The sequence below is a fragment of the Xiphophorus couchianus genome, chromosome 5 (genome assembly GCF_001444195.1).
Source record: "Xiphophorus couchianus chromosome 5, X_couchianus-1.0, whole genome shotgun sequence".
NCBI lineage: Eukaryota > Metazoa > Chordata > Actinopteri > Cyprinodontiformes > Poeciliidae > Xiphophorus > Xiphophorus couchianus.
Window position 1 is genome coordinate 30178259 of NC_040232.1, and position 546671 is coordinate 30724929.

General features: G+C 38.9%; 37 protein-coding genes and 1 long non-coding RNA gene across 69 annotated transcripts; 22 read left to right on the plus strand and 16 right to left on the minus strand.

Annotated features, from left to right (window-relative positions):
- Positions 1-8016: 8016 nt before the first annotated feature.
- On the minus strand, positions 8017-19275 carry LOC114144630 (somatostatin-like receptor F_48D10.1). Its single transcript, XM_028017678.1, has 5 exons — positions 17838-19275; positions 14588-14728; positions 14248-14520; positions 13233-13379; positions 8017-12112 (listed from the first exon to the last, which is right to left on the minus strand). The coding sequence occupies exons 1-5, from the start codon at positions 18411-18413 to the stop codon at positions 11900-11902; spliced, it is 1350 nt and encodes a 449-aa protein (XP_027873479.1). The 5' UTR covers positions 18414-19275; the 3' UTR covers positions 8017-11899.
- Positions 19276-30098: 10823 nt separating this feature from the next.
- On the minus strand, positions 30099-39384 carry LOC114144682 (endoglucanase-like). The gene is made up of 2 exons (XM_028017761.1): positions 37950-39384; positions 30099-30241 (listed from the first exon to the last, which is right to left on the minus strand). The coding sequence occupies exons 1-2, from the start codon at positions 38242-38244 to the stop codon at positions 30213-30215; spliced, it is 324 nt and encodes a 107-aa protein (XP_027873562.1). The 5' UTR covers positions 38245-39384; the 3' UTR covers positions 30099-30212.
- Positions 39385-53898: 14514 nt separating this feature from the next.
- Positions 53899-62383, plus strand: LOC114144659 (cell death-inducing p53-target protein 1 homolog). Of its 3 annotated transcripts, none has more exons than XM_028017728.1 (5): positions 53899-54008; positions 58631-59260; positions 59415-59456; positions 59558-59705; positions 61245-62383. In XM_028017728.1, exons 2-5 carry the CDS (start codon positions 58636-58638, stop codon positions 61348-61350), a joined length of 921 nt encoding a protein of 306 aa, XP_027873529.1. In that variant the 5' UTR covers positions 53899-54008; positions 58631-58635; the 3' UTR covers positions 61351-62383. The 3 variants fall into 3 exon arrangements, with proteins under 3 accessions (XP_027873529.1, XP_027873530.1, XP_027873531.1); XM_028017729.1 differs by having other exon boundaries at positions 53913-54004; XM_028017730.1 differs by lacking the exon at positions 53899-54008 and adding an exon at positions 55102-57097.
- A 2206-nt stretch (positions 62384-64589) lies between these two features.
- On the plus strand, positions 64590-71237 carry LOC114144661 (cell death-inducing p53-target protein 1 homolog). Of its 4 annotated transcripts, none has more exons than XM_028017733.1 (6): positions 64591-64717; positions 66918-67027; positions 67817-68413; positions 68570-68629; positions 69846-69993; positions 71029-71237. In XM_028017733.1, the coding sequence occupies exons 3-6, from the start codon at positions 67822-67824 to the stop codon at positions 71132-71134; spliced, it is 906 nt and encodes a 301-aa protein (XP_027873534.1). In that variant the 5' UTR covers positions 64591-64717; positions 66918-67027; positions 67817-67821; the 3' UTR covers positions 71135-71237. The 4 variants fall into 4 exon arrangements, with proteins under 4 accessions (XP_027873536.1, XP_027873534.1, XP_027873535.1 ...); XM_028017734.1 differs by having other exon boundaries at positions 66918-66970; XM_028017735.1 differs by lacking the exon at positions 66918-67027 and having other exon boundaries at positions 64590-64717; positions 67817-68365.
- A 1197-nt stretch (positions 71238-72434) lies between these two features.
- On the plus strand, positions 72435-81504 carry gprc5bb (G protein-coupled receptor, class C, group 5, member Bb). Its single transcript, XM_028017688.1, has 4 exons — positions 72435-74678; positions 75239-76340; positions 80820-80935; positions 81014-81504. Exons 2-4 carry the CDS (start codon positions 75239-75241, stop codon positions 81056-81058), a joined length of 1263 nt encoding a protein of 420 aa, XP_027873489.1. The 5' UTR covers positions 72435-74678; the 3' UTR covers positions 81059-81504.
- A 3131-nt stretch (positions 81505-84635) lies between these two features.
- Positions 84636-90063, plus strand: knop1 (lysine-rich nucleolar protein 1). 3 transcript variants are annotated; one of them, XM_028017668.1, is made up of 7 exons: positions 84636-84778; positions 85105-85179; positions 86545-86613; positions 86717-87805; positions 87882-87953; positions 88349-88417; positions 89528-90063. In XM_028017668.1, the coding sequence occupies exons 4-7, from the start codon at positions 86747-86749 to the stop codon at positions 89831-89833; spliced, it is 1506 nt and encodes a 501-aa protein (XP_027873469.1). In that variant the 5' UTR covers positions 84636-84778; positions 85105-85179; positions 86545-86613; positions 86717-86746; the 3' UTR covers positions 89834-90063. The 3 variants fall into 3 exon arrangements, with proteins under 3 accessions (XP_027873469.1, XP_027873470.1, XP_027873471.1); XM_028017669.1 differs by having other exon boundaries at positions 87882-87938; XM_028017670.1 differs by lacking the exon at positions 87882-87953.
- Positions 90064-90269: 206 nt separating this feature from the next.
- exosc1 (exosome component 1) lies at positions 90270-99369 on the minus strand. Its single transcript, XM_028017752.1, has 8 exons — positions 99263-99369; positions 97892-98007; positions 96093-96167; positions 94890-94978; positions 94778-94811; positions 94613-94663; positions 93758-93842; positions 90270-93490 (listed from the first exon to the last, which is right to left on the minus strand). Exons 1-8 carry the CDS (start codon positions 99318-99320, stop codon positions 93384-93386), a joined length of 615 nt encoding a protein of 204 aa, XP_027873553.1. The 5' UTR covers positions 99321-99369; the 3' UTR covers positions 90270-93383.
- A 1006-nt stretch (positions 99370-100375) lies between these two features.
- Positions 100376-104581, minus strand: pgam1b (phosphoglycerate mutase 1b). Its single transcript, XM_028017741.1, has 4 exons — positions 104218-104581; positions 102372-102646; positions 101728-101908; positions 100376-100977 (listed from the first exon to the last, which is right to left on the minus strand). The coding sequence occupies exons 1-4, from the start codon at positions 104354-104356 to the stop codon at positions 100808-100810; spliced, it is 765 nt and encodes a 254-aa protein (XP_027873542.1). The 5' UTR covers positions 104357-104581; the 3' UTR covers positions 100376-100807.
- Positions 104582-106341: 1760 nt separating this feature from the next.
- On the plus strand, positions 106342-114225 carry pi4k2a (phosphatidylinositol 4-kinase type 2 alpha). Its single transcript, XM_028017680.1, has 9 exons — positions 106342-106844; positions 109726-109926; positions 110324-110455; positions 111095-111248; positions 111394-111455; positions 112340-112439; positions 112639-112772; positions 112899-112958; positions 113105-114225. Exons 1-9 carry the CDS (start codon positions 106512-106514, stop codon positions 113264-113266), a joined length of 1338 nt encoding a protein of 445 aa, XP_027873481.1. The 5' UTR covers positions 106342-106511; the 3' UTR covers positions 113267-114225.
- A 5198-nt stretch (positions 114226-119423) lies between these two features.
- On the plus strand, positions 119424-122890 carry LOC114144633 (zinc finger protein 79). Of its 2 annotated transcripts, XM_028017683.1 has the most exons (5): positions 119424-119494; positions 119564-119705; positions 119802-120662; positions 121175-121471; positions 121718-122890. In XM_028017683.1, the coding sequence occupies exons 3-5, from the start codon at positions 120203-120205 to the stop codon at positions 122293-122295; spliced, it is 1335 nt and encodes a 444-aa protein (XP_027873484.1). In that variant the 5' UTR covers positions 119424-119494; positions 119564-119705; positions 119802-120202; the 3' UTR covers positions 122296-122890. The 2 variants fall into 2 exon arrangements, with proteins under 2 accessions (XP_027873484.1, XP_027873483.1); XM_028017682.1 differs by lacking the exon at positions 119424-119494 and having other exon boundaries at positions 119509-119705.
- Positions 122891-124701: 1811 nt separating this feature from the next.
- Positions 124702-137477, plus strand: zfyve27 (zinc finger, FYVE domain containing 27). Of its 4 annotated transcripts, none has more exons than XM_028017690.1 (14): positions 124702-124936; positions 128419-128638; positions 128730-128800; positions 128885-129071; positions 130202-130297; positions 130935-131047; positions 131131-131249; positions 131670-131741; positions 132765-132785; positions 132927-132947; positions 134600-134741; positions 134862-134908; positions 135013-135094; positions 135996-137477. In XM_028017690.1, exons 2-14 carry the CDS (start codon positions 128421-128423, stop codon positions 136061-136063), a joined length of 1257 nt encoding a protein of 418 aa, XP_027873491.1. In that variant the 5' UTR covers positions 124702-124936; positions 128419-128420; the 3' UTR covers positions 136064-137477. The 4 variants fall into 4 exon arrangements, with proteins under 4 accessions (XP_027873491.1, XP_027873490.1, XP_027873492.1 ...); XM_028017689.1 differs by having other exon boundaries at positions 124703-125021; XM_028017691.1 differs by lacking the exon at positions 132927-132947 and having other exon boundaries at positions 124703-125021.
- Positions 137478-138164: 687 nt separating this feature from the next.
- Positions 138165-143982, plus strand: golga7ba (golgin A7 family, member Ba). Of its 2 annotated transcripts, XM_028017755.1 has the most exons (5): positions 138165-139194; positions 140087-140212; positions 141542-141694; positions 141791-141892; positions 142500-143982. In XM_028017755.1, exons 1-5 carry the CDS (start codon positions 139183-139185, stop codon positions 142581-142583), a joined length of 477 nt encoding a protein of 158 aa, XP_027873556.1. In that variant the 5' UTR covers positions 138165-139182; the 3' UTR covers positions 142584-143982. The 2 variants fall into 2 exon arrangements, with proteins under 2 accessions (XP_027873556.1, XP_027873555.1); XM_028017754.1 differs by lacking the exon at positions 138165-139194 and having other exon boundaries at positions 139230-140212.
- Positions 143983-144665: 683 nt separating this feature from the next.
- Positions 144666-146463, plus strand: LOC114144695 (uncharacterized). The gene is made up of 2 exons (XR_003595526.1): positions 144666-145350; positions 145694-146463. It is a non-coding gene; the product is annotated as an uncharacterized LOC114144695 (long non-coding RNA).
- An 11-nt stretch (positions 146464-146474) lies between these two features.
- crtac1a (cartilage acidic protein 1a) lies at positions 146475-151132 on the minus strand. 2 transcript variants are annotated; one of them, XM_028017656.1, is made up of 14 exons: positions 150995-151132; positions 150223-150428; positions 149935-150131; positions 149716-149852; positions 149473-149629; positions 149243-149377; positions 148941-149077; positions 148718-148854; positions 148515-148597; positions 148291-148391; positions 148041-148209; positions 147020-147165; positions 146790-146829; positions 146475-146697 (listed from the first exon to the last, which is right to left on the minus strand). In XM_028017656.1, exons 2-14 carry the CDS (start codon positions 150417-150419, stop codon positions 146687-146689), a joined length of 1647 nt encoding a protein of 548 aa, XP_027873457.1. In that variant the 5' UTR covers positions 150420-150428; positions 150995-151132; the 3' UTR covers positions 146475-146686. The 2 variants fall into 2 exon arrangements, with proteins under 2 accessions (XP_027873457.1, XP_027873458.1); XM_028017657.1 differs by lacking the exon at positions 150995-151132 and having other exon boundaries at positions 146475-146694; positions 150223-150419.
- Positions 151133-153352: 2220 nt separating this feature from the next.
- On the plus strand, positions 153353-159140 carry r3hcc1l (R3H domain and coiled-coil containing 1-like). The gene is made up of 7 exons (XM_028017715.1): positions 153353-153730; positions 153923-154376; positions 155514-155701; positions 156301-156371; positions 156842-156937; positions 157467-157607; positions 158383-159140. Exons 2-7 carry the CDS (start codon positions 153939-153941, stop codon positions 158433-158435), a joined length of 987 nt encoding a protein of 328 aa, XP_027873516.1. The 5' UTR covers positions 153353-153730; positions 153923-153938; the 3' UTR covers positions 158436-159140.
- Positions 159141-162794: 3654 nt separating this feature from the next.
- Positions 162795-194500, minus strand: LOC114144605 (lysyl oxidase homolog 4-like). The gene is made up of 15 exons (XM_028017628.1): positions 194378-194500; positions 193410-193682; positions 191289-191953; positions 190440-190651; positions 181184-181222; positions 180864-181071; positions 179433-179613; positions 172923-173077; positions 172657-172824; positions 171962-172124; positions 169649-169892; positions 168273-168388; positions 167316-167452; positions 163848-163959; positions 162795-163726 (listed from the first exon to the last, which is right to left on the minus strand). The coding sequence occupies exons 2-15, from the start codon at positions 193675-193677 to the stop codon at positions 163656-163658; spliced, it is 2739 nt and encodes a 912-aa protein (XP_027873429.1). The 5' UTR covers positions 193678-193682; positions 194378-194500; the 3' UTR covers positions 162795-163655.
- Positions 194501-196245: 1745 nt separating this feature from the next.
- On the minus strand, positions 196246-199380 carry tekt4 (tektin 4). Its single transcript, XM_028017684.1, has 7 exons — positions 198675-199380; positions 197966-198036; positions 197712-197855; positions 197553-197639; positions 197333-197468; positions 197106-197260; positions 196246-197032 (listed from the first exon to the last, which is right to left on the minus strand). Exons 1-7 carry the CDS (start codon positions 199200-199202, stop codon positions 196819-196821), a joined length of 1335 nt encoding a protein of 444 aa, XP_027873485.1. The 5' UTR covers positions 199203-199380; the 3' UTR covers positions 196246-196818.
- Positions 199381-201394: 2014 nt separating this feature from the next.
- Positions 201395-224896, minus strand: LOC114144629 (polymeric immunoglobulin receptor-like). The gene is made up of 9 exons (XM_028017677.1): positions 224199-224896; positions 223641-223961; positions 204206-204526; positions 203829-204119; positions 203651-203731; positions 203459-203539; positions 201925-202026; positions 201786-201850; positions 201395-201709 (listed from the first exon to the last, which is right to left on the minus strand). The coding sequence occupies exons 1-9, from the start codon at positions 224227-224229 to the stop codon at positions 201617-201619; spliced, it is 1386 nt and encodes a 461-aa protein (XP_027873478.1). The 5' UTR covers positions 224230-224896; the 3' UTR covers positions 201395-201616.
- LOC114144625 (polymeric immunoglobulin receptor-like) lies at positions 209062-217365 on the minus strand. Of its 3 annotated transcripts, none has more exons than XR_003595516.1 (8): positions 216291-216957; positions 215260-215559; positions 213293-213589; positions 212378-212674; positions 210938-211033; positions 210805-210857; positions 209714-209961; positions 209062-209391 (listed from the first exon to the last, which is right to left on the minus strand). XR_003595516.1 is itself a non-coding variant. In XM_028017665.1 (8 exons), the coding sequence occupies exons 1-8, from the start codon at positions 217301-217303 to the stop codon at positions 209836-209838; spliced, it is 1539 nt and encodes a 512-aa protein (XP_027873466.1). In that variant the 5' UTR covers positions 217304-217365; the 3' UTR covers positions 209062-209835. The 3 variants fall into 3 exon arrangements, 2 of the variants coding, with proteins under 2 accessions (XP_027873466.1, XP_027873468.1); XM_028017665.1 differs by adding an exon at positions 217267-217365 and having other exon boundaries at positions 209062-209961; positions 216291-216623; XM_028017667.1 differs by having other exon boundaries at positions 209062-209961; positions 210805-210854; positions 216291-216958.
- LOC114144612 (polymeric immunoglobulin receptor-like) lies at positions 217943-243839 on the minus strand. 2 transcript variants are annotated; one of them, XM_028017643.1, is made up of 13 exons: positions 241651-243839; positions 241178-241504; positions 239320-239640; positions 230352-230420; positions 229540-229614; positions 228627-228701; positions 228203-228520; positions 222937-223257; positions 222550-222843; positions 222290-222334; positions 220989-221084; positions 220839-220912; positions 217943-218373 (listed from the first exon to the last, which is right to left on the minus strand). In XM_028017643.1, the coding sequence occupies exons 1-13, from the start codon at positions 241685-241687 to the stop codon at positions 218206-218208; spliced, it is 2220 nt and encodes a 739-aa protein (XP_027873444.1). In that variant the 5' UTR covers positions 241688-243839; the 3' UTR covers positions 217943-218205. The 2 variants fall into 2 exon arrangements, with proteins under 2 accessions (XP_027873444.1, XP_027873446.1); XM_028017645.1 differs by lacking the exon at positions 230352-230420 and having other exon boundaries at positions 241651-243838.
- Positions 225027-234158, minus strand: LOC114144646 (CMRF35-like molecule 3). Its single transcript, XM_028017706.1, has 7 exons — positions 233411-234158; positions 232808-232855; positions 232228-232554; positions 227555-227875; positions 227171-227467; positions 226155-226275; positions 225027-226073 (listed from the first exon to the last, which is right to left on the minus strand). Exons 2-6 carry the CDS (start codon positions 232842-232844, stop codon positions 226190-226192), a joined length of 1068 nt encoding a protein of 355 aa, XP_027873507.1. The 5' UTR covers positions 232845-232855; positions 233411-234158; the 3' UTR covers positions 225027-226073; positions 226155-226189.
- Positions 243840-248538: 4699 nt separating the features above from the next.
- On the minus strand, positions 248539-255422 carry LOC114144663 (meteorin-like protein). The gene is made up of 5 exons (XM_028017738.1): positions 255117-255422; positions 253454-253637; positions 253125-253350; positions 249939-249998; positions 248539-249284 (listed from the first exon to the last, which is right to left on the minus strand). The coding sequence occupies exons 1-5, from the start codon at positions 255209-255211 to the stop codon at positions 248968-248970; spliced, it is 882 nt and encodes a 293-aa protein (XP_027873539.1). The 5' UTR covers positions 255212-255422; the 3' UTR covers positions 248539-248967.
- Positions 255423-255631: 209 nt separating this feature from the next.
- On the minus strand, positions 255632-282209 carry qtgal (queuosine-tRNA galactosyltransferase). Of its 3 annotated transcripts, XR_003595517.1 has the most exons (14): positions 281711-282209; positions 281397-281513; positions 281206-281305; positions 280311-280375; positions 277762-277827; positions 273956-274051; positions 268400-268495; positions 266474-266598; positions 263897-264032; positions 263725-263793; positions 263534-263608; positions 262803-262922; positions 256526-256577; positions 255632-255844 (listed from the first exon to the last, which is right to left on the minus strand). XR_003595517.1 is itself a non-coding variant. In XM_028017702.1 (13 exons), exons 1-12 carry the CDS (start codon positions 281822-281824, stop codon positions 262842-262844), a joined length of 1140 nt encoding a protein of 379 aa, XP_027873503.1. In that variant the 5' UTR covers positions 281825-282209; the 3' UTR covers positions 255632-255844; positions 262803-262841. The 3 variants fall into 3 exon arrangements, 2 of the variants coding, with proteins under 2 accessions (XP_027873503.1, XP_027873501.1); XM_028017702.1 differs by lacking the exon at positions 256526-256577; XM_028017700.1 differs by lacking the exon at positions 255632-255844 and having other exon boundaries at positions 255896-256577.
- A 2418-nt stretch (positions 282210-284627) lies between these two features.
- Positions 284628-303037, minus strand: epn3b (epsin 3b). 4 transcript variants are annotated; one of them, XM_028017654.1, is made up of 12 exons: positions 302540-303037; positions 296946-297150; positions 295917-296075; positions 295699-295782; positions 294074-294395; positions 293577-293695; positions 292068-292154; positions 289856-289979; positions 289528-289695; positions 288534-288629; positions 287314-287607; positions 284628-287225 (listed from the first exon to the last, which is right to left on the minus strand). In XM_028017654.1, the coding sequence occupies exons 2-12, from the start codon at positions 297012-297014 to the stop codon at positions 286933-286935; spliced, it is 1815 nt and encodes a 604-aa protein (XP_027873455.1). In that variant the 5' UTR covers positions 297015-297150; positions 302540-303037; the 3' UTR covers positions 284628-286932. The 4 variants fall into 4 exon arrangements, with proteins under 4 accessions (XP_027873455.1, XP_027873453.1, XP_027873452.1 ...); XM_028017652.1 differs by having other exon boundaries at positions 289528-289698; XM_028017651.1 differs by having other exon boundaries at positions 289826-289979.
- An 83-nt stretch (positions 303038-303120) lies between these two features.
- On the minus strand, positions 303121-320266 carry mycbpap (mycbp associated protein). The gene is made up of 19 exons (XM_028017642.1): positions 320156-320266; positions 318781-318879; positions 318584-318704; positions 318352-318452; positions 318081-318243; positions 317855-317970; positions 317620-317770; positions 317362-317480; positions 314948-315066; positions 313998-314112; positions 312974-313166; positions 312648-312835; positions 312400-312546; positions 310422-310520; positions 310135-310262; positions 309902-309996; positions 307653-307780; positions 305698-305859; positions 303121-303299 (listed from the first exon to the last, which is right to left on the minus strand). The coding sequence occupies exons 2-19, from the start codon at positions 318868-318870 to the stop codon at positions 303204-303206; spliced, it is 2331 nt and encodes a 776-aa protein (XP_027873443.1). The 5' UTR covers positions 318871-318879; positions 320156-320266; the 3' UTR covers positions 303121-303203.
- A 1628-nt stretch (positions 320267-321894) lies between these two features.
- rasd2b (RASD family member 2b) lies at positions 321895-323650 on the plus strand. Its single transcript, XM_028017703.1, has 2 exons — positions 321895-322596; positions 322757-323650. Exons 1-2 carry the CDS (start codon positions 322005-322007, stop codon positions 323296-323298), a joined length of 1134 nt encoding a protein of 377 aa, XP_027873504.1. The 5' UTR covers positions 321895-322004; the 3' UTR covers positions 323299-323650.
- Positions 323651-323889: 239 nt separating this feature from the next.
- LOC114144641 (GTPase IMAP family member 4-like) lies at positions 323890-332201 on the plus strand. Of its 4 annotated transcripts, none has more exons than XM_028017697.1 (4): positions 323890-323920; positions 324113-324176; positions 329822-329932; positions 330561-332201. In XM_028017697.1, exons 2-4 carry the CDS (start codon positions 324143-324145, stop codon positions 331442-331444), a joined length of 1029 nt encoding a protein of 342 aa, XP_027873498.1. In that variant the 5' UTR covers positions 323890-323920; positions 324113-324142; the 3' UTR covers positions 331445-332201. The 4 variants fall into 4 exon arrangements, with proteins under 4 accessions (XP_027873498.1, XP_027873499.1, XP_027873497.1 ...); XM_028017698.1 differs by having other exon boundaries at positions 323901-323979; XM_028017696.1 differs by lacking the exons at positions 323890-323920; positions 324113-324176 and adding exons at positions 324321-324485; positions 324611-324654.
- LOC114144658 (GTPase IMAP family member 4-like) lies at positions 327101-336364 on the plus strand. Of its 2 annotated transcripts, none has more exons than XM_028017725.1 (3): positions 327101-329145; positions 334603-334737; positions 335117-336364. In XM_028017725.1, the coding sequence occupies exons 2-3, from the start codon at positions 334644-334646 to the stop codon at positions 335995-335997; spliced, it is 975 nt and encodes a 324-aa protein (XP_027873526.1). In that variant the 5' UTR covers positions 327101-329145; positions 334603-334643; the 3' UTR covers positions 335998-336364. The 2 variants fall into 2 exon arrangements, with proteins under 2 accessions (XP_027873526.1, XP_027873528.1); XM_028017727.1 differs by lacking the exon at positions 327101-329145 and adding an exon at positions 332529-332933.
- Positions 336365-338857: 2493 nt separating this feature from the next.
- LOC114144656 (GTPase IMAP family member 4-like) lies at positions 338858-342637 on the plus strand. 3 transcript variants are annotated; one of them, XM_028017723.1, is made up of 3 exons: positions 338858-338969; positions 339666-339773; positions 340702-342637. In XM_028017723.1, the coding sequence occupies exons 2-3, from the start codon at positions 339677-339679 to the stop codon at positions 341583-341585; spliced, it is 981 nt and encodes a 326-aa protein (XP_027873524.1). In that variant the 5' UTR covers positions 338858-338969; positions 339666-339676; the 3' UTR covers positions 341586-342637. The 3 variants fall into 3 exon arrangements, with proteins under 3 accessions (XP_027873524.1, XP_027873522.1, XP_027873523.1); XM_028017721.1 differs by having other exon boundaries at positions 338885-338969; positions 339663-339773; XM_028017722.1 differs by having other exon boundaries at positions 338953-339071; positions 339663-339773.
- A 1681-nt stretch (positions 342638-344318) lies between these two features.
- On the plus strand, positions 344319-348332 carry LOC114144652 (GTPase IMAP family member 7-like). Its single transcript, XM_028017714.1, has 3 exons — positions 344319-344781; positions 344969-345040; positions 346519-348332. Exons 1-3 carry the CDS (start codon positions 344772-344774, stop codon positions 347448-347450), a joined length of 1014 nt encoding a protein of 337 aa, XP_027873515.1. The 5' UTR covers positions 344319-344771; the 3' UTR covers positions 347451-348332.
- An 814-nt stretch (positions 348333-349146) lies between these two features.
- On the minus strand, positions 349147-350715 carry LOC114144664 (GTPase IMAP family member 4-like). Its single transcript, XM_028017739.1, has 2 exons — positions 350405-350715; positions 349147-350284 (listed from the first exon to the last, which is right to left on the minus strand). The coding sequence occupies exons 1-2, from the start codon at positions 350424-350426 to the stop codon at positions 349443-349445; spliced, it is 864 nt and encodes a 287-aa protein (XP_027873540.1). The 5' UTR covers positions 350427-350715; the 3' UTR covers positions 349147-349442.
- A 762-nt stretch (positions 350716-351477) lies between these two features.
- LOC114144673 (claudin-4-like) lies at positions 351478-354445 on the plus strand. Its single transcript, XM_028017749.1, has 2 exons — positions 351478-352202; positions 352725-354445. The coding sequence occupies exon 2, from the start codon at positions 352868-352870 to the stop codon at positions 353534-353536; it is 669 nt and encodes a 222-aa protein (XP_027873550.1). The 5' UTR covers positions 351478-352202; positions 352725-352867; the 3' UTR covers positions 353537-354445.
- Positions 354446-357252: 2807 nt separating this feature from the next.
- Positions 357253-369117, plus strand: slc25a10b (solute carrier family 25 member 10b). The gene is made up of 11 exons (XM_028017740.1): positions 357253-357795; positions 360704-360823; positions 362806-362920; positions 363057-363105; positions 363227-363268; positions 363342-363385; positions 363472-363542; positions 363977-364069; positions 364148-364225; positions 364766-364822; positions 366460-369117. Exons 1-11 carry the CDS (start codon positions 357706-357708, stop codon positions 366559-366561), a joined length of 861 nt encoding a protein of 286 aa, XP_027873541.1. The 5' UTR covers positions 357253-357705; the 3' UTR covers positions 366562-369117.
- A 14324-nt stretch (positions 369118-383441) lies between these two features.
- Positions 383442-447711, plus strand: gcgrb (glucagon receptor b). Of its 3 annotated transcripts, none has more exons than XM_028017658.1 (14): positions 383442-385524; positions 431300-431444; positions 431608-431704; positions 431809-431916; positions 434739-434827; positions 435067-435185; positions 436410-436566; positions 437752-437911; positions 440837-440897; positions 441064-441133; positions 442517-442605; positions 443449-443593; positions 445423-445464; positions 445774-447711. In XM_028017658.1, exons 2-14 carry the CDS (start codon positions 431391-431393, stop codon positions 446188-446190), a joined length of 1608 nt encoding a protein of 535 aa, XP_027873459.1. In that variant the 5' UTR covers positions 383442-385524; positions 431300-431390; the 3' UTR covers positions 446191-447711. The 3 variants fall into 3 exon arrangements, with proteins under 3 accessions (XP_027873459.1, XP_027873460.1, XP_027873461.1); XM_028017659.1 differs by lacking the exon at positions 383442-385524 and adding an exon at positions 428446-428465; XM_028017660.1 differs by lacking the exons at positions 383442-385524; positions 431300-431444 and having other exon boundaries at positions 436400-436566.
- A 19472-nt stretch (positions 447712-467183) lies between these two features.
- Positions 467184-472159, plus strand: LOC114144632 (tubulin beta-4B chain-like). Its single transcript, XM_028017681.1, has 5 exons — positions 467184-467419; positions 468952-469060; positions 469154-469264; positions 470002-470246; positions 470320-472159. The coding sequence occupies exons 1-5, from the start codon at positions 467363-467365 to the stop codon at positions 471130-471132; spliced, it is 1335 nt and encodes a 444-aa protein (XP_027873482.1). The 5' UTR covers positions 467184-467362; the 3' UTR covers positions 471133-472159.
- Positions 472160-472345: 186 nt separating this feature from the next.
- On the plus strand, positions 472346-487304 carry dennd1c (DENN domain containing 1C). Of its 2 annotated transcripts, XM_028017626.1 has the most exons (23): positions 472346-472998; positions 473424-473488; positions 476344-476387; positions 476836-476885; positions 476995-477114; positions 477793-477862; positions 477949-478029; positions 478124-478189; positions 479032-479085; positions 479464-479574; positions 479837-479937; positions 480265-480310; positions 480417-480518; positions 480646-480771; positions 480874-480975; positions 482422-482512; positions 483107-483147; positions 483224-483274; positions 483367-483414; positions 483498-483605; positions 483760-483833; positions 484635-484854; positions 484935-487304. In XM_028017626.1, exons 1-23 carry the CDS (start codon positions 472982-472984, stop codon positions 485892-485894), a joined length of 2748 nt encoding a protein of 915 aa, XP_027873427.1. In that variant the 5' UTR covers positions 472346-472981; the 3' UTR covers positions 485895-487304. The 2 variants fall into 2 exon arrangements, with proteins under 2 accessions (XP_027873427.1, XP_027873428.1); XM_028017627.1 differs by lacking the exon at positions 478124-478189 and having other exon boundaries at positions 472349-472998.
- A 9192-nt stretch (positions 487305-496496) lies between these two features.
- On the plus strand, positions 496497-515238 carry c3a.1 (complement C3a, tandem duplicate 1). Of its 2 annotated transcripts, XM_028017614.1 has the most exons (43): positions 496497-496678; positions 497574-497769; positions 497886-498048; positions 498665-498759; positions 499005-499093; positions 499522-499604; positions 499696-499783; positions 499891-499993; positions 500087-500207; positions 500508-500623; positions 500882-501028; positions 501452-501551; positions 501681-501772; positions 501851-502042; positions 502133-502288; positions 502384-502513; positions 503018-503086; positions 503620-503817; positions 503905-504022; positions 504130-504218; positions 504313-504452; positions 505268-505480; positions 506017-506080; positions 506174-506263; positions 506368-506574; positions 506697-506772; positions 506884-507043; positions 507596-507691; positions 507824-507974; positions 508068-508153; positions 509048-509125; positions 509218-509373; positions 509471-509533; positions 510372-510453; positions 510558-510606; positions 510692-510782; positions 511757-511846; positions 511926-512028; positions 512302-512391; positions 513541-513633; positions 513740-513823; positions 513944-514088; positions 514536-514789. In XM_028017614.1, the coding sequence occupies exons 1-43, from the start codon at positions 496512-496514 to the stop codon at positions 514675-514677; spliced, it is 5061 nt and encodes a 1686-aa protein (XP_027873415.1). In that variant the 5' UTR covers positions 496497-496511; the 3' UTR covers positions 514678-514789. The 2 variants fall into 2 exon arrangements, with proteins under 2 accessions (XP_027873415.1, XP_027873416.1); XM_028017615.1 differs by lacking the exons at positions 510692-510782; positions 511757-511846; positions 511926-512028; ... (3 more) ...; positions 513944-514088; positions 514536-514789 and adding an exon at positions 515226-515238 and having other exon boundaries at positions 510558-510636.
- A 3503-nt stretch (positions 515239-518741) lies between these two features.
- On the plus strand, positions 518742-543833 carry LOC114144685 (complement C3-like). Its single transcript, XM_028017765.1, has 42 exons — positions 518742-518851; positions 520522-520717; positions 520811-520973; positions 522237-522328; positions 522569-522657; positions 523228-523310; positions 523411-523498; positions 523592-523694; positions 523774-523894; positions 524165-524280; positions 524733-524879; positions 525649-525748; positions 525837-525928; positions 526048-526239; positions 526324-526479; positions 526575-526704; positions 527017-527085; positions 529151-529268; positions 529400-529488; positions 529580-529719; positions 530107-530319; positions 534342-534405; positions 534492-534581; positions 534727-534933; positions 535056-535131; positions 535243-535402; positions 536238-536333; positions 536564-536714; positions 537978-538063; positions 538854-538931; positions 539038-539193; positions 539282-539344; positions 540186-540267; positions 540370-540418; positions 540499-540589; positions 540711-540800; positions 540879-540981; positions 541255-541344; positions 542547-542639; positions 542746-542829; positions 542950-543094; positions 543542-543833. Exons 1-42 carry the CDS (start codon positions 518775-518777, stop codon positions 543702-543704), a joined length of 4791 nt encoding a protein of 1596 aa, XP_027873566.1. The 5' UTR covers positions 518742-518774; the 3' UTR covers positions 543705-543833.
- The last annotated feature ends 2838 nt before the right edge of the window (positions 543834-546671 follow it).

A 546671-nucleotide genomic window follows, 5' to 3' on the forward strand; every position in this document is an offset into this window, starting at 1 on the left:
AAAAAAACCTTTAATCAGGTTTAAGATCAAAAGCTGTGGCCAAAACTGGCAGCATACAGAGAGTAGAAGCAAAAATATTGCCTGAAGGATTGTACTATACAAACATTTACAGACCTTGTCAAACTCCATAGCTCCATCTAAAAAGTGACTTGAGTTTTATTTTTCCTTCTTTCAAATAAAATAGTAAAGAGTTCGCAGTGAGCCAAATGTTATGGTAGTTCATGGTGCCAGTACATGAAGTTCTGTTCAGACTGAAATCTGCTCTCCATTCTCAAAACAAACGATGCATCATCCTGATGTAACCAATTATCCCAGACGTATTTTCTTGCTTTCATTGATTGATTTATGCTTTCTTTGTATTTTGGATTTTTAGGTTTGAAAATCCAGCAAGCATACAGAAGCAAAGATTTTTAAAATCAGCTGGTTCACTTGAAGTGATGTTTTGTTTTTAAAGACTGATTTAGTTTTTAAGAACATAGTCCCTGAAAACAACAGTTTTTATAATGAGCATAACCTCACTAATAAAAGACAAAAACGTTCAATATGACAAATATTATCTTAATGTTCAGCTTTTGAGAAACCTAACCAAAAAAAAGGATGCTTTTGAGTAGATAGCAAAGCCTTTTAGGGACTTTAAATTTGTTAATTTGCTATTGAATCACTGTTAATGTGTTTCAAATTAAGGTAGAACATGGGGTTGTCCCCACAAAATTCCTAGAGAAAAACCAAACAGGAACAGATGCCTGACAACTCTGCATTTATTCAGCTTTGAAAGTTTTTGTCAACAGTCTGCCCACATTAAAGAGGTCACTGTTTAATTTGAATTAAACTTTCAATTCCCATTTATCTGCTCACATAAAATCAGCAGTTGTAAATTTATCACAAACCTTCTGAGGAGGACAAATTGTGTGGAAAGTTGATTTTAATCTCCGTAGTAAATTTCTGTCACAAGAACATCCCAAAAGTTTCTGTGTGAGTATTTCTGTTAACTTCATAAAAGCAGCAGATGAATGCAAACATCAGGGTTTCATCAGAATGCATGTAATTGGAGAGATAATTCAGACCAGACGACAGCTTGAAATGTAATCTAATCTCTTATATGAGTTCAATCTCGAGGCGTCACTTAACAGAAATGTGTAAATACACTGAAGCTGATACATCCTTTTCAATGCATCTCCACCACCTAATCTGTCCGGTTTCTTCCTGACTGAAACACCCGCACATCAAACTGGGTTCTGTAAATACAACCTGCAGGGTTGTTGGAGCCAGTTGGTGTATTTTGTACTTTTCTGGCCTGAACTGGTCCAGTCTGGACAGGCTGAAGGTAGCCAGGAAAACGGCACTTACTCTCTGCCTGTGTTATTGTAGCAGTGCAGGAATAAAGGGGGAGCTGGGGTGGAGCCTGCAGACAGACAGATAGAGGAAGGGTCTCAACAGACAGATGCAGGCATTTTGGAAAGTGGTGAACCAAAAACAAAGCTCAAACTAAACCCGCAAAGGCATATAAATACGACACAGACAGAAAAGAGCACTGACCTAAACCCATTCAGTAAAACAAAAAGTTTTAAAAACCTTTCTTACTTTTTAAAGTGTTAGATTGCACCAGGGGACAAGTTGCAACTAAATCAGTCCATCATGTCTACAATGCTTGTTGCTTTATTTCTTTTGATAGATGCAGTTAGATTATTGCAAGAAAGTCCAAGTAGTGGAGGGAAAATATGATCTTGCAGTTGCTTCTGCTCTTTATTTGAAAAAAGAAAATGTTTGAACTTGCTGGTCATCTGGTGCCTCCATGTGGTATTCGAATGACATTTTAACTAAAAAAACAAAAATAACTCCATAACAATCAGAAGAAAAGTTTAGAGGCAAAATAAGAGGGAAAATCAAATTTTGCTGAATTTCTTTCCTTTTTTTTTTTTTTTACTGTTATTTCAATTTTTCAGTGTTGCCTGTTTTACTTAAGATTTTATGGTATGTTTGTTTTGACTCCAGTTCGATTCAACTGGAAGATGCCACTTGCAAAAAATAATTTATAACAAGCAGGAATACGACCATCTCGATAGACATTTTAAAAGATTATGGCAAACACGGGCTGTTCTACACAGGTTCTAAACTTCCTCTGTACTGCCGGGGATGCAGGTACCAGGCTTTTTACCAAATTCATATTTAATAAACTAACTTAACCAACCCACAAAAAGATGAAGCTGTGTGTGTTTTATGCATGTGTGAAAACCCAAAAGAACAGAGCCGCTCTCTCAAAAAAGCCTTTTTCTCTGCAAAAGCAACCGGCGTGTGGCCTGTTGAAACCCTGGAGAGCAGCTGATGTGTTTGTGTTCTTCTACCACCAAACCCCTCCATCCGGTTAAAGTGGATCTCTTTAAGCAGAGAACCACAAGGAAACACAATAAACACATTTCTTTTACACACACAAAGGAAAACAGTGGTTATCTTTTTTGTTTTGATTTGACAATTTTGTATTTTATTCACAAATTTGTCATAAAAAGACTGAAAGCAGGATTTTAATGAATGACTCAAGCAGCAGGTGGCTGATTTGACTTTAAGACAAGTGCCAGCTTCTCTCGCAGTGAACATCTATCTGGTCTCCTCCGATGCTGCAGCGTCTTAGGAAGAAGTTGTTTTTTCTTTATTTGTGTTGCTCAGTTTTTTATTGTCGTGTGTGTGAGATTTAAATTGGAGCGGGGCGCACAAATGGGTAGTTTCTTATTTAACAGTCTTTCAGAAGGGATTTTGTAGTTGCGTTGACATTCGATAATGTTTTTTTTTTATCCTCCTCAGCAGCTGCCAAAGCTCTGCAGGACTGCAAAGGAGTTACTATTGCAAAAAGAAACACAGCATTCACAAAAAAAAAAACACTTTGTGAACCAGTTAGTCTAGTCCAGGGGTTTCCAACTCCAGTACTTGAGGCAATTCAGAGAAACTTTACAGAAAAATCAAGGAACAATCCACAGAAGACAAGCACAAAGCATTGCATAAAAACAAAAAATACCAAAAAGAGGAAAAAGGGGAAGAAATGTTGAAATGATAAATTTAGGTAAATAAAAACATGGAGTGTAAATGTACATTATTTTATCAGTAAAATGTTCTTTTCATGTTTCAATGTTGCTAAGTAGGAAGATGTTAGCAAGCAGCAGTTGGGGACATTTTACAAATGATTTCCTCTAATTAAAATAATTTCTGATGCCTTTCCAGGTCAAAACAGTTTTCTGATTAATTATTTCAGCTTTCTAATTAAAAGTTGCTTCATATGAACGTCATGGTTATTTCCTCAATACGTCCGCTGCGGCGGCCGGCTCCGTTCTGACCTCCGTTTTGTTGGCGTTCAATAATTGTCTCTCTTTCAGCAAAGGTCGCTAAGGCTAACATGTTGCCTGATGGAACAAGGAAAGAATCCAAGTCTGAACAAACGAAAGAAACCCAAAAATCCTTTTCATTGTTGTGCATAATATTCAACCAAGCTTACCTCAGTCTCTGAATGTTGGTTTAGCATTTACCAATACATTTGATAGTTTGCATTGGACTTGTTTTCTTCTTTATGGTACAACTACATAATAAACTACCTCTATATTTTTTAGGCTTTATTGATGCAAGTAAGAGCAAAACATAGAATATTAAAAAGATTTTTAGGAGCAGCAACTTTCTTTAAAACATTGAACCAAGACTTTTGAGACTTCCCAGGTAACTCAAATAGCTAAGAGATATTTTGCACTGTTTTAGATTAGCGGCTGAACACCACTGTACATCCAGAGAAGATGGAGAAGCTTAAACTCATTTAGGGCATTAAAGGTATCTCAATCTAAAAATGTGCATTTGTGCTCTCAGCTGGATTGATAACAAGTGAGTGTTTAACCTTGAAAAACCACAAGCCACTTCAACCCATCGATAAAAATGACATTCCCATAATGTCAGAGTGCTTACACAAACCATAAAGAGAAGATGCTCATATTTAACAAGATTGGTCCTGAAAGGCGTCTTTCATATTTTACTGTAATTGAGTAACTGCAGCCCTTTTTCAATGCCTCACTTGTTTCTTTTCTGGCTGTTCTTCTGCTTCTGTGGCGTCAATTGAGACCAGAGGATCAAGTTCATGCAAAGGCAGCGGAATGAACAGTATTGCTATCACGCTTTGTAACTGAGCTATATACTGTATATACAGTATATATATATATATATATATATATATATATATATATATATGAATGAAAAAAAAATTATATACATATATCCATCCATCCATCCATCATCTAACATGCCTATCTCCAGTGGGACATACATATACATTTACATGTAATTCCATCTGAAATGAAATTATCAAATGCACTTCCAGTTTCTAATAAGCTTAGATGTAGCAGAAGGACAACGCAGCAGTTTTGTCCTATATGTTATAACAATATCTGTCTTGTGTTTTTCTCCTTTGCATGTTTTCTCTGGATGCCCACAGGACAGTAATGTCCTCTGACAAGCTGCTAAGGTCAGCCCTGGGGCTGCATGATCGCTTCACTCCAGGGGACTGCTGTGGACGCGGACAGATTCCTCTACCTACGTCTGTAAAGATTCACTAAAACCTTGCGGATTTTTGTGTCTTTGATTGTGAAGGTGGGTGCGTGTGTAACGGGTGGGTAGAGGCGCTGGTTTGTTAGCAGGCATGAGGGTCGTCCTCCTCCTCCTCTTGAAATCAGGCTCCCTACTGAGTGAGGAAGGAGGAAATGTGAACAGAGGTAACCTGGGAAACAGTGGAAGAAAAGAATAAAGGGTTCTGGTCACAGAGGTGTAAGCAGATCTGGTAGATTGCCTGCTGCTGCACTCTAGCTCTCTTTCTCTGTCTCTCTGCTGCAAAAATGGCTGGAAGTAATTTTCCAGTGAACAACATTCATTAATGTAGAGATGCATAGCTGAATAACTGAACAAGTAGGACAGGATAATTGAAAAATCTTAACTAAAATTAGTTGCAGTCACAACTCAATGAAAAGACACCATGACCATGTTGTAGTGGTCAATTTGACCCTGTTTATTTTTATGTCGGTTTTAGTTTTCAGCTAACTTTCTATCAAAGGATAAGTCATTATTTTTTTTAGTCTTTTTGTAAGTGAGACATAGTTGCTTCATTAAGCAGATGTGTTGCTATGATTCAACCCATTCTTTTCTGTGTTCAGGGGATTTCATCTTCTTCATCACCAGTGATCAGTATTCTCAGCTCTAGCGGAGATCTTTCACTAACATGTCGGGGCTTTTTGATGGCTGACTACAGCACCTTTAGACAAGTATTTAAACACCTACTTACTTAGTATTGTATGTGCACTTTTGCTTTTAAAAGAATGTTGACTGAAGCCTTTCAGGGAGAGCAGTGGAAAACCTCTTTGCTCTTCAGTAGCTCCACTTTTTCACAGAACAAAAGAGCTTTCTGTTCCAAGCGCTAGCGCTCTTCGATAATGTCTGAAAATTATTTACCTTTGGCATCACTATTCAGCCTCTGAGTTGATTCCACTGACATGTTTTATGTTGGTTTTTTTATTTTAAATAAAATAGCTTAAGATAAACATAAACATGTTTTAATATTAGAACCTCATAAAACTAGTTTGCAGTTCCAGTTGATTCTCATATAGATGAGAAAAGTAGAAATCATCAAAAAGAACAAATTAAACCTTTTTGAGTTGCAAGTGTTACAAGTGGAGATCAGCAATTAACTTACTGATAATCACAATAATATGTTCCATGACTGAGTTTGGAAAAAACAACCAAACTGAAACTGAAACCACTTCAGGAGAGATTCAGGGAAAGATCCCGCCTGTCGCATTGAGGACTTACAGTCTCTGTTTACATCTTTGCTACTTATGAACCACTTAAAAACATTTGTGCACAAAACTGCTCATGGATGCAGCGCTAACCTGAAAGCTTTTAAAGAAGATGCATCCCTGTTAGGGCTGCAGGCTGAAATTGCTGTTTTTAAATGAGGTTTTTAGTTGGGATCTGCCATCTGCTTGCATTTAGCTTATTCTCTGCATGTATGTACGAGTTCACGCTGGTTACTCCAACTCGTTCCCACCAATGAAAAACATGCGTGGTAGGTTTATTAGCCTCTAAACTGCCTTCAGGTATGAGAGTTTTTGCCCGGTTGTTTGTCCAGTGAGACTCTGTGTTGCCCCCGTGACGAGCTGCTGATTTGTTCTGGGAGAACCCTGCTTGTCGGATTGCATTTTGGTTCTTTACATACAGGTTTGTCCTAGAACAAGGCTGTAGGTGGCAAAGGAGCAAATGGAGTGCCTGAAATTGTTATGCAGTCAGAGAAAAATGTAGCTAAATATTTTTGAAAAACCTATTCAGCAATGATAGTGAATGCATTAAAACTCTTTATGGTTTTTGAAGATGAATGAGGAGGGTTTTTTAAATCATGAATCACATGAAAGATGGTTCAGAAAAGACTTGGCTACAGGTGTAGCATTACTCCAAACTGCCCTGCAGCCCTTGCTGTCTATCTGTTCAACCTTTGCTCAGTCCTGTGTTGTGGCACATGGTCTCTGACTTGCTGTCTGTCCTGCAGCTTTCCTTCTCTGATTATATCAGCCCAAGTCTGGCTTTTCTGTGTACTGTCTGAAGTGAGCCAAATGTGTGTGTGTGTGTGTGTGTGTGTGTGTGTGTGTGTGTGTGTGTGCGTGCGTTTGCGTGACCCTCTGAGCATAAAACAAATTAGATGTGAAAGAGAGATCATTTCTACATTATTGGATTTGACTGCTTTGTATTCTTTTCTGTCACGTTTATCTCTAGAGGTGTTGGGCTGAATATTGAGATTTATGCAGTGAACAATCTGTAGATTCATCAGTTTGTGCTTGCGTATATGTGTGTGTGTGTGTGTGTGTTGGGGGCTAGCTAATTATATCACATTATGAACCTGAAGATGTTTCATGTTCTTCAAATATCCTTTCTACTACAACATGTGGCCTGTTTATTCACTTTGGGAAAAACTGCAATAACAGGCAGGAGCGCCACATAGGTGGGAAAAGTTATGACAATTCCAAGGGCCCCTGACCAACAGACCAAAGAAAGTAAGGCAGTTGCAAGCCTTTAAAATTGTGACGCTTTTGATGGGTCAAATAGACTCAAAAAATTGTAACAGGAGCTGTGTGGGGGAGGGGGGGGCAATAAAATTTTTTGTCATGGAGCCCAAGATTCCTGGCAGCGCCCCTGATAACAGGTCTAGTCAGAGGCTCACAACAATTCCCCCTGGGACCTTAAACATGTCTTAAAAACAGTAATTGGGTACATGAGTAAGAATTTTCTCAGCTGGCTCAAAAAGTTGCACACGCCCCCACCAGTATTTGGTTTCATGCTGATCTACATCCCGTCTGCAGCCAAAAACAGACCCTGGAATGAAACTGGCTTTTTGTTTGGTATAATTGGTAGAGCAAATTCAAATTGACTGCTTTCCCACCACCGTCCCAGGTTTAAATCACAGTTTTTACATTTCAAATAGCGTTAAAGTTAGGGCCTCTCCAGGAGCTTAATGTTAACCTTCTTTATTGATTCAGAAACTAGTTTTGCATGTGTAAGGAATTGTTTTGGCAGTAGAAGAACATATTTTATGCAAGTTTTAACCATCTGATCCTTGCTGTCACCCTCTGCTGAAGTGATATCAGCTATCAACAGCTATAAAACTGCACAATGTGCCTGTAAAATACATAACACTGCCCCCTTATACTACTATAATACTTTTAGAAGGCACTATCAATACTGCAGATACAAACAGAAACCCCTAAAACTTACAGAGAATGTAGTTTGTTGCTGGTAGTCAGTTTTCATTCTGGTTCAGAGAGGGAGCACTTGAGATAACGCTGGACCTTGACCTGAGTCTGAAAGCAGAACCAATCTGGTCAACGTAAAGCCTGTTGCTCACATTGTGAACCTCCTAAAATCCACTCAATGCTTATTTTCCTTCCACAGATTCAGTCTGATCGCTTGGAGTTGGTAGGACGTGTTTGTGCAAGAAGAAGAAGAAGACATGACCAGATTTTTAAAAACGTTTTATTTCAAGGACATCCAAAGAACCGGTACATCTTCACAACAATGACTATCAAGTATTCAAGAAATTTGTGCGTAAAAGCCTTTATGATGAGCAACCTTGGTTCGTTTTCTCTGAATTGTTGGCTCCACTTGATCATTATCGACCAATCAGCTTCTTTGCACTGATGAAAAAATTACTTTTTCCAAAACACAAAAGGCCCAACAATCCATCAGAAAATTTTCTACTTTCACATTATGCACTAAAGTGCTTTTTCAGTAAAAGTCTCTGCCTTCTTTATATGATGTCCTAAATTAACTTTATATATTTACACGCAGGATGATTGTTGGATATGACTAAAAGAAGAGACAAAACACACAAACAACAATACAGCAATACTGCAGGCACAATTTAGCACTAGAAAAAAAAGTTTTTTGAATTTTTATTCACAGAAATTTAGTTTGAAAATCCTTAAGCTTCAAATGCAAAACTAATGAGTTTGAAACTCATTTGAACTGCAATTATACCACGAATTGTCCTTCTCATAGTGTCCCAGTTACAACTCCACTATAATAATTTTTAAAAGCTCAAGTGGAAATATGATCGTAAAGCCCAAGAGATAAATACCTCATCTAGTGTTTAGCGCGGAATGAGTCTAAGCTAAAGCCCCCAATAGCCCAGGAAGCAATGTGCTCACAGAAATTGTGGATTTTAAAAACATCTTTTGAAAAAAACAAATCCATGTAAGAGACACAAATAAAGTTGAGCACCCCTCCCTTACCCCCAAACACACACACAAAAAACAAACTGAGTAAAAGCACAAAGAGGTCAGAGGTTTTGTGTTCGATGCTGGCTGAGTTTTTTCTGAGCTGCCAACCGATTACATTCACTGTAGGAAACAGCAACAAGCCTGGTTTAAAAATACACACATAATATACAGTATTAGACTTCACAAGATATACAGATGCTAATCCATCAAAATCACCATGTCATCATGGGTGACAGCATTATATTAATTAGGGTTTTTTTGTGAATAATTTGAGTTTGAATTTACAGGAAAGCAAAGATTATACAACATGCAATTAGTGTTTTTTTTTTTTAAAGATTTGGTACACAAGTTTGAATTTATTGTAAATTTTGACTACCCTGACCTCAGCTCAGTCTTTAACTCAACCAACCCAGAAATCTATTTTTACACAAAATGATGGCATCTCAGCAGAGACGCTCTTACGTCATTGCATTTGGGAGTTGATATATAGAGTGTGAACAGGTTACTGACCCATCTGCAAAGGTGTTGTCAGCAGCCAATAAAAAAGTCCTGCAGGACAGGGAGCAGTGTCAGAAGACAACTTGAAGTAGGCAAAACATCAAAACAAATGTGAACCTTTATTTCTATTGGATTTTTTCATTTGGCTTTAGCTAGTCTGAAAAATCATGTAGCCTATATTCCCAAGTCAGGCATAAGTTGTTGTGTGGTCTTTCAGTAGTCATCCAACAATTTGGTTAGTGTTTTGCAGGAAAGCAAATTTTAGTTACCACCAACACAGCCTGGTAAAAACCAGCTCCTTGTCCTATGCTATTTACTTTGTACAGAGGATCTGGGCTCTTATTGAGGAACTTCCTGGAGGTGTAGATTGTGTTGATGTTTTAAATTTTACCCAGTTGCTAACGTTTGATGTGATGTACAGTATACAGACCAAAGGTTTGGACACACAGTTGTGTGTCCAAACCTTTGGTCTGTACTGTATGTAACGCAGAAGTTTGACGGTATGAAGCTTACCAGAAGTTGCCAGTGATTTAAGCAACCATCCTGCATCGTGAAAAGAGAAGTGCCAAACCGAACGGGGCGGCTGATAATATTCATTCAATACTTGGAAGTGTGATCAAAACTGACTGGACGGTTTCGTTCACTTCCTCTGCTACCATTCCTAAAACTACAGGCAGACTACGATTCTAAAACAGCGCAGAAAAACAACATCATCATTCACAACTTCTTCTGTTCACTGATTGGCCCGATAGAAAAATCTACCAGAGGGAATCCAAGTGAATGGTAGAAAGCACAAACTGTTCTGTAAGTGAGAATTTTACTTAGCACAGGAAGGCAATGGCCAGCCTACCATCAACAAGCTTCTGGTCAAATTGTGGCTCAATATTGGATCCATGTTTTAATCAGAAGAGAGAGATCATTTTAGTTGGTTAATTCTCCTGGAAAGAAACTAGCATTTCAGCTGGTTCATCCTTTGTCAGGATAGGGTAGATGATTTGGAAATGAGGTGAATGTTTGCCTGTTTTGATCTGGGTTTGGGATCACTTTCTATTCTTTTACCTACTTTGTGTTCTTAGGTTTGAAAGCCTCGCCGAGACTTTTCCAAAAGTTCTTCTTTTTCATTTGAATTTGAAGGTGCTAATTTTGAAGCAGGCACTTCTTGGATGGCATAAACTACAACTGTGGACAAAGACACTGGTGTTGCAGCAGTTTCCACTCAATGACAGGCATGAATCTTAATTAATATATCCTTACCAGTTTCCTCTCTCCAGAAGGTGAGAATTTGGGTCAAATAGTTGAAACTTTGACAAACTTTGACAAAGTTGCGCAATCCCAGGTGATTGCGCAACCTTTCGCTAACTGCACTGGCTGCCATTCTATGGGAGCATGATCCTCCTGTTTGTACGTCGCCAATAAAATGGTTAAAAAACTTTTAATATATGAACTGATTTTCCATCATTTATCTTATGTATATAATGTACAGTGCTTGTTGTTACTAACTATGTGTAACATGTTTCGTGTGCTGAGGAGCGATCAGAAATGGCAGAGAACAGATTCAAGGTGAGGTAGGCAGTTCTCTTGCCTCATGGCAGGGGGCGCTCATGATCCCAGACACTGTGACTCCGCGTCTGCAGAGTAAGAGACAGCACGCCGGTCATCCATACAGTAAAAAAGTGAAGCTACACGCAACGAGTCGTTTGAGTTGTACTTCAGCGGGTTTTTCCCTTTGCTGTGCAGCATAGCACTAAAATAATATCTATATTTCCAAGTTTCATTGAGTTAACGGAATTATTCTACCATGGCAGCACGGCTATGGATGGCATGTGAAAGTATAGTCTTTTTGCCCTTCAATGTTGTCCGCATGCGCGAAATTTCCGTATGTACAACATGCAGGGGGTCTTATGATTTTTGATTAAGCCAGTTCCTCACCAGCCATGAACCTCACCGCACGTCACTGTTGAGTATGCAGACGAAGGGAAAAACATAAATCACAATAAGTTGTAATTTGTGGAACTAATGAAGTTGCATGTTGTATAATCACTTCTTCATAGAAAAAGGAAGGTTAAATTCATAACTTTAAAGCCCAAACTGAATAAGATATTAATGCTCTTGTTGAAAGGATGTTACTTTTGATCATAACTGTATAGTAAATGATAAGAAATTAGTGTGAGCATAAAAAAAACCCCATTAAGTACAAATTAAAACATTGATGTTAGTTATATGAAATAAGATGTACAAATTCTATTCTCTGAATGTAAAAGGCATTTGGGTCTAGTAAGCGTAGACATGGTTACAAGCTAAAAGAGTCCTTGACACAAAGCACACACACAAAAAGATTGTGTGAATGTTTCTGCCTTCCTTTAGGAGATGAGATGATTACTGAGAGCTGATGAAAAGGCACTTATGTCAGAGGGAGGCTTAATGAAGAGTCGGGCTTGGTAAACAAAAATCTTCAACAGTTTGTCACACAATGAGAAGCAGAAGTGTGGCAATTTGTTTAAAGTGAGCTTGCAGTTTGAAAGAAAAAGAAACAAACATTTTTTCGGTTTGATATCTTAATGAGCTAGTCCAGCCTCTCTTTGTTTCTCTTCTGTAGACCCACTCTGGGGCCCAGAGTCCACTCACTGCTGTTCCTCTGGAGCTACGGAGGCAGAGGAGGCGGCGGTCAGGGCTGTGGTAGTGGGAGGTTCGGGTGCCTCAGAAGTAATCAAGACGTTTCCGGCCGTAGTAGCGGCTGTTCCCGGGAACGTGGAGGAAAGCTGGTACTTAGGGGTGGAGCGGTTCAGGTCGGCAGCAGAGTGGGGGCCAAAACAGTCAGTGGGGTGGGGTGAGATCTTGAGCAAGGCAAGGAGAATAGGTTAGAGAAATGTATAAAAATTATTGCTGATGTACTGAGAGAAAATAAAGGAGGAAGTGGAAGTTGTAGTTTCGCTAGGTAAAATTACTGAGGAGACGGTGCCTTGAAAAAGTCTTGATACTTTTTCAACTTTTCTCACATTGAAATCACAAGCTTTATTTTTAGCTTTGTGGGATTTTACGTGTTAGAACAACAAAATGTAAGATCAATGAAAAAAAGAGATGTGGTTTTGAATATTTTGCTAATTTGACCAAATGGTGTCCTCCTGTATCAATGCTTTGCAAAAACAACGTTAGTTTCTCTTAGAGACAAACCTTTTCAGATATATAGAGATAGAGACTGACATCTCAGCTCATTCTTAGCAGATTAGCTCATGTTCAGTCATACCAGTTTGAGAGCGCACCCAACTTGCCAGTTTTGATTGTGTTGCACTCCCTCAGTTTTCAGATGATGGATTAAACACATAATGCGCAGCAAGATATTGTTTTATAATCCAAACTTACATTAACTTCTCCATTACTTTCTCTCTGACTTGTCTGCTGTGTTTCTTAGTCTTCATGATGATTTTTCTTTTACCTGGCACACTTTTCAGATTTTTAGTAAACATTGCAAAAAACCATGGGTCAGTTTCCTTCAGCTTCATAGTTATGCAGTGTTTTGTGTTGGTCTATCTCATAAAATCCTAATTGAACACAATACAGTTTGTAGTTTTGTAGTCAAGTGCAAAAAAGTGGGAAAGTTTGAGAAGCTAAAGTACTTTCACACAAATCTAAACATCAGCAGCTAAATGTCTGAATTTGTGACTTATGTTTTCATAACACTGAACCAGCTGGTATAGCATAAAGGGAGTCTCAGAGCCATTATGGCAGATTTACAGCTCTTCTTATTGGACTTGATGAAGCTGCCTGAGCCAAAGTGTTTCCTGTCAGTTCTTCGTCCTTAAAGGCTAATAATGTAATTTTCCTGCATGATACCAGACGACATTCACAAGCTGTACATAAAGGACCCATTTATTTTCCTGCTTCTCCTTTATATGCACCAAACATCATCATTTTCACATTATCTCCCACACAACACGACCTACATAGCGAGGTTACCTGGCTGCTCTGTGCGTCGTGGTAGACCTCGTTACGAGGGGAGAGCAGGATGCAGTCCTGTGCCGTAGTTTTCTCTGTGCGTGGAGCGCTGGGGTCACCGTCATCGACACCATTGGCGGCACACCTCATACCCTTAACACAGAGCACCTGTAGGGTCAAAAGAGCAGCTTTAAAGGTTGTCTAGAAAGGTTATACAGCCACATGAGAGCTCTCTAGGAATTGAAACCTTGAATCTGTATGGGGCAATTTTTTTTTTTTCTCAATTCCGTGGCATGGTGTCAGGGTTATTGCTTTCTGATATACTCATCAAAATTTACAGCTCAAATGGAAACCTCTACAGTCCAGGGACTGGCTGGGTTTGGGCCGTGGGCATTGACAGATGTGCTGAAATCCATAATCATTAAATATATATAAAAATTAAAACAAAAGCTTGAGATACACTGTCTACGTGTAATGAATCACAATAAAATGACCGTTTGAGAAATATTGCACTTTTGCAATATCTGTGTCCTCACCTAAATCCCTATGTTATAAAACAGAAAATGTGGTATCTGCAAAATGTAACTAATGGCATGTTGACGAAGAGGCACACCGTGAAATTTAAGGCCCCGTCCCGATCCACATCCACCACACAACCTCAAAAGTGTCATAGATACTTTATAAGTAGGTCAGGAATCATTAATGTCACAAAATGTGCTGCATTTCTTTTATTATTCAAACCAACTGAAAGTGGAACTTGCCAAAAGAAGAAACACGTGAATCATCTGAAGATGGTAAGGAATAAATAAAGGCAGGAGTGACAATACTGAGAGTGAGGTGTGATTGGAAAACCAGGACCTTAACCAAAGAAAGAGCACAAAGACCAACAAAGTAAAGCAGGAAACGAGGCGAGTAATGGAAACAACATAAACAAGAAGAAAAAAAAAGTCTGACTGTTGCACAACATGGCGTGGCAACTTCGAGAACTTCATCAATTCTGTGGTTTCGTTTTAAGGCTGGAGGATTTTCAGCCGACCTTTCTGAAGCTTTGCTTGAAGTTATCCGACAAAAAGCCATAGAGCAGCGGGTTTGCACAGGAGTTGGCGTAGGACAGGATGACAGCGAAGAAGTAGATGCCGGCAGTGACACTGGACTCGGGGATGATGACCACCAGGTTGACCATGTTGATGATGTAGAACGGCAGCCAGCAGAGCACGAACACCACCACGATGACCACCACCATGCGCGTCACCTTTCGCTCTGAACGGCGGCGGTTAATGAAGCCCACCCTGGCCCCAGATGACTTCACCTGCATAATATTTAATACATCTTTAACGCCAGAAGGGACGTATGACAGATAGGTGATATAAACGCACCTTAATAACAATGAGCAGGTAACAGAGGCAAATGACGAGCAGTGGCCCAAAGAAACCCACTGTGGCAGTGTAAATAATGAAGGCCGTCGACCACACATCCTTTGGCTCCGGCCAGTTCATATTGCAGGAGTTAAACATGTCCTGAGTGACATTAGAGGGAAAAAAGATCTTTTTAAAACAGATTGGTATGAGTAAGTAGAAGATTGAAGAATCAGTTTATTATTACAGAAGGTTGTTCTTGTTTTAACAAGAAGTATGCATTTTCACTTTTTTTGTTTTGTTTTTTTTTAGCATTTTGAGATTAAATTTAGAACTAATATTTTGCTCTTTCTTTGTCACTTCTGTTTTGTACATTATCACAGATGTTCCCATTTCATCGTGTTAAATCAGCCTCCTTGGCAGGCGTTCCTGTCTCTGTCACACCTGAACAGGGTGTGGTAATCAGCACACCTGTTCCTCCTCTCCATTAACTGCTTATTAGTAATAAGCCACTGTTTTTTCTTATAACAGGGGTGCCCAAAGTGGGTCCTGGAGGGCCGGCATCCTGCATGGTTTAGTTCTCTCCCTGGTTTAACACACCCGGATCCAATGATGGCTCGTTAGAAGGCCTAAGAAGAACATTGACATGCTGAAAAGGTTGTTACTACCACCAGGGAGAGAACTAAAACATGCAGGATGCCGGTCCTCCAGGACCGACTTTAGGCACCACTGTCTTATAACATTGGTTCTGTCTTTTAAGCCAATGTGAGTTTTCTTATTATTTATGCCTTGTCTTAGATTTTCTTTTTGTTTTAGTTGCAGTTATTTGATTATTCTGCCTTTGCAGCTTTTATTGTTAGATTTTATTGGCGATTAGTATCTTACCACCAGTTCGGATGTTACATTTCAAACCATAAATTTTACGCATTAGTTAGAAAGATACAATAAAATATGGTATTTGCACCATTTTTGAATGGCATCGTTGCTTTGCTGTGCACAAGCACAGATTAACATGTTCCTCTCAACAACTGTATGAGCAGAATACTATACTTTTTCTTACAGCCACTAAATAGTTGTGCAAGTCTCTTTTTTCTCCTCATAATTAGCCAGTATTTTGTAACGTTACTGCAAATTAGCTGTTAAAATATTATTCGAAGGGCGCAAACTGTCAAACTTTTTTCTTAAGTCCGCCATCTACCCACACAGGTAGATGTTAAGTCTGATGGTACACAAGTGAAAATATCAACATGCTCTTCATATTTAAAAAAGTTTCTCCCCTTATATGATCAGACACTGAGAAAGATCTGCTACCTTCCTTAATCATCCATAACCATGCAGGAGGAACATTTGGAAAATGAGCTTGCTGAGTCATCAGCAGATATTTCGACTAAACTGACACATGAAAGGCAAAAACCAGTGTAAGAAAAAATAACTTTCTTGAAACTTTGTGCTTATGTTTCCCCAATGAAACATAAGCACAACCAGTTTTCTAATTACCACAGGTTCTAGGTCAGTGCAAGCATTGCTGTGTCATCACATATCATCACATGTGAAGTGACACATCAGTATTTATTGCAAAGACGCCATTTAAAAGGATTTGCATTCCAATAAAACCTTATTCGCTGCGTAAAACACTTTAAACAACCAACATTGTCTTCACATGTGGAGCATCAACCATGTGCCCCATGTGTTTCATATGTTAGAAAAAGGAAAAACACACATGTGAAACACCAATGAAATACAAGTGGAAAACATGTGAAACCCACGTTAAAGTACAAAGTAAAACACGTTCCACAACTGATTGAGATGTAACTCGGATAAGAACTGGTTAAATAAATGGGATTTAAAAAATAATAATATTAAACACCTAAACCCAGAAGTCAAGAAACTTTTATATTGACTATTTTATTCCTCTTTAACAGGTCAGCTGATCATTAAGTGCTGAGCATGAAATAAGATTTATTTCTCCATGAAAAACTAAAGTCAAACAACTCAAGGTTAACTTTATATAAAACTACATCAACAATTTGGACAACAGAGATGCAGCAGAACAGCAAACCAACAGCACAGGAGAAAATTATTGACCGTCAGCTAAAAATCCTGATTAGTTTCCACATCTTCATTTATTCAGGAGGACATTGATGCAACTATTCAGAAAAACAGAAGGATATTGAAGATATGATTATACAACAGAAGTTAATAGCTGGATGAATTTGTAAAATCACACAAAATGTGCGTTAAAGTGCAAGTTGGAAAAAAGAAACTGTGGAAATTGAATTTCAAAGTAATTTTTATGCTGATGGAGAAGCTTCAGTAAACAATAAATGTTTCATTCTGGATTTAAAGGAACCAGCAGTTTCTGAACACCTCAGCTTTTCATGCAGTTCGTTGTGGGCTCAGCAGGTAAAAGGTTTGATCTGTAACTGAGCAGGGGTTGCTGGTTCAAATCCCTGGTCTATCTGTGTCACTTTGTCATTGTGTTCTTGGACAAGACAGACATGTGAACTTCCATAGGTTTCACACTTTATTACCATGGAGAAATGTGTGCAAAACACAGGAGGTCGCCTGTTTTGCTAACATCTTATCACCCATGTGTGTTTTTTTCCATAAAGGAAGTTATAAACACATTGAAACACACAGCCCTATACAAAAATAATATCAGATATAGCACAAAAACTAACTTAAAAACAACTCATTTTAACATAGCTCAAAATTGATCTGGTTTTAAAACACAATACAAATGGAGACTGTGGTCTTATCACTCTTAGCTGTAGATTTTCAGGCTAAAAAATTGGCATATATACACTTACTTATTTACGGGTTCTACAATTTTTTGACACTTTGATTATGTCTTAATCCTGACTGTATTTGGGTCCACTTCAGCAACCCGCAGAGCAAGTCTACCACAGACTAATCATCTCGACTTCAACATTGGCCCCACCCACTAACTTTGATCTGCAAGGTTGGCAGAAAATAACTCCTGATGCGCCGTAGCGCCCCCTTTAGATAGATAATGACATGTTTTTGTAAATATAAAAACCATAACAATTAACTCTATAATTATTTAACGAGATACTTTATAAATAATTTATGTTTTATGTTCAACCTTTCAGTAGTTACTGACACAATAAAGTATCTTCAATCTATTTATTTTTTTTTAATTTGTTGCACTTTTGGGGTTCAATAAATGTTGTCTTCCAACTGAATGTTGATATTTAATAATAATGATAACTTACTACAAATAAAATGAACATATGGCCTAAAGATATACCTGCACATCAGAGAAGATGACCACTGGCAGGACCACGATAAAGGACACAGCCCAGACCGCTGCGCTCACCACCTTGGCCACGCGAGGGTGTCTCCATTTGGTGCTACGGATCGGATGGACCACAGCCAGATAACGATCCATGGACATGACCGTGAGACAGAAGATGGACGTGAACTGGTTCATGGAGTCCGCAGTCATCACCACACGACAGAGGAACGATCCAAAGGGCCAGTACGAGAGAACGTTCTGAGTGGTGAGGAAGGGCAGTCCGATGATGTAGAGCTCATCGGCCACAGCCAGGTTCAGGATGTAGATGTTGGTGACGGTCTTCATCTTGGCGTAGCGCAACACCACGTAAATGGCCAGTGTGTTGCCGGTCAGACCCACCAAGAAGACAGTGAAGTAGATAATAGCGGTCACCGGGGTGCTGCTGCCCTGGAAGGGGACACTCTGCGTGGACATGTTGGAGGAGACGTTCAGGAGACGAGGGGAGGGAAAGAAAAAGGGGGAGCCAGCGGCTGCAGAGGAGTTGGGCTCTGGAGGGAGTGGATACCAGTACGGGTCCGGAGGGTCCATCGTGTACAATCCACATGCAGATGTGATTCCCCTAATTCCGAAAATATACTGTACTGATCTTACTTTAGAGCAAAGAAAGAAGTAAAACAGCTGCGACAGTGAAGTGCTACTTTCTGCTTTTCTTATGTAAAAAAGAGGTTTTCACTCAAATATAACTAAGCTTAAACAAGAGACAGTTAGATCTCACATGAGAGGTTGGTGTAGTTGGAGAAGCTTCACGTCAGCCTCATTAACGATAAATAAATACATATATTAAAATCTGATTTCCAAATAAGACGAGCGGAACAGTGCGCCGCGCACCAAAGCTGAATTGCACCGAGCGGTGTCACCGCTTTTACGCACAGCGCATCTGCTTGGATTTACATTTATATATCTGGATTCTGCAAAAGGAGTTTCACAGGATAAATTATAAACCCTTGCTAAAGCTACTCCTTTTTTTTTGATAATGGCGGAATACGATATTTAAGGAATTTGGAGACATTTAACGCACATAGAGTAAAAATATACAGTGAGGGTTCGTCTTACTTTGAACAGAGGCAAAAATAAAAAATTTTTAAAAATTCTTCGTAAGTCCAAGAAAAAGCCTCTTTTATCTTCGACACATTCTTAGGATTTTTCCACTGCTTGACCAGAACGGATAGAAAATGACGGCATCGTTCGCTGTCCGTGGTGCTGAGCTGCAGCTCCGCCGCTTCTCTTTTAACTTTGAGCTCAAAGCTTTTCTCCTTCGTAGGATTTGAGCAGAGAGAGAAAGCGAAAGAGGGGGATTCAGAGAGACTCCGCAATGAAGCAATTAAGTTCAATTTTTGTTCTCTCTCTACTTTAATAAGAAGGACTATGCCATCTTTCATCAACTGTTGGGATTTTATTTATCACCACACAAAGCGCTCCTGGTTCTTTTTCATTTTGTCAGATTACAAACTTTTTATTTAGTGACACAAAGTAGTGCATCATTTTTAAAACAAAGGGGAAAACCAGAATTCAAATATACTTTTAGATTAAAAACAGAAAATGTAGTGTCTATTTGCATTTATTCCCCCGTGAGTCAATGTTTTGTTGTACCGTCTTTCGTTGGTATAACACGCCTAAGTATTTAAGCTATGTCTCTACTAGCTTTGCACATCTAACGACAGATCCTTCCCCAATATTCCCTCCCAAATATCTCAAGCTTAGTCAGAGTGGAAGAAGAGTGTATATGTAGGTCAATTAACATCAACAGAACAGAGTTAGAGCAAGAAAAGGAGAGGAGCTTAAATACTGGGAGTCCTGATTACTGGATAAGAAACAGGTGGCTGATTGGAACTGGTTGCAGGTGTGAAGGAAAAGCAGGGGGCAAACAGGTTAACAGGTTAACATGAATGAAGCTGAGGAAAAAGTCAACAATGACCAGAGGGAAAAACACTCAACACCAATAATACGCTCAAAAATGATAGAGAACACAAAGCAAGGGACCTAAATATGAAGGAATGGACTGAAATGGCAACATCTAGCATAATTAAATAAACAAGCAAATAATCAAAAATATGAACACAGATGGGGGAAAAAAACCCACCCAGAATTGTCAAAGTATTATTTCTCCAAAATGGCCACTGACAAGAAAGAACATCTTCAAAATGACTGACAGCCGGAGCTTAAGCTGTCAGGGGTAATGGTGCATTTGCAAATTTGAATATTTTATCCAATACCACTAACACAACTTGAAAGTGAACATGATCGGGTGTAATCTGAATGCTGGGAAGAGATTTTTTTCTTTTTCCAGCCTGCATTTCATTATCTCAAACTCACAGCTGTGAGAACAGAAGCACTGCCAGCGGGCAACAGCCTTCATCTTGTTTCCGTCCATCAGAGGAACTTTTTGCCAAACAAATAAATAACTTTGTAGAAAAAGAATTTAATGTGGCATTTGATGGATATGCTTACCTCTGTGCCTAAAACTAATGAGAAACAACCACAGGCAGTTTTAAATTTTCATAAAGGACGCGTAAAATTTAGCAACATAATCACTTGATCCGTTTTGTTTTGTTCTTAGAAAACAACTGGCTTTGTTAAACTGAGGTCTCAGAAATAATTGTATCAATATGTTCACCCTTTGCATAATAAGGGAAGTAACTTAATTCAAGTTTGACTTCATCCGAAAGCAGGTGATGTGGTTCGTAATGTAGGGTTTTAACATCAATACAAGCCCTCAGCCAACTACAAAGTAGCAGATATCTTAACTGAGTTTCACTGACGCTCCTGACACGAGCTCCTACCTTTCAGTTCAGATGAATTTCTGTCATGAGCTGCAGTTTGCAGCTGTAATTCCCACCCACACAATGTCCACATCTCTTCTCTGTAATTTTCTCTGTAATTTTAACACATTTCATTTTGACTGGCTTTAAGACACGCCAGTCAAGTAATAAATTTTCACTCAGTTTCAGACAGGTTTCCTTATTTGGATCAGGCCTTAAATGAGTCACTTTTTGTTTTGATTGTCAGTTCACCTGTCTAAAAGATTTAAAGGACAGTTGATCGCTCCACTGAGGCAGCGGACCTTTGGCAGAGAAAATAAAAAGGATGAAGGGAGGCGGCTGATATCGCTGCTATGCGTTAAGTTTTATTGACAGAAAGATCACTGAATCTGGATTAAGGTTTGTGAACGGCAACTTTAGAGGAGAAAAAACTCACAATGTTTTTAAATTATATTTTCAGATATTTCTCAAAGACTTTAATGTTTAATCTTACCCCACAGTGTCATGTACATTGAACTAGTTGGAACAATTAGAAACCTTTAAAAAATGACAGCTTGCCATAATTTGAATCTACAGTTCACTGTTCACATTTGAGCACTTCTTGAATAATTTCCTGACCAGGAAAAATGACACAGAAACAAGCATGCGGTAAATTGGATCTTTCTCCTGTTTATTAAGCTGCTGTTTGAGAGCTCCTGGTTCAATCAAACTGTTTCCTCAGGAACATGGTGCTTCTCAGTTGTCATGGAAGTATAGATTGCACTTTTGCAAGCATTTGTGCTCTGAAGAGTGTTCATGCGAAGAAAAGGCAGACGGCAAATAGAAGAAATCACAACAAATCGCTCTTTGCATCTCTCTTTTTTTCTTACCATAAATCCCTTTTACAAGCATGTTGAGTTACACAGAGATATGTAAACGACAATGAAGTACATATGACCTTCAAGAGACGCAACAGTGAGAGATACTGAATGACATTTCTGGCATTGTCGCATGGGAAGAACAGAAATGTATTCATGTAAATAGAGAGAGGTAGAAAGGAGGCTGCAGTCAGGATTGTTTGGCAGCCTCTCGCTCCAGATTATTGCTTCTGTGTTTACCCTCTGTTGAGTCAGTTTATCAAAGAGGCTTCACTCAGTCACCCGTCACACACATCCGCAGCATCTGCTCCAACTCCACAGCTCTTGGTCCTTTCAAAGCTTCGTCAGTCGTCATGCTTTATCTTTTAGCAGTCGTTTGCTTTTTACTTTGGTGAACTTGTCTCCAATTTCTCAGTTGGCAGTCGTGTTCATGCAGAGCAACCATGCGTCACACAAAAAACAGCAATCGCCCAAAACAGAACAAATCTGTCCTCTGTGGAAAGGAACACAAAAGGACTAAGGCGGTTTGTCGATTGTGTCGTAAATACTTCCACATTTCCAGAACGCTTCCCATTGCACTCACATACCGAACAGAGCTGTTATGTATGTCAGGGTGTTATTTGTAGATTTAAGCTCGGCATTAACTGCGGTCACCCAGCAATAAATGAGTTACAGACTTCAGGTCAGCTTGACCGCAGCACATGGAGTGCCACACCTCCTTAACTCTCACTGTGAACACAGGTAGGCCTCAGGGATGTGTGTTAGGCCCAATGTTTTTTTACTCTGTTTACGTCTGACTCCACTGTAGTGAGGGCCACCTTCCTTTAACTTGCACCTAGAAAAATTGCTTTTCCATGGTGTGGAAGAACCAGGAAGTATTGTGAAAGAGTATTAGTATTATCGCCTTAGAGAGTTCTTCTGTTTCTGTTGCTTTGTCACACTTACTGTATATGTTTCATGTTTTAATATCAGACAAAAATAACCTGAGTAAAAATAAAAAGAAGTTTTCAAATGGGGATTTTATTAAGGAATAAACGCTATCCAAGCCAACCCACCCCAATATTGTTTGTTGTTTGTTAACTTATCTTAACTTAACTTATCTTAAATATTTCTGATTCACTTTCACTAGCTCCATTCCTGTAATAGGTGAGTGAGGAAGTCGTAGGGGAGGGCTGCTCTGTGATGCGGAAGCTTGAAAACTGCAGCTCCAAGAAGGAGCTGCATCTCGAAGGCAGCGCTAGGTCCACCTGGGTCGTTTTGAGCAGCTGAATGGTTGCCACGGGAGATTCAAGGATATGTCAAACATGCATGAAAGAATCAAGACAACACTCCAGGTAGGATTTTCAACAGAGCATAACATTATAACATTAATTAAAGCTCTCAGAAGTCTATTTTACATAATCCTGCCCCTTTAAGAGATGTGGTAAACTCAGGACAGTCCAGCAGAAAAATCCACAAAATCATCAAATTCACCAAACCTGGTCCACTTGACTAAATATTGTAAAATAGTTTTTACTCACTGTCACATTTTTGTTCCAGATGTCGAAGCTTTAAAGCTCCTGGCAGCTTCACTGATGTTTTGCCTCCATGCGCCTCTGTGGTAGAGACCAGAACCCAGTAAAGAACAAAATTGCTTTTCATAATTTCTTAAAGCTCAATTCCAAAGTCTAAGTGAGGAACCCACTGAGACATCACCACATAGCTGTGTGTTGGGATATTCCCAGTTGGTAGTGTCAACAATGGGCTTGATGAAACCTGCTGAGGTGTACATGCAGCCCCTAAAAAGTAATGGTACTGTAAATAATAATTTCATGTTTCAGCAGATTTTTCTGACATGAAGTAAACATAAGTAGCAATCTGTGTTTTGAAGAGGTACGCAAGACATAAAACAAAGATCGACTCTTCCTGTTACGTTTTCAAATGATTTCATCAAGAACTCTTCAGACTTTTGGGAATTCCTAGGTTGTTTTTTTGTAATCTGAAAGAGAAAAAGTTTTGTTTTGTTTGGATCTCCTGTCAAGATTATTCAAAGTTGACATTTGGACATGAAAGGTTAGCATACCGTGCGGGCAACAGGGACGGGGTTGAAGACTGGTAATTGCCTTCCCATCTTTTGGAGCACGAAGATTTTTTCCAGTCATGGCTGGTCTTGTCATATTAGCAGCTTCAAAGATTAGATATTTGGTCCCTCAGGACTTCATCTGAGGTTAGATTCCCTTTTCACTTCATCTCCCCTTTAATTGATGTCAGTTTTTGGTTTCAAGATGAAATTCTCTAGATTTTATGTTTTGCTATTTTTTTTTGCCATGTAATAGCTTACAAAAATATCTCCGTTCATAAAAAAATCTTGTCATGTTTTGAAATATATGATAACCAAATTATTATTATTTTTATTATTGATGGTTAATTAGGAGGAAATTATTTAGTTTGGAATAGCTGCCATCTCAAAGAAGCTTGTTACCGTTTTCAATAATCCACAAGGAATGAGAGGCAGTGGGGTAGACAGTCAACAAGCTGTCAACACGGCACTCCATCCATCCATCCATCTTCTTCCGCTTATCCGAGGTCGGGTCGCGGGGGTAGCAGCTTCAGAAGGGAGGCCCAGACTTCCCTCTCCCCAGCCACTTCTTCCAGCTCCTCCGGGGGAATCCCGAGGCGTTCCCAGGCCAGCCGAGAGACATAGTCCCTCCAGCGTGTCCTGGGTCTTCCCCGGGGCCTCCTCCCGGTGGGACGTGCCCGGAACACCTCACCAGGGAGGCGTCCAGGAGGCATCCTGACCAGATGCCCAAGCCACCTCAACTGGCTCCTCTCGATGTGAAGGAGCAGCGGCTCTACTCTGAGTCCCTCCCGGATGACTGAGCTTCTCACCCTATCTCTAAGGGAGAGCCCAGCCACCCTACGGAGAAAACCCATTTCGGCCGCTTGTATCCGCGATCTCGTTCTTTCGGTCATGACCCAAAGCTCATGACCATAGATGAGGGTGGGAACGTAGATCGACCGGTAAATCGAGAGCTTCGCTTTTTGGCTCAGCTCTCTCTTCACCACGACGGACCGGTACAGCGCCCGCTTGACAGCAGACGCTGCGCCAATCCGCCTGTCGATCTCCCGCTCCCTTCTTCCCCCATTCGTGAACAAGATCCCGAGATACTTAAACTCCTCCACTTGGGGCAGGACACCCCCCCTGACCCGGAGAAGGCACTCTACCCTTTTCCGGCTCAAGACCATGGCCTCGGATTTGGAGGCACTGATCCCCATCCCGGCCGCTTCACACTCGGCTGCGAACCGATCCAGCGAGAGCTGCAGATCACGATCTGATGAAGCCAAAAGGACCACATCGTCTGCGAAAAGCAGAGATGAGATCCTGAGGCCACCAAATCGGATCCCCTCAACACCTTGGCTGCGCCTAGAAATTCTGTCCATGAAAGTGATGAACAGAATCGGTGACAAAGGGCAGCCCTGGCGGAGTCCAACTCTCACCGGAAACGAGCCCGACTTACTGCCGGCAATGCGGACCAGACTCTGACACCGGTCATACAGGGACCTGACAGCCCGTATCAAAGGGCCCGGTACCCCATACTCCCGGAGAACCCCCCACAGGGCTCCCCGAGGGACACGGTCGAACGCCTTCTCCAAATCCACAAAACACATGTAGACTGGTTGGGCGAACTCCCATGCACCCTCCAGGACCCTGCTGAGGGTGTAGAGCTGGTCCAGTGTTCCACGACCAGGACGAAAACCACACTGCTCTTCCTGAATCCGAGGTTCGACTATCCGACGGACCCTCCTCTCCAGGACCCCTGAATAGACCTTGCCAGGGAGGCTTAAGAGTGTGACCCCTCTATAATTGGAGCACACCCTCCGGTCCCCCTTTTTGAACAGGGGGACCACCACCCCAGTCTGCCAATCCAGGGGAACTGCCCCCGATGTCCATGCGATATTGCAGAGTCGCGTCAACCAACACAACCCTACAACATCCAGAGCCTTAAGGAACTCCGGGCGGATCTCATCCACCCCCGGGGCCTTGCCACCGAGGAGCTTTTTAACCACCTCGGCGACCTCGCCCCCAGAGATTGGAGAGCCCAACCCAGAGTCCCCAGGCTCCGCTTCCTCAGTAGAAGGCATGTTGGTGGGATTGAGGAGGTCTTCGAAGTACTCTGCCCACCGGCCCACAACGTCCCGAGTAGAGGTCAGCAGCACACCATCCCCACTATAAACAGTGTTGGTGCTGCACCGCTTCCCCCCCCTGAGACGCCGGATGGTGGACCAGAATCGCCTCGAAGCCGTGCGGAAGTCTTTCTCCATGGCCTCTCCAAACTCCTCCCACACCCGAGTTTTTGCCTCAGCAACCGCCCGAGCCGCATGCCGCTTCGCCCGCCGGTACCCATCAGCTGCTTCCGGAGTCCCACAGGCCAAAAAGGCTCGATAGGACTCCTTCTTCAGCCTGACGGCATCCCTCACCGAAGGTGTCCACCAACGGGTTCGAGGGTTGCCGCCGCGACAGGCACCGACAACCTTGCGGCCACAGCTCCGATCGGCCGCCTCGACAATGGAGGCACGGAACACGGTCCACTCAGACTCCATGTCCCCCACCTCCCCCGGGACGTGTTCGAAGTTTTGCCGGAGATGGGAGTTAAAGCTCCGTCTCACAGGGGATTCCGCCAGACGTTCCCAGCAGACCCTCACAACACGTTTGGGCCTGCCAGGTCTGACCGGCTTTCGCCCCCGCCACCGGAGCCAACTCACCACCAGGTAGTGGTCAGTGGACAGCTCCGCACCTCTCTTCACCCGAGTGTCCAAGACATACGGCCGCAGATCCGATGAAACGATGACAAAGTCGATCATCGAACTGCGGCCTAGGGTGTCCTGGTGCCAAGTGCACATATGGACACCCTTATGCTTGAACATGGTGTTCGTTATGGACAATCCATGGCGAGCACAGAAGTCCAGCAACAGAACACCGCTCGAGTTCAGGTCGGGTGGGCCGTTCCTCCCAACCACGCCCCTCCAGGTCTCACTGTCGTTGCCCACGTGAGCGTTGAAGTCCCCCAGCAGAACAAGGGAGTCCCCAGGAGGAGCACTCTCCAGTACCCCCTCTAAGGACTCCAAAAAGGGTGGGTAATCTGAGCCATGCGTCGAGGTGAGACCGACTATTTCTAGCCGGAACCTCTCGACCTCACGCACTAGCTCCGGCTCCTTCCCCACCAGAGAGGTGACATTCCACGTCCCAAGAGCCAGTTTCTGCAACCGAGGATCGGACCGCCAGGGTCCCCTCCCTTGGCCGCCACCCATCACACAGTGCACCCGACCCCTTTGGCCCCTCCCACGGGTGGTGGGCCCATGTTTCCTCTTCGGGCTGAGCCCGGCCGGGCTCCATGGGTAAAAGCCCGGCCACCAGACGCTCGCCATCGTGCCCCCCCTCCAGGCCTGGCTCCAGAGTGGGGCCCCGGTGACCCGCGTCCGGGCGAGGGAACACCAAGTCCAAGGTTTTCCTTCATCATTGGGGTCTTCGGGCTGCACTTTGTCTGGTCCCTCACCTACACGGCACTGTTCAGCAAAATATAGCAAGACAAAATCTTCATTGGCTGTACAGCAATTAAATTCTTGTGATTGCTGAGCAGCTTTCTGAATGTCTCCACTGGTATTTGTAATGACATCTGATAAGATACAGGCTTTTCAGGTAGGAAGGCTTCTTTGCTATCAGGCTACTCTTTAGCTCCCTCCCCAGATTATCTGAGATTAAAGTCTGGACTATTTTTGGCTATCACTTCCAGTAAAAAGAAACATGTCACTGCAATAAAATTCTTTTTAAATAAATAAAAAAATAAAAAAAATTACTTCATAACTAAAATCTTCCAGATTCGCAGCCCTCAATCTTCTCCACCAGACCTGATGTTCTCCTTGTAGCCTGTAAAACTGTACCACAGTTACAATCTACACAATACAGGCGAGGGAAAAGCTAAAAGCCATGCATTCATCACCACGTTGTCAACTTGTCTTCACTGGCTGTCCATTAGAGCTGTCAGATGTTTAATTATGAATATATGGGTCTTCCTGGATCTCCTCCAGGGAACAATGACAACACATCAAGCACAGTTGAAATTAAATGTCACAGGTAACAAAAAATAAACCAGAGTGTTGTCTGAAGAATGTTTAATCAACTTGAGTGGATGAAAGCATGGACGCACAGAAATGAACCACGTGAAGTCAATTATGTCAGCAAATTGGAGAAAATTAAGAACTCAAGATGAAGACTGTACTTTCTGTGAACTTTTATGGGCCCCTATGAAGCTTTTGTAAGTTTTTTTAAACATTACATTTGCTGAAAGTATTGCGTATATATATATTTTTTTATCTGCTTAGTATCATGTTGGGTTCCAGCTTCTTAACCCATATGCAGAAAGCAAGGAGAACAGGAATCATTTAAATAAAGTTTATTTAAACAATATGAAAAGATTGGTTAAGTGGATCTGATCCTTGGGTCAGGCTCACGGAGTCGTCTGCACACTAAAGAACAGCAAAGGGAGATGGTGAGTTTGTGGTTTTCAGAAATGATAACTTTGAGAGTAGTTAGATTGATCTTACTTGACTTGATTATTTCCAACAAGAAGAGGGGAAACTGCAGGTTCGTGGTTTTGGTTCCTTGTTCTTATCTTGTTGCCTCTCACCTGAGAGAGAGAGAGAGAGAGAGGCAACAAGAGTTGATTACTAAGACTAACTTCTCGGGAAACCACAGAGCGCTATCTCAGGGAGGCTCAGAGTACCATTACTGGCAAAAACAGCGATGAGGTGCAGGCAGTCAGCTCCTCTTAAGGTCCAGGATGATCGGATGATGAGTCACAGGCGCGCTGAACAGCGGGCACGCCCCTCCAGGTGTGCAGCCTCTAACATCATCTGGTGGATGAAGGATGAAGCAGCAGGCGAACAGAGGAAAAAGCCCACAAAAAAACCAAAACCCTGATACTTCGATACTTCATTTACAGTAACAAATGTGATGCAAAATCCATCCATCCATCCATTTTCTGTTCACCCTTTGTCCCTAATGGGGTCGGGAGAGTTGCCGGTGCCCATCTCCAGCTACGTTCCAGGCGAGAGGCGGGGTACACCCTGGACAAGTCGCCAGTCTGTCGCAGGGCAACACAAAGACATACAGGACAAACAACCATTCACACACACACACACACGCACACACACACACACACACACCCAGAGAGAATTTAGATAGACCAATTAACCTGACAGTCATGTTTTTGAACTGTGGGAGGAAGCCGGAGAACCTGGAGAGAACCCACGCATGCACAGGGAGAACATGCAAACTCCATGCAGAAAGACCCCGGCCGGGAATCGAACCCAGAACCTTCTTGCTGCAAGGCAACAGTGCTACCAACTGCACCACTGTGCAGTTGTGATGCAAAATATCATATAAAATATAAAATCTTGCATGCAATGAACTTCATGTCTGTGGTTGATTGTTTTTATTTTCTTTTTATAGAAAGTTTGGGGGATTTGTCTATTTTGTTGTGTTTTTGGTGAAATTGTGAAACACCTTTTTCAACAGCTGTTTTTAAACTTTCATGAAAATAATAAAAAGTATAATAAGTATAGTTCGGGTTGTGTCTTACAGAGAATATCTCACTGTGATATTTTGGGTTTTCATTTGCAGTACTCACCCATTTTTGTCGGGTCAAGTTTTGTCCTCTTTAATTGCAGTTGTGAGTTGCAGAAAATCAATAAAAGGGCAGCAAATGACTTGTGGGTTTTACTTTGCACATCCCTCATTTCAGAACTAAATGAGGAATAAAATATACTTACTGATGTTCCAACTCCATCTTCTTAGTTTTAGTGAGAACGCGAGCAGCAGCATTCTGGATCAGCTGCAGCTGGAGGATTTCCTTGTTAGGCAGACCTGTGAGGACGCTGTTGCAGTAATCGATGCAACTAAACGCATGCATGAGTTTCTCTAGATCTTGCTGAGACATTAGTCCTTTAATCCTAGAAATGTTCTCTAGGTCATAGAAGGCCGACTTTGTAACTGTATTTATGTGGCTCTGAAGGCTCAGATCAGAGTTCATTGCTACTCCGAGGTTCCGGGCCTGATCGCTGGGTTTTAGTTGTAATAAGTGACTCTAGATAGCTCCTCTTTAGGTCCAAAGATAATAACTTTAGTTTTGGAGACAAGTCTTCTAATCTGACAACCATAATTACCATTTTCACATTTGGAGTAAAAAAAGGGGGTGCTTTCAAGCCTCAATACATCAGAAAGTATGGTGGTGGCAGAATCATGCTGTGGAGTTGTTTTAATGCAGGAGGAATTGGAGCATTACATTTAGTAGCATCATAAGGAAAGAACATTATGCAGATATGTTGAAACAACATCTGAAGACCAGGTTCCAGTAACTCCTGCTCTCCTCTTTTTTGTGTGTTTTTAAGATTTTAAGAAGTATACCCAACCTTACGGATTGCCAAGAAAAATCCAAATAAAACTAAAGTAAATCAGTCTACTCGTCGTTTCAAATTTACACTGGGCAGCAACATGTTTCCAGAGGATAACAATCTTTTTAAAAAAGTTTTGTTTCTGACTTACTTCCTCCCGCCTGCTCTGTTGCTCCGCCTTGGTCCGGTAGAGTTGGTTTCACATCTCATCGTTGTCCAGTGTCAGATGACACTAAGACGGTGTGGCTATTGTACATCTACCTGATCGGATTTCAAGGCACTCAGCAAATCCTTCTGTAGGTGAGAAAATCTAAAACATGTACAGATAGTGAAGACAATTTGTAGTATTATTAAAATCTCAATAATACATTATGTTGCCTTTTTAATTTCTATGAAAAGCACAGACTTGATCAGTTTCTTAGTAAAGCTGAAGGAAACCGGTTTTGCTGGTTTCTTTCAATGTTTATTATAAAGTACAGGTTCTTCTCGTATGTGCTCCAGTGAGAATTGTTTTTCAGGCTAAAGTACTTTTTAAAAACAGCAACCTTTAAACAGGTTTTTTAATTTTTTTATTAAACCCACATTGGTGTATCAAAAATGCTTTTGTTTATTTGTCTAATGTAATATTCTTAGATTAAATGTCCTTTTTTTATTAGCTCTAAGTGAAAATAATTCATTATAATAAACAGAAATAAAGGTTTGAAAATATTAGTCTACATTTATCAGTTTCACTTGAAAGAAATACTGAAAAAATGTAACTTTTCTATAATATTTAGATTCCCTCAGAAGGACCTGTAAATGGAGTTTACAGCTAATATAGAGTAAAAGCAAGTAAATGTTTCTTACAGATATAGTGGTGGAAAGTGTGTCAGTCGTTTTTGGTGTGATATTGAAAGAGCAATGGCCATATTGTAGCTCTGGAACCAAATCAATGTGGCAAACAAAAGCCTTTTTTAGTCTGGAGAAGCGTTGGGAGTAGTGTGTAAAACAGATGACAATGTTTAAACAAAAGGTGACTTCTTTTTAATGTGGACTGGTTCAAAAGGTCAGCAATCTTTGGCTATTTGGTTTCTTTTCAGGCGCCTTCCTCTTTATTATCAGTAACCCTTATCACAATGTGCATACTTTGGGTAAAACAGATTTTTTCTGCTCCGAACCAGTTTGAGGTAAGATGCTGGCATCCTGACAAGATGCTGGTTTAATCTTACTGTATGTAGCTCTAAAACCTTTTACATCATTGTACATTTCCTCAGAATATAACATGGAATATGTTGGTGCATATACATATATATATATATATATATATATATACGCTGCTCAAAAAAATAAAGGGAACACTTAAACAGGTGTTTAACACTTAAAGTGTTCCCTTTATTTTTTTGAGCAGTATATATATATACAGTATATGTATATATATAAGCACCAACCCACTATAAATCAGTGTCTCATGTTCTGTTTTTGTCGGATCATCCTCTTACAGAGTAAGTATAAATGCTGCATTATGTATTCAATGAGTATTTTTCAGGGAAGAAGTCAAGAGTTACTTATAAATGTTCCAACCTGACAGACAACGTTTCATGCATTCTTTTCTTCCCTCTTATCTTCGGCCCTTGACAGGCTTGGTGTCACATTTTACTTCCTCACTCAAAGGCATCAGAAGAACTGATGGAGACATTTTATATTTTACAACTTTGCTATCATGATTTTTTTTGTTACTTTTTTAAGATAAAATGGAAAAAGGTGATGGACCTCCTCCATATACTGCAGCTACTCCAGAAATTTTAGCTCAGCCATATCCTGGTCCACCACTGAATTCTGGTGCGGCCCAACAACTTGCTGTTCCTCAGTATCAGCAACCTGTTGCTCAGCAGCATCAGCAACCTGCTCCTCAACAACAAGCTGTACAGCAAAATCAGACTACTCAACCTGGTGAGTTACTTTCTCAGTTAGTGTCTTTTTATTGAAGATGAGTCTAAAGTTTAAGAATGTATAGAGTTGGTGGTGAGTTTTTAACAAAGTGTTATTGACAGCAACCCCTGTGGTGGTGGTGCAAGCGAGACCAACTGAGGCTCCTGGAAGCATGTTGTGTCCACACTGTAAGACCACCGTTGTGAGCACAACCGAATACAAATTGGGCATGCTCACCTGGATCATTGTTGGAGCACTGTTTATTATTGGGTGAGTAAAAAGTTGAAGTATTGAAGTATTCTTTTCTAACCAACCGGTTTAGCAGTGCTGCCGCCTTTGCAGCCACAGGAGGACAGTGATATCTCAAACTGGGTCAGTTTGACAGCTTTCATATGGCAGGGAGAAAATTGAGAGGAAAAATAAGAATAAATTAGTGCAACCAATTATTCCAAACTGACATCAAGAAGAATACCAATAAAGTCAGTGCCAGGGATTGAAATTAGTGTGAAGTGGCGTGTAAATTGGAGCAACGCACCAACCAACCACTGTGGCAGGTTTACAATTTGAACAGAAAAAAAAAGAAGCTGCATTCAGGTTGAACGTCTGTCCAGGGGAGGACTGACCGTCTGAAGTACAGACCATATCTGGCGACAGCTTATTGGTTGATTTTATTGACGGACACTGGGTTTATCCAATGAAATCCCTTGGTTCTCCTTGGCCCGTCCCTCCCTTCTACGGTTATAAATACCGCTATTTCAGCTAACCGGAGTCCGAGAAAAGTGAGCGGATACGAGAAGGGGCGGGTAAGAGAAGCTACGACAACAAAAGCTAAAAAGCGCATAAGCACATTCAAAAAAATGTGTCAAACTAACCGATAAGTTTAGAACACAAACCTCACCTACTGGAGCAGATTGAGGAGCAGAGAAGGAGGAGAATTAGCTAATCAGGGGATTCATTATCTTCGTTGTCGAAGGAGGATGATGAGAGAGATTGTGACCGGACACAATGAGGAAGAGTTCAGATTAGCTGCCCAGTTAGGAGTGAAAATATTCATGCAGGGAGGAGGGCAGGTGTGTGTCTGGGAGGGGGAAGCTACACTAAGCTAGCAGGCAGTCAGAAAAATACTTGAATGACAGAAATAATGATGGTTAAAAATGAAGACGTTCTGAGATATTTTAGTAATAAGAATAATTGTGAATTTCAATAGAAAACGTAATAAGTAAGGGGAAACACGTAGAACAGTTAGAAAAACAGCTTTTGGTACCATTTAAAAATGTTTAAAAAAATTACTAGATCACTATCTGGGGGAGTTGTAGCCAAAATGTGAAAATGTTCAACATAGGAAATGATTGCAAGAATGTTAGGGTTGAGTAGTTAAAGTTTGCTGTTAGTAATTACTTCAAGTGAACTTATTGTACTTCACCTTTGTTAAGGTATCCATGCTTTATGTTAAATTAATCTATATATGTACATATTTATGGTAGACTTATTGTCAGTAAATTAGATTTTATAAGGTTAAGAATAAATCACATATTTTATATAATTTGCTTGTACTGGTTGGGCTGGTGACCGAAGGAAGAAAAAAAAAAAAAACAGTGGCTGGTGAAATGTCTGAGTGGCTGGTAAAAAATGTTCTCTACCAGCTACTGTGGCTGGTGGAGAAAATGTTTAATTTCCACCCCTGGATTCACTCCTTGTTTGTTTAGCACTTTTCTTTACACCTTCGGTCCATGTACATTCAGGCAGTTTGCTTTTTTGTTTAAAACAAACAAACCAAAAAATACACTAGCTTTTTTATTTATTTTTATTAAACCAAAACGAAAGATGGGATAACAGAGCATTTTCTGATTTTTGCACTAAATGGAGAATACAGATAAATACTGCACACTTTCGATTGAGTTAACTTTTTTTGAGTCAAGTGGTCTTACTATTATTGTTTTGTCTTTTTTTTTTAATCATATTCCTTGTCCAGGTGTTGGCCTTGCTGTTTGATCCCATTCTGCGTGGGTGCTTGCAAGGATGTGCAGCATTCCTGCCCGCAGTGCAACAACGTTCTGCACGTCTACCGTCGCATGTGAACCATAGTGGTCAATCGTGCAACTACTGAAATTTTTTTGACTCTATTCATTAAGGTCTTCCTACACTGTACAAAGTTCTTTTTGAGCCTAGTGGAGAGCTGCACTGTAAAACTACAATTCCCCAAATCTGCAAGAATTGATGCTGTCATAGAAATAACACTTCTGAACTTCCTAAAAAAAATTTTAGGGAGTGTTTTGATCAGTTCATCATTGGTAAATACATTTACATAGAGTGACTGACATATCACCCCTTATAGTCCAAAACTAGGCTCCGCCTTTGTCAAGTTAACTAAAGACTCTTGCCTTGTGTGATTTTGTTTAAAGATAATATTATTCATCATCTCATTAGAAATTTTGTTTCTTTAAGTAGAAGAGCCAAAACTGTGACAGCCAAAAACTTGTAAACTGTAGTGTTTGCCTGGAAAGACCTGTGTGTGTGTATGTGGGCTTGTATTGGATACATGTTATACCAGAAAAATATTACATTACTTTATACGACTAAATGCAATGACATAATAAACATAATGAAACATAATACATTCCTCAGAGAGCTTTATGCTGAAATGTTCCATGCATTCCTTTGAAAAATGATCAAATACTCAGTCAATTGTTGTGGCATGACTGGCAGACATCAGATCGATTCTGTTATGTGATTAAAAAAAAGATATTCATATGGAGCCTCATGAAGCACAGGGCTACATTTTGTCCCTGGAAGGAGACAGGGTTACTCTGATTAACTGAATATGTAAAACTGATGCATGTAAGATTGCAGCCAGGTTAAATAGATAATCCTGTCATCAGTGATCAGTATAGAGCTTTTATTTTAGTAGCCCCAAACTACAATTTACTTCATTTAATATTTAGCCTAACACCATGAGAAAAATCATGTCAACAAGAGAAAATGAATAGTTGTAGTTTTTTCAGATATCTAAAATTTTACATTATGGCTGGATGTCGCCATCAAGTGGCCAGATACAAGTATTACACCCACTCTTTTTGTGTTCAGAATACGTGGGTCCCATGTTTGCAAAGAAAATGGATATATGAAGAAAAAAAAGTGGTTTACAAAGTACTAAACTCCAATACTCGGCTCAGGAGTGTGGAAGTATTGGATATAACGAGAATGCAAAATTTCATGCAATTTAAGACAGCTTCAGAAATCTGCAAAGAATTTCCTCTTTATTCACTTCCGATGAAGACAAAGGCTTAACGCTTTGAAAGACTAAAAGTGCCATTGTCAACCCATTCCTAAGCTGAAAATAAAGCACTTTCAAAACATTTATTTTATTTTTATTTTTTATTGAACTTCCAAAATGCTACAAAAGATGTTTTGACTTGACAGAGTACAAATTCAAGATACCAATAATGTCATTCTGACGAGTCAAAATGCTAATTCATATCTCACATAGACAATCTGTTTAATTAAAGATTTCTTTTCATTTGGAAATATCCTATAAGGATTTTGGACAAGCAAAACTTATAATTCCAAATATTTCTAATTTTATTTTTGCCTAGTCATTATGTGCTTTCAAGATATCTGTAATTTAATTTGCACAAGTCAAATCTATTAAACAACTATCTAAAAATAAATTTAAGACAGATATAATTAGAGATATCTTCATCTTAGAGATGTTTTCAAGATACCTAGTCTGTTCCAGCCTATTTAGGGTATTAACATACTCGTTGTGATCCATTTCGCCCTCTTTTGAGCTGGAGAAATCCACTTCCAGACCTCCAGCTGAATTTCGCCCATCATCCGAGTCACAGTGTCTGAAAACCAGTTAGGATAATTCCAAGGACCCCTGACCACACAAGATATTTTTTTTCTTCATAGAAATAGAAACAAATTGGGGCCCTGTCAACTACAAAATTAATCATATTGTGTTTGTAGCAGTAAAAAAAATAAATATTTACTCTCTAAACCTTTAAGAAGATTTCTGCGGTCTGAGCGTCCGTTTCTTGTGTTTGTGAGTGAACGAGTGTGTACCGAGCACGTGAGGGTCCCCGCTTTAAAAATTTTTTTTAAAAGTATCCGCTTTGGGCAGTTCACTTAAACACGTGACGACGTGGCCGCGGGGAAAAAAAAAAGCAGGACAGAAGACGAAATGACGGAAAAGGAGGAAAAACGAGAAGGTGACGCATTGACAGAGAAAGAGAGACGCGCGTTGCGAGAAGGAAGGAAGGAAGGAAGGAAGGAAGGAAGGAAGGAAGGAAGGAAGGAAGGAAGGAAGGAAGGAAGGAAGGAAGGAAGGAAGGAAGGAAGGAAGGAAGGAAGGAGAGTGGAAGCTCATGCTCCAGTGGAAGTGAAGTCATGCGAGCGGCGCTGCAGCGTTCCCTTCAGCCTGAACAGCTCCAGTTTTAATGAATTGTTTTCCACGGCGGCGACACCTGAAGCACACCGCCGCCGACAACAAGCACGCGAACTCCGGCGCCTCCTCCAACGTACCTCCTGAACACCGTCAGCTGTACACACATCCAGCTCTAAAACCAAGAAAGAACCTCATTAAGAAGTAAGAAGCACTCCGGTCTGATGGCACGCCAACTTATTCCCACTCATTGCTGTCCCAGTTAGCAGATCAGCAAGTGTCCTTACATGTGAAATATCAACCTGATGGTGAAATTTAAACTCACTTAGCTGTTGGGTTTTGATTAAAAGCTGTTCGATTCTCTAAAAACATCATCATGGCATTAAAAAGCAGAATAGATGTTTAACTCTCTTAAAATAGTCAGTTACACTTGTTTGTTTTTTTTTTGCACGGACAAAAGTTGTATTAGCCGGTATATACAGTACTTCTGAGACATTTTTTGTGTAGTTTTTAAAGATATCAGTGTTTGTGGAGTACCGTTTCAAGTTAGATTCACTGTTTGGTTCTAAAAAATGTTCGGGTTTCATATAAAACTTTGATTTGTGTTTCCCTTTATAATAATTTTGATACGTCTTTATTCGTCATCTGTTTTCAGGGTCAAAATTAAGATGACAGGATTACATATGTGTGTGTGGGGGAGGTTTGGGGGGTTGTAATCGTTCTTAATTCCAGAAATGGCTAGCATTAACCAGATGTTAGAGAGTAGCTCGGCTTTTCAGGTTTATGGTGGAAGTTGGTTGTTGGGGTGTTTTTTTGCACATGATAGTCGGTAGATTCGGTTCGATTGGGGACAAAAATTGTAATATTTGTTCAATTTCACACTGCACTGTCAAATGAACCAAACCCTATAAAAAAATCTGTTCACCCCCTGGGCTGTGGTGGCGCTGCACCAAGAACCACTGAAGGAAACAACACTAAAACCTCTGAAGAAGACGCCGAACGCAACTTCCTTCTTCACAAAATACAAACTAAAAATAAGAGTGGCGTCAAATTTTAGTGGCTGTAGGATTTCTCATTCGTCTTTGGCAAAAGACCACAAGTCATTTCTCCATGTAGCGCTAGACTTGCGCATTTGTTTCGGTTGTATTTACCCAGAATGCCCTGCACTATAGCTTCCTGCTTTTGAAGCGGTCTCTGGTCAGCTTGACGTTCACATTGCGCATTCAAACCGCACCAGAGTTCACTTCAACCAAACAGAAACTTACATTTGCAGGCGGACCAGTTAGCTTTTTTGGTCCACACCAGAGTTGGATTGCACATTCACACCTCACCAAACAAACCCGAATTCAAGACAAACGAACTAGAGTGGAAAGTAACTGGAAACAGTCAGTGTTGTTCTGATGAGAATTAGTTTAAATGTTTCAGCCAAATGTATAAATGTGTATTTATATTTCATGTAGTGTTTTTTTTCAGTTGTGGAAAGTTTTGCATTTGCTGAACTCCCTAATGAGAACTTGATTTTCCCAGGTGGCATCACTGTGACTGCGGACTGCTTCAGGTTAACGCCGGGCTTTGCCACACCAAGACCATCGTTTTAGTGTGAGAGTCAAAAGTCACAACCCATTTTAAAATAAACTTAAACCAAGTTTGAAGAAGAAGAAGAAGAAATAGCTTCACACAACCCCAGAAAACACTACACAAGTGGCTGACTAGTGGAAGACCCAACCTGTGTAGTTGTTGGTGAAGACCTGAGTCTGCATCTCCGTCGGCGCCTCCGTCTGGTCTTCCGTCGGCGCCTCCGCCGGCTCCTCTGTGGGCGTTTGGGCTACGGTCTGCAGGTCCGGCTGCAGTGGCACCATGGTGTTGGTCCAGTCCTCCGGCAGCATCGCGGCAGTGATGGACCGACTGTCCTCTGGGCTCAGCGTGGAGCCCTGTGCCAGAACCAGACAGCAGAGCCTGGGCAGGAGCAGCAGCATCCAGAGGCAGCTGCCTCCACTCCTCCATCTGTCCCTCAGTGGCATGGTGTCAGGTGGTGAAGAAGAAGAACTCTGCAAGCGGGACAAGGACCCGAACTCACAGCCTCATAGTCTGGCTGCAAACAAAAAGGGAAAATCCTTCACTGGGGATGTTGGTTGCTTTCTTCTTATCCTCTTTTTCTTTATTTTTCTTGATGTCCTTCACTTCAAACCCTTTGTGGACAGAAGCAAACTGTGTTTCCCCTCATCATCTCGTCACACTACATGACAGAGAGAGAAGGGATGTGAGAGACGGAAGCACGTCCGCGTACGAGCCGCATCCAGCTGTATTCTGCCTCGCTCTCTGCTCACTTGCTGTTATTCTCTCTCCAGCCTTCTACTCTCTGTCCCTGGGCTCACTCATTCACTCAGCTGACTTACTCTCTCCCCCTGGTCTTATTAAGGAAGAATATTTATAAATTAACTTTGGAAAATAGTTTGGCTCTCTCTTCCTCTAGATCCCAGGTACTCTCAGCGGGCGACGTGCAGCCACAAGGAAACAACACTGCGCGTTGACGTCACAGAGTCACAGAGTTTAATCCCATACAAAGCAACGTATGAATCAACAACAAAACTGCAGAGGAACAGAGATATACATTCATTACCTTATACAGACAAAGACAGACAAGACAGACAAACAAAGACAAAGATGCGTCTTTGGAGAGAGCTGATGCAAAAAAAGCAAAATAGTGGCAGCTCTCTGAATTTTTACTCCTGTGCACAAAGTCTTATACTGAAGGTGTGTCTTTCCTTTTTAATATATTCAATTAAGGCGTACCTCTGGTTGACCAACTGGAAGCTACCTTGGACACTCAGAGAAACTTAGAAACTCCCCCTAATTTACGCCAAAGATCAAAGGCCATTTGCTCTCTGGTAGAACAAAAGAGCCAACAGCTGCGTCCTGGCCTCCTGGGTTCTACAGTCATTTGGGCAAAGAAAAACATGAGATAAGATTTCACAGATACCTGTGAAATCTGGAGTCTCTCCCGTTATCTCTCCTTACATAAATTCTCAGGACAAACTTAAATCCAGGAATTTGGTTCAAAGAAAGGTTATCTTCACAAAACCCCATTTAGCATAAATCCTGAGCAATTTTCTCATACTAAACAAAACATTTTCATTCAAACAATTTCCATTTGATTCTGATATAGTCACAGATAGTACAATTTTCAAATACATTCATCATTTACTAGATTAGTAGTTCTAAAATTAGATAATACAATCTTCAATAAAAACATGTTATTAGTACTTAGAAAAATGTCTTAGAAATTAAATATTAGTGGTTTCAACATTCTATGTTGTATTCAGTTTTACACCATCCCAGATGTTGGTTTCTGGAAGACTTTTGATCTTCTGTGAACCAAACAGGCTTCTCTCCTCCAGGCTCAAGTGATACTGCCCTTCAGCAGATGCTAATTTTATGGCCTCCTGTGCTCTGATAACACAGCAGGAGCCTCATTGAGAGATCTCCTTTGATCTGCATTTGGTTACTGTTCTTTAAATACTTGCCCATCTGGTTTAGTTTTAAATCCTTGACACAAACCTGTTCAAAATTAAGAAATTTGCTCAAAATAAGAATGTTCAATATACCTTTTACACATGCCGTAAGATTAACTGTATTAAGCACTAAAAATAATCATTTTTCCTCAACAGTCTCCAGCTGGGCTGACTGAGCTGTTGTGTAACAAACTCATTTGCTGAGCTGTAACTCATGCAGCCTTAAGTCCAGATATTCCTGGTCCCTTGTCTACCCTTGAAACCTGTTTCTCAGAGCCGAGTGCAGACTGCCGCTTGTAAGGGAAGATTGCAGACTGAGAAGATGTTAGCTTCCTCAACAGCAACCTGAAGGCGCAATCTCACTTGGTGGAAGCAGGTTTGACAATGAAAACAGCAGCTGAAAGCCACTTAACATGAGGTGTTTGTGGTTGAAAAGTCTGAGTCAGTTTCTGTTTCCAAATACAATCCTGACATAATCTTATGAAAGAACATCCAAAAAGGCAGTTTGCAAACGTGAAGAAGCTAAGCAAGCTAGCCTGGCTCTACGTGAAGCCCTAAACTCTAGCTAGGCCGCTCTGTGCATCGACGTATGTTTGAGGTCATGACAGAATTTGCCATTTTTCGTGGCTCCACAAGTCATGGCTAATCGTTCAAATTCTTTAACACTAGCTATACTAACTTTTGCAGTTTTAAAAATCTTAGAGCGCAAACCTTTTTGCCGCTCTGCTCTTTAAAGAGCAACAAACAAGCTAACAAGTTTACTTCAGCTAGCTAAATAATCAGGCTGTCTGCTCCTGCCCAGCCTGCAGTTGGCTACTTAACAGATGGATCTTGTAGCTAGGTAGCTAGCTAGTTAGAGAGTTTTACTTTAATCGGAATGATGGCTGACATTCCCAGTTTTTCATGCCTAAAAGCACTCATAAACATTTAATTAATTTTTTTAAAAAGGTTTACAGTTAGCGTGTAGCTTCAGCACATCTCTTTCAAATTCAAACATTTCACTCATTTTATAAGCATCTTTTGTCGTTTTAGTGGCGCGCTTAATTTAACCCGACACTTTCCATTTTCACTTCAGATTTGTTTTTTCACCAAATAGTGAAAAGGTGGAATCCGCAGTGTGTGAATTTGTGTAATTAACGTAGCAGGTGAAAACCAGGTGACGAGAACTGCATTGGGGTGTACTGTCTTTAAGGTGATGTAAATTAATGTATGATAACAAGCTTATCAAACCGTCCGGATTTTCATTTTGTTTCATCCGTGCGGTGACCAACGTGACTACGGCGCCTTCCTGGCACGCGATTCCACTGGAGCTGTTTCTTATCTCCGTGTGAGCCTGGTGAGTGCCAGGGGTGGACGTTCAGGTGTAATGCGATGACCCACAAAAGCTCGCGTTAATAGCTTTCCGGCCGGGAAGTCCGTGCAAAAATTGTGAATAATTTATGCGTCTCGGACCAAAAATAGAAGATGCGACGGACGGGAAAAGATGCTGTCGGTGAGCGAGAGAGGAGCAAACATGGTGTCAACACGAGCAGAAGGGGGAAAAAAAAGACCATTTTAATTAAAAAAAAAAAAAAAAAGAAAAGAAAACAGCAGATTTGAAAACATATGCAGATGGAAGGAGAGCTAGCCGCTTGAAACAACAAAATGTTAGTCTAATGCTGGGCCTGTAGATATGGGGATGAAGAAAGCTCTGCTGGTGCAAACTGCATTATTTACAGCCACCGCCTTTCCAAAGTGGACAAAGTGGAAAGTTATTTTAAGCCATCAAATGACAGCCTTTTGAATGTTTTCATATCTGCCTGCTAAGTCTGAAACATGTCTTACTTTTGTTTACTTTAACAAAAGATTTCTAAAATGATAATAATTAAAAAAATCAAAGTAACCCTGTAAAATTGCTATGATATACAATAGATAATAATAATAAATCATTTTGTGACATGTCTCCTGTTCTTTTTAGCTGAAAAACCACCGTTCTAGGGGGAGAATATGAAAAATTAAAAAGCTGCAGAAGCCTGGCTGCGTAATTGTGCACATCAAGGGACTCTTTGCTGAAGCACCTTTTCGAATCACTTCCAGCAGTTTTCTTTGCTCAGGAGGCTACCTAGCATCTTGACTCACCAATATCTCCCAAGTCCCAACAGCAAATGTTCCCCAAAATCTACCAGATTGAGAGAAACTCTGAGCTCCACAGCTGTTCTGTCAGATTTAACTCTGAACTTTGGTTAGGCCAGTCCAAAGCCTAACAGCACGTCTGGTGGAGTCACCTTTTGGATTTATGAAGTTAGGACTAAAACCAAACTTCCTCCTCATCTCCAGGTTCCTGTTAGGCAGCTGAAGGTCAAGGGTCAAAGCTGATTAGTGTTTAGGACTGCTCATGATTTCATTCAATTTATTCTGAACTCCTTCAGAATAAAAGTAACCCCAGATCTTGATGCTGCCACCGTCATTTTTCAGGTGAAGCATTGTGTTCTCTTTTTGTTGTTTTTGTTGTTGCAATGAGTAACTCCTCATTTCTTAAACAACCATGGCAAAAGACACATCCTGTGGTCGTGGAAAAGACGTTAGTCTGTTTAAGAAGGGTCAAATCCTTGGCATGCATCAAGCAGAGAAAACATCTAAGGAGATTGCAGAAACTACTAGAATTGGGTTAAGAACTGTCCAATGCATCATTAAAAACTGGAAGGATGGTGGGGAACCATCGTCTTCCAGGAAGAAATGTGGTCTGAAAAAAATCCTGAATGATCGTTATCGGCGATTACTTAAACGTTTGGTCAAATCAAATCGAAGAAAAACAACAGCAGAACTCAGGAGTATGTTTAATTGTGAACGCAAAAGCATTTCCACACGCACAATGCGAAGGGAACTCCAGGCGTTGGGATTGAACAGCTGTGTAGCCATAAGAAAACCTCTAATCAGTAAGGCTAACCAGAAAAAAAGGCTTCAGTTTTCTAGGGAGCATAAAGATTGGACTCTGGAGGAATGGAAGAGGGTCATGTGGTCTGATGAGTCCAGATTTACCCTGTTTCAGAGTGATGGGCGCATCAGGGTAAGAAGAGAGGCAGGTGAAGTGATGCACCCATCATGCCTAGTGCCTACTGTACAAGCCTGTGGGGGCAGTGCTATGATCTGGGGTTGCTGCAGTTGGTCAGGTCTAGGTTCAGCAACATTGTGTGCCCAAAGAATGAGGTCAGCTGACTACCTGAATATACTGAATGACCAGGTTATTCCATCAATGGATTTTGTCTTCCCAAATGGAACGGGCATATTCCAAGATGACAATGCCAGGATTCATCAGGCTCACATTGTGAAAGAGTGGTTCAGGGAGCATGAGACATCTTTTTCACACATGGATTGGCCACCACAGAGTCCAGACCTTAACCCCATTGAGAATCTTTGGGATGTGCTGGAGAAGGCTTTGTGCAGTGGTCAGTACAAGATCTTGGTGAAAGATTAATGCAACACTGGATGGAAATAAATCTTGTGACACTGCAGAAGCTTATTGAAACAATGCCACAGCAAATGCAGGCTGTAATCAAAGCTAAAGGCGGTCCAACAAAATATTAGAGAGTGTGACCATTTTTTGGTGGCGACTTTTTTTTTGGCCAGGCAGTGCATGTTTCGCTTTCTCTCAAAAGGGCGTATATCATATTTACAGAGTTAAAGCAAATAAGATATATAAAGTGTGAAACATCAATTACAATCAGCTCTTCTAATGTTTTTTTTCCTTTTTCAAGACAGATTGGTCCTTTACGAATGTTTTTCTCAAGTTAACAGTCTTTTGAATAATTCGTTCAAAATAGGAACCGATTGTCTATGTGGATGATAGCATAGTGTCTGTACTGACGGAAGAATTTGATCTGTGCACAAAACATGGAAGTAAACAGCCGAACAATGAAATTCTTGTCAATTAAAAAAAAGTGATGTATGCCCTTTTAAAAGCTGATTACTCTGCCAGTTTAGCTTGTTCACAATCATATGAGATCTAAGACACACAAGTGATGCACCCTCGGATTTACAGAGAACCTAAGCGCAGAATTAATCCATTGAATAGTCTTCATAACTTATTTATTTATAGTTTTCAAAAAAATAAGGAATCTGAAATGACTTAATTAGTATTTTAAATGTGTTTCTTTCCTTTTCATTCTAAACTGTAAATGTTCCTTCCTTCTCAGAGACTTATCATTAAATACAATCGTCAAAACAAAAACAACCTCGCATCTCGTCACCACAGGGACTATTTCCTATTTCTAAATTGTACATATTTTTACATTTAAAAAAAAAAATAAAAAAAAATCAATGTCTACATAAGTATTTGTCAGAAGATGTTTACTTTTACAGCTTATTTTTCAGAAGCACGTCTGCTCCAGGTGTGATGATCGAGCATTTAAGTTGGGTCCGCTACATTTACTCAAGATGAGTCTCGGATGTAGATCACGAAGTGAGGGAGCCGTGATCCAACATCAGGGATGGTTTAAAAACCTGCTTCAACGACTCATGTTTCTCTTCAATATTTCAAAAGTAACAGTTCATTTGGTGCCGATCGGTACGTGTTCGACAGCACTGCCGTTCGGTGACAAATCTTTTACTTCTGCAGGTGGAGGACATATTTCAGGTTTTTGGTAATAGTCACATCCTCTCCCCCCCCCCCATCAGAGCAGGTAAACTTTGGTAAGGTGCGGACATTTCTCTGATGAGTGTAACCTGACTGAATTGGGGTCAGGACTTGAACGCCAGCTGGTTCTGTAAATTTATTGGGTAGCTCGTAAAGTAACGTAAATGTTGGGAATAATCCACCCTACTTCTTTAATAAAATGTATATTTTTTTTTCAACAAAAAAACAATTGTCATTGCTTATCATTTTCTGCACATTTCTTGAAGTGATGCTTTGGGATTTGATTTTCGACTGATAATGCCACCTGCTGGTCACAGGGTGGAAGTAACTACAATAAAAAGGTTTCCCATCCTTATTCGTCTTTTAATTTTCGACATGACATTTCTGTATTAAAGATACTTTTTATTGGAAGTTCCAATGAAAATTAAAGTCTTATGCAAATAAAAAATACTTTAATGCCATTTCATAGCAGTTATCACAAAATATAAAAAAATATATACTTTTTATCATTGCATGCCATCAAAACCCCTCAGACACATAAACTGCTCTGAAAAACAATTGTAAATTAAAATGTATCCATTTACTGACTGTTATTCAGACACCACTTACATTAAGCAACAACTAAAACTTATCACAATGAAAGTGCTATTTTCTCTGTTTACGCTATTTTACCACATATTTTAGCTGCCTGAAATCGCCTGTTCCCCATACATAGCATGGGAGATCATTATTTTTCTCACAATCTCTTTAACTGTTCTTAGTCCTCTCTTCATCTGCAACAAATCCTGTGAATTTAGTAATATTTACTCTTTATTTATCAAACTTACTTGGGGGGGAACCATATATTTTAGCCACTTGACAAAATGTGTTCCCCCTCCATGACATGGGACTTAATTGTTTTTTCACAAACTCTTTAACTATGTTGATTCCTCTCTTCGTCAATAAGACATGGTTGTTCGGGTGTTTGTTCTTCCAATTAATAACTGACATATTAATCATATTAATACAAATCTAAACACATTATAACTATGAACTTCAGTATGCTCTATTTTAGTGCAGAAATTCGCATCATTTTTCACATCTTTTGGAAATAAAAATGAGTTCCGATTGTTTTCAGCTCCCTCACTGCTCAAACACAAAATCTCACTATTAAGGAAGAATAATTTATAAATTAACTTTGGGAAAAAGTTTGGCTCTCTCTCTTCCTTAAACCGGGTCCTCTCAGCGGGCGACGTGCAGCCACAGGGAAAACAACACTGCGCGTTGACGTCACAGAATCACAGAGTTTAATCCCATACAAGGCAACGCATTAATTAACAACAAAACTGCAGAGGAACAGAGATATACATTTTACCTGAGACAGGAAAAAATAGAGAAAGAAAAAAACAAAGAAAAGGCAAAGACGCGTCTTTGGAGAGAGCTGATGCAAAAAAGCAAAATAGTGGCAGCTTTCTGAATTTTTACTCCTGTACACGAAGTCTTATACTGAAGGTGTGTCTTCGCTTTTTAATATATTCACTTAAGGCGTACCTCTAGTTGGCCAACTGGAAGCTACCTTGGACACTCAGAGAAACTTAGAAACTCCCCCTAATTTACGCCAAAGATCAAAGGCCATTTGCTCTCTGGTAAAAACAAAAGAGCCAACAGCTGCGTCCTGGCCTCCTGGGTTCTATGGTCATTTTGGGTGCAGAGAAACATGAGATAAGATTTCACAGATACCTGTGAAATCCGAAGTCTCTCCCGTTATCTCTCCTTACATAAATTCTCAGAAAAAACTTAAATCCAGTAATTTTGGTTCAAGGAAAGGTTATCTTTACAAACCCCAGTTTTGCTCCTCTGCAGTCAGCACCTCAAAAGATTGAGTCCTGCCAAAAATAACATAAAATCAACAGAACAAAATGAGCTATAATTCCTGAGCAATTTTCTAATACTAAACAAAACATTTTCATTCAAACAATTTCCATTTGATTCTGATATAGTCACAGATAGTACAATTTTCAAATACATCCATCATTTACTGGATTAGTAGTTTTAAAATGAGATAATACAATCTTCAATAAAAACATGGTATTAATACTTAGAAAAATGTCTTAGAAATTAAATGTTAGTGGTTTCAACCTTCTATGTTGTATTCAGTTTTACACCATCCCAGATGTTGGTTTCTGGAAGACCTTTGATCTGCTGTGAACCAAACAGACTTCTCTCCTCCAGGCTCAAGTGATACTGCCTTTCAGCAGATGCTAATTTTATGGCCTCCTGTGCTCTGATAACACAGCAGGAGGCCCCATTGAGAGATCTGCATTTGGTTCCTATTGTCTGAATGCTTGCTCATCTGGTTTAATTTTAAATCCTTAACACAAACCTGTTCAAAATAAAGAAATTTGTTCAAAATAAGAATGTTCAATATACCTTTTACACATGCCGTAAGATTAACTGTATTAAGCACTAAAAAGAATCATTTTTCCTCAACATCACCAAGTAGTTTTGGTCCAGTTTGTTGTGCAAACATCTTAGTACATTTAAGATAAGACACAACTAAATTATGAGTAACTTTTCAGGAAGATATAGGAGCTTGTTTTAATTCCTTAATATGGATGGAAAAAATATTAGTTCCATTGGCAGATTATTTCACTTATAACTGGAGAAAAATGTTTTGTTTTAAGTATCATATTCTGTCAATGGAACTAATAATTCTTCAGCAATTTTAAGGAATTATTTACTTAAACAAGCTTCTATGTCTTGCTTAAAAGTTGCTTATTGGTCAGTTTTGTCTTATTTTAAGTGTACTAAGATATTTTCACCAGAAACTGGACAAAAAAAATACGTGGTAAAATTTTGCCTTCAAAATTCAACTTTACTGATCCCAAAGGGAAATTAAATGTTGTTGTAACTCATATAGATTCGGCTAATGATAACATTACCCAAACCACGAATTTCAGTGATTACATTCAAACTAATCAAACTCAATTTCTCAGAAAATAATCCTAAATAATAACTAATTAAAACGGCTTTTAAACACAGAAATAGTCTAATTATGGTAAGGCTGAAAGCTGCGAAAGTGACTCAACAGGCTGTTGCTAGGTAACCAAAGAATGAGTGAGTTGCTAGGTAACCAAAGAGTGAGAACATTATTTGATTCCACCAACCTTGCTTAGCTAGAGAGAGGTTGTCCATTTTCTTATCCAGTGAGCGGATAATGGCCAGAAAGAGAGTCGGACTTGGTGGCTTCCTATATGCATCAGCTGGGTCAACCAGTCAGCCCGTTTCCCCTTTTTCTGTTTTTGGGCACAATGTTTCCTTTTGACCGCTGGCCCTCGCACCCTGCTGTGCCAGTCCATTGTCCTCAAGAGCCGCTGTCTCCCAAGTGTGGATTTAAGCCTTGGTGATATGTTACCAGCTCAACTGTCTTCTATAGCCATCAGCTAAGCTGAGCTGCATTCAGCCATAAAGTTTGTTTTTATTCAAACTTCAGCAGTTTTCTAGTTGTTCTGCTGAGGTAGTGACATCAATTTGTGACATCAATTTGTGACATCACACAAATTGATGTCACAAAGAGTGATGCACACTTTGCATCACAACGCTGCACTCTTGAACTCTACGGTCATAACCATTGCAGAAGAAAGAGAGAGAGGAAGTAGAAGGATTGTATCCGAACAAGAGACTGACAACGAAAGCATTTCAAGATAATAATAAAGGAACAGCTTTTGGATTTGTTCAGACTAAACAGATTAACAATGAATCAGAGCAGTAAAGCGTCGTGTTCTGATTCTGACCAACAGACTTTAGCTAGAGAGACTCAGAAGCTCCATGGCATCTTGAAAGAGGTTAGCTTGATGTCAATTGAAAAACAGTCTCTGGTTAACGCCAACGAGGAGCTGAAGATAAAAGTTGTTAACATGGAAAAAGCTACACATGAAAAAGACAAGCTGCTTCAGGAGAAAGATGAGAAATTAAAAAAACTGCTCGACATAAACAGAGCTTTAAAGGAGGATAACAACATACTGGAGCAGAAAACCACCGACTTGGATCTGAAAAACGTTGTCCTGGAGAAGGAAAAGACCGCCTTAGAAAAGGAAAAAAATAACCTGAAGCAGGAGAACACCACCCTGGAGACGGAAAAGACTGCTCTGCAGCAGAAAATCATCACCTTGGAAAAGGAAAAAAATACCCTGGAGAAGGAAAAGACTGCTCTGGAGCAAAACAGTACCTCCTTGGAGCAGAAAATCACCACCCTGGGGCAGAAATACACTGCCTTGGCAAAGGAAAAAGATGACCTGAAGGAGGAAAACTTCTTTTTCAACCAGGTAAACACCATCTTGGAGAAGGAAAACACCTTATTCAAGCAGGAAAGACCCTCGTTTGAGACGAAAATGAACACCCTGGAGCAGGACAACATCGCCCTGAAGCAGGAAAACACCACCCTGATGCAGAAAAACACAGCCTTGGAAAGGCGAAAAAAAGTCCTGAAGCAGGAAAACTCAGTTTTCAAACAGGTAAACACCATCTTGGAGTCGGAAAACATTCTCAATGAGCAGAAAAAAACCTCCCTTGAGGAGAGATGCACCTACTTAGAGAAGGTAAACACCAACCTGAAGCAGAAGATCACAGCTCTGAATCAAAAAAGCACTGCATTGGAGGATATAATCACAGCCTTGGAGAAGGAAAAAGCCGCCCTGGAGGAGAAAAGCACCGTCTTCGAGAATATGAGCACTGACCTGCAGCTTAAAGTGGTAGAGCTGAGCCATTGCCTGAGGGTCAGAATGGAACAGCTGAACCAGCAGCCATCAGAGGAAACCCACGAAGACATCCAATCAGTTTCAAACCAGCCACAGGTGCAGCCGCCTGTATTGAGTCGTGTGATCGGAGGCTTCTCCAATAAACTTCTGAAAATGTGTATTGACACTCTCAGGTATTGGTATGAAAGATTGAAGTTCTAAATAAAGAAGAGTCATGAGGGCTCCAAGCTTTTATCGATGGCAGAAAAGCTTGAGGACAACAGGACTGCGGTGTCAGGGGAAGCTTGACACTTGGGGGCTGATGGCGGAAGAGCTTAACGCTTGAAAGATGTTGGCAGGAGAGTTTGAGGCCCGCAGGACTGCGGTGCCACGGGAACTTGAGGCCATCGAATTCTGGTCTCCTTTGTCGCCAGATCATAGAGTTATATTATGAACTCTAGTTTTGTTTTTATTTTAGTTAGGCGTCAGATGAGATGCTTGGGGCCAGCAGTGTCTCCTGGCCTGCCTCCAGGGCTTTGTAGCGAGCCCCGTTGGTCTCCAGGCTGACCTCCAGGGCTTCGTAACGAGTCCTGTCGGTCTCCCAGACTGCCTTCGCCCCGAAGGCAGTCCGGGGCAGTCATAGCGAGTCCTGTCGGTCTCCAGGCTGATCTCCAGGGCTTCATAGCGAGTCCTGTCGGTCTCACAGCCTGCCTCCAGGGTTTCGTGGCAAGTCCCGTTGGTCTCCAGGCTGACCTCCAGGGCTTCATAGCGAGTCCTGTCGGTCTCGCAGCCTGCCTCCAGGGGTTTGTGGCAAGTCCCGTTGGTCTCCAGGCTGACCTCCAGGGCTTCATAGCGAGTCCTGTCGGTCTCGCAGCCTGCCTCCAGGGGTTTGTGGCAAGTCCCGTTGGTCTCCAGGCTGACCTCCAGGGCTTCATAGCGAGTCCTGTCGGTCTCGCAGCCTGCCTCCAGGGTTTCGTGGCAAGTCCCGTTGGTCTCCCAGCTGACCTCCAGGGCTTCATAGCGAGTCCTGTCGGTCTCGCAGCCTGCCTCCAGGGTTTCGTGGCAAGTCCCGTTGGTCTCCCAGCTGACCTCCAGGGCTTCATAGCGAGTCCTGTCGGTCTCGCAGCCTGCCTCCAGGGTTTCGTGGCAAGTCCCGTTGGTCTCCAGGCTGACCTCCAGGGCTTCATAGCGAGTCCTGTCGGTCTCGCAGCCTGCCTCCAGGGGTTTGTGGCAAGTCCCGTTGGTCTCCCAGCTGACCTCCAGGGCTTCATAGCGAGTCCTGTCGGTCTCGCAGCCTGCCTCCAGGGGTTTGTGGCAAGTCCCGTTGGTCTCCAGGCTGACCTCCAGGGCTTCATAGCGAGTCCTGTCGGTCTCGCAGCCTGCCTCCAGGGGTTTGTGGCAAGTCCCGTTGGTCTCCAGGCTGACCTCCAGGGCTTCATAGCGAGTCCTGTCGGTCTCGCAGCCTGCCTCCAGGGTTTCGTGGCAAGTCCCGTTGGTCTCCCAGCTGACCTCCAGGGCTTCATAGCGAGTCCTGTCGGTCTCGCAGCCTGCCTCCAGGGTTTCGTGGCAAGTCCCGTTGGTCTCCCAGCTGACCTCCAGGGCTTCATAGCGAGTCCTGTCGGTCTCGCAGCCTGCCTCCAGGGGTTCGTGGCAAGTCCCGTTGGTCTCCCGGCTGACCTCCAGGGCTTCATAGCGAGTCCTGTCGGCTGGGCCGGATTTTAGCAGGGGCTTACCGGGGCTGCAGCCCGGGGCCCCGGCATTTCGGGGGCCCCGAAGGATGTTTTATATTTTTGTGAATGGATAGTGTCAGAATTTAATCAATGACTACGATGATTTTGACAGCACCGATGAAAAATGTTCCAATTTGTTCTGGCAAACGTCCATCTTGAATGCTTGCTTGTTATTGGTCCACTTTTGACGCATCTTACGCATTGGGGAGGAGGAGCGTCAAGGGAATATTATTTTACAATGGCGGACAACAGAAAATATGACAGCGGAGAGCAGAAACGAAGGAAGAGAAAAAAAGAGCATCGCGCCAAACAAAATGCCTAAACTGACAGGCTTTTTTCAACCTGTTAGCGGAGATGGAGCAGAAACATCGTTATCCGCCGCTCCTCGAACCCTTAGCTATGCTAACACCGGCACTAAGATCCAGCCAGAACCTTGGCGTCTGTGGAGTCAGAGTCGGTGGAAGCGGGATCTTCTTCCGCAGATGGAAAGACGACTGTGGATCCGTACAGTACCGATCCGGCGCATTGGGGGGAAATTGACGAGTCCGTGCGAGCTTACTGGGCTGAGCGAGGACCGGAGAGCTGTCAAAATATGAGTGTTGGCTTTCAAGCATCAGAACCGGGTGTACAAGCATCAAAAGCGTCACTTCTCCAAATCTCACTTTAAACGCAAGATGTTAAATGGTGAGTACATCGAAAGACCGTGGCTGCTCTACTCTCCATCCACCGGAGCTGCATTTTGTTTTGCATGCCGCATTTTCAGCAATGCTAATACTCAGTCAAACTTTGAAACTGGTTTCAGTGACTGGAAGCACGCAACTGAACGCATGAGAGAGCACGAAAACAGCGAACATCATAGAAAAGCAATGCTGACATATGTTTCACTTGCAGCAGCCAGCGGGAGGATAGACACAGAACTGCAGAAACAATTTGAATCTGAGTGTTCATATTGGACTGAAGTGTTGAGAAGAGTTGTGTCTGTTGTTTTTAGCAGAGAAGGGACTGGCTCTAAGAGGAGCCAGTGACAAATTTGGAAGAACTGATCATGGGAATTATCTGGGAATACTGGAGTTAATCAGCGAGTTTGATCCTTTTCTGAAGTCTCACATAGAGAAATATGGAAATGCAGGTTCAGGGAAACCCTCATATCTTTCTTCCCAAACATGTGAGGAATTTATTCAGCTGATGGGTGATCGTGTTCTATCAGAAATAGTGAGTGAAGTAAAAATGGCAAAGTTTCAAACTTTTCAAGGTTGAGTATTGTTTTCTTATTTGGTTTGAGTAAATGTAGGTTGTGTTTGTGGTTCGAGTTCCTACAAAGAAGTTGAATGCAAAAGTGTCATTAATAAATGGAAATCTGTATTTTGTTCTTCATATTTTTCAAGATGTTCTCTGTAAAAACCTTGGTCTAGAACAGCGTTTCCCAATTCCAGTCCTCAGGCCTCCCTGCTCTGCATGTTTTAGATGTGCCTCTATTCCAGAACAGCTGATTCAAATGATTGCATGACCATCAAGTGCTGCAGAAACCTGTTGATCACCCATAGATTCAATCCAGGTGTGTAGCAGAAGGGAAACACCTAAAACATGCAGGGCAGGGAGGCCTGAGGACCGGAATTGGGAAACGCTGGTCTAGAAGATGAAAATTGTTCATTTGCACCCACCTCTGCTTTTATTGAGAACCGGGGGCTGTAAAAAATCCTTCAGAGGGCAGCACTTTGGACTTACCTGGGTCAGGATATTTTCTGAAAACTACAGTATGCCTGATCTCTTTTTTCCAGAAGATATTGTTTATATCCATGTTCTGTCTGACTGGCAGAGTAGCACTTTTTTGACATTTATTTCCTCCACTATTTACCAAGAACTTTAAAACCAAAGAAAAAGTTTGAGTTTTGATATATTCCACTTGTACTTATATGGACTTGTAAATGCTGGGGATATTTGTATAAATATTGTTTTACTCGCTTTGCTTTGTAAAAGTATATTTGAGCATTGCACTTTCTTGCACTCAATCTGTTTTATAGTTTGTGTTGAAGTCCAGGCAACAATAACTATTCAGTGATTTTATTTTGTGATGCAAGCATCATATTCTAGTTTCAACCCCAACATGTGGTTTAGTCTTTCTAGAAAAGAGTTCAGAGTTGTTTGTAGTTTGTGACAACTGGCTTATTAAAGTTGTAAGTTGTCAAAACTTACTGTTCGGTCATTTTCTGCTCATACTCTAAAACAAAACACATACAAAATATATATATATATATATATATATTTATATATTTTTTTTTTTACTCTAGCCCAGGGGCCCCCATCCTGACTCCAGCCCAGGGGCCGCCATCCTCCTAAATCCGGCCCTGATTATCACTCCCATACCAAAGAGCACACATCCATATTTGCACTGAACCTGCCCCCCACCCTCTTTGGTTCGTTCCTGCTTAGCACGCTTGATGGTGACGATGTTCAGCAGCAGTCAGAACAAGACAATGCTGTCAAGAAAATCAAGAAAATTAGGTTTTCAAAAGGAGAGAGAGAAAAAAGACAAGAGTGTCAATTTGTAGCCCAGTTTTTCTGCAGGAGAGTTGGGTAGATTGTGTGACATTATCAACCATTTAGCATAGTTAGCTTAGCTACAGACTGCTTGCCTCCACTTCACTAGCATTAAATGAACAAAGAAAAAACAGATCTAATCAACCTGGGTGCAAAGTCAGACGTTTTGAAGTACCTACTGGTTTCAGTTTAAAATAGTATGTAGGGTTTACTTTGACTCGGACACAATGTCAATGGGCTCTGGCAATGTTAAATTTTTTGAAGGTCCCATCTATAATAGTGAGACGTTTTTGACATTTTTAGTTCTGAAAAAAACAACAAAGTTTCCCTTTCTGTTTCTTTTTTTTTTTTTTTATCACCTCAAATTGTTTACCAGTTGTGTGTAGTCTGTTTAGGTTTAAAAGTCTTTTTCAATAAATTATTTTTGTTTTGTCTCTTGCTCCTGTTTCTTCTAGTTGAATTTTAAATTCAACTGGCATCCAGCAGATGTTTTATTGCAGTTTTTTAATGAAGTTATGTTTCCCACCTACTTCTACCTACTTTCTATCTTGCTCCACCTACACGTCAACACAGTTTGTTTCACATTTATTCATTACCTAGTGACGGATAAATAGGTCGTTCTGGTCGTCGTGCTTCCTCCTTACTACTTTTCAAGACATTCAACAAATCCATCTGTAGGTGAGAAAATCTAAAACATAGAGATTAAGAATGAAATGAACATTAATTAATAGTCTTGTGTTTTGGCTTCTTAATTTAAAAATACCTCTAGAATCTTTCTATCAACATTTTATTATACATATATATATTTTGATATTTTTTGTCAGATTAAAAGTATCTGAAGATAATCTTTAAGCAAGTATTATTCGTACTTATCATTGTGTGCAACAGTTTCCCTTGAATTGAGATATGGAAGCAATTTACCTTTTAAATGACATTCAAATTCAAAGAGATGCATCTGTAAATGCAGTTTTGCATGTCATCACTTAACATAAAGCAAAAGCAAGTATATGTTTCTTACAACTATAATGCTTGCATATGTGTCTCAGTTATTTTATGTCGTTTTGAAAGAGCAGTGGCCATGAATTTGCTCTACAAATAAACAAACTCTATGTGGCAAAAAAAAAGCTTTTCAGTCTGGAGAAGCATTTGTTGTAGTTTTCAAACAGATCACAATGTGCAAACAGGAGGACTTATCTTATAAAAATAGCTTGACAGGTTCAACAAGATCCACAATCTTAGACTGCTTTGGATTTTTTTCTTGTTTGAATTCCTTTTTATAATTAGTACCCGTCAACAATCCTTGCATTCACCACATTGTAATGAAACTGACTCACTGCTTTACACGTTGGCAGCAGCTTTGCCTCTTTCACATTAGAGTCAGAGTGTAATTCCAGGATATTTCGGGGAAAGCAGATGCTTTTGCTCGGTCAAAACACCTCGAGAGGCGAGATGCTGAGGTTGTGGACGTACCGCAGCAAGGTGTTCGTTTCAGCTGGGTAATTCTAACCCCACATCTTGAACACTGTTCTGCAAAATCAGAACATCTAAACACGGATTTAGTCTGCATGCATCTCTGTTCCAAGGCATTCCTGATCACCACTATTTACACAACAAGCAGCTCTGCGCAGCTCTGCGCAGCTCTGCGCAGCTCTGCGCAGCTCTGCGCAGCTCTGCGCAGCTCTGCGCAGCTCTGCGCAGCTCTGCGCAGCTCTGCGCAGCTCTGCGCAGCTCTGCGCAGCTCTGCGCAGCTGCGAACCCCAGAAGTGCTCCAAGAAGCATGCAGGGGAAATGAGAGATCGCACAATAAAGCTAGTAAGATGCATGTGATGTCAAATTAAATATTGTAGTACTCACCTTCAAAAAAAATTGCTCTTTCACTTTCACTTTTCTGCCTTGGTTGAAGATCCTGTGGCGACTTGAGCAAGAGAACTGGCCAAACTTTTCTTGTTTTAGGTCAGTTAGAATTACCAAAATTATTTTTGTTTGCTAAATGCCTCTATAATGAGAAAAAATGCAACTGGCTCTCTCCAGTCAATTGTTTTATTTCTTTATTTTTTCGAGAAAGCAGCTTGCAAAGTTTCTCCACAAACCTGCTTAGCAACTTGTCAGTTTTGCTAAAGAGTATTATTTTTCACTTTGTGTCAACCCCACTCCCTGGCAAAACAGGTAGGCAATGCATGGGAAGGTGTGCAGACTAAAGGTCATATAAACTTGCTTTTATTTGTCTCATCAGGCTGGAATATATGTTTCGTACATATATTTCACCTTTCAGCTGTTGTCCATTTTACCAACAAGGAAATACAAATTCCTCTGCTCTTTGAGTATATATGAATGACACCACCTTTTCAGTTTCAGTTTTTCCCTTATATTTTTCCCATTACATTACTTGTAGAACCAGAATCAATTAGCATTTTCATCTCAACTTATTAGCGCCACAGAAAATGTTAGCTCATCAGGTACATCATTGTCTTTCACAATGAATACATACTCATCTTGTTCAAGCACATTCACATTTGGTCCTTATATCCCTTTTGTACGACACATTTTAGAAAAATGGTCACCATTGTCATCTATCTATGTGGTCAGTAAATCTACACCTGTAAAACGATCTGCCCTTTTTATTCTCCTCTTTCATTTTTCTTTCGGTTTCAAATACTTTCCTTTCTTTGTAGTCAAAATCAGGTTGGCCTCTTTTCTTCTGCGCGTGACGCTCATTGTTGCAAGTTCTCAATTCATTCACATTGTGAATCCACTGCTAATGTGCCAGAAAATGTTAAACATGTTTAGATATCTGTAGACCTCATCTCATCAGGGATTTGTTTGTTTTGTTTTTATAGCTCCACAAGTTTAAGAACAGCACAACTAAAGCATGAAAACAATAAAATAGTAGTGTCAAATACACGTTATCAACAATAAAAATATATACTAATAGGAATAATAACAGTTTTTCACCTTCCCTCATGTGTTTAAATAGACGTGTTTAGGCCTCATACAAATGCCTCATGAGCCTTTTGTGAGTCAGAGCGAAAGATAAGCCCTAACATCACTTCCTTTCCAGAATTTGCACTCACAAGCAAAACAATACTACTTTTGTTCAGTCTCTTCCTTGTTGTTGAATCAACACTGACCCTCCTACTGTTCCATGCTTTCTTGAGGACAAAATCTTGTTTCAGTGAAATCTTCCACCCTGTACCCAATACTTTGACAGCTTACTCACCATTACTACATCTACTCTGAGTCTTTTGCTTGCTGGCCTTCAGCATGCTTCAAATGCTGTATCTGGTTTGCCTTAATATCAGCCTTCTGCCTGCTCTTTGTCTTTTTAAACCCTGCCATATCGGTCAGTTTGATTTCAGAAGAGGCTGATGACATTTTTATTATAGCAACATTAAGTTTCCTCTTTCCATGTTTAAAATGAATAGAAGAAGTCTCACAGTGTGAACTGAAGGCAGCCAGCAGTGAACCATTCAGGATTGCCAGATATACAATGACACCTAGGTAGAAATTATTTTTGGAACTGCTTGAACCGGGACGAAAAATAACAGAAAAATAAAAAGTCTGAATACGTAAAATTTAAAAATTTGATTAAATACATAGTACATTTGTCTGCATTCTCCCTTTGTGCTTAGATGAAGGAATTTGGTAAACAGGCTTGTCAGGTTCCATGTTGACGTAAATTTCCTTCATCGCTTGATGCTCAACACTGACTTTTAACAATGACTATAAATCCTCTGCAGTAGTTGAACTGTGAAAACTGTGGGAAAGAGGTGAGTTATTTGATGTTAAAAATATGAAGAAACATATTTTAGAGATTACAGCAAGATAAAGAAACTCACAAGTGTTTCAGTGTTATTTTCTGAAATATCTTACACAACATAAGATTCCTGAAGATTTTAATAGCTTCATAAGTTTCGTTTTGCTGATTCGGTTCTGTATTCGTTCTTTCTTTTCCTTCTGCTTGGTTTATCCTGCTCACAACTTTGTGGTTTATTACATTATACCCTAATAAAAACAATTCTAAGTTTATATTGTAGCTTTAAATAAATTTATGGACATGGAAAATTTGAAAACAATTTCAAGGGGAACATTACTTTTACAACACTATGCAGGGAACAACATGTTTTATTTGTCTTGGTGGATGGTGGTGGCAAATGCAGAAGCATGAAGGCGTGCAGTAGATAATGAAAAAGATTTAATGAAAAAAAATGATGAAGTCTAAAACTACAAAGTCACAGGTGTCCAGGGCAGCAACATAAATTAAAACTCCAAGGAAGAAACCGGCAAGGAGACATGTGGAGAGTACAGAGAAACCAGGGGAGTAATGGAAGGAACCAGCAAGGAGTGACTGAAAGAGACGAGCTTAGGTACTGGAAGGTTGATTGCTGACACAAAGAACCGGGCTGATTGGCAAACTGATCCCACATGTGAGAGGAGAGAGGCAGACTGAGGAGAGGTAAAGAGAGGCACAGGGGGTGAGGGGTCGCCAGTCCATCGCAGGGCAACACAGGGTCAGACAGGACAAACAACCATGCACGCACACACTCACACCTAAGGAAGATTTATAGAGACAAATCAACCTAACAGTCATATTATTGGACTGTGGGAGGAAGCCAGAGTACCTGGAGAGAACCCACGCATGCACAGAACCCACGCATGCAAACTCCATGCATAAAGAATAGTGGCTGGGAATTGAACCTAGTACCTTCCTTTCTTACATCTGTGCCACTATACAGGCCCAAAACAAGACTAATCTAATCAAAATAAGAAATAACACAGAATAGTGATGAAACTAAAATAACTAATAAAGGACTGAACCAAGGTCAAACAAAATAGATGATCTATATAATAATAGAGGACTTACAGAACACAGAAACAAACAAAACCCAACTAAACAATCCAAAAGTCGAAAGAGTAAAATGACTGTACATGTACTGTATTTTATGAATGTTTTTTTTTTTTTTTTAATTCCTGTTTAAGCCTTGCCACAAAGGAGATTTCTGGATATTTTGTCCGGCTTTTTAGACATCTGGTTGCAGGATACCTGATGTTACCCCTCCCTGATAGGGTGTAAATAAAAGGTGTTTATTTCCTTTTTCATTACTTTTAAATGTTTTAATCTGACAGAAAACGTTTCGTGCAGTCTTTTCTTCCGTCTTCTTTTCTTAGGCACTTTACAAGCTTGGTGTCACATTTTGGCTCCTCACTGAAAGACATCAGAGTAACGAATGGAGACATATGATATATTTACAGCTTTGATATCAGGTTATTTTATTTTATTTTATCTTTTACATTTTTGACAGGTAAAATGGAAAAAGGTGAAGGACCTTCTCCAGACATTGCAGATATTCCATATATTCCAGACATCCCATATATTCCAGATATCCCAGATATTACAAATATTCCAGATATTACAAATATTCCAGACATCGCAGATATCCCAGCGCCGCCATATCCTGGTCCGCCATTGGACTCAAGTGTGGTCATCAGTCAACCTACACCTGTTGACCAGAAATATCCTCAGCCTGTTGCTCAGCAGTATCAGCAACCTGTTGACCAGAAATATCCCGAGCCTGCTCCTCAGCAGTATCAGCAATCTGCCGACCAGCAATATCCCCAGCCTGTTGCTCAGCAGTATCAGCAATCTGCCGACCAGCAATATCCCCAGCCTGTTGCTCAGCAGTATCAGCAATCTGCCGACCAGCAATATCCCCAGCCTGTTGCTCAGCAGTATCAGCAATCTGTCGACCAGCAATATCCCCAGCCTGTTGCTCAGCAGTATCAGCAACCTGTTGATCAGCAATATCCCCAGTCCGGTGTCCAGCAGTATCAGCAACCTGTTGACCAGCAATATCCCCAGCCTGTTGCTCAGCAGTATCAGCAATATCCCCAGCCTGTTGGTCAACAGTATCAACAACCGGTTAACCAGCTTGGTAAGAGATCAGAGGTCATCTTATTTATTCTGCATTTCAACATAATTTCACCCCTTTTCCTCCAATCATTGTCTCTTTTCCTATATGTGCTGAAATCTTGACCAGTGTATGCTTCATTCCGTTAACTCCAAGTTCAATGTTTTTATACGTCTAGCTCAACAACAAGTTGTACAGCAAAATCAGACTACTCAACCTGGTGAGTTACTTTCTCAGTTAGTGTCTTTTTATTGAAGATGAGTCTAAAGTTTAAGAATGTATAGAGTTGGTGGTGAGTTTTTAACAAAGTGTTATTGACAGCAACCCCTGTGGTGGTGGTGCAAGCGAGACCAACTGAGGCTCCTGGAAGCATGTTGTGTCCACACTGTAAGACCACCGTTGTGAGCACAACCGAATACAAATTGGGCATGCTCACCTGGATCATTGTTGGAACACTGTTTATTATTGGGTGAGTAAAAAGTTGAAGTATTGAAGTATTCTTTTCTAACCAACCGGTTTAGCAGTGCTGCCGCCTTTGCAGCCACAGGAGGACAGTGATATCTCAAACTGGGTCAGTTTGACAGCTTTCATATGGCAGGGAGAAAATTGAGAGGAAAAATAAGAACAAATTAGTGCAACCAATTATTCCAAACTGACATCAAGAAGAATACCAATAAAGTCAGTGCCAGGGATTGAAATTAGTGTGAAGTGGCGTGTAAATTGGAGCAACGCACCAACCAACCACTGTGGCAGGTTTACAATTTGAACAGAAAAAAAGAAGAAGCTGCATTCAGGTTGAACATCTGTCCAGGGGATGACTGACCGTCTGAAGTACAGACCATATCTGGCGGCCCTATACTGTCATAATTTAACAAACTGCGACAGCTCATTGGTTGATTTTACTGACGGACACTGGGTTTATCCAATGAAATCCCTTGGTTCTCCTTGGCCCGCCCTCCCCAAACCAACGTCAAACAAAATCTACTGATCTACAGTATATAATAATAGAGGAATTACAAAACACAGAAACAAACAAAACCCAACTAAACAACCCGGAAGTCAAAAGAGTAAAATTACTGCACATGTACTGTATTTTATGAATGTATTTTTATATTTTAAAAAAATCTTGTTTAAGCCTTGCCACAAAGGAGATTTCTGGATATTGTGTCCGGCTTTTTAAACACCTGGTTACAGGATACCAGATGTTACCCCTCCCTGATAGGTAACATCAGGGAGGTAACCTGATGTTACCCCCCTGATAACATAGAACAGTTAGAAAACAGCTATTGGTACCATTTAACAATGTTTAAAAAATCACTAGACAGATCTTAACTAAATACTATCTGGGGGAGTTGTAGCCAAAATGTGAAAATGTTCAACATAGGAAATGATTGCAAGAATGTTAGGGTTGAGTAGTTAAAGTTTGCTGTTAGTAATTACTTCAAGTGAACTTATTGTACTTCACCTTTGTTAAGGTATCCATGCTTTATGTTAAATTAATCTATATATGTACATATTTATGGTAGACTTATTGTCAGTAAATCAGATTTTATAGGGTTAAGAATAAATCATATATTTTATATAATTTGCATGTACTGGTTGGGCTGGTGACCGAAGGAAGAAAAAAAAACAGTGGCTGGTGAAATGTCTGAGTGGCTGGTAAAAAATGTTCTCTACCAGCTACTGTGGCTGGTGGAGAAAATGTTTAATTTCCACCCCTGGATTCACTCCTTGTTTGTTTAGCACTTTTCTTTACACCTTCGGTCCATGTACATTCAGGCAGTTTGCTTTTTTGTTTAAAACAAACAAACCAAAAAATACACTAGCTTTTTTATTTATTTTTATTAAACCAAAACGAAAGATGGGATAACAGAGCATTTTCTGATTTTTGCACTAAATGGAGAATACAGATAAATACTGCACACTTTCGATTGAGTTAACTTTTTTTGAGTCGAGTAGTCTTACTATTATTGTTTTGTCTTTTTTTTTAATCATATTCCTTGTCCAGGTGTTGGCCTTGCTGTTTGATCCCATTCTGCGTGGGTGCTTGCAAGGATGTGCAGCATTCCTGCCCGCAGTGCAACAACGTTCTGCACGTCTACCGTCGCATGTGAACCACAGTGATTCACATGCAGTTACTGCAGTTACTGACATTTTTGCTGAAAAAATACGTTTATGAGGTTTTCCTGAAATCTTTTAACAAATTATTGATATTTTACTCTTTATGGTGTCTCATTAACGAATAATTTTCAAAATTTTTAACTTAAGATCGGAAGAAAGTTTTTTCCCCATTGTGGCCTAAAGAGAAGCTCTGCTCATCCAAGTTGTTTTTAATGACCTTAACATATACAAATATTTTTTGGAAACATTAGTTAATGTTTTAAAGTAATGTAAAAATAGTTAAAACACATCTTGATGAAGGTCAACATAATTCTACATTTTAATTAACACTCTAATAATTTAAAGTCTTTCTGTAATCATTCAACATTAGAGTATATGTTGTTCTGTTACCATTTCCTTAACAATTATTACTCTAAACTAATTATTACTCAGTAATTCACTTGGATACTAGTCGTTGACATGAGAATGTTGTTCTGGATGCAAAAGTAGATTTCTCTTACTTTAAATAGTGCAACATTTGATTATTGTTGTAACGAATCATGAATCAGAACATAATATCTACAAAAAATATCCTTCAAAATATCTGAAATGTTTAATTTGTCTGTTGATTGAGGTCTTCTTGCAAAGTTATTTAATTGGGAGCTGCACTGTAAAACTACAATTCTCAAAGTCTGCGAGAATTGATGCTGTCATTGAAATAACACTTCTGAACTTCCTAAAAGAATTAGGGAGTGTTTTGATCAGTTCAGTTGGTAGATATATTTATATGTGTTTTTCTTTAAAGGTTATCTCATTTATCATCTTATAAGCAATTGTGTTTCTGTAAGCAGAAGAAGAGACAAAACTGTGACAGCCCAAAATACAGTTTATCTGGAAAGAGATGTGTGTGGGCTTGTATTTGGTACATCGTTGGGCTTTTTTTTTTTTTTTTTTTTTACAAAAAATGCTACATTCCTTTATACAACTGAATATAGTTACATAATAAACATAATAAAACGTAATACATTCCTCAGAGAGCTTCATGCTGAAATGTTCCATGGATTCCTTTGAAAAATGGTCAACTACCCAGTCAATTGTTGTGGCATGACTGGCAGACATCAGATCGATTCTGTTATGTGATAAAAAAAAAAAAAGAGAGAGATTAATATGGAACCTCATGAAGCACAGGGCTACATTTTGTCCCTGGAAGGAGACAGGGTTACTCTGATTAACTGAAGATGTAAAATTGATGAATATAGATTGCAGCCAGGTTGAAACAGATGAATAGATTATACTGCCATCAGTGGTCAGTATAGAGCTTTTGCTTTAATAGTGCCAACCTGTATTATATTTTATTCAATATTTAGCCTAACACCATGGGGAAAATCATGTCTGCAACATTTTAAAGTAAATGAACAAGTGAAAATGAATAGTGGGATGTTTTCTGAGACGTCTAAAATTTTACAATATGGCTGAATGTCACCATCAAGTGGTCAGATGCAGGTATTACACCCGCTCTGTTCTGAACACGTAGGTTCTCTGAAAATATGGAAAATAACACTAAATAAAACAAAGTTTAGTGATCACAAAACATGGGAAGTTTTGGTTTAGGTATTATACCTAAAGTAAAAGGTATAGTAAAAGGGATAGCAGTGAGCACACATTAGCTGGCAAAAATAGTAATGTAGTATAGTTGCAAAAGTTATTGCTATTGTCAAGCCATAAGCTGAGCCAAAACACAAATACACTCAGTCTGTTAAGATTCGTCTTCTACATCGAAGCCCGGGACTAAAGCTGTCCACCACTGCATGGCAACAACAGTCATCACAGACGAAAACCTCCTAAAACACCTTCTAGCTTTTCTCCTCCCATGGTCGGGTCACCTCCAACAATCAGCAATCAAAATCTTAGGATCAGGAAAAGAAATTACAGATGCTCATAACTAAGTAAGTAGAGCAGTAAAAAAAAAAAAAAACACTGGGCAGGAAAGCTATGTTTATTTGAAAACTTCCTTACTGAAACTGGCTGTTTATCAGCTGATCGGACATTTACGAAAGTGAACATGAATGTAGCTTTTGTGCCTTTTTCTGTTAGTGGTTCACACTCTCATGACAACAGGATGGTAAAGGAAGAAAGCTGTTCTGTCTTTGAAAGTGGAAGGACCTAGAGTTTAGATTTACAGCTCAAGTCCCATCTGACCTCAACCTGAAATTCAGGAGTTCTGAATTTCAGGTTTGAAATCTCCTGGCTTGGAGATTATTCCCAAAGCCAGGTTTGGGTCCGACTTTGCCTTTAGTGGTGTGGTTTAATAATTCTACATAGAGAACAGAGGAAAACAAAAGCACTACATAAAGTTGTGCTAACCTTTCAATTAGAAATAACAAATAGCAGAGTAATAGTTTACCCTGATTATGAAAGAAAGAAAGAAAGGTTATACTGTAAGCGCAGCACACTGTTTCTCCGCTGTGCATGCGTTTCCACTTGCTCGGCTCCTATCAATCACATTGATCAGGACCGACAAAACGGAGTTGGAAGACGTTAAACTTTTTGTTTAACGTCTTCCAACTCCGTCTTCTATATCTATAAAGAATAGATTTCAACTGAGCGACATATTTAGGAAGAAAAAATAAAAATATAAAAAAAAGGTTATATTAAAGGATTTAACCGGTTCAGATTTAATCAGGCTGAGTTTCCACAGACTCAGACTTCTGAGTGTTTTGCTAAAGTTTCTGCATGAAGGTTCCTGATTTCCCCATAAATCCTCCCAAAAAAGTTAAGCTGATAGTTAGAAGTCTGACTTTGCAATAATATGCAGAGTTTACTTTGGGCTTGGACCATGCTGAAGTTTTCTAAACTCTAATGGTGAGAACGTTCTTTACACTTTTAGTTCTGTTTTCTAATTCATTCCCATCCTAATTGCCCTGATCCTTAAATCATCTGTGGGAACCTTGATTAAGTGTAAATGTCTTTAAATAAATGGTCTTTTATTAATATTTGTCTCTTTGTCTTGTTTTTTTTAATTGCATCCAACATGTTGTAACAAGGTTCAAATATGTCTAACTATTTTGCCATTTTTAAAATTTTAATCAGCATTGTTTTTCCCCATACAAATTGTCAACAAAAAAATCAAAAGTAAACTAAGAGTCAGTCTACACTTCTTCTTATAAAGCTGCACTTGGCCACAGGATGTTTGCTGAAGTTATTTTTAAAGAAGCTACACCTACTTCTGCATGCCTGTTACGTTGCACCACCTTTTAGCTGGCACACATCAACAGAGTGTGTTTCGCCTTAACCATTGCTCAGTGTCAGATAAATAGGACGCTCTGGTTGTTGTGACTCCTCCTGACCATCTTTCAAGACATTCAGCAAATCCATCCAAAGGTGAGAAAACCTAGAAAATACAGATTAAGAGAAGACATGAACATAAATGCTCTAGTACTAAAAATACACCAGTAGTGCTGTGTATCGATCACTTAATCACAAGTTCTAACAAGTCAAAAATTCTCAGTTGTATCTGGAAAACCTTTCTATTAATATTTATTACGACATACAGATGAAAGGTAACTTTTGAAATTAATCTTTAAACATCTAGTGGGCATAAGTTCTCATGTCTGTAAATGTTTTATTTGTTTCATGTTTTATTCTTAGCTTATTATGTTCTCATAAGCTGTAAGCAGAAAAACATCATAATGAACATAAATAAAGCTTTAAAAACATCATTCTATGTGTAACAATGTGAATTGAGGTACTGAGACAAATTACCATGCATGGCTTAACATGAAGTTAAAGCAGGCGCATATTTCCTACAAGTATAACGCTAGAACACGTGTCATTTATCATTGTGAAAGAGAAATGCCTATGTTGTACATGGAACAAATCCTGAAGGACTAAAATCCTTTCAGTGTGGAGAAGATTCAGTTGTAGTCTGAAAGCAGATTGCAGTGCATAAGCTTTTCATAAAATAGGTGGGGGACAGGTTAAACAAGGTCTGCAAACTCAGGCTGTTAGGGATGTTTTGACTTGCTTTCCTTTTCATTATGTGTAATCACCTGCGTCCTTTGCATCCACTTCGTAATAAAAATGTACATCCAAGTTTTGGCAACATCTCCATGTTGTTTGTAAAGTTACACACTGAAAAAAATGACAGCAATATTTTAGGTTATTTAGTCTAATAAAATAAATTGGGCTCCATTTTATCAAAGACATATTTTCACTATGCTATGCATATATTTCCAAATGTCACAGTTCCAACATTTATAAATATTTAGTTCACAAACCAAACATTCAGCTGCAGACTAAATATTTTGCTCACAGCTAAGTATTCTCTTGTTTTGTTAAGTGGAAGTGGACTGCCAAAATAAAAGCTGGGTCTACCAAGCTTTACGTTGCTTCAGTGCTAATACAGTCACAGCTGCTGTTTATGGTAAATGTTTGCATTGCCATTGAAACGGTGTTTCTAGATATAATCTGGGATAGAGTTTGGAACTGTGACATTTTACAATTTAATAAATAGCATATGATTTTAAAAAACATGAAAAATGAACAAGCTTTACAAGGAAGAATGTTGTAGAATTTCAATGTCCAGAAGTGCAAGCCTGATTAAAACCTATCCGCACAGAGACTCACTTCCCAAGGTGGTAGAAAATACCAGACTTAAGATCAAGAGGGACTTCCAAACAAAAGCTGACAAATTGTTAAATGAACTGAACATGGCGATCATTAATTAAAAGCAGAGGACAACCATTGTAATCAATGTCGCTGTTACGCCCAACTCTGGAAACATCAAGAAAAAAGAAAACAAGAGAGTACAGAAATACCAAGTGCATCAGAGTAAAATTAATTGAATATATGCTTATTCGCCAAATACTATTTAAAATTATGCATTTTCCTTCCACCTTAAAATGAAACACTACCCAATATTGATTTAATACAATCTTTAAAGGCAAAACGGTTCAAGCGGTGTGAATAGCTTTGAGAGGCAGTGCCCAACACAACTAAATCAATATTTATTGAAATGTTTGACGGGTTCGGATCCAGCTGAAGGGTGATGGGGATTGACTGGATTCTACTGATTGTGACAAGATTTACGTGTCCAAAACACACTGTTCCCTTTTTGTTGACGTCATCAAAATGGACGGAAATAGCTGTGGTGGCAAAGAACAATGGTTAAAATGACTCAGCTAACAAGCATCCTGCTGGGGCCTATCGATGAGTCAGCATTTCACCTGCTGAACTGGTTAAGCCGAGTGGAAAGCATCTGTTTCATACCCAAAGAATCCAAAAACGACATTCTGGCTCTGTCCACTGTGACAAAGATTGGAAGGGGTGCTGTTTGTCAACAATCAACAGCAATAGTCCTGCCATAATTTATGTATGGCTTTGACTGGGCCATTTCAGAATGTCTGCCTTGTTGTCTTCAAATCACTTCTGTATAGCTTCAACTGAATGCCTCAGTTTGTAGTCTTGCTTAAAAGAAAAATTATCTGAAGTCACAGTTCTCTTGCAGATGGAAACAAATTGTGCCCCAAGATTTCCCTATATTTTGCTGGACTTGTTTTCTTTAAATCTTCTACCTCTACAGGTCTTCAAGGTCCTGCTCATTCACTTAATCTTGGAGTCTCCTTGAGTCTTGATGTGAGTTTTCCTCAACAGGAGAATTCTCATTGCCAAACTCCCATAAAGCTTTGACTGGTAAAGAACCAACCCGAGGCAATGTATGCTTAATCTCTTCCATCTTGACTGCTGAAGTTTTTTACTTCTTCAGCTTAGTCAAAGGAGTTCTGGTGGCCTCTTTCAAAATCTCCTTCTTATAGTGACAGTTTGTAAGGATGGCCTGATCTGAGAACATTTACACATGTACCATATTCCTTCTGTTTCTTGATGTGGAATTTGAAGGGATATTACATACTTTCTCTATGAGAGACCGAGAGAGGAGCTACACAAGGGCCTTTTACGCTTTTTTATCCTACAAAAAGTTTACAATCAGGTCTTTTTCCTACTTATTTATGCTACCTTATGTCACACTTCATTCCTCTACATTTTGTTGTTCTACCACATAAAACCACTACACGATTTACTAAAAGTTGTTGTTGTATTGTAGGTGACTCAAAAAACCATTTGTTAAAATACATTAAAATGACACAGCAAATAATTTTACCTGCTCAGTTTAAATATTTGTCTCATGGCCTATTTTTGTCAGATGATACTCTTACAGAGTGAATGTGACCTTATGCCGTGTTACGTACACAATGAGTTTTGTTTTGGAAAGAAGTCAAGCATTACTTTTAAATGCCCCAACCTGATAGACAACTTTTCGTGCATTCCTCCATGCTGCAGTCAAGCCCTCTATTTATCTTTAGCGTTTGACAAGCTTGGTGGCACAGTTTACTTCTGCTTCTTCAATGAAAGGAATCAGAAGAACCGCTGGACATATTTGATATTTTACGCTTTGCAATCATATATGCTTTACTTTTTTGACAGATAAAATGAAAAAAGGTAACGGACCTCCTCCAGATACTGAAGGTACTTCAGAAATTCCAGATATCCCAGCGCCACCATATCCTGGCCCGCCTTTGGACCCCAGTGTGCTCACCAGTCAGCCTAATCCTGTTGGTCATCCTGCTGCTCAGAATAATGCTCAGTACGACAACCAGCCAGTGTCCAAGTTTGTTCATCAGGAACATTCCCAGGATGTTAATCAGAAGAATCCTCAGCCTGTTGATCAGGAAAGTGCACAGCCAGTTCCTCAGCAATACCCCGAACCTGGAGCTCAGCAATACCCCCAACCTGGAGCTCAACAATACCCCCAACCTGGAGTTCAGCAATACCCTCAACCTGGAGCTCAGCAATACCCCCAACCTGGAGCTCAACAATATCCCCAACCTGGAGTTCAGCAATACCCTCAACCTGAAGCTCAGCAATATCCCCAACCTGGAGCTCAACAATATCCCCAACCTGGAGTTCAGCAATACCCCCAACCTGGAGCTCAGCAATACCCCCAACCTGGAGTTCAGCAATACCCCCAACCTGGAGCTCAACAATACCCCCAACCTGGAATTCAGCAATATCCCCAACCTGGTAAGAGATCAAAGACCATATCAGTGTCATTGAACCTGCATGATCATAAGGGAAAACTAAGTTATTGTGTATCTTCATATATGTTTATGCTGTAATCTTTTGATCAGTTTAAATTTCATTCTGTTCACTCCAAGTTCAATGTTTTTATGTGTCTAGCTCAGCAACCAGTTGTGCAGAATATTGCCACAATACAACAAAATCAGCCTCTTCACTCAGGTGAGTCTACCGTTTGTCAGATTTGTTTCTCATTACTGAACATTTGATTAAAGTTTAAAATATGTATACTAGTGTTTCAGAGATGGTGATGGGTCTTAACAATATATTACTGGATTGGACAGTGTCTATTGGTTGTGACGTGCGCCCGCAGACTACATTACGCTCACATTACTTTGCATTGCGTCATGTGAACCAAATCATGCTGTTATGATGTGGGATGACCATGAATCTGCCACAAGCTGGAAAATATTGCCCTTATTTTCCATCTGATTTCTATCAAATATGGCTTAAATTAAAGCTGAGAAAATTTCCAATGTTGTGATTTTTAAAAACATGTTTTTGTTTTAATCTGGGGAAGTTTGGTTTGGGATTTTGTCATTTTTTGTGTCCCTTAGTTTTGTCTTTTAGATATGCCTTGCTTCCATTTCCAGATCAGTTCTTGCTTAGTGATTCTATTTTATGTTTCATTGGTCTAGTCATTCTTTAGTGTTATAGTTATTTCCAAGTCAATGTGTACTCTCCCTTGTCGCCTGTGGCACTTTTTCTCTCCCTCTCCTCAGTCTGCCTCCTCCTCTCTCCCCTCACACCTGCAATATGTTAGCTTTTCAGCCCAGGTCTTTTGTTCAGCATTCAACCTCCCAAGTATTTAAGCACCTTATTCTCTGTCACTCCTTGCCGGATTCTCCTGTCTTCTCCGGTTATTTTTCCCATCTGTTCCCTGGTGTCGTTTTCCCCCCAGATTTCCATGCTTGTGTTCCTTTTTGCCCTTTTAGATTTTTCTGTAAGTTGGTTCATCTTTTCATTAAGATGAACTCAACGTTCCACGCCTGCTGCATTTGGATCCGCTCAACAATATACGCCTTGATAGAATAATCCGGCCACAAGGACCCAGCAGATTTGCTTTTTTTAAAAGAACTTGAAAACTTAAAACTGTGAAGGAATCATTGACACTGTGGCTAAACCCCGCTCTGTCTGTCAATGTTTTCCTGTGGCTACAAACCACATCTTGTCGTAGAGTTGACAATTAATAGCAAAACACTGCAAACCCGTTTTGAAATATTTTGCGTTATATTGTTTGCAGTGTGTCATCTCCCTAACCATCAGTGTTCCCGTCTCAATGTATAGCAATGGCGCATGTGGGTCCAATGGTAGTCACAATATGTCCAATCCGTCATATATATATCAACTGTGTGTTTTAACAAAGTGTGCTTGACAGGTAACCAGGTGTTCTTGGTGCAACACTTGCCTACTGACGTTGCTGGAAGTATGCTTTGTCCGCATTGCAAGAACACTGTTGTGACTTCGGTTGAATACAAAGTGGGCATGCTAACCTGGATCATTTTTGGAGTGCTGTTTTTGTTTTTGTGAGTATAAACTACCACATAGAAATACACACAATGTCAGGTGGTGGGTTCTTTACAAACTAATGATGGTCCAAGAAAATGAATGATTCTGGGCCTGTTTGAGCTGTCATAAAACATAAAAGTTGTAAAACTTGAAATAAACATGGATACGATGTGGACAATAACAACATTCTAATTAATAAACTTTAAAATATCGAGCATCACCACCTTTAAAAACATTTTTTTTTTTTGCCACAAAGTGAAGTTACTTCAGTCTAATCTGCTTTAGGTTCCTGCTGGTTTGACTGGTTGCACTGCTTCCTCCCACAGTTCATGTATTTCATTTTATCATCAATTAGCCCCAGATGTAAAGAACTTCCAAGAGCAAACTGAATGGCAGTTTGTAGAAAATATTAAAAATGGAAAGTTTTTCTGGGTAATTCATGCTTGAGTCAAAACTGTTTATTTTTCCATCCATTATCCTACACTCTTAGTCCTATGAGGTCAAGAGGGGTGCTAGAGCCTTTCTCTAGCAGGGTACACTCTGGACAGGTCGCTTATTTTTATATTCCTGTAAATTATGCAGACTACGTTTAAGATTCGTTTGAAGTCTAGTCCTTAGGTTATCAAGATTGCAAGCACAACTGATTGGGTGTGGTTGTTGGTCAGTAAATGCGCTTCCGTTGCCATACTTCCGTACTCAACAAAAAGCTACGGCGTCAAACGACGTCACCAGAGAATTCAGGAGTGACAGATAAAAAAAAAAAATCCCCATATGATTCTACTGCCCCCAAGAGGCACTTATATGCCATTACACATAATCACGGATTTGCAGAGAATTATGAACAAATGGAGGCGCTTAAGTATAAAGCCCTGGTACAGCATCAACTCTTAATTTAGAAAATAAAATTAAATAACTCTTCAAGCTCAAGTATGAATTTTACTTTTTTCCCCACAACTCAGCAAACAACTCATGGTGAACCAAATATTTAATGACCAAAATATTATTGTTCTCATGATTCATTATTATTCTTTTTATCCTATGCTTCCCATCAGCTGCTGGCCGTGCAGTTTCATTCCCTTCTGCGTGAATTCTTGCAAGGATGTCCAGCATTCCTGCCCACAGTGTAACAACGTCCTGCACCTCTACAAACGGAGGTGAAATCCATCAGTGCCTGACACGTATGCTGGACATCCATTAAGATGGACTGTAAATACATTTATTCAGTTTTCCTGATGTCTTTTATTAAGCTGTTAAAACGTGACATGAACTTGTACTGATTTACTCTGAATTATGTTTCATTGCTAAAGGGTTATTTTTATAACTGGGTATGATCATTTAACTCAAGAGCAGGAGTTAAATGCAGCCTTTATTTTCTCTGACAATAAAGGCTGCAGTAGGAAACTTATCAAAATGTATTTAACACTTTAAAAACTGTCTCTATCTTGTGACAATTTAATATACCATGGGGTATTGTTATCTCTAGAAATATGCTAATCAGAGCCAGGAGGAGGGTCGTAGCACTGTCAATCATGCTTGTGTACAAGATGCATGGTGTAAGCCTTGATAAGAAGGGAAAAACAACTTACAGTTTGTTAAGGAAATATGGATATTGTTGGGTGTTTAATATGGCTAATCTCATGACATGTGCGTTTAAGAGATAAACATTCCTATTTGGACAAATGTTAAGCAGAGATAAACATTCTCCTGGCAAGGCTGTAACTTAGAGCAGCCATAAAACACTATGCTCTTGAAAGGCTTTAAATTAGTAGGCCATAAAGAATATCTTCCCCTGCTTAGAGGTCGAAGGTTGGGGGGTTTCCCAGGGGCTCTGAGCTGCATCTGGAGTTGATCACAGATTTCGAATCTGGGAAACATCTATGTTTAATTTCGGATACACCTTTTAAATATTGTTCGTGATAAGGCAAAGATTCAAATCTTGGGAGATGCTGAGTCCAAAAGAGTAAAATAGGTTTTGTGAAATTAACTTATAACTTTAACAACTAAAATGACTCTTGAGTCTGGTCATTAAAACTTAGGGGAAGGTTGACGTTTTTCCAAGGTGGCTCTCTGATTGGTTGAACAACGGAACGCCTTCGTTGCATAAATTAAAATACGGAAACACCCCTTTGTATAAGATGACGTGTAAAGAGAAAGAGAGTTGAGTTTTTTCCATCTTTTCTCCACGTGGGCGCCTTTGTCTGTCTTTGTGTTTCGTGTTTGTCTTTGTCTGTTGTTATTTTGTGATAAATGCATATCTCTGTATCTCTGCAGCTTTGTTAACTGATGCATGTGTGGTTTTGTATGAATTAAACTCTGTGATCTGTGACGTCAACACGCCTTGTTTAGTTTCGTTTTACAGCTGGCCGCTGCTCGCCAAGAAGAACCCGGCTGTGTTAAGGAAGAGACGAGCCAAACGTTTTGTTCAAAGTTTTAATAAATAATTCTTCCTTAATAAGTTACAGGAAAACTAATTACCTGTCATCATATTTGGCTTTGCTAAATAGCCTGAGCATTTATGGTAGGCTCTGCTGATGGGGAGAAGCCGTAGTGTAGCAAAGAGTAAGAGGGAGGCTGTGAGCAGTGCGAACAGAGGCATGATTGACTGCGCTAACAAGCTTCTTCTAGCTCTGATTGGTTGCTTCTGACAGTGTATTTCTGCATGACAAACGGACCACAGGAAGGAGGCTATACTCTACTATCACAACATAGTGACGCTTTTAGCAAATTGTAAAAAACATATCTTCTTAATGAAAGTTACATTACATACAGGAGATTTAAATGTGAAAGCAAAGCTTTGCTCATCATCATGTTATTGAATGTCTCTTTAATAGACTGCTTTTGTTGAAATATTGATGTTTTATTGAAACACTGAAAGCAGGTTTTTTTTTTATTTATACGAACAAATAATTTTATAATTTTACAATTGGAGCATTAGCCAATGTGTTAAACATATCAAAATATATTTAAAACCAAATTTCTTGAAAAGATTTGTATGACTGTCTGTTTTTAATAAAAATGTAATATGTTCAAATCTTTTAAAATTATTCAGTTAGTTTATATCGTATGATTCTGTGAACATTTACTTAGTAATTATTACTCAATTGCCATTGTATTTAAATAGTAAATATCATGATTAAATCAAATTCTAAGTTTCAAGATGTAATTTTGAATTTTTAGACCAAATATACTCATTTAAATTTATAATGTGGTATCATGTGTGTTTTATGCTTTGATGTGGGTGAGGATGCGGTTTTGTTTTCGAAAGTAGATTTCTTTGACTGTAAATAGCACATTTCACAGTTGTTCAGAAACTTAAATGAATCTCTTTCCATGTAAAATTAAACAAAATCCTAAAATATTTCAAAAGAAATCTGAAAAAAAAAATTTCTTTTTTTGTGCTTATTCATGAAGGCTTCCTTGCACAGAAAAAAGTTTTATTTCACAGGATGGAGAGCTGAATTACAGTTCCCAATCTTTCCACGAGTAAATACTACCCTTCTTCATAGAAAGGTACCCCCTACCCTTTTGACTCATCTCGTTCTTGCGAACTCAATATCATGTCTCTTCCCATCTCATGAGTTTTATATATTGTTACACCTTACTTGTAAGAGTTAAAAAGTTAAAATTGACAGATTTTGGGTTTCTGGCTCAACAAAATAGTGCAAAAATGTCTCACACACCTTTATGGACGGCATCCTTGTCATGACATTCCCTGTGTCCTTCTTTATCCCCACATGTAGGGGGTTGGAGATTACGTCTCTCTTAACAGACTTAATTGAATCATGTCTTCCAGGGTGTTATGCAACACTCTCTACTGGGATGGTCACATGGCCAAAGGCTCACCTGTGTTTAGAGCGACCATCTGCTCTTTCTCAATCGAGATGCCCATTTTCTGCAGCATGCGTCCCATCTTCATCTCCATTTCAGATCAGTTCTTAATAACACGGCAATTCATCATTCATCAGCAAATATCCCCCACAGTTTAGCAGGGACTGAGAAGTAGAAGATGTGGGAGCATGAAGGCGGGAAATAACGCCAAGATGAAATAACACCAAGATGTGCAAACAAAGTGATTAATGCCGGACAGGCTGTGAACTGCCATGCTTATGTACTGAGCCTATTTCCTCTTTTCTTCCTGGTGAGACAGGTGCAACAGCTAATCACGCTGCCCCGTGTGTGTGGGCGAGCAGAGGTAAGCTGGGACTGCATCGCTCTCTCTCTCTAGCTCTGTTGACACCTCCGCAGATTCAGCGTGAAGCTGGGAGAGAGAGAGACAGAGAGAGAGCAACTCAGACATGCAGACTGCACGAACAGAAAGATGAGGACAGAGGGAGTGAGAGAGAAAGGAGCGAAAGAGGCTGAAGATATATTTGACCGTGTGGGTGTGTGAAGTCTCGAGGCATGCATCATAATTGTGGCTTCTTCTTCTTCTTCTTCTTCTCGGAGCAGCTGGACAAGTCACTACATCAGCAAGACACCCGAGGTCTTTCAAAGTGTGCTGTGGTACTTTTAAGCAGTCAGAGCTGAAAGGAAACACAGCGACAAAATGGAAACCGATTTGTTTCTGCTGCCTCAAGGACTTCATTAAGTGAGAATCTGACAACACTCAGAGACTTAAGTCATGTCAAATAATGATTTGTGGGAAATGATGATATATCTGAACTGTGAGTAACCCAGAATTCAAGTCAAGAATTCATCTGAGGTGAGTTTTACTTCTTTCTATGAAATGTGAAACCATAAGAATGCACTGATTTACAGTTGGGGTTTTTTTGGTACAAGCTTTCTGTATCAAGATGACAGTTAATTTAAAGGTGCATGTTAATGCTTTGGTAAGGGCTGGGGAATGCATTATATTCATTAAATCAATCCAAGTGTGAATAATTATTGTGTATGTATGTGTGTGTGTGCAGAATGTTGTGTTGTTCTGTGCTTTTAGATACTGAACTCGACTCCTGAAAAGCCCAGTATGCAATGTAACCAGCCCACGCTGTTTCCCATTTCCATGGAAACTATTGCCCAGTGCTGAAACCTGTGCTATTCTGTGGAGCGAGTGTGTGTATGTGTGTGTGTTTGAACAACATCACACAAGAGGCTTGTGGAATAAAAGCAGAAATTGCTGTTTTCACCATTTTTCTCATAATGAAGATGTAAGAGCAGCTGATGTGCTCATGTAACACCACGTGACGTAGACCTGAATGGATGAAATGACTTGTTGCTTATTTAGCTCTAACTGTGTCTCTCTTTTCCCTGTTTGTCACCAAGATGGCCGTCAGCCCTTTTGTCATCTGCCTCCTGACTTTGATCAGTTGCAGCTCGTCTCAGCCCACTCCCCCACCTCCCCGAGGATGCAGCGTGGGCGTGGAAGCCCCCTACAGAGTGCTGTGTGACCTAGAGGCGGTCTGGGGCGTCGTCCTTGAGGCCGTGGCCTGTAGTGGCGGCCTCACCTCTTTGGTTCTTGCGGTGTTGCTCATCGTCAAGCTGCGTGGGGTTTCTGACCCAGCCAGGCGCTCTGGCCTCGGCCCTCTGCTCCTGCTCCTGGGGACCCTCCTCGGGATCTTCACCATCTCTCTGGCTTTCTTGGTAGGGAAGACCCAGGTGCTCTGTGTGGTGCGCAGGGCCTTTTGGGGACCCCTCTTTGCCCTCTGCTTCTCCTGCTTACTAGTGCAAGGTGTGAGACTCAGGAGGCTGGTGGCTGGGAAGTCAAGCCCCACTGGGAGCACGCTGGCAGCGCTGGGACTGGCATTGGCTTTGGTTCAGGGGATAATCTCTGCTGAATGGGTTCTGTTGACTGTCGTGAGAGAGGGTCACCCAGCATGCGAGTATCCTCCCTTAGACTTTGCTCTGATGTGCAGTTACACTCTGGGCCTGCTCCTCATAGCCATGGGTCTCTCTCTCGGAGTGGTGCTCTGCGGAGGAGAGTTCGGAGAAGATGGAGGAGATGGCAGAGAAGAAGACAGAGAAGGAGAGACTGAAAAGCGACGATGGAAGTGTAATGCCGTCTGGGTCTTTCTGTCCAGTTTGGCGTCCGCATTGCTTTGGGTGGCCTGGCTGGGGTTTTACCTTTATGGCAACCAGGCGTTGAGAGGGAAAGGGAGCAGGGAGAGAGGAGGAAACAAGGATGCAAAAGTATTGGATGAGCCTGCACTGGCTGTGGCCTTGGTGATCCAGGGCTGGATCCTGCTGCTGTTCCACGCTATCCCAGAGTCCCACCTGTGTCTCCAAAATCCAACACAATCTGACACACAAGATTTCTTCGACACCGGCCGCGCATCACCTGCTCCTCATTTTGGAGATGATCACCCCGCACATTCTCACCAGTCTTTTCAAGAAAACCAGGCCTTCTCAATGGAGGAGCACAGTGCAAGTAAGCCCGATGTGTGCTTGTGGTTCTGTTTGTTATGTCAGTGGCCAGTGGTCATGCTCCCCAGGGAATTTCCAGCATATCTTAGATGTGTACCTGTTGCCACTTGTGTAAATGAATAAGTGAATCATAAACAGATTTCTACAGAGCTCGGTGGAAGTAATGGAATCATTCAAATAATGAAATCATTTAATTAATAAAAAAATATCTGAAAGAAGTTTTACAGTAAGCTATGGAACCACTGAGTCTAGGCAATCTAAAGAAAAGTGAACGCAGTGAAAACAGTCACCCAGTGCAGCTTCTCTATAAAATAGCAGGAGTAAGTAATTTTAAAAAGGTATGACATTTTCAGACAATTATATGATCAAACCTATAGCATCGGTAGATTGACAATTGGGTGGGGTCAACAGTTTTCCTTGCAGAATGTGAAAACCAAACATTAAAAGCTAAGTGGATAAAATTAATTATATCCAGTTCAACACCTCTAGCAATTATTGGTCCAAACTGCCTAAAAATAGACCTTACACAACAAGTGCAAACCAACACAATGGACTTAAAAATAACACTCATCCTCACAGGGAGGAAGATGTTAACACCAAGTAACATTTCCAACAGCGTGGTTCCTGCTAGCAATACATACATGGAGCAGCAATTTAATCTACCAGATTTTAATGGAGAATATCAAATTAAGAAGGAAAACAACATCGATCTTTACTTATTTTCAAGTTTGTGTTCAAGAAACACAACAGCAATGCATTCATAATCTTCATTAAACTATATTAATGTACATGAACCTAAAACATTCGCCTGAAAAAATGTCTTTCTCTTTCCATTTAAACATTTCTGTCGTAAATTCATAGAAGCAGGGAGATTATGGTGTATTTGTCACATTAGCATTAGCATCAGTTCTGCCTGATTACATTTCAATTTTTTAAGAAAAAAAACAGCAGGAGCATATTGTAGTCAAACATTTATTTTTATTAGTAATCGCTCCAAGTTTTAAATGCTAACCATTAATGTAATTAAAATAAAGATGCTACCACAAGCTGCTTTACAAACTATTTCTACAACTAAGAGGGGGAGTTTTATGAATAAGAAACTTGTTAATTTGTTTCAGGTGTGTTAGACCACAAATGCATTCAAAAGTTAAATCACCTGAGGACTGAAGTTTCACACCTCTGAGGTGGAAAAAAGTTCATGCATGTGAAATGTCAGCTCTGCTGCTCATGTTCAACACAATAATAAACAGATTGTTTTGTATATTGTATATTATATTTGTGAAGTCAATATAACTTATCTAATTGTAAAAAGTTTAGATCATAGGTGTGTCTTGTTTTGATCTTAAATGAACAGTTCAAGAAAATCAATAAAGCTGGCAGCCAGAGAAGAGACTCCTCCTATGTTTAAACTTAGCAAGTCATTATGAATTATTAGCCATCAATAATGTAATAATCTTACTGTTGTGCCACCTAGTGGACAGACAATGCTATTTTTATATGTCAGTTCAACAATTAGGTAAAATCTTGAAAGGCAAAACTACAGTAAGTTCACAACTCTTCCAGGGGAAAACCATGACCAAAGCCACAATGTTGTTTGACGTTTCACATTTGGCAGTGAATTTTTTTAAATCTAGTTTAAAAAAAAAAGAAAAAAAAGATGTACGCCCTGCTAATGACAAATAGTGAAATTATACCTATAAAGCCACCTTCAGACATTTATCAAAAATCAATTGGGAATCTCTGAAGGAATTTATCTACTTACTTTGGACCAGCTTGGATTGGATTATGAAACTGACATCACTGTCAGGGCCTATGTTGTTTTGGGATTTGATTTATTGATTCTAGTTTTATTATTATTCTGTGCTCCTTAGTCTCTTTCTTTAATTACATCAGCCTGGTTTCTGTTTTATCAAACAGAAACAGTTTAAATACTGTGAGCATTCAGCCTCACAGTATTTAAACACATCTCCTGCTCCGATTCCTTGCTGATTCCTCCCATTATATCCCGTTGCTTCCCTGTTCATCTTGCTGGGTTTCTTTTTTGTTTGTCTGTTCCTCCTCTGTTTTTTGTTCTACCCTGGATCCCTGTGTTCTCCATAATGCTTTTTTGTTCCTAGTTCCTGTGTTTTATGTTCAACCCTGGCTGCCTGTAAGTTTTTTTATCATCGTTTTTTTCATTAAATATTCATCACTTCAAACTACCCACTGTCTCTGCCTTACTGCATTTGGGTCCACCATCAACACACATTATGACAATCACTTATTTTACTGCAAATATAAACATCTACGAGTATAAATTGATGTGAAAGCCTCCTTCATACATATTTATAATATATTTATTGTAAATGTGTGAATACAGGGAACGTGGAATATATAAATGGCTAGTCCCCCAATCTAGTACATTTACATAATTTAGACGGCATCCAAGTTTTCAATAATGGTGCAAAAAAAAAACCCCACACATTTCAATCTGAGTCACATCAAGGTTTGAATATCTCCTTTGTTGTGGCTTTGTGTAAATCAAACCGCCCATCTTGTGAAACCGCTTATTTAGCCAGGGTCGTTGGGGAAGGAGGTGTGGCTGGGGCTGCAAGGATAAGTACCTGCTGCACAAAACAAAAAAAACAATTAAGTCTCATGAAATGTCTGAATATCCACCAGCCTTTACAAGACGGAGATTTGTGAGTCATTCCTTTTCAACTAATCGCTACATTTTTCTGAACCCAGCTGCACATATCAGGAGTTGATCTTTGATAAGACATAATGTAGACTGCAAAGTTGACATGCATTCTGCAGGAAGCTGCTGGCATACAGTGATATTTAGGAATCAGAGTTAATTACAGGAGCAACATACAACCAAGTGCCTGATAGAGTTAAAAGGTGATGCAGCACATTTTAAAATATAGAAATGTTTTACTGTCAGCAGAATCCTTTCTTTTTAATTTGTTCCAAAGTTTTAAAGTCTCCTTTACATATCTTAAAAAATAAGATGTAAAACTGGAGTTTTACTTCCTTTCATTATTGATTAAGCTTCTTAAAATAAAAAAAACAGCACAGTTTAGATGTGTACAAATTGTATATAATTTTCATTTCTATCTTTGTGATAACAGATCCGAAACTCAAGCCAGGTATGTTTTATGGTGCCGTTCCAACTCTGCTGAAAACACTTTTCTTTTGTTACAGTAATGACATAAAATATCAACGTTGCCTTGGAGACCGCTGTATCTGTAGGCTTTGCCAGTGAGCAGCCGTTCCAGACGGAGAGTGAATTGATAAAACAGAAAAACATACAAGACTTTAGAGGGGCTCCAAATGACCTACTGCAAAACGGATTCAGCAGCAACCATCTGTTTGTTTCCTCTCAACCGTCTCTTCTGTATCATTTTAATACTGCTGAATTTCTGAAGAAGCTGTTTCTCACGCAGTTATTCTTAAAGCAGCACAGTGATTCAGAAACAGGGGCTGAAACAATGGCCGCTTAGGCTGCATGCCATCCAGCAGGCAGTCGTTTTAAAAAGTGATATTGTGCTGTCTTACTGATGTGCTTAAATGTAAAATGTGTTGAAAGTTCATTTTGATGATACAGCCCAGAGTCGCGCAGCTGCTTTGAAGAACAAATGCAGAAAAACCCAGGTCATAAAGGCAAAGTGAATCTTTGTGTTCACACGATTCATCATTTTGACCAGTTTAACAGTAAAATTAGCAAAGACTGCAGCTAATATGTTAAATTTTCTTTTTTGTTTGTTTGTTTTAATCTTTTATTGGAAAAAGCATAAACTAGCCGCTATAGCTATGCTAATGGGTATCTAGTTAAATGACACTTGTTCTGGTTAGTCATTCCTGTTGTTGGTATTGCCAGTACATGTTAAGGAAAGTGTTACTTAGTCAGTAAAAAAAAAAACAAATAAAAATGCAAAAGGGCAAGAAAAAAAAGGCTGTTAGCAGAGGGAAATGAGAAAATAAAATGGCTTCCTCCATGATCTATGGTCCTCAGCTGACTCATCCACCCTAAGGAAAGCTTCATGTGAAAATTGTTTTTTTTGTTTTTTTTGTGGTCCTCGCAGGGTAATGGTCAACATTTCATTACGACACAAATTATGAAGGAAGATTTTTGAAATGTCTGCATTCCAAGACTTTTATTCAGTCCTTTTTGATTTTCCCTCATGTAGTAAAATTTAGAAAGACATTTGCGGTTACGGTTATGAATTTGGTTTTCATAACCACAAGTTATGAAAATTTATGGTTTCATAAGTTTTATGTAGGAAAAAACTTAATTTGGAAAATCGGTGACTGTTACTTGAGCATTTTATTCCATTTATTCACCCATTTCAAACCAAGTGTGTTCACAAAGAGTCATGCCTTACACGTACGACTCAAATACATCCTGCTGTTCAGGTGGAGGGGATTTTAGAAACATAACATGTAGACTCTGCCACACTGATAACTTTTTTTTTTGCATGTTTTGAATCGACTGTTCTTGCAGCTGTCCGAAGTGGGACGTACCACAGCAGCCATGGCAGCATGCGCCCAGGCATCGCCTTCAGAGGCCATGTCTACCAACCGACTGAGATGGCTTTGGTCATGAACGGAGGCGGTACTGTAAGTATCGACAGGCACACACACTCTACATACTTAAATCTGTAAATATGTTCCTAAATATTCCTGTATCTCTTGCAGATGCCCACAGCTCCCATTAACTACACTGGGAGGCGCTTATGGTAACACAAGACAGGATTACAGTCAAGCCACTTTTGTGATGCTGAAGAGTTTCCCGTTACCTAAGAAGAAGAAAAAGTATTTTAATGTGTTTGTGTTTCCGCACACATGTTTTAATATTATATTTAAAAGCCAACTGCAAATAGTATTTCAGACTAACTTTTTAGCTTATTTTACAGATCGATTTGACAGCACCACATAAGACAAGGATGGAGCATAGTGGCCATATTTACACTGAGGAATACATAAATATGAGGAACAAGATTTATTTGAATGAGAATTACCGAACATGTTGAATTTGAACATGTGAAAGTCAAGCTTAATGTGCTGAAGTAAACATCCTATCTAAGCACCTCGACACCAGTGCCATGGCATCTGGTCTCTGTTAATAAGAGTTAATAAGTGTCTGTTAATAAGTGACGCTTACTTCAATAAACTGCACTTTTGTCAAACTCAGCCTTTTAGGACTTTAATGTAAATGACAAGCAGATGCCTACAAAGCTTGCTTAACCTCTGTGTTGTGTTTCAGGGTTCTTTCTTAGTGACCTTCTGACTCGCTTGGACACTTTGGCACACTTATTTGAAAACGTTGGATTATCAGGTGCTGTTAAGTGGTAAAGAAATGTCCCAACTTAGTAGTTACAGTATATTTTAAGTGTTATGCTTTAAGGAAGCATATAATAAAAGCCATTTGATACTGCAATACTGCGACAGACTGGCGACCTGTCCAGGGTGTACCCCGCCTCTCGCCCGGAACGTAGCTGGAGATGGGCACCAGCAACCCTCCCGACCCCATTAGGGACAAGGGTGAACAGAAAATGGATGGATGGATGGATGATACTGCAATACCTAACCTGCACAGACAGTCATCAGTACAGAGATCATGGTGAAATTGTGAGATTAAAGATTGTTTAAGTTGCACGTGAAAGCACAATGTGGGGGGAACAGTATTTTATCTAAATGTTTGCATTTTATGGATGTTTTTTTTAAGTATTTTTTATTTATACAAACATTTATATGTACTGTATGTATATATATAGCAAAGGGAGTTACTTGTTACAATGTTTTTATAGTCAATTTATCATCATAGATAAAGAATTAATCAAAATCAGTCATGTCTATTTAAAACCAACATAAACTGGATGCTGCCTTATTCAAGATAAATGACACTGATTGCACATTTTCTCATAACTCCAGAGGATCTCATAAACAAATTAGTAATGATCAAAACGAACCTAAAGAGTATGCTAGACTTTTTTTATTGCCAAATTTGCGGGATTTGTGGTCTGCAATTTTACTAAAGAAAAAAGAAAAAGAAAAAAAGAGGTGGTTACATTTTCTACATTTCCTCTGTTTAATATTAAAGATGTCAATGCTTAGAACAACCCCAAATACTCCACTGTGTTGTCCTGGTAGTCATGCATGTATCTATGCTTCTTTATTTTACTGTTCGATTATTATTATCACAAGTTACACCAGTCAAATTGGAAGACTCTTACATGCTAATCTTATTAATAGATGGATCTCGATGAAATGTTTGTAATGTCAAGAAATTATTTGCAGCAGCTGTTCCAGTACAACACTGAAAATGACATATTATGTGCTTTCACTGCTCATAGACGGTATGTTTTTGGAAACTTTATGGCTTTATACAGCGAATGAAAACCCAAAAATCCAGTTTCAGAAATCTGAACATTGCATAAGACCAATAAAAGAAGCATTTTAATATAAAAACATATAACCTACTGGACAGTTTGTCGTCTCAGTATTTAGCATGAATCACTGCGTCAGTACAACACGGCATGGAGGAGACTGGCCTGCAGCCCTGCTTCAGCAGTGAAGGAAGTCCTGCTTGCTCTAATAGAGTCACTTCGCTCTTTTGCATTGTTGGCTGTGGTGTCTCTTAACTTCATGTATACCGTCAGTGCAGATAACTGGAAAGGTTCAATAAACAATTCGGCATATCTTTATTCTTTATTTTAACTGCTGGGAAATACAAAGATAATGTTTATTGATCCCAAACTGTGAATTTATAAAAAAATAAATAAAAAAAAATCTTATGTATGTTGCTTCTATTACAGTCTTATCGCTTTGATAGCTCTAGTCCGAAACAGCTTTTCAAAACCGGTAATTCAAAACACCATTTTGTGTACGTATGAGTAAAGGTTTTTCAGCTTCATCTCCTGAGCGACAGTGAATTCAAGCTGAGACAGTATATCCAGTTAATGCGTTGTGTATGTGACTGTGACCAGTCCTTTTTGCTGTAACTCCAATCAAAAATAAGTTAACTTGTCAATGGCTTTGTTTTTGTGTGCAGGTGAGTGCTTGTACATTGTTCAATGAAACTATGGGATCAATATGAAAAACTCTGTCTAACCTGATTTTTAACTTTTACTGTAAAGAAAGAATGCTTTTCAGATGGATTTATAAGAACAATACTGTCACTGTTTTCTGGCAGCGTTAAAATGAATGTTTGTAACGTGACTTGCACTAAGTGGCTATTACATCCTTTGCACAGTTCACTGTCTGGTTTGCCTTTCTTCTCCTTCAGGATCTGTTGCTTTTAATATCAGGTGTCAACAAAATCGTTTCCACACAGCACCGATTTCCACAAATACAGAAAATCTCAGAAAAGGGACTACCATAAGAAATGTGCAAATTATTTAACAGTTTGCTCTCTTAAAATGACTAAACAGAAATCCTAACTGTATCGATGACATAAACGTTTCAAAGTAATTGAAATATTTTTGTGAAACTAAGTAGATTTTGCAATATCAACAGTCAGGAAAAAAAAAAGCTGCAGGCTAACTAGCTACTGTTTAGCCAACTTCAAAATCAACTGAAAGCACAATGATGGGCCTGTGAATATATTGAGCCACATGACATAACATTTCAAATCTCACAAAATAGTCAAAAAATATCTTACTGCCTGTGGGAGTGTTTCAAAATTAACCATTCAATACTGAGTGAGTCATTGCTGTGTAACTGCAGGGGCTGCCCAGGGCTGCAATTTAAAAACTGGACTGCAGCTGGACCCTGTACAGCGCCCAAAGCACCATTATATTTAGTTTTTTCCAGAATCTGCTTGACCCAAATATGTATTCCACAGAACGAACATCATTTTCTGTAAGTAATAAACATTAAAATTACAAGAGACTTGAAGTATTTCAAGTCTCTTGAAGTATTTCATTGTAGTATTTCATTGTATGTGCATTTGAACTAATACATGAGGTTTAACTTTATGAAATTAAAGTGAAAGAAATATTGAAGGTTTTCTCGATGTACAATTTATTTTAAGCAGCTTACCTGTAGGAACTGCCTGGTTCGAGCACAGGACGACGGGGGAGAGTTTTATCGGGAAAACATGATCCTTCGGGGAGGGGCAACAAAACTAGACATAACACCTGTGTTGAAATCAGGAATTTCTGAACACAAGCACAGAATTTGACTTCGGTTTCTCTTCTCAATGCTCTTCTGCACCGCACGAAGACGCCAAAAGCATACAAAAAAAAAATCGCCACCTTGTGACGTTTCAGTAGCCCTGTATTTCGAATAAAAATCCAGTGTCAACATTTATCCAAACGTTATCGAAAAGAAAACTAGGACCGTATTTTATGCGCGCGCACGTTGCTAGGGACGCTTGTGTTGTCGCTAACAGGAAGGAGCAAACGCTACTTCCGCCTGGAGCGTAAATGTGTCTCCACGTGACTTATCAAAGCGTACAAAGTAAGTAAGCAGCTCACTAACTATGGTTTTATAAACACGTTTCGACTGTTGTTGGATCGGAGTTTCTCATAGCTAGCAGATTTTTCCCATTCTCATATTCTTTGTGAATAATTTCAATCATGCTGCAGCTAGCTTACAAACAATGCTAACGACAGCTATGAATGAAAGAATAGTCTACTGTGTTCATTTAGTCAGTTTTACTCTTATTGTCCTTTTATCCCGATTGTCGATTTCTCAGCACTGAATTAAGATTGCGTTGAGTCGAATGTAAACGTGGTTGTTACACTTTCAAGATCGGAAAACGCGAACTTTTGTTCACATTTCAGACGGATTCCAGTGAGGACGTGGTGTTTGTTTCTGAAAAGTCTGCGCCTAAACCCGTAGAGATCACAATCGACCTGGTAATGGTTTATTCTAACACCTAACTCTCTTTATAATATGTATTTGTCACACATCAAAACACTGTTATAGGTAATATGAAGTAGCTTTGACTTAGATTTCCCACGATGATCACTTTTTAAAAATGATCTGTAAATCAAAAATCTGATAGTCATAGTTGACATTTAGAGAGGCACAGTCTGTCTAAATGTCAGATGTAATCAAAAACATTTGTATTACTTCTATTCTTTGTCTCTTGACGAGTAATTGAGTATCTTTTTAGCCTGGCTGGTAAAATGTCTAATTCATCATGTAAGTTGCTGGTTTAACATCCATCCCACATTTCCTCCAAGTGGGTTTTAGATTAACACAGTTAGAGGCTTTTTACAATAAAACTTCTTATTTTTTCCTCTATACTTTTAAGAAACCTTCTGAGGTTGATTCATATCTTAATCAAATTAATTACCACTCATGTCACATTCATCTTTCTCTAGATCAAAGTCGGTCTTCTGTCCCTAAATATATTAAAGCATTCACAAACAAATCTGGCCCCTCACCCGTCAGCAAAACGTTCAAAAGTAAAGGAGCCACAGGGTGCTGTACCTGTTGGTAGGGCCACGAAACACAAGGACATTTCATTTGTCCAAATAGTCCAGTCAACACCTAAACCCCAGTGCAACATGACCGTTTTTGTTGTGGTCATTTGGCTTCCGTGTATTTACATTTTAGGTCTATTACAACCCAAGTGTGGTTCTAGCCACACAGAGCACCTTCACTAATAATTTCAGAACTTTTACAAACAGAACAGACACGCCACAAACTGCGCTCCGGAAAATCGTGATTTAGTGTGGGACAGTCCGGCCCAGAAGACACGAGAAATCTGGATGTTACACATCTACGAGCAGAGCAGGTTTAACAAGCGCACGCCACACTTTTCAGATATTTATTTGCAAAAAATATATCACACCCTATTTTGTGTTGTGTTTTGTGTCTCTTAAAATGCCAATAAAATACATTACGCTTTGTGGTTGCGATAAGAGAAAACGCAAAAAAAAAAAAAGAGCATAAGATGAGACACACAGTGCTTTATTCTTTATTCAATCAGTGAATGCATGAAATCAAAACCCTCTTAGCGATCCTTAAAGCATAGAAATGAGATCTTTCAGACGTTATGATTTTCAGTGTTTCTTTAACGCCTCTGCAGTCCGTTACACTGTGACTTAATGCACACAGTTAAACTGTGATGGCGTAAATGTAACTCCAGGCTCAGCTTTGCACAGCCTGTAAACGACATGTATGTAAATGACGCGGTAGTTGTTTTTAATGTAGTTCGTGTTATGCACTCATAGTGAACGTTAAGGCAGATCTGTTGCTTGGCTCTGCTGCAGGAGAAGCTACTGGCTCTGCAGAGAGACATTGATGAGCAGTCCCAGCCCACACAGCCTGCCAAACCTCTGGTCAGTGTTGACTCCTCCGGCATGTACAAAATGTGTTTGTGAGCCATGTTTTTATTATTTATTTAACAGTATTATTTTTTTTGCATGATCTTGTTTAAACCAGACAAGCCACACGATCAGTGCTGAAGCAAAGATGAAGGGGGAGAACGGTGAGGCTAATAGAATAAAGAAGGAGAAAAAACAGAAGAGAGGACAAATATGTTCACCAGAAATCCAAATCTGCACAGCTGAGAACGGGAGCCAAGCCAAGACTAAAAAGAAATGGAAAAAAGTAGAAACGGTGGCAAAAGAAAAGGAAGATGAAACCGATCAGAAGAAAGACAAGAAAAAAACGAAAAGGAAGAAACATGATGGTGTTTCTTCAACTATTGAAACGGATAACGACGATAAGAGGAAGAAGAATCCGATAGGAGACAGTGTAATTCAAGCAGAAAGTGTTACCTTGAAGGCTGAAAAATTGGAAAAGAAGAAAAGGAAAGAGGAGAAACTCAAGGACAAATGTGTACAAATCACACCAGAAAATATGAAGGTAGAAGAAGACGAGAAAATGGAGATCGGAAGTAATAATAGCAAGAAACCCAAGAAGAAAAGAGGCGAAGTTTTAGTTTTGAGGACGGCTGATACTAAAGAGATAGTTGTAGAAAAGAAAAAGAAAACTTTTGTAATAACTGATGGAGTTGGTGAAACAAAAGCAAAAAAGAAAGCAAAAGTGTTGGAAAATGGGATAAAAGTAGAGAAAGAAGAGACAGAGGTTAGCAAGGTGAAATTAAAAAGGAAGAAAGAGAAGGAGAGTAAATCTGAGGGATTTGGAAATGAAATCAAAGCAAAGAGGAAAAGATCGACAGAGGAAGAGGAAATTCTCCCAAAGAAAAAAAACAAGTTAAAAAACAAAGAGATTGCTGTAGAGGAAGATTTAAATGAGGTAAAGATCAAAAAGAAAAAAAAGAGTAAGAAAGCCATAGAGGAAGATGGGAAAATAGAAGCTGAGGAGATGGAGCCACAGAAGAAGAAGAAGAAAAGAGTAAAGGAGAATGAGGGTGTGGAGGACAGCATCACTCTGGCTGCTGAACCGCAGAGCAAGAAGAGCAAAAAGAAGAAAAACTTAGCTGAAGACGATCAGGACATGAACACTGAGGCCCAGGCTACGGGAAAAAAGAAGAAAAAAAACAAAGAAGAGCAGGAAGACTCACAGGTGAGCCAAAAAATAAGTGTTTAGCTGTTTTTAAATTACTGAAGTGGTCAGTAAAAAGCCTGGGTTCGTGTTTCAGGACTTTGCCGAAGGCGATGTCGTTTTCCTATCAGCAAAGACTGGAAACATCGATGAGGTCTCCATTAATCCAGTAAAAACATCTCTCTACATCACTTCCACTGTGGGATTGTGTTCATGAATGAGACCCTTCCTTTGCTTTAAAAAAAGAAAAACATGCAACAGGGAGCATTTCAAGCGTTTTTCTTGGGATCAGTATCCCAAGAAATTGATTGAGACTGATTCAACCTGGACTGGATTATTTTTCACTGATTCCAAACTCAATAAAACCCAATTCATGGTTTGCAAAACTTTGTATTTGTTAAAAGAAAAAGAAAAAGGAAGGTCCTTAGTGATCCACTATCTGTCTCTCCTTTTAAGCTGGATGAATAATTTCTCTCCAAAAATCCAAGTTCTTGACATGGATTTTAACTTTATAACACACCTATATTCCATATTTTGATGTCTAATACGATGTTTTGGTCACAGGAGAGAAGAAAAGCTCTTCAAATGGAGATCGAGGAAGCTTCCCTACCTCATAAACCGGATAAATCTGCAGTCAGTATCAGGATTTTTCTTGAATTCCTTTGATCATTCATTTAAAACTTTAAATGCTTCCATTTCATGACGTTGTCTCCAGGTAGTTATGATAAAGCCAAGTGATACTCTGGCTTTTTTGGGGACAAATTAGATGTTTATTTTTAGTTTTTACTTGGTTTATTTTGTTGTTGTTGTTTTAGGACATCTAACCAGTAGAGACCAGATTATTGCGTCGCTACATTTTACCAGCCTGAATGGGTTGTAACAATGAGAGGGTGCAGAGCTTCATAGCTATATTCTTAGTGGATATTTTCTTTTTTTTTTTCCATGGTAGCTCATCTACAGTAAGCCTGCACTATAAATGCTTTCATCTTTATAACTAGTCCTAGTTGTGGGCACTGCTAACTAAAAAGCTAATTACACTAACCGTAAAGGGCTATACCAACATTAACACAAGCTAATGCGCTAAGTTCAACAATGTTGAATATGTCAGTGACAAACCATATTGCAACTAGGGCCAGGACTTTAGCATATTAATTTCAATTTATTTATTTTATAGACTATAAAGCGTTTAAAATTGTAATACTTTTTTTTTTCTTCATGCAAAAGTGCCGAACCAGAACCTTTTGTATTTGCATTTCTGGTACACCTGTAATTTTGACGCACAAACAACATCCACTTCAACCGCGATGGATGATATAAAAAAACAAACATGATAGGAAACAGAGCTGCTGTTCAAAATAAGAGCATGAATATAAAGTGCTTGAAGAGTTCTTAGCAGTGGATAACCAAAACATCAACAGATGTTGAACTTAATTCATGTGAAAGTGTAGGAAACAGTCAGAATTTATCTGGAAAAAATGCAGTTTAGAGGAAGCTAAGTGCAGTAAAAATGGTTTTCAAAATAAACTAAAACGCTAAGCAAAACATTAGCTCCCCTGTTGGCACATTAGCATAAGTGAGCCCACCACTGACTAAAACGTTTCACAGATTAGAGCACTAATGAGAGCTGTCATGGAAGCTTCATTCATTTCTTTGATGCCACAACACTGCAACTTTCTTATATAGAGATTCAGATGTCAATACCAGCGTCAGAACCTAAATGTTCTTCCTAATTGTCTTTGGAAGGCTTTGGGTCAGTGGAGTACCGCTCAGTTCGACAACTCCCAACAGCAGCAGAAGTTCTTGCGGCTGATGGGCGGCTTCAAGAAGGGCTCCCAGCTGACTGGGACCGCAGCTGGAGGAGCCAACATGGCGCTGGGGAAGGACGCGCAGCAGCATCTGCAGCAAGGGCTTTTGGGAGAGTTTGAGCGAGCACACGCACGGAAAATGGACTTTAGTAACAGAGGGGCGGGACTTGGGTTTACGGGACCCTCCAATAAAAAGTTCGCCATCGACATCAATGCGTCTCGATCCGTCCGCTTTGATGACTAACTAGGGAGGTCGGCGTTTTTGTACTTCTAGTGTCTTCAAGTATTGATTCAACTGGAGACTAGTTTATAACTCATCAACATGTATATAATGACATTTTATGAATGAGAAATTTGCAAATTGCATGTTGTGTAGCGTTACATACCAGACTTAGGATAGTAGACTGCTATGGTTTTGTAAATTTCTCTGAAGACATTGTGATGATGTTTATTTTAATAAATTCTCAAAAGCAAGCTTGATTTGAGCTTTTTTCCATTTGACAATGTGTTATACACCTAAATTGGTTTCTTTCTTTAAAAAAAAAAAAAAAAAAAAAAGATTAAAAACTGGAATGGTTTGAAATCCTTTCCTCAGCCCAAACAGATGTGAACATGTGGACACACTGGGCTGAGCAGCAACTTGACTAGCAGCTGACATTCAATAAAAAGTCACAAGCAAATGCTCTGATGGTCATTTAATTTTGTTCCTGCACATTAGCAATCAGGGACAGTATAAAAGAAAAAGTTCACTTTAAGGAAAACAGAAAATCAGGTTTGTTACTGATGGCTCACAGACATTCAGCTGGAATCGTACATTGTGTTCCAAGCATAGCAGCCTTGTTAAAGTTTGCTTTGGGCTTTCCAGTTGCACTTTAAAAATACAAAAAGTCTTGCAAGGATACAAAAAATACAGGCCATACAACATGGATCATCTTTCTGTAAATTCTTATTGACAGACCAGCCACAGAACAACAATCTGCAGGAAAGATGCTTACTGCTAATTCATGTCTTTATACAAAAAGCCTACCTGTGTTATAAATATCCAAGTTCCAACCACTTCAAGGTTTTAAGGCTAATTTGTTTCCATTTAATTTTGTAAATTAAAAGTTAATGAGGTGTTTCAATATTTTTTGATGGGGTTTAATGGAGTATTTGAACAATAGGCAGCAGAAAAGACATGCCTAAATATTCAGAAAAGGCCCATTCAGGAAAAACTTTCCATCCTCTAAGTCTACTCAAGCAGAAAGCTTCAAGTGAGCGTGTTGCTGCTTTAAACGAACACATCGCATCCATTTACCCACGGCGGGGTAATCTTCTTCCAATTAGAAGGTGGGGGGAACAGAGTGCTGAAGTGTCCTTGAGCAGGACTGTCCACCTGATTCCCATTTGATATGCTTATTTACATCTCATATATACGCATATAAAAGCAGTATAAAATGAGAGCATGTGTAAAAGAGAAGGCGCTCGGCAGAACCTCACTGAGGTTACAGAGGCGCCCTTTAAATTTACTGTCTTTGTTTTTTTATCACTGTCCATGTTGAAACCATTAGCGTATGGTTGGAACACAGACCACGGTCCATGTCAACACGTTCTGTGTTACAATGTTACGACAAACCAAATGATGCAGCGTAGAAATTCAGAACATATCACTCACATTTTAAGCCTGACTTATTTCAGATGGCAGAAATTTCATTGTTAATGGTACCGTTCTTACTCCATTTGACCCCAAATAAAACCTGAACTTCCCCTATGAAGCAGCGGTCTCAAACTCCGGTCCTCAATGGCCGGTTGTCCTGCAACTTGTAGAGGGCTCTCTGCTTCAGCACACCTGACTCCAATATTCAGCTCTGCAGAGCTGATCTGTAGATGAGCTCTACAGATCATCAGCTAATCTGTAGAGCTTCACTGCATGTGAGCGAGGCGATTGAGCCATTTAGTTCAAGCGTGGAGGACAATGGACATGTTTAAAAGTTGCAGGACACCGGCCCTCGAGGAATGCGGCTTGAGACCGCTGATTTAAAGAAAATTATGTAAAAATGGTTTCAGGTACAGTGAACTTTCACATCTTCTCGCATTGCAACCACAAGCTTTAGTGGATTTTATTGGCATTTAATATGATAAACCAACAAAGTAGTGCTTATTCTTTAAGTGAAATAAAAATGATGCATGGGTTTCAAAATGTTTTCAAAAACATCTGAAAGGTGCGGCGCGTTTTTGAATCTCCCTTCCCTTACGGTAATACTTTTTAAAACCATGTTTTTCTGCAATCATGGAGGAAAGCCTTTTGCCCTTCTTTGCAAAAAAAAAATTAAAATAAAAAGAGCTAAATCTCAGTCAGATTTGATTGAAAGTCTCTGAACATCAATTTTAAACCTTTCTAAATCCATTTTGGTTTCAACTTAAACTGGGCCATTGCAACATATTTTCTACCTGGACTGCCCTCCATTTATCTCCATTCATCTCCTCCCGCCAGCTTATTTGTCTCAGCTGAAGAAAAGCATCGCCATAGCATGATGCTGCCGCCACCACCAACTCTTTTCTATAAACTTCTCCACAACATTATTCCTCATCTGTCTGCTGTGTTTCTTGGTCTGCATGATGCGTTTGTTGACTAATGAACGTCTGAAGCCTTCACAGGACATCTGGATTCACACTGACATTAAATCACACACAGATGACCTCCATTTTGAAGGCAACTTGTTGCTCTGCATTTTTAGGTGGAGGTCGTATCAAAGTAAAGGGAGCTGAATCCAAATGTGCACCACACATTTCAGATGTTTCATTTGTAAGCATTTTTGGAAACCCATGTATCGTTTTCTTTCCATTTCACTTTAATACACTGCTTTGTTTCGGTCTAGCACATAAATTCCTAATTAAATACTTTACATATTGTGATTGTTAAGTGAAAATTTTAAACTGTTCAAAGCGGTGTGATTACTTTAGAAAGCCCTGGTACGTTGTTGGTTTGGAATTTTCCTAGTAAAAACTAGGAAAACTGCCAGACAGAAACAGGCTAGAATGCCAGACAAACTGGCAGCAAACTGGCTAGTTTGTCTGGCAGTCTGGCATCTAGCAATGATCTGGCATCTGGCAATGCTGAACATTGCCAGATTTTCAGCAATGACTAGCCTTAGATTATTATACATTTTTTTCTATGACAGTTCAACTAAAATGTGCCAAACTCACAAGGGCCAGAAATCCAAAATATAGATCCACCCCAAGTTAAAATAGAGGGGGCTGATAATTCATTTAATTATAAGAATCTAGACCTGGCCTCTGCAGAAGTGGCTCTGAAATTTGAATTTTATCAATAACACAGTTTTATCTCCCAGCAAAACAGTGGCAAAGACAGTTCTGGCTGATGCTGCCATAATACTTATCGATACAACCCTGAATCCTGCATTTGGAACAGAAACTTCTCCTCTCTTGGTGCAAAAATGATACTTTTTTTTGGATTCTGTAAAATCTTAGCAACCTCAACTGTAAAATCCTGACCTGATGCAATTCTATAAAGTAATTCAGGATGATTTTGAACATGCCTCTTGCTGGCCCGTGGACCTTTGATAAAGATAAACTCAATTTATTTGGAATAAAAACCAATTTCATTAGTTGGAGCTCTCTGGGTTCAATCCAGCACAATGAAAAACGTGCAGAAGTAAAGCCGTTAACAAGACACTTAATGAGCCGATATGAGAAGTAGCCAAGGAACCACATGTCACCCAGAGAAAAAGAGTTGGGAGTCCACTTGACAAAAGGAGTCGTTTGTTGGTGATGTAACAGACTTTCAGGGTCTCTCAGGCCTCCAGATACTCGGGCTGAACTCGGGCCACTTTACGAAACTCCTTGGCGTTGGTCTGCGGGCACTGCATCTCACGCCAGCTGATGGGAATCATCTGGGCACCTGGTATGTAGAATAATGTTTTTAAAAAAATGCATCAGTGACATACTCAACAAACAAGAACAGAGTTCGACATGGCTGGCAGTAACTGCAAACAGAAAACAGGAGTCTTGCAAATTCAAGTCAAAATTCTAAACTGTACTTATTTTCACAAGAAGCAACTACGTAAAAGTAAACATCTCGCCTTTACTTGCGCCACCTTGTGTTTGTAATCAAAAATGCCGTCGACCTGATCCGGTTGAAGAGCTGCAGCTGAGCGGTGAGATTTACCTGCTTCGCTGTGAGCCACCACCACGCCCAGTTCGTTCTCAGCTGTTGTCAACAGGTAGGTAGACTGAACGTCCCCGAGCGAAATCTGACATCGCAGGTGAAGGATTTAACTCTTCACAGGTTTATCTGTGTGGCACCGTTTATACGTAAAGTCAAATTGTTTGACAAGAAAATAAAGGAACAGAAAAAACAACAGCAGAATAATTGTAAAAACTTAAAATTCACGTAAGAAAAGAAACATTCAGATGAAAATGTAAAACAAGTAGTTAACACATGGTAACGAACTGAGAAAATAATATGGAGTTTATGGGTTACATTGGTAGTTATGACAATGATAGATTGTCATAACTGCACCTCTGAAAGGCATATAGAACCGCTTTTTCCTTCCACAAAACTTTACGTCAAAATGCTTGAATTGAGAGTTCTGAACAGCTAGGTTCTTTAACAATGACTTTTTGTTGCTGTTGTCATTTACCGTCTTCTGGACAGCAGTTTTCCTCAAGACTGTAAGATCATGTGAGAAACTGAATTAACCTGAAATTTATATCTGCGTGCAATGAATCTAACACATTAGGTTATTTGCTACAATTACCTTTTTAAATCTATTCAAGTTTATTGCAATGCACCTGTGCATTAATGTGTGGACTGTGACACTCATCGCCTGCTCTTAACAGTTAATCACCTGTTTCAGCTGCGGGTTTTAATTTGTGGGAAGCAGACGCATGCAGTCTAGGAATGTCAATCAACAACAAAAGAGGTATCTGAGGTATGAGCTGCATAGTTTCTGCATTCACAAAGTAATTTACCTGTCACATAACCGTGACAGTAATTTGCTTAAAAATAAGTAAAGGATACAACTTTTGCTAGGACGATGTCACCAGGTCTGAAGCTTTTGTATATGTCCACCTACACAAAGAAGAGGGCAATGTTTACACTCGGTATATATTCACACATGAAGAGAAGGAAAAGTGTGGAGAGACGTGGGAGATCATCTGAGTGAAAGCGTCAATCGTCACGCACCTTGTCTTTCTCCGACTCTCTCACGTCTTCCTTTCTGGTGACGCAGAGAGAGAGAATGAGATGGTTTCTCAGAAAATGCAATAAATCAACCAGGAGACACGTCAGGTTTTACCTGATGGTCCCTCTGAAGCGGTCTTTCAGTGGTGTGGACCCCACGTAGAGGATATGGACCTTGGCAAACCTGGAGTTGATGCCAGTCACCTTTTAAATTGAAGCATAAAATTAATGTGAGATTGCACAACAACTATTGGTAAAGTCTTAAAATGCTTTTTGTGTTTTGTTTTTGTGTGTGAACAAGGAAAAATATAGTTCTCCTACATGTCAAAGTTCTTCACGTGGTCCAAAAGTAAACAGGTTTAGTGTGCTCTACATCAGTGGTCCCCAACCTTTTTAGTCGCGCGGACCGGTCAGCCCTTCAGACCGGGGGCGCAGTACTCCGATGTTGTTTTGTTACTCATTCTGCTGCAAGTTGGCTAAATTTTGACGCGCAAGACGTAACCGGTAAAATCCGGTTTAGGATTTTCAAAATAAAAGATCCGGAAGTAGTTCATTATTTCTTGCGGGCCGATACCAATTGGTCCGATCCGCGGCCCGGTAGTTGGGGACCACTGCTCTACATTATTTATCACTGTTGATTAATTTATTTCTGTTAATCAATTGAAAGTCTCTCATCTTCCAGATGTATCACTAACATGTGATTCATTTTAAGTCTGCGTATCCGTTCATTTTGATTATTATGGTTTGATTATTATAAGTTAAATGACATTTAGTTCCTCTAAAAAATGAAAATATTACATAAAACCAATAAAAAGAGGTTTTAACAGAGAAATGTTGTGATCATGTTTTTGCCAAAGAAACAATCACAGAAAACGGCTGACGTAACAAACGTCCAGCAGACAGTCACTTACACCCTCCACAACGAGGTTAAGGCACCGGTTTCTAAGCATGTTCATGGAAAGCTGAGTGGAAGGAAAAAAGTGATGCTGACAGGAATAGCCACTGCATTCCTGTGCAGAGGTTAACCACTGAATAGATCAATATTGAGATGAAATTCTGTTTGTTTGTTTTTTTTAAGATGCACCTGCTGTAAATCAGTTGCAGATGCTGTAGTACATTTCAAATATTTCTAAAAATTATTCACAGCATTAATAAGCTTGCTGTGTCCAAGGATAACAATGGAAAGTTGAGTGGAAGAAAAAAAATTAAATAAAAAAATAAACAAACTTTTAAATAAAGGATTAAAACGTATAGTTCTGTTTACAGTAAGTCTCTTTTATATGAATTGCTTAAATAAACTAGCTTGTCCATAACAGACCTTGCAGGTGACGATGGCTCCAACATCGGGCAGCAGCAGGGCTTCAGTTTCCCTCACCACTGAGATCACCGGTAGCTGGGAGAGCACAAACACCTCAGTCAACTCTATTACAAAACAATTGTATTGCTCACATTTCAGTACTGACTCTGAACATATGTGGGGACCTTTCTGTGCAATATAACTTAAATGCTACAAGCCTACATTGAACTCCATCAAAAACAAAATTCATATTTAATATTCATCACATATTAAATATGTGCACCAAATGTCTCCTGTGCACAACAAGTACATACAAACAAAAGTGAATGAGCAAAAATAGTGAATTTGAAATAATTAAAAGTTGTTTCAACTGAGGCTACTGGTGTTTCTATGGAAACAGACTGAAGCAGGCAAAGACACTTTGTTAATTATGCTGTTTTTGTAATGTTTCATAATTAGTAATTAGCTGGATGGTAATCAGTATTTTCGGAGAATTCATTTCCTCTACAGATTAAGTCACATCCCAACCAGATATACTGGTTGTTCTTCTGTTGCTGATTTGTAGCTAAAATCTTTTAACAAAATGAGGCAAGTTATTCCACTGAGGTTGTGGAAAAAGCTCTGAGCCACAGTGGAATACATGAAGATGACACATTTCTTTAAGACAGTTTACAAGAAATGTGGAAGTAGCAAAATGTGAACAATAAGTTTCTCTAACAGTTATTAAATGCTTGGCTGAACTTCAAAGAGATTTTAAATCAGCTGTTGAAAAGGACCGTATGACGATGAAACAAAAACTGCAACAACTGTTTAGCGCTGCAACCCTCTCGCAGTGTGTATTAAAACTCTTCAAAGCCCAACTAAAGAGCAGGAATGTACCAGCAGTTTGTGTTTGTGGAATAGGGATTCAGTCATAATACAGTTCATTACAATACAAGGGCAACAGCAGGCCATTTTCAAGAGAAGAAAAAAAAAATCTTGTCTTACGAAACTATATTTTAGAGGGTAAAAGTACGGCTTATTTAAAATGGAAGATTGTTTTGTCTGAAACAGTTCCAAGAGCAGTGGGCATTCTGGAGTAGCAGGAAAAAGCTCTGAGCCACAGTACATGAACATGAAGATGTTTAGTGTGCTAAACAGCTGCTGTCCAGCTGTTTAGCACACTAAACATCTGGACAAGGAGTGAGAATGTAATGGTATGCAACTACAGGAGCTAAAAACATGTTGGAGCAAAGGCACTCAAGACACTGGTTGACAACAACACTTCTGACTTTTAAAGAAATAGTAGAAAACAAATGTTCCAGGACAATTGAAAAGTTCAAAGCAGAATTACTAAAAATATTTCATGAAAGACTAACCAAACACCTTCAGATTTTAAAAAGAAAACTCCTTACTTATCGGTATTTAATTACTTTTTTTAATTTTCATTTTTCTAAAAAAATACACTTGTACTTATTTCCTTCTTCTAGGATGCAAGAATATGTTTATAATGCTAAAATATTCACAGAGTAAGAAACTAACAGTTGTGCTTATAAAATAATTTGTTGCTGTCGTGCAACAGACTGACTTTAAACAAACGCTTACTTTCTGTTGCGGAAATTCATCCAAAAAATGTGACCGCTTTCAATCGGCTCAAAATAAAGCGACACTGCACACTGAGAAGCTCACTTTCATTACTTTGTGTTTGAGCCGCGGCCACAAATTGCACATTGTACAATGCTCTTATTCAGGCCTTTGTGTGAACCTCGCTGGCAGCTTTCCAAACGTCTGTCATCCGCACCAGCTACACAAATAGACTGCCTCTGCCTTGTGAACCTCACCTCCTCTCCCTCGTTCTTCCTCATTACGTAGCCAGCGAGGGAGGAGTAGATGTAGCCATGCCGCTGATACACTCCAGTGCCTTGATTACAGTCTTCTACGCTGCACAGTTTCTCACCTGAACTCAAAGAGAAAAGGAGTCAGTAAAGGGAACATTACATACCGTTATGTGCAAAATTAGTCGTACCTCTGGTAGATTTTAGGCTTAAAGTGATCTTTTAAACTGAGCACAATGTTTTCTTTGGCTGGTAGTAATATCTAAAAATCAAGGTGATGCCAAGGAGAACTTCCAACTCAAAGACTTGGCGCTCATCACCAAAGCTAAATCATCAAGTGCAAACATGAAGAATTGTATTTTTATAAAGCTTATAAAACAACTGCCTGTTGATTATTAAGAAAGGCTACAAATCCTATTTGACATTTAGTAAAGTGTAATCATAAAATACTGCATTCGACATTGATACTACTTTAATATCGTCTTATTGAAAACTCCCCATATCATTTAATAAGACACATTTCAAGGTTGAAATAAAATAATTGTATATCTAAGAATCTGACGGGGTCTGAGTAACTTTTTATACACCGATGAGTAGATCGGCAGGAAACTTGGGGTTAAGTGCACATACAGGGGCAAGTGGGACAGGAGGAAGCTGGAGTGGAACCAACGACCTTCCAATTACAAGATGCCTACACACGGAGTTTCAATATTAATGGCCAAATAAATATTTCAAGTAAAACCAGCTTCAGTTTAAATGGTGAGAATCTGAAGGTAGAATCTAAATTTTATTGTGTTGACATAAACTTGAGAGAAATGTAATACTGTACAAGAGGCTTCAAAACAGACAATTAAAGGTAGGACTTTTGTAATTTTTAAAACTTGTAAGTAATTTGTTTGCTGTTTTTTGTGTACATTTAAACCCGTTATTTAGTAATACATACATAAATAAATAACGTTAATTCTCATAATGAAACTGAATGGGGGGGGGAAAGCTGCGGGTGGAGTCGGTGTGTCAAAACAAGAGCGCAGAGGAATGTGCAGCGATGCCTGGGGCGATGGGCAGGGCAGGTGAGACCAAAACAGCTAAACGAAGTCGATTTAAATAAATAAATAAGCAGTAAGTTTAACTATAACGTATCTCTCCCATCTTGTTTTGTGGCCATAAATAAAAGTTTAACGCGCTGTAAGTCTACAAGAAGAGGCAAGTCTCTGTTCACGTGTGGCTACTTAGCTGTTTCAACATGTCTGTCTGTTGCTGCATTTAACTTTTCAGCTACACAAAAGCCTCTCAATCACCCGAAACATCAGCATCGCTACAAACACGGTCTAAATTCCAAGTGAAACACATTTGAAACACTTTAAACGGAGGACTCACCTGGGACACACAATCTCAGGGGCGACATCTTTTCGGGAAGAGCAGAGAGCCGCCTCATTGGCTATGAAGAAGGCTGGTCTAGATTCTGATTGGACGGCTTTCTTTCTTCTTCATTTGTCCCCTCTTTTGGCGATTGGCCAATCAACCGTAGGCTACATTAGAGCCACCTAGTGGCAAGGAGTTGGAACTGACGAGATCTTCCATTCTGTTTGTCCAGCCTTCCTTTGAGACGTTTTTGTCTAGACCAGAAATGTGCAAAGTACTTTGTCGTGAAGTGTAAGGAAAATAGAAGTTTGTTTTATTTTAAATCAATTAACAAATAAAAGTCTTAACAGTGTGCAAGCAGAGCCCCTGAGTCAATACCTTTCACTACAGCTGGAATACTTTCAGGGTGTCTCCACCAGTTTTACACATCATGAGACTGATTTTCTCGTACATAATTTGCAAAACAGGTTCACTGTCTGTTATATTAGGTAGCAAACATGAGTGAATAGCAGTTTTTTTCAAGTCTTGCCACAAATTCTGAATACAATCTTGGTCTGAACTTTGAGGCTTTTGAGCAAATGACCTTTGATCAAAATCCTTCCACCACGGCTTCATGTTTAGTGTGTGATAGGGATGTTCAGTGAACCTCCATTCCAATCTTTAACTCTCTACCTAGCATGTTTCCTTCCAGTATTGTCTCGTACTTAGCTCTGTTCATTTTGACTAAACTGTTTTATAACCCAACTCTGCTTTTATCTTCTCAACAACTTTTGCACCACTTAACCTGGTTTATCAGATACATAAAATATGTGTACAAAAAGTGAAAAGTTTAAAGGGTGTGCATTTTTTTAACAAGACTTTATACATTTCCTCATAGATTGTCTTAAATAAAGAGTTAATACATAATATTTCTGATAAGTACTTGTAAAAAACAACCAAAAACATATATACCCTGTAACCTCATCCTTCTGACTTTGAATAGTACAAATTGGGTATTGATAGACCCCTATGTAGCCTTTAGTTTTCCAGTGAATTAATTTACATATGGCAGGTAAAAACACTGAATCCTAGAAGAAAGTTGTGCTGGTGGAAGAAAAAAAGACCAAAGACGTAAAAAAAAAAAAAAAATGTAATCATTAAATTATGTCTCCACATTTATTCATTTTTGCCACAGCAAACAATGTTCACCATCGTACAACAAAACAGAACAATGCACTCATCCTTTTAAGAACAACAACAACCAGTGGTGATCCGGTTCCCGTTGAGCTTTATCTACAGCCACTGGTCCAATCTCCCTTCTTCTCTCTGGTCCCTAATTTCCAATTTGGTCAGTGCTTTAACTATTCTTGATAGTCTAATAATGAAATGCATGTTTCAGTGTATAACAGAATAAAGACCAATAAACACAGGCAAAGTATTATTTCTAAAGTGCATGTTTCGGGTCTAATTGTGTTCAATTTGTGGTGACACAAACATTAAATAACCGGGTTTTTTTTTCAACTCAATGTGGGAACAGCACACGATTGGTCTTCATTCTGGGCTTCGCCGGGTAGGACGAGTCTATTTCTTGGCTTTGCCCTGAGCAGCCACCGCTTCCATGGCCTTCCTGACGGTCTCCTCGTCTCCCAGGAACTGCATGGGTCCCGTGGGCTTCAGGTTCTTGTCCAGCTCGTACACAATAGGAATGCCTGTGGGCAGGTTCAGCTCCATAATGGCTTCCTCTGACATCCCTGGAAAACAGCAACACATGCAAAGCAAAAAATATGCTTCATTCACTCAACCTTAAGCAAGGCAAATCTCATTAAAAATCAAAGTTGATGTTAAGACTTCAGTGCTTTATCAACTGATTTATAGAAATGCACCGGTATGTAAAGACCTTTTATCCTGCTCTACATCACTATCACATGACCAACACGCTCCAGAAACAAATGGCAACACAATGGAGATAAACATCTGTTGTTTTTAAATTGGCCCAGTTTTACTTATCCGGCCAATACCAATATGTTAAAAAATTAATTACATCGGCTGATATCAATATATTGTGCATCCCTATTAATTTCCATAAACTAAGCCCCTTCATACGGCATTCGCTAAACTACCCAACAATGTTCCTCACTTGGGTTTAAGGCCAAATCAGAATGAAAATTATGAAGCTTATTTTAATTCACCATTCAATTAAATAACTGCTTATTGCCACAGGCTTAATCACACGATTAAATTCATAACAAATATCTCTGGTCATTATTCATAGATTTGAAAAGCTTAAGTATAGAACTGCTTTGAAATTGTGTTGCAGTTTCAAGCCTCTCTTTGAGTTTTTGTTTTATTTCTTAAATTAAACTCAATCTTGTAATTTTTATTCAGAAGAATTCCACAAAAACCTTAACACAGCGTATTTAACAAAAGAGCAAAAATTAAGTAGGGGATAAACAATTACAACATCTGGGTTTTGTCTCTATGATTAGTTTTTTCTCTCTTACCCTCGAGATGCTTGACGATGCCCCGCAGGCTGTTGCCATGAGCGGCGATAAGGACCCGTTTTCCTTTCTTGATCTGGGGAACAATTTCCTCGTTCCAGAAAGGAAGTGCCCTGGCAATGGTGTCCTTGAGACTTTCGCAGCTGGGAAGCTGATCCCCCGTCAGGTCACCATAACGCCGGTCCTGCCACGAAAAGACAAAGTTCCAGCCGTTAGAGGATTCAGGGTTAGACTACACACATTTATGTTTTATAGGAGAAAAAAAGCGTCATTAGATGCGTTTCCATTGACCAAATAATGACTACAAACTGGAATAACAAAAATAAATTTGCTAAATGGAAACAACTTTGGAAAAAAAACTGTTTCTCGATAAAGTTTTTGCACTGGGATGAGTGGATTTTTGGCTTTAATTGAAATAAATTCACTTGGCAAAACTGCAATGCAAAAACTTTTTTCACCTCACACAAGTCACGCCATCAACAACCGGATGTTGCTACCGGCGAAAAAGACGAAAACAATGACAGGAAGTGTTAGGAGGATGATGTGTTTAAATGACTTATCACGTGAGCAAACTTATTTATGAGTGATTTTAATTACACATTTGTAATAGAAACTCAGGTCACGTGTCACCAGATTTCCTTGTTCACCTTGCTGATATTCTGGTAGTAGTTGTGTCCTTCGTCCATAGGTGGGGGAGGAACGTCGAAGGAACGCCTCCAGATCTTCACCTGAGCCTCCCCGTGTTTCTCAGCAGTTTCTGCCTTATTCAGCCCCGTCAGGCCACCGTAGTGGCGCTCGTTGAGCCGCCAGGTCCGGTGGACGGGCAGCCACATTTGGTCGACGCTGTCCAGGACAAACCACAGGGTCCGGATGGCCCTCTTAAGGACAGAGGTGTAGCAGATATCAAACTCATAGCCAGCATCTGAGGTTAATGAGAAAGATGAGACAAGAAGCATTCTAATGAGCATTTGACAGTGGGAGAATTTACAGGGTGCTATGTAAGGTTATTCACCTTTTCTCATCTTGTCAAATTCATATGGGTTTTATGAGGATCACGTGTGAAAACTGGTGCGTAATTGCAAAGCAGAAAAGTGATAGATGGCATTATATCTCTATAAATAAAAATCTGAAAAGTGTGGCATTCATTTGTAGCCCCCTTTCACTCCTACACCTCTAGAATCAGGTGCAACCTTCGACCCCAACCTTCAGAAGTCACCTACATACGGATGTTATGCGAGCACCTCAGCTGTTTGTTAGAAAGTATAAGTGAACAAACAGCATCACAAAGATTAAAGAGCAAAGCTGAAAGGTCAGGGATAAAGTTGTTGAAAAGTTCAAGGCAGGGTTAGGTCACAAGGTACCTAAAAGTCAAGTAGTCGTACCGTCATTCAACGAAGATGAACTAACTACAGGGCTGTCTTGGAGGAAAAACCTGTTGTTCACTTTTAAGCATTACAGCCCTTACCAAACAGCTAGGTTAAAGATCAATATTCATCAAATATTCATCCATTGGAATGGTCCAGTCAAAGCCCAAACTTAAATCAAATTCCGAGTCTTTGCCAGGACTTGAAAATATATATGTTAAGATATTTTAAAAAGACTTACAGCTGTAACTGTAGAAAAACACACTTCTACAAAGTATCGACTCTGGTCAGCAAGTGCACACCACACTTTTCAGACTTAATTAAAATTAAAACACCATTTATTATCGTCCTGTTTCACAATTAAGCGTACGGTTTATATTAGAAGGTAGGGACCCTTTTACAAGGTGCTGTTACACAGATTTTTAAGCCATTTAAGATACAAAGGGAAATATTATTCTGAAGGGTAACAAAGATTATCTTCATGCTACATTTCACTTTCCAAAGAAATTAAGCATTTTCTTCTTCATAGTCATCGGCCACATGGTACTGCCTGACTGTGAGCTCTGGATGATGTGTTTGCAGGGGAATTTGAGGTCAAATTAACAGGGGGTGCACGCATGAACACGTGTCCAAAATTCAGTGACTCATAGGAAATTTCCACTTGTCAAAAGGGAGAACAAAATACTAAAAATTGAGAAATTGTGTCTTAATAGTCTCCCCTTTTTCTTTCTGGAAAGAGCCTTTGTGAGGCATAGAAAGCTCCTACACTTCTGCACACGTTTAAAAAAAAAAAAAAAAAAATGAATATACATTTGAATAAATCTAAGTAAAGCAAGGCCATGACTGGTTTAATTTATCTGACAGGTTTCACTGAACTGCATAAATCTAATCCGAAAATGTTCCTTTTTTTTGTTGTTGTTTAAACAAAATGTCAAAATAAAGGGGGAAAGGAAGATATAAAGGACACAGAAATACGTCCTCTGTGTTTGCAGTTGAATTGTTTAATGGAGTCCCTAGCCTGCCTGTTTCTTCATCCTCCAGTTACATAAGAACCATCTTTTCAGGGGCTTAACCCCGCGACCCAGTTAGAGTCCGATCAGACCTGCTGACCGGGCCCGCAGTACCCTACCTTTCAGGGCCTGTCCTCCTCTTTTCGCTTCCTTCTCTCCGGCCTCGCTCAGGTCGGCGTCGAACCAGCCACAGAAGCGGTTCTCCTGGTTCCAGGCGCTCTCTCCGTGGCGGATCAGAACCAGCTTGTAGGCAGCCATCCTCACTCCAATGCCCTCTGCGCGGTACTTCCGGTAACTTTGGTTCTTCCAAAAACGCTGCAGCGACGCCGGCGGATTAGTTCTGACTCCGCAGCAGCTTCCAAAGTTTTTTATTAAGAAAAGGAGTCAGTATTTTTGCACAACCCGGAGAGGAAGAGCGTGTTAGTGAAGAGGGGTTGAAGGAGAAGCGTGAGTGACGAAAGGGCTTCCCTTCTTCTCTTCCGGGTGGTTTCCGCCAATCAGAAGGCGAGCTGAGTGAGGCGACGGAGAACCGAGTCAAGAGGATGCGCTCTGCAGCACGTCCACAAACCCAGCTCTGCGTCCTCCAGGCTGGCACAAAACATCTGGAATTTTCACCCCCAAACAAACAATAAATAAATAAAAAAATTGGTTTATTTATTTATTAATATAATTATCTGCCCATGAATTGTAGAATACCGTGGTACTGCAAAGAATCCTGCACACTAAAAGTCTAATAAATGTACATCTTTTTGGGATACAAACGGATCACTGAAAATTTTAAAATAATACAATCTTTAATTTTAGAGAATGGAGAAGTAATCCCATTTAAACAAATGTATGAATAATATAAGCCAGTATACAAATAAATGATTCTGGACATGTACAATGTAAAGCAAAAATTTATGCTTTTCATTGATTTTTTTCCCCCTGTGGCAATGTTTTTTGATGATAAATTTCATACTTTTTTTTTTTTTAAGCTTTGTATTTAGCCTTAAATGACGCCACGTTTGTCAGGGAGATACATTTGCGGATTGAGTAGCAAAGAATACAAAAAATTAAAATAAAAACCACCAAATTTCTCAGAACATCTGTCAATGCCAAACAGCTTAAAGTTGAGGTATTGCGTAATGGCGTAAGATGACATTCTCTGGAAAAGTGAGACTTGCTAACATTGAGGCCATTCTCAGTTCAGAGAAATGTCTCCTGGATTATTTTCTACAACACAGACGGGGCTTTATCAGAGAGTACCTCCAGAATTTAGCAACAATCGACATAATCGATCTGCAGTATTGACCTCAACCCCTTTGACGACTTAAAGGATCAACACGGTTTTCTGCAGCATAACATCCATCCAGTTGAAAAATGCTGGTCACATTAGTTAACAACTAGGACTTATTTTGTTTTATTGACACATATCTTTAGGCGCAGTTTATTAGGATGACATGGTATGGAATAAGAGGGACGCTTTAGCATTATTTGAGCAACAGGCAACAATTTGAGAGAAACGTTTGTGCAATACTCATAGTGTCCCGCAGAGGTCAGTATTGACACGCAGTCATCTTCTAACAACCAGCCATGAAATATACTGAAGCGTATTTTGTCTGCACACAGCAAACATTTACTGTAACTTAGGATGAAGTTACTCTCATGAATCAATTAAAATGAAAAAAAATATACAAATTAGGACAAGTACATTGTATTTTATGCAACTGACACTGATATGAAAGTACATTTGTCTTTATAATTAATAAAAGTCTATTGAATTTATTTAAAGCCAGGCCTGTTGTTGAACAGAATCATTTTACAACAGAGTTGTGCAGTGATTCCCCTGTATTTATAGTATTGTGTGGAGGTAACGAGTAAGCTACAATGGTTCATTGCAAGCAATATGTAAGCTATATAAAAGATAATAAGAATCATAAATCAAGTAGGCTTTCATCAGAAGATTAATGTCCTTCGATGTCTCACTGAAAAAAAATAAAATAAAACTGCTTCTTGCAGTTATTTCATGAATATATATAGCTCAGTTGGAATTTTAGAGAAATCCAGATGCTTCAGATCTAATTTAGTTGAAATAAATCACAGAATGTTTCACAAAGGCCTTTTGGTAGAGGTAATTGATTAGATTAACTACACTCTCACGTGTATTTTGTGTGCAGGGCGACTGTATCCAATCAGCATTTGTAATTAGGTTACTGACAGAAGGATTTCAACGCTGATTGGTTGCAGATCAACACACTCAACAGGTCCCGCCTCTTCCCGGAAGATGACAGTCATCTGATTTTGTTAGCCAGCGTCAGAGCTAACCAGCAAAACAACTGTCCTGCCTTTTCTTTTCTTCCTTTTCACCCTCTTTCTCCGTTTTGTCGTCTCTTAACGGAGGATAAAATAACTCCTCAGGTACCTTCGCACCATGGACGAGACAAGTCCGCTTGTCTCTCCGCTCCGCGACTCTGGGGATTTCAGCTACACGGAGCCTAACAGCCCCCGAGGCGCCTTCGGGAGCACGCCGGGCTCCGTGGTGCGCATCCCGCCCGGGAGTCCCGGAGGGAGCCAGGAGAGACAGCCGCTCTTGGACAAGGATCGAGGACACGCGTCTCGGGAGCGTCACAGGAACGAGTTCCCGGAAGATCCAGAGTTCAGGGAGATCATCCGCAAGGCCGAGCAAGCCATAGAGGAAGGGATCTACCCAGAGAGGATCTACCAGGGCTCCAGTGGAAGCTATTTTGTCAAAGACTCTCAGGGGGTAAGAGGAGCGGCTTTCACATCTACATCCTCGGGTTACTTAAAGGTTCCCAGAGGTTTCTCCTCGCACATCTGACAGAGTTGGGGTTCAGCTTGAAGATCTCTTTACATGTGTGTTGGGACATAGTTGTGGTCGATTGTTGATAACGGCCTTCTCTAACAATGCGGTGATGACATGGCAGATGGTCTACAACACATTTAAACACAACACACACTTTTACCCAGTTAACACAGCAAAATCTAAGATGCAATGCATTTAGGCCTACTGTAACACATAGCCCCTTGACAGCATCATTGGGTAAAGAGAGTTTATTTTTTCTTCTCATATGTGCATTTTATAGACAAAGAGCAGATCCTTGCTAAAGTGTGCTCCAGTTTACTATGGTAGCTAAATCCACTTTGAAAACAAAGCTTTAATATAGAGAGAATGCTGACGAGAAGCTTAGTATTCAAAGACCACATTATGACAGACTACTGATGGAACGAGACCCATTCAAAAATGCCTTGTTGTCCCATTAAGCAAAAATGTTGCAAAATAAGTTATCTACTGTCTTAAAGTTTCAATTCAAAAACACTTTATTTAACCCAAAGGGAAATCAAATGTCGTGGTAACGCATGTAATCCAAATATCTTCTTCGAGTCATTGTAGATGGCGGGCAGGAAAGATCTCCAGTAGCACTCAGTCTTACAACTACTCCGAAAAGGCCTCTGACTGAAGACTGTTGCTTTATGATGGTCTCATGACTATCATGACATGCTAGCAGCTCAATATCTGAGCAGCAGAGACGATATTCCACAGTAACATGTCCTGGGTGACTCCATCAGCTGTTTTCAAGCACTGCTCATCCTTTTGTTTTGCTTTTGCTGCTCCTTTTGTTGGTCTTTAAAATATAAATCTCACTGATACATTTTTCCAAACAAGTCTTGCTTTTTCATGGTTAAAACATTATAAAGGTAGGTTCCAGACTCATAAAAGGCTTTAAGACACAATACTAATGCATCCTGGGACTAAGCCAGCATTTCAATTTATTATGGTGTTGGTCTTTTAGGTATAAACTAGTTTGAAACCAATCATTTGCTGGGATAGTGGGTCTGCTCTTACTTGCTTAACAGACCTGCAACTCATTGTCTGTAGCTTCAGATAGTGTTAGTGATTGAAGAGGGATCGGTTGCGCAACTTGTTTCCAAGCATTGACTGTCCATTTCTTTTTTTAACTGAAAGTTTTTCTAAACGGACGCATTAGGCTTTCGTATAAGCTAGAAAAAAAGTATTATTTTGTTGTTCAGCAAACGGATCATGCAGCCACACGTCGGGGCGACGTTGTGATGACATTTTTGTGGTTTTGAAACTGTAAACTTTTTTTTTTACCTTTGGCATCCCGTGACACTGATAACAGCTGAAGTCCTTTTTAAAATGCTTTAATCATATGAGTTTGACTGTGCAGACAGATGCTAATCATTACAGGTTCATCTGCTGGGAAAAAGTCGCATGTCAGTGTTTGTTTAAATCCTTCTATCACATTGATCACTCACGCTGTAATGAGTTTAGTTTACTTTAGTCGTTCTCACAACGCAACTTCTGCTTTCTGTGGTGTTTTGTTCTATGTTTTTCTTTCTCCATAGAAAACTAACTCTTTATCTATTTGGACCAAAAACGTTGAACTCGCGCGCCTTCTTTGCTCTACAAACTGGAACTCTACAAATTGATGCACGGTGACTCGGATAAAAACCAAGTCACCATGGAGAAACTAGACAGTGTTCCTCTTCAAATAAGTACTTTAAACCTTCCTGGTGGCCACCGGATTTAATGAAGGACCTTGAGCCACTCGCATTCCTTCTTAATATGTCCTCGTCATTGTGTCCAATGTTGCGCAAAAGAGGGAAAAAACCAAGAAAAAGCAGAAGTCTCTTTTTGAAGCTTACATTTAGACCCTCGGTTTCAGTCTACTCGACATAAAAAGAACCACAGCCTTTCATTTACCTCTCATTTTGACTTGAGGCAGTTTAAAATAGAAAAGGCCATCGTAGGCGAACCGTAGGAGGTTTTTACTCTACGCAGCGACCTCCTGCCATTGACCCCCACCACTGCGCTTTCTTAAGTTAGTCACCGCTGTGCTAAGTAGTCATGTGCTACCTCTCTCTGAGGATTTTGTTGTTGTAATTGGTGGGAGTGTGTGTAATACAAGAGACATGTGATTTCTGTATTGAACTGTGAAATCACGGCACACCCCAAATCTGTCCTCCTCTTGTCAAACTTCTTATCCTCTTATCTGTTTTTATTTAAGGGAGCCCATTTGGAAGCTGTTTGTAGTTTTAATTTGTGTACGTTCCAACAGTTTAACCCACATTGAAGCTCTCTGTAGTGTCTTCATGCATAGTATACATCTGTAGTGTCTTCATAGTGTTCAGCTTTATCCCTTTTCACACTACCTTCTTTAAATGTGTTTTACAAACTTATTCAGACCCATTTAGCTTTTTTTTTTCTCATTTTGTCACATTGCATTAACAAATTTAAATGCACTTGCTTGGATTTTATGCGATAGACTGAAGTAGTGCATATTTAGGAAGTAAAATCACATCCTTCTGTCTGAGTTTATGCTAAGTCAGAATGGACAGAGAACAACAATTTTCAGGTTTTGAATGCCACACTCTCCAGAAATCTCTTTGTAAATATAATTTAAATGTAAACTTTACATTGTTGCTCTGTAACATAAAATCCCAATAAAGCACATTGAAGTTTGTTGTAATGCGTACGGACGCTGCGTACCGTATTTGTTATTTTAGCGTGGATTTCTGACTAATGATAGACTCGTATGTCCTCAGTTTAAACTTTTCATCTGGTACAAAATACAAGCCTTTTTTTTTTCTCGTTGTCTTTGCAGAAAATTATTGGTGTTTTCAAGCCAAAAAATGAAGAACCGTACGGCCAGCTGAATCCCAAGTGGACGAAGTGGCTCCAGAAACTGTGCTGTCCTTGCTGCTTTGGCCGCGACTGTTTGGTTCTAAACCAGGGCTACCTCTCAGAGGCCGGGGCCAGCCTGGTTGATCAGAAACTGGAACTCAACATTGTCCCCAGGACCAAGGTATCTTCCCTCACACCACTGCCTACATATTTCCGCTATGTCAGCTGGCAGAACTTCAGCAGATCTGATGCAGCAGGCCAAAAGGAGAGTTGAAAGAGCCAGAAAGCCAAGTGTTACATTTCTATTTATGTCTGGCTGCCAAACAGAGCTAGTTTTGGATGTATAATTGCATATTTATATTTATGTTGATATTTAAAATCGTTCTTCATGCATCCATGGTTGAGCAGTACAGAGCTGCTGTTGCTGCTTTTGTTTTAAAATTGAATTACCCTCAGCAGAAGAGGAGTTCTGGGCAGGTCCATACGGTGCCTGTACTCTTTTTTTTTTTTTTTTTTTTTTTTTTTTTTTTTTTTTTTTTTTTTTTTTTTCCTCCACCATGTCTCTATTGTCATTTTAGGTGGTGTATTTGGCAAGTGAAACATTCAACTACAGTGCCATAGACAGGGTCAAGTCTCGAGGGAAAAGGCTGGCTCTGGCGAAGGTGCCCAAAGTTGGTCAGCGCTTCCACAGAATTGGACTACCACCTAAGGTAAAAATATTGATGATTATAGAAATCTTTTTTTTATGAGGTTTTCACATCTTAAAAGTCTTCAAAGTCAATACCTGCCTATTTTTTTCAGTGAATTGTATTCATATTTTAGCTATTTACATTTATTGCTCCAATGTAAAGATTTTCTATAAGCTGGATTTTAATAAGCTCAAATTTAAATGCATTGAAAATAAAAGCACAACAGCAGGGAAGTGATCATCAGTATCAACAGTTCGTCACATGACTGCCAGAAATAGTTTTAAGTAAAACCTGTTCTTCGTGTTTTCAAACGGTAATCTAAAAGGAAACAAAAAAAAAAAAAGTGACTTTAAATGCAAACTGAAACCGGTCCACAAGACATAATTGGATTTTAATATTTAGTAAGGTAATGAAATCTACTGTACCTCTGGAGGCTGCGCATAATTTGCTAATTTGTTTTCCCCAGCGCTTTTATTTTCTTCATATTTTAAGTATGAAAAGAAATTGAAGCTAAATTAGTACCTGTGGATTTTGATCAGAAAGTGATGTTACCAAAATATGCCTGGACTGTCTTCTGATGTGCATAGTTGAGAAAAAAAAAAAAAGGTCCCACCCACACGTGTTAAGATATTTTTTTTTTCTCTCTCTAAACTTGAACAGGTCGGGTCCTTCCAAATCTTTGTCGACGGATACAAGGATGCAGATTTCTGGCTGCGGAGGTTTGAAGCGGAGCCTTTGCCGGAAAACACAAACCGTCAGCTACAGCTGCAGTTTGAACGCCTCGTGGTCCTCGACTACATCATCAGGAACACGGGTAATTGTGCTCAAAACGTAGATATTCAAGTTCCAGTATTTATTGGAATGTAGTTATTGGATCAGATTTTATTAGAAACTCAACTTTGATGCTTTTTTTGAGATGTCCCTTCTGAATACAACTTTTGGCCGTTTTTAAAATCTAGATAGAGGAAATGACAACTGGCTGCTGAAATACGACTGTCCCATGGACTCTGGAGGTAACAGGGTAAGGACAGACCCACCCACACACACACACACACACACACACACACACAAACACACATGCACATATTCTTGTACCTCTATTGCTCTGAAGACTTTGCATTGACTTCCATTCATTTTAGTAACTGCATTTATGCCCATCCCAAATCTCTTACCCTAACCAATACCACTGTACTCTGACCCTAACCTTACCAATACTTAACTCACACCAGACCTATAAACCGAACTATAAAAGCTCAGTACAATGGGGGGGAAAAAGTGAGGACTAGAGAAATGTCCTCACTTCCCGAAAAAGATTTCCATTTGTTTGTTAAATGTGTTTTTCGCTTCTCTATATTTAGCATGCTCAACTACACGCGCGCACACACAAACACAAACCTACTTGGGATCAGTAGTTCCATTTTGACTCTTTCTTTCAGTAAAAATGACCTAAGTAAAAACCTATTCACCGTTGTTTTCCTAACTATAATGTACGGTCTGCTACATATCCATTGAGAAATTCAAGAACAAATGCACCTGTGTTAAATGTTGAAGTTTTTCTCTTTGCAAGTAAGAAGCTTTCATTTTTCATCTCCTGTTGTTGCCTCCTAGCTCCTTTTAGGGAGTAAGTGTTATAAGTAATCAGAAAGAAGTATTTTTATGAAAACCTATGACATGTTTGTGTGTTTTTTGAAATTTTAAAAACACACGGACAAATATTGCTATCTGTTCATCAAGCTTCATGGAAGCATTTTAACAGGAATATCATTTTGTGATTGGGCTTTAAATGTCGCTGGCTCCTCAGAACCTAACCCAACTCTACGTTGACCCCTGGCTAACTGAGAGATCAGATCAAAGTGCATATTTTGTGCTGTGTTTATCTTGAATGTTTGCATTTCCCCCCTCCAGGACACAGATTGGGTTGTAGTCAAGGAACCCATCATCAAGTTGGCAGCTATAGACAACGGCCTTGCCTTTCCACTCAAACACCCCGACTCCTGGAGAGCTTGTAAGAAACTCTACATGCTTATGGCTTACCAGTAGACTGATGTCTCACACAAATGTATTCTAAGAAGTCTATTTGGTGTATTTGTCATCTCTGTTGAAATATACTGGTTGTTTTGGGGACATAGCAACAGATTATCAGTGTTGATGATTATGTTGTTTTAAGACACTGTTAAGAAACAGCTTTACTGTCTGATTTGCAGACCCGTTCTACTGGGCATGGCTGTCCCAAGCCAAAGTGGCTTTCTCCATGGAAATCAAAGAGTTGGTGCTTCCCAAACTATCAGATCCGAACTTCATCAAAGACCTGGAAGAGGACCTCTATGAACTATTTAAGGCAAGAAAAGCCTCAGCATTGACGTAAATTGTAGCTGCAAAGTGAAGTAGGAATGGGCGGTTGACCTAGAAGGTGGCTAGTTTACTTGAAGGTAACAAACATGCACATATTTTCTTTTTGTTACAGAAAGATCCGGGCTTCGACAGGGGACAGTTTCACAAGCAAGTATCTGTCATGAGGGGGCAGGTGAGTTCTCTCCTCTCTTCCCTATGATTGCTCTAAAATCTAAAATTGAAACCCCAACTTTATCAAAAACTTTTTTAGGGATGTTTAATCTAAAAAGAATTTTTTTTTTTTTTTGCTTTCTCATATTCCTATCATTACATCTTCAGATCTTAAACCTATGCCAAGCACTGAAAGACGGTAAATCCCCGCTCCAGTTGGTCCAGATGCCCCCGGTTATTGTTGAAACGGCGAGAGCACCTCAGAGAGCAAACAGTGAATCCTACACACAGAGTTTCCAGAGCAGAAGACCCTTCTTCACCTGGTGGTAGTGCAGAAGAAAAGCAGCAGCAGATTGCCATGCCGAGGGAGCGTCTGTGCATGGATGGAGGAGGAAACAGATTTTTGTTTTGGGAAGAAAAAAAGGTCCTACCACCTCTCCTCTCCTTGTTTTGTCTTTTTTTTTTTGCTGCAGAAGGAAAGTGTTTGGATGTAGGAATGAGGCCAAAAGAAGAGGGATTTCCCAGAATATCTTCCCTGTCTGCATCCGTGCCTTGTGTTAATATGATTGAAGAAGGTTTTGTGCAATGACATTTCTCTGCACTCATTGGCGCATGCTATGGTTGCTCACACACCCACTTGCACACCACTCAGAACCGGCGTGTTCATGTGCGTGTACGTTTTTTTGGACGAGAGGTGTTTTGCATTCCATTGGTTTTTCTTTCGTTTTGTTTTCCTCGCACGTCTCAACACTCATGGAGATTTCCTCTCCCACGCTGGCAACAGCAGTGCCAATACATTTGCTTTTCGTCGACTATGAGATTAACTCTCACACACTTAGGAGGAGGGGCACTAAAGCTGTTTGAATTTCTATACATTGACCATGTGAACTGGATCCACAGTATGCATCGTTTCTGTGGTAATCAAAATCTACGTCTAAGCCGTCTGAGGTGACGTTACAAAACAGAGGTACGTACATTTAAAGAGATTGAATAAGATAGCAGCCATGTTATTTGTTTGCCTAATTAGTTTTTTTTCTGAAAATTAATTAAAAATTAATTAAAAAAGAGCAAAGTTCTGCTTCAGTAACCAAACAGGTGGGTTTTTTGTACCCGCCTCCGTTTTTCCCAGTCATGACGATTCCCCGGACGTTTGTGGCTCTTGGGGTCGACCCAAGTAAACGAGAAGTAACATACTGCTGAACTGAGATTGTTTTGTCACACTGCACTGTATAATTTGTATGTAATATTTAATGATAGATTATAACTGAAATATATTCAATTAATACTGATTTGTGTTCTTTTGCATTCTTTCCGTCGGAACTGGTAGATCCAGTTCTTGTCTGAAAATAATATCCTCAATAAAAACATTTTGTCGAAGGCGGGCAAAAATATTTCCAAGCATTAAAGCTCCGTATAGGTCCAGACCGTTTCACCTTAGCAGCTAGTCCAAATTTCCAGGACTGAAGTGGAGTTTTACCATCGTAAAACAATCCAGTCTCAACATCAGTGATTTATGTAAATACTCCTTTTATGAACTGCTATGTTCCACTTGCTGACTTAATAGTCATCAGATCCCGTATTAATAGCCACTCAACTCGTACCAAAAGTACAAAACACTATAAGGACCACTTATACCCCATAGACCTGCAACAGAAAGCTTTCAAGCTTAAAAGTCATCACACAAATAATCATTTGTTTGCCCAATAAATTTTAGGATGCTTGTTTCACACAAAAACACTGGGAAATGTTTCACTTTTGCTTTCCATTAATAGATTTAACCAATCCAAGTTTTGCTTTTTGAAGTGTAAGAAAGTACCGTTTATCCATATCACATGTTCTGAACCTTTGTGACTCCACCTTATTGCTGGTAGTGTTGTTCTAGGACTGATTGTGTCTGTTAATCCAGAATGCAACAAAAAGCTGCAGGGACCATTTCTATTGATGAAGCTTTGATTTTTTTTAAAAAAAATAACTGCTTTACTGTTTAGCTACATTTCTTGTGTGCTCATGCAAAATCAGAAGTCATTATTCACTGAAATCTTTGTAATATTTTAACTCCATCCTGAATGGACATCGTAATTTTACATCTTTACAAGCTCAAATGTTTTAAAAAAAGCATTATTACTACACAACACATTTATCTAAAAGAAATTCCACATGCAACTATATGCAGTTGTGAAATACTATCATCGCTCCACACAACCTCTTGTTTTAAACACACATAGTTTGACACGATGGTGCACCTATAATCTGTTTTTAGCAGATACAGCAACACAGAAGAGATTTTGCTATAGTAACACACAACATAACACATTTCCATCAATGCAGAACCAGGCTTTTTTACTTATTACTGTCCTTCCGTCTTCTACAAGTAGGCATTGTTTTCAGTGGAGGATGCGGTGAAGGTAGCGTTCAGAATCTCTGGCACTCTCCATCCTAATGCCCAACCTCCATGATGATGGCTTGAAGGGATTTTGATTCCCTGTAATGTCTTCATCTGCTGGCAGTTTAAATGTCTCCAGACTTTCTGACTGATCAGCATTATCTTCGACAGAGTAGACGGCTAATGGCTCCTCAACCCTGAAGACAGAAAGGCAACAGTAAGTTTATCTGACCACCATGAAATCCACAAAAAACAATAATTAAAGAAAAAACAGCCATAAATAAATCACAAATGCAACAAGTTGCTTTTATGCATGAACATTTTCTAATCTGGGTTTATCCCTATGAAAGAACAGTGAATGCAGATCTCTCAAACTATTTTTTGATAGTTTGATATGTTTAAACTATGTTTAATGCTCTTATTAACAGCACTTTGTTTATTCACACACAGCTCCAATAATTTGTCAACAAGAATCAGGTTTTCAACAGTTTGAAAAGATAAATCAAGTCACATTTCATTGCATAATCCATTTTACCAACTGAGCAATTCAAAGTGCTTTACATTGAAAACATGAAACAACAAACAGCAGGAAACATTACACTCCTGTGGCTGTAAGATCCCACAGTTGCTATTTTGAATAAGTTAGGGACACTATTGTCACATATTCCTAATGGCCCATAGCAAATCTTTCTAATGAAATTTCCTGATTTGCATTCCTTTGTTTTATCCTTCTGAATCAAGGTTTGTCTAGTTATTAGATTTTTAGGAAAATTAAATCAGCTTGCTGTAATCTCACGCATATTTTTAACAATGTGTGATTCTTCATTACTAGCCTGAGAAGGCCAGCTTCATCGCAGTGAGGAATGTGAAACATGAAGTATGAGGCGTCTTTGCAAAATGGTTTGTAGGCAGATCAGAACTTTTTTGCAAGGTCAGTGTTGATTTGTCAGGTCCATGATATTAAACACACCTTTCAAGACACAAACTCAGAATCCTCCTATCAGACGTTTTCACATACCTGAGATACCCCGAAGTTCTGAGCCACTTGTGTTTACTGTGTCCTTCCGCTCTTGTTCCGGTCTTATTCCTGGCTCGAACTCTCAGCCCCACCAAGGCCTGGGCCAGGCCCACTTCATCTTCTACCTGCTCCTCTTCACTCTGCTTTCCCTCCTCTGCTCCTTCCGGATTTCCTTCCACGTCCTGCCACACTAGCTTCGCCCGATGCTCCGCGTTTCTGTCCCCCGCCGTTCTGAACAGCTTGTGCAGCTGATGCAGGTTCACCCCTGAGAAGATGTTGGAACAGCCCGACTTCCTACTGCGTCGACTGAAAGGTTTCCACTCCGCAGGCAGACAGTCCTCAGTGGAGCTGACTTCTAAGGCCTCTGCCATATTATTATGTCAGACAGCTTAGTTGTTTTTTTTTTATCCTGCACAAGAATCAAAAAAGGTAACCTTGATAAAATAACTGGAAAATAAAATAATTGAAAGGAGGGGGGAAATCTAAGAAAAGAAGCCAAGCTGTTCAAACTAAATAGAAGAGACTTCATCTGGAAACTTCCTGCCACAGCAGAAAAAAGCCACTATATTCTATTATTAACACAACAAATATCCATACGTCTACTGGATTAGGCCAATCTTCTGACCTCAAGGACTTATGATCAAATATAAATTGTCAACAAAAAAAACCCCCATTGGAAACAGGCAAAAAGCTGGCCAGCACATAAAACAAAGGATTGATTGCTATTAAGCAAATTAAGATTTTTACATTGATTATTGCAAGAGTTTTAATAATTTTGAGACATTATTTTAATACAGAGTAAATATATTTAGATGAGTTGTCTTTTTTCAAATTTCATATTTTACATGAAGTTTTACTATCTTTTGAGAGATGTTTGTGTCGAGCTTCTTGGCTTAAATCCATGTTTGAATACTTTTGGACTTACCTATACGTGTTGAGTCCTAAGAAAAATGTAAAATCTGCACAGCTAAAACGTATCAATAATTTATCATTTTAGTGACAAACTCCACAAACAAATAAATCAATCTGCTTAATTTTGCATGTCTGCAGCAATGCATGCTGTCCTGAAGCGTCCCGCATTAAGAGATCTCATGTTTTTTGTTGATCGAATACAGTTTTCAATAAATTACGAAAAATCTATACTTTGTAGAACTAGTCATCCATGTTTGCAAATTTAGGCCATCTTGCTATTCTCTGAGAAAAGGTTTGGATAGAAAATGATTGTATTGATCAATTTTGCTTCAGATTTTAGATGCCCAACAGATTAAGAAAATAATGATCTTTCTTCAGAATATAAAAGAACATAATAATTATTGACAATATTTGCTCACAGTATTTTTATGAGGTAGCCCAGAGGTTCTTTTGTTTACCAACTAAATGGCACTCGGCAAAAACTTTTTTCTAAACCGAGAAATAATGTTGCTTACTCTGAAAAGTTATTTTGAAAAAGACAAATGCAGCGTGGTCCAATCATAATGCTTACCTTAGGTTCTGTAGATTGAATGAGACGGTCTGACTCTACACTACAGTCAGGCACTGACAACCTAATTACTGAACCAGCATCTAGACTGCAGGCTTCACCATCACCTAATGCTGAGCTGACCCAGTTCTAACGACAGCGTCAGAGACAAATAGAGCCGCGGGGGAAGGAATAATCAAAGAGTAATCCAGCAGTGACGTCAAGCCCAAGGCGATCACCTCAGCGTCAGCCTATAAACAAAGAAGGAGAGAGAATTTAACAACCAGGAAAAGAATGTGTAAAAATATCAAGGCTGAGTGGGATTATGTGGAGAAGTAACCTAGGAAAAAATAAGGAGAAAGCACAGGAATAGAATGGTTCTGTTATTTGAATATTGAACTACAGTACACATCCGTTTCCTGCAGCCGTAGATATCTGCCGTAACTCACAACAGTCTGAAGTTGGAAGCCCCCCCCCTGCCATCACTCTAATCTTTAGCTCCTTCCACTGATTGTCTATCATATGCAGATCTGGACTTTGGCTGGGCCACACCAACATGTTAATATTACATCCAGTAAGATAAGTTAAAAACGTGTTGGTAAAATTAAACGATTGCTTTGAACTTAGATCCGTCAGGAGCATGAACAGTTTGGAGCTTAACTTTATATCGCACTTTGTTTCTTTTTGCTTGCTGTTTTGTGGGATATGTGATTGTACAAGAGGTTTTCCTTGCCTGTGCAAGGAAAGCATGCTTGACAATAAAAAGGCTTTCACTTCTCACTTTTGAGCCATTATTTAGCAGGATCCTGGCAAGGAGGCCATTCAAGCAGTTCTTTCAAAATTAGACCTTGAGGCATTTTTTACTCCTTGAGTGACTTTTTAAATCTAAAAGTCCAGTTTTTTAATTAGATGCCCGACTGTTACTTTATAGGTCAATGTGCAAATCATCATCCTGGACTAGCCCAAATCGTGGATGGGGAAGATCCCAAAAATTATTTCCAAGAGTGGACTCAAATGCATTTTACTGGTACAAGATGAATGCTTAGCAGACAATTGCAGATTTCTGTTTTTTTGGGTTTTTTTTTAAAAGTGTGTTGAGTGACATTAGATTTGATGTTTTTCTAATCTTTTTTTTTTGTTGGATGGGTATTAAAAGCATTGTGTAGAGTAAACAAACAGGAAACAACTTTGAGATTAAGTAGTCCAAGTTGTCTAGTAGCTCAATTAGAAAAGCTGGAACACAACGCAGAGGTTCACTAAGAGAGAAGAGGATCAACAAAACAGTGATCCAATTGCGAATTAAAGGCACAGCAAGAGATATATAATACCACTACATAAGAGAGGACAATTAGATTAAGAATAGCCTGGGTTAAGGTCAAGAGAAAATTACGAATTGGTGCATTAAATGTAAAATTGGTTTTAAAAAATCTGCAGTAACCAGTTCTCCTTAAATATTTCTCAGCTGCCTCTTCGTTAGAGAAAATTATTCAAAAACCAGCAGTAAACATTAGGTAGCAGCAAAATGATTAGCCTCATTTGATGCAACATTTGCTTTATTGATTGCAAAGCCTATTAAATGGGTTCTACAAACAGAAAAAATGTTTTTTCCAAAAAATATCGTCAAAGTTATAAAATATCTGATTTCGTGGTATGTAATTTTCCTTGTGACACCTGAACGCAACGTCAATCATCCAGCAGGTGTGTGAGTGCAACATAAGCAGCTGTGTGGCTCCGCTTCAGCAAATTTGTAACACTTCATTTTTTGAGAGAGAGTTTGCAAAAACTGAATATGAGTCGACTTTTTGTCGTACTGCTGAAATCTCGACGGATTCAACTTTCCAGAATGTGTGTTCAGCAAAGAGCAACTTACATCCGCGACAAACCACCCAAAGACAAAATAGGCGGTGTGGTAAGTTCAAAGCTCCAAAGTAGACTTCTTTGATGTGTTTTGTTAGAAAATTAGACTGTTTCTTGTTTGACTTATTTCATTTTTGTTTGTCTAAAGGAGTCTATGTTTGTCCTTACTGTGACGTTTGTGGCCATCCTCGGGCCTTCCGGTTGGATTCTATCAAACTTGGACCACTACAAAGGCCGAGAGTAATGGCGGACACGCCGCAGAGCCATTTCGGTGTGCTTGCTGTTGAATATGGGATTTGAATATTGTTGGATACTGCAATAAAGTCTCGTATTATGACGAGTGTGCGGGTTTTTGTGGATAAAGTTGCAGTTTGGCACGCCCACCATTAGGTGTCGCAATGTGTGGGAGATGCAAGAATCCCAACCTCAATTTTTTGAGCGACTGAAATGTCATACATATCGCATTGCGCGGAAGTGGAGTTTCTGTTTACAAATCAACAGCAAACCTAGGTCAATCAGCGAAAAATATTACAAAAAATTGAATGCGCCATGAAACCGCAGCTGTCCGGGGCGCAAAGGCGAGCGTTTGCGCCTTCATTGTGCGGATCTGAGGCTGTGCGGTCAATTCAAGAGGAGCTTGTTGCTGCGATACACGGAGCTCTGGAAGTGGCTGTGGAGATCGCAGTCCGGGAGGTGCGAACCCTCGTAAGTCAGGCGACAAGCGACATGTACGTAGAGCTGCGGAGGGAGAATGAGTCCCTGAAAGAGACGCTGCAGCGGGCAGAAGAGATGCTGGCTGAATGTGAGCGGCTTGAGGATAATGACAGTGGCGTTATGCGAAGAGGCGAGGCGCCCCACCCTACTCCCTGCACGAATGCTACAACAGAAAGCACCGAGATCAGGAGTGAGCCTGCAGGTCACGACTGCCCTGGCCCGGATGTTCGAGGTGAATATATGAACAGACGTGAGGAGCGGCTAGCCTCAGGACAAGAAAAGGATCATAATAAAGGTAGGCCCACATGTCTGTGTGCACATACAGTAGGTGTGATGTTTCATTTACACCACATTGCTGACAGTATTCGTTTACCCTCATGTGCCTATTTAGCTTCAACTCTTAAAAAAAAGCTTTCTATAATTAGGGGACAAATGACTATTCTTAGAAATGCTCATTTGTGAGGTCAAACGCTGATGTTGGACTACAAGGCTTAGTTTGAAGTCGTCTTTCTAATCCATCCCAGTGGTGATTTATTGAGTAGAGATTAGGACTTTGGGGGCCAGTCATGTTCCTCCATACCAAACTTGCTCATTCGTTTCTTTATACTCTTCTGTGTGTACTGGTGCATTGTCATGTTTAAACAGGAAGGAGTCATTCCTAAAATGCTCAGCAAAATGCAGATGGTGAATAAACTTTAAAAAAAAGTCTATACACTTTTATTTTGCATTACATTCAATGTCATTACAACAAATTTCTGTTGAACATTTTTGTATTTTTACAATTTGCTTCATTTTTTCCCCCAATAGGTTCCACTGAGATGACATCTCAGATGATTGCATTGAAAAACGAAGGCGCGATAACATGTCGAAACCCACGAGCTCCAGGGTCTGCGCCACCTCTCAGCACTGCCGTCAAATCTACAATGGAGCAAGTTATCGTAAAGCAGGAAAGACTGGAAGAGCAAAGGAGTGGAGCGTCCTGCTGTTTGGAATTAATTAAAGAGGAAAACTTGAGCATGGAGGGCATCGGGTGGCCACCAGAGGAGATAGATATTCAGAGTCAAGATCCCGAGACTCATCTTCTTGGTGCAAGGGTAGATCAAGGTAAGAGGCAAACCAGATGAGCTCAAAGTTGAAGAAATGTGCAGAAGCATTTCTAGTTAAGGTTTTAAATGTTTGGTCCATCGGTCAACAAGAGACATTTTGCCCCCTCTATCCAGTTAAAAAGAAATTCACTCTTTCTTGTTAAAACAAGCAAAAATATATAATTTGTGACAAACAAAAGATTGTAAACCTTACATTTTTCATCATGACGTTATGGTTTTATCTGGTTTATTTTCATTTCCTCAGCTTGTCCTCCAGACATGAGCAGCAGCCTCCCATCTGCCTCCGATCTTCAGTCTGTCTCCCCAGAGTTTCCAAACTTCTTCCACCTGGCAGAACAAGCTTCCGTATCACAAGTTCTTCCGCAGGTCCACAGATTCCACATCGAAGCAGACTGCAGCGTTTCCACCGTTCCCACGTGCAAGTTCTGCGGTCAGACCTTCCCCCTGCCCAGCCTGCTGCGGCGACACTACGGCCAGTGCCGCCAGAGGCTCCAGCAGCGCTGCCTGCCGCCCGTAACGGGGGGTGCGCGAACTAGGCTGCAGCTGTACCCCCCGGGCTGCAGCCCCTTCCGCTGTACCGTGTGCAGCCGAGAGTTCAACCGCTTGGAAAACCTGAAGACCCACCTGCGCATCCACACCGGAGAGAGGCCGTACACCTGCTCTGTGTGCCTCAAGTGTTTCCGCCACTCGGGAGCCCTCACCCGGCATTTCCGCATCCACACCGGTGAGAAGCCGTACGTCTGCGGGCAGTGTGGGAAGTCGTTCAGGAACTGTGGTGGGCTCAAATTCCACCAGCGCTCTCACAGCGATCACCAGCAGTAGATATAGAGAGTGTTAACTTCTTTAATGCATTAAATTATAAGCATATTCATCTGAAGCAGATGATTAAAAATATCAGTTTGTCAGCAGTCTTCCCCAGGATTGATTTTGGCAAAAAAAAAATTCCAATATTATAACTTTTTATTTATTTTAGACAAAACGATTAACTGCAAGTCAAAATCTGTAAAGAGTCAATACAATACGCAAGTGTCACGTTTAGAAAAGAAATGCTACTATTGGGGTTTCAATTACATTTTTCATTTATTGAAATGCTCTGATGCTTTAAGGGTAAATATTTTTATACATGGTTTTTACAGGGTCTTTTAAAATGTTTCCTTGACAAAGTGTTTTCACAAATTAGCCTTTATAATTGTGGTGGAGCTGTAATGTCTGAGTCAGCATTTAATAAAACCTTCAAACGGTGGAATGTATTAGATTAACTTATATTAATAGCAGTATACAGGTATTGTGACAATAGTAGTGCATAATGACATTTTATGTTTTTTTTGTGGGGCCTTCTGATTTCAAAGTGCTGTATTTTGTCATTCTATTTTTAGTATTTAAATAAATTCACTGTATGAGCCAGTTTGAGCTGGTATTGTTGACTTGCGTGCTTTTTTACCATTACAGTAGAGGGCGACAAAGATAATTTCTCCCTTTCAACTCATGCTGGGTAATCACAAAATATTAAACGCCAACATACAAATACATTCAGAACATCAGTTTGACAGTAATTGCTTTGCTTATCCAGTCAAAAACATTCCAAAAACTTGGCATTTAATTTCTGACAATAACCTGAATTATCATTTTAGGAATATGTAAGCAATATAGCACTTTACCAGCCACATCACTATTCATTCAGGTGGGTCATGTTTAAGAAAACATCACAACTCTTGTAAAATGTGACAACTCTCCAACTGAAACTTATTTTAATCAATCATGCACTGTCAGAAACTTCCTGCTTGTTGGCGTAACTGCTTGATAAGATGTTTGCTTTGAAGACAAAACCATAGTGTTGCTTCTTTTTGTTCTTTCTCTTTCTGTTTATTTGCATCAAATGTTCTTGTACTGATGAGCTTTAGAGAAAAAGCAGCTGTAACAAATGACAAAGTTCTCTACTCACTTCCCATCTTGGCTAATACTGAACTGATAAGAGCTCAAAAAAACACAACTTCCTTTTTCAACAACTATATACACTTCTTCTGTTTCTAAACATTGCACAACAAGAGTAGCATTCAGCACTCCTCCCTCTTCTTCACAGTGGCTTCTAATAACTTAGGCCAATGGTGCCCAAAGTCGGTCCTGGAGGGCCGGCATCTTGCATGTTTTAGTTCTCTCCCTGGTTTAATGCATCTGGATCGAATGATGGCTCGTTAGAAGGCCTAAGAAGAAAACTGACATGCTGAAAAGGTTGTTGGTACCACCAGGGAGAAAACCAAAACATGCAGGATGCCGGCCCTTGACTGACTTTGGGCACCCCTGACTTAGGGGGTGGGTGAAAATCATACAGGTTACATTATTCACACATGTGAATACAAAATGTTTAACATTCCATTAATGAACAAAAAGCTGACAGAAGTAATAAATAAAAAAAATTACCAAAAATTGACCAATGAAAATCAGATGTTTTGAATACAATAGAATTAAAAAAACAAAAAAGGTCTGAACTAAAATTATGGAAACTGTGCAACCTTTTGAGGCAATCATAGCAATCAGTTTCTGTAACTATCAATGAAACTTCTGCACTTGTCCATAGGTATTGTGGTTAACACCTAGTGGGCAAACTGCTCCGGTTCTCTCAGGTTTGAAGGGAACCTTCTCCAGATGGCATGTTTCAGCTCCTACCACAGATATGCAGTGGGATTCAAATCAGGACTTACAGATGGCCAGTTCATAACAGTCCAGTGTTTTGCTCTTATCCATCCCTGGGTCTTCGTCCTGTTGGATGGCCCATGAGATAAAAAATCTCTGACACTAGGCAGCATTTAAGCTTCTAGAATGACCTTGACCTTGAAAAGTAAGCTTAAATGCCATGTCCACACAAGAATGCCAGCCAGCACAAGTGAACTCTACCAATTTAGACAATAAAATGAGTATTAAGCTGGAAGTTTATCATGGTTTCTTGGCAACTTGCCACACATAATTTACCCAAATATTGAATTGTGAGGCTGTGTGTCTGTGTGTGTTGGTGGCGTCAATCTAGGTACAGCTAAGTTTCCTGGCAGATTTAGATGTAAGGATAATAATGTCTTAACTGTGTTTTCTATCTATCTATCTATCTATCTATCTATCTATCTATCTATCTATCTATCTATCTATCTATCTATCTATCTATCTATCTATCTATCTATCTGTTGAAATTGATCATTTTGCTCTGTGATCGACTCATCTGTACTGATCAGCCCGTTTTCTGTTATCGACTATTCATCCTGGATTAGAATGGGAAGCGAACGTTCTCTGAACAACACCGAGCTAACAAAGATAGCCGCTTCCATTAACTAACTAAAAACCGGCGGTTTTGTCGCCTTTCCCCCTCTGTGGCCGTTTTGATGAGCCAGACTGTTCGGACGGACTGTCTGCAGTCATGGTACCGGAGCTGGTCGAGTTTGGAGGCTCTTCCTCCCTCCCCGGTCTCATGATGTCGGTGGGTTTCGTTAGTTTCGCCTGAGCTCCTCTCTCTCTTCTCCTCCGCAGCTGCTGTTGCTGCTCCTGGACTTTCTCTGCTCACAGTGAGTTATTATCTACTCCTACCTCATATTTGAAGTTATGTGAAACATGAAATGCTCCCACATTCGTGTTATTGCGCAATGTTCCGTGCTCTCCATCCAGAGTTCACTTTCCTGTTTTGACCACATCTCTCTCGGGCCACAGCAGCTACTAGCACCAATTGTTTGAGCTGCCTGCTCATTCTGTTGTGACTCTCTGTTGGAAGCATTCGTGTTTTTAAAAACTGCTCAAGCAAGTTTTTAAAGGCTGAACTAGTTCTATCTCATCGGAAGCCACTTCCACCGTTTGTCATGTTCACTGCCTTTCAAAGTATTTGTATCCCTTCACCTTTCTACACCTTTCGTCACGCTTCTTGGTTGTGATCGACCAGAACTAGATAGTGAATATGTTAAAATTTAAGTCCTTTTTAAAAGTTTTTGACAAATAATAAGTCGGCAAAGTGTGACCTGCTTTTGTTTGTTCATCCACTAGAAAGTAATCCCTTTCTGCAAAATCGGCCGCAAGTTGTAGGTAGTTTTTTTTTTTATATCAGCTTTAAACATCTGACCTTTTGTTTTGGTCATTCTTTAAAATAATAACTCTAATCTTTTCACAGATTCTCACTTGGAAGTCTCACAGACTTTGACTAGGTCATTCTAACATATGCTTTGATCCTAGTTATTCCATTTTTACCTCTGGCTAAATGCTTACAGCCGTCATGCTGGCTGAAGCCAAGCCCCTGCCTCAGTCTGAAATTTTTTGTAGCAGTCTAAACTACATAAAACCTTTGACCTTATTCCCTATACCTGCAAATTACACAGCAGTTTGCAATCATCCATCCATCCATCCATTTTCTGGTCACCCTTGTCCCTAATGGGGTCGGGAGGGTTGCTGGTGCCCATCTCCAGCTACGTTCCGGGCGAGAGGCGGGGTACACCCTGGACAGGTCGCCAGTCTGTCGCAGGGCAACACAGAGACATACAGGACAAACAACCATGCACACACACACTCACACCTAGGGAGAATTTAGAGAAACCAATTGACCTGACAGTCATGTTTTTGGACTATGGGAGGAAGCCGGAGTACCCGGAGAGAACCCACGCATGCACAGGGAGAACATGCAAACTCCATGCAGAAAGACCCCGGCCGGGAATCGAACCCAGGACCTTCTTGCTGCAAGGCAACAGTGCTACCAACTGCGCCACTGTGCAGCCCGTAGTTTGCAATCAAAAAGTTTAATTCTGCTTTCATCTGACTAAAGCGTCACATTCTTCTCCTGTTTGCGGTGAGAAGAATGTCCCTGCACAAATGGGATTTTTAAAGAAAATAAAACTTTAAAGGTTTTCATTCAATTAATTCCATTTATTTATATAGCGCCAATTGACGACACAATGGCTTTCTTCTCACCAGTCTTCCATTAGGGTCAGATTTGTGGAGGACTCTACAAGTCTGTTCAACTGGTTCTTCTACCTGAGCTCTGGATTGCTGTAGCTACTCCAGTGTTACCACGGAGATCTTAGTTGGCTTGTCTGACAAATGGCTCTGTTGAACATCATGATGATTTATTTCATTTCTTGCTTTTAAAGGACATGGACTCAATTTTGTCTGGAAATGCAGACTGCTAGTGTCTTGAATCAGATCTGTAATTTTAAAAATCAGATTTTTGTTCAGTTTGACGGCCTTAATTCTCTCCTTGTCCAGTCTGTCAGTTTAGGTGGATGGACCTGATGAGCAGGGTGTCCAAACCTTTTGTCATGTGGGCCAAGCTCGTCAGGCCAAAACAAATATGATTTAAAAGAACTAAAAGCACCAAAATATTGTGATTTTTTTTTACTTACTCAATCATAAACTAAACATGAACAATTTAATTAAACAAAGTAATCAGATTACATTGCAGGAACGAGATCATTGATCCAGAACTTAACCAGATGTTAGTTCAAGTTACTTTGAGTCAGATGACTTATTGCTTTTCAGCTATGCACCACTCTCCAGCTTTAAACTAGAGCTGCACAATCAAATTGCAATTGTCGCATGCGCTGGAAAATTAGGACTTAAAATTTTACCACACAATTTTGTGGTATTTATCAAAAAACGATTTTAAAAAATTACGACTTCAGTCTTTTTTTAGGCAGTTGTGTGTGGCTATGATTGGATATAACTGCAGTCAAAGCCCCACAAACACCAACACTACTCTTAACTAACATCTATTTTGGAAAGGGCTACTTCAGTCTCATCCACTCCATGACGTGCTGCCCGGATACAGAAGCACCTTCAGCCAGAGACTCATTTTGCCAAAGTGTACCACAGAGCGCCACAGAAAGTCATTTCTGCCTGTTGCCGTCAGGCTTTACAATGCCCAAGTCTGTGCTAATTGATTCAAATTTTTGTCTGCGCTCATTTCTAGGTTATTTATTGATCAATATATTGCATGTGATTGCTTGTTATTTATTTGTTTATGTCTAGTCATTTTGAACTTTTCTCTCTTTATTATTCACTCTTGGGTATATATATATTTTACGAACTTTGTATTTATCACATAAGACGTAGTAGCTTTCAACAAATAAGCAATTTTCCCTTGGGGATCAATAAAGTATATTCTATTCAGGACACCACCATGTATTTTTTAATGAACTTTATTGATTATTTATTGATTTTTCTCTTGAAATCAGCAGTGAAAAAATAACATGGACAAAACCTTTGATGTTTTAATTGTTGGTTATGATAAATTGCCACTCTTATTATTTTTTTTTTTTAGATTTTTACAACAATCCACAATACGATAAATGCCCATCCCCATTAGTCATCAAGGTTTTACTGTCCAAGGTGCATTCTCAAACGACTCTTTAGATGCATAATTTAGGAGGCTATAATATTTCACTAACTGCTCGTTCGATGGACTCTGGGCAGTAGAAACCCACACAGGAACGATGCTTGCCAAAAATACATTTGGCCATTGGATAAACTTTCTCTGTTTTTTATGCTCATACCTAGTTTAGATCTTGGTAACACAGAGAAAGAGCTCAGGGAGAGCAGATAGGACATGATGTTAAAATGTGACTAAATCACAATCTAAATTGTTGCAATACTCAACAGCCAGAAATAACTGGAACATTGATCAACATATTTTATGTATATTTTCTTGATGATTTTGATGATGGTTTTTGACAAAATATTATGTTTACTCCTGTTTCGTATTTGGTTACTGTATTATGTTTTCAAGGTGTAAATCACTTTGACCTGCCTTGTTGTTTAAACATGTGCTATGCTAACGACGTTGCCTCGACCATATTGAACTTTTGAAATGCTTTCCTACTAAACTGCTCTAGGAAGAAACTTTTTATGACTGGGTGACTTTTGCACCATGTTTCATTGATTGCATCCGTCCTGATTGTCTTATTTTTTTTTCTACTCACTGCCCAGAGATGGCAATGCACAGCACTGGAGAGGGTTCAGGGGAACGGGGAGAGTTGGTGCACTCATTATCTAAAGAGACCCCAGGCTCTCCGGATGCCTCAGAGTTGGGGAGTCCTCGCTGCCCACCGAACTTTGACCTCCTAAACACGGTGGTGTCCTACAAGAGAATGGCTCTGTTTCTAGAACCGGTTGTGGACGCAGTGGAGCTCATTCGCTATCTGCTCGGGTATGTACGGGTGCTTTTGTCTTGAACGAGCATGTTTTTCCCAGAGATCTCTATTTATAGTTGTTGTTTTATTTGTTTTTTCATTGCTCAGATGGAAGATGCCGGTGTGCTCTCTTCTTGTGTGTGTATTCCTTAATGTCTTCTTTTGCACAATTACTGAAGGTATGATGACATAAATAGTAATAGTAAATAGTTGTGCATTTTAATAATTTATAAAGCAAGTTTTCTTTTCTCCTCTGGTGTCAGCTGGCTGGTTCACAGTGAGCGTGGTGGCAGTTTCGGTGCCTGCTGCCCTGGGTTACCTGCAGGACAGGTGCGGGAGCAGAGCGTCAGAAGCGGAGCTCCAGAAGAGGCGATATCACGCTGTGCATCGTAAAGACCTGCAGACAGTGAATCTCACCAAACAGGAGGCCATGCTGGAAATCAAAGACCTGTAAGATACAAAGTGCTGGTTTGTAGTTAATGACCGTGTAACCTTCAGCTTATTGATTTAATAAGTATTGGTCAGATCTGAGGCTCAGGATCTCCTAAGAAATTATTATTTTTTGGTTCCTGATATTTGTCTTTGTCACTTAAGGTCATTCATTTACCAAAAGCAAGTCCCAGTCCAATACAGGATCAAAGTTAACAAAACCAAAGCTGTGAATATGCTTAAAACCCCTCAAACGATTACATTTGATCTATATTAGATGACCTCATTAGTATTGTGATTTTTGTCCCACTGATCTCCCTCACCAGTAACGTTCTACAAAGTCGCTCTCTTCTGTTTTTCTCGACTGCAGCAGATATTTTGTCCCAGTTGGACTTTCTGCGTCAAAACCACTCCAGCAGTGGGTTAACTGGGTTGGGAAAACTACTCCAATGTTTCGAGAAGGCTGAAATGCTGAAAAGTTTTCATGTTGGGTAGTTTGCTAAATGGCTAAGCTAATACTAGCTTTTTGTCTCTGTATTTTGTATTGACTCATTGTTCAGTGGTACATTTCTCTGCAGGTTCTGTTAATCCTGTGGCAAAACTTACTGAAAACACTGGTTTCGTGTGGCATAAACTTATTGTTTCACTTTGGACATCATAATGTTTTAATGAGTACAGTTTCAGCTGCTTTATGTACAGATCTCCTCCACACGAAGGGATAGTGCACAGACACAAAGAGAGCTGCAGTAACCACTGCAGTCTCACCGGGGAGTTTTATTGTAAAAGGTGAAAATATTTTTTCATTGTTTGGGGAAAATCCCAGAGTCATTAAGTCAAGAAAGAGGTTGGTTGGATGTAGGGTTGTGATAGCTTAAGTAAATATTGGGGAGATTTAATGCTGTTGAAGTTTAGGCAAAATATGCACCTGCACATGTGTACACAGTAACATTCGTGCATCAAACAACTTTCATCATATTTTCTCAACTGAAGCCTGTCTGTTCTCCGAAGGTTCTTTGACTAACAACACTACTTCACACAATGACCTTGCATATTTTTGCCACAGCATTCATTTACATCTAATCTAGTTATAACTGCTTCTTTTAATAGCAGGTTACATTTTTATTCCTGTTTGTGTTTACTGTCCCCAACAGGCTAAAGCACCTGGATGAACTGTTGTCCTCTGCTTGTCAGTCAGCAGAAGCTATTTATAAGGTCTTATACTGGGATGATCATGCCACATCATCAAGGTGTGTGTGTGTGCACTAACAGCCACACACAAATACATGTACACTGCATGTGATTCAGCCGTTTTTCTTCAGCAGACTGAACCTTGGAACCGTCAATATTGAGATAGTACCGTAATTGTAATATACTACCCATCTTGCCCTTCATGGGAGATTTGTACCTGAGTTTGGAATTATTATTATTTTTATTTTTTTTTGGAAGAAAAAAAATGGCCATACTTTTTCTGTGTCCCATGGTCTAAGCCTTTCTTATATATGATCTTACTTATATACAAATTTACTTATGTATGAACTTAAATAATAAACATACTTACGTTCAAACGTATGACAAACTTATGTATGAACTTTCTTATGAATGAGCTTACTTGGCTTATGGCCTTACTTCTTTACAAACGTATTACTTCTAAATTAATTTTCTTACAAACTTACTTATGAACACACAAACTCACTTCTTTACAAACTTACTGACGAACTTACTTCTTTGCGAACTTATTTGCGAACATGCAAATTACTTCAAAACAAAATTTGTAGTATATTCAAATTAATAATTGTGTTTAAGCGTTAAAGTTAGGTCAAAATTGACTGAATACTGAGTCAGAGGCCAAAACTTGTCTGATTCTTCCATTGCTCCTCCTTCCAGGTTTTATGGTGCAGTGCTAATAGTGGTGTGTCTGCTGTATGTCGCTCCTTTGGGCTGGTTGCTTGCTGGACTCAACAGTATTGTCTTCCTGTGGAACAGAGACTTCTACAGGGGTTGGTTCATTCATACATATTTGACAATAACTCTTGGAATGGTTTTGATTTTTTTTTTATGTTTCATTGATGTGTGTTTTCAGTTTTATTAGACCTCAGGAACCTGTTTCACTTGGGTCAGACGCAGACCTTGGAGGGGTTGAGTGAGGAGCAGGAACCTGCCAATACGACGGACCAGACTCCAACCCCAACCAGCCTGGAGGTGAGATTACAGAAAAATGTGACAATTTCAGATGTTGTGATTTACGGTAAAACCAGCTGCAACTGTAAGCTTCTTATTCTGTCTACCACGTGTACTGAACCCATCGTATTTAATGTAGTGCAAATCCATAGATTGACATAGATGGTACTTTGTCATCCATGTTGATTTTTTATTTTTTTTCATATTAAACGAATGGACAGGGCCTCAGATTAGTCTAGAGACAATAAGGCACCAGACAACACAAAGCGTCACAGTTGATATTAATTTGTGTGCTTATTTTTTTATTTATCTATTGTGATCTCTGTTTAATCTCTACTGTCCAGGGGGCTGATTCTGGGGGCAACAAGGTTTTAGAAGATGTCTGCATAACAGTGGTCATGTTTGCTTGTGTGTGGGTGTGTGTGTGTGTGTTTTCAACAGGACCTCTCTCCTGGCAGCATAGAAGAAGCAGAGGAGGCTGAGCCAGATGACGAGTTTAAAGATGCAATCGAGGTAAAAACAAACCTCTCGCTGATATTTGAAGATCCAGTTCCCTCCCCTGCTGAGCCTGTAATCCCACAGTCTGTCATGACCGGAGGAAAGAATTTGCCTGGACAATCCCATTTTCAGATAATCCCCAGACACAGAACTGAACATTTCTGGCTGGAGTTAAAGAGACATCCAAGCACTTAGAGAAACATAATCAGTCAGGTAGTCGCACAGTTTACATGCTGCACAGTTAGGACATGTTATTTCTTTCTAGTATAATTTGAACCTTGCTTCATTAAAATGTTTTAAGCAAAAGATTAACAGTTGAACAAGAAGTTAATAAAGTTACAGTAAGGTTACATAAACGAATGAATGAGCCACGCTTAACACAGCTTCACCTCAATTTTTATGTTTTTAAATTTATATGCACACACACACACACACACACACACACATATATATATATATAAAAAATATATATATATATATATATATAGTCAAAGCAAAACTGCTGCTATTCTTGAATATCTCAGTAAAATAGGTTTGCACGGGCCAACCTTAGTCGCTGTTCCTGTGATTTCTGCACATGCATGACAAAAGGCATCACATTTTATGTTTGCACAAGCCCTAAATAGCCTTGTTGTCTTTACAGTCTTGTGACACAAATTCAACCCCTGCATCAGATGTTAAATATTAGGCTTTTAGGGGCTGATGGTATTTTTTTTTTTTTTTGCTTGCTTTGAAATTTGACCTGCTGAACAGGAAGGAGCATTGGTTTGCTATCAGTCACTGGCTTAATTGATTGGTGCATCAGTAATACATGTCTATGACTGATGTGACTCAGACAGATTTTAATGTAAGGATAACAGAAACTGTTCTGATAAAGCAAATGAAACAAGCCCGGTTTTATTACATTCAACATTCTGGAGTATTTTCTTCATTTTCCAACACACATTTTGAAAATAGTCTACATTTACCACTCGTTGTTTTGGAAATTAAAAGCTCTGATTCCCCCTGTTTTCCCCTCATGCTGTCCTTTTGACTCAGGAAAGTTCAGTTGCTCTGCAGGTGAGTTTTCCCCACTTTTGAAATTCCTCCAAAAGCAAAACTTCACGTGCCGTGTGTGACCTGGTGTGGTGGTTGATTCTGCCTTAAAAGCATGGCTGTTATCTCAAGTTGTTCTTATGTGTTGTTCTGTTTCCTAACAAGGAAACCCCTTTGCTCTTATTGGTAAGTGGATTCCATCCACCCATGAGGCACTTTAGTGAAATCAGCTTTTCTCCTCCATCCAATTTATTAAAACATCCTCATTAAGGATTGTCAGTGTCAGTATGCTTTTGTAACTGAAAGCATATTATGGGATGTTTTGCTCAGATGCCTGTCCCCTCTACATATTAACATGTATGCATGAGTCTATGCATAACAAAAAATTTTAGGGAAGCACTGATGTGTAAATTTAGGCCAAAATTAACATTGCTGTCATGGCCGATAACTGATATTGACCAATATTTTACATATTATTAAATATATTTTGCTACCCCTTTTGACACTATGAAAAACATTACTACTCTACTTCCCTTAAACACTCTCCAATCAATGTCGCACTCAAAAGCCACTAGAGAGCGGAGTCAGGCCGCAGCGTCACAGTCAGAGGAACAGTGAAATACGCGAGTCACAATTTGTTCTACTGTACTTCGTATTAATGATTACAATGATTATTTTACTGTAGTTATTTGTAAGAATGCTTTATATTTGTCAAAAAATGTTTGGGCCTGAAAACAGGCTTTGTTCTTTGGTTTCAATGTAGAGTATTTAATTATGCTGTATAATAATTGTAAAAAATAAAGGTAACTACTTCACAGATTTCGCCTATCACGGGTTCACTGTATTTTATAAATTGACTAACAACGGCCAATAGCAATGTAAATGCCGATTGTGCATCCCTAATATGGTTATATTTATTTTTGAGAACCTGACATGGCTTCCTGCTCTGTTTCAGTGAACTATGCTGACCCGCTGATGACCAACGATTTATTATTATTTTTTTTTTTTACAGTTGTGTCAAAAGAATAGCAGTCTGTCATCACTTTAATCAAAATAAACATTTTTGTAGATATTACATTTCTACATGAGAAATGATCCACTATTAGGTGTAGTAGAGTAAACCTCAAAGGATCCAGCAGTCATTACATTGCCAGCTGCATTACATGAACACTTACCTTAGAGTGCTGCAGAGTGAAGAAGAAGCTAATGTAATGTCAGGCAATTGGCAAGAAGTTTTGTTGTTGCACAGCCTAAGAACCAATCTATTGGTCTGGGAGAAAAAGTTTATGAACTGGTGAAAGCCTGGTTGTTTATTGGATATTGGGTTGTAGATAGTTGATCAGATGACCTTCTAACACTGATTTCAAGCCTCAGTGCAGGTGGAACATCCTATATAAACTAATGTTGACCAGTGTCAGAGTAAATTTCCTTCAATTGTGTGTTTCAACAAGATAACAAGTCCAAACACGGCAGTAAAGAGAGCAGCATCCTGGTTCCAGAACAACGTTATCATTATTGCGGGATCAGACTAATCCCAAAACCTTAATCCAATCTAAAATTTATAGGCCCAAAATATTGATTCCCTTCATGACTTTGAGCTCATTATAAGACGGATGCATGTGCTGTGTGTATTTGCACTGTAAATGCATGGATTCTTAGGTTTAATTATTACATTTGTGGTCTTACTAGCTATACTGAAGCTGCTCTATTTTTCATTCAAACATTAGTTATTGTTGAAGCATGGCTGAATTTTGGCTGAATTTAATCTGGAAGGAGAACGTAAAAACTCAGGTTTTATAAATTATGTGTTTTTTGTTTCTTTTTTCCATCTTCCGAAGGAGGATGACGACGGACCTCTTGGCGCTCCTGAATATGACACAGTTTCTGAGAACGGCTTCTTGAGTCGAAATGAACCGATCCGCAGCAAGGTGTCCAAACTGACGGAGAGACTCCGGAAACGCTACCCTGCCACCAGCATGGGTCAGTTTGCTCTGACTCCTCTTCTGGGTCTTTTTTTTTGCCCTCTTCTAGACCTCATTGATAGGGAAGAAAAACCTTAAAGTGCATCAACCTTTCATTTTTCTCTCTTTATCTCCAAAGGCAACTGTTCCAGCTGCAATGCCGTCTTCTCAGTATTGAAGAAGAGGGTGAGACCGAAATTTTCCTTTTAAATGTTTTAGCTTTTACATCATCTATTCTAGCTGAATCATTTCCCTGGCTCTAAATTTAACTACGTGTCTTTATGTTGTAGAGAAACTGCAGCAACTGTGGCAACAGCTTCTGCTCCCGATGCTGTTCCTACAAGGTGCCGAGGTCCTTCATGGGGGCAACAGGTGAGAATACATAATAATAACAATACATACAATCATGTTTGCATTAATTATGATTACATTTTTTAAGGAGTAAAATGTTCTTAACGTGGTGGTTTAAAAAACAGGTTTGCCAGTTTGTACACAAGTTGGTTTAAGTTGTCACAGGTTTAAAGAACCTGTGACAACTTAAAAAAAAAAACGTAAAATTGAGGACAGGTCTTAAATTTTGTCCTGGCAGGATTTTTTAATTTTGTATTTCTTTTTGGGGACTTTTCTGTTAGGAAAAATTTGAGTCACACATAAAACATCTTCATTGCATTCTGTAACTAGAGACCGTTGAGGCTAACGCTAACTAGCTGCTAACATACATATCCGTTCTAACTTGCTAGCTATCATTTTTGCATCACCAGTTGGTAATTTAGCACCAATTAACTGGATGGCATGCGTTTGGTTCCGGTTGGCTCCTGCTGCCAACCTATATGATGCTAGGTGCAGAAAAATGTTTAAGCTAGGCACTAGTGGGGTTAAAGCTGTTGAGAGTGAGTAAGCTAAAGGCGGGTTCACTGTTTTTGCTGCGCTTGATTGTAATGCAGCCAGTTCTCCCAACCATGCCTCATATTTGTAGTTTTTTCTGTGTTAAAAATGTCTTTAAAAGTCTTGCCTGCAGATGCCCTGATTTAAGCTGTTGTCTCTGATTTAAGTCCTCTGGAGCTACTGCGACTTTTAGGTGCATTTCTGTACCAAACAACCTGAATCAAATGGCAGACTTCAGAAGTCTGTTAATGAGTCATGTATGCATGTAAAAGTTGCAGGACAAAAGGTTTGGAGGACCACAGTCAGAGACCCCTTCATGCGAGTTGATTCCAGTTGCTGTTTATTTTTCCTGCTGCGTCTCATCTTCTGCTTCCTGTTTCTGTTTCAGCTCCAGAGGCGCAGAGAGAGACCGTGTTTGTGTGTGCTGCCTGTTTTTCCATTCTCAAGTTACAATGAGACGGCAAACTGATTTTTGTCTCCAGAGTCCTTCGCCGAAACCCAAACCTACATGCTTCGGTTGTGTAGTAAAGGCTCGTACACGCTGTCCAGATAATTTCCCACGTGGAACTCCAGGACCCTCCTGCGTTTACCAGCTGCCATCCCTCTGTAAACCTCTCATGTGGCTTGTGGGATTACTCCTGTAGTGTGTTTTTAGATGTTTCCTGCTAAATCTGTCAGTAATTGCAGTTGGACTTCATGAGTCTTTAAGGGTTGACACAGATCATTATGGGTTCTCAATCAAAGGAACCTACATTTATTCTTCTCTCTAAGCTGAGAGAAGTATAAATACCAAAACTGAATAGGATGGATACCTTGGTTTAGGTTTTTAATCTGCTTTACGTTTCCTGTCCTGTGGGGCAGATGAGTCATACTGAGAGGAATTCTCTATAGGAACAAAGTGAAGGGTGTTCTGTAAATGTGAGATGCTGTTGAATTAATTTCCAAAGTGGACAAAACTGGAGTCGGTGCGTTCAAATTAATGATGGATTAAAGTTCCGCGTCTAGCTTTGGCCAGCTAATGTGGAGATTGCATAGTGTTGCTCAGTTATCGTATTTTGTTGGCTAACCTGAACTCGCAGGGATAATTTATTCCTAAACATTTAGAAGAAACGCCCAGTTGTGTTTCAGACGTGGTCCTGCTGCTGGAGTACTGCCTGTGACCTGAGGAAAAACATGTGGAAAAAGCACAACGTTAAGCAGAACAAAGACTTTTACAAAATAACTATCGACTTGTTGCCTCCTTCTGGTTTTATTGCTTCCGTGTGGGTAGATGCGCTTGTCGACGTGCCGCAGCAGCATAGCAATCTCCAGACTTCTGAAGCTTCTCTTCGAACTGAATGGACTCTGGTCTAACTGGATGAAAGTCCCAGAATCCACCTGAAACATTTACCACAGCCTCACTCTCTCTTGCAAGCAGGACTTGACTTGAAGAACTGACGTTGTGTCGCGGTGAAAAGTCGATTTTTAATCAGACACAGATGATTGTAACTGTTTGCTTTGCTTTTATGGTAATTATATACATACACCATTATTGTAATATGTTCTGTTTGTTCTATATCTAATATATTTAACTTAAAACTCCAGAAAGTGCAGATTTTTTTTTGAACAACTTGACTATTTGTGTTTTTATATATAAATTTGGGGTCATGTTTTAAAGGTTCGTTTATGATATTATTGTAATAAACTCAGAAAATTTAAATGATCAACTCTGAATAGAGAAGGTTAGGGTTGGTTTTTTTTCTTCCTCATTAAAACGGTATTAACATTAATTGAAAAACGGTTGTAACCGCAGCTTAATACTGGATGTAGAATTTCTTATAACATTCCTCCCAGTTTTTAGCACAAAAATTAAACGTTATTTTGAATTTTATTACTCAGAGTTCTTTTCTTTCCTTAAAAGCAGTATCCACATATAATCACTTTCTCTCTTTAATGCTATATGGCCTAATTTTGGCAGGTTGTATTTTTACGTAACTGTGAAAAGTTTGGGTTCAATCTTTCAAGGCAATTCGTCTTTTAACTGAGCTATAATGTCAGTACTAAGCAGTGGTGTAAATGCTTATGGTTCCCATAAATGTTCCTACTACTATAAACACTTTTGTTATGTCATAAAATAGATCCCATGTCTTTAATTGTTGATATGACTAAAATAGTTTGATGTAAAATTGCATCTATGCTCAGTTCCTGTTGTGGACAGATGGGGTCATCTGTTGTAACGTATGCTCTGCTCTGGTCTGTCCTGGTGAAGAAAGACCTAAGCCTAAAAGAAAAGCTCTTTTTATCAAGTCTTAAATTCACATCTAAAAATTAAGGCCTTGAGATATCTTAAATTCATTAGAAAATATGTACGTTGGTCTTAAATGCACTAAACACAGATCTTACATTTTGTTGTGGCAGGTCTATTTGGTCTCGTATATTCTATCTAGTTTATTTTTCCCACAGGATGAAAACTCAGATGCACTCAGACATTCTGTTCTGTGACTTGAGGCGGTTGTGGCTACCGCTAAGTAGCTAGGCAGCTCTTCTGAGTCTATCATGAGTGTAAATTTATTGCCAGTTGGCTAGACAAGGTTGGCCTTTGCCTCTGGCTCACTTCCATTTCCAACCCATGCAATATTATTTTACAATATCTGTGTAACAAAGCTTGGACAAAATATAAAATGTTCTTCTGTACTTTTTCATAATATCAGTCTTAAATGTAATTCATAATGATCTTTAAAAAAGCCTTACATTTGAGTTGGTGAAACCTGTGGCAACCCTGTTTACCTGTCTGATGTTTTGACCCTCACCTGGGACCACATAGATCAGGGACCTTTGTCTGGTCTAGAGGGATGTTTGCGACAGCATCTCCTCAGAGCCAGGACCATTTGATGCAGCAAACAACCTCACGTTTCATTACTTTGTAAATCCATAAGACAAAAAGCTCTCAGGGCATTGGTGGAATCTCCTTCCTGTGTTGCTTAGAAAACCGGTGGGATCTTGTTATCTGCATCCATCAGGATAGTCCAGATTAAAGTGTTCTTGTTGGAGCAGTGTTTCCCAAATCCAGTCCCTGGGTATTGCTGCCCTACAGGTGTTTCCCGTACGCCATACACAAGTTGATGATTCCAAGGCTTTTGAAATACTTGGTGGCATGCAGAGGATGTAATCATTTGAGTCGAGAGTTTTGGAAAAGATGCATCTAAAATATGCTGGGCAGTGGTCCCTGAGAGCACAAAACTGTCTTCCACATTTCACCCCTACCGAGGAACATTATTCAGAATCGGAAATGACCAGGAACATCGAAATCAGAGCATCACTAGAAATTGTATACATATGAACGCTTTTAAAAAAGAAACCCCCAAAATTGAACAAAATATTCTGAAAATTCCTATTTTGAAATGATAAAAATAGCAGAAATCCTGTGCGAAGCTGTTCTATAACCAGCCACACCCTTTTCAACTGTTTCAACTCTGACTCCGCCCCATTATAATTAGCCCCGCCTCCACGTTAAGCGCCGCCCCTCGTTCCTCCGCGTCCCACTAAAGCGATTTCAGCTCCTGAAGGGATTCTGCCCCGCGTTCACGGATGGCAACATGGCGACAGAGGTAAGACGGGCAAAGCTATGCTTTTCTTTTCCTCTTCGCTCAGGAACGAGACGGTATTTTGTCATTTATCTATAAAAATAAATACAAACAGACCCCCTCCACCCGTTGATGCGGTTAACGCGGTCAGTGAGGGCATCGGGTCTGCACACGGTCAAACTGATTTAACCGCACTTCCCCTCACTCTGGACCGGACTGTGTCCTACATTATCACACTGAGCTACATAGTCTTCGTTTTTATTCAAAACGACAGGAATTGTGTACGTGGTGAGGGCTAGAGCTCCGTCTGCGTGACGCGGGTCGGTACATTTATGAGAAACTTGCGGCGTGAACCCGGTCTCCCACCCCCGCGATGTTAAGCTGTTTTGGTGAAAGCAGCTCTATTTTTCATCCACCGTTGTTCCCTTTTAATCCGGTGACGGGCCACTGTCTGCCTGCTCTGCTCTGAAACACGCGGGGAAAGCGTTCAGCACCACGGACAGAAGCCACGCCACGCAGACCTTCAGCTGCCACTGTTTGTGGGGTCGGTTGTAATGTCTATCTGGCCTTTTTGGTGTGTCTGCCTCATCTTGTTTCGATCTGTTTGTGAGATGTAGTGAAATGTTGCACCTCATCCCAGCCCATAGAGGAAGATGGGAGATAACCCAGCCGTGGGTGTGTGGATAAGGGAGTGCGTGGCTCTCCGCCAACAGCTCATCAGGCAGGAACGACTTCAGTCACAGATTGATCGATCATCACGTCCTGTTTGCTCCTACCCGATCGTCCAACGTCAGCTTCTGTTTGCACACACAGGAGTGAACAGAAGCTTGATGAGCTCCACGGGGGGACGGATCTGTCCAGGCCCTTTATGGACATGCTCTGCTGCTTCACTGTCTTTATTTTCTGTCCAACTCAGTTCCATAACCTGCAGGAGTTGAGGCACAGCGCATCTCTTGCCAACAAGGTGTTCATCCAGAGGGACTACAGCGAAGGGACCACATGCAGGTTTCAGACCAAATTCCCGTCTGAGCTGGAGAGCAGGGTAAGGAGAGGATTTTCTGCCTGGTGTCATTATTTTAGAGGGATCCATGAACATGTGAACAGACACTTGTGGACAATCCTGGTTAAAAAAAAAAAAAGTATGAAAAGTCCACAAATTATTATTATTATTATTGTTATTTTGAGAAAATCTGCTTTTAATTTGAGTATATTTATGCAGATGAAGAAAAAAGTCACGTTAAGAAATGTTTGCTTTTGACAACAAAATCACTTGTAGCATATACTAGCTATGTTTTCTGTCCAGATTCCGCATTTACTCATTTTCATTGATCAATATAGTTTTTGTTTAAAATTGGACATTTTGCAGTTAATTGCATGTATTATAACAAGGTTAACAGGGCATTTGGAGGAAAAAAAAGGCCTAAGTTTGTACCTAAAATTATTCAATCCCCATTTCAAATGAGGGTTACTGGCAAAATTCTAACTTGTTCACACACTTGCAATAATCAACTTACACAAGAATGGTTTAAATGTTGTTGTTTTTTTCCCTGATTCTTCAAGCTTCTTCAACCGCTTGAAGAGACTACTGTGTTAGAGGACACGTTTCCAAATCTGGTCCGGTCTCATGCACACATGATGCAACAACTTCATTAAAGGCATCCAGAGTGCTGAAGATAAAACATCTAAAAAAACCTGGACTGTAGCATTGTGTTGCTTGTTAGAAATAAGACGAGAGAATTGCCCAAAGAGTTTAGAGATAGTCGCACTGCAAAAGCAAATGGAACGGGACACAAAGAGGCAGCAAAGGTTACAAAATGTCCCTAGAATTAAACCTGGGATCATAGTTTAGGGGTTTAAAGTTGAAGGAACAGTGGAACAGTCTGCCCAGAAAGACGAAGCTATCAACAGATGCCACAAGATTTCTGAGAACACGGGAGGTGAAAAACTTTCTAGTGACTGAAAAATGGCAGCAGGCACTGAAGTTTCAGTTTGACACACCAGTTCAGTGCTGACCCAAAAGAAGAAGAAAAGTTAGCTCCAATTTTCATTCAGCAAGATAAATAAGAACTTTCTTTCCTTTCTTACACAGTGACTGATACGACGTGTATTTACCCAAAGTCTCCACTCAAGGGATGCTTTAAGAAATAATGCAGAATTACCTAGTACTGGGATTTGGATATAAGTTGTAATGCACTGATACTAGATTACTGTCATGATTCACATAACCCTCTATGTGTGCTGAAGTGTCTGGGTTTCCTTAGTCTTATGACATATGACCAGTGAGGGTGCAAATGACTGCATATCTCACTCACATATTTTCCAATGTTTCTCATCTTTCTTTAAATAACTGCGGGTCATAATGTGTCTGCAGATTGAACTGACTCTGTTTGAGGAGACTGTGAAGACACTGAACAACTTCTATGCAGAAGCAGAAAAGATTGGAGGCCAGTCTTACCTGGAGGGCTGTCTGGCGTGTGCCACGGCTTATCTCATCTTCCTCTGCATGGAGACTCGCTACGAGAAGGTCAGATTTTTAGGTTAATGCGTTCTAAAGGTTTAGGTTAATCGGACATAAACGCCAAACAGGTTCTTGCCTTTTCTTGTACAATCTGTTTGTCAGGTGTTGAAGAAAATAGCAAAGTACATTCAAGAGCAGAACGAGAAGATCTATGCTCCCAGAGGTCTGCTTATCACTGATCCCATCGAAAGGGGAATGCGTGTTGTATCCTTGCTTGCAAGTATGCATGGACTTCCAGTTAGTACGGAGTGGGCGCTCATGAGTTGGCAATAAATCTCAGTGTCGTATGAAGTGCACTATTCAGCATTTAAAGTCAACTGAACTGCTTGTTGTTGCTATTAAGGTTATTGTTAAGGTCGCCTGTAAAGATACGATTTGTTTCTTTTTTTCTTCTGCATTTCTGCGCGTAGGTGATAGAAATGTTCTTTTAGTTTGTCAAAAGTATGTTGGAGATTCTCAAAATCCTTCAGAACCCACTGTCTGCATGGAAGTAAAAACCTTAGGTTGAAATACTCTGTTTTGGTCATTTATTTATAGCAACAGTATTGTGCCAAGAACTGAACCTTGCAGAACTCCCTTTTGTAGGGAGAACCTACATAAACAAACAATCCAAGAATTGCTGGTTTACAAAATTATGTAAGATGTTCAATCAACATCCAGGGAGAAATTGTATGAAAGTCTTTAAAGGAACTTAAATGTATAAAAATACAGAAATGTGTCCACAAGAGATTTTGTTGTACCGTTGATGATCATCCTAGCAACAAATTTCAAGCTACGTCACATTTTTTTGGCCCCTAACTACGTCCACCAGATTGAGATATCCATCTACGAAGACCGAGGTTCCAGTGGCTCCAGCTCCGGCAGCAGTTCGGTGTCTGGCAGCACCGCTCGATGACTGGGCACAGAGCTCTCCCTGCAGGAAAACTTAGGACAATAACAGCACTCACGTTCCAACGGCCTTCACATCCCATTTACATTCACACCAAGCACTCGCCAACCTCCATGACAATGTTTGTCACCTTGACCTGTCATCACACAGTTGTTCCACAGTAGTCAAAATACGCACTTTAGCCGTCTCAAAGATGTAAACACGTAACAATGCACCTCAGACAGGACTCACCCACTCAGTGCAACAGTAAGGAATCAAGATAAAGCAAGTGTCCCAACAAGGTACATATGCTTTTTTTGCACCACGTGACATGACACCAATGCATTTTGCTGGCTAAAGAAAACCAAATTTATTCTTAATTGCTTTTAATGAACCAGTTAAGAACAATTCCTTGTGCAAAAACCAGATCTGTTGTAGCATTGGAACCAACCTGGGGGGGGAAATCTCTATTGGTTTTCAGAGATGATGCTGTACCTTTAACATTAGACGAAATGTGACCTCGTTTGCTCAATGGGACCGTTCGTTTACCTTCCTGTTCCTTTAAGAACTATCATTTACGATCTATGAATGGGATCTGTTGTCTACATATACAGCTACAATTTCTCAATCTTTTCTTTCTGCCCTCAAAACAAAAAGAAAGAAAGAAAGAAAGAGGTGCCAAGCCAAGTAGAACCATAAGCTTCACTAAACCTTTATACCTCAACTAACATCCAGTAGGTACACAACAAAGCCCAGATCCCTCACCAATTAAAAGGCTTTACTGAACTCATTCAAATCAACTCTTCGCGTTAGAAAGGGTTTTTTTTAACGTCAGGTTTTCTGTTATTCAACCTGACTCCAGAGGTAGCTGTATTCAGTGTGACGCCACGCTAAAGTTCACTTGCCAAAAGCTCAGTTAACCAGGGTCGAGCATTTCTTCCTGTTTTACCTCTGATGTTTTCCACACTGCCTGAAAGCAGATGAATGTCAACCCACTCTATAATGTAGCATACCTTCTGTATTTTTCACTCTTACGCCTGCATTTACTTTGCTGGACATGAAGACACCTGCAAAAATACGAGAACTACCCTGTTCAGTTTTAGCGAGAGAGGCAGACTCTTCCTAAGTGTAGATTATGCAAGGGCTCACTGTGAGTTATGTCTGGATGTAAGGAGAGAAAGAATAGGTCAAAACGTCTTCCAGAATATTACCTTGTCATTTTGAAAATACACCTGCCCTTCCTTGATTCAAACTTCCAAAGAACCGTAACTGCCAAAAAGAAAACAAACAAACAGATTCTCATAAATGTGAATGTCACTTTTATTTTCATGATGTTTTCAGAAAGTACAAGATTTCATACTGCTTGTTTACTACATGTGGCATAAAGGTCAAACCAAAAGGTGTGGAATAAACTGTTTCATCACAACTTATGTTGTTGATCTTGTTATTCATCTGTATTTTAATTGCGTTTTATTTGTCAAATCATAATTCAACGGATGAGAAGTCAACACTGAATCCAAGCAGCTTCTTGATAAGTTTTATATTATGTGATATCATCAAGACTAAAATAACAACAGGAAGCTTAATATTAGTTTTGCTGTGCTTTCATTTGAATAGCATTGTTTTTGCTCTTTCCAAACTGCCTGATTTAAAGATACTATCCGGTGCTGTCTGTTTAAAAAAAAAAATTCACTGCGAGTAAAAATACAAGTAATAAAGTTTGAATGCCCTCAAGATTTTACCCTATTTGTCGATTTGAGTTTGTCTTCTCAGTTTCTTCAAAAATGCTTCATGTATTTGATGGGATTTAATACATAGGTGTACCCAAGTCTGCTTCTAAGTAAAAGTCACTGGATGTTTAAATTCCCTTTTTTACTATTCAGTTAAAATAAAAGCAAAAAGTAGAATCAGTAAAAGATGAATACATCAAGTCATAGCGAATATCTTCCATATTTAAAACACTAACTTGCCCTTCATTATTCTGAAAAATAACATTTTTGCAAGTGAAATATTTGCTTTCGAATTTAGTATGGTAAAAATAAAAATTTAATAGAATAGAATAGAATTACTTTATTCATCCCAGCAGGGAAATTATTTCGCACTTACAGCATAGAGACAAGACACACAACAACCACCACCGAGTAGCAATTGTAGACAAAATAAAAATAAAATATAACATGCTGTCAATAATAAAAATCATACACATAATGGCACAGGACAAAATATTCAGTGTTATGGATTCGATGTTGAAAAAAGTCTGAATTAAATGTTATTGTTAATAAGAAGGCAAACAAAGCCAATCAAATTTAACCAAGGGAATGGGAAAGAGAAATGTGAAGGGTGCTGCAGCGGCCTCTTGTGGATCTAAATGAACATGCATATTTAAAATATTAATCAGCATCAGTATTAATGGGCAAGATTATGTAATTGCTGTTACTAATCTGCTGTAAGGACAGAAAATCAGTCTTGTGTTATTCTGTCAACCTTTATTCCAGACACAAGAAATGTCCTTAGTAAAAGTGGAGACAAAACAAACGCGTATCAAAAGAAAAATAAAAGGTTCTAAAAAACACAGCATATGACGTTGTTCATTGAGTCACAAATTGATGACGATGCCAGTGATTCCACAGTCTTGAGGTAAATCTCATAATCTTATTCACCTGCCAGAAAAAATAAGTTTCCAATTCTAAGTAAATCTGAGCACAACAGATTTATGTTGCTTTTTTTCTTTTTTTACTAAAACAGCTCACCCAGCAGAGTTTTCCCCTCGTCATCTTTGACTCTCTGTCCATCAGTAAGTGCAAAAACAACTTGATCTACTTTAGCCTTGCAGGCACATTTTATGACCTATAAAAAATATATCAACCATTATTAACCAATACTGTTATTTTTTCCTCTTCATCTAATCTGTCTTGCATTAATCAGGTGAAAAAACATTATCATAATGAGTAGATTAGTGACAAATGTAAAGAACTGAAAGTATTATTAGTTAGCTATATTGAGCCTTTGATCTGTTGATGGGCATCTTTAAATATTGATTTACCCTCAATACATGCTCTAATACTTTAAATTTGTGGCAAACTGTTGAAGCAAAGTTCACTGTGTGCATTTATGTCTCCCACCACCAAAACCTCCAGGAAAGAACAGATCACAGTTTCCTCATGCAGTCATTTCAGCTGAAACAAATTGGTAACACCCGGGCAGCAGGATGTCAAGGACTGTGAGCCGTTTCAGTCTTTCCATATGCTCTTTGGTCCCGGCGTGCGGCGCTTGATGAAAACTGTGTTGTCGGCTATCTGCAGACAACTCTCACCTCAGATCTGCCAGCGCAAACAGCACCGTGACACACAAGACTGACAATGTGTCACAACGGGACGCTTCAAAGGAGGCCACCGAAGAACGGAGGCCATAGTGAAAAGATGCTAACGCTGCATGGATGGAGAGAGACAGCAGAGAACAACAAAAACAATGAAAGGGTGACAACAATATGGAATGGAGACAAAGGTCTAAATAGTGGACTAAAGGAACTCAATTTTCCAAGCAAAACATCAACCACAATCACACTGGCCTCGTTTTCTTCTCAGCTAAAAACCCAACATACTAAATGTTTAAGTTTTTGTTTTCAGCTGCTACCAAAGTATACTGAATGCTAAAGCCCTGCCGCACTTTCCGGATTGTTTTTATTCAAAATTTTGAAAAATAGTTTCTATTTTGCTCCTACTTAACCATTAAGTTGTTTGTTGTGTTGATCTACTGCGTAAAATACTTCGAAGTTTGGGGTTGTAACCAGACAAAGTGGGAAGGTTTAAGGGATGTAAAGAGCTTTTCAAGGCTTTGCAAGAGAAGAAACCTGAAGCAAAAAAAAAAAAAAAAAGACATACACACTGCGATTTCACAAAACAATAATCTGACCCAATGTAGTGAAATAAAGCACTTTATTTAACAGCTTTTTAACGCAGTAAAAATAAGAAGTTAGTGAAAATAAGGGAAACTAAAACAATAAAACTACTCATAGAGTAAGAAAACAAGATGGCCTTTTGAAAAGCACAGATCCACAGGGAAAGTATTCAAAGCCAGACTCTCTGTGGTCTGTCACAGAAACCCTTTAATGCTTTTTAATGGGATTTTCCTCAAATACCTGCTGACACAAACAAAAAAGTAGAATGTAAAGTAAAAATAAAACAAATTAATATCTAAAAATATTTTCAGTATTTTTGTGTTTATTCGACTTACCTTCACAACGCCCATTCCTGACAGTAAAGCCGTTCCCACACTAAACAAAGGAGAAAAACGTTAAAATCAAGACAAAATTGACCTTTTCTCATTCTGTTCTATTAAGGCAGTTTTATGAGTGAAGACAAATTAAAGAGGAAAAGACCGAGATGTGTTGGTTAAATTCTTAAATCCACTTACAGTAGAGCTACACGTGTTCACAAGTCATGCCGTGCATCGGTGCTGTGTACCTGCGTGTCGTTGGCAAGCACAGATACGTCTCCGTCTCTGGGGTAGGCTACTTCCACCACAGAGTTCCTTTCTCCAGCCTCAAGAGCCCGAGTCATGGTGGTGCCGCCTGGCCAGGAGACCTCCAGGACTTTTGCCTCGTCTGTTCCTGGAAGTTGCATGCGTTTAAAAAAAAATATAATAATAATAAGTTGAGCGTCACTTAACCAGAAATTAAACTACAAAGTTAAAGGAAACAGTTATGCTAGCTGCTTTAGCCTGATCACAGACTTCATGCCAAGACGGGTGGATACAGCAGCTCAAAAAAAAGCTTTTAGTTCTGCTACTTGCAGTTTGAATTTTGTCATAAGAAACTCAATGTTTGGCCTTTAACTTCAGGAGTAAGGAATATTGATCAATTTTCTCTTTTGATTTCTGGCAAGTTTAAGCAGTTTGGTTGAAAACTTGCGTGTATGACAGGAGAGCATCGGTAGAACAGCAGCGCTATCGGTACCGTGCTCAATGACCGTTACTGTGCTTGACATGCGAGCAAGCTGCTCTGACCTGAGGGCTGCTAACAAGCCAACCTGGCTTTCCATCCAATTGACATGCAAAGTTTGAACAAACTTTTACAATATTGTAAAAAAAAAAGAAAAAAAAAAGAGAAAGAGAAAATGCGAATTAGGCGTGTTTCCCTCTACTGGAATTTTGCCATTTCCATCAACCTTTCCTAATGCAATATTTAAAAATGCCCATTAGAAAAACACATTGATGGAAATACGGTTGTAGTGATCTTATTTGAAGAGAAGCTGAATTTTTAGCTGTCATTATCTGTAAACCTTAACCATAAAAATAAACAGAAATGCATGTTTTAAATACAGTTACTTCAGTACAGAATGAATGTATGTAGTACATGTTCTGCACCTACACTAATAAAACCAGCATATTTACTTGGATACTGTATTTCGTTTACAGGAATTGCTACAATTATTTAATTGAGATCTTTCCAGTCAACATCTTCAGTAGCATGTTGAAGTATTGTACCTAATCCAAAGTGGGCGACAGGCTCCATCTCACACAGGTACCCTGAGCCTCCGTCGATGATGCGTGTGAGAGACCCACTCTGAGCGGTGAAGACTGTAACCTTGGCACCACGAGCAAACGCCCCAAACTGGGTACGAGGAATGACCCGCAGCCAATTGTTGGACGCTCCCTGACGACAAGGATAATCGATTATCAGCCTGACGTTGAGCCACTTCAGGCCAGAAATGAACAAACGTGCAGAGATACACACCTGTTTGACCTTAAAGACTGAGATTGGCTGCTGGGCGCTCTCCCCATGAGCCAGCAGCAGGTCCAGCTGTCCATCCCCATCCAGGTCCGTCACAGTTCCACCTGTCAAACACACAGACTCCTTTTTTTTTTTTTACTGTACTGACCTGATCTGTCATGTAGCTGCAGTTTATCTCATGTATTGCTCAGAAACAGACGTCAAATCTGAAATCCAAGACAACCGACCTGTTCCTCGCCCCTGCGGCTCCGCAGCATCTCCCACTTTAAGCTCATCGATCGAAGGGTCTGCATTAACTCTTCTTGACACCCTGCAGATAATCACAAACTGCTAAAAACAACAAATAAAAAAAAAAACAGCCTGAGTTTACCTCTGAGTTGCTAAATAAGTATGATTATACATTGTATTTCTGAAAATCTTGAAATGTAACCTGAACACTCTGTTTGGTGCATCTCCTCTGTAGGCAATGTTGTTAAAGAACACCTCTAGCTCCTTGTCATTATCGAAGTCTGCAGCGATGACGGTGCGGATAGGCGACGGAGAAGCAAAATCTCTACTGGCAACATTCTGTCCTCAAAAAATATAGAAAGTCTCAACTTTATATAAGCCAAGATCTTGAAGATTTTTCCAAATGTTGTCCCTTTTATACTTACGCGGAACTTGAAGTCGCTGGTCTGAAGGTAGAGTCTGTGTGGGCCATTCCAGTTGCCGTAGACGATGTCTGTCTTTCCGTCACCGTTGAAGTCAGCCAGAGCTACTCCCCTGCCATGCTGGGCCCGGTCCTCCACACCTTTACTCAGGGAAACAATGAAATTGAAGAATGTTGGCCCTTTTTTTAATAGGGGAAAAGGTTGAAGTGTGATAACAAAACCTGAAAAGTGTAAAATGCAGGAAATATTGTTTTATACCCATTAGGTTAAATTTCATTTTCTTCTCTTTCAAGTTTTTTTCTTACCCGCCTGTTGGGCCATGTCCACAAAAGTCCCATCTCCATTGTTCTTGAACAGGAAGTTGGCACCGTTCTCATTGTCGCAGAACACGTCAGACCTCATGTGGTTGAGGATTGGTCCAACAACCACGCCGCGACCACCTGAAGAGTGCGGAGACCACCGTGAAGCTTTCAGCTCTGGTTAGGATCACTTTATAAGAAGTGGCATGCTCCAGCTTTGCAGTTTCCTCTCTGACCTGTGAACTTGTTGACTCCAGCCTGAGCAGCGACGTCGGAGAGGGCAATGACTCCCTTGGACACGTCACTGGCGCTCTCGTCCATTTCTAAGAGGGCGTGTGGACCGACCCTTCCTTGGGCGTAGTTCGCCACGTAAATGGAGTACCGACCTGTTCCCTGGAAAACACCATCAGGTTGAGTGGAACATTTTTTTAAATAGAAAACAACAGATGAAAACCACAGAGGATCCCTGAGCAGAAGACCTTTCTGTCGACACAAGCAACTGAACGTCCAGCCATTTGATTGGCGACACCCCGGCGGACATTGACTTCGTCGCTGAGCAGATCTTCATAGCGACCGTTGCGAAGCTTGAAAAGCTTGTCTGAATACGTAGCCCGTCCTGCACAGACAGGCATTGAGTAAATATATTTGCAGAAATGTTGCATTGCTGAGTTTTATTGTGTTCAGGAAGTCATGTTTACCAGAGTAGGCGTTGTTGGTGTTGAGGAAATAGATCTCTTCACGTCCATCTCCGTCCACATCGCAGGCAGTCACTCCAATAGCATTTCCTGCCCTGTCCCTAAGTGCATAGTATGGGGAGTCTGTGTTGTCGAGGGCGATGTTTACCAGCTTATTTTGGGTGCGGTCGTACTTCAGCACCAGATTCGGACCGTTGTATCTGAGAGAGAGAGAGAACATAGCAGGTGTTTCTTGTACTCACGCGTCATTCTCCCATCACCACACCCACCTCTGCAAATATTGCCACATACCCGGCAACCACCACTTCTAGGTCTCCATCACCGTCCACATCCGTCACCGCCATGCCGTAGTTGAGCTGTGTGGGGTTGTGCACGCTGTCAGGTGGCAGCATGGTCTGTGTTACTACCTGGAACATAGACTCAGAGTTCTGGCCATCGGACCGATGCCACACCAAGAGCAGGACGAGCAGCACTCCTGAACCCAACATCACTAAAACCTGTTAGAAAGAAGGAAGTCGGTTAATGCAGCTCTGTTTAAAATGAGTGAATCTATTGATTTATTATTGGGATAAATTAAACAAGTTATATTATGTTGGATTTGATTAATTGTCAAACAGTATTTTTAGCAGTATAGTAATAGAGCGCCAATGCATCCACATTCCTTAAGGTTCTCCACATTTTGTGACATTACAGCCACAAACATCCATGTATTGTCTTGTGATTTTATGCAATAAATTCAAGCAAAAAAGTGCAAATTATGAAGAAAGAAGAAAAGCATCCATGAAATTGACAGATATAAGTTTACACTTCTTTCTGCAGCTTTGCATTCATGATTTCTTTTAGTTGTTTCATAATCTATTCAATTGTATTATTGAGTGAATGGAATAAAAAAAATAAAAATAAAATAATTCAGTCATAATAAAGCTGTGCATTTCTGTTCAAGCCCTTTTTACTCCAACTTCTAAACCCCTTTATTAGAAGTCAGCTAAATAACATAAATAGAATATGTGGATACGTTTGTACGGCGGTCGCAAACAAAGCAAATACTCTGTTACTCTCTTACCGCGTCAGTGAATAGAGATGCACAAATGTAATGCCTCTGCAGTGAGCTGTGTGTTCACAACTCAGTGTTTCATCAAATGTGTTCAGTGCTATGCACCTTACACAACTGCAACATTTAACATTTATGAAACATCTTGTGTAACGTTTCCAAATCTGACCAATCATGGAGCACGTTTCTGAAGCGTAAAATATGTTTGTCCAATGGGTGTCCCGTATTTTTGTGGGCGGGACGTTGAGCCGCTGGGTACGTTCCTTTACAGTCAGCCGGGAGACGATTCATTTGAAAGCGATGAGAAAGCGGAGCGAGTGGATGGGTAATATGTGCTCACTGGCCACTTTTATAGGTACAGCTGTTCTATTGCTTACTAGCACAAACAGCGAATCCACCAATCACATACATTGAGGCATGTAGATGTGACGCAGATGACTTGCTTAAGTTCAAAATAATAGAATAGGAATAAAGGGGTATTGACATGACAAATGTAGTTTTGGCGTTTGTACCAGAGACACTGCTAAAGAGTGCGTCAGACACTGCTGATTCACTGTGGTTTTGATACACAAACCTTTCTCAAACAATTGTGTGGACAAAATGTTATAATCTAACACTTTATACTTAAAATGTATACACACAGCACTGTTGAACACCTTTATGTATACCACTACTGATTCAATCTGAGTTCGTTAACTCATTTGCCATGGACAATGTAATGAAGAATGAAACATATATGGCCAGAGATTAGGTTCTTGTCATGATTCCAGCCCTTCAGCTCTGCCTTGGCTGTGCTGATTGCTTATTGCCCTCACCTGCACTGAGCTGGTTCCTATTTAAACAGCTGCTTGTCACCAGCTCAGTGCGAGATCTTCTGTTGCCACTGTCACAGCTTTCAAGCCTTGTCTCATGTTTCAAAGCGTTTTCTCCCTCTCACAGATTCACCTTATCAATGTTTAAACATGTTAGTGATGCTGAGGTTCTTAGTAGGACGGGTTCCGGGTGGAGTGGGGTTCTGTCTAAGGCCCCATATTACCTTGGGCCAGCCCTGGAGGAACAGCTACTGCGATGCGCATCTCTGGAATCTACCTGGAATCCCCTGGTGGCCCCTATGTCAGTCAGTCGATGCTTTGGAGACATTTTGATTAATTTCATTGCGGCATGTTTGGCTTTTTGCTGTGATTCTAATTATTGCTACATTATTTTATCTGATGTTTGTTTTGTGACTCTAAATGCTCTGGGCCAAATCTTCCTTTAACACTTGAGGTTCTGCAATAACTTCTATTTACAGCCGCGAACCTCCAGCCCAGATCCCGTCAACAACGTTAAGGAGAAGCAGAGCGAACAGTTACCAGGTGGTACCAGGTGGTACCAGGTGGTACCAGGTGGTATCGGGGCTTCGAGCTTGCGGTGATATCACAGTACCGTGTCTTTATATCAGGATGTCTGATATAAAGACAGACATTCTTTCTATCTGTCGGTGGACCGACTCAAGCTGCCTGTAGCGAACCGGGCCTTTAGCAGAATGATGAAGTTAAAGTCAGAAGTTTCTCTGCAGCTGAAACATTTCTGTGTTTAGGGGCGAGGCGGGTTTTGTCCCGCTATTGCAAGGACGATTATGAAAATATAAATAGAAACAGTTTTTCTAACGTCAACATCAGACCTACGTTTTTATTCACAAACCAGTAGGCTATATGAAAAAATATTCTTGCCCATAATTTGATAGTTAGAGGACACAGATCCTCCTCCTCCTCACCAAGGACCCGGAGTCTGAACAACATGGAGGCTCTAAGAGTCAATATTAGACTGAGGGCAGCCAGACTAGTTTATTTTTTACTAAATAATTATATTTAGCTCAATATTAATGTATAAATATAAATGTTTCTTGCAAAGAGAATCCAATTAATGTCATATATTATTATTTTTAGGTCTATGATTTACAAAAGGATGTTGGAGGAGTCGCTTGACCACACCTGGGAGCAGAGGCTGAGGCCTGTGGGGGCAAACCAGTCCATGACTGAGGGAGATCTGCACCAGGCGGAGGACCAGGCCGAAAGGAGCACACGCCGGTGTAGCGGTTCTTGGGCTGCCGCTCACTAAATCTAGACAATCATTTTAATAATAAATGCCTCTGAAGGGCTTAAAACAGTTCTTGTTGTCGTGTCCTCCCAGTTTCTTGTTGCGGTCATCAGAGTCGGGCTGTAACATTGTGTAACAGATGTCAGATAAGGATATTTAATACTTATTAGTTTTTATCTCAAATGTTATTAAGGTGTGGTAAAACTATATGTAGACAGAACAAGTCAAATTGACATGTACTGTCATATCAGCCTGGGCAGTGAAGAAAATGTAGTACACGTATTGATGAACTGTACATCTGAACCTGAAAGGGAGAAAATGAGAAGAATGGTTGGAAGCACAGCTCAAGAATGGAGTCTTAAAGGGATATTGGGAAATGAAGGAAACATAATGGATATTTACAGATTAAGGAAAGCATTATTTATTTATCTTCAGAATACAAAATTAAAAAATAGAATTTGATAGATGGAAAGTAATGCTGATACACACTCGTGTACAGTAGGTGGCGGTATGCACCTTAAATTTGCCTGCGATCTACCATATTAGAAAAGAAGAAGAAGAAGTTTGGTTGAGGTGCGTAGAGAACTACGTCTCCCATAATGCTTTGCTTTTGGTGGCGCCCTCGTCATAGAACGCGACAAAATCTGTTGCTAAACAAACCCAACACTGGTAAGCTAAAGCGAAAATGTGTCTCAGATTTGAATGAAAGAAGTATATTTTATCGAAATTAGCCAAATGTGTCGAGTAAGGTTACCTTTTAAGCGATGTAAACTCTAAAACACTGATTTTAAGATTTCGAAAATGTTTGTCATTTTATCCGTAGCTGTGAAAGTAATTATCTCCGCTTACTGCAATTTTTAGATATTTGAATTTAAACATGGAGGTGGAAAAGCCAAAAGAAGAGGAGCAAAAGGAGGACTGCGCTTCAAACCAGCAAACATCGACAGATGCGTGTCAGTCAAAGAGGCCCAACCAGGCTCTGTACGTCCCCAAAGAGCGACGCCAGGCCGCTAAAGACAAAACTCCCACTCAGGGAGAGGACAAACCAAGACCCAAACCTCGATATACAGACAAGGCTCGAAAGAACGCCAAAAACAGGAAGGACAAGGCCAACACCGCAGCAGCAGCTGCAGCTGCAGGAGGCGCAGACGCTCAGAGCTGTGATGTGCAGGAGGAGAGGCTGCAGAATGGGCAGGAAGAGGCTGAAGCTTCATCACAGCAGGAACCAGAATCTCCCCAAGATGAGCAGGAGGACAGCTGGGAAACTCTGTTCAATGATGAAGGAGACTGTTTAGATCCACATCTACTGGAAGAGGTGAGAGCTGCTTGTGGGTTTTAGCATCTCTGACATTCATCTTCTCCAACATATTCTGCCTACCGTTTTTGGTGGGAACCTCAAATATATATATGAACCCCCACTAATATTTGGTTACTTAGAGCAGAGTTTCCCCAACCCTGGTCCTGAATTCACACTGCCCTGCATGTTTTAGGTGTTTTCTTGCTTCAGCCCAGTTGATTCAATTGATGACTGATTAACAGGCGTTGGCTTGTTGGCAAGAAGTCCTACCGACATGCCACTAAAACCATCAATTATTGTCTAAAAAACCCAAACATGCACACACCCAATACAATCAGAAGAATCAGGTGTATTAAAGCAGGAAAACACGCAGGGATGTGTGCCTTGAGGACCAGAGTTGGGAAACCTGCCAACATGACTACATGATTAACAAGATTGTTTTTTTTTTTTGTTTTTTTTTTACATGCTTTTGGCCGCCTGATATTTCACCACTATTCTAGTCAGAAATGGAGGAGCTCATTTAAATTGGTTGATTTTTTTCTAGAACAAAATCAACCAATTTTGTTCTAGCCCTGAGTTGAGATCAGGGCTTTAAGAAACCCAACTTGTCAATTCCCAAACCAGTTTTGCTGTGTTTGTGATTGGTGTCCTGTTGGAACACCAAAGTGTGCTCAGGCTTTAGCCATCTAACCTAAATTGTTACCTTTAGAAGAAGGGAAGTTCAGGAACTAATAAAGCTCACACTCATTCTAAAGTGGAAGCTACTTAAACACCAATTCAGCTTAACATCAGGTTGGACCTACCAAGAAAGAAGCTCCTGCTCCAATAGTGAGAAGTTCAAGCTTTGCCCACATGGACAATCCTTAATGGCTTCTGGAGAAAAGTTTCATGGTCAGATGAGTCTTAGACTGAGCTTTCAAGAGTGCTGCATCAACTGTCTAGCGTAGTGGTCGATTCATCACCCTGAGGATCATTTTAGCTACTAGAGGTACTGCTGCATTCCACAATAGGGGGGAAGTAATTAAGAAAAACCTAAACTATTCCTAAATTCAACTTCACCTCCAATCAACTCAGAGATTGTTCAAACTTTGACACAGTTGGAGAGGCACATTTGTGTCTCCTTTCATTCATATCTTGTGTCTCTCGCCACTCAAGCTGGCTCTGAGCGAGGGCAGAAAGAAGAAGTCGAAACAGGAACCTAGATTTGACTACTACAATATGGACATGGACGACGAAGACGAGATTGACCTCACAGAGGACGAACTGTCCCACATTGTGGAAATCTACGACTTCCCCGCGGAGTTTAAGACGGAAGACCTGCTCAGGTTATTTCAGTGCTACCAGTACGTATACATCCATCTCATTTGTCTACCTTTTATGGAAAAAATATGTAAATATTTTGATAATTACTCTGTTTAAATCAAATTCTGTTGAGTTTCTCTAAAATCAAACGCAGTTGTGCTTCTGTTGCCTCCCTTCTTGCGAGTAACATTCCTGAATCTGAGACCAGTCTATTTTCAGCAAGCTGCCATGACAAACATTTATGGGTTTTATTGCCTGGTAATTTATGGATGATCATTCTAATAGCTTTTATTTTTTTCATTTACTTTAGTGTTTATGCATCTGAAGTAATATTAGATAGTTTGGGCAGAAGAAAAACTTTTAAAGGAGCAAATTCATGGGTTAGCCAATTAAACTCCACCAAAACTTTGGCTTATTATTGCTATTATTGGCAGTGACACAATCACATGCATTCTTTAAGTATGAACCATTCCCAGCACAACTATCTCGATCTAGTTTGATTTAAAATGTCTCCAGATTTTGCTCATGTTCAAATTGGAGAGTTTAAATTGGCTGAGCGAGAACCATTTTTGATTGAGGGTTGTAAGGTTTTATTAAACGATTGGTGCTGGATTCATCTGACTGCTGGCTGGGTTTTCAGACAGAGAGGATTTGACATCAAGTGGATTGATGACTCGCATGCCCTGGGTCTCTTCTCCAGCCCCGTAGCAGGTGAGTGAAGCTTTGCCTCGCTCTTAGCACCGTCACTGGTCCTTCTCTCTCTACCACGTTTTGTACGTCTGTAGCTTCGGCCATTTTAACCCCGGTATTTTGGGTATTAAAAAAAAAAGTCATCTGCCACTGGACGTTTTGTACCAACCTTGAATCAATTCATAACCTGCCTATGTGACCTTGGAGGAGTGTCATACTTGCTTTGACTGCAGATGACTTAAAGTAATCTTCTATCATCTACTCACAGTCTACTTTAAGGAAATATATTAACGTGGGTCCAAGGTCGTAGCTTTTAAAGGCATGGCTACGAAATGGTTTGTTTCTGGAGAAGGTTGGGAGGAAACGGTCGTGTGTGTATGAACATTAACAGAGCCTACACGTAAATACGTCATTAAGTGTATCAATATCGTAATATAAATGGAGCACAAGGTCTGCTGTTCTATTGTTTTGTTTTTCTTTTCACTTTTCAGCCCGAGAAGCTCTCAGAACCAAACACCCACTGATGAAGTTAAGACCACTTTCTAAATCCTCCAACGCCACCAAGGCTAAAGCCCGCAGCTGCTCAGGTACAACTGCATGTTACTGTGTTTTTACTTTACATTAATGTCTCTGTAGTATTTTGATCTGCTGCCAAGAGCCGCAAACTTGGTGATGCTGCCCAGAAATTTCAGTTTTTGCTTCGTTTTATTGTAATACAGCAGAATCTCCAAGCTACCCCTATATTTTAATATAGCGGTGGTTGGATCATGAATTTCATTCAAGGTGGCATTTAAAAGGGTCTTTAAAAGTCTTAAATCTGATCTTCTGAAACCTGGAGATACCTCGATTAGTTATTTCCACTAAATATATTGAATAAAAACAAAAGAAAAAGCAAAGAAAAGAAAACACAACATCTTGAGGACTCCTGCATAGTTTAGTTTAATCAGTAATTCCAGCTGGTTAAGACCAGATAATTTAATTCTGGATTCTTGGAATGAGCAAAAAATAAAAGAAATTTATGCATTTTTAAAAATTTATTTATTTCTTATAATAATACATTAATATCTATCCAGAGAGAGTAGCTAAAACATTTTACCTCCCCGTTCTTCTTGTAAGACTACCTCCTGCCTGCTAAAGAGCGACCTCAGACCAGCGCGGCGCTGGCTCGGAAGCTTGTGATCGGAGCACTTGGTGTGAAAAGCAACTTAACGAAGGAGCAGCGAGAGGCAGAGAAGAAAAAACTCCAGCAGGCAAAAGGTACATTTACACAAACACATGAGGTTCATCTTCCTGTTGGGTTGCTTAAGTTTTAAATGGAAGATTTTTGTTTTATTAATGTCATAAAAATAGGTGTTAAAGTTTCTAACAGAATGTCTGAGTGTCAGACAGAAAGCCCAGCCAAGGCCTGAAATAAGAATTTATTGAAATGTGGCGTTACCCCCCCTCTCCCTCCTTACCTGCATGTGCACTGCATGGTCTCTGCCACAAGTGGGAGCTGTCTGTACATCGTCACAGACCTGAGGGGAACGATGCAAACCGATGCCAAGAGAACTCGCATCAGTTGCTGTGCACATCACTGCAGCTCTATAATCAGCATAGCAGCCATTTTCCTTCATGGAGGGAACATAAGTATATAGGCACAGAAAACCACAACTGCAGCCCAACGAGCAGTCAGTCCAGGAAGCAGAGGTCCGGACTGCAGCAAACTAAAAAAGCTTCTTTGTTCTCAGCTTAGGCGCACCACCAGGCTCTTTATTTAAGATCTGTAAATGCACAGTAAATGTGAGTACAGAACAGCATCACGTGTTAAACTGTATGTTCTGGGAAAGTGATGCCACATATAAAACAATTACTTCCAGCTGGCTCCTCTGTCCTGCCACCCGCTCCTCACATCCCTACTTGTGGTAACAGCAGATATATATTTAGATCATTGATTCACCTTCTGGGAGTTATTTTTTTGTTCTTCTGTACTGTAGATGCTTCCACATCTTCATGTGTGTAACATGTTTGCGCTTCTTGATTTACCTTTCAGACCAAAAGCATCTGGCAGCAAAACAAAGAGAAGATGCTTGGGAGGGAAAGTGAATGGACACAAGAATTTTCTTTTTTTTTTTTTGTTATTATTTTGTTGAAAATTACTTGGAACTTCAATTCTGGTTTTCTTTCAACCAGTCATGATTGGAGCAAACATCTGGACTCGCGTTCATCTTTATTAAAGTACAGAGACTCGAGGTGAAACTATTTGATCCAAAGCTTTTACGTTTGGCATTATAATGTTTCAAAAGAGGTTAATTGCTGCTTTAATTAAGACATTGTTGAATTTGATGCTAGCCTAGTGAGTAAAGAACACATTTTTACTCTAAATTACTACTGTTCCTCGGTAATAGCTAACATTTTTAAACTCATACCAGACTCAGACCAACCACTGCCAACCACAAGCGTTACTTTCAAGACTTTGAGTTAGGACATCATGTGTCGTGCATCTTTTTTTTTGTTTTTGTTGTTATTGTTGTTCAAGTCTTGTCCTGTTTGCTAAAACCCAGCTTACTGTTGAAATTTATTTGTTGATTTTATTTCAAATGATAAACATCGGGTTCAGTTTGTGCAGATTGTTCATGTGTAAAGATCAGATTGAGGATGTAAGAGACTTAATGAACTCATCTCCGTTGTTTTGTAAGTTTGAACGAATGGTTTCTTTTTTTTTTTTTCATTTTTATTCTGATACAAAACTGTTTCAGTAGTTTGAGTTGTGGCCTAAACAAGTAAAAATAAAGCACAATCTTGGCTCAAGTTTTTGAGTTTTTACATTTTTTGTTTTCTGTCTGAGGAAATTAATTTAATGCAGAAAAAGTGGAAAGTGTGACAACAGATGACAAGTAGCCTGTTGGGCTAATTCTGGCACATTTACAGAAAATGTTAATTAATGTGCATTGTCCCTATCAAATACATTAAATTAAAAGGAGAAAAGTTGCTTCTCAAATGTTTTTCCACAAGTAAAAATCTTATAAGTGTGCTGTTTAATCAATTCAACCCCCACGAATCTATATTTTGAAGAACCTCATTTTTTCATAATTATAGCTGCAAATGTTAGCTGTCTCTACCAGCCTGGATTTAAATTTTATATGCACCTGTCTTTTGTTTTAGGATTTTATTTGTAAAGAACGTTGAAGCAAGTATGTTTGAGCTACAATATTAGGAGCAATTGGTACTTTTTGTTGTTACATTAAAAATAGAAAATCACATTAAGACACTTTAAGCTTTGTGGCTATATTATGACAGATTAGGTAAAGATCTAATGGGGTGTAGATATTTTTACAAAGGGTTATATAACATTTTTTTCCTGGAAAGTTTTAACTAGACTTTTTTTTTCAAGCACCTAGCCTTCTCTAACGTTACACTTTGAGATTCAGCCCTCTAATTCAGGCTAAGCTCTCTTAACTAAGCTTCCTTCTGAGTGCACAAACACACTCCCCCCGCCACACACACACACACCTCATGAACAGGAGCGTATTCTGGCAGATGCAGACTGACACCTCCTCTGCGGTTTCACCCAGCTGACTACAGACCATGTGGCACTGCAGCTTGCTCCCGTCTTCTGCCAGAAATCACGCCACGTTTGACCTGGAAAGGTGCATTCAGAGCTGTAGATCTGCCACCTTTTTATTAAACCCAAGTATTATTAACTTGAGTGTAGTTGAAAGTTCATCAAATCGATCTAACATCTTGTCCCGAGTGTAAATAAGTGGAAAAGAAAACATGCCGATCCTGTTGCTTTCAGTCATTCACAGACTTGAATCTTCCCCTGCGAAGCTTCTTATCAGGTCAGCGCAAAACTCATGTGAGAAATTTATTTTGGTTGCAGCCGGAGAGTGACAGAGACTTTGTGCCACGTTGCGCTTAGAGAGCTAAATTAAAAGCAGCAGCTTCTGAGAAGGCATCATTATATGTTCCTTTAAAAAAACATGACTCTAAATGAGCTCACGGGAATTCATGTTGAGGGAAGTTTTTTCATATGAGAATCATCTGGGTCAGTATTTTGAATTAGAAGTTGTTCAAAATGGATAACATTTCCTGATTCTGCTCGTTTCTACCGAAATAAAAAGTATTTCACCTGAGAATAGGGTTTATCTGTGGACTCTAATCGAGTGGACAGATAAGGCAGATTTTGTTGATTGTAATTTACATAAAAACACAGAGAACAAAGTATGAAAACGGAGACGTGAAATCAGCCGTCGCAATTTTTTAAATCTCACTTAATGAAGTAAACGGCTACTTAAATGAAAAATCTTGGGCCAGACTAAAAGCCTGGCAAAATATACGCCACACTTTTATTCGTAGATGAATCATGTGTCAGCTTGTTGGCACTTCTCCAATTTTGTGTGTGAACCTTTGCTAAAAATTTCAGTGAAAAGGTTCAGGGGGTGTGAGTCCATTTGGCAGGGAAAGTAACAGTGCACGCAATACCAAAACTAACCGTGAGCTACTTAGAAGGAGGCATAAAGAGTTAGATCTTCAAAAAGTTTCTGGAAGGCAGAAACAGTTCTGATAGAGCTGGGCTCCACCTTCAAGAACGACACATGACGACAGTCTGGATCGCCTCGAGCGCAGAGTAGAATTTACTCAATTTCTGCACAAATTTTCAGCCGACCGCCCTGTTTGTTGTCTCTGTGGCTTAGCGACATACAGAGAGCAAGAAGCTGTGTTTTTTTTTTTTTTTTTCGTTAACCAACATCGTGTGAGATCCGAGCCCTGCCCACAATGTCATGCTTTTTATTGTGGCTTCACGAGGAGGTGATGTACCACAGAGCAGCGTACTTTGAGACTCGTACACAATCATTAGATTTACAACACAAACACAAACCACTACTGAGCAAGTGGTGAGCACAAGTGCAAGCTCTGCTCCATGCGTAGAAACGGGTTTCATTAAGCAAATGAAATGAAGCAGGGTCTAAATAAAGGAGTAATCTCATGTGCCGGCACAGTAAATGACCCCTGGAGGAGGAGGGTGTTGTGTATCCTAGCAGCAAACACTCAGAAAGTTTGTCTTACGTCATTTGATTCGCTTTTCTAATTTTCTAACTTTGTGTCTACAGGCATTTTTAGCGAAGACATTTATTTTATATTTTGTGTTTCTTTGTCCTCCGTTTTAAGCGCAAGTGCACAGAAAACAAAAGCAGGACTTTATTAGAGGTGACCTATTATGCTTGCTTGAGCAGGTTATGGTTATGGTAGGTGTTTGGTCTATACAGAACATGTTCATTACATTCTTAGATGACGAGATTTTAGTCTATTTTGAGCTCCTTTCAGAATGAGCTGTTTTAGGGACTCTGTCACTTTAAATACAATCACAGTGGCTTGCAGAAGTAATCATAACCCCTTTCAATTTTCAATATTTTGTCACATTACAACCAAAAAACATAAATATATTTCATTGGAATTTTATGTGAAACACCAACACAAAGTGGTATTCAGCTGTGAAGAAGTAGAAAAAAATACACATGGTTCAAAACATTTTTTATGAATAAATAAACATAAAAGGAGTAATCTCCTTTTATGTATATGGGGTATATATATATATATATATATATATATATATATATATATATATATATATATATCATAGGGGAAGTGTCATGCAAGAATAATATATATTGATAATTTATATTGCTATTTTCACCTGGTGTTTTGTACTATAAAGTATCAATTTTTCATTTAGCTTAACAAATTTTAATTTTTAATACAAATAAGTATTTTTAGTCTGTTGCTCCTTTAAGACTAAAATCCGTAACACTGGTATGATGTGACCTAATTACAAACGATGCTAATGATGTTACGTATGTTAAACACATTCTAGCAGAATAGCTTAGGAACGATAAAGCTTCTGGTGTGGGCATGTTGGTATGGAGGCCCCCCAAATTAAAATCTGCTTAGTACCCCAAAAGTCTTGGGTCGGCCCTGCAGATTCTTCAAGAAAAAGTACAGTAACAAAGTTTTATTCTCCACTCGGTTTTAACTCTATGTTTCCAGCTCTATTTTTCCTCACAGAAATCTGACATAGATGTAGCAAAAACTCTGAGTGGCTTGTGGCTTGAAGAACTGAGTCAGTGACAATAAAAATAAAAAAAATGGAGCGAGGAATGAGACAGACACCATGTTGCACCTCTGACTGCCTGAGTCATGCCCAATCTGTGACGAAAGTTAATGAAGTGAAGGAAAAGTCACATGTATCGGCCAAAGTAACCACAGAGTTAGGTTATAGAGTTAGATTGTGATTGGTTAAAAAATGACGAAAAAAAACCCCCAATAATAATCAACACGTCTTTGGAGGCAGCTTGCAAAATTTCCATATCCTGACTGAAAACTTTTAACTTTATTCTTATTTCTCTTTCGTTTTAGCTGGCAGTCTCAGGCCCTGCCCACAAATAACCAGTACTGACATGATCAGACATTTTGTAAATCTGACTTTTATTCTTTCGCTACTGTTACCAAGTACTCTGAAGCTCGATGCAATGGTACAACCAGATCTCATGTTGCTCCCTTGTGTTTGACAAGGAAAGATCAGACAAAGTGGAAGTATCTGTCATAATAAAATTAACAATACAATCAAGTTTCAACTTCAAAGTACATTAAAATTCTGCATAAATTAAAGAACCTGAAGAACAATAGTTGAGAGAGGTAATATAAGACTGTACATGACAATACATTTGCAATACATTACAGTATTTATTTAAAACAGAAGCAAAATAGCACCATGAGATGAAATAAATCTAAAAGAAAACTAAAATAAAGAAAAACACACAGTTCTGACAGTAAATCCTGGATGTTGTTACGTGGACGGTGAACGTACTGGAAGTCCATTTTGTTTACTTTCGTAAATATGTAGACAATTGAGTGATGCACGATACAGGTTCTCCTCATGTGCCTTCGTCTCACTACTTATAACTGTGGCTATGATTTAAACAAGGCGTTAACATTTGTTAAAAAAAAAGGCATGTTTTTGAATCTGTAAACTGTTTTATCACAAATCATGGTCCAGCTTTTGTCTTCTTTTGCATCCCTTTCTCTTTCTACATGTATTCTTTATTCTTATTTAATGTTCAAACAAAAACCAAATCTTCTCACAACGCTCTATCACAGGACCCTAAAAAACAACAAAAATAAAAAGCCATTTATGTCCTTTCCTTCCGTTCACTTTCTTCCCGTCTCTCTCAGCTTTTCCGATTTACTGTTGTTTACTCTTCGCCGCCTGACTTCTGAGGCCTGGAAAAGAGCCGTACAGTTCAAAAAATGTACATGTTCCGTAATTCACAAGAAGTTGTTGGAAAGCTGACGCTGGTGGTCGAACAAGTCCTCCTCCTCGGCGCTGTACGCGTCAGCTGATGAGAAACGAATAAACCAAGAGATTTTTTTTAAAAAAAAGCATAAAAAGCAAATACGGTAATCAGTACAAATTCTTCAATACGTTGAAGGGTTTTTATGTGCGGCATGCTGCGTTACCTGCATGGCAGCGGAAGAGATAAACTCGTGCTCCGTCGTACTTGCACCGGCAGCGCATCGCATTGTTTTGGAAATCAGACTCGGCCATGTCCAGGCTGGGGTTCACTTCAACCTGCACAAGAAGAGAGACGAAAGGATAGATAAATATCATGACTTATTATCACCTTCCACATATTCAGAGAGCATTTATTAAACGTGAACTTTTTTTTTTTACATCTTGTCTGTTATCATTTATCTGATAAACTTACACAAAGTGGTGCGTAGTAGTCAGTGGCGCACGCAGACATTTTGGAGGCCAGGTGTTCAAGTGGGGGGAAAAAAAGGGCACCTCGGCTGTCTGAGTGGCGTGAGATTTTTTTTGTACATGCATATGTATCTAATGCAAATCATAAGCCATATGCTAACAAGCTTGAAAACAATACAAATAGTTAAGAAAGATTGTCAAGCAAAGTTACAAAAATGTGGGACGTTTACATAGTTTAAGAATACTACCTTGGACTACACACTAAAAAAACAACAAACAGTTTTAGAAGGGCATGTTTTTAGAGTGTTTCACTAATGAACATGTGGTATGTATATGTATTTCCCCCCTGAATCAGTACTTTGTGGCCCCAGATTTTGTTGCATTTACATCTGCGAGAATGTTTGGGTTATGCCTGTACCACATTTAGAAACTGAGGATTTTGCCCGATGTTCTTGAAAGAAACTGTGATCAAGATCACCCATGAACATCAATTTTGCCACAATTTCTCAGTTGCACTAAGGTGTGTATTTGCAGCCCTCCAACAGACTTTCACTCCATCCATATTTCCATCAACTCTCATCAGCTTACCCGTCGCTGCTAAAGAATTAGTCCCGACAGAATGAGGCCACCATTATCGTGCTTCTAAGTGGGGATGGTGTGTTGCACGTTATTAGTCTCCCACTCCATACTGTTTAGCATTAAGGCTTATTCTCCTTAAGATCAGAGGAACCTTCTTCCAGATGTTTGCTGTGGCAAGCCCTAACAGGAGTCATTATGGCTCTCTTTCAACATTGACTTCCTTCTTTCCCACTCTCACATAAAATACAGATTTGTAGAGTGAGCAACCAAATGGCTCTCTTGTAAACAGATTCCCCCACTTTCTTCTCTCCAGAGAAACCACATGTTCCTTGGCTGCTTCTCCGATTAATGCTGTCATGATTCGGTAGGTTTGCAGTTTTCAGAAGATTAAGTTAAAAGCGTCTCTTTGAGATGTTCAAATTTCAGAATATTGTTCTGTAAGCTAGCCCCTGCCAACCACAACTTTCTCTCTGTGTGCCTTGATCTTCGTACAATAGCTGGATTTATAGTAAGATTATGTTACTAATTAGGTGACTTCTGGAAAGGGGTCGATAGAGCTGGATTTCACTTACGGGCATCAGATTAAAAGATGACGAGTACAAGAACATGTCACCCTTTTAAGATTTGGTTTTACACGTACAATCCGCACTACAAACACACTGAAGTTTGTGGCTGTAACTTGAGAAAAATGTTTAAAAAAAAAAATTGGCCAGGCACTTCAGATTACTGAGGAGTCTGAGGTTGATGGATTCGTGAATTCGCCTCTGCTCTGAGATCAGCGGCTTCCTCAAGGCTCCCAGGGTCACATGGGAAAACCTGTTTTGCTCTGGACAAAACGAAACTGTACATTTTGTCCTTTTAAAAAAACAAAGGGAAAAACCTTGGGGAGAGCAGGGGGGGTGTCAGTTCTCTGGACGGTTATGGAACAACAGCTCGCCGGTCCGAGAAACCACAGGATTATTGTTTTCTGCTTTTCTATATGGCATCGAATGTATAAACTCAGACGACGGATGACATCACTTTCCACTGTTATCTCTGCAGAGGGAAAGGGGGTTGCAGAAAAAAAAGCCCAGAGATGCAGATGATGGTTTGGAGTTTGTAGCCTATCATTAGACTGCAGTCATGGTTGGTTGCCATGGCGGCTTGTTTTCCACTCTGTCTGCCTCCCATATATAAGAAAATGAACTTTCCTGATGCACACATCAAACAGATAACCTGACCGCATATTCATTAAAGCGGCCCAGTTTTAATTTTTTTTTTTTTATGTACCGTTTAAATGGTGCGGTCCTATTTATATTTACAGCCTCAGGATTCAGGGTTAAAAATATTCATAACTGTTATTCTTTTCGGCAGCTTTCAGGCAACGCGTTTGGGAACGTGAACTGGATCTGCTATAACGTGTGGGAGACCGGAGAGCGATTTCGGGCCGCGCGTTTACAGCCTTTGGTGTAAAACGCTTCAGCTTCGCGACAGTTGATGCTTTCTTAAAAGCTCTCGTAATAATGTGACACAAAGGGGCCACAAGCCATTTTACGGGACAATGAAAGTTGCGTTAAAAAGCCTGGGAAGGTTGTGCTGCTGATCTTTCAGAAAGCGAGTGCAACCGGGGGCTGAGGTGGACGTGACTCATCAGCGTAAATGTATGCTGCTTAAAGTGGCTGCCTGGTAAAGATGCAGAAACACCCAGCTGCGTGAAAGATGAACGAGGATCCACGCCCTCCGTCGCGAGGTTACGGGGAGCTTATCTGCGTTCGCGACCACAAAATCGTTCTGCCGGGTCGAGCTTGGCCAAACACGGTAGGTCTCACAAGTGCAAGACGTAAACAATCTGAATTCAGCACAAACAACCAGAATAAAAGAGAAAGAAAGAAAGAAAGAAAGAAAAAACTGTAAACACAGTCCTGGTGATCCTGCTGAGAATAAATAGAATAAATGATAGAGATGCAGGAGGGATGAGTAGGTCACCGCAGCAGATCGGATGTCTCGGCGCAGATGTGGACGAGCTCACGTTTCAACCTGTAATGTGCTGACTGAGCTTTTCCTCCGCCACTAGGTTTGTTCTCTCTATAAAGGGCGGACTAACAGTAGGTCTGCTTTCTATATAAATCTAGACTAAATTTACTTTTCTTAAACACGCACACACCCTTAAGACTGCGTTTCTGCTGTACACCTGACTGACTGGAGGGCCAGCCAAGAGCCATTTAGAGAAAATTACAGCCTTTTATCGCAGCTTTTATCTCATGTGTGCCTTGAGATGTCGAAACACAAAATGCTTGCTTTACTTTTCGCCCCCACCACCACTTTCTTGCCCGACACGGGACCTCGCCACCGAAATCACTGATGACGTTTCAGCAAGAAGATTAAAAATAAGGATTTTCACAGTTTTCCCAGTACACCTGTTTTCTGTTTTTTTTTTGCCACCCATTTTGAATGTGTAAACACGCAAATTAACTGCTGAACGACTGCATTCATTTCCACAGAGGTAATGAATGCAGAGAGGATGGATGGATGGAGAAAGGAACAGGAAATGTAGGAAAATACAGATTTCCTTCATGCTCTTTTGAACCAAAAATAAAACTCCAGATTTTCCCCAAACTGGTGATTCCCAGAATGCTGTTTTTGTGTACTTTTCTAACCGGACTGACCTGAAAGATGTAGTCACCAGGTCGAACATCTGTGATGTCCACCCACTGGCAGTCGATGTCATGGCGGTACGTGTCCCAGCAGCCCACGGAGATGCCTTGCTGGCCCCAGTTGTAGCAAGCGTATCGCTTATGGATACCTGCAGGGGTAGAAAATACAAATATGGGACATAATGTACGTTACATCTATGTGGTGCAACATTTCTCATGGTAGTCACTGTGGGTTGAAAATACCGGATATAACTGGTGTGTCTTTTTAAAGAATAAAAACGATCTACAGTCAATGAAAGATTTACCGGCACATAATGAGTATAATGCTGTTCTTTTTCTCTTTGTAGCAATTTGGTCTTTACTGTATAGATGATTTATATAAGCTCTCTTGTGTTTAATCATTGTTTTCTCCCCCAAACCTTCGTTATCTTTTGAAGTGGCTTTGAACAATAGTTCTCTAGACAACTTTACTTTTAAGATTTGATGTCCTTTTTTTTCCCGTTTCCCTAACTCTGACATGTAATTATTTCACACATAAAAAGCTTTTAGCCTCAAGGGATAAACCAGTGATTTGACATCAAATACCAGACAGCTTTGCAAAGAATAGTTTTTAAAGCAGATCTTGGGGCACGTTGTAATGATCCATTTGTCACAATTACGCATTTGTTTCATTTTCTATCTAAATACCTGTGTCATATTTAGACAGCCTGCAAGTTTGACAAACACAGAAGAAAATAGTTGGAAATTCCCAAAGAGCTGTTTGCTCCAAAAAATCAGCACAAAGAGGAGGACCACCTAGACCTGTCACTTCTTTACTTGTCCTCTCTCAATGCAAAATATGTAATGACGTACAAGGAGAGAAAGGGAATGAAAAAGGAGTGACCCAGAAATAACGGAGAGAGCTTAAAAAAAGACCAAAGAACTCTTAATCTGGACCACTGTCACAGAAGGGTTATTTTTTTTTCTCACCATCGGGGCAGTAGGTGTCCTCCAGGCAGAAGCTGGCCTTGTGACCTTCAGCCACCTTAGTGCCGTTGAGGGTGAGCAGATCGTAGTGGGTGAACACCTCGATGCTGTGGTAGTGTCTGGAAGCAATGCATGGAAGAAACAAACACGAAAAAAAAAAAAAAAACACAGTTATGAAAGGAACTCAGAACAGCCTTCATAAAAACAATCCTTGTGTTTCTTTTTCAGTCTTTTGATTTTATATTAGTATGAAATACGACCGCCATAAATGCGGCTACGGTTCCCTGCAGCTGTCAGACGGGCGTGATGAACAGCTGGGAAAGGCTCCTGGGAAAAGGGAAGATTTCACTTTCCAGTTGTGTTTCTTTGCCTCGTAGAGCAATACCCAAAGCAAAAGGTTACCAAAACTGCAAGTGAAACCCTGTGTTTGCTGGTGGCGAAGGTAGCAATTGGGTTGTGGTCGTCCTCCTTGTTCTAGGACACAGAACCACAGCTGCTGTGATAAGGACCCAGGCGTCTGTGACGTAGGTCCTGGTCACGACTGTGACAACAGGGTTAGCCAGAAACAAGGATGCTCATAGTAAACTTTATCTGTGTTTGTTAAGTGACAGGCGTTTAAAGGGTGATTACTATTTATAGACAGCAGTCTATTTTATGCTGCACTCAAGGATCTCATTTCACTTTCTAAACCTTGTGTTTGCTATTCATGTAAGACGGCAGAGGTTTAGTTTGGAATCTGTCCAGAATCGTGTGCAGCTCGTAAAGCCTCAGAGCAACACACTTCTGCTGCTTATCCTGGATGGTTAAGACCACAGACTTTAACGTGTTCAATCGCCCCCATGACTAATCACTTTGTAGACCGGTAATTGTGAACTTGTGCCACAGATTCTCAGTTGGATTGAGGTCTGGACTTTGACTGGGCCATTCTAACATATGAATGTGTATTGATCTAAACCATTCACTTGTAGCCCAGGCTGTGTCATTGCCTCTGGTAGCCTCTAACAGGATTGACATGTTTTTAGCTCTGTTCATCTTCCCATTAACTCTGACCTGTTTACCTGCCCCCATGATGCCGCCACCACCACCATGTTTCGCCATGTTTTCAGCCACACAAAACCAGGCCACGGTGGTAACATTTTGGTCTCATCCGACCAGACATTATGTTCTTTCATAAAGTTTCTTCCAACAATAACCTTTTGTTTTCTTGCCACTTTAGCTTAAGGACCAGATTTGTGGCGTGCACAACTTGAGGTTGTCCTGTCAACAAACCTCCCCTTCACATTAAACGGTACCTTTTTTTAATTCAAATCTAAATATTCGTCGGAGAATTGAAGCATCTCTTAAAATACGAACTCTGGGAGCCTCCCTCCCATCCTCACCTGTGACACTGATGCCAGACCCAACTCTCCCTGGTGGCTCGCGGTCTGAAGTCAGCCAGTCCCATGTTCATGATGCGGGAGGAGAAGCGCAACAGTCTGCGATGTCCGTAGGGCCAGTTCATCCTGGCGGCGGAGGAGGACAGGCAGTTCTCCTCGTTGGCGCAGGTCAGCAGGTGAAGAGGCCGGTCCTCCAGGTAGGCCGACTCCTGGACGAGCTGGGCGTCCACCACAAGGTCCGGAGCGGCTGCAGGAAATCATTCAGGTTCAAAACAAGAAGACATTCAATCTTGTGCTTAGCTGCTTAAAAAAAAGTTCATATTTGTATGTACAGTATATAGTCTGTGTTTGCTTCCTTGCTCTTCGTTACAGCAAACATAAGGAAGGAGAGTTTCTAAAGTTAAAATAACCAGTTTCCACATCCACAGTTTTTTCCCCCCATTTTCTAGTTTGCCACACTGACACACAACACCAGATGATACATTGGAGTTGAAGTTCATTCATGTGTTGACAGACTGTGGTGTCCGATTTTCTGCCTGTGAATGATCTCAACAAATTCAAGAGGTTAAGATTGGTCAAAATTTGAAGAAAAGTTTCCATTCTTATCCCGCTGTTGTGAATATAATTTCCACCACCTGATGGAGTAACGTGGAATAAAATTCCCAGCCGCTGGGAATCCGCTGGTGTCAGGAACTGGAGGATTTTCAGCCTGATGGACCCTGAAGTGTTAACAGCGGGTTGGAAATTAAAAATGTCCATTTCAGTATATGCACCATAATAAGGCTACCAGGTTGTGGTAACATCAACGCTCAAAGTCCAAGCTGTTGCAATCAGAAGACGACAATATGGGCTGTTTTTGGTGTTTAAGGTGAAGCTACAGAAAGCAGATATGTTGATTAAGCTGTTTGAAAGAAAACTGCGCTTTCTAAGACATATTAAAACTGGTTGCAGTTCGTTCAAACTTCATGAGGGAAGAACTTTCAGCAAGGATTAACAGCGTGCATAGTGTGGTCATCTCAGAAAGATTGTTGCTATACTTAAATAGCTTCTAACACACAATTAGTGACTTTTTCTGGTGTTAGTGGAGAGTTTTGGAGGCTCTGACCGGTAGCGCCCCCAGAAAATCTTTCAAGGGGCAGCCAGACCACACCAGTAAAAGCTTTACGGCGGCTCAAAATAAGATAATAAAATTAAAAGATGGATCGCTCTTAAAATTCTGGCAGTACAATTAACTTATCACCTCAGCCACTTAAAAGGTGCTCACAGGCAAACCCAGCTGTCATTTAGCAGTTCCTCCCAGCAGCAATCAGACCGGCACCAGTGCAAGACTGGTTACCATTATTAATATCACCGAACAATTATTATTTTTTGATTGTTGATGTCGATTTAATACAAATAAATGGTATTGTATGTTGATGTTTGACTGTGAGTTGTGGTAGGGTCCAAAGTCAACCAAAAAGTAAAAAAAATCAAACATGAAAGTTTAATTGACCATGCACTCTTTGGACCGCTGCTCTTTAGAGAGCGGTCACTCTTTACACTGACAGCAGGTCAGTGAATGCACCATACTAAGCTCTAACAGGCTCAGGTTGCAACTTTGAATCACCGAGGCACTGATGAAGTCAGATAAAGCGCAGACGAGAAAGACGCCATTTAAAAGAAAATTATGTTTTTAAGACGTGTTGAAACATGGCGGCAAGAGGATGAGCGAGAGCCAGACTGTCAGCAGATATGAATGGAGTACAGAAATGTTTCTCTGTCTTACGAGTGATTGACTTTGCAGAACTGTCCTGGACATTGGGAGCCTTTTGGAAATCCAAGACTTAATGTAGGGAGACGTTTTCTACAGTACACACAGGGACACTTTTGGTAATGCTAGCCATGCTAGGCCAGGTGGTCAAATAAGTTGCTAGAGAGAGTTTAAAATATGATTTTGACTTTGTTTTACTCCCTGTTTTGTGTGTGCAGGTCCCTCACACACATCTGGCTCCATTGCTTGTGTTCTCACTGTGCATAATGGCTGAAATTGGTATCAGCACGAGAACAGAAATCAGCTCCGAAATTCTGATTGGTGCATCTCCTTTCAAGATCAAAAAATAAGAAAAGTGGCAGACTTGTGGGATAGATTTATAGTGTGGTTTTAAATGAAGACTTTCCCAGCAAGTGGAGACAAACAGCTGCGAAGCAGAAATACCAGTTTCACATAATACTAGATCCCCACAAAGCCTGTAAATAAACTATTGCAGTGTAGCATTTGCTAGAATTTTATTTAACCATCTTTTTTGCTACAAATTAAGTCGCTGGGTTTGGACTCACTCTCCACACATGTCACTCCGGCAGCCCTGCCGTCTCCCCCTCGGGGACAGTAGACCTGACCGTTCCTGCGACACTGCTGGATGGACATCTCCGTGCCCACGCAGTGAGTCCCACTCAGCAGCACATCCCTGGCGTCGGAGGATCCCGGCCAGAACCAGGTCTCCTGAAAACACGGAGCACATTCAAGCACAAAAATAATTAGATGCTTAAGTCCTTCTGGAAAAACAACGTGGGACAATTAGGAAGAATTTATTGCAGAGAAGCACAACACAGTAGGCTCTACTATAAACACCAGAACACATTTTTTTATGGGCACTATCAGTACACATTATCACATTTTCCACTCTTATTCACAATTTGAAAACTGCTTGTTAAATGTTCCAAGCAGCTTCCCCCCCAAAAAACACACTCAGTCTGCCGTTTCCATGCACCGTTCTATTTTCAGTTTGTTTGCTCTGTGAATTCCCCTCTTCCCCCCCCTCTTCCGATCTCTCTTCACTTCACTTTCCCTCTTTTATTTTCAGCGCACTGGAAGTGGACGTTTGAGAAGCCTGTAATTACTGCAGGCCTCAGTAATAACACAGCACAGTCATACAAACAGCAGGATGGCGAGAAAGAGAAAGAGAGAGAGAGAGAGGAGAAACACACAAAGAACAAAAGTTCACAGACAGAAAAAGAAAACGACCAGAATTCACCTCATGAGCTCTGGAGGCGAATCCCAAGCCGAGCTGTCGGCAGACCACCATGGCCTCGCTGAGGCCAAAGTTCTCGCTGCAAATCGAGCCCCAGCGCATTGCTCCTCCGACCTCCATCAGCACCTCCACACGGCCCTCTCCACGGTCCCTTCCGCCTGCCAGACGAATCTGGATCCGCAGGGAGGAACGAGCGTCGCAGTTTCAGAGCAGAGACACTCACTCATGTACTTTGAACATAGAGATGTGTCTTTGTGCGCTCATCTCACGGTTGTCTGGATGCCGGTGTTGGGGACGTTGCAGCGGACAGCCACATCTTGGGTGTGTTTGCAGGTGTAAAGTGGTACTTGTTTGTAGACACAATCCATGATAGACCTCTCTCTGCCTGTGCACTGGACGCTGTTCATGTGGATGGGACCAGTACCTGAGGAGGACAGGCAGAGAGACAAGATAGAGTTCACATGCAAACTGCAATGCTGCTTAGGGTAGTGCAAATATACAGCTCTGGAAAACAACAATTAATCTGCCGTTTCCATAAGAGTTTACTTGAAATGATCAATTTCTCTGATTTTACTCCTTACAGGTAAATGTTTGAGTAAAATGAACATTGTTCTTTTATTCTATGAACTACTGATAACATGTCTCCAAAATAATAATAAAAAAAATTGTATTTATTTGGAGAAAATGAGAAACGGTCAAAATAACAAAAAAAGATGCAGCGCTTTCAGACCTCAAATAATGCAAAGAAAACAAGTTCATATTCATGTAGAAACAACAATACTAATAATGTCCATAATGGGGTTGAAAAATGACAGTGACCACAACTTGAAATAATGACTAATAATAAATGACAAGTCATGCCTGAGATGAGAAAATGAGTTTTTTTTCATGCTTAACTTTGTCCTCAAATTTAAAATGTCTAAACTTTATGTGCTCTGAACCTTTATTTCTATAGAACATTTTAGAAAACCACTAGGTTAGCCAAAGTGCTTAACATTAAAACAGAAATATGTAAAAAAGAAAAAAAAAACAAAAAACAAGACAAACATACTAAAGGTACATGACAGGTGTATTTTAAGGTGCCAATGAATAAAGGTGTGGTTTTCCAAACATTTAAAAACAAAACAGAACAAGAGGAGGCCTGTCTGACATTCAAGGGTAGTTCAAACGCAATACCAGTGACATCCTTGACTCCGCATAACACTACATGGTGTCAGAAGACCTTACACATAAAATAGTTCCATCACATTACAAACGTATTGCATAAAAAAGATTTCTGAAGCAGTCTTCAAGTTCACAAAGTTTGCATGGTCCACATATCCGATTCAGCTGGACTCTTTCTACATTCTGGCATTTTCTGACATTTTTGTGCAAAAAACCCCCCTCAAAATTATGCAGGCAACTGTTTGGACAGCTCAGTGGCAGCACAAGGGGACTTACGCACAATTCTTAATTCAGATCTTAAATTACCATCCATAAAAATGTCAAAATGTAGTTGTGTCTAGTCAATACACATTTTGAGATATGTAGAATGGTCACACGAAACCGATTTTACGATAAAACGGCCTGCCATACATCTGGAGCTATTCTGGCGCTTCATAGGCGGTGAAACGTCAGGCTGGGTGAGTTTGATGTTTTGCAAACTAATTGGAGATACGAGCTGGTTAGAGATTGGAAGAACTAAGCATTTATGAGAGAAAAATCCGAAAACGTTAATGATAGGACGCAAATTAGCCAACATTTTGATGGATGGACCAAGATGAGTGATAACAAGGGACCAAGCAGCACGACTACAGCAGGTTAGCAAGCATTTTCTTTATGTGTTTGTGTTTTTGGATGCCTTCAGGGAACACAGAACATTAAAGGCAGCCTATCAGCAATGCTACGACACACGTGCATTAATACATTAATCTGCTTGATCAGTTCAAATCAATCCATACTAGGAGACCAGAAAAGGGCACACATTGCTTTATCGCAAAAGAAAACATTTTAAGAAAAAGTCTGAGTTCAAAGTGAAAAGGATAATATCTAAATATACAGAATACATATCCAGTTGTTTTGGTGTTTTTTTCCCCCATTAATATAAAGCTTCTTTTTTTTTTACAAGCTCAAGAAAATTACAAATGCAGTCAGTAATTCACTTCCTGTGTGTTTAGTTGACTGTATTTGTGTTGTAACAACACTATGACTGGTGGAGTTGTAAATGAGGGACACCATAACACCTGTCAGAGAAGGAGTGAGGAGAAAAAAATGGACACGGATGTACATGTACATGTAGGAAGAGGTGGAGAAGGAGAAGAATCAAGAAAGTGGGTCAGAATCTATCAGAAGAAGAGCCAGGTAGAGGTGCAGGACTGGGCTGGCGTTACGTGTTTCCTGGGGATTATATTCAACTCTTAAAATCAAAGGGTTGTGGTCCAAAACCACAGCTTTCTAAGCAATCTAAAAAAATATATAAATTTTTTCCTTGTAATTTAATAGAATAGCTTCGGAGGCTGTCTTTTTGTTCCCTGCCATTTGCTTTGATTTTTATAAGCTGCTTACATAGTACATTTTTGCTGACTGATTTTTTTATTTTTCATTTTGTTATTAAATACATACACACAGTAGTTTTGATTTTTGAAAAAAAAAAAAAACACGAACAAACAAAAAAACAACAACTTAGTGTTATTATAATAAAGTTATTTTAAAATTATGGTTCCACTTTCATCCACTGTGTAATTGGATAAAAGGCCTCTCCAAACCAAACTCCTGGGCTGAATTTCAACCCCATCCCGCCCCTGTGTCCATCAAACCTTGTGAAATTATTGCCAAAAAGCTCGACTTTGTTTTCTTCAGACCATAATACATTTTCCAGCAAGCCTTTGGTAGACTTTTCTCTTGCTTTAGCAAATTATTATTATTATTTTTTTTTTATTATTTTACCAAGCTCTAACCATATTTCTTTGTAAGAAAAGGTTTATGTTTTGCCACCCAACCTCCTGACTCAGAACTTGGCAAACGTTCCTGCAGATCCTTTAATGTTGCTGCAGTTTTTGTAATGTCTGTGTTGCAACAATGTTTTCTCAAATTGATGATGACACTTCACTATTTCCTTGGTGTGTATAATGCAGCTAAAATGTCCTTTGTGCTCGTCTAGCTGACTCGCACTTTTCAGAAAGAAATCCCTTTGATGCTCTGGACGACTCCGTAAACTATTGTTTTGCCGAGAGAGGCGGTGTAGGAAAAAGCTTAGCTCAAAAAGCTGAATTTCATTTGTAAGTATTTAGAGGCATTTATACTGATGGCAAGTACATGCTGACTTCTATTTAACACCAACTTGAATGTGGGCAATACTGAAAATAGCCACATCGCAGGTTTTTAAGAGCGTGTGTTTGCTTATGCAACCAGATTATTTTAGTTATTTTATTTTGGTTCTAAGAGATTTCAGTTTAATGTTCAGTAAACTTGTTACAAGTTATGGGGTCACATAAAAACTGGAAAAAGTTATAAAATTATTTATCTTGGCATTTTTGACAGTGTGTATGCACTTTCTTATATCCACTCTATTTCCTCTAAGTAACAAGTTTAGTATTTTATCCACTCTCCGAATTAAGCGCAAAATAACTTATAGTAACAATACTTATTTTATTTAAAGTATTTATTTTTTTAATTTAAGAAGCAGGAGATTCAAAGGTATTCATTTAAATAAGTCCTATCACCTACTCAGCAAGTATCAGCTTCTCAAAAAACCAAACTTACACTATTTTAAGCATTTCAACAAAGCACACTTCCTCCTAAGTGTCATGCATTTGGTTATAAACTCAAGTAAAGTAAGAAATTATCTGCAGATTTTATTTGTATTTGATGCAAAACACACAAACAATCAAACACTGATGATGAAAAAAGGGACACGAGTGAGAAGGGAACAGTCAGTGGTAGGTAAAATATGTCCAAATCAAACTCTCTTCTTCACCTCATGCAGACTTGGTCCTGCACAAGCACACACATAAAAGGCTCCAAATTAGCTTTGCAAACACAATGTCCATTAAAAGCTCAAATGCCTTCTGGACTTCTGATGTGGTTCTGAAACTCGGGACTCTGCTTTCTAGAAGCCAAACAGATGCCAAATTGCAAAATAAAGGAAAGTTTGTCAGCACGTCTAGGTTTGCGAAGGTGTTTGAGGTCCTGGGAGGAGAACATCAATGCCTAATACAAGAAAAAAAAATATTGCTTTAGACTGCCTACATCTACTGCTTTTTTTAAATCATAACTGCTTATGGTCAAAAACCTATAATAAGCAAAACAGATGCATTTTGTTTGACTTAAAAAACAAAAAATGCCAGAAGACCTTAAGCAATTGTATTATTTCTAAAACTTGTTTTGTAAAATCGTTTTTTTTTTTGCTATGAGGGCCATAAATCATTAAGGGACACAATATGTATACATTAATAAAACGGGAAAGAATGCATTTCTTTTTAAGCTATTTGCTATTTCTATCTCTACAATAATTATTACTGGTCAAAAACATCAATCAAAAATAATTTCCCAGCTTTTCTCACGTCCACTGTCTTCTTCTTTATGCTTGTTTTTGTCCTTTGTATGACATGGGTCAGCATTTGCTCTATTTAGCCAAGTTTGATAAATTTTAATGGGAAAATTAAAGCAAAATACTTTGTGTTGTACCATAAGAAAATATTTTCAGAATTTTAATGTTGTCTGTGAAAATCACACCCTAAAAAGAAAAATAACTGTTTAGTTGCATCAAGCGCTTGAGCCTGCAGGACAAATTCTCTTCATTCCTGAATTGTGGTTGGCGGGGGTCAACAAAATCTTCCAGAGGGCCACAAATGGCCCCTGGGCCACACTTTGAACACCCCTGGTGTAAAATATAGAGTACAGACCAAAAGTTTGGACACATCTTCTAATTCAATGGGTTTTCTTTATTTTCATGACTATTTATAAGGCAATAAATCCCACTTATTAACCTGACAGGGCAGGTTGATCTATGAAGTGAAAACCATTTCAGGTGACTACCTCTTGAAGCTCATCAAGAAAATGCAGAGTGTGTGCAAAGCAGTAATCACAGCAAAAGGTTGTTGCTACTTTGAAGAAACTAGAATATAAGGGCTATTTTCAGTTGTTTAGTGCATGTTTCCACATGTGTTATTCATAGTTTTGATGCCTTCAGTGTGAATCTACAATGGCAATAGTCATGAAAATAAAGGAAACTCATGGAATAACAAGGTGTGTCCAAACTTTTGGTCTGCACTGTATGTAGGATCTCTTTCAATGAGGCAGTGATTTTGTGGAAGGTACTAACTTTGTCAAACTAGAAGAGGTCTTGTAAATAATGGTGTCAAAAATTATGTTTGGTTTTAGGGTAAAGTAAAAATGAAAGCTGCATGATTTATTGGCTAGAACAGAAAAACTTTATCTATATTGCAAGCTACTGTACATCACTGGCTATGCGAGTTGCACAACCTAAGATGATCAAATAATGAAATAGAGGGAATGTCAGGGTAAGCATGGTGATTAGTAGGAGTCAAAAAGGTCCTTAAGTCAAACTCTCTTTAGTGATTCAGAACACCTTGGACCCATTTGGAGCATACATGAAAGACCCTGAAATGGCTCTGCAAACACAAATGAATGTCTGATGTGGCTCTCAGTCTTAGAACTCTCTGCTTCTTAGAACCAAAATAAATCCCAAATTGCAAAAAAACAAACAAACAAAAAAAAAAAAACTAGCAAAACCTCTTAGCAAGTCTGTTTGTGTAGGTGTGCGAGGCCCAGGCAGGAGTCCCTTAAAGCCCTGTAATTAGGCTTTTAAAGCTGATGATGTCATCGAGTGTGTAGCGTCAGGTCGTCTCTGCCGACTGCACAGCCCCGTCTTTACGTTAACTCTTATAGATTAGAAAAAAAGCTCGAGACGCGTGAAGCCACGTCGCTCCGTTCCGACACCCTGACCATGCCACCTAGTTTCAAAACAGCATTTAAAGCAGCACGCACATGCTTTCCAGGAATTATTTCATTAAGGAAAGTAGACAGAAGGAAATTCACCCAGTCTATTAAAGGACATGCTGAGTGCTCGTTTGGGCAGAAAGATAATGGGAGGAAATGAATGTGATTACAGACTGACTGCAAGAAGTACGGCAAGAAGAACCACTTGAAACGAGTGTGAGAAAGCGGGGTCTCACTGCTGTTTGCAGGAGAAAAAAAACAGCAAAGCTCGACTCCACGACAGCCGGCTCGGAGGATGCATTTTCTCACCCACAACAAAAGCTCAACCCAAAATAAATTACGTCCGAATGTTTGCTCCGGCTCGCCACTGATTGCCTGACGTCCCGGTTTCAAAGCGGCGCAAGCTTTTCTCAACCAATGAGTTTGTTTTGACAACAACGCATGTTTTTTTTTTTTTTTGCTGCCCTGACCCTCCTAGTTTAGTTTACATTTTATATAATTGGTCACGAGGAGAGTTCCTCAACAATCAGCAGACATCAAGCTGTAATCATTCCCACCGCGTTTATTTGTCTTCAAAAGTGCGTGGAGATGGAGGATCCAGCTTAAGGAACACTCAGTTGCACTGTGAGGTGTTTAGTCTAAATCAGTCTGTTACTCTGTTCCTGCTATAGATGCAGGAGGAATGTAGGTCAGTTTTGACATTAAAGAGATAACTGAGCCAGCCTAACCCTCAGCCCCAAAAAAAGAGGAAGAGAGTGAAATGTACCTCAGAAAGCATCAGAAAAACCTCAAACAGCATTTTGAATGTACAGGTTAAAGCGTCTATTGTTATTGCTTACCCTGTCCGAGTTGAGCCCTGGTGAGCGCCTCCTTAGCCGAGCCAAAGCCCAGTTCTCTGCAGACCACGCTGGCTGCGTTCAGGTCCCACAGGTGGTCACACACCGTGCCCCACTTTCCCTCTTTCATGACCTCGACACGGCCCTCTCCGAGACGGGGCCCGGCCTTCAGACGGACCAGAGGCTAGAAGAAATCATTTCCAGACAATTAAACCGAATGACAAACTAGATTTTGGTTGTCATACTTTTTTTTCACAAGCCGCTATGCCGTTTTTATTCGCAACAGTTTCATATAAGGTTTCAGTAAAGGGGATAGGTCAGAGTCTTTGACCTGGGGTTCTGTCGAAATATTGTGAGCAGATAATATCTTACCAGCCAGAGACAAGTCTTATAATTTATTCATTTAGTATAAATCCATATCAGTTTGTCCCACAGGCTAAATGCAACACCAAGAGAAGACGAAACCAAAGTGGTTAATGCAAATGCACATTTTTTAACCTTTAAGCTAGCGTCATGTTTGCTTTGCTTTTACAAAAAGGTGAATATTTACATGCTAAACAGAGGAGGGAGGCGGGACGCCAACAATCTTCCTGTCAGAAACATGACTTGAGAATAGAACCAACCAAGAAAATTGTTGACTGTCAGAGTCGCTACCTGGTTAAAAATCTATCTATCTTCACTGATTCATAATTAAAAACTAACATACAAATAAATCACCTCCTGATTGCTGGCATGACAACGGTGTACAGGTTCATAAAACAGTGAGTGCAAATGCTGAATTTTAAGTCCAGTTTGACTTCAACTGGACTTCAGCTTTTGTCTCTGGGACCAATTGATCTAGATTTAAACTAAATGAGGGCACAAAGTGATTTACAGCATATAGGATATAATCTTAGATCCTAAACCATCAATTATCTTAAAACAACAAACATAAATAGCGGCATGAGACATTTTCTAAACAGGACACAATTGAAAAAAGTTAACCGGCCCCACCTAAGAATGTAAAATGTGTTATCTTTTGAGAAAAATGCAACAAATTAGGCAAGCTCAGACATAGCTGTTTGAGTTCATTTAAAGTGAATTCTCCTCGTTAATATTATTTAAAACCTGACGAACCCATAGTGGTGAGTGAAACATATCTTTGAAGATGGTAGGTGCCGTATTATTATTTCAATATAAAATGGAAAATTCATTAACACCGCTCTTAGCTTATTCTGTAAAACTTTAACTTTTGCAGAAGAAAGGAAGCTGGAAAATCATTTCAATTAGCTAAACCTATTAAAAAATTACAACAAGTTTAAATACTGGAATTTCCTCAATTTTACTTGTCTCCAAATGTTTATTAAACGGACGAGCTTCGCAGATGGCCAAACTGTCTCACTGTGATGTTTAAGTTCAACCCTTCATATATTTGCTTCAGTTTTCCACACTAACCGCGACAGAAGGTGGAGCTGGAGCTCTGCCGAAACGCTCGAACGGGAATCCAGGGACGCAGCGGACCACCGCGTGCATGCCCCCTTTGCATGGGACATCACTCCTGGGGAGGGACAGCTGTGCGGGACACTGCGCTAAGGACACCTCCAGACCCTGACACTGCACCTTCTCCACCCAGTAAGCCTTCTTAGTGATCTGGGATCTCAGCCTGGGAAAGAGACAAAGTGATATATGAAGTGCATCAATAACTAGGTTTAAATCAAATCTCTAGATTGAGCTAAATGTACTAATTTATTTCAAGGAGTAAACTTTGATCTTACCTTGATGAGGAATCTGCAATCTTAGAGTCCCATAGTTTCCTGAAGGATAGAGAAAAGAGTTTTTTTTTTTTTTTACCAACAATGTAACAATGTAGCTTTACGTTAAACATACTGAGCAATCCCACAGTCCAATATGTTCCCACGGTCCCTCTTTCTCAGGGATCATTTTCTCCAGTCCTTTTGTGCAATGTGGTCCATTAAATTTTGAATAAACAGGGTGAAATTACAAACAAGAAGGAGGCAAAGCATGATCAAAGAGCACCTCTCAGAAATACATAATGTTAGAAACAGAAATGTAGATTTTCGATTTAGTTGAACCGTTAGACTTTAAAAAAAAATTCCTTTCATTCCTTTCATTTCATTTTGTTGGACCTACTAGTTCCAGGGTTTATTTGTCATCTTGCCTCACTGTTTGTCTATATGTCCACAGTGAATTTCTGATTTGAGAAAACCATGCAATGAAAACAGAAGTTATGAATAGAGCAAAACGGGTCGCCGACAGGGGCTAATAAAAATTGTCTGACTCCAACCGCTGCATGTCAATCTCTGCAGAGTTTTTGCAGATGCCTGCCAAAACCAACAGGAATCTTTAAACTGTGTCTAGTTTCCTTCAGCAAGGGTCTCATCCAACAGGGGCAGCAGTGTTTAAACAAAACGGGGCCCCGTACGTTTGGATTTGCTCCCGTGCAGAGAAACATTGTAGCTGACCGCTCGGGTCAGCCTGCGTAGCCACAGACAGGTGCCATGTGACTGACTCTTTATGAATGAACAAAGTCAGTCAGAGAGCTGAATTTAGAATTTACTGAACAACCAGATGATTCTGGTTCATGATTCATGATGCAATTAAATATTTAGCAACCTAAATAGAAAGAGACATTTCTTCTCCAGGAAAATCCAAACGTTTCAGTGTTTCCCTAGTTATTTTGCACACGTCTGAGGCTGGATGGGTTCATGAAGAAAACAGATTAAGAATTGTTTCACCCGGACTGTATTTGTTTTTTTTTATAGGAGGAATAGTTTCAGATAACCAAGAAAACAGTGTTAAAATAATCAGTCCAATTTATTAAAGCCAAATAAGTGATGACATTGTCCAGGACAACGGAGAAATATTTTACAGTTACAGCGCTGGCGCACTACCATGCATCCTTAAGGGACATCACAGAGTGGCCCCAGAAAACAGCATTCTACTGCCTTTACTCATCTAAGCTTCGCCCTGAAGTGAAGTCATTTCCTTTACTTAGCATGTGTGTGAGTGTGTGTGCGTATGAAAGCAGCTAAAAGAGATAGAGACAAAAAACATAGAGTCATATATTCCATAGCAGAATCAGAAAAAGGAAAAACTTTTGGTTTTCTGAGGATCGTACCTGAACTTAAAATATGAGTAAAAATAACATTTATTTTCATATTCTAGGCACTTCAGAATTATGTGACTAGCTCAAACATCAGAGCAGACATTTGGAAATGGTCATGTTCTGGTTGCAAGTCGGATAATTAGCTAACTGTGCTCAAAGACGAGCTAATTGCTGTTAGCAATACATGCTAATGAGAGGTTAGCATGTTATACAGCATTATCTGCGTGAAAGATTTTGTGAGATTCATCTTATCAAAGGTGCAAATAAAAAGTTTATAGGTTCACTATTAGTCTAACATGTGGCAGCCATATTGGATTTTGAGCTGGGAGATGGTTAGAAACCTTTGATGCTGACAAATCTCAGTGTAACCACTTTCCAGTCAGAAAATCAGTAAGAAATTTTTGTGGTCACTGACTTGCTAATTTTTAGCATGCTAACAAAAACTAGCAACAATTCATTTCTCTTTGTTTTATGTATTCAAAGGCTACAGGAATACATTTACAGATGTATATGAAAGCTTGAAGAGATTTACTGTATGACGGTCACTATCTAAATATTCCTGAGATTTAAAAATTTTTTTAATTAAACTTCAGCAATTTTGACTTCTGAGGGAAAACTTAATGTTAAATTAAGCCTTCCCTGGTCTTAAGAGATGGAGTCATTTAGACCGCACAAGTTTTGGGGTCCAGTGGGATCACACTGACACCATGTGCACTTTTACAAACGTTTTTGTGTGGTTTCAGGCATTTTCTGCTCTCCTTAGCGTCACGCTAGGACCACGTCTAGGAAACTAGAAACTACTTAAGAAAGTTATATTTCTATATTATTTGTCTTTTTAAGAAAAACACAACAAACAGACTAATTTGACATGCTGCTGTACGGCTGTTTCAAAAATGTATTTCAGTATAGTTGTACTTGGAAACAGAGATATGGTCCAGACTATTGGTGCCTGCAGGATATTATCGGACGGTACACACAGTACTAACACTGCACCTGACCCACAAACCTAAACCACACAAATACAGGCCGCATGTGCATAATGCGCATGGCCCGCAAAAACATCGGCTCTAACAGGCTTTTTTTTAAAATCGTTTTTTTTTTTTTTACAAATTATACTAAATAATAAAAACAGCCTATCCGTGTAATCCACGGGAGGATGGAGATTCCCAGGTTCAGGTGGTGTGTCTTTGACTTCCAGAGGAGTAAAAGGTGAAGCAACAAGTTTTCTAGATTTCTATACTTCTGGCAAAGTTTCGATTAAATTGTTTAACCCTGCAGCATTCTTAGAGCGACACTCAGGAAGAGCGAGGCAAATGTCACGGTCGACCAAGCAGGTGACCCGTCAGCTCCTCAGTTTGCGAAACCACACACATACACACAAAAAAAAGCTGTTAAATCAGCAACTCTGCCAGAACAGAGCACACGGTAAAAAGCTCAGGCGGGGTCCACTAAGGGAGGGTTAAAATTTCGCCTACTCATTTTTAGCTAGCTTCACTACATTGTCGCATTTAGCTTGCAGAAAGAGTGCCAATTTAACAACAGTAAACTGACACGCACAGTGTGGACAGCTGGACAGCTGCAGGCGCTAGATAAGATGCTTCCATCTATTTCTAGTTTAAGAGTAAAATTGGGTCAGAAAATGGGTTTTGAGATGCGGTATTTTAGGATATTAGTACTGCAGTTTAGCCTATTAATTTTATAGAGGCGGTTGAGGGGGGTTGTTTCCAATTTTTGCTTTTTCCTCAGTAAAAGCAAAAAGCGTTGTGGGTGGATCTCGGAAGGTGCCACATGAAATCCGCTGAGTCGAAGCTATATGTAAGTGGTGTGTTTCAGCATCTGTTTGCACGTGATTATGTGAGAGAGCCATATTTCTCTGCGTGTGTGCGTGTTTGCACCATTTAAAGCCTTACACAACATGGCGATAAATCAAAGTAAGAGAGACAGACTATGTGGGGGTGTTGGTTCATGGTTTGGAGGCAGGGGAAGAGGGGTGAGAGTGCTACCCATATAATTGCCTGCTCTGCTTGGCAGTGTCTGCCTTGTGGTCCAGCAGTAGCATGTTGGTTCACACACAGCAGACAGGGAAATATGCACGTACATATCTACTCCCCCTGGCTTCCCTCCTTGTAAACAAAGCTCTTTAAAGTCAAGGCTATAACCAAACGCCATGAGAGGATGCTGGGAAACACAGAGCATATGATGTAAGACGGATGTCTCCAGCTTTTATTGGAAGGGTCCATCTTTTTTGTAAAGGGAGAAGTAAGTAAGCACTTTTGGTTTTCAGTTGTCTTTCAGCTTCTGGGAACCAAACAACTGTGGGACGCTCTGTGATGGGTTGGGAACAGATTGAAATTGACTTGATCTGGGAGTTTTAATGGAGAACAATAAAGAGTTGTATAAAGGTTGGGAACAGAGCTGTCTGGGGAAGACTCTCTTATTTCATAGGATCGTCAGCTCGATTGGGTTTTAATGAAATTCTAACAACGCAATACGAGAAGTCACAGTGGAACGAGACGCTGACTCACAAGAAGCTGAAGATAACCTGTTATTACAAACCTCTGCACAAATTCATGGACAATCGGCTCATGGGAGATTTCCATTCTCGCTCCATAACGACCCTTCATCATCCCCACCCTCTCTAGAGTGGCAAAAACTTTAAGGGGTCCCAATGATGCTCTTTCCATAAGAAGAGAGTTTAATAAAATACAGAAAAGGCGGGAAGGCCGGGGTTTTAATCAGGGTGAAATGGAACTGGATTGGAGAAGCTGATGAAGTTACTGTACGCTTCAAAGAGATTGTGAAAGTTATGAAACAATGGAGCTGGGAAATGAATTTAGTGTTTTTTTGTGTGCACAGCAAAAAGCGGGACAGTAAAACATCTGTAGAAATGAGAGAAGTTGGCAGTCAAAAACAAAGGGATCCATTACACCAGAAAAGAGAGGGAAGTGCAGACAGCACACAGTGTCCAGTAGATCCATCTGGCAGAATTAAAGTTGTTTGTTGCACTAAGCACTTGGCCAGAGGGAAGGAAGATGTGATAATATGCACTGATCTGAAACATTCTGATTTCAAATGAACCTTTTCTCCACCTGCAGTATTTTTCTGACCTTTTTTTGTGCATTGTAAACATATTGACTGCATTATTGTCTGTGACTGCAGGTCAAATGAAGGTAATAAACAACAAAGCCGCTTCCCTACCTTTTGAAAACTAAATTAGGTAAATTACTGTTCAGCTAACCCAAACTATCACCATAAACCTTAACCATAATTGGCTTCAAGGTTCCTGTCCTGACTTGTAAAGTCTCCTTACAAGTCATCTTGTACCTTTTGAGCTTTTTCATATGTTGTCAAGGTAAGGCCACAAACGTCTATGTATTTTATTCAAACTCAGTGTATTAGAGCAACATAAAGCAGGACCCAATTTTGAAGCTAATGAAAATGGATTTTGATTTCTTTACAAATAAAAATTATGTTACTTTTAGATATGCTATTATTTTGTGTTATCTGCAGTTGAAACCAGATATTTACATACACTGAATAAAAAGACAAAAAATCTTTTTTTTCCCTCGTTCTGTTGTTAAATCAGACTTAGCTTAGTTAGAATTAGCAAGATTATTTCTATTTGCTAAATGCCAGAAAATTGGGCGGGAACATTTTAAATTTTTTTTGTTGCAATTTTTTTTTAATTCAAAAGTTTACCAACATTTGGTCAGTATCCGGGGTAGCTGTCTTTTAAACTGTTTGACTTAGGTCTATTGTTTTGGGTTTCCTTCCACAAGTTTCTGGTCCATTTCTCCTGACAGAACTTGTGTAATTGAGTCCATTTTGGAGGCCACCTCACTCACACACACACCTTTTTAGATCTTCCCACAACGTCTCCTTTGTGATGGCCACACCAAAACATTGACTTCTTTGTCCTTATGCCACGTTGTAACCGCTTTGGCTGGATGCTCAGGGTTGTTGTCCATTTGGAGGACTAATCTATGCTCAAGCTTTTACTTTCTGGTTGATATTTTTAGATGTTGCTTCAATATTTCCGCATCAGATTCTTTCCTCATGATGCCATCTATTTTGTGAAGTGCACCAAGTTCCTCCTGCAGCAAAACATCACCACAACGTGATGTTGCCACCCTCATCCTAACTTGCCACACCATCCTAATTGTCATTCTGGTTCTCCCTCCAAATGATGATAATTATGTCCAAACAGTTCCACTTTAGTTTCATCAGATCATGGGACATGTCTCAAAAATGATTATCTTTTTGGTAACGAACTGCTTTACCAGCTTCAACCAGCATCTACTCTAGGTCTTTGGCTTTTGTTTTGGGGTCAATCTGCACGTTTCAGACCAAAAGACATTCAAACCTGCCTCGTTTTTGGTTAGACGTTCTCATCATGTCTATGCTGGAATTGTTCCTAAGTATGAACCAGACTTGTGCAGCTGCACAATTCTCTTTCTTTTCACTTTCCCATCGTGTCAAACAGTAAAGCAGTGTGTTTCAGGTGTGGCCTTAAAACACATTCACAGGTGTGTTAACTCAACTGTGCCAGTTCGTCTATCAGAAGCTTGTGGAAAGAAAACCAAAAACTTTGACCCAATCATACATTTTAAGAGACAATTATCCTGTATGTTGAGCAAATGTATGCAGACTTTTGAATTTGAGAAAAACTACAAAAGAAAAAAAAAACCTCTAAAGAATTTTCTCGATAAGTTTTCTGGCATATAGCAAATATAAATAATTTTAGTAATTCTAACTAAGCTAAAACTAGAAAGGTTTGGTCTGATTTAACTTCAGACAGTGAGAAAAAAATGTGTTTGTGTCTTTTTATTCAGTGTACGTAGATATCTGGCTTCAACTGTACTTATGTATTTTACATGCTACCACTTGAGGGCGCTCTCTTAAAGTGCCTGAAAATCCAGGTCACTTTCAGACTGATGCAAGATTACAGCACAGCAGTGAGATTTTAAGATATGTAATGACTTTTGGGTTTTGTTTGTTTAAGAAAGTTGTCTTTGTGGAAGAAAGGTTAACAAGCAAACATGAATGACTCCAGACTGGAAAAAAGAGACTGGCTAAACTGCTCCGACGTCCAGTCCAAGTATCTGATTAACCTGAAGCTTCTGATCCTTCTGTGGTTAAAACAACAACAAAAAAGTCTTCTTAACCCCTTTCACATGTTTACCGTTGGAAAAAGAAAATTTGCTTCAGTCATTTCCCAGATGGGGTGGAGGTTGACACAAAAACAAACACAATTTGTTCCCTTAGTCAGTTTTTATACAAGCTTCTAGATTGGTTTTTGGCACAATCTGTGATGTTTCTCTGGGTGATTCTGAGGCATTCGTGGAATGTGCTCGTTATGCAGGCATTACATTAATTTTATTACAAAACTCAGCTAGGTCACAACTGATGTTCCTACTATTTTACCTAAAAGCACTGCACAAATAGACCGGCAAGCTTAATAAATACAGACATATTTTCTCTCACCATCCAACCAACATCCTCGTCTGTTTGTTTGCTTAGCTTTTTTTTTTTTTTTTTAAATACCAAAAAAGATCCATCGGGATCTTCTTCCAGAGAATCCTGATCAAGATGGCTGCACGGATCCAAACAAATAGTTTTATGAGACACTTTATGGTGTGTTTTTATGGGGCAGCTGAGGAGAAGCTGCTTGTTTTCTGCTCCTCAGGTCACAAGGGGTAATTATTGGCCTCTCACACGGAGAGACATATGGTACTTTGCAGACCGGCGGTCAGTGCAGTCCTCCTGTTAGCCGAGCCCTAAAAAGACCTCTGTGGGCAGACAGACTCATGGAGGGCAGTGTTTGCTTCTGTGTGTGTTTGCATGCAAATTTGTGTGTGCCCTCGGGCACGGTTTTGGAAATAGTTAGGGATGTATTAACATGTGGGCGTAAGTGAGGTGTTAGGGTTTTCGATGGTATGTTTTTAAGGGCTTTGAAAGTTTGTGTAGCTGCTCAGTGGGTATTCAAGCTTGAAAGCAGACAGATTAAAAAGGGTTATACACATCAAAATATTGACATACCCACTCTGTGCTATTAGTGGAGCAAATGATTGAGGTTTGATGGATAACAGAAGAGTTCTGAGCAGAATAATCTCGTCACGGCTCTTACTGCGCACTGATGGTTCAGTCACATTTTCAACTTTTTATATTGGAATAGTGAAATAGAAGGAAACAAATAGGAAATTTAATATGCTTATTACGTAAAAACCTATAAACTGATTTGTTGGACTGCTTTTGAATCCAACAAAGGCTTAATCTGATCCGAGTGTCTCTTCTGTTAGCTGTTTCGCAGACATGACTTATGATGAACTCTGTAAATTGAAGTTTTCCAGCAGATGACTAATCTTGCCCTGAAAACACATTCTTTTCACCTAAGCTATTGTTCTCTGCTACTGCTGCAAAGTGATCATGTGGACAACTTTTAAATACTTGCCTACTTCACATGCCTAAGTAAAAGGTCATTGTTCAAGATTAAAGCTGTGGTATGTAACTTTTTTTTTTTTTTTTTAAAAATGCTTTTTACATGTTTGTTCAAAATGTTGTTATGTATTGACGGTATAATATTATACAGATAATCTGGAAGGTTGGAAGTACTACTGTTTCTGTCTGAAGAAATGCACCAAAAACAATTAATCAGAGTCACGGGGAGGGTCTTAGTGCTGTCAGTCACCCTTGTGTACACACTGCTCAATGTGCTAAGGGCAGAGAAACAACTTACTGTTGCAGGAAAACTGTTTACCCTCCATCATCAGAGGCCATGATAACTAACCTTAGATTTCATGACAGGCTCTACTGTAGCTTAGCACAGTGGTCCCCAACCTTTTTAGTACCGCGGACCGGTCAAGACTTCAGAAATTTGCTGCGGATAGGGGGGGGAGGGTCATTGATGCTGTTGCTGCTGTTTCTAAATATATAGAACAGAATTTATTGCTTTAATGATGATAACAAGTCAATGAAGCAAAGCAATTTAAATCTGGGGCTGCTTTGCTTCTTCAGGATGTCATTGACTTGTCATCATCATTAAAGCAATAAATTCTGTTCTATAGCAAAAAACAAAACAAAACAACAGACCCCCCCACCCCCCTGAAGCTGAATGTCTTGCTATCTGCTTGTGACCTTAAGCTTAAGCATATTTTTGAGATGCAGCAGCAGAAGCACACCTACAAATTGAGCTCTGAATGGATCAATAACAAAACAATTGAAGGTTTTGGAGTGGCCTAGTCAAAATCTATTGACTAGGCCTCCTTAAGTGGGCCATAAATACATAAATATGTAAAATAAAACAACTTTACATAGAAGAGTGGGTCTAAATTCATCCACAGGGATTTAAAAGCCTCAGAAATGGTAGTTGCTGCAGCCCATGGGTAATTAGGTTTAAGGGGCAAGTACTCTTCCACATAGGGCTGGTTTGAGTTGAATATTTATTTAATAAATGAAATACATTATGTGTGTCTTATAAGAAAGCTTGTTTGATGATCTGAAACATGTAAAAACCAAAAGGTTTTTTGCAGCACAAAGACGCATCACGAGAAGGATGATAATTTTACAGTCTGACTCTGACATTAATTATATGCTTTGAAGAACTATTTTAAAGGTCTGAGACGAGGCCCACATGGTTGATGAGGGAGGCAGACCTGGTGGACAGATGGACCTTAGTAATGTCACCGTGGCCATGTCATGCCAAGTGCGGTTGGACAAATGACAGCTGCTTCGGTTGACCTCTACTACACGGGGACTGAACCAGCAAACCAGACACGGACTGTAACCTGCGCGGTGATGTAAACCTCCTATTCACTCTTCATAAAATAGACCTTTAGGAAATAAAAGTTTCTGCCGATGCCTTCTTTCCATGACCTCGTCTGTGCCGCCCTCTCTCACATACTTACCTGTAAGGATTTTGGTCAAACGACTCAGCTGCCGGAAACCCCAGCATGCCGCACACGACACGGCTGCTGCTCAGGTCCCATCCCTTGTTGCACACGTGACGCCACTTCCCAGCATGCTTCACTTCCAGGACTCCTTCTGTCACCAGACCACCATGGTTGCCGGACAGCACGGGCCGAAGACGAGCCTCCTCCAGGTAAATCCTTTCAGATCCCTGTGGGGGTTTTTAAGCAAATAAGTAGATATTTTTTTATTGTACTACATAACTTTGTCTCTCTCTCTCTATATATATATATATTTTTAGGACACTGACCTCAACTTTTTCAGTGAGGCACCAGGGTGAGGCAATAAAACTCCCTCTCACGCGAGCCGTTGTTGCTTTGTTTGAACAAACGGCAGTAGACGGCACGCAATCGCGACAACAACAAAAAAGATAACACGCCTTAGTCATCACCTTCTCTAATCAGGCACATGCCATGCTCTGGGCAGCAGGAAGGAAACTAACAGTGAACGCATAGTTTGTGAAATGTGTCAGGATGCTTACAAACTAGTGAGAAAATGTTATGCCCGCAAGTGGAAGAAAGGACAGGGGAAAATGCAAGCGTGAATGACAAACGACTCAATTTCCTCTAATCCGAGATGTTTCCTTCAGAAGACGAGCCACCGGTGGTTAGGCTAAACTTCAGAACATCTCGGTGCCCAAGAAGTGTATCTAGAGAAGCTTGAGGTTTTAGGTATGTCTCTAATTATATATATGCTTGCTAGGCTGCAGCACCACAAATGACATTTCACTTGAAATTGGTACCAAACCAGACTGGGTGTGTTACATGGCTGTGAGTGTGTGTTTTCACCTGTGTGTATTGAACATCAGTCTCCAAGTCCACATCTGGATAAACTGGGTCTGGTTCCACATGGTTTCCGCTTAGCTGCTGATGCCTGTCGCTCCTCCGGTCAGAGTGGAGCTGGGCAGGATGTTGAGGTTGGGGCTGCCTGTTCGCCTGCACTCCAGGCTCGTGCCTCACGGTCTGAGAACTTGCCCTCGCCGCCTCCTGCCTCTGCCTGTAGGCGTCGCTGTTTGCGAGGCGCGAGGGCAGCTGGTGACCTCGCGGCAGGGGTGGGCTGACCTGCTGGCTTGCTCTTGAGCCACCTCGATTTCGCCTCGAGATCTGGATCTCATGGCCGTTTTCCCGGGGCGAGACGCTGTTGCGGCGGGAGGAGGACGTGCTGCGATGAAGGGCAATCTCGTGGCCTCTTGCTGAGTAAGAGTTTGCTGGGGTTGCAGGTTGCACCGGGGAAGGCGGTGAGTTTCTTTGCCTCTGTTGGCTTGGCTGTTGACCTGAAGATGAAGCTGTCTCGTCTAAAATGGCAGGGGGGAAGCCAGTTCTTCTTTCTGGGCTGCAAATGACTCCCAAGTCTTCAGCGTGGGTGCAGTCATTGATTCCCCAACCGCTGAACTGACACTGTGCAACAGAGGTCTCTGAGCCCTGGCAGCGCACATTGTCTAACCAGATATGACCTATGAAATAAAACGGTCATCATTCATAAAAAAATAAATACAATGTTAAAACATTCTTACCTCTTGACAGTTTATAACACTATTTTATTAGGACTGTATGAGATTTATATAGTTGTAAAATGCATGAAAGGCAACTTGTGGGTTTCAGGATGGATTTAACTCCTTAACTGTCACAGCTGTTCACGGAGGAGGCTGTCTGCAGAAAAGTGTGGCGCTATCTCCATGGCCGTTTTGTAAAAGCAAAAGAGAAGATGCGGGGAGGGAGTGAAAAACCCGTCGAGAAGTAGCAGCACAAATACTGAAGCAGAATAGGTGTCTGCGCTGTTGTGTGAAAGATGTGTGCTAATATGAATGGTCTGAAACCACGTGACTGCGCATCGACTGTTCAGCTTCGGGCAAAGTATGTTGGAGCCTTAACATGTAAGCATTTTGAAAGTAACAATTAAGTGGTTCATATTGACTATAATATACTCTGTGTAATTTAACTGTCACCTTCAAAACATGACATGAAGAGACCGGTGTACTCATGGACCCATTGACTTGAATATAAGTGTTGACCGCTGACAGCTAAGGGGATTAGAGGTTAATCTCGATTCTAATTCAAATGCCTTGTTCTTTGAAGGCCTCAAAGGTTAGTCCGAGAACAATCGGCATAGTGAAGACCAAAGAACGCAGAAGATTTTCTGTTAGGAAGTTGTGGAGAAGCTTATCCTCTTAACCATTTCTGCCAAAACGTCCAAATGGGTCCAGGAGGACACCGGTGTTATCGTGACAGTTTTAGAGCAGGGTTAGGTTATGAAACAATTTCTTCAGCTATAACATCTCACGGAGTTCTGTTCAACAAATAACCTGAAAGCAGACGTTTTATTGGACAAGTGCAAACCTACCAAGACATGACCGCCCTAAAGTGACAGGCTAGGTAAGGAGAGAATTAATCAAAGAAGCGGCCAAAAAGCTCACAGCTCTGGAGGAGCAGGTAAAAGGAAACTGGTAGGAATTTACAATGGAAAACTGAAATGTAGAAATATGGTGGAAGAGGACTGCTGCAAAATACCCTAGAATAGACCAGTGGTTCACGATCCAGCAGCGACTATGAACATACTGTATAGGCACAATGGATACAATGGAGTGGTTTAGATCAAAGCACATTAATGTTTTAGAACAGCCAAGTTAAAGTCCAGCTCCAAATCCAACTGGCAAGTTGGCAAGCAATCATGGCAAGACTTTTGTGCTCACAGAAGAATGGACGTCTAGATGAGCAAAAACTGTACAGAAATTTTAAAACCATGTATCATTTCTTTTCTACCTGACAAATTTGCCCAACCTTGTCATGCATAAAGTAAATAAAACTCATTAAAACCTGTATTTATTATGTGACAAATCTGTAAAGTTTGCATGTGGATACTTTCTAAAGGCACTGCTAGTGAGGAACTGACTTGCTTCTGATTGCCCTTACCTTGTCCTTGGCCGAACTTGGCACTGTGTGCCCAGGTGAAGCTGCGCTGGAAGCCCAGCTGCCGGCACAGCACGTTGGCAAGTTTAATATCCACCTCGTCATCGCACACTGTGCCCCAGGATCCGCCGTAGAACACCTCCACACGTCCCTCGTTTGCATTCCGTCGACCCACGCCTGCGAGACGTATCAGCACTTCCTGCGCAGACAGCTGTGAGGGGTGGAGGAGAAGCAGGACGAGGAGGATGGACAGGGAGCTGAGGGACAGCATGCTTGCTGCAGAGACAGAGACGCAGGTGGGGGAGAGAAGGAGGGATGATGAAAATGTGACAGAAAAAAAGCTTGAGACCCCAAATACATTTCACCACAAAAATCCTAAAAATCATGCACAGACATGAAGCTCACATTCCACACCCTGGCAAACATAATTAGAAACTTTTCCTTAAAGCTTTAATGGGACACTCTGCAATAAGTTGAGAGATTTATGGTTTGTGCTTTTTTCAAAATGTATTTATTTTTTATTTTAAAAATAATCGGTCAAATAAAGGACAATAAGAGGCCTTGGACGTAGTCTGGACCAGTTAGGGTGCAGGGTGTAATAACCGAAGCTAAAAGTAGTCTCTTCATCCAGCCAGCGGAAACTCTGGCTTCCCACAAACCCTCAAGTTTAGCTGCTCACATTTAGCCAACAGAGACAAAAGCAAATAAACACTGTCATAAAAAAATGTTCTCACACATTAACAAAAACTAAACAAACATTCGGAATGTAAAGAAATGCTTTGGTCAATGAGAAGTGATAAAACATTTGAAATGTAAAGAAATGCTTTGGTCAATGAGAAGTGAGAAATTAAGCTATCTGATTAAAAGCAGAATTTTAAATATTTCTATTTTGCTCTGCATAATTCTTCCTACCATTTTGAGAAAAGTTGAAGAAAACAAAGTAGACAACAAAGTGCTGAGGTGGAACTCACCAATCTGCTGATCTCACCTTGGAGTCACTGGGAGAAAGAAGGGAGAGGAAACTGGGACTTTGGTCCTGCTTGTCTTTCTGTTCTTCTCTTTTCCCTCCCTCTTTCTTTTTCTGTCACTCCCTCAAATTTTGCAACTTCATCAATCCCTCCCATTTTTATTCACTTAAGCACTTCTGCCGCTCTCATCTTTGTTGCACGTTTCTGCTTTCCATTGCAGACTGCTCTTTAAAAGGAAATCAGCAAAAAGGAAACTCAACCGTGAAATCTATATGTTAAAAAACTGGAAACAAAATAGTCTGGCTTGCTTTTTGTTGCTATTATGAGTGTACAATAATTAGAGCACCCCTTGGGAAACCTTATCTGCATATGCATAAAGTTTTACACCAACCACCAATGGGCCAGCCGCATGTGCAACATGACCCTAAATGATAAAAGATTGCAAATTTGGCTTTTGTCCCTTTATTTACTTGTACAGACTTTTACAAAGCCTCAATATAAATGTGAAATTTCACCTTTGAGTTTCTTAACCTTTTAATCGATTACAAACTATTGCATGTATATCCATGGCAATGCATATTACTCACATTTAGGGGTGGCATAAGATGTGCTCAGCAGCAACCTGCACTGATGACTACACTGTGCCTGTGTGGCTGAAGCTGAGTTTCATAACATCCTCAGTCGTGGCACCTCCTGAGTTACTGCAGAACCTTTCTAAGAATAGAGATGAATTATTTTTCAGTGACTTCTTGGAAACAGAAGATCCTTCATCAGTTAATGTGCTAGATTTCACCTGTAGACTTTAATGTGAATAAAGAAAAATATATCTACATTTTGTAGCCCAAAATGCAAATTAGCAAATAACTTGTATTTAATGTAGTAATTAATGTCTGCTCACTGTAAAGCACACGTCAATGTGATCAGACTTAACCTCCCATCTTCCTTCACATCTTATAGTTGTGTTTGTGTTGTATACTTTAATGCGGCTTCTAAAGACAAAGACAAGTTGAAGACGTCCAGGAAAAGCAGAAATATTGAAGCTAGACGGCTCCCTCTAGTGGAGAGAAATATTTCTGGCGCAGTCTTCAGAAGACTAAAGTACAGCTCGATTTAAACATGGGATTTACTCATTTTGTTGAAGTTTGACAAACTATACAACACAAATGTTTAAAGTTCCTTAAAGATTGACCGAGTTGTCAGTTTTATATTTAACATATATTATTATTTTGAGTCAAGATAGGTTTCAAATTTGCAATATTCCCCAGAATCTGAAATGCTTTGGATCTATAGCATCTAGATGCTATAGATGCATCCAAAGCTTTTTGGAATGTAGGGTCATTGATCATGTTTGTCGAAAAATTCATATCCAAGTTATAACCTTAACTAGAATTAACACTATGATAGGCAACCATTTGCATTCACATTTACATCTAGACATTAAAATAATCAGTTTCTAAATTGGAACTAAATAGAAGATAATCCTCGGCGTGGAATATTAAAGGCAGCAAAACTACAAGGTCTTTTGATATTTTATGTAAAAAGTTAACTTTGAAGGTGAGAAACAAACCGGAGAGACAAGGAGCCAGCAGCAGGAAGCAGCAGCCTGAGAGATTTTGACTGAAAATAAAAAATTAATAAATGAATCCTGGAGGCTGTTGCCGATCTCAAAGTTCTGCTGCACAGATTGTGTTTATGTTTTCTGGTCAATTACAGCTTAGGAAAAGTTTTCAGGTAAATAACAGATGTAACTTTCTAACTGGAAGTTTTGAAACTAATGTCTTACAGCTAGCTTGCTAACCTATGAACGAGTGACTGGTTCAATAAAGCACTTTGCAAAGGTACTCACTCCAAATCAACCTTTTCACAATGTGTCAAGTTACAAACAAGCAAAATTTTATTGTAATGTGATTTTATTTCATAGAACAGTTCAAAAATAGTGAAGTGGAAGAAAAAAAGTGTTTTATTTGAAGACTTTAGCCGTTTGTTAGAGAGCAATAATGAGCAACAGCATCAAGAAGACTAAAGGCTCCCACATACTCAGGCATACTTAATTTTGTTGAAGTTACTCAAGAGCACCTTTGTCCACTCAAAGAGAACAAAGGTCAATTTTTACAACTTAGTACACATACTCTGTGTCAAACATCCTCCTTCTTTGTTGATGCCATGGCTGAAATTGTGAGAAATGAAGGAATTTGTTGGGAGAAATTTAGTAAATCAATACCCTTGATTATGAAATTTCAACCCTCTACAGACAGTGTGCATGGAGTCACAGTGACACAATGTGCCTGAGAACGTTTGAGCCTTTAGAAAAACAACAAACAGGTCAGGAATAAAGTTGTGGAGATAAAAGACTTGGGTTATAAAACAATGTTCCAAGATTTTAACTTTTCACATGATACTATTCAAACTGTCAAGCAGAACAATCCCAAGTTATGAAGTCAAGTTCAGTATCCTGAGAGTACTGAGAGAGTTGGATATCGTTTACGGTGAATCATGCACTTTTCCCTCTCAATAAACAGTGAATTGGTTTTACAGTTTATGTCCTTCTCAAGAGCCATCCTTGACTCCTCCAGATGGGACAGGGAGCTCCTGGCTTCACTCAGCTTCTGCTTCAGAGACTCCAAGGAGGCATCAATCTGCCTCACTTCTCCTTCCAAACTGCAGACACAGTTCATACATGAGGACATGGACACATGACATAATAATGATGTTTCTGTTTGTGTGCATCTACCTGAGCTGGGGTTGGTCCCTGCAGAGCTCCATGTTTGGTCTGAGAGAGCGAAGGTAGAGTCTGGACTGAGCCACCCTCAGTGGAGCCTCTTTGTTGTGGATGGCCCGCTGTAGGACCTCAATGTTCTTCTCCTGGGCACCAATTTGCTCCAAAGTCTACAGGAACAATTAAACAGTCAATCACATTTCACCTGTCAGTCTGTTTCTTCTGTCTGTCAGCTCATCCACCTGAGCTAGCTTCATCTCCAGCTGGGTCTTGGCCTCAATAAGGTCCTCACAGTGCAGGCTGAAGGCTCGCTCCACGCTGCCGCATTGGACCCTCAGATCCTCAGTGGTGTCCTGCAGCATTTGCTCCACAAGCATTCTGACAAACAAAAACACAGCCACTGAGTTCGCAGCAGTCAAAGAAAATCACTCTGGCAACAAAGCATACCATTGTGACTCTGACCTGAGACTCTTGGTGGCATGATCCTCCTGCAGGGCCATTGACAGGTTGTCTTGAGTAAACTTTGTCCATGATGAGGGGGTAGAAACGCTGCAGTAAACGAGGGAACCTTGTGTGTAAAAGTTGAACACAGCTCTGATGTTTCTAAAGAGTCAGACTCACTGCTCCTGCATGGTAGCAGAACTGGGGTGCTGCTGTGTGTCTGGACTCATGTTATGGTTTCTTCCACAGGCGTCATCAAAGCTGTAGGCCTGACACTTATCAGACCAGTCCATCTCTAATGTTTGTTGGACATCTTGGTTCCTCCTGGCCCACAGAAACCATCAACTCGTAGGAATGCTGTTTTCTAAAGTGAGAGGCTTCAAACCAACTGGATCCCTGATTATAATGGAGCCAGTCACCAGTTTTACACTTACTTGATCTGAGTGCCAACCTGAGCTGCAGTTTTCTTCAGAAGAGCCTGAATACTCCTGATCAAGTCCACCTCCTACAAAACACACAGAGCCACATGTTCAACCTGCTGTGCCTGTCTTACTGTGAGATTCATTTTGTGGAGATTTTCAGCTTACCTACTAACCCTTTACACAGTCTGCCTGAAGAATTTGCCTCTTTCTAGACGTATTTCTTTCTGCGCCTCCTTTTCATTTTTGCCACTGTCCATGTTGTTCTCTGTTCTCCTCTCTCTAATTAATTGATTGATCGATTGATTGAGAGCCGTGGATGGCCATCAGCTGCTGTAATTGGTCTAGCCCAGAATCCTTAATGACTAATGGGCCGATCTATCAGTTTTGTGTATCATATCATCACTAGAAAAAAACCTCATCTGTCTCAAAATCAACATAGGCCCAGTGGGAAGTGCCTGTATGCCAGACAGCCATCTTGATTTGAACAGGTACAACCCATGCTATATTGGTAAAATAATTTGGGAAAACAACCTCAGTCTCCCATTCCTCACTTCCAACATCCGCCATGGCACCTCGCCATGAATATTGCAAAGGGTCAATATTCATTGTAATCTTAAAGTAAAGTAGTAAAGAAAGTATCATAAACCATGATCTCATTACTGTTAATTAGGCAAACTGTTAAATATAAACCCAAACAGTAATGTAAGAATGCATTGCTGACCTTCAGCAGCTCCTCCTCCACCGTGTCTCTGACCAGCTCTGCTCCCAGTCTTCTTGCTCTGCAGGTCAAATTATCGGTGGCGATGGCATAAGGAGTCTCGGTGGCATCCAGCGCCCTCTCCAGCCGCTTCTTCACCATCAGCAGTGACTTCGTGTCGGCCTGCAGTAGCTCGATGTGCCGCTGCAGCTCAGACTTCCAGGAGTGGATCTCCTGGAGTCTCTCTCCAAGAAGACGTGTTCCTGTGGCCTGGGTCTTCAAAGCTGCAGCCTCAGTGTCCTGGCTCAAGGTTCTGGACTCCTGCTGGATGTTCTGGGCGTCTCTGTGGTTGGTACCAGCCTGTTCAAGGATGGTTTGGTAATTGGAGAACCATTCAGCAGGAGTGTATTTAGCAGAGCGATACCCAGCAGTGGCTGAGCCCGAGGATGCCTGCGGCACTTCCTGCTCTAAAGGCGGACTTTTCTGGTGGACTCCTTGGGCTGCAGCTCTGCTGTCATAATGCGGCCGAGACACAATGATTTCTGAACTCATTTTCTGACAGTGCAGTTAAAAGAAAAATCAACCAGCAGGACAATCGGTGCAGGAGTGAAAGCAACCCTTTAGAAACCAGAGAGTTTGTTTGCTGTTGCCTATAGTTACACGTTTGCAGGAGGAGATCGAGTGACAGATAAGAAGAGAGGAGTGGATGGCAACTTCCAGAGGCAACAAAATGATGAAACAATTTGAATTTACACCTTTGGAAAAATCAACAATTTCACACAGTTTTTATTTAAAATGACGTCTTATTAATGTTCCTGTTATTTTTTGTTATCAAAACTTATATGCAGTAAATATTGTCTTCTATATTTTTCTGCGATGTTATTATTAAGTGGTCAGGCTGGGATAATTAGTGCCATTGAGATAAGTGAGATAGCCAATAACTCTTAAACTCTTGGAAAAGCTAAAAGTTACATCCCATTCAAACCGTGATGTCTCATTTCTTCCAGTAGGGGTCGCTGCCATTTAAACAGGAAGGAAATTACGTGTCTATGTAACTGTGACCCACGAGTTAGGTTTAAATCAAGTGTCTCTTATCAGACTTCTCTGCCTGTGTTAGGTTGTTGGTAGGAAAACCCCAGTAATTGAGAGCTACAGCAAGTCAGATTTAAGATCAAAGCTTAGCTCTAACAGCTTAAGGAAGTTTTAAAGAAACTTTTTAAACAACAGATATGTGGAGACAGCAGGACAAAGCGAAGCAGCAGGCGGCGGAGGCGGCAGTGGGACTGATTCCTGGAGCAGATAACAAAGACCACCAGCCTTTACATGACAATTATGGACGACCCAAAACACTGGAGGCTGTTTTCAACTCTAAAGTTGTGTTGCACTGATCAGGTTTGTATTTTTTCATGTCGACTTGACTTAGAAGTTGTTGTGAAAAAAAAGTCTATTGTCCACAGCAGGAGTCCTCAGACCAGGACTCGAAGACTTTAAGTTGCTGACATCGGTCCTCAAGGCCTGGATTTGAAAATCGTTTCTCTATGTATAGCTTTGCTAACTAAAGCCATAGAGTTGGCTCACAAATACGCTTATAAAAAATGTCTATACTCCAGCTTTTAGTTTATGTATTCATTTTCAGTCAACTTAATAGATGAACTCTCACCTTGTCCCGCCATTCATAGCTTTTGCTTTCATGTTAGCGATGGGATTGGACACCTTTGTTCGTCACACACAGAAATGTATCTACCAGCCATGTACCGCCCCGATGTCTTTTGTTTGTTGAGACTGGGATTATATAAAATTAATTTTCCGGTTCGTTTCTGGTTTTTGATAGTCCACACAGGGGGGGAAGCGTCACTCTTGTGGAATGTGTGGGAAACAATTTACACAAACTGGATCTTTACACAGACACATTTTGATACACACAAGACATAAGATTTTTAGATAAAATCTTTGTGGACAAAGCTTTAGAGAAAAAGTTCATTTAAACAACCACATAAGAATCCACACTGATGACAAACCATCCTGTTGTAATCTTTGTGGATAAGCATTTCATAAGAAATGTGTTTTTAAAATACAAGAGAGTTCACACAGAAGAAAAACCTTTCTGTGTTCTCTTTGACAACACTTTACTCCAAAGACAAAGTTGAAGAATCACATGAGAAATCACCAGGTTGGAAACCCTTTTGTTGTGATCTTTGGAATAAACAATTTACTTCTAAAGTATCTTTGAACAAGCACATGAGCTCGCACACCAGTGAACCATATTGTTGTGATGTTTGTGGACAAATATTTAATGAAAAGACCATATTATATCACATTTGCGCAAAAAAAAAAGTATTCCCATAAACATTCAACAATTGAGTTAAAAATAACCAGATGTATAGTTTAATACTATTTTTTAAATGTATTTTTTTAAAATTCATCTAATACTCGATAATTTGAAACAATTTCTTTAACTACTTTTAGAATGGAATTTGCATTCTTCCTCAGTTGTACAGTCCCATTTTTTTCTTAGACTGAATGTTTAAAACTTATTTTTCCATTAGAGTTTCAGTTCAGATTATGTTTGTATATTGGAATTGGTGTACACTATATTACTGTTTAAATTGTAGCAACTATTTGCTTAAAAGTGCCAAGTGTCATGCGTTTAGACTTTGCCAACAAGATATTCGCTTGATGCAGATTTCACCACTCAAGTTTCTAAGTATCAGTGCTGAAAGAACATTTTGATTAAATGCACAGGATTGGTGAAAAGGTTGGTTTATTGCAGCTTATATATTCATTACAATGACATTGAAATTACAGCATTTGTGAATATTGAATAGCTCACGTTCAGATAACGTTATTTAATAAATATTAAAAACATGTCTAAATGAAAACACACCAGCATTTGGTTGCTTTATTGAGCTGTTACATAAGATGGCAGAAACTCTGGTCACGTGTTTCCTAATTTCTGCAGGTCTCCTTTAAAGGACGTTGTTGTAGATATCATTGTCATGACTTAACATGTTTGGAGTGGAAGAGTTTATGTAAACAGCATCTTCTTGTAACTCATAGATCTAAAGAAATAAAAGAAAAAAGATTTTATTTGCAGGCAAAAAAATATATTTTAGAGCTGAAATCCTGTTTACTCACATCATTGATTCTCATCTCCACATTATTATCAGCAGAGTACAACACGTTTGCATTGATTCCATCCACTGAAAACACAAAGTAAACATGATGTGATTCTGTGGGGGATTTATGTGTTAGTATATAATCTGTATAAATGTACCTTGCTTGATCCTTGTTTTGTATTTTAAAACCAGCAAAAGGACAAATGTCAGGATCAGAAGCAGAGCGAAGACCGCAGGCAGAATGTAGAATAAAGAAACATCTGAAAACAAGGAAATGGAGAACTTAACTGGTTCACAGAAATCCTCCCTAGAAACAACACGAGAAAATGAGAACCTGAGTTTCTTATTTTAAATGTTGTGGAAAAACTGTAATCACTTAAAGTTCAACTCGATACACATGTTCCTGTTTTCTCTTTCTCTCTCCACCACATTTACATTGTTTTCTTAACTCTTATTTATAATAAGAGTTAAGTTAAGTTATTTGAGTTCAGCCCACTAATTCTCAGTGTCATTTAAGGATACATTCACACAACAAGCAAATGTGACCCAAAGCCTCAGACCTATTTCTGACGTTTTCCTGGCAGTCTGAATGGCAATATTTCGATCGTTTCATCTTCAAATAAAAATCCAGTTTGTGCCACTTCCATATGTGGAACTAAATTGAATATGTATCTGGTAGTTTTTGAAGGGTTTGCAGTCTGAACGGTCATGTGGCTTTTTACCCAACTTTTGTGCCATAGATGTGAGATATGCACCAGAAGAAGGTAAAACTGGACTTGAACAATGGTTGAACATTATAATTATGAAAATATGAAAAACGTCTGTGACACTGAGGCACATCACATCACAGTCCCACCACTCCTGGTTCTGACTACAATCCAAACAGACCTCTCTGCAGAGTTTGCAGTCAATTCACCACAAGAGGCCATTGCTGTTAGTTGTGCTTTCTTTTTCTTTTTTCTCTTGTGTTCTTGTCATGATAGATACTGTCACAAGATACTTTTAATTTGATCCGTAAATAGCTACATCTACTCTTACTTCCATAAACAGTTTACTGCTGAGTGATGTCAACGTTCTTCTTCTATGATTGTGGGTTGCTTTTGTGTTGTAAACCGTTTGCACAGAAGTCTGATTGCGGTTCGATTTAATTAAAAGTATGAACAATCACGCAAAAAAACAACTAAAGATTGGATTTCAGCAAAAAATTGAATTAAACATCAAGACCTGTCATGTAACTGTTGTCATTTTTGTCTCAAACTCAAAACTCAGAAACCTGAAAAGGTTCACACCTCAAAAGTCAGTAGCATGACTCAATCTAATGAAAGAGGAACTACATTTTGTTCTCCATCTTAAGGTTTCCTTGAGAAAGATACTGAAAGATGGTGGCATAACATTCTCTAGTGCTGATGTACTCTGAATGTGTGAAGTGCATGAATGTGTTGACGCTTTGTGAGTGAGGATGTTTAGTGTGCATTTAAACAGCTACATCATTTCAGCCCATCCACTACTGATAAAACTAAATCCTACATTGAGGAGCTGAAATGACCTTCAGTTTATTAATGCAGAGATTCACTTTGTGTCATAAGAGCAGCTTAGAGCAGTTCGACCAGAACATATGGAGATTTGGAACAACAGGAATGAAAAGAGTGAGCAAAAACACAAGTAATAAATAAAGAGAAACTAAGAGTTTACCAGGATTATGTGATGGTGGCTGTGATGTAACCTGTTCAGTAGAGCTGGTTGGAGACACAGAGCTGGTTTGCTGTGAAGAGACTGTCAGAGAAAATACAAAACATGATGTGGTAAAAAATAACCCACCAACCTTAAACTGAATTTTGTGTTGCTTTTTATTATTCTATCTAGAAAGAAGTCTAAAGAGTTTACCAGGATTATGTGACGATGGCTGTGATGTAACTTGTTCAGCAGAGCTGGTTGGAGCCACAGAGCTGGTTTGATTTGGAGAGACTGTCAGAGAAAATACAAAACATAATGTGGTAAAAAATCCTTAACCTAGATTTTGTGTTGCTTTTTATTATTCTATCTCTCTCTGTGTTGGTCTCACCGACTGCCAGCTGTATCTTTATGAATCTCAGATGAGAGTCTGAACCACAGTAGTATGTTCCTGCATCAGCTGCTTCCAGTTCAGTGATGATCACAGAGAAACAGGTGGAGGAGACATTGAGCAGCTTGAACTTTGTTTGGTTCTCCATCATGTCTGTACAGTTGTTGTGTTGGTCTCCTTTACAGAGGAACTTCTTGTTATCAAGTTGTTGTCCTGAATTAGGACACTGCAGAGTTACTGGACGTCCCTCGATGCCACTGATGTGGTACGACTTCAGACAGAACAATTTTGCTGGAGAAGGAAATTTTAATGACTGTTGTATTTATAAACTTCTTAAGATTCAATATCAAGTTAGCAAAGGCAGAATGATCTCTCACCTTTGACCTTCAGTTCAACAGCAGAGAAAACATCAAATCCTGAGATTCTCTGGACTCCACAAAGATACGACCCAGAATCCTTCAGGGTCAGACTGGAAATGGTCACTGTGAATATTCTTGACTTCCTGTCATCAGAGAGTCTGAATCGTCCATTTTGTGTGTTGCTAGAGGTGATCACTGCCTGCTGTCGACATGTGGAGGGCCGGTTTCCTCTGCAGAGGAACTTCAGCTTGTTGACAGACTGAGAGTCGTACGGACAGCTGATGGTCACTGAACCTTCCTCAATACTTTGGATTTTATTCACCCTGTCGCAGCATCTGTCTGACATGAGGTTAAAAAAACAATGTGAAAGAAAGAAAAACTAGTTGTACTTTTTTGATAGAGATTTATATTTAACATTATAGTACAATTGTCTTGTATTAACATGTCTGCATTGATGTCTAAACATGTATTTATTTTCAGCATAGAAGACGATCCAGATCTGCAAGTACATGATAATTCAACTAGCAAAATTAGAAAATTCATTTAGCTTCTAATAACAGCTAAATTTAAGACCACACATTGATTAAAAGTGTGTATTATTAACATGGTTAGACATTGATGCTTCATTTAATTCATTTTAATTTGCTGTGAAATCTATAGTGAAATATAGAAACATGAACTTATTATTTACCTTCTTTTATGTGCAGTTTTACTTCACTGTAGGTATCAATAAACCACCCAGTGACTCCACACCAGTATTTCCCAGCATCATGTGATTGAAGACCAGAGATGGTCACTGTGACGAGTCTGATCTTTTTATCATCAGTGATGGAATATTTGCCTTTATTTTTCTGTTTTGTTGTAATGAGAACGTCACTGGAGCCACAGTCATTCTTACAAAAGTATTTTTCGCTATCTTCATATCCCTGATCATAGTGGCATGAAAACTTTACGTCTCTTCCCTCATATCCAAACACTTGGATCAAACCTTCAGCACTGATCACAAAACTCAGAGCTGCTGCAGATAGAAAACAACATCAGTTTAGTTTTTATGCTTCAACATGTGAACACCTTTTTTTTTATTTATTTTTTTTTTTTTACAATTTTTGTAAAACTACTTTTTCAAATAAAAAGCCTAATTAGTTTTTATCAGATAAGAAAAGACGGTGACATTTCAATTACAACACAAACAGGAAGTGCTACTGAGTCCTTGAGTAAATGTTTTCTACTTTAAAAATACATTTCATTGTAATTAAATACATTTCATCATAAGGTTGAAGCAAACTGCTGTAGATATTTTTGTTTTAGATCAAATAATATATCTTACTGCAGACGGTCATCAGCAGGTGTTGATGGCTTCGCATCTTTTTGTTCATCAAGACAAGAGCTACTCTGAAGCAGAAGTTAATCTAAAAAACATTTAGAGGAAACAAGAGAGCTATTAAGGATACTAACACTCAGCAGGAGCTCAGTTTGCACGCAGGTGTGAGACGTCTTTTTTCTGCATTGCTTTAAATGGTCACTCTGCAACTGTGATGCTCACAAACATCACTGACAAAATATTTTAAATAGAAGCTTATCACCATGAGAGAGTGGGGCGTGGAGTATTGCAAGAAACTTTCTGGTTTTAATTTTAGCTGGGCAGAACTTCATGCAAAACGTTATGTTTGGACTTGAGGTGTTTTTTCGCCTGAAGATGTGAAAATGTGGGTGTGCATGTGGTTACTTTGTGTCATGTCTTTGTCCCGGCTTACACTGGTGCTCACTGCCTCATGTCTTATATCTGAAGAAAGAAAACATTTACAGTACTAACTGCTAAAATTAAATAATTTCAGTGTTTTTTCAGTTTTGTGCACGTGGTGATTTACTAAAAAAAATAGATTATTTTGAGAATATGAAGAGGTTAATCATTACAACCCTGAACTGATCAGTTTTGTGATAATCTGCTGACAACATTTAGGGTCCAAAATCAGTAAAGATATTAAGAGAGAAGCTTTAAAAATTGATAACATTATTTCATCTGGGTAATATTTCACCATCTGTTGATACATATTACCACTTTAAAAGTAAATACTTAGGTTGTGAAGTGAAGAAAATAATAATAATAATAATTATTATTATTATAGTGGCAGATTACACATGTTGAAACTAAGAACTCTTTAGGTTTTGGTAATAAAAAAGTTGACAGTAGTTTAACAGGATTGTCATTTTGAAGTGTAAACCAAATTTATTGTATAATTAAACAATACAAACAAAAAAAGCTCAACAACATCAACATGACAATATAATATAATTAAATTAAGTATAAAAAGACGTTTTGAGTCCATGTTTTCCACTAGACAGTCTAGAAGGCCACTAAAAGTCTTCCTCACAGGAACGTCATCATGAATCTCTCCAGCCAGCAGCTTCACAAAAGTCTACTTGAATATAAAACCTGTTTAGCTCCAATAACCTATTTTCTCTTAGGGGTCAATGTTGTAAATAATGACGTTCATGGACAAGCTGGTGCTGCACACCAAAGATCACAAGACCCCTCATCAGTGACATGATAGTAGATTAGATAATATAATGTTAGACCTGCTTCAGAAGTCTCTTAACTGGACCGTTCATCACATAACGCATCACACTGAACTTTTCCACTGACCTCAGATCCAACCAGTTTTCTTTCAGAACAAATCCTCAGCAACATCTGTAAGCATAGAAACGGCACCATCTTCCTGCATTGGTTTGTGACGGCAGCAGAAATTCATCCATCCATGAAAGCTGTCAAATGAGAGCTTGGATTAAATCTGAATATGTGTTTTTTAGAACTAAAACTAATTTGTCTATTTCATCCAAATAAATGAGGTTAAAAAATATCAGGTTCTGAAAATCTACACAGAGCACCGTATATATTTTTTCAATTCTTGGTTGTGTGTAAAAAATTTGTTTTATGTAGTTGTAAGATTATTCCACTACGGAAACTGTCATCTTTCACAACCACTATTTCTGCTCCATTCTTGTTTCTGATGTTATCTTGTTTTTGTGGCGCCAATTTAGAAATTAGGAAGGAATTAGGAATAAGGAATTTTTATGATATTTGTGCTAATATATGATGTTAAATGTGACTTTTTATTACTTGTCGTATCAGTGAGGCTGCAGTCATTTAAACTCAATGTTTTTGACCAATTTTGAGAAAATGTTCAGTAAAATCAGAAAAAAATACTTGGAAATTTTTGAGATTTTGTGTGAATTTTGCAAATTTGTGAAAAACTGGAAGAACGTATCGATCTAATTTGGAGTCTGAAGGGCCACATAAAAAGCTACGGTGGGCCATATTTGGCCCCCGGGCCTTGAGTTTGACACATGTGGTCTAGTATTTTTGTTTGATGTGTTTATATTAATTTACATTTTTGCCCTACAGATGTTCTTGGGATGTATTTAATATTTTGTTTTAATTAAGGCCGTGTTCACCCTCCAGGAAAAATGGATGTTTTTGCCCATATGTGAATCACATGACAGCAACCGCTATTTGAATTGCCATGTTGTATTTTGTCCAAGTCTGATGTCATTGCGTGTCACAGACTCTCAATTTTGTGCTGGTAAGAGCTAATAGAAGAAAACAGCATGGCGGATGTTAACTTTGCTGTTGTTATCAGAGTTGGATTTCAGTTACCTGAGTGAAGTTGACACCAGCACATTATTCAATTTTTTTCTCTGCAGCTTTATTTGCCCCTTGCCAATAAATTATTGAATTGAAAATCTCACAAAAATGACCAGCAAAAATTTTAAACTGTGCTGACATGATTTTAGAGATATTAATAAAAGTTTAATGTTAAGTTTTTGAAGGTAAATTACGCCTTTTTGCATATTTAATGCATAGTTATGGTGTTAATGTTTTGTGCTTGATTGTGCTGGAACATACTTTTTCATCTTTTTCTATACTTGTTCACAATTTGGTTCACACATATAATTTATATATATATTTATGCAATATGGATATAGATAAAAGCTGGTTCACATATATAAATACTGAGGCATTTTGATTTTTCGCTCTTCATAGAATTTGTTTCAAGAAACCTTTAGATTGAATGAACTCATCTTGCTTACTGATTTTAAATCAAAACTAAAAGTGTTAGAGGCTGATTCTATGACATGTACCTGTTTTTATAGTTTAACATATTCTTTTAATTTTGTATTTTACTGCCTCCCAAAATGTCTTTATGTCAATTTTACATTAACCTAGATAAAAATGTCTTCGTTATGACAACCTGACATTAACCAAGAATCATCATATGTCATAAATAAGTCATAATAGTAGTCATAATAATGTCATTAAATGTTATTACACTGTCAAAAGCTTTAACAACACAGTAATTAATATTCCCCCCTACTTGAAATAAAGCATTTTTAATTAAGGTCTAACAAAATGATTCCCAGAACATGGGACATACTGTAGGAGCTTAAATTATAGTAGATTTATTTCATATTGTTTTTCCTATTAGGGCTTGAGCCTTAAAAAATATGTTTTAATTCTAAGGTGTTCAGTGATTTATAAACTAACAGAAGCATTTTAAAGTCTTTTCTCTGAGCTACAGGGAGGCAGCGTAAGGATTTTAAAACTAGATTCAATAATCTATAAATGAAACTTGTCACCAACGACAGACATTTGCAGAATTCAGAGGAAGTTATCTAAGCAACGCTACCACTTAGTGGTGCCACGAGTAAAGCACTACTTTATTTTCATCAACACAGAATCATCCACAGTGAGTCATTCTCTGAAGCAGTTCACCTTAATAACAATAACACACATACTCATCATCTAGCCTTTTGAATCTTACAATAAGTCTCACACGAACATCAACTTCAAATTGTTGTTAATTATTCACTTTTTCACTGCTACTGTGTTACAATATTTCTCTGTATTTGTTCACAATTTTTACTGTGAGAACATCGCTGTACCCACAGTGGTCCTTACACAGGTACTTCAAACATGAGACCTTTGGTGGAACAATGAAAAGCATTTTTGAAAGAAGCATTTTTACCCTTTTTGTCCTGGATTTGGACAGTGGTTGCATCGCTCTTACTTGTCACAGCAAAGTGTCCAGGGCCCTAATTTGTCATATTCCACGTATATTTGTGGCTATTGCTGGAAGGATTATGAGGTGGGTGATTTATTTGGGAGTGGAAGAGCACTGGAGCACTGGCTTGTTGCCTTGGTGAATCTATGGGCAACAACCAGAACCTTGAGTAAGTTTAGTTCTAGTTCAATAGTCTACACTTCCTCTGGTAGAAGTATGAAACAGCTGAACTGAGACATGACTACTTCCTTACTGTACAACCCTTGTTTTCAGTTGCAATAGCAGCATTATTTGTTGCTACTGATCTAATGTTTCTGGAGTCACACTGGTATTTGTGTCATCATTTTTTGCAAACTGCCGAAACTATTAATAAAGTTTTCTCGTGTTTGCGTTTTGATCTGAGAGTATAAACTTTGAACTGTTGGAGTACAGTTACAATAATGTGTACTATTTATACAACACTTACCTAAGTTAAACATGTGTTGCTTAGTTGAGTATGGAATATGATCTGGATACGGTTGCAAAATGGTTCAGTAAGAAATCAAATTGCTAAAAATTAGGTGACGATTAACTCTGGGGTTCTCTGTTTCACATATAGACAGAGTAGGCGTCTGTTGTTGCTTTGAGGTTTTCATAAAGTTGTTCTTGGACATCTTCTGCTTTATCAACGTGACTGGAGTTCTCATAAACAAAGTCTTCTGGCTTGACAGAAATCTGAGGAGAAAACCGAGAAAACTCAGTTTATCATAAAGGTTCAGTACACAGAAAAATCATTTTTATTGTAAGGATTTAATTTAATTAAGGAACAAATGTGATACAAGCCAACCTAAGGCCATGAGAATATGTAATCACACCCTAAATCTAATTATTTGTTGTATTAGCCTGGGCAGGAACTATCCCCCATAAAGCATGTGCAATGTGCTTTTAACATTACTGTGGAGGATCTTTGGCCCTCTCCTCTGTGCAGAATTGTTTGAATCTCCTCCTAAATGACTGACGGATGCACTTTTGAAATCATTTTGATCAGCTGACCAATCCACTGCCACTCCTTCATGTTTTCTCCATTTGTGAGTAATGGCTCTCACCAAAAACTTTAGAAAACACCTTTTAACCAACTACAGACTGATAGTTGTTAGATATTTTTTTGTCATTTGTTTCTGAATTTATTGGTGGATGCATGATTTATTGTTTTTCGGACCTTTTAGCTGGTTGTCAAACAGGTTCTATTAAAGGGATTTATTAATACTTTTGGTCTGATAATAATCAGGCCTGGTTGTGGTGACAGTGAACAGAAAGGTGGTTAGTTTATAATTTACCAAGAAGAACTATTTTATTTTAGAGCCTGGTTGATTCTGAAAGCTTTTTTCTTATTAAGTCATTTGAAAGTTGCTTTTGCTGAGATTAACGTTGCATGAAGATCTGAACAATTGTTTAACGATAAAAGCAAAAACAGAACAAATCTCAGTTTCATCTAAACACACACATTTTGGTTATATTTTGGTGTCCCTGTTAGGAGTGATTTTTCAGTTTTTCCCTTTTCACATTGTCGGCACCCACCATCTGAAGAGAGTCAAACTTTCTTCTTTTCTTGCCTTTCCTTGCTTCAGCTTCTGGAACACAGATGTTTAGTTAATGATTAAAAACTTTATTTGTTTCTAAAGCTGCTTCATATAATAGATGCAATGCATACCTCTTTGTTTGCATGTATATGCTATAAATACAGCAAATAAAAGTGCCAAGAGAAGAGCAGGAGCAATGTAAATCAGCAGTTTAAGAGAGGCAGGACCTGAAAACAAAGAAAAAAAGGAAAATGGTTGCTCTACTGCCAGTGTGGGTCTTTTTAACCAAAACACTAGTAAAAATAGCCATATGTAGCATGCAATTCTTTTGTCACTGTTTTATTATCAGCAAATGCAACTGTCTTTACTGCCACATGCAAAGGTGAAAATCTACTAGCTGTTGCAAACAGATATTTATTTGTTTTGTTGCTTAAAGAGTCATTAGTAGTGATGAGCAGATGAAGCCTCACTGGGTGTGTGGCACATTTCCCAAAACTGTGTCAACACTGTGCTGAGACTGTGTTGCTTTGTCACTTACAGTGACATCTGCTGGATTTAAAAAGTAATTGCAGGCAAATTCAATAAAGACGGGAGTGTTGACCGGTTCCAACCCCTCATGTCGGGCACGATGATGCCTCAGCATTGGGGAAGTGCTCTGGTTACAGTAAGAGACAAAACTTGGAAGCAAATCCTACATTTTTCACTTACAATATAAATAAAAGTTAATCCATGTAAGCTAATTCAAATACCCCATGGAAAGGAATTTGAATAATCCGGAAGAAAATTGATCAAAAGTGGAAATGAGAATGGAATAATTATTTTTTGTTTTAAGATCATAATGATCCCACATGGGAGAAAACTTCCTCTTCCTCTGTTGATCCATGCTGGTTTTCAAATATGAGCCAAAACCAACAGAAAGCAAAGAACACAAAGTATCTCCATCCAACAAAACCCACAAACGTGTCGACACAGTTTCTGCCTCTTCAATACAATTTGGCGCGGTCACATCCAAACGAAAACATCGGTCACATGGTTTAGCTTAAAGTGATACGCGCACCGACACGGGGTTTCATCTTGTTTGCTCAGCGCATGTGCAGAGGTTTCACAACATTTCCAAAGAAAGCAGCCTGGATTTATTATATTGAAATCAAACCTGTGTGGACAGCTTTCCATATCTTGCAGATAAACTAAATGCATTGCTGTTTACACATTCTGTTAATCATAATATATGATCAGGTATACAGGCACAAATTTGTCCAATTTTCATTGTATTCCTGCAGCGTTTAGACTCGCTTTCTTTTCCCAACTGAACCATTCACTTTATCCTGCAACATAAACAAGAGTTTCACACAAACAAATATTTCAACCACTGTAAGACATCCTAATGATGTTGGATGGACAGTCTATCAAACTTGTTGACAGATTATCAACACGTTTTATGGTTTTGATGTTGAAAATTCACTGACCTTTAATGGTACTTATTTTCTGATTAAATTTCTATTTCAGAAAAGTTGCATTTAAAGATGACTTATCAAATAAATCTTAATCATACATAGCTGACGCTGCCTTACCTACTGCCAGCTCTATCTTGGTGTAGTTTCCAGCGCTCCATTTTGAATCAGAACCACACCAGTACGTCCCAGCATCACCTTCTTCCAGCTTTGTGATCTTCACCAAGAAAAAGCCTGAGGACTCGTCATCTTGCAGAGTGAACCTGCTTTGACTCAACACATCAGTGCAGCTGTCGCGTTGCTCTCCTTTGCAGAGGAATTTGTCATTATTCCAATGTTGTGGTGGATAAGGACAAGACAGGATGAAGGAATTTCCCACAATGCCTCTCATCTTTTCTGTCTTCACACAACACCACTCTGTCAAAAAGATATGAATATAAACTTGGTCCAACAGGATTTTAATGCAATGCAAAATGCAATTGAAAGACCTTGATATTTTTCCCCAACGTAAAAAGTACTGTAAATGATACAAAATATGTAGTTTATAATTGGCTATAATGAGACAAAAAATTAAATAAATAACTGAACAAAAAAACTTTGTAGTGATCTTGGAAAAAGGATCACATTCAAAAAGACCAAAGGAGAGTCTAACACAAACAAAATCTGAGGATGTTGATAAACACAAATATGTCAAATTATGATGTAATTTTTGTAAAATGGTCCTCAAATTCTAAAAATAAATATTTGTGATGTTAATTATCCATGCAGCAAATTAAATACATTATCAAATATTTTTTAAAATTGTTAATGTGACAAAAGATTGATTAAAAGTTTTCAACTCATGTCTGTGAATCAAACACATCACTTTCTCAAGAGGAAAAAGTATTACTTGAGAGGTTTATTAATAAATGTTTTCCTATTTCAAGTTTCATTTTTAAATAATATCCCATCCCAAAGTCAGTATGTAATACACAGCATCCAATGCAACAGGCATTGGTGCAATGATATTGTTTATTCAATATATACAACTCTTACCCAGTGACAACTCAATCTTTGTGTAATTGCCAGCACTCCATTTCGAGTCTGAACCACACCAGTATGTCCCAGCATCGCTGTCTTCAAGCTTAGTGACCATGACAAAAGTTTTTTTGGAGGACTCATCGTCTTGCAGAGTGAACCTGCGTTGACTCAACATGTCAGTGCAATTGCGGCGGTGATCTCCCTTGCAGAGGAACTTCCTGCTATCTTGGCGTCGGCGTGATTGAGGACAGGAAAAAGTGAGAGGATACCCCACATTGCCTGATATGTTCTGTGTCTGCACACAGCACCACTCTGTCAGGCAGAAAGTGCAGATTTATATTAAATTGGTCCACAATCGGCGCAAAAGGAAAGACCCCATACCTTTCTGCCTAACTTGCAAAATAATAATTTTGTACCTATTATCACAGAAAAACAGGTAAATAAATAAAAATAGCTAAAAGCTAAAGATGGAGGGTAAATGGCAGAAGATCCAGGTGAGCTAAGCAGGGGAGTGTGGAACAGTGGAAGAAGACTGTACTGAACAGGAGAATTAAGGGATGGAGACTAATTACCACAGATGATTTAAGCTAGAAACAAAGGAAATTACAATCCACAGGGGAAAACTAATAACAGGAACTTAAAATACAGATAGAACATAATACAGGAAATAAGTACAAAATTAAACCCCAAAGGATATGCTAACATGGCAAGACCTTTCTATCTTTCCAGGAACGGATCTGGAATCGGTTTTCAAAAGCCAAAGTCTAATTTATTCTTGACCACCTATAAAGTTGTACAGCGCTGGGCTGCTTTATGCAGTGTGAACACCACAGGAAGAGTAAAGTAATCAGAGTACATTACATATTTATCTTCTTGGACTTGACAAAAGGTTGGACACATGCACGCATCATAATCTAATTGGCCATATGCTGATACCGTTAGCAGGCCAGTGTCTGCGCACATTAAGGTGTTGGAATGCAAGGCAAAAAGTGTGTGTAACAAGAGTTAAATGTTAAAAGCAAGCCCCTTAACTGGCCAAAGAAAGTATGTGTGTGAAGATGGGCCTGTTAGCTTTTGAACATTAAAAGCAAGTCCCATAATGGACTGAAAAACTCATGTGTGTAAAAGGTGGAACCTGCAAAGCATAAATGTTAGAAACGGGCCCCACATGTGACTGAAAAACTAACATTTCAAATAAATTTTCAAATTGGGCTTATTGAAAGTGATCTTAAGTATCAAGATTGTTTTTGGGACTTGCTTGATGTTTTTTAAATAGATCTAGGACATCTAGAAAGGGTGGGCCCCACAAGTCAATAAGCTACTTTGGGGCCTCCTGTGGGAGGTTAACAAGAATGTGTGTGTGTGTGTGTGTGGGTGCATTGTTCCAGAAGTATCGCTAAAAGCAATAGACGATAGTAGAAGTCCTTGAAGGCAATACAGCTCTGTTTCTCAGCTTCAAGAAGATTATGTTAATAAAAACAAAGTTCACATAGAATTTCATAAAGCTTACTTAAATATTATCATTCACTCAAACTGGTATATGGTTGACATCAGTTCACACACAGTTAATGACAAGTCAATGAACAATATAAGTTTAGAACGAGTTATCACACATGAGACAATTTTAAATGTCAGCATCTGCAAAGTAGATGAAGGCAAACTGCAGAGACCAAAACTTGCTGCAATAGTTTTGGTTTCTTTGCAGCGTGCAGACCATGCATCAGTTTCAGAAGCAGGGCTGTGTAATAATTAATAATCACCAAAGTGAGATTATTTTACAGCCCGGAAGCAACAGTGTGAGATGCAGACACTAGAAATAAACTTTCATACAGCCAAGGTTAGGATTGATAATCTGTTGGTGGTAATGGAACTAAAGAACTGAGTTGATGGCAAATTTCTGCTGCTAGAAAGTAAAAACATAATACAACCTTACTGAACTAAGATCTATCTGCCTTGTTTTCCCCTGTTTTCTAGGATCTTACCTGCTGACAGCTCAATTTTGGTGTATTTTTCAGGACTCCACGTAGAATCTGAACCACACCAGTATGTCCCAGTATCGCCTTCTTCCAGCTTTGTGACAATCACCAAGAAAGAGCTTGAAGAGACGTCGTCCTGCAGAGTGAACCTGCTTCCACCTGTCACCACATCGGTGCAGTTGTCACGGTGGTCTCCCTTACAGAGGAACTTCCTGTTGTTCCTGTGTTTTGGTGGATAAGGACAGGACAACATAACGGGACTTCCCACAATCCCACTCATCTTGTTGGTCTTCACACAGCACCACTCTGTTAGACAGAAAATAAAAATGGATGATATCAGCAACTGAGGATTGCTTTGTTTATGCACAACATGTATGCAACATTTCCACATCATTTTAAATGATGGCTTGAATCTGTATCGGGAAATTCTGCAATATTGCAACAAATCTAAACCACTGAATGTTCCATTAATAAGAATTATTAAATTAAATAATTAACTTTAGTTTCTGTGCTCTTCTACTTTGGAACAAATTACTATAAACCTGAGATGTGCAGAAAGTGAACCGTTTCATATCACAGCTTTCCTACGTACGGTAGGTCAAAGCCTGTTTTATCATTTCTATCATGCTTTCTATTTGCTTAAATGAGTCATTTTGACATTTATTTATGTTAAAACATCTTAAGCTTTTATGAAATGTTTTAGTAAACCATTTAGTGAGATGGTTTAGTGATTTTGATATCTGTTTCACATTTTGGTTGCATAAAGTTTTTAAAAATCTGTTCCTTTTGTTTTTCTTGTACAACCCTTTAAATTACAATGTGCATAAATAGTGCTACATAAATAAACTTCTAGTCTATATCTTAGGATTGTTTTTTTAGCTTAAAAGCAGAGATAGAAAGATGTGAACAAATGTTGTTGCCATTTATTTCTAAGCAAAAACTTCAAAATCTTTGAAACCTTTTGCCACAAACTTCAGCACAAGGAAAAACAATCTACATCCCTCAACATGTATAATTTAATTTTCATTCTTTTTTACCTTTCTTTACTTTCAGTGAGACTTCTGAAGGATATTTGTCAAACCCAACCTTTGTCACGCCACACCAGTATCTTCCCTCATCCTTAGAACTTAAGTTTGAAATGGTCGTCATGAAAATAAGTTTCCTTCGATCATCACTGGTGGAGTATCTGCCCTTTGTTGCTTCGGTGCTCTTGACCAGAACATCTGCATCTTGTCGACAGTCACTCCTACACAGGTATTTCTCATAGGATTCAAAACCAGCATAATAGGGGCAGGGAACAGTCACTGTTTTGCCTTCATATCCAGATACATGGATCACTGCTGCTGCACTGCTTACACAAGATAAAGCAACTGTGAAGAGAAGAAAACATAGTTCACATACAAACATAGTTGTAATTTATGAGAGCAAGGCTGTGTGTGTCCATCTCTTCAATTTAATAAACCTGCGTACCCATTATCGATGATTGTAAGAAAAAACCCTGGAAATTCAACACTTTTTTTACCAGCCACAAAAGACAAGAAGAGATTGGAATATTAATTTGATCATACTGAATAACTATAATAATGTTGCTTTACATTTTATTCTACAGTTCTAGCCTTTTTCTTTAACTTTAGTAGCAGGTTCTCATTGCTTTTGTCAACGTCTTCAAGAATTGTATAACTTAAGAATATGTCAAAAATATGTTATCAATTATTATTATTATTATTATTATTATTATTATTAGCAGTAGTAGTAATAATAACAACAACAAGTAACAAAAATAAAAAAATGTAATAAAAAATGTAAAAGAAATAAAACATTAAATCTATGTATAAGTTGGACAATTCAAGCTGCATTTCTGCATTTTTGCTTAAAGTTGCCAAACCATTCTCTCATTCTAAGACCCTTCTTACTGCATTAGTTATATGTAACATAATAAACTACTACCAACTTAACAACACCAATGTCTCTAGAAAAGATCCTATGTAGTTTTATCAATCCAAATAAACTTACAGCAGATGCAGACCTGCAGGTTTTTAAAGCTCCACATCCTTAAGCAGCAGAAATCTGAAAATACAGACCTTCGTCTTCTTGACACAACAACGTCCAACACATGCGGTTTTGCACTGACGTACGTTCTATATTGAGAGGAAATTGTCTGTTTCCTGTTGAGAGTGGGTCGACCTTTCTTTAAAGCAGTATATAAGTTAGATCTTAGGCCAGTTTGTCCTGTTCAGTGACTTGTTTTTGCAGATCACCACTGAGTACGGTATATAGGAGAGAAGTGGACATTAAACTCTCTATTTGAACACACTGAAACCTATTGGTCACATAGTTGTCAAACCAACAAAGCCAATAATCTGAAGCCTCTGTATTAATAGTTATTAATACTTGATGGTTCTAAAATGGCACTATGTGTCTGGAAAATAAATATTCTGCCCCTTTAAGTTTAACTTTGAAATATTGCCTCTGTCAGGTGAATAAAGAGTTTGAATAGTGTTGTGTGATTTTTACTGATATTATAATTGGATTATTGCCGGAGTATTTAGGTTGGAGAAGTGATATGTGAGAGCTGCAGATCTCATGTATTCTTATTTCATTATTTAAATCTGTGAAAAACATTAAAGATAAAAAGGCTCCATGTCGACCTGGCCTTACATTCACACAAAATCACACTGACACACTAGAATCACAACACTAGTCGTTTATTTCTTTTGACTAGTCGTTTATTTCTTTAAAATTTGGTTTATAAGAATACAAAGCTGCAGTTTTATTAGTATGAAGTAATGGAAAAGCAGAATTTTAAAGCTCATGAAAGTTGTCACTACCAGCAGCTCTAAGATGATGATGATGTAACATGAATAAAGACTTTTAGGAACTCAATGAAAAGCTTCAGCCTCACACAAATACAGTTATTCACATGTAGGTCAGACCCAACATTTGGCTCACTCTTTATCTCTGAGTTTTTAAAAAGAACTCATTGCGGTAAATATCCTCAGTTGTTGAAATGTTTCCATATTGAGCTTCATCTTCATAGTCTTCAAAGAACTGAACAGACCTCTGCTCTTTGCAGGCCTTCTGCTGTGAGCGAATTGCAGGATCGTCATAATTTTGGTAAAGCTACAAAAGAAGGAGCAGATCATAAATTAATACATCCACTTATTATTTATTTTCACCATAAAGTCAAAGTATTACGTTTTAGATCAGACCCAGGGTATAAGTGAACTGCACACTGTTTTAGAGCTGAAGCTCAAACTACCACAAGAAGTGAAATGATAATGATTTAACCCAGACAACATTTTTCAGGAACAAAAACAATTGTCTAGTTTTCTGTGGAAATAATTATTTGTCTTTTAACAAAGAGCTATATTTGCCAATCCTTCATCTCCTTTGTTTTAAATGAAATAGTTGCAGTAGATTTGCTCAGTTGGGTTGTTTTTGTAGATTACTTTGTCTTCATCTGCATTTCCAGAGAGGAAATATGTGCGCTGCGTCCTATTCTGCTGTGAGAACATCGCAGCAACATCATGATTTTTGTACGTCTAAAAATGAAGGAATAGATTACAAAGGTTGGCATGGGCGAGTCAGGTTACTGTCAGGTTTGGTTTCATATTAAAATGTAACCCATGTACGGAGCCCTAGTCCTCGATGCGGCGGTCAAGTCCTGGCTTGATGACCTTTGCCACATGTCTTCCCTCTTTCTCACAACCAACTTTCCTGTCTGACACCTGTCAAATAAAAGCCTCTAGCTCAAACAAACCCTTTAAAAATACTCTAGAGTGATGTAGCAATGTAAAGATCTATTTAAAGTACAAGCAGTGTCATGTTCCGTGTTTTTCCTGTGTATTTATTTCGAGTTTCTGTGTTTCTGAGTTTCCATGGTGTCCTGTCTTCCCCTTGATTGTCCCCAGGTGTTTCTCGTACCCGTAATTACCTCCTGTGTATTTATTGTCACCTGTGTGTCTGTGTCTTTGTCGGGTCCTCGTCTCGTTTGGCGTCTTGCTTATGTGCGCTCAGTCCTTCTTGTTGTCCATTCATTTTATCAGTTGCTACCGGCGTTGAGCCCTGGCTTCCGCTCAGTCGGGCTGCCTGGTTTTGTGGACTTTTTGGACTTCATTATTAAAAATAATTTTCTCTCATCTACCTGGGTCATCTGCGTCTGCCTCACCACCTCTCACCACCGCAACTTATGACAGTAGGACCCGACCAGAAAGTACGGTGAGGCACGCAACTACATGGATCCAGCCGGCTTAAAGAGGACCATAAAGGACTATGTTGAGGAGGTGGCTAAGCCTTACTCCGCCCGTCAGCGCCTGGGGATAGCCACACGCATGGTCCTTATGTCGGATTACTGGATCCCGCGTCTTCCGCACCTGGGGCTGGCGGAGTTACAGCAGGAGGCAGAGCGGGAGCGCCGGACAGCGATCGCCGTGCTGAACGGTAACCCTCTGCCTCTCAAGTCGCACAGTCTCTCCGCCAGCTCAGACCCAGCTCCGAGACCAGTAACTCCAGCATCTCCAGGACCAGCACCTCCAGCCGGCGCACCCGAGCCCGATTCAGCCGGCGCTCCAGCCTGCGCTCCAGCTGGCACACCTGCCGGCTTTCCCGAGCCTCATGCTCCCGCTCCAGAGACTGCTCCAAGCCGACAGGGGGTCCCAATTAGTGGGTTCTCGGCCTCACCTGACTCCCCCAGTGTTCCTCCCGAGACCCCGCCTCTCAGTGCTCGTCGTCGTCGCCGCCTCAGGGCGGCCCCAGAGACTCGTCGTCGCCGCCTCCAATGCCGCGGTTCCCGCCTCCTTTGCCTCCGCCCACCTTTTGGGTAGTTTTTTGTTGTTTTGGACTCTGGCCCCCCGTCCAGCGCCCCTCCGCCCACCCTTGTTGTGTTTTGGGCGTCTGGTAGCCGCCCTTGAGAGGGGGGTACTGTCATGTTCCGTGTTTTTCCTGTGTATTTATTTAAAGTTTCTGTGTTTCTGAGTTTCCATGTTGTCCTGTCTTCCCCTTGATTGTCCCCAGGTGTTTCTTGTCCCCGTAATTACCTCCAGTGTATTTAGTGTCACCTGTGTGTCTGTGTCTTTGTCGGGTCCTCGTCTCGTTTGGCGTCTTGTCTTATGTGCGCTCAGTCCTTCTTGTTGTCCATTCATTTTATCAGTTGCTACCGGCGTTGAGCCCTGGCTTCCGCTCAGTCGTGCTGCCTGGTTTTGTGGACTTTTTGGACTTCATTATTAAAAATCATTTTCTCTCAACTACCTGGGTCATCTGTGTCTGCCTCACCACCTCTCACCACCGCAACTTATCACAAGCAGAAGACTAAGTGTGGGTAAAAGGCATGTCAATGTCAAACGTGTTAGCAGCAGAGTTCATACAATCTATGAGCCTTCCAGGTGTAGATGTTTTTCAAATAAATTTGATCAATTTAGCAAAGAATTTTAAAAGAATTTTTAGCAGAAATATGCTTTTGAAGACATGTAAAGGTTTTGACTTATTGTATCAACTAAAGTTTTCATGTAAAACATCTAAAGTGGCACCTCATGTTGATACTGGGTCGTGTAAAAAAAACTAAAACATTTGGACGTGGGTTTTCTTACATCTTCCCCACTCGTTACATCTTGTGCATCTGCTGCCTCCAGTTTGCTTGTGTTCATGTCGACTGCTGCTTCAACTGAAACAAAGCAAATTAAAATAAATGCACTTATACGCACATTTGCCTTTGTTGAAAGCGAAAACACTAAGCTCACCTTTCAACTGGCGACGTTTGGGCTTGCAAACTTTGACCAGGATGATTATCAGTATCAGCAGCAGAACTGGGAGTGCAGCGAAAAGCCAGCACAGAGCTGCAGATGAAAGTGACAAATAAAGAGTAAAACAAATTCAAGATGAAATTACTTGACTTTCTCAAACACATTAGCCTTAGAGCGCCACGCTGCTACAAGTAGGAAGGACTATCAAAAAGTCCCTGAGGTCTACATGCTCCACTCAAGCTTCTTTTATACAATTAGTCTTAATCTGATAATTCTTGAGTTGTAGTTTTATTTAGAAACTTCTTAAATAACAAATGCTTTTTGCATATGATCACATGCAAAACAACATACCGACAGAGTGTGCCACTCTCATGTTGCCTGATGCTTTAACTCCATGTAATCTCTGCTATGTCATTTTGACCTCAAAGAAGGGATCAGATCAGGAGAGATTTGATTATCTTGATGGGGAAAGTCTCATAAATTTACAAAGTCTACATGGATGAAGAGCAATAGAGCACCAGACTGGACCCAGACTGAAGGGTGGAGCTCCTGGGCCTCCACTGGGTTCAAAGCAAAAACATCAAAAAGCTTAACTTCCCCTCCAATGAAGAGGTTTCTATTACTGAAACCAGTTTTACTTTAATTTGCAAGAGCACATGCATTTTACTAAAAGCACTTTAGCACTTCATGCAGCACTACGCTCTAAGCATGGAGTTTCACATCCACTACTTTCATACAAGAAGTTGTAACTATTTATTGAACATTTACTTAGTATTTTAATAATTAGCATGTAGTGTTTTCTTCCAGGCTCTGTATACAGCTGCTACTCGTAGAGATTTGAGGGGGTTACCTGTTAAGGGAGAATAATAATTACTCAGAGCAAATGGGGGCTACTGGTTAGTGAAACTTGAGCAAATGCTTGTGTAGAAAATGTTAAAAGTGTGGGTGCAGGAACAGTGAGATGGCAGTGGTAAGAGGTAATGACCCCCCTGTCTTTTTTGTGTCCAGTCCTGGGTGTTTGGACAAATATTTCACCCGGGAGTACAGACAAACCATATCATGTTTTTGAGGTTATTCTGTGAGAATTCTAGAAATTTACAGCAATATAAGTGGATACCTTAGTAAAGTGAAGGGGGGCACTTTCGTTAAATTCATCTGTTGGATCTGAGATATGAGTCAAAGGGGCTGTGGTACGTTTAGAGAGCAACCAATTCTGATAAATTCACACATATATGGACATGCCAGATATGAATGTGGGGCTCTCTGCCACAAGCTCAGTTTCATTTTCACCATCTCACCTTCTATTATGGACTCCTTTGACACACCACGCTGTTCTTCTTCTTCTGCGACAAGTAACACAGCAACAATGATAAACTATGAGTTCACCACTACAATCATTACATCAAAATATCTGGTTCTGTACAAGCAGCTCATGCTTGTACAATTTTCTAACTATCTGAGATTTATAATCTGCTTTATGAATAAAAACATTATTATTACATTCAGTTTAAAATTTTAAAAGCAATAGGGTAGCTTCAGTGTATCATCATGCTCTTACCCACAGTCAGATGAAACTGGGTGTAGTTTCCAACACTCCACTCGGGGTCTGATCTACACCAGTATGTCCCAGAATCCTCTGCTTTAAGTTTTGTGATCACCACAGAAAAAAAGGTGGCATTAACATTATGCAGTGTGAAGCTGCCTTGATAAGTGATGTATGTGCAGTTTCTGCGCTGGTCTCCTTTGCAGAGGAACATCATATTGTTACGATGATGACGTGGATAAGGACACTGGAAGGTTACAGCATGACCCACAATCCCACTCATGTCCTTTGACTCCACACAGCACCACTCTGACAAAAAACAACAACATATTTGTTGAAGGTTCAAGTCACACTCTTCTATGACAATTGATCTCAACAAAGGTAGCTAGTTTGACTTCTCACCTTTGACCTCTAGCTCAACAGCAGATAAATCATCAAATCCTGAGTTTCTCTGGACTCCACAAAGATACGACCCAGAATCCTTCAGGGTCAGACTGGAAATGGTCACTGTGAATATTCTTGACTTCCTGTCATCAGAGAGTCTGAATCGTCCATTTTGTGTGTTGCTAGAGGTGATCACTGCCTGCTGTCGACATGTGGAAGGCCGGTTTCCTCTGCAGAGGAACTTCAGCTTGTCGACAGACTCAGAGTCGTACGGACAGCTGATGGTCACTGAACCTTCCTCAATACTTTGGATTTTATTCACTTTGTCGCAGCATCTGTCTGATAGGAAGATAACACGGTAAACTAGCAGAAGTTATGAGGAAAAGCACATACAGTATGTTTTTCAGAAAATATGCTTAATGTCTTAATGTCGCTGCCTGTTTGCATAGTTCACCTTTCTGAACAATTTTCTTTTTTCTGTATAAACAAAAGCATTTCAGGGCTCTTATATACTGGACTTTATTTTCTATGGCCAATGCACTGAAAGTGGCACAGAGGCTGCACTGAAATCCAGTTGTGTTATTTACAATATACCACAAAGGACAAGGAAGCAATACTTTAGGAACTGTAATTTAACTAAATGTTACATTAAGCAAAGCTGTTGGTGAAACAGCTTGATTGTATTACATTTCATTATTTTTATTTGAACTTTATTCTTTTACCTGGTCTTATGTTCAGCTTTACTTCCTTGTATATATCTGTAAAGTCTTTGGTCACTCCACACCAGTATTTTCCAGCATCATCAAGACGAAGGTCAGAGATAGTCACTGTGAAGGTTCTTGCTCTTTTGTCATCATTGGTTGAGTATTTGTTGTTATTTCCTTTTGATTTAATAAGTACGTCATCATCAACTTTGCAGTCGTGTTTGCACAGGTACTTTTCATAATCCTCATATCCTCGACCATATAGACAGGGAACCTTCACAGCGCTGCCCTCATATCCGAACACAGAGATTACATCACCGGTCACGCAACTCATAGCAGCTAAAATGAGAAGTTAGCAGTTATATGTTATTAGATTAAATGTTTAATTTTATTTTCTAAACCACTCAAAGCCTAATGCCTGTAGATCATCAACTGTCATCTCAGATGGTTAATGCTTAGCTTTTTTTTCGTTATGTACCAAAAATGATTAAGCTAATATATGACATCATATCAGGAGGTAATAAATCGAATCACGAAAGAAAAACAACATATTTAATATCAAATAATACAACTTACTGCACATGAGGAGCAAGTAAAGGCTCCACATCTTTCAGTTCCTCAAGGCAACAGACAAACTAAAGCAGAAGCAAAGTTACTCTTCTCTTAGAAATAGAAATGAGGAAACCAGTGGGCTTCATGTACTGTTAGCACTGTCTAAACACAAACATAGACGAACAGAAACTAGTAGCATAGATGTACTGTAGCATAAAACAAGCTGGATTCTGTGTTTTCTGACTAAACTCTGCACATTAGATGCATAAGAGCCACTGAGAGAACCTTACTGACAGACTTTTAATTACATAGATTTTTCATCTCACTGCATAAAAATGATTAATTTGACGTTGATTTAAGTCCACTTTTCACTGATAAGTCTGTTTGTTTGAATCGGAGGAACTTCAGTCTGTTTAATTATAACCTTAACACCAGGTCCATCAAACAACATTGTTTTTTTTTTTTTATGTTATATTTGTTCTCTGTTATATTTCTTGAAATCGACATCAAATTAAGTGGCTACTTTGGTCAAGTTAAGGGGAACTCTTTAGATTGCATTTTTGGAGTAGAGAGGATATCCACACATTAAATATGAAAACGCTAAATATAGAGGTCAGAATGTGTTTCTGTAAACACTGCCACCAATCCAGTTTCATTTCCCCACCTGACCTTCCATTTTGGGCTTTTCTGACATAGCATTCTGTTTTTCTTTCTCTGGAACAAGCAACATGCCAAATCTAAAAAAATGTGAGTATTCAATACAAAAAATAAAAACCATACATCCATTTTGGTTGTTAGATTTCCAGCTTTGTAAATGTGGTGGAAAAAAAACTATTTAATGCACTGTTCAGGTAAAATCACTCAATCAGGTTTATTCATGAATTGTGCACAACTCAGAGAGCTCACAGGACAGTCAATAATGAAGCAAGTCTGAAACGGAAAGCTCTGCCAGGCAGAGCCAACACATGAGTTTTGTACAAAGGGATAAGGGATCCAAAGCCTGGGAATCAGACTGGTTCCCATGCAGCTGGGGAAAAACAACGTCCAACCTTGTGCATGTAACCCAAACAGCTTTAACTTGGTGGGAATATACAGAACTTAGAATAAACATATAGCAATACAACTAGCAGGTGTGACATAATTGTAATTTTCTACATCAGTAAACTACAGTATTATTCCTTTTAGTCTACATTTGTATCACCGTGCTCTGAACATTGTGCAGTGTGAATATACCCTTATAAGAAATGCTGCTCTGGTCTCCTTTGCAGAGGAACATCATATTGTTACGATGATGAGGTGGACAATGACACTGGAAGGTTGCAGTATGTCCCATAGTGCCATGCTTCAAAAAAAAATGACCCAGAATCCTTCAGAGTCAGATTGGAAAATGTCACAGTGAATATTGTTGCCTTCCTGTCATCACTGGACACTGAGCCATCTTCATGAATACATTTTAATTCAAAGTTCCAGTTTATTCTTAAACTTTATTCTATCGTTTAGGTGTGCAGTTTAGAGTTTAGACATTTTTACACTGTTTATTCCTGTCATGTTTTATTCATTATTACATATGCAAGTGCATTTCCTCAGTTGTACATAGTTTGACATTGTGAGATAATTATTTTATTTTGCTGGTTCAACTATTTGTATTTATTTTCCTCTGTTTGTTTTCTCTCACAAACACACTTTTTGAATGAAAATTGTTCTAAAATAAGACCTAAAAATTTTATCTGAGTACTTAAATAATGAATTGCGTTAATTTAGGCTTAAATAGTCCAGTGAACATTATTTCATATGATCCCATAGCCCCTGCAGACGAAGCTTTGGTCTGCAGATGTTTTAGACGTCCTCTAAAACATCTGCAAAATGACGTTTAGATTCTTCATCTGGAAACTTCTCTTTCTGGAAAAAAATTAAAGCATAAATAATTGAATTTATTTATACACCTCTTATTGCTCATGTTGAAGACGAAAACAAGCTCACCTTTCAATGTTTTGTGACATTTATTCTTGTAAACTTTAACTAGGACGAATGTCACCATCAGCAGCAGCTAAAGCAAACAGGGCATAGAAAGCTGGATCTGAAAGTTGGTGGAGAGTCGCATCTGCCATGAACAGAAAAAAACAAATTAAACATTTATGCACATACAACACTATTGGTAAAACACATTAAAATAATTACTTAGAGTATTTGAAGTGAGATAATTAAGGCTTATAGGAATAAATCATAAGTCTTTATTAGGCATAAATCCAGGTTGGTTGACATGAACATGTAGTCATGAGTAGACATTTGTTTTAGAAGAAAAAAAAACACCTTCACATAAACTCCAGAGACACTGACAAAGGGTATTGCCTCCTTTGACATGGACCCAGTTCAGAGAAATGGTTGGCTTCATCCTCTACAGAACCAAACTACCTGGATTTATAAGGGTTATGTACTGCAGGTTGATAACCTTTTAACAGAATAAACCTACTTTGAAAAATTAAACAGACCCTTCAACTGTAAAAGGATCATAATGAGCAGAAGTTTTGGTTTAGGCTCTTCTCATTTAACATTAACCAATCAATCTGTCTCCAGATTCTAACCTTGAACAGCAAGATAAAAGCCTTATAATTGGCAAAAAAAATAAAAATCCTTCAAACGTGTACCATAAACAAACTACTGAAGCCAAAAGTGGACGTTTTCAGTATATGCTTTTCCTCAATGGTTTTCTCTAGATAGTGTAACTTATTTTTCTGTTTTCATGTGGAAAGCATCTGCTCTCAGCTTGCGTAGCAAACACAGAAACACCAAAATAGTCCAGCATGATCTCATGCACTTGGTGATAAAGCTGGCAAACAGTGGGGATTCACTTATTCTGTAAGTTTGTGTGAACCCAAGAGTACTTGAATCCCACTCATGCTGAATTTTGATCCCAGTTTTAACCTTGTGACCTCTACACCTGATGTACAAAACTGCACTGAAAACTCAGGTAGTTTTTACCTCTGCGTCTCTCTCACCTACAGAAAGATGAAAGCGGGTGTAGTTTCCAACATTCGCCTCTGGGCCTGAGCCACACCAGTACGTTCCAGCATCTCCTGCTTCCAGCTTTGTGACCGTCACAGAGAAAGAGCTGGAGGAAACATCGCTCAGAATAAACCTACTTTCATCCATCATGTCTGTGCAGTTGCTGGCTCTGTTTCCCTTGCAGAGGAACATTGTGTCATTGGGATGCTGGGGTGCATAAGGGCACTGGAAGGTTACACTACGCTCCATTACTCCACTCATGTTTTTTGACTTAGCGCAGCACGACTCTGCTGAGCAAAAACAGCAACATTTGGGTTTTTTTAGAGAAAACAGGCTGAGATCACAAAAAATCAAAGGAGGCCTGCTTGGCTTCTCACCTTTGACCTCTAGCTCAACAGCAGAGAAAACATCAAATCCTGAGTTTCTCTGGACTCCACAAAGATACGACCCAGAATCCTTCAGGGTCAGACTGGAAATGGTCACTGTGAATATTCTTGACTTCCTGTCATCAGAGAGTCTGAATCGTCCATTTTGTGTGTTGCTAGAGGTGATCACTGCCTGCTGTCGACATGTGGAGGGCCGGTTTCCTCTGCAGAGGAACTTCAGCTTGTTGACAGACTGAGAGTCGTACGGACAGCTGATGGTCACTGAACCTTCCTCAATACTTTGGGTTTTATTCACTTTGTCACAACATCTGTCTGACATTAAGATGAACAACAATATAAAATAACATCTTTGAGTAAAAAAACAATGCTTAATTGAAAGAAACAAAAATGTCCTCAAGGAATAATGTTATCTTTGTTTGCTGTAATTTATTCCAATTTATTAATTTCTATTTATTTATTAGTATCAAGCACTAATTGAAGAACAGTCAGTGTGTGGATCATGCCTAGTTATAACTTAAATAAATAACTAATAAAACAGTATTTAACCTGTATTAGTCAATAAGTACATATAAAAATGGTCATAGCTTGTCTTGTCCTAATCTTTACTGACATGTTTGAAACACCGACTTTAATATTTACCTGGTTTTACTTCCAGCTTTCTTTCAGTGTTGATATCTCTTCCTATTATTGTCACTCCACACCAGTATTTCCCAGCGTCACCAAGATGAAGGTCAGAGATGATTACTGTGAAGACTCTGGTTGTTTTATCATCGTGAATGGAGTATTTTCCACTACTTCCTTGTGATGTTGTTATAAGAACATCAGCGTAACGACAGTCGTTGTTGCACAGGTATTTCTGACGACCCTCGAATCCCCGATCGTAGGGGCAGGAAACGTTCACGTCTCCGCCCTCATATCCAAACACCTGGATCGAACCTGCAGCGCTGCTCATAGGTGCTGGAGAGAGAAAACATTAAGATGTTTTTTTATATTTTTACTTTAAAAGATTGTTTTCTATCTTAATAGCTAAATACCAAATCTGTCTGTATGTTTAGATAAATACATAGAGGACCTCCAGTCAGTTCCTCAGAAACCAGTGGTGTTGTAGTTTTCATTGTGGTGCTTGGATGATAATGCCCTGCCAGAAAAAAGAAAAGAAAATGTCAGTGTAGATTACATGTTTTTACAGTTAAAGTAAAGCCCAAAATGATTCATACTCCTGGTAGATTGAAGATTTAGGTCTAAAGAAAATAGTTAAAGTTTAGAAGTGTGCTTCTTCTTAGAAGAAGAAGTAATAGTGCCATGGAGAAATTGGAGTCTCAATTTACAATTAGGATGATGGCAAGGAGGGTTTCCAAAGAGATGGAGCTCATCAAAAGTCCAGTGGAAACATATAAAAAGCTGGTCAGCAACTTTAAGGTCAGCTTGGCTGCTACAATGCTAAAGGTTTTCAACCTTATTATTGAGAAGAGTAAAGGTTTCCCACGTGGTGTGTTTGTTTGAATGTAAATTAAAGCATCTAAATTATTTAGTTCAAAACTGACACATAGTTTACATTGTTTCATTTCTTGTCAGCAGCTAATTTTGTGATTGTTTAAAAATAGCTTTAAAATCAAAATCTGCCAATGGTAATAAACACTGGCAGATTGTGTTTATTATAGATGAACACAATCACTGTTGTGTAGCTACACATTGTGTAGCTTATAGATGTATATAAAATAGAAATATAATTCTGTCAGTAAATATTACACACTTGTAACACTTGTGGTGATTACACAAGCAACTTTTTAAAGTTTTCTGATATCAATTTGATACATATTCACTTCCTGAAATATGAAACACAAAGAGCCAGCAGCAATCTCAAAAACCCTTGACTTTAATATTCAGATGATAATTGGAGAGCATGCACAGTTTTGATCATACAGTCTCTCAATATATCAAATCTGTACACATTCAGACATTAACACACACTGTACCTTTAGCCTGTTCCTCTGATGCTGGTGGTGTGGTAGTAATGATAGTTTTCACTGTGCTGCTCTGGTGCTCATACACTGTTAGAGAAAAAAACCCCTCAATTTTAACATATTGTTGTTGTTTTTTTTACTGTGATCTTTCGTCTTCAGTAGCCAAACATCTCAGCACATTCAGAGTAACTGAACTCTGAGCATTGAAATGTCCCTAGATGATCAGATGATCTTTTAAAATAGAAAAACAAAGAGGAAAACAAATAAATATAAAAAATGTCAATACACATACACAGTTTCAAATCAGGAGCACAGTAAAAGCAAACCAGCTCCTTTGGAAACAGGATTTGATGTCCCTCTCTCCCCCGTTTCCTCATGTTTTGCACACAGAAACAAATGTTTTTCAAAACCTCACCGTCTGCGACAAAATAGAAAACTGTTTGAGAGCAACTATAGAATCACTAAACTCCAGTCAATGAAAGAAGGTCTAACATCTCCACAACCATCATGCATGACTCACTAACAATTCACAGACTAATTTTCTGTTTCAGTTTCGATTTGAGCCTTGAAGGAGTAAAAGGCACACGCTTTGTGGTTGCCGGGCAACAGTAAGACATCTGGAAAGACAATCGTCCTCAACCGCTCATTCACAAGTGGTTAAAGGTTTACAGCAGAGTAGTTACCAAAATACTTGAATCACATTTTTGCAATTCAACACATTGGTCATACGTGTCATTTGCTAAACGTAGCATTCCTGTTGCAACAGGGAGGCCTAGTGAAACCGCTTTCTCTGTTTCATGTGTGTGTGGCCTGGTCTCTCTCACCTTCTGTCGTGAGGCTTGGTGGCAGATCCTCAAGCTTTTTTTCTCCACTTGCATTTTGTTCTCCTTTTTCTGTGACAACCAAGCAGTAAAATGAGGCCAAATATGTCACAAAAAAAGAAGAAAGAAATAAAAACGCAGCTTGTGCTGCAGCATCAAGGTCTACAGCAATCAGCCGAGGACATCAGTGGCATCAATGTTTGGTAAACTCGTGTAAATATTCTTTCATATGCCGCGCTAGAAGTTGTGGGGACTGTTTTCTGCCAGCAGGCTGAACGTAGAATACGCATAATAGTCCAAAATCAAGGATCCTCAACCTTCAGCTCTAGAGCCGCATGTTGCTCTTCGGACCTTCCAAAATAACTGAATAACTTTGGTTAAATAAATCAGTTAATGTTTTTAAATACAGATATAATAACAAATGCAGGGTATAGCTGTATTTAAAAAATTCCTGCAATATTTGCATTATATTTCCACAAAGAATTACACTAAAAGTACCAGTCATATGTTTTTAGATACAAAACTATTATTAGTGGATCTATAAAGTACTGTACATCATAATTTATGACATCTTTAAAAAAAAAAATTATCAAGCTAATCTAATTTTTTTGTTATATTTGTCACCCATAGGTGACATATTTTTTGTCAATTTTCCCCAGAATCTTTCATTAAGAAATGTTCCACTTTAAAGAATTTGAGGTAAATGTTTCATCTCTCACCTTTGACCTCCAGTTCAAGATCAGAGAAATCATCAAATCCTGAGTTTCTCTGGACTCCACAAAGATACGACCCAGAATCCTTCAGGGTCAGACTGGAAATGGTCACTGTGAATATTCTTGACTTCCTGTCATCAGAGAGTCTGAATCGTCCATTTTGTGTGTTGTTAGAGGTGATCACTGCCTGCTGTCGACATGTGGAGGGCCGGTTTCCTCTGCAGAGGAACTTCAGCTTGTCGACAGACTGAGAGTCGTACGGACAGCTGATGGTCACTGAACCTTCCTCAATACTTTGGGTTTTATTCACCGGGTCGCAGCATCTGTCTGATAGAAAGACAAAACTGTTTCCTACAGCAAAAGTTACAGAAAAATGCAATTCAAAGAAGCAAAGAGACAGAAATGTAGAAATCTTTGAAAACGTTGTTGTACGTGTCCAGGCCAGAAGTAGTAGAATTTTCATATCATATGTTTTAAGTTTTTAATAATTAAATACTGAAATAATATAACATCAAACCAAAAGTACAAACCTCTTATTGTATTGTTGTTTGCATTTGAACTAAAACTGACTGCTGATCTAATACTAAGACATTTAAAAATTTGATGAAGACAAGTTTAAAAAATGTAGTTTAAAAAATGTTCTTTAAACAATATGAGGTAATTTTTTTGATGTTTTGTTTTAGGCAGTCTGTGTTCAGTCGTATCAATCTTATTCTCTTCTAGTCTATGTGAATTTTCTATTGAAATCTCATGATTTAATTTAAGTGTAACACTCCCCAGTCACCATCTTAATGCTTTATTCAATCAAAAACACTTTATGTCTATATTTTAGTTGGTGTTGTGGTCATGTTCTTGTTTAAGTTCGGCAAGATAATTCTGATCAATGAATTATTTAAACAAAAAAAGGAATCAATGTGGATCATTCATAGTTTTTTTTTTCTTACTTCTCGTTCTTCTGCCTTTTATTTGTTGCTTTTTCTTATTTTTAAGGACAACCCTTACAATATAGAAATAAAACTAGCGGAAAAGTAACCAAAATTTATCATTCCCTAGTCTCCACCATCCACCTTGACACACACCGACCTCCCTGGATTCAGCTTTTTTCTCTGCATCTACCATTAAGCTCATACTTTATCATTCTGAGGATTAAGAGTTTGATTATTTACCTGCTTTTACTTCCAGCTTTACTTCAGTGTAGATATCTTTTCCTGCTCTGGTCACTCCACACCAATATTCCCCAGTATCACCAAAATGAAGATCAGAGATGGTTACTGCAACGACTCTTGTTCTTTTGTCATCATAAACGGAGTATTTGGTTTTATTTCCCTGCGTTGATTTGATAAGAAAATCACTGTAACTACAGCTGTTCTTACACAGGTATTTCTGGTATCTCTCATATCCTGGATCATATGGACAGGAAACCGTCACATCGCTCCCCTCATATCCAAACACAGAGATCAAACCTGCAGCGCTGCTCACACAACTCAGAGCTGCTGCAGAGAGAAGACAACTTTAACCAAGTTTGCATGTATTTTTTTCTCTTTAACACTGTGTATAATCGTATACAAATAGTATCATTTTCAGATCTATTCCCATGAAATAAATGCAATGAAATGCTTGTTCTTTTTCTCTTTTTTTAATCACCTGGTAGAAATAAAGATTATTTGTTTTAAAGAAACTTGTTACAAGAAGAGAAATCAACATCCGGCAAGAAAATGTTCTCAAAATCAAATTTTTATAACTTACTGCACAACATGAGCTGCAGGTTTTGAAAGTTCCACATCGTTCATAAAACTAAAGCAAAAACCAGGACAAACAGCTTTGAGAAATATTGTGAGGAAACAGTGTGTTAATGCAGTAAACAAAACATTCAGAGCAAATTTGGCAGATTTAAATCAACAGCGGTGCCGAGTCTATTTGATTTTACTTCAGAGTTTGAATATATTTAACTTTTTGAGAGTTATTTCAACAAGAGATTGAGTAGTTTTCACTCGTTCAACTGTTAGACGTCAAGAATCCACAGGTGGCAATCCAGAGCAACACCACCATCTAGTGGCCACCACGGTATTTAAAAAAAAAAAAGATTTATTTATTATTTTTACTATCGGCTGAAATTAACGAGCCTATTAATGACACCGGAAATACTGAAGCAGGTAACTCTGTCGTTGTACCTGAACGTTTCAAACAATAAGTTCTGAATTATCAGTATTTCACCAAAACAAAAAAAAAAACAAAAAAAAATCTCACTATAGGTTTGCAGCAAAATTATTGTTTCAAACTTAATGACAAAATCATGTGTGAAGAAAGTCCAACTAATAATAAACATCTTTACCCAATAAAGCAGCTCACCTTCACAGCCGTAACCTCAGCAGTCAGCTTGTTGCAGAGGATTTATCTGCATTAATGCTTGTTTTTGCTCTGGGGGTCGACGGAGTTTGATGAATTTGCTAATGGCTGGTGGGTGAGGAGGGGCTCTGTCTGGAGGTCGAGGGGCGGAGAGGAAGTGGGTCTGGACTACAATACAAGCCAACAACAACACAACAGCCATGACCCTCTCTGCTGTTATCAAGTATCCTGTTAGGGGCCTGACTGTTTCTGTCTACTTTCTGCTCACCGCAACACATTCAAAGTTTTTCAACCCGTCCCTGAAGGCGAGGCTTTAATGATAAATGGGTCTCTGGCTTTTCTGAACGCTTTTGTAATGTCTGCATTTACACTTCACTTGCTTTTCACGCTTTTAAGTTGATTAAAATTTTAGAGCCCATTTCTTAATGATATTTTTTGCTTGAGTATTAATTTTAAAGCTGACCGATTAATCCATGACGAGCCAAGCCTCCAGAAGAGTTTAACCCTTTAACTGCCACCAAAATACTCACATGCAGGTCAATGGGTCAATCGGACACATGGCAGTTGGGGATAAGGGGGGGAATGAATCTACGTAGCAATAATAATATTACTCAAGTCAAAGAAAAAGGTACTGTTCAGTAAAACTACTCTTTTTTTAACCTTTTTTCCAAAAAAGTTACTCATGTGTATGTAACCAGCACTACCCACCTTTGAACATAACACCAGTAGCCTATGGGCTACTTGTTAACAAGCTGAAGGCGCTTGTTGCATTACAAGCGAAACATAAAAACATGCAAATATTGATGATTCCTCCAAGAATAAAATACTTTTAGTTGCGTTTAACTTCCTTCATGAACGCAGAAGCAGAAGTTGTTCCTCTTTTCTAAAAAAATGTTTCAGAAAAGCTAACATTAGCTAACATTACCTGTATCCAACAGCATTAATCAACTCAGTCGGTTAGTTTGGGAAAAACAGGTTACGACATGTTAACAATGGATTAAACAGTTTTAATTGCTGAAAAAAGTGACAGAAGGCACAGATACTGGAAGTGCGGAAGCCTCTATACTGCATCAAATCTTAATAGGAATAACAGAGAGTTGGTCACTCTGAGGTAAAAACAGCAAACAGCTTCCAGTCCAGGGGGGCCCGGCTGACTGCCGCCGGGCCTTTGGGGTGGAACATCAGTGGTAATTAGTGACCTGTTTCTTCAAGAATGCCAGGAGAAGAGCAGGACAAAGAGAACATAATGTTTGGGCTCCAAAGAGCCATTAGCTGAAAACAATGCATCTCTCAGGTCCTGCAAGGCCTGTGCTGGATATTTCTCCTGTTTATCAAAGACGCGACTTTCAGATACTTTTTATCTGATTCAGATACTATTTTATTTATTTACTTATTAGTTCAAGTGTAGAAATGCCTTTCTGAATATATTTTCAACAGATTGTGATTGTTCATTCAAATCTACAGGATAATATGACCTTCCCTCTGATGCTAACTAAAAACATTTCTGATTCCTTTACACAGTCAGCTGATTGCCTCTCCACACCGAATAGTTCCTATTAAGCTATTCTTAACTGTAAGGTTTTCATTCTCAAAAAATAGTAAGTTGCCAGAAATTAAATACATGAAACTAATTTCATGTTGAAAATTACTTAACAAAAAAAAAAAAAAAAACACATCTTGGTACCCTGGCACATGACATACCAAGATGTTTAAAAAAGAAAAAAATACAAACTGAGTCATAAAATGAGCAAATAATAAACTCTATTTTGATACCAGTTCCATCTATGTCAGCAAAATGATTCTCATAAAACATTTTTTCAGAAAAGAGGAACAACTTCTGCTTCTGTGTTCATGAAGGAAGTTAAACGCAACTAAAAGTATTTTATTCTTGGAGGGATCATCAATATTTGCATGTTTTTATCTTTCGCTTGTCATCAGCGATAGTTGAGCTTCAATAGATTTGTTCTTAAGAGAAACAAATCCATTTAAGAAAAATAAAAAGACATATTCACTACTTAAATTAATATGCAGGATTTTTTTTTTGGTTCCTATTCCTTTGTCATGTTTTCAGTTCAAAAATTCCATGTGAAACCTGTGATTTACTTTTGTGTCACGTTTATGCAGCATAAAACAAATGATTGAATGACAAAGATGGTAAACAGTCACTAATACAGAATAATACATTTAAACATAATAAACATATGAAATATAACTGTCAATAAGATATGTGTTCCTTTCATCTCTACTTGTGTATTTGTATATGTTTTTATTTACATGTGGGCAATATGTAGCTTTTTTTGTATGGATAATAATACGATTGTTTCGATAAATTCAAGCCACGCAAATGTGTGCAGTGAAAAAGAAACATTAAAGCAACACAAATTTAAACTAAAAATACTTTTTGTAAATCTTGAGACAGAAAAATTAATTCTGGATAACAATTGCAATATTTTCAGAGAAGAAAATATTATTTTCTGATTATTTTCAGAGAAGCCACAAATTAAAATCAACTTTCTGGGTATTAGTTAAGCGCTAAACCTGCTCTCCATCACTTAAATTTATGGAAACCCTCATTGCAGTAGATGTCCTCAGCTGCTGTGACGTTTTCGTAGTCACGTTCATCTTCGTCCACATCATTGGCGGGACAGGTGGCATGTTGTTGCCTCGAGGCCATCTGCTGTGATCTCATCACCATAGAGTCATGATTCTGATACACCTGAAAGAAACAGCAGATCACATTTCATCAGTACATGATGCAACAAAGAGGATTTTATAAAGACGCTTTGAAATACACTGATGGACGTGATGTGCAAAAAATGGTAATGCTTCGAGTTTTTTCCTCAGTTTCCTTTCATCTGAAAACATTTGAATAATGTGAAAAGTTCAATATTTTTTTAACCACTCATTGCAGAAAGTGAAAGTCATACAGCTTAATTACTCATACCGCGAAATATTTTAAGCCTTTATTTCTTGTAAATGTTGTCTATTATAGGCTGTAGCTGATGAAAATCCAAAATTCAACATCTCAAAGAATTAGAATATTGTGAAAAATGTACAGCATATTCATATAAAGCTGAGTGGAGGAGATTTTTAGACATTTTGTTCCAAAATGTCTAAAACTGGTTCATGTTTTTTGCAAATTATGTGTCTTTGGTCAGACGAGACTGAAGTAAAACTTCTTTGGGCTTTATAAAATGTTCTAACCCTGCAAAACACAGTTCCCCACACTGACACATGGAAGTGGCAGCATTATGCAGTGGGAATGTATTCATGCAGGAGGTTAAGGGGAAGCGGGTCATAGTTTGTGCACAGACGGACGGAGCTAAAATACAGGGGAATCCTGGGAAATCCTATCAGTTATTATTATCCCAATAGTACCAAAAATATTCTAATATAAAACTTTAAGTTCATATCGCCCACCCTTTGTTGTGCACAAGCGTAAAAACCTTTGACGTCTACAGATGTGGTGTAAACGTATTTGTACGATTGATCACACTTTGACCGCAAAACTTTGGACATTAGTTTTCTTACATCTTCTCTGCCACACACTTCCTGCGCTTCCACGAAGTCGAGCTTTTTTCCGTCTGCAACGACTCCGATTTCTGGAACAGAACAAAACATGAGGAAACAGCTGTGCACGCATGCATTTCACCAAACTGAGGACAATTGAGGAAGCTCTAAATTCACCTTGTACTTTGGAACATTTGCTCTTGAAAACCGTGACCAGGATGACAGTCAGCAGCAACAGCCCACCAACGATGGCAACGAGTGAATAGAGAGCGACGTCTGGAAACCCTGAACAAAGAAAAACAATAAATTAAACACAAAGCTGCGTTGCTTCCTAGCAACATTCACTGCGGTTCACAAGAACTATAAATCAGTTGCTTTTATTTATTATTATAAGCTCTATTACAATTTGGAAACCCATTACAGAACAGTCTAAAATACAATGTTTGTCAGAATTTTATAATGCTGAGGGATTGAGCTGATGCAAAGTAATGGAAATGAACAGCCTTTGTCAGCACAACTCGTTTGAAACTTGGAGCAATAATCTCGTTGCAAATGGCCCCGTCGTCTTCGCTTTTATTCCCCTCTTTTTATTGACGTCCCTGGAAATCTTAGAATTCTCACTGGTTTTGTCGTGGCAAGCTATCGGTTCTGATTCATATCTCAGGTGAGAGCTGAAGTGTAGATCGACCAATAGTTCACCAAACCAGAGCAGAACCTGCATTACAGCAGACAAAGCTTCAATCTGTCCATCCATCTCTCTCGCCCATCTTACTAAAACTTGTGAACGAGATACTTGAAAACAACTTGACCCTGTGTGGATTAGGAAAATAAAATCCAAAAAACTGTAAACCTCTCCTCTCAATTTTTGTACCTTAACCCAATGAAAAAAATGTGTGCTGTGTTTCCTCCCTGGAAAAGGCATGACTGAGATATTAACTCACAGTGGCTAAAAATGAGCAAGGCATCAGAGGAGAGTATATAAATATCACTGTGCTTAACAAGCATAAGAAGTGTTTTCAATATCAAACTATAAACCAAAACCACAGAACCAGTGTCAAACTAAAACCAAAACTGAAAACATTAGGTTTTAACTGGAACATTTATAAAGTAACAGATGTACCTGTAGCTACCACCCTGAAGAAAACCTCCACTAAAATACAAACTCGCCTTACCTTCAATGAGTTCCTCAGAGACCGGCGGGGCAGTTGTCACTCTGCTGCTCTGGTGCCGAGATACTGTCGAAGAAACCAACAAATTCTCACGAGAGGTTTGGATTTGTGTTGCCCAGAGTCAAACATCTCAGTGAAATTAGAGTTACTGACACACAAAATATCTTTCTCATTTATGGTTTGAACTGAATATTCCTCCACAGGAAACGAGATGATTCTAAACAACCGAGAGTCACGTGAAATAGTGGAAACAAATTCAGTCGAATTCTGTAGAGGTGTTAAAAGCTCTGAGTTATTTTGTTTTCAGTTTCATTTGTGGTATTGGGTTTCTGTTATTTTTGACTTTCTCACCCGTTGTGGTGTCTTGTGTTGGCAATGCCTGAAGCGTTTTCTTTTTGGCCACATTCTGTTCTTCTTCTACTGTAGCAGTCAAAAAAACAACAGATTGTAAAAGCGATCACAAAGCTTGCCCGACTCAGTATTACATTTTCTTTGCGATGTTCATGATGGAACTTGGATGGATTTGGAGCAAAGCAGATTTTTTTAATGCGAAACAATTTTTCCCCATATTTTTATTTTTTTTATTTTCTAACTTGTCTTGTTTCAAATGTGATCATATAATTTTGTTTTTTATATTATTGTTCCCATCTGTTTCATTTTTATCCATCAACATATACAATAAATAACTTTAGAAGCTTTGCACTTTTGCTAAAACACTTTTTCAAATAAAAGATATAAATATATATCTTTTGCTAGATATATTTAGGTAAATTGTCCTTTACTTGTCCTGTGTGCCTCTCACCTACAGACAGATGAAACTGGGTATAATTTCCAACGTTCCACTCTGGCTCTGAACGGCACCAGTACGTTCCGTTATCTCCTGCTTCCAGCTGTGTGATTTTAACGGAGAAAGACTCAGAGGAATCACTGTGCACTAAGAACCTGCTTTGACCCTTCATCATGTCTGTGCAGTTGCTGCGTTGACTTCCTTTGCAGAGGAACTTCCTGTTGTTTCGGTGATTAGGTGGATAAGGGCACTGCAAGGTTACTTCATGTCCTGCAGTTTCTCTAATTATCTTTGACTTCACACAGCACCATTCTGGAAAGTACACAAAATAAAATTATTTAAGGGCCTATGAACACTTTTTTTTATATAAATTTTTCTTCAACGTCTGTTTATTTGAAAAGTGTTTGACTCTTACACATTATAAGTACATAAATTTGATCTCTCACCTTTGACCTCCAGCTCAACAGCAGAGAAAACATCAAATCCTGAGTTTCTCTGGACTCCACAAAGATACGACCCAGAATCCTTCAGGGTCAGACTGGAAATGGTCACTGTGAATATTCTTGACTTCCTGTCATCAGAGAGTCTGAATCGTCCATTTTGTGTGTTGTTAGAGGTGATCACTGCCTGCTGTCGACATGTGGAGGGCCGGTTTCCTCTGCAGAGGAACTTCAGCTTGTCGTCAGACTCAGAGTCGTACGGACAGCTGATGGTCACTGAGCCGCCTTCGTTACCTTGGATGTTGTTCACCGTGCTGCAGCAACTGTCTGTAAAAACATACTCAGATGATGTCGCATGTTGCGGTTAAGCAGCGGCTTCATAAATAGCACATTGCATGGACTCTTTCAACAGCTAATGCTTTCGCTTTCTCACGTTATCACTCGCTGCAGTCAGAGAAAGTGCCTATTAATTTTCTTTATGCTTTTTAAAACTGCCAATCAAAAATAAATATTAAAAGTAATTGCTACATTTCGGGGGCGCTGTGGTGGGGCAGAGGTAAAGCACAACCCATGTAAGGAGGCCTTAGTCCTCGACTCGGACGTCACAGGTTCGAGTCCCAGCCTGATGACTTTGCCACATGTCTTCCCCATCTTTCGTTACCCACTTTCCCGTCTAACCACTCTCAAATAAAGGCCGCCTGAGTTTAAAAAAAATGAAGGAAATAGTTCATTTTAGCGCCACCCTCATTCGCCCCAGACTCCACAGAGATAAAGCACAACTGATCTCTTCATTTGGGCGGACACAGCCATAGATCAGCTTTTTAATTAAGCATTTTATTTTATTACTGCATCTCTCTCGCTCCTTATGAATCTGAATAAAATCCAGCAGAAATCCTTCCACTGTGTTGCAGGTGTTGCATGCAGGTGGCTCAGACCTGTGACCGATCTGGAGGAGCGACGTTCAAATGCACACGGGTGTGTGTCGCTCACCACCGTAAGCAGAAATAGGATGATTTCCAAACAAAACCAAGCGCTAAACCCTATAGCCTACTTTTCACAAGACAGGAAAATAATGTTGTGATTTTGTTTCATGAGCTATTAGATTAGCACACACATGCAACAAGCAGAGAACTGCACGACTTTGTGCTTTTGCACCCACTGTTGTTTGCTTATGTGAGCTCCATCAAGGACTTAAAAATACATTTATCTCGTTCGCATGTTTCACTGATCAGTTGGCTTCTAAATGCAAATGGTAGAGCTGAATTTAGTTTAGGTTCAGCCAAGTAAAAGCTTCAACCGTGAACATTTCTGATTTTGGTTTCCTTCCACTTTACATCCATGTGATATTTATTGATGCTCTATAACTTCAAATCACAATAAAATCTGGAAAGCGTTTGGAAATACTTTTCTGGGCGTTGTAGTCCAAGCTGCTTATTTGCAGTTTGTTATTTGTAGGAGCGTATTTTTTATTGTCAAAAGAAAAACATTCTTTTTTTTCTTTTTTTACCTTAGTAGTTGATCTTAAAAACAATTCACTAAGTTCATAAAGAACAGTGAGGTTTTCAGTTCTGTATGAAATGAAGCTACACCCTTCTGTGTGTAAGGTGTGTATGTTTTCGCTCTATGTTTGCATGTTACTTATATCCCAATGCTTTGTTTGAAATGTTGAAAGTAGCAGCACCGCAAAGGTTTGGTAAACTAATCATTAGGCACGGAGGAAATCCTGTCATTGTGTTAATTTTAGTCAACTGCCACCCGTTCTGAATATCGCAAACACTTAGAGCCTTGCCCCTTCACACAGTCACAAATCCTGTTTGAAAACTATTTAGCAACTTAAATGGTAAAAAAATAAAAAATTACATACCTTGTTTTGTTTCTAGTTTTAACTCGGTGTAAAGATCTTTTCCATTCCTTGACACTCCACACCAATATTTCCCAGCGTCGGCTGACTGAAGGTTAGAAATTGTTGTTGTGAAGATTCTTGTACTTTTGTCATCATAGATGGAGTGTCTGTGTTTATTTGTTTGTAATGTTGTAATAAGGACGTCGCTGTCCGCGCAGTCGTTCCTACACAGGTACTTTTCATAAGTCTCATAACCCTGAGGATATGAGCAGGAAATATTCACGCGTATACCTTCATATCCAAACACACGGATCAAACCTGCAGCGCTGCGCACACAGCTCAGAGCGGCTGCAGAGAGAAGACAACATAAGAAAACATTTTGAAATCAAAAGTCAGATAACAGCATCAGGGGTTCTCATTCTTTGGCATATTGTCATGTCCTCCCTCCTGACATAGATTTAAGATGTTATATAAAATAGTTTTTAAAAACTTACAGCACAGAGTGAAGAACAGTTTCTGAAAGCTCCACATCTTTGATCTCTTTCAAAGAAAAAGAAACTCACCAGGAAGTGAACCCAGAATAAAACTAACACCCACTCTGAAACCATAGCTGGTGCATGATAATCATTCTCACTTCTTCATTGTTCAGCTGGCTAATTTTGAGTCGTTGGGGGTTATCAGATGAGGACTCTTGATCAGAGAGGCTATAATATTCTCTCCCTCAATGTTCTCTCTACAAAGACAACTAAAGTGTTGTCTCATCTATTCGGATCTTTATAATAAATTTATGGTACAAATATATAAACTCGGTAAAGTTGTTGTTTTGGTTTTTTTTAAATTCAGTATGTGTGTTGCTTGTGGTTATTTAAGGTTGAAACAAAACAAAAAAAGAAATAAACCTCTGAATTCACTTTCCTGCATTTTCTACTGCACTTAATTTACCAACCACAGAGGGGCGCTACTGCCTTCCTCTACTGAAGTAAGGCGCTACAGGGAAGCTGATATGGGTTTTTTAAAATCTATTAAATCCTAATCCTTATTTTGTCTTCTTTATTTTGATCATATAAAGTCGTACCTAGTTGAATTGAAATGCTTTTTGTAATAAAATCATAAAACAGTGACCTGAGTCTCATTTATTTTCAGGATTCATTGGACGGTGACACATTCTTTCTTTCTTTCACTCAAATGGGTTTTGATGATCATGACTTACATAAAACTCAAACTTCAGTTTCTCCGCAAAAAAAAAAATAACCATGTAAACAAATACCATTGTACTAAAAGTATGTCAGTGTTGTTGGCTAAATACTCTTGCATGCACAAAATGGCCTTTGCTTCACAATCCTCTCAAGGATCTAAAAATACTTGCTGCTTTGTGCACATTGTTTCCTTCCATTCAACTTTCCATTAATATGATTGAATGCAGTTGTGACAATGATGATTGCATCATCATTGCATAAGCTATTAAGTGGTCACAAAATTTATGTATTTATGAATGTTTTTGGTTTTCTGAATAACATTTTCTGAAATAAACGGTTTTAACTGACTGTAACATCAACATTAAAAAACAATCTGTGCAAAGTGAGTCTTTATAAATGATTTTCACTTATGGAAATTGTTTTTGATAAAATCATAATTTACTGAAATGCACCTGTAGCATAATGAGCGATTCCTCATATTGAGCCATTAGTTTCTTGCATAGTTAATAACAAATGTCTTACAGTCTTAAGAACGCTGAACGGAGCAGGAATAACTAAAGTACAGTCTTCAGTTTGACAGAAAACATGGATTTTTAAAATTATTTTTATCATTTTGTTCTAGATTTGCTGCTGGGTTTGCAATAATTGCACTGCTGAGTGACTCAACTTTGAGCAAGCTCCAGCTGTCGGCTCAGACACCAAAATACATCGGTGCAGAGAGGTGTTAACAGTCTCCTCGGTGACTGGCAGGTGTCCACGTCCTTGCTCCAAAACAAGAGCAAATCGTGAGGCCTCCACGCCACCAGACCAGCCTGTTGGTGCAGAGTTTTTCTGCATGTTGTGTGTGGAGCGTGTGAGATGTAAAGTGCATCTCTCATGTTCTGCAAACGTGGATGCTATATTTGTTTCCATGTTTCTGAAAGAGCTGGCTGTCACATCAGTCCCTGGACTTTGCAGCGTATAGATGCTGCCACCTGCAGCTGCCACTTGCAAATTGTTTTATAATTTATGGAACATTTGTGTCATTCTGTGGCTCTATATGTTAAGATTTGGCTAAAAGCTCTCTAGGAGGCAACATGTTAGGAAACAGAATATTATTTTCTGCCTTTAAGAGAATGTTATCCTTAAATGTTTTAGATTCAACAAGGGAAAAGAAAACTATGAAGAAATCCATGATTACAATTTGAATTTGAATATTAGAAGTGTACAACTGCTATGTAAACAAGACTGGTTCATCTTAGATGCTATTACATATTTGAATGATTGATAGGCATGAGATAAGTGTGTTAAAGAAACGAGCATGTTCTAAATATGATTAGGAGGACGAACTGGGTTAACCATAAATTATGTGCTTAAAAATATAATTTGTTACAACTAAGAAAAAAAACTAAAAATTAAAATAAGGGTCAGTTAGAGCAGGAAGTAAGTCAGGAAGAGCAGTGTGGTTTTCGTCCTGGTCGTGGAACACTGGACCAGCTCTACACCTTCAGCAGGGTCCTGGAGGGTGCATGGGAGTTCGCCCAACTGGTCTACATGTGTTTTGTGGACTTGGAGAAGGCGTTCGACCGTGTCCCTCTGGGAGCCCTGTGGGGGGTTCTCTGGGAGTATGGGGTACCGGGCCCTTTGATAAGGGCTGTCAGGTCCCTGTATGACCGGTGTCAGAGTCTGGTCCACATTTCTGGCAGTAAGTCGGGCTCGTTTTCGGTGAGAGTTGGACTCCGCCAGGGCTGCAATTTGTCACAGATTCTGTTCATTTCTTTTATGGACAGAATTTCTAGACGCAGCCAAGGTGTTGAGGGGATCCGATTTGGTGGCCTTAGGATCTCATCTCTGCTTTTTGCAGATAATGTGGTCCTTTTGGCTTCATCAGGTCATGATCTGCAGCTCTCGCTGGAGCGGTTCGCAGCCGAGTGTGAAGCGGCCAGGATGAGGATCAGTGCCTCCAAATCCGAGGCCATGATCTTGAGCTGGAAAAGGGAAAAGGGTAGAGTGCCTTCTCCAGGTCGGGGGGGGGGGGGGTGTCCTGCCCCAAGTGGAGGAGTTCAAGTATCTCGGGATCTTGTTTACGAATGGGGGAAGAAGGAACAGGAGGTCAACAGGCGGATTGGCGCAGCGTCTGCTGTCAAGCGGGCGCTGTACCGGTCCGTTGTGGTGAAGAGAGAGCTGAGCCAAAAAGCGAAGCTCTCGATTTACCGGTTGTTGGATAAATTGTATTTTTAGTAATTATCAAATATTCGTTGTATCATGTAGCTTTGTAGTAACATTTAGATAATGTTTAATTATATGCTTTTTCTCTTTTTCCTCTATTCTAAGTAATGTCTCTGTCCATCCATCCATCCATCCATCCATTTTCTGTTCACCCTTGTCCCTAATGGGGTCGGGAGGGTTGCTGGTGCCCATCTCCAGCTACGTTCCGGGCGAGAGGCGGGGTACACCCTGGACAGGTCGCCAGTCCGTCGCAGGGCAGTAATGTCTCTGTGTGTTGAATAATTATGATTCCTTCCTGTGACCTCTTTGAGAAAGAGAGCAGTGAAGCCTTCGTGGAGATAGCGGAGACAACTCTGTCTGCTCTCCTGTGGTACTCGACGCCGTGTCTGGTACTCGACTGGAGCAGAAAGATTTAGAGTGTAGATAACATGTGTCTAATAGTAAATGTCATTAGCGCTGCAACAATGTGATAAATTGTTTTCCCCTCCCTTTGAGAGTTAAAGCGCTCAGTGTAAGAGGGTCCCCTAAAAAAGCAATAAAATAGAGGGAGCGGGAGATGTGTTTTCAGAGCGGTTGGAGATTTGTAACTGAAAGCATCTCTCTGTCTGCTCTCCTCGCGAGTACAAAAAGAATTTAACTCTCTTGTCTTTCCTGTGTTTTGTTTAATAGGTATTTAGACCTAACACCGGTCGATCTAAGTTCCCACCCTCATCTATGGTCAGAAGCTTTGGGTCATGACCGAAAGAACGACATCGCGGATACAAGCGACCGAAATGGGTTTTCTCCGTAAGGTGGCTGGGCTCTCCCTTAGAGATAGGGTAAGAAGCTCAGTCATCCGGGAGGGATTCAGAGTAGAGCCGCTGCTCCTTCACGTCGAGAGGAGCCATTTGAAGTGGCTCGGGCATCTGGTCAGGACGCCTCCTGGACGCCTCCCTGGTGAGGTGTTCCGGGCAGGCCCCGGGGAAGACCCAGGACACGCTGGAGGGGCTATGTCTCTCGGCTGGCCTGGGAACGCCTTGGGATTCCCCCGGAGGAGCTGGAACAAGTGGCCCGGGAGAGGGAAGTCTGGGCCTCCCTTCTGAAGCTGCTACTGGATCTTTTCTGGATCGCTTTTCTGGACCAAGAAAAGCGACCTGACCCCGAATAAAGTGGAAGAAAATTAATGGATGGATGGCGGAGTCAGTAAAAAAAGAAACATGTTGTAAAGTTCTTCTATTTTAAATTAATTGGTGCATTTCAAGTGCATTGATGTATTTATTGGGCCAAGTGCTCACTCAGCTGCTTTTATTTTTAATGATGTCAGTATCGGTTCTCCATATAAATCATCTAGATGTTTAAAGTCTATACAGAGAAGCATGGGAACTTTACGAAATACATTTGTCTCCTTATATCATCTCCTCTTTCGCCCCTTTTTTTAGAACCACCCACACACACACAACCTAAAATATTATTCCACCATGTTCAACAACTGACCCCACCCCTGGCCAGCGCATTGCAAAATGTCAGCGCCGTAACCGGGTGTGTGTGGGCGGAAGCGTGCGTGTGTGTTTTCCCCGAGCTCAGCCATTCCCGTCGCGTCCGGCTGACCGCTCAGCTGTGCCTCTCGCATACTGCAGCACAAACTCTTTTCATATCTCACACGCTCTCGCTCAGAAAGGTTGACATTAAGACCGCCGTGCGGAGGGATAAGTGTGTCCCGAATTAGCGGGGATGGCAGGCCGAGCTGGGCCGTTTCCAGGGCCGGTTGTTATGGATGTTGCTGTTGAGGGGGGAGTTGGGTTTCTGCAGAGTGCTCGGCTTGGAGCTGAGCAGCGCGCAAGACGCGTGTTGAGGTCTTCTCGGACTACAGCCCAACATAAACACACATGTCGCATACGCATCTTTCGGTGAAGACAGGAGGCGTTACACGGACGGCCCTCTCAGTTTTATAGCATCTATCTTAGACCTTTTTACTACGTCTGGATGTCTCCTTCCTGTTTCGTCTTCTGTTACACTACCACTCACACTATTTCATGTTAAATCAGTAGGTCATATACAAAAACAAATCACATTTTTGTGCAAAGACACGCATTTTAAAAGACAGTCTGCAAATTTTGAGGCTATGCCCTTGCCTTGTTTAAATTTTTTATGTCGTTGGTGATCACTGAACGATGCTTCACATTTAACTTTTGTTGACAACATAATTCTAGTATCTTATTATTATTCTGAAGAGCTGCTTTGATTGTTTTGGTGTTTTATATAATATGAAGTTAGACAGAAAACTGAAACATTTGTAATATTGGTTATTGGTTATTGTAATATACGTTATGACAGCACAGAGTTAGAGACTTAAAGAAGTCAGAAGAAAAGCAACAACACTGGCGTCTCCTCTGAGTGTGCAGCTATCCGAACACCATGAGGTTTTCACTTCCCGTTGCAAGGTGTTATTTTCCAGGACTAGCAGAGGAATCAGACAAATTTACAATTCATCCATCCATTGTTTATACTCTCTTATCTTTGCAGGGTCTCTGGAGGGCTGGTGCTCGTCTCCAGCAGCCATTAGGCAAGAGGCGAGGTACTGCCTGGTCGCCAGTCTATCACAGAACAAAAGACACACAGGGCAAACACGCATTCACATAAAGACTAACCAGAACCTTGAGAACCAAGTCATGTTTTTGGACTTTGGGAGGAGGTTGGCGTGCCCAGAGAGAAACCGCACAAGCACGGATGATTTGTTTGTGATTTCTCTATGATCTCACAAGAATTGAAGTGTGTTGCCTAAAAATGGATCCAGAAATGTACCTCGATATAAGGCCCACTAACTCATAATATCATCATTAGGGCTTTCCCAACCTGTTTAAAGCTAAAGTAACATCAGTGTATGGACACTTATCATTTTGAAGAACATAATTGAAATGGATTTAGCAAAAATAAATAATTAAGGTAATCTTAACTAGCCTAAAATTCTAAAAGTTTATTGCCTGCGAGATTATACGTAGGAAAATTTACTTTTATAAAGTGTTATCCTGGTCGTTGCTTTCCTATGAAATTCTGCTTAATTCTAATCTCACTTCACTACTCCCTCTGGACTCTGGTAAACGAACAGCTATCTGGTTCAACTCAGCACTCCTCTATTCATAGTGGAGGATGGTTGTCTACAGTCCATGCAATTTCCGGTAAGCTTTGTATCATTACACCAGTGCATTATGTACCTCACGGCCAAACTTCAGTGATTGAGTAAAATCGCTAAAATGATTCATCCACTTCCTGGAATCCACGCCTCCAGGAAGCAATTGTTTCAGTATCAGAGAGTCCAGACTCATCTGTACACAGCGGAGCACAGAACAAGGACTGGTTTTCACCAGGCTAATAGTGTGTGTGAGAGTGAAGGCGAGAGCAGAAAGGTGACATTCCATCCATTCCTGCTCTTCCTGAGGAAGGAGAGAAAGCATTACACACACTGCTGTTGACAGCAGACGTAGGGAGAGGCGTACAAACACCCGTCTAAGGTCATTCACATCCTCCAGCTCTTTCATTCCAACATATCAAACATCAAAGTTACCATTCATCTCACTTAGCTATCTAAAAGCAGCTCTTTTGGTCCGTTTGGCTACTGCTAGATGTAGCAGAATGAAGCATCTTTCATGAAACTCAAGAGAAACATATTTTTGCTCTTGCTATTGAACAGGCTATGTGTTTTGGGAGGGATGGAGGTGAAAAAATAACTTTGTTTCTCTTTTTGCACACACAAAAAAATAAATGAACACCGAGTGTCACAGACAAGATGCCAAACATAAAGAATTAGCCCTGACTTTTCCTTCTCTGCTACTAACTAATGGTCACTCACATTATTTTTTCATATTGGTTAATATACTTTTGTTTACATTTATTACGATGTTGGTAACTTTTTGTCCTCTAACGTGGATCTTCCTTTATTTTCATTGCACAGCTTCTCTTGAGTTCATTGTAGTTCAGTAACAAAACCACAGACTGTTCAGCTTACCTTTTTGTTCATAAAAAAGACACCAGGTTTATTTTTCTGTAAATATGTATAAGCCACTTAGACCCATTTGCAAACCACACACAAATTCAGTACACATAGACTCACAGAGCTGCATACCATAGACTTCTCTCAGAAGGCTAAAATTTACAGGAAGCTTTTTACAAAGCAAACTTTCATTTCTAGAAATAGCAATAAGGCCATCATCGCAACAACTAGTAGGGCACAAATATCACTTTACAGAAATCAGTCATTCTGTACATTAATACACTCGTAGTTCACAAGAGTTGTCAAATGGAGGCAGCACAGTCAACAAAACCCAGATCATGTTTGGCTAAACTGCTGCTTGTCCTTTTCTGATCTATGCTCCAGTATTTTTACCCATAACTCCTTCATTTTAAGGCGAATCGTCTTCCACCAGAAATCTCTCAGTTCGTGTCTATGTGGCAGGGGTTTGTTCCTGCATTCACTGCTTCAGCGTACAGCTTTAAGAAGTCTCTATAGCGAGGCGCACAGCCGAGCCACGCCTCACCAAAGTGGACAGAGCCGGTCAGGAGGTACTCGTCCTCTGCTGGACGCACAACGCACGGAGCGGGAACGCTGACCCGTCCTCTCCAGCCCTGTCCTCTGGCTCCGCCCCACGCAAACAGGCCGCTCTTCTGCTGGAACAGCCGACGCAGAGTCACCGTGACAACGGGGTGCTGGTTTGAGCCCGACGCTGCATCTCCAAAAGTGCCACAGCCAGCTTGAAAGATCGGACAGGAGAAGACAAGGCAAAGGAAATGAAATGAAATCGGTTTGAACTAAATGCTGTGGAAGTTAAAAGCATTTTCAATTTGGGCCACATCACTGGGCATCAAAAGCCTGGCATAGCTAAACATTAAGAAACTATTAAAAAAATATATAGGTTTCTCTGCATTTGATGAGTACTTCATAAAATTTTTAATTATTTAACATCTTTTTACACTGATGTAAATTGGCACTGTACAAATAAAAAATAATTAGATTTTAATAAAAAAAAGATGTCTAAGGTAACAACTATTACCATAAAGCTCTGTTTCTGTTCTCTTTAGGCCGCAGGAATCTTTCTTCTAAAGGATCAGATAAGAAGGCAGTCTGCTCTCATGTTAGTACTTTGAAATGTTAATAAAACCAGCAGGAGGAGCTTGGTTTAGGTACGACCAAGACTGAACTTCATTTTTGCTGGTTACCGTATAATAAAAGTTACATTTTAAAATCATTCAGCAAAACAGAGGAGGTAAATTTCTCCCTTTGTCTTTGACTTGTAAGAGTTACATAATCTGTAAAATATTACTAACAGCTGTTTCCAAAGTCTACATCTGCTGCCAGCAGACCACTCTTCATTCTACACTGTGTGCTTATGTGTTGATGCATTTACCGAAATCACTCGTGCAGACAGCCATGAGGACCTCTTGATCCGAGCAGGGCTTACAGGTGACTAAATCAGAAAATGGGAAAGGAAGACATATTAGGTATCCTTAAGAAAAACACACAAGTTCCTATTTTCATAGCTTATTTCATCAAAATTAGCTACCTAGAACTTGGGCTCCAACTAAACTACTCTAGAGCTGGATTTTTCTTTCATCGGTTTCATCAATATGAAGAAGGTACATTTTCTCAAAAATATTGACTATACTGAAATAGCGGTGCCACATCAGCAGGTCGAGAAAACATAAACAACACAAAGTATAAATCAGAAACAATCCCTGAAGCATTGTGGATTTGCTTTTGACAACTATTTCTTCTAGATCATTAACCTTTTCAGCACACGTTTGACATTTGGAAGTGGGACAAATCTTGGGGAAACTGAAAACAAAAGTGCACTGTTGCTCATATTTGTTGTACACAAATCAAGAATCAGCATTCAAAATAATATAAACAATAATATAAATATCACACTTCACTATCCTCACATTCTTAAGATTTTAAAAATAATAAGTAGAAGTGGCTGTGTTTAGAGAAAACACACTGGTGTTAAGGGTTTACATCTTAACTTTACCTTTTCACCCTAAACATACAGTGAACTTCTTTTTTCCCCATTCTTAAACAGTTATCTACAATTAATTGGATAAAGCCTTAACTGTCTGAATAGCATGTCATGTTGCTGTTTGCCTGCAAAACAATATTTGTAGTCTTAAATAAATTTTTGAATTTTGAGATTTCAGCCTTCAATAAAGATCCAAATTGTTCCCATTGCACATTGGGTAATTTAAGGGTGTTTCCACACTTGATAATGCGCTAGAATTGGTTTGATTTGGGACTAAAATTGCAACATGTTACATTTTCAGCTGGTGTAGTTGACTTTCACACTGCACTGCGTCACATGATGCAAACCCTTTGAAAAGCCCATTTTCCACCCTCCCCTGTAGTGGCTACGATCTACTGAAGGAAACGAGACAAAAACCTCTGTCATAGCAATGCCTGCTTTAATAACCAAGATAAAACTATACACGAGTCGTCTTCATTTTTTACCAAATATAAGCAAATGCAGTAGTGTCCGATTTGAGCAGATTTCACTTTTTGTCCTGCTAGCGCTAGACTCTTGTTTCTATTTCGCTTCTTTTTTGTATTTGCCCAGAATGCCCTGAACGATAGTCCAGTTCTTGTTTTTGGGTCTGTCGCCGGTTTGCTTGAAATTCACATATGCATTCAAACAGAGACCTGGGTTTGTAGGCAGACCAGAGTTTGATTTTTTTGGTCTGCACTAGAGTTCGATTGCACATTCCCAACTCCCCAAACAAACCGGACTCTAAAGACAAACCAACTAGAGTTCTGCTAAAGTGAACTGAACAGGGATGGTGTGAATGAACACTAAAAGGCCTCCCCTGTGCTTTAACCGTTTTCTAAAAACAATGATTTTAGAAAACATTGTTTTCACTCTCCTTGGACCAAAGTTAAAGAGGTCCAAGAGGTTTTGGTGTATCTGGCTGCATCTTTCAGCCAGATACACCAAAAAATCCAATACTTGCTCTTTCAAAGATCGACTTTCCATGCAGATGAGTGGAAAGCGGAGCAAAACAGGTCTGCAAGTCTGCTTCCAGTTCTCTCTGTGCTTCTACGTGCAGGAGGGTGTTCATCCAAAGAGATCAAAAGAAATAAAGCGTGCATGAATGAGCAAAGCAGGTGACTAGAACTGAGAAAAAGCAGACTGAATCGGGGGATTAACCTTCGACCCTGGCAGCTATAAAAACAGCACTAAAACGCCAGACGCACACCCTGGCAGGAAACTTCACTGGGGAGGCTTTCTTCTCCGTCCTTCCCCACCTCACCTCTTCACACGTGCGGGTGGGCTGCTCAGAGATCCTCCTTTAAGGAGAGGGGAAGACATAGTGGTGGTGGTGGGTCGGGGGATGGGTGGTGTCGGTTTTGACTGGCAGCAGAGGAAGGACTGGCTGACCTTTGTGCTTGACCCTGACAAGACTGTTTTTGATTGGTCTGTTTGTTTTCATATGTGCGGCTCACTTGAGATAGAGAGGAAGGGCGGGAGGAAGGCCCCATCAAGGTTATGATGAAGAAACAAAGATTGAACGGCGCCATGTCTTCTGGCTCACAAATTTTATGTTTTTTTTAGATCGCTGCTGCTAGTCTTCCAAACTCAGTTTCTGCTTTCAGAGCGCCAGACGCCACAGAAAGATCGTAGATAATCTACCAAGAAAAGTTAATGATGTAAAGATTAAATTCCAAACATGTGGAACTGGAAAAAAAGTTAATGTTTCTCTAAAGCAAATTTGTGATAGAACCATCAAACTGAAAGAAATCTCTTAAGATTTTATAAATACGGAGGTAAAACTGTATAAAATAACAGGATATCTGAGCCAAGAAAGCAATTCAGTTCAATTCAAAATACTTTAATGATCTGAAATGGATATTAAATGTTGCTGCAAATTATATTAATTCAAGATTTTTCAAAGTCTTATTGTAGATGGTGATGGCTGTGGGCAGAAAGGATCTGTGGTAGCTGTCTGTATTACAGCATATGTAAAGAAGCTTCTGTCTGAAGACAGTTTTTTTATGATGGTCTCAATCATAGAAAGTCTATATTTACAGCCAATCCTGTTTGGTTTACATTTAATATATCCAACGCAGTGGTTGAGGTGAGGTTTTGTTTTTGTTGCCAAAACAAAATCTTCCATGAAAATATTTCAACTAAAATGAAAGCAAAATGAGACTAAGATTAAGATTTGTGTTAGTGTTGATACAAAACCATAAATTATTCTCAGTTCAGCAGATCAGAATTTGCACATTATCTTTAAGGCATTTAAATGTACAATCAACTAACTTTAATGTAACACATTTAAATATTCTGCACCTAGTATTACAGCACTAATACAGCTCTAATTACATCATAGACCTACTGTAATGATTCAACAATCGAGTTTGTAGAAAAAATCATGTCTAGTTACACCTAAATATCACGATTTTAATGGCAGGAAATTTCCGGCATGAAAGCCTGAAAGTTTGAAATTTATTGCATCTTATAAAACAAAACAAAAAAAAAAGAGCATGAAGACACAAAAACTTGTGTTTAGTGCCTTTGGGAAAGCAGAAATAAGCTTCCTGTTACCTGGCCCCTGATGCAGGTATGGGTACATATGGGCCCCTGGTCCCTGACTGGGCACCAGCTCATACTGGAAAGCTGTGATCTTCCTGCTGATGTCTCTCTGTGGGACGGCCTCCACAAACAGAGCCCCCTCCTTCAGGCTGAAACAGCGCACCGCGCCCTGCGCCTGGTCGGCGTCTGAAAGCAGCAGCCTCAGGTCTCCTTGGTGCTCCAGGTACACATGAGAACCCTGAACAGGAAGGGCAGGAGAAGTCGTTCAGAAAGTGTGAAACAACCAGGCAAACGCCAGCTGCAGGTCATCCAGGTGAGATTCAGGTTTGTTTCTAAACCACCTGGGAGAAGGTTTGAGGCTTGATGCAGACGAAGACGTCAGCCGTGCGCCTGGATGAAGACTCCGTGTTGGGTCGCAGGTTGACGATGATGGCCCCGGTGGGGTAGAGCCACTCCAGGGACCCCTGAGAGCAGCGGAGGTAGACCTGCTCCACGTCTCTGCGATGAGCTTCATGGCTCAAACCGCTGCAGATAGAGAGAAGATGACTGTTCTTAAGAGTTATTACAAAGAGATAGAATTAAAAATTATGACCAGTGTTAAGATAGGATGAATACTCTGTGTGATTATAGACACATCCTACAACATAAGTTATATATATATATATATATACATACACAAAAGCAATCACACTCTCTTGACTTTCTCCCATTTTCTTCGTTTTCTAGCTACAAACTAAAACTTATTACATTTGCATTTTATGAGAGAGACAAGTGTGGGATAATTGTTAAGTGGAAGGATTAAGATGCTTCCATTTATAATTAGTTTACAATTAAAAATATGAAAACTGCTTAGATTTTTAAATCTTGACAAAGATTCTCAACTAGATTCAGGCGAAGGCCGTTATAGGACAGGAAAATGCTTTTATCTAAGCTTCTCAATTGTAGTTCTGGTTGCATATTTCCCTGAACGATTCTGTTCTCTATGAACTCTTGAGAAACTCACCTTTCCCCACAGCAGGATGCTCCCACCACCATGTTTAATAACATGGAAGATGCGTTGAGGGTGCTGGTTTTCTGTCACACTTACTATTTTGCATGTAAGCCAAAAAGTTCAGTTTTAGTCTCATCTAACAAGAGCACCTTCTTTCACATGTAAAAAGGGTAAACAGGGTATATATGTATATATATATATATGCACACCACACTTTTAAGATTTGTATTTATAAATACCCCCCAGCCAAACAGCAGTGGTTTGTGGTTGAAATGTACCAAAATGTGAAAATATTTCCGGAGGTCTGAATGCTTTGCCACAAGAGATCAACTGAAACTGAACTATTAACAGGTGTAGGCAAACACCAAACAAATCGTTTCATTTGTTTGGCAACCCGCAAGATCTGATAAAAATCGTTACAAGTAAGAGGCGAGTCAACTTTACAACACAGTGTTGGCTTACATCTTTTATGAGCGGGGGATTTGAAGGAGCGATCAAAGGCGCCCTGTGGGTGTATTTACCTAAGATAAGAACCGACACCCCAGTAACGGAGAGCCTTCAGGAAGGAGAACGTTCTCCGGATAAGGCGCCCGGAGAACGTGGTCAGACAGTTAATCACACTCGAGGCATCATTTCTGGTCTGCCTGCTTTGGGAGTCGTTTTCTTAAGAAGAGTGACATTCAGAAAAGAAATGCAAGTAGGACTGGCGTCATTGCAACAGAAACCACAGGCAATGACGCACAGGGACCAGTAGATCTTTAACTCATAAACTAGAGTTAGATTAGCCTGGCCTTAATACGACCTTAGCTTGGCCTTCCTGAACGCATCATCTTGCTCAAGAATAGAAGTCGGTGGAGTTAAGATCTTATCTATTCTAACGGAAGAAAAAAAATCGACAGCATGCGTTTTCAGAATTCATCATTAACAGACGGACAAAACAGAAATTTGAATTTCTCCGAGGAAAAAAAAAACACATCGTTTTATCGACGTTATTATTAATCGGTCATCCTCACCTTCCTCTCCAGCTGCACAGGTCACTAGAATACTGTGCCACAGCCCGGCACACCAGCACGAACATGACCCAGTGCGTAGCCCACGGCCGGAGCATGGTGGTCTGTCCGCCCCGGCGGTTCACCGGATCCCCCCACCTCCACCAGTTCAACCTCACGCGCTCCCCGCAACTTATCCGCTTTAAAAATATCCACAACACGCATCGGCAGGGAGCGCGAGGGTCTACATGACGCGCGGGTCCGAAGTCAAACCCGGAGCGTCTGAGGTAGGAAAAGAATCGGACCTCGGGGTTGTTTTAAAAGGGAGCAGAGCGCAGGCGTAGCCGGCCGGACAACGGCGGCTTGATTAGAGCCAACTTTCTCTGAGAGCGCGTCAGCAGGGGCGCGTGCCAGCAGCCGACTCCGCTTCAGTGACACGCGAGCTCTCTCTAAAACCCCTCCCTCCCACAGACTGACCGGAAGGAAAGGTGCGGACACAGTTTTCAGTTAAACTGCCTACTAAAGGCTTAACAACTCTTTATGTAATTGAAGTCTGGGCTATTTTAGGTTTTCTATAAAACCCGACAAGAATAACCTGCTCGTTTCAGTGTGGCTTCGCTTCATAGACAAACTTCTGCAACAGTCAAAACAGCACGCAGACCAACAAATGCATGCTCACAAACCTGTGAAAATGTCTTTGGTTTATTGCTTGGTTTGCGTGGGCCCACAGTTCACAAGGTGTGGTAGTTGAGCTGCCGCAGGTGGTTGTCAGAGGAAATGAAGGATACACGTCAAAACAAAGATCCCGAAGCAAAACTGATTTATTTCAGCAACAAACAATTTAAATTGATATAGCTTTCCTTACACGTTGAGAAATATATTTCAAGCATTTACTGTGGGCTATTTTGCTACAACTCATCTGTTTAGCAGAAATGTTTCATTTCATATGAAACAAACAGTAATAAAAAACAGCAACACCTGCTTTAATAACCAAGGTTACACTGTGCTTGATTGGCCTATAGTGCTAAGCAGCCTGGACTTTATCATTAATCACAGATCAGCTCTATGCCACACACACTCCCAAGAGTAGCAGAAGCATCAACCTAGTATTGCACATACTGAAGTAAAAGTACTCAATGACTGGTAAACTCCAATACCTTTCAGTAAGATAACCTTCCTCAATATCGTTCAAGTCATGTGTAACCGACAGAATTGAACACAGACGTGAGTTACACTTTTAAAATGAATTTCAGAAACAAACTTTTTAAATAAATCGCTAATTTGTCGAGATGCTCCTTTATTTGCAACGTAACGACAAAGCGTCGAGCTGAGAATCAACAGCAGAACAAAGAAGTTGTTCCAGGATCTCAGGGGGCAAAGTTATGAGAAGTCCCAGTCAAAACTACAGCAGATGACAGTAACCAGGTACGAACCTTGTGGCTGCTTATCCTGCATTCCAGTTCCCTCTCAATTCTGAATTTGCATCTGGGAATAAAATCAAAAACCTGCTTAATAAAAAGAATATTTCACTGAATTGTGATTCAACGAATGTTTGTCAGTAAGTTTTGTTGCTTTTTAGGGAGGCTAACGGCCAGTCAGAGCGAACTCTGTTTTAGCAATTCAAACAAATCAAACTGAAGATGTTTGTATCTGTGTAATAATCGAACTGCCAGCTGTTTAAGACACTTGCATTTTAAATCGTCCAACGCAATATTATCATGGAATTTGATTATAAACGTGGAATACATTAGAAGATCTGAGGCTTTGAAAATACCAAACAGAAACAAAGTCTTTCTTTTTGCTGAACTTTCATTTGAATGTTAATGAATGTTTTGTTGGCTGAGAAAATGGTGATAGAAATTAACAATAACAATGTCTTGTTAAAATGTAGAAAGAAAATAGCAGCTATTATCATTATTAAAAAAAATGATGCAATGGCATTTTCACTGAGGTTGTTAACCACCGATTTAAGTTTAATCCCTTGAGTCCACATAGCTTTGAATGGTGTCACATTATCGTTTACGCTCTGTTTTACTGCCAACTCTGTGGCTCACATTGCTCCACTGGTCTTATTATAGCTCTGCTCCATGAGCTCCACAACCTAGCCTTCCTGGAAAAATACAAAATAAAGGTCTAAATAGAGCTGAAGAGAGAAAAAAAAAAAGTCACATGTACGCTCCAAGCCCCCGTTTGCATCCTGAGCGGTTTTCCCGTGAGAAAACACTGTGAGGGGCGAGCATGATACTCCGTCGTCACATTCCCCTCGACTGCCAAAGTTGTGCAGCACATTTAGAGAAATACTGTAGTGAGGTCCTCCACCAAACACTCACCTCCCCCCTCTCTCTCCACTCCATCAACACACACACACTTCTGCCAAAGTGTTGCAGGAAAAGGGATTAGAGTTGGCTTAGAGTCCCGGTGTAAGTAAAGGCACAAGAAAACAAAGAAGCACCAAAAGGGCCAAGCTTTTAATAAAAATAAGCACAGTCTCATGTGAAATCCCTAATTATGTAAAAATAATTCAATTCCATTTTCAAGGTATTGCTCCAATCTGTAGCATTGTGCATGTAATGTTTTTTATTCCACCTTTCTTTTTTAATATTCGAATTGCACTTTAGGTTGTTTTTGTGAACTCTTTTATCCAGCAGGCATGTTGTAAAATATTCTATTCGTAACAGAGAGCGGGGACTGAAATCTATCAGCCGAGCTGCATTCAGCAGTAAAAGGAAACTAAACCCCACCAGAATTTGTAATGCCAACCTCTTCCTCTTTTGAAACTCCGAAAATAAAAACACTTTCACCACACCAGTGTCCAAAGAGGCTAAAGACGGAGCCCTGATCCAATCACGTCCCCACCGCACAGGTCTGCTGCCGCGATGCTTTTGACCTCAGACGCTCCTTTGACCATCTGAAGTATTTCCAGAGCAGCGCAGCCTCTAACCTCCTCCCCCCCATCCGTCTGCAGTCACCTGGCTCTTCTCAAGCGGCCTGACAGAAGGAACGCTTCCCTGTCTGTCCTCAAGCTGCCCCCCTCCTGAAGCCCTCGCACTCACATTCCTCTATCTCTTATTTCAACCCCCGAGACCTTTGATTTCCTCTTTCTTTGAAAGAAATCTTAATTTGTCCACAGTGGGCAGCTGAGAAACTTCATGGGCTCTTTAATGAACCAAAGTATCTTGCTCAAGAGCAGTGGTGGTTGGCTGTTGAAAGAGAAGAAAGAACATTTAGTCAGGAAGTACACCACTTCATACTTCCCTGCATGTAGGGCAACAGATAGAGGTAGTGAAAGTGAGAGAAATCGTCTTCGGTCACCTCTATCTGCCAGAGAGATTGCAGTCCCCCCACCTCTGCATAAACTTTAGGTTGATCAACAACTGTAGTAACGATTGTAACAGTATGAAGACCCAAACAAACAATGAAGACACATTTATCTTGCTTGTTTTCATCTTAAGTATTTTTTTACAAATCTAAACTCGGCTTCTAAGCTTAGCTGGTATGAGTTTAGTTTTGTAGATTTTACAATTCTCTAATGTAGAAGTATAGTAATATGTAACTGTTATAAAAAAGTTTTTTAATTTGTTAAAATTATCATTACAGTTTGCTAAGGTACAGATAACCTGCAAAATTATCTGCAGAAGAGCTCCTCTGCCTTCTCCCAGGGCTAACTACAGAAATACAACGGACCATCAGAAACGACCAATCACCACCAGGAGGAGGGTGTTAGCACTGTCTGTCAGGCTCATGTATGCGCTGCTCACATCCTCCCCTCTTTCTCTCTGCTATGCTTTAGCTGGTTCACCAGCTAAACAGTTTTCCTGGAAGTTGTTTCTCCACCATTAGCACATTTAGCAGCGTGTACACAAGCATGAGCGACAGCGCTTAGGCGCTCCACCAGGCTCTGATTGGCTGTGTCTCACCAAGAGTAATACATTTCTGCAGATGACAGTGGAACCACTGGGAGCAGCTGGAGGAGCTTGATTACCTCACACATTATCTGTCTCATACTACACCGTCACAACATAGTGACAGTTTAAACAAATATGCAAAACCCTTTTTCTCTCCTTACAGTTACAGACTGCAGCTTTGAATAAATAAATACATTTCTCAAAGGAACAACAACAAAACTACCTGCAGTTGGTCCACAATCATAGCAACAAATTCCAACCTGTAGTAAACTGCAGCTAAAACGTGGCAGCAGTTTAAATGTTCAGAAAATGGCAGCGACTACAAAGACTCCTCTGAGATTACACTGGTTTCAACATGGTTGGAAGTCTGCTCTGTTACCGCTCTGGTAGCTTCAAGTTGAAAAAAATTAGGCTCTGTAGTATCACAGTGAAGATGCCAACAGAGTTATCCACTGCTAGAAAGATACTGATTACTCACTACTATTAAGACAACCCCACTTCTAAAAACTTGAGCTACTCCTTTCACTGGTAACATTTGAATTTCACCACAGCCTTGATGTACCGCTTAAAGTAGCAGCTTGTTAGGAGCATGTTTGAGAGAACCAGGGCATCATAAACATTTATGGAGAAGTGATGAAGTGTAGATCGTAATCTATTAAAACATATTATCATACTGAAATGAAAGTTTTTGAGTTAAAGGTGCTTCAGAGATAAAAAAAATGAAAAAAATAAAAATAAAAAAATTAGGGACTTTCTCTTGACTGGCCCATGAACTGTGTAGGCTCAGCAAATTAAAGACCATTACAAAGAAATACAGAGAAATGTTTCAGTCTTAGTCATTTTAAGTACACCCACTCTAGAGTAGAGGTTGTGTCATGCTGCGGGCTGCACGGTTGCCTCTGACACTGGAGCTGCTGAATGTATCTCAGAAGATAACAAGACATCTCACGCTGCTAGAGCCCTCGTTCCATATGAAGATTTTAGGTTTATCAGCAGCGTAGCAATCCAAAAAAAAATATGCAACAACAACAAAAAAGAAAGTTATGCTGCTTAATTCTGACTAGTGACGGTACCACTGAAGACCTGGCACAGCAATAAGCTCAAAATGAATATGAACCTGACAGTCACAGGAGGTTTAGTGGTAGAAGACACCAGCAGAAAGGTGCTACATGACTCCAGAAAACTTAGGAAGGTAAATTGGGCTAATAAATGTTTGGTTTTGTAACCTTTTATAGCGAATACACAAAACAGACTGACTGAATTTTCCCTCCATATTTTCTGAAGTAGATAGTGATGACTGAGAGGTTCTATTTATGAAGATCATAACTGCAGGTTTGGCTTTCAGCAGATACAAAAAAACATGTTTTAATAAGTTCTCGTTCTGTCGAGCTAAATCTATCGTTCAGTGGAATCTGTGAGTTTTCTAAATATATTTTTACGATACAGCAGCATCATTTTTATTCGGTTGAAGAGGTGCTAAAGATTAATAACAGGAAGTGGGCCGTGGAAGCTTCCTGGTTTCAAGTCAGCCCACTCCTCTTTACTTGCGCAAGCATCTTCCCTGCGAAGAGATACTGAAACAAAGGAATGCGGCACCGTTTCTGGTGAATGAAAAAGCCCCCGCTCTCTGACCTCCGCGACCTCTCCACTCTGACACTCGCAGCTCTTATCTGTCTTTATCAGCAGAACTACACAGAGATCTTGCAGCTGCGTGTCTTTTTTTAATCCTACAGACACTTGTGGGTTTATTTGACCAGTGAGGGCACGCAGGCCCCAGAGTCAGGGTCATCCATTGTGCCTGGTGGGTTTGGTTATCGGCTCTGATGCCTGCCGGGAGACGGAGTGTAAACACTTAGCAAAACTCTGTTTACGCTCTTTGAGTCTCTTTCATAGATTCTCCATTAGGGCTCGCTCTGGTCATCCACCAAGTGATTCATCATGAGGGCCGAGTGAGTAAAGCAGACGGCACTCAGACAAAAAAAAGTTTTTTTTACTTACACAGCTTATACAGAGCGATGTCACAACGATAAATGTGTTGAATCAAATTATAAAGCAACTTTTAACTTGACAATAACTAATGTCTGGGGTGTTGTTAATCACCTATTGATAATAAAGTTGTTAATAGGAGATGTCTGAAGTATATGTAAACAATATGACTTTGTAGCGATTTCCCTGCAGGCCAGATCATCTTATTCTATGGTTTGACTTCTCATGGTTTTCTTTTTACAACAGCTTGTCTTTTATCTGGATTTCATTCAGGTATAAGCAAGTATAAAGCAAAAAAAAAGAAAAACTGGACTTTATCATCTTTTTTAACCATGATTGTGACTTCTTTTTAAACTTCTGTGGGCAGATTTACAGTAACTCTGACCATGCTGCTGACCCAGAAAAAAAAGCAGAGGGGGGAGAATTTTAAGGGTAAGATCTGTTTACCTTTGGGTAAAAAAAAAATCTCTTCTTTCTGTGGGGCAAAACAAACCATTTTTTGTGTTTATGTATGACAACTGTGCCCTCTGAAAAAGGTTATTGTTCTTTAGATTTCATAAGAGAAGCAGAGAAAGAAAAACAGAGTTGAGCAAAATCCATCTTTCATTTGGAGCAGATGTGTATGAGTGGATCTGATTTTACATGGTTGCATCAGACAAAGGACTTGTTTCGAAATCCGGTCATAAAAAAATCCCACCCCTAAGAAGCTGCACATTGTGTGATGAGACTTCCTTTAACTTTAGGACATGTGTTGGGCTTCAGTATTTAACTTGTGAAGTCCAAACTGGGCGTTAGAAACATAAAAACAGTTTCCAGATTTCTAAATAGGACAGCTAACAGTGCTACCTCTGAAAAGACAAAAAGAGGAAAAGAGGAAGACTGACAAAAAAAATTGTCCTCTTGGACAAAATATGTATATATTTTTTACAGGTGAATCTGAATAAATTAGAATTTCATCATAAAGTCCACCTACTTACATAGTTCAATTAAAAAAAGTGAAACTTGTGTATTAAAAACTGGTTTAAAGATGCTGCTCAGGTGTTCAAAGTCCAGTTTTCAAAGTAAAGTTTGCATTTAATTTGGAAATCAAGGTCACAAAGTCTGGAGGAAGAGTGGAGAGGTCCAGAGCCACGTTGCTGGATGTCCAGTGTGACGTTTCCACAGTCAGTGATGGTTTGTCGCATCGTCCGCTGGATTTTATCCGCCACAAAGTATCTAACAAATCTAGTTGAACTAAATTAGAGAAACAAACTTTGTGATTAAGTTCTTAGTTACTGAGATGCACCTGTAGTTACTTCCATGAACTCTTAGAAATAATAAATTAACCTTTTCTACATGAGCAACAACCTGAGTAAGTATTCTGCAGGGGCTGCTTGGTTCCTGCGCGGTTTCACGTTTCATCAAGCATCATTTCATATACCTTATGAAACCTGCTTCGCTTTTACAGTTTCACTCAGATTCCGCTTAACCAGAAAAGACAAAACGTTAAAGTAGGTTTCTCTAAGAAGAGGAATTTACTGTAAAATCTCCACAAAAAGAGCCAAAAGTAACAAATTTGAAACAGTGGAAAAAGAGAGAAGCAGAAAACCAGACCTGTTAACCTCGCCAAGTTAAACTATCAGGACTCGAAATTCTTTACCTTTTTACACAGTCAAAGGCCCTTTTTATTACACAATATAAACGTCTTCATTCCTCTTGCTTTTGTCCTTTAATCCAGTGCTGCTGCTTTCACTTCACCTCCCGGTTATAAACACCCTATCTCTGAGTTTGTGTTTATGTTTTCATAAATCAGTCTTCTGCATTCCTGTGTCTGTTTAACCTGCGGGGCTCCTGTGGTCTCCTGCAGCACGTTGAGCCGTCAGTTGAAATGGTAGTAATCTGTTCCTTCCTTCAGCTGCAAAGAGTTGAGATTTTCCTCCAGGACGCCTCCTGTCATGTCCTGCGAACGCAACCACAGCAAACATGAAGCTCAGCCTAATACAAACAACAGAAGAAGGATCAAACGATGAACATGGAGTAGAGGCGAAACGTTGTGACGCTGTTTAGCAGCTTCGTTTTGTGTTGCTTCTTGTATTAAATACAACACAACAGTTTGACAAAGATATTTACGTCTTAGATCGAGTCCAGACTTCTGTGTTTTTGAGTTTGTACCTCTATTAAGTTCCATAATTGAGCAATTAGAAGACCCCTTCTAATTGGTCTTCAGATCTGAATCTAAATCTTTCGCAGTGATAAAAAGGGAAGCTTTGTGAAAAAAGCAGAAAAATCTGAATTTCAACAAAATTGTTCAGCTTTAATAATCAAACGTAAATGCTTTCTTCTATGTAGCATGATTTAAAGCATGAGATGTTAGCATAAGCATCTCATGATCAAAAGATCAGGCTGTCGTCTCTTCCCATTTCCTGACAGCCTCGCCGTATGTTTGTACGTTTCACATCCTGTGCAAGGCACACGCCCTGAATCATTATGTCGTTAGGCTGGAAAACGGGCCAGAGGGACGCGCGGTCAGAAACAACAAGCATACAACACGCAAACACGATCTCGGCTCACCAGTTTAACGCAGATAATGAAGGGGCCCGTGGCCTCTTTGTAGTGCAGGACGGGGACCGTAGGCTTTGGTCTTTCCTGGAGTCATATCAACAGAAACGTCCGTAAACATTAAACAGTTTATACGTGTTGGTTAAATGTTAAGAATCAAAGACCTTGCAGATTTTTTTTTTCCTTCCAATTAGTGATTTCACCTTGGATTCCTCATGTGTGTAGAATCGCTTCTGAATTTTTTTTTCATCCACATCGCAGAACGCTTTGACCTAAAGAAAACCAGTGAACGTCGAAGTGTGCCAACAAAGCATCAAAAACTTAAAAAAAAAAAAAAAAAAATCGATAAATGATTCGGCTAGTGTCCCACATCACCTTCTTCTGATTGATCAGGCTCAGGCTTCGGTAGAGCTTCCTCCCCTGTTTCCCGGCATTCCAGATCGTGAAGCTCTCCCACTGGCTGAGAACTCTCTCCTGCAGAAAGTCAACGCGCAGCTTCCAGATAGTCTCCCTGATTGCAGAAAAGAGAAAAGTGGTTGTAATCATGGTGCCTTTTCCAAGTTCAAACTTACATAACAACAACTTTGTTAGATCAATTAGTACAAATTAATTTTGTAATAAATTCATTTCTTTTTACCGCTCTTTTTAAATAGTTCAGTTAGATGAAGAGCATCTATGAACACTGGTTTTGAAATCTTGCAATGTGGACGTGTGTGGATTTAGGTTTGGACCTTGAATAGCCAATTCTCATGGATGGTGATATTTTATAGTCACCATCCATATCTGAGGTTTTTGTATCAATCCTATACAAACAGACAGTGCTGAATTGACTTAAATGTTTAATTGTTTAAACACAGACATAAATGTATTGAATTACAAATGTATTTGATAACTCTGTACCGCTATGACACTTAAATACACCAATAGCTTCACAAGCTTGGTCTAACATGTAAAAACTGACTAAACATTAATTTGTTTCGTCAGTGCAATCAGGAGTATAACAGCCAAAGTAAATCAAATAATAAAGAAACTGCAACTAACAGTTTCTTTATTATTTAAATGGTTTACAAAGTGGAAATAGGAAACTTAATATAGTAAAATAAATAACACAACATGCTGTGGTTCAGAACACGAAGCACAGAATTAGACTTAGCAGATCTGCTCTTATGGATCTGGCACATTGTCACCAAAACCCAATCTAGAAATGTTTTCAATATCGGGACAGATGCCGATATTAATATTGGATTGGTGCATCTCTTCTTCAGTTGTAATAAAAATGCTGTATAAATATAACTTAAAAGACATTTCACGTCACAACTGAATGCTTTGAAATTGGGTCTCTGTCTCTTTAAGAAACTATTTCCAACCAGTCATCACAACTTTCTCCATTAAGCCTTTAACAATGTTTTTAGGAGCATTTCGTAGAGAAGTAGTTCCTATGATGTGCAATTCCACCAGGCGTTTGCTAATTGCTGCTACCACTAGTCTGGAGGAGCTCAGAGAAAAAGGCGGCACCGCATGAGACCGAGCGTTTATGCACCCTGAATGGCTGCCACTGGAGACTGAAGGATTTTTCAAACACAAGTGAAAGAATAAAAGCAAAACTCCACATATGTTTTTGAGGAGAGAATAACATTATAACATGATGTAAAAATGTCAATTCAGTCCTTTTAAGAACAACTAAGGAAGTACTTTGACTTGTCATCTGATGCTCTACCAATGTTTTCTGTAAATCTAAATATACCCCAATGTTATCTGATTGCTAGCATTCACACAGAACTGAAACTATAACAGCAGAAGGTGTTTACACCATAACGATGACTGACTGCATTTATATCAGAGACTAAAAACGGTTGCTGGTCTTCAAATCCGCTGAATCGCCACATACATGCAAAATTTGATGACAGTAGGCAGAACGAAAACTATGAAACTAGCATTTGTGCTTTTTACACCTTCGCTGAAACTGAGCAATTATCTGCACACATTCAACCGAAGCGCTTTCTCCTAATTTTTCTGCAGTGAAGCTTCTTACTGCGTGTACCAGAGGGCCTCATATGACAAACAAAACCCATCGGAGAGCCTGGGTGGTCTCAAGAGGTTTTCTTTGCTTTGCTTTTTCTTTTCTTTGCTTTACCATCGACTGCAAGACATGGCAGCAATATGGGAAGGATTTACTAAACACACAGCTGCCACTCGCTTTCAAAGACCAAAAATAAAAGCCTTTTATTTTAGTTACTGTCTGACATTATCCTTAAAAATGAAAAAAACTTTTCACCTCACATAAGATCAGCTGCACTGTTTGGCAGACAGAAACAGGGCTACGGTTTCATTTGGCTGACTTGAGGAAGTAGTTAAGCAGTCTGTGGGATGGGGTGTCAAGAGTGGGGGGGAAGCGGAAAGCAGACATGCCTGAAATAGACCTCCCAAAAGAGACGGACGATGAAAAACACAGAGAAGGATGTGCATTAACACCAGGCAGATAAATTAGACTCGGGAAGGAAGGAAGGATATAAAGGAAGTTCATTTCAATTTTCATTTTACATTTAAAGATACGCTCGCATGCATGGACACCTGCAGGCTCCACATGGTGGAGTTCAGGCAGCTGTGAGCCTGACACACAGCATCCTAAGCACTTCTGTTCACACCAAAACACGATTTTCTACGAGCGGATGGTTAACATTCCAGGCAGAGAAGGCCAAAATTCCTGATCTGAATGCTGGGAAAGTGACTGGAATTCCAAAGACATTGTCATAAAATCTGAAAAGTCCGAAAAACATCTCATGAGTGTGTGTCAGCGGGAGTATTTGGGTTCGTGTGTGAGTGCATGCGAGAGCCCTGGGAAACTCAGGGATGGCAGTGGGCAGCTGGGTGTAGGTGGAGGATCAACACTGTGACCAAGTATGTGCGTGTGAGAGAAACTCAGTGGGAAGGAGGGGGAACGGTGAGACTGACTCGGTCACAGAATGAGTAGCAGCCGCCTCGTGATACCGATAAACCAGCAGGCGCTGGTCCACCCTGAGCGGAGAGCCTCCCTGACGAAGGAACTGGTAGAAGAAGAGCAGATCCTCCGGGACTCCCTGGAGAGAAAACAGAGAGATTGGATCTCTGTCAGTAAAGATGCAGCATGTGCTGTCAGTAGTAAAGCCTGTTTCACTTCCAACACAACTAAAAGTGATGGAGATAATGATTTTTACGTGTTCTTCAGTCGCACACTATCACTTTCTAGCTCAATCAAGTAACTATGTTAACCTTCAGTTGCTATAAAAATGTTGTACATATTAAATATGACATAAAAGAAATACGACTTCTTAAAATTGGGACTCTGTCTCTTTAAAAACTCCTCTTCCTTCTGAAAAGTGCTCTATCGACACTGTAACAACGCCTTTACCAACGTTTCAATGAAATGTAGCTCCTATAATGAGCTCAGCTGATGCGCCGTTCCACCAGGAGTTTGCTAATTGCTGCTGACTAGTCTGAAGGAGTTGAGTTGGGAGGACTGCTCCAAAGAGGACATTCGTTCTCAAAGGTGGTGCTCAATCCCAAGCATTTTGGTGGTGCAAGCATTTTGCAGGGCTGAATGGTTGCCACGGGTGATTGAAGGTCTGCATGAACGAATCAAAGCAACATTCAAGGTATGATTTTGATGAGGGAATAACAATATAACATGATGTAAAGCGCAAAAAAGTACATTTTACATAGTACTGCCTGTTTAATGGTGGTAAATAATTTTTGCCACCCAGCATTTGCGTCAAGACATGATGCAATAGACTTTGAACATGTATCCATGTGTGAAGCAATAAGCACAGTTTGTGAAACATCAACTGTGTTTTAGCGTGTAAAAACAGATGTCACTTTGTGTATTGGTGTTGCCCTCATTTTTCTCTTTTTCTATTATTAATGATCATCTGACCATATTGGGCTGAAGGTTCAACGACTCCATATATGGTCTAAGAGTGACCTTCAGTGGTTAAATAGCTAAATCACCAAGGGTCTGGTAAGGACAGACCCCTTTGTCTGTCCTTACATCAATGTAAGGACAGACAAGGACAGATATTAAGGATAGACATCAATGTCTGTCCTTAATATCAATGCATACAGAAGAGTAGAGCTGCTGCTCCTCCACAGGTTTATTTTGCTGACAATGACTTTTGATTAGGCATAAAGAAAAAAACGGTTCTAAAAGATAAGCAAAAATTATGTTTTATTGTATTTAAGGTATTGATGAGTATTATTATTAATATAATTGTCAGTAAATTTAACAGTGTATTACTTAAATTGGTCTCTTCTTTTGTATGTTTTCTCTAAAAATACCTTCGTTGATCCAACCAACCACAGTGAACATATGCAACACAAAGATCCCACCATCTGTAGGCAGATCTTTATATAATCACCAGTGATAAAATTATAATCAGTAATTATTGATGCCATTAACTTACATCTTCTGTCACAAATATTGTTCCAAAAGCTAAAAACTATAGTTACTATTAGATAAACATAAACACTAGAATTTGGGATGGGTTCTGTTGTTTATATTGTCATTATGAACCTTCTAAATTGCTACAATGTTCGTTCTAAGCTAACTTTATCCGCTCGTTTCACGAGAATGTAATGTGTGGGTTAAAAAATGATAAAACTAACAAAAAAAAAGAAAAGCTTCTGTACATTTTACTTTTTACAAAGCACCACTGAACTTGGAGCAGATTGTCGATGCCAGTGTGATTTTTGTTGTTATCTGCTTGTTCTCTTCTCCTCTTTATCTGTGTCTAATTCAGTGAATACTCACTGCTGAGAGAAAATGTAAACAACAATCCAAACATTGTTGGAAAAAAATGTGCTAAACAAATGAGCTTAAGGAATGGTGTGAGAGTTAAATCTCACCTTGCCTCCTTCGTCAAACAATCCGACTTTCATGAACAATTTCCTTGAGCAGAACCATGTTGGCATGACAACCGTGGGCCCATGGGAGGTGTATGCCTAAAACCAAATACCAGGTCCAGATATAAAACAGGCAAGTCAGATAAATACACAGAATCAGTTTCTAAAAGTAACAAAAAAAACAGAAAACGGGGGCATTACTACAATTTTTTAGAATATTTGATAATACAAAACCTAGAACAAAAAAACAAGACAAACCAAAATCATGACAAGCATTTAATAAAGCAACTATACGCTCTGCTACTGTGGTTGTGGAAAATACATTCCTCTGCCTCAGAGGGGTAAGATTTTTCATCAGCAATCAAGTTTATGAAACAGTTTTCTAAATTCCTGAGAAGTACAAAAACTTGGTTAAGAACAGCCGTGTCCTGGGGCGTGCTGTGGTGGCGTAGGGGATAGCGCGACCCACATTTGGAGGCCTTGAGTCCTCGTCGCATGTCTTCCTCCCTCTTCTTCCCCCTTTCCTGTCAGTCTACTTTCATATAAGGGACACTAGAGCCCACAAAAAAACCCCTGGAAGGGAGAAAAAAAAAAAAAAAGAATAGCCGTGTCCAAACCCAATAACAGAAAATAATGAGCCATCATCCTGAAGACAGAAACTTGGCAGTAAAATTTCAATGTAAATCAGTAGTTTTCAATGTTGAGCCTTTTCATTCATATGGTCTGAAATACAACTACAGGTACATGAACCAAAGAGCTGTGCAGCCTTAGATTGTCACTAATGAGGGAATTTTATATTTTTTGGTTGACCTTTGATGACCTCTAGAAACATTTCTTTATATCTTTAAAATGATAGCGGCACAAACGAAAATTTCTGCTGCACAAACTTTTGACACCAATTTTGTCTGATTTGAAGAAGGTGGGGGGCCCAACTTCACTCAGGTGTTTTAGCATTGTTTCATTAGTTCTTGGTGCAGCGCCACCACAGATGAGGGAGTGAACTGTTTTTTTTAAAATTTTCGTTCTGTTGGGCACAGTTGCAGTGTAAAAGCAAATTCTGCTCCCCAACTGAACCGAGTCTACGAGACTATCAGGTGTGAAAACACCCTTATTCTCATTTAAGGCAGGACTTTGGCCACTGAACAGCAATCCAGTCCCTTTTTCCTCCTTACTCCAGGTAAGACGGTGGCTGAACACAAGGAATGTGACAGCAGTAGGCCATGTTCTGGCCACCATATTAAGCCATTGACTCTGGCTTCAGTGTGCACCTTTTGAGTCTCCCTGAAAGCTTTTTGGGACATGTTCATGGTTGTGTTTAATTTCATGGGAAGTGACAAACTTTGAGATCTAGTCACTTGGGATAAAACTCTCCTCTTCTATCTGAATCAGTTAGCATACAAGTTAGCGCAAGATGTGAACAGGGTGTAAACATCTAGGAAGTCAGTCACATACAGAAGTAGCTTACTCAAAGTAGTGAAACTCACATTACACTGCTGGGTTATATGTTGAAACCAGACTGATTTTCATGGTCCAGGAGTGTTTCAGAGTCAACATAAAGTCCAATGGAGTTATTAGGAGACACTAACCAAAAGCTTCACAGAGGGGGAGAAAAACACTTCTACTCTAATCCTGAAAGCAAACCAGATGCATAAGCCTATTAAAATGAGCAACAAATTAACTAATTGCATAATAACTTAAAACGAGTGCAATAATTTTAATTTAGACAACATCTTTTAAATAGATGCTCCCCTTCAGTGTCGTTGAAAAGCCGGCACTTTGAGAAACATTTGACAACCAGTCTCTTATTGTTTTGGTTGTTTTATTTATTATTTAAAATGCTTTTCAGTTCCAGTGTTTTTTTTTTCCCCCATCTTTGAGTTGGTATATACTTGCATTAAAAAGCTTTTATTATTATCATTATTATTATTATATTTGAAAGTGGTCTCAAAATAAAAACATTATTGTTTATCGTATTACTTTTTGTAACAATATATTGTCCAGTAAAAGTTTTTTATCATGGCAGGCCTACATATGCATACATGTTCTCTTCCAGCACAGAAGGAAAAACATTCATAATCCCCTCCTCACAGATGATCTCTGACTCATTTGTGTTTTTGCTTCTCTTCTTTTCTCTCAAACTCCTTAATGCAACACAACCTCAGTACTTTTTCTGCTTTAAAAGATGAAGCCCCCCTGACAGTCCACCCTTCCCTCCACTCGCCTCGTCTTGTTTACCCTTTCCTCTTTGTTTGGTAACAGTTTCTACCTTATGGACCTGAAGGTCATCCGATCCACCTCTGCCTCTGACCGCATCACTACATTTCACACAGCGTGCCTGTAAATGCACGTGCGTATGCACACATTTTCACAATAGAATGAACTACTACGCCCTGCCAGAAATGTTTCACAGATGTAGAAAATTGTGCCAAACATCTGGTTTCAGCCAGCTACAACAGCTGGACTGAATCTTATCTGGGAAGTGTGTGTATGTGTCCATCTCCGTGCGTCTTTTTGCCTGCCTGTTGTAATATTGCAACATTTTGAACATGTAAGCTGTGGCCAAATAATGAATAAGAGGAATAAGAATGAGTTCTGGGAAAACAGCAGGCGCAGTAGGAGGCTGACTGTGACTAATCAGAGGGTAGGGGCGCTTTTGAGTCATCATACAGTACAGACCAAAAGTTTGGACACACCTTCTAATTCAATGGGTTTTCTTTATTTTCATGACTATAAGGCAAGAAATCCCACTTATTAACCTGACAGGGCAGGTTGACCTATGAAGTGAAAACCATTTCAGGTGACGACCTCTTGAAGCTCATCAAGAAAATGCAGAGTGTGTGCAAAGCAGTAATCACAGCAAAAGGTTGCTACTTTGAAGAAACTAGAATATAAGGGGTATTTTCAGTTGTTTTACACTTTTTTGTTTAGTGCATATTTCCACATGTGTTATTCATAGTTTTGATGCCTTCAGTGTGAATCTACAATGTCAATAGTCATGAAAATAAAGGAAACTCATTGAATTAAAAGGTGTGTCCAAACTTTTGGTCTGTATATATGAAGTTAAATATGGGGAGCAGCACTAGATTATGTGGTTTAATTTACTAAGCTCTTTCTGTTTATACACAAATTATACCCAAAGTAAAAGTAAAATCGGGTAGTCGAAGGCAGGGGAAAGAAAAGGAGTGGCTCACCACCTTCAGAACCAGTGCATGATCTCACTCTCATGCTCCATGAAACCTAATATCATACAAATATCCTGGAATGTCTGCTGAGTGCTTATGCAGATGGTAACAATGTGCATGCATGTTACAGAAAGTGAGTCCAGGTTGTTCTGTATCCTTGGCAATGGTGTGTTTTGCTAAATCAGAACTGGCAAGCTCTCCTTTCAATATAAATAGAAATACTTCCCCACCATATCACCAGTTCCCAGAAAGACTCGAGCAAACCAAAAGTATTTACTAAAAACCTGAATTCAAAAGATGTTCACTCTTTTCAGATATTGGACGAGCCTAGATTGTGAAAGATAAAAAAAAAATGTTGAAAAAAATAAAGATTGTAAGATAATCTATTAGGCACATGCTATGCAGTCTGGCTCTATGCTGTTGATTTTATGCATTTCAGTTTCCTCCTTTTCCGGGATAAAATGGTAACTTGTTTTAATATTAGTAGTCCAGTATTAGTATTGTTAACCTACAATAAGAAACTTGAAATGTTTAAAATGTGTTTAGTGTCCACACTTTGAAATAAACAAAAAACAAAAACAGTTTCTCAAACCGTCTTTCTAACACATTGTCAGAAATCCATCGGCAGTGAACGAAAGGCAGTAATTACTAAACTACCAAACAGCATCATGTAGCTAAACTTCAAATGTTTCAACTGCAGAAGAAAGTTTCCTTTGAAGATATTTTGTGCTCACAGCGTGAAAATGGAAGATACTTGAGCAGCCCTCTCTTCCAGCTAGCTGCCTAGTCTAGCGGCTAATGCTAACATTTTGCTAGATGCTTGTGCTCTTCAGAATGCTCTGGTTTGTCTGTTCCACTTCAGATGAACTGACATATCAACATTGTAATGTAGTGTCTGATTACACACAGTCAAAACAATTACACCAAGCTTTCTGTCTATAGACTTAATTAGACAAATGAAAGTATCCAATCTGCTCACAAAAAACACAACCTTTGAATACTGGGTACATTTTGTGCTCAAGCTGCACGCTGTAATTTATCCCTGACAGATCTAATTTAATACAGACACATTCTGAATATGATGAAATGATGGAAAATATCACAACTATTATGATCATTAATAATGGTAACACTGATGCTGACCTTCAAATTGATAACGATGCCACGTTTCGACAAGGTTTTTTTAAGTGCTCCAGTCCGTTGGGCCCACTGACACTTCTGATAGTTTACTTAATTTTACATGGTTCTGTCAAACAGCTTATTCACATAAGCACAGGAATTGTTCCCTTTTCAAACATCTGACTACAAATCACCAACATTACAGTTTTCCTTTTAAATATAGGAACATAAAATCCTTAAAACCTAATGTTAAATGTCTGCCAGACTGTTGGTTTTTCACCCCCACCGTTTGTGCAAACCTTTTAGGATTTTTATGACAATACATCCTGTTTTTATACATTTACAGGGACTCTGTCAATTCATTGTGGTTGTCGTGTTTTTCCCCCGTCCTCAAAAGGGGGCACTGTAACACCTAATTATTTAGGTTTTGAAAATATGACTGCGACGTATTTTTGTAGACCACCTACAATTGTATTTTCTTACCACAAGTGAAGTGCCAGTAACCACTGACCAAGCAACATTGCATTTAGATATCATAAATAAACGTATTGATAAATGCGATAAAAGTCTGAAACACATAAACAAAATGGTAATCATTACGCAAAAGAGTAATGTAATGTACCACATTATATCATTAGCGAAGGTAATAGTAAACCTTATGTGCATGTTTTTTTTTATTTATAAAGTATATTTTGAATTAAAAAAACTGAAACAATCTACTTCAGGCCTTAAAAACGGGAACATACATAATTGTGCAAATTAATTGAAATAAGGTTAATTTCCAGGCCCTGCAAAACCCCAAACAACAATAGATAAATTTGTTACATTTCTTATTTTTAATTATATTAATCTATTTACAGTAGATCTTCAAGGTATGTTGTAGTGTTAGTCTAAAGCTAGCTGTACAGTCCAAAAAGTGTTGGATGTCTGCTGCAGGATCAGTTGGAGCAGAAAGTCTCCACAGAAAGAAACGCAATTTCTTTGCCAGTAAAATCATTTTTTCCACTGCCAACAGCTTCCGTCAACATTCCCCCCTCTCGGTTGGCAGTGTGACCCGTTTCCCCTGCTGAAGCTTTGATGGGCTCTGAGGGCAGCAGTGACACTGCCTCCGCCCTCCGCTCCTCTGCCACGTTTCCGTACAAACTGTGAGCAACACGTATGTATCCTGTTTCTATCCGACCTAGTAGCTGCCTGACATGCGACCTCTCACCCGTGCATGAAACACAAGCACTGAAACAGACGAGCTGCGTTTGTTTACCTGAGTGAGGAGCTGATCCTGAGCCAGTGAGTTGATCCAGCGAGCGTATCGCTCCGTAGATCCCTCCGGCAGCCGCTGGACTCTACAGCCAATCAGCTATTATGAAAACACACATGCACACCATCATACGAGCAATGAAAATGTTTGCTTTGACAGCGTGTCTGGCGTATGTTTGACTGCACAGGAAAGCAAAACATGGTGTGCTGGACTTGAAATTGTGAGAAACTTCTTTTTTTCCATACTTTTTTTTTTCACATAAGAAATCGATGCTTAAACAGTGACCAGAATAAAAACAATTGTTGTTAGTTTCCGTTTGGATGGAAACCAAGGATAAAAAAGCAGTAAAGAAGACATTTGAACAAGAGTGAGTCGAGATAAATTAAATTGAAGGATAAATATATAGTATTAAGTTAAAAGCAGATATTTTTATACACTGTTTGTCAGTGTTGTAGTACTCGAAAACGGTCTTGGTCTCGAGACCGGTCTTAAGACCATTTTTTGATAGTCTCGGTCTTGTCTCGGACTCGACCACATTTGGTCTCGGTCTTGTCTCGGTCTCGGACATTGAGGACTCGGTATTTTATTTCAAGACCGGTCAAGACCACAACTGTGAAAATAACGCTAAATCATCAGTATCAATTTCTTTAAGATCCTTCTTTTTATTGGATGCACTCCTGATTCAAATCCAAGCAATAACCCGTCTCATTGGTAAATGCATGTTGTTGTTTTTTTAACTGCTGTCGCCCCACCCCCTTTCACCTTGAGCGCGGACTGCAGCACTTCGATTGAAAGTTACAAGTGGTTGTCTGAGAAGGGGATAAGATGTCGGCCAAATCATCGGTTATAAAATTTGGCTATTTAAATCACAAACAATACATTTGTAAAGCAACATTGAGAAAAAAGCATACAGCGCAATGTAAGTTCTGCAGTGCTTCACTATCAGAGACGGTGGGGACTACGTCCAACTTTTATCGACGACACCTTGAAAGAAAGCACAAAGAAAGGTAAGCTGTGTGTAAAAGTGATATTAGGAAAGCTAGCAAGTTAACGTAAGCAATTTCCTCGGTATCAAAATTATTCTACCCGGCCATCACACAGTTCTTATTTCAATATTAGCTACACATATTAAGTTAGCTAAAGTTATATATGTATGCTTTATCTTTTAGTGTGAATGTTCTCCTTTCTTATCCGCTATTTGCCACCTAGCTTGATGCACAAGTTGTCACCTAGTAGTGTTTGTGAAAACATGTCGGACATTACTGATTTAATTTAAAGAAGTGTTGATTCGTGTTGTGCATGGACAACGCTGTTTCAATTACAGCTTTCCTGAACATGTCTCCGTATTTCTGTCGGCTTCATGAGTGGATTGCAGCACATAGGTGGAAGCAGAGCAAAAATAAAAGTCTGAATAGATAATCGTAATATATTTTGGTTCTTGTTCAATACTTCTCATGAAGGAGAAGACTGATGTGGAAGTCTCTACCTATGTTTAATAACCATAATAAGGTGACGTACGTAACCATGACAGAACAATGGTTCGTAATGGTTCTGTCAATAAGTCACCATGACAGAACGTAATGGTTCGTAATGGTTCTGTCAATAAGTAACCATGACAGAACGTAATGGTTCGTAATGGTTACGTTCTGTAACGTAACCATGACAGAACGTAATGGTTCTGTCAATAAGTAACCATGACAGAACCTAATGGTTCGTAATGGTTACGTTCTGTAACGTAACCATGACAGAACGTAATGGTTCTGTCAGCATGTGCTGGCTTGTGCTGGTGGGTAACCCCAATGTCTCCAAAGCCATCATATATAATTTATTAATGTGCCAAACCTGATATGCTTAACCTTAAATAAGTTGTATTTTCTTGCATTGGTCCTACAATTAACATTATTAAGGGAAGTAAGCAAATGCAGTTAACCTTGAGAGACTGAGTCGACTGGACATATAATAACATCCTGTTCCTAAGTTAGATTTTTTCTTTCTCATGAAAAACAATTATGAGACAGTGAATGAATTCATTCACTGTCTCATAATTATGAACTAAGGTCAATGTAAGTTACATTGACCTTAGGAGCTGGATATAGCTCCTGACATTGAAGATAGGGTAAAGCTTTGGCGTATTATGAAACTGCTTCCAGTTGTATAATTTTATTTTTGAAACGCATGCAGTTGGGCCTCTAAATGTCAGATTTCTTTATTATGTATGTTATGTATAAGTTGCTACATCCATTCAACAGCAGAGTTAAAGATGCAGTATGTAACTTTGTTAAAACAAAAAAATATCTTTGTAAAAGTTATATAGTTTTTTTTATATATTTATGTCACTATGTTGTGTCAGTATGTTATGAGACCGACAAGCTGTGAAAATATTGAGCTCCTCTGCCTTTTCTCCATGTTCCCAGTGCTAACTGGAGAAATACACTGCTTGGTCAAAAACAAACCATCTGATCCAGCAAAAGGGTCTTAGAACTGATAAAAGTCAGTCATGTTTTTGTGCACGTATTTCAATGGGGTTTGTATTTCTGCAGATGGCAGTAGTCGCTCAGGGAGGAAGTGAAGGAGATCAATCTTTTTTTCAACAAATTATCTGTCTCATAACATATTGTCACAACTTAGTGATAGATATAGATTTATTTAAGAAAAGTTATATAATGTAGCTATAATCTGTATACGAGAGAGAAACGAGAGAAATGATTGGCATTTTTTCAGTTTTACATATTTGCACATGGTTTTGAAATAGCACATTTAAAAACAACATAAATGTATGTACTGTTCATGAAAGGCAGAGAAAATACTATTTTGATCGACTTTGATTGTTTGAAATTCTGTGATTACAACATAGAAGTACTAAATAAAGATGTTTATGTTTATTCCAGTTCTCTGTGTAAAATATCTAGGTGTTTTTACGTGAATGTGGGTCTTTTAGATCAATTTTAGTGATTTTGATCATGTTTCACATTTTATTGTCACATACTGGCGCTGGTCTTGGTCTTGACTCGGTCTCGACTTCCCTCGGTCTTGGTCTTGACTTGGTATCGGACCCTAAAAGTCTTGGTCTTGTCTCGGTCTCGATACACTCTGGTCTTGGTCTTGTCTTGGTCTCGGGTTAGGTGGTCTTGAACACAACACTGCTGTTTGTTATATTGTTTGACAATAGATCACAGATGCACAGACCTCCATACACTACCCACCAAAAGCACATCAATATGTGGCAGGAGGAAGCTGGAATTGAACTCACAACGTTCGGATTGCAAGACAACTACACTAAATAACACTGTCTTTAAATAAAATAAAATAAAATATAATACAACTCTTTACATTTTTTCTTTTGATGCAAATAATTCTGGTACAGAAATATTTTATCTGATGTCAGATTGAAAAATAAAAGATAATTTGTCTTCTCCAACCACATGCAAATCTGTTCTCAACTGTATGTTTTTGACAGAGCTTAAAAATTACAGTGAGCCACAAAGGTCAGGGTGTTTGTACAGGGGAGCAGGCCTGCTGTCTCCATGCCGTCTCAGTCATTTCCCTCACACACACAACCTTTGACCTCTGACCTGGCATGTCAAAGAAAGCGTCAACACCGGATACTCTCACTGTTCCACGTGCCAGCTGCCCATACGCGCACCCACGGAAACATGCGGCCCAATGAAGATTTCTTCTTTTATTTCAACAAATTGAGAGAAAAGGAAAGAGCCGAGGAGAAGTGAAAAGAAAGAAGGGAAGTACGGCTGAGCAAAGTTGAAAAAAGAGAAGGAAGTGACTAAGCAATGACAGTAAAAAAAAAAACTTACAGAGTTTGGATGGAGGATAGATGTTTCATACTGCAAACGGACTCTCTGGGGCAACATAATGTCATCCTAGGGCAGAAAAAAATAACTGTAAAATAAAATAAAAACACATAAGCAAAGTAAACATTCATCAAGGCTCAGTATCACTTCATTGGATAAAAAATATATATTCAAACCATGTTTCAAAGACTTTCTAGAATGAAACAGGTTACCAAAATTGAACGTATAAGCTGAACATGTATTGTGTGTAAAGTGAGTCTAACACTTCAAAACAGAAACACAGAGAAAGGCATTGAGAGAGCAAGAGACAATGTGAGAAGTCACACTTTCTCAAATATAAATTGCTCTGCTGTTACAAGCTTTTCCACTCTGTAAACACTGTGAAACAGTCTGTTATGATCAGTCATTCTCTGATTCTCATCATCATGAAATGCAAACAATCTTCAAACTCAGGCTGTTGACAGGCCATTCAAGAACACCCGCCATCTGCATTGGCACAGATATTATTCTGGTATCCATCGATGTTGCACACATACAAAATGGAACTGATGGATTCCGTCTCGGGGGAAAAATAGTGCAACGTTGCTGCTTTCACAGGATGTAAATGAAAATGATAGTAAGCATGGGTTGGTACTTAGATGTCAGAAGTCAGTGACATGGTATTTTCGTGACACAGTTTATCTTTTAGTAACAGCAAGGTATAACATATAGTGGAGGGGAACTTTTCCTCGATTCAATAAACACGTAAAAAACAGTCTGATACTGTTACGGTAAATCAAATGTTAGTGCAATCACAATATATATCCACTTCCGCACTGCAAAGGTCAGAACGTTCAATGATAAGAAAGACTGACAAAACCTCAATAACTCCACCTCAGTTAGCATGCTACATGCTAATAATAAACATCACAAGGTCCAAAGTGGATATGTGATTACCATGTTGGGTGAAAACCAAACGAAGTATTTCAGGATAAACTACCATGCCTGTTAGCTTGTAAAACTACTACTAACAGGCATGATGTCAAAGATGTAATAATTTGAGTTTGTTTTCCAGCAAAGAAAAAACCAGGCAACTTGTAGCCATTCGATCACAAACTCTACTTCATACAAAAACATTTGAGAAATTTGGGGTGTCAACATGACAACACACAAGCAAATCGACGACAGAATGTCTGAAAAATGTAAGAATCGAGGTGTTGTTTCAGTCTAGTCAAAATCCAGACTTTAACCTGTGGCGGGACCTTAGGAGATCTGTGTCTGCATACCTCAACGTACAGAAGAAATGTTGCAAATAAGGATGAGACAAAAATTCCTCCCAAACGATGCGAGGCTGATAAGGTCACACAAAAGTTATTGCTGCTAAATGTGGTTCAATAACAGATTGAATCTCGGGTTGCACTTAGGTTTTCCCATGACCGTTACCGAGATTATCACAAAGATTGTCTTTTAAATTTTTTCCTAAGAACAAGCCAGGATGATCTCTGTCATGTTTGGCACATGAAACCTGACATCTGTTTGTTTTTTTTACTGTTAAAATCTTTTCTGAACAGAGAACATGTGTTCACAGTCTATCTAAACAGTCTAAAGTAAAAAAAACTTTAACGAAGCTCACAGAGCAGCTTGTTGGGATAGACTTAGCTTAATACCTACGCTTGCTCAATCAAACTGACTAAATAATTATCATATTGTAAAGATGAGGGAGGAAAAATGAAAGCAAAGGATGAGTTAAAAGATTAAAACTAAAGTTAAGGTTTAAAAGGACAGGAAGTAAAGACATAAATAGAATAACTGCTACAAATAAATCATGCCAGATAGGTAGAGGATTAAAAGGTAAACTAAGGCTTTTTACTTGCTGCTTGGACCTTCAAGTATTCCTTTTTAGTATTTTAAAGTGAGGTTCTGTTTGGAAGTTATCACCAGGAGATAGCAAACATCTTTATGTAGTTGAAACAAAGATTCCTTTCACAGCTGCTGACTAGTCAGAGCGGGGCCAAGACAAAAAGTCTGCCACGTTAAAACAACTGCAATCTCAAACCTCCCACTGCAGTTCATGTGAATGCAATCCGTTAAACCTTCAAAACTTTGTCACATTTGCCTTGTGTTGCATTATTACACACAGGCCTTTGTGTTTTGCACAGAAGACAGGTCAGTGTCTGTGAAAATGACCTTTCCTTTCAAAACACATGTAACAAAAAAAGACAGAGTAACAATCTGTTTCAAAAGTAAAGCAGTACTAAAACCAAAAACCGTGTTGTGGTTTAAGTGACTGCAGTTATAATGACCTTCACAGTATCATACTCTTCTATCAATACGTACTTTAGGCAGATAAGCTTTTAGATATGTAACCACAGAAAAATGTACCAAGAAACAGAGTATTTCACACATGAACCTATCGTGGGATGCCAATACTTTCACTTTTATAAAGTTTGTGTTATGACAGGTCTGCTAAACCTGAAGAGGATAGCTGAAAGTTGTGCTTTATGTATATTTAAATAAAATAATCAGTCATTATTTTTGGCGTTTCATTAAAAGAAAATCTGAAGCACACCTACCGCATCCTGAAAGCACAAGTACCGTCCACTACTCTGAGTCACTGCCTTATTCTTTGCAAATCCCACTGGAAGACAAAATAACACAGCATGTTTCTGTGTATGGATCCACCATAAAACAAGCATAAAACAAAACTACAATTATTACTTTTAAAAAAAAAAAGAAACTTAAATTGCAAAAAAAAGAAAAACGCCAATAGAATACAAAGACATGTAGTTAATCATAAAATTATTTATTCACCAGGCAAATTTAGATTAAGAGTGATCTGCTCATTTTATCTACCTTACTGAAAATAATGTGAACAGTTCTGGAGTGATCCAGATATACTCTCTGAGAGCACTGAATGGTTGACAAAGTGCTTCACTGCAAAAACACTAAATCTTACCAAGTATTTTTTTTCTAGTTTCTAGTGAAAATATCTTAGTACTCTTGAAATAAAACAAACATGACTTACAAGTAACATTTCAGGAGCCAATAATTCCTTAGTATTGATGAAAAAATACCCATTCCAGTCACAGATTACTTCACTTATAACAAGGGAAAATGTCTTGTCATAAATAATCTGCCAATGGAACTAGAACTTTTTAATCAAGATTAAGGAGTTATTGACTTAAAACAAGCTCCTATATCTTGCTGAAAAGTCATTTTTAGTCAATTTTGTCTAATTTAAAGTGCACCAAGATATCTCTAAACGCCAGAAACCCTAGCCAGCTTCAGAACAGAACAGATTAGGTTTCCAGCATCAGTTACTATGGTAACAGACCTAGATAAGATGCAAACCATCTGGTATGATAGTGAAAATCCAAAACTGAACCTGAAGGAAGCTCTAAGCCTTTTATCCTGTAAAACCGTGAGTCTATCAGCTCAAACACACAATCGACGGGTAGTTAAGCTGACCTCCTCCAGGTTGGGAAGAACCGTGACCAGAGATCACCACTGAGATTCCCCGATCCTCCATCCTCTCCCTCCAGCCCTCCAGCACTTTCCTGGAGTCATCCTGAGCAACATGCACAGGGATAAATAATATGTCATCGGCTTCACATTACAACTTCAGATGCACGAACAAGAAAAAGAACAAACCACCATACTGTGCTTGCATCATCAAACACGGAGAGCTCCATGGAGCCGGTGAAGTCTTGGTGCATTATGGCCTGCAGACACTCCACCAGCCAAGATGATGCGTTGTGCACCGGCATGATGATACTCTGCAGGAGAGAGGAAATGGAGAAAGTTCTGACTTACTGCAAATGTTTGATGCTATGACAACCAGAGAAAAACAGCAACAAGGGGCATGAGTATGAATGAAATAAGAGGGTGTTAAGTCAGAGTGTTTGTAAATGTTGTCAAAGCGGGCTCAAAAACGTTTGCTTTTTAATTTATTTTAATGCTGTCCATCACCCACCACATCCGCCGTCTTCCTCCTCTCCGCCTCTGGCTGCTCTCCTCCTCCGTTTTCTCTCACTTCTCCTTCCTCTTCCTCCGCCGTCCGGAGCCGCTTTGCTGGATTCGGGTCCATCCCTAACGCCGCTGCCGCATGTCCCCACTACCAGCGCCGCTTTCAGTGGTCGCCTAGCTTCACCTTAGCTGCTTGAATCTGGTATGAAGTACAGGCTACTTACGGTCAAGGAGTCAGCCATGAGGCTAACACGTGAATAATACTGTCATTAAGCCGTAATTTTGTAACAGCTAGCAATGTTACATGTATTTATACCAGAAAACTGCATTAATAAAACCTGCTCTGGAGGTTTTAGTGGTAGTTATTAGGGCATTTTTCAACGCGGAAAGCTTCAAATTGAACTGAGCAGTGTGAAACGTAGCAACTTCCGCATACAGTGAATTCAGGACGCTGATTGGCTGTTACAAAACACGGACAGACACTGGATTGGTTCTTTTCGCTGCCAGTTTTCTGAAAGGGTGACGTTTACGTTACGGTTCTAACTTTTCTTTTGAATAATGATTTCTGCATTAGGGCCGTTTTTATTATTAAACCCTGTTTTAAACCATGTACTAAATTAAAACTATGTTTTAATATCAGGAGGCTTGATGAAGTTACAGGACTTTGGGAATTGTGTCTTTTATACACAGATATATTTTTATATTCAGTTTTATTTCTAACAGATACATCAATAAGAGTGTTTTTGATGAGTTGTGTAAAACCTTTAATCTGTTTATATAAATACAAAGTTATATAGCTATAAAATATATCGTCAGTGTAATATCAAATATATCAAAGCACACTTTAAATATATAGAAGTTAGTTGTATTTGTCTTCAGATTTTAATTACACTTTTGTTTTTCCTTCATAAGGATAAAAACAATAATGAAAAGCAGAAGAGGAATATTTAATGTTTACATAGGGGCTGCACTTTCTAGCAGTGGTTACCAATAACCACATAATCCCATTCTTACGTGGAACTGCAGGTTGCAGCTAAGAACCAACGTTGGACAGATATTGAGTAAATGCTGTAGTTCATTTCCCCAGCAGATTAATCGTTCCCACATTGCAGCAGCAGCGCCTTCCTCGGGCCTACAGTAGCTTTAATTTATCAGGCTGAAAGCTTCTTGAATTGGCTGACCACCCCCACCGCAGGCCAGAAACAACAGCTCCAAGGGGGCGATGATGATTAATTAAAACCAGAAGATATTTGGCTCTTTTCTGCAGATGCATTGGCAGATTAAGACAAGTCTAACAGAGCCGTAAGAGGTTGTTTACGTTTCTGCATTTGTGCCAAAGTGTGAAACCGTTACTTCTGTCATCCTTGCTGCAAACTAATTTCTCTCACCGACTTGTTGACTTCTGAAACATAAGACTTGCAGTGCGTACTGCACCGGTGCTGTGAAGCAAACCGGTTATTAATTTCTGACAAATAGAGATGGATAGCTGCAGACAGTCACACATAATTACCTTTCATACGATTGTATTTCTCAGATGTTTCCATTTTAGAAGTTCAGCCTGAGGTTACTGCTGATGTGGAACTTTTTGTTCTGCAGGTTCACATTGTCTCTTATCCTTCTACGGAAACTTTTGCAATAGAAAATAGTTCTATTGTAGGGGAGTTTTTACTCCCCTACAAAAAAAAAAAAATTCCCACAATAACTCACCACTGCCTGTTTATGCTCCCCCTCTTCCACAAAATCAAGACCACATGGCAAAGTTGCATATCAAATGTTCGCAGCAGTTGATTTACTGTATCTGGAGGTGGAGGCTGCAGCTGCTTAGGTCTGTGATCAGATGGCAAGTGACAAAAATGCAAACTTCAATGCAAGAAAAAAAACAAAAAACAAGGCCAGAATTCACACATGGGATATTTTTTGCTGCAAAGGCAGCAGTGTTAACCACAGCTCAATTGATCGTCATTATTTCTTAGAAATGTATTATGCAACATATATTTGAGTGTTTATTGAAGTGTGATCCCTGTTAATCTCATCCTCAGACATTAAAAGTTCCCACTCTTTGACTAACAGTCAGGTGCATATTGAGTATTTAGAGTAAGGTCATTTGTCAGTAAGGGGCTGGTTTAAAAAAAAAATGACTGTGTTCAAACAGTTGCATAGTAAAGACATGCTGCCATCTAGTGGTTATTTAGAATATACAACGTAAGCCCAATTTGCAGGACAAATAGCATTCAAAGCTTCCTCATCGGGTTAAATTTCACTGATTGGTTACATTAAAAAAGCTATTACTGTACAGGGTTGTGTCTATGAAACTTTTAGAATAATGTTTGTCATAGAAAACCGTGCATAGACACTTTCAGTTTCTATTCCCTTTCTGCAGCTAAGCATGTCCTACAGGGTCACAGTTCAAGTTCCTTTCATTGTTTATGCCAAGATCGTTGATGCTTAGCACTCAAATGCTAAGCATCATAAATATATATTTTATGTTTTTTGAAAATTGAAAACAATGGCTATGTTAGGGGAATCGGTGTAAACGGGGCCTACTACACATGATGCATCAGACTTCTGTTGAGAAAAGTGTTGAAAACAGTCAAAACTCTCCCTTCCACTTCACCAACTCTGTTGTTCAATCACATAAAAGCCTAAAAAAAAAACTTTGAAGTTTGTGTGCATGTGATAAAATCCAAAACATAAATTGCGGCCTATGAATTCTTCTCTAAGGCACTGTACCAGTCAGCTCAAAAAAGTTTCTCAATGATTAAATTATGACATTTTAAAACTCTTATTTTTCTTCGTAGGGAATTGTCTTTGTCATGTTGGAGCTTTCAGTGCTTTAAATCTTTTTTGCAGCTGTGGATTTTGAAAGGTTTTCCACGTTCACAATTGTAACAAGAGGAAGAATGACTCACGAATAATTGAAAACATTTGAAACTATAAATGCAAACACTAGCTGTTTATTGGTATAATATTTCATAATACAGCAATATATTTTTCAGTAGATACATATGTACCAAGCCTGTTTGTGTTTATAAGTAGGCATTACACATTCAAGTCCAGGTTCAGTGCAGTGATAAAGTGTCTCATTGTGTGATTTTTCTCTGATTCTCTTATTGTCAAACTGCCAGTGTGCCAAGATCTTCACATCTGGTTTCAGTTCTTTTACGCTTTTACCTACTTTCTCATCAGGCATTTCATCTGAAGTAAGCTATATGATCCGTCTGTAATTTGATTTCTGTAGTTAAGTTCCATCAATTTCATCAGTTTAGGTTGAATCCCATTACAGGAGTGATATGTTCTTCCAGACGTCCTCTACAGCGGCTTCAAGGGAGTGAAGTTTGGGCTATCAGTGGAAACAGGCACGGATACAATCAGAGATTTAAGTAGGTCCACATTTAGGTAGCAAAATCAATCGTAGGCTGGCTTAGCCTAGGTCCAGAAGGGGTTGTTTGCTCTAAATGACATAAGACAGTTAACTTAGAACAAGATGCTCAGGAAGGTTCAGGATATTAAAGGTAATGACAATTTTACAAAGCCGTGAAAAAGTATTTGCACCCTCACAAAACTGATCTGTTTCTGCATCTTTGTCACTCCTAAAGATTTAGGAACATTAAATCATTTTTAGTCACAGAGGAAAGAAACCATAGAGAGCAGACCTCATTTATTAAGGAAGAAAGCCACCCAAGCCAAAAAATATAATTGCAACCTATGTTAAATCTCAATGGGATAAATCATTTATTTTTAGTTTAACACTCGAGTCTGATTACTGCCAGATCTGAAGAGTTGAATTTATCAAGAAACTGAAGAAATCACTTAAACAGAACCTCTCTAACAACATGAAAAAGGCGATAAGATCTTAAGTGGCATCCCGTCACACCTTGATGGGTTGCTAGTCAAACATGGAGGTAGTGCAATGGTCTGGGGTGGTCCAATGGTCCATGACTAATGCAACTATGAATTCAAATTTATAGTCAAATTCAACAATTAAATGGTGCTAAATTTCCACTTACCCAAAATGGAAGCAGCAAAGCTAACTAGCTAGCAAGTGTATATTAGCAGCTAGTTAATGGTTAATAGACTCGAGTCTCAACCATCTCGAGTCACAGAACACCATGATGATGCCTGATAAAAAAAAAAGTCCTGAGAAAAACAAACACATAGAAAACATGAAAAAATTTAAGACCTGCAATTTACATATTTAAGGCCTGCTCAAATTTTTTAAAATGAATTTAAGACATTTTAAGGCCTTAATTTCAGATAGATACATCAACTTAAGACTTTTTAAGGATGTGCAGAGACTCTGTGTTGAGATGCTGAAGGACGACTTTAAGTAGACATCCAGTTGTTACTAAATTAAACAATTCTGCAAATAAGAGGGAGGCAAAATTCCTCCAGGTAATGAAAAAGGCTCACAGCCAGCAATCAATAAGTTTCTAATTGGTTCCTGATTGCTGCCAGGGAATCAGTTTAGAAAGCCATTCCTTTTTCAAATTTGAATATTGTGTTTTATACTTGCACAGCTTATCTTGAGGCATTATTAAAAGTGGTTTAGTGATCAAAACATATTAAGTACGACAAAAAATGAAGAAATCTATAATGAAGGCAAATACTTTTTCACAACATTTCGTAATCTAAAGGAAGGAGTCCATGAGTTCAATTTGTGCTCTGTGCTTTCTTATATCTCACAGTTTGGGGCCTCCTCCACTAGCGGAAAGCTTAACATACTGATCAAATCATCAGATTAAAAAGTAAGTCATCTCCGGTTCTCAGAAGAACATCGTCGCTTGCAGTCTTGTGAGTAAAACGCATTCATGCTTTTGTCGGTGAAGCAGCAGCAAAGATCCCAGTGACGCTTGGGGGACAATCAGAGAGTGTTGCTTCATGAAACGGAGCGGTCTGTCGGTGCGGCCAGAGGGGGGCGGGGCTTGGAGCGTCAAAGTTGACGAGAGGACAAAAACACCCCCAGACTTTTCAGATACAGTCCGTCAGTTTGTTGTTGTGTCCGTGTTTATGCATCCTGAGGCACGCTTGAGTGCATGAATGAGTGAGTTTAGGTTTTATAGCAGCTGACGTGTCTTTAGACAGACACAGATTCACCGTATGGATCTGTTACATCCACTCAAAGTTAATGACATCAGACCACAAACCAGTTCACACTCTTTTACACTAGGTTTACTGCAGCTGGCGTACATCATTCCCTTTAGAGTCCACGGGTTGTGTGCCACAGCAGCCTCAAAGGAAAGGGTTGTGGTTGTGCGTTTGCGTCTGAACGCGAGGTGCCGGTCGAGGAGATAGGGGCAGCAGGGGCTGGGGGAGGTTAGAGGGGAGGTCCAGGAGCCCAGAGGGAGGCTGTGTGAGGGAGGAGGGGAGGACGGGCGGCTGGTGGAGCAGAGGGAGAGGCAGTGACGGGCTGTAGGGCAGCATGTGAGGGGGCAGCGGAGACGTGGACGAGGGTCGCATCTGGTTGAGGGTGAGCCGCGGTTGGTCGCAGTGGAAGGGGTTGTTGGGAGACGGTGCACTCAGACCTGAGAGGACAGATTTTGGTAAAAGTAAACATAAAATTCTCTATATGCCAGCAGTAACTGGGTGAATAACAGAGAATCAGCGTAATACCTGAGAGGAAGGGGTTATTCTGCGTCTTCGTAGGGAGTTTCGGGGGAATCAGAGTCTCCAAATTCACCAGCGAGGCCCCAGTGGGTCCAAGGAAAGCCTCCGGAGTCCGGCACACACGAACGGGCAGGGCGCTGAGAGGCGGCGCCAAATGGGAGAGGTCAAACATCTCTGGACTGGCCGACTTGCAACCGTTCACCTGGTGTTTCGCTGGTGGGTCCGGTTTAAACGGATCTGAGTTGGAGTCTAGTTCAGGAAACAGTTCGGACTCGTTTCTATCTGCAAACATCTCCGCATCTGGGAAAGGAGCACAAAGAAGCTTTTAAAATGACTTTTTGCTAAAATGCAATGTTTTAGTGAAGAAAGTTGATCAACAAAACAATCAAAAACTGAAGAAAGAAAACTTTAACAGAAAAATCCTCAATGTATTTTTCATAAATGTTTTGAGTTCCTACAGGTAAATGGTGAATGGGTATTCATAGTCTTATGACTTATTTTTTTTGCACTTTTGCATGCTGTAGTCACAAAATTTTAAGTATTTTAGTGGGATTTTATGTGAACATGACTGCTCACATGTTAAAGTTATTTTGAAAAAAAAAAAATACTGAGTAAACAAACACTCTAGGTTTGCAATCGTTACAAACCAAAGAGTCATTTTGCCCTCAGTCTGGTTACATAAAACTACTATAGAGCCGCAAATATTACATAATTTTTTGTGAAAAGTCAACACAATTTTCAATAACTCTCTACCACAGTAAAGTTGTCGTAATTTTTAAAGAACAGTTATTTTACTTCTGCTTCTTAAAAAAAGACAAAGAAAAACATTTACAGAAAGAGGACCGACACATTTTCATCTTGATGTTTGTGTAAAATTATGTAAATAAAAAAAGCACTTAGTTTCCAATGTAAGAATGAGAAGGGAAAAAAAATAATGATCACTGATACTTGTATTATTCTGTTGTGGAAATTAAATGCAGGATTTATTCTATGCAAAAACCTTAGAAATCTGTGAGGGTTACACACTTGTTCACATTGCTGTATTTCTCACCTCTCGCTCAAGACAAAACAACACTCTCCTTTTGTCCCTCATAGCTGCGTTAAAACATTCCAAGAAGAGCATCTCCCTCTGTGAAGTGTGAACAATAGCTGCAGAAAAACCGAGTTCTGCTGACTTTAAAAATGTTACAGCTAAATTAGCCAAATGTGTTTATTTGTCTCCCCACCTGTTGGGCTGGCGGGCTCTGGGGAGGACGCTTTGGGAACTTCCTGTTGAGGCTTTTCTTCTTCCTGTGCAGTGAACGGATCAGTCCCTTCGTGTTCTGTGTGGGGAAAATGAAAAGTGATTGAATCAGCATAGATAGAATATAATACTTATGAGTTTACAAATTTAAAGTAACCTTAAAGCGCATTTACAGATACAACCAAAGAGTTCATTGATGTTGGAGGGGATTTTGTGCTTTTTGGAATTTTACGCACTGCTCACTCCCTCCCTCCTTGGCAGTTCTTTGTAGCACAGCCTGCAGTGAATGATCAGGCTAGTAAACATAGGCATCAATCATGGCGGATAAACAGTTTTCCTATAATGTTAGGTTGTTTCTTGCAGGAGAGCAGCGTGTTCACGAGCCTGATTGACAGTACTAACACCCTCCTCCTGGCTCTGATTGGTTGTTTCTGACAGACAACGGTGCATTTCTGCAGTTGACTTCAGGACAATAGGGAGGAGGAAGAGGAGCTACATTTTTTTCACATATAATGTCTTAGATTATACTGTCCGGTGCATAGTGACAGTTTACCAAATATGTAAAAAAACTATTTTTATAAATCTTGAAAGATAACCTTTTTAGGCCAACAAAACTTGAGACAAGGGCACAGTTCATCATCAACCCTAAACATACAGCCACAGCTACTAAAGAATATTGAGATTACAGCACATTTACTTGTTAGCATGGTCCATTCAGCAAAATACAAATGGATGCCACAATTTGAAATTGTTCTCAAAGATAAAACAAAAAACATATGTACCGTTTGTCTTTCACTTTCTAGTTATGATATACTTTCTGTGGGTTTTATAACATAAAACCCCGACTAAAACACATAGGTTTGTGGTTATTAAGGGCCGAAATGTGAAACAGTTCAACGGATAAGGATACTTGTGAAACTGTATGTGCATTCTCCCGTGTCTTTGAAATGTCTGATAAAGGACAAAGTGTAAAGTACCACCATCTGTTGGGCTGTCCCACGCATTATTAAGAGGACTGGAGAGGTCAGGTGCCGCTTCCCAAGGGTCCGGGTGCGAGTTGGTACATGGAGCCCAAGGATTGGCCGTGTTAGAGGAGGAGGACGGAGCCACCCAGGAGCTATTAATCACAGGAGTGCTGGACTGAACTGCTGTGAAGACAGACATGATCTTCTCTGAGTGTGGCAAAAAAACAGAAATCTATCTGTCTGTCTATCTATCTGACTTAGCAGTCTATATATAAGGACTGCTAAGTCCTTGAGTTTCATGCTGGCTTACATGTGGCTGTTCCTGTCATGAGGCCCCCACCTACAGAGTCCCAGGGGTTGGAGGAGATGTTACAGGAAGGCTGAGCTGATGTCCAAGGGTCGCTGGAGGGAGGCTGCGGCTCAGACGAGGATCCAAATATGTCCACCAGTTCCAACATGGCAGACTACAGGGAAAACCGAAAGATTTATGACAGACGACTTTCTCATGCAATTCACTAAACATAGCAGAAGTACAAAAAACTGATATTCAGAAGAAAAAAAACAACAAAAACGCTCAACAAATATTGTTTTTCACCTCATGAACTCATCATGAAATATTTGTCACGGTGCTACTCGTTTCACATTCAAAGTGCCACACCAGATGCACCAATTAATCATTTATCAGTTACTCACACATTTGTGTTTAAGCACAGTCCGAAATCACAAGTCAAGCATTAATAGTTACTGCAAGTTAAACTTAACAGGCTAAAAAAGTAAATGAATGGCCACACAGCTCAACGAAGTCAATGAGCACTGAAAGACGAACTTCAAAGATTTTTCACACTCTTGAGGAAGGCCAGTAGAGAATTGTGCTCTAGTTAAAACAAAAATCCTACAGATAATCCAAATACAGTTTCATTTGAGCAAGAAAATACAGTAGCTCCTGATCCCAACACCTTCAGGCTCATCTGAGACCCACAGCTGCCAACATGAAAAAGTCAGGTGGTTGCAGATGAAACACGATGTTTGTCACACAAGACAAAGATGAAGCCATTAGGCCACAAAGGTGAAGCTTTCAAACCAAATAACAATTTACTGCAACTCCAAGCTGAGGTACTGGCTCATTGTACAGCAAATACTAACAAATCAAATACCACTAAATTGATCAACTTCACCTCATAACTGCTGGACAATGGAAACCTTAAAATGATTGGGTGTTTCAACATGTCAAAAATCTCAAACACATCTAAACTAGTTTTGGAATCGAATGGCAGACTGCCAACAAACTGCTGGGATAGTTTTCCCAAACCTAAAGGAATGTGGACTTTATTTGATTTAATTATGTCCAACACTTCTAAAATGAGTTCTCAAATATCAAGCCAGAATCATACCAGTGTCTTGTTGGTTAGCTCCAAAAAGCCAATGGTTTCTACAACTTACTAAGAGATATTAACCCAAATAATGAAGGTGGAATGCAGATACATGGATCCTCAAACTGGACTAGTTTCTTTAATTCTAACACATCAATTATTACAACAAACTGTTCACTTACCACCTAATATATTACACCCACCAACATGTGTTAATTCACCTGTTACTGGTTCTAATGTTATGCATGATTGGTGCAAGTTTTTGAACACTGACAAAAAAATAATCCTCCCAGTGTTTCAGCTTATTTCAGATTGCATAAGGAAACGGCTTGTGTCCACGCCAGATGATATTGTTGGTCGTTCATCAATCAGTTTCATAGTTTATGTGTGTTTGAGCATGTGTGTATAATTTTGAATGTGCGTACTGACAAAAATTCACAGCAAATTCAAGCCTGTGCCACCATTTTTCGCTTTCGGCAAGCCTTAAAAACACCACGTTGTATCATCGGCACACGACAAAATAAGGCAAAAACGCACCATGACAAGCTGAAAATGACCTTCATGGAATAGTGAGGGAATGAAATAAGGTCATAATTAACAGAATGAACAGAATGTGGTTTTGTTATTCCTGATATGACGGCCTTTGTTTTTTTTGTGTGTGTGTGTGTGTGTGCCTAATAATGCGAGCATGCTGTAGAGTTTTTCAGCTGGAGACCCATTACACCCACTTCCCATGGTGCCTCACTGACGCAGCTGAAAGCACCTGTCTCTCTATGATAAGAGTAATGCGTACATGGTGTAGCCAATTACGCCCCGAGGACATTTACATAACACAGTCAGTGAGTCTGATTGGCTTTTTGACAGAGATATGAGAGAGAGATGTACAACCAGATTAGGACTCTTAGGGTAATGTGACATTTAGCAGCGAGGAGAAACGGGACTCATCCTGAAGCAAGCCCTCCGTTCTCCTCTCAAAGCTCACTGTCAACGTTTGTCCATTTTCCGGTTTCGCTTCTCCTCCATATCTCCAAAATACAAGCTGAAAAACTCTGCTTCATTCTCAAAATGCCTGCCAGCTGCCACCTACAAATGCTCTCACCCACCTTTCTATACAAATTTGCATTTACCACACACACACACACACGAGTCGTCCGGCTCATATGCACGCATTTTCAAACTAACCTCGTGCGTCCCTGACTGGCTCTCTCTCCTGCTCTCGTCCAGGGCCTTCTGTAACAGGGAGTCGTCTCCTTGGCGACAGCGCTGCTCCTGCAGGGGCGGCATCGTGACATCATGAATGCAACAAACCCACGAATGCACACCGCCGTTAGCAAAACACCACATTCATTCGCCTGGCAGAATGAATGCAAACCAGAGACTTTTGTGTTGGTTTACAAAGAGCTGATTTAGAGCAAAGCAGTGGGAAAATCAGAGGTTACATTGGGTGTATATACAGTACATATATAAAAAACACTCATTTCATATTCCATTAAAGGAAGCATGATTCTACATGGCAGAAAGTCCTTAAATACAACGATGGTAAAGGAAGAAAAAAGAGAAATAAACAGTAGAATAAAGTTCATCAGTAAGCTGCAGGAAAGTGTCATATGAGGAATATATGAAACGACACTGAAAGGTTAATAAAGGTTTTTTTCAGGCAGTTAGGAGACAGATTTCTATCTGTGTTTGTACCTTGTCTTGCTCCTTTTGACAAAAGCTTGAAGCAATCTGCAGTTGTGTGTCTTCATCCATCACTATGGTAACAGGGGAAGGAAGGGCTTATGTTGTGGACGAGTATTAAAACCATTTGTAACATTTCCATTAATGAAGACCATTAAGACATCAAAAACTCATGTGGCTCTAGTACTGGGGGAGCTGGAGGGGTCCTCTAAAGAGCCCTACACATTACAAGGTACTGCTGGTAAAGATAAACAACAAAACCTTTATTCCTCTCTGGATAAGGAGGGGTAGCTAAATGCTAAATCAGGGCATCTGCAGGTTTCAGGAAGTCCTGTGATTAACACATTTAAGGCCAACTTATATTTTTTAAAGTGAATTTAAGACTTTTTAAAGATGCACAAATACCATGTAAAGCTTTTCTAGTCATATTGATCACTCAAAGTTAGTTGTGCCAAAAACTGTTGAAAGATGAGTAAAAAGCCTGAAAATAACTTCATCTTTAATGTCAGCAACACCTCCTTCTGAAAAAAAGGTACAAAACTAACCTTAAATGTGAGCATATATATATATACTGTATATAGTATATGCATATATATATGTTTCCTTCCCCTAAGCAATAAAACATAGGAGCAAAAGCCTCTTTCTAATATTAATTATTTAGCGTACGACGCAAAGCCACAGGCAAAATTGTCAAACTTAAAGATGGGATAGTCCTACATTATCAAACTGCTGCAAAGTCCCCCTTTAAAACTGCTGCAGCTAAACTGATTCCATCACTCACACCTACGGTTCGTTGAGCGCTGCTGAATGACGCCAGGGTGAGCTCCACCATCTTCAAGTTCACGGTTCAGCTACAAACTTCTCAGGAAACTGGGTTGTACTCATTTAGACTATGCTGATGGTGTGACACAGAGACTCTTTTCTCCAACACAGGGGTCTGCCAGGAGCCAAGGTGATGTGTACAGCGTGAGACAGTGAGGCCCATTTCTCTTAGCCTCTCTGTCGTCTTACCTTCTGACTCTCCTCTCTGCTCATAGCTAATGCCAGCTGGAGCTGCAGCTCCTCCTCCCCGCTGGTCTGAGGCCGGGCCTGCTCCAGGTCTGAAGCGGCGCGGGGAGACGAGGTCGAGGCTGCAGAGGGAACAGACATGTTCAGGCAGGGTGAGGAACAGATGCACAATGGCACGGAGCAGAGGGGGTAAGTAGATCGTTTGAATATTTTGTGATCGTGACAATAGAAGGAGGAAGGGTTTTGAAGGAAAGGCTGCAAATATGTTGTTAAGAAGCAACTAATTATGAAACGTTTAAAAATTCCTTCACAAAACGTGGAACTACTGATACTTAGAAACAAAATGTAAAGAAATGAAGTCTGACTGAAGAGCCCTGGGCCATGGTTGGAAAAACGCTTAATTAGAGATGGTAGAAGTCTAAATAATACGATTTACAAATGACTAAAGCAGAAAACAAAAAAACGTTCAGTGGTCCAGATGAGTTTAAAGTCAAGCTCACAGTTAAAGGAGCACGGCGAGCCTCTGGAGCGGTTGAATTCCTCCCCATACAGCACAGCCATGCTGGGCTGACTTGTACGTCTGCCGGGGTGATATGATGGAGGAATACCTCCGTACACGCCGCCGCCACCCCCACCCCCAGCCCCATTGCCCCCTCCCGTGCCTCCCCCAGCCATTCGCTCCTTGGTCTTCAGCGCCTGACTCCTCTCCTGGCGCAGTCGGTCCTCGTCCTTCAGCAGACACACCAGCTGTCGCGCTTTTTCTCTAACGTTCGCCCCCTGGTCTCTGCCGTCACGATCCACGTACTGGAAGTCACGCAGGGTCTGAAACCCAGACACAAAGACACACTTTTACTAACACTTTCAGCTTAGACATTTTTTTCTTTTTTTTTTTTTTTACTTTTGAGTAATGTGGAAGAACAGGTTGGCGTTTTATCCATTAGGCTATCGATAGTATATTTAAAGCAGAAGTAGCGGAAACACTAATTGCCGCTTCACAAACATAGGAACGCATGTCTTCAAATATATGGAGGATTTCTACATGTTTCAAAGTGCTAAATAAAACTATATTGTATTGTACCAGTATATAATAACCTTGTAAAAAAAATAAATGATCATATAATGGAAAGGTGAATTTATTTCAGTAGTTAAAAAAGTAACTGTAGCTAATATTACACTGATTCAAAAGGCGATATCTTTCTAGTGTTTATTTCTAATAAGTTTGATGATTATGCCTATGATAACTGCATAAAGCCAACAAAAGTAGTATGTAAAATATTTGCTTAAAACAGAAACTGAAAAATAAGATGTAGTACAGTGCAATATAAGCTTTCGATATTTGACTTCTTTTTGCGTGAATTTAAATTTAAAAATACTTTAATGATCCCAAAGGGAAATGAAATGAAGTAACTCATTCATTCAGATTCTTCAAAGAGTTATTGTAGATTACGATGGCTGTTGGCAGGAAAGATCTCCTCTAGCAGTCTGTATCACAGTCAATCTGAAGAAGCCTATCTTAATAAATAGTTTGTATGATTGTGAAATTAGATGATTCATTAAGCTTCTTAAAACACATTTAGAGTAACAAAATTAATAAAGTTAGTTCTTAATTATTTATTCCTCTGAACTTCACATTTTGTCACATTGCTACCACAAACTGCTGTATTTTTGTATGGATATGATTATGCATCCGACACACATATGACAGTTTATAAATAAAAATCTGAATAATGCGAATGTAAAAAAAAATTATATTTCAAAGAATCACTATTCATTGCAAACATAGCTCAAAGTTATTCATATTGCTTTAAATACATCACTAAATATCTAATCTTTTGAAGTCTTGATACAGATTCTCAGTTGAATTTAGGTCTGGACTTTGACTAGGCCATTCTAACACATCAGTATGATCTAACTGGCTCTATTGTAGTGCTGACTGATCATGACTCAGTCAAAAATATGTAAATGTTCAAGGATTATGAATACTTTTACATGTTTTGGTTTATGTTTCGTTTTAAGTAGGTACAGCATAAAATGTAGCAGAAGAATTGGTCTTCAGGGTCAATATTATTAATACTAATAATAATGAAGAAAAAAAAACAGATTGTCCTGAAGAGTAATTATGTACCTGAATGGTAAATGCATTTTCCCGGCACTGCTGGGCTACCCTCTCCGATCCCGTCTTCAGCAGGTAATCCAGCAGAGTCAGCGCCTGGACTCAGACACAGATTTTGGAAAATATTTGCACAGACGTGCTTTATTTTTCAGTTCTCTTAAAAGAACACATACATTAGACGTTACTGTAAATATTGGAAGCACTTATTGTCTGGGTGTAGAGAAACAAACCTTGTAAACGTGTCTCCAGTTCTTGCCGCTGTCGTTGAGCCGTTTCCACACCATCCCCATGACTTCAGCGAACGCCACGACGTTGAAGGTCAGGTCAGCAATTTCTGACATGAGAGACGACGACGGGCCCCATGGATCGTTGGAAGTGGCCTCGCGTACCTTCACATTGACAAGAACATGATCTTTGAGCTTTCCCCTTCTCCTCAGGCATAAGCATCAGGAAGCAATCCAAATGTTTAAATATACTGCAGTAACAGACAGAATCTATTTTGATTCACATGCAGTAAAGTAAAAATCCATTCACCCCCTAACAGATTTCTTCTGGTTTTAAATTTCTACTAATCAAGGCAATGATTAATAGAAATCAAGGTAATCAAACTAAATTTAATTATTAGACAAACATGACCTGATTAAATACACACACACACACAAAAAAAGAGTTCAGATGATGATTTCATTTGTTCAGAGAAAATACCCATCAATTCTGTGGACTGATGAGACAGAAGTGGAACATTTTGGAAGGCTGACATCTGGAGTAAAACTCGCACAGCATTTCCAAAAATAAACATCCCAACTGAAGTCAAACATGGTGGTGATGGTGTGATGATCTGGGGCTGCTTTGCTTCTTTCAGGCCTGAACTACTTGCAATAATAGACAGAACCATGAATTCTTTATGAGAATGTCTGACTATCACCTTATGACCATAAGTGAAGGAACACTCGGGTTATGCGGCAGGAAACCAGCAAATCCACCAATGAATGGCTAAAAAAAACCAAGATGGTGATTTCCGAGTGGCCTTGTCAAAGTCTGAACTTGAATCTGATTGAGATGAAGTGGCGCAACTTTAAGGAGGTCGCTCATGCTCAAGCCCCTCCCCCCATGTGGATGAATTCAAGCAATACTGCAAAAGCGAATGTGACAACAACAAAAAAAAAGTAAAAATGTTAAAAGAAAAAAAAGTGTACTGGGGCAGATACTTTTCAGGAGCACTGTAGGTGTTGCTATAGGAGTCAGGAGACAATAAATACCTTGATCTCTGCTTCTGAATAGTTGTGCACAATGTTCTTCACCTGTCGTCGCAGGGCGGAGGTTGTCATGGTGAAATGTGACGAAAGCAAAAGCAAATACTCCACAAGTTAAAAAGGGAGGTTAGGGGATCAGCACGTTGAAGGAGAGAAGAGGCAGCTATGCCAGGGAGGGCTCCTCTTCTCTGTCACGACTCTCAGGGCGCTCCTGTAAGAAACAGCCAGAGAGATAAATTAATATAAAGTATAAAAGTATAAATAGACTGCATAATCAACTTATAAACATTGCTTTTTTTCTGCACTGGTCAATGGTTGTTTCCGGAATAATAACATCCTTCCTCCGCTCTGCAGAAATAGTTGTGCTTTTGAGGAAGACTTGAACAGCTGGCAGACTTTAAATGACAGCCTGCAGCGTTTGATTCTAAACATGGAACGTGAGCGGGCCTGTCCTCAGCATCATAAACACAGCCTGGTGATGGAGAGCGGCAGCCCAGTCACACAGAAGTAGGTCACACAGTTTCTGGCTCTCAGGTGTCTGATGAAGCTTCTTGAATTGAAAATCATTTTTATCCAGGCCAGAATCTACACTCAAAACACACGCCCACCCACGCACACACACACACGCACACACCCCTACACGCTCCCAACCCACTTTTCTTTTCTAAACTCCTATTTGAGAGGAAACTCAGGGGAATTGATGACTCTGGGCTCCCATGATGTTGTCGCTCTCCCTCTGATTACAGCGAGCATCATTAACCCAGTAAACCCAGGCTGATTTAGTGTGACCTCAATCGTTTCAATCTAATCTGACTTGAAGGCAACCTGACTTTTTTACTTCTTCTGTTGTAAGATTTATGATCTTTTACCCCATAGCCTTTGGAAACGCTTGGATGGATCACAACCTAAGGTCACCTCTTGCGTTTAATGTGTTGGGTTTTTTTTTTTTACACTCAGAGCATCTTTCATCCCTTTCTCAAACACTTTACTCTGTTTAAAATAAAGACTCCACCGTCCTCTGAGCTTTGTCCCTAATCTTCGTTGTAGCTGAGCTGAGATTTGACTGAACAGCTTTTTCTTCTGCGTTGTCGCCAGACATTTTTAAAGGTTCAGTTTCCTTTGGAGAAAAATCTGCATAAAGCTCACAGCTAAATTTGTGAATGCATACAAAGAAACAAGAAGAATACTCAATTTGGATGTTTTAAATTAAAATGAGTCACCAAGCTGTTTCTGTCTGAAATGTTTCTTCAGTTTAGTGTAATGCTTCACTTTGGTCTTAGAGTCTTAAAGCCATGAGATGTTTCATAAACAGCTGAGAATTTCAAATCATTTTCTTTGTCTGAAATAAGCAATTTATTGATAGAATAAATCAGTAAGTAGAACTTCCTTTTTTACTGAAAGCTACAGCAATTTGGAATTAAAAGTGAATAAAAAAATATCTAGTGATGTGATTTAACATTACAACTTATGTGATAATAGCTTTCAAATATCCAAATTCAGTTTATACATAAATAAAAACAGTTTAGCACCTAAATCCAGTGTATTAAAAACATAAATGTTCATAAAATATTTGCAAAACGTTTCCAGACGACCTGAAAACAAAACGTTTCTCTCAAAAAATGAACTCACCCCCTTCTTTTCCAGGCATAACTCTCCAAATTTGTTAAATTTGGGTAAAATCTTGAAGAGGTTTCACAAGGCAAAGTGTGTAAATATTTTTACCGAACAGGATAAAAAATTAAAACATTTATTTAAAAGTTGTTTCAGCAGAGCATGAAAGGATGTGTACACTCATGCAACCAAAATTACTGCAACATATTTTTTTTCTGATTTGTTTTTCAGGTAAATTGTACAAGATAAACGTCATACTACCGTATATATGGAAAATGTCTTGAAATCATTTTTCATGCCCTCATTTTTTTTTTGCGCAAAAATCTGGAATCTGAACAGTGGTGTGAACATTTCCAAGTAGGCGAAGTTTCTTCCACGAACCTTCACCGTTGCATTCTGTCACTCAGTGTTTTCAGCAGGGAACAGAATCGTGGTTTGATTCCTTTTTTAAATAATCCATCTAAATGTAAACACAACTAAAAGTGCTACTGAACATCACCTAACGTGTGCCTACGAACATAAGCAGCTTGTTTGTTTTAGACACAAAGTGTGTCACAAGTGCCTACATACATGACCTAATCTGTTGTCAAAAGTCATAGCTGTGCATATGTCTTAGTCATAGACCAGGGAGGTTCTCGGTGCGTCATGCTGCCATTCTTTGAGTGCAATATGCAGAATAGAAAACGAAAACAAGCTAAGGTTGTTCCGCTGTCATCTCATCTTTTGATGTGCATAAGTTTTATCACCGAAATGCTCAGTTTTTCTTTTTTTTTTGTCACATAAGATGTTTTATTTTACCTCTGTTCATTTGTTCTTCCTATAAGGCACTTCAAAGTACCCTGTACGTAGATGGTGCTACACAGTAAAACTCGTCCTGAGATGCCTTCTGAAAGTACAGCGATAAAAATAAGTGCTAATCAATGTGTAGGTCTGTTCCTGAAATAAATAAAGCAGGGAGAACCTAAGAGAAAGTTTGTTGTTTATTTTTGTTGACTCTTGAAGTAAACAAATGCTCTTACAAAGTTTTCTAAAAAATGTAAAATTATATTTGGGTCTTTGCTTTTTGCTATTTCTAACCTGAAAAATTAATGAGATCCAGCAATCTAACATTCTTTATCATTCGTTCTTTATTGCTGACAGGTTAAATATTCAGATATTTCACTCTCTCAAGCAGTGGTGTCCACACTTTTTGCCCCGTGGGCCAAAACTGGCAAATTTAAACAACTGATTTTTATTTTAATAAATTTTTAATTAGCTAAATTAAAAATCCATACATTATATACAAACAAAAAAACTAACATTTCTATGATATTCTATGTCATTGGAGATCTAGAGCACAAAACGGGCTTTGGACTGTTGCCCTTTAAACGGAAAAGACAATTTCTAATTTTTTAGGTTCTCAATTGTTTTCTGTTCTGTTTGCCAAATGTTTACTATTCTAAACTTGTATCAGGGGTCGAACAAAATCATTTTAAGGGCCACACTTTGGACACCCCTGCACTAAAGACTTGAATGTATAATTTCAATGCATAACATTTTGGTATCTTTATATAATTCTAAAAATTTCCTAAAGTCTTATCCAAATTGATTCAGGCCTTTTATTTACTTTACTGATAAGACATGTCCCCTCACCCCCTCCCAAAAAAATCTATTTGATTAGATCTTACTTTAATAGTGTCGGCAAAAGTCAGAAAAAAAGACAAAAACTATAAATAAACCAATAGTTTAATCACCTTAGTCTATATTGAGCACTTTGTGGAACCGTGCTATTATCCAGCCTATTTAAAACCACAAAATCAAATTGTCTGATAACCGTTCACTGCTGCCTTATAACCGCTCACACTAGAAGGATGCAGAGGACACCTCGTTTGGCTGAAAAGCCAACATCAGCAGCAGCAGCAGCAGCAGCACCGGGAGCCTAAGATGCAGATGGCTCTGTTACAAAACACTGAGGGGACGAGCATGAAGGAGACTGTATAGGTGCAAGAGGCACACAGAGAGAAAGACGAGCATGAAGAGGGAACTAATGCTCAGCAGCTGCAATCAGTATCAGCTTTCTGCACAATCATCTTCGACCGGCTCACACACTTATGCACACGCACACTCGCTTGCTCATGCTAAAAACTGGAATGTGTTTGAAAACACTATAATTTGGTCGTCTTCATCTGAGCCTCACATCACAACAAACATGTCAAATTGAGGAATTAATATGACACAGAGGGTAAACAGTGCTCTGATGAGGAATTCAACATTGTCATATAAAAATATGACGAAAGAAATTCACCTGATGGTCAAAACCCCGTAATGTGCAAAATACTCCCCGGGCCAAAGTGGCGATCGAAAGATTATAACACATAAAAGCAAAAAGTGGATTAGCATCCTAAAATAACCAGATGTTTGCCTCTGGGACGTAGCAGACTCATTTGTAAGATAATGCATTTGCTCAAACTGTGGAGACATTCTGGGAATTAACAGAATAAATCATACTGAGCAATATTAGGTTGAAAGCAAACATTTTCTGACTCACACACGTCCATTACTAGCGCGAAACAATTCAAATAAAATTGAAATATATTTAGTCTTTTTATTGAAATACAAGTTTTCAGTTGCATCAATTTTTCCATGTACTTTTCTATAACACACCGGACATTAGGGTGTGAAGTATAGCCTGTGCAGTAGTCATGATTTGTTATCTACCTGTTTTAGTAATTCACTTTTGATGTAGCAGTGTGATAAAGCTCTACTGTTTTGGCTATTGGATGAGCTCCACTCTGTCAACTCAAGGCTGGGTTTTCTTCAACCAAATATTGATTATTTATAGCACATTGTAATCATTGATATCTTACTATAAAAATAGATTACATTTTGTAGTCTGTGTTTTTTTTTCTTCTATTGTGACAGGTTTTACATCCATGTGTCCAGTTTAATAAAACGGATATAAAGCTACTTAAGAAGCAAGAAGCAGTGAAATTACTCTTTTAAATCTTTGAATGAATTCACACTGACCTGATGGCAAAAAATCTTTGGAGATCAAAATGATAGAAATTGAAAAGGCATCTTCAATTCACCATTATGTAGAAAATATCATTTTTTTGCTCTATATTTTGCTTTTTTTTAAACTTTATTTCAGTTACACAGATCAATAAGACATTGGGCCATTATAGGGATAATAAATATTTATTACACTGAAACAATCCAAGCAAATCATGTTAAGGTAAATTACCTTTTTGGCTCAAATTAAATCCTTAAAGCACAACATACAAAAAAAAAGTAACAAAAAAGCAAAAAAATCTAAAACGTTTTCTGGAATTTGGCAAATAGAAATAATTTTGGTGATTTTAACTGACCTAAAACGTCGGTCTGATTTGACTTCAGATAGTGAGAAAATAAATGTATTTTTACTGAGTGTATGAAAATATCTGGTTTCAACGGTGACCCATACCAGAAATTGAGTCTGAATGCTGCAATAAAGTGACAAAGTGGGGCTTTAATTCATTTATCGACTTGACAAGAACAAATGTTCAAGTTTTAGAGTCCCGTGCGTCATTTTTTTCGGAATTAACGTCACCCCGTTGTCCGAAAGTGCGCATGCGTGCTGTGGTAGCAGGTGCACGCTTCACTATTTTACATAGTGTCTTCCCTACATAAGAAAAAGCAATAAGCAGGTAGAGCTTGGTGGGCAGTGATGAAACAATGGTTACCGGTAGAGGACTGACATGATAGTGGATTGAGCGGGTGGCGATGAAGCGGGAGATGAGGGAGGCAGTGGGTCCATCAGAGGTCTGCATAAACTCCCCCTCTTTACCCCCAACGCGTCTCAACACACGCCCCCTCATGCGGTGGATGCGAGGATTTGCCATGTGAAGTATTGATTGCCTTCTTGCATTACACACACGCACGCTAAAAGGTAAAGCGGCGGCATAGGTGGAGGCAATACAATGAAAACGAATACGCACATTAAAGGGCGACGGTGTGTTTCTGCTTCTTACCATGACCGCTGCTCATCTCTCGCCCTGACCGCCGAGCATCCTCGCCTTTCTGCTGCCGCTGCTTTCCTCTCAAACTCCTGCCGCAGACACAGACCGGCTCTCTCCCCCTCTGCCGGGATCAGCCTAGAGGCGTCGGGACAAGTCCCTTCCGCGCATCTTCGTCCTGCTTTTAAGAGTCTCCAGATCACTGTGGGTCTTTTGTTGTTAGTAAAAATTATAAATAAATAAAATAAAAATAATAATTTTTAAAAAGCCGTAAAGTAAAAAGGCTTTCAGCGGTGATCCCGGCCTATCCTGGAGGATCCGAGGCTTTTCGAGCAGGGAGTCGGTGACTGTGAAATCCGCATTGGATAAACTACAACACACCGCTCACTCACTCGCTCACTCACTCACTCACTCACCCTCCCTCACGCCCACAGGCCAACCACGCTGAGCTGAGCTGAGCTGCACACACGCAGCAGGGGAGAAGCGGGTGACAGAGAGGAAGGACGGGGGCGCGTCTTTTGCTTCGTCAGCGATTAACGCGACAGCATCCACTGATGGGAGACTGAAGGCGTGAGCAAATATTCAAATACTCGGTGTTCAGTAAAACAAACTTTATTGATTCGTCAACAAAAGTGATATCTGATTGTTTGGGCCTTTTTCTTCTCATCCAGCCTGCCTTTCAGGCGCAGCACTTTGGGGTCTGTCCGTCACCCTCCTGAATGTCGTCCATCAGGTCACACAGATTGCACACAAGTTCTTCCATCCAACCATAAACCTGCCAGAAAACCAACATGGACACTTAATTTCAGCATCTTTTCATACAATATTCATTCACTTTTCCCCTTTGTTTGACTTTTGTTTAATACATGGGGGGGTTGAATAATTCATCAAGAAAATCTTAAGATTAGCTTAAGACTTAAGAATTCCTCTCATTTCACCGCTCCCTCTGGGCTTTCTCCCATTGAAGTGGATTCCTCTGGTAGAATTTCAAGCAGGCCAATCAGCAAACAGAAGGAGAACTTGTGATTGATGACATTGATTTTCTGCATTGTTTTAGAATTGTAGTCTGCCTGTAGTCTTAGCAATGTCCGTTCAGTCTGCGCTGGCTGTACGCTTCCTGTCATGAAATGCGGTGTAGAGGTGGTGAGGCAGACGCTGTAGACCCAGGATGCGATAAATAAATGATTTTAATGATGAATGTCCAGAATAACACAGTCCAACATGGTCCAAACAATGGGCAGCATGGCCAAGCGGAAGCCAGGGCTCGACGCAACCGTTAGCACAAAGGATGAGATGACGGACTGGACACACAGATGACAGAGACTAGATGCCAAATGAGACGAGGACCCGACAAAGACACAGAGGTGACACTAAATACACAGGAGGTAATCAGGGAACGAGACACACCTGGGGACTAATCAAAGGGAGACAGGACAACACGGAGACACAGATACACAGGAAACTCAAAATAAACACACAGAAAAACACAGATCCTGACACTTCCAAATGGATGGCCGTTTACAGCACAGGCAATTTTTGGTAAGCTTCATAGCGTCAAACTGATTATCTCAGGGTCAAACATTAAGAATTGGGTAAAATTTAAGACTTTAACAGAGTCCACACCTCCAGCGAGCAATCATTTCCCAATAGCTAAGGGTCCAGATCCTCTGTCTGAAGCAAAACATAGAACTATATATACAAGCTGGTTTTTGCCAGGCTAGTTTAAGACCAGATTTGATCGTAAAAAAAGAATTTGAAAGGCCTACCAAAACCATGGAAGCGGATGGTAATAAGAGTTAATTAGCATGTAGCTCAGATATTAATTTAGTTTTGAGAGAATGTACAAGAGAAATCCATTGAAAACAAATGCTCAAGTGGAATGTGATGTGAAGAAAAAGATGTTCTTCCTAAATTTTTTTCCCGCTAAAAGCATAAATCCATCTGTAACACAGAGTGTTACTGGTGGCCTTGCTGCAGAGTGACCCAGGAGTGACCTGCTGTATAGGATCTTATTGCCGTGGATCTTACATGGTCTCAGTATAGTATAGGGTGTGCACACAAGGCTTGTTATCAAGCCAGTGTGTGTGTTTTCCCCTTTAGTTCAGTAGGAGTCTTTATTTAGTTTTTTTTTTGTTGGAATCACTCTGACACAACAGATGGCTATTTAGAAAAAAGTTTGTATTTTCACCACAGGATTCTCAAATATGTGCAAAGTCTTTCTGGAAAGATTTCAAAATATGCTCCCAAAAACAAGAGACTATAACGTAACTCATTCCAACCTCGCATTTTGTTCATATCTACACCCACATATTTGTTGTTGTGCTCCACTACCTCCATCTCCTCTCCTGGCGTGTTTAACTAATTTCTGTTTTTTTAAAATCATTTTCAGAACTTCCTCCTTGCCCTTCTTAACACTGAATATTGTTTTTCTCACATCATGCTACAAAGTGTTCCACGTGTCTCCTGTACATACTGTAGCTTTTTCTTCGACACTCAGACACTTCCTTCAAACCTCATAAGCTCTTGCATGCTCTCACTCGCTCAACTCTTCGGTCTCACCAACTGTGGTCTGTCTGTCAGGTGGTTGTGGAAGCGTCCTTCATTTTTTCAAATAGTTTTCTTTGCAGTTTCTGGTTTTTGAACATTGTGAAAGGAAAGGGAATCAAAGAACTTGTGCTTCATGTCTTAGCGCCAATGTCAAAAAAGTTGCTAGATTTGTGGCTAGTTGCTTTTCCTGAACATAAAAAGTCGATAGAGGGTCTTGAAAGTTCCTAAATATAGCAACAAGTCACTAAGTTGGCAACAGTGCTTTCCCTCGTCCTTGCCACGCTCCCGATTAAACCCCTCCGCTTATCCCAACGCTTGGCCACGCCCCTCAGTATCTCTTGACTCCACCCACATTGGTGGAGTTTTCAGAATTTGTTTGTGGGTGTGGTTAAGCTTTCACAGGAGGTTTAGTTACACTTTAAAGAGAACTACAGCTGTCCCAGGTACCAGGTTAGGGTCAGGAGGATGCATCTATGTGACCCCATGACCTCCTATCTCCTCAGTAGTAGTTAAGGAAACTTTAATGAACAGTTCAAGCATCAGAACTTTCGAAACCAACCCAGGAATGTCTCAGAGTGAAGGACAAAAAATAATCGCACGTGACAAAACAAAACAACATAACTTGCCTTTTCGTGCAAAGCTGCTCTGTAGATCAAGAGGGTCTCTTCGTCTATGGCTTCGAGGTCGAAAAATGAACTAACGTCACCCAGTGACTCAGACTCCTTCCACTGTCTGTCTCTGAAACGCTTGCCTGCATGATCCATTCTCTTACTCTTCATTCCAGTGGCCTGTGGAACAATTATGCCGTGTTGCGGTTAAACACAGCTGCAATTGACAGAGCAAACAGAGACGTTAGCGCGTAGCTGTGCGAGCATCTGTCGAAGATGGCTTGGAGTGGCACAGGTGCAAATAATTCACACCTTGGCATGCTGTCTGAGAGCAGGTGCACATTTGTCACAAAATGTTCCGTTTCCATGGCGCCCTATGAGTAATAAACTGTACCTTATCCAATGACTCAACCTTTACACAGAGAAGAAAATTGCTCAGCAGAATACGAACAGATAAAGCTGCGTCGTCGATCTTCTGGTAAATGTCAAAGATGGTGAATAATAAGTAGTGAGAAGTTAGAGCAGAAGTTCAGAAAACAAGGTCATGGTCATTAAGGGGATTTGGAGAAAGGGGTTCAGGGGGCTTTAATATTCACTTATGTTTTTGTCATCTTTTTGTGTTACAATCACAAAATCACATAATATATTCAAATATATTCTTCAATATATTTGAAGAATTCAAAAATGTCAAAGTATGACATGCAAACCTACTTTTTCATTCTTTGCTTTACATGCCATCCAGTGGATCAAGAAGATGAAAAAAGTCACGCATATTTCACAAAAAGAAGACTAATTTAATGTTTGCAACAATCCTTATAGGGGACACAGCAAACATGTGGAAGAGGCTGCCCTGGTCCGATGTGACCAAAATTGAACATTTTGAAATCAGATGGTGGTGGCAGCACCATGCTGTGGGGAGACTCTTTTTTTCAGCAGGGACACGTAATCTTTTCTGGAAGCAGTTCTGGAAAAAAATCTGTTTCAGGCACTTTGTAGACGTCTATGTTCCAGCAGGACAATGACCCGAAACATACAGCCAAAGCTCCATGTAAAATGGTTGAGATCAAACCACATTTTAGAAAGTCAAAGCAGAACTGGTGTGGATGTAGGTGGTTAAATGTTAAAGTAGAAGTTCACGGATAATATAAGGTTGACTGAGGCTGAGCTATAAATATGGCGGTTCTTAAGATTTTTAACTGAAATTTAAATAAACATATGAGAATAAGTGCTCTACTTGGTTTTAATCTAACACATACAGTCCTAATAAAATTCACAGAAGTCGTAGTTGCTATTTAGCAAAGTGTCAAAAGGCACTGTTGTGTAATTATTTTGTCCAAACAAGTCTTCTTATTAAAAACTGAACGGCCGCCGTGTTGCTAAGTTACTTCTACAACCCTTCAAAAGGACACAACTCTTGGCAGAAAGCCTTTATTTTCTACATTATTGGGCAACATATACTGAGTTAGAGCAGAAGATCATCACTTCAAAATTGTGCCTGTCGTCACAGACCATCACAGAGACGAGCAAAATTATAAGATTCGCCACAGAGCCGTGGCACAGACATGAAGTGACAAATCTAAAAAAATGTATTTTAAGGATCTAGTGAAGAGAAATGAATATTGCAGATGAGTGCCTTTCTGAGGACGAGTGTGTGGTTATGTGGGGGCGGCAGTCAGTAGTAACAAAACACTTGCATAGCAGATGAATGGATGACGGCTTGACAGCCTGGTTAAAGTGGAGACTGACTCATGATCGGATCAGTTTTACTGTTGGACTCAGTGATGTGTTTTTTGTGAGTTACAAAAAATGTTTAATTCACATTTATAACCCAAAGTGCTTTCGATTCCGCGGCAAAACAACTGTAAACACTCCTCAGCCTCTATGTTCATGTCGGTCAGTGAGATGCAAAGGCTTTCGCCGACACACAGACACGGCCGCTCTTCTGCGCCACTCTGACACTGAGGTGCATTTACCTCAACACTGCTGTCATACTCTTTGGATTCTGATCTGCCGATGTCTTTCAGTTTTACTCTCATGCCACACTTCTCTACTACACCCGATGACTCTCTCTTGTCATCGGTGGGCGACGGAGTACTCACATCTAGGACGTAATGTAGAAAACAAAAATCCTGAATAGTAGAATATTTCATTTGATGTAAAATCCAAAACAAACAGTTGTTCTGCTAAAATTGAAGCGAATTTACTAAAATCTGTTGCAGTGGAGCTTTTTCCTCTCCTTTTGTCCCCCCCGCAAGGTCAATAGTTTGATCTGGCTTCATCTCTGCTCAGATACAGCCGAACATGTAACAATAACTACAAATGAAATTAGAAATAAATATTCATCCTTGTATTTTCAAGATAATTTTTTTTGTTTAGTTTACAACATGGACTGCAGCTCTCTATTTGAAAATGTGATTCCTTCTAAGTGGAGTCCATCATAACAGGCAATAAGCAGGAAAATATGGAATTATGATGTTATTGCTGAATCCTGCAAAAAAAAAAAAAAATGATATTGTGCTTGATATAGTATGATATAAGCAGTTAAAACATTTAGGTGTTTTCGTTATTTCAGTTATCAGATCTTTCTTTCTTTTCTATTTTTTTTATCTTTTAACAGCCAGCGTCTGGCTTTATGGCTCATGCTAATAATCTTGATTGCCAGTCAAAAAGCGTCATAAATGAATGAATGATTGAATAACTTAATTAGTTAAATCTGTATTTTGAACATATAAGCAACAGCAGACATTTTATTTAGGTTGTTGTTCTGGCCCTTTGGAGCTTTTCACCACCATCCAGGACTTTGGTGGTGTTTTTATGACATTGTTCATTCTGTTAGGCTAACTGAGCGAAATGTTTAGGTTGTTTCTCTGATAGTTTGTTTGTTTATGTTTTTATCGTGTCACATAGAGATTTCCTCATCTTTTAACACAAGGGCTTGTATTTTCTGAACAGTATTTCTAAAATATTTTGTATTTCTACATTGATTTAGGTCTGTAGTTAATGATTATTTTAGTAAGCGGTTATTTGTCATCGCTCTCGAGAAAGATAGAAAAATGGGCATATTCTACAGATTTTTCATGTAACCACATAAGCTTATTTTGAGCAATATAAAAAAAATACAATAAAAATGAAAATAAACAAATAATTAACCTTAATTTAATTTTTTAAATGAGAAAATAAACATTGTGTTGCCTAGAATGCAACAACTTTGTATTTCTTTAGTGCATTCTTGATCATTTGTAGCAGAGTATGCCTCTACAACTAAAAAAATTACTTCTTGACTTGACATCAATAAAGGGGTGATCTACTAAATAATTTTTGATTAATAGTTGAATAGTGAAAGGTGTCTAATATAAGATTTATTTACAAAATTTAAACCAGGTAAAAGTAAAACTATGCCACTATGCCAAGAGTTCTGGGTAGAACATGCTTCCAGACAAAAAAGGATTTTTATCTCATCTATCCATCCATCCATCCATTTTCTGTTCACCCATGTCCCTAATGGGGTCGGGAGGGTTGCTGGTGCCTATCTCCAGCTACGTTCCGGGCGGGAGGCGGGGTTCACCCTGGACAGGTCGCCAGTCTGTCGCAGGGCAACACAAAGACATACAGGACAAACAACCATACACACACACACTCACACCTAGGGAGAATTTAGATAGACCAATTAACCTAACAGTCATGTTTTTGGACTGTGGGAGGAAGCCGGAGAACCCACGCATGCACAGGGAGAACATGCAAACTCCATGCAGAAAGACCCCGGGCCGGGAATCGAACCCAGGACCTCCTTGCTGCAAGGCAACAGTGCTACCAACTGCGCCACTGAGCAGCCCCTATCTCATCTACAAAATGTAAATATTTTTTGCACAATTTTGACTTACTTACTAGTATGAGGGGTCTTGTTCTTTCACCAAATTACATGTTTCAGAGTCTGTATACTCTAGTTAACCATTATTCAATTACTAAACTAGTTGACAATTATTTACAATAATCAGTTCATCACAATTAATCAAATTAACTGTTTCAGCTCTACCTTGATTCAAAGTAAAACCCTGTAAGGCATTGGAGAAATAGCACCATAAGTGTGAGATAACGTAGTTTTGAATAATTACATGTCTAAAATGGAACTGAGCAGAGATCCAATCTATACTGTATCGCTAAATGCTTTTGTCCTAGAGCTGAGTGTCACAATGAGCTGGGATTATGCGTTCAGGCCTCCTACCAGACCACAAATCTTTCTCTGGAAGCCCCATCACATCTCTGATCCTGAAGGCTTCAGTTCCCATTAAGTCCAGAAGGTTTATCCACAGTTGCTGCCTGCAGGGGGCACCACACACCACCACCACCACAAACAGTATTATTCTACAATTTGTAAGCAGGAAACGTACATGTAAAAAAAGAACCTGCATAATGCATGTTTGTGTATTGTACTATACACTGTACTATAGGCATTACCCTATATCGGCCGGTGTTAGAAGGTGGTGTTTTCTAGCGGGAGGATCACAAAGTTGCAGATACAAAGAATTGAGCTGGGAAAAGCTTTCTTCTTTGACAGGATCCTCAACAGGCAGAGCCAATACAGCCTCCAGAATCACAACATAACAGGAGGATAAAAACAGATTATTATACAGGTATTATAGATGACATGAAGCGGTTTATGTCTTACTTTTGTTCTGTGATGTGCTGCAACATGGTCTACATTTGCTCAAAGCAGTTACCTTGAAGTGTCATGTTAGGATTACCTGTCGAAGAGTGTTAAAAGAGAGATCCCAGCTGCCCTCCGGTTTCACCTGTTGCCACAGGGTCTTTAGGGTCTCTATTGGATGGTAATGGTACTGCAACTAAAACCATAACAATGGAGTGAATGTAACAATACTTTTAAGAGTTTACTTTTACATTTTCTTTGTTTCTGCACAGCTTTGACCTATAATATTACCAGATTTATGATACAGTCCCTCAAGGCAAATAAAGAAACAAAGTAAATACACATATTTTAATAAGAGGGAAAAAATAGTTTCAGAACAGTAAAATAGTTTGTAGATATATTTTTTTTATAAAAAGGTAATGGTTTCTATATTCACACAATTATAACCTAATAAAATAAATATTGAATTAGAATTCTAATATCTCATTAAAGCCTTAGACACTGAATCTATGAATCAAGCAGAACAGAAACAAGCATTTCATATTGAACTCCAGCTTTTAAAGTGAACGACAGCATCATCAGTTTTAGAGGGAAAAAAAACATTATGCTTGATGAAAGGTTTTCTTGAATTTTAAAACATATGGATATGTAAAACAATAAAATGTCAGTTTATAAATGAAAAATATAAATACATACATACATCTTTTAAAATGTGCTGAAAGTTTCAAAAATAAATGCAACATTACTTTTTTATTCCAGTTCACTCATTAGCAGCAGGCAGACTTGCAGAAGGTAGCTCTGACTATTTTACGAGAATCACGTGATTTATCTCAATTATAGAAGAGAAAAGAGGTAATGCTTTCAGCTAAATGTTTGGTTACACTTCTTAAAAGAAGCTAATAAAACTGATTAACACACTTCTAGGTGGTGGGTTTTTTTTTCCCTCACATGGATAAAATTTAATTTAAAGCCATTCTCCTTTGTAATCAATAATAAATAATGAGCTCGCCCCAAAGTTAGGATGAAACCAAACGGAGGTGCGCTATGAATATGAAATGAATAGGAGTTGTAATAACGGCTCTGCTTAGGAAGATGATGGTCTAACCGCTCTCACGCCTTCAGCAGGCGAAGCACACGATGACTGGATCCATTACTGGGTCATCTCACACTGACTCACAAGCTGTGACTAGGGATCTGCAATCGACACTGTCAGAGAAAAACCTCTGACAGGTCAGGATTGAGCTGAAAGGGATTAGAAGAAAAGACCGATGTGCTTCAAATAACACGTGTCACGGTGTCGAGGATTAAAACAAGCAAGCAGCTCAGTCACCACAACGTCAAAACTACCACAACAAAGGTTGTGGTGTGGTGTAGGGCCACATTCACGTGTTGTGGTGACAACCTACAAAGATGTGTTTTGGAGTATTCAAGCTTAACCACAAAGTTATATTTGGTCCGTATTCATTTCATTCTAACAATTTTCAACAGCGTCATGGTCAGTACTTCAAAAGGTGTTCCAGAAGATTATGCTTTATCCATAGCAAACAACAGTTTTGATGTGCAGTTTGGATAAAATGGTTGAAACACTTAATTAGTGTCTGCCAAGCATGGTGACATCAAATTAAAGTTTAGTACTTGTGGTAGTACAGCAGGTGCATTCTGCACGGTGGATTAAACAACGCAGAAGGTGCACTGTATAAAAAAATGTTTAAATGGATGTAAAATCAAGAGCTGATTGAGCAATGCTTGAACACAAATGGGTGTCAGAAGAGAACAAGCTAAATACATTGACATTATTTCTAATAATAATAAAGGAGGCTGACATTACGTTCTTGAAATAGTCCGTACCTCCAAACTACAGAAAACATCTAAAATGTGTTTAATAGCCTCGTCTGATTCAGAAAATCAGTCACTTTCAATGATGCCAAGCATTAAGACAGGAATATGTCAGCGTTAACCAAATGCTTTTTGTTGGCAAGGAAAAGCATACGAGAATGAAGTTGTGATAGTACGAGAAAGTCAGTAAACTAAGAAAAATAAATAATGTAGGAGGCTTTCACCGGTCGGTAATGTACCCTGGGGTTTTTGTTCTGGAACAGCTGTTCTTCAGTGAGGTAAAGCTCTGCAGGTGACCTTGGCCTTTCAGGGACGTAGATGTCCCCGACTTGTCCGTTCAAAATCGATCGATAGTACTTTTCCGCAACAACCTTTTCCAGCTTGTTCTGTTAAACACACACACAATGAAGCCACAAAAGTACACTTTTCTATGAATGGAAATGACTTTTTCCTTCCTTTCTGAAACACATTGTGCTTGTTAACTTACATTTAAGAAGCTCCTCTGATCTGCAGTTTTGTCCAGTTTGATGGCCACCCCACTCAGCCTGATCTGAATCGAGGCTCCTTGCAACAACACAGGGTTGGTGTTGAGTTGCCAAATTTCAGTCCAGAGACCTTGCTCATCTGACTTAAATATGAACTCCACCTGCTGGGTTTCTCTGGGATGAATCACACCTGAGTTAAAGTGAAAATAAAAAAATAAAAAAATGCAAAAGGCTGAGTGCTGGTAGCGTGACAAGGGTTGACACTTGGGTAAATACATGACGCGCAAACAGCAGTAGCAGGTGTTCCATCGCGTTTGTGAATCTGTACCAGAGGAGGATCTGAAGTAGTAGCGCACACGGTCCTTTTGCTGGTACAGGTGAGACAGACTTAGTTGTTTTGGAAGCTTCTTCCAGCTGTAAAAGATGACGGTGTTGCCTTCGTTGCGCAGCTCCATGTCGGTTGAGACAATTTGCCCGGTCTGGGTTTTGAACAACACGGAGGTACTGATTCCAACTTCTCCCTAATCAATTCAGTGGAAGAAAACCAAAGACATGACATGCAGAGAGCAGACAATGCGTGTTACATATAAGCAATGACATTTTCATTAAAGGTCCATCAGTGCTTTTGCCTACAAAATGAAATAGAGCTGACTAATGTTTTTAAATACAAATAGCAAATAACAAATGCAGGTTTTTAGTAGCTTTTACTCTTGTGTCACGGAGTAATTGCATTGAATTTCCAGAACAGGAGACATTTTTTAACATAGATTTTCTTGTTTTAAAGCTTGAAACTACTTTCTTTTCTGCTAGGAAGGAAACACAGATAATATATCCCGCAAATATCCCGTGGAGCGTATCTATCCTTTTTTACATATATATATATATATATATATATATATATATATATATATATATATATATATATATATATATATATATATATATTTCTCTATTTTAAAACTTAAAAATAGAAATAAAACTGTTTCTTTCAAAATAATAAACAAAACTCCTAGTAGATATGTGTTATTTCCCCATAGGTCACGTAACATTTGTGGCTCTTAACAAGTTTTGATTTGCTGGACTTGGGGCAAAAATGGCTCTTTGGATTGTAAAGGTTGCAGACAACTGGCTTAGATGCGCAGAAGGTAGCATTTATTTCCATTGTGAAACTATGCAGTGAAAAACGTAACCTGTCTGTGAAGCTTTACTGACGAATGAAAGGCAGGAAAAGTAGAATTTAGGGTGTTGATCTTGCATCTTCCTTTCATAGAGTCATTTGTCCCAAAAAATGTTTGATCTCTTAAGAGATATCACATTTCTGACCAGAGAATTAAAAAAAATAATGTCAGTACCTTATCAGACGTTGGGTGACCAGTCCATTCAGCAAGCTGACCGTTAATCCTCAAAGCAGGATAGGGCAAAGCCTGGACTTGATCCTCATCAGTTTCCTCCAGTGAGTCTCTGTCACTAACAACATGAGAACACCAACCCATTTCAAATTTCAGTCCTCAGCCTAGTAGAGATGCTTTAGTGCATACTCAGACTTAGCAAATAATTAAATATTGGCTAAAATAATAATCAGTTATAAAAAAAAAAAAACTCACATTTTTTTACATCAATAACTGTACTGTATACTGTATAGGAAGTTGCTCCTTTCTAGTGTCACCACATGCTTACTCAGAGAAAAGATTACTGCAAAGCCAATAACTTCATACAATCTGCTGAGCTTCCTTAGAGACATATTTTATTACATTTTTTTATTGTATTTTAAATTGCACCTACTACTGCAATGGATTTTTATCTGTGAATTGCACTGACTTGATCTGATATATTTCTGGTTATCAACTGGACCACTTTGTCCTGTGTACCTTAAAATAATATTTGCCGCGAAATGGAGCAACACGAATAAGCTGAACTGATTGTGATGGAAAGGAATGGCTTGTGACAGCCAAACTAAAGTGCGGCATTGATGAGGTGTGACTGTGCAAAAAAACTGTCTTATCCTGAGACAAGGCTGTTATTTTTTTTTTTTTAGAAAAATACAATTTCACCAAAAATGTGACTCTGCAACACGATGGGAAAGACATTATCCTAACATTAAGAAATAGTTAATGAAAAGTAAACCAAATACAGAGCACTTGTTGCCATCGTTACATATTTACACATATTTACCAGAATTAAAAAGAAAAATGTGCTGTTTATCAAAAAACAAACAAAAAACACACCAACACTGGCAGCATATTTTTTTCTCAGCAAAAGAGATAAAAAAAAATAAAGAAAAATAAGCTACTTTTTATCTTACAATTTCTCTTCCTCCATAATGTTTTCCTTCTTCTCGTCTTTCTCATTCTGGAGATCCTGGCGCTCCGACAAGGAAGTGTGCGGCTTTCCAGTACCTATCACCTCCAGTTTACTCATAACCTGCAAACATTGTCACATAAAGTTGTTGTTGCCCTTGTTTACTTCAAATCAAAGGATATTACTTCTCCTGATGAGCCACAACACGAGGACCACTCACATTTAACCGTAGCCTCTGATCGGTCACACTATTCCTAAAGGAAATCTCAATTCTGGGATATACAGTACCTCCTGGTTCTAGGATATTACTATTGGATCATTTATCTGCGTTTTCCACTGATGGCTTTAGATCCAATCGGAGTGGTCCTGCAGGCTGGGTTTATAAATGGTCCTATAAACCCAGCATTTAAATATCACAAAAAGTTCATTTATTTCTGTTACTTAGTCAAACTCTACTGATATAATCACACACAAACTCGTGCATCTTAAAAAAAATTTTAATACTGTCTGAAGCTGCAACATTTCTTGCCAGTCATCTCAGAAAGTGAAACTCATATATCACTCTGTGACTATATCACAGAGTGATATAGTCCAAGCTTTTTCTTCATGCAATTTTGATGATTACATCAAACATAACATAAACATGAACAAAAGCATGTTCTTGGCTTAACAGGAACATAATGAAAACCCAAAATTCAGCGTCTCATAAAATTCAGCGTCTCATAAAATTAGAATACTGTGAAACATTATCGTCATTATTGGAAACCCGTGGCGTAACACAAAGCACCTGCAAAGGCTCTGAACGGTCTCTCACTCTGTCAGTTGGCTACACAATTACGGGGAAGACTTGGCACGTGTCCAGAAGTCATCAACACCTTCACAAGGAGGATAGGCCACAAAAGGTCAAGGCTGAATAAGCCGGTGTAAGCAGAAGCTCTGTCTCCAAGTTTAATTGAGTGATAGGAAAAGGTGCACCAGCAACAGGGATAACTGCAGCTTTGAGAGGACTGTCAAGTAAAATCCACTGAGCCAAGCAGCTGTGGACCAGACAATCTGTCCCAAATCCTAAACATCACATTAGCCACCTGCCCGACAGGACACACTGCACCCACCCCCAGACAACACGGAGGAGAGACACCAGCTGAGATCATAAAAAAATGGAGGTAATGTGAATAAACACTGCCACCATCAACATCTGTTATTAAGGGTGTTAATAGGATTAAGTGGGAACTGTCAGTGCATAGAATTACATTTGTACCACCTCAGAACTGCTGATGGACTCATTGCAATGCAGGTAGAGTATAAAGTCAGACTCTGTTGCCCAACAGACTGCAGCCAGGCTACCTTTGGCTCACTCTAGATTTCATGACTGTGCTCGCTCTAAATTTGTTTGTGCATGAGCCCTAATTACAGTTTTCATGCACCTTTAATCATTTTAGCAAGCCTTATGCACTAGATGTACTTTTAACAGGCAATGAACCACAATTAACTGCATGATTGCAGCACTTTGCTAATTTTTTTGTAGTTGAGTGGGAGTGTGTTTATTCCCCGTGAGCCAACAAGGGTGCGCGAACTTGTGTGAATGCGCAAGGACGCTCTGCGTTGTTCGCATTCTGGAGCTTGTTTTCTCTGCAGAAAGCCTGGAACAGAACGATGGAAGCCTGTCGGCAAAGAAACCGAGTGAGGCAGCCTGCGGGGGTGTGAGCACTTCACAGAGCCAAGTACTCCACCATTAGTTGTTTCTGCAATAATAAAATCAGACTATCAACAGCTATGAAGTACATTCATTTATGTACATCGTGTGGGAAATGATGGATTTAGGGAAACAAATATCTCAATCAACTTTCATTTCTAAATCTATGGACTATTTGAAAAATAAACTCAAATAAACGCTAAAAAAAAAAAAACATGACATCATATTGATTTTGTAAATTCGAGGCTCAAAGCGGTTGATTAAAGTATTTCTATTAGCTAAATTCCAGATTAATGACAAATTTGTACTGACTTTCTTCAAATTCAAAAGTATGCACCTAATTTGGATGGATTGCTTTTTTAAAGTATGTGGCTTTGGTCAAACATGTTTACATATACTTCTACTGATGAAACTGTGTCTTTCACAAAATATTTAAATTGCAACGTAATCCTACGGGTGTTGACTTCCGAATTTGAATAAAGTAATAAAAAAAAAATAAAGACTCTGAATAGATAGCATGACGTGTCAGCCAACTGTAGGAAATGTATTAGAAAAAGTTTTCTCTGTTGCTTCACAGAAGTTTAAAATCTCAAACCTTATTACCACATTATGGCAACTGTTGCATAAAAACTATGGTTATCTGGGCTTGTATACAACATGTTTAAATAAAAAGATAGCTTTAGGTTGCACTTGTTTGCATTGAGAACAGAAAAATAATGTCTTACTAGATGTTTTATGTCCACGTCCTGCACAATGTGTTCAAGTTCCTGTGTCCTGTGTTGCAGGTAAGCACTCTGAGCCCAACGTCGAGTAGCTGGACGCTCAATCTCAGCAGAAACGATTCCTGAAAGATGAATAATATCCCCCAAAAGGAGGGGGAAAACAAGATTCTGTATGGGGTTAAATTGTGAAGTATTCCATTTACTCCAATTCGACCAATAAAGAGTTCCGTAACAAGGCTAAAGGGATGAAACTATGTTTACCCATTTCCTTGTGTATGGTGCCTGGGTGTCCCACATGTGTGATGGGTTTCTTTATGCCTCGCTCGGTCTGAGTCAGCGTGGTTGCGATACCGGTCAATTGATCGCCGAGATGCTGTGGGAGGCTCCAAAACTCGCCGCCCACAGTATAACCCTTCCAAAGAGAAAGGGACGCAGGCGTGAAGAAAGTGAAGGAATGGAAACCTGGCAGGTCGGTAAAATCAGATGTGTGTCATACGTATCCAGCGTAGGCGAGCGGCATGACTTGATTTAGAATTTCCTTCTGCTCCCTAGTCTCTCTGAAATGCTTGTCCTGATTCATCAGCAGGTTTTCCACAGGCCAGTTGAGTGAGTCTTATAAGAGCAAATGTACAGATTTCATTTTCTTCGTCTTTCGAGCTGAGAAACATGTTTACTCTTTTTCAAAAGTCGAACTGCCGATGCAAAATTCTCAAGAACCTTACCAGACAATTCTTTCTGCTTCCGTCTGCGATATGTCATGTGTTTATCCCAGTTCTGAAGCGCATTGCTCTGGTGTGAAATCTCTCCATCCCTGCTGTCTGTGCGAGGCTCAATGTTGGCTTCAGATGCGGGATCTCTCAAAGGCTTCGGAAAGTGCTTTAACAGCTTGTTTTGAGGGGGGAAAAGAAGAAAATCCAGTGGATTTGTAGCGTTTAAGATAAACACATGCAAAACAAAATAATAATAATAATAATAAAAGTGTTCTCAAGTTACATTTTTCTCCCCCCTGGCCTCCAAATACGTTCGAAAATCATCTAAGCTGCCAAGGATGCTGTGCGGAAGAATCATCCCATGCTCGTCAAATCGAAGGTATTCTGCAGAAGAACAGAATTAAGGAGGGGAAAAGAACTATACCTTAGATTCTAAAATATGGGCTTAAACATCCACAGATAGCTGGATCAATATTTTAACCAGAACATGTTTGCTGGAGTAAAGTAAAAAGAACCTGAGAAGTCCAAGTGCTGAGACTCTTTCACTGGAGGAGCCGCTTCCGCGGCATTTCCGTCTTCATTTAGTACTTCTGGCTCTGGGTTTGGATGACTTTTTGGAGGCTTTGGCTTGAGAAGCTGCAATCACATAACAAATTAGGTCGCTAAACCATAAAACTGTTTTAAAGTACTAGAAGGTACTGCTGAAATTCACCTGCTCATTGCATGGCGGACAAGAAGACCGGAGACTCCCGGCTGTATTCGTGGCGTCTGGGTCATCTGATCTGGTCGATTCCTCCTGCATTCTTACCTTCTGGAATAAATCGGAGAACAATGCAAATTCATTTGCATAATTTAAATAATGCCGTCTGTAGCTGTCCCTCGATATTTACCACCACATAACTCATACAAGACCTTGAAAAGAATTCATAAACTCCTTTTTAGCGTTTCACTTTCAACATATGTTATTGAAAGTGCACAATTGGGAAGTAATTTAATCTCACTATAAATCCAACTATTCTGTGAAGGCCTCAGAGGTTCGCAGAGAACATTAGAGGGCAAAAAGCATCTTTAAATATCAACAAATAGACAGATCAGAGAGTAAGTTGCAGCGATTTAAAGCAAAGTTGGGTTATAATACAATGTTCCAAGCCCACAGAGCACTGCTCATCTGAAAATGAAATGAGACTGGAACAAATGCAAACTTACCAACACATAACCACCTGCCTAAACTGATAGGCCAGGCCAGGCGAGCATGCTTTCTCATGAATCAGAATTAGCATACTCCCTTTTAAAAGTTGCTACAGGGGCAGTAGCACATGGTCCAGATTTTTGAGGGGGGTCCCAAAGATTTCTTTCTGTAAAATGTTCAAGTCATCAAAATTTATGAAGCTGCAATTGATTTCTTTGGGAAAAACTTCTTGTTTTTCCCAAAGAAAAGCTCCATGCTTCTTTCCTAAGCAGTGCGGAAGCAGTCCTCCGCACTGCTTAGGAGATGTTCAAAACAAACACGGCATCAATTCATGCCTGCTGATGTATAGGATAACATGTTAATCGAACTAGTAAAATAATTTTTCACAATAGATTGGGCACCAAAACTGGCTCCAGCCCAAGGCCCTTGTAAGTCCGGACCTGTATACCAAAATATTTCCAAAGCCATCAGAACTTTTGCCAGAGCTTCTTATTTTTGTCCCTGTTTTGTTCTCGGCTTGTGTAGGCTGGCTTTGTTTCAAAATGAAAATCTTGTTGTGATACTACATAATCCCAAACACTTATCAAACGCTTCTGACACTGACCCAGTTTCAACAAACATCTTTTCTGTTTCTCCCCTTCCAGGCAATCACATCGTTACAAGAGTCATTGCTTCCCTCTGTAATAATGAACGCCATTAAGGGCATTTATTAAATTACAGCAGACAAATGGGGTCAGACGCAGGCCATCCTTTCCGTTGCGCAGCCTTTCGAACCAGCCTCCCTTTAGCTCACTCAAGTTCTGTCTGTTGGTACTCCAAGCGTCGACACACCCTACAGGGTCCGGAGATTAAACAAAGCGGAACCGATACACGAGGAGCTGGTGCTGACCGGACCTACCGCCAGATCCCGGCTCTGTTCTGCTCGGTGACTCCGCTGCAGCTGAAATTCAGAGGTTTTATCTTGCAGCGTCAGCGCGGCGGTTAGCTACAGGTAGCTTACAGCGTTACCATGACAACAGGCAGCAACTTCCTCTTCATTTTTTTCCTCTATTTCTTTTTTCTTTTCTTTTATCCTCTGCGTTTGTTTCTTTCTTTGTAATGGAGCAGCTATTTATGCCGTTTTAAAAAAACGTTTTCATTATTAATGTTTCATTTAATTTCGGATAAAGGAGCACTTTAAATGATGAAAGGTATAAAAACATTAAAGTAAAATGTAATTGACAACATTGATTGATGGATTGATTGATTGATTGATTGATTTTCATTGGTCATGATACGTTTTGTTCATTTACCCAATATTATCTGTCATACGTTTCAAAAGATGCAACTTTTATTTTCGAATGTAAACGCTTGGATATCAGTACATTTTACATAGAATTAACAGCTATTCCGAATATAATGCTCTAATATTTTATTAATTCGTTAATTTTAAGTTTAGTGATCAAAATCGGTTTGCAGTATAGCTGTTTGAATATTTATTTACTATTAATATTGTTTTACAGCTACTGCATATGAACGTCTTCCAACACTGCGAGTCCTACACACTGAAGACAACGACGGGACAAACGCTGCTTCAATGCAAGATGATAGTTTGTTATAACATAAGTTCGTAAAGGCTCAGTGGCACAAAAATATGATTTATAAATTCTTTAATGACTGTGTATGAAATACTCCGAAACAACTGAAACAATTTTGCACGCGATAACATATATTTTCATTCCAAATTTCAACATTTTATTTTGGGATTGTTTCAATTCCATAAATTGACAACATAGTTACAATTATATCCCTATAAATGAGTGAATATAAACAATTACCATGAATTAAATATTAGATATTCATTGGAACGCGACAAAAAAAAAAAAAAAACAAAAAAAAAAACACCAACAGACAAAGGGAAATATAACGTTATGGGAAAATTTTAGCATTTCAAAGATCAAAATGAAAATAATCAATATAAGCAACATTATTACAAAATAACAAAGTAAGGCAAAAGAAGCATTTTTTCCCCCAAATCAATTTCTTTCAAAATAAAGGAATTTATTGAAACTTTATCAAAAACTGTGTCTCAGGTGAATTTTTGGTTAAAACGAGATTATTCTTCTTCTTCATTCAGTCAAGTTACTCGCTGTGAACAGAGTATCCATTACTTTGGTAACACTTTATTTGAGTGAATAAGGCTGTCATGACACCGTCATAAACATGACATAACGCCTGCCATGAACATGAATGAGTCTTCATGAATATTTATGACTATTGACTTTTAATACAAAGTTGACATTATTCAAAATGTCTTCAGTACGACAACTTGACATTAACCAAGAAATCACGATCTGACATAAATTTGTTACAAAAGTATTACTGATTAAACTTTAGCTTTAATAACATAAAGCTACTTAATTTTTAAAGTTTAATCAGCAATACTTTTATAAAAAAATTATGTCAGATCATGATTTCTTGGTTTATTATTATTATTATTATTATTATTATACAGAAAGATTAACGTTAGAAACAGGACAATTATGTTAGTACATCACATTCAATGTGTCCTGCTCCCTGCTCAGTGCTATCCTGTTTTTTTTCTGTCAGCATGACGCGGACGAATCCCTCCCGGGGCTGAGGAGCGAGTATATAAAGGCAGCTGACATCAGCAAACACACACAGAGAACTGAGGAATCCCAGCCTCATCTGTGATTCTGTCCGCTTTTCGGCTGCGCAAAAAAAAAAAAAAAAAAGCGCCAGTAGCGATGGAAATGGGAAGCATTTCCACTGGCGCCCCGACCAGCTCCGTTTCTGCGCGGCACCAGCTCAAATGTGCCGAAAAAGAAACGCACCTGCAGGAGAACAATGACGGACAATGCTCTGGTCTCTCCAAGGTCTGGCTGGCTTACAAACACGCGTCGCAGCAGCTGAGTTCGTCTGGAATCAAAGCGGGCTTAGGTCTGCTTAAAGTAGCCACGTCTCAGTGGAAAGAGGAGAAGAAGACAGGCGGCGCAAAGAACAGCCATCCCGCCAAGAGATCCTCGTTGGATCAGCTAACAGATTTAGTCTTTCACGGCCCGACCCGTCGCAGCGGTCTGCAGCACCGACCGGACCCTCTTTACCTCACCAAGCCGCAGAACTGTAAACGCATCGTAGTTCTCGGTGCGCCGCGGGTTGGTAAGACCGCCATCCTCAGAAGATACCTCCGGGACGGGTTTGTGGAGGAGTACAGTCCGACCTCTGAGGATTTCCTTAGGAAGTTATTTTGCATCCGCGGGGAGACCTACCAAATAGACATCCTGGACGCGTCCAGGGAGAGGGATTTCCCGGCCAAGCGGCGACTCTCCATTCTCACTGGTGCGCATTGTCTCAGTATGCAAAAGTAGCTTAAACAATGTGAAACTTACAGACAAATTAGGGTGAATGTTACAACTGCTTGCGCAATTTGTTATCTGCACAATGCGTACAATTAACTAAACAACTTCGAATTGTTTATTTTATTTTGTCATTTCCACAGGAGATATTTTCCTACTCGTCTTCAGCCTCGACGACAGGAGCTCTTTCGAGGAGGTGTGCAACCTGCGAGAGGAGATTTTGGCCGCTAAATCCAAGCTCACCAAGTCCTCGGTGCCGGGGCATTGCGCACAGCCGCGGGTCCCGCTCGTGGTCTGCGCCAACAAAGCGGACCTTGACTCCCAGAGAGGGATTTCACGCGCGGAAGTGCTCACAGCACTCGGCGGTGACTGCACGTATTTTGAAACATCTGCGAAGGACAGCACCAACCTCGACAAAGTCTTCGAGACCCTGGCGAAGCGGGGCGGCCTTCCGACGGAAACGGGTCCGTTTCAGCACCGCAAAGTGTCCCTCCGGTCGTACCAGGCCCTGCGGACGGACCGGGCGGCGTGGAAGGGTGGAAAGGTGGAGAGGCGAGATGATCCCTGTGGCACCCTGTACCCACTGGCCCGTCGGCCGAGCTTCACCACAGATCTTCGGCAGATCATTGGGCCACGGAAGGGAACAAAACCGGGCCAAGGACTGGAGAAATGTCAAATTCAGTAAAGGACTGAGAGCGATTACATCAAACTCCAGTCCTCAAGGGCCGCAGTCCTGCAACTTTTAGATGTGCCTCTGCTGCACCTCACCTGAATAGAATAATTAGGTCATTAAGGCTCTGGAGAACTGATCTACACAAGGAGGAGGCAATTAAGCCATTTCATTCCAGTGTTTTGTACCTGTGGCGCAAAAACTGCAGGACAGCGGCCCTGGAGGACTAGAGTTTGACACCTGTGGATTACAACAACGCATGAGCACTTTTCTTCTCGAAGAAATGTCAATAAATGATCACTTTGACTTTTTAAAATCAAAATGATTAAAAATAAATAAATTATTTTTAATAAAATAAAGCGTGTTTATTATCTTTTGACAAAGAAGATTGCAGCAATTGACATCATAGTGTAACAACTTTAGAAAGTGTGCTTTTATTTTTTATTATTATAATGTTTGAAATTTCACCAAATTCTGATTAACACTGAAAAAGCCTATTTTTTTGGTTATATTTTAAGAATTTTATTATTTTACTTATTTTGATAAGCACTAGTACCTGTACTGTCACTTTAAGAGTCACTTTATGACATCAGTACTGTGTACTACCTTCAGTTGGCGCTAGGCTACCTGGGAAGAGGTAGGAAACTTTCTTTGCTTTTGATTAAGCTCGCGTTTTATGAAATATGTAAAATAATTGTAAGTACATGCAGCTGTGAATGTTTGTTACAATACATACAGAGGAGTATTCTTTTTGACAAGTTAAGAACATTTTTCTTAAAGATATTGTTATTAGTTAGTCACAGGGTTTCTCCATGTGCTTGTCTGCTAGGGGAAATCCGACACCTGTGAATGGAAGAGCATGTTAAAGGGCATTTTTATTTCCATTTGTGCAGGTTGGTTCTGTTGTTCTACAATGTTTAAGCTGGTTGTATTAAGGGCACAAAACATTCAGAGTTTTTTTTATTTTACAAGAAATATACCTTTTTTATTGTGAATTTATTTACAAGAACAATAGTACTGTACTACCTTCAGTTGGCGCTAGTCTGCCTGGGAAGAGGGGAATTCCGACTGAATGAGTGGAAGAGCTGCATGTTAAAGGGCATTTTTATTTCCATTTGTGCAGGCCTCTGCCAGCAACCTGCGTTAAAGAACAACCAGCAACTCCTGTGGTCTGACTCCCTTCATCAACCGAACACATCAAGGTTAACCGACTGTATAACACTGGGTTATCAGTAAAGAACACTAATAGTATACACCATTTCTATCTATCTATCTATCTATCTATCTATCTATCTATCTATCTATCTATCTATTTCTTTCTTTCTAGAAGGACACTGTGGGAGGCTGTTGACTCAGGAACGTGGCACCTTGGTTTGTTCAGCCTTACATAACCTGCTTTCAGAAATCTATTAGGCGGCTGCAGCTCTGTGTTTTCCCGCCTACTTGCTTTTTCCTCTTCCTGTGTGTGTGTGGGTGTGTGTGTGTGTGTGTTTGTTTTTAGTGCGTAATAACTGAATCGTGATTGTCAGAAATCCCACACACCTTCAGCACTTGCATAAAAGCAGGGTTTCCCAGCTGGCAAATACCTACTAATTCTCAGATCTGACAGGAGACCCCATGAATACATTTGTTTACATTTTGTTCCGTTCATCTTTTCGTTTATTTATTTATTTACTTGTTTATTTGTAAGGAAACCTTCAAAAAAAGGATGCTTGGTATGTATAATCACAACAGGGAAAGAAGGGGGAAAATTAGATCCTAATATGGAGAAACATTTCATACAACTATCATTCTAAATAGGGTTATTTGTAATTGCGGATAAAAGTTCTGTTTTTGTCAGAGGGTCAAAGGATATGTTTCCATGGGTACTGCTTTGGAGTCCTCTTAGTAACACACAATAAATCTCCACGGTACAATATTCACGGTTGCTTCTTATATCACTTAAGCATCGCCCACTCCTTTTCGTCTCAGGTAATATTTGTTGGAAAAATAAAATCTGAATTGCTTCTGCTTTGTCAACTGAAAAAAAGAGAGATGAAATAATGCTCAAATAATCTAATTTAATAATTACAGCACACTGTTACTGCCTGGGTGCCATTATGCTTTACACAAATGAAAATTGGGTATTGTTATAATGGAGTGAGTCATCACTTCTGAAAGGCTCAGAGCAATGTTAGAGATAAGGCTAGAGAGATGCTGAGAGATGATTGGAAACACACCAATAAAACCATTATTTGACCAGAGAGAACAGCTAACAGAAGGTTATTGTTGAAGTGCAGATTCTGACCATATCCTTCAGAGGGCTTGGGCAGTGAATGCATCATCTGCAGCCACTCATTCTTAGTCTTCACACGCAGCCTCGTCTGAGTCAAGCACAGCACAGCTCATAAGCCTGTGTGGATGTTAGATCTATGGTCATCACTTCCACTGTCTATATGAGGCTTGTCTATGTTCATATTTAGGATATTCATACATATAAAACGGAGGGTGAACAAGTTACTGCGATTGTAAACTCTCAGCACTTATTTTCAGATTTGAAATGTGGGATCTCATTCAAATTTGAAATGAATTCCCTTTAATTCTGGTGTTGAATGTATGGAACAAGCACAGTGTGAGTATTAATTCAGCACTTTAGGGGGAGATTTACAAAGCGTTCAAGACGGTGCATAAATGACAACACAGTGGTTTAAAGTAGAGTCATTTTAATATTCAATTTGTAAAAAAGTTCTAGAGTCTTTTAGAATATGCTGATTTTATTTTTTGTTATTATTTTATCAGTTTAAAACAGGGACAATGTACAATAAACACTAACCTCAAGAGGAAAGATGCACTGTATCAGGTTGTAGCTCTGGTGCTAATTTCCACCTGGAGTTCCCAACCCAGCTGGGTATTTATTTATATTTTTCTTTTTAATAAGAAATGCATAAAAACAGCCGGACACTATTCAGTAAATATAATTCACAATTAAAAAGCCATCAAATATAAAGTCCAACAGCATTCAAACAAAACTCCTATGATCCATACTGAGCAGGACATCACATTTACCAACATTTCCAAATGTAGCAATATGTGGTTTAATGCTGTATGGGCAAATACACTTAACCTAAGCCATCTAGGCATACTTTGCAATATCATAGTACTGTCAATAGGAAGATAATCACCTCCATGTCATCTTGAAGTATTCCATATAAAAGCAGTCCTGACTGTGGCATTAAATGTTTTATACTTGGTCAACATTTCTTTATTGAAAACTGAGTTTTGGGTTTTCATTAGCTGGAGGCTATAACCTTTAAAATTAATAAAAATTCTGTTGGTAATATACTATATCTTTCTCTGTGTGTAAGTAATCTATATATGCATTACACTTCAAATTTTATTTACCGAAAAAAATGAACTTTTTGAAAAAGTTCCAACCCATAAAGATGTACCAGGACATAAACTGCAAGCCTAAGATCAATAATTAATCATAGTTTGTTTGTTTTTTTTAGCCTCTGGAACAAACAAGGTTGAGATTTCTTCTCTACAGCAAGGTGCCACGTGCGTAAAGTTTAAATTACAGAAAACTGCAGCTGTTTTCATTTCACTGAAGCCCACACAGCCGTGCTGCACGTGCAGTGGCTCCCTCTTTGTCTGAGCAATCACTGCCAGCACATTCATAGCAAAACACTTGAACAGATGCTCCAGCCTCTGCCTACAGGTGAAGAGGATTCACATCCCTGTTGTCTTCTCTTTATCCTTGAAACACAAACACACACACGCACACTCCCCCACACGCCCACACACACACACGCACGCCCAACTCTGCACACACACACACACACACACACACACGCACACACCCCCACACCCCCACACACATAGCCTTACCCTAAATTCAACCATTACCAGTACATGTCTAAACCTAAACCTAATCTAAACTTAATTTAACTCAACCTTAGTCCTAACCTCTAACCCCCAAACAGCTCTTCAACATATGGGGCCCAGACTTTGAGTCCCATAAGGACCAGTGGGTCCCATATGGACCTAAGCCCTCCAGCCTATGAAAATTCAGGTTTCTTTGCCAGACCTAGAAATTATGCATCTTCACCTGGAGAGCCGAAGACATAATACAATTTAGTTTGATTGTTATTTATACCTACTTATTTTATGTTTTTAGTTTTTTTACAAACAGTTATCTCTTTAAAGTCAAACAAAAAAAGATACATATAATTTTATCTTGAACAGGAGGGAAAAGTTGCTAAAGATAATTTTATGAACCATACAGCTACATCTGATATTTTTTCATCTCATGTTAGTAATTTTCTCTAACATTCAGGTTATGTCCAAAAGCAGAGTAAAAAACCCACTTCTGTTGAATTTCGCATCCACTTCTCTGTCGTGTAAAAAGAACATATAAGCTTAAAGAGTTTCCACAGTGACTCATGTTACCTTTCAATCAAGGCAAGGACACATTTTTTTCAGCTGCAGTACAAATAGAGCAAAACTGAACAGAAAACAAACCCTGTTCTCCAGCTGGTTTGGTTGTCATCAAGACTTTTCAGGAGCTTCCATGAATTCAATCATAAGGTGGAAACGTCAGCAAGACGGCACCTTATGTGTTTAACGCTGTGTTTGTTGACAGACCAACAATCAGCCAGTAATTCACAGGAGCTCAGTGAGACCATGCTGCAGAGATAAAATCTGGGCTGCAATGCTGTCACGCAACTGCAGCTGTGCTCAGAAGTTTACATACGACTGCAGTATTTCCTTTTGTTTTTGTTCGAATTTAATACTTTTTTAACAGACTATAGGAGTGCTGATGCAAAACATTTCTTCAATTAGTTATTGGTTGCATTAAGCTATTTATTATCAAACAGTAATTGCCCTGAACCATTATAACAATAGAAACAAACCAAATGACCCTGATCAGAGGTTTGTTTTTAATGTTTTAATGTAAAGACTCCGTTCTTGTAAGATGTTGCCTTCATGTGTCGCGTGTTTGAGACTTTCCCAAAGTGTTTTGGTGATATTAAGGTCAGGAGACAGAGATAGTTACTCCAGAACCTTCACGTTTTCCTGCTATCACAAGTGTTAACATTTTAAAAAGTAATCTTCACCCAACAGTTAACAAAACAAAAAAAAAAAGGCGAGCAAATGGGCTGGAAAGTGGCTATGCTTCTTCAGGACCACTAGAGGGCAATGCGTGCTCACAAAGTTGCATGCTGGAGCAGGTTGAGGCTTTTCTCTGTTTCCTCAAGAGTTAAAATGTCTGGTTTCTTTATTTGCATTTCTTGTTACGTTCCAAAACTTTGCGCATATTGCAGGAAATATCTAGAAGCAGCTCTGTTGCAGTGAACCAGAACACAGTGCAATTAATTATTGCGTTGCAGTGAAATAATTTGGGAATAAGGAGGAGAAAGGTAAAGAGTAATACCCAATCTAAATAGACCGATACAGTCTTGTGAAAAAAAGTGTGTGTCCAAATTTCTCCTCAAACCATAATTCAGGAAACGGCTGCCTCAACGGACCAGGAAGAATACCAGTGTGAGGTGACAGTCACTTAGGGTCTTCAGGAAGCTTTACTTAGAAAAACAGAAAATATAGTGTCTACTCAGGTTTTCATGTAAATCACTGACACAAATTGCTGCACCATTCTCAGATAAAGCTCAAGTTTTAATTGAGAAGCAGTACAATTGTAGAGACCAAGATTTCTTGTCTTTATCTGGGGTATATGCAGGGTAGTGACGTGGAATGTTAAGTTTCAGTTTTGCTTTTGCGTTGTCGCGAATGTTTGGTGTAACAAACATTTAGTCCCAAACTAAACATGTCTCTTTGTTTAGTCTGGGACATTTCAGCGATCCGAAGCCACTGAAGCCTGTCGTGGTATGCTATATGATATTCTCAGCTTTTTATTTGTCTGTGCTAAATAGACTGAGTGGTAGGTTGGTATTTTGATGTCTTGTTTTTGGTGGAGGGAAACTGATAAGGAACAAATATTGTGCAAGGAAAGACACTTATACCGGATAAGATGATATAAGAAAGTTTAGGAAATCAAAGACCTTACTGATTTTCTGCAGCTGGTCACCATTTACATTGTAGTCAAGTAACAGTGTCTGTAGAAAAGGTTTTCATATTTATCTTGGTGAACTGCAAACACAGAGGCAGCAACTGTACTTGATCTGGATGTGCTTTTATTTCTTATTATGTCAGTTTTGGTCTTCCATATATTTACCTATATGTATTTCATAAAATTTGTTCTTTCCTACCTTTTCCACTCTGCATTTATACAAGACTTTAATCCAAAGGCAAACATTTTACTTTCTTAATATATAAGATCATCTAAAACAGATAGGAAATTTAAATATTCCTTTAGCAGAGCAATAACACCAACAAACATGATAAACCGTTTCAGTTTCCCAGCCAAGAGTGGGTTTTGCCCATGATGTGGGCAAAAAACTTTGTTCTTTCAATACAGGCCTGAAGAGCATTTTGAAATGCCAAGTTTCAAATGTCTAATTAATCACAGTTTAATTAGACCTTGTGTTTTGTGTTTTGACAGAAACTTGTGATCCTGTGATGTTAGACGGGAAGGCTTGGAACCGAGCTTGCTTCCACCTTTTGGTGTTTGCATTATGTGGAGTCATGGCTCACTGCCAGTCTCAAAGCAAAGGTGAGATTAAAATGACACACTGTGTTTAACCTGAACAGAATGAAGCACCAATCATTTTTACAACACAAATAAGTTAGGTTGTATTAACACTGGAAAATCCATTTTTCCACTTGTTTGGTCTGGACACAAAGCAGACTTTAATGAACGGTCCTTTGTCAACAAACCCACACAGGTGACAATCATTGATCCTGGGGCAGGACAGAGAACCCATACAACAAATCTTTGCTTAAATGTTGCAGAGGTCAAGACTGTTCAACAGAAATCCATATAATACTTTTTGATGTACGAAAGCATTTGCGACTTCATCAAAGGAATGCGAAATTGCTGTTTTTTGTGAAGTGACACAATGATTTAAAGATTGAACAAGTAGTTTTGAGCATTTCAACTCTGTTCTGAGACATGCAACATGGTCACTGAAAAAACTATAATACCTCAAAGGAAAGGCATCAACATAACAAACAGCAAAGATCGTTGACACCAAACATTTTTATGTGACTTTATGTGATTCACTTTGTGTATTGATGTGTCTTCCAAAAAATATATGAAGATGTTTTGTTCATATTCATTGGTAAAAAAAAAAGTATCTTGTAACATTAACAACTGGAGAATTTTCTGAATCTTTTCTCAGGCTTTTCAAAGCAGCAGACTCTCTTTTTGGTTGGAAAAACTGGCTCTGGAAAGAGTGCATCAGGAAACACCATCTTGGGCCACTCTGTGTTTAGAGAAGACGCCTCGGCTGAGTCGGTGACAAAAACCTGTGAGAAACGAGAACGACTGGAAGGAGACAGGAACATCGTGGTGATCGACTCCCCGGGAATATTTGACACAGATAAAACACAAGTGCAACTCAAAGAAGACATTGAGCAGTGTGTTAAGCTGTCAGTTCCTGGGCCTCATGCTTTTTTGTTAGTTATAAACTTAAAGTCGAGATTCACAAAAGAGGAAAAGGACACTGTGAAGTGGATCCAGGATAACTTTGGCTCTGCTGCTGCTACTTACACCATAGTCCTGTTCACTCATGCTGACTTGTTGAGAGGTAAATCTGTTGAGGACTATGTGGCAGAAAGCAAACAACTACAAACTCTAATACATCAATGTGGAGGAAGATACCACTCGTTAATCAATGGGCAGAGTTCAGACAGAAAACAGGTCACAGAACTTCTGGATAAAATAGATGAAATGGTTCAAATAAATGGGGGAGACCATTACACCAACAGTATGTACTACAAGGCCCAGAGGGAACTGGAGGAGGAAGAGGTAAGAGCATGGTGGGAGGAAGAAGAGAGAAAAAGACAGGCAGAGAGGGAAAGGTGTACAAATGAATATGAAAGAGAGAGACAGAAGGATAGAGAGAAGAGGGAGAGAGATGAAAAGTTCCGTTTTAGGTGTAAACTATTAAGTCTTACTGCCAAGGGATTGATGATGACAAACAATTTCTACCTTGTGAAAATAGGAGGTGCTGTTGATTTCTTTGTTGCTGACTGTGAACTCATAGGCTCTGTATTTTCTTAAAGCAGTAGAAAATGTGTCTAAATGAACCAATATATATTGATCACTTGGTGAACACAACGGTGCATGTTTAACAGTAATCGTGCTGGTAACACTGGTAGCTGACGATATCTAATTTACAGAATACAGACACATAAAATCCACCCCTTGCATGTGTATAGTCAATATGAACAATTCAGGCTCTGTGTTTTGGGTTTTTCCTTCTTAGTTGTTCATTTTTAATTAATATTATTTTGTGCATATGAACACAAGTTTCATCAACGTTACACAGCACTGCTCTTAGTTATCCCGACACAACTCGTGCACAGTTTATGCTCTTCTTCATCTCAGTCAGAAATGTGCCAAACTTGTCATTAAACTGGTGAACATGTTTCAGTCTCTGCAGAACTGTTTATTTATACTTTCTTAATTTTTTAAAAATCTGACCACCGTCGTAATCTTTTGTTATCGTCTCTATGAGTAATTGATAAAATTATAACATTTCATGTGAGAAATTTTACATATGAAAGCTGAAAATAATATTACATTTGTATCAAGTGGCTTCCTAAAAATGGGGTAAGTTTCTTCTTAGCAACAACTTTCAAAAACAATGTACTATTTTCTTTCAATGCATTGTTTCTTTCCATTTTATGGGTTTAATCTAAGCTGGAGTGACAGTGTCTTTGTTATAGAAATCCCAAATGATTGATGTCAGTTTTGTTGCATTGTTTTAAGACATTCTCATTTGAATTTGCTTCTTCCTACATTTCCTATACAATTAAACATTTTCATTCTTCCAGATTCAATTTATTTAAATATATTATTTTCTGTTTTTATTTTATTACTACACATTGAACATCTGTATGTATCTGTATAAAGAGGAATAAGAACCCCACAACACATTTTTTAATATTCTATAAACATGTTTTGAGTTGATGTAAACCTTTCCCATTAGCTTATCCGTTTATTTAAGATTTATTTCTCCATTTGTGGCATTTATTTTAATGGTAATCTGACAGGAAACAAATGGGGGAAGACATACTGGAAAGGCAGGAAGGATAGGAGTCCAACTTAGAACGGCCTCATATAAGGTCTATAGCCTCTGTCCATGAGTCGCCCGCTCTAACCACTGTGCCAGCCGACTCACCTCACTAAGTTAATTTTAAGCAAAAATACCACAACAACATATTTATTCAAGAATTCTGAATGAAGGTCTATGATATCAACTAGTGTATTTATTTAAAACAGAAAAAGTAGCAATTATTCCAACTCTTGCTAATACAGGGTATTGTTGTTGGTTTTATTTCTAAATAAATGTCTAGCCAACTTGGTAGTGGTTTTAAAACTGTGTAAGCAGAAAATGAAACATTTTTCTCTTTAGCTCACACATTGACCAACACCTCCGCAAGCCTGCTTGAAGACTTTAAGAGGTCTTCAAGCAGATTAGAAGACCTCTCCCCAATTTCCATCATCTGCTCCTGACCAGCATAATTGACTCAAATATTGTGCAACAGTAAGTCTGTTTTGGCTGTCAATTATTGCATAGAGCAATGATTAATAAACTATTTAGTTATCTAAAATGTACCATGCTGGGGCACCACCTGGCAAAAATCACTCTCAGGTATTGCTTATAAGTACCTGTGTGATAAACCGTATAGGTTTTAAAATAATAATAGATGAAGGCATGAATCCAGCACTGGTGTTCTTTGAACACCAAGACGCAACACATGTATGAAATAAACACAGACAACATCTCTCCACTCTATGAGTTTAGAAACAAAAATAATTTAACCTTAAATACTTCAGTCAACAAAGTCACTAAGCTAGTTACACACAGCTTAACTATTGAGTAAAAGATGAGATAGAATGATGAAACTAAAGTGCAAAAGGTTAAAAACTGTAAAAATTTAAAATGAAGAATAAAATAAATAAAAGCATGCAATGATCTTGCAGTTCAGTGTATACTGTCAATGCTTAGAAACCAGGTTTGTAGAGAAATTTGAAAATGAAGTGAAATTAGTTTTCAACTAGATTAGTTTTGACATAATATTCTTGAATTCCTCATGCAGCATTACCAGAAATGTGTACAGCACAAAGCATAAAGTAACCCACTTTTGTTAACTTTTGTTACATTTTTGTTAGTGTGGCCGAATTGTACCTAAATTAAGATTAGCTTAAACAACTGCCTCAACGGACCAGGAAGAATACCAGTGTTAGATGATTGTCACTTACTAAGGCGTAACTACAGTAGGTCTCAGGTTTACTTAGAAACAAGCAGGAAACATACTGTCTACTCAGGATTTCATGTGTAAATCACTACAAAAAATCAACTAAATTTTGCTGCTGCTGCGCCATTCTCAAGTTTTATTTGAGAAGCGGTAGAAACCGAGTTTTCTTTGTGATTGTCTGACCCAAATAAGCACGGTGATAAGCTGTAGAGCTTATCAGACAAATACGCTCTACAGACAGGTCAGACAGGTAGTGGAATGTTAAGTTTCAATTTTGGCTTCGCGAGATCGCGCTTGTCTGGTGTAAGATTTTCATTTCTCTCTGCTTTAGTCTGGGACATTTCAGCTGTCGTGGTATGCTATATGATATTCTCAGCTTTCTATTCATCTGTGCTAAATAGACTGAGTGGTAGGTTGGTATTTTGATGTCTTGTTTTTGGTGGAGGGAAACTGATAAGGAACAAATATTGTGCAAGGAAAGACACTTATACCAGATAAGAAGATATAAGAAAGTTTAGTAAATTAAAGACTTTACTCATTTTCTGCAGCTGGTCACCATTTACATTATAGTCAAGTAACAGTTTCTGTAGAAAAGGGTTTCATATTTATCTTGGTGAACTGCAACACAGAGGCAGCAACTGTATTAGATCTGGATTTTAGTTTTATACACGTGAGCAAGAATGCAAACATCCAGCAAACGTAATGAGTTTGTTGATTGAAGTATTTAACTTTAAGGTTAAATTTTTGTTACTAAACTCATGTATTGGAGAGATGTTGTCTGTTTATTTCATACATGTGTTGTGTCTTACTGTTCAGAGAACACCAGTGCTGGATTGTTTCACTTTCCCAGTACAGCCCATGACGTGTCCTATTTTTATGCAGGCCTGAAAAGCGTTTTGCTATGTCATCAATTTTTAAAGGTCTAATTAAATTGTGATTGTGTTCAATTTACAGTTTTATATAACCGTGTTTTGACAGAAACTGGTGATCCTGTGATGGTAGACGGGAAGGCTTGGAACCGAGCTTGCTTCCACCTTTTGGTGTTTGCATTATGTGGAGTCATGGCTCACTGCCAGTCTCAAAGCAAAGGTGAGATTAAAATGACACACTGTGTTTAACCTGAACAGAATGAAGCAGGATTTTAATACAGAGTAAGAGACAGTTGTTTAAAGTAATTTCTAAACTCCATTCCTTCACATGGATAAAAAACAAAACAAAACGATAATAACATGGTCTTTCTTTGAATTTTGATGTTTAAAATGTTAACATAACACCTGCTGGTGCAGAATAAGTAATGCATATGTTCATCTAAAACAATTATATTGTGAAAATATGTTTTAATAACATATTTCAGAATGTGAAGCTCATAAACATGCAGTAGACTGCTGGTACAGATATTGTTTACTTACATAGCTAAAAAGCATACTGTAACATTAACAACTGGAGAATTTTCTGAATCTTTTCTCAGGCTTTTCAAAGCAGCAGACTCTCTTTTTGGTTGGAAAAACTGGCTCTGGAAAGAGTGCATCAGGAAACACCATCTTGGGCCACTCTGTGTTTAGAGAAGACGCCTCGGCTGAGTCGGTGACAAAAACCTGTGAGAGACGAGAACGACTGGAAGGAGACAGGAACATCGTGGTGATCGACTCCCCTGGAATATTTGACACAGATAAAACACAAGTACAACTCAAAGAAGACATTGAGCAGTGTGTTAAGCTGTCAGTTCCTGGGCCTCATGCTTTTCTGTTAGTGATAAACTTAAAGTCGAGATTCACAAAAGAGGAAAAGGACACTGTGAAGTGGATCCAGGATAACTTTGGCTCTGCTGCTGCTACTTACACCATAGTCCTGTTCACTCATGCTGACTTGTTGAGAGGTAAATCTGTTGAGGACTATGTGGCAGAAAGCAAACAACTACAAACTCTAATACATCAATGTGGAGGAAGATACCACTCGTTAATCAATGGGCAGAGTTCAGACAGAAAACAGGTAACAGAACTTCTGCATAAAATAGATGAAATGGTTCAAATAAATGGGGGACATCACTACACCAACAGTATGTACTACAAGGCCCAGAGGGAACTGGAGGAGGAAGAGTTTAGAGCATGGAGGCAGGAATATGAGAGGAGAAAGGCAGAAAATAAAAGGTGTGAAGAAGAGGAACGAGGGGAAAGAGAGAAGAGGGAGAGAGATGAAAAACGTACTTCTTTGTGTAATGTAATAAATTTTGGTTCCAAAGTAATTTTGTTTCTTTTGGGAAATCCCTACGTTATTGCAGCAGACACTGCACTTGATCTTTTTGTAGACAAATGTGACATCATTAACTATTTGAAGGACTGGGAACTGTAACAAAATGAGACAACATATCACAACAATGCACAACGATGAATGAACTGTTTAATCAGGACACTGGTAGACAACAGTTCCTAATCTACAGAAAACGAGGACATGTAATCAAATCCTGGGACTTTTATTTTCTATATCTGAATAATTCAGGCTTTGTTTTGGTTTTCACCTTGGATTTTCTTACTATTTTGTGCATGTGAACACTTTTTTTTAACATAACACATCACTGCTCTTATAACCTGACACAAGCAATGCACAGTAGATATTTATTTTCCTCACAGAAAAAACATGTTCAACAACTTAAGACAGGTTTGGCACATGTCTTTTGATAATTCGTCACTTAATTATAAATACTGGTACCTGCAAATGCTAAAACAAAAGTCCAACTGTCAGGATTGACTGTATGTAACCATTGTGTTTTCCTTCAGTTAATCGTTTTAAGATCATGTGATGAAAAAAACATTCCTGTTGTAATCAAGTGGCTGTATTTGAATTCAAAACGATCGACTTTTCTTGATGTTTCTTAGTTTTGTTTCAAGGTTTTTTATTTTTCGTTTTAAGGGTTCAATCTGAAAGGACAATTCCTATGTTTTAAAAATCTGGAGTGGTTTGCATCAGTTTTACTGCATTTCGTTTAATTCAATGGTTTTTCTTTTAATAAATGCTTACTTGAATATGCTTCTTACATTTCCTTTTAATTTAATCATTTTCTGATTTCAGGCAGAAGCAATGAAGCTTTCCTGCTCTTTGCTTTGCCCAGCGGTTCATTACTTGATGCTTCATTCATTACTCACAAAAGTGACATCTGCTGCTGGAACTGGAACAGCCTTGTGATTCAGATAGGTCATACTTAAAAAAAAAATAGTATGCGATATTGTCACAATGTTTTTGTCAAACTCTTACTTAGTAGCAGAAGAGTCAATTAAATCCTATTAAACTGTCATCTTTTGTAGTTATTAAAAAGATGATTCTATCTCTGTCAAATCTCTGATTTGACAATAAAGAGATTTGATATTATGTCTTGCAAGTGCAGTGCTTGTGGGGCACACAGTATTCTTTGTGTTTGGACTTGCTTCCTGACAAACATTTCTTTTTTCTTTTTCTTGGATTTCTAATTGGCTCTGATCCCTCTACACGCAGAATTGTACTCTTGCAACAGCCCTAAGTCTGTTTCTGCTGTGTAGGACTGATATATATTTGGTAATCAGGGCCGGCCGTCATGGGGCCCTAAGTGAAATTTGGTTGTGGGGCCCTTTATTTCTGCTAACAATGTGGACCGGCTGGAATCAACTGTTAAACTATTGGGTCATTCACACACCTGCTATAAACTTACTGCATCTCTTATAGTCCTGTTTACATTACAACCTATGCATGTATAATACAGGATACATTTATCGGCCAGTTGATTTCTGGGCGCTGATGTCCTTAATTTTGGGGGATCGTAATCGGCCGATACTTACATGTGAAGCCAATCTTAGCCACTGATCTTATTTTCGTCAGCAAAGGTTTAAAAATCAGCCTCTGTTCTCTTCTGCTCTATAGTGAGACGTTTGACTGACAGACCGGCCCACCAGGTCATGTCTGCATGTTTACAGTTACTAATATTCACCCCACTGTTGCCAAATCACTGACTTTCTTGCTATATTTAGTGACATTACAGACAAAAAAAATGGTATTGGCCAAAATCAAAATGGGCAGGTCAAGATTTTTAAAGATCAATAACTGGGCATCGGTGCAGCTCTACACACATATTTATGACATTCTTTGATTAAATAACTTTCTCTTAAGCGTTACTCCAATAGCTAAAAATGTAATATACACAAGATGAGTTTTTCGCCCCTGAGAATGTGGATCGGTACCCGGTTGAGTATCTGAGCCTTCAAATGATTTTAACAGAAGTTTCACATAACTTAGAAGTTTATGTAAAAATAATATTTGTTTTAGCCACATAAATGCTCAGCAGCAAACAGCATATTACCAACTACAGCTTAGAGCAGCTCATTGATATATTAATGCAGTATCCGTGTAGCCTGATGGAAAACATTTTGCTAGACAATTTCAAACATTGAGAAGTTTTAATTATTCCCATCAAACATCTTCAAACACGTTGTTTTGAAGCCAAAAAGAACACAGAAATATACAGAGTCAAGCCAGAGAATCAACTGCTGAAAACTCAGCTTCACACAAAGAGACTAGCATAAATGTTTGGTTGTTGAACTGAACCGTTCAATAAAGCAAAATTTCTATTAGCAGCTTCACAAATCTTTTTTTTAAATAAACATTACATTACGAAGACACATTAAAACAAACCTTTATCTTGGCTTTTTTCTGTTCTTCCTCTTTTCTTTCTCCCTGAAGGATAAATGCTTTTTTGAAACATTGTTTTGCTAACTTATCTTCTGACCGGAGCTTTGGACGTTTGGATGCTCTGCACAATGCAGCTCAGATTACCGGCGAAGAGATAACCGGCCACCAGGGGGACCCCAAGAGCAATTTTTACTTTTTGTCCATGAAGTAATGATTTTTACATTCATTATCAAATATATATTGTTATAAAAACAAATCTATTCATGATGATATCGTGTGTTTTTGTTTTTATAATGACTTAGAAAATGTTACTAAAAAAAATTTAAATAAAAATCAGCTCCACTGATGGGACCCCTTGATGGCCCTGGGGCCCTAAGCGGCTGCTAAGTTTGCTTATGCCTTGGGCCGGCCCTGTTGGTGATCAAACTACAAATAATAGTGGAGATTTCCAGAGGACGAGAATATGGTAGGTGGAAGGGTTAATTATTTTTATCTTAATGTGAGCGGTTAAAGTATATGCCCAGGTGGTGGAGACGGCAGTGACGTGGAATGTTAAGTTTCAGTTTTGCTTTCATGATGTTACTGCGTGTCTAGTGAAACAGATTTTCATGTCTCTTTGCTTTAGTTTGGGACATTTCAGAGGTCCGAAGCCACTGAAGCCTGTTGTGGTATGCTATATGATATTCTCAGCTTTCTAATCGGTTTTGCTAAGTAGATCAAATGGCAGGAGGGAACACACTTCATGGTGGAGGAACATGGATAAGGAACTAGTAAGGAAGACACTTGAACTGGTTAAGCAAATGAAGAAAAGTTGGGATTTTACTGTTTGTCTGCAGCTGCTTACAATTTAAGTTTCAGTCGAAGGGGTTTTGTATATGTTTTAGTGGATGGCAAAAAAGTGGTGGCAACTGTACTTGATCTCGACAGGTAACCTGCGTGTTTTGCCAAGTTGCGATTCTGTTTTAACTTTTTGTGCATTTGTTGAAAACTGATTTTTTTTTTAGCATTTTAGTAAATATTCATGACAGAAAGTGTAACTTCCTATTGCATAGCATTATCGATATACATAATCTGAGTGGATCTGCTGGATTGCTGTCCCACTGGTATGCCTAGCAGTAGAAATATTGTTTTAGTTTTTATACAACCTGAGCAAGTAGATGGACATAAGTGATAGACGGTTTCAGTTTCCTAGTCAAGAGTACAGCTCACAACATTGACAAACAACTTCATAAAAAAAACCCAACATAACATCTTTTTTAAAATACAGACATAAAAATTGTTTTGAAACTTCAACAAGGTTCAAATGTCTAATTAAACTCTGTATTTAAAATGTAAAGTTTTATTTATTTATTGTTTGACAGAAGCTGGTGATCCTATGATGTTGGCCCAGAAGGCTTGGAGCCGAGTTTGGCGCCACCTTTTGGTGTTCGCATTGTGTGAACTCATGACTCACTGCCAATCTCACAGCACAGGTATGAAACTAACACAGATTACAGCCCAGCACACTAAATTTAACCTGTACAAAATGGAGCAGGATTTTAACGTGTGGTAGGAGGCAAACAATAGAACTACACCTTTAAAGTGATGTCAAGACTTCATTCCTTCACACATTAAGCGAACACCTCAAAGGAAATGGGTAAAAATAAAAAATATGGCCTGATCAAGATCTTCTTTTGAATTTTGATGTCAAAAACGTTGACATATCTACAAATGCAGAATTAGCAATCTAACTAAAAGCACTGTACATAAAAAAAGGCAATTGTGAAAATATGTTTTTGAGAAGCTTGTAGATTTTATGGATTAATTACATGCATAGTGAAATATTTCCAGCCTTTATTGCAAAATCACAAAGCCTTACCAGGTATTTTTAGTCTTGTTTTTAGTGCAAACATCTCATTACACTTGAAATAAGTCAAACCTAACTTACCAGTATCTCTTCAGAAAGACATATGGGTTTGTTTTAAGGAGATAATTCCTTAATATTGGTGAAAAAGTACGTGTTCCATTGGCAGATAAATTTACTTATAATATGACAATATCTCAATGTTAAGACTAAAAATACTATTTACTTTGTAAATTGATATGCACTACTAAGAATGTATGCAGCTATTGTTCATATATTTTGTTAAAACTGAAGAAGTTTATAACATAGAAAACTATAAAAAACTATGAAAAAACTACAATACCTCAAAGGAAAGGCATCAACATAACAAACAGCAAAGATAGTTGAGACCAAACACTTTTATGTGACTATCATAGTAGTATCACAGTGCATTCACTTTGTGTATTGATGTACACTAGTCTTCCAAAAAATATATGAAGACGTTTTGTTCATATTCATTGGTAAACAAAGTATCTTGTAACATTAACAACTGGAGAATTTTCTGAATCTTTTCTCAGGCTTTTCAAAGCAGCAGACTCTCTTTTTGGTTGGAAAAACTGGCTCTGGAAAGAGTGCATCAGGAAACACCATCTTGGGCCACTCTGTGTTTAGAGAAGACGCCTCGGCTGAGTCGGTGACAAAAACCTGTGAGAAACGAGAGCGACTGGAAGGAGACAGGAACATCGTGGTGATCGACTCCCCTGGAATATTTGACACAGATAAAACACAAGTACAACTCAAAGAAGACATTGAGCAGTGTGTTAAGCTGTCAGTTCCTGGGCCTCATGCTTTTTTGTTAGTTATAAACTTAAAGTCAAGATTCACAAAAGAGGAAAAGGACACTGTGAAGTGGATCCAGGATAACTTTGGCTCTGCTGCTGCTACTTACACCATAGTCCTGTTCACTCATACCGACTTGTTGAGAGGTAAATCTGTTGAGGACTATGTGGCAGAAAGCAAACAACTACAAACTCTAATACATCAATGTGGAGGAAGATACCACTCGTTAATCAATGGGCAGAGTTCAGACAGAAAACAGGTAACAGAACTTCTGGATAAAATAGATGAAATGGTTCAAATAAATGGGGGAGACCATTACACCAACAGTATGTACTACAAGGCCCAGAGGGAACTGGAGGAGGAAGAGGTAAGAGCAGGGAGGCAGGAATACGAAAGAACAAAAAAGACAGAGGGGAAAAGGTGTAAATCTAAGTGTGAAGAAGATAAACAGGAAGCAAGAAAGCAGAAGGAGAGAAAGAAAAAACTTCATTTATGGTGTAGAGCATTAAAAATGGTTTCCAAAGGAATGAAGTCTGCTAAGCATAACTACTTTACAGCTATGGGAAACGTTCTTGGTTTTGTCGTTGAAGACTGTGAACTTTTTGAGCATGTGTTTCCTTAAATCAGTGAAAAATGTGACAAAATGAACCAACAAATCACAACCATGAATGGATGAATACAATGGTGACAATGTCTAAGTATCGTCTATAGAAAACAAAGACCCGGAATCCAATCTTGATGTATATTGTCAATCTCTGAATAATTTAGGTTTTGTATTTTGGTTCTCTGATTCTTCATGTTTTGATTGTTTGTTCTTTTTTGGCACTTGAACACTGTCTTCATCGGCATAACAGAGCTCTGCTCTTATTTATCCTGATGCAACTCATGCACAGTTTATGCTTTCTGCAGACACTTATTTACATTTAATGTGTCCAACAGCTTAGTAACAGGCCTGACAAATGTCTGATTGACGTAATAAAAACTGTGTTGATTTATTGATGTTTTATTTAAATCTATCACTTTTTCATCTGACAAGTCTAATTGTAACCTTTTGCTATTGCCTCCATGAGTAAGACAGTATCAATGTCAAACTTATTTATGAAGCACATTTCCAACAGCTCGTGCTGCACAAGGTGCCTCAAGGTGCAATTAAGGATAAGTAAAATACATGACAATGATACAATCACAGATCAAAAGATAAAGATAAAATATTGCATGTGTGAAACTGAGAATTACATCTGTTTAACAATTTCCAAACCTCAAAATTAAAATTAAAACTGTAAGTGACCAACAAAGTGAAAATATGCCACTTTTAAGGACTGTAATTAGGTGCAAATAGTAAAAATTGTGTAGCTACTCTTCATATTTACTTCACTTTATCATTTAAAGATGAGGCCGTCAAGTGGTTTTAATTTAACTTTCTGTTCAGAATAATTTGCTTGCTATCAGAATGTTACTTAAAAATGTGTCAAGATTAAAGTTGTAAAATTCGTTCTACTTCAATTTTATTCTTTGTTTAGTTTGAAAGCTTTGTTTCTTTTACATTGTATGCGTTTAATCAGAAAGTTGCATGGGATGGCTGCTTTGTTTTGAAAGGTTTGAAATGATTTGTATAATTTCGCTGGATTTGGTGTAATACAAACCTCTGTTTAAATAAACGCTTAAAGAAACACGTTTTAAGTTTGTGTGAAACATTTCTACTAAGTTCATTTTAAGCAACAATACCATATTTTTACCACATTTACTTTAAAAGTCAGTTGACATCAGCTGTGTTGTTTAACAGCCAGCTGCTCTCAGCTGTTTTACAGACACAGGTTGTCATCTGTCCCTTTAAAGCAGCATTAGAACAACAGGAGAGATAAATTGAGTTCCTTTAATTTAAACACCTCCTTCCCTCTTGCAACTATAAATATTTACGATAAGCTCTGTTTGTCTTTCCTCTAAGCAAATGTGATCAGTATTGTCCCAAGTCCAGACTTAAGCACAGGGGGAGCAAACAACTCGAAACCCAAGGAACAGACATCAACAGAAAATAATTTATTTCGATTCCTCTTAGCGGTAGACTCAGTAAAACAGTTCTTTTCTAGATACTTTCCACGGTCCAACGATTGTCTTTAAAAGTCGATTTGTAAAACGTCTTGTGCCATCATGACTATTAATCCAGATATTTCAGAAAGCCAAGTTTTCAAGATGTAGTGGAGATTAAAAAAACAATATGTGTGCATATGAACTAGACCGACTATCAGCAACAACCACACAAAGGTGGTTGTGTGCAGTTTCTTGCACTGTGGCTGTCTGTGCAAGAAGCATCGACAACAGTGGAGCTGCTTTTTGTTTTGTTTTGGTTTTGTTTACATCAAAAATGTCTCCCACAAGAGGGTCTGCACTGACCGTGCATCAGTTCTGCTTGGCCAGAGAAGCATTTCATATCTGCAACTGGACATTAAATGTATTTAGTTACTTCAATAATCTGTACCAGCAGGGGGCCACAGAGAGTGGTTTTAGTTTGATCAGAGGTTGACGGTTCAGAAAATGTGACGCTATTACTACATTTAAATTATAGAGCAGCTAGTTAACCTATCGTATACTTTTGAACTGTGGGAGGAAGCCAGAGAGAACACACGCATGAATGGGGACAACATGCAAATTCCTTAAAGACCCAAGGCCAGAATTTAAATGATCTTCTTGCTACAACACCAATGAGGAACATTTGCATTTAGCTGCAGATTTACCCGGACTGTGGGGGTGAGTTCAGCACTTTGGCTGACCCGCGTCCATCCAAGGTTGTCAATTAGAGTCTAAGAGGGACTGGCTTCCGGTCGTTTGACACCTGAGTCTCCAACCTTGGTGGTAACAATAGCCTTGAACACCTAGCATGTAATGTAATTTTGATGTACTTAATTTAAGCATTGTTACTAACTTCTAGCACAACAAATGTATTATAGCATTTGTGGTTTGAAATCCAGATATTTTTTAATAAAGAAATAAATTATGATTAAAAACAAAAAAACTTAAGAAGTGCAACCGGAGCCTAAACTCAACAATGCCAAAAGATGAGAATTCTGAAAGGAAAACCCAAATAAGAACTACACATTTGCCTCAAACTCATCGCTGACAAAGCTTCTTGCTTCCATCCAACACCCCTGAGATGTCCCTCTGACTTGCTGAAAGGAAACACTTCAGGATGATGTAAGCTCCATTGTACAAACACTCGTTTAGGCACCAGGAAGTAAGAAACGTCATGTGTTTATTGCCGAGATCCTCAAAATTTCCTGTCACGTTACGGGTCCAGTTTATAAGACCCCCTGAAGACTGAATGAACTGAAAAGCTCGAGTTATGTGTTGTGAAAAATCCTGATTTTTAAAGTAAACATTACTAGATTCTGATTGGTGGAGGCGTCAACAATGGAGGGATGTGATGCACCCTGGAGATGGACTCACCTCCCTGTCACCTCTTAAACAGATCTTTAAAAAAAAAAACTGTGTGAAAACCTTATGTTATTAAAGAACTTGATTAAATCCGTGTTTCTTTTGCACATTAGCAAAACATTGCGGTCAGACCTTCACATGATCACATTCGGTGCATTCAGAAAGCAACGGACGTTTTCTGCAAGCTTTCTCATATTCAGATGCAGCCCAAGGACAATGGAAGGAAATGGGAAGCTCCCAGCACATAGCCAAGACTTCCAGAAGTCTCCCTGAACGCCAATGTGAAGCTTTAGAGCAAATTTTTAAGCAATAATTCAACGTTCAGATCTGCTGGAACAAACTTGGTCACCTGGGACAAGGAAAAGGTGGATCCAAAGCGATGGCTGAAGGTACGAGAATAAACCTCATATTCTGTTTGAGTCACCGTTATGGAGCTTTTGACCAGTATCAGAGGGTGGTGTTACACTGGGAGAAAGAAAGCTCAAGTGGATTACAGAAAGAAATGTGTTGCTTCATTACAAAGGTTGCTTTAACTAACGATTTATTTGTTTTTATCTCTATGGCCATTTTTCCTAGAAATACAACTCAGAGAGAAGAAGCCGAGAAGTTTGCCTCGGTCTGATGGGTGTGGTCTCTATAACTTTGACGGTATGCTCCCTCAAACTTTACTTTCTGAGAAATCTTGTTAAATCCTAGTAATTACACATATATGGATTAAAGTCCAATTTTTAAGTGTTTCTTATGCTTGCTAATGTACTTTTTCAGCTTTGACCTGTTGTGTTTCTACTGACATGTTGTGAGAAATTCCTTTTTTCTGATGTTTGCTCTCCAGTAATACACAAAAAATAAGTGTTTACTGCTGTAATTCGATAGATTTTACATGAAGCAGCTGAGATGTGGTGTTTCCATATAAATTGAAATGACTTTATCTTTGAGTTTACATAATGAACAAAAATGTATGAATGTCTCTTTTTTTAATTTATCAGAAATGTTCTTGTACTTTTTGCTTCTACACTTAAGTCAAGGAATATAAATCTAAAACAGTCATTTGGATACATTTCTAATTGTAATATTTTAAAACGAAATAAAAATTAAATTAAGCTTAAGTTAAAAACACATATGTTGAAAAAATAATTTAAAGTAGGTAATATGCAATTCAGAAAAATTAAAAACAATATTTCTGCATGGATTATTTGTTTATGTCTTATATATTTTGTATTGTGCCAGTGTTGTCTTCCACAATTGACAACAAGCAGCAGCAGTTTTACCAACAACCGCAAACAAAGCTTTAAGCTTTGTTTTAAGCTTGTACTACAGCCTCAATTATGACAGTATAAAAAATAAGCAATTGAAAAGCAGTAGGATGAGCCATTAAAAAGCAAACATATAAGAAGGATTTCACTTTTGAAAACTTAATCCAGTAGTAGAAACTATGCACATACATTTAGTGCCTAAATTTACTAACAGAAACAAAAATAATTTAATGAGATAAAAAAAAAATTGAGTAAAACTTGCAACTCAAGTCAAAGTCTACTTGATGTGTGTCCCTTTGTCATTTCCCGTTTCCTGCAACTGGTGATGTCAAAAGGTCAGGGAGCTTTGAGGATACAAAATAACAACCAAGAACAAAGGCGTTTGAAGACGTGAAACAAAAACACTCAAAAGATAGAAATTAACGTTAAAACTATGAAAACAGAGAAAATTTTAAGAACAATAAACTGTGACCTTCTCCAACAAATACATTGGTCCAAGTCCATTAACTTTCAAATGTTAGAAGCATCATTTTAATATCTGTCCTTACTACTTCTATTGGAGGCTAGTTTACCAAAATCCAAATGCTCTATGTGTCAGGCTGGCATTAGGTCTGTGTTATGTTTGCTTTCTTGTACTTTGTGTCCTTGCTTTGGCTGGCATGTGTCAATTTGCTTTCAGCGTGAAAACGTGCATCAATATATAATTGTGCAGCCTTGTAAGAAATCCAGTGTTCAGCTCCTTAGCTTCTGCTATTGGCAAAAAAAGAGTTTACTCTATTGATGTTCTACTGAAATAGCACAAAACTACCATCCTCACTTCAGCCATTTAACATGCTTTTTGTGTGAAGTGTTAACGTTGCTTTTAATCCACAGCTTTGGATTTGTCTGGAGGGTTAAGGATCGTCCTGGTTGGAAAGACTGGATCAGGGAAGAGTGCCACGGGAAACACTATCCTCGGCAGAGCTGTCTTCAAAGAAGATCCGAGCCCGATGTCGGTGACCAAGCACTGTGAGACACAGAGCGGAGAGGTGGACGGGATCACAGTCCAAGTAATCGACACTCCGGGCCTGTTTGACACAGGAATCACAGAGGAGGAACTGAAGTCCAGGATAGAAGAGTGTGTCAAGATGTCGGTTCCTGGACCTCACGCTTTCCTTCTGGTGATCAGGCTTGGAGTCAGGTTCACCGAGGAGGAGAGGAATGCCGTGAAGTGGATCCAGGAAAACTTCGGCGACGACGCCTCCATGTACACCATCATGCTGTTTACGTGCAAGGATCAAGGCAAAGCAGACAATGCCCTGAAGGAGTGCAAGGAGCTCCGGAGACTTTCGATCACGTTCGGGCGCAGGTACCACGCCTTCAACAACAACGACGCAGACGACCGCGTGCAGGTTACAGAGCTCATCAACATGATCAAGGAAATGGTACAAGACAACGGAGGGAAGCACTACACAAACGAGATGTATGAGAAAGCCCAGAGGAAGCTAAAAGAGGAGGAGGAGCGCAAGAGGCAGGAAGAGGAGGAGAAGAAGGAGGAAGAGAGGAAGGTTTGGGACGAGGAGAGGGAGAAGCAGCAAAAAGAACGAGAGAAGAAGAAACAGGTTCGGAGGAAGAACATCCGCGTGGCCTCGGCTGCTGCGGTTGTGTTGGTGTTAGCCGGCGTTGTCATAGCGGTGGGGGCAAACACCACCGTGGCGTTGGCTCTGGGGGCTCCGACACTCGTCCTGGGGGTTTTATGTGGTTTAGCTGCCATTTGGGTTTGGAAAGGAATAAAATGTAAAGCTAAAAAAAACAGTCCGGTGTAATTAACACAAAATCATGTCCGTCGGTAGTAATATTACAAATAAAGTTCGGATGTAGAATATCTTCCACAAGATTAGCTAATATTGGTATGTATGTCAAAACGTTTTCTGGTTTTCAGAAAATGTTTCTCAAATGAACAAAGTAAAGCTTGACTGGAAAATGAATTTAAATTAGAAATGTTATTTAGGTCAGAGGTGTCACACTCATTTTTATACCAAGGTCACAAATTTTCTCAAAGGGCCAAATTGTGTCAGAATGTATTGAAAAAATAAAACAAAAAACTACCCACTAATAAACTGTTAAAATATCAATAAATAGCTGTCTTTGATGAGTACTTCTTTAAATTAAATTAAATTTTTTCACATTGATGTAATTTGGCGGTATACAGATAAAACCGTTTTGATTTGATTGATAGAGTAATATTTTAGCACACAACTGTTATCTTGAAGGCTCTAATTATGTGGCCCTCTTTAGAGTCTAGAGGGCCACATAAATAGTTACGGCGGGCCAGATGTGGCCCACCAGCCTTGAGTTTGACATGTGATTTAAATGATCAGGAAGGCAGTATTTTTCAGCAAAACTGCTGTTTAATTTAACTATTAAATTCACTTTTTCACTTTTAAACAAACCTCTTCAGCTTACAGCCCTGAACTGACCCACAACTGGATCACATTTGACCTTATCTGCAGGTCTTGGCAGCAAAGTTGTACCGAAATTATCTGTGTTACTGATGGACCATACATAATACTGTTCTTTAAAGAAACTGAAAATCAAATACATTTTGTCCTTTGATGCAGTATGGCTTATAAAGTTACAAAACTTTAGATTAAATCAGAACTAGCAGAACTATATGACAATTAAACAGTGATATGACCTGCAAGCTCTTTGTTTGTCTGAATTGTTTTCTCTTTTTCATTTGATTTATACAAATCACATTATTGATTCTTAATTTTATACTTGCATACTTTTTGTTTTTACCAACCGATTTTCTGTGCAGGTGATCTGTTGCTCCTTATTTAAACTATGACCTGCTGCTGTTTCCTGCGCTGTATTATTAGCAACTTACAAGCGCAAAGGAAACGTGAAACAATGAAGGGAAAATCTTCTTACTTGTAACTTTATTTGTGGACAGACAAGGTTGTCACCTGGCCTGACTGGAAACATGACATTTTCCTGGCTACTGATAATTAGCCATGGACAAAATATAAAGTTTGCCTCTGTCAGGAAAATGTGTTAATTCTGTCATGTGACAAGTTTTGCAACATTCCTGAGACACCACACCTATCTGAGGAGAATTTGTTTTTGTCCTAAAGTCAATCATTTGAATTTCTCTCTTAGACCACAACCCACTTCCTCCATTATTATTATTATTATTATAGTCACAGTTCTGATTACAGACGCTCTCAGTTAGTGCCAGCTGGAGACATCCTGGAAGGAAACTTAAAAAAAATAACTTGCCTGATTTTAATGAATGTTTGGAATTAGATCTGGACTATGCAGTAGTATTCTATAAATATGAAAGTCAAAGGTGTTTAGTCCTTTTATTTTAAAAAAACTAAATTTGAAAAGGAGTCGATTTTCTCCTTTATGAACATTTTGCATTAAGGACAAAATGCACATATTCTTTTTCATGTTAAATTGGATTATTCTATAAAAATATTTAAAAAAGGGGGGGGGGGACCCATCATCATAAAAACATCCATTTGTGTATTTTTTATTTTCAAATAAAACAGAAATATAAAGTAATGCTTACCACACATAATTTATACATTATTACAGTGATAAGATAGGTGTATTGTCCATCACTATCGAGATAGAAGTATGTCTTCATTATCTGGCATAAATCACAACATTTAAAAATTAGAATCATATAGATAACAAACATATTGAAAGCAAAATTGAAATTAAAATATTCCCAATTCGTTACTAAAGAGCATGCATAAGTGTAAAAGCACTACATGTATGACTACAGTCCAGTCACTTTCTGAATAACCTTAGTTATTGCCTGTTCCAGATATGATTAACCATTCAACACCTTTCACGATCGCTGCACCTCCAATAGCCAACATTTGTGGTATAGATGAAGCTGCGACTTCCTCTGCCACTATAGCACCACCGATAGCAGGCGCAGCTGCGCTTGCGCCTGCGCCTGCTGCGCTTGCGCCTGCGCCTGCTGCTGCACACAGTAAATAACTTCCTGCAGTCCCCACAGAGCACCTGGCCTGGTGCCACCATAGTTTATTCTGGGCCTGTTTGTAAATCTCGCTGGTGTAATGACCTCCGTTCAACTGGACCGTACTGTCTATTTTCTCGAACAGATCAGCCACCTGAGTGCGATTTCCTTTGCACGTGTTGTCAAACACAACATATCCAGCTTTACACTCACTGGTCAGCTTCCTCATCTCAGGGCTTTTGTGCAAATAGTTCTCAATGGTGTCTTTGAGCTGATCCCCCCCGGTGAAAACAACGATTGTGTACTTCGAGACTTCCTCGCCGAAGTTGTCCGTGATCCAGTTGATGGCATTTTTCTCCTCCATTGTGAAGCGTGCAGAGAGACTGATGACTAGCAGGAATATATGTGGTCCAGGGAGAGACAGTATGATGCAGTTCTCTATTTCACTCTTCAGTTTTTTCTCTGTTGTATTCGATGTGTCAAACACACCAGGAGTGTCAATGATAGTCACTGTTCGCTCATCCAGATGGATGGTTTCTATTTGGCATACTTTAGTCACGGAGGAAGGAGACATCTCTGCAATGAAAGCGTCCCTTTTCAGGATGGTGTTCCCTGTTGCACTTTTACCAGATCCGGTTTTTCCCAGGAGGACGATTCTCAGGTCTTTGACGGGACAAAACAAAATGTGTTGAGACATGAAAAGTCAACGTCTGACTTAGAGTGAGGTCACGATATTTTTACTGAGCATGAATAAGCCACGTCTTTAAAAGAAGAAATACCAACCTTTAGCTGAGGTTGAATTCATCTTCTGCAGAAGGCAAAACTAAAATAAGAAAAACGAATCTGGACCAAATCTGACTTAAAACAACAAAAATGGCTCTACCCGTGGCTCTAACTTCCTACAGTTCCTGCTGTCTGACTTTCTGCAGCACTTCTGGTAAAATAAAACTGTTCTGTGCGCCACACGTGACCCGTTTCATGAAAAACGAAACTAACAGAACAGCTGAAAACAATAAAGGGTTCCCAGGCCAAATAAAAAGAGCAATTGCTCAAACCTCTCCTTAATCTGTCATTTTCACTCTTAATCAGTGCTGAAATGCCACCTCAGCTCACAGAGGGTAGACACACAATAAATGCAGTTGTTGTAGAATGTGACTAAATTAGACAAAATTGTATTTTACAATTACGATTTACACATACATACATAATATGTATTTTAGTAGTTGAAAATGTAAAAATTGGAGTGACAACTCAAAACAAATCTTATGATCTTTGGTTTGTTAATAATCCAGGAAATATAATAAAACATTTGATGAAGAAACATTTGACCATCCCTGCAGTGCATACATACTTTGTTAGACCTTCATTACCTTTGAATCCAGAGTCCAATGAGGTTAAGAATGAAGTTGCCTTTTAAAAACCTTCTTGGAAAGATGCAGCTTTCATATTATGCTTTGGAGTTCAGCAACTTTAACATTTATTAGTTTCTGGTCATTAATCCTTATGCAATCTGAGCACCAAATCAGCATTTTCACATCATGAGCATAGACATGAGCACAGAATACAAAAAAATTATATGCCTCTGATTTGTTTGTATCTTTGTTTTATCTACCAAGTCAGCCAGTGTGGCTTTATTAGGTACAAAACAATCCCCAAGGTGTCAGTATGTCAGTATTCTGAGATTAAAGTCAGAAAGTCGGAATTCTGACTTTAAAGTCAGAATTAAAGTCTGACTTTAATCTCAGAATTCTGACTTTAATCTCAGAATTCTGACTTTAATCTCAGAATTCTTTTTTTTTTTCCGGTGGCCCTAATCCTCTTCCGTACATTTGAGACCTTCTTCATAGAGAATTAAACAAAGAATGTGGAAAAGGTGGCAACGCCTCTATCGCCACCAAGTGGCAACAATGATGTGTACAGTATTTACCTAAAATAAATCAAACTTCCATTTACAGTGCATCGCAACAGTATCCATAGCTGTTGAGCTTTCTCATATTTTACATTTTCTTTACATTTTTACATTTTATATTTTCTAACTACAACAATGCACTACTTTGTATTGATCTACCACTTAAATCCCATTATAGCATTTGAAAATTGCAATTTTCAAGTGACAAAATGTAGAAAAGTTCAGAGGCACGAACGTCTTTGTAAGGCACTATTTAGATGATAAAATATTAAACAACAAAAACATTTTGATCTACTAACTGCACCAGTGATGTCCAACAGCTTCTAAATGACCCCGATCTTTCCCCCTTTTATGGCCCACTCCAAGTTTATGTGATGACAACATGGCCGCTGCCAGCTGGAACTTCAACAAAGTGTCCTAGTGTCCTTCTGTCATGGAATGGCTTTCATTTTTTTTGTCTAACTAACTATCTGTGTGCTGTTTTCTGTGTGAGTATATTTAGTATGCAGTATTACGCTGCTGGCCTCCCACTCCACCCTGTGTGAGCTGCAGTGAGACAAGCTGCCCTGTCAAAACAGAGGCACTGCTTCGGACATCTGTTGTTCTGTGGAGGGACTGTGGATGTGGAAGCGCACAGAGGATCATCGAGACGCCTGTGGACCTCTGACTAAAGTAAGTTTGACCAACATAAGTCACTTTATATGGAATCCCAGAGCTGACGTTTTCAGCATGTACTTTTTCCCAATGGTTTTGTCATCTTAATCTTAACAAATCAAATATTTTCTTGAAATCACGAGATGCAACGGTATGCATTTCAAGAATGGAGTCGGGTTTAACACACACACACCAATCATCACACATCTATCATCTCATGATCTCAAGAAAAACGCGTCTTGAGAAAACCGTTGGGAAATTAACTTATCTCAAGAAACCCATCTGGGAAAATATATGCAGAAAACCAATGTTTCTCAATTCCGTTCCTCAGGGAACACTGCCATGCATGTTTTTGGTGTTTCCCTTCTAACAGGCTTCTGCAGCACTTGATGGCATGCAAAGGAGGTCATGCAATCATTTGAATCGAGTATTCTGGACACCTGATTTCTCTAAAACATGCAATGCAGTGGTCGCTGAGGACTGGAATTGAGAAACACTGCCATAAAGTGTGCTTTCTAAAAGACTATTTCTTCTCCATAGTTGGATAGGTGCTGAAGATCTCACTGATTGACCAAGAATTAAGTGGATAAAGGCTCCTAACTGTAAATAGTTATTAGTTAGAGCTACAGGGTTGGAGTCAAGAGGTTCTTCACTTATTGACGGAGACGGTTTCCGGATCAACCATGGCATCAACCGGTCTCCAGGTGCTGGGTTTGGTGCTGGCCCTACTAGGTTGGGTATGTGGGGCTTTGGTGTGTGCAGCTCCGCTGTGGCGCATATCGGCCTTCGTGGGGGGAGAGCTAGTGATTGCCCAGGTGTTGTGGGAGGGTTTGTGGATGAACTGCCTGTCTCAGACCACCGGCCACATCCAGTGCAAGGCCTATGACTCCACCTTGGCCCTCCCTACGTCAGCCCAGGCAGCTCGAGCACTGACGGTTCTTTCCCTGCTTCTCAGCGTTCTGGCGGTCATGCTCGGTGTTGCTGGGGCCAAGTGTACCCACTGCATGGGCGACAGCAACCAGGCCTCCAAAGCCCGGCTGGCCAGGATAGCAGGGGTGCTCCTCATTATGGCTGGTCTCAGCTACTTGACGCCCATCTGCTGGACTGCCTATGGCACGATTAGAGACTTTTATGATCCAAATGTTGCAGCGCCTTTAAAGAGAGAACTGGGGCCTGCGTTGTACCTGGGCTGGGGGGCCAGCGTGCTCCTCCTGCTGGGGGGAGCTCTGCTTCACGTCGGCTCCTCTGCGCCTGGAGGAAGAGCGCTGCCCGTATCTGGAGCCAGAGCAAAGCCCAGCCCATCCATGGGGGCAGCAGGAGAAGTGAAGCAGCAGGAAAAGTCATTTGTATGAGATCACTTTGTTGGACGTCTAAACACCTTACAATTACATGCTTTAAAAATGACATCTATATAAGTATTATTTGATTAGTTGGATTTCTTCCAAAGAGGGGCTGATTTTATGTCCTGTTCTACCTGCAGCCAAAGAAGGGGCTTCTTAGCAGTACTAAAGCTTTAGAGATATGTCTTACTTACACTGTTGCCTAGGATGAAGATGTATACTAATTAGATTGTAATCTACAATTCAGCTCAAAAGTATTCATACTCCTGGCAGATTTAGGATTTGAAGTAATATTAATGTTTTGTTGTGACCCAACCCGTCCCATCCTAAAAATTAGGGTGATGGCTATGAGGCTTTCCAACATCAAAAACTTGGAAACATGCACTATTTTTTCAACACACCATTTTTTATTTAAATGTAAATAAAAACTTTTGTTTTTCAATTCATATTTCTTTTGTACTTTTATATTTTCAGAGAACCCTCATTTCCTATAAAAAAAAACAACAACAACTACTTACTTGAATGGAAATTATTTTAAATTTAAATTTTGATAAAGTATAAAAATTGTTTTGGGATGCCTGCATATTTCATTTTAGAAATATTAATGCACATAAAGAAGGTTTTCTAACTTTAAGGGCTTTGTGTTGGAGTAGGAGTTGAAATGAACCGTGGGAGGATTTTAAATGTTTTAATGGTCACTAATGCGCGTGGCTCACATTTCTCAGATTCCCCTCTGCCTCTGCCTGTGTGTGTGCGTGTGCATGTGTGTGTGTGTGGGTGGTGTACTAAAGGCCAGTGTGCATTGTACATTAGTTTACACTGGTGTTTTTGCTGAAAGTATGTGTGAGTATTTACCTTTTTCTTTGTCACCTTATCTTTGTAATATGCCTTTATTCTTAATAAACAATATTCTTTCTTCAACGGCCACTGTTCCTCTCTGTTTATGAAAAGCATTAAGCTGAAATATTTCTTGATGATTTTTTATTTTATTTTGACCAGGTTTATTCTCACAATAAAGCAAATAAAAAAATGTTTTTGTATTCTTTGACTTTCATATATTAAAGTAAGTAGTATCCCAGATAAATTTTGTTTTTCTTGATTTCATAACTAAGAAATTGGAGAGTGATTACCTGATTTTGAGATGTACAGAATAAGTCATGGTGCTTCATCTAGCAAATACCTTAATACCTTAAGTACCGTAAGTTTAAAGTGCACAGTAAGGGAAGGGAAGGTCATTTTCTTTATGTAGCACATTTTCAGCAACAAGGTTGTACAAAGTGCTTGTATTGTGCTGGAATAGTGTGCTGTAATGTATTTAAAATTGTGAAGTGTTTCTCTCTTTTTTTGGTAAAATATTTGACATATTGAGTGTTTGCAGCTTAATGTAAATTTTCAGAATAATCCATAGTTTTCTTTATCATTTTAAAACAACAGAGGGTATAGAAATAACTGCACGCTGGAAAGCAGATTATTCATGTATTTTGTTAAAAGCTTCACATTATTAATACCTTTATGTCCATGATGAGTAAAATGTCTGGAATCTCAGGTGCAAACACGAATGTTTGGTACTTCTTTTCATGATCATGTATGTAATTCAAAAGCTGAACAGCATCACTTTTACTTTTAGCTCAAACTGACCAAATACATATAATAATAATAATGCTGTGCATTTTCTGGCCCAAAGTAAAAACATAAGTAAGGTACTACAGGTCTCATGCACCAATAATACTTACACAATGCAGTTTACATAATTTGTGTTACATCCTTGTCGGTTGCTTCAAAATAATTCCACTTACATGTGCAAAATGACTTAAGTATCTATGTGAAATACATTTAATTACTATTAAAGCATGTTAACAGAGTTAGCTCTAAAAGATCACAATTTCCGAATTTGAACTATGATCAGTTGTGATGATAGAAAGGCTCCACTAGGGGGCAGCAGACACTAACGATCTGTCAATGAGTCAAATCTAGAGCGTTATATTCAGGACGCTTATTCTTTTTAAAAGAATAAGTTTAGTTAAAATTATATTCTATCTAAACTTTACACAAGACTGGATAACTTCATTGTGAGTTTAGCTTCTTTTTTTTATTATTGTTGTTCATCCATTTGCTCTACTATGTGGTCATTTGGTGTTTGAGTCATCTGATTCTCTCTGGAATGGTAATCAATTTTCTTCTTCTGTTGTCAAGGCCATAAATCCCACCTCATTATTGGGGGGGGGAATCCATAAACAGGAAAATTTCTTAAGCGCAATTGTGGGTGGCTCGGCGAAGTCACAGTGAAATGTAACGTAAAATGTGCACATTCAAGTTGCAGGACCAAAAATGACTAATAATGCAGATAATTTTTCTAAGTAAGCAAACTGTTGAGAAGTAAAACTAAAATTCAAATGTTGCTTAGATACGAGTTTTGTTCAGTCTGACTGATCTAATCTCCGCTACACCTTAACAAAAATGTATGGTTCTAAATAAAAAAGCTGTAATGAGTAACTGCTCTTAATAAAATTCCTCATAAACATTGATTTATTATGGCTCCCAATACAAGTTATAAGTTATTTAAATTATAACTTAAGTTGCTTTATTTTTAAGCCTTTTTTAGTTTTGTCATGTGCTGGGTGACGGAGAACCAGCAGGCAGATAGAAATGAATATCTGGGGGGTATCATAACTTAAACGTAAGACTTAAAGCACTGGGCCTTATATAGAAAAATATTCAGATTTTATTTTGTAGTTTTAAAGGCTCTACATTGAAAACAGTGAGAAATAAAAGCACACTGATTCTGGGTCTCATTCAAATGTTCAGGAAACATATTTTATAGAGATTAAGACTAACATGATCAATGTAATTGAGTTCCAACTCAAAAAAGCTTTTTACGTCTGCAAAAGTTTCAGAACAGAAGCTGATCGACCACTTATCTATCACTTTGACAACTCTTCATCAAGCCAGCCTCTCAAAAGGAACCACTCTTTACCTGCCAGTGTTTTATAATTTGTAGAACATTTTTAAAAGTTTACTAAAGTCACTTATTTATTATATTTAGTTGTGTTTACTGGACATTATAACTACTTTCATACTCTGTTTTCATAAGGCATTCCACCAATTATGACTTCTAAGCACTGCTGCAAACATTTTTTACTCAAGATATTAAATCACTTAGGAAAATAAAGACAACAACTTAGCAAACTGGTCTGACAACTCACACATTGTAATTATTCTGTCGCTCACAAAGGCAAAAGAGAGAAAGGTGGATCAAAAGAAAGCAATTAAAAACAAACATTAATTTCCAAGGAAAACCATCAAGGACATCCGGGAAGAATAACAAACTGAACAATTATTCTCTGACGTCTGACTAAAACTTTACATTAAACAATCAACATACCCCTCAATCAACTGCTTTCTTTCTGTCTTTTATTGTAATTTTAATCTTCTTCATACTATTTACTATGCTGACATTTTTTCATCAAGTTAAATTTAACAAAATGAAACTATCAAAAACATTAGTATTTATTTTTTATGGACGCGGATTTCAACATTTAAAAGACGGACAGCGTTAATCTAGTTACACAGTAAAACCACATGCTCCCGCAAAGAAAGCTGAGCACTAAACACCACCGACCCCGTTTTTCAGTGTTACTGTCTGTTCTCCTGGGAACAGTTGTCCTCTTAAAGGGACAGTGTTCCCATACGTCACCCGCATCGCATCGGAGAGGGTGAGTGTCGCTTTAAAAGCACATGACAGCTAAAAGTGGGGAAACAGGAGTACACGAGCCTATTGTGTGCAGAAATTTTCTGCATTGTCACTCTACGTTGCTGACCTTCAGCGTTCAGCCTCCCCACCGAGCGGGTAGGCAGTTCCTCCGTCCGCACTGACAATTGGCTGGGCTCCTCTCTCTCTCTCCCTCAGTGTCACAGCTGCTTCCTGCCGCGCCGCGACATCGTAGCTCCAACGAGCTCTCGCGTGCACGCTGGTCTCGCGACGTGAAAGTCCCCGCTCTCCTTTATCGCTATGTTTGAAGATTAACGAGGCTGTCCCGTGGGTTACACTCGCTTGTTGTAGCGGCTGGAAGCTCCAGGTCCGAGCAGAGCCACGCACTTGCAGGCGGACGGAGGGCCGTGGCGAGCCGGGCGGAGGGAACCCAGCGCTGTGGAAGGAGGTCGGGAGAGGAGCCGGCGTTATCATGACTGAGAAACGGATGTCGCGGTGGTATTTCGGGGGGCTGGCCTCCTGCGGAGCCGCATGCTGCACCCATCCTCTGGATCTCGTCAAGGTGAGTGGCGCAGTAGTTCTCCCACGGAGCCGGGGGGTGAAGGAGAGTGCAGGCCGTAACACCAGGGCACAGCTGGCTCCAGCTGTTCTTGCACAAGTCGGCGTGTTTCACCAAACCTCACGTCTCGAAGGTTTCACACAGTGCCCTGCTGGACTAAAGAGATTACTGTAAACGTCCTGAGATCTTAAGTTGGCAGAATTTGTCTGTGTTAGGTAGCATGTTCAAAGTTGAATCTAGGTCATAGGTCAACCCAAAGTTTCCCAGACACAGTAGTCCTGTTAATCTATGCCTAAATCTTCTTTAATTTCTCTAGAGACTTTTGCACATGACTCAAATAAAGTTTGTGGCGCTCAGGAAATCATGTGTTGTGTAATTATACAGGGAGGAAAGGTAAAGACCAGCCTGCAGTTGAAGGGCTCTCTGAAAGGCATTTTGTTTGCCCTTACTTGTTATTTCAAGTGGCAAAGCTGGAAAGCAGGGTTTTACACACAAAGCACATGCTTCAGAAATGTAAATGTTCATTATTTTAAGAAAGAAGGAGAGCATGAAAACCGTTAGGAACTGTGTAATAGAAAATGTTAGGTTTATTTTTATTTTTGTTTTTAGGCACTAGAGGCCTTTATTTAGCAGTAACTGGACAGGGAATGGGGAGGAGAGAGAGCTCTACGACACACTACACTCAGCACGTGAATGTGTGTGTGACTGAATGGAGTGTGAAGTGCTTTCGGGTTCATGTGGACTTGATAAAGTTCTCTACAAGTACAGGTCATTTACCAACTGAGCCTCCCATCACTCAACATTTTAGTTGCTTTAAATCCAAAACTTATCAGAAACTTGGTAAAACTTCCTTCTAGTTGCTAGATGATGCCTAGTTTGGAGAGTGGGCTAAGACATTACTGCCCCTCCCCTACCTGCTGCTGTGTGCACTGCAGGTCAGCTGGCTGAGATGATGAAATTTATAACTTGCTGTTTTTGACACTGGATTACCATTAATTGCCTATTTATGAAAAGTCAGTACTGAACAGCTCTTATATCATTAGGAATGTATTTCTGCAAAGTGTTTTTCACGTTTAACTCTGGGATTAGTGTGAGACAGCTTTAATTCATCTTCATCAAATGTGAACGTCACTGCTGTGTTCTCAAGAGTTCAAGTAAAAATCTATGTAATAATCAAAATGTTCACAATCCAGTTTTAAGGCCAGTACAGTGTTCAATTTCAAGGTCAAGACTCTTAAAAGGCTTTTTATTTCATTCAGCCGGCTTTAACGGCTTGATTTCTAAGAGCGAATAACATTTTGTTGTGACAATTATTCTGACATCTAGTTAGTTTAAAGACATTATTCAGTGAAAACAGAATCAGGTCCCAGAATAGAGAAAAGTGCACTTTGCACTTTGCTGTAGTGTGCTATTTCCACATTGCTGAAAAGTTCAGTTACGGCAGTGCAAAGACCACATAGTCATGTTTGTTTTCATGCCAACATAGAACCCAATTTGGAAAATAAGCAAACAGGTTTGACCTCATCTGTTTTAGTTTTTAAAGTTACAAAGCGGTTTGCCAACAGCACAAACAGTAACATAAAACATTTATTAAGGATGGGACCAGTTCTGATGCTGTCTTGCTTTAAATTGTAACTTTCTCTTTTTTTTTTAATAAAATGGTTACAAAATAATCAAGTTGATTGATTTATTGAAAACGCTATCTAATTAATTTTCCTCCATAACTAAATTTCCCTCTCAAAATGTATCAATTTAACAGCTTGATTTGAGCCCTGATCGGATCTTACCGAATTAATCTTTATAGTTGTGACATTAACAGATTTTTCTCTAGTTGTGAAACCGAGAAAGAACTGGAGTTTTTTCAGAGATACTTTTTTTCAGTGGTTTCTTTAAATCAGATTCTCTTTATATTTCAGTTGAAATTAAGTGAAGTTGGTGATCAAGATATTGCTCAGTCATTCTGTACCTTCCTGCTTTTCCTGTTCTCCTTGCATGTTTTCAGTCTGGCCAGTGAAGCTTTAACAATCCAGGTGGCTTCAAATTACCTCCATAAAACTCTTTTTCAAAGAAAGACACAAGAAGAAGAAACTGAGTGCAGCACCATGTTAACCAAGATTTGCTTGTATGCTTTTGCAACAGAATCCGAATAACTTGCATTTGTTGGCTGAAAAACTAACAACAACTTATTGTTTCCTCTACTGCAACTTCACAGGGTGATGGATTATGCCAGGAGTCATATTTAATTTCCGAATTTGATCACTTAACTTTGGTCCAAAATCTGAAAACATTAGATTTGCAAAATCTCTGTTACCAACGTGGTTCTGTGGCCAATGTGTTTCCTCATTATTTTGTATCTTGAGACACTGTTGCAACATATTGTTCAGTAGATGTAACTAAATCAGCATCCGATTTAGGTTGTGAAGGTAGAGTTGGTGAGGAACTTTGAACTAGACAAGTTGGAGCTTGACTTCGAACTTAAAATGTCTGACTTGAAAATGTTCAGATACAAAAGAAGTGCTTGACAGAAGCTGCTGCAGTGATTTAAATGTTGAACCGAAACACACAAACCAGTTTATTGAGATCAGCAATGTGGGGAAAAAGCTCACAATGTTTCAGAAAGGTCATTGACCTTTAATCTGAGGTCGTCATCAAAACAAAGAACAAAGGTCATGTTTTGAAACCACTGAGGCCCTCTTCCAACAAGCAGAGATTGTTACAACACCTTATGAAGAACAACGTGGAAAATAAGATTTATCTTGGTGTTTTACCATTAAAAGAAAACAGCTGAATTAGGCTTTCAGATACCTTTGATCAATCTGTGCATTCCTCCTTTGGGTTCTGCATCTAAGCTCTAAATTGATGTGTGAGGTTTTAAGTTTTTCCAACATATGGCTCTCTCTTTTTTTCTCAGGTCCACCTGCAGACACAGCAGGAAGTGAAGAAGAGGATGGTTGGGATGGCTGTGCATGTGGTGAAGAATGACGGGGTACTGGCTCTCTACAGTGGCCTCTCCGCCTCCCTGTGTCGACAGGTAGATTTGTTTTAAGCTAAATTTAGTCAGAATCTGAAAAAACTATGTGCATGATAATCAACTTCAGCGTTGAAGAGTTTGTTCCTTAATTCACATCTACATATGTATTTGTTGAATCAGTCTGAGTGTGTAAAAAAGCCATTAGCAAAATAATAAATATAGCTACATTAACGAGGCAAAAAAAGTTGCAGTTTTTTTCCCCCAAACAAATCGTGTAAGTTGAGTAAAGCTGCTGCATACAGATATATGCAAAATGATGATTAATTAATTAATGCCAGCATATCATATTAAGTTTATTAACAAGAATAATAATGTTGTTGCCTATTTTACATCCCTTGCTTGTTAGTTTATGTCAGGAATAAACCCAGTCTTCTTGAATTTTTTTTTTTTTTTTCAGAATTTGTGCTCACTGTTTCTTTCCACCGATTTAAAATAAATCTTTATTGTCACAATAGAAAGAGCAAAAGGTCAGGGAGGAGACATTAGACCAGAGGCCAGCAGCAGGATGATGATGCAGGGTCTTCTCAGGTAAGGAGGGATTATAACTTGATGAGAAACGGAGAAGGAAAGGGAAAGTCCTGTACAGCAATTTCAACTTTTATTTTTATCGCAAGACCATGTAATGGTAATGAAAAGCTGCCACAAACCAGTAATTTTAGGCAGGAACAATCAGTGCTATGAAGGGATCATTTATTTGTACGGTTCTGAACGCACACAAGCACAAATCTTCAACAGTCACCAATAAAGTCGGCAATATAACAAACTGCTTTTCACAGCAAGTTTTTGCTGGGACTTTCTTTTTGGGGAGTTTAACCACACCAAAACTGAAACCAGTGTCTCAGAAACTGCTGATATACTTGGGTTTTCATTTATAACCATCACTCAAGTGCACCGGGGATAAGTTGAACAAGGGAGGTCATTCCCTCTTGTTCAGATCTTCTTGTTTGGGGCAGCAATGGTTTGGACAAAAATGCCTCGTTGAAGTCGGAGTACAATGGGCAGACTGGCTTGAGATGCTGGTTGAAAATGCCTTGAAATAGATGAGCTACAGCAGCAGAAAACCACACTGGGTGCCACTTTCATCAGCTAAGAGCAGGGAAATTCCCCGTGAAGTTCACACACCTAAATTTGATAGTGACAGATTTTAAAAGGTTTGCCTGGTTCAATGAGCCTTGATTTGAGCTGGGATATTCAGATGGTGGAGTCAGAAAAAACCTGAAAACATAGATCTATCCTGTCTTTTTTTAGGGTGCCTCTAGTTATGTTGCGCTGTTGTTTCAACGCTCCTCTTCAGAGATACTACTTTTATAGTCAGCTTATTTTGTACAAGTCAGATTAAATTTTGTTGCACTTTTAAATTAAATCTAAACATTTCTGCCACCACTGTGCCTCAGAATAACAGTGGAATAATTGCTACAAGTTGGACAAATACAGCAGAATTTATTCCGTTTTAAAATGCTTTTCTTATTTGTCAGAGACTACACAGCCCAACCCAGGTACAGTACTGACTTATCCAGTGGGGGTTACAGCGCCCCCTAGCGGCCTCCTGTCGCCTCCACTGAAGGAGACGTACTAGTTTGTTAGATGACATAACTTTATTAGGTTTGTCTGTATTGCTGCTCTATTATAATCTAACTTAGCAGATATGACTGATAAAAGCTGGAGCTTGTTCGGGTGCAGGTTTATCGTTGTTCTATTTAAAACGTAAAAAGTAGAATTTGTAATTTTCTTTTCTTTAAAATGAAAAAAATGAGAATTTAATGTACTAAAATGTAATTATCATGGTCATGTGTTAACCCAAGAACATGAATACAACGGTGTAAGCAACCGTGATGCTTCAATAACATGCAAACCTGCTTTGTATTGCTAAGATAATCTGTCTTCCTTCCAGATTTCTTGAGGTTGCATCGCTAGCTTACTTGGGCTCAGACTTCTTCGTTTGGAAAAAAAAAAGTGACTGAGCTGATGTTTCTGCTTTTCAGATTACCTACTCCCTCACCAGATTTGCCATCTATGAGACAGTCAGAGACATGATGGGTAACACTGGCAAGGGACCAATGCCTTTTTACCAGAAGGTCCTGCTGGGAGCATTTGGAGGTGCGCACACACACGCACACACACCCCAACGCACGCACACACACACACACACTCGTTCCTCATCTTTCACGCTGACCCAAATGTGCAGTTGCCGCCTGTGAAGGACTGTTTACCAACACGTTTTATCTGCCTCCAGGATTCACTGGTGGGTTTGTTGGGACTCCATCAGACTTGGTGAATGTCAGGTAAAGCTACATGACAGCATTCCCTTTAAACAAGAACATTTGTGTATACTTTGCTTATGAATTGTGGTATTAGCTGGAAAGATAAATTAGATCTGAAAAAAAGTTTTTCTTCCCCTTCTAGAATGCAAAATGACGTGAAGTTACCACCAGAACAGAGAAGAAAGTGAGTGTTAAACGATGCTCTGTACAGATTGGTGTTCATGTAATTTATCACTGTATTTGTGCTTTGCTTGCAGCTATAAACATGCTGTTGATGGACTCTACAGAGTCTTTAGAGAAGGTAAATGACAAGCACGAAATCAAGTTTTCACTTGATTGCATCATCTGGCATCGCAATCAAAGTCTGGTCTTTATTTTTTCATGCAGAGGGTGTAAGAAGGCTGTTCTCAGGAGTTTCCATGGCATCTGGCAGGGGGGCGCTGGTCACTGTGGGGCAGGCAAGTCGCATTAAAAATCAGATGTTAACGTTTTCACAAAATATTCTTCTAAGTGATTAACGATGGTTTCCTGCAGCTGAACAGTGATGCAGCAGAGACAGAAAGGTGTAGACTTTCTTTAAATATCAAAAGCTTCTTTTTTGTTTTGGATCAGACTAACTTATTCATGCTTTTTTGGAAAAAAAAAGATAAAATTCTGATCTAACAATCCTCCTAGAGGGCAGACAAAAAATCAATATTAAGAAACAATGGCTGCGCTGGAGATTTCGTCCTTTCGTATAATAAGCTGGCAATAAAACAAAATGCATGGACATTTGTATTTAAATGAGCCTCAAAGTGAAGGAGTGTTGAACAAACCTATTTTAAAATTAACATTTCCCAAATTGTTCATATATATATGTATATATAATTTTTTTTTAAATTTTTGTTTGCAGTTGGCGTGTTATGACCAGGCGAAGCAGCTGGTGTTGGGAACAGGCGTGATGGGAGACAATATACTCACACACTTCCTTTCCAGCTTCATAGCTGTAAGAATTGAGTTCTTCCACTGATTTAATGCAGTTTGCAGAGCTTCTTCTTAATCCCTTTTCTTTTTTCTTCTGCAGGGAGGCTGCGCTACGTTCTTGTGTCAACCTCTGGATGTGCTCAAAACCAGGTTGATGAATTCAAAAGGAGAGTACACAGTAAGTGAATCACTCTTTTATTCTGTTGTCTGCTTGTTCAGGTTTCAGTTTAAAAGTATTGGTAATTTTATTTATATAGCACATTTTCAGCAACAGGGCAATACAAAGTGCTTTACAGGAATTAAAAGGAAATACAAACAACATAACAAACCAAAGGAAAGAGCAAAAGAAGAAAAAGCTAATAATGTTGATCCAAAGTAAATAAACTAGACACTCCTATTCAGAGTTGGTAGATAAGTATAAGTTAGTATAGTCTGGTCTAATTCCTTTTCTGGTTTGGAAGAAGAGGAGTCTAAAATGTAGTTGCTAAGGCAGTTTTTCTGCATTCTTAGTTTGTTCTAATCCCTGTTCTCCCTGTTGCTAAATAAGTGTAAGTAAGTATTCTGTGGATTTTCTAAGTGTGCTCTAAATTTGTAAAAGTCATGAGTACTCCACACTGACAAGGTAATCATAAAAGCTAAATGTTCCTGTTCTGGAAGAATTTTTCTGGATTCTAAGTTAAACTCACTTTAATAATATTTCTCCCCCCCATGTCTGCAGGGAGTAATGCACTGCTTACGGGAAACAGCCAAACTGGGTCCACTGGCATTTTATAAGGTAAAAAAAATAGTCCTACACAATTTAGTCTCATTTATAGAAAGGTAGAAAATCACTCAGACCTGGATGATAGTGGCAATATTTGATGTAAATACATTATGAATCTCACTTTAGATGTGTTTTTTATAGCTACAAAGGTCAGCGTTTTGAAATGGTGGCTGTTTCATTTTTTCAGCAGCGTTGATATATAAGAAGGCTTCAAATTAGTCTTTTATTCTATTCATTGTGCTTTAATAAATTAGTCCTTTTATACAATTTTTAATCAGTGTATTAAAAAGTTGAACTGTGCAATGAGATTTAATTTTTCCACACTGATGCAGAAAAAGCTATTTTTTTGTGTAGATCTCAACCGTTTTCAGAATCTCCATATGTGAATTTCAGATGCATCTCAATCAATTAATTGTTAAATTAAAAGTAACTTATTTCACTAATTCAGTTCAAAAAGTGACATAAATTTTCTCAGAATACAAAACATTACGTCAGACCAATAAAGAAGAGTTTCATTATGCAGAAATGTTGGTCATCTGTAAAGTACTTTCATCCACTCTACAGCAGTGTTTCCTAAATCTTGTCCTCGAGGCTCACACTCCGCATGTTTCAGATGTTTCCCTGCTTTAACATACTCGAATTAGAGATGACTGCTGCTCAGGAAAGGCCTGTTAGTCAAACATCAATTGAGATCAGGTGTGCTGAAGCAGGGAAACATCTAAAACATGCACGGTGGTGTGCCTTGGACAACATTGCTCCACAGTATGTCCACTCAATAGTTCATCGGGATTTGGTTTGCTTGAATTACTGCTGAAATGCAATGTGACATGGAGGCATTCAGCCTGTGAAACAGCTTCTCTGTGTGGTTTAGGTTGAGATAATTAGGTGGCCATTGATACCACGGTCATTACAGCAGGTATAGATAGTTTAGGCAGTGTGAGCGGAAGCCAAATCCTGCTGGTGAATTAAATCAGTAACTCCATAAAGCTTGTCGTCAGGGGATAAAAGGAGCGTGACAGTTGTGGTCCACATCCTGGATTCTTGAAACACTGACTCTAGCTACAGTCCAAACATTACTGATCTTCTTCAAACTTTTTAAATGAATCCGTTCAAGGCTGTGGTTATCTTTATGCAGCCTTTTCTATGACACTTTATCCTTCCACTCAACTTTCTGTTAATATGCTCAACTACAGCCCTCTGAGAACATCCAGCTTCTTATGCAAAGCTGTTCCTTGTGGAGAAAGTTTGTGACTGTGTTCTGGACAACTACCAACTCCACTGATTTCCTAATGTGTTTGAGGCTTTAATATACCCATAACACACAATTTCTGTGTTAAAGATGCTTTTTTTTTACTGATCTTGTGTAATATTCTAATTCTTAGAGAAACTGAATTTTGGGTTTTATTTACTACAACCAAATTAATCAAAATTAAAAGAAAGAGAACATTCTGTGTAATAAATCTAAATGCAATGAGTGAATTTTTGAACACGTTCGCTACACCTGACTGTGTGTGTAAGTTATTGCTGGTTTTGCTGCTGTCATTTCACACTGAATGTTTACTCTGTTCTGTGTGCTGCAGTCAGTGTTGTTAGTTATTTCCACTATCAGATCAACGTGTAGAAATTAAAAACCTTGGATTTTGTTGCAGGGTCTTGTCCCAGCCGGGATCCGCTTGGTTCCCCATACAGTTCTCACCTTTGTTTTCCTGGAGCAACTCAAGAAGTACTTCGGCATTCGCATCATCTCCTGAGCCGCTCCTTGGCTCCGTCTCCGCCAATCATGTCCTCCTTCTTCATCCTACTCCTCATTATTCACAAGGAAAGAAGGGAAGGGGGGACTTGAACAGTTTGTCATGGTGCTTTCCCTCTCATTTTTTCTCTACCTCCATCCCACAAGTGGATTTACACGACTGGTATCGAAAACCAACAGTTCTGGTCGTTCTTTTGGTCTTTTACATCAGAAATGGGGGAAAAAAACAGGTTCAGAGCTGCTGGATTGAGGTTAATAACATCAATAGAATGTTAATCAAGTGTCAGAGATTACTGTTATTGTTTAATCATGATGTAGTTGTGGAAACTGAGTTCAGATCGTATGTGTTTAACATTACATGTTGGTCGCAGGCAAAATTTTGACTTCAGCTAATTCCAAATCACGTGCTGTTTATTAATCTGACCTAAAACCTAATCTATTAGTTGTTTGTGATAATTTCAGAAGTGACATAAAGTGAGGAATAACTGCAAACTGTAGTTGTTTACAGTTCTCTAAAGCAATTTTGATTTTATCAACAGAGCACAACATCATCCAGAAGTTGTAAACGAACACAGCATAGTTTTATCAGTACCCATCTGACCAATCTATAATGGATTTACAAAGCCATAAATCTTAAGACGCCCGTTTATATCCACTCTGCAATCAGTGAGCAAACAGCGGTGTTGATAAAAGGAGTTCAATATAAATTATTTTTTTCTTTTTGTTTCTTTCTCATTAATATTTTTACAAAATGAAAACACTGGCTGGTTAAACTGTAATTAATTTCTTTCCGTTGCTTCCTTAATTCATTCCACTGTCACATTTCACACCACGTCTAAAAACGGAGAGGACCAAGTTTGTTTGGATCACTTTTTACACAGAGCGAGTTAAAAGAAAACTGAGGTTTTCTCCACATGTAGCCAGGTCTTTTTAAAAACAAATATCTTCACCACATTGTTTAAAAAAAACTAATATTGTGCACACGGGATTGGTTTTTAGAAAAGTTCTCAACCACATCACCTTGCACAAAGCTGCCGCTGGCCGTCGTTTTAAACATGTCAAACCCATAGGGGGCAGTGTAGCACAAAGCTAAAACCTTTGTCAGCCAATCAGATTGCTTCAAAACAACCACAACGTCCTATTGGGAATTAAACAGGCGCCAGGAAGTTGAAATACGTTTAAATAGAGTACTAGATTATAAAGTTAAGCAAACATAAGTCAATGTTGATTGGGAATAGTCTCAAACAAATTATACTGTGGATTTATTGTCGCATTATTCGTCCACCTTGGTTGGAGTTCATAAATAATTGTTTTTGGTGATATTAAACTGAGTTTTCCTGTGGATGAAAGACCAAAAGGTATATTTTTTTTACCCCAGATATCTGACTACATGTGGACTAGGCCTGAAATGCATAAAGACATCTGATAATATACAAAAAATATTTTCTCTAAGACCCTAACAGCATTCTTTGTCTATTCTTAGCATACTGTTTAAAGGGGCAGTGTTGCATAAAATCAACATTTTTCAGCATTACACTGGGTTATAATAACATTCACTCGTCAAAAACAAACCTGGCGTGCTGCCTTGATTCTTCCATGTATGATAGAGAAATCTTTGAATCTCCCACGGCAACCATTTCAGGGTGCAAAGCGCTTTCTCTCGCAGAATGTTGCCTTTTACATGCAGCTCCTCTCTGGAGCTGCAGTTTCCAGTCGAGCCTCTGCCTCACAGAGCCCCCCACCTCCATGACTCTCTGAGTCAGCTCCTTCAGACTAGCCAGCAGCAATTAGCAAACACTTGGTAGAACTGCACAGCATCTGCTGAGCTCATTATACAAACTACTTTACAGAGCAGTGCTCCTATGAACAATGTTAAAGGCTTAATAGAGGAACATCGTGATGACTTGCTAAAGGCAGAGTGTCAGAAAGAGCAGGAGCTTCTTAAAGAGACAAAGCACAATTTTAATGCGTTATATTGCAAAGTCGAATTAAGTGATTCTCGATATATATAGAGCATTTTTGTAACAACTAAAGGTAACGTAGTTACTTGATTGTGCTATAAAGTGGCACTATGTGCCTGTAAAATACATAATACTGCCCCTTTAAACGGCAGCTCTTTTTCAGTCTGCAATATTGGTTTTAAAATGCACTTTATTTAAAACTTGATATAACACTGACTGACCTGCTTAAGGGATGACATTTAAGATTCAAAATATTCAAACTGAAAATGTGGATGAATCCAGTTGGAAATATTTTTCTGTCTCTTTCACTCATCAGGTATAAGATGTAAAGAATATCTGCCCTCTGTAGCCGTGCCTGCGCAAGTCTTGCTGCCTTATAGTATCTGTCCTGTAGGGGGCAGTGTTGTTACATGTGAATTGTCCTGATTTATGCACCCGAGAGGTTTCCTATCTTCATCTCAGGATGAAACCTGTGTCATCTACTGTATTTACATTCACTGAAGTGAAACTGTTGGGACAGTTATGGGTCAGTAAGTTTTAATATTGTAGATCTTTCACTAATAAATTTGAGAATTAAAGGACTAATTGAAACTGTGTCTTCAGATTTTTACTGTAGTCTTTTGGGGATTTTATTTGAGTGTCTCTAAATCAAACCAGCTTTTCTTTATCTAAATAAATCTAAGAAGTTAATAAGTCAGCTGCTGACCCTTTGGGGTGGTAAGTGATTCATTTTAAGAGTTTCAGCTTCTCACCGCTACAAGGTCGCGCAGCACAGCTGGCTGCAGTTGTGAATCAGCCTTCACCTTCAGGGTTCTGGTCTCGGCAGAGCCAGGGCGCGATTTAATGTCCACACATCTACCGTCTTGATCTCAGGCCTTACTTCCCAGACTCGTGGCCTCTCCGTGGGCATGAGGCAGTTAATTGGTGACGTTCATGAGCAATGATTAATGAAATCTGGGGAGCATTCTGCTCTTCGGCCAAGATGAACATAATCAACCCATCCGTTATGATTTTAATACATCATATTAGTGACTGTGACCTTTCACCTCCATCATCTTCTGTCACCTCTGTGGCTAAATGTGGTAATGGTGGAGAAACTACTTACCATTAAAGGAAAACTGTTCGTCCTCCGTCATTGGTGGCCATGCTAACTAGCTTTAGCATTCATGGCGGACTGTGCTGTAGTGTAGCAGAAAGCATGGAGGAGGTTGTGAGCAGCACATACACAAGCTTGATTTTTTTTCACACATTATCTGTATTATTGTCTGTATTATATTGTCACAAAATAGTGACAGTTCTAACAAATATATATATAAAAACTTTATTTTTAAAATAAGTTACATATTACAGCTTTAATGTTTCCCAGAAATTAAGTCAGGTATGTTCATAAAGGTCTGCAGATTTACTTACATAAATTTCAACCTTGCAGTTGTTAAGGAAATAAAATTAAAGATTTTTTTTTTCCTTAAATTGATACTTTTTATATTTTATTATATTTAAAAGTATGTCTGAGATACAGTACATTTTGCTTTGACTAAAAAATTATTTTCAATCTAAAACTGCTGGTGGAGAGAAAAATTTAAGGTTGAATTTTTATTTTCTGACTTTATCAATTTCAATACTCATCTGCAATAATTGCAAAAACGAGTTCTCTTGTATTTCCAATTTTGAAGATTACTTAATAAAAATTCTTAGATACAGATCCACTTACAAATGTAATATTTCTTTAAAACTGGCTTTCATTTGTTTTATGTAAAAAAAACCTAAAAACATTTGTTTATTTTTCTTCAAGAATAAAAGAGTATATGAGGAGTGTAGTGAAGCAATGTTTGCATTAATGATCCAGTGAGAGACTCAGCTACCTCGTTAGAGATGAATTCATTTTTTCGGTTTTATCCATCTTTACCGACGGTAGCAATAATAGCAGATGTATTGTTTTGTTCTCCTCTATATGCTTCCTTTACTTTTATTTTTCTGGCAGCTGACATGCAGTTTAACATCTCAATATTTTGCTCATTTCTATTGATTATCTTCTAAGCTTTGGATGTAATATAACAATCAACTTAATACAAAACTCAACTCCAAACTCAATCACACAAACTCAGACAGGCGCACGACGTTTCGTCCAACAGAGATGTCGTTTACGAATAAATGCATTTCATTCAAAGCCTGAAGGAAAACCCGGAAATACAATATTCCATCATGTCACAAATACATTTGCTTATTGAGAGAAGTGGATTAAAAGTGCTAGCTGATCTATATATTATATCACTTTAACATAAAATCAAACATTTTATCATTGCTACGACGTTTGCTGACGTCTGTTCTTATGAATCTCCTTAGCATGTCATCCATCACTTTGGAAAAAGGAAAAACCTCAGGGAGAAAACTCGGGCAGTGGGTGGATTTCAGAATAAATGTTGTTGCCCGTAGGAAAACATCAAAACGCTGGATCGAGCCTCAACTCAGGGTGTGAGTCAAATATGAAACTGAAACCTGGTGAGAACATTTAGAAAGATAATGTTGTAAAGGAAGCTATTTTTGTGCGTTCGTCGTTTTCTGCAGATGTGTGACTCCCCATCGATACAGGATATATCATTCTATGAACTCTTGCTTTGTTGCTTTAGTACAAAAAATACCAGGAACGAAAATCAAAATAAAATTTTATGGAAAGCCGTTGAGTAATATTTCTGAAGGTTTTGCCGTAGGAAAAGTTAATTGATTCATGACATGCATTGTAAATGAATTCATGAAGCAAATGTTTATTAATCAGCTGAAAATCCCTCCTGCGTTCTGTACATTTGTTTCTTTCATGACAAGTCCCACAGATTTATGAATTTTACATGCCACCCTGGTTCATAAATCATTTTCACATGTCTTTTCAGGCACACCAATTGTGTCTGTGGGCAAACAATCTGTGCTGTAAATCATTTCAAAAATATTTTTCCCTTTGACTTTGGCATTTGTAGAGTAATATGTAGTCTGCCTTTCACTGACCTGCATCTGAGAAACACTGGCACCATTTTGTTCCTCTTACTGGTGGGGAAGCTCTGTTAATGGTTGCTATTGATCTTTTGCTAAAAAAAAAAAAAAACTGATTACAACCCTATGATTTTGGAAGTAGTGGGTAAAAAAGACGCTGCTGTTCTATGTTCCCGAAAGCAGCTAGCTGTGCTGCAAAAAACAAACAAGCAGAGATATGTTGGACTCTATTTCTTTGCTTCTGAAAAAGTGCAATTTATTTTGCCCCTGATTCATGTTTTTCCAGGAAATGTTCAGCGGACGGGCTGCTGTGCTCACATCAGTCCGCTGTTTGACATGTCGATGTACCAACACACACTCCAACAGAGCTACAATAAAGCACAGATTTTGCTAATATTTAGTATGCTGGAAAAGAAAACTTATTTTATTTTAGATGTGGAAATACATAGTTAGGAGTAACTCTCTACAGAGATGCGTTAAAGTAGGAACAACAGCAGAAAGAGCAAAACATGAAAAAAAAAAAAAAATCAAATGCCAAAAGTAGGAAAGTCTGGTGAGATGAAGGATAATTCGTTTCAGAAAATGGGCTGTGACAAAACCCAGCTATCTAAAATATCCATAATAAAAATTACCTGGGTTTATTTGCATGAGCTAAAGAATCCAAGCGGCTGGAGCTCAGTGGTGACACTGTGAACCTTTCTACCGCTACAACTTTCATTTTCCCTTACAAAGGATGATGGGAGCAACAAAAAAAGAAGTGATAATATTTTTTACCTGTTTAAGTTGGGAATTATCTGATTGCTTATTGGAAAATTCACTGAGTAATGAGAGTAGCTGTAAAATTTGAAGGCTAAATCCTTTGTTTTGTTTGGTTTAACGCTGCAGAAGGTAACTTTTTTTTACACATTTAATGAAACTGTTACTATGTCCTGACAGTATGACATGAGACAGAATATAAAAAAAAACAAGAAAATAATGTTTTTTTACTTCCTTTAATGGAAGTAAAAATGTGTGGGAATAACTGAATTGATAAAAAAAAAAGAAGCTATCATTAGGGTTTCTACAAATGCAGCCGGTCCCACACACATTCACTCATTGGCCTTTTCTTTCCTTGACAATCTCTATTATACACACCCACCCCCACACACACAAGCGCACAATATCTCATCATCTTGCCTAAGGACACCTCGACATGTGGACTGAAAACACGACAGTTCTGCTTTGTGGTTCCACAGAAACCCACATTCCTACACGCAGCAGCAGGAGAACAAAATATTGGAAATTACTTTTCATTTTTATGTTAACCCAGAACTGATGGTTCATATCGTTCACAAATCCAGTTTATCCACGTTTTAGAGTGCTAAACCCTGGAGTCAATTTAAAATATATTCTTTTTTTTCTTTTTGCAGATTTGCTGCTCTGGAAACAGGCGAGTCAATAAACAAGGGTCATTAGTCATCCCTTTGGGCTCTGGCAGTAACATGCCTTCTGGCAGATTCAGTTACTAGCTGACAGCTTTAAGCAGCAGCGTTCCCACCTGGCAGTAAAACCCGAGACACATCCTGTGGCCAAAGAATGTTTTCTCTGCCCAAATAAATGCAAACCACGCCACAGAAGCACCTATTAAATAGCTGAACAACGACAAGTTCTCTCAAACTTTTATGAAATCACAAATTTGTTATTGTATATCAGCCAGACACTGGCGAAGATGAAGTCACACACTTTGGAGTTCCTCATAAAAATCTTTATGAATTTAGTTGCGCAGCTTACAGATTAAATATTTGACTTTATTTAACTTCACTGTTAAACTCTCAAACCCACCATGTTTTTTTGACTGCTTGCATGAAGAGTGTTTTCAAAGTGATGCGTGAAGGCCAACACACAACAGAGAAACAAATGTCGCCCCGGATCCTTGAGTTAATCTGGTAGAAATATTCCCAACAAACCAGGATGTGTTCTTTATTTGCAGTATTTCAATCTATTAAAAGACTGATTTGATAAATTAATGCTGTCCATGGATCGATACACCAGAGGGTACTGATGTTATGGGGGAGTGCCTCCAGATTTTCATGGGCCTCACTGATTATCCAAGGCTGACACATAAAAACCAAAATCATTGCAGAATTTCAGGATTTTTATTAAGTCTTCACCTGAATTGACGATTTTTTTGTTTGTTTGGGCTTTGGAGGCAGTGATGGATATCCAAAAGTGAAGAGTCATCAAAGATATAAAATGAATAATGAACAAATAGTTACAACTTACCAAAATTTGCTACACGAACAATCTCTCTTCTACATATTGAAATATAAAGCAATGATTTAAGCAATCATTTTGGATTACCGAAATGATTTCCATTTTCCAAATGCCAGAAACATGAATGGTTTGACATTTTCATTACTTACTTCAAAGTCAGAAGTTTACATACTCTAACTTTGCCATACGTTCAAACAATCTGTGTTAGGGATGATCGCACACTCATATAAATTATGCCTTTTTCTATCCCTTTTCTTGTGTTTTGAGCTACTTGTTTGTGTTGATTTATTGTTAATCATAGTTTCAGTATTCCCATTGTTACTGTGCCTACTTGTATTGCTTTAATTGCTCTGTCACTCGCCAATTATCCTCAGCTCCTAAGACTTTCTCCCCTCATACCTTTTATTGATTCTGTTGATTGGACTCACCTGTTCCTGGTCTCCACCAATCACCTTTCAGTTTTAATTACTCCTTTTCACATCTTCCCTACCGGTCCCTTTGTTTTTTTGCTGCATTGATAAGTCAGGTCTCTGCTTTTCCACTGGGTTTCACTTTGAGAAGATTTTGAAATGATTTATCATTAAAATGTTTGGGGGTGGAAAAAGGGAGTTTGCTAGAATCCTTTGTGTGTTGCAGACTCATACCTGTGTTAAAACTTGTGTATCTTAATCTTCTTTGCTAAATATCAAAAGTCTCAATATAAATATTCATTTTATAGCTGCGGACAAAACGAAGAACAAAAAACTAAGCCATATGCGCTCTGGAGCAATAAACACCATGATTGCCTCACTCGTTCAGCAGTCAGGCAGTACTTCCTAAATGCTGAGATACACGAATGTTACACATGAGACTGTTAAGAGTAACGGAGCAATAGGACCAGAAAAAAATACTTAGCAGAAATAACCACAATTGGGACTGGAGGATCTTTATACTTCATTTCTCTCTGCATGACTATGCATCTCAATACAAGTTGGAAACTTTCTGCGGGAAAACATTCTCTCCTGCAGCTGAATGTGGTGCAAACATGGGGCCAGATGCAGAATGCTGGCATTTGTTGTTCGTGTTCAACGAGTGAGGTATGAGGATACTAAAGCAATAATGAACAGAGTCTCTCCTAACTAGGGATTTTTAGGAAATGCATCATTATTTTGTGCTGATGAAGCTCCTGTTTACCCAGAGTGGTAATGCTCTGTGCTTTGTCCCCATCAAAACCACTGACAAGTGCTTTGAGACAAGAATGATCTGTTTGGCATCTGAACATGTGCCTGAATAGCAGTTGATGTGATGGAGGTTTGGGAGAGTGGGTGGGGATGGTTTGAAGTGATGAAGAGAAGACAAAAAAAACCTGCAAATGTATTTCATTGTGGGTGGACTTAATAGTTTATTTGTGGGCATTTAGTTGCTGAAAAGGCTGTTTGGAAAACGTTGCTGTCAAATGGTTACGAACTTGAGCTGACAGCGAAATGATCTGTGTTTGTACACCCATAACATCTTGATGGTGTTTCTGACTCCACTGCGCGTTACTGTTTTCTCCACAATACCTGCCAACAGTTCAGGACTGAGTAACGAGAGATGTGTTGGGAAAACTTTGGACTCGGATGTTACTTGAAAAAGTTGTTTTGCGGAACAAGAAGATGTTAGAAGTTGTTTGTATGGATGGTTTGAATAAGCATTGATGGTAAAAATGGGGCTGCACAGTGGCGCAGTTGGTAGAGCTGTTGCCTTGCTGCTAGAAGGTCCTGGGTTCGATTCCCAACCCGGGGTCTTTCTGCATGGAGTTTGCATGCTCTCCCTGTGCACGCGTGGGTTCTCTCCGGGTTCTCCGGCTTCCTCCCATAGTCCAAAAACATGAGTGTCGACCACAACTCATTTGCCCGCTCGCGTTCCCACAATCCTGCCCACGTTTTCCCTTGTGAGCAACACACTGCCAATGGAGACACACCCAAATTGGCTAGAACTGAACCAGACATCAACCAGCTAGAGTGACACTTTACAATGGAGAATGGGTACTTTGCTTTAGAAATAAATGATGCACAGTCTAAGGTTGGCCAGCACCATTGGTTTATGAGCGGTTACTCCTAACCTGTGCAGCTGGGAAGTTTACTTAAAACATGACACCTGTTTTAGTTTTCCACTAAAGACATCTTGATAAATGCAGGAATTTGATTCGTGGGAAATCCAATGTATGTGATATTTGTGCTCTCTTCAGAACGACCCAGCTCTGTTGCTCCACAGGATCAATAGCGCTTTATTCTTAGCCCGCTCAGGTCAACAAGGCAGACCTACAGAGGTGGATATTATTTACAATAATAAGCATGCCAGTTTAATTACTTCCTCAGTCTATGCAATGCTGCCCCATCAGGGTCAGACTCATCACTCCTACCTTTGCAAATAACACATGAACACAATGACTGCAGTTCATTTGAAGGCCAGACGGACCTTTTAGTGGACTCTTTTCTAAAAGCTGCATTTACAACACGTAAATCTTTAAACCACAAGTGTCCATGGTGAAGAAAATAATTCATTATTTTTTCGTCATTAATACATTTAATAGTATAAAAAGCCTTTGCTGACTCGTATGATTCAAAGTCACATTTTAGAGGCCAATCGTGTGCATTTATAATCAGCTCCACTGAACGCTTGAACATCAAAGCCATTATTCACTGCATATGTGTGCATTATTTTCGAGCAGCTGTGCATTAGCAAACGCCGAGCAGAGGCTGTAAAAGGTTTATTAGCTTTGAACAGAGTGTTTCTTGCATTCATACAAATTCATTCCATTTCTAAATAGCAGAAAGAGGAAAAAAGAGCAAAATATTAACAACTGATAGTTGTGGGGTCAGAAACACTAAACTTTAAAACCACTTTAATTTGTTGCACCTTTAGGAACTCGCAGTTAAAGGCAACCTTGGACCACAACATATGGAGGAAAATCTGCTATTTAACACTAAGAGCAACTACTTGGCCACAGTGGCAAGAAAACATCTAGTAGGAAGAATTCTCCAGCAGATGTGTTGTTGTTGTTGTTGTTGTTGACCTTGCCCTGAAAAATCTGCTTTAAAGGTATAAAAATGTGTGACTGGTTAATGAGGCTCTTTTATTTTTTAATTTTAAAATGTTTTGCTCGATACAAACAACTGATCCAGTCTCAAGATTTCTCCCCGCATTGTCTGAAACACGCTGATCTGGATACTATTTTAAATACTACAAAATACAATAAATCTGCAGATGTCCTGCAGGAGTTTGTGCAACGTGATTGTTAACAATTTATCACATGTGATGTTTTTTTAATCGCTCTTTGATATTTTGTTTCCTTGTGCTTTTGGGACTCGTTAAGTCATTGTTTGTGATGAGTCCTGAAAGACACTTGACAATATAAAAAACTCACTGAAAGTATTTTCACATATTCATGAATAAAAGCATTACCCCACAGAGAGATATGGCATAAAAAATGATAACTGCCTGAGGTATGTACAAAGCAAGAAAAAAAACACATCAGCCTTAGTCATACTGTTATGTGCTTTTGCCATCAGCTTAATGTATTTATATATAAAATGTATTGCCCATATTTGTGCTTCTACACTAAAACCCTCTCTGTCTAATATGCTCCAATCAGCCTGTCTGACTATTCTCCACAGAAATGTTTTGTTCTGAAGTTTGTTGGAAATTCAAATGAATGCAAAAAAATGACGAAGTCAAGGTAAAGAAAAGAAATTAATTTAGAAATTTATTGGAAAACACAATAAAGTCAAGGCGTAAATTCACAACGCCCACGTCCTCTGCCGGGTTCCAAGCACCAACATTTTTATTCATTCACATGAAATAAAACTTTCTAATCGCAGCCTTTTCTTTGTGTGAGTCTCTATGGGTTGAACTACCTACAGGGGGGTGTAATTTTATACAGGAAATGTGCTTAAATGCAGAAAAGGCTGAAGTTGGTTTGATTAAATACACTAACACGTTTTCTCTGTCTTTTTTATGAGAAATTATTAGAAATCAATACAAAAGGACTCAGGTTTTAACTGGAGAACATTTTGCATGATTGTCTAAATCCTTATAGAGCTTCACATCATGCCATAGATATGGATTAGCCTGACGCATAGAAAAAGCAGAAGTGGGAAATGTTTTCTTTGGTACATCCATAAAGAACACCGTAACAATTTTATCTGCTGTTTGTGAAAACAGCAGAAAGGAGCTATGTGTAAATAAATATAGTCTATATTGCCAAATGTACTGGGTCTCATACCTAAACAACAAACCCTGTTACAGTATCCCATTTTAGTTTGGTGTTGGCCCATGATATGCAACTGCTACACTTTCAACTCATCTGATCAGACACTGAGGTTGGAAGAGAAGACCTAACTCACAGTATTCACTGTAATGTATTTACATTTGTCTGTTGGACTGACAAAGAGACATGATTTGTCACTCCAGAAAAGAATGTCGTCCAACACGTACTATTCAGATAGTATGTGTTTTGCGCCACTTTATTTGACACATAATGTCAGAAACACTGAAATGTAATCATTTGGAGGAGTGATGCAATACTGCTGACTTTATAGAATACGTTCGAAGGTATTTGATGCCAAATGATTCCATTTGATCTTGTTAGATTTTATAGGTTTAAAGAGTTGAATATCTTTTTATATGGTTTATTCTTTCACTGCGTTGAGTGTTGCAATAATAGAAGGAGCCCCATATCTGAATATTTGACCTCCACAGTGGTTTAAATTGTCCAGGGGCTCAAGCTGTAATGATGCGAATGTGGAGGGGATGTTTCTGTAATGGGCTGGTTACCCTTGTCGCCTCAAGAGAAAAGTGAATTTGAAAACTACGTGAATGATTTGCTGTGGCTTCAGTTGCCATATCTTAATCAAACTTTTCACCCACTGCTGGTACTTTCTGGTTAACGTCTTTAAAAGCGTTTCCCACTACCGTTATTAAAACACTCCAAAAAATATATATATATATAAAAAATACAACAACCCATAAACATTTATAAGTGTGGATTTATATGTAGATGCACACATATAATGCCCATGAAAATATTGATTTGTTACCAAGCAAAGATGCAGCTGAAGCTGTGCAGGGTTAGAGGCCATGCATATATTAAACTGCATATTTCAGGAAGACCTGCGACACGACAAAGCAACAACTGAACTGCAGCTGGTCACCATCGAACTGGAGATCAGATCTCACCAGAGAACGCTGAGTCAGACCTCACATCATTGTCTTCCTCATTACATCTCCAGGTTGGTACAGAAAAAAAAAAAGAATCTGACAGCATCTGAAAGCTTTTGGCCATTCGTATTCAACGCCGGTAGCAAGCGTAGTGACAACAACGGACACTCTTCTCCGGCTCAAGGTTTCGCTGCGTCACCAGCCAGTGTCTTTCCATGAAGATAATCAGAGTGCTGAGTAAAGCGTTTATGTTGATGTCTGAGCAGGAGAATGAGCTTTGCTTTTAACTTTCCAATTCTATCAATGAAGTGTCCGTATGTATATGTCAGGACTCTGGGTTTTTTGGGTTTGGTTTTGCTTTTTCATTTCAATTATCAAAATCCCCAGCAGATCCTCTTAGCTTCCCTGTGCCATCTTCTCCCCGCCCCTCAGCCAGCTCCTGTGCCAAGTACTCACACCTGCAATCAGTCATCTCATCTAGCTAGCTCCATTGTTCCATGTACTACCTCCCAGTATTTAAGCTCCTCTATCCCAGTTGCAACTGGCCAGTCTGTCTTGTTACCCTGGTTGTTGCTATGCTCTTCCCCTCCCATGTGCTCCTCAGAACCTCCTCGTGTCTCAGTTTTGGATTTGCTTTGGATTGTTTTGTGTTCCCTTGGCTGTTCATTTTCTGTAAGTTGAACTCCGATTTTGTTCATTAAATTTTCCAAACCGCACCACATTTTTACCTTCTGCTTTTGGGTCTCCCACATCATGATAGTATATACTTGAGTTACTTTTTCAAAAATGTGAATGAAGAGGAGCACAAAGTCAATCGTACAAATCGTACAAAAGGAGTATATTAAGAAGATAATTCTACAAAAATGTGACAGACAATAAGGATTAGGGTTAGTTATACACATATTTTATCTTTTTAAATGAGTGGAGTTCTGTATTATCCAGGAACTCTTTCATCGCATAATCAAGTAGCCATGTTCAGTTGTTTTGAAAATGCTGTATATATCAAACATGACTGAAAGGAAATTTGACTATCTAATTTGATGTCTCTGTCTCTTTAAGAAGTTCCTGCTCTTTTTGGCACATCATCACAGCAAGGCTTTTTCATTATGCTGTTCAAAGGTGCTGTTAGGAGCAGATCAGCGGATCCACCGGGTGTTTGCCAATTGGTGCTGGTGCAAAAAAAAATGTATTCTACACAGTACCCGTTAAAAGCAATCTTTAACAAAAGGAAAATATATATTTTTTTAAAACTAGCAAGGCAAGCTTTAAACCTTTTGCCTGCCAGTTTCTGGACATTTTTCTTAAATTATTGTTCTGGAAGGACTTCTGCAGTCTTTCTCCCCTGTGATGTTTCATCCAGTATTCTTGTTGCTTCCCACCTTCATTCAGATTTGCCTCCATCTCTGTTTTAACACAGGTGAGAAACTCAAATGGTAACTGGTGTTTCTCCAACAATGTTTTCATCCTGCAGAGACGCTCTGTCCCTGTTGGAGTTCATGATAGAAAGACATACATGTACACACCAACCTGTTTAAACAAGTCATATGTTGCATACACATAACACAGAATACTGGTCTTTTATACAGGGAAAAGGTTGATAATGACACGATTGATGTATTTACCCTTAGAATATTATCTTTATTTTTTTTGTTGCATACCTGTTTTCATTTTTAATGTGGTCTTATAAAGTTATTTTTCTTGTAAAGTGTCCTTGTGTCCTGAAAGGTGCTAGCAAATAAAATAAAAATAAATAAAATATCTTAAATGACTAAGATGAGACCGAAAATTTTACATCATATAGGAATAAAAAAATCACATGACACTAAATAATATAACCTGTACATTCGTGGAACTTATTTGTTACTTTATGAAATTTTTTTGCTATGCTCAATAATTTATATGTTAACCTTCGTGGATCCTTCCTACAAGATCTTATTTAACTTACTTTCAAGAATTTACTTGTTTTTTAGTTTTTTTTAGTTTTGTTTTGACTGTACCACACATTTTCTAGAAAATGAGATTTTTTCTTAGAAATATGAGGTACCGGCAAAAACTCACTGGTAGCTTTTCCTAGAACTTTCTTAGACATTTTCTTGATCTTACTGAGTTCCTTTTGTATCTTATTGGTAGATACAAATAAGATACAAAAAGAATTGACAACAATAACTTGTTTAGTACACATCTCACAGATAATGTCTGATATTTTGTTTTTACCTTCAAGGTTTCATGGCAACTTCTGAAACATTTGTAAACTCAGGTTACTTACGTCACATATTAAAAACCCTGATTATTTTAACTTCAACAAATTACAAGATGTCATCCTGAGATCCATAAGGTGCTTTCTTTAAAATGCTCAGAACCTACGGGTTACTTTGCTGAACTTACAGGGTTCTTTATGAGAACTTAAGCTTCTCTCCTTTACTTTTCTCATCTTTCCATGAACCTACTGGGTCTTTTCAAAGAATGAAACTATTACTTTTCTCTCCTCAAACTGACTAGTTTTGATTACTTCAGAAATGTGTCTCTTTTAAATAAAGTGCAAAAATACAAACAAAGTTGGTTTCTTTAGCAAATCTGATGCGATGTCAAAAAATGCTCACTTTTGTTACTGTGCTTTAAGTGAATCAGTCTGAGTTAATTTCTGGCTGTTAGATATTTAAATAGATCTGACAGAATAAAAAAATAAACAAAACAAATGCCATATTTAATTTTTTATCACTTTAAATCTGTGATTCCAAAAAACAGATTTGACTTTGAGTTTTAAGGTACACCGCCGGTTAACAGAGAGACGAGGAGAGTAAGACGATGGTGGTCAGGGTGTCCTGTACCAGCTCCCTCCTAAGTCTCTCTGCTCTGTCAACGTGGGTGTTTCTTTTGTTTTTTTTTGTTACATTGCCCTCGCTTTGCTGTCATGCTTCAGCTGATGCTCTGGCTCATTAGTAAAAGAGCCTTATTGCTGAACTCGACTCTGCTGCGCTACATGAGGAATTTGTTTTGGAAATTTCTCACTGCCCAGACTTAATTTTCTCTCACGGTAAAGTGATCAGAGCGGTTAAGTGCAATTTGCGTTCAGGCTAACAGACTGCATGCAACTGTAATTCACAAATGTTTTAACTTATCCCAGCAGGAAGCGCATTGATTTTGTTTTAGTTTGCCACACCTAAATCTGCATGATGATTCTGCTGCCACAGAGGCGCATCGTGCTTCCTTATGTAAGGATGGAGAGTTTTTTTCCCCTCAAACTCAGTGAGAAGTCTGAAAATGTCAGGCTTTATTACCAAGCTGACCCAGGCCTCCTCATCTAACCCCGTTATTCTTCGTTCAGTCCTTCTCATGTCTCGGCTTTTAAAAGCTCCTTTATGTTACTCCGCAGCCCATCTCACTGTCGACTGCTCTTCATCACCCACTATCTTCAGCAGTCTGAAACATTCAGCGTGCAGGTCACTCCGGGATGCCATCAAACTAGTCTGATTTTTTTCATATTTAAAACCAATTAAAGTAAAAAAAAAGAAGACTGAGCCTTCCGGTTGTGAGATTATGTAGTACAGCTTTTGTGTTGTTATAAGAATGTCATGCATCTCATAACCTGTAGAGCCCATTGATGGTTTTTTGTTATTTGTGAGAAGGCTCTCCACCTAGGGCACAATAAACCAGGGGCTACCATTAGCATTTAATATAAAAGAATAAATTGATCCATATTTAATTTGGTGTAATCTTCCTCTTCCTGCTTTTATTTGCACCTTTAAACACAGTTCTGAGACTGCGGTCGTTTCACACTATCATCGTTTATGTGTGTGTTTTTTTTAATTTGTCTTCTTTTCACCGCCATTTTTGGTGCAGCTGCTTATTTTACATAAAACCGCAAAGTCTTTGCCAGAAATCCTGAATTTAAAACTTTTTGCTATTGCTTTTTCATCTCTTATTCTCTTAACATAAAGCTCTATGTGCTGCTGTACAGTTTTTAACATTTAAAACCACATTCTAGACAGAGTTCGTTGGAGGGAATGCTTCCTGGTAGGAGTCACATGGTGTTGCTGGGTTTTCTCTTTGGTGCTGAAAAAAAGCTTGGCGCATTGACAATCTGACAGTGAGATCACTTTTAACCTTGTTATCTGACGTTGCATACCAGCCATCCAGTTGTCTTATCCAGTTATCTAAGAGCGTCTTCAGTCTTTCCACAAGTTCTGATTGTTTTTCTCAATTCCGATGCCACGTCGTTCTCCGTCTAGCCCGCAACCGCTAAAATGTTCAGTGCAATGCTGTGCCTGAAAACTTAAGAGCGCTTTTATGGTGTATGCCTTCATGTTGATGTAGAAATTGAACAATATGCAAATAGGAAGAGCAAAGAGTTGCTTTAAAAATTGCTTAAAAAGAAATCTGTCGAAATTGTATATGTGAAACTGCAGAAAATGGCAGTCTGTTGTGCACTTCTTTATTTAATGTGGTGATGTTATCCTTTTTTTTTTTTTTTTTTTACACAAACATCTGCAGATTAATTTAAAAGAGGCTTTAGACTTTAAAATGCTTTTTGACCTCTTTGGTATCACTATCGGTTGTGCAACATTGCAGATGGATATTTGGAAGCCACCAGTGGAAAGCAAACCTTTCCACTGGTGCGCCTCTCTTTCGCCTGACTTCATATTCTTGAGCCAAACAAGCAACACGCTCGTCTTCCTGTTGCTGCACCTTCGAGATGGAAACACCGAGCAGCAGGCATGATCGTGCAGCACGATCGGAGCCTTTGAAAGGTGACCCTCCTGCTCTTCCATATGGCCAACATCTGTTCCACCTCAATGACTGCACAAACTGCTGCGAGCTTTTTACGCTGCCAGGAGTTTTCAGAAAACGCAGCACAACACCGTCTGAAGCTTGTAGGAGTTTCTGTGGATCATGCTGTTGCTTTTGCTTTGCTGATTCTGCTCACTGCGCCACGACGACTGCAGCTTACACCCACCTGGGAAAAAGCAGTTCAAAGACGCTCCCCACCCACATTGCTTCACCTTTTTTTTTTTTTTTTTTGAATCCCATTTTCCCATAGGGACACTATAATCTCTGTGTTCACCATGAAGGGATGCTGTTTAGTTTTATTAATCAAGGAATTGTATAAAATACAAACCTATGGTCACTTTTTTTTGGATAGTTAAAAGCAAACATGACCTCTCTTGGGTCAAAAGGGGAAAACAATAATAATAAATTATATTAATTTGGAGTCAAGCTCAGAATTATGTGAAGCTTCCGGGTTTTAGGAGCCTTACAGGAAGCTGAAGTCACCCGTTTCACAATAAACTGAGACAAACTGGTAACATTTCCCATCTTTTAGATTTTCCAAGCTGCAGGCTTTTCAATCTCACAGTCAGTCAGTTTTCAAGATTTCAGATCATTTTACAGAAAGACACCTGAGGTGGGAAGGGAAGAAGCTTCAGGATGAATTGATTCACTACATTAATCTATACTTAGTTTTACATTAGTGTTAAGAGGTTTTTATTTATTTATTGATTAATGCTATTTTCAGTTTTTACTAAGAAACAGTTTCTTTTGGTTTCTGATAAGTTGTTGGTATGAATAAACATATTTCTTTTTCTTCAAGGTTCTTGTTTTAACTGGAAAAAGAATGTGACTGTGATAGTATTATTGGAAGCTAAACTTCAGCGTGTTAAGAAATTTGCAGCAGATGAAGACTTATTTAAGCATTTTTATATGCAACTGTAGTATTATTATGAGCACATTATTACTCAAGCTCACTCTGCTGCCCCCAACCTCACACTGAATTATTCATAGAGAGCATGTGAACCCATATTGCACACTGTTATGTGCAATATCTTGTGTCGCAAGTGGAACCGACCTCACATAAATTATGCATCTTGCATAATGTATGTTCTATTCATTTAGTGCTTTTCTGAGAATTTCTGTTGTTTGTGTTATTTTTTGTTTATTTTCATTTAATAACGGATGACTGCACCTTAATTTCATTGTAATTTGTATGACATGAGTCATGTTTGTTGACAGCAGTGCCTCTATTCTTTTCTACTGGCAGTAATCTATTCAATGAATGACCTCAGATATGTCATAGCTTGTAAAAAATAAGTAAAAAAATAAAAATGAAGAAGTGTCCAAAAACAGAGACAATAATTCACATACTGTGAATCATGTACGTTATTTATTTCGTTCTACGGAGTTTTTAAAGGGTATTATTTTGAAAGACTAAGCCGGAAATTATCCTGTATATTTTCAGTGGCTTTGTGCAGATGGTGGGAACACCGACACCTCAGCTCTCAGTCCGATTCACTCCACTCTCCGGGTCAGCTACAGGGGCGAGAATTCATTTAGAAACGCACGTCTTTATAAACTAAAAATAAAATAATATATATGCAAAATAAGAAGTTGGACTTTCTCTAATTGGATCAGAGACTATCTGTATCATCACAAGACTTTTTTTCTTTCTTTCCTTCTCTCTGTCTTTCATTCTTTCTTGTACTTCTTGCTCTTGTTCAACTGGGTTGGATGCGCTCTGTGATGGACCGGACCGGGAGCTGAACGGAGGGCTTGGTGGGGCTGCCAGGTGCGCACAAGGAGGTCTAAACCCAAAGGTAAAGAAACAAGCTTTCTGGGTTTTTTTTTTTTTTTTTTTTACCTGTTCATTGCGCTCCTAAAATCCGTTCATTCATTCATCTTAGTTGAGACGCATTCTTTTTCTGGAAACCTTAAACTTTTGATTCTCTTGTTCCGTCTATCACCACAAACATAGATGCTGAACTTTTTTTTTTTGCGGTGCTTTAAAAGCTTTTTATGTTTTTAGGTAAACAAATATGAATCATATCTCTGCCTGTATTGTTGTCCCACTTTATGCTTCTGTCATCGCGGCTGTTAGCTGCTGGATGCGCGCAGCCTTCCTACACTTTAAGTTCCAACTGGCCTCTTAGCAAATATTTCGATAATCTATTGACATCAGAATGTTTAGGTTTTTTTTTTTTTCCCCCCCAAGTGATATTTATCTGCGTGCCTTAATGCTAGAAACAATTCTGCGTGTTGCAACACAACTGTTTTCTCAGAAATGATATCAAATGCTGGACTTTTAGCGAGTCCGTTGATGTTGTTACAGCCTGTTTGATTAAACTTATGTTGCTTACATTTCTTTTCCTGCCGACTTAAAATGAGTTTACAAGCATTCGTGTGTTTGTGCATATTTTCAGCCGGCTTCCGTATTTATTTGTCAATTTTCAGCAAACACGGGTACCTTCTTATTTATTTATTTTTATTTTTAGACGTAATGTCTTGTGACTCATAAGTCATTCATCTATCAGGGCAGGCGATCTCTGCCATACTACTTTTCTCATCTGAACCGTGTAGAGAAGAGTTATGCATGCAGCTGCCAATGTAGGCTACATTCAGGTCCTCACAGCTGCAGCAGCCACCGGCAGTAAAACAAATCATAAATGTCCCCCTCAGCGAATTTACAGTAATCTACAGTCAGTACGAAATAGGGGTTTCCAGCGAGGCTTCTTTGGAGACTCGTGAAACTTAAAAAAGGTTCAATGCAGTCCACCTTAAATTCTACAAGAAAATAAATAATATGTTGAGCTGCTCAACTAAATTTTATTAAGTGTTAAATAGCTTTGTACCTGTAAAATATTTGAGAGTTTTTTAAAGTAAAACAAGCAAAGTCGTCACGTAAATATTATATGTAAAACATATTTAGAATGTTTAACATTTTACCACTTAGGGTATTTTACCCTCAAACAATTATAAAGCATAAAGCAGTATAGTTTTTCGTTTCATGTCTTGTTTTTCTTTTAATTTGTTGGTAAGAATCTACATTTGTTCATTTTGCTAAGCTGTGTTTGTGTCACTTGACACGAAGGATAGTAATTCTCACATGACATGGATGTCTCAACCATTTTGTTTTATTTATGTATCATTTTACTCATAAAAATGTAACATCTTGATGTAGCCTGAATAAAGGATGCATCCCAACATTTTATTTTATGGGATGTTGTGTGTAAAATTGGTGAACCTTGCTTTTGTGACAGCTCCAAGCAAAACGAAGCATGTGAAGTATAGTTGTGTGTACATTTCTGAACTTTAGAATCACATTGATTTAAAACTTACTGAGCCTTAAAGAGCTGCATTTTCCAGCTGGGACACATAGGTATTTATACCAATTTAGCCTGAACTGACTTGTTGCTGGTGTGTTTAGTTGGCACCTTTTGTATTTACCCCTTTGATTATATTTACACATTTCTAGTTTGTCACTACTTCCATATCTTCAAATATGTCGTTTTATACCTATATCCTAGAGATGGACAATATCATGATATAAGCATTTCATATCAGTTGATATCAATAGTTACTGATTAGATTTCAAAATGTTTAAAGTACTAAAAGTATGTACTGTCCTGTTTTATCAATAATTTTCTCTTGCGCTGTTGTTCTCATTTTCTTCTTTCTCTCCACATTGTCTTTTTTTTTTTATTTGTAAGCAGTTAAGAGGCACAGTGGTGAAACCTTAAGCTGCTGCTACACATGTTACTCAATAAGTTGTTGCTAGGAAACCAAAGAGTGAGTGAGTTAGTTGATGCTCCAGACCTTGCCTCTCTGTCAGTGAGAGGTCGAGTGGCTCAAGCCTTTCCTCTTCCTACATCCCCCAGAATGCTGTGCGGTTCTGGATTGGAGTTCATTGATATTATAGAAAGTTCTGTCTATCACTATATATGTTGCTATGGATTTATTGCTCAGTATATCTAAGCCCAATGTGCTTAGATATACTTCTATTATAATAAATTATCATAGAAATGAAAAAAAATCTCATTTATAATTTACTGGCAACTTTACATTACCCCACTTCACATTACATATATATATATATTTATGAAATATAGAATATTATGACTAATCACACAAACAAACAAACAAAACTCCCAATGACTTCCTGCTGATTTATCAGACTCTGATAGCAAAACTTTAGAGCAAACTGTAACTAGATAACGGAAAATGACCGTAAAATCATTTTCACTCAAAGGTTTGTGGGAAATGCCTCCATGGTGGGTAAGAATTATGCAAGCCTTGTATGGAAGATGGCTTATTTCCCCCAAAAATCTAGGCACAAAAAAAGAAAGGCAACAGTGAGAAATGACCAGCACTAACTCAGGTTCCGTGTACTAGCTCATTCTTGCTACTGAGAGACTCCATCTCTGAGTTCATTTTCTCCTTCAAGTCAGGTACTTGTTCAAGGTCCCTTAAAAGTAATCTGTTACGTCTTTCTGCTGTGAACAATTGAATTATCTGACCACCAAAAGTCTCCCCCCATATTTTGCTTTGCTTAAATTAAACTCCTTCCCTTCCTTTCAAATCTGCTCGTGTCCGTCTGCTTTCCTTCACTTTCCAGTAAGCCGAACTCCTCTTCCCTCAGGCTCATTGTTTTCCCTCCAGACATCAGGCGTCTCTTTGTAACAGCGTGGGGCCCACAGGATTTTATTTATCTGGTCAGTATGGACCCGCAGAGGGAACATTTGCAAAAGGACAGATATTGATTCAAAGAGGCTGGTCTACAAACATGTAACAGGGTGAAATGAGATAATGACTTTTTTCCATTAACTTCTACCAACTGACCTAAAAGCACAAGGTTTCAGTGGAAGTTTTTCAGTCGATATGTGGACAACAACAACGGGCTGTTGTGAAATAAAGACAGGGCGAGTTTTAATCGGCTCTCTGACTTTTGATTTATATGATCTTACTTCTGAATGCATGTTAAATAACTTTTCGAAGCATTTTCTGACATTGACTTGTGTCATACCTGCTTAGTATTTCTCTCTCGATGCAATGCACTGATTAGCGTAATAACAAATTTAAGATGTATTCAGTCAAGAATAAAATTTGTCACTTACTCAGTGATTTTAAAACCTCATAAATCTTTTGATTATCAACTACAAGCTTTATGTTTTACACAGATGCTCAGATCTTCTAAGGACTCTGGTCAGAATACCTGCTTTCTTTGGGTTGCCAGTTTGTAAAAATACCAGCAATACTAAGAACGGTGCCGGGATCTAAATGCAAAGATTAATAAATGTGCTTGTGCTCAAGGTTACTTAATCGGTTTATTCATAGAAATGTGTCCAATGGGGAAAGTACGTGTTTTACGTTTAGGTGGGGAAAAAATGATTACCCCATAAAAAAACTATTATGAAGCCTCATGATGTTATTGCTGCTGCTGATCCAGACTGAGTAGAAAGTTTCAATGCATAAAAACAACAGTATGTTAGAATTATAACCTAAGAAAACAGCCATCAAGCGCAATAATACTGTGGGATGATGGCTCTACCTGACACCCTTCACAATCGGCTGTAGCTACAACAAACCATTTCAGACACTTACTTTCACACACTTTTCCTTTCCATTTGAAACACTTTGGGCTGTTTTATCACTGGAAGATCTGTGAACTTGGGATGGATTTTCATTTAGTACAAAACAAGGATGTTTGACCTTAAACTGAACAACACAAGTGGCAAGTGGAGCGATGGTGGTAGGAGCTTGTCCTGTAATCGGTGGGTTGCCAGTTTAAGACACTTACATGGTGGTCAGAGCGCCGGTGCATGGCAGCCTTGCTTGTTTCAGACTGCCCTGGGCAGAGGAGGGTACAATGTATCTTCACACCATCAGTGTGTGAATGAGTGAATGTAGAGTGAAATGCTTGGAGTCCTCTGGATTAGATAAAGCGCTCTACAAGAACCTACCGCTTACAATAGAAGGAAATTGATTTAACCTGATAGTTTCTTTCGTCCAGAAGTGTCGGGGTAGGCTTACACTACTCTGCTTGTAGAAATAAATAAAAAAATTATTTCCATAAGATCAATGACTGTGTCTGGGTAATCGGCTGTATTATTTCAGCCAGGGAGGCACGAGGACTGCTCTTTGTTGCTGCTTTTCATTCATGCTTGACATTGTAAGCTACACTTGGAGGATGATGTAAACATCCACTGACACGACAGCGCTCACTCGAGCAGCCGGTTTCCACCGAGTCCCACTGCGTGCTTGTGATCACAGAGCGAAAATAAAGCCGCTTGATAGGAGCGTAATTAATGAACGAAAGAGTCACATGAAGATTGATATCTCAAACATTCAGTACATCGGCTTGCCTGAGAAGTCTTTTGTTCTCCTCTGCAGCCAGCATGTGCAGCAGAGCAAAGTCATTACTGAAATCCTGCTTCAAGAACCAATGAAGATAATAAAAGAAAACCACGCACACACACACTCCCACCAACGAGCACCCCCCCCCCCCCCCCCCCCCACACACACACACACATGCATGCACAAGCAATATTTGAGATATTTGTGGGTAATAAATCACAAATCTTTGCACAGCTGATCTGCGCTTCTTGCAGAAACTCCACGGTTTCAAACAATGCGTGGCCATCCTCATAAAAATGGCATATATCTCAAAGCAGATGTGCATATTTAATGCCAATTTTCTTTTGTGGGCTTCTGCATTTGATCTGCTTGTTATTTATTTATTAGTGTTGGTTAAATTGCAGGGTGAATGGAAAAAAAGCCCATGGGCTTGTCTATATTCTGCACATTCTCATACATATACAGTAATGATGCAGCTGGATGACAGATTCCCTGCTGAAGCTCCCGCTTGCCGAAATTCTCCAACATGAAATGCCGTCATGTACAGTGCTGTATAAAAAAGAAAGTATTTCCTCCTTTGCAATTTTCTTCTGCTTTGTTTTCTCTTCTTTCCTTTTTTTGCCGCTTATCAGCAAATTTTAATGTCAAACAAACATAGCATAAACAAACAAACAACATAGTTTTTAAATAGAAAAAAAAAGTGATCAAAAAGTGAACAACCAGCACCTGCTATTAATCTTTTTACATATGGATTATTTTCAATGTTGGGATTGAAAAGTGAAAGCAGATTAACAGCTTGTACTTTTTGTCTATGTTTGGATTTGTGTAACTGTTTTGTTTGGACTCTGGACTTGCAGGCTCTGACCAGTCTACTTGGAAAAAGATATCCAAACCAACTTGGCTTTATGTTAAAAGTATTTGCCTCCCTAAAACTAATAATAGTTGTGTCACCTTCACAAGAAACTACGGCCTTTATGTGTGTTTTGCAACTGTGAACCTTTATTGAAGGAACCATAGATCAGGCAGACGTGGTTTGGTTCCTTTATTGAACCAAAACCATTTATCTCTTCAATAAAGGCAGGTTGTGTAGGTGGTGAAGTGCCAAAGCATTTCCTGACTCACACTATCACCACCAACTCTGACTATATGCCATATTAACATACAACTTCCAAAAACATCTACTTTTATCACATTTGTTCACATAGTAATTTCTCACAGGTCTGGGCGATCACCAAGATGTTTTTTATTTTTTTTGGCAAAAGTGATTGAGGCTCTTGTTTTGTTTTTGGTCAGCCGTGGTTTTCACCTTGCAACTGTTCCATGGGTGCCATTTTTGCCCAATTTCTTTCTCAGTCTCTTCTTCTGGTTAATGAACTTCTTAGCTGTGCTAAGCAACGTCTGCAGTGCTTCAGATATTCTTGGTCATTTTTCTACCTCCTGGAAGTTTTCCTGTAAGCTTCATGGCTGCTCCACGTTTTGTCCGTTTGCAGATTGTGGCTCTTATTGTGACCTTCTGGAGTTCAAAACACTTAGACTTTCTCTTTCCATACTGAGAATTTGTTTCTCTGTTCTCTCTTGGACGTCCTGTGACTGAGGCTGGATTGTGTTGCTAGTTCGTGTGTTCAGATAAGTTAAACTTACTCAAAGCCGTCACTCTACGGATCAGGCATTAAGGTGGCCATTGTGCGGCTACTGAAACCGCCTGTCTGAAAAATTATTTTAATCGCAAGTCATGATTTAACAATCGGCGATGGTGGGGCATCTCTTCTTCACACAAGGTCCAGGTGGTCTGAAAGCTTTTTGTCTTAGTAAATTAACGTCATGTTTGATTTTGAATATTCAATTTTGCCAAAAAGGCAAAAGCAGAAGAGTCTGCAAGGGGACCAAGAGTTTTTCACTGCACTCCATGTATGTAGCAGTTTTATATGTCACTGGAAACAAAACACACACCGTTGTATGTTGAGAACAGGATCGTGTCTGTGTGTATAAATTTTAATGCGGGCGTGCCAAAAGATGGTCTGCTCTATCAACATGCTTCTTTATTTAATCAACACGAGCCGAGCCTGTTTCCCGAAGCAGCCTTTGCTGAAACAGCTGATTTGTTTTGCTAAAGAAAAAAGTTTCCAACCATGGCATGAACAAACTGAAGGTCCATCTAGTGTTAATAAGAAAAACTGATGAAAAAAAGAAGGTGGAGCGCTAAATGTTCTTTGTTACTAAACTAAGAAAGTTTTAATCGTAATAAAATATTAATACATATGCTTTGCTCATGTTTGATAATTGGCCCAACCTAGGAGGGACAAGCCAAGTTTGCTTTTCCATTGTTTTCGTAAACCTCTGAGACTTTCATGAAAAATAAGAATTGGAACACAATTGCTGAAAAATAAATCATACACGCTCTGTAATTTTCCCATCAAGAATTATAGATTATATAATATAACTGTATATAACATAACTTTATATTTTCATCACCTTAAGACTCCTGTTTTGTTCTCTATTGCTTTGCCATTGCTGCTACTTTCAACACTGTCATTAAGACGAGCATCTTTAAAAAAGTTTAACATGTTAAAGAAATTATAAAAGGCACTAAGTATAATTGCATACTTATGTCAGTGTTACAGTGTAGTAATCTGAACTACACTGTAAGGATTTGAGTTTTTCTGTGTTTGTTTTAGGTTTCTGTGTCTATTGAGTTTCCATGTTGTCCTGTCTACCCCTTGATTGCTCCCCGGTGTGTCTCGTTCCCTGATTACCCTCTGTGTATTTATACTCACCGGTGTTCCTTGTTTCTCATCCCGTCCTTGTGTAGTCTGTCTAGTCTAGTCGTCTTGTCCACCGTCAAATCTGTCATCAGTTGTTTGTAATACCAGTTGCTACCAGTTGTGAGCATTAGCCTTCTGCTTTTTCTGTGCTGCCTGGATTTTGGACTTTGAACATCTGACAACTTCATTAAATTCTTCATTTATTCACTCCAACCTGGGTCATCTGCGTCTGCCTCACCACCTCACACCGCAATTTATGACACTTTATGACACAGATTTCCAGTGATCAACCTGTCAACCTCCCAGAAACTGTCTGACCGCAACAGTTCACAGATGATTATTTGCAAGAATTGATTTCCTTTGACTGACAGTGAAATTGAAAGACCTGAATTAGGCAATCGCTGTCATTATCTGCTTGCGCCGTTTCTTCAGCTAGTCATCGCTTCCTGAATGATCGTTTTTATGTCACCCTGTTCACTCACAGTAAAGGTTAAAAATCTCTTCTTGTTACTCCTTTATTGTTCTGCTGTATGTCTTACTTTATCCTTTTCCTTTTTGATTGCATTATCTCCTTACTCCACATTAGCCGTCTCTCCATCCTCTACTACACTCACCCACTCGTCTTGCAAAGCCTCCTCTCAAATTAACTCAAACATAACCTCCCCACATTTTCTCTGTCTCATCCTTGGAGCATATAATTGAACTTTTCCTTCCTCTACCCGGTCCACAAAGTTCAATAGATGATTTATGCATGCATGTGTGCATGCATGGGGGCGTGTGTGTGTGTGTGAGAGAGAGAGAATGTAGTAATCATTTTCTATATTATAGGCTCATCATTTTTTTGTGATTTGGGTCTTAAATTTTATTTGATCTTATCAGTTGAAAGTTTAAGATTAATGTTCATCATATGCTTCAAAATAAATGATGTGTGATGAGATTTAATATGACGATATTTGAGACGTAAGGAGAATGACTGCACAGATAAAGAGATAGCAAAGTGCAGAACAGAGAAACCAAAGAAAATGCTGAAAATGACATTTTATCCTGATGTTTCACTCTGACGGTGAAGTGGGTTTTGCTGTCAAAATGTTCCACAATCCACTCTATATAAAATTATGGGAACAAAGGGAAAAATTTAACTCCAAATCCACAGATCTTGCAGAAGATAAATTTCAGCTTTCGTCTAGTCGTGTTTGAATGATAACCAAGTTTAGGTAATTTGATTATATCTGTGATGTTACAGAAGCGCAGTAATGGTCCAGCTGACAGCCCACTTGTTGTTTATTTGCATGGTAAGTGGATAACATGTGGCAGGTGTGAGTAGTCGTTGCTAGGCTGGCCTGCTTACAATCAAATTAGCAAGGCATTATTATTTTCTTTTATTTCCTTTATTTAACCAGATAAACATCGTTGAGGTCTAGATCTCATTTTCAAGAGGGACCTGGGCAGACGTCTGTAATACAATAGAAGTCTGGTTACAAAATAAAACTAATTAATACATATGCACAAGTGTAAAACAATAGAAAACAATTTAAAAGCAGTGACACTGTTTAACAGAATCTTGTTGCCTGTTTTTAAGAACCGCTCAAAATAAATCCAATGAAATCAGTTCTGACATCTTGAGTTCAGACTGGAACATTATCTGGTTGGGACAGGAGCTTCTGCTAATACCAGCTGTAAACAGGGCAGAGGAAACACAGGGGAAATAACTGAACTGGACGATAATAGAAAAGCATATGAATGAGGCTAGCTTAGCACAAAACCAAGCTAAGCTCAGGTGGAAAACACTTTTGTTGCAAATCAACATTTCTGAACTTATATTGCAGACATTTTAGCAAATTATGGACGTTGATTTGTATAGTTGCACAAAACTTAATGTCAATTTTTTTTAGTGTAATTTTATTTGTCTTAAAGATGCATAAACAGTTTATGACAAGTCAGTGGGTATCACAGGTGTGATTTTGGGAATGACATCACTTGCAAAACCCTCCTCTGTTAGAAAAGTAGGAATTACTCTTCAATTGAAATTAATGGACCTCAAACAGCTAAATGCAAACTTGTGACCAAATAACGAGGAAACACAAGAGAATGTGACTGGATTGCATGTTGCATCGCTGTAAGAGGTTGCGTTGTCAAGTAAGCATGCAGACATCCTTTGAGGCGACAAGAGCACTTTTCTTACAGCTTGTCGTGTCCCTATAAATGTTCTTCACTGAGTGCAGTCAATGGACCATTGGACACAATGGGGGGAAAGCGATTTAAAGCTGGCGAGCAATCCACAGCCTCAGAGCCGATCCATTATACATGAGGAGCTAATTTATAATATGATCCACTGTGGATTGCCCAAAGGAAACAAAAAAAAGGGAATATGAAAAGAGAGAAAAGTGGGAAGAATGATGAGTTCAGTTTGTACTGATGAGTTCAGTACAAACTGATGAGTTTCAGCCTCACTTCCGAGGCTGAAGTGAGAAACCTTAAAGTCTTCACGGCACACAAACAACCTGTTCTTGTTTTGTGACGAAAAATCCCCGTCTTACAATCTGCTCCACTGTGTTTTTCCACCTTTTTTTTTCTGTTATTTTCAGTGCTGGTAATTTTAAATGAGATAAACATATTAAAGAGTTATCTCGCTAATTAGTCTGTCAAAATTATTCAAATCCAGCAACGACCATGACAGAGTCGGACTATTTAGGAGAATAAATTAAATGATCAACTGAGGCCTCATATGTTTTGCTTCCCGTTTTTTGTTAACACACTCGGGCGTTCTTTACTCCACAGAGGTCTGCATGGAGGCAGACTATAAAGGATTTGCATGCTATCTTAAAAGAGTTTCATGGTTTATGTTGTCAATCTAGCACCAACTCCAGTGGGCTTTTTTTTTTTTTTTGGTGTGACTATGTTTTCCACATTGGTGTTAGTAATTTTGTAAAACATACGTATGCCCCCATAAGTAAAAACTCATGATTCCCATATCTGTGAATTGCTGATTTTCCCCCGTAAATTATTATAGAACAATCAAATTTAACGCCAACTAACCTAGAACGCTCACATGTTCTGAGTTTTCTCATTGATTGTCCATTTAAAAGTTAATTTTTTTCCTTTCTTATCTCAGAAAATGTTGTCAGAAGGCACATGAAGGACATGTATTCTTTATTCATTATGAAAACATTTTTAGTACTCAATTTTTTTGTTTGTTTTTGAAGTATAAAAATGGATGAAAATTTAATGACGACTTTCATATGAATTCAATTTCATTAAAACCCAAAGAACATGATGCACCCTACTCTGGACATAATTTAAAGTGAGCATCACTTGAAAGTCTTGCCGGCTGCACATGGATCCGTTTGGTCAAAGTCGCCGGGTTGGTTGAGCGGTTATGCAAAGCTTTTCACAGCGGATGCTGTGATAAAATATAAACATAGGACTTAAGCAATTATATGTCTTTTCTGAACAATGCATGGTACTGACCACAAGTAATCGGTGATAAAATAACTCATCATTGAATGCTTATGCAGTCCTGTGTGTGGGCACATGAAGGATTTTTAATCGATTCCATCTCTCCGTGATATACAAATGATTTCAGTAGAAGCAGGAAAAGGGTGTTCAGCATCGAGATCTTTACTGGTGATGATCGTTTAGGCTTTGATAACATTTGTTTTGACTGGAAACTTTACTTGCGTGGCGCACCACGGTGTTCAGTTTGAACCATTATGCACAAGCCAGGTGAGATTAGGGTATAATATTTATAATTTAACAGGTGAACAAGTAACCTGTAGGGTTGCAATTGGAGCTCTACGTTGTTTATCAACTCCTTATGTTTTAGTCATGCTGCTTGTCCATCATCACGGCTCCTCTTGTTGGGACAACCATTATCTGGTTGAGACAAGCATTGCAGTTGCTCAAAGGAACGACTGTCCCCACTCTGTTGCAAGTTTTAAAGGTATTTCAAATTGATGTAAAGCATTATTATGCTGGCAGCTGACTGGGCGAACTGTGGTGATCAAGGGATAGACGTAAGAAGCAACCAAAGAAGCAATGCTCGATTGTTATGGACGGACTTAAAAAGGTTCAAAACAATATGCCCCAAACTATTACACTAAGAGCATTGTGGTGAACCAGGCAGGATGGATCCATTTTTCTACTGCTGAAAGTTATTTCCATTAGACCAGGCGATGTTTCCTGTTGGTGACATGATACCCGGTGTGGTCTTCAGCTGCTGTTACTCCGCTGCTTTTCAAGAGTTTAACATGATTTGCTTTTAAATATGGTATACTAAAAACCTTAATTTTAACAGTCATCCCCGTCACCAACCAGGCGTTTCCATCCACTTAGTTGACAATCATGGGATATTATTGTCTTCTTTGAACCGTTCTCTGTAAAGCTGAGAGATAAAGTCCAGCAGAGGACTCTGTTGGGTTTGAACTCCTGAATATTGAGTTGTTTCCCTGTGATTGGCTGTTCCACTGTTTGGCTGTTCCACTGTTTGTGCTGACTAACAGGTGAATATGTGCGTCTGATGAAGCGTCTGTTGTGTGTATACTTGAGCAATTTGCATATTTATATGCAGAATATCACCGAATATCACTTAAATGGTCCAGAACATTTTCAGTCAATCATTGTACTATGAAGAAGTGTTACACAATGTCTCGTATCATTAATTTGCTCAAAGGAGCCTCACTTTTTTATAATGTTCTAAAGAGGTCATCATCAAAATTTCATTATACATTTAACAATTAGATTAAATTAAAATTCTATTCAAGAATACTAAAGGTCTTTGGATATCTTCTTTTATTTAACTGCTTTTTTCTCCCACTTTAATGGAAAGGTCAATTGACCAGTTAACCTGATCAATTGACGGATGATGCACATTTCAGATTGTGTTTTTTATTTTTTATTTTTTTTTTTTATTCATAACCTTAAAAAATTGCTCATTATGTGCTTTAATTTTATAGCCTGACATTTTTTCCGTTGGTTCCCTTGTGCGAAAACTAACAATCCTATTTTTTATGCAGTAGGAATGCTCTTATTCTGTCTTACCCAAGAATCTGGACAGAGTGTAAACATTTCCAGTCAAAATGCATGTAGGCCGAACCACACAGTGAAAGCCTGAAACGCTGACAGACAGATTAGGATTCCAAATCTTGCTGGAATGAGACAAAAAGCATCAGCCAAGTCTTTGTTGGCCTCCTGGCCTCTGTAATTACATTGTCTTGTGTTAGAATATATATGGATTATGTGAGAAATGGAAATCATTTATCATTGTGGAAATCAGTTTCTGTCATTATTTTCTTTTACAAATGATTCCAGTAAATTTACTTCACTGTCTGTTTCATGTTGATGGAACGATATCACATCTTTGATATAACAATAGTTGATATTTTTTAATTCTGACACCAACAAGATGTGAGTGCATTGGAACATGTAGTCATTGCTCGGTAGAGTGTATATTTTGATTGTATTTTTTTATTTGATTCATTTAGTTTAACGGGAAAGTGACAGAAAACAGCGGTCAGATCCCTGACAGGCAAAACAAAGTGCTCATGTTGTACTACAGGAAAACATTTGTTTTGTTTTTTTCCTCTAGAATACTTTAAAGCCATGAATCTGTCAATCTATCTGTCTTTTTACGTAGCAGCTGTGCATTTTGATGCTTCGCAGACAAAATAAATTCTTTCTAAACAAGATCTGGAAATGGAAAAAGGAAGAACCAACAGTTACCGCCGACCGGGGAGGCGGGTTTTATTAGATATCTGTTGTGTTTGGGGAAGAAAAAAGAGAAATGGGACACGAATAACAGGGTGGAATATGTGTGAGATAATAACTGACTAAATCTTTTGGGACTGCTGTCTGAGAGGCTCTTGTGCATTTAATCCATCCCGTCTAAGTGCCTGTAGATATCTGCTGAAAGCCTGAACATTTCTTTTTTGTTCTTGTCACCAAAGTATGACAGAATCCAGCAGATTAAGGCGTCATCCCCACTCGAGCGGCTGACATGTCCTCAGGTCTGGCTCTCATTATGTCTGAATTATGTTGCACATCCAGGTCGATGGCAAGTATTCAGGGACAGCAACAAGCAGTATTGATCTTGAATAACAAGAAGCAATCTACTTGCAAACATGAGTTGCTTTGTGGGGTTTTTGTGTACTTGTGATGATTAGTTTACTGACTCAGTTGCATTTTAAACAAAAGTCTCCCCTGCAACAAGAGAACATTTAACTCTAGGTGTGTAGCTCACTGCAGACATTTTCCATCAGTATGCATTGGACTCTAAGGTGGATTAAGAGAATGAATAAGGTTTGGAGTTTGGAGGTCTAATCGTTTATTTTTTACAGCTCAGTAAAACCTGCTTATAACAAACTATTGCTTTAACTCCAACTCCTATAGTAAAGTAGCAGTTTTTCTGCATACAATGCATACAAACATACAATGTCTTCAAAAGAGTTCACAGTTATATATCTATATATATCTATATATATATATAAATATTGTCACCTTACAACCAAAACTTTTATTGTCTATTTTGAAATAACTCCAGAAAAATGATTCATAATTGTAAAGTGTAAGAGGAGTGCATGGTTTTCAACATTATTTACAAATAAAACACCTGGAAAATGTGGCCTGCATTGCATTCAGTCCCAGTGAGTCAATATTTTTGCTGCGATTACAGCTGTCACTGTTTCGGGGTATGTTTCTGCCAGATGTGCACATCTGGAGACTGCATTTCCAGTGCATTCTTCATAGCAAAAGCAGCCCAAGATTTGTAGAATGGGATGAAGGGCGTCTTTGAATACTGGTCCTCAAAGTTAGTCAAATATTCTTAATTGGATTTATTTATTTATTTATTTTGTTTTTGAATGGGCCATTCTAACACTTGAATTTGCTTTGTTCTAGCCAGGTCGAAACCAGCACCTAGTCCTACATTTTGCTTCATAGTGAGGGTCTGGACTCTTAGTTTTTGAGAAGCGACTGCCTCATGGAGACGTGGACTCTGTTGAAGTCTAAAATTTTACCCCATTGTCAAAGTTTGTGCGCATCATGTATATCAGTGGTCCCCAACCACCGGGCGGTCCACGGACCAATTGGTACCGGGCCGCGCAAGAAATAATGAACTACTTCCGGATCTTTTATTTTGAAAATCCTAAACCGGATTTTACCAGTTACGTCTTGAGCGTCAAAATTGAGCCAACTTGCAGCAGCATGAGTAACAAAACAACATCGGAGTACTGCGTGTACTCCGATGGTTCATGGAGTACCCCACCCCCCGGTACGCAGCAAAATTGCAAAGGGCTGACCGGTCCGCGTGACTAAAAAGGTTGGGGACCGCTGATGTATATGATGCGCCAGTTCAGTGCTATGAAGCTTACCAGAAATTGCCTGCGCTGTAAACAACCATCCTACACTGCAAAGAGAGAACTGCGGAGACAAAAGGCATGACTGTTGATGTTAATTCAATATTTGGAAACGTGACCAACATGGACTGAACGCCGAAATTGCTAAAACTACAGACAGATTGAGTTCTAAAACAGCGCAAAAAAAATAAATACATAAAAAATTACGTCATCGTTCACAATTTCTCTTTCTGGCTCAGTTGAAATTCTACCAGAGAAATTAAATTCACTTCAAAGGGAGAAAGTCCAGATGGAGCGCTGAAGGGAAATGAGAATCGAGCGGGCTAGCTTTGGTCCAAACCAATCCATTGCTGGTCTGGTTGTATGATTCATTCTCCATTATAATTTGAGTTCAAGCTAATTCAGAATAGTTTTCTTTTTTATCTGATCTTGACTGTTTCTCTGCCAACAGAAGGCTTCTCAGTGTCAATATTTGCTCGCAGTCACTGGTTTGGTCATAGCTGCTGACTTTCTGTAGAGCAAGAATCAAGATGAAGCTTTGACACGAGACACTGAGGTGTGCTCTGACGTTAAGGAGGAAAGAAGTGATTAAACATCTCACTTCTCGCTCTTGGGTTACTGCGCATGGAGGGCTTGTGTCGTTCCACGCAGACTGTTAAGTGAAAATCTATTGACAACATGAGGAGAAAGAGACACTCAAGTTATTAAATTATTGTGAGGTTTTGCTGCCAACGTTGTCAAGGCTTTCATTTAAAAACATATTCAGCACCATTCAGATTTATTGATTTATTCCTGATAGAAATATTCAAAAAGCCTTAAAACGAACTCATCTTTTATTGCAGTGGCAGTTTTGTTCATTATATCTCTTAAATGCATTTCTCTACCAAAAAGGTTTAGATATTTTCATGCATGACCTTTAATCTGTACTTTATGGGTATTGAGGGGAGTTGGATACTAGTATACTTTTCAGAGTTTCATCAATTGCATGTATAATTTTCTTATCACTTCGCATTAGTGCACTGTTTTGTGTTATTTTATTCCATACATTTGATAAAACACAGGAAAGGACACTACATCTGGGATAAGTCGTGATTCATCAGTTTTAAAGTGGTTTGTTTTTATATTTTTAATTAAAAAAATTTTAAATCAAACTTAAGCATCTCCCATTATCATTACCAACATGATCATTATGGAGCCTTAAGACTACATAGCTGTTGTACTCAAAAATAAGTGAAATCATCGTGGCACAGTGAGGCTTGATAAAAGCTGAAAGGTTTCTGTCTTGGGTTTCACTTCTACCCAACATATCATCAATCTTCCACCAGGTGAAAACTAAAACCACCAGCTACTACCATAAAGGTTTTGGAGACTTATGTACTGTTTCCATGTTGGACAAACCTGAACCATATCCTGAGCTAGTTCACCGTCCTGTAACACAACTCTCAGGTGGTAGAAACTGGACTGTAACTGGTGTAAATAATAGACGAGCAGATACTTTTAAATGCTAAAGATGGATCGCACAATCGTTATTTGTGTTTAGAAAAAAAATATCTGTAGTTTTGATGCAGTAAAAGAAGCTGACTCTTTACTGGATGAATTTAAACCCGTTGAGGTTTCAGTCCTAATGGTTTTCCATGAAGTGTATGGCAGAGGTGTGTTTGCTGTCACAAACTGTTTTACCTCTGACCAAATCTGTGTGTCTGGTTCATGCTACACAGTGTCTGTGAGTGACTGCATGGCAGTAAAACAGATAATCATCCTGTGAAGTGAGTCTTGTTACCCAGCAATTAACTGTACAGTGGAAATCAAGGCGTTATAGAAACGACCAGTCATAATGGTCTTGACATCAAATATTCAGCAAACTCTTCAGAAACCTTTGGACAAACTCAGAAACTCAAAACTGTCTGGCATGGAAACAATGTCATAGAACAATAACCCCATTCTAACTTTTAATGAGTTACATTTATTGAGTAGAGAAAATTGCTGTCGTAGTTGAAATACAATTAAAATCTAACACAGATACGAAACTGTTTGCTGTATTTGGAGAATACGATGCTATTTGTTCAACAAACTGTAATTGTAACTCTGACTTCTTTCAGCTTAGTCTCTGTTTCGGATAAGACGAGGTAGTTTTGAAGTCCTAACGACATGTGATTGGTATGCAGAATACTTTTTATCCAGAAGCTGAACTTGTTGCAATAAAATCTTCATCACACCTGCCAAAGCAGCACATCTCTCATGATAGAGAGATGCACGCACGTAAATGTATGTTTTTGTTAGGAGCTGCAGGTTCACGAATGGGGGAAGAAGGGAGCGGGAGATCGACAGGCGGATTGGTGCAGCGTCTGCCGTTAAGCGGGCGTTGTACCGGTCCGTCGTGGTGAAGAAAGAGCTGAGCCAAAAAGCGAAGCTCTCGATTTACCGGTCGATCTATGTTCCCACCCTCATCTATGGTCATGAGCTTTGGGTCATGACCGAAAGAACGAGATCGCAGATACAAGCGGCCGAAATGGGTTTTCTCCGTAGGGTGGCTGGGCTCTCCCTTAGAGATAGGGTGAGAAGCTCAGTCATCCGGGAGGGACTCAGAGTAGAGCCGCTGCTCCTTCACATCGAGAGGAGCCAGTTGAGGTGGCTTGGGCATCTGGTCAGGACGCCTCCTGGACGCCTCCCTGGTGAGGTGTTCCGGGCACGTCCCACCGGGAGGAGGCCCCGGGGAAGACCCAGGACACGCTGGAGAGACTATGTTTCTCGGCTGGCCTGGGAACGCCTCGGGATTCCCCCGGAAGAGCTAGAAGAAGTGGCCGGGGAGAGGGAAGTCTGGGCCTCCCTTCTGAAGCTGCTACCCCCGCGACCCGACCTCGGATAAGCGGAAGAAGATGGATGGATGGATGGATGGATGGATGGATGGATGGATGGATGGATGGATGGCTGCAGGTTCTTTTCAGTCAGAACAAACGTCTTCAGGTCTTTTTGGGTCCTTTCAAATTTCCACTTTCAGCTGTTTTTTTCTGTCAGTGCACCGCATCGGTTGGCCTTTGTGTGTTTATCTTCTTATCCATCTCCAACATAATTTCCTTTCTTTAATACTATATTACTATTTCATCTTTCTCCAGAGGGAATCTGAGGCTGGCAAAATAGAGCTAACCTGTCATGTTGATTTTTTAATGAAACCACTCATCTTTTCTGTTTTTATACTCGCATAAAGCTAAAAGGAAAATTGATTTTATGTAATACCCTCTTTATACATAATTAACTTAGGCAATTAATTATTTTTTAAGACAGAAAATGAGAACTTTAAGTATAAGACTCTTTGGTCATACCAATACTGTTGTAATGTGAAGATTAAATCTGTGTGGAGTCAGATATTGTTTTCCCTGACTGAAAAAAATCTGTCAAGCTGCTGAAGAAAAAAAAGCCAGTTAAACTGAATCTTTTTGTTTGTTGTCACTATGCTTTAGATCTATTTCTTGAATAGTTTCTCCTTATTCCCTTTTTTCTCAATTTCACATTGGCAGGAAGGAAAAGTACAACCAGTCACACCTGTCAGGTTTGTTTTAGTGCCATTAACACTTGTCTTTCCTTGGTCTGGGTTCCTTCATCACATTTAAAAACAAACACTCTTGGACGAACAGAGACAGCGGCAGACTTGTCTCATAGTCTGGGCAGGTTTGATCCGTCAGGATTGCTGCTACCGGCAAAGCAATACTCCCGCTGAGCCTGTCTCCGCGTATCAGTGCTGAAATAAAAGTTCTCTCATATAGACACATCCTCGCACAGTTATACAGCTATTCTTGAAGCTGTTCAGTGTCAATATTTGCTTTGTCATGGCTGTCGCCTCTGTAGCACAGACAGAGCTTCATTAATAAACGAGGGAGAGCTTAAGCGTGGACAGGAGACAGTGAGCTAGCTGTGCACAAACATTACAGAGGGATGAGGGGATTGAAGATCTTACTGTGCATGGAGAGTTAGTTCATAGGGGCGTAGTGACTGAGTGGTTGTAACACAGACTGTTAAGTGAAAATCCATCACCCTTAAAAACCGGTCAGAGGGAGAACACTTAAGTTATTAAATTACTGTGAACTCGTGCTGGTAAAGGTGTTATAGTTTACACTCATGAGCACAGACAGAGACCTCCATATTTATTGACAATCCAGGTAACAATGTTTAAAAGGCCTTAAAATAAACTGATTGGGGTCTGCCCATAGCAATGCATAAGGAGAGCAGTACTGACTTGCGAAGCAAGTCAGTACTGCCTCCATGCATTGCATGGCAGGCACCTATTATTCTACACCCAATAGAATGTCTCTTTATTGGGGCCTGCCCATAGCAATGCATAGGGATGTAATCCCTATGCATTGCATGGCGGGCAGGCCCCTATTGTTCTACACCTCAAAATAACTGCCGCTTCCTACTACCGTTAATGCGGCTCGTACCGCTGCATGCCCCCTCACAATATATATATCAAAACGTGAGGCTCAATCCCGTGAGGGGAGCTATTACTTTTGTTGGCATTTCGAGTAACTGTGGCGACATAATTAACAAAAAACGAGCCAAATTTAACTCAAAACAAAAGTCTAACTGACACAAAACAGTGTCAGTTAGACTCAAAATAGACATAGAATTTAGTCTGCCTCTCTGAACTGCTCTTTAGAACTACAATGACTGAAGGTTAGAACTACAACATGGCGGACACTGAGTGCCTACAAAAGAGGTCTGAGCTGAATGTCAGAACTACAACATGGTGGAACTGTCAGTTACTACAGAGGACTGAGCTGGCCTTTAGAACTACTTGTGTTTTGGGCATTATATAACTGATTTTACCCAACCATTGTTACACATGGGATTAGTGTGGCAATTTAAAATGAAGCTTACTGAAAATTTCAAAATAAAAGCCTTGAATATTTTTACATCATGTAGTTGCTCTTTTTGGCTTTATTTGACTTTTTCATCCAAAGCACTGGTACACGTGATATTAGTTTAGCTCTTTGAAATGAAGCATACTGAAAATTTCAAAATAAAAGCCTTGAATATTTTTACATCAGATAATTGCTCTTTTGAGCATTATATAACTGATTTAACCCAGCAATTGTTACACATGGGATTAGTTTGGCACTTTGAAATGAAGCTTAACAAAAATTTCAAAATAAAAGCCTTGAGAAATCTTACATTAGGTAATTGCTCTTTTGAGCAATAAATAACTGATTTAACCCAATGACTATTAGACATGGGATTAGTTTGGACCTTTGAAATTAAGCTTAACAAAAATTTCAAAATAAAAGCCTCAACATGCCCCTGAGGTTAGTGCACCGCCGCAGGCGGTGCAATAATATTATTCTGCATTATCTTTTTCTCTCAGGTCAGGGAACTGCCTTGCTGCGCAAGGCAGTTCATTAGCATTAGCATTTTAGCTTATATAAGCTATAAGCTATTTATTTGACTTATTAGCCATGTTTAGTCTACTGAATGGAGTAAGTCCATTATAGAAAACATCCTAGTGATGTCCCACATGCTACTGACAGCAATCACGCTAGCATTAGCATTTCTGCTAATTTTAGCTGATACACTTACTTTATCATACTGAATGGTGCAAATCCATGTTAGTAAACATTCTTGTCAATCTCCACATGCTATTGATTACTTTGCAGCTTTCTTTAGCATCGATGCTAATTTCTAGCATCAGAACGCTGGGTCCAAATCGACGGGCACACTTTGGCAGGCCCCGGTTAAATTTCTTCAGGAATTTTCTAGTTTATATCTTTATAGCTTTATTTTTCTTCCATCACCGTTAATGCGGCTCGTACCGCTGCGTGCACCCCCACATAAGTGGTATCAAAACGTGCGGCTCGATGCCGAGAAGGGAGCTATTATTTTTATAAGGAATTGGACTTACGATGGCGACGTAAAAAGCGAAAAACGAGCCAAATTTCCAACTGCCAAAACGCAGAGCATAACTGACACCAACTGCCGCTTTTTTAGAGTGAGAAATGAAGAGAATTTTTGAGCCCAAAATAATTTTGAAATCGCCGTCACGCCCACAAATATCGCACGATTGGTATCAAACTCGGTCCTGACATTGATACGCATGCCTGCTCCGGTAAAATGTTTTCGAAATTTCTCTAGGGCTTACGGTTTTCTGTCACGGTGCTTCAGAGCAAAGTCATGCGACAGGATTTTCTGTCGCTCTCTCAGGCTCTCTCCCATGTATTTTCATATATTTCTCAAAAATTTCAGATCTGGGCACACCATTTCTTTCTCTTATCACTGTTAATACTGTGAGTGACGTAGAGATATGAATTGCGGGACTATCGGAGACGACAAATAGCCCTCTCATACGCTTCAAACGCTTTTCGAATATGTATTACGGTTCCCGAACGGGAAGGAGTTGTTTCCAATGCTTTTTTTAGTTCAAACTGGCTGGCTCAAACAGAGAATTGTTTCCACCTGCATGTCTCACTCACAGCTGACAGTTGGCAGAGAGAATTATTTACCATAGCAACGGAACTCAGGAGGCTATTGGCTGCTGGTTAGGACTACAAATACGCATCACTGTAGTTCTAACTATAGTGGAAGACCAGGAGGACTGAACTGGCCTTTACAACTACTTGCTGCTATGGGCTGTATTTAACTGATTTAACTCAGTCACCGTTACACATGGGATTAGTTTGGAACATTAAAATGAAGCATACCGAAAATTTCAAAATAAAAGCCTTGAATATTTTTACATCATGTTATTGCTCTTTTTGGCTTTATGTGACTTTTTTATCCAAAGCACTGATACACATGGGATTAGTTTGGCCTTTTAAAATGAAGCATAAAGAAAATTTCAAAATAAAAGCCTTGAATATTTTTACATCAACTACTTGTGTTTTGAGCATTATATAACTGATTTAACCCAATGACTATTACACATGGGATTAGTGTGGACCTTTGAAATTAAGCTTAACAAATATTTCAAAATAAAACCCTCAACATGCCCCTGAGGTTAGTGCACCGCCGCAGGCGGTGCAATAATATTATTCTGCATTATCTTTTTCTCCCAGGTTAGGGAACTGCCTTGCGCAGCAAGGCAGTTCATTAGCATTAGCATTTTAGCTTAAATAAGCTATTAGCTGTTTATTTGACTTATTAGCCATGTTTAGTATACTGAATGGAGTAAGTCCATTATAGAGAACATCCTAGTGATGTCCCACATGCTAGTGACAGCAATGATGCTAACATTAGCATTTTTGCTAATTTTAGCTGATACACTTACTTTATCATACTGAACGGTGCAAGTACATGTTAGTCAACATTCTTGTCATTGTCCTCATATGATTGCAGCTTTCTTTAGCATTGATGCTAATTTCTAGCATCAGAACGCTGGGTCCAAACCGACGGGCACACTTTGGCAGGCCCCGGTTAAATTTCTTCAGGAATTTTCTAGTTTTCTATTGCATTGCATACTCTCTTAATCTCTAAAAACATTGGCACATTTCTCTGAAAAAGAGGTTTGGAGATTTTCCCTCTTCATCCTTGGTGTAAGAACAGCTTGGGTCCTCACTCAGTTTGAATCAGGTCCAGTTGTTTTACACTTTTGAGTCATTGTTTGCAGTGAACGAGCAGATGACCAGTGCAGGTTTTATATCTGTCTTACACCAATTGTTTTTGGATGGGCAGCAGGATCGTGTATTGAAAATTGAGGACGGATGGACGGATGGACGGGTAGTTTTGGACAAATAATTATTTTTTTGCAGCCATTTTCTGACTTACAAAGCTATGAATTCCATTTTTTTTTCTTATAATCTTTTGCATTTTGAAGAGTGTGTTAGAGAATCTAGCCTCTGTGTCACTTTATATCTACATAGCAAGCTGCTCCTATTTATATTTTATTTTTGCCTTATGTGGATTTGCTGGAAGCATGTGCTCGGTTCCTGGGGAACACGTGGCATCAGGGTGCATGGTAGGGAAAAGAGAAGCTGGTATTCAACACATAGGACTGTCTTGTCCTGATATTCCAGCATGTGGGGTGTTTTCCTCGAGGACAAACAAGATTGCGACCTGTTGAATATCACCATAGCTTCTTCCTTCTTGGCCGTATTTGTTTGATGAGATTTCCCGTCTAACATCTAAATGTTGGTGAGTGAAATCGGTTCGGGGGAGGCGTGTTGCTCCACACACCGTAGGACCAAACCTGCTGCAGCTAAGAGTTTTTATTACCAATTTTAAAATCTTGCCTCTTGAACCAGGCATAACCTAAGGAACGCTGCAGAAGACATACAGATTTTATTTCCTGATGTCTAATGCATCTTTCTAATGCAATGCACATTTAAACAAAGTCCTAATGGTCCAAAAAATAACTTAAAGAGCGCAACAAAGTTAAGGTGTTAACCTTGGCAAGAATTTCCCAAGATTATCTCCCAATTAAGCATCTGTGGATCATTCTAGACAAGAATGATCCAGAAAGTCAGGTCTACTGTATGTATGACATAAGATGCATCTTACAGAACCTAAAGTTTATAAATACTACAGCTTAACCTCTGAGGTTCATGGGTCAGACCTCTGTTGCCAATTAGAGGGGGCGCCAGCAAACTCTTATCAGGTGGTCTTAATATTATGCCTGATAAGTGGATATTAGGTTGGCCTATTGCAGCGTTGTGTAATTTCTATTTGAAAATTTAAATACGGTGTTTTAAATGTTTGCTCATTTCATGCGTTTAGATTTAGCCAATTTATACGGTTGTGTCTCTAGATATTTAAGATCTCATTTAGATTCCTTTTTTTATCATTGACTTCTCTGCAGGGAAAAACCCACTTACCTAACTGGCTTAGGACTAACCTTTTTAACCTCTGCAGTATTTTGGGCTCAGAGCTTCATGAAATGAGGAAGTAATAACAAGCATCACTTCCATTCTTTCCAAATGTTACACTCAGACCTTCCTGTCAGCTTTATGTCTCATCTTGAATGAATTATTTAACCCTTTTATTTGTAAGTGCAGAGCACACCGCGCACCGTTTAAAAATACCAAAGTCACTGCACAGATAATGCACATTTGATAAGTGAGAAGCTCTGTGTTGTGTGTGTGCACTTCATATTTCCATATATCCTGTGTTACACACTTGGAAACTGTTCTCTGTTTCTTGGTCAAGACGTTTATGCACAATGTATTAGTTAATAAATTAGTTATTGTGAATGAAATGAAAGTTAACTTGAGCACATGTGAACGGTTGAAGAGACCAGATGATCTAGCTCTTTATCTGGCGTTTCATCATCACATGCCTTGTTGGCTTCTCCAAGAGCCTCTGCACATGGCAGCTAATCTCTCCACTGTACAGAAATATACATTTGAATTTCTAATTAAGTCACTTGAGTCCAATTTTAGATTAAAGGAGTACTGAAATACCAGCTGCAAGCACTACAGATGGTGTTTTATATTTTTTCCTGTTAAATTAGCTACAATGTTCAAAATGGGATCAAGAGGAAATAAATTTTAGCTCTCTGCGTAATAACATGAGCAGAAAAAAAACATGTTTTCCTTCTGTTTCCATTTGTCAGTAGACAAACTTAAACAAGGGGTCTGTGAGCTTGATCAAATCTAATCTTCTTAGTTTATTTTTATTTCCTGAAGCAATTTTTCCATCATTCATAAACCATCTAGCCACAGAGCTCATACACTCAAAGATGCATGACTTCTTATCACCGCATCACATGACGGGGGCGTGCTACAAGTTAAAATTATCTTCCGAAAGGGGAGAAAGAAACTTTTCTTGTACTGGCTGCACTGTGTGGAGAATTACTGGACGTGTAATCCATGCCTAGTTTCCAGGATGAGACCACCCCATGTTGCTGGAAAAGATGAAATTGAGCTTAGATATTGTATTTATATAGCAGAGCTATATAATTCTTCAATCCCAGTTACTTTGTTAGTTACACTCAACTGCAGATATGCACACAAAACCATCAGAATTAAAGAACTTGTCTCAATCCCAGTTTTTGCAGAGAGACTGATTACATCTAGAGAAAAAGATCAACTGCGAATAGATTGGATTGTTTTCAGAAACTGCTTTCACACTAAAATGTTCATGTAACAAATAAGAAAATGTAAAAATCAAATGCAAGAAAAAGAGAGTTTTTTGCTTTTTCTCTGCATTTCCTGGCAATAGAAGGCATTTTTAAGCTGTGCATATTTTTTGATCTTTTGATCTAAATCTAAAACTACTACAACCATCATAGAATCTAGTTTGACACCAGTTTAAGTCTGCACACGCCGGTATAAAACTATGAGAGATAAATAAAGCTCTTACCATCTCAGTTGCTGAGATTCACTGCTGTGAAATGTTTACTTCATCACAATATTGTGCATCGTCTTGTTGTCCACATGCTTGTCAGACAATGATGGAACGTACATCCAATAACTAGAATGGATTCCCATTTGTGGTAGTGAAACATCTGACTCTCAGTTCATTTCATTACAACAAATGGGAATCTGTTTCAGCTAGCTCACCATGAACCAGCTAACTGAACTTGTAGCATGTTGAGGAACTCCAAAATAGTCGGAAAAACACGACTTTTAGATCAATTGGTCAATATAATTTTCCCTTAGGAGCAAGCGTGTGCACACTTTGTTGTTTGCTCCATGTCAACCTCTTGCTCTGATCACCATCTGCAATTACATGGCAATAGGCAACAGATATATTTTCATATGAAGCAGATATAAATGTATTTCCTTAAACAAATATGTTAGATTTATTTCTTTCTTGAACTAATTATGATTTCCAGCAGAAGTAATGGACATGGATAAGAATATGACCATGTTGTGGTCATATTTTCTGCACAACTGTTGAACTTGAACTCTTAACTTTCAAGCTTCAGCCTACAAGCTAAGCAGCAAGTTTCACCCTCTGTATTCATTCAGCCTATAAAAATCAGAATGAGCTGCCTTTTTTAATTATTCTTTTCCTTTTTTGATGATTAGCACATTAAAACCTCATTAAACATATAATTTTGGCAAGCACACTAAATGTGAAGTGTAAGGGTACAAAGTACCATTATTACCTCCATACTGGTGTAACCAACTATACAGGAAGCACAAAAACGCCCAGCCTTGTTGAATGTGCTTTGAAGTGTGCCCCTCAGACTTTATACTAATGTTCAAGCTGAGTGTTTATTGGTTTTGGTTTGCTATAATGCTACTAATGCTAATGTTTATTGAAAAACTCTGAAACCAGACTTACCGAGAAACAACTTTTCTCCCAGTTATGATGTTCAAAAAGAAGAATTTACTATCACAGCAAGAGACAGATGAGGTACAACAAAGCTGCTGCTCATACCAGGACAACAGGTCAAGGGTCGAGGGGGCATATCCTCATCCTCACCAAAGGGCAGCAAGCTGAGCATGAGGGCAGCTGACCTGAGAGATTGTAGCAAAGCTGGAACTCCTGAAATTTTGTCTTTTGCCAAATGTATTAAAAGTCAACAAGATGGACTTTCTTTCTTTGCAGAGGAAAACGACTTTAATTTAATCTTTATCTTTAGTTAAATGGGTGGTAAATCAGTGGGCCAAATTTAATGTTGCAATTATTTGACTGGAGGAAGCCTGAAGCGGCAACGTTTCAGTAAACAAGAAACCCAAAAGCCTCCACACCCCCATTAAAATGTAAAAGGTTGAGATCATAGAAAATTATTTCAAACTCTTTCCACCTTTCCATCCATCCTTCATGATGACATGTACTCTGTTTAATTAATCAGAAAGACAAGAATAAAAAATATATGCTGGGGGAAAACCCCAAAAGCTGGAATGACTGTGCACCTCCTATTATGTGAAATTCACATTTTGGACATTTGTATACTTTTTTACAGCCAAAGTGTTTATAAAAACCACCAAGTTTTTTTTTTTTAAAATTAAGTCTGGAAAATGAGCCATTTCAAAACCCTCCCAAATGTTGAATCACAATCAACAGGCACTATCACTTAGCAACTCAAGCAGAACTCCAAGCACAATGGCTGCTGGAAAAGACAAGTGTTTTGTTGTTGACTTGCCATCCAGAAACCTCTTCCTTTTTGATTGTGCAGGAGGCTCCACTTCTGCTCTTCAATAGTTATGCATCTGTTTGAGAGTGTAAGTGTTGAGTTGGGGCCAGCAGCAGCTTATTTAGATTTAAAGTGACAAGAGGCTCTAAAACAGCTTGTTCTGAAAGGAGCTCAAAACAGGCAGAACTGATCATCTAAGGATGAATTTGTGCAAAGAAATATAATGAACGTGTTTCATAGACTTAGATTAACATGTTCAAGGAAGAATAATAGATCATCTTTAAACCAAAACTATGCTGAAAAATATTTTGGCACTCAGCCCTATTGGGTAACCACCCCATACTTAGCATTAGGACGACGTGATTAACTACAACTACCAGCCAAGCTAGTAGAGTCTTCGTACGCTGTACTCATTTTCTCAAAATATTGTAGTTGAAATAACTCATCAGGTTTTACAGAGCTGAGGACAGTAAAGTCTTTCTAGATTATCTTCTGTACAGACATCGAACAGAGACCTTTCCTGAGTACGCCCACTCTCTGTTGCTGTATTGTTTTTCAACTGGGTCACACCTGACAATATTGACCAGGAAATATTGACCAGTTGAACTGTAAAACTTTGTCAGCACCTAATTTCTTCTTTTCCACACTCAGGTAAGCCCTGCCTCCAGCTTAATGCCAACTCGAATGAATGTGTGTCCTGTCTGGCCCAGTGGTATTTTGCCAGTCTAAAAGCCTCGCCTCCTTGGCCCCAGGGAGTCCAGCTTAAGCCCCAGACGTGAGAGTGGAAGTTCTGGCAGCACGCATTTCCACTTCTGGCCTCATTGTCTCTGTCACGACAGCAGGATTTTTTTTCTTTACGTTTTCAGCCATCAACCAAAGTGCTCTGAAAAATGGTTGTTTCAATGCAAAGCTTCTTTCAGAAAGATGTGCAGACAATAACTGATTTGGTTCCCATTATGGCAGCGTAGCCTTTTAGCTTCCTTATATCTAAGCTCAGGTTTTAAATTTGTACTCTGTCTTCTTTTTGTCAAACGGAGACAGTTGCAAGCTTACGTAACACTGAGAAGAATTAGTTCACATGTGCGTGACTTCTTTTCACTGACAAGTTTAATGCCTTTTTAAGAATCTCATTCAGTTTTTAAATTACTCTTTGCTTCCACAGAAGCTGTGTTTTTTTTGTGTTTTTCGACTGCTTCTAGCCTCTCTGTAGACAACTCAACAAATGTAATTATCTGTAATGTGGTTTACGAGGACGACGACTGCGACCAAACAGACCCAGCTGAGTTATGAGCCGCGCTCTCTGGGATGCACAGCGACACAAACAGCCTTTTCTGCGAGTCTTTCCGAGCCGCGCAGAAAATTTAAGCGTTGTATCTCTGCGTGTTGCTGCGCCTCTGGCAAATATGAGTCTGTTTACATCTAACAGACTTATCTAATTAGTTTTCCCCTTTAAATATGAAATGTATGTCACCTGACATAGAAAAATGGGTTGTTTTTGTGCAACGGTTTATGTGGGTTACTCCTCCTACTTGCAAAGTGCCGTTGCTATTTAGTCAGTAATCTGATCTGTAAAAAAACGAAACCGTTATTCTATTTTTAAATCGGTTTAAAGTCAATCTAGGTTTAAACAAACACTATAGTGGTCTGGTTTGTAAAAGATAAATCACATTTGATCTAATTTTTTGTTATTGAAGGAGTTTAACAATGACTTGATTCTGATTAAAATGAAAAAAGAAAAACAAGATGTTTGAACCACTCATGAATACACTGTCTGTTTATTACTATACATCTAAATTCAGTTCACTCCAGATTTTGGATCTCGCAATTGCTTTGTTTCAGATAAAAACTTACCGTCAATGTCAGACTCACAAAGGATGAATCCATGGAGCATATATATTAAATACAATCTATGATCCTGCTCGTGCTTTAAAAAACCATACGATAGAGATGAGGTAAAGAGATGGTGTGTAACGACACCTGTAGATTCATTCGACCATGTTTACATTTATCCTACAATCAGTCATTCTGATGTTAAATATGGCAATAAATGGTCACATATTGGCCACTAGATTAAAAATACAACACATTTAATACAGATTAACTCCTGACCTAAACCCAAAAGAGAAACTTTGGGTGTGCTTGCCACTAAAAGAAAGTGATGGTACCAAGTCCCTCTGGAAAATGAAATCAGCATCTTTCCGCTCAAGGAAAGATGAAGTGCTCTAAAGTTTCCTGTTTGATGGCTGGTTTAATGGCTGACTTCAGAAAACACGATAGAACAACATGTCACCCCAGATTACCTCTCACTGTGGAAACGTCACACTAGACTTCAAGCATTGTGGATTCTGTGCCTCTTCCATTCTAGTCCAGACTCTGGGACGTTGATTTACAAATTAAATGAAAAATTTATTTCCACGTGAAAATTAGACTTTGGAGCCCAGAACGACTGTCCGGTCTTCTTTCTACTAAGCCGAGGCAAGAGTGAGTTTGACACTAGTGACAGTTTTGACATGTGTCTTTGTGTCGTAGCTCTGTGAGGTCTGACTCAAGTCTCAGTCCACACTTTGTGAATTTCATCCCAACAAATGTCTCAGGTGTATTTGATAAATTTCAAGGCATTTTCAGAAGACCCTGGTTTTAAATAGCTTTTGATGGTTTTCTTGTTCAAATCATCACTTTCCTTTAGTAAGAGCATAAGTCATTTTTGTGCCAAAAGATGATTTATCCAAATAATGAATCACTATTGTCAGAAAATGACGTAGGTCATTATTTTTAGAAAGGTGATGAAATACAGTTTTTCCTGGTTCCTTTTTCTTTTAATCTGCATTGACATCTTAATCATCTGAGGGAAAAAAATCCGGCTTTGAAAGAGAATATGATCAGGACTGTACAATATAGGCCTGCATGTTTTTTTTGTTTTTTTTTTTCAGTTTAGTTGAAAAATGATACTTTTCAACCTTCTGATCAGAAACTGTGAGGCAGTATATCTGACATTTATGCTAAGGCCTCTACATATTACACAGCAAATGACTATAACTTTTTTCAATTGCTGATTTTTGTGTTTTTGGACATTCATCTTTTAAGGTCTTTCCAAATATCATGTTGCAAAGCTTCAGTATTAATAGTAAATCTGTGGGTTAATTGGTTGAATTCATCGACCAATTAACCAATTCTTCTATTGCAAAGAAAAGAAGAAATAAAGAAAAAAAAACTGATTTTGCACTTAGATGTCAATTGTTCTAATGTTTTTCTGATCAAAAAGCATTACTACTTTCAGAGCTTTTACTTCACTGGCAGAACGCAGCAGGAGAATCTGGTTTATGTATTCTGAGATTCTCAGAAAACAGGGAACAAAGACTGGACAATTTAAATATGATTCAGTTAAGCTTCCAAGCGATTTGAGCTTTTCCACTTGAGTTAAATATGTGAAGAAGGCTGACAGTCGGGCAGCTGAGTGAAGTGCATCGAATAGGCAGCCCAGCAGTCGAGACAGTTCAGGACCTCATGTCCATCACGTTGGATTATCTTTAAATGATGTTGCCTTTATTTCTTATGTCACCGTTAATCTCAGGTTGCGCACCAATTCGCCTGGGAATGGCATGGACGTTTTGTAAGTGGCAAAACATTCTCGCTTATGAAAACAGTGAATGATCCCGTTCAAGTAAATGCAACGTCTTCAAGGTGCAAAAAAAAAACAACATCGAGGAAAAAGAAAAAGTTGAGAAAAGCGGTGGAAATTAAGAAAATGCTAAAAAAAATAAAATAAAACAAAAGTGGAACAGAAAATAATCAGATTACAAAATGACATTTTTAAAAAAGAAAGTAGAAAACAACATTATTAATACTCTATAATGTATTCTAGTTGATAGGAGTTAAAGTGTTTCCTTCTTTCTACAAAGCTGAGGATATTGTGGCGCTGGAACAAGTGGTATTTGTTATTTTTTGTAATATTTTTGCTGTGACTTTTACTCTCTTGCTGTCCAGAACTGTTCAAGATAAACTGCTAAACTAAAACAAATATTATTTAATCAATAAAACCTAAGATAAAAACTTAAAGAAAAGGTCCATGATGCTCCACTGGAGTCAGAGAATCAACATCAGCTAAAGTGTCACCCGAGTCACACAAGAAAAAAATCGTAGCAGTTCTCCCTGTAGTGGGCGTCCATTTTTGGAGTTCGGGGAAGGCTTACTCATTCAGTAACTCGTCGTCTGCAGAAAGCTGCAACGTCTACTCAAAGGTGTGACCTAATTACTACACCTTAGCTGGTTTAATAAGGTGGCCTTTCTATTTGCCATGCAGCTCACTCTACATCAGCCAAGTGTAATTTCCTCAGACGTTATCATGATTAAACGAAGGTGATGGCACATGCAGCCGATGAGTTTAACCATTTAGTAGTATAGGGTGACATGGACTTAATCCTTTATCATGATATTTTGTGGTACTATTGTCATAACAATAAAAGTAATAATATAGTTACTACTTCTTTTTAGGTAACTGTATGGCTGTGTCTGCATGACACAGCAATCAGCCCCATAAATACAAGTATTCAGTTTCTGCACAACACTGTACATGACAACAGGAGAGTTTTACAGGAAGTGTATTTTTCACACACGTGGCGACACGGTTTCAGCTTCTTTGTGCCATGCTGGCATTAAAACATCGATGTTTATAGAAGGGAAGAGTACGCAAAACAAACTGCGTGGAGTTCACTGTAGTCCCTTACGTAGATACTTCTGTTAACGCGATTCACTGCTGTCATGGTAACTTCAACAACTCACATCAACGTCAAAGAAATAGATTTCAAGGACAGGTTTGAGATCAGAATGAGCGATATTAAAGATGTATTTAAATATTGCATTTAGTTGTGCAAAATCTGCACAGTAACATGAGTGAAGTGACATGACATGGTTGCAGTTCTTCTCCCACTTCCACTAAACACTGCTCTCTTTTTTTTCTTTTTTTTTTTTACAGCCTCAGGGCTCCAGAAATTCATCAGTTTTTTTCTTTCATTCATTCTGGATAATGACTTTATTTTATCCAAACTGCGTCCTCAAAAAGCAGCAGCTAATTTAGACTGATGTTAACGTTATCTGCTGGTTTATTTTTTAGAGTTCGCTGGAGGACACTGGCTGCACTTTGAGGCTTATGACTGATGATTTTGTTATTCCATTGCAACTTTCAGAGCTCTTAAACTTGTACAAATAGCAGCAGCGCCATTTTGCATGTCAGCCACATTGTAAACAGAGAAATTAACTTTACCTTGCTGAATCTATTGTGTATTTTTTTTGTTTCCCCTCTGCTTTGGTTTGATTCAAACCACACAGTTTTGTGTTTCCCCATCAACCATCATCTTACCTGTTTTAATGCGCTACAGTCACAATGAAGGTGCCAAGATTTTCACACATGCAGGCATTCCCATGCCTACACATACAGACTGCTGGAGGTAATTGTTGATGCTGCATATTCCTTATAACTTTCTTGCTATAAGTCAAAATTTTAATCATGATCTTGAGAGCTATCAGTTAATTTTCCCTTGAGTTGCTTCAGACTGTTTCTGTGTTTTAATTGTGGAATATTACAGTGTTGTGTCATCACTTTGTGTCCTCCATGTTGGCAAGCGCCGCAGGGTTTGATGATGCATGTCGGCCGATGTGGGATCTGCAAATGCACGACAAGCAGGCTCATGGATCAGTTTGGATGTGATACAATAAAACACGCAAACTTGTGACATTTTTACTCAGGCTCACAGGCTTGTTGGAGGAGACGATCAAAGCTGCTGTCCTTCCTGTATGTCTTCAGTAAATCAGGTTTCTCTTTGTGGGCTCTGTAGCTCAGTGGCAGAATAGTCACTGAGCCACAGTGGGTTGAAGGTCTGAATCTGACTTCCTCCTGTCAGATATCGCAGTGCACCTGGACAGGGAACTTAACCCCACAATGCCAACCAATCTGCTTATCAGTGTATAAATGTGTGTGAATGTGTGAGTGGCTGTAGTGTAAAGTGCTTTGATTTGTAAGTTCTGTCCCTTTAAGTTGCTTTGTTAAAGAATGTCAAATGAGGATGGGATGTGTGTGTGTGTGTGTGTGTGTGGGTAGGTGTGTGTGTGTGTGTGCGTGTGTGGGCGTGTGTGTGTGTGTGTGTGTGTGTGTGGGTATGTGGGTGTGTGTGTGTGTGTGTTTGCGCTGCTGTTCTGGCACTCTGTTGTTCTGGGTTGGATTTGCTGATTGAACTCGGCTCTTGCGTCGTCTTCCTTTAGTCCTCCACTATTTGAATTGATAAAATGTGTAAATTGATATGAGATTCCTCCTGATGATGAGTGTCTGTAAATTTCTGACCAGTACTCAATTTATCCTGTCTTGCTGTTTGGCTTTTGCATATTTACATGATCCACTGAAGCTTTCATTCAATTTTTATTTTAATAATTGTCCTAAATGGTAAAATGGACTGAACTTATAAAGCGTTTTTCCAATCATTTTGACCACTCAAAACGCTTTATACACTAGAGTCACATTCACCCCTACGCCCTCACAAACGCTCACACATTTATACGCCGATACGCAGATCGGTAGGCAAATTGAGGGTAAGTGTCTTGCCCAGGGACACGCCGACACGTGGCAGGAGGAAGCTGGAATCAAACCTACAACCTTCCGATCACAAGACGTTTTAAATAGTTTTTGAATAATTGACTTGGTTTTTAGATAGACCAACCAAATCATAATCAGTAGCCTCCTTCTGGCCTCTTTTTACCAACAGCGAACATATAAAATATACAATGACATTCGAAGTTAGAAAGCTCTCTAACTTTGTTCGTACTGAAACCATCTGTGAGTCATTCTTCAACTTTATGATGATTTAAGTGACTTTGGGTTGAAAAACAAAAACTTGTTTCTCACATAATTTTTCTTACATCTTACTCAGATTCAGGAGTATAAACTTCCACATGAGCTCCATTTGGTGAGGGAAATTGTGAAATGTTGTGTTTCTACTGGAGGCGGGAGCTGAGGGGGAGCGCTAAGGACGGATTTAGTCCTAACGTAGAATGTAAAGGGAGCAGGATATGGGTGGCGGGAGATTTATGGGGCCCAGAGAGCACGGCTGAGGATTTAGGGTCTCGCACTGGGCATTCTCCACGGGACACTGAGAATGGTATGTGCTGGCCGGGCCATCTTCCCACATGTGTCCCACCACGCTGCTTCTTACTCTGCTGCTGTTCTGTTTTGTTTTTTTCTCTTTCGCACACAGCTTTTACGATCTCACTTGGATGCTGCCGCGTTCATCCAAATGCACATCTGGCATTTTTCATGCCAATGTGTAATTGTATGCTTATTGCTAATTTTCTGCTAAAATGGTGAAAAATATTGGGTATAAAGCTGCAGTGTGCACATTTTATTTAAAAATGTATTTATTTTTTTACATATTTGTTGAAACTGTCACTATGTCGTGACAGCATGGTAACACATAATCTGTGCAAAAGACTGAGCTCCTCTGCCTTCTCCCAGTGCTCCCATTGCTAACTAGAAACAACCAATCAGAGTCAGGAGGCGGGACTTAACTCTTGTCAATCACTACCATTTGTGGCGCTGCACATAGCCTCCCCTACTTGTCCTTTTTAATCAGTCTTTTCACAGATTGTCTCATAACAAACTGTCATGACATGGTGACAGCTTTAATAAATATGTGAAAAACATTCTTTATAAAAGTGACATACTGCAGCTTTAAGCGACTGCTGCATCCTCCGTGCAGGCAGCAGTGCTACTGCTACCTCAGCCTTACTTAATGTCAGGTTGTAGTGTGTGACTGACATGACAGTTAACAAAATTGAAATTTTTTAAGTTCTTTTCAATGACAAAAAAATGTTTGCGTGTCCAGTCTGTTTGCGCGTTATCTTGTTCTTATTTCTGAAAGGGGTTGCCTGACGAAAAATATTGCAAAATATCTTACAAACATCACTAAAGTAGCGTCACAAAATCTGTGACATTTTTTTTTTTTTTTAAATCACACAAACAATCCTGGAAGAACTGATTTACTGACGTGAACACGGACGACATGAGGGAGTGAAACCTGTCCCTGCCGGACCCGCTGTGTGCTTAAGACTCCTAAATCAGACAGGAAACAAGATGATGTACCAAGAAAACACAGAGTATTGGACCCTTTCAAAGCTCTGGCTGTTTTTTTCAGTTTGTTCACAATTCAGTTTATGTCAGAAAAGGTGAAGGACAGTCAGGCAAACAAGATGGAGAAGGAATGAGGAATTCTTTGAAAACACAAGATGCAGGAAAGAATTCAATTGAAGAAAGATTAGGTTGACATTTGCTTTGTTTTCTGAGAAGCATCCTCTGAATAAAGTAGATGTTGGCTGTCAAGGGAACAGCTCTCCTTGTTTTTGAAAAAAACTTCCCGACCACATCTGGACACCACTATGCAGCATGAGAGCGGTGAGCTGGATGTAAATAAAGGATTAAATTATGTGACTTTAAACCTTTTTTCATCATCTCCTGCTTGTCGGGAGGGACTTTAGTTGCTCAGGTCACCGTCGCTTGGTTGTAAAAAATATGCTGGAGTTTTCTTCATCGGTCCAAACATGAAGAGATCAAGTGCACTTGTTTGTACATTTCAACTTTCAAGGTGTGTCTCCTTTAAGTTCCCAGAATTATTTGCCAAAGCACGCCACTTTAACATCAACTATTAACATCGGCTTTTGTTTTGATGAACCGGACGGTCCAGTTGGAGACGTTTTTAAATAAAGCCTCATGGGAGGTAACAATCCACGGATATGTCAACTCAGAAGAGATAAACAAAAAGAAGGACGGAAGGAACTGAAAGCAAATAAAAAAGCAAGTAATGTCTCCAATCAATGCAGTGGTTCTTGACTTAACCGGACCTGAGCGAATCCCTCCTTCTGTCCCCATTTCTTCCACCTTCAGTTAGTGTAGAAAATCGGGTTTGATCGATGTTTCAGTTTGGGGAGTCTTTGTCTGAAACATTGAAATTTCAGGAAGAAATTAAGGATTTTATTGCAGAATTTATCATAGGTAAAGAATTATTCAACTCAGATTATACCAGTGTTTTCAATTTTGAAAAGGCCCCATGAAAAATGAAAAATTAAACAGTCCTTTAAATCATAAACGGTAAATGGACTGAACTTACATAGTCAAATCGAACGCAGATGCTAACGTGCCAGGGCTAGTGTTTAGCGACATTGTCTTACAAACAATGCCTGTTTTTGAGCAATAAATTAACTAAATGGGGGAAAACAGATTTAAATTTGTATAAAGCTGTTTTTTTTAATCTCACATGTATTTACTGCCACCATTTAACATGTGGGTGTCTGAGAATAGTCCCAACAGACTCTGATGATAAAGACAACAGAATATGTGTCATAAAGTTGTTGTAGACGGTGGAGAGCTCTGGGTGGTATGAATGTAACTCACTTATGTGAAAGAAATGTTTCACAGTCGTTGCATTCATGCTGCTTAATTTTTTTTTAGCAGGGCAAGTAAATCTGCAGCATCACACTATGTTGGTCTGAGAGATGTATTAAAGTAAGAGATGTTACATTTCTTACTATTTTTCTCAGAGTACTTCAAATGCTATCTGGCTGACTGGTCTTGCAACAAATTTGTGCTTGGAGCATCATAAAAATATAAATGTACAAATTCATGCTGTTATTTTATGCAAGCGATATCCTACAAGTCATTTCATTAAACCTAAAATGATCCACTTTCGGAGCAGAATTGAATAAGTCTTATCTGCAGTCATCTCCAAACACAGGTAGGATCTAAAAATGCAAATCGTAAAGTTTGAATAACGGGCGGGGCGTTTGAGGTTGGGAAGGTTCTGCTGCTACCTCCATGCAGATGAGCTGAGTGGATTTGTTGTTCGGTGCTCAAAGCTTTGAGAATCCTTTATTACCAGCTGTCAAAACGCATCGTTGGGATTGCTTCTTTGCACAGACACAGAGAAAAGACAATGAGGTCTGATGAATACGAGGAATATTATGCCTGTGAAAACTGAACTGAAACAAAACTATGTTTACTGCCTTTGTTCAAGAGAATATAGATTCAAATGTGAAAATTTATATTTAAAAATGACGCAAGAAAAGCATTTGCACCTTTTCGCATGTTGTCTGTTTTACTTTTTAGTTACACAGTTTTTGATATGTGACAAAAATAACTTGAATAAATGAACACAGTATGTTCAAAATAGAATTTATTTTATTAAGAGAAAAGAAAATATTCAAACCAACTGATTGAAAACATTGTTGGACAACTGAGCTAAATCTCAGAGGATACACCAGATGACTGTCTGGCATATGGAATAAGAGAAAAATCACTTTAGTTTCTGTCTCAAAATGTGATGTGGGTAAAAAAAATAAAAAATACAGATTTAAATAAGCAAAACAGTATGCAATCTAAGAGTGCATCAATAACTCATCCGGGAGAACTGAAGAACCCAGAAAAACGTCTCGCCTCAGGTTGGCTTCATTACGTTCATCGCTCATCATTAAGAAGCTGACTGGGCAGAAATGGAAAAAAATGCAATAAAAGGCTTTCTTCACATTTGCCAAAAAGCATCTGATCTAAAAGACTTTTGGGAAACTGTTCTGCAGACGTTTGATACATAAGTGTGCCTTTTTAAAGGGTGTGGATCCTGCAGTATAAAACTAACATGCAGAAAATCAGAAAATGGTGGCAGTGCGACAGTGTGGGGTGGATTTGCTGCTTCATGATCTGGGTGACTTGTCATAAACTGTTTCACTTCTGTGTTTTGTTAAGTAGTGGCTTGTTTCAGTCTTTCTTTCTCTGGAAGAATGCATAAAAAAATATCATAAGGCCAAAATATCAGCCAGCTAAATTGTTCTTCGTACAGTTAAAGTTTGGAAGTCAGCTTCTTTTTTTCACAGGCCAAGGTTGTTTCAGATTGCTTTTCTCCACTTATTAAATATTGCAGTTTGAAAACAGCTTCTTGTTTGTTTGTTTTTTTCTCAGGTTGTGTTTAATATTAAGATTTGTTTGATGCTGACAAACCTCTACAAGCAAAAGCTGAAGAAATCTGCATGCGGGTAAATAATTGTTCTCAGCAAAGGTTCCACTTGGCTGATGGCCAGTTGCGTTTGTTCTGTTAAACTGTGAAAAGAAATGAAAGCGCATCGATCTGAGCACGACGGATTAAAAACTATTAAAACCGATCACAGCCTGATTGAATCATCCGGTTAAATTGACCAAAACAATACACAACAGACTGAAACAAACAAACAAAAAAACAACATTTCTGTTCTCTGGTATAAAGTACAGAAAGAGTAAAAAAAAAAAAAAGCTTTAGAGAGGAATAACATTAGAGTTTAGTGTCATTCGTCATACAGGGCACAGCGGCTCACCGAAGCAGAAACAACATAATTACGGCTCAGCTTAGTCCCATTACAGCCGCTGCTCGCATGTTTCTGTTACCTCCTACGTAGTCTCCACACTCTGCTTAATTATCTTCTCCTTGTCTCCCTGGGAAGGCTTGATTGATTTAAACAACAGAATTGGGAAGCGCTCAATGTGGGTAATGCGTTTACTCCATAACACTACACCATACCCACGGGTGACCGGTGTCACGTTAACAGTAATCAACAACAGCTTACATTTTACATAAATTTCATTACTGGTCATTTGATCATTTAAGGTCAAAGCTTTAAAAGGATCCGGAGTCGCACGCTCACTCAACTTCTCTTGGCTCGTCTTACCAATGTTTTTTTTTTTTTCTCAGGATAATTGTGCAGTTTTGTGCACTTTGATGAAATTGTGTGAGTGGAGAAGAGAAAGGCACGGTCTCATGGCAGACGCACTGGTACGGTCTGGGAAGGGAGAGGGGAAGCTGTTCAGTTTAATATTGCAGAGATGATTATAGATGAGACTAAGTGTAAAAGAAAAAAAAATCAGCTGACTACTATGTGTCATTAGAGAGAGCAGATTCATGCCAGGTAAATGCGGGACAAAGAACAAGGTTGTATAGGACAAAACCAAGCATAGGAATCTGGATGTCTAGTATATATGTATGTTTCTTTAAAGCAACACTGCTAGCAATTAAAGGGGACCTTTTATGCAAAATTCACTTTTTGCATGTTTTTATACTTCCAGGAGGGTTTCAGCTGCTTCTAAACACAATCCAAGCACTTAAAAAAACACGCAGATGCTTTTTTTGGCACTATGTTAACGCAGATTTTGGTGTCTGGAAAATGAGCCGATTCAAAATATCGCCCAGCAACAAAAGCCGAGCTCCAGCACGTTTGGTCAGCTGGTTTTACCGTTGTTTGCGCTGAAAGAGATAAGTGGTTTTTATTGCTGACTTACCATCCAGAAACCACTTGGTGCATTCTTATTGTGCAGGAGGCTCCACATCTCCTGCACAGCCTTTTTCATGTGTGAGTGTAAAGGTTGAGTTGGTGGGCGTGGCCAGCTGCAGTTTGTTTGAATTTAAAGAGACAAGAGCCCCTAAAAGGAAAAGAGCTCAAATGACCAGACTAAAATGCCATCATCTATGAATGATTTTGTGTAAAAAGTGTAATGAATATGTTTTGTATCATCTATGTACTGTTCAAGGAAGCAGTATATAAACCTATAAATGTGTAATCACCTCCAATGACAACTCAATAAATGTAAAGACACGTCTTAATAAAAGAATATGGGTACCAGTTTGATTTACATGACGGGATCCCGTGAAGTCTTTCTTTATGGCACCATTGCAATAGAGTGACTTCCTGCTTTTTGCTGCTAAAAACCTGAAGCTTTAGTAGCATGTGTTTGCAGTAGTTATTCTAATAAACACATGCATGAGGTCTGAAATTCCTCAACTTCACCCTTTCACTGGTGAGCTACATTTATTTACAATCATAGTGAGTGTAATCTATGAAAGCACCGTTTACACGGATTCAATCAGAATACTGATTGAGTCTGTTTTTCCTTGACTCTACATTACTTAGTAGCATCTTCTTTATCAAGTACTTCTTCTCATGTGCAGACAATATTTTTTGGTCATGCAGAGAGGAGAATTAATCATTCAGGGTATGTTTCCATCTATTTCTTTTTAAATAAAAATGGAGACGTATGAAGCGAGGACTCTGCATCTCTCACTTTATTGGGATGTAAAAAAGGAAACATGTTTCGATTTGTGTTTGTTCACTTGCTGTCTGCACCATCTTTCAGGTCTTTCCCAGTGGGGAAGATTTTAGTTTTTAAATCAAAAACACACATTTATGATTTGCAGGATTCATTATTTTTTTACACTCATATTTTAAGTGCAGTTTTTACATTTGAAAAAAAAAATGTTTGGTTTGCTTACAAATATGCCTCTAACACATGTATCTTCTGTTTAAGCTGTTTACATTCTGCTCCCGGTGCTCAAGCATTCCTGATTAAAACTTGCAATCTTTGTGCGGCCAAAAGAAGGCAGTCAAGCTGATTTTCTATTGGCTGGAACTGCTGGCTTTGCAAAATTATGTCTTCGTCTCAAGAGAGGGCAAAGACAATCAGTGAGCAGAGAAACCAGAGTTTGTCCTACAGGAAGAAGTTAAAAGGCAATGTCAAATTACATTTCATTCTTACAGATTCATTTTGACAAATTTGATATCAAAAGGAGGAGAAACCAAACTATGATCAAACACAAACGTGGCTGAAAAGGTCTTGGCTGAAGCTATTCTTATTTCTTTTTTAAAAAATAGATCCTGTAGACAAAATGTGCAAAGACAGTAAAAAGTGATTTTGCTAGTTTGCATAGTAACAAATAAACACATTTTTTGATAGAGTGAAAAGAAAACAACCTTTTATAATTTAATTACCACTTTTGAAATTATGAGACGTATTCCTTTCTTCAGCAAACATTTTATTAGAAAAATTGTCCAAGAAGAGACAGGAAGAGCCTTTCAACTTAGAAATCTAACTCTTATTTCTTGAAAGACAAATTCCTGCATCATGCATAAAAAACAACAAAAGAAAAATAATTAAAAGAAATGATCAGTAGTAAATAGCACAACAACTGTCTTGTGATTTAAGTGATGATCTCTTTTTTTGGTCTTTGCACATATTGTAACCAGTTCACACATGTTTCACCAGCAAGTTTGGCACATTTTGACACTTTAGTGTCATAATGGGACAAAACCTGAATTAGGGCAAAAGTTCAGGTCAAAGTGTCCTCTGATGATTGTACAAGCTGTAACGTGGGACTTATTCTTGGAAACATGCAGTAGTGTAGAACGAGACCAGGATTATTTTACTGTCCCTTTAAAAAAAACATGTGTGCGTGTGTGGGGGTGTGTATGTATGTGTGTGCGGACAAATTAAAAAATGCAAATGAGCGTCTACACACAGTTTGTTAAAGGAAATAACTGCAGGCAATGGAGCGTTATTAGTGGCTCCCAGATGCACACAAAGTGTACAGTACGTAATGTGTGGTAATTTACATAGTGCGCTCGTTGCTCTGAATTTCGCAAAGGAATGTGACCGAGTAACTTGGTCACACAAAAATTATCAGACATTCTTATTTTTTTATCTCTCGCTTATTTGTGTCTCTCTCTCTTCCTCGCTCCTCACACAGAAGGTTATGGCTTCTGAGTCTTTTCTGTGGCGTTGCGACGTTTGAGTTGAAATCTCAGGAAGATTACTATAATAATCACTGGAGTTCACTGTGAGGTCTCAGAGTAAAACTATGGCAAATAAAGTGAATACTTAATGGGGGTTTAACACAAGGTCACACGAACAGATGAGACAGAGTTTTTAAGGGCAGTGAGTCATTATGGCAAGATGCGAAAAAGCACTAAACTTGAGTTTCGAGAATGAAATCTGCTGCAAATTTGGAGAATTTTGTGTTAGGCTTTTTGACTACAAAAACTATCCCTTAAAGCTCTAAAGTGCACCAAGATTAAGGTAATCTTCCAGATCCCAAGATACCACCGGGGGTATAAATTAAAGATCAGGAAAAATGCTTTCAGGATTTAATGTCTGGCTTTCAGCCCCAGCTTCCTCTGCACTGAATATAAATATGATGGCAAATTATAGTCAGATATCATCATGCCGTGATGTTGTGTTATCTGTGATTGTGTGTGCATAATGTTAAACCTGCCTGTGCGGTCGATTAGGTTATCAGTTTGAGACAGTTATATGTCGTTCTCCGCCTGCCGTCCTTTGCTGTGTATTCTGGTTGCATGAAAACAGACACACTAACTCGGTGGCCTGTTGCATAACCCATACATGCATCTATATATTAACATGAACACGTTAACCTCTTTATGCAGACTTATCTGGCCAAATCAATTGCTTCTGCAACTGCGTGTGTCATGAGAATTGGGATATAGGTTTTCATCTCCAAAAGGTTTTTACTGTGGCCACTGTGCGATTTCATATTTTCAAACTGAATGTGTTTCCAGTCCTTGAGAAATATTTATTGTAATATCCAGAAACTGGAGTAAAACATTCAACAATAAAAAGATGAGGCTGTACGCTTAAGGAGGATTAAAAGAGCTCATGGTATTTTCACTTCTTGTGCAAACACTACAGTATGAAGCCTTTGCCTATTATCTTTTCACACTGAGACTGCAATTTGTCCTTGGCTACCGCAGAAGCTAACGTCCACGCTTGTCCTTACTTCCACTCCTTGGGAAACAGCACCAACGAAAAACAAATGCCACTCATGGATTGGCTCATTTGCAAACACCAGCCAACAGCACTGAGTCAACGTGATGCGGCTTCTCAAGATTTATTGTCCTTCAAATGCAAAAATATGCACAAATGGGTAATTTATTCATGAATAAGAATTATATTCCACAGAAAAATATCCAAACTGGTTAATCCACTGCAATACAAAATTGTGACTAAATCCCTCATACATTATTTTTACTTACATTTAAAGCTAGTTAAGGTTGTTAAAAACCTTAATTAATAGTGTTTAATTAAGGTTTTACATTTTTAAAATAACAATAAAAAATTATATTTTATTAACATAATTTAAAAAACTGATTTTTAAAAAATTATTATACCAAAGAGCAAACTTTTTTATGGACTGACATGCACTAATGATTTTTACATAGAAATGTTTGTATTTTCAAAAGAGGTGTGTTCATGGCATTTGTATGTCTTTTATCCTTTCTAACATAATGAACATTATATACATGTTTTCAACTATTATACAAATTATTTCAAGTTGTTCTTATAGTCCCTCGATTTTCTTCCTGACACCTGCAGAGATCTTCTGGAAATTGAGGGCAAAAGTATCTTCACATAGAGAAGAGCTTAATAAAACGCTAACAATGTGATAGTAAGTACCTCAATTAGTGTTATTGTCACGTTTGACACAAATGAACAACAGTGGCTGAATTTGAAGCACTGCTGTATTTACAATGGGAGTTAATATTTAAGCATTTCCACTTAAAAAAATACTCAGTCAACTGTAGGGAACACCGTCAGCAAAGCAGAGGGAGTCGCAGGCATGGCTCATAATCTCAACCGCTGCAGCTTAGCGGATAAGAACAGATTATTATTGTTATTGTTATTTTTGCTGTTGCGAACAAATCTATGGAAAGAGCAAAACCAACAATGTTTAGTTTGTCTTTCAAACCTGTCATATTTTGAAGCTTATCTTTCGTAAGCCTCCTAAATCCTCTTGTCCAGCATGTAAAGTTCTAAAAATATGGGAAAGGTAATCCAGTGATGGATTTTATATACATGAAAAAGATTTTTTTTTTATTTGGGAATGCTGGATGGAAACAAATTAGTGACTAAATCGTTTCATGCATTTTAAGATTCTAAGATTCAAAGATTCTAATTTATTGTGAAAAAAAGCAAATACATTTCGCAGAATATTTATTCCGGCCTATCTAATCCCTTTGATTTTGTTGTATTTAGTCCCAAAACAACTTATGTTCCTACTTTGCGCTCGTTTGCTGGAATCCACATAGGAATCCAATGTGTTCATAGCAAAAGAGGATTACAACTGTAGCATCAAATCACAGCAATTTGTTTTATTGTTTGTTCTGTAGTCCTTTTTTAAAAAAAAAAAAAAAAAAAAAAAAGGAATGTTCTAATCTGTACAGCATGACAGGCTATTGATGTTTTGCTCAGATTCCTGTGAGAAGCCCGGACTCGGCGCTACACGGGATCCTCTGCGTCTGAAGCAAAAACCGACTGGAACAGAATGGAATTTGAAACGTTTTAGCCAAAAATGTTTCCATGCTCAAGGTGTTTTTTGCAGAAACGTTTCAGATTTCGTTTTGTTCTCCAACTGCGTGGGCCAAGACGGTCAACCGGTGCCACATGATCCCAGCCTGGAAAAAAAAAAAAAAAAAAAAGAGCAAACATGATTAAAGGAGAGTGCCTTGCAAAAGTGTTTGTGATGTGTGAATCTATTTACATTTTGTTACGTGAAAACCTTAACTTTGGAGTTTTGTAATGATATTAGATGAAAATAGTGAAAAATTGCAAATTGGAAGATAAGAGCGTTTTCAACAATTTTTACAATTTACTGTCTTAAAAGTGTGCCACATATTTCATTAGCAACCTCATGCCACCTTGAAATTTTAACCCATTCTTTTATTTATTTTTTTTGCAAAATGCCTGATGCTCAGTCAGATTAGATGGAAATTGTTTGTAAACATTAATTTTCAAGAATTGCCTTAGATTCTTCAAAAAATGTACATACTTTGGTATAAACCCTGGCTTTGCACCCATCTTCCCACTAACTATGCCCAGCTGCAGTTTCCCGTTTCCTGCTAAAGAAAAGAACCTGTTCAGCATTATGCTGCCACTGCCGTGTTTCATTGTGAGGATGGTGTGTTCAGGGTAAAGTGTTGTTCTATGTTGTTCAGCTAACCATGATGTAGAGCCTCAGTCATGCATCTGAGTACAGCGTTCTGCTACATTTAGTTTCCCCAGCAGGTCTCCTGGCAGTAGTGGTAAGTTAAAACAGGACGTCTCCACTATGTGTTTCTTTTTTCCACTCTTCCATAACAACCAGATTTGTGGAGGAGCTTATAGCTGTCAGACTAACAGAGCCTCCAACCTGGACGCCTGCAGTCACAATGGGTCTCTTGGCAATTTTATTGATTAATGCACTGCTTGACGGCCCCGCTAAGTTTGTAGTTGTGCCAAATATTTTCTTTGTGGATGATAAACTGAAAAGTATTTCTTGTTCGTTTTAAACATTGGAATGTCATTTTAATCCCTAACCAAGCTTCTCCACGTCACTCTCACTGACCTGTCTGTCTGCTGTGGTTCTCCATGATGCTATTTGTTCGCTAATGTTCTCTAACGATGTTTTTTTCAAAGTAGAGGCCGCTGCCCCCTGAGGGCCGTCAGGAGGCACTGCAGGGCCCTTAGAAAATATATTTGTTTATTTCGAACACAATAAAAGTGTAAAATCAGTATAAATTATAAAGTTGAAGGGAAAATAAGCAGTAATACAAAACTAAAACAACAGAATCTACTAACTCTTTAAATCATGCATTTTTAATTCTATATTTTTTAAAGAAAATATATATGTTTTTGATTTATTAAAAAATCTAAGTTAAAATAATCTATGTTTATTGAAATCTTATTTGCAATGTTCGCCATAAGCATGATTGTATTTGTGGTATAATTTGAAAACCATTCATCAATTTCCTTCCACTTCACAGATGTGCACCACTTTGCATCTATCTGTCACATGATATCGTAATAAAGTATTTTGAATTATGTGGTGGTAATACAACAAAATATGCATAGATTTTTAAAAAAGTACAAATACTTCTTCTAGGTACTGCACAGTGTCTGTTATGATGAACCAATCGTTGCACGGCATGAGCTGATGTTTTTAAAAACTCTGTTTTGAATTATTGACAAGAGATCCTGTGTATGTACTGTAGACCATTAGTGACAGCGCTGCGTCACATTATGGATTGCTCATTCTCTGAAAAGCTGTGCACTGACCTGAAATGAGTTGGGGTGTCGTGGGCATCTTTATTTTTCTAAAGGCCGACATGGAACAGCATGTGTTTGACATCGATGCTGCGAAATGTTAGGCCGTAAACGTCTAGCTCCAGCCACCTCCACCATACTCTCAGAAAATAAATCCTCTCTATTTTATTTTTTATTTTTTGTATGCGTGTGTGTGTTCAGGCCGTGGGGTGAAATAGGGCCGAGCCTGCCTCATGTGGGATTCCTCTGTCTTCTGGTCCCCACCAACCCCCATCTTCCCAGCATCGGTGGGATGTCCCAGGTGTGTCTCCTCTTGGCCTTGCTTACGCTCTCCAGCTGCACTAAGGTACAGTGTTACTAATACCCTCCCTGTCTTTCACACATAAAATTAAACACAACTTTAATCCCTCCCTAATCCACTCATCCTTGGGTACCGCTGAGTGAGACTGAGATGCCGTAAAGAAGAGGCTGTTGTGTTGCTGAAGCCTCACGGAGCCTCTCCGTTGCAGGTGTCCTTTGCTAACTCTCTGGAGCTTGTGAAGGAGAAGTGGAGCAACTACAAGGACAATTGCACAAGCCAGATCAATTCCACGCCCCCTGCCACAGGTGAGCGATTGAACTTCATGAAGGTAAATTTAATGTCTGACTTACATCCATTCAAAGCAACAATTAAGTGTTGTTATGTGTGTGTGTGTGTGTGTGTGTTACAGGGTTGGTGTGTAACAGAACCTTTGATTTGTATGCCTGCTGGCCTGATGGACGTCCAGGTACTACTGTAAATGTCTCCTGCCCAACATTCCTGCCATGGCATCGAAAAGGTCAGTAAGACTGTTAAAAGAAAAAAAGGAGGTAATTCACAGTAAAACTGCATGACATAGCAAGAACAAAAATGTTGGCACTTATATAAGAATGAATTTGTTTTTTTTTAAACCTTGCTACCACCATATTGTGTGTGCAGGATGATAAGAGAAACTGCATTGTTATAACTTTCAGTGGTTGCTATAGAGAAATTGGCCTCTATGTCAGAAGAACAGAAATTCGTGGGTTACTAATGGCAGGTCGACTTTATAAGTTATTGTCTAAAACATAAATTCACCGAGGTATTTTCAGGTGCTAAACATGAGCAAACCTGAGTTTGAGTCTTCTTCTTGTTCAGGAACCAGAAGCTAAGGCGGATCTTTTAAGACAAATTCACAGAGTTAAAAGATTCCCATTCAAACCCGGAATTATACAAATATTTAGGGATTTTTAAAAAAAACATTTATGCAAATTGCAGCCAGAGCAAATAGCTTTGTATTAAAAAAAGAGAGAGTTGCATTAGATTTAATAGAATTTATAGTATCTGCTGAAAGTTGATTTTGTACAATTTGTCAGGATGCAATTAATTGTGGTAAAAAAACAACAACAACAACAAAACATTTATTTATTGATGTTTTATCCCCTACCCTTATCCATTAATTAAACACAGTTAAATCAAAAGTTATAATTTCCAAAACGCTCTCAGTATCAGATTATGCTGCTGCTTAAAAATTGATCTTTGTTGCTTTGGTCAATTTGAACAACTGATACTTGTGTTAATGTTCTTCTACAAGATCAGATCAAAGACAACATTTGAACCTTCAACTGGAGATTATCGAGCAACATACAGCGAATCATAGCCTCATGCAAGCGCTCTAATCCGTCGCCTGAATGTCTTCCTTCCATGTTTAGCTGTAATGAGTTTTGCCTATATACTTTACGTTTTCTGTCCAAACCAAAGTCCAGAACAACAGGAAAAACATCCCAATGTTTTTGAACTGTTTAAAATAGTAAAAATAATAACCATTGTTTTTATTTGGGAGTGTCATGGCTTCTTAAATTTCTAAAAAAGAGAAACAGGATAATTCATGCTGCATAGAGCTCTTACAAAATAACTTTGAGTTGTGATTGTTGCCAAAGGTGCATCTACTAAATATTGACTTGAAAGGTGGGTGAAAACTTTTTTGCAATCGCTCTTTGTATGGTACATATTTTTATTTAATTGTCATTATTTTGTAGATGTTAGTTTTCATTTGTTTTTTTTAGTTTTTCCATGTAAAATCTCATCATGATTGATATATAAAAGCAATAAATAGGTCAAAATATCAAAGGTGGTGAAAACGTTTTCTATGCGATATAAATGTTGTTAATAGATGATTTTATTTGCCATGCCATCTGCCTCTTTTCAACTCTTGGTACAGATTCTTGTACTGTAATAAAATGCTCATCATTGAACTTTCAGACACGTAATTATGACCCGAGCTTTTTTCCGTTAATTAAAATTAAACTCTAAAGATAATTTTCCCTCTGTTATCACATTGTGTTGGTGCTACAGCTTGTTAAATTGAACTCACTCTCTGGGGTAAAATTTCTAACTGCGCAGTGCTGCTGTTTTCTCATTATCGCTGCACCGCTCATAGCGGTTGAATTTGTCGAGATAAGCCAAAGTCAGCGTCTGTGTGGTGTGCTTGTTTACAAAGTTGCAACTAGAAATCGCAATTGTGGAAGCACATCTTCGGCCTTTAAAGAGGATTTTGGGGGGCTTTTTTTCCTAAAAAAGGCCTAAGTAAAAGGCTTTTACTATTATCGACATTCAGTACAGAATAATAGCTTTGAAAAGATCTCGATTTATATGAACACTCATGAAGAGAAAGGTTAACTGGGCCTTTACATCACAGGAGGAGGACTCTTCCTAGCCAACAAAACAACAGTACATTTAAGATCTTTCTTTTGTTCAAAATAATAATAAAATATTTCGAGTCTTATAGCAGTTTTCTTTTTTTCCAAATGTGCATTTAAAAGGCGTTTTAGTCTGAAGCCGTCAGAACTGATTGACATCAGCTTCTTTGAAAATCACATCAAGGATGCAGCGCTCATCCAGTGCTGTTGATACTGTGGATTCAATGGAGGAGAAGGATTCACTACAAAAACCGAGCTCTTCCTGTGCCCTTGCAATTTAATCAAATGAAAGAAAAAAAATGAATGAATGAAGTGAAACCTGCAATTTGTTGGATGAGAGATAAATTAAATGGATTTTACCAGAGTTTAAACCCTGAAGGTCAGATCCGTCTTGGTCTCCCACCAAATAATAGGAAATTGTGTGATACGCTTTACTCTATCAAAGCAGTGTGATTTTGCTATTAAATCATAAGTCATTTTTACATTTATGTTACTGAAGTCGAGAGAGACTCTTAGCATTAATGATGATAGCAGTGAAAAACTGAACAAACTGTAATAATAAACTTTTTTATAGGAATTCAGCACAGCAAAGACGGACTTTGTTGCTCCTATCTTGGTTTAGACCAAAGAGTCAACAAAAAAATAGTCATGCAACAAATCCGCACTCCATCGTGAAATATGGAGTGTAAATACATTCCACTGAAAATCCCCAGTGTTTTTAACTGACCACTCACTCAATGTGAAAACAAAACATAATTTTCTCAACAGTATGACGTTAAGGTGAGCTAAACACAGCTTCCAGGTGGAGATGTTTCTTCACCACATGATGACATTTTGTTGCAATTCTGAGATAAATATCTCTTCTTTATTTCTTTCTTTCTTTCTTCCTTTCTGAACGGTTGAACCCAGCCTCATACGACATATGCTGTGTCTTTGTGAACAGTTCAGCGGGGTTTGGTCTACAGAGTCTGCAACGAAGACGGCAAATGGGGACAAAAGAACACCAGCGAATGTGAGGACGATCCCGGCGAGGTGTGTGAAATCTTTGTGAATATTTAGCTCTGAACGTATGACAGATGGTCGGGGGATTCTTTGACTTTGACACAATCTAGAAAGATAGAATGTAAAATCTTCCCATCTGTTCACAGAGAGTTCTTTTCTACGTTTTGTGTGTGTGTGTGTGTGTGGGTGTGGGTGTGTGTGTGGGGGTGTGGGGGTGTGTGTGTGTGAGGAGCGTGGATGCTTTAAAGGTAACCGTGTTTGCGTTTCAGTCGGGTTTGCAGCAGCAGTATGGCCGCATCCTCAGCAAGCTGCGCATCATGTACACAGTGGGATACTCTCTGTCACTCGGAGCACTGCTCCTGGCCCTGGCCATTCTCATCAGCTTCAGGTACGATATGGATAAAACATAGAGAAACAGCCGCAGGTATGAAGACGAGGGAAAATGCATTTCTGGAAAAAAAAAGAAAGAAAGAGAGGGGAAACTGAGTTCCAAGGTAGAAATCTGGGGAAATAAGAAAGCAATTGAAAAATACATTTAATAAAAACACAGCCACATGATATATGTAGATATTCAAGAGGATAAATGTATAAGAATGGAAATGAGACAATTCAAGAATTAAACCGGCGGAAGATGATGAAAAGGCAAAAATAAATTGTTGTGAAAAGTAGTTTTCCCCTCTACAAATTATTTCTATTTTCTTTTTGTTGTTGTTTCACAACACATTGTTGATTGCCAAGCGACTTTTCACAACAGGCAAAGGAACCTTGAGTAAATAAGTTTTTTAAGAATAAATGGTTTTCCAAACCAGCCGGATGGTACTATGTGAAAAAGTAATGGCCCCTTGTAGCTAACAAGCAGCCGCTCCACTGCTGCCAGAAACAACTACCACCAAGCATTTGTGACTTCTTTTATCACTGCAGAGAAATGTTAACCCGTTTTGCCGAATTATCTTAATGTCTGAGGTTTTTTTCTGGAGGACCAAAACTATCATAGTTGAAAATAAAAGCAGATATACATATATATTGTTATTTATAGGGTATACATGTGTTTTTGTCAAGAAAACACATGTATACCCTGTGCATTTCTGCCTCATTGTGTAAAGGAGGTATGTCTGAAGACTCACTTAGGATAAGGATACATTTAGGCAGTTCATCTGCAAAATAAAGTTAATGTATGTTTAGTTTCTCTTTAGATGTAGAGTCTGTATGCTGAATTTCTATAGCTGGGGCTATGACATTTGACTTTTAGGACAGACAAGTTTTATTTTAGTTTATTGATTCTGCAGGACAGCAAGTAATCTTGCCTAAACTTGTAAACTGAACTGAAACAAAAAACTGTAATTTGCAGTATAATTTCCCATTGGACCAAGATGTTTCTTATGTCTTTAAAGTTTAATCTTCACCTGAAAACAGGTTTTGTATTTACCCAGGATATCTTTACTTGATGTTAAAATGTGACGATCCAAAAACTAGAAGAAAGCTAAGAAGTGAAGAATAATGATAGAGAAGACTAAAAATTGATAGGGGGAATGAAAAGAAAACTATAGTGGATTGATTTATAAATGTGACCAGTACAAAAATATAAATAATCCACATGGTCAGTTCTTCATAGGAAGCTTCACTGCATGAGGAACAACATCCACATGAACCTGTTTGCTTCGTTCATCCTGAGAGCGGTTTCGATTCTGATCAAAGACGCTCTGCTGAGCCCGATGCTGGACCCAAAGAGTGGCAGCGATGCCCAGACACAGGCCTGGGTCAACATACCAGTAAGAACATCAAGATCACCAGCTGTCACGCGTTTTCCTTTTCTTTTTTTTTTTTCAAATCAGTGACATCATTATGACACTTTGAGAAAAGCTGGGATTTATTTCAACTGTTATCTTGTAGCTTAAATCACTACTAGTTCTTAGGAACACAAAAATGAGCAAATCATACTTGTTTTCCAACCTTTAATTAGCGCATGCTGCACTCGCGTTCGGTGCTACTCCAAGATCCAAGCGACTCCAAAATCCTAGAATAAACCGAACATGAACTTAAATGTTCCTAATAAGGTGTATCTACAATACAGAATATTCAGAAAAGGAGCATAACACAGCTACTGGGAAAAAGTGACTTGTTATAAAACTTACAGATTTTCCACAATGAGACATTTAGCGTTCCCAGCCCACATATGTTTTAAAATTCGGCAGCCGTTGCACTGGGCCTGTCGCCGAATAAGAAGCCGATTAAATATTGATTTTATGTCGAGACATATTACATCAATTATGGTTACAAATCAACAGCAATCTGTTTACTCAGCCTTGTCTTTCTTCTTTGAAGTTCTTCCCTGATATTTAAATGAAGAAAAAAAAACAACACAGTTTTTCTTTACCTGGACTTTAGTAAATATTTGTTTCATTTCAAGTGGGACAGTTCTGTGTCTGAACCAATCAACCAAAAATCTGAAGAGCACTTAATCAAAACAGGAACATGCCATCAGGTGTGTAAAACTAACCTGTTTTGAAAGAGCAATCTTAGCTAATGTTCTCTATTTAAGGGAAAACACCGAGGAACTTTTGATGCCCTGTTTTATTGCTTTGTGTTCAAATTAAATCAGGCGATTCTTTGTCCTCCAATAGCAGTCTTGGCTTTGGCCCAATTAAACTCCATACCTGACACTGTCTCTCTGGTGATGATACCAGTGCACATTTTCCACAAATTCATTGTTTAGGTCCTATGTAGTTTCATCAGGAAAGTGGTCAACACAACAAACAGCAGTTTTTAACTAAAAAGCTGAAGTCCACTTTGATGTATCTACTTGATACTTGAAAAGCCAATATTTTTATCTCAAGATAAAGATGAACATCTGCATGTAGAGGTTTTGAATGTTGATGGATCACTCATGGTGTCCTAAAACGTAGGAGTATCTTAGCTTTGTTTTTCTCCTTCTCCTTCACCGTGTTGTATTTCAGGCCGTGATGTGGTGCCGAGGCGCCATGGTGATGATGCAGTACAGCGTGATCGCCAACAACTACTGGCTGCTGGTGGAAGGCATCTATCTGCACAGCCTCCTCGTCATCACTGTTTTCAGCGAGAAGAAATACTTCTACATTTACTTGGCCATCGGCTGGGGTCAGAACCCAAACTGAGACACAGACACGTTTACCCAACACAAAATCTGACAGACGGGGAGACTTTACATTTTCTATTGTCTGATAGCAAAGTTATCAGGATAATGGTTAGGCAGAAATAAATGTTTTATGATCTATTCTGGATCAATTACAGGCATTGAAAAACTCTGAAACATTGTGTCAGACATTCTCTTAACAAATGCATTAATAAATCGCCCCCTGGCACCAGAACAGCCAGGAGTTCAATTGAGCCTTTTGGGCTTTTCCAACTCTGTTACTCTTTAAAATTGAACCCATCAACGGCTCATGCTTCATAACTTTTACCGAGATACCTCTGTCAATCAATCATTTACCTGTCAAACTTTATCTATGGTACACTTTTCATGCAGTGTGTGTGTGATACCAAAGACCAGGGGTCTTCAGACTTGGTGTCCTGCAACTTTTAGACGCGTCTCTGATTCAGCACACCTGAGTGAATAAATAAGACCCTGAGCAGGACTTTGGAGAACTTGACTGCGTATTGAGGAGGCAACTCAGCCATTTGATTCAGGTGTGTTGGATCAGGGTCGTGTCTAAAAGATGCAGGACACCAACCCTCAAGGCCTGGATTTGAAGACTCCTCCTATAAATGGTTTGATGCAAATTCTTATGCATATAACAACATCTATACAGAGGTCCTGGATTAGCATTGGGACGATAAACTGTTTTACCTTCAAGAATCTGAATTAAATTCATGGAGTCTTAAGCGATGTGAGGAGATATTCTAATATTAGGAGCTTGAGTGTTAGAAGTAGTTCACTCAAGGCAGGTCTCAGTCTCAAGACGACATATTTGAAGTTTTGGTCTCGCCTTGATTTCGCCTGGGGAAGCTGAACTCTGGAGTTTTTTAGAATAATCAAGACTACTGCTGTAGTATACTTTTTTTTTTTTTTACTTTTGCTTGAAATTCCTAAATGAATTCAAATGCAGCCAATTAAGGTTTTACTTTAAAAGTTTCAACTGCCATTAAGTTGCATCTCTGAGTGCCAATGATAGGAAAACAAGAGAATTGATAAAAACAGAAGGGATACATTGCTTTAGTGCAAAAATAGGAGTGTTTTTCAGTCTGTGAGCAGAGGGAATTAAGTCCTCCTTCTCCACCTGTCCACTTCATTTTCCTCCATTGCATTATCCGCCAGCAGCAAATGCAATGTCAGTTAGCATTTAGCTAGATGTGTGAGCTCTTCAGTTGCCTGTTTTGTTTAACTTGCTACCAAAACAAAGTTATTAGACACCTGACATGTAGTTGAAAGGTCTTCTTATATTTGGGTTCACCCTAATAGAGTGACTGTGCAGCTTATTGAAAAAGTTAAGTACATAAGTACAAACCAGGTAGTCTGGAGCGTTGCTAAAGCTTAACCTGCTAGCAAGCCGTCACAGCTGTCTTTACTTATTATGATTACACTACTGCTTTTGAAAACAGTCTCTCAGTGTTTTGATCTTGAATTTGATCTAGAGTTAGTTAGCATTCCATAAACAAATCTAGCATTTCTGGATTAATCAAATCGCCAATTGTATCTCCTTATACTGGTTACCAGTATGTGGAGTTATTGTCCCTTAACAATAAGATTACAAACATGAGCTTCAGGTTTCCCACAATCTTTTCCACAATCTCTATGTTTGACCGTTACCTTTCTCATAATTAAAACTTGTAGAACCTGTAAGCGTCTTGGGCGTAGTACTACATTGCTCCAGTCTCATAATTTGCTTATGGTATCAAGTGAATAATCCCTCTTGTTGTTTTTTTTTTATTATTCTGAAAACACCCAAAACTCACAAGATCCCATAAATAATTCACTTCATCACTACAAAAGCAAGACAGAAAGTGTTTTTTCTCAAAGCTTTTGGAACAGACGTACAAACATGTTTCTGACACAAAGTAAGACTAAGTATATCTGCTCCTTTTGCAAACCATCTAAATCTTCAGACCAGATGAAAGAAGAAAACAAAAAAAATGCAGGAGTTGTTGTGAAGAGAGGGAACGTCTTTGCTGACAGATGTCTGAGATCATTTCATGCTCAGCCTCATAATACTGTATCTGCAAAATGTAAAAGGAAGAAAAAAGAAAAACGTGCAAGAGTAGTGCTCAGAACAGAAATCAGAATAAGAACTCCCAAAGACAAAAGCAAAGCTTAATACAATTCCAAGATGTTTATTTTATTAATATGTTAGTGACAGGTCAAACAAATGAGTTAGAAGATGAATTTTTATCCCCCAAATGTTCACATTTTAACACACTCACATAAACTAGAGCAGGGCCAGCTCTTTTAACAGCGACGTAACAGAAACGTCCTCTTTGTTTTACAGTTCAGCCTGTTTATGTCACAGAGATTCTGTATGATTGTACAGTATATACATTTTATTTCATTGTTTTCAGAAAGCAGTCTTATAAGGATTACATTTCCAATCCAGTGACACAACTTACTCCTATAATTTGTTAAGTAGTGCATTAATTATTGGTAACTCCCTCAGCTGGTAAAATATTGTGAGTTTTACTGCGAGATTTGCAGTATGACACAATAACGCTACATTTTATTGGTTTAATGCAACAGCGGAAATGAAAGACTGGTCTAACACTGAGTGGAAATCAGCTCATGACCATGCTAAATTATCTATTTGGCTGACATGATGCAACTGAGTTACTGCTATGTGAACTGGAACAGCTGCAGATCCCCATAGATATCTTGTCCATGTTAAAGATCTTTAAAGTACTCATCAAGTAAGATGAAAACCTTGATATTTAAATTTTTTCAAATAATGAACCAGTCTAATTCCGCATAACAACTCAATAAAATTGTTAGAGAATAAATAAATGTTACGTCTGCTCATGACCAGAAAGGCTGCTTTGATTGAGTCGGATCATTTGTGACCTTGCTCTTATTTTCAGGTGCACCTCTCATATTTGTGTTGCCGTGGATCACAGTGAAATATCTGTATGAGAACATAGAGTAAGTACATGAAATGTGAAAGAGATTTCATTGTTGAAGCTTTTAGTGGCAGATGGTTATTCATATTGTAGAGAATTAAAAAAAAAAAAAAACGTTTACAGAATCTCAATAAGCTGCAGTGTATTATATTTGTGTGTGTGGGGGTGTGTATGTGTGTGTGTTTTAGGTGCTGGGAGAGGAATATTAACATGGGGTATTGGTGGATAATCCGTTCTCCCATATTGTTTGCTTATTTGGTAAGTCTGTGTCTGTCACTCTGGTTCTCTTTATGTTGTAGCTCCCCTCCTTTACCAGTTTACATGTGAACAATGGATGAATTCAGTATTTTAAAACTTCCACTTTGGTAGAGTTTGTATGAAAAGTAATGCGGCCAGTAACTAGAGGAAGCCTTTCCTTGTGTTATTCTACTCTGAATCCTGCAGCAGTTTCCAAAATAGCAGCATTTGTGCAGGGGGAACGGCAACATCAGCGTACCTTTTGTGTTAGCCCGAGTGAGCAGAGGTCTGAGAGGCAAGGCTGCGCTTAAAGAAACTTTGGATTTCAATAGAGCAGCTTATCAAACTCTCAGGCCTTTGAAAATAACCAGAATTACACCTTTTCGGTTGTCCTTAACCTTGTCAGTGATGCCACTTACATTCAGACGACAGAGAAAGGTGGGGTGAAAACTAATAATCCTCCCACCTGCTCACTTTCACAAATCTCACCCAGCTCTCCCGAAAAGAAAATAATCTCACTCCTTCTTCTTTGAAGTTGCTTAAAAACGGTCTCCTCATCCACTTTGCATATATTAAAAACTGTTGTTTTTGTTACCAAACAATCTCTTGTTAATGTTTGCAATAACAAGACCCTCTTCTGAGCCACATGATGAGTCATCCTTCCATTTAGATGTAGTGCAGATATGTGCGTTACAGCCCTATTTACAGGACAATGCTGAAAACCAGCGGAAAGACTGACTGCAAAATTTTTAGATTAGTGCTGTCGACACCTGTTGGTTTTCTGATATTAAATTTCTGCTACAATATACATAAACTCATAGCAGGAGTCAAGAAATGAGATGCTAGCACTCACCGTGCAAATAAAAAAAAAAATTTAAGGCTGCATGACAGAATGCAAAAACATTCACCAGTACTTTATAAATAAAGCATTAGTAAATGAATGCAAAATAATTATGGTCGTGAATGTTGTTCAAGACTTTCACATGTGGATGTTTGCTTATGTTAAGAGTAGTTTATCAGAACCTCTGGAGATTTACTGCTGATTACATGCAAGATAAATGTTGGCAAAATTAGAACTCCAAAAACTTGAGAGCTGTATTATTAAGAGTCTACAGAAAATTTTAAAAACTGCATCTTCAGAATTGGACATGAACTCGATCACCATGCGTAACTCTCAATGTAATGCTTTTACTTTGGAGACAAATGCGCCTGCATGTTCAGATATTCCCGCCCCATCAGTAGTAGTGAAAGAAGAAGAAAATTCCCATAACAAAGTGATGCATTTTTATGTGCAGAACCTTTACAAAAATATCTACTGCAGCTTCAAAATGTCAACCTTGTTTTTCCATAAATTTCTTTCCTCAGTTTCTAAATTGTTTTTCTGTGACTCTCGTCATATTTCAGATTAACTTCTTCATCTTCATCCGAATAATTAAAATCCTGATGTCTAAACTTAGAGCTCATCAGATGAGATACACTGACTACAAATTCAGGTGAGATGATGCCCTCTTATTGAAAATTAATCAGTAGATAAAGGTACTTTTGAAAGCCGACAACATGAAGAATTTTAAAGAGACAGTAAATCTTAAAGATACATTTCCAGTACCAAAACTCACAAAAACAGGTAAAAATACTAGAGCCTGAACCAAAGATGAAGCTTTGTGATGGGACACGGACCTTACTGGTTGAATAGTCCCAGTAATGTCTTTCAATCGTATCCCAGTCTATCCCCTTCTGTAGATCATATTTACTGTTAACCTTGAATTTCTCTACAGAAATGTTTCATTTTTGTTTGAGAGCAGAACCTTTAAATGCAGCCATCTTTGCTAAATAGCATTTGTTGACACAGAGCTTAAATTCAAATACATTGATGAATCAGCCAACCTTGGTGGAAATATTTAATGAAAGGAAGTGAAGATGCTTCTCAGCATCTCTACAGAGAAATGAACTCTGTTTTAAGATATTTTAGATGATATATTCAGTATAATTCATTGGGTCCGTGCTACATAGTAAAACAATCACAACTGCCCGGGATTGGAAAACAATGATTATTTTATGTTATATTAATTTAATCAAACAGAAGACAGCATTAGAAATGGAAATGGCATTGCAAATCCACCATTATTAATCAACCATTGTCTTTTTGTACAGCATATTGTATTTTTCACTTTCTTTTTTTAAAAGCTTTACTCTGCTATCTTAATTTTACACCACATGTTCTGCAGAGGAAGTCTGTTGAAGTGGTTGAATTTTAAACAAGAGTTTACCTTTTTGCTATGTGTCCTACTTAAAAAGTCTTCACTGATTTTCTTGTCTTTTCCCCCCATCGTGCGCAGGCTGGCGAAATCCACGCTGACTCTCATCCCGCTGCTCGGCATTCACGCCATCCTCTTCACCTTCGTCATTGATGAGTCTGTCCCGAAGGGCTCCATGCTTCGCCTCATTCGCCTCTTCTGTGACCTCCTGTTCAACTCCTTCCAGGTCTGAACTCACAACCTTTCCTTCTACAGTATATGAGCATTATGAATCCCATTCTTTATCTGTATACAGTATACCCTTTATAAGAATAATAAACAAGTTTTTTTCCTTTGCTTTATCTGTACTTTCAAAAGCCAGCCGTCCAATAAACATATATATATATGTGGTTACACATTCAATTATTTTTCACTAACAAATGCATTTTAATAAATTAAATTAATTACCTTATTTATTTAAGCAATTCAATTAAAAAAATATAAACTCACTGATGATAAACAATAGAGTCAGCAGCTCTAAAAATGCAAATATGACATGACAAATGCAAAATATTGCTTTGCTAGCAGCTTGCGTAACATAAAAGTCTTGCACAACATAAGACAAAAAAAGTAAAGAAGATTAGAGAAGATGGCGGTTCACAGACTGCTGTAGCCGAGCATTTTAACGGAGAGTAGAGTTGACCGAATAATGTGGTAGGGAAAGGTGCACAAGCAGCAGGAGAGAACTGCAGCCTGAGGTGATTTAAAAAACAAAACAAAAGAAACGCCTTGAAGAGTTTGACGACGGCAGCTTGAGTCAGAGCTTAAAGAGCCACTGCAGACAGACGTATCCAGGACGTGAGCTGCGACTGTTGAATTTATTGTGTTCAAGTCTCACTGGATGAGGAGTAGGGAGACACAGAACCGAATGGTCCACAGAACCAAAATCACTGCAGATCTCTTTAAGGAAATGTTAGAGAATTTCATGCTTCCCTGAGCTGACAATCTTAATGGAGATGTTTAAATCATTTACCAACAGGACTTGGACCTACTCACACTACCAAAAGTACCAATATTTGTTTTATTGATCATGGTTTCATTGTGCCTGATTGGCCAACAAACAGCCTTGATTTAATCCCCATACAGAATCAATGGAGTATTGTCAAGAGGGAGACATCAGACCCATGGCTGCTGCTAAAGTAGCATAGGCTTCCTGAATACCTCAGCAGGACGCCTGAATGCTTCTCTGAAACAATTCAGAACATTTATATGTTTAAATTCTCTCGTGTGAAATTACATTTTTCAAAAGGACAACATTTGAGTTTACGTGGAAGCCATGTTCATCCAAATCAAATAAATAAACACTTGAAATATGTGACTCTATGCAATCTATTAAATGAGTCTCAAATTTTTTAATAAATTGCTAAAAGAAATTAAACTTCTGGGCGAGATGAAATTCAATAAGAAGCGAGTGTGTGTGTTAGTAGTCTTTCCGAACAACTTGGAAGATGGTATTTCTTCCACTTTTTATTGCTAAATGTACTTAAAATTGGAAAAAGCTTTTTACTTTGCCACACTAGCCATAAATTTGCACTTGTAGTTGTACTTTTCAAACTGACATTTCCAGCTTTCACTTGATTTATTCAGGTGAAAAAGAGTAATTCAACCCTTAAACCAGTGTTAACACTTCAATAAACTTAAAAGAGCTGAAAAGTGATGTTTAAATCTGCTTCCACTCTCTGGTCCAATTTGTTACACAACCACTTGGCACAATGTTGTTACGCTTGTATGACATGAAAACGCTTTGACTGTTTAGGGTCCAACGTTCCTCAACTGATGTCCCACAGCTGATTAAGTCACGATTAGCGTGATTTAATCATGCCAACACTACGACTCCTTCAATTACTTCCCAGGGTTGGTCGAATGAAGTTGTGAGTGATGTTACGGCGAGAACAACTAAAAACAACTCACAGCAGCAGATTGAGAAAGCAGGAATATTGCATGTTTTAGCTATTTGTTTAAAATATGTCAAAATTGTCTATATTGTTCAGATTAAATGTCCAACTTTCAATGCAGGGCCTGCTGGTTGCCATACTGTATTGCTTCGTCAATAAAGAGGTGAGGCGCTTTTGCTTTTATGCCAGAAAAAAACTCTAATTTGATCTTTGCCATTGTTGCAGTGCTTGATATTTGTAGAGAGGAAGCATTTTTTATATTGCCAAAGTTCTTGGTTCAACCACTTATTATTTCTCTTATAAAGCTAAAAGCTATTTCATTTTGAGCTTGAATAGAAATCGTGCAGCAACAATAGCCATCTACAAATCTAAGCTTTTATATGCAGTCGTTGGCCAACTTGTCCTTCATCTAACGAAAGTGCTCCGTGTCGTCTGTGCTCCTTTGTGCTTCTCCACTCCAATCGCCTCTCAGGTTCAGTCCGAGATGCTGAAAAAGTGGAAGAGGTGGAAGCTGGGGAAGGACATCGACGAGGAATACCGCCACACCCACAGCCAGACGCCGCACGTCAAGAGCGGCAGCATCGCCACCGGGAACCTGACCGACCTTCAGGACAACAACGCCAGCGACCCAAGCAATGACTCGCCGCGGTCCAACAAGGCCAACTGCCACCCGTCCTGCTCCGCTGAGGAAAACCGCAGGCTGGTGGTCTCCTACAGCAACGGGACGGGCAAAGCCAGATCCGCCAAAAATAGACAAGCCCTGCAGTTCACCTTCCCACCTCAGAGAGGCGCCACCAGCAGGGGCAGCAGCACGACAGAGGACATCAGCCTGGAGGATCGGGCGCAGCACCGCTCGTACCCACAGGAGGGAGACGAAACAAGTGTCTGAAGACGACATTTTGTTTTTGTTTTTAGCACAAAACTCTCAGCTTTCTAAAGATTGTGCACCGATGGCAACCTAAATGGAAAAAAAATATATGCAAAAAACACCGCATTTAGATCACTCCTAAAAGGAATCAAAAGATAAGCTTACCATGTTTAATGTAATATTTATTGATTATGAAAGACGGTAAGAATGATTTAACGATGAGCGTGACTGCGCAGCATGTTTTTTTTTTTACTGTAAATGCAGACGTTTTGGACGACCACATGTCCAACATCAAACCTTCACCGCTGCTGTCTGTCATCATGAGGACTGACGGGGTTACGGGTTTGTTTGCAGCAGCGGACGCTTGCTCATGGTACAGGATGGCTTTAAGAGCGCAGCAAGCGCGGCTCTTATTTTCTCAGATGTTATGAGAAGAGCCAGACTGAGGGATTCACTCGAGACAAATGAATTGTTGCACTTAATGCCGGTAGTAAAAGCGCATCATGCCGAGGGAGCCGCACTGAAGATGGGGATGGCTTTCATTTTCCAAAAGACTCTGTGATTGTGTTGAAATGACTGTGATTTAAAATAATCGATGCCAAAAAATAAAACAGTTCTATAAATATAATATACATTTTTGCATCAGTTGGGTCCTGCGTTGACAATTTTTCAAGCTTTATGTTTTTTTTATACAAATGGCAACATTCTATCCATTTTTACAAACATTTTTGCTCTATAGGGAAAAAAAATAAGTAAATTTAAACTACTTTGTTGTCGCTTGCATATAATTTGATCTTCATGTAGTCCATATAGTGCTTATGTTAAATTTCTGTGTGAAAGATTCACTATCACTGCTAAAAATTGAAAAAAAGACTTTCCTTTATGAAAATGTATTTGGTGTATCTTATTAAAGTGAATGTAATTCTCAATTGCTACAATTGCACAGCCATTTTCTATGCACCCATACTTTTTGTTTTCTATTAGATCGTGTTAAGCAGAATGCATCACCAAGTAAAGATGTTAAATTTGATGAAAATACTTTCTGGTGAAGGTTTTATATCCAGTTAAATAACCTCTGACCTGTACATTGTGATGTAAAGAACACCAATAGTTAATTTCTATGTATTTATATTATTCTGTCTGGAGTTTGAGTCAGGGATCATATTTATTTACAGAAGCAACATGTTGTAAAAATATAGAACCATTTTTATAATGTTGTGCTAGAATAATTGAACCAGCGAGGATTTCCATAAAAAAAGAGACAGAAAACAGTTTGTGTTTGAATGTGGCGTGTATATTGTAACTATATTAAAGTATTAAACATTAAAATGTTAATGGCAGGTGGGTGAAGGGGCAGATTATTATTTCTAGTGCACATGGTTGAAACTTAACTTTTGATATATTTAATTTCCACTTTAAACTTTAAGCATTTGTCAAGAGGTCGCCAAACTGTACATGGTTTAAAAGATTTAAGTAAAAAAAAAAACTGGTTGTGTCTAATTTCTTTTTGTGAATCCATAAAAAATAAATTATGTCAGCAAAAAATTGCTCTTTGGATACATATTGAGTTTTTCTAACATTTCCTCGGCACACTGACAGATACTTTTGCCAAGTTTGTTGCAGAAAAAGAAAAATATGATAAGGATAACACGTTAGAGTGAAAAACTGCACCTGATTCAGGTTAAAGAAATTGATCGTATTTTTGGAAATGAGGTTCTTTGAAGACGCCTTAAGTGTTCAGTAAGCTGTCAGAGTTACATGCCTCTTACAGACTTCTGTTTCTCATAAACTTTAATGTCTCAGCTGAGGAAAGGCGGGTTTATTTTCACAAAGAAAAGATCATTTGAGGCACAAACTAAGTGACATCTGTCAGTCTGTGAGAGGCTATATATTCATGAGTAAGTTTTTGTTGTTGACCAACTGAAATGACTCCAGGGTGCATCAGTGATTCATCAAAGAGGTCACAGAAGAACCCAGAGCGAGATCTGAAGCACTCCTGGCCTCGCTTACTTAAGTAAGGGTCAAAGTTCATGAGTCAAAGGGATTAGATAAAATGGAGGAGTTCCAAGGAAATATTTGTGTTCCTTGGACACCCCACAAAGGCCAAAGCCCCAAATTTAAAGCTTTTTTACTCAAAAAAATTGTCATGATCCCCAAGAAAACATTTTATGAACTGGTGACACAAAATAAAACTTTTTTGATGTGTGTGTTTTTACTTTATGTATTAGACTCGTCTCGTAAAAAAGCAGCCCTTTGATCTACGCTTTGCTTCACTCAGAGGGTCTGGACCCTCGGAAATTGAGAAATGATTGCTTGCTGGAAGCGTGGACTCTGAAGTTTGAAACGATTGAATCTGATTTTACAAAATCGCTAACGTTTGGCTGCGGTGTTTGTAATGTCGGAAATGGACTGGATGGCTTTGTTCACGTCCTCATTTCGTCATTGCTGAAGCTACACCAGATTTGGAAAGGGTTTATTGTTGAGTAAATGGAACCATATTTTAAGAAATGTTGGTCATATTAACTCGGGTTTTCTTTCTCTGATAATAAAATTGATTTGCTGATTTGCTGAGCTGAACTGAAGAAAAAATACGTCTAACTTTGCAAAATGAAATTAAAACTTCTGATGTATCAAGCAACATTTACACTGCTGCTATTTTATTTACATATTTTTTATTACAAGAAAGGCACTTTTTTGTTTGTCTACAGACCTGAGAAACCACAGAAGAAAAGCAAAGCATGTCAGAATCATCCTGAAGTAAAGCGAAGGCAAAACTTTACAGTGGATTGAACAGTAAGCTTTTTACAACAGAGTACTAAAGGCTAAGGAATAAAAGATTACAAAAATAAGGTTTTAAAATTACAACAATAAAGTCATAATATTATGAGAACTGAGACAAAACAAAGCAGTTTTATGACTGCAGTAAAATGAGGAATGTTGAGCATCTTGTGAAGTTATACTTAGCTATAAGTTTTACAGAAAAGGAAATACTTAATCTGTTACTGATAATAGTCTGATTCTAATATGTTTGTTATGACTAATCTCAAAATATTATGACTTTATTCTCATGTTATTTTTACTTTATTTTTCTTAACCTGGCCCTAATACTCGTTACCTTTTGCTTCAGATAGTTATTCTGACCAGGTTCACTGTACACAAAATATGTCACAGCATTTGTTTCGCGTTGGATGAGGAGGAATGGACCGAGGACACACAGTCACCATTGAACTCTGTGTATGTTCCTCATAAGCAAAGGTGAAGCAATTCACTGAAGTCATTTATTTTTCTTCTGGCAGCAAATAAGATGCTGACTGCTTGCATCTGTTAGGCACAACCTAAAAGAATTTGATTTAAGAAATCAAACAAATAAACTGCGTAAACGTTTAAATTTGCAGACACATGTACATCATTCAAAAATAGATGATTGACTGATTATGAAGAATGTTGGGTCAACGCACCATAAAAATTACTTTGATTTATTTGTTTGTTTTGGTGAAGAAGGTAATATGTTTTGAACTGATGAATTATGTATTGGCTGCACACACACCCAGTAATGTATGCATAGCTACGTTGTGTGTGACTGATCCTGAAATCAATATGAAAATATCACTTCTACCTGCTGTACATTTACATATAAGAGAAAACACAAACAGCTGGAGGCAACAGGAGAAAACCAGCAGAGAATAGTTAATTAGGGAATGTCTTGTGGATGAACGCTGAGCAAACAGCAGTAAGGATTGCTTTTAGTGTGGAACTAGATCAAGTCACATTATAGATCAACATCATGGACATAATTACTTACTCTGATCCAATAACCATGCAGTTAAAAAGTCAAATCAAGTTTATTTGTGCAACACATTTCCTCAACAAGGCAGATCAAAGTGCTTCGCATCATAAAAACACCACATTATGAAGCAAAAAGGATTTGGTATTGGCAGAAATGATTTGCCAAGTGTTTCAATCCAAAAACACGATTAGTAGGTTAACTGGTTACTCTAAATCACGTGTCAAACTCAAGGGCCGTGGGCCAAATCTGGCCCGCCTTAGCTTTTTATGTGGCCTTCTGGATTCTAGACTAAACACTAAGTGTGCTTAAATATTATGTCATCAATTAAGTCACTGCAATTTTCATCTGCTTATTGCCAAATTATATCAATCAGTCCCTCCAGTTTCTTGAGAATTGTCATGGAAATTCATGCAAACTCTAAAATCCACACACTAATTTTGCGCTAATAATTGGGAGTTTATTGCAAAATTTTCTCAAAAATTGTCAAAACTTTCTTACTTGTACTTCACTCTTAATTGATGTCAGATCATATTCAACCTATACAGCAAGTAATAAAACCTCACATTTACTGTGACAAATAAACACAAATATTTCCAAATTAGTACCACAAACACTTTGATTTTTATTACAAAAAAATCACAAAAAGTAGCACGAAATCATGGAGGGACTGAAAAGATATTCAATAATATTTCATTTGAAAATTCATTGATATTTTAATAGTTTGTGAACGGGTTTTATCAATACATTTTGGCACAGCCGGTCCTTTAAGAGCCTTCGTGATCTCTTGATTTGGCCCAAAACAAAAGCGAGTTTGACACCCCTGATCTGAAGGGCTCTAAGGATCTGTGCATATAGAGTTTCTTTTCTAAGCCGAGGCTGCTGGAGTCAAACAGTAAGACAGAAACTCAAACTTCTGATTATACTTTTTTTCACTTACAATGAAACAATCTGGAAAATACAGTATATACTTTCTTTTACTCCAATTTTTATGTGTACAGGTGAATTAAAACCTTTTTGAAACACAATTTTTTTTAACTTATGGTAAATTACCTGTATAGCACTTCATGAGGTCCAGAGGAGCCCAAAGCATTTCACACTACATTCAGTCATTCACGTATGCACACACACATTCACACACTGACGGAGGTGAGCTGCTGGACTGCAGCCACAGCTGACCCCGGCGAGCAATGAGCCAGAAGTGCATTTCCCTTTTAGTACTTGTACAACTGTAATTAAACTATCTCAAAGTCAGAAGTTTACAAAAAAGAAAACTTATCCAAGAAACAAATTGTTCATTCCCTTCTCCTCTGGCAGAAGGCTGCGCAGCATCAGGTGCTGAGGAACAGCTTGTTTCCTGAGGCAGAGAGACTGTTAGCAAATAAATTGGCTCAATAATTGTTCATTTGCACAGTTCACACTATCGCTGTTAGTTGTCATTATTAGTCCCTTTTTGTCTTTAGTTTTATGTATGTATGGCTGCTAGTTTAGCATGTGTCTTTTTTTGTGTGGGATCTTGAAAACTCAATTTTGTGTTGTATCATGCATAAGAATATTTGATATAACAAAAAAAAAAAAAAAAGAATGTTGACAGAAGTACCTTACAGGGTGATTTGTTGGTTTTCGCAAACTCAACTCTGGACAAGCAACTTTTGGGAAGATGCTGAAGCATTTTCACTCAGTCTGATGGATTTATTGCCAGAGGAAAGCATATTTGGAAAGCAAGAGGATTTGAGCTGCAAAGAGTGCAACCTTTTGTTGAAAGTTTGAGCCTGAATATGAGTTTATGCCTCCAACCTGTCTTGACCACATTTTTACCTGAAGTGGAGCCCATTAATTGCTAATAGGTATTTACATTTTGTACTGTATGAACAACTCTCAACACAAACTCAGGATGATCTCTATATTTTAACAAACGAGAACAGATTCAGCAAACACATTCATCAGCAGTGCATGGCTTAATGTCCAGAGCGATGAGAGGAGTAAAACCCTGCAGGGTTTCTTCCATCCCAAACCAATAATAATAATGAAAAAAATAAATTCCAGTCAAGAAGCATTTAACACAACTGTAAAAAATTCATTACTTATAGATGGAGCTAAGGACTTGTATGGAAAAAATGAGGCGAAAGTATTTTCCTGGATTTTGTGAGGGTGAATTTGAGTTTAATTTAATTTCTGATGGTCAGATATTAAATCTTCAATTTCATGGAAGATGTGAAAGCCGAGATTTTTTTATTATAATTATTTTAACTGAGATGGACAGCCATCAATGAGTACCACCTTCAAAAGCAAACGCCAGTGTGATTATTGAATAAATTATTAATCACAGTGTCTGAGTATATTAAAACTAAATCTAGTTTTACTCAAAGGATCCCTGACCTTCAGCAGCTGGAATTGGAAAATTTAAAGCTTGAAATTACAGCCCTGACCATTTCATGCGTACGTGTTGGACTCCCAAGTGGATTCCAAGTTCCGGGTTCTGCCTCTCCGCCTCGGTAAAATACCTGACTTCCTCTCAGTTTGAACTGAATAGGAAGTTGCTTAAATGAGCAGCACAAGTTCGAACATCTACTTTTAGAGCCAGGACAAAGACACTGTGAGGAGCCCAGTCGAACTGAAATCAATCAAATGTGACAGCTCTATTGTGGAAAGCACTTAAATCCAAAAACAAACGCTAGCTGAGGTTTACGAAGCCACTGAAACGAAGGAAAAGGAAAAAACACTGTTCGCATCTGTGCAACCGCAGTGAGAGATTATATATAGGTGGGGTGTCGATATTACATAAACACCATGACACGCCTAGTGAGCACAATACAAATCAGGTCAGTGATATTAATCAAACATGCCAGAATGGGATTACAACCATTTCCCCTGATTGCAGTGGCTGCAGAGAAAGATTAAATCAGTCTTTGTAATGTGATCGGGTTCCTTTCATTTTAAGGAAAAAACAGTTTAGAGCCGTAATCAGCAGGCAAACTTCAGACTTTTCTTTTCTTTTTGTTCTGTTGCACTTCAGATTTGAACGTTACGGCCAAAAGAACTTAATCAACAAAGACAGCAAACACTTACTGCCGACACCAAGCTCCTACTCTCTGGCCAATAAAGATTATTTAAAGAGGATGGCTATCCTGTTTATATTGACGAAAGTAAGAAGAAAATGGGGAATTGGACTTTTGACCGAAATGGTTATATTCCCAGCCGACAGTTTGGACATTAAAAGTCTATTTGTGTCACATTAAATTACAGCCTTTTGTCAAAGTTGAAAGAGCTTTATTAAAAATGTAGCATATTTGAGAAAGGTTGAAATACTAAGAAGCAATTTTTCCCCCATGTAGATATAATTTACACCTTGTCAGGATTTGCACAGTCCAGCCAGCTACACGAGACATTTTCAAAAGGAATTTGTAATTTATTTACAAAAATGTTTACAAAAAAAGAGGTCAACATAACAACATGACATCGCATATTTCCCTTTGGGATCAATAAAGCATCTTTGAATTTGAACAGACGTTTTGGTTCAGATTCTAACACAATGAACTTGAGCACAAACTGAGTAAAAACTACCCTATTGTTCTACGCTTCTCTTCATACAGATGGCTATTGGGAAACGATTGCTTGATGGAGGTGTGGATTATTGACGGTTTAAATTTTTAATTTTCTGCCAATTTCTAACATTTGGCGGTGATATATGTAATTCCGGTGCGACGCTATGAAGCTCACCGGAAATTGTAACATTTTTGTTATTGGTCTGAACATCAGTCTGTGTCTGCCAGGCTTTCATGACTCCAGTAAATCACAGTGGGATCAATAAATGGAGGAAACAGAATGGAAAACTTTCCCACTTGTGGTTGGCTTACAGATATATTCCTCTGGGTACACTGACGCCTCATCCAGACAGTCCACAAAATAACCCAGAACAACATCTGAAGCACTGGAGGCCCCCAGTGTCTCAGCCAAGGACAGTGTTTATGGTACAACAGAAAGAAAGAGACTATATGAAAATGACATTGCATTAGAGAGCCCCAAAGCAAAAAAGAAAAAAGATTAAAATACAAAAGCTATACAATTGTATGCTAACTTACCTGATACCCATTCAAGATTAAAACTAGAAATGTCCGTTTGGATGAGAATTGAAATGTGAGCCAGAAAGAAACAACCAACATGTTCTACAAAAGCAACAGAGGAAGAGTAACTGTCTGATATTCAAGCACCTATAGAGATCTCTGTGATATGGAGTGGAGCAGCAGGAGAGCTGCACAACGATCAAACATCAAAGAGCTGGAGAGGAGAAAAAATAAGAAGGTACTCTAAACAGATCAAGCAGAGTTTTTTATTATTAATAATGATTCATCCACTAGCGGAACAAGTCAGTGTCGGGCTAATGACCGGGCCCTATACCCAAATAATAAAGCTCTTGATAATTTAACTTTACAACATAGACATTCCTGCAACAGTGGAGCTTACAAGTTTCACCAACACAGAGAGCAGCTTTGTGTAACCTGGTTGTATTTCTCTTTTGTTATAATTACACAAAATGTCTTTTTTGGTTATTTGTATTGTTCCTTGTCTGACTGAAACACCTCTAAAAAAACCTTTGTCCTTGTTTTAATCGTGTTACTTTAAGATCGGAAGCACCTCCTTTTTATTTCTTCTTCTGTGGTATTGTCTTTAAATTGTTTGCGCCCCTTAGACCCTCCCCTCTTGTCATGTTGTCCTGCAGGAGAGGTGTGTGCTGTTTATTTTTCATCTAAATACGTCCAGTTTATTTATAGATCTATTAAGTTAATTTTTGTTATGTACTTCTGTTTTGTGTAGGACTTGGAGCGGGCAGCCTATAACACGGTTGTTTTCTGTATGTTGTTCTCGTCAGGTATGTTGTATAAAAAAGGTTTATTTTGCTTATTTAAAAGTATTTAAAAGTATTTATATATACAGTATATATATATACATATATATATATATATATATGTATATATATATAAATTTCAGTGAAACATTGTTAAAAGAACTGTTCTCTTACAAAGATGAAGTTAATGTCGATAAATTGAGTCATTAAATATGAGCGTTTTTTATTCACTCATGGAAATGGCTATATGCTTTTATTAATGTCTATTTATTCCGTAAGTTAAATGTTTTCTCCTAAACCCTGTCAGAACAAAGTAAACAAGCCTTCTAAGAGATAAACTGACACCAACTGTTTTTTTTTTTCTTTCACCATCCCTCTTCATGCCATGTTAAGAACTTTGAACTATAGACCTAAAATCATACATTTTTATTTACAACACTCGAGTTGTGGCTCTGCCTCTCCGGGCGAACGTTTCCCCATCCACTCCGTTCTCTTCGGCGAGTTCATCCCTGATGAGTTCAACAGGCTTCAGCAGCATAGCTCAGCAATCTTATTTATTGTACTTATTACCTGATCCTGAGCTGTTTCTGCAGATCTGGGTGATTGATGTCTCATTAATTTGTAATGAATGCAACAGCTTCAAATGAAGACAGGGACAAATGTGGGTTTCTTTGACATCTGGCTCAGACTTTCATAAAAGCTAATAACGTGCCAAGTCATCTGTCAGAATGCCGTACCCATTTCCAAAGTGCAACAACTATTTGTGTTAAACACCCTTGTTGAAACAGATGGCTTGCACTTTGTGTCTCAGATGTGCTTGATGAGAAAGGTTGAAATAAAGAGTAATGACATTTTGTGCTTTAGATGAAAACATAAGCTAAGCAAATGACTAAAAAAACTAACTTAAACATTTTTATGATTTTCTGCCTGTGGTAACTACATGTTTCGTTAGTCGATCTTTTTTTTCCCAAAACCTGGAATGATATTCTTCGCTGGTTGCTCATATGTTGCCATTATTACATATTCATATTCCTTTTTTACATATTCTTCCAAACCGGTTTAGTGTTTGGAAGAACACTTCCAAACTTCCTGATGCTTTGAAAGCATCAGGAAGCTGGGTCACCTGGGTGCACAGGTGACCCAGCTTCCTGATGCTTTCAAAGCAGTTTGTGGAAAATTTAGAGCAAATCCATTTGTCACAACCTTTCAATAGAACAAATACAAAGTATTAGTTGGCTGCACCAGCTGCAAAGTAAGTAAAGCTGAAAGACAGCTGATTGCTTTGTGAAAACTTACCAAGTGTTATAACTCCAGATTCTCAGAATTACAGAGGATTGTGGGAGGGCATTAGTGCAACATTGTAGAGCAGTTCATATCAATGCACGTTAGGGCTCCTCTTTATGAGATTAAAAGTTTAGATTTGGTCATCAAAACAAAAACACCATGGCAGAGATGAGAAGTCCAACTCTATATCTTGGTTCTGCATTCTAAGAATTGGCTATTACAGTTTACAAAAAGCCCTTCACTTACTGTCACTTGTATTTTAAATGCATTTATCAACTACAACTCACTTCATTGCATTTTGCTGTTAAAATATACAATGTTACGATTATTATTTCATAGTTTGAAGAAACTTATAAACTGAATACAGAAAACACATCAAATCAATTATATCATTATTTGCATTATGTTTTATTGTACTTTTTCCCACTCTGCTTGCATTTTATCACTACACACTACAATGTGTGGTTCTAACTGACTGCATGGTCATCAATGCAGTCAACTTCTTCGAGAAACACATCAAAACACTGTGCAGCTAATTTGTCTAGAACTGATTATTTGGTCTGTACAATAATAAAAAACACGACTTTTTGATGTTATTGCTAAAAGAATAACATTGCATTTTCCTTTCTCTTCTCTGCATGACTATCCCATTGCTATCCGTGAGCATTTTGACCTCTACTGTATATATTGCCACACAGGGCAGTGGAAATCAGACAAACTTTCTAAATATGTTATTGCTGATTGGATCTTAAATACCTGGGACTTGAAACATTGTAGCCCGCCAAAATACAAACAAATTAACGCTTTTACTGAAATTGCAAAAAATGATCCCATTTTAACACATTATGAAGATCCAGCGGAAACTCGCTTTATGAAATTAAACATAAATAATCATAGGAGAAAATGCACATTTTCTTACTATATTGTAAAAGTTTGAACTATAACTTGTTTTTTTAGGGTGTCCCCTAAAAAAACTCTACTTTTTGGATCTGCTATTCTTATCTTCGACCCTATTCGTTGGTTTATGTCAACAGTGTCAGTTTCAGAGAAATGAGGCCTCAGAGACTTTGTGTTTGTTTAGCAACATATTTGCCAGTCTACCATGTTCTTCAGAGTTCTGTTTAGAGCAGTAAAAGTAAATAGTGGAAGTGGCCCATATGTCGTGTGAAAAAATGTGTGTGTGTGTGAGAGAGAGAGAGAATTTGCTTTCTTTCAGGACTTATCTCACAACATGCTTCTCTATCATGAAAGGAAGAAATCCTGTTTCGGATCTGTTCTCCTTGTTCTACCTGCCCTTTTGCCCATCTGGACTGTTTACCTGACCTCTGAGGCTTAGATTACAGACCAAGCAGCTATGCTCTACTTTATCTTGAGACCTGATTATGAGGTGTGTATAAACTCTCTAACCCAATCACCAGAGTTTCCGCACTTCAGGACATCACCGTCATTGCTTTTCAGCATATAGATGCTTTACCTTTATGCAGTCCTGCAGGCGAAACAGTCCCCAGTAAACTCACACCAGTGAATCCTCAGTTACATTTTATCCAAGAGGATCTAAATTAATCAAGTTCAGAGTCTCTGGAGAGGATCTCCAGGATAACCTTGTATTTCCTGATGATGCAATTCATCCCAGTCACCCACCAATCTATCTCCTCCACAGAGTCTAACCAGAAAACGTTGACGCTGCTGCAGACCAACTTGCTCATTCTGTTGTTTGGAAATAAAGAAATATTTAACCTCCCCCAGAGTGTGGTTCTTGTTATTTGTCAAAATCATAAAAAAAAACGTGAAGCTGTGTCCAATGCATTGGACAGCACTTTCCTATGCATCTAGTGCTCCTCTGTGGGAAACCAGGCTGGTCCTGTTCTACTGAGGAACAACCCGCTCCACTCTCTCACTCACAAGAATATTTCTTTGATGGCTTGGTGCAAGGCTTGCCCTCTAATGCCAAGATCTCTATGTTGTCAGCAAAGCCCTGGCAACCAAGTCCTTTAAGCTTTTATTGAGCCTCTGCTGCAAGGACACAATGTCACCGTCTTTTTCTTTCAAGGGCTTCTTGTACTGAGTCCTCAGAGGGAACTGTGTGTTCAACAACATATGGGTTTTCTAGTTGTCTCTACAGGGATGTTCTGCTTAGGCATCAGGGGACACAACCATTTCCTCATATTATAAGCCAATCATTCGTTTCATTTTCTGCATTCTTGTGTGGAAGAAATCCTCCATAATTACTTTGGCTACAAAGGACAAGGCATTAGTACAATCTGTACACACTGGTGTAAAGTTTACTGGGCTGCTTAGACGGATCAGTGATTTATTTATAGGTCTTTGTTTTATATGCTAAGTCATACTGACCAGTGACAACAGCACTAGTTCAGTCAACAAGTAGCTCAACTCCTGGGAAGATGAGCTGCTTGTTGGTTTCTTTGTGAAATCGTTGGATCTTGTCACATTTGAGTAAAGTTTTTCACCAGATTTATTTACACCTTGGGTTACTGTCTCTGGATATTCCTACTTATGCATATATTTAGTTCTTCTTTTAAGAAATGTTGCATATTTATTTTACCCGCAAGCCTTTAAAATCTGGGTTTGCTTTTTTTTTTTTTTTACAGGCAGAAAAGCACAATTTATCATATTCATAAAAACAGAAAAATAGAGTGAGAAACACAACAAGTAACATTAGATGGCAGCTCTTACAATTTATGACATCCTAGCACAAAGAAACAGCCATCAGTGAGACTGACAGTATCTATAAAATTTAAGAGCATAAAGAGGCTTTTCACAGTGCTTCACTTTTTCCACATTTTGATATGTTACAGCTTAATTCCAAATTATGTTAAATTAATCAATACTTTAATACAATTGCACCGAATATGACTGTAGTATAAGTATGAGAATTTCACTAAAATAGCTTAGCCCTTATTTGAAGAGAGTTGTGGACATGGGATGTTTTATTGAAATGGATAGTAAACAAGTAATTAATTAATAATTATTATATGTAATCTATTGATCTAAGTAAGTTGAGAATTTTTCACACAGTTCACACAACCTTGAAACAAAATGCTTGTCAATATTTGACTTGTTTTATGTTCTTGAATGCAGCCCGTCGTCGTCACCTCCTAATGACATAAACGAGGGAAATTACTGTGTTAAATAGTTTGACAAAGACGTGCTATTGAATGATAGTCAGTGTTATTATATGAGTTAAATTATTTTCTCTTGCAATGCGTACTGCTTATCAATTCTTTCAATGTTCACCCTGTGTCTTGACGTTTCAAAAGTGTGCATTAATCTGAGGTCGCGTGATAAAGAGTCCTCAATAAATGTCACTAATGCTGAAAACGTTACCCAAACCGAACCTAAAGGAAAAGACAGCTAACTCAGAAATCCAATGCTAACATGCGTGTTAAGCTAACAGATGGACACACAAGCATACTTACGTGGGAGACTTGGATTCCTCCAACACACAGCCTTCTCAAATTTCAAAAATAACCCATTAACATAATTATGGCCATTAGGAAGGCAACAAAGCACAAACTTAACATTCAGTTTATAACCAAGCTGAAGGCAAGATGGAGTTTATTGCATGCTAAAATATGCATTTAAGTCATGTCTGTGTTTAATATAATCCCAGCTGCCTCTCCTATTTTGCTCAAGCATCCACTGTTCTCTGCCTTAAGTTTCGTTTCACTTTTTTATATGTCTCTCGGAAACTGCAAACAAAGGTTTCTGAAACATCCCTGGGTGCACAGTGTGGCTGCGTTTTATCAAGACGCCAAGAAGACATCAGTAAATGAGAAAACATGCTTTGTCTTTTCAATTGCACACAAGTCTTTCTGTCAACTTTTCAATGCCGAGACTTCAGAGTGGCATTCTTACATTATTCATGCACACAGACATTATTTATTCAGTGTGTTATCAATAGCCTGACGTAATAATAAACCCAATGGCTTAAAAAAAAGGACACCTCCAAAATTAGCCATTCAAAACCACATTAAATATTTTATTTTTGAAATAAAAATGTATTCAATACAGTTGATTCAATACAGGTCCTTTCAATTTCATTAGGTTTAACAGGTAACATACTTGTTACCCTGCAAGGTAAATTACTATTTTATTGTGTTTATATGCCAATAATTGTACTTCAGTTATACTATCAGTGAATATGTAGATGACAGAGGATTCCTGTACCTTTTATTAGTGCTCTCACTGATGACTGTACGTTGAAGCACAGAAAACTTACAGCAGTTTGAAATGTGTTCGTCAGGATTATCCAGCGGGATCCATTTATAGGATCCAAACAGATCAATGTGCACATCAACACACAAAACCTGTCCAGAGAAGTCAATTTTTAACTTCTTTTCCCCTTTTTCTTAAATAAAATATGAAATATAAGTAGGCAAAAGTTTATTATACAGACTTATTTTATTTTCCAGCTCACACCTTCAACACTCCATGTGTAGTTACATAAAAATAAACAAAGAGCAATCCTGGCGAGGGAAAACTTTTTGGTAACACTTTATTTGAAGTTGTGTGCATAAGACTGACATGATACTGTCATAAACATGACATAACACCTGTCATGAACATGAAGGAGTCTTTATGGGTGATGATGACTGTTGTCATGAAGTGTCATTCAGTAAATAATTTCACTTTTGATGCAAAGTTGCTTCAAAGGTTGCATTAAAGTCCACTAAAAGTGCCAACTTTGCATTATTTGGTAAATTTACACACTTTATTGCAAAGGTGGCACTTTTAATGGACTTTAATGCAACTTTTAAAGCAACTTTACATTAAAATTGTCATTATTTACCAAATGACACTTCATGACAACAGTCAAAGACATTCATAAAGACTTATTCATGTGCATGACAGGTGTTATGTCATGTTTATGAATAAACTATTACCAACTTTTCTAATTAGCTTGTGTTACAAATTTAATCTATCTACTTTAAGAGTTACACTGCAGTCTATATTTATTATTGGTTGATAGTATTATTATTATTATTATTTATTTTTTTTTTTTACAAAAAAATAATGTAAACTGAAGTTTGGAATATCTCGTCATACCACAACTGTTTTTTTTGGTTTGTTTTTTTTTTGTTAAAGCTTTAATTTAATCCCCCAGAAAACATTTGTATAATAATATTGGAAAGCTATGAGTAAGTATTCAGAGCCTGCAGCTGAATGCTGCGGTGCTGATATAAAGCAACAACTGCACTGGCAGGACATAAAAACAAAAACTTGGTAAATTTATCAGCCAGGTAAACCGGGTCAGTGATGTGGAATCTGAGTCATATTGTTAGTGTGTGCAGCAGCTGGACTCTCTGAACTCGCCTCAAGTCATTTGTCCGTCAAACTTCAACATTTTATCTTATGACTTTAAACTCGTCTATGCTTATGTATGTGTTAATGTCACAACATTTTCTTTTAGAGTAGGGTCAAAGCTTTTGAATTTGAAAACACTTTTATATTCCTGCATATGTTTAACATGCCTCTAATGTGCAAAGCAGCAGAGGTGACACCTCAACCAGGATGGATCACCCTGTGGAAGACAATTACAAGAGTAAGTGGTCTACATTTCAACCACTTTTGGGACATATATTAAAATATAAACTAGTGTACATTTTTCAAGGGGTGTAATTGCTTGGATTTAAAGGATTTAACAAACATGATAAGTTTAGAAGTTAGTATGATAGATTTGGGCAAAGTAAGTAATTAGTACGTGTTTTCTTTTATGAATCTCCTACTTATTTGTGAGGGGAAGAATTATCATTACCAATCAATTTTTTCCATTATTTTTTCCATAAGTGAAAACATTCAGTAACTAAATCTATGAAGAGTCTTTACACGCATCTTTATTTAGCACTTTGAAATAACTCCTCATTCAAACCGTGAAAGGATTAGAAGAAACGTACTTGGTGTCTTTGGTCGACAGTAAAATGAGAGTCAATGTATTTCACTGTAAGTTTAAACACACAGTTCTGTCCAAATTAGAGTTGCACAATTCTACAAAATTTTATTTTTGTGTTTGGGGTTATTTGAAAGAATAAAAACGCACAAACCTAGAGCATATTTTTCTAACATGAAAACCGAAGGAGCATAAAATAAAGCAAATCTTACATTCCTATAAAGGAGGTAATGTGGCTGTTAGAAGCTTTCAACACTGAAAACATTACAGGCACAAGCACTTCATTATTCTCCATGCGCTGAACACATCATTTCCTTTAAACACAAAAACAGTCTGAAAGTGTGCTTATAAAGTAAAACTCCTCACTCATTAAAAAGGCAGATACTGGCAAATGTTCATCGTTTTCTTGTATTGTTTTCTTTTGCAGAACACAAAGTTACAGAATGCTATTAAAGAGGAAGAGAAGCACAATTGCTTCCTTTCTCATTCAACAACATGAGAGGATGTTGTGCCGGCTTGTTTTATTTAATAGCATCAATGGACAACAAATTAAATCACTCCTGGCGCTCACTTTGAATCCTTTTCAGACGTTTAAACAAGTGGCAGCAGCAGAACTCTGCTTCTAGAGTTACCTTTCAGTCATTTACAGCCACACATATCAATAATCGCCTCAAAAGAGAAACAATTATTCACAACAACAAATCAAACATGCAAAATAGTCCATGTGTATAAAATTATACAGCCCCATTTGTCTTATAAACGATTTTCATGCCCTTTTTTTCTTCTCTCATGATGATTCATTGTGACTTTTGCATGCGTCCTTTGAAAGTGCTGAGTGTCCTCCTGAGCTGGTCGTTGGGTTTTATGGCATGCATTAATGGGCTGGAACAGATCTGCCTTTTCTGGCATAAAGTGACAAAAAATAAATAAAATCTGCTGAAGAGTTCGGCTCACTGTTACATATTTATTATAAATAACAATGAAAGTTATGAGGAGTAAAAAGACTTAGAGAACCGTGTAGGTTTTTAGAGAAAAGAGTCCAAGAAGGGCAGAGGAGGAATGCTAATAATGGTCACCTTGGGAATGTGGGAGGCAAGAGTGAGAAATGGGAGAACTTTAACTCTAAATGAAGATGTCAGCTGAGGGGATGTAAGCTTGATGGATTTTTGCCATGCCCTTTTATATTCTCTAGCACTGTAGAAACAATGTTTGGTGTCTGTACTATGGCTTTCTGCATGTACATCTCTCTACATCAGTACCAGTCTTTAGCCTCAGACCTTTTAAACTATGCTAATTTGTACTAACTAGCATTGTAAAGAAATATGAATGTAAAAGTAGTTTTAATAATGTTACAAAGCAAATTTAATAGAACTACAAGTCACTGGTTATTATTTTTTTTACTTTAATAATACCACAGTGGAGTTAAACATCACCCATATCGGAGAGGAACCGGCTGAACTGAAGATATCTATCGCCCCCGTGTGGTGAACAGAATATCTCTATCTAAAATGATTGAGATATTCAGCCAGCCTTAATCATGTGATTGGAGAACTTTAAGAAAAATATATTATTAACTTAAATACACAGAGAGAGAGAGAGAGAGAGAGCACTCAGTGTGACACTTCTTTTTCCCACTTTTATTTATTTATTTATTTATTTATTTATTTATTTATTTATTTATTTATTTATTTTTATCCAACAGAAGCTGGTGGGCAGAAAATCTCCCCGTTCTTATTCCTAGTTTCCAAAGAATACAAGACATTTTCAGCTTCCCCACAAGGAAAAACAGTTGATACCCGGCAACTTACTGATATTTCTGTGCTCCAAGTTAATACACCTGAGTCAAATAGTGGCTCATTGCCAGGCCTATGAAGAGTTAAAGGACATACCGATGAGGGAATTCCATTCTCTTCCACTAGAGAGAGGTACAACTCCTTGCTCCACTCAGTTGCCAATTTAAAGACCAAGGTAGACTTTTCAGTGCTCTGAGATGTATTTTTTGGAAACGATATGCAAAAACTAAACTGCCTGCCTGCTATTAGGATGAAACAAAGACAGACACTCATAACTATTGGGGGAGATCTTTCTGTGCGTATTTCTTCATTTATTTCAAGAACATCAACTATGTGTTCAACCAAACAAGCCCAAATTTACACTGAATAACTAAATTGATCCAATTGAGATTAGATTTTCATCATATTTCAATAAAAATACTTCTAATAACATTTTTGCTTCTTGTGATTTTTATAATGTGGAATGCTGTGGCTTAAAAAGGGTTGAGAATCACTGTTCTGTGGTGTCAGAAGTTGGAGCAGCAGCTTATCTACAGCTGAGAGGAAAAGGTTAGATAAGCTCATCAGGAAGGCCAGCTCTGTCCTAGGCTGCCCCTCGACCCAGCAGGTGATAGTAGACAGAACAACTCTAGCTAAATTAACACCACTGCTAGGCAATGTCTCCCGGTCTGTGCATGAAGCTGTTGCAGAACTGGAAAGCTCCTTCAGAGACAGACTGATGCATCCTAGGAGCACAAAGTACCGTTATTTCAGATCCTTCTTTACTCCAACTGAATGTCATTAAAACAGTCTCTGCTCCCAAAAATATCAAACTTACTAATCGTCCCAAATGTTTGTAGTTTTGTCCCTTTTATTGGCACTGTCTCTTTTATTTTCTTGTAAGTAACGTGATGCTGCTTCTTATGCATATATATGCACATTGCATAATTCTTTTTCTTAAATTATTCTTCTAAATTGAGCATTTCTTTTATTTTCGTATGCACATTTTCATAACTGTCCAAGTATAGTTGAGTATATATTCAGCTACCCCCACAGTGGGACAACAAAAGATGCTTTCTATTATATTCTAGTTGCATGACAAACTGGGAAATGTTTTAAAATGATATTTTATGGTCTTGTTATTTTGTTATTTCATCTCAGAAAAACCTGGTCAAGGCAAACATCTATCCAGCTTTTTTAATGTGTTAAAAATTAGCTGTACAATTTTTAGTAACTTTAGTTAAGAAGGAACTAAAGTTCCTTCTTTAGTTTAGTGTATAGATAGATAGACAGACAGATAGTTATATGTATAAGTGTGTAATTTTAATAGTGACCAACATGATAGACTAGTACATATTCAAAGACAGGAAATCAAAAGTCTCCACCAGTTGATGTTTATTGCCCTGTTGGCTTCGTTTCAATAGTTTTCAGGCAGTTATTGAACTGTGGGTGTCATGGATTTGGTCCAAGGCCATTTGAGGTAAGGACAGCACTCAAGTCTGACACCAACCATGCACTTTCCCTTCAATCCCAATCCTCTCAAGCTACGCCTTTCAAACAGTGGTATGAGTATAGATACAAAAAAAACGCTGGCTGTCTTTAACAGTAATTTTTGTTTGCAATATTTTGCAATGTCAATATTAACTTTGAAGTGTTGCTGAAAAGTGCCAAAGTTGAGCTTTTCAAACACAAAATGTTTTCTTTGTCCAAAACGTTTCAATACAAATGCTGTCAAGAAAGATTTAAGAACTTTAGTTAGAAACTGAAGAGGAGGACGAATAAATGCAGACGGATATTTATGCTTTGCTGCATATCTCTCTGACTTTCATTTATCTCTAGATACATTTTGGAATCAAATAGAAATCAAATATAATTAAAAGTTTGAAAACCAGCTGCCATATTATATGTCCAAAACTAATGCAGCAAGATTGTTCTGTGTTTGCACCCGGGCTGGAGCCTTTCTGCACGGAGGTGGCATGTTCTCCCCAAGCATGCATAGTGGATACCCTTCTTGCTTTGTCTCAGTCCAAACACTTCTGGCCGACCTAAATCAGTGTTCAGTATTAGAGTCAGTTTTCCATGTCTGTGTGTGTCTTTTTCTTGCCCTTTAATAGATCAGCGACCTATCCAGAGACACGTAGGACAAACAACCATGCTCTCACATGAGGACTCCTATGGGAAATTTAAAAAGATAAAATCACCTCTCATGCATCCACGGGCGTGAAGAACATGCAAACTCTATGCAGAAAAAGCCAAGTTAGGATCTTCTTGCTGCAGGTGCTAACAAGTTCCCACTTGTGCAGCCCAGATTTGTAGAGGCTCAAAACAAAACGTAGAATGCTGCTTTGTGACTTTAATAATAGCTACGGAGCTGTAAATTACTTAATTTCACAGTTTGTTCTTAAATAAATGTACAAAGTTATCACTAGTTCAAGTGTAAAATGCATTTGGTGGAATCCCTTTCTAAACTTTTTAATCTATTTAAGAAAAAGTAAGTTAGATTTTTTTTTAAATTACCTTTTTTGCTCAAACACCTTAATAACCCGTCTTACACCTTGTGACTCATGTTTGCACTGAATTGTTTGAAGAGATTAACAGGCATCTGTAATCTCGGACCAGTAAGATGAATCAGACTTGTGGAAATCTTCTTTATACTTTGGCTGATATTTTTTTACTATTATTATTTCATTTTCCCACTATGTCATACAAGGAAACGTTTTTTTTTTCTAAATGACCTAAGGACAGTAAAAGTTTGGTTTGATTTAGATTGTGCAAAAATAAGTCATTTTTTTATAGTACATGCATAATGTTTCCAACTGCATGCTACTTCTGAGAGGTCACCTTTGTTCTCTGTTCTCTTAAGTCATGTTTGAAGCTGTCTTTTGAAAACGGTCTACTGCATGAAAATGCGGGGTGAGTGAGGAATGCGTGCCATTTCCATATCATCACCCTGACTTCCTTCCAGCTTCTGTTGTCAAACATCCTGTCTCCATGGGCAACAACTCAAACAAATTAACAGGCTAAATATGGAATAATGAAAAGCAGCGTTCTCTTCAAAGCCAAAGCTAACATTGTGGACATTAAATACATTTTGAACACATTACGGGTGTGTGTGTGCGCTTGGAGGTGGGAGAAGGGCTGTGCATTCAAATAGAGCGGACATATTTAGACCACTCCACTGAGAAATGTGTCTCAAGCTCTAAACTGGAAAATTATAATGTCCGTATTATGCAATATAACGCCATTGTGTCATTCCAACAAAGATTAGTCTCTTCGCTTTCCTGCTCTCGTCAAGCCGGCCGGTTTAGACAAGCCATTTGCACCAGCTGTGCCCAGTTTTCGTTGCCATGGAGATGACGTAATTCTGCAGCACAGGCAGGAACAGCGCAGCCGCGGTAGGATGGGAAGGGCGAGACAAGGGAGCTTATAACCCAGTTACAAACCCCTCCGCCATTCAGCCAGACTCCCTACTCGACAGAACCGAGTCGCTAAAAAAAAAAAAACCCAAAAAACAAACACCTTTAAGCTTTTGTTTTTCTTCCCACCTTCCTTCGTTTCTCCATCAGTTTGCATACTCCCCGCAACGCAGCAGCGACAACATGCGTGAGATTGTGCATCTTCAGGCCGGGCAGTGCGGGAACCAGATTGGAGCGAAGGTAGGGAGAGAGAGAAGAGCCAACGAACCTTTGGGGAGGGTTATCTACCTGTTAACTGTGGCAGCCGTGTTTTTTTTTTTTTTTTATGTAATAAATACACGCTGGCTGCTGCTGGTCGTGACATGGCAGCTGGTAAGACAGCACGCTGTCCCCAGGAAACACTAAGTAGGTCAAACAGTGTCGCGCACAGGAGAGCCGTGAAGGCGGCGCACAATAGCATCCTTCAGGATGGGCGGTGGCAAACCGAGACGTCCCCGCTGCTGTCGCATGAAGCCCGTTGAATGGGCGACTGCTGTACTCGACACGGCAAGTGGAGAACGTGTTTGTGGGGAAGGTGTCCACGTTAACTTTTAAATTAAAATATGAAATATTGTAATAATTGATATGCGTGGGCGTGTGACCGTGTGCGCGCGTGTAACAGAGGGGTGTGGCTCAGACACGGAATGCACTGGAACGACGGAGACACGCAAATATCAAAAAATGTCACGTTGATATCATTCGCTTGTTTTTTTTTTTTTATTAAGCTTTATAAATGATCGGACATTCTTCAGATTAGTAAGTTCACCATTATATTTAAAAAAATATGAATGTTTGCAATAGACTTGAATGTTAAACACAAACCATATAATCTGAGAGATTATAAAATCGTGTGTGAAGATGAAATATCTAATTCTGAAATTCTGGGATGAATTTTGTCTGCCAATTTACATTGCAGTGGATGAACTAAATAAAAAATATGCATATTTTACAAAGATGATTTGTATGAAGAACAATCTTCTATTTATGTTCAGCATTTTAAGAGGTTAGACTGAATCAACTTTATAATTGCATTTTTAAGGTTTAAATACGTCTCTCACATCTGTAAAGGTGAGCTGCTTGGTGGTGAACACTAATATGCCCATATTCATACTCATAAGCTCAGTTGAACTACAACATTTCACTCATATATTCATTGGAGAGAAAAAAGTGGTTTTCATCGGTTTTGTGTTCTTGTTGACTCAGAGGGAGACTGGGCAGCAATGGGGAAATGGCATATTTCTCAACTGTATATTTGTTAAAAAGAAAACATTTTCTCTTTTGCTCGAGATTTGTGTGTTTGGCTCCACCGTTCGAATGGCAGTAATATTGTCACTGTCATCGTGAACAATCAGAGCAAACTCAAAAATCTGGCTCATAATCAAGATGATTTGTTTATGCGTACACATTACTTGGATCTGTTTTGAAAAGAGAAATTAGTTTCTGGAAAATCAGGTAAAAAACTTTAATTTTGAAGCCTTTGTGTTGCATAATTATTATTCCATATATTTTTTGTTTTTGTACTTGTTATAAACGCTGATTCTTGTACATGCAACCTGAAGTATTGAGTAAAGGTTAAAGTTCTTAGAGAAGATGTAAACTCCCAGTAGTAACATGGTTTCTTTAAGCATGATGGGATGTGCAGTAATATATTGCACCCTGTGCATTCAGGATTTATATTTTTATTGACATATTCATCTCATTGTAACTAATCTCTCATACCTATCTGTTTGAAGTTCTGGGAGGTGATCAGTGATGAGCATGGAATTGATCCGACTGGAACCTACCATGGGGACAGCGATCTGCAGCTGGATAGGATCAACGTCTACTACAATGAGGCTTCAGGTTTGATTTTGTGATTTTGTCTCAGTATTTAAACTCTCTTTAGAAACTATATTTTTCCCTCAGAAAAAAAACCAAATAGCATATCTGTTCCAGGTGGAAAGTACGTGCCAAGGGCCATCTTAGTAGATCTGGAGCCTGGCACGATGGACTCTGTTCGCTCTGGCCCTTTCGGACAGATCTTCAGGCCAGACAACTTTGTCTTTGGTATGTAACTCAGAGCATGCACTTTAATTTACTCTATCAAATCAAAACTATTTTTTATAATGCATGACAAAACAAGACAGAATTTATATGGGATTAGTATTAAATTGGGAGATAACTGAAATCCCAAATGGTTAAAAACACAGATAAAACATAAAGTGGAGGTGTGTAGCAAAACACTGACCTTACAAGATGATATGCAATATTTGGTTTATAGAAGCAAGACTCGACTTTTAAGAAAACAGAAATATCCCTGTTTTTCTTTTGGGGACAAATTATTTTATACTTCAAAATAAAGGCTCCCACATTCTGTGTGTAGCCGGAGTCGTGTGGACACTGCGCACTGTTCGCAGGCGGTTCAGATTTCATAGTCGAGCGTTCCAATTACCTACATTTCTCACGACAAATTCCTTCATTTCCCACAATCTGAATGGATGCTAGCAAGTTTGATGAGGTAGTTGGACATCTAGCCCCCTTTCTTCTCCACCAGGGCAGACACCACACACCTGTGGCAGTCGGGCTGATGTGCGTTCTTGCGACTGGTTGCGCTGACTCAACTTTCAGTGTTTTGAGCTCGGTGTCGCATACACAAAACAGATCAATGTGAACATCATTTGAGAAAGCAATATTTTCTTTTTTCCAGAAAATATTGTGGTGTTTTAATATCGCAAGAGCTTGTGCCCCTATTGCAAAGTATGTTGTCGTAGCAACAGTTCAGCACTATAACCCTGACATTACAGGCCAGAGTGGAGCAGGTAACAACTGGGCAAAGGGCCACTACACAGAGGGAGCTGAGTTGGTGGACTCAGTCATGGACGTTGTGAGGAAGGAGGCCGAGAGCTGCGACTGCCTTCAGGGCTTCCAGCTCACACACTCCCTGGGTGGGGGTACCGGCTCCGGCATGGGAACCCTGCTCATCAGCAAAATTCGGGAGGAGTACCCCGACCGTATCATGAACACCTTCAGTGTGGTGCCTTCTCCCAAGGTATGATGATTGTGTCAGTTTACTTCTTGGTATACTTTAGTTTCCACCCTGAACTTGAGTGTCCTTTGCGCAGGTGTCAGACACTGTGGTGGAGCCCTACAACGCTACCCTGTCTGTGCACCAGCTGGTTGAGAACACTGATGAGACCTACTGCATTGACAACGAGGCCCTGTACGACATCTGCTTCCGCACCCTCAAACTCACCACACCCACTTACGGAGACCTCAACCATCTGGTCTCTGCCACCATGAGCGGGGTGACGACTTGCCTGCGGTTCCCCGGCCAGCTCAACGCCGACCTCCGCAAACTAGCGGTCAACATGGTACCCTTCCCTCGTCTGCACTTCTTCATGCCCGGCTTCGCTCCACTCACCAGCAGGGGCAGCCAGCAGTACAGAGCTCTTTCCGTGCCCGAACTCACTCAGCAGATGTTCGACGCCAAGAACATGATGGCAGCTTGCGACCCCCGCCACGGCCGCTACCTGACCGTGGCCGCCGTCTTCCGAGGGCGCATGTCCATGAAGGAAGTGGACGAGCAGATGCTGAACGTGCAGAACAAAAACAGCAGCTACTTCGTGGAGTGGATCCCCAACAACGTCAAGACAGCCGTGTGCGACATCCCACCCCGCGGGCTCAAGATGGCCGCCACCTTCATCGGCAACAGCACGGCCATCCAGGAGCTGTTCAAGCGCATCTCCGAGCAGTTCACCGCCATGTTCCGGCGCAAGGCCTTCCTCCACTGGTACACCGGAGAGGGCATGGATGAGATGGAGTTCACTGAGGCGGAGAGCAACATGAACGACTTGGTGTCCGAGTACCAGCAATACCAGGACGCCACAGCCGAGGAGGGAGAGTTCGAGGAGGAAGGAGAGGAGGAAGTCGCCTAAGGCTAACAGTCACTCATATTTCTTATTGGCACTCATCCATCCGTTTAGCCAAGTCCTACTCTGATCTTTTCTTTTAGTTTTTACTTTTCCTTCCTGTCTTGTCCTTTCCCTGCTCTCTTATTCATGTCATCTGTTCCCTGCCTCTTCTGTTTCTAGTCCTCACCTTTTTTCTTCTTCTGGCAGAGTAGGATTCACACACTAAGAACATAGCTGACCTTTGTAGCGGTAACAAAGGCTGCATTCACACAGCAGGTCGTGATGCTCAATTCTGATTTTTTTGCTGAAATACAAATTTTTTTGTGCGGCTGTTCATACTAATTAAATGCGATGGCACAATGTGAACGTGTATGACCCCAAAGCGAGCCCATTGCTCAGAAAAACGCTGACGTCATGCAGCAGCGCACTCTTTACTGAAGTAATAGTGTATTTATCGATCTTAAGGCTTATTCAGTAATAGGAATCAACAGTATCATAACAAGATACCAATAAAAAGAAAGTGCAACTAACAGCGATGGCCTTTGGTGGATCATCGATTGCAAAGTCTGTAGCGAAGTCTGTTTGGATGTTGAGTCAGAGCCAGGAGTGGTGGGATTGTGATGTGTTTTCTTGATACAAACTTATGTCATAATCATTATTTTCAGCCATTGTTTGCATCTAGTGCAGAGTTATGACACAGGTCTCACATCAATGATGTAAATGTAGGATTAAATGCGACATGACTGTTCAGACTGCAAATCCTTTGAAACAATCGGACACATATGGAGGTGGCGCAGATTGGCTTTTTTGAGGAATTGGGCCGTTGAGACAGCTGTGAAAAAGTCGGACATTGAGTCGCACATGGGTGAAAAACTGCGGATTTGGGTCACATTTGCCTGCTGTGTGAACTTAGCCAAAGACGTGTGCAAGTGATTTTTTGTCATTAGCATTTTGTTCATTGTCATTATCGCCAGATAATCTTTCACACTGGGCGCAGTTTGATCACTTGTCTGATTTGACATTGGTTGAAATAAATATATTATTAAACAAGTCTTTGTCTGTGGGATCATTTCTGTAGCTTGAGGTTCAGATATTTTTCACCAAATGTTTTTGATTTATTGTTAAATTGCCTTTGTTTGGATTCCCTTTCAGTTTTCATCTTGAATGACAAAAAACCTGGTCAAAATGGAGACTTCTACTTTTTAGATGCCTTCGAGTGACACAAGGGGGCAGCAAAGGGTCTGTGTGCAAAGTGCCTTTTTGATCAGGATGTGGATTGTTTTGCCTCTTTGCAGCTGGTGTACATGCAGTGTTTATCTAGCTTTTATTTATTTGAACAATAGCGGGGAAACCTAGTCGACTGTTCTCAATAATGACGCGTTAACTAACATAAGCGTGCGTGACTGCACAAATCAAGTAAAACCGGATTCTTACTGACGGATCTACTGATGTCAGAACTCTAAAACTTCATTAAGCCTCCATAGTCTGAGCTGTTCTGTTATTTAGAGATTCACCACACAAACAGCAGGAGATAGTAGCTAAGTGGGTCATTTTAATTTTGAGGAAGATGTCATCTTTCGTTCTTAGGAACACTTTTAAATTTAAACACAAAAATAACAATGAATTAGGAGAAGTTCACATCTCAGAGGCTGTCTCATAACGCACGTCATTTACACATTGACAAGAACATATTCAGATAGATCAGGAAGTGTTTTGACACTCTGGCGCTGACTGAGCAGACTGCTGCTTCTGCTGGCGGTCTGCCCTAATCTGTAACGGTGCCTCATCAGAGCTATGGCACTCGTCTAGCCGAGCACTGAGGACCTTCATCTCCTCCAGGACAAACATATGGAAACAGTCACATTCGGGCAGGATGGGCTCCAGACTGAAGTAAGTTAGTTCACTTATGATTTTTGTCGACCTCCATCATTTTCTCTCTGCCTCTCACTCAGTTCTTGTGGTTTTCATTAACTTCCTCTCACAAAACTGCACAGGAAGTTTAATGCAGCAACTCTTCTGCCCTTGTATTTGCTGCCACAGACATAACAGTGGACTTATTCTAATGCCTCTATTAAGCAGATTTTATTTACTAAATTGGACATGAATTTATCTGTACATTAAGCCTATTATGAGCAGAAAAACACATCTTTGCCTGAGATAACACAGATATTTTATATTGCTCGCAATCAGATTCAGTTTGGAGTAAAAGTCTAACTACTTTTTTGTATGATTATTAATTTCTGATTTAATGTGAACACACATGTCAAACTCTAACAGAAATCTCACGCGTTTGGTGTTTATGTGCTTCCTGTCAGACAAAACCCAGAGCGAACCTTCAACTGGTTCTTTGAAGCAACATGCCCTGTAGCCAGAGACAAAGGTGAGGACAGTTGTAGCTTCTGGATCAGCACACACACCCAACCACAACGATTCACACATGTTTGGCTCTGTTCTGAGCACTGCTTATGTTCATCATCTTCTACATCAATTGTTAAAGTACGCTGAGAACAAAGAAGATTGTGGGTTTGTGGTCTCTACTTCTAAATATATAACGTTAAATCTCATGTAACATCTGTGTCAATTTGGTGAAGCTTCAATCCTAAAAATCTCAGATTTATTTTACTAGTAGAAGACAGGTAAAATTTGACCATTTGATTTGGTCTGTTTTTATTGTTTTGGACGCTACATTGTGATTTTATTCACGAAATTCCCTTTGTAATACATATATACATATAAACTGACACTGATATTTTGTCTACAACAATGAAGTTACTCATCAAATGTTTTTCTGTCACTCTACGTATCTTGGACTTGTTTTATTTCAGCATGACTCAATGGATTGCACAAACTGAATTGCACAGTCTGTGAGTCATGACTCAGTCATTACACCGGCGTTTTGAAAGCTGACTTGAACATAAAATAATATCGGTACATGTGAATTGGGAGAAAATAAAATATCTAAACTTTCTATGTGTGAAGCTGTTTGTGCTGTTCTGACAGTCACACATTCTTCCTGTCATGTGATCAGAAGAAAACCACAAAGCCTTTTTAGTCACAAGTAAACCCAAGGAGAGCATCCTGTTAACTCTCTGTGAGAGCTGAAAGCTGACCAGATGAGATTTCACATAATCATTTTTAAACATTTTTTGTCTAGTAAAATCACTAATGCTTTTTTTAATTTGGCCACAGTAGAGGTGTGTCCCAATGAATTATTGATACGATTAAGTTTATATTATTTCAGTAATTCAGACATTTGAAAAGTGAAACTTCTATAATGACTGATTACACTCAAGATAACATATTTCAAGTGTTTATTTATTTTAAATCTAATCATGATAAGTTACAGCTAATGATAGTCCAAAGTTAAAAAATTAGTCCAGTAGAAATACAGAAATTTTTAATACTGAAATGTGAAGTTATGGCCATGACAGTCAGAGGGAAGACCTGACAATTGATCAGCTGAAGTCCTTGACACCCTGTAGAGTTAATTAGGAGGAAAGCATGGCATAAACAGATGCACAAGCAACAGGTTAAAAACAGCATCAGTAGGGTTCAGAAGAAAAGCCCATTCAAGAGTTTTGGGGGAGTTCCTTGAGGTTTGGACCGCAGTGCTTCAAGAGCTACAACAGACACACGTGTATGTATCCAGGAGAAGGAAGATGCATTTCTTATGTGATGTCAATCCTGAACCAGGGATAATGAAAAATGACAACTCTGTACCTCAGTGGTCCAAAACATTTCTTAATTAAAGTAAATGAATGTGTATTTTGCTTTTCAATTAGAAAAAAGAGAGTCAGAATTCAAGCTGCTTGAGGTCCACTGTGACGTTTCCACAGTCAGTGATGATTCAGGGAGTCGTGCCTTTTGTTTGTGTTGATTCACAACTGTTTACCAAGAAATATTGGAGAAGTCTGTGCTTCTCTTTGCTGACAATCTCTACAGAAATGCTCATTTTATTTTCCAGCAGGACTCTGTGTGTCATCAATGTGCTTGGGATGATTTCTTTAATGAGCATCACTGTACTGGATTGGGTTGTAAACCTAGCTGACATAAACCCCATGGATGATCTGTGGGATATTGTCAATATCTTTTGTAGCACCATTCACATATAGGGTAATTAAAATGAGTTACAGAAATAAAAAGGGGATAGAGTTTAAAACACAAACTAATAACAGATAATCATATAACGGGAAGGAAATCTGAATTCCCATAGGTAAGCTAATTAAAAATGATTAAAATAAATCTCTTAACTTTTCTGTTTGGCTGCAGTAAACAGTGATAGTTTGAGTCCTTATTCAAAGGAAAGGCCTGAATAAATGCTGCCTCACCTGATTTGGTTCTGGTTCCTGGAAATGAGGAGTAAACAGGTCATTGACAACCTGAAGGGTTTACTTGGTTCATATTTCACTAGCAACACTGAAGTGGATTTATGACCAAGACCATGCAGTGACTCGTAGACCATCAACAATATTTCTATTATTTTACAATCAGGGAGACAGTGCAGTCACTTAAGGACTGGTGTGGTATGATCCATGTTCCTGGTGTTGGTCAGGACTCTGGCAGCAGCATGTTGGATAAGATGCACCAGCTTGCTCATTTTTTCTTTTTTGTAAAAACAAGCAGAAACACCAGTACAATCGTCAAACCTATTGACAATAACAGCGTGCAGCAGTTATTTTGGATTCTGTTTTGACAGGACATCCTTTATTCTGGTGATGTTTTAAGCCGGTAGTTGGTTGAGTTATTATTAGACTTGGTTAATTCCTCTAAGTTCATGTATGACTGCATGAAAACACCTTTTTTATTATTATTCTCTGTGGTCTTTAGTTTCACAGAATCTAGATCAGTTTTGGTTTTAACCTTGCGTTTTTGTGACCTAAAGGAAGACGGTGAGAGATACCAAACCTAACAACGCAAACAAGACCAGTGTTGATGCACCGCAGGGTTTTCTGAACATCTCAACAGGGGAATTGTCTCGGTGCTACTCTGCATTGATACAGTAATTAATGGAAAAGGAGCCCTCACTAAATATTGAGTGCATGTTCTCTACAGTACATATGTTTAGCTGAAAGAAAAATGCAAGTTATAAAAAACATGTATAACTGTATCTATAGAATGTTTGTGTCTGAACTGAATTAGCTTTTTGCTGAAAATTTAACTTATTGAAATGCCTTTGTGTGATGCAGTTTGTTCATTCATTTTCATAACTTTTTTTTTTTTGCTTTAATTTTGCAGATCCTGGAGTAAAGTTTCAGTTTCCAGAAGACTTCAGGGACGAGGTAGCCTCTGCTGCTCCAGGGAATACGTTGTTGGGAATATTTTTAAAATGATCACATTAGCTCGACTTTACTCTTCAAACACTGGACATATTTTGTGTGACTTTTTAAGCACTGACCTTATTTAAGTCGGGGAGGGAATAAATTGAACTTTAACCCACAAGTTTTGTTCAAATTTAGGCTAAAACAGAAACCAAAAGTCAGGCTTTTTAAATCCATTTGATCAAAACCAACAATGTTTCAACCATCTATTGACATGTGAACATTCTTTTTTACCTTTCACTAATTGTTTACGATGGAGACGATGTCCACATTGCTCAGCGTGTAACACCATAAACCTGAAATAGCTTTCAAAGTTGATGTGAGCTCATGAAGCTCTTGTACTTTAACATAACCGTCTTTGTTTGTGTCTCTCGCTCCTTATTTTGCTCATTAATTGCTTATTTTCCAGGAATCCAGTCAAACTTTGCCCAGGTTCTGCTTCCCATATGACATCCAAAGGTGAGTATAAACTGGGGAGTGCCTGGGTTTTCGCTGCATGCCTGGTCACACCTCCCCGCCTGTTTAACTTGATCTAAATGTCCTCCTCTCACCACGCTCGTCTGCTCAGGCAGAGGGATGGGGTGGCCGTGCAGCACTTTACTTTTGTTTTGACTGACCTTGAGGGATGCCAGCGCTTTGGTTTCTGTCGCCTCACCAACAGCACACAGACGTGCCTTTGCATTCTCAGGTATGCTTTTGTCTGCATGTTTAACCTTTATTTTGTGCTCCACCTGTGTCTTTTGGACACAAAAAATGACATGTTATTTGAAAGACGACCATGTAAATATTAAATTTTCTTTGCATCCCATTATTAACTTCGTACCTTTCTATAAGTAACAAATATAAATGAATTTTCTGAATTTTAACAACTCAAATTGCCAGTTTCTGCAATAAAATTTCTCTTTTATTCTTCAGAAAAAAAATCAAAAGGTTTATGTTGTTCCCCATCTTATGAATTCAAGCTAAAATTTTATGGGGGAATATTATCTTTTTCTTTTTGTTTTATCAGAGGTTTTTGTAAATAAATTGTTCCACCTGTGTCCATTGGACTCACCAAAAAGGTTTAACATTATATATTTTTTATGGATGTCATTGTCTTTAATATTCATAGCAAGTGTTCATGTATTTTTTATTTTATTTTTTAAATTGCTGAAATCTTAGTGTTTGCAATTTGTCGTTTGGGTTTTTTTGCGGGTAGAGACAGGTGGGGGTAAAATTGAAAGCATAAATGTGATCAATTAAAATGTGTTAATTTGTGAAAAAGTTTCTAAAAAACTGTGATTATTTCATTCGATATTTTACAAATTACTAGACATAGTCACTTTCTTTTCAAAAGATGATTTCATCCTGTATCAATTTCAAACAGTTATCTCCCGTGGTTTGAGGTGTTCTACAAACTTCTCAACAATTTGGCCGATTACCTCGCTAAAGGACAGGTGAGTTCTAGTTCCTGACCTCTAACCTCTACTCTCTCCATACTGTTGCATGAGCATCGCATGAATATGAACCACCTCTTCAACAGATCAATGAGATCAAAGCGCTCCTGGCGACGCTCTACAAGCAGTCCATACCGCTGACTCCCGGATCCGTCACCCTGCAGATGGTAAATCTCTTAACTAGCCAACGAGAACCCGGGAGTCACACTTGAGTTTGAACGTGTTCTGTCAGTGGTTTGCGTGTTGTGTTTCTTTCCTGAGGGAGAGCAGCTTTTGGTGAGCACTGAGGTGTCCCGTACTGTTGGACACACAAAGGGACCAGAGGGGGTGAGTGCCACAGGAGTCCATGTGGCCCAGAGGCAGATCCAGCCAGGCTTGTACAGACTAACGCTGGCTGGCTGTGCTTGATGACTTCAGCTTAACTAAAACTCTGTTGACTCACCCCTCTAAGAGATGACATGTCTATGCTGAACCTAACACAGTTAACACTAGCTAGCTTTCATTGTGATCTACAGCCTGTTTAAAAGCCGTGCCTAATACTTCATCATGGAAATGGTTTGTCTGAGAAGTCATCGTCTGGGAATTTACTCCATTTGGCTCCAAACTACAGCTTGTTGTATCATCTTTGTTTTTGTTTTTGTGTTTGAGTTTCATTCCAAAATGACAAAGCCATCTCCAGGACCAGCAAGTGCGCATTTCTAATTCAACACACCTACAAATTAACCCCTAACTTAAATAACTCTCATGTTTCGCATCTATGTCACAGCATGCAATTAAATGTTGATGTAGTTTTTATTGCAGCATAAATACAGTTTCTTCAGTCTGAATGCAGACTTTTCAACCAATGATGAGAAGTTTAACAAGATATGTATGGTGCACTGTTAGACTTTTACAGGAGCAGACAACGTTAATGGTACAAAAACAGATATTTGACTCAAAGCTGTGAAAGAGAAAATTGCTGCTTTTGAGAAAATTGCTCAAAAGCACAATTATTGGGCTGATAATTTTGGAATAAAAATGGACAATGTTACCTTGCAGCCTTTTATTCACATATGCACCAAGATGTTAGACTACATCCACGATGCTGGAAAAAAAGTACATCCTTTCTATTGTTCTCCCTTTTTCTTACTGTGGCTTTATGGTTGTTGTTTTTCTTTTTTTCTGGACAGATTCCATACTTTATTGCTCCAGATCCAAAAAGTCTTCCTTCTATTCCTGAAAATGTGAGTATGGTTGCTTAAGTTAATTAGCTGTGACTGAGTTTGAGCTGTTTTGCAAAACCTTTTAGACTTTAGATGTGCAAATCTGACAGAGACTTACTCCAAAAGTCCTGGTGCTTCTGCAAGCCTCAACTCGGCGAGGCTAAAGATAAATAAATAAATGTATACCCCACTTTTGTGATACTCATTCATGAGCAATTTTGAACTGTTCGTGTTTCTTCCAGTTCAGGGTTTAGCACTACTTTGTGTTGGGCTGTCTCTTAAAATCCCAAAGAAATCCATCAAAGTTTGTGATTGTAATTTGATCAAATGTCAGAAATTTCTAGGGACATAAATACCTGAACAAAACACAAACACACCCCATTTCTTTGGCTTTGCTAGAGAAACCTGACTGAGCTGATAGTAGCCGTAGATGTCGGGAATCTCCTCCAGCTCTATGCCAGCATGCTGTTCGAGAGGCGGATCCTCATCTTCGCCAGCAAACTCAGCACAGTAAGACGCACATTTTCATTTCCCCTTTTTGTTGCATAAAATTAACATATCTGCAACAGCCTGGTCATACTTTAAACCCATACCTCAAACACGACTTATTTTAGAGGTGTGATTAGACCATTTCTAAACATAAATTTAAACACCACTAAAGTGTCATTGCTTCATTTTGTGACAAATACGACTCTCTATACTTGTTGATCACATGTGAAGTAGATAAGCATGCATGCATACCTAAAAGTTCTCCTCCATTTTGTGTGTGCAGCTAACATCTTGCGTACATGCTCTCAGTGCTGTTTTATACCCGATGTACTGGCAGCACATCTTCATACCTGTCCTGCCACCACATCTACTCGACTACTGCTGGTGAGAAGTCAAGTCCATCCATCCATCCATCCATCCATCCATCCATCCATCCAAACCCCAACACTAGCGCACCGATCCGCCTACACGTACACTGCAAAAACACAAAATCTTAAGTGACATAATCTGCCAGTGAATATACAGTAGTATATTTAAAACAAGATCCTGCATCTTGCTAAAAAGCTTCTTGTAAGTTAGTTTTGTCTTCTTTCAATCTTCCTAAAATATTTGCGGTAGAAACTAAACAGAAAATACTTGGCAAGATGTTGTGGTTTTGCAGTGTACAAACAGAAAATAATGTGTTTGTTGTTTTTTTTTTTGCGGTTACAGTGCGCCCATGCCTTATCTGATTGGAGTCCACACCAGTCTTTCAGAGGTACCGCACCAACCGAGTCGCTCACATTCCCCACCAGCTTTATTCGCAAGTTGACCAAGTTTATTCTTTCTGGCTTTCTTCTCGACAATGTATTTCCATCCATTAGAGAGTGAGGAGTCGTGGGTTGGAGGAAGTGGTAATTCTGAACGTTGATACAAACACTCTGGAAACCCCCTTTGATGACCTTAAGAAGATACCTGCAGATGTGGTAAAAACACATATTCGTTTAGGTCTTTGTAATTTCAGCGAGTTGCTTTGTGTCAGTTGAGCATGCCAGCTGTTTCATTGATAACATTTGGCAGATATCAGCAGGTTTCTTGCATTTATGTGCTCAGATGTCCGGCCTGAAGGTCTGTTTAAAGCGGCAGGCAGTGTCTCCTGGCTGTGGTGTTTCTCGAGCTTTCCTGAAGGCTCAAGCTCTGCTGTTTGGAGGCTACAAGGACGCCCTGCAGGGCGACAAGGTCTGTCAGTCACTACGGTTTGCTGGAAACTTAACACCAATGTGGTCCTTGTAATTATAGAATTGTGTTTGGGGCTCATTCTATATATGTCTCTCTTCACAGGAAGGTGACATTTATTTCTGTGAAGAGGTTTTTTTGGATCACAAGTCTACCAGTATGAAGCAGTTCCTGCAAAGCGCCATTCATTTGCAATTCTTCAAACAGGTACACAACGACCTCTGCTGAGCATGTTTCCCAAGGCTTAAAGTGAAAAACACAACAAAATTTTGCAGTTGGTTAAATGATGAGATTATGTGACTCTGACTCAGGAGTTAATGGAAATTTGTTTATTCATATGTGAGCCAATCTAAACTGTATTAAGCTTTAGAAATACTGTGTGCACTGCGTTCACCACAGTGGATAATATGAGTGCCTGTACATGCCAGGGTTTCGATCGCATATAAGGCAGGAAAGTGAACATTTGGTGTCATCCCAAACATTGCCACCTACTGGACATCCAGTGGAATTTCACTAAATATGTCGGGGAATCTAATTTGACAAGTAGCAGAGCATCTCCGGAACACAATTCATGACAGACATGTAGAATAAATAAACAAAAATCGTTTTTAATTTAAATTACTCATTGTCAACTATGGTCTTCAATAATTATTAAAAGTTTTTAAAAGGATGTAATTGAGAGGAAATGGCAATTAATGAAGTGCATTACTGTCTTTACTAGTATAACTATATTATTCCTGATAGCTTTAAAAAAAAAAACACTTATTTTTACTATTAGACTTCAACGTTTTTGTAACCAAAACAGTATTAAGATTACTTCAGTGGAGAAATCTAGAGAGAGAATGCTAAGAAAATGGTAAGTATTTAATTTAAAGAAAGAGGTATGAGATATCTCCACTTTGAATTATTTTGTACGTTTAATCAATATAAAATATTATAAATTAATTTGTCACATACCTATTTCAAAGTCTAGACACACATTTTGCACCTGAGTGAGCAAGATAAAATAACTCTTTGAAAAATGCTCAGGATTTAGTATTTCTTTTCACCTAAACTCAGCATTAGTCATGCCTTAGGCATATTTACTTCTTAAATATTTAAATTCAACCAAGTATTTTGTTTATAAATGAGACAGGAATCTCTAAAGAGATAAAAGCAGTACTAATTTTGAATAATTGAAAAACACGCAATTTGTTTCTTTTTTTGCATTTTGTTGAAAATGAAAGTTGAGAATGATTTAAATAGTCTGTGAAAAAAACATTTATTGGAAGTCCAACCATCAAATTCTTCATATAAATCCTGAAGAGCTTTTTGCAGGTCTCCACTGGTATTTTAAAGATTTATCTTTTAGGGTGGAATGCCTCTTGTCATCACCCTAATCTTTAGATTCCTTGGAAAAATCTTATTTTGGTCAATTTCAAAATATTAATATTACTTCCAGCCTGAAGAAACATGGTGGTAAAATTAAACAATTGCTTTAAATCTAAATTCCTAAATGGGTATGAATGAATAATTTTGGACTAAACTGTTAGAAATAAATACTGAGGCAGGTTTTCATAATCCATACAGGCTAGCAAGGCTAATTGTTCAAAATGATTCAGATGTGGGTGTTTACGTTGGTTTCAAAGCTGTTTCTCCACTTGTTTGTTTCAGTTCATTGATGACCGCTTGGATGCTCTTAACAAAGGGAAAGGACCAGATGACCTTTTTGAGGAAGAGATAACAAAGTGTGAAACAACAGCAGGTGTGTCTCTGTATGTCTTAAGGATGTCGCAGGACAGATTTTTCATTTTTATTTTTTAGTCATTTTAGAACAATTCTTTTGCAATCACCTAATCTGGTGCTTTCATAAAATCAATAACATGTATCTCCTTTTGTGGTAAAATAGTACACTACATTTTATGATTTTTACATTACTCGTCAGTGATATGCTGGATGATGGAGTGTCTATTTTTTGACAGATATTTTGACCATTAATTTGATCTAGTCAACAGTTTTTGTAAACCAAAGTTATGCCCCTTCTAATGATTTTGTTCATGCCAAGCTGAATTGCAACGTTAGCGCTAGCATCTCTGTTTGATATGACTTGTTGTTGATACGTAATATATTTGGACGATCTGGTGGTTAAAATGACAAAACCACACACAGAACAGCAGCTGTAGGGATTAGGAGCTTAATTAACAGATTAATCACTGAATCCAATACCTAGAAGAAGCCATCAATTGGACAACAAGTCAATACTAGATGTCAGATTGGGACTTCCCTTTCATGTGAATATATCTTTCTCATGTTGTTGAATTAAAACTCTTTCTTTTGGATTTTTTTTTCTTTTTTGTAGGAAGAGGCAAATCTTATCAGCAGTTAGTTGGCAATTTAAAGGTAAGTTCATTTGACTATATCTGTTTTCCTTATTGGCCTGAAAAGTCTAACATTAATGTCTTTGTGCCTTTAACAGAAAGGGGGCGGCGCTCTAATCCTGAACATGAAGACCAAAGCAAATATGAAGGTGAGTCCAGACAGACATTAAGTGACTGTGGTTGAGGGAGGACAGCTTTGTGTTGCGGGTGCCACCTAACTTTTCATTGTTGTCTCTAACAGACTAAAGGTCTTACCAAATCTGGTTTGAAAAACCTGCTGATTCACAAGGTAGGCTCGTGTTCATGTAGGTAAACGCTTTGATTCACCCGAATGCTGCTGGCTTCTCTTGCTTACTTCACTGTGTTGTGCAGGTCCACCATCAGGATCTCAACCTCCAGAGGGCCGGATCGATGTCACACCGCCGCGTCCAGTCTGACAGCTTACAGAGCCGCCTGCCGATCACACAACACTTTGGAAAAGTAAGACTGTAGTTTTTTTTTTTTTTGTTTCCAGCAAACAAATCCGTATCTGAATCAAGTGAAACGTGTACAAGGTAAACAGGCCCGTTTGTGCCGCCTTCCAACTGTTTTTGTTATATTTTCTTTTTCTGGTCTTGGTCTTCTACTCCATTAGTCACGACCTCGCCGACCTGCGCAGAAATTCAGAGACAGGGAAATCACAAAGGACACCGAAGATCTCTGGGACAGGTGGGAAATAAACTTGTACATCATTTTCACAGTATGGTCTCCTCAAACTGTCCCCAGTTTTAAAGTTCTCCAGCCAAGGGCCAAACCTAGGATTAAAAGGCTTTATTTTGTCAAAAGTGGAAGATAGGTTTCATTTATTTTTTATTGCAAAATGAGTATGAAAGCCTGTTGCAGCCATGTTTAAATTAATTTTTTTATTATTATTATTTTACTGTTTTTCAGCAAGTTTCTGCTCTTTAAAACATAAATACAGTTTAATACCAATATTTGTGATGTTATTTTGAAATGTCAGGACATTGGACACTGAAAGAGCAGAGCAGTAAAAAGAGCCCAACCAAGAAGTCCATTGAGAATCTTAGGTTATATTTTTTAAGAGATGTGTTTTTTTCTTCAAATAAACAACATATGTGGATGTAGGGAACATGCATTGATCATAGCAATCCCACAAAATGGGCCAAAAGTAAAAGATGACATGGCCAAATGAGGACTAACTGCTGACGTCTCTGACATATACACAGGGAAACTAGTTTTTTATCTCTTCCCTTTTTTAGGTTTTGTTTCCACTTTATGATTAGAAACACGACAGTCTGTTGCTCTGTTTAACGAAGCCACACATAAAATAACTTAGAATACTGTCTCTGGAAATCAAGAATAAAAAACCCCCCGACTGATTACAATAATTTCCCAATGCAGTAGATGAAGCATTTGAACAGCTATACACCTACTATGCACATTTATATTATAATATTACTATTTCTAACTTCTAATTAGTTTCATCGATGTTATTTTTTTCATTCTCAGCGAGGAGAGCTCGAGGCCCGCTGGACAGCCTGACTCCGAGATTCTGAAGGAAGAAGAAGAAGACGAAGTTGATTCACCGTTATGTGACTCAGAGGAGATGGATCTCCTAGGGGAGATCTTTGACACTCTTAGCTCGCGCAGCTCCCACGACCGAGGCCTGTTGTATGGCACTCGCAGCCTGGATTTGTTTGGACCAGACAGCCATGACTATATCATTAAGGTAAATCAGTAAGGAAACGATCAACACTCCCAAACATCTACTTGGAAATCAGTTCTAACTTTCCTTTATGTGGTTGTTAGCGTGGTCCAGGCAACCCCAGCCAGGAGAGCCTGTCTCTGTCCATCAGCGGCAGCGGCAGCCTGCACAGCTGGAATCTGGAGACCACAGAGGAGCTTTCAGATCGGACGGAGGACTCGGACTGGCACGGCCTGGACACCAGCTTGCCGGAGGAGGAGGGAGCAGAATGTCTCCTGGTGGCAAGTGAGGTCACCGAGCACGAAGCGAAACAAAGGGAGGTCAGAGAAAAACAGAGAGAAACTGATGGAGAAATAAATGAGAGGCAGGAAATAACCAACAGCGATAACTTTAAGGAAGTGAAGATCGAAGAGGAGCAAAGTAAAGAAGATCACGAAAACATAGCAAGCTTTGGGGAAAGCTCGCAAGAAATGACTGAAGGAAAAGACGACGAAAGAATAAAGGATGAAAGGAAAGATGAGGGAATTCAGAGCGAGGAGGTAGCTGTGTTACAAGAGGAAGAAGGGAAAACGAATAACACGCAAGAAAATGAGGCGAAAGAAGAAATTAAAGAAACTCAGAAGGATACAAATAATGATTCTACAGACACATTGAACTTAAAGTGTGTAAACAGAGAAGATCCGCTGTTGAGTTCGGTGGAAAAGCCACTGAGTGACGCTACAGTCCCACCAGAGCCCGATGATGTTACTGCTGAGTCTAAACTGCCTCCATCTGAGGAGAAAGAGAGTGATAAAACCCCAAAGAAGGAGGAGCAAGGGGCCCGCGTGACCTCACCTCCTCCCAAAGTGCTTTCCGCTGTAGCACGCTTCCAGTGTCAGCCATACAGCCAGCAGGGATTTCAGTTCAAGTCCATTTCTAAGAACTCTGCCGAGCCTGCATTGCGATGCAGGGAAAAGGTACAGACTCCGTGTGACTTAGACACAAACAAAAACGCAGAGGCGTCCGAGGAAGAAGACCGCCCTCCGGTCAAAGTGTCTGAACTGAAGAAGAGATTTGAAGCTTGATGTAACAGCTCAGTTTTCACTGGTTTAGATGGAAACCCAAACATCCTTCTTCCCATCAGCACTTTCCAGCTCAATGGGATTCCAAGATGCTCCAAGGACAGAAGGGATATATACGTCCGCCAGTACGTTCTGGCGGATGTATATACGTCCATTCTTCCAGATGGACATGACAGGGAAACGTCTGAACACCTGTGTCCAAGAGGCATCAATAACACCAGGTTTCATGCAAACAAAGTATCTCTTTGCTAAGCTAAGAAGCAGGTCCATTAGCTTTATTGAAGATGAAGGAAATAGGAAATATTTTTGGTTTTAGAAAGGGCTCAGGATCAAACTAACGCAGCATCATTAACTCAAAAAGAAAAAAAATATATATTTATGGCATTCATTGAACCGTTAAACTCTCAGGTTGGAAGTTGCTGGTTCCAGTGGTTGCTAGGATATCCGTCCCCATTGCTTCTGTTTTCCATTTCTTTTTTAAATTGCTTGAACTGTTTGACATTTAGGGGAAAGAAAATCCATCACCTCATCCTTTCCAAGCAACATACATTGACACTTAAGTGACGTTTTAAAGTAATATACCAGACGAGCTAATCTTCATCCTGTTCCTCAGCACTCATTGTCCCTGTTCCCACATCCATCCAAATCTGCTTAATCTGGGATTGGATTGCCAGGGGCAGCAGCCTAAACAGAGAAGTGCAAGGTGCTCCATGGTCATCTGAGAATCATTTAGTCCTAGGTGTTCCTCTGGGTCTCCTCCTGGTGCCCAGAACATCTCACCGGGGACATGAGGAGGTAATGCTGTAATTTGAATCAGGTTTGCCAAATAAGACACGTCTGGGACATGGAGGACAGTGTGGATCAGGATTGAGAACCACTGGGCTGAAAGGATCGCTTGGATTTTCTGAGTCAAGTTCTGTGAACTTTTTAGCAAACATTTCCTTACCTGTAAAAAGACACGATAGATTAACAGTAGAACCAATCAGCCATGTCCTTCCTCTAAGTGGGTTAGAGGAAGGATGTGGCCTCACCATTTAGCCTCAGTCTGCATGGCTCTATAGCAGAAGTAAGAAGTCTTTTGTGCAAATGTTGACTGTTAATATTCACCAATGCTGCATTGGTGCATACACAAGTCCATCTGATCGTTTTATTACAGGTAAGGAAACCATTAGTGATAATGGCACAAGAACCGCAAGTCAAAATAATAAAAAAAATGAGCCTATCCCTTTAAAAGCACTGTTTTCTATTTTTTTAACTTAAATGTGAAACTGCCATTTATTATAAACACAAAGTGTATTTAGATTTGTTGAACATTAGTTTCTTTCATGCACAAACTGACATTTTGAAAAATGACCTTTGCAGTTTTGTGGACTGTTCTCACAGAATTTCAATAAATAGCTTTAATAAACAAAATGTGTCCATTGAAAGTTATTTTTTTGACCAAGCAATAAGGAAAAGGAATAATTAATTTGCACACAGTGGTTTTAATCAGACACCTTACCCTCCATGTGTGCACACTTGTTCAACATTAAACCTTCGAATACGATATATAAAAAGTGCATTCCATTTAGTATCTTAGGAAAACTAATATGCAAAACATAAAAAATATTTTAATGTGCATTTAAATACAAAATACACTATAGCTCATATTTCAGTGGTAGAAAAACTGAGTAGTGTTTAAATAGGAAAATTGTTAGCAAACTCTCCACTTCTCTTCCCTCTGTGAAACAAGTGACAGAATGCTCCGATTGTTCAATCAGTCCATTTGTTTTCACCCAGGATGAAAGAAACTGTTTACATGATCTGAAAACATTTTGGTGCAGAGAGCATCCATTTGTGATCCTGATACACACACACCAGGGTAACATCGAGGGTATTTAATCCACGTCTCTTTATATGAGCCGCTCTTCTTTGGGCAACGGTAAAGGCAGCCTGGGCCTCTCGGGTGCGGTTGCTCGAGATTGTTTCTTCTCCTCTGCGCTGGGTCTATACTTCCCCTCCATCCTTCTTTTCTTCCGTATGACGCACAGCAGGAGCAGCAGGACTAACGTGAGCAGGGAGAACAAGCTGAAAACAGACGCCGACATTGCAGGTAGGATCGACAACTGCGTCGCACAACACCTGGGAAGAGAAATCACACCAAGGTCAAGTAGTCGTGCAGGCAAAACAAGAGAGGACCTTCTAATTTAAAAACGGTGTTCAATTTCACAATTCCTAGTTTTATGTGTGGAAGCACTCTGAGGTAAACAGAACAAGCAGCAATCAATCCTCTACTCAGCATTTTTGAGCCTGTACAGGTGTTTATGTTGCCCTTAATTTTACTGTAGAAACACACAGGTGCTGGTCATTTAGGCATCTCACCAGTTTGGACTTTAGGGCATTAAATACTCAACTTTTTGGTTAAGAAAAACAGTTTGCCATGGGTCCACTTGTATCCACCATGACGTTATGAAAACTTCTCTATTGTGTATAAACAGTTCTCACTACTTTGTATGACAGCTTTTCACTAGTCAGTGCAACGTTTTCAGTATCATATGTGGAAGAGTTTCATATATGGAAGCCAATTTTGATTAATGTAGCAAGAATCATAAGAATCCATCTTTGCACCAGTTAAGCCACAGGTTTAGAAGGTGGTAAACCAGTAGGTCAAAAATGCCAGAGCTTCAAAAGGGACCTGCTGGTATGTATGCACATTAACCAGTTCCTTAAAAATAAACACCACCACCCCCACACACACACACACACACACGCCCTTCACTAAATCCAAAACCAAATATTTTGTTGCAACAGTCGGTAAAACCGGCAGGGAAAACATGTAGAGAAGAACTTTAAGTGAAGTCAGAAGATAAATCTCAGGATTAAAAAAGTAATGAGATGCAGCTTGTGATTTTTGTAAATAAAATAAAACTCTGCCTTCATCCTGATCATTAACCCAGTTGTACATAGTTTCAGGGAGGAACCGCCTTACTTCTCTGAATAATACCGAAAGAGCAATTTATCAGATACTTCTGCAGTTTACATGAGCATACAATAATGTTTAACTTGTCACCACACAAGGCTACATTCCTGATGATAAATAACCGATGACTGTTTGGTGGACGCAGTCAAGTCTGGTCTTTCAGTGAGCAATTTTTCCAACAGATTTCCTATGCAGGATTAGATCAAATGGGACAAAAACAGATTCATCTCACCTTAATGGAGAATACGAAGTGTTTATGAGGCCTGTGCTGCCTTTAATCTTCCATCTGGACCAAGTAGATGGTGTACCAGTGGAGCACCTAAAGGTACAAAAATACAGAAGATTAATACAAATAGTTTGTTGGGGAAAAAAGGTTCACCGTAATGAACACGCTTAGTAAAGAAAGTTTAGCTAGAAAAGATGAACAATGGTTTAGTGCGTTGTAACTAAAGGGTACCAAGAGTTTAAGTAGGACTGCATGTTTTGTCTTTTTTTCCCTTCTTTCCTCAAGCGTCCCAGTTTCTTTAAATACAACCAGGCCAAGTTTCTGATATTACATTAGTTCCAGTAAACTAGAGGATAGAAAAGTGACCCAATCTTTTCCCAAACAACAAGAAAACTGAGTCTACTGAATGGAAAAATAAATCAATGAAAGAATGCATTTATCGAAGTGTGTATCATCTACTTGTTTATGTTACGGTTAAAATATTCAAAGACATTTTAGAAACTTTAAGATTGAATATGTTAAGTAGCTAATTAAGGGAAATGGACACAAAAAAGACAAAGCTGCTTAACATTGCAATTTTCAAAACGCAAATCTAATAAGATGCAAAAGGACAAAACAAACACCACTTAAGAGGAAGTGTGAGCATGGAGGAAGATCTAAATTGCTCAAGATACCAAGTGTACTTAGTGACTCAGACTAAAGTTATGGCAATTTGACTTAACAGATGACCAGTCACAGTGCAACCATTCAACAAACGCCGAGACCGCTGGACTGTTCAGTTGTTTAAGAAACGTGACAGTCAGAAAACCAGAAGAGGGAAGAGGGGAAAAACAAGAGGGATATAATAAAGTCCAAAAATCAATCATTTAATTTGAAACCGATTAGAAAAACACATTAGAAAAGAATGAGTGCTCATAAAGAAAAAATAAAATAAAAAATAAAAAAATACAGGTACTTAAAAGCATAAAACGCACATAATGTTGAGTTTTCCATTGAAGAAAAATGCCTACAGAAAGTGTGTTTTGCACATTCATGTGTTTGTATTGGCTGTTGTTTTTAGGCCAGTATTACCACCAAAAACAGAAGCAGACAGGCTCAAATATAACCAGCCAGCAGAAGAAGAAGCAGAAAGACAGAACTAAGAAATATTTGTGAGAAGATAAACCACAGACAGAAAACTGAGGAAGTCTTTCGCTATGATAAGTAAATATAAAATACTAAATAACTGCCAAGCTCTTATAAATCTGTTCCAATTCGGATTTGCTGCCTTTCCGGAATAAAGTAAAGAAATTTTCACCACTCTCCACGAGTATTGATTCCCACTGCAGCTGCATTGCTGTAGTGGGAAGTGTAATGGACTCAATTCTATTGTCAGAGTGTGCAAAATTGCAATTGCAAAGGATGGATTGGAAGCAATATTTCATAGGATATCGTCTTATTTGGTAATATTTTGGTTAACAATTGTCATACCAGTGATTCTCTTAATACTGCCTCTCACGCATATATTGGAAACAAAAGAACTAAACATAAAGAATGAATTTCCCTCAACGCATCAGTGCTGATGATGAATTAAGCGAATGAGAAAGAAACAACTCATTTAAAGCGTTTCACAAAACTTAACCGAAGGTGCCAAAAGGTGTGGCTGGCACAACGTTAAATGAAGGATACTTGTATACAGAAAGTTGTGTATTTAGGCCCTCATAATATCTTGACATTTGTCCTTTTAACATTTGCACTATAACTTTTAACAGTTGAAAGATTTTCATATAAAATGCATTTCACCAAGATTGCCATTTACCAAATCAGCTTCTACAAAAAGACTGTTTTAGACATTCTGAATTTGAACGTTCTATAAAATCCATCAACAATCATATCATGCTTCAGCACGTTATCCACAAATTAATCAGTCTAACTTTAAATCGCTCGGGAAAAAATCTGTTCTTAGCTAAAATATCAGCTAAAAACCAGGACCGTCCACATCATTGACAGAAGACAAAACAAAACGAAGACTTAATTCCTTGAAGCAGCGGAGGGATATCACACCACTCAACTGTATTAATGATGCCAGCAGGTTTGCGCGGATAAGAAAAAGTCAACACTCACCACTAATGTCGTGACAAGCAGGAGATACAATAAGTCGCTTTCATAAAGCACCTGTTTGTTTCAACAGAAAACAGAAGTAGATGTGCTGTATTCTCTCTCTCTCAAAGTTCCTCTCGTAAAATTAATGACCCTCCTGCAAACGTTTTAAACCCCCACGGGCAGGACGCGTGTCTCCGCCGAGGGTGGGAGGAATGCCGCGGATCCTGCTCCACCTGTCTGGCTACCTGCTGTTTCCTGCGCAGGTGAGACTGCTGCTGATGACACGTGAAACCGCTCACGGACACAGACACCGCGACGTTCCTCTATCAAACGCCAGGTTTAGCTGCAACGTGACGGCAGTTACCTGCGGGCTTAGCGAGGGAGTCCAGGTGAGACCGCAGCCGCAGTGGAGACTCCCGGTTTACAGCGAGAAGGTCCGCAAGACCGACAGGACTCATTGTCCATTAGCCAGGTGTGGAAGCGATACTGGTTTCTCCTTCACCTGTCTGCCGGATGTAAATGAGCTCGATCACGTGTCCCCCCCCTCCCAGCCAATCAGAGTCAGTTTGCCTTTTTTTTAATCGTGGGTTTGTATGTTTTTTTTTTCCTTCTCATTTTTGTGAATTTGTTTTTTTAACGCAACCCTCAAAATATTATTTGACTAGTCATTTATTTCACTATCATGTAAATAAATTTGCTACATATAGAGTGAAGTATTCCATATGGAAACCCGTTTCATTCAAAATTGAATAAATAAATGCAGTTTTGAATTATTAAGGACATTCAATAAATTGTACTCAAAATTAAACAAAATGGATTTTTAATATATTGAAATAAAGACATGACTAATTAAACAAATACTGAAATAAATAAAAAAAAGAATCAAGGAAAAATGTTCTTGAAAAACATTTTTACTTTATTCCGTGATAGGAGAAAACAAAACAACTCTATTTATTTCATGGAACATTTATTATTAATTTGTTGATACAGTATTTATTTATTGAATAAATTTGGAATAAAACAGCTCTTTATAATCACAAGCATTTCATTCAGTTCATTTTTTTAAATACAGAAATGTCACCCCACTAAATGACTTCGGCATAGTTTTTTTTGTTTTGTCTTTCTCTTGACAATACCCTTAGCATCTCTATGACGTGTAGGTTTTGAGAGTTGGTTGGCCGACGCATTCCCAGTAACACAGCAGTCTTTAACCAAACGGTGGTAATTTGATATGGTGGGCAGCTGCCATGTCGAAAATAAAATCAGCTATAAAGTTAGTCAGTATGGGAAGCATGAGATGCTCTAAAGTTGCCTATTAGGCCTCTACACTGACTTTGGACTGGATGAAACAAAGTGGAGCAAATCTGGAAGATAACATGGCTCCCAAAATCTTCAATCAATCAATCAATCAATCAAATTTTATTTGTATAGCACATTTCAGCAGCAAAGCATTTCAAAGTGCTTTACATCATATCAAACACAGAAACACAATGCAAGATAGAATCAATAATCAAAACAAAGCATTAAGTCAAGTTCCATCAATAAATTTGTAATTGATTACATTTCAAAGAAAATCCTAAACAGGTCGGTTTTTAGTCGAGATTTAAAAGAAGTCAGTGTTTCAGCTGTTTTACAATTTTCTGGAAGTTTGTTCCAAATTTGTGGTGCATAGATGCTGAAAGCTGCTTCTCCTCGTTTGGTTCTGGTTCTGGGGATGCAGAGCAGAACCAGAACCGGAAGACCTGAGAGGTCTGGAAGGTTAATACAACAACAGCAGATCTTTAATGTATTGTGGTGCTAAGCCGTTCAGTGATTTATAAACTAACAACAGTATTTTAAAGTCTATTCTTTGAGCTACAGGGAGCCAGTGGAGGGACTTTAAAACTGGTGTTATGTGCTCTATCTTCCTGGTTTTAGTGAGAACGCGAGCAGCAGCATTCTGGATCAGCTGCAGCTGTTTGATTGATTTGTTGGACAGACCTGTGAAGACGCTGTTGCAATAATCAATACGACTGAAGATGAACTTATGGATGAGTTTCTCTAGATCTGGCTGAGACATTAGTCCTTTAATCCTGGAAATGTTCTTCAGGTGATAGAAGGCCGACTTTGTGACTGTCTTTATGTGGCTCTGGAGGTTCAGGTCAGAGTCCATCACTACTCCCACGTTTCGGGCCTGATCGCTGGTTTTCAGTTGTAATAACTGAAGCTGTGCATTGACTCTAGATCTATAACTCTAGATCGTTCCTCTTTAGGTCCAAAAATAATAACTTCAGTCATCAATCAGTTTGGATTCTGTTAGAGATGCACTATTGCCAATTATTCACCATCACAGTTTCACTGAATCCCATATACATATTGCAGAGAACTGCAAATTGTCCTAATTGATTGTTTTATCATTATGGAATCAGGCCCTCCATGGTTTTAATATATTTGGTGACATTTGTTTAGTGTGGCATGAAAAAGTTTCAAAGGTAAAATCATTAAGAACTTTTTTTTTTACATTTGCTAAGCTGCAGTACATTGAGTACATGTTGTCTATAAACCAAAACCAGACAGACATTAACACTTTTTGTGTATTTATAACAAGTCGTATTGCTACTTGTTGTAAATACAAGTTGTTGTATTCAGTATTTATGATGCATATTACATGTTTTTTAATGTCCTTCAGCTTCTGATTTTGTGAGGAACATGGAAGCTGTAGCTCATGTCCTGGATATATGTGTCTGCGTGTGTGTGGGTTTGCGTGTGGAGCACTGAATCCATCCAAGTTCACACCTTGTGAATCTCCACTAAACACTTGAATGGTCTTCATTTCAGAGCTGTAGTTTTCCCTGTTACTTTCGCACTCTTTTCTACCTCACTTGTTTTCCTTTCACTTAGACTTTAGATCAGGGGTGTCAAACTCCAGTCCTCGTGGGCTGCAGACCTACAGTTTTTAGATGTGCCACAGGTACAAACCACTGGAATGAAATGGCTTAATTACTTCCTCCTTGTGTAGATCAGTTCTCCCAGTCTTGATAATGATCTAATTATTCTATTCCGGTGGTGCAGCAGAGGCACATCTAAAAGTAGCAGGACTGCGGCCCTCGAGGACTGGAGTTTGAGACCCCTGCTTTAGATGAACATGCAATCTGCTTTCAACCATCTGCTTTGTGAAGATATTTTATGGCTTCCCTCCTTGTGGAGAGTGCCAAGACAAACAAGGCTTCCCCCCTCAATTGTGTAGGAAAGAAATGGTCATATAAGATCACAATTCTCAACAGTTTCTATGGTTTTAGTCCAATTTTCTCAATGAGCCAACTAATGACTAAGAAACAAATGCTTTAACAAAATAACAGAATACATTTGTTTCCAGTGTATCTACATATTAAAATAATTTTCTTTGTAAAATTGTATTACTATTTTAAAGTAAACAAAAGTTTAATAAATATCCTAATTTATTGAGACGTGTCTGTATTTGAGAAGTGCTCAAGCCACCAGTCACCCTGCTTTTTGCGAGGAGCCGGGTTTAATAATTAGAGGCAAAAGTCCCTGAGTTCACGCCTTGTTTGCCTCCCGACATGCCTTCCCCGCTGCTCAAACAAACCTGTGCGCATAACTGTAGTAATGTGTTTTTTAACAAGAGAATCCTCATATGCCCTGGAAAACATGCAGAACAAGGGCTAACAAAAAGCTTCCCAGCTAAGAAACAAAACAAAAACTATTGAAGGAGAGAAAAAATGAGAAGACAATCCTCACATTATTGTTGAAAAAATGATGCTCATGTGACAACTTCCTTCTGTCTTCATTTCTTTCTTGCTTGCTTTCTTTCTTTCTTTTCTTCATTCTCTGTTTCTTTCTTCTTTTTTATTTTTTTTGCCATGTTACACATTTCATTACAAAGCCCACGGTTGGCTCCCTCAGGGACAAAGGGCGCCATCTTGAGCTAGACAGCAGTAAGTGACTGTTACCTCAATCTGAGATAGCTGAAATTTTGAAGTTACTGCACACAATTGCTGGCAATTCTGGGCGGCAATTACTCTGATTTACAACGTTAACATGAAAGAGAAAGTATATTAACGAAGCCATAAATGTGAAGATTTTCAGATAATTACTGAAGACCTGAACTCACCTGACTGATAAGTGTAGAGTAAGAAATTAAGGAAAAGCAAACCCTCAGCCCAGTGCCCAGGCTTGCAGGTTAGAGAAAGTTTATCCACATCAACACAGTATGGAACAGAAAGAAGATATTTCTTAAATACTTTTAATAACGCCAAAAATAAAATCAACAAATTAGTTAAGAAACGTAAGTGAATCAACAGTTTTGCAAAGAAGTGAACAAAATCTACAATCTTGTGAAAATATTTAACAATAATACATTTTTGTTTTTTTTAAACTGGCAAGAGAAAAATAGATTCAACAATTTCTGCAATGAAGCAAACAAAAGAAACGTGCTGCCAAATTATTCATAGCCCCTAAACTGTTTCACTTGTAACATCAAATTATTATCTTAAAATCATATTTAACAGACCAACACAAGTCAGTGAGTGGAGTTTTGAAGTCTAAAGGTGCTGATGAATGGTTTTATAAAAATCTTCTACAAATATGAATTTTATAAATTTCATGTGAAGTTGTGTTCAGCGTTAGATTCTTTGTAAAACCTGCTAGTCACAGGTTTTCAGTCATGTCACAACCAGCTCTACAAACTGAAAGTTAATTCATTTTTCATTTGACACATTAAACAGATTAGTTATGTTAGTGATAATGACATTTTTTCTGATAACTATGTTTTTTTAACAATTATACAATGAATACTTATAATGACGCTGTACATTTTACAGCATGCTATCTTTATCTTACTTTCTTTTTTATTATTTGTTCAAGCATATGTTTTTCTTTCACTGCTGAAAATGCGCCCTTTGTAACTCCAAAAAGTCCCACCAATAATTTACCCAGAAATTGCATAACAAAGTTTTTGCAACACCAGTTTTTTGTGTATTTTTGCTTGTTTTGTGTCTTTAAACCTGCATGTGTTTATTGATTGACCACCAGCGGCCGGAAAAGAATCGAAAGCTAAAAGAGATTTTAAGGAAAATAAAAACAGCACATTAATAATAGGTACTTTAATGAAAGAAAAAAAAATCACAACTTTATTGCAAGCATTTGTTCCCGTGATTTTGCATTTTACTCGCATTCAGAAGTTAGTGGGACACGCAAAGTCTTTATTGATTTCTTTTTCACTATTTACTTGTAGAGATAATTTTTTTTCAGAACTGAACAATTTCTCAACTGCTGCTGGGAATCTGTGTGTTTCATCTGTTTGTTTACGTATGTGCAGGCAAGAGTTGGACAGATGGGAAGGTGATGGGGGTAAATGTGGGAGGGGATCCCCAACACCGGAGCTCAGAGGATAAAAGGAGCGCTCAGCCGAGGCTCGGTCTACCCTGGCAGCAGATCAGAACCAGACCGGAGGATGAGGAGAGCTCTTCTGCTGCTGCTGGCCTCTCTGGCCTTTGCCTCCCTGGCTGATGGCGCTAACTTGTAAGTACGCCTGAGTGTTTGACAAAAATTCATAAAAAAATAGATAAATAAATAACGCTCAGTTATGCGCTTTTTTGTTTTCTTGAAGATTTGAAGGTTACTGAAAACAGTTAGTATACTTTGTCAAATATTTTCACTTAATTCCTTATTTCTTGTGTGAATATTTTGGAAGTTTATAGCTTGCTAAATGTTTACTGTTAGTTCAGTTTTCTAATATTGAACTGCTGTCCATTAAGCTTCCTAAGTGGTGCCAGACAGCTGCCCTGTGTCTGGCACCACTTGTGTTGCTGCCACACAAGCGCAATTTTGTGCAGTGTTTGCGTGGCCTCAAATTGCTCCAGACACGGCAAACAGAGTCGATCGTCACCATCATAAGCTTCATTGATCCTCTGCTGGATCTTAATCAAGACAATTAATGGCTCATTCATTAAGTATGAAGTCCAGAGTGCAGATCAAAAGTCCCCTGCTGGACAAACAAATCTGAAAAGATTGCACAAAACAGCAACCAAAAAACTCTCAGCAATTTGCAATTTAAAAGGCCTTGAAGCAGGTTTCTGCTGTTTCAGTGTAAGTGGAGCAAAAATATGGAAGCATTTTTTCATTCAGTCCTTTTCTGCCAAAACACAAGAATTTCCCTGAAAGTCCAATATTATACTTTACAATGTTGCATACAAAGGGTACATGCAATCCACTTTTTATTTTATTTTTTTGTTTATTATTCCATTTTGCACTCTACATTTAAGGCAACTTAGAAAGGGTTCAGCTAGAAGTCTCAGTTGTCCAATACATGTTTTGCTTCCTGCAGCACATTTAGCGAAAATTATTGTTTCGCATGAGTGCTAACCAGAGATTGTATCTTTCAAAATAAACAATGTACAATTTGATCTTTCTGCAGCAAAGTGATGTCTGCCCCCAACCTGATGCGAGTGGGAACAACAGAAAGCATCTTTGTGGAATGTCAGGACTGCACTAGCGGGGACATGGTCGTCAGCATCAACGTGATGAACCATCCGGAGAAAAACAAGAAGCTGACTGGGACATCCGTGACCCTCACCAAGGCGAATAACTACCAGGGTTTGGGAAAAGTGACTGTGAGTAAAATACTCAAACGGGTGCTAACATCCCTTGGTGCAAAAGCAGGCTTTTCATAAAAGGCTTCTGTTGCAGGTCCTGAAGCAAAGCATCTGTCTTTTGATTCTGATTTCAGATGCCAGTAGGAGAATTCAGAAAGGATCCCACCGCAAAACAATATGTTTACGTGCAAGCTCAGTTTGAGGGCCGATTGTTGGAAAAGGTTGTCCTGGTGTCCTTCCAGTCTGGGTACATCTTCATACAGACGGACAAGACGCTCTATACGCCCAACAGCAAAGGTGAGTGCAAAGCAAAACAGGAGCAAATTTCCGATATGCTTGGGGTATTAAAATTAAGCTTTACAACCTTACAATGAAATACATTACAATGAAAGCAGATTAAAAACAGTTGTTTTTTTTTTTACTTTGGATGACCATTATCCAAATGGTTTTACATTTGAATAAGACTTTTAATAGCAATCTTAATTCCAACATAAAAATAAAACATTTCAATTGTTTCTAGAAAGATGTTTATAGCATCTAAAAGCCTAAAATAGTTTTGAATTGTGAAATACATAAAAAATTATATCTCTGGAGATAGTTTTTTTTCTCCCTCCCTGCTAATAAAGCAAGAATGGAAACAACATCAGAAGTTCAAACTGAAAACCAATCAATCAATTCAATCATCATTGAATGAAATAAAAGAAAGGAAACAAAAACAAAATGGCTCACAATGATAGCCCAAGGGTCCTTGTTTTATTTTACAAATTACAAAGTAAAACCAGAAATATTTAGAGATGATCATTTTTATTGCCTGCTGTGAAAATGTCTGTAACATATTTGATCAAGTATTGGACATGACTTGAAATGTAAAGGGTCTGGAGAAGTAAAAAGGACTTTCTTCTCTCCATGTCAGTTTATTACAGGCTGTTTGCCTTGACGCCTCAGATGGAGCCTGTGGAAAGAAACGATCAGAACCAAGTCGATGCCTCTGTCGACATTGAAATTGTGGTATTGTGTTCCCTCATTCAAATCCCATTAGTGACTCAATTTCACATTTGAATCATGCTGCCCCCTGGTGGTGAAAAGTGGGAGATGCACAAATAAGCTAAGATCATTTGTTGAACCCACTCTATGGAAGTAAATATGTGTCTCCAACATTGGTGTCCTGGTGGCACATATTTACTTACAGACCAGTCAGTCAATGAGTGAATGGTTGACTTTTAAAAGCAGTTTTTCTTTTTTTTTTTGGTTAGACGCCTGAGGACATCATCATCCCTCTTGACCCAGTTGCTCTTGCTGGTGGCATGTTCTCTGGAGATTACCAGCTTGCTGACATTGTCAGGTATTCCATTTTGAAGACTAAAACTTGTTTTAAGTAACTGAATGACATTCATATGCCATATTTAACTAAATAATTACTGTTAAATAGTCAAGATCTATACGAATTTTATTTACACACAAAAAGGAAATAAGGTTTTTGGTTCAGGAAACGCATTGAAACATTTTGTTATAATGCTTTGGATTTTTGCTAACAAACTGAACACAATCTCTCTTTTTTTGCTATTATTTTTATGGCTAAAAGTGAATAATATGTTAATTTTACCTGGCTTCCTTTGTACATTTTTCTGGATAAAAATAAGCTGTGGAGCAAATAATGGAATTTTCATTTTATTCGAGTTCAATAATTGATAAGTAATTTTAGTGTTCATATTTCATTCTTCTCAACTGATTGCTGTAAATCATGTGTGTGTGTGTGTGTGTGTTCCTCAGCCCCGGACTGTGGCAGGTGGTGGCAAAGTTCAAGAGCAACCCACAGCAGAAATATAACGCTACGTTTGAGGTCAAAGAATATGGTAAATACGATGTTTTCACATATGTAAATTTGTAATTAACTAAGTTTTCATCTGGTAGAAAAATATTTTCAAAAATGTTTTCCTCTGGCAGTGCTTCCCAGTTTCGAGGTAAAGCTGCAGCCTGTGGTCCCTTTCTTCTATGTGGACAGTCCAGAACTTGTCGTCAACATCAAAGCTACGTACGTGAAAGATTTTCATTAGTTCAAAAATGAAATAAATAGGGTTGTTATTATATTATTGTTTTGTTCTTACAGTATGGCTTTAAGAGTGACTTTTTTATGCGTAGGTATTTGTTTGGAAAGGAGGTTCATGGGAGTGCCTTTGTGGTTTTTGGCGTAATGGAAGACAAGGACAAAAAAAGCCTCCCACACTCTCTCACACGAGTCGAGGTGAGCTCTCTTCTTTTTCAGTTCTTCATTAAATATACATTTCATGCAAGCAAAAAGCCAGGCAGAACTTAACCTGGGTCTCTTGGATCACAGGTTACAAATGGAGAAGCTCAGGTCAGACTGAAACGGGATCAGATCACTCAAACTTTCCCGAATATTAACGCTCTTGTGGGAAAAGCCATCTTTGTGTCAGCCAGTGTGCTGACAGACAGCGGTGAGTAACAGCGACTGCGTTTTTTCATGTTAGGCAGTTTTGATCTTGAGTAATGCTCATTGGCTAAAAAAAGTTTTCAAGTCAACTTCATTTCAAAAAGGAGAAGCAAACTCTGATTTGATCATTTCATATATATTTAAAGATGTTTATCTTGATCTGATGAGATGAAGAATCGTGCATGTTTCTCAGATCAAAGGAAGATTTTTATCATTTGGTTGTCTTTTATTTGATAAAGCAATAGGAAATGAAGCAGCACTATTCTGTCCATTTATTTGTTTTTTTGGGGTTTTTTTTATCTAGGCAGTGAAATGGTGGAAGCAGAGTTCAGAGGCATCCAGATCGTCACGTCACCCTACAAAATCATTTTCACAAGAACCCCCAAATTTTTCAAACCAGGAATGTCCTTCGATGTTGCGGTATAGAACCAAATGTTTTCTGCTTTTACTGTCAAAATGTTATCAACTAATAACCCTAAACTTTAGAAAATGACCCCTGAATAGTAACTTATCTTAAGTAAGAGGCATTTTTAACACTGCACCCTTATTACTATACTATACTATACTATTCAAATTGTAATATGTTCTTCACGATGAATTAATCTAATGATGTACGATTTTTCATGAAACGTGATGTGATATTCAGAAACTGATGCATTTTCCTACGTTGAATGGCAGGTTGAAGTGGTAAATCCTGATGACAGTCCAGCAGAAGGTATCCCAGTGGTGATCACTCCTGGAAATGTGAGGGGGTCCACAGCATCAAATGGGATGGCAAGGCTTACCATCAATACAGCAGCAACGGATTCTAGACTCAGAATCATGGTAAGCAGCAGCCTAGTGAAAATTCAGATGTCAAGAAATTGCTGAAAGAATAAAAATAATGCTAGAACTGCAAGCAGTTATCATGGGATCCTCACCCGACCCAGCACACCTCCCCACATGCAAAACATAATATAAATAAATACATAATGGGAAACTACATTAAATGGCGATGGTAACACTTCTGTGAGTAAAACAATGTAACATTTCAGTTCAAAGCCAATCCAACTGCTACAAGCTAAAACTGCCAATCAGAGAGAAAGTACAAAACAATACAGTATGAGGCAATGTAATACAATTCAATTTATTGTTGACTACAGAAGGTTTAACTAACCAAGAGAACCAACAAAACTGGAATGTAAATTTTAGAAAATGATAATGCCCCGATTTTTAATCTTGAAAAGCATGTGTTTCTTTGGACTGCAGGCAAAAACAGAAAAACCTGATCTTACACCCGACAGACAAGCATCAGCTGAGATGGATGCTTTACCTTATACCACCAATAGCAAGACTTACATCCACATAGGTAAGTCATACTCCAGAATCACAACAGTGCCCACAGTCATGAAAGAACCGGTAAACTATGGAGAAGAACTGTGAATGTTATCAGCATGATGTGTTAGGCCTTAACACTTTTGGGAACTTTCCAATGCAGGCATAGACACCGCCGAGGTGAAAGTAGGAGACAACCTGAAAATAAACCTCAACCTCAATAAACCACCACAGGAAAAGGACATCACATACCTGGTGAGGGATGATTTACACCTCTCTTAGTTCGTCAGTATACGTTGGATTTCTATTAATGTGTTTTTCTGTCAACCCTAGGTCTTAAGCAGAGGCCAGCTGCTGAAATCTGATCGCTACAGAACAAGAGGCCAAGCTCTAATTTCCCTAATTCTTCCCATCACCAAAGAGATGTTGCCCTCATTCCGCATCATAGCCTACTACCACTCAACCGATAATGAAGTGGTGTCGGACTCTGTTTGGGTGGATGTGAAAGACTCGTGCATGGGCTCGGTAAGACCACCGACTCTGTGAGTCAAACCTGGGCAAACCCTTGGTATGTAGATGTTTGGAAATATTTTGTCTTATTTCCTTCCCATGTAGTTGACCTTGGAATCAAAGAGACCGCTTCCATCCTATGAGCCTCGCAAGATGTTCACTCTGAAAGTCACAGGAGATCCAGGGGCCACAGTGGGACTCGTCGCAGTTGACAAAGGCGTCTACGTTCTGAACAACAAGCACCGTCTCACCCAGAAAAAGGTACATCTCACAGTATCTGAAAATCTAGAAATTGACTGTGTATGTCTGGTTTTCTTTAACCATAAGCCTGGTTGGTTCACTTCTCTACCCTGCAGGTGTGGGACGAGGTAGAGCATCATGACATAGGCTGCACACCAGGTGGTGGGAGCAACAGTATGAACGTGTTCTTTGATGCTGGGCTGGTGTTTGAGTCGAGCACCGCTTCAGGAACTGCCTACAGACAAGGTGACTTAATTTCAACCAATTTGAATGAAGTTAAATTTGATTCCGTTTAAGAATAAAACAGATATACAAAGTGCAGCTGCCTTAAACTATACAGTGTCAGGCATGTTTATAGACACACATGGTAAAGATTTGTGAAAGAGCTTGAAATATATCAATTTTTTATTGCAGAAGCACAGTCTCGCTAAAATGAAAAAGTCAACCTCTAATTAATTTCCAGTTAGAACTTAGTAAAACCTTTCAGTACATTTATTCAGTAAGCATTACCAGAGCTGCATTTAAATATTACTAATATAATATTGTTACATCCATTGACAACTTAATAGGTGGCTTACTCCTTCGTATTCTACTTGGACATAAGGGCCTTTTCAGGTTTCATCAAGGCTAAATGTAGTTTTTTATTATATAACCAATTAATGTCCTGTCAATGTCTTTGAAATATATGTTTTTATTGCATATATATGTATATGTAGGTCTTGTAAAGATGTGGTTTGTGTTCTGTTTCAGAAAAGGGCTGCAAGGCAAGCGCCAAACGGAAAAGAGCCACAACTATCATGGAAGTTAGAACTACGCTACGTAAGAAACAGTTTTTAGCCAATCAATAACGAAATATTGCTGTCATGAATTGGTGTGGATGAGTGGTGAGGCAGACGCGATGGAACCAGGTTAGATGAATAATGGTGGTTTAATGATGAAAAAAGCCAACACAGAGTCCAAAACCAGGCAGCACTGCAGAGCGGAGACCAGGGCTCAACACAGGTAGCACTAGCTATACGAATGGACATGAGGACAGAGACAGCACGCACAGACTACTAACGACTAGGACGCAACAGAGACGCAGAGACACAGGTGACATCAAATACACAGGAGGAAATCAGGGAACGAGACACACCTGGGAAACAATCAAGGGGAAGACAGGACAACAGGAGACTCAGGGACACAGAAAACTCTAAATAAACACAGAGAAAAATACAGATCCTAGCAATTGTGTCATTTATTAAGCTGCCACAGTGTTATGTCTTTCCAAGTTAGATTTATTTGTTCAAACTGCCCTGTTTTTACATGTATGCTGCCTTTTTTAACACATAGCCTTTCTTTGTTTTTCACAGTGAGTCAGTTTAATAGTGAGCTGGAGAGAGACTGTTGTTTGGACGGCATGAAGGAAGTCCCACTTTCATACACCTGCGAGGAGCGCAAGGCGTACATTGTGGATGGTCAAGCCTGTGCTGATGCCTTCCTGCAGTGTTGTACTACGATGAATACGCAGCTGTCTGAAAAGAGAGAGGAAAACTTCATATTAGCTCGCAGTAAGAACTGGGAACCAATTGGTGGGGAACAGTACTCTTTCTTTCCTAAAAGAAACATTAATGATCCCATGTGCAACAACACTTTAGGTGAGTCCGATGACAGCTACTTGGACAGCAATGAAATTGTTTCTCGAACCAAGTTCCCCGAAAGTTGGCTGTGGATAGATATCCAGCTTCCTCGTTGCCCTGCCAATGCCCAAAACTGGTGAGCCATTTGAAACTTGTACAGATCTAGTATTCTATAAAAGGACAATTTGGTAACAATTTTATATGCTCAACCTTGATATCTCCTTCCACCGTTCTGTGTTTTAGTCAGGCCATGTCTGTGGAGAGAAATGTTCCTCTGCAAGACTCAATCACGACCTGGGAGTTCACCGGCGTCAGTCTGTCTCGAACACTTGGTGAGGCTTCTGCAGCTCAACTTTAGAATTTTCCCAATATCTACATTTCTGCTCGCTTTTGGTGTCTCACATTTTTATTTGTTTCGTCTGTAAGGTATCTGTGTGGGCAAGCCATTGGAAGTTATTGTCCGTAAGGAATTTTTCATTGATCTCCGGCTGCCTTATTCTGCCGTCCGAGGGGAGCAGCTTGAAATTAAAGCGATCCTTCATAACTACAGCCCAGAAGAAATAACCGTAAGTTAGAGTTTACAAATTTGGGGCTGGGTCAGGCCAAAATTATTTGTTTGATGGTCTGGTCGGGCTTCTTTAATAAGCCTGCAATACATACGGCACAGACAAAACCATTCAAGAAATAATAATCTTCTTATTGTAGTCTAAATAGAGGAGTCGATTCTCTGTTTAGGCGAAAAAGAAACTAAGGATCAGAGGTTCATTAGATCACAAATTCACTCTGCACAGTAACTGTGCATGTGGCCCCACCCTGCTCCGCTCCTATCAGTCACACATCCCAGATGATTTGCACTTGACTCACTGGTCACGAGGCTCACAATCGAACTGGAAATATTAAAAACAAAAACTATAAATGACAAAAATTATATTGCTTACTCAAATGATGGTCTAAAAATGAAAGCAGTTGAATTTACTTAGGGCTCAGGTCTATAATTCATGTTAATTAGTCGGGTCAGATGGGTTGGGCCCAGCTAAATTTTTTAAACCTGATCTAACTCTGCTGTAAATCATAAAAAGACAACAAAAATTTTATTCAATTCTTATGAGAATGAAGCGTGTCTATGAAATATTGCACAACAAAGCTTGTCTTTAATTACCAAATAAGAACTTTAGCATTATTAACAACAGATCTATGCATAAGTGTATATAAATGTAGCCAGCACAACGCAGAAAGGATCCAGCTACATAGACAAAAAAATTTCAGTTTTATAGACAAATGGAAGTTAGAAATCTTTTATGCACGCTAACTCTATATTAGATATAAGCTTTTTAGTTAATTACATTTCATTGCTTTTCTCCATCTTTATCCTGTCCTCAAGGTTCGTGTGGAACTGATTGAGGAAGAGAGCGTGTGCAGCGTAGCCTCCAAGCGTGGGAAGCACCGGCAGGAGGTCAGAGTTGGACGCGAAACTACACGATCTGTACCATTCATCATTATTCCAATGAAGGAAGGACAGCGTAGCATCGAGGTCAAGGCAGCTGTCAAGGACTCATCCCTTAATGACGGAGTTATGAAGATGCTGCGCGTTGTGGTAAGAGAGGCAAAGAGTCTTTCACAGTTAACAGGGTACATCCCAGCCTGGTCACCATTCTCATTTGGACCAAAAGAAGTAAATCTATTAGCATTTGTGTTGGACAGCAAGGGGACACAAGGGTAAACTGAGAAACCCCAACTCTAACTCTCTCTCTTTCTCTGTTTCTCTCTGTCTCTCTCTCTTGCTCTCTCTGTCTCTCTCTCTCAAAAACCTGGAGACTTTGCCATTATGCTGCTGGCACATAACAACAACTCATAGGTGGAAGTGAGCGCGCTGCCCAACACAAATAATGATCCGGCCAGAACGCGGTGCGCTAAATAATAAAACATAATTTTACAAATCTTCGAGGCAGATAAATTTTCCTCGAGGAATTTTAATAATCAAGGTACTCGAATCGTTACAGCCCTACTCTAAAACCAAATACTTATCTGTTCAATATTTATGTGTGTGTGTTTTTTTTTCTTGTTTTGCTTTGACCTACCAGGACTGTTCAATACATTTCTGTTTCTAATATTTGTTCTATCTTTTCCCAGCCTGAAGGCGTTCTGGTTAAAACTGCCCAGATTGTAGCTCTAGATCCAGCTAAAAAAGGCCAGGGTATGCTCACACATTAGCAATCCTTTAACATTTTCACTGATGTATAGTGGGAATATGTTTCCTAACTGATTCCATGTACTTCTCTACTTTCAGGTGGAGCACAAGTGGAAACCATGAACAGCAATATTCCCAGGAAAGATTTGGTTCCAAACGCACCAACCAGCACACAAGTTTCTGTGACTGGTGAGTTTCTGTGACTGTTACACACCCACATGAATTATACAGACACAGCTGCTAGAAAATTGACTATTCTATGTCAATTTACCGATTTTATTTTGTGTGTACAGGCAGAGAACAGGTTTCTGGACTTGTAGAGAATGCCATTAGTGGCAGATCCATGGGTACTCTGATCTACCAGCCCTCAGGCTGCGGAGAGCAGAACATGATCCACATGACTTTGCCAGTCATTGCAACCACATATTTGGACAAAACCAATCAGTGGGAGGCTGTTGGTTTGAACAGACGTAATGAGGCTATTCAGCACATAAAAACTGGTAAGATCATTTAAATGTAAACAGAAATGGATTTAACATATTAAAATGTGTGCTCTTTTGATTGTTGACTAAATAAATGTGAGGGTATTTGTGAATAAAGTAACAATTTACTATCTGTTTAGGATACAACAACGAGCTAGCGTATCGTAAAGGCGATGGCTCATTTGCTGTGTGGGCTAGTCATGGAAGTAGCACCTGGTAAGGCATTCAAGGATCAATTGTATATTTTGGAGACAATACCTCGCTTCTCAGTATTTATTCTATATGCAGCTTGAATAACTAAACTATTCATTTTTTCTTCCCCACAAGGCTGACAGCTTATGTGACCAAGGTGTTTTCTTTAGCTTACAACTTGATAGCAGTGCAAAATGATCACATCTGTGGTGCTGTGAAGTATCTGATCCTCAACGCTCAGCAACCTGATGGCATGTTTAGAGAAGTTGGAAATGTACACCATGGAGAGATGCAGGTTAGTACACCACTACATACACTATATATAAATGTACACAATAAGTACAGTACATTTGTGTTAGATATTTTTTGCTTCTTGGTAAAAAAAAAAATCTCCCCGATCATCCTGGAAGGAGTTGATTTCTGTTGCTGCCGTCCCACAGCAGTGTGTGACCAAACTGGTGGCAAGCATGAGAAAGAGGTGCCAGGCTGTTGGATACATTTCTCTCGAGCTTGACTGAGGCCATTGTTAGTTTAAAGAATCGATTGTTCAATATTCTAACCTATGTCTTGCTTTTTTGTTGGTTTTTTCTGTTGTTGTTTTGTTTTCTTTTTTTGTTTTTAATTAATCATCCTATTCAAGAAAATTAATCATCATATTATGAAGCTTTGTTACAAAAAATAAATTCAAATTCCTTTAGTTCATGTGATAAGTTAATTTCCTCCATTAAAATTTTCTGAAACTTATGATCCTCATCTAAAACAAAACCCCTTGTTTTCTTCCTTGGACTATTGACGAGGAGGGACTATTTTACCTGACATGTTGGTGTTTGCTTTTGTGCTTGTTCAGGGCGATGTGCTTGGCGGAGACTCAGATGCCTCCATGACGGCCTTCTGCCTGATTGCCATGCAGGAAACGCGCCCAATATGCGGAGCAACTGTAAATGTGAGTACCTCGACCTTGTCAAAAGAATTCTTGTGAGAAATCAACTCTGTGACGTTAGTGGGGGTTTATGCTTTCACACTGATGTTCCCAACAAACCATTACATTCCCATGTTCTCCTTTTCATTTACCTAGAGTCTTCCATCCAGCATAGAAAAAGCAGTCACCTACCTTGAGAGACGTCTCCCCAACCTCGCCAACCCTTATGCCGTCGCCATTACATCATACGCCCTGGCCAATGAAAACAAACTTAACCGGGAAATCCTCTACAAGTTTGCTTCTCCTGGTATTTGCACTACACATCTTATGGAAATTGCAGTTTATAAGCTGTGTCAGAAATATTTTATATTTTTACAAAACACAAGTTTCTCTTTTTTAGAGTTAAACCACTGGCCTGTACCGGGAAAAAAGACATTCACACAAGAGGCGACAGCTTATGCTCTCTTGGCTCTGGTCAAAGCTCTGGTGAGAAACTGTTCCATAAATATAGAGCCATTGTTATTTGTTCATTGTGACTTTGAAAGACAAAGTTTCGAACGTCTGTTGAAGAAATTCACAGGTTTGTTTTAACATCTTTTTTTGTTCCTTCTAGTTGTTTGTGCAGAGTTTCTTATCACTTGGTGGACTCAATTTACAGGTTTCAGGCTGTAAATGCTTTAGGGGAAGTAATGCTAAATATATAGCACGCTCAAAAGTGAATTTCTGCCATTTAAAACTTAAAATCAAAAGGTTTTTACAATTTGGGGCAAACACTTCATACAGATATGTTCAGGACTGTAGAGTGAGGGAGCTGTTTGTTGAGCTGAATAAGCAGAGATATGCTGTTTGAAATAGTTGAAGGGAAAGAGGCTGATCTGAGCGTTAGCACTAATGTGTATATGTGAGGCTAACGCATGTGTGGGTATGGATGTATGGATGCATATATTTAGGCATGTATAAACCCATATAAAATAGAAAATTAATTAACTTATGCTTTTTAATTTAATTTAATAATGAGGGTCCATCTGAAAATATGGTATGAGTTTATGGGGTAGGACTTCATAAGTTCTTACTTCTTCCTACTCCTTTTTGAGCATGAAGAGGTTATTGTGGTACAAAAGTACGTGTCTTTTGCATTCCATGTTCATTTGTGTGTTTTTATGCCTTTATCACGTTCTAAATAAATAAAAAATATATATATTAAATAAATTTAGCACAACCTTCTTTGTGAGTTCAGTGCATGAATTTAGAAAATAACCCGGGGAGAGAGGGCATTGAAATTATGTGCAGAATTGTTCTGATTGTTGGCGGACAGAATATAAGTACAAGTACTACACATACATTAGCAGGCTCAAATCATCTCCTTTTCTTTCACTATAGCGCTTTGAAGAAGCACGGCCTATTGTTAGATGGTTTAACCAACAACAGTTTGTGGGTGGAGGCTACGGATCAACACAGGTAACTTTAAACTTCTGGAAATATCACTCTCCCTAGTTAAACTGGAGTTTTTCTTAATTCTTCTGTCATTTGTAATTTTTCTTTCTTCCCAGGCCACTATTATCGTGTACCAGGCCGTATCTGAGTACTGGACCAAAGCTAAAGAACCAGAATACGACCTAAATGTTGACATCTTGTTGCCGGGCAGATCAAACCCTGACAAGTTCAACTTTAACAGAGAAAATCAGTTCACCACAAGAACATCTAAAGTGAGATCAGAACCTCCTTTTTTTTAAACCTTCACAACACTTTGAGGTTTTTTTTGTGATTTGCTATTTCCTAAATTACAAATTCAAATTTTGACAGCTTAATGACATCAACCAAAATGTGAAAGTTACTGCCACAGGAACGGGAGAAGCAACAGTGAAAGTAAGTAACTTTTTTTAAAACTCCAGATGTTTTTTTTTAGCAGTATAAAAACTGTGGACCATAAGACTAAGTTGGAAAACTTTCAGACACAACAGATTAACTCTGTCATTCGGATGCATTAAGACTCTGATGCATTTGTTGCTTTAAAAAATATCTATTAGCAATAATGACAAATTATGAAGACTTTCTTTTTAAAATAGGTTTTATATCAAATTGGTTGTCATATAGATAAATAGGGAACATTTTTACAAAACAATGTTTAGCTTAGGAAGTTTTGGTGACATGCACATTTGTCTGAAAAGTAATTGTTTTTTATGTTTTACATATATATATATATATATATATATATATATATATAATTTGTATTTCATTCATGATTACATATATAAAAACACATTAGAGTGCTTGATGTGAAAAATTTTAACTCGTAATTTTCAAAAAGATATGGGCACATAATTTCAAGTGCTCATGAATTGCTAGATGCTGTTCACAGTTTAGAAACAGAAACGCATCTAAAAAGTAAGCTTTCATTTAATTCATTCAGATTAAGGTTGGATTACAGATTTTCACAGATTTTTTCTTTTAGCTGAAACATGAAGAGGACATTGTGTGGTCTAAATGAAACAAATGTACACAGTTTAATGTTGGCCAGGCAAAATCTATATTTTCTACTAGGAATTGTGGATAACCTAAAACATGATTGTAGGTCAAATGAATTCTATAAAATAGTTACATTTTTCATCAAGTTTTTTTGTGTGCATAAAGTCCAAAATTTGGACAAATAATATCTTGTTGTAACATCACAACACATTAATCCTACATGTTCTTGATGTTACAGATGGTTTCGCTTTATTATGCCATTCCTAAAGAAAAGGAAAGTGACTGCAAGAAGTTTAATCTCTCTGTGCATCTAATCCCAGGTAATTTGGTATTCATTTGTTCTGTTTTTGTTATTCTCCGTTCATGTGATTTGTTTAAAAAAAATAAAATGCATACTTTATATGGATTGAATTTGCTTCTTCAGAAAAAGACGCAGGCGATAGCAAGATATACATGCTTAGGATCGATGTTCTGTAAGTACAGTATGCCACACTTCAGCTCGTGTTAAAAAAGTTTCTGTGAATTTATTAAAAGTTGCTCTTAACGTTTTGCACAAAGGTATTTGGACAAGAAAAGTGACGCAAAAATGACCATCCTAGACATCGGCCTGCTCACCGGCTTCACTGTTGACACAAAGGACCTGGACGCGGTAAGAGTTCGAATGAGAAACCCACGGCCGAATCCAGACTTTTAACATACACTGTATAAAACAATGCCACTTTTTTTATTATTTCTCACACTAAAGCAGTCTAAGCTTTTCCTGTTTTAGGTCCGTTTTGGATATCCAAATTATTTCTGTTTGCTAAATGCCAGAATGATGTGAGAATTGTTGTCATGCGTACTCTGAAACATTAACTTTGTTATTCTAAAACCATTTTTTTAAACTAACTTGGGAGTATAAGTTGGGTTACTGTGTTTATAGGAGACTCATTTGTCCCCATGTTTTAACTTCCTGGCTGATGTCTTGAGATGTTGCTTTCAGTTTTTCAACATAAGACTGACATGATACCATCATGAACATGACATAGCACCAGTTATGAACATGACAGAGTCTTCATGAATGTTTATGACTGTTTTCATGAAAAGTGTCATTTGGTAAATAATGGCATTTTTAATTCAAAGTTACACTAAAAGTTGCCTTGAAAGTCCATTAAAATTAGAAATTTCGCATTATTCTGTGAATAATGTCACTTTTAATACAAAGTTCTGCCAAAACTCACATTAAAAGTCCATTAAAAGTTTCAACTTTGCATTAAAAGCGTCATTATTTACAGAATGACACTTCATGACAACAGTCATAACCTTTCATGAAGACTCCTTCATGTTCATAACAGGTGCTATATTATGTTTATGACTGTGCTATGTCTGTCTTATGCACACCCCTTCAATTCAAGCGCTACCAAAAGCTTTAAAAACAATTCTCCAAAAGAAATCTCTCTCATCATTATAGCACGTAGCAAATCTATTGAATTTTGTTCATAACCAAAACAGAAAATGTTTAAGCTGATTTAAGCATATTTTTAACTTATTTTATATTTGAACTACAAATCAGAGTTTGGCATTTTATAATTTATACTTAGGGTTAAAAGATGAATCAGGCCACGTGTTTATTTGTGTGTGCAGTTGTCTAAAGGACGCGCCCGCACCATTGCAAGGTATGAGATGAACACAGTTCTGTCCGAAAGAGGCTCACTCGTCATCTATCTGGACAAGGTAATAATTCAACCTTCTCTCGTTTTGTTTTCTTTACTACATGTTGGTGTTCCTCTCTTATTTTGAAATCTCTCACTAGGTTTCACACACACGACCAGAGGAGATCAGCTTTAGGATCCAACAAAAATTAAAAGTTGGCGTCTTACAACCAGCAGCCGTGTCTGTCTATGAGTACTATGACCGTAAGTTTTTAAAGGGATGGGCTATAGTTTTTTTTTTTTTTATCTTAACCAACTCAGCTGCGCATTTCTTGTAATCTGAGTTTTCCTCTACAAAATTATTTTTCTGACGCTTTAAATTTACATAAATATGCACGTTCCCACTCACCTAACTTGCTGCTGTGTCAGAAAATCTCTATTGTGGGACAATAAAGGATATGTCTACTTTATTCTATTTTATTCTAAGAATAGATTTGTTTTAAATATGTGGGGGTGGGGGGTTGTCTTCTATTTCAGAAACACCGTGTGTGAAATTCTACCATCCGGAGAGGAAAGGAGGACAACTGCTCCGGCTCTGTAGAGATAATGACTGCACCTGTGCAGAAGGTAAGCAAGAATAGTTTGCATGAGGATTGTAGGTAGTGTCATAGCAAAATCGTCCTTTTTCATGTAAAAGCCACACCTTACTGTATCAAATTTTGTTACACATCGACACAAAGCAATGCAAGTTTGTGAAGTGGAAGAAGAAGAGTCAATTAGTTGATTTTAAAATATTTATATCTGAAAAGTGTGGCCGGCATGTGTATTTGGCCCATCCATCCATTTTCTGTTCACCCTTTGTCCCTAATGGGGTCGGGAGGGGTGCTGGTGCCTATCTCCAGCTACGTTCCGGGCGAGAGGCGGGGTTCACCAAGGACACGTCGCCAGTCTGTCGCAGGGCAACTGTATTTGGCCCCCTTTTTTTAATTACCCATAAATAAAAGACACTGTTATTTTTATTCCTATGGTCTATGAAGAAGTCAGACCCAGGATATTAGTGAAGTAATAGCAAAGACCAAACATTATTGATGACAAAAAAGCACTAAGAATGCTGACAGTTAGGTTATGGTTCCTCTGGAGAAGCTGTGCAGATTCGCATCTCACATGGCAGAATCTGTTCTTATGATTATAAGTCATTAACTACCTGACCTTCAATGAAGAATGCAACATAAAAGTCACTGCTGAAAGAAAGCCAAAAGATTCCCATTTTCCGTTTGCCGTAATCCACGTAGGAAACTTAGGAGATATGTTGATGAAGAGGTTCTTGTTAGATGAGAAAAAATGGAAGATTTTGGCCTGTGTGCATGCAAAAATCTTTGTGTGGGAGAAAATTAATGTTGCACATCGTCCTGCACACACCATCTCCACTTTGAAGCTTCAATCTGCAGAAAAGCTTTTCTTTGTCATAGACACAAAATATTGAATATCCCGAGCCTGCTATTGAGGGTTGTCATAATTGTGTAAACCATGTGTAAAATATTTCCACTTTGCAGTTTTTCACTACTTTGTGTTGGTTCATTCCATAAATTTGAATAAAAAGCTTGGACATTTTCACAATCTCCATAGTTTTGCTAGGCACGGTAAATTATTTAATTACATTACTTCTGCTTTATAGATGCCTTCATTTTTATTAGTAGTCCTCTTTAACATGTCACTTGTTCATAGATCTGCAAACATACGTACATGAACAGAATCTCTTTTTGTATCACTTTTTAGAGAACTGCAGTATGCAGAAAAAGGGTCAAATTAGCAACGACGAGCGCACAGTTAAGATCTGCGAGAGCACGGAGACCAGCAAGATAGAGTTTGGTAAGAAACGGCAAGCATGAAAATGTCTAACAAAAGAAAACAGACTTTTTTAGTTAGAGCAATGCAAGATGAAGAGATCTCAAACCTGTACATTGTCTGCCCACAGCGTACAAAGCTAGGGTGGAAAATACTGACTTTGAGGTGGCTACAGACTCGTACATAATGACCATATTGCAAGTTATTAAAGAAGGTGGGTAATGAACTCTTTGAAGAGCTATGACTTTGATTTTTGAGTTGTTTTGTATCAAGTCCTTCAGTGACCTGAAGGTCCTCACTTTTTTTGTCTTCTTGTTCTACACTTTGACCACAGGAAGCACTGATGTTGGTTCTGTTGGTAAGCTGCGCTCATTCTTCAGTTATCAGCACTGCAGAGATGCTTTAAGTCTGGAAAAGGGCAAAACTTACCTCATCATGGGATCATCCAAAGACATTCACAGAGACGACCAGAAGCAAGGGTAAGTTGTTGCTCATGCAAGGGGGTCATTTAAAATCATCACTGCTCATTAAAAGCCAACGTTCTGGTCAGAGAACTAAACATAAGAAATCTCCTGAACGTCATTGGGAAGTTTGAGTTAATAATGTTCAATTTGAAAGGTTTTCTTTAAGGGTTTACTGAGGATACAACTTAAAATTTATAATTTTTGTCAAAAAGAATTACACAACTTTACATGTTATCCCACTCTCATCCTAGAGTGTGTGAACATTGACCCACACTTAGGGACACACAAATGACCCTTAGCATGTTGCAGAGACACCATAAGCTCCTTGTTGCCATTAACGAGCTGGCATGATGTTGCATCTAAATTATTAAATAATATGAAGTTTATTTAGCTTTTGATCTGGATGCAGAAAATATACTTACTTTGACTTTTCATGTGTGTGTGTGTCCCTGCTCCTCTTAGGTACCAGTATGTGCTGGGGGAGAGGACCTGGATCGAGTACTGGCCCTCAGAAGCAGAGTGCCAGACCGATGAACATCGGCCTACCTGCATGGGCATTGAGGAAATGGTCGATCAGTACACCAATTTTGCATGTCAGCAGTAACTGAACTCAAGAAAACAATGGTCATGTGTCCAATAATGTTTTTTTGCCATGATTATAGAGGTTGTCCAGAGTGGGCTGTATAAGAGCTAAAATAAAAATGTATTAATCAAAATCTGATGTTCTCTTTTGTCTCCGAATCTTGACTTTTGATGCTTGCATACAGTACATGTTTTAAATATGTTTTCTCTTTGTCCTTTCACTTAATTTACTCATGTACTTAGTGGTTTATTTATTTGTCTCACGTCTGAAAAATGATGACACATTCTTTAATATTATTAAAATAATAATATTACATTAAAGTAATAAGCAACACAGAACAAACAGGCAAGGCTACAACAGGTGCCACTGTGCGGCCAGTGTTTTGTTTTTCTTTTTCTTCATAAATAAAGGTTGGATCAGTCTACATGCTATAGTTACATGCTAAGAGGACAATAGGAAGAAAAGATAAACAAAGAACAAAATGGAAGAAAGAACAAACAAACAGAATAAAAGAAATAGGACTGGGTTAAATTAGTCAACATGCCAAAAAGAAAGGTGAAAGAGATGAGCTGAACTCCAGAACAACTTCCAATTGCTCCAATTTAACACTTTTAAAGGCAGCATATCAGTAACGTTATATTCTGTACAGGTTCATAATCTGCTGGAACAATTAGAATTTTTGTAAAGTAGTTTTGGAGAAAGCCTTTGTTCAAAATGAAAACAAAAAGATACCTGAATATACAGGTTACACATATATTGGTAATTTTTTTCATAGACATATAGCTATTTTAATAGCTATTACATTGCCGTTACGGTGATATAAAGCAACACAAAACACAAACACCCTAGCTAGCGCTAGATGCCGGCATGCAGACAAGTTAACACAGTTAGCTAGTGTCGTGATTTAAACTCGACGGACCCAAAACGTGTGAGCACACGAACAGGAAATCAGCCAACACAGAACAATCAGAGTTTACTTATTTTATTCTTTTTAGCGCTAAAAAGAAAGAGACGCTTACCCTTACAGGCTTATGTGGATGTCAAGTGTAAAGGCCCGAATCTATACAGCATCTGCTCAAACACGGAAGACACCTTGCTTATATCCTAAAGTCCGCCTCCTGGTCTGCTGGTGTGTTACGTCACTGCCTAGTGGTCAGACGATGAGCTAAAGTTAAGTTTCGTTTCTACAGAAAGTGTCCGTATGAAACAAAAGGCTTTTGTGCAGAATCTTTGTGTCCGTTGTTGAGTGTGCGTGCATGTATGGTGCGTGTCTGGAGTAAACGTCTCAACATACAGTCCTGGGTGTAACAGAGAAAACATGCTATCTAGCTAGCGTTAGCCAACCTGGCGCTGCTACGGTGACGTAACGCAATTTCCATTTGTTGATTTTCTCAAAAAATGTGGTTTGCATTACATGAAAATCTTTGAGATAAACCTGTGAGACACAAAGTGCTGTGAATCCAGAGAATGACCCTCACGGCACTTTACTGTGTTGTAATTCTCAAATGTACCACAACATGGAGCCGTTTCTGCACAGGTGCAGAAAGCTCGACCCCTGCGGCTGCAGAGAGAGAGAATGAGTTGCAGCTGCACACAGCTCAGAACTCTTGCTGATTTTTTATTTTTAAATCAGGGCTCCAGCCCCTCCGCTCCCCCCTTCTGCACGTGCCTGGTACACAGGGACCGCTTCCTGACACACATAAACATTTGTACACAACACATTCACTCTCACTGTTCTCACATTGTTTTGTAAAACCTTTTATTTAAAACCTGTAAAATTAAGATTGTTTTCCCTTTTTTCTGTTATTTTAGACCTAAATTTGCATCTAATATTCACCAAAAAACGTTTTGTCTGACAATTTTTTCAATCTTCAAGCTACAATAATCTGCAACTCGGTGTGAAGAAGTTCTTCAGACGTTAAGGATTTTTGGTTTTCCAGTTCCTCTGAGTTTTTGGTTCATTCTTCACGTTTGCACAACAACAGACACACAAACGTTTCCAAAAAATGGTCAATAAATGCAAAACAATGACAAATTTTGACAGATAATTAAACATTTATGCTTGCCATTAAAATATTTACTTAGCAATTACACTAAATATTGAGTTTACTAACTAATTATTTAGCTCAAAGCTAAATGTTTAGCTTCCTCTGATCTTCTCTAAAGACAGAAAAGGTTTGAGTGTTTGTCCATTTAATGTTTCTAAAGCTTAAGTTATCATTAAAAATGTCTTTAATGAAGAGTTTAACAACGTTTAAAACTAAAAATATGTATTTTCTTTCACTGATAACCAGTAATAAATACAAGAGTAACAATTTGATTAGACAAAAATTTGATTATTTTCTAGTTCTGTGTTAGTGGATATTATTACTGATTATAAACAACAGCCATTTTATTTATTCAGAAACAAGATATTCTCTTACAAAATAACTTTAATCCCCAAATAATCCAGAGCTGGATGAAATATGCCTCGTCTTCATCCAAGATTATTATTTTTATGGTACAATTATAAAATTTAAACTTACAGTTAATGTCTGTTAAGTAAAAAGAATAAAATGAACGACAAAATCACTATTCTAGAAAAAGTTTAACAACAGCATAATAAAATATTGCTGGTTGCGTACAAATAAGTTCATATTGTCAATTAATATTTTTATTTGGATAGTGATTATTTAATTAATACTTGCTGATGCAAACCGTCTTTTCTGTTTAATTTGATGTAATATTATCAGTGAAAAACAATCTAACAATAAAGTATTTAATGACATATTTTAGCTGTACTAACATCTCTTTTCTTTTTCCAGATGTTACAATAAAATTTACAGAGAACTCCTGTCATATTTAAACTCTTGAAAACCAAATTGTAATTTCTGAGAAGTTTTACATAATAAATATGTAGTTTAGATTTTAATTTCAACAGTTTAAGAAAATAAATACATCTGTTGTTTGGACCATGTATTCAGTAAATCAACCATTGATAAAGATCCAAGGCTATGCAAACAGAACACAGGCAGTTTCTGGTAAGTTAGTGTCAAACTGGAAAAAAATGAAAACAGTTAGCGATGGGGTAAATTTTAAAACCTCAAAAGACTCCACGCCTCCAGGAAGCATATCTCAACAGCTGAGAGTCCAGATCCTTTTTATGAAGCAAAAACTAGAACAAGGGGTTCTATGGGTTTTATGGTTTTTGCCAGACCATAAAAGGATATGAATACTTTTAAAAGACATTGTACATTCAAACTGGAAATTTTGGCGTCTGATTGTTGTCGAGATCTGCTATTGATCCTTTGATTAATCGTTTAGGTTGTGTATATTTTTAAGATGAGCTGCACAGTGGCGCAGTTGGTAGAGCTGTTATCTTTCAGCAAGAAGGTCCTGGGTTCGATTCCCGGCCCGGAGTCTTTCTGCACGGAGTTTGCATGTTCTCCCTGTGCATGGGAGATAATAATCCCATTCCCTTTCTGCAAAGTTCGCGACACTAACTTTGTAGCTTAAGAGGAATTTAAGCTGTGATCATTAATTAGATTTTTAATTTAATCAGTTACATTCTGAAACCGAATTTCAAATTCTCCAAAAATTGTCACACCAACACTTTGGGTTATGATCACCATTGAACCACCTCCTGAAACAGTGAAGGTAAGAGTTCATCTTGTTTCTGGTGGATTGCCGTTGTCAGTTCAAATTCCTACTCCATTCGTCTTTGGCGTTGTTTTACCCACCCATGTCCACAGTAAATGAAAGAACATTTGCTCTCAGTACAATTATTTTTCACTAATGCCAGTGTCTACCCACGCCCGTCAATGGGCGAGAGGCTGGGTACAATCCATTGCCAGTCCATCGCAGGGGAACACAGACACAAACTGCACAAACCACCATGAACACACACACACCACGCCTAAAGAGAATTTACAGAGATATATTTGATCAGAGTTGAATGTTTCATATAAATACTGCCATGAAGTCATGTGTACATCTGCTTATGTTTGCGTGTGCACATGAGAGCAGGACAGATGGGACTTTGACATTTCCCACAAGGGGAAATGTGGGAGGACCTTCAGGTTTGGAGTGTTAAAAGGGCTTCGCTTCACACTGGCAGCAGATAGGAACCAATCTGGAGGATGAGAAGGACTCTTCTGCTGCAGCTGGTCTCTCTGGCCTTTGCCTCCTGGGCTCCTCTGGCTGATGGAGCTAATTTGTAAGTAGACCTAAGTGTCTGCAGCACAATAGAAATATATAGAACTTAAAGCCTAAAGATGCAATTTATCTGTTTCTTTGAATATAAACCACTTATGAAACCAAATTATATTTTGTATGGCTTTGCATTTTTCTTGCATGATTATCTAACATGTATTACTAATAGTTTGCAAACGTTTAGTACTTACTACTACTAAACCCTTTTGCTTTACTTGCTGCCAAAATGTTGGCCTGCACTTCGTTTGGTGTTTGCTTTTACTGAGTACATAGTCCAAACAACAGATCATCGCCCTCTACATAAAAAGTAATCTTAAAAATACCCATCCATCTATTTTCTAACACCTTTGTCCCTAGTGGGGTTGGGAGTTGCTGGTGCCGATCTCCAGCTAACGTTCAGGGCGAGAGGCGGGGTTCATTCTGGACAGGTTGCCAGTCTGTCGCAGGGAAACACATAGACAGACAAACAACCATGCACACTCACACACTCACACCTAGGGAGAATTTAGAGAGACCAAATAACCTGACAGTCATGTTTTTGGACTGTGGGAGGAAGCCGGAGAACCCGGAGAGAACCCACGCATGCACAGGGAGAACATGCAAACTCCATGCAGAAAGACCCCGGACTGGGAATCAAACCCAGGACCTTCTTGCTGAAAGATAACAGCTCTACCAACTGCGCCACTGTGCAGCTCATCTTAAAAATATACACAACCTAAACGGTTAATCAAAGGATCAATAGCAGATCTCGACAACAATCAGACGCCAAAATTTCCAGTTTGAATGTACAATGTCTTTTAAAAGTATTCATATCCTTTTATGGTCTGGTAAAAACCATAAGACCCATAGACCCCCTTGTTCTAGTTTTTGCTTCATAAAAAGGATCTGGACTCTCAGCTGTTGAGATATGATTCCTGGAGGCGTGGACTCTTTTGAGGTTTTAAATTTTACTCCATCGCTAACTTTTTCCTGTTCCAGTTTGACACTAACTTACCAGAAATTGCCTGCGTTCTGTGTTTGCGTAGCCTTGGATCTTTATCAATGGTTGATTTACTGAATACATAATTCAAACAACAGATGGACACTAACTTACCAGAGAGTGCCTGCGCTGTGAACAACCATCCTCCACTACAAAGAGAGATATACACTTTGTAGTGTATCAACCAATGACAAACATAGGTTGTTAATATTTGACATTAACAACCAAACAAGATGGTTGTTAAAGTTATTTCAATATTCGGCTGCTTGGCCAACACAAACTGAACAGCTTTGTTCACTTCCTTTGCTGCCATCCTAAAATAACACAGAAAATCGACGTCGTAAGCCAAGATACTGTAAAAAAGTCCTGCTTGCAGTTTGTCCCAAACTGAAAGATGTAATAAGGGTGGAGTGTTACCCTCAGTCAATGAAAAAAGACCTTTCCCTAAATGACCATTGGCCATTAAAAGAATTCAGTTTTGAATGTTCAAATTCATATTTTTTTTCCCCTTGTGATCATCATCACATAGTACTACCCTCATCTAAATGCACTGGGGAAAAGTAATCACTCCAAACCATAAATTAGCAGTATGTCTGAAGCAATTTGTTGTGAAAATAAATGTTGGTTCATGTGTCACCAGTAATCTGTAGTTCTTTTCTTTCAAAATACCCATGTACCATATCATTTACCTGCAGCAAAGTGATGTCCGCCCCCAACCTGATGCGAGTAGGAACAGCAGAAAACATCTTTGTGGAATGTCAGGACTGCACTGGAGGGGACATGGTCGTCAGCATCAGCGTGATGAACCATCCGGCCAAAAACAAGAAGCTGACTGGGACATCTGTGACCCTCAACAGGTTGAATAACTACCAGGGGTTTGGAAAAATAACTGTACGTAAAACACTCTTGCAAATTGCTCTATAACAGGACTGTTAACATGCCTGAAGTGTTTCTTATCAGTCTGCCTTCTCACTCTGGTTTCAGATACCGGCAGCAGAATTCAGCAAGGATCCCACCATGAGGCAATATGTTTACGTTCAAGCCAAATTCCCAGACAAATCTCTGGAAAAAATGGTCCTGGTGTCCCTCCAGTCTGGGTACATCTTCATACAGACGGACAAGACGCTCTATACTCCCAACAGCAGGGGTAAGAAGGCGCTTTTCCAACGATGTTGGACAAAATGGATAGCATATTTAGATGTCTGACTCACATAAAATAATCTTTGTGAGAGGTATGGTAATACGTTTTAGCTTTGGGAAATAAAGCACAGCTGCAGAAATCATATGGTCTTGGAAAGAATCATTTTAGGAGAAGTGCAAATACCCTGACCGATTCCAACACAGCTTAAATAAATATATAGATGCAAGCAGTTCTTTGCATCTATATGTTTACCATAGACATAGATGTAATCTGTGCAACTTTATTTGTTTTACTTGCCTTACCTAATTACATGGTTGGCTTAGGCATCTCACTCTGCTGCCAAGAATTAAAGCAAAAGGACAAAGTATAAAATAATTATTTTCATTTTTGACCTCTAACAATGAACACACAGGAGAATTTATACACAAAAAGTAGGCTACAAAAAATGAGGAGAGAACCAAATTATGGAAAGTTAAAAATGAACAAACTTAAATAAATTAATCATTAAATTATTACTTAAATGAGCCATAAAATAAAAAAAATGTTTAAATAACTTCCACCTTATTAACTTAAGTTAATTAAAGGTGCTATTTGTGACTTTTTTTTTAAAATCTTTTACACACCAACAGTCCTCACACTACTTTTATTTACATTGTGATCTGACCAGCTCCCAAAATCAGTGGAAGCAGTTCGCTGTTCAAAGTTCAAAGTTCAAAGTTAGTTCAGGAACTCAGCTGCATGCATTCCTTCCTCTGATTGGTCATTTCCTATCTCTTCTCTTTGTTTCTCTTTTCTTGGCCCAGCCAATAGGATGAATGCTGCTTTAAGTCTCAATGGTGTGATGGGGTGTTTGCGTATACACCTTTTTGTTGATAAATTATACTTTGTGGACGTATTTTGTGTGTCTCCTCTGACTGATTCTCATGAAGTCATTGCACTGCCTAAAGCAGAGGTGCCATCCTGCTTCTTTTAGATCTGCTTCTGATCCAACACACCACAATGGCTAAACAGCTAAATTTTACTCATGAGCAGATCATTCAGCTCTGCTAAGTTCTGCTAGCTAGCACTTCATTTCTCAACCAGACAGTTTTTCAATTGCAGCAGAGAAAAAAAGAGTTAGTAAACTACACAAACATTAGAGTTGCTCACTACATTTGTGCACTCTCATTAGCAAACAGCTATTTGAAAGAAAAAGTGAATATGCTATTTTTTTTAAAGATATAATTAAAATCTGTGAGAAACTGTTATGTCTTTCTGTCTCTCTGCCAGTTTATTTCAGGTTGTTTGCCTTGACTTCCCATATGGAGCCTGTGGGCACAAACAATCAGAACCAAGATGTCGGTGTGCTCATTGAGATTATGGTACTGCGTTTCATTCTTTTCCTACCGTATCATATGATAACAGGGAAGGCAATAAATATCCAGGATCAATCCACATTTATTTTTCTTCATCCTGTTTAGCAAATTATTTTCATATTTGAGTTCCGGGAAAAAGAGAATACTAAAGTCAGCGAAAAGAGATAACTGGAGCAAATGAAAGGTATTATTAAAATATAAATGGTCTAACTTTTAAAACCTGTTCATCGTATACGTTTACCTTAGACGCCTGATGGAATCATCATTCCTTTGGATACAGTCACTTTGAACTCTGGTTTATTCTCTGGAGGTTACCAACTTAGTGAGATTGCTAGGTGAGTAAATTTACAATAACTATAAAACATTTTTACTATATTAAATAAATAAATTCTTATTTATTTATTTAAATAAACAAGTAGTTATTTATTTATTTGTTTAATAAATAAACAAATTCTGTAAACAAATCCAAGTCTGTAACAAGACTTGGTCATGTTACAGTTTGGCAATCAGGTCCTTAGCCTCCATAATGCAAATTGTCTTTGAGTGTATTTAAATTTTGAGTGTAATTAAATTCTGGGCTGTTTAGATTGATCACAGTCATACAGGTTTTATTTCTTGAATAAAACTTATTAATATGCAAACAAGTAAGTCACTTAACAGGGAACTAAATGTAGCAGATTAGCAAGAATGTAATTTTCATTTTATTTGCATATTATTATTATTATTATTATTATTATTATTATTATTATTATTATTACAAAGCATAAGAATCAAATCCCTTTCATAAGAATTAACTTCTGGACGGATATCCGATTCACAGGATATTTAGAGGTTTTCTTGAGAACAATTTTCCCAGCTGATCAGAGATTTTCGGCCCTGTGTGTGTTTCTATGCGTCTTCCTTAGCCCTGGACTGTGGAAGGTGGTGGCAAAGCTCCAAAGCAACCCACAGCAGAGATATTTTGCTGAATTTGAGGTCAAAGAATATGGTAAACATTCAGTTATGTAGACTGCTTTCAAATGTATCCAACCTTCACGCTGTTGTTCACCTAGTGAGGAGTAAGATAAAAAACCGTTTTCATTTTGCAGTACTTCCTAGTTTTGAGGTTAAGTTGGAGCCGGTGGTCCCTTTCTTCTACGTCGACAGTGACCAACTTACCATCAACATCAAAGCTACGTATGCAATGACTTTTTATCATCTTCATAACTGAAAGAAAAGGGGATTTGTTTGTCACTTTTATTCTTAATTTGTCTATTTCTTTGGTTGTAGGAAACTATCTGTACAGGGGGTTTATGGGACTGCTTATGTGATGTTTGGTATCATGGAAGATAACGTGAAGAGAAACATCCCACACTCTCTCACACGAGTCCCAGTGAGCTCCTGTACTATACTTTATGTTGTTAAAAATGAAATAAGTCAGGCTGACCTAACTTGGGGTTGTTGGATCGTAGGTTGTGGATGGCGAAGGGCAGGTCACACTGCAAAGGAATCAGATCGCTCAGACTTTCCCAGAAATTCATCATCTTGTAGGAAAATCAATCTTTGTGTCTGTCAGTGTGCTGACAGACAGCGGTGAGTGACTGTGTTGAATTTTCAGTGTTTTATTACATTTTAAATAACTCTCGTTTATCAGATGAACAAGCAGCAATATGAAAACAGAAGAGGTGAAGGAAACAACACTGATATTTGAAAAAATATATAGTTTTTCTACCTCAGTGATGAGTAATAAAGACATCAAAGGAAGATTTTTATCATTTGGTTGTCTTTTATTTGACAAAGCAATGGGAAATTAAGTAGCACTATTCTGTCCATTTATTTTTTATTTTTTATTTTTTTATCTAGGCAGTGAAATGGTGGAAGCAGAGTTGAGAGGCATCCAGATTGTTACGTCGCCGTACAAAATCACCTTCAGAAAACCGCCCAAATTTTTCAAACCAGGAATGTCCTTTGACGTTGTGGTACGGAACCAAATGTTATTTTTCTTATTTCTATGTTAAAATGTTGGTATCTAAGAACTTTAAAATTTTGTAATGTACATTAATGTTTGGCTTATCAATTACTAATAATTATGATTCATAAGTTATTCATGAAATGCTAAATGAAGTTGGGGCCGCAGCTGATAATCAGGAATCTTTTGTCAAACACATCAGTCTCTCAGAAAGGAATGAATTCAACACTACTGGACTGTAAACACTGCACACATACACCACAATAAGTATGAGAGTTTAATAACGAAAATTAGCCTTATAGTTGAAATATTCAGCCACCAGATCCCATAACTAAATTAATAATTTAGTAGTTTCCTTTTAGATGACGTGGGCCCAACACTGTTCTAACTGCATATTAATCCTAAAATGTACTTTAAGATGTTCAGAACCTGTCTAATTCATTTTCCTGCACTCAATGGCAGGTTGAAGTAGTACATCCCTATGGCTTTCCAGCAGAAAATATCCCAGTGATAGTAAGTCCCGGTGAGGTGAGGGGAGTCACAGCAGCCAATGGGATGACAACACTCACCATTAATACACCAGCAGCGGCTTCCAAACTGAGAATCACTGTAAGTTTGTTGGTGATGAAGTACTGTGACTCTAACTCACAGTCAAGGCAACAGCAATTTGCTGAAATTGACTAAACATCATACATTTCATGTGTATATAAATACACATATAATGTGTATGCATATAAATACACATAAGATGTGCATTTATATGCAGCTATCTATTAGTCAAAGGATCAAATCAAATATGATGAAACAAAATGGAATACTGAAAAATAACCTCAAGACTAATAATAGCCATTCTGCTCACATTCTTCTAATAGTAGATTGTCAGAAGAACAGCAGCAACACAGCAGTATCACAACTCAACATGAACATCTGCAGAGAAAAAAGAGAGATGTGTGTGTGCAAACAGATGGGAGACAGGGACAATAGTGGTGTCCCTCCCTGGAAGAAAAGATCCAGAGCCAAATTAGAGCAAAGGTATTCTAAAACAGTAGGCGTGTGGCTTACCCTTTGGAGTTAAACTAAGTGAAATACACATAAAATGTGTATTTATATACACACAGCTACAGTAGATACAAGTGTATTTCTTAACAAGCCAACCCAATCACTGCAGGAAAGTCAAAAGACAAATGTACAGACATCAGGGCTCCCAAAACACAATGTGGAAAAACAACATGCTTCCTGCCTTTTTTGTTACACAGTCAACAGTCAGGATTCTGGCATGTAAATTGTTTAAGAAGAATGTAAAAACTTATTTTGTCTTTGAAGTGGTAGAAAGTTTGATTTGTATGCTTACACAGTGCATGTATGGATGAAATTACAGGCAAAAACGGACAAACCCGATCTTACACCATCAAGACAAGCAGCGGCTGAGATGGAAGCATCAGCTTTTTTGTCCAGTAGCAAGAGCTATATCCTCATAGGTAGGCAGTAGTCTCAAAGACGTCCGGTGCAGGTCACCAGTCTCATTTATTACGTCTTAACAATATTTACAACTTTGTAACCTTGCAGCCACAGACACAACTGAGGTGATAGTAGGAGACAACCTGAGAATAAACCTCAATCTCAATAAACCACCACAGGAAAAGGACATCACATACCTGGTGAGACATTTCTTGCACTTGCCAGTGATGCACACACAGAATTGCTCCCTCCTCTTAATTGTGCTAGTTTCTCTGTACATATCCAATATCTGACTAATATCCAATTCTGCGCACCCCAGATCCTAAGTAAAGGCCACTTGCTGAAATCTGATCGCTACAGAACAAGAGGCCAAGCTCTAATTTCCCTAAATCTTCCCATCACCACAGAGATGTTGCCCTCATTCCGCATCATAGCCTACTACCACTCAACCGATAATGAAGTGGTGTCGGACTCTGTTTGGGTGGATGTGAAAGACTCGTGCATGGGCTCGGTAAGACCACCGACTCTGTGAGTCAAACCTGGGCAAATCCTTGGTATGTTTGGAAATATTTTGTCTTATTTCCTTCCCATGTAGTTGACCTTGGAATCAAAGAGACCGCTTCCATCCTATGAGCCTCGCATGATGTTCACTCTGAAAGTCACAGGAGATCCAGGGGCCACAGTGGGACTCGTCGCAGTTGACAAAGGCGTCTACGTTCTGAACAACAAGCACCGTCTCACCCAGAAAAAGGTACATCTCACAGTATCTGAAAATCTAGAAATTGACTGTGTATGTCTGGTTTTCTTTAACCATAAGCCTGGTTGGTTCACTTCTCTACCCTGCAGGTGTGGGACGAGGTAGAGCATCATGACATAGGCTGCACACCAGGTGGTGGGAGCAACAGTATGAACGTGTTCTTTGATGCTGGGCTGGTGTTTGAGTCGAGCACCGCTTCAGGAACTGCCTACAGACAAGGTGAGTTCACTTCACCATGTTGTGAATTTGTATTTTTATTCTCAGTCCAACTAAATGAGGTTCTGCATACAATTCAAATGCCTTCATGGAGTTGAGTTACATTTAATGATATGAATCCTTAATTATTATTTTAAAATTCTGAAGGGTGATAATCATAATTATTTTGAGATGAAAACAATATGAGGATGTGTTTTTGATGGATTTTCATACTGGCAGAAGGATTAAACACTGACTATTATTTTGGTAATAATTGTCTTCTTTAAGGGTACTAAATTGTTACTTATCTAAAAGATGTTTGGTGTTCAATTTCAGAGCTGAAATGCCAAACAGCATCCAGACAGAAAAGAGACACAACTACTGAGGAAGTCACGACTACCCTACGTAAGAGATACAGATTTAAATCAAAAGAAATCCCTTTTAATGTTGATACTTTTTTTTTTACTAATTCACATACAGTTGAAACCAGAAGTTTACATGAAAAGAAACAAAAACCCATACACCTTTTTTGTCCTCACTGTTTGAGGTTAAATCAGACCAAACATATCTAATTTTAGATAAGATAGAATTACTTTTTATATATATATGCTAGATGCATATAAATAATGTGAGAGATAAGAGTTTTATTTATTACTGTCTTCTAAACCAGAAGCTTACACTTCCTCAGTATTTAATAACATTGCCTTCAAACTTTATGACTTGGGTCAAACATTTTGGGTTTTCTTCCACAAGCTTCTGACTATTGTCTGAATACTGACCCATTCCTCCTGAAAGAGCTGCTGTCAGGTTTACAGGTCACCTTGCTCGCACGCGCCTTTTCAGTTCTGCCCATAATATTGAGCTTTGTGACACCAAAACATTGACTTTCATGTCTTTAAGTTGCTTTGTATCTACTTTGGCTGGATGTTTATGGTCATTGCCCATTTACAAGACTCACTTGCGCCAGAACTTTAACTTCTGTTTGATAAGTAAAGTCTGAAAAGAGTTCAGTCTCAATTATTGAATATAAATACTTTCAATAAAAGATTAAAATGCCCTGATGCCTTCATCATAATCTTTAGCTCTTCCCCAATACTGTGAGATTCAAGATAGATGTTCATTTTACTTCCAGTGAGAATAGGAGAAATAAAATGAAATTAAAATATGAACTGTAAAATGGAGCAATATCCTAAGTTTTCTCCCAGAGTTTTTCAAATCTTGGGAACAATTCTTATCCAAGTGTTCAAACACCTATGGGTTATACATATTGACTGTCAGGCCAATATCATAGATATGTAGGAAAGGACTATATAAAACATATAATGATCCATTCAAATGCACATAGTACCCAGCTATAGGTTATATAGATTAGCTAGTGTGAGGTGTGTGCGTGTGTGTGTGTGTGTGTGGGGGGGGGGGGGGGTGCACCTTGGGCATCTTGTTGGTCAGAGCAACACAGTGAACAATCATCCAGGTGGATCTCACACACCATCTCCATCCAAAATGACCCAGATTTGAAACCTGACCTTCTTGTTCCAAAGGAAACGGTTGTAACAACTGTGACGCCTGTCAGGGGCGCAGCTATACATTCTGAGGTGTATGCGAACATGTCATTGGTGCCCCCATTCCCAACAACATAAACTTGCACAACTCATTTTTAATTAAAGTATCAATAATAATAAATGCACATATATGTGAATAAATGGTTGCCTACAGGGCAATTAAAAAAGAATTAAACAAAAAATCAGGGCAGTATTTCACAATTTAATATATTTGAGCCAAAGAGCCACTTCTGTTAGCCTGTCTAGAACCACCTGTGGGCTGCAGGTCTGAAGCATTTTGTTAGCATGTTTTCTATCATTCTTAGAGCTTGATAGGAAGCCTGATCCAAACTGGCAACCCACATTAATAAAATGGTGAAGTAATATTGACCACAAAATACTGTATTTATAAAAGATATCAACATTTTTCCTACACAATCCTAACAAACGTTTTTAATGTTCTCTTCACAATATTTATTTACTATTAATCTATTTGCATGATTTGTCCTTTAGATTGCCATCTATATTATTTTTCGGTCTCAGGAAATTTTTCGGTCTCATCCTTCAGTCATAACAGCTGTTAAGTACATAAAATGCTGACTAGAAAAAAAAAATTCCCCACATTGTTTTTGCGCCTAGTGCAGCGCCCCTATGCGTTGCATACACTGCATACCCACTTTTTGCGCCTATGAAAGAACAAACCCCTACGACTGTTCTTTTGATAGTATTCTGATCCATAACTTTTTTAAAGGTCAAATGTAACTTTTTAAAATGTACATACTGCCTTAAAGCAACGTCACTTGTAACTAAGTTTACGTAAGGTAGTTCACTAAATAAAGGAGGCGGTACTGAAAGCCTTGCTGTGACTGATACTGTTGTGCTGGATATTTTTTTTAACTGAAGAAACACAGACCATGTTATGTACTTAGGTGAATCAGATGACAGCTACATGGACAGCGATGCAATTTTTTCTCGAACCAAGTTCCCTGAACGTTTGCTGTGGACAGACATCCAGCTTCCTGTTTGCCCAGCAAATAGACCTAATTGGTGAGTCATTTGATGAAGTTGAAAAAAAATCTACAACAGTTAAAGAATAAAACACTGGACATTTAATTTGCAAACTAATAATCTCTAATTATATTTCTAACATTGCCTTTGCTTTTGTGTGTGTGTTTCAGTGAATCCACGTCGTTTGAGAAACATTTTCCACTGCGTGATTCAATTACAACCTGGCAGTTCACCGGCATCAGTCTCTCAAGAACACTTGGTGATGCGTCATCTGCGTTTCCCTCCCATCTCAATTTCAGCTTTCCCTTATTTCTTGTCTCATTTCTTCTTTGCCTTCACTCACCCTGAAGGTCTCTGTGTTGCTGAGCCGTTGGAGGTTATTGTTCGCAAGGAATTTTTCATTGATCTCCAAGTCCCTTATTCTGCCGTCCAAGGGGAGCAGTTTGAAATAGAAGCAATCCTTCACAATTACAGCCCAGACTCTATTACTGTAAGTCATAACATAACGGGACGGAAAAAATCTTTGAAACGGTCGAAGATTAAGAAAAACATAAGAATAGTAGCACTAAAGTGGCATGATTCACATTTATCTCCATTTTCCGGACTTTTGTATATCTGACTTGGACCAGAACTCAAGATCAAAAAAATCGTCAGCAGTTAGGATTATTCCCCCAAAATGAAATGCAGAATATTCCTGGATAATTAAAAAATGTAAGACAGCAATCAGTTTGAGAATGAGCAACATTATAATTTTATACTAAATGCTATTCAATAAATTATAACTCTAATTTTATGTAAATATTTGAAATAACACCTTTTTAGATCTTCATACACTTGTGATGTCAGTATCTTTCTCCATCTTTGTAATACTTTTAAGGTTCGTGTGGAACTGATTGAGGAAGAGAGTATGTGCAGCTCAGCCTCCAAGCGTGGGAAGTACCGACAGGAGGTCAAAGTTGGAAGCCAAACTACACGATCTGTACCATTCATCATTATTCCAATGAAGGAAGGAGAGCATAACATCGAGGTCAAGGCAGCTGTCAAGGACTCATCCCTTAATTACGGAGTTATTAAGATGCTGCGCGTTGTGGTAAGAGAGACAATGGGTTTATTTATTTTGTGCAACAATGGGTCTATTAAATATATATATATATGCACTGCCTGGCCAAAAAAAAAGTCGCCACCTGGATTTAACTAAGCAAATAGGTACAAGCCTCCTATTGGATAAGTACTGCATAGGCGATTATCTTTCAGCTGGCAACAAGTTATTTAACCCCAGTTGATGCAATGAGTAACTCCTCATTTCTTAAACAACCATGGCAAAAGACACATCCTGTGGTCGTGGAAAAGACGTTAGTCTGTTTAAGAAGGGTCAAATCATCGGCATGCATCAAGCAGAGAAAACATCTAAGGAGATTGCAGAAACTACTAGAATTGGGTTAAGAACTGTCCAAAGCATCATTAAAAACTGGAAGGATGGTGGGGAACCATCGTCTTCCAGGAAGAAATGTGGTCGGAGAAAAATCCTGAATGATCGTGATCGGCGATTACTTAAACGTTTGGTCAAATCAAATCGAAGAAAAACAACAGCAGAACTCAGGAGTATGTTTAATTGTGAACAAAAGCATTTCCACACGCACAATGCGAAGGGAACTCCAGGCGTTGGGATTGAACAGCTGTGTAGCCATAAGAAAACCTCTAATCAGTAAGGCTAACCAGAAAAAAAGGCTTCAGTTTTCTAGGGAGCATAAAGATTGGACTCTGGAGGAATGGAAGAGGGTCATGTGGTCTGATGAGTCCAGATTTACCCTGTTTCAGAGTGATGGGCGCATCAGGGTAAGAAGAGAGGCAGGTGAAGTGATGCACCCATCATGCCTAGTGCCTACTGTACAAGCCTGTGGGGGCAGTGCTATGATCTGGGGTTGCTGCAGTTGGTCAGGTCTAGGTTCAGCAACATTGTGTGCCCAAAGAATGAGGTCAGCTGACTACCTGAATATACTGAATGACCAGGTTATTCCATCAATGGATTTTGTCTTCCCAAATGGAACGGGCATATTCCAAGATGACAATGACAGGATTCACCGGCTCACATTGTGAAAGAGTGGTTCAGGGAGCATGAGACATCTTTTTCACACATGGATTGGCCACCACAGAGTCCAGACCTTAACCCCATTGAGAATCTTTGGGATGTGCTGGAGAAGGCTTTGCGCAGTGGTCAGTACAAGATCTTGGTGAAAGATTAATGCAACACTGGATGGAAATAAATCTTGTGACACTGCAGAAGCTTATTGAAACAATGCCACAGCGAATGCAGGCTGTAATCAAAGCTAAAGGCGGTCCAACAAAATATTAGAGAGTGTGACCATTTTTTGGTGGCGACTTTTTTTTTGGCCAGGCAGTGTATATGTATATATATAGATCCTATCCTCCAACCTTATCTACCTACAAGGTCTCTAAAATCAGCCATTGTCCACCATGAGAGCGGGGCTGATGGACAGTCCCGCCCACCAGGTCATCTCGCCCTGGAAGTTTTACAGCAGTCAATTATTGGTTGCCATGCTAACTTAGTGACGTTTTTTGCTATATTTTACACCCCCCCCTTTCCTTATCAAGCTCAAATAGACAGGGTGAGTACTTCCCCTCTGACAGCCAAACATGATCTGTTTGATATCCATGTTTGGCTGTCTGATATCCAGATATCAGTGATATCTGGATTTTAGCTGCGTGTCACGGCAGGGCATGACGCATTTGAGATATTTTGTAAACTTTGGATCTACGCCTGTAGCAGTAGGACAGTTCCTCCCGCTGCATTAGCCTCCTGTTGCCAGCTGGAGGATAATGGTGCATACACAGAAATGCTCTTGAGCATTTGGTTTACATTCAAAGTCCATGCGGAGCGTCGGACGTGTCAAACGCTCCAACCGATCCGAATTGGCACATAGCCTTTAATGTAAATCAGACGCACCTGATGCTCAAAATGCGCTTGGTGTGAACGCCAAGCGCTGTAAAGCTACAGTCGCACCTTTTTAACTTCACATTGAGTGCGCGCCAGCAGAGTAGTCGCATTACCTTTCTGTGACTTTTGCTGTTTTCTTGTTCTTTAAAGCGTTCTGTTAGGTTTTTCCACTCACGGAAACCCGTTCAAAGCATCGCTGATTTTTAGCATTGTTGAAAATACAAAACACAGCCGCGGATGGATGGAGGATAAATCAGCCTATGTTCGGATGTACTCAGCACTTGGATCTGGCTTTTAAAGCGTGATCTGGCGAAGAATCGTTTCTGATGTTTTGTAAACCTCCCGCTGCCTGTAACACCTTAGGCACCAGATCAGACACAAATCCAGGTTCTTGCAGACCGTAGAGCTGCTGTTAGCAAGGCCAACTTTTGAAAGGAGCGGAGAGGAACGATGGTTCTGTTTCATTTCCAATATGAAGTTTAAAAAACCCTGTTAGCTCAGATATTTTTTTCATTACCTCTCAGTCGCGCTTTTCTTTTTCTTTTGTTCCTGCGCTGTTGTCCGCCATTGTGACAACAGAAAGCTGATGTTTCCCAACTTTGGTTCATTGAAACCATTTTAAAGCTGCAATGTGTAACTTTTACAAATAAATATTTAAATAAATAAATCATTTTTTCTGCCTTTTTCTTCACAATAAATAAAAAGACTTGATTGTGAGAAATCAAGTCTGTCTTTAGGCAGAAAAGCATCAAATTTGGACCAATAATAATCAAGCATTCATGATGGACGTTTGCCAGAAAAAATCCAACTTTTTCAACAACACCGCCAAAATCCCCTTAGATAATACTAATCAAAGAAAATTAAATGGAAATGAATGAAGAACAAAATGCAAGAATAAACTAAAAAGCTAAATTAAATACAGAGGAATAAACTGGTATGGTAAGACCTTTCAAGCAATAATTAATACAGAGAACTGTATGGCAAGAACAACCAGACACTATTTTCAGATGAAAGATCAGATAATATTGTTGAAGTGCCATGGGTTTGTTGAGACCATTCTAGTACTAAGACGAAATATATCTAACAGAAGATAACAGTAAGGACCTTATCACTTATTTATGTTTTTAATTAGATTTGATATATTTATTTCTTCAATATTATTTTTCAAGTTAGTGTTAATGTCATGAGGTTGTTCAGTGACTCCATGACACTTAATCTGACTCATTAGGACTTGATTAAGAACCAGCCTTGGTCTTTGTAATTTCTGTCCAGTTAAACTATTAATCCATAAATCAATAGTCAGGTCTATATAAAGATATAATCCATGTTTCTGTCCCATATTTGTGTGGCATTAAGGATCTGGAAGTTTTGTTTTTCCACTGAAAGCTCTGGTTTTCACAATAAACTCCATGTGGGTCCAATTTTATGAATGATACTCTGATGTCCCGTTCTCCTGAAGGCAGCACAAAGCTGCACCACCAGAAACTGTCAGAAACACTGAAGAAAAGAAGAGTTATGACTGACATCATTGCAGTTCTGTCCATGTTTTAATGTTGCAGGGCGCTGTCTTTATAGTTCAATAGTTCAAAGTTTAAACTGGTATTGCTGTACATCTTTTATCTGGTCATTTTGTTCAAGATTTAGCAACTAACATCAGAAAATGGCACAGAACAAGAATATTCTTTTTCCACTATGGTTAGCTGCAGAAAGGCTTATCGATTTTAACTTGAATGTCCATTCACTGCATTTTTCGTAGACGCTTGTAAAAATAATTTTTATTCACATGGCTTTTTTGTTCTCTGGGAAATTATTTTTGATGATAAATACAGAAACAAGCATAAAAATCAAAACATCAACACTAGTGATAGTAATATTAATAGTTAAATAATATTCAGTGCAAAGTAGCCTACAATTTCTTTGGTGGGTGGCGGTGAGGGACCTGGATAATGGATAAGGGAGCGCTGGCCCAAAAAAGGTTGAGAAACACTGAGATACAGTAAGTGTATTAAAAAATGGACAGGTACGTTTGGATTTACTTAGATGTCATACATTTTAGAGTTTTAGATTTTTCTAAAATTGTATGTTTTTGCTTTGACCTACCAGAATCATTGAATATATGGTTATTGTTAATGTTTGTTCAAACTTTCTTTTTTCAGCCTCAAGGTGTACTGACCAAAGTAACCCAGAGTATAGCTTTAGATCCAGCTGTCAGAGGTCAAGGTATGTTTTTACATCATCAAGGCAAAATTTCAGTGATATAAGTTTTTATTTTCCTAACTAATTCAGTTGTTCTTTTCTACCTCCAGGTGGAACACAAGTGGAAACCCTGAACAGCAATATTGCCAGGATAAATTTGATGCCAAACACACCAACCAGCACACAAGTTTATGTGACTGGTGAGAGACACTGTTACACACCCACAAGAATTATACAAACAAAGCTGCTTGACTATCGACTATGCATTGATCTGGATTTATTCCATCTTTCTAGAAGTTGGAATATTAACATTTTTAATCTATCAATTTTATTTTGTACGTGCAGGCAGAGACCTAACTTCTTGGCTTTTGGAGAATGCCATTAGTGGCAGATCCATGGGTACTCTGATCTACCAGCCCTCAGGCTCTGGTGAACAGAACATGATCCACATGACTTTGTCAGTCATTGCAACCGTATATTTGGACAAAACCAATCAGTGGGAGGCTGTTGGTTTGAACAAACGTAATGAGGCTATTCAGCACATAAAAACTGGTAAGGTCACTTAGATGTAAACAGAAATGGATTTAACATATTAAAATGTGTGGTCTTTTGATTGCTGACTAAATAAATGTGAGGGTATTTGTGAATAAAGTAACAATTTACTATCTGTTTAGGATACAACAACGAGCTAGCGTATCGTAAAGGCGATGGCTCATTTGCTGTGTTTGCTAGTCATGGAAGTAGCACCTGGTAAGGCATTCAAGGATCAATTGTATTTTTTGGAGACAATACCTCGCTTCTCAGTATGTATTCTATATGCAGCTTGAATAACTAAACTATTCATTTTTTCTTCCCCACAAGGCTGACAGCTTATGTGACCAAGGTGTTTTCTTTAGCTTACAACTTGATAGCAGTGCAAAATGATCACATCTGTGGTGCTGTGAAGTATCTGATCCTCAACGCTCAGCAACCTGATGGCATGTTTAGAGAAGTTGGAAATGTACTCCATAGAGAGATGCAGGTTAGTACCTGGAAGGATTGTTTATTTCTATAAACATGGCGTCACATTTTTAACCCTCCTGTTATTTTTGTTTTTGAGGGACAGCAATAATGATCATGGGTCAGTTTGACCTGGGGAGTGTTTAATGATGCAACAGTGTCAGAAAACAAAAAAGAAATCCTCCAAAACATTTTTGTATCTGATTATTAACTCCAATATTAACCATTTCAATCAATATTTGTGCAATGATGTTTTTTTTTTTTTGCTCACAAATAAAGGATCAGTGACAACAATTTACTCATTTGGACATAAAAAAATTTAAATTACATGTAAATTACATTTTTTTATGTCCACTGAAAAAGCATACACACAAAAAAACAATAAGTATCCTTGAAATTGATTTCTTGTAGATTTGTTTTATATTACATTTGGAATATTTTTTTCAAGGGGGGATCTTTATAATTGAACTTGAGTCACGTACTCTGTTCACATGTACCTTCAGTGTGTAATGTGTTTAGTACTCCCTTGCAGAGAGTATTTATGTTTCAATAATAAGTTGCATAGCACTGGCAGAGAGGATATTTCATGTTTTTATGGGCACAGCATTGGCTCTGCTGTACACCTTGCAGCATCTAAAGTGAAATAAACAGTATTTATTTTTTACAGTATTTACATTTAGAAGCACTTATAAGAGGTAAAGGGAAACACAAATGCCTTTACCATATGTTAATTTCCAGTATTGTCTATTATGAAACTGAGAATTCATTAATGAAACAAAACCCAGCGTTTTCTTTATCCAACCATCATAATGAATATTTTTCTTGACATGTTGGTGTTTGCGTTTGTGCTTGTTCAGGGTGATGTGCTTGGCGCAGACTCGGATGCCTCCATGACGGCCTTCTGCCTGATTGCCATGCAGGAAACGCGCACAATATGCGGAGCAACTGTAGATGCAAGTGCCTCGACTTCATCACGCTATGTTTTCTAATTCCCTGCTGTTAACTTGTTCATTTAGTTCAAAACTATTTGTACTAAAGGTTTGTCAAAACAATAAATGTGAAAAAACAACTCTGTGACAGTGAACAGAAGGGAATATTAAAGGTTTATGTTTTCACAATGATCTTTCTTGACTGTTTCCCAACAAACCATTACATTCCCATGTTCTCCTTTTTATTTCCCTAGAGTCTTCCATCCAGCATAGAAAAAGCAGTCACCTACCTTGAGAGACGTCTCCCCAACCTCGCCAACCCTTATGCTGTCGCCATTACATCATACGCCCTGGCCAATGAAAACAAACTTAACCGGGAAATCCTCTACAAGTTTGCTTCTCCTGGTATTTATCCAAAAAAATCTAAATAAGTTACACATACGTACATATGTATGTATAAATGCATGTATGCATGCAGGCTGCATCTTCTGGCCTGGGGCCTATAGGAAGAAGTGCTGTTTGAGGGTTAGGTTTAGGACTGAGGTGTGAATTGAGCTTAAGTTATGGTTATGCTGACGATAAATAAAAAATTAATGGAAGTCAAGGTGACGACTTTGTGAAGATAGGAAGACATACCTATGTATGTGTGTTTGGGTCAGGGTCGGCCCAAGGCAAAAGAAAACTGAGCGGGTGCTGAGGGCCCCGCAGCCACTAGGGGGCCCCCTAAATGGAACTCTTGCTTCTTTGTTTGTTGTTTTTCCTAGTAATGATTTCTGATTAAATTAACAAAAACACACAATTTAATTATAAAGTTGTGATTTTTTTTTACAATAATATATATTTGATCATGTAGAAATAATTTATAGAGGGAAAAGAAAAAAAAAAATAAGTTGCTCTTGTTTCTCGTAGGGCCCTATATATTTCTGAAGTTATTTTGGCTACAAAATGGCGTGCTTGAAAACGTTTGATGACAATAATTAAAAGTTTGCAATGTTTGACATTGTCTAGCAAAATGTTTTCATATCAGGCTAATGCATTAATATGCCAATGAGCTGCTCTAAGCTGTACTTGGCGATATGTTGTTTGCTGCTGAGCATAATCATTTATGATTAAAGCAAACATTATTTTTAAATCAACTCATGAGTTTCATAAATTATAAGTTATAAGTAACTTCTACAGGAGAACTGATAAAATGATTTGTGGGCACAGAATCGGCTCAGTACTGGTCCACATTCTCAGGTAAGAAGGACTCACCTGGGATAAATTACATTTTTATTGGGATTACACCTAAAAGATATTAATTTAATCAAAGTATGTCATGAATATGTGTGTAAGTATTCCATCTTAAGTGCAGTGCATACTAGTTTTTTTTGTTGCTTTTACCATCACTGGATGATACATGCATATGGGATGTAATGTAAGCAGCTGTCAGAGACGCAATGAGCTGATAGCAGTGGTGCAAATGATCTAATTGTCTGACTGCTGATTCCAGCCGGTCCACAATGTTAGCAGAAATAAAGGGCCCCAAAACCAAAATTCCCTTTGGGCCCAGAAGGGGCTTTGGCCGGCCCTGGTTTGGGTGGTTAGGTCTGTCTGGGTAGAAGAATTGCAATTTATTAACTATGTCAGAAATATTTCAAAATATTTTAAGATGTTTCTGTTTTTCAGAGTTAAACCACTGGCCTTCATCTGGAGGACAAATGTTCACACAAGAGGCAACAGCTTATGCTCTCTTGGCTCTGGTCAGAGCTCAGGTGAGAAACTGTTCCATGAATATAGAGTTATAGTTATTTTTTCCATTATTACATTGAAATACAAAAAATTGAACATCAATTGGAGCAACGCTGTTTTATAACATTTAAACAGAGTTGTATTAATGTTTTTTTTTATTTGTTTGGGTTTTTTTTAACAAATAGCTTTTTATGTGGGATTTTGCAGGCAGTGTCTTTTCACTGGTGGACAGCAGTCAGAGCCTTTTCAGTTTGCAGATTCAAGAGTAAATCAGGGGAAATAATGTTAATACCAAAGCATATTCCAAATAAATTTCTACAATCTAAAGTAACTTAAAATTAGTAGCATTTTAATCACATTGAGCAAGCTTTGCATCCCAAATGCTCTCATTGAAATGAAACATCACACATGCATTTAGGGGAAGAGCTGGATCTATGTGTTCATTAATGAAAATCAGAGCAAATAATCACTCATTTGTCATTTGTGCTACTGGCTTTAGAAGGAAAAAAACGGTTGGGGACAAAGTAATTTACAGAATTGTTTAAAATAATTTCATCACTTTAAAAACATTAAGAACAAAAAACATTTTATGAGTACCATCACCAGTGCACTTTTAGCTGTTAAAATCTGTTTTATCGTTTGGTTTGCTTTAAAATAAAATTGCTATAATGAAGCCTTGGCGTAAATTCAAACTGGAAGACTCTCTAGGTTCAGTATGGAAAAAGCAAATGAGATATTGGAGAGAAGATATTGAAATGATGCAGAATATATAGAGAAAGAACTACTAGCTTCTTTTGTTTTCTTTCACTATAGCGCTTTGAAGATGCAAAGCCTATCGTTAGATGGTTTAACCAACAACAGTTTGTGGGTGGAGGCTTTGGGTCAACACAGGTAACTCATAACCTTTGTTCTTGTAACCTTCTAGTTCTTTGAAAAATATCACTTGTCAGTTAAAGTGGAGTTTTTCTTAATTCTTGTCATTTTTCTTTCTTCCCAGGCCACTATTATCGTGTACCAGGCCGTGGCAGAGCACTGGACCAAAGCTACGGAATCAGAATACAATCTAAATGTTGAGATCTTGATGCCGGGCAGATCAAACCCTGACAAGTTCAACTTTAACAGAGAAAATCAGTTCACCACAAGAACATCTAGAGTGAGATCAGAACCTTACTTCACATTTACAACACTTGACCTTTATTATGATTTGCTTTTTCCTAAATTGCAAGTTAACATTTTGACAGTTTAATAACATCAACCAGGATGTGAAAGTTACTGCCACAGGAATTGGAGATGCAACAGTGAAAGTAAGTAACTTTGTGTTATACTCCAGGCAAGTACTAATTTATTTTTAGCAGTGTATGAACTGTGAACCATTAACACTAAGCAAAAGCTTTCAAACACAAAGGATAAAAATAAAGCAATACACCTTGCAGCCCAATTCTATTCTCGCTGCATATTCCATCATATAAAATCCAATAAATGAGACCGTCTCTTTTTTAATCTTGCTTTGTTTTGCTCTTTTAACTTCATGCACAGCGCACCATCAAACATTTAATGAAATACAACTACGTCTGGTTTGAAGAATTTTAATTACTCTTTACAAAGTAATGCTCAGCTTTCAAATTTTATTTGAATTGTACCTTTGTCTATAAAGGTTTTCAGAATATCTCCTTTTCATCTCAGTTACTTTCGATGTGGAAAATCTGAACTTATATGCATATGTGCTATGCATTTTTCTTATTCAAATAAATAACATGGGAGAGGAGCAATCTCTGTTCCTTAGAAACAGGGAACAACAGTGGAAGTATTGTTCTAGTGTTGTTCCAACGGGGTCACACTGACCCTTTGTGCGCATTTACGGGTTTTGCCGCACTCCTCTTGAGCGTTGCACTAAAACCGCGGGATGGTTAATCGATATCTGAAGAAGACATTGTGCAGCCTAAATGAATCACCTGTACACTGTTTAATGTAGGCAATGCCATATTCCAATTATTGTTTAGATTCTAAATCTCATTGCAAATCAATTGCATTTTGGAAAATAGTTGTATTTTTTTCATTGGTTACTTTGCATATGAGGCACATTTAGACAGATCACATCTTTTTCTAACATTACAACACAATAATTATACTCTCTCAATGTGACAGATGGTGTCATTTTATTACGCCATTCCTAAAGAAAATGGAAATGACTGCCAGAAGTTCAATCTCTCTGTGCAACTAATCCCAGGTAATTTTTAGGCATTGTTTTGTTTTGCAACATCTTGCCATTTTATCTCATCTTGTGATTTGAACAAAATATTTACGCATGTTTCATTTATAGTTTCTTCAGAAATATCGGATGGGGATAGGAAGACATACAGACTTAGGATAGATGTTTTGTGAGTATTGTTCACACTTCAACTTTTGCTAGAATAATTACCTGGAATGATATAAGTTGCCTTGTGCGTTCCACATACAGGTATGTGGACAGGAATCGAGACGCAACCATGTCAATCTTGAACATCGGCCTTCTAACTGGCTTCACTGTTGACACGACGGATCTCGACTTGGTGACAGACTGAGATACATGAAAATAGAAAATTTTAACATTAAGTGTTAGATGTTTTTGATATTCCGAGGTGTGTTTGGTTTATTAGATGATTGAGGCCACGTGTTTATTTGTGTGTGCAGTTGTCTAAAGGACGCGCCCGCGCCATTGCTAGATACGAGATGAACACAGTTCTGTCCGAAAGAGGCTCACTCGTCATCTATCTGGACAAGGTAATAATTCACCTTCTGTTTTCCTTTCAGCTAACTCATTTGTTAGTTGCTCCACCATAAATGTAAATCTCTTACCAGGTTTCACACACACGACCAGAGGAGATCAGCTTTAGGATCCAACAAAAATTAAAAGTTGGCGTCTTACAACCATCAGCCGTGTCTGTCTATGAGTACTATGACCGTAAGTTTTTAAAGGGATGGGCTATAGTTTTTTTTTTTTTTATCTTAATCAACTCAGCTGCGCATTTCTTGTAATCTAAGTTTTCCTCTACAAAATTATTTTTCTGACGCTTTAAATTTATATAAATATGCACGTTCCCACTCACCTAACCGGCTGCTGTGTCAGAAAATCTCTATTGTGGGACAATAAAGGATATGTCTACTTTATTCTATTTTATTCTAAGAATAGATTTGTTTTAAATATGTGGGGGTGGGGGGTTGTCTTCTATTTCAGAAACACCGTGTGTGAAATTCTACCATCCGGAGAGGAAAGGAGGACAACTGCTCCGGCTCTGTAGAGATAATGACTGCACCTGTGCAGAAGGTAAGCAAGAATAGTTTGCATGAGGATTGTAGGTTGGAAAAACACATGGTTTACTTTCCTGCATTCCCAAAAGCTGAAATTTTTCTGAGGAAGTTAGCAAAATCGTCCTTTTTCATGTAAAAGCCACACCTTACTGTATCAAATTTTGTTACACATCGACACAAAGCAATGCAAGTTTGTGAAGTGGAAGAAGAAGAGTCAATTAGTTGATTTTAAAATATTTATATCTGAAAAGTGTGGCCGGCATGTGTATTTGGCCCATCCATCCATTTTCTGTTCACCCTTTGTCCCTAATGGGGTCGGGAGGGGTGCTGGTGCCTATCTCCAGCTACGTTCCGGGCGAGAGGCGGGGTTCACCAAGGACACGTCGCCAGTCTGTCGCAGGGCAACTGTATTTGGCCCCCTTTTTTTAATTACCCATAAATAAAAGACACTGTTATTTTTATTCCTATGGTCTATGAAGAAGTCAGACCCAGGATATTAGTGAAGTAATAGCAAAGACCAAACATTATTGATGACAAAAAAGCACTAAGAATGCTGACAGTTAGGTTATGGTTCCTCTGGAGAAGCTGTGCAGATTCGCATCTCACATGGCAGAATCTGTTCTTATGATTATAAGTCATTAACTACCTGACCTTCAATGAAGAATGCAACATAAAAGTCACTGCTGAAAGAAAGCCAAAAGATTCCCATTTTCCGTTTGCCGTAATCCACGTAGGAAACTTAGGAGATATGTTGATGAAGAGGTTCTTGTTAGATGAGAAAAAATGGAAGATTTTGGCCTGTGTGCATGCAAAAATCTTTGTGTGGGAGAAAATTAATGTTGCACATCGTCCTGCACACACCATCTCCACTTTGAAGCTTCAATCTGCAGAAAAGCTTTTCTTTGTCATAGACACAAAATATTGAATATCCCGAGCCTGCTATTGAGGGTTGTCATAATTGTGTAAACCATGTGTAAAATATTTCCACTTTGCAGTTTTTCACTACTTTGTGTTGGTTCATTCCATAAATTTGAATAAAAAGCTTGGACATTTTCACAATCTCCATAGTTTTGCTAGGCACGGTAAATTATTTAATTACATTACTTCTGCTTTATAGATGCCTTCATTTTTATTAGTAGTCCTCTTTAACATGTCACTTGTTCATAGATCTGCAAACATACGTACATGAACAGAATCTCTTTTTGTATCACTTTTTAGAGAACTGCAGTATGCAGAAAAAGGGTCAAATTAGCAACGACGAGCGCACAGTTAAGATCTGCGAGAGCACGGAGACCAGCAAGATAGAGTTTGGTAAGAAACGGCAAGCATGAAAATGTCTAACAAAAGAAAACAGACTTTTTTAGTTAGAGCAATGCAAGATGAAGAGATCTCAAACCTGTACATTGTCTGCCCACAGCGTACAAAGCTAGGGTGGAAAATACTGACTTTGAGGTGGCTACAGACTCGTACATAATGACCATATTGCAAGTTATTAAAGAAGGTGGGTAATGAACTCTTTGAAGAGCTATGACTTTGATTTTTGAGTTGTTTTGTATCAAGTCCTTCAGTGACCTGAAGGTCCTCACTTTTTTTGTCTTCTTGTTCTACACTTTGACCACAGGAAGCACTGATGTTGGTTCTGTTGGTAAGCTGCGCTCATTCTTCAGTTATCAGCACTGCAGAGATGCTTTAAGTCTGGAAAAGGGCAAAACTTACCTCATCATGGGATCATCCAAAGACATTCACAGAGACGACCAGAAGCAAGGGTAAGTTGTTGCTCATGCAAGGGGGTCATTTAAAATCATCACTGCTCATTAAAAGCCAACGTTCTGGTCAGAGAACTAAACATAAGAAATCTCCTGAACGCCATTGGGAAGTTTGAGTTAATAATGTTCAATTTGAAAGGTTTTCTTTAAGGGTTTACTGAGGATACAACTTAAAATTTATAATTTTTGTCAAAAAGAATTACACAACTTTACATGTTATCCCACTCTTATCCTAGAGTGTGTGAACATTGACCCACACTTAGGGACACACAAATGACCCTTAGCATGTTGCAGAGACACCATAAGCTCCTTGTTGCCATTAACGAGCTGGCATGATGTTGCATCTAAATTATTAAATAATATGAAGTTTATTTAGCTTTTGATCTGGATGCAGAAAATATACTTACTTTGACTTTTCATGTGTGTGTGTGTCCCTGCTCCTCTTAGGTACCAGTATGTGCTGGGGGAGAGGACCTGGATCGAGTACTGGCCCTCAGAAGCAGAGTGCCAGACCGATGAACATCGACCTGTCTGCGTAGGCATTGAGGACATGGTCGATCAGTACACCAATTTTGCTTGTGAACTCGAGGAAATAACCGCCCAATTTTAAATATGTGTGGGGGACCAGTTGCTGGGGAGTTTAGATCAAGGACCCCCCCTTCCATTAAAATGATTCTATTCTTGTTCCTATGAATATTTTGCTTTGTTTTGTTATTAAAAAGCACTGTGATTCATTGTCCATGTGAAGGTGTACATTCATATACTGTATATGTTGATAACTATTCTGGCTGAGAGTGAAAGGAGTTTAGAAAAGCATCACTTTTGAACAGGCGCTTAGGGCAGCTTTGGGTCCTAAGTGCTTGCGGTGTTGAAGAAGCCGAGTAGTAGATAGCAGCCTGAGTGTGACGCACGTTGGATTATGGATGTTGTTCGTGTTTCGAGAAAAAAAGAAAGTTAAGGAAATTTACAACAACCGCATGTCTCGACATCACTTTTGTTCAAGTGTGCAGCATATGCTTCATTTTGCAGTTGTTCAACATCTGCTGACAAGTGGAAAAAGTGACAAGACTCACAATATTACTAAAAATCTCTTGGGTGTTTCTACTTTAATACTTGTCTGGAATTGAAACTGTTTCAGCTCTCATTATATACATAAATTCTTCTTTACTCTCTTAAACACATTCTTTAAATATTTTTGGGTCTTTTTCAAAGTGAGGTGATGTGAAGCTATTAGTAGGAATATTTGTCTAAAGTATGAAAGAACATGTCATGTCACTGGGTGCTCTGGAAATTAAATGGATCCTGTAGTGATTCAGACAAATACAGCCTGTTTTAGCTTTAGTTTTAGCAATTTAAATCCACTCTGAATAAAAATGTTACAATTCACTTTGCTACAGTGCTTTGTTAGGGTCTTAGTTAATTTACTCAGGTTGAGTCTGCCAACTGTACCAATCTACAAGGATAGCTATGACTCGCTGGTCCACTGGATTTTACCATCAGCTGAGTCACCAAATCAAATGTTGAGGCAACTGATACAGCTCACACATAAATATCCTTTTTACTGCAGGAAAGTGAGTTATTACAGATAACTTCACAGAGTTCAAATTAACCATTTAATATCAATATATTAAATAATATCAATTTAATATCACAGTGTTTGATGGAAAAGATTACAAAAAGGTCACATCTGCTAGTCATGTCATATGAAATGTTTGTGAACTCTAACCAAAAGAACTATTTGGGTTACATGGACGAGGTTGGAAGTTTGTTTTCCACAGCTGCATCAGAACCAGAACGTCTAGCCCTTTGGGTTTTTTTTTTTTCCTTATCCTTGTATAAAACTTACGTGTCGTCGCTGCCCTGCCTGGGAGAGCTTTGCGAGCTTTTCATCCAGACCTGCTTCAATATTGATTGTCCTACAAGCTCTCTGTATTGTGCTCAATACAGTATATGAATAAACCTGATTGAGGGATTTTACCTGAACAGTGCTTGGAAATAGTTTTTTTCCACGACATGAGTCATCAATTGAAATTAGGTGTGCAGAAGGCTTGGGAAACATTGGTTTAACACAAGGAACATTCCTGAGTATTACAGAGCAAAAGTTTTATTCAACAATTGCAAAACAACAATTTTGCCATTTTGCCACCTCAATAATTTGGGTACATAATAGATACACATTTGGACAAGTATTTAATAAGAATTCCTCAAAATAAAAAAACCCGAAAATATCGAAAGGATAAGAGATGTAGGTGAACTGATTGCATGTATAAAAAGATAAACTAGAAAAGTAGTTTTGTAGATGTGTACATTTGAACAGATATATGCAAAATGTTTGAAATCATAATTACTCAGATTGATTCATCTAAATTGGGTACATTTGTTCTGGTCATATTAATGTCTTTATTTATTAGTGTTTCCAAAGGTCAAAGTTCAAGTAGCTGGTTGAGCAAACTAAGTAAAAATTGAACAAAACTAGAAGTACATATACTAAGGAAATGATGCCTAACACTGACAATGATTAAATAACCGCATATATACATCAGCAAAGAAATGTGAAACAAACAACAATTCAGAAACACTTAAATCCTAACAGTTTAATTATCCAACTCAGCATATTTCTTGTTTTGTTTGCTTTTACGTAAATATTGCAACTTCTTCACCAGTACATGTCTGACAGCTTTACTTGCTACTTCACTTTATAAATGTAATTATAAACATATTGACACATTTCTAGTTTATCAGATTAATCCTTTTTCTTTAAAGATGCAGTGTATCCACGGGCAGCGCAATCCCCTGCACACATAAATTCCCGCCTGACTCTATAATCAGGCAAATCGTACAACAGATCTTTTTAAAAAAGAAAACTAATTTCTTTATACATTTCAAAGAATCTGGAATCGGTGTGAAAAGTGTAGCTCAGGCTTCACTTTTCTCAATCTAAGGCAAATCTAATGCTATAAAAGATATAAATTGAAAAATACTGCTTTTGGTGAATTGATTTTAAAGAATACATATTTTTAAAAATCTTAAATTCTGTCTTAAAGAATCTGTTCAGGGCAGTGCAATCATGTCGGGTTTTTTGGTCCGTCTACATGGACGCTCAAAGCACTCCAGTGTTCTTATCCCTTTTATTCATAGCAGCTAGTTCAGTGGACAGCTATCTAAAAGCCATTTTCTTGTGTTTCTTGTCGATTTTTAAGTCATAAATGCACACAGACCACAGAAATGGACACTAGTGCATCATACAATACACTATCAACTACTGACCCTGCACTGTAAGTGCAAGAAAATATTTGTTACATCCAATATGGCCGACAGACGAAAAAACATGCCGACCAACCCGGTCCTTCCTTCTGCTGTAGACGACTCTTGCAGGTAAAAAAAATATATTGTGACATCAAGTAACCCCTAAAGAACAATACTACTGATGTAGTTTTCAAATAACAACTTCGTATTTGGTGAAAATTACGATCGATCACCTAGAAGAAAACATTAGAAATTTCTTCTTTTTTTTTTTTTTTTTTTTTTACAAAAATCTTTTCCCACATTTATGCCTTAAGAAAATCAAAAACACTTT

Bases quoted from the DNA above. Each gene is read 5' to 3' on its own strand.
- LOC114144630 (XM_028017678.1), bottom strand. From the start codon at position 18,413: ATGGACCCTCCGGACCCGTACTGGTATCCACTCCCTCCAGAGCCCAAC. The intron at 14,521-14,587 runs GTGCGTTTATAT...AATATTATGCAG, and splicing joins ACCTGCTCATTGTTATTAAG to GTGAAGTCATCTGGGGCCAG. The intron at 13,380-14,247 runs GTCGGCTGAAAA...TTGACCCTACAG, and splicing joins TCAAGCAAAGCTTCAGAAAG to GTGCTCTGTGTTAAGGGTAT.
- LOC114144682 (XM_028017761.1), bottom strand. From the start codon at position 38,244: ATGCCACTGAGGGACAGATGGAGGAGTGGAGGCAGCTGCCTCTGGATG. The intron at 30,242-37,949 runs GTTGGGTCTTCC...TACATGTTTTAG, and splicing joins CTTCACCAACAACTACACAG to ATTTTCTCACCTACAGAAGG.
- LOC114144659 (XM_028017728.1), top strand. From the start codon at position 58,636: ATGGAAAAAGGTGAAGGACCTTCTCCAGACATTGCAGATATTCCATAT. The intron at 59,261-59,414 runs GTAAGAGATCAG...TTATACGTCTAG, and splicing joins ACAACCGGTTAACCAGCTTG to CTCAACAACAAGTTGTACAG. The intron at 59,706-61,244 runs GTGAGTAAAAAG...TTCCTTGTCCAG, and splicing joins GGAACACTGTTTATTATTGG to GTGTTGGCCTTGCTGTTTGA.
- LOC114144661 (XM_028017733.1), top strand. From the start codon at position 67,822: ATGAAAAAAGGTAACGGACCTCCTCCAGATACTGAAGGTACTTCAGAA. The intron at 68,414-68,569 runs GTAAGAGATCAA...TTATGTGTCTAG, and splicing joins TCAGCAATATCCCCAACCTG to CTCAGCAACCAGTTGTGCAG. The intron at 69,994-71,028 runs GTGAGTATAAAC...GCTTCCCATCAG, and splicing joins GGAGTGCTGTTTTTGTTTTT to CTGCTGGCCGTGCAGTTTCA.
- gprc5bb (XM_028017688.1), top strand. From the start codon at position 75,239: ATGGCCGTCAGCCCTTTTGTCATCTGCCTCCTGACTTTGATCAGTTGC. The intron at 76,341-80,819 runs GTAAGCCCGATG...CTGTTCTTGCAG, and splicing joins AATGGAGGAGCACAGTGCAA to CTGTCCGAAGTGGGACGTAC. The intron at 80,936-81,013 runs GTAAGTATCGAC...TATCTCTTGCAG, and splicing joins TCATGAACGGAGGCGGTACT to ATGCCCACAGCTCCCATTAA.
- knop1 (XM_028017668.1), top strand. From the start codon at position 86,747: ATGAAGGGGGAGAACGGTGAGGCTAATAGAATAAAGAAGGAGAAAAAA. The intron at 87,954-88,348 runs GTAAAAACATCT...TTTTGGTCACAG, and splicing joins ATGAGGTCTCCATTAATCCA to GAGAGAAGAAAAGCTCTTCA. The intron at 88,418-89,527 runs GTCAGTATCAGG...TGTCTTTGGAAG, and splicing joins ATAAACCGGATAAATCTGCA to GCTTTGGGTCAGTGGAGTAC.
- exosc1 (XM_028017752.1), bottom strand. From the start codon at position 99,320: ATGAGGCGGCTCTCTGCTCTTCCCGAAAAGATGTCGCCCCTGAGATTG. The intron at 94,812-94,889 runs GTAAAACCTGAC...CTGCGTCACCAG, and splicing joins CGCTTCAGAGGGACCATCAG to AAAGGAAGACGTGAGAGAGT. The intron at 93,843-94,612 runs GTATCCTTTACT...CTGCGATGTCAG, and splicing joins ACATCGTCCTAGCAAAAGTT to ATTTCGCTCGGGGACGTTCA.
- pgam1b (XM_028017741.1), bottom strand. From the start codon at position 104,356: ATGGCTGCCTACAAGCTGGTTCTGATCCGCCACGGAGAGAGCGCCTGG. The intron at 101,909-102,371 runs GTGAACAAGGAA...TTTTCGTGGCAG, and splicing joins ACTACCAGAATATCAGCAAG to GACCGGCGTTATGGTGACCT. The intron at 100,978-101,727 runs GTAAGAGAGAAA...GCTGTTTTCCAG, and splicing joins CATCGTCAAGCATCTCGAGG to GGATGTCAGAGGAAGCCATT.
- pi4k2a (XM_028017680.1), top strand. From the start codon at position 106,512: ATGGACGAGACAAGTCCGCTTGTCTCTCCGCTCCGCGACTCTGGGGAT. The intron at 106,845-109,725 runs GTAAGAGGAGCG...TTGTCTTTGCAG, and splicing joins TTGTCAAAGACTCTCAGGGG to AAAATTATTGGTGTTTTCAA. The intron at 110,456-111,094 runs GTAAAAATATTG...AAACTTGAACAG, and splicing joins GAATTGGACTACCACCTAAG to GTCGGGTCCTTCCAAATCTT.
- LOC114144633 (XM_028017683.1), top strand. From the start codon at position 120,203: ATGAAACCGCAGCTGTCCGGGGCGCAAAGGCGAGCGTTTGCGCCTTCA. The intron at 120,663-121,174 runs GTAGGCCCACAT...TTCCCCCAATAG, and splicing joins AGAAAAGGATCATAATAAAG to GTTCCACTGAGATGACATCT. The intron at 121,472-121,717 runs GTAAGAGGCAAA...TCATTTCCTCAG, and splicing joins TGGTGCAAGGGTAGATCAAG to CTTGTCCTCCAGACATGAGC.
- zfyve27 (XM_028017690.1), top strand. From the start codon at position 128,421: ATGGCAATGCACAGCACTGGAGAGGGTTCAGGGGAACGGGGAGAGTTG. The intron at 132,786-132,926 runs GTGAGTTTTCCC...TTTCCTAACAAG, and splicing joins AAAGTTCAGTTGCTCTGCAG to GAAACCCCTTTGCTCTTATT. The intron at 134,909-135,012 runs GTGAGACCGAAA...TTTATGTTGTAG, and splicing joins TCTCAGTATTGAAGAAGAGG to AGAAACTGCAGCAACTGTGG.
- golga7ba (XM_028017754.1), top strand. From the start codon at position 140,039: ATGGACATGCTCTGCTGCTTCACTGTCTTTATTTTCTGTCCAACTCAG. The intron at 140,213-141,541 runs GTAAGGAGAGGA...ATGTGTCTGCAG, and splicing joins CGTCTGAGCTGGAGAGCAGG to ATTGAACTGACTCTGTTTGA. The intron at 141,695-141,790 runs GTCAGATTTTTA...TCTGTTTGTCAG, and splicing joins TGGAGACTCGCTACGAGAAG to GTGTTGAAGAAAATAGCAAA.
- crtac1a (XM_028017656.1), bottom strand. From the start codon at position 150,419: ATGTTGGGTTCAGGAGTGCTGCTCGTCCTGCTCTTGGTGTGGCATCGG. The intron at 149,853-149,934 runs GTAAACATGACT...CTGTCTGTGCAG, and splicing joins CACCAACAACGCCTACTCTG to GACGGGCTACGTATTCAGAC. The intron at 148,210-148,290 runs GTGTGTATCTCT...CCTTGTCGTCAG, and splicing joins CAGTCTTTAAGGTCAAACAG to GGAGCGTCCAACAATTGGCT.
- r3hcc1l (XM_028017715.1), top strand. From the start codon at position 153,939: ATGGAGGTGGAAAAGCCAAAAGAAGAGGAGCAAAAGGAGGACTGCGCT. The intron at 154,377-155,513 runs GTGAGAGCTGCT...TCGCCACTCAAG, and splicing joins ATCCACATCTACTGGAAGAG to CTGGCTCTGAGCGAGGGCAG. The intron at 156,938-157,466 runs GTACAACTGCAT...TCTTCTTGTAAG, and splicing joins TAAAGCCCGCAGCTGCTCAG to ACTACCTCCTGCCTGCTAAA.
- LOC114144605 (XM_028017628.1), bottom strand. From the start codon at position 193,677: ATGCTGTCCCTCAGCTCCCTGTCCATCCTCCTCGTCCTGCTTCTCCTC. The intron at 172,825-172,922 runs GTGAGATGAGCG...CTGCGGATCCAG, and splicing joins ACACCGGCATCCAGACAACC to ATTCGTCTGGCAGGCGGAAG. The intron at 169,893-171,961 runs GTGAGTCCAAAC...GATTTCCTGCAG, and splicing joins CGGAGTGACATGTGTGGAGA to CCGCTCCGGACCTTGTGGTG.
- tekt4 (XM_028017684.1), bottom strand. From the start codon at position 199,202: ATGAGTTCAGAAATCATTGTGTCTCGGCCGCATTATGACAGCAGAGCT. The intron at 198,037-198,674 runs GTCAGCAATGCA...TGTGTTTTGTAG, and splicing joins TGGAGGAGGAGCTGCTGAAG to GAGGTGGACTTGATCAGGAG. The intron at 197,640-197,711 runs GTGAGTCTGACT...CGTTTACTGCAG, and splicing joins TCTGCTACCATGCAGGAGCA to CGTTTCTACCCCCTCATCAT.
- LOC114144625 (XM_028017665.1), bottom strand. From the start codon at position 217,303: ATGTGGAGCTTTAAAAACCTGCAGGTCTGCATCTGCT. The intron at 215,560-216,290 runs GTAAAAAAGAAT...TCTGTCTAACAG, and splicing joins CTCACTGAAAGTAAAGAAAG to AGTGGTGCTGTGTGAAGACC. The intron at 212,675-213,292 runs GTAAGAGTTGTA...TCTTTTTGACAG, and splicing joins AAAGATTGAGTTGTCACTGG to AGTGGTGTTGTGTGAAGACA.
- LOC114144629 (XM_028017677.1), bottom strand. From the start codon at position 224,229: ATGTGGAGCCTTTACTTGCTCCTCATGTGCA. The intron at 223,962-224,198 runs GTAAGTTGTATT...TTCTCATTTTAG, and splicing joins TTACTTGCTCCTCATGTGCA to CTGCTATGAGTTGCGTGACC. The intron at 203,540-203,650 runs GTAAACTCTTTA...TTTCTCTGACAG, and splicing joins GCCATCGTCACATAATCCTG to TCTCTTCACAGCAAACCAGC.
- LOC114144646 (XM_028017706.1), bottom strand. From the start codon at position 232,844: ATGTGGAACTTTCAAAACCTGCAGCTCATGTTGTGCA. The intron at 232,555-232,807 runs GTAAGTTATAAA...TTCTCTCTGCAG, and splicing joins CCTGCAGCTCATGTTGTGCA to CAGCTCTGAGTTGTGTGAGC. The intron at 227,468-227,554 runs GTGAGAAGCCAA...GTTTTTGCTCAG, and splicing joins TGTTGAGCTAGAGGTCAAAG to CAGAGTCGTGCTGCGCTAAG.
- LOC114144612 (XM_028017643.1), bottom strand. From the start codon at position 241,687: ATGTGGAGCTTTCAGAAACTGTTCTTCACTCTGTGCT. The intron at 230,421-239,319 runs GTGAGAGATCAA...TGGTTGTCACAG, and splicing joins TGTTGAGCTGGAGGTCAAAG to AAAAAGGAGAACAAAATGCA. The intron at 228,521-228,626 runs GTATTTATCTAA...TTCTCTCTCCAG, and splicing joins ACTGACTGGAGGTCCTCTAT to CACCTATGAGCAGCGCTGCA.
- LOC114144663 (XM_028017738.1), bottom strand. From the start codon at position 255,211: ATGCTCCGGCCGTGGGCTACGCACTGGGTCATGTTCGTGCTGGTGTGC. The intron at 253,351-253,453 runs GTGGTTTAGAAA...CTTCCTGTTCAG, and splicing joins AGCCTCAAACCTTCTCCCAG to GGTTCTCATGTGTACCTGGA. The intron at 249,999-253,124 runs GTAACAGGAAGC...TTTCTGATTTAG, and splicing joins ATACCTGCATCAGGGGCCAG to TCACCTGTAAGCCCTGCTCG.
- qtgal (XM_028017702.1), bottom strand. From the start codon at position 281,824: ATGGACCCGAATCCAGCAAAGCGGCTCCGGACGGCGGAGGAAGAGGAA. The intron at 277,828-280,310 runs GTAGGTGTGCTT...TTTCTGCCCTAG, and splicing joins ACTTGTGCTTTCAGGATGCG to GATGACATTATGTTGCCCCA. The intron at 268,496-273,955 runs GTAAACAAACGC...ATTTGGTTTTAG, and splicing joins AGGATCAGCTCCTCACTCAG to GCATACACCTCCCATGGGCC.
- epn3b (XM_028017650.1), bottom strand. From the start codon at position 297,014: ATGACAACCTCCGCCCTGCGACGACAGGTGAAGAACATTGTGCACAAC. The intron at 294,396-295,698 runs GTACATAATTAC...TCTGGGTTTCAG, and splicing joins AAAATGCATTTACCATTCAG to ACCCTGCGTGACTTCCAGTA. The intron at 293,696-294,073 runs GTGAGCTTGACT...TTCCCTCTGCAG, and splicing joins CTCGCCGTGCTCCTTTAACT to CCTCGACCTCGTCTCCCCGC.
- mycbpap (XM_028017642.1), bottom strand. From the start codon at position 318,870: ATGCAGGAGGAATCGACCAGATCAGATGACCCAGACGCCACGAATACA. The intron at 318,244-318,351 runs GTAACTTGAGAA...CCTCAAAACAAG, and splicing joins AGGCCAGGGGGGAGAAAAAT to CTGTTAAAGCACTTTCCGAA. The intron at 312,836-312,973 runs GTACAGATTCAC...ACTTTAACTCAG, and splicing joins CTACTTCAGATCCTCCTCTG to GTGTGATTCATCCCAGAGAA.
- rasd2b (XM_028017703.1), top strand. From the start codon at position 322,005: ATGGAAATGGGAAGCATTTCCACTGGCGCCCCGACCAGCTCCGTTTCT. The intron at 322,597-322,756 runs GTGCGCATTGTC...TCATTTCCACAG, and splicing joins GCGACTCTCCATTCTCACTG to GAGATATTTTCCTACTCGTC.
- LOC114144641 (XM_028017696.1), top strand. From the start codon at position 324,373: ATGTTAAAGGGCATTTTTATTTCCATTTGTGCAGGCCTCTGCCAGCAA. The intron at 324,486-324,610 runs GTTAACCGACTG...CTTTCTTTCTAG, and splicing joins CATCAACCGAACACATCAAG to AAGGACACTGTGGGAGGCTG. The intron at 324,655-329,821 runs GTTTGTTCAGCC...GTGTTTTGACAG, and splicing joins CTCAGGAACGTGGCACCTTG to AAACTTGTGATCCTGTGATG.
- LOC114144658 (XM_028017725.1), top strand. From the start codon at position 334,644: ATGGTAGACGGGAAGGCTTGGAACCGAGCTTGCTTCCACCTTTTGGTG. The intron at 334,738-335,116 runs GTGAGATTAAAA...ATCTTTTCTCAG, and splicing joins CTGCCAGTCTCAAAGCAAAG to GCTTTTCAAAGCAGCAGACT.
- LOC114144656 (XM_028017723.1), top strand. From the start codon at position 339,677: ATGATGTTGGCCCAGAAGGCTTGGAGCCGAGTTTGGCGCCACCTTTTG. The intron at 339,774-340,701 runs GTATGAAACTAA...ATCTTTTCTCAG, and splicing joins CTGCCAATCTCACAGCACAG to GCTTTTCAAAGCAGCAGACT.
- LOC114144652 (XM_028017714.1), top strand. The intron at 345,041-346,518 runs GTATGCTCCCTC...TTTAATCCACAG, and splicing joins TGGTCTCTATAACTTTGACG to CTTTGGATTTGTCTGGAGGG.
- LOC114144664 (XM_028017739.1), bottom strand. From the start codon at position 350,426: ATGAATTCAACCTCAGCTAAAG. The intron at 350,285-350,404 runs GTTGGTATTTCT...GTCCCGTCAAAG, and splicing joins GAATTCAACCTCAGCTAAAG to ACCTGAGAATCGTCCTCCTG.
- LOC114144673 (XM_028017749.1), top strand. From the start codon at position 352,868: ATGGCATCAACCGGTCTCCAGGTGCTGGGTTTGGTGCTGGCCCTACTA.
- slc25a10b (XM_028017740.1), top strand. From the start codon at position 357,706: ATGACTGAGAAACGGATGTCGCGGTGGTATTTCGGGGGGCTGGCCTCC. The intron at 363,269-363,341 runs GTGAGTGTTAAA...CTTTGCTTGCAG, and splicing joins CCACCAGAACAGAGAAGAAA to CTATAAACATGCTGTTGATG. The intron at 363,543-363,976 runs GCAAGTCGCATT...TTTTGTTTGCAG, and splicing joins CGCTGGTCACTGTGGGGCAG to TTGGCGTGTTATGACCAGGC.
- gcgrb (XM_028017658.1), top strand. From the start codon at position 431,391: ATGTCCCAGGTGTGTCTCCTCTTGGCCTTGCTTACGCTCTCCAGCTGC. The intron at 431,445-431,607 runs GTACAGTGTTAC...TCTCCGTTGCAG, and splicing joins CGCTCTCCAGCTGCACTAAG to GTGTCCTTTGCTAACTCTCT. The intron at 431,705-431,808 runs GTGAGCGATTGA...TGTGTGTTACAG, and splicing joins TTCCACGCCCCCTGCCACAG to GGTTGGTGTGTAACAGAACC.
- LOC114144632 (XM_028017681.1), top strand. From the start codon at position 467,363: ATGCGTGAGATTGTGCATCTTCAGGCCGGGCAGTGCGGGAACCAGATT. The intron at 467,420-468,951 runs GTAGGGAGAGAG...ATCTGTTTGAAG, and splicing joins GGAACCAGATTGGAGCGAAG to TTCTGGGAGGTGATCAGTGA. The intron at 469,265-470,001 runs GTATGTAACTCA...CTGACATTACAG, and splicing joins GCCAGACAACTTTGTCTTTG to GCCAGAGTGGAGCAGGTAAC.
- dennd1c (XM_028017626.1), top strand. The intron at 478,190-479,031 runs GTGAGTGCCACA...TTTTCTGGACAG, and splicing joins ACACAAAGGGACCAGAGGGG to ATTCCATACTTTATTGCTCC. The intron at 479,938-480,264 runs GTGAGAAGTCAA...TTGCGGTTACAG, and splicing joins CATCTACTCGACTACTGCTG to TGCGCCCATGCCTTATCTGA.
- c3a.1 (XM_028017614.1), top strand. From the start codon at position 496,512: ATGTGGGAGGGGATCCCCAACACCGGAGCTCAGAGGATAAAAGGAGCG. The intron at 502,514-503,017 runs GTGACTTAATTT...GTTCTGTTTCAG, and splicing joins AGGAACTGCCTACAGACAAG to AAAAGGGCTGCAAGGCAAGC. The intron at 507,044-507,595 runs GTTAGTACACCA...GTGCTTGTTCAG, and splicing joins TACACCATGGAGAGATGCAG to GGCGATGTGCTTGGCGGAGA.
- LOC114144685 (XM_028017765.1), top strand. From the start codon at position 518,775: ATGAGAAGGACTCTTCTGCTGCAGCTGGTCTCTCTGGCCTTTGCCTCC. The intron at 530,320-534,341 runs GTAAGAGAGACA...TTCTTTTTTCAG, and splicing joins TTAAGATGCTGCGCGTTGTG to CCTCAAGGTGTACTGACCAA. The intron at 538,932-539,037 runs GTAACTCATAAC...CTTTCTTCCCAG, and splicing joins GAGGCTTTGGGTCAACACAG to GCCACTATTATCGTGTACCA.